General features: G+C 44.7%; 2 protein-coding genes and 1 long non-coding RNA gene across 6 annotated transcripts; 1 reads left to right on the top strand and 2 right to left on the bottom strand.

Annotated features, from left to right (window-relative positions):
* Positions 1 to 103665: 103665 nt before the first annotated feature.
* Positions 103666 to 163356, bottom strand: UBE2U (ubiquitin conjugating enzyme E2 U). Of its 2 annotated transcripts, none has more exons than XM_058537035.1 (10): positions 163045 to 163356; positions 161451 to 161532; positions 160352 to 160444; positions 156009 to 156106; positions 150735 to 150855; positions 143483 to 143531; positions 126457 to 126545; positions 120084 to 120165; positions 109936 to 110030; positions 103666 to 103847 (listed from the first exon to the last, which is right to left on the bottom strand). In XM_058537035.1, exons 1-10 carry the CDS (start codon positions 163108 to 163110, stop codon positions 103666 to 103668), a joined length of 957 nt encoding a protein of 318 aa, XP_058393018.1. In that variant the 5' UTR covers positions 163111 to 163356. The 2 variants fall into 2 exon arrangements, with proteins under 2 accessions (XP_058393018.1, XP_058393019.1); XM_058537036.1 differs by having other exon boundaries at positions 156009 to 156103.
* A 380-nt stretch (positions 163357 to 163736) lies between these two features.
* LOC131404030 (uncharacterized) lies at positions 163737 to 171795 on the top strand. Its single transcript, XR_009219704.1, has 3 exons — positions 163737 to 163778; positions 168934 to 169081; positions 170746 to 171795. It is a non-coding gene; the product is annotated as an uncharacterized LOC131404030 (long non-coding RNA).
* A 5557-nt stretch (positions 171796 to 177352) lies between these two features.
* Positions 177353 to 551710, bottom strand: ROR1 (receptor tyrosine kinase like orphan receptor 1). Of its 3 annotated transcripts, XM_058538217.1 has the most exons (10): positions 549849 to 550736; positions 335963 to 336034; positions 332666 to 332842; positions 297142 to 297429; positions 296478 to 296508; positions 211530 to 211657; positions 209124 to 209441; positions 207276 to 207521; positions 193629 to 193840; positions 177353 to 179694 (listed from the first exon to the last, which is right to left on the bottom strand). In XM_058538217.1, the coding sequence occupies exons 4-10, from the start codon at positions 297401 to 297403 to the stop codon at positions 178267 to 178269; spliced, it is 2625 nt and encodes an 874-aa protein (XP_058394200.1). In that variant the 5' UTR covers positions 297404 to 297429; positions 332666 to 332842; positions 335963 to 336034; positions 549849 to 550736; the 3' UTR covers positions 177353 to 178266. The 3 variants fall into 3 exon arrangements, with proteins under 3 accessions (XP_058394200.1, XP_058394198.1, XP_058394199.1); XM_058538215.1 differs by lacking the exons at positions 332666 to 332842; positions 549849 to 550736 and adding an exon at positions 551296 to 551710; XM_058538216.1 differs by lacking the exon at positions 332666 to 332842.
* Between the last annotated feature and the right edge of the window lie 25006 nt (positions 551711 to 576716).

The raw sequence follows: 576716 nt of genomic DNA, 5'->3' as shown, positions 1-576716 counted from the left end.
ACAGATTTTAAAATGTTCATAACTTTTTGATTCAGTAGTTCCACTTCTAGTTTTATGTGTATGTATACATACATGTATATATATATATACACACATATATACGTATGCATATGTATATACATGTATGCATGTATGTATATATACACACATGTATGTGTATATGCATACATACACACACATCCCTAAGAATGTGAAATTTTAGTTAAAATTTATTTATAAAAGGGATAAGATTATGGGTATGCCTCTCCCCTTTAGTGTATTTCCTTTCCAGATTTTCTACAATCAGTACATTGTAGAAGAGCTTCTTGACATTCACAGGGGACATGTCCTAAAACAGTTGCTAATCCTTTCAGTTTCTTAGACTTCTTCAGTTTGTCTTTAATGCCTCACCAGCACTATCAATAGTTGGCTTCTGCTCACAAAGAACGCTTTTGTTCCACCACTAGAGTTACTATACACTTGATAATGAGAAGAGAACAACAAAGCCGCACTGACCTCTGGAATCTGGGTGGTCTGCTAGCAGTAATAGCAGCAAGGAGTAAAATCCCCATCCCCGTCCTTTCTACAAGCCCCCTTCCAAGACACCCAATTAATAACAGCAATAATAATGGGACTCTTTGGTATGGACAATTGACGTTCTCTGATTCTCATATAAAGAGTGAATAAATGCGTCTTTAGAAAATGTTGCTATGTTTCTTGATCAAGTTAATATAATGTTGGCCAGGCAAGCCCTCCAAATAGATTGCAGTCCCTAAGCTCCTCCTCTAGAGGAATTTGGGAGCCACCACTTCGCTGGGCTTCCTCAGCAATAAGCCGTTTTGGTCTCACACCATCTTCAAAGCACTTGTGATTAAAATTCACACCAGAGCAAAATTACCAATTGCCAGGTCACAGAACGTGGGTATTTTTCTTGAGTAAATAAACCCAGGAACAATGAACTATCAAATGCCAGAGACTATGTTAAAATTGGAGGATGGGGTAGAGCAGTAGAAACGAAGAGAAGGAAGAGATTAATCTGATGTGGGGTGGAGCAAGTATGACTTTTATTAAGTATTCACAGGTACAAAATGTAATTCTCTTTATTTCTCTATGACTGAAAGTAACTACGCCCTCAGTCTCCCCCACCTCCTCCCTCAGAAATTCCTTCATCTGATGATAAAACTCTCAATATCACCAACTCGAGGTATATGTTTTCTCTTCCTATGTGAAAAATCACTACACCTTTACTGTCTCATAGTCTCCATGGGGCAGGAGTCTGGACACGGCTTAGCTGGGTCCTCAGCTGGACTGCAGCCAAGGTCTTGGCCAGGGCTTGGTTCTCATCTGGAGGCTCAACTGGTGATTCATCCACTTACTAGCTTACCCCAGTTGTTGGCAGAATTCATTTCCTTGCAGTTGTAAGACTAAGAACCCAGCTTCTTGCTGGCTGTCACTCTCAGCTTGTAGAGGTCACCCATAGTTTTTTGCCAAGTGGTCTTTTCCCTAAGCTTTCTAACATGGCAGCTTACTTCTTTAAAGCCAGCAAGGGAGACAGAGTGAGTCTACGAGAGAGATGGAGCCTTATAAAAATAACATAATCACAGGAATGACATCCCAGTGCCTTTGCCATGTTCTATTGGTTAGAAGCAAGTCACAGGTCCTGCCCACACTCAAGGGGCAGACATTATACAAAGGCATAAATACCAGGAGGTGGGGACCATGGGGGCAGTGTTAAAACCTATTCAACACACAAGGTAGTGAAGTCGTGCCAGTTTTAACTCAGTCTCTTGGTTAACTCTTCAGTCAAATTCAAATTTCCTCTCCTTCCATTCTCCTGAGGGTTTTATATGCGTGATGTTATGGCTTGAATGGTGGCACCCCCCATCCCCCACATTCATATGTTGAAGTCCTACCATCCAATACCTCAGAATGTGACCTTATTTGGAGTTAAGTTCTTTACAGAGGTAATCAAGTTAAAATGAGGTCATTAGGGTGGGCCCTTATCCAATGTCACTGGTGTCCTTATAAAAAGGGGAAATTTGGAGACAGACACACACACAGAGAGAACACCATGTGAAGATGAAGGCAGAGATCGGGGTGATGCTTCTATAAGCCAAGGAATGCCAAAGACTGCCAGCAAATCATCAGAAGCTAGGGAAGAGGTATGAACAGATCCTCCTTCACAGCTCTCAGAAGGAAAAACCCTGCCAGTATCTTGGCCTCAGACTTCTAGCTTCCCGCTGTGAGACAATAAATTTCCCTTGTTTAAGCCACTTAGTGTGTGGTACTTTGTTTTGGCAGCCCTAGCAAACTGAGGCCCACGGTATTGGAGGAGGGGCATCTGGGGACACATGACATCTCTGGACTACCCTGAGGTCTAGGTTTCTTGTCTGCTCTTTGAATGTTGTCCTGTTTGTTGCATCTGTTGCTGATGTACGAGGCCCCACAATGTTCCTTCAACTTGCCTGATCCACATATTTTTGATCAACTGGGTCTCCGTGTGGTGTCCATGAGGTTTCCTCCTCTAGTGCTCTCTGCCTCTTGGAGCATAGAAGCATTTGGCTGTACAACTATACCTTTGGAGGTACCCAGGAATCTCTGAGAATGCCCAGATCCATTCCTTAGCCATTGCTGCTCTGCTGCCTGCTGGTTGAGGAGCTTCTCCAAAAAGCTTGAAGCCTCCTTAGGGAGGTGAGGTATAAGCTCCCTGTTCTGAGACCTCCCCAAAATTATCTGTGGTTGGTGACACAGACCTGCAAGACTGATCCCAAAGAGGATAAGAGAGCAGGGCCCTCTCCACCTCTAAGCTCACTTCCTCTCCTTTTCACCTGGTCTCAGCCCACTCCCACACCCCTAGCCCAGAAAGTATTCTTCTATCTTGTCTGTGATCTTATGTCACCACGCAATCTTCCCATCTCTCCATTTATGGTATAAACTACCTCATATGAATCCTCCAGGTTTTACTTTTGATATTTTTGAACTCAAAGCCAAGATTTTGACTCTTTGTTCTTGCTGGGACAATAAGCTTAGTTTAAAGGTAGAGTTTTATTTATTTATTTTTTTAATTTTATTTATTTATTTTCCCCCAAAGCCCTAGTAGATAGTTGTGTGTCATAGTTGCACATCCTTCTAGTTGCTGTATGTGGGACGCAGCCTCAGCATGGCCGGAGAAATGGTGCATCGGTGCACGCCTGGGATCCGAACCCAGGCTGCCAGCAGGGGAGCACGTGCACTTAACCGCTAAGCCACGGGGCCGGCCAAAGGTAGGGTGTTAATAGTGGAAGTTCTGGAGGATAAAAAGGAATTACTAAGAGGAAAAAAACACAAATCACCACTTCAAAATATCAATCTCAATATATGTAGTGGTTGACAATGACTTATTGAAGAAGTACCAACTTAGTTGATATTAAAAGGATGGGTAGGATTTCAACACTGTCTAAAATAACACCCCCCTCCTCCATGACCCTCCCCTGACACAGTCACATTCTCTCTGCTTCCTCTAGCTTATTTTTCTTCATAGGATTTTTTATTGCCTGAAATTATATTATTTCCTTATTGCCTCTCTCTCCTAATAAGGTGTAAGCTCCATGAAGGCAAGGACCTTGTCTCTCTTTTTCAAAGCTGCGTCCCCCAGTGCCTAGAATAGTGCCTGCGACATAGTAAGTGTTCAATAAATGGACATTTAATGAATGAATAAACATGCAATGAAAGATAAAATATATCCTAAGGGCAAGAAACATTGTAAATAAAGACAGAGATGGAAAAATACTTTAGTAAGAACAGAAATCAATGTAATTTCTCTCTTGGTGTTCAACAAAACATGACCCACGTATACTTCTCTGCCCCTATCTTCAACAAGACTAAGACCAAGCAAAATAACTTAGCCACCTGCTCTGGAAAATACTTGCTTCTGGAAGATACCGCTGTGAACCAACTAACGCAGTCACTTTAAGGCCCTCATCTCACTGTGGATTGGTATCCAGAGCTTTTATGTTAGACACCGCCCAATCCCAACAAGTTCCCTGTCTTATAAGACCTTTCTTAAAATCACTCAGTCCAAGCCTTAAAAGCCTGCATTACTTGTTCCCTGACTTCCCCTCTGAGATGGTACCGAGACTCTAGCAAGGTGGTGCTCTCTCTTCTTGTAGGAAGTCTAATGAAGTTAGTTTTGCTTGATCAATGTTGTTTTTGATGGTCTTTTTTTTTGAATTTGGTAGAAATATTTTTTAAAAAAATTTTTTATTGAGGTAACATTGGTTTATAACATTATATAAATTTCAGGTACACATCATTATATATCGATTTCTGTGTAGACTACATCATGTTCACCACCCAAAGACTAATTACCATCCATCGCCACACACATGTGCCCTATTAACCCTTTTGCCCTCCCCCTCTCCCCTTCCCCTCTGGTAACCACCAATCTAATCTCTATATCTATGTGTTTGTTTGTTGTTGTTTTAATCTTCCACTTATGAGTGAAATCATACAGTATTTGGCTGTCTTCGTCTGACTTATTTCACTTAGTATAATACCCTTAAGGTCCATCCATGTTGTTGCGAATGGCAAGATTTCATCGTTTTTTATGGCTGAGTAGTATTCTATTGTGTGTGTATATATATATACATATACCATATCTTCTTTATCTATTCTTCCGTTGATGGGCAGATAGGTTGTTTCCAAGTCTTGGCGACTGTAAATAACACTGCAATGAATGTAGAGGTGCATATATCTTTACACATTCATGTTTTCATGTTTTTTGGATAAATACCCAGCAGTGGAATAGCTGGATCATATGGTAATTCTATTTTTAATTTTTTGAGGAATCTCCATACTGTTTTCCATAGTGTCTGCACCAATTTACACTCCCATCAGCAGTGTACAAGGGTTCTCTTTTCTCCACATCCTCTCCAACACTTGTTATTTCTTGTCTTGTTAATTATAGCCATTCTGATGAGGTGTAAGGTGATATCTCATTATAGTTTTGATTTGCATTTGCCTAATAATTAGTGATGTTGAACATCTTTTCATGTGCCTGTTGGCCATCTGTATATCTTCTTTGGCAAAATGTCTGTTCAGATCCTTTGCCCATTTTTTAATCACATCGTTTGTTTTTTTGTTGTTGAGTTGTGTGAGTTCTTTATGTATTTTGGATATTAACCCCTTATCAGATGCATGCTTTGCAAATATCTTCTCCCAATTGTTAGGTTGTTTTTTCATTTTGTTGATGGTTTCCTTTGCTGTGCAGAAGCTTTTTAGTTTGATGTAGTCCAATTTGTTTATTTTTTCTTGTATTTCCCTTGCCTGGGGAGTCATGGTATTCAAAAAGATATTGCTAAGACCAATGTTGAAGAGTGTACTGCCTATGTTTTCCTCTGGAGTTCTATGGTTTCAGGTCTTACAACCAAGTCTTTAATCCATTTTGAGTTAATTTTTGTGTATGGTGTTAAATAATGGTCTACTTTCATTCTTTTGCATGTGGCTGTCCAGTTTTCCCAACATTATTTATTGAAGAGACTTTCCTTTCTCTGTTGTACGTTCTTGGCTCCCTTGTCGAAGACTAACTGTCCGTAGATGTGTGGCTTTATTTCTGGGCTCTCAATTCTGTTCCATTGATCTGTGTGTCTGTTTTTCTGCCAGTACCATGCTGTTTTGATTACTATAGCTTTGTAGTATATTTTGAAGTCAGGGATTGTGATGCCTCCAGCTTTGTTCTTTTTCTCAGGATTGCTTTGGCTATTTGGGATCTTTTATCGTGCTATATAAATTTTAGGATTCTTTGTTCTATTTCCATGAAAAATGTCATTGGGACTTTGAGAGGTAGCATATCACTTAGGTGAAAAGGGAGCAAATGGAGGGTGAGTGTATTATATGATATGTGAGTTGGGGCAGGAGGTAGCTTCTAATTTTAATGGTAAGCAGGAGATGAGACTGGAAAGGTATGTTGGGATCTAGATTAATCAGAGTCCAAGTTTAGAAAACAGAAACCCATCTAGATATTTCAAACAGAAGGAATTTAACATAGGGAATTGCTTACACAGGTAATGGCATGGCAGAGGGAGAGAGAGAGAACAGAGGGATGGTTAGTAACCCACTGGTTAAGTAACTACGGAAAGCAGCAGCTGTAATTGCGAGAGCTGGGGACAGAAGGATGAAGATGGTGTTACCAGAGCCCGGATGTGCAGAGAAGAAGGACTATGTGGCTTTGCTGGAACCACGGAGGAGAGGCCTCCTGGCTGATGCTGCTACTATGGAGAAGGTGAGGATTGCCAGAGAGATGCAGCCACTTCCAGAGAAGGTGCTAGAAGCAGAGAGGAAGGAGAAGGGCTTCTCTATCTTCTTACTTTCTATGTCCTGCCAGTGACCCCTACTGGCAGGAATAACAGGAAGCCAGCTGTCAAGGAATCCTGGGAAAAGCAGTACACAGACCCTCAGGTTCAGAATTACAGAGAGGAATAGACAGAAGCAAGTGTGGACTGAGAGACGGTGGGTAAACAACCAGCACAGGGCCAGACAGAAATGCAGGTATGGAATTTGGACTTTTAGAGAGGTTATAAGGACCCATAATAGGTGGAATTATATGAGCGAAGTCCTGGGAAAGAAGGGGACTAGGTTTCTACCTGACCCTGTCCCAGCCAACCCACCAACCTGCTCGGAGATTTCCTTTCTCTCCAGACATGTGCACTGGAGAGCACTTCGCTTTCTTCTCCCCACCCCTTTAACTGCCCCCATGGGCAGAGAAGAAATCTAGGGACTCAGAATGAGAAATTGTATTGTGGCACTATTCACTGTCAGTGAATGTGAGGAAGATCTGTAATGGAACCTGGGACGGGGAGGGGGTGGGGGCGGTTGGGGTCAGTGGGGGCGGGGGTGATGCATTGTTTTTAGCATAATAATGGCCAGGGTTATTATTTCACAAGAAATAGGGTCAACATTCTTAATATTAGTAATATGAATTTCTCATGTGAGTTAGATGGTGTCATCTTCAGAAAATAAAGGATATTTGTTGTTGCACGTTGTATCAGTTTTAGCTATTTTTGGAGAAAATCAGTTCCAACCTAGCAAAAGTCCCATTGTTTTGCCATTCTTCCTATCGGTCACATTTGGGATGAACCTCTTAATTCTGCCTTGAATGTTATTTCCAAAGTTCTGCCATTGGGTGAATCTCTTTCCCTTTGAACCTGGAAGGGCAGGAAGTTATTATGATGCATCAGCTTGTCGGCCCTTCTCCAGGTCTCCACTTAACGCTCTTATATGTCGGGTTGTGACAAAACTGTGCTGTTATCCATAAGTTGGTTATCTTAGACTTCTCTGGAAGGTCCAAATTCTGTGACAGAACCTATCTCTGGGCCTACGTACGGAGTGGACACATTCATATCCACCCTACCCTGGGCCTCATTACAAAGTTTCTTCAAATCACTTTACTGTGAATATCACTACGCTCAGAATGCCTCTCTCTTAGCACCAGCTTTGTCTCCAACCACCAAGGGGAGGTGGAAGGTTTCAGGTCATCTTACTGCATATATCCTTATGTAGTAGAGAGAGAGACATGGGGGCCAGAGACACACATCTCCCCCTTCCGCAACTGCACAAAACAACAGCAGGGCTATTACATACAAATGTTTGGTGAGATGTGCGGTGTTGGGGGGATGGGGTCAGCTCAGACCAAGAAAAAGACTCTTGCTCCCCTTAGAATATTAGCCTTGATACTCAGAATGTTCCACTAAGCTGGATGGATGGAGATAGCTGATCAGATGAAAAGATCAAGGGCCTTTCTTGGGTTCCAATCTAGCACTTTCCCTGGGGGAATTTCCAGAGTTAGAGGAATTTCAGGCCAGCAGTCCCTCCAACCCCAGAAGCCACAGGGGCATAAAGGAGCAGCATTGGGAAAATTGGTGAACGTTCCCCTGAATTTCTTGGCCCTTAGTTTGGAAGAGAGCTTGGAGCTGCCTGAAGGGAAAGGAGGAAAACGCTGTTCTGGAGGAGAGGGAGCAGAATCAGCAAGAAAGGAAGTGTAATTGATGCTGCTCCTGGTCTTCCCTGATCTCCCATCCTGGGCTTCCCTGATCCCCCATCCTGGGCTTGTGCACAGCTCCCCCAGCTGCTCCTGGGCTGCTAACAGCTGAGAGCTGCCTCCCTCTTCCTTCCCATCTGGGACTACCTGGGAGGTTATGCACTTCTCCCTGTGGTTGCCACAGCCAATGACTGCCGCAGGGTACCAAAGTCTGGTCCCCTGGCCCCAAGGTAGGACAACGCTTGGTGCCATTCATGTTCCAGAGCTTCCTGTGGAATCAGGCTGAGGCCAGACTTCAGCTGAACCCACATCTTTGCTCAGCCTCTCCCCAGACCTTTCCCACTTCCCTCACTCCACTGCAGGTTTCATCCGAGGGTAGTTCCTCACTAAATCACCTGCACAAGAATCTCTGTCTTAGACTCTGCTCCTAGGGAACTCAGTCTAAGACAGGCATGGTCTAGTATTCCATTATTCTGGGAAGCAGATAGAGAGCTAGAAGGAGTATCAATTTAAAAGGAGTCCAGAGGGGCCGGCCCGGTGGCATAGTGGTTAAGTTCGTGTGCTCCACTTCAGTGGCCTGGGGTTCACAGGTTCGGATCCCAGGTGTGGGCCTATGCACTGCTCATCAAGCCATGCAGTGGTGGCGACCCACATACAAAATAGAGGAAGATGGGCACAGATGTTAGCTCAGGGCCAATCTTCCTCAGCAAGAAGAAAAAACAATAGTCCAGCAGGATTGGCAGAATATGAGCTCCTGGAGATGGAGGCAGGTGTCCATCTCAGGGGGTCCTTGGCTGGAAATGGGCTGTGTCCTTGAAGATTTTCTGCTCCTCCTTTTGCATGTCTCCCAGCTCCTCACCATAGTGGGAGGGGCTACGGGTCCAACGGCTCTCCAGTAGTGTACAAGTACGGCCAGTGGTGGTGTAAGCCAGGACCTCCTTCTCCATGCTTTGTTATTTGAGCTAAAGGTCAACATCCACGCCAGCAGCTTCTGGGTTTTGAAGTCTCTCATTCATTCACTCTTACTTGCGTTTATTCTTGTGGAATTATATATTACATGCCCACTATGAACCAGGCGCTGTGCTAAAATCCCAGGAGAAGAAAGTAACTTACAGTCAAGCAAACAGGCAAGTCGAAGATAGGGTGCCATGTGCTGTGATGGGGTATGGAAGAAAGAGCACGCCGCTTGAGGAGGGACAGTGGTTGCGCGAGTGCAACTCTCAGTGCTTGTGAGAGAGCGCACTGTAGAGTTTCTCCTGATTTTAAAAACAGTGACCTTCATATGGGATCTCAAGGGACCCTGATTAGCCAAAACAATTTTGAAAAAGAACAAAGTTGGAGGACTCACACTTCCTGATTTGAAAACATACTATAAAGCTACAGTAATCAAACGGCGTGGTACTAGCACGAGGAGAGACATATAGACCAATGGAATAGAATAAATCTTTACCTATACGGTCAAATGATCTTGACAAGGGTATCAAGACCACTCAGTGGGGAAAGGACAGTCTCTTCAACAAACGGTGCTGGGAACACTGGACACCCACGTGCGAAAGAACGAGGTTCGACCCTTCTCTTACACCATATGAGAAAATTAACTCAAAACTAAAGACTAAACGTAAGACCCAAAACTATAAAACTGCTAAAAGAATATGTAGGGGAAAAGCTTAATGATATTGGACTTGGCAATGATTTCTTGAATATGACACCAAAAGCAAAGGTAACAAAAACAAAAATAGACAAATGAGACTACAGCAAACTTAAAAACTTTTGTGCATCAAAGGACACAACCAATAGAGTAAAAAGGCAATCTATAGAATGGGAGAAAATATTTACTAATTGGATATTGATAAGGGGTTAATATCCAGAATATACAAAAAGCTCCCACAACTCAACAACAAAAAAATCAAATGACCCTGTTTAAAAAATGGGCAGAAGACTTGAATAGACGTTTCTCCAAAGATGATATACAAATGGCCAATAAGCATATGAAAAGATGCTCGACATCATTAATCATCAGAGAAATGCAAATCAAAACAGCAATGTGATATCACCTCATACTCATTAGGATGGCTACTATAAAAAAAAAAACCAGAAAATAACAAGTGTTGATGAGGATATAGAAATTGGAACCCATGTGGAACTGTTTGTGGGACTGTAAAATGGTGCAGCTGCTATGGAAAATAGTATGGCAGTTCCTCAAAAAATAAAAAATAGAACTACTAAATGATCCAGCAATTCCATTTCTGAGTATATACCCAAAATAATTGGAAGCAGAGTCTTGAAGAGATATTTGCACACTCATGTTCGTAAGCAGCACTATTCACAATAGCCAAGAGGTGGAAGCAACTTTAATGTCCATTGATGGATGAATGAATAAAGAAAATATGGTAGATACACACAATGGAATATTATTCATCCCTAAAAAAAGAAGGAAATCCTGTCACATGCTACAATATGGAGGAACTTATAGGACATCATGCTAAGTGAAATACCAGTCACAAAAACACAAATACTGTATGATTCTACTTATATGAGGTATCTAAAGTAGTCACAATCATAGAAACAGAAAGTAGAATGGTGCTTACCAGGTAAGGGGAAGGGGAGAGGGGTAATTGTTGTTTAATGGGTATAGAGCTTCAGATTTGAAAGATAAAAAAATTCTGGAGATCTGTTTCACAATAATGTGAATATACTTAACACTACTGAACTGTACAACTAAAAGTGGTTAAGATGGTAAATTTTGTGTTATGTATTTTTTACCATAATAATAATTTAAAAAGACAGTTCTCTTTCCTTATCCCACACACTGAGAATAGCCTGTTTTTCAAGTCAGATTATAACAACAGATATTCTCAACTACAAGACTTCATGCTAAAACCCTCTTTTCTCTACCTCAGGGGCCATGCAATCCAGCCTACAGAAAAATCCCTTTTTATTACTGTGAGTTAAGTTGGGACTACACATGTGCAAAGGCTACTCCTCCAGGGCTGGCATCTGTGGCTGCTGTTTAAAAGTTCAAACTTCCAAACATATTTATAGTAACTTTACTTTAGGAGACAGATAGGGTTATATAGAGACTGAACCTGGGAAGGGTGTTAGACATCATCTGGTCCATTCCCGTCATCTTACAGACAGTGAGATTCCAGAGGATGAATGACTGAATGCAGATCACATGACTAGAGACAATGGTCTGGTGTTTAGGGATCCTGAGATAACACACTCGCCCAGGAAGCAAGAGACTGAGTTCTAGTCCTGGGTGTGATACGTTGTGTAGGTCACTTCTCTCTCAGCCTTAGTCTTCTCACCTGTTAACTGGGCAGTGGTGGGGTGGGGTGGGTGGACTAGGGGATTGCTGTCCTTTATAGGACTAAAACCGGCTGGCACATAGTAGGCACTTGAGTATTAGCTGAGGCAGACATGGACTGCATGGTTCTGTGGCACCTGTCAATTGCTTATTCATTCAGCATAAGCACTCTCTCCATCAGGTGCTCATTCTACCCATTGTGAGATTTCTCCTGTCTAAATACTCATCTATCAGTTAATGGTTAGACTTGGACATGTTAATTATGAAATTACTTATTTGATTAACTAACCAAGTAACACCAAATGTGCCTTTTAGCAACATGAAGCTTTAGGAAAGAGAATGCAAATGAAGTCCACTTGGTGTCGATGAGCATTGAGGGCCATGTGACCTGACACACATAGACCTACAACAACGCATCTTCCTTCTTCTCCCCATTAAGGAGTACTTCTTGATTACCCAGGGATTTAAAGGAGATTTCCTTCTAAGTCCAATCTGTCAGTAAGTACTTATCGAACATCTACCCCATGTCTCTCTAGGTTGTCTAGGAGTGACAGGAAAGTTTAAGACAAGGGCCCTACTCTTTTTTTGGTCACTCAGCTAGGACTGCTGGGTGCCATGCTGCATGTGGTCTTTTATCTTTAAGGAGGCTAGGTGAGGCTTCTTCACATGGTGATGGCAGAACTCCAGGAGGGCAAGTCCAATGTTTTCTCCATCCTCTGCTTGCTAATGTCCCATCCGTCAAAGCAGTACCCACGTTCAAGCCCAGAGTCTACACAAGGGCATGGAGGCTTGATTCATTGGGGGCCATTAATGTAATAATCTAAGCTATTTGGAGAGAGAGAAGAGGCTGACATTAATTAGCTCTTGAATTTAGTCATGCCTAAGGCCAAAAATCTACCCCTGGGCTTCCTAGTTCCGTAAATCAATAAATTCTCCCTCCCTCACATTATTCTTATTATTTTTTTTAAAGTAAGGTAGTTCCAGACCTAATTCATACAAGAGTCTTAAAGTCACAGAAAAACTAAATCTCTGGGAGTCCTGATCTCGGTGTATGTGAAGTGTTAGGTTGACTCCAACCTTTCGTGCCTCTCTTTACTTTAAAACCAATTTAATGCCTGACAACAGGAATCATTGGACATCAGTGCGTATCCTCTGCCAGCAGCCACCTTAGGATGGATTGACCTGTGTGAGTCAGCTACAATATAAAGAGAATGGTTTCATAAGCTGAGTCATATTTCCCAAAATATCCTTGCGCATGAAACTGTTCATTGCAGCTGAGGCAGACGTCTAGATGTCCACGAGTAACATGACAAAGCGAAGACGCAGCCATGGTGGCGAGTGGAAGGTGGCTGCTTTGCTTGGGTTCCTCCCGAGCAGACCTAGGAACACCCATTCATTTGTCACTGCAGACAACCTAGTCTATTCTGACTAATACAGAAGCAAAGAACAATATTTGCTGCTTTTAAAGTGCAAGTCAACAGAGCTTCACACAGGCTATGAAATACTTCTGCGGTTCTAATTTTAAATGGCAACAGGCCTCCATAGGCAGCCCTAGCTCAGCTGCTCCCAAATCCATTCTGCTTTCAGAGTTACGTTGGGAACTATGGGGGGCCAGCTATCTTCTCCAAGCTCAAGGTCATCCCCGACCAGGTGGTTTCAAGGGGTTTTGCACTGGTGAATTAATCTGAAGGAAAACCTTTCCCTGTAGGCAGTATTTTGGGCCCATCTAAACCTATATGCCTGGATAATAGGCTCTTGGCCCCAAATCACAAAACATTCCTAAAAGACTTTTTTCCCCCTGAGGCTATCCATTCCTCTAACTTTTATTCTCTGATTAGTAATCTCAAAATTTCAAACCAGGGAGCAACACCAGACCAGAGATAAAAATTGTTGGCCTATCGCTCCCATCAGGATTGGTTACCAACACTTAGTGTTATCAATATTTGATTAGTTGCCCGGGCTCCCCCGTGAATTAGTTGTCAACATTTGAAAAGCACGAGATTTTAACCACCAAAATAAAGGAAGAAAGAGAGATATCCAAAATCTGGATTTCCTGCTTTTCTTGACACCTTGGGTCTTGTAGGGGGAAGACAGATGAGAAGCCTCGCAGCATCCACCTCTTTTTGATAGTCCACGCTCCCCCAAGTAGGCAACACCCCCCATCCCAACCATGCTACTGATTTCTGTGACCAGAAAAGACTCTGAAAGGCTCTGAGCACATTTGTGGGCGGCCGTTTGGAGCACCAGCCTTGTGGAGTGCACTTAGAGTGGTTTGCTCATAATTTCAGCCATGGGGGATACAACACCAGAGATCTGGCCAGACATGGGACGGCTACGTGCTTAGTTTTCTATGCTGGGATTTGAACTGGCAAGGAATATACCATGAATTCAGTGGGAATTGGACCATGAAGATCAAGACCAGCTATAACTTTGGGAAAGAGAACTATATCAGTTGGTCTCTGAGATTTGTTGTTAAAAAACAAATAAATGCACAAAAACTTACAACCTGAAAAGTCAGCAGGGACAAGGAAACAGCTTCAGTCACCTCAAAGAAGATTTTTTCTAGGTAAACAATAATGATATATAAGATTTATTGAGATTTTCAGTGTACTAGGCATTGTTCTAGTGATTCATGTGCATTTTCTAATTTAACATACACAAAACTGAATGAGGTAGATACAGTTATTGTTGCCGCTTTACACATGGAGAAACTGAGGCTCAGAGAGGTTATATAACTTGCCCAAGTTCACCCAGATATCGCGTCATGGACTCTGGTTTGAATGCAGACAAGCTGGACCGCAGAGGCCCCACCACCTGTAACCACTGTCCGCGGCCTCGTAGCCCATTCTGCAGCCCTGCAGCCTGGCATCATTTCTGAAATTGTTTGGTGCTCTAAAACCGCCTGGTACACTGATGAGATTAGTTCTCAGAATGAAAACAACTAGAACGCGGATTATATGTGACCGAAGTTCAACTCAGGGCTCAGTGAGCATTCAGATGTAGCGATAAGAACAAACCCCTGAGACAGAACAGGTTAACGTGGCAGCATCGTGGTGGAACACAGCTCTGCTCTTACCAGCAGTACTCTTAGGCAAGCCAGGCTCAGTTCCCTGCTCTGAAAAACCAGGATAATACTGTCTGTCTCCCAAGGTCATTGTGAGGAATAACTGAGTTAACACATGTGTGCACCTGGTGTGCAAGGGGCAGTCCAAAAATGCTAACGTGCCACCCCTTGCACTGCCCTGCAACAGCTAAGAATCATAATTTTTTTTACCAAGAAAGGTGTTTGGTGGTATGGATGTGTCTTTCTCTTGGATAAACTGCCTGAGGGGACTCTGGAAGCAGTTGTCACCAAGTCTCACTGTTTCCCGTGAACGTTCAAGGATGCTTCATTTGGCTCCTACCAGCCTCCTCAGATGCATTTCCAGAGGGTGGCGTCCATGGCAAATAATAATCCTTAATCCCTTTATTTGAGGGGCAATGCTCTGTCATGCATCAGACTTGACATGTGGGTACACGGACAGAGATTAGCGCGATTGGACTGTCTGTAAAACCATAACACCACTTCACTCCCTAAGGAACCAGATCTTGTCCAATTTGGGATTGAATGCCTTGTTCATCTGCATTGGGAAAATCCAGTGATGCACATCCCTCAGTCTTCTTAGGCCCAGGCTGCCTAAAGGTTCAACATGGGGTTTTTCTCAATGATATCAATTTGCCTGTAATTGTTTTTTCATTTTTCTGAAGGCCCAGCTCTGCAATTTCCCATTTTTTTTTTCTCTTACAAGCAATGTTCAAGCTTAAAACGAACAGTAATCTAACTGTTCGTTTGTCCTAAATCCACCTTCCACCAAGGTCTCATGAAACTGTAATTTTAGACGTAGCAGTGACTAAGTCTGAGACCCAGAGGTGAACTGCTTTCCCCTGACCTCTCCACTAACCTGGTGGCGTCCACACTAGCACCCGGCTTCTGGCTTCTGCTCTTGTGCTCTTTGCACTTCACCTGCTACAAACAAAACATCTTGTGATTAAGCTCCGCTGGTGAAGAGATCACGCACCAGCATTGCCTTCTGAAAGCGAAAGTAAGAGGCTGACTCCTCATGCGCTCCACCAGAACCACCACCCTCAGCCACGTCGTCTCTTAACTGGTCTTCCTGCGTCCAGTCTTGCCTCTCCTACTAAACTCTTCTCCCCATGGACACCAGAGAATGCATGGGAACGTCAGTTAGATCATGCACCACTCAGTTCAAAACCCCACAATGACTCCTGTTTTATTCAGAGGAAAAGCAGATCTGGCAATGACTGATGGATCCTACATGTTCCCCTCCCCACCCTCACACGTATTAGTCCCAAATACGGTGCTGTCCTTGCTGTTCCTTGAAGAGTGTGCTCCCAGTGCAGTGGCTGTCTCCTCCGCCTGAAGCTCTTCCCATGTCTGCCTGGCTCACTCTCGCACCTCCTATAGGTTTATTCAGATCTCACCTCCGTGAGGCCTACACTGACCATCCAATTTAAGGTTGCAAATCCTTTCCAGCACTATCCTGCTTTATTTCTCTCCGTGGCACCATCTGCATTTGTCTTCTCAGGCTGCCATAATAAAATACAGTAGACCAGGCAGCTTAAACAACAGAATGTATTTTCTCTCAGTTCTGGAGGCCAGAAGTCATGATCAAGGTGCCAACAAATTCTGTTTCTGGTGAGGTCTTTCTTCCTGGCTTGTAGATAGCTGCCTTCTCGTTCTGTCCTCGCAGGGCATTTCCTTGTTGCTTGCACACAGAGGTGGGGTGGACAGAGAAGGCAAGCTCTCTGGTGTCTCTTCTTATAAGGACACTAGTCCTATGGGATCAGGGCCCCACCCTTATAACCCCATTTAACATTATTTCTTCCTTGGAGGCCTCATCTCCAAATTTAGCCACACTGGTGATCAGGGCTTCACCATATGAATTTGGGGGGGACACAAGCATTTTGTCCATAATACCACCTGACATCCTGTATTAATTTCATTTTTTGTTTATGGTCAGTCTTCTCCCATCAGAATGAGGGCAGGGAGTTTTGTCTGTTCTGTTAACTGCCTACAACAGTGCCTGCCACATTGCAGGTGCTCAATAAATGTTTCTGAAGTGAGTGAATGAAACACCCAGTCTGTATTTGGTAGGCAGCCTCTAAGATGGCTCCAATGACTCCTGGATCCCGGAATTCACATCTGTGTGTAACCCCCTCCCTTTGAGTGTGGGTCATACCCAGCAACGTCCTTCTAGTGCATTCAATATGAAAAAATGGAATGGAACAGATTGTAGGAGTGACGTCAGCATCTTGGCAGAGTGAGCTTCCCCCCTTAGACTGTCCCCCACTAAGATACAACAAAAAGGACATTCATGTACCAACAGAGGACATTGACACAACACAAAAGACATCTGAGAGACGCATACAGCCATATGTCTGAGGTGGAGGTGTTGGATCCCCCTGGAGGAAGTGGAAGGAGGTAAGGAGAACTCCTCTCCTTCCTCAGTGACAGCGACCCTGGGACCAGGGCCACACGGCTCTCAGAGAGAGGTGGGGAGGGGCGGCCCTCTGCAGGAAAACCATTGCTCTCCAAGTTCTCTCACAGCCTGTGAGAAAGTCCCATATGGAGGGGGCTGAACTGTTGCAGGGATGTCTTCATCAAACTAGCATCCCAGGAGAGCAGATAGCAAGGGAGGAGCAAGAAGCCCCCAGGATCAGGCAGGCGAAAGAAAGCGCCCCTCCTCCCACCCAGAGCACCAGCACAGCCAGTCGGCCAGAGCACTCACAGATCAGAATACACAGCTCTTGACTCCCACCTAGTGGCAGCAGGTGGAAGCTGCGACCAGATATTTTCAGCATGAGGTAAATAAGCCCACGCCCTCAAGCAGTTTGCAAAAATGTATTAAATCTCCAGACCAGAAGGAAAATGACAAGCACCCAGAAATCAATCCTGAAGGCACAGAAATTTATAACTTAAATGACAGAGAATTCAAAATAGCTATCAAGAAAAAGCTCAACAAGTTACAAGAAAATACAGATAGACAGTTCAATGAAATCAGGAACTTCTTCACAAAAGAGATTGAAACTATAAAGAAAAACCAATTAGAAATGTTGGAGATGAAAAACACAATAGAGAGATAAAGAAAAATCAGGAATTTTTAAAGAACAGAGCTGACAATAAGGAGGAAATAATTAGTATTATTGCAGATAGGAATGCAGAAATGCTCCAGATGGAGGAGGAGAGAGAACTAAGACTAAAAAGAAAGGAAGAAATTCTCCGAGAAATATTTGACTCAATTAGGAAATGCAGTATAAGGATTATAGGTATTCCAGTGGGAGAAGAGAGGGAAAAAGGAGCAGAGAGCTTGTTCAGAGAAATAATAGCTGAGAAATTCCCAAACCTGGGGAAGGAGCTGGAAATACAAGTGTATGAAGTCGATAGATGTCCTAAATATATCAGCATAAAAAGACCCTCTCCAAGGCATAGAGTAGTACAGGTGGCAAAAGTCAATGACAAGGAAAAATTATTAAGGGCAGCAAGACAAAAAAAAAATAATGTACAAAGGAATTCCAATCAGGCTGTCAGCTGATTTCTCGGCAGAAACTTTATAGGCTAGGAGAGAGTGGAATGATATATTCAATATTCTGAAAGACAAAAACTTTCAGCCAAGAATACTCTATCCAGTGAAAATATCCTTCAGATATGATGGAGAAATAATAACTATCCCAGATAATCAAAGCTAAGGGAGTTCATTAGACCTCCACTACAAGAAATGCTCAAGAAGGCCCTCATGCCTGAAAAAAAAAAGAGAAAGCAGATACAAAGCTTTGAGCAAGGAGAAAAATAGGTAGACAAAATCAGAAAAATTACAACACTCTATCAGAACAGGTTAGCAAACACTTAATTATAACATCAAAGATTAAAGGAAGGAAAACACCAAAAATAAATATAACCTCATCGCTTTAAACACAAACTCACAACACAAGATAGAATAAGTTGTGACAATAATAACTTAGAAGGGGAATAGGAGAGGGATGGAATTGACTTAGTCTAAGGAAATAAGAGGTCATCAGAAAATGGACTATCTCATCTATGAGTTTTTTTATAGAAACCTCATGGTAACCACTAAATAAATAATCAGAACAGAGACACATACAATAAATAGAAAGAAAACTAAGAAAACCATCATACAGAACTACCACACTGAATTGGTAGTTCAAAACACATGGGACGAGAAATAAAGGAAATGCAAAAGAACCGGAAAATGAGTGATAAAATAGCAACATTAAGCCCTCATATAACAATAATCACTCTAAATGTAAATGGATTGACTTTTCCAATCAAAAGACACAGAGTGGCGTGATGGATTAAAAAACAAGATCCAACAATATGCTGCCTCCAGGAAACACATCTCAGCTCTAAAGACAAACACAGGCTCAGAGTGAAAGGATGGAAGACAATGCTCCAAGCTAATGGCAAACAAAAGAAAGCAGGTGTTGCCATACTTATATCAGACAAAGCAGACTTCAAGATAAAAAAGGCAATGAGAGAGAAAGAGGGGCAGTATATAACGATAAAAAGGACACTCCATCAAGAAGACATATCACTTATAAATATATATGCGCCCAACACAGGAGCACCAAAGTACATAAAGCAACTATTAACAAACCTAAAAAGAGACATTAACAACAACACAATAATAGTAGGGGACCTTTACACCCCAGTTCCGTCAATGGATAGATCATCTAGACAGAAAGTCAATAAGGAAATAGTGGATTTAAATGAAAAACTAGACGAGATGAACTTAATAGATATATATAGAGCATTCCATCCAAACACAGCTGATTGTACATTCTTCTCAAGCACATATGGAACATTCTCAAGGCTAAACCATATGTTGGGAAACAAAGCAAGCATCTATAAATTTTAGAAGATTGAAATAATAACAAGCATCTTTTCCAACCATAATGCTATGAAACTAGAAATGAACTACAAGAAAAAACTGGGAAAGTGACAAAGATCTGGAGACTAAACAACATGCTACTGAACAACAAATGGATCACTGAAGAAATTAAAGGAGAAATAAAAAAATATCTGGAGAGAAATGAAAATGAAAAATACACCATACCAACTCATATGGGATGTAGCTAAAGTGGTCCTGAGAGGTAAACTCATAACAATACAGGCTCACCTTAACAAATTCGAAAAAATCCCAGATGAGCAACCTTAAACTACACCTAACAGAATTAGAAAAAGAAGAACAAAGAAAGCCCAAAGTCAGCAGAAGGAGAGAAATAATAAAAATTAGAGCAGAAATAAATGAAATTGAAACAAACAAAACAAAAACAGTAGAAAGGATCAATGAAACAAAGAGCTGGTTCTTTGAGAAGATAAACAAAATTGACACACCCTTAGCCAGACTCACTAAGAAAAGAAGAGAGAAGTCTCAAATAAATAAAATTAGAAATGAAAGAGGAGAAATTACAATGGATATCACAGAAATACAAAGGATTATAAGAGAATACTATTAAAAACTACATGCCAACAAATTGGACAAGCCAGAAGAAATGGACAAATTCTTAGACTCATACAACCTCCCAAAACTGAATCAAGAAGAAATGGAGAATCTGAATAGACCAATCACAAGTAAAGAGATTGAAACAGTAATCAAAAACCTCCCAAAAAATAAAAGTCCAGGACCAGATGGCTTCTCTGGAGAATTTTACCAAACAATCAAAGATTTAATAACCTATCCTTCTTGAACTATTCCAAAAAATAGAGGAAGAGGGAACACTTCCTAACACATTCTACGATGCCAACATCACCCCGATACCAAAGCCAGACAAGGACAACACAAAGAAGGAAAAATTACAGGCCAATGGCACTGATGAACATAGATGCAAAAATTCTCAACAAAATATTGGCAAACCGAACACAGCAATACATTAAAAAGATCATACACCACAATCAAGTGGGATTTATACCAGGGACACAGGGATTCTTCAACATCCGCAAATCAATCAATGTGATACACCACACTAACAAAACAAGGAATAAAAACCACATAATCATCTCAATAGACACAGAGAAGGCATTTGACAAGATCCAACATCCATTTATGATCAAAACTTTCAACAAAATGGGTATAGAAGGAAAGTACCTCAACATAATAAAGGCCATATATGACAAACCCACAGCCAACATCATACTCAATGGGGAAAAACTGAAAGCCCTTCCTCTGAGAACAGGAACGAGACAAGGGTTCCCACTCTTGCCACTCTTATTCAACATAGTACTGGAGGTTTTGGCCAGAGCAATTAGGCAAGAAAAAGGAAAAAAAGGAATCCAAATAGGCAACAAAGAAGTGAAACTCTCACTATTTGCAGAAGACATGATTTTATATATAGAAAACCCTAAAGACTTCATTGGAAAACTATTAGAAATAATCAACAACTACAGCAAAGTTGCAGGGTACAAAATCAACTTATAAAAATCATTTCTGTATGCTAATAACGAACTAACAGAAGAGAACTCAAAAAGATAATCCCATTTACAATCTCAACAAAGAGAATAAAATATCTAGGAATAAATTTAACCAAGGAGGTGAAAGACCTATACAAAACTATAAGACATTATTGAAAGAAATCTATGATGACATAAAGAAATGGAAAAATATCCCATGCACATAGATTAGAAGAATAAACATAGTTAAAATGTCCATACTACCTAAAGCAATCTACCAATTCAATGCAATCCCAATCAGAATCCCAATGACATTCTTCACGGAAATAGAAAAAAGAATACTAAAATTTATATGGGGCAACAAAAGACCCCAAATAGCTAAAGCAATCCTAAGAAAAAAGAACAAAGCAGGAGGCATCACAATCCCTGACTTCAAAACATACTACAAAGCAATAGTAATCAAAACAGACACAGATCAATGGAACAGAAATGAAAGCCCAGAAATAAAACCACACGTATACGGACAGCTAATTTTTGACAAAGGAGCTAAGAACATACAATGGAGAAAGGAAAGTCTCTTCAATAAATGGTGTTGGGAAAACTGGACAGCCACATGCAAAAGAATGAAAGTAGACCATTATCTTACACCATACACAAAAATTAACTCAAAATGGATCAAAGACCTGAAGGTGAGACCTGAAACTATAAAACTCATAGAAGAAAATATAGGCAACACACTATTTGACATTGGTCATAAAGGAATCTTTTCGAATGACATGCCTACCCATACTAGGGAAACTAAAGAAAAAATAAACAAGTGGGACTTTATCAGATTAAAGAACTTCTACAAGACAAACGAAACCAGAATCAAGATGATCAAACAACTCACCAGCTGGGAGAGAATATTTGCAAAACATACATCTGACAAGGGGTTGATCTCCGTAATATATAAAGAACTCACACAACTGAACAACAAAAAAACAAACAACCCGATCAAAAAATGGGCAGAGGAAATGAACAGACACTTCTCCAAAGAAGATATACAGATGGCCAATAGGCACATGAAAAGATGTTCAACATCATTAATCATCAGGGAAATGCAAATCAAAACAACACTAAGATATCACCTCATGCACGTTAGAATGGCTATAATCACCAAGACAAAAAACAACAGATGTTGGAGAGGATGTGGAGAAACAGGAACCCTCATACACAGCTGGTGGGAATGCAAATTGGTGCAGCCTCGATGGAAAACGGTATGGAGATTCCTCAAAGAATTAAAAATAGAGATGCCCTATGACCCAGCCATCCCACTACTGGGAATCTATCCAACGAACCTGAAATCAACAATCCAAAGAGGCTTATGCACCCCTATGTTCATTGCAGCATTATTCACCATAGCCAAGAAGTGGAATCAACCTAAGTGTCCCTCGACCAACAATTGGATCAAGAAAATGTGGTGTATATATATACAATGGAATACTGCGCAGCCATAAAAAAAGACAAAATCGTCCCATTTGCAACATGGATGGGCATGTTAAGTGAAATAAGCCAGAAGGAGAAAGACAAACACTGTATGATCTCACTCATATGTGGAATATAAACCAACACATGGACAGAGAAAACTGTATTGTGGTTACCAGGGGCAATGGGGGTGGGGGGTGGGCACAAGAGGTAAAGGGAGTCATATATATGGTGATGGACAAACAAAAATGTACAACCCAAAATTTCACAATGTTAAAAACTATTAAAACATCAATAAAAATGTTTTTTGAAAAAAAAAATTAAAATTAGAAATATCTTACGATGCAGCTATCCCACTACTGGGTATCTATCCAAAGAACCTGAAATCAACAATCCAAAGAGGCTTATGCACCCCTATGTTCATTGCAGCATTATTCACTATAGCCAAGAAGTGGAAACAAGTGTCCCTCAACTGATGATTGGATAAAGATGTGGTATGTACACACAATGGAATACTACTCAGCCATAAAAAAAGACAAAATCATCCCATTTGCAACAACATGGATGGACCTGGAGGGTATTTTGTTAAGCGAAATAAGCCAGACAGAGAAAGACAAACACTGCATGATTTCTCTCTTATGTGGAAGATAAACTAACACACAGACAGAGAGAATAGTTTGGTGGTTACCAGAGGGAAGTGGCATGGGGGGTGGGCACAAGGGGTGAAGGGATGCATTTATATGGTGACTGACAAACAATAATGTACAATTAAAAGTTCACAATGTTATAAACTATTATGACATCAATTTAAAAAAATGGAGTGGAATGGATGGAATGTCACTTCCAAGATCAGATTACAGTAGGACCCTGGCTTCTGTCTTGCTGGCCCTCTCTTGCGCTCTCACTTGCTGACTCTGATGGAAGCCAACTGCCATGCTGTGAGCTGCCCCATGGAGAGGCCCACATGTCAAGGAACTGAAGGAGGCCTCTAAAAAACTCAATCTGGCCAACAACCATGTGGTGAGCTTTGAAGACAATACTCTCTTGGTCAAACTTTCAGACGAGACCAAAGCCCCAGGTGATATCTTGATTGCAGCCTTGTGTGAGACCTTGAAGTGGAGGCACCCAGCTAAGCCAGGCCCAGATTCCTGAGCCACAGAAACTATGAAATAATATTTGCTATTTTAAGCTACAAAGTTATGGGGTAAATATTTTATGCAGCGATGCATAACTAATATTCCTAATAACATAGGAATGATGACCATGTTTTCAGAAACAGAAAATGATCATTTGAAATTGGGGCTGCCCTCATGATTTGGAGCCATTCAATTGCTACAGGCCTAGACTATGACAATTCAGGTGCTTTCTTTACCCAAGCTTCCAGAGCAGGAGTCAGCAAACTATGGCCGAAAGCTAGTTCTCTGTTTTTGCCAATAAAGTTTTATTGGAACATAGACACATCCATTCATTTAATATATTGTCTAGAGCTATTTTTGCAGAACTGAGTAGTGGTGACAGAGACCACCTGGCCAGCAAGCCTCAAGTTTTTACTCTCTAGCCCTTTAAGAAGAAGTTTGTGGACTCGAGAGGCAAAAACAAATAGAGTTCTCAGCATCTCTGTCTTTAGTGCTGTCTGAGGAGTCCACCCTTCACTGTCTCTCCACAAATCTGTAAAAGCCCAGTAAGAGGGTTGAATATTTCCCACCCACACATGGAAGCAGGATTGCTGAGTGGTTTAGAGCAGTGGCCTGTATGCTTTTTGACCATGATCCACAATAAGAAATCAATCTTATATCACTACTAAGGACACCATATACGTATATATAATTAAAACAAACGTATCACAAACAATACTTACCCTTTATGTAAGATGTCCTCTGTTGTTTTCTGTTTTATTTTGTGTTATTACAAAGTGCTGGTTTCTCCCACTAAGTTGATCTTCCTAATGGGACTTCTGGATGGTATGACCTGCTGGGTGAACGGTCCATGTCAGGGGCTGGGTATGGTGTCAGGTAGACCTACCTCGGCTCTGACTCTGGCCAGCTGTGGGACCTTGGGCTGGGGACCTGACTCCTCTGAGCCTCCCTCTCCTCCCTGGCGAATGGGAGGGTTCTCGTCCAGGGGGCTGCTGTGAGGATGAATATGAGCCGGTCCATGTAAAGGGCTATGGGCTCAGCACACGGTAATACTTCCATAAAAATAGCAAAAGCAACAGATGCCCTCCTCCTAGTCGCATATTAAATTAGTTTCTTCTAGTTGCATATGAAATTAGGTCCTTCCAACGTGGGTGAACAGAGACATCCCCCAAAGGACCTCCTAACAGAGAACTGACCAGCTGTGTGGAAATGTTGCTCCTTTTCTGAGATTCAGACATGAGTACGTGGGCAGAGCAAAGGCAGTGTACCAACCACGTGGGGCGCCCGCAGGCCTGCAAACAGCCGCCCTTTGCCAAATGGCCTGGGGGAACCGCCCTTCCTTTGATTCAGTCGCACAGCCATTACATTTGCCAATCATTGAATTCTGAGGGAAGGTGAGTGTTCAACTCAAAAAGCCAACCATGCTTAGACTCCCATCAAGACAGTCTTTCCCCTCCCCCGCCCTCTCTTAGGATGAAGCTTGGTCTCACCGTCCGAGTCCTTCATGTTCTTCTCCCCCGTTGCTTCTAATGCTCTCTCAGAGCCTCAGACTGCTGCTTATACTCACATCTTAGAGTCCATTTCTGTCAAGAAAGGTGTGGGGCACTTTTTAGGGAGCAGGTAAGCCAGGATAAGAAGGAATTATGTACCAAACCTGCGTTTGGCTCATGGCTGCTCTCCCCTCGTCCTTCAGAAGCACACAAGGCCTTGGCTTCACGCCCCCAGGGGCTCCCTGAGGGAGCTTTGTTGCACACCAATCTTCACTCCGAGCTACAGGGACCACAAACCCCACCCGGAGCTCAAAGGGAAAGGCAGAGGAAACGCGGTCAGCTGTAGCTCCTGTGCTCCCAAATTCACTTCACACCCTCCCTTCACAATCAAACTCCTACTTCGGGATCTCTGGGGCTGGTGCAACAGCAGCCGGAGATCTCTGCTTTCTCAGAGACAACAGCCAGCCAAACCCCTCATCTTGGTGACTTCTTATCCAAGTCCCCAAGTCCAATCAAAGTCCCACTGAACAAATCATTTCATCACCACCAACTCTAGTCTAGGGAGTGAAAAGGTTTTTTAGAAAGTGACTAGTTTCTGAAGAACTTCCAAGCCTTGGCTGTGGAGCCTGAATACACAGGCAGGGAATTGGGCCCCTCTCATGGACTGCTGCTTGTATCAGGGACATCTTCCTTCTTTCCCTGGTACCTGGTGGGACAGTTTCAAGAATCCCACAGTTATAAGGCTTGTGGAAGGATCTTAGTTTCCCTCTCCATTATCTCCTGCCCTCTCTCTGGGTTAGGAGGATGAACAGTAATGTTCTGCTGTCTGTCCGTAGCTGCTTCCTTGGGTTTCTTAATGCCACGGGAGATTGTCTTCCAGGTAGAAATGACCCATCCTGTATAGGTTCTTATGTGCCCTTGCTGGGTTCTGGGGCATTGTCAATCGATTCAAGGCTCATAGAAAACAGGTTTTTACATTATATGGAATAGGAGTTCTCTGTCAGCTGCTGAGTGACCTTGGACCTGTCACTTCACCTTATAGGCCTCAATGTTCTCATAAAATAAGATGACTAGATTGGCTTAGGTAGGGCCTCACTGGCAACTCCAGGTACTTAGTAATGACGGCTGGGGGCATTGTGTAGAAAACATCTGTTGGGCCACATTTAGGTTAAATAATTGATTAGTAATATCTGCCATTGATGGGGGGTGGGGAGGCTCCATCACCCATCACGTATTTGCTATCCCTAAGCTAAATGCTCTACTTATTATTCCCAATTCTAGATTTCTTTGAGTCTAAAATCTTATATGACTGCTATTGAGATCTATCTCAATTTAACCTTACTGTTTTAAATATTTGCCTTTGTGCCAATGGGAATGGAGGGAAGGAACACAAAAATATTGATTCTCCAAATTGCCCGATGAGTAATGAAAACCCAGAAATCTGGTCTATTGCTTCTCTTTGAACCAAAGCATTTTAATTAACTGCAGAAACTGGAAAAGATGGATTCTTTTGTTAAAGCATAGGCCTTGTTTTCCTTGTCCTAAAATGGAAAAAATAATACTTATCTCCTTTTTATCACTCCAGGCCATTACGGACAAAATTCTGACTTAACGAATGACCTTTAAATATTATTTAATAAAAATTAAATTAAAAAACGATACAAATATTCTCATTCTAAAATGAGTACAATGGAAAAATTAAAACTAAAACAAGTAATAAAATATATTTCTGTACCTTTTTGAAAGAAAAAATGTAATAGTAAGATAGACCACGGAAACCACACCATCAATGACATGTGTGTCTGGTTGAGAGGGCTGAATGCCTAAATACAAACAAAATAAACACCCACCTACCAAAAATGGTAGGAAGAAGGGTGAATATTCAGTTTAACTGATAGTTAACATACATGTCATGCATGGATTACTAATTTTCAAAAATTTGGAATAGGAGAGTGTGAGTCATATAAAAACTATTCAGAACAGAATTTAATCTTGCTTGGGTGGTTTGAAGACACTCCACAGTTTTGCAGTGCTGCTGGACCACCAAGCCAAATACCGGCGATCCTCACCCTCTGACAGAAGGTGAAGGTGGCAGGGCTAAATCTTTCCTGACTCCATTTCTTGATATACTTTGGAGCAATAAGGTGCATTTTGTTTGTTGTTTCTCAAAAAAACTAGCATGCAAGAAATAGAGGAAAACTTGTTACTGATTTGAAGTTCTTTAGATCCCTTTTGATGAGTCTACTGTACCTTTATTAATAGAGTGCTCACATTTCAAGTCAATTTTTTCAGGGACCATCCTTCCTAAAAATCTCCTATCACAGAGAGCTAGAGGTGTATCACATCCAGACAATGCATGCACATGACTTTGCCTTCATGTGGACAAGATGTTTCCCCCACTTCCCCTCACTAAATACAGACCCACTGAGGCATGCATGTTCTCCAGGTGTGTAAGATAGGACCAGACTCAGCTGTACCGGGCCTGGAAGCTGGCAACTTTCCCTGATGGAATCTCATCCATCACATGATTCATTGGCTGCCTCTGCTGACATCTTCAGCCTAGAACTTTCTCTGAGCTCTAGAACCTCACATCCACTGCATGATGATTTAAGGTAATGTACTTATTTACTAGCCTGGCACGAGCCAGAGATTGGGGTGCTGAGATAAATAAGATAATGGCTGAGATGGACATATGATTAGACAATTAAACTGGCTGGGATGAGAGAAGTAAACACACACGGGATGGTAGGGAGCACATAGGAGCGGTACCCAATCTGTGCAGACTCCAGTTACCGCCAATGTGTCTCAGCTTGAACCCATTAACTCTGTCCCCACCCAAACCCATACCTCAAGAACCTAAAAGCAGATGACATGCGAACTATGGAGACCTGACACAACTCATGAGAACCTAAGTTCCTTCAAGACAACCCTATGACATAAGGTCCCTGCAGACCCCTCAGAAGGCCAAGTGAAGGGGGAAAGCCACAGTGTGTAGTTTAGAAAAACTCTCATTTTAGTTCTGATTCTGCCTGTAATTGTATAACCTTAGGGGAGTCATGTCACTTCTTTATTCTTCTGTAAAACGAGCACATGCAAGGACAAAATGGGGGGTAGTCACTCATGATGTAAAAGAATAGTTTTGGGCAGACATTGGCGGTAATCAGACAGTTTTCAGAGAGGGGACTTTCACCAAGGGGCCTGTGGCAGACAGTCCCCAGCCCTTGTGATACATCAGCACACACTACTCCAGCGGTTCGCAGGCCAGGTTGTACCTTAAAATCACCGGGCAGTTTTTGACGCTCTGCCCACGCCCAGGGTGAAATCACAACAGTCAAACTCTTTGGGGCTTGAAAAACACTGCTTGAGTGGGCATCAGTGCACCCTGAGAGCCTGACTTCTGATTCCACGTTCACCAAACAAGCTTGTCTGGTTGGTATTTGGCTTCCCACACAGATTTAATGGGGGGAAAAGTGTGCTGGTCAAAATGACTGTGAATATTTTTGGTCCTGTGACATTTACAAATCTCACTGTGAACGTGTGAATTGGCCTTCTCTTTTCCCTCCATCCATCCTGTGAATGGAGTTAATGTGGGTGAGCTCCTGAGAGCCGGGCCTCCTGTCGGAATGGGGACACATCACGTGTCGAAGCTGGCAGGGCTAGGGCCAGAGGGTGGCCCTTGGGGACCACACAAAGCTAATGCATGCCAGACACTCAGGCCCCTCGGGATGAGGGCTGCTACCAGTTCCCACGAGAACAGTGTGTGTGCCCATGAATTGCTTCGAGTGTGGGAAAGCTAGTGAGTGTGCATTGCCCATCCCATACATTCAGGCAGGATTTCCCTTTTTATTCTTCTTGTTCCTTATATAAATAATCTTTTATTTAAAAAAAGGAGGACTTGGACTATTTAGTCTTTAAGACTCTTCTCTAGCCATCATCCTTTATGATTGGTTTTCATATTTCTAAAAAGGATTCTCACCCACTCCTACAAAGAGTCTGATTTTCTCCAGAATTTCCCTATGTCATTTGATAGTATTCTCTAGTAAACACTGTCTACCTTGTTCTCAACCTGGCCACCCACTATCCTACCTGGTCAAAATGGAACTCATTAAATGCCGTTGTATTTTGCAAAGGCATAATTCACATAATTCTCAGGGACAGATAGATCTGGGAAACTGTTTTCCAAGATAAAACTCAAGTTTCTCATTTTTCTCAGAATTTGTCCTTGTCCAAGCGTGGCCATCGCCTGAGCAGATTTTTTCCTTCTAGATAATAAAGTTATCTTTTCAAAAAAATTACAAAATTTACCATTTAAATCATTCTTTAGTGATTCAGTAGCATTAAGTACATTCACATTGTTGTGCAACCATCACCACCATCCATCTCCAAATCTTTTCATCTTCCTAAACTGAAACTCTGTACCCATTAAACAGTGTCTTCCCATTCCCATCTTCCCCCAGTCCCACCATTCTACTTTCTGTCTCTATGAATTTGACTACTCTAGGGGCCTCATATAAGTGGAATCATACACTGTCTTTTTGTGACTGGCTTATTTCACTTAGCATAACGTCCTCAAGGTTCATCCATTTTGTAGCATGTATTTCTTTAGCAGAAATTTAGCATGTAATTCTGTAGCAGAATTTCTTTCCTTTTTAGGACTGAATAATATTCTATTGTGTATACAGGGCTGTCCAGAGTTCCCAACACCATTGGTATACATATATCAAATTTTGTTTATCCATTCATCCATCTACGGACATTTGGGTTGTTTCCACCCAATTTGGTTATTGTAAATACTGCTGCTATTGCTGTTATGAACATGGGTGTACAAATATCTGTTCAAGTTCCTGCTTTCAATTCTTTTGGATATATACCCAGAAGTGGAATTGCTGGATCGTATGGTAATTTTACATTTAATTTTTTCAGGAACTGGTATACTGTTTTCCCCAGTGGCTGTACTATTTTATATTCTCACAAGCAATGCACAAGGATTCCAATTTCTCCACATGCTTGCCAACAATTGTTATTTTCTGTTTTTTGATAATAGTCATTCTAATGGGTGTGAAGTACTGTCTCGTGGTTTTAATTTTCATTTTCCCTACTGATTAATGATGCTGAGCATCTTTTCATGTGCTTATTGGCCATTTGTATATCATTTTTGGAGAAAAGTCTATTCAAGTCCTTTGCCCATTCTTTAATCAGATTATTTGTTTCTTTGTTATTGAGTTGTAGGAGTTATTTTTTTATGTATTCTGGATATTAATCATTTATCAGATATATGATTTGCAAATGTGTTCTCCCATTCTTGTGGGTTGTCTTTTGCTCTGTTGATAGTGTCATTTGATGAATAATAGTTTTTAATTTTGATGAGGTCCAATCTATCTATTTTTCCTTTTGTTGTCTGTGCTTCTGGCGTCATACCCAAGAAATCACTGCCAAATCGAATGTTATGAACTTTTCCCCCTATGTTTTCTTCTTAGAATTTTATAGTTTTAGCTTTGATGTTTAGGTCTTTAATCCATTTTGAGCTAATTTTTGTATATGGCATAGGTCCAGCTTCATTCTTTTCAATATGCCTGTATATGCCTGTAAATATCCAGTTTTCCCAACACCACTTGTTGAAAAGACTGTCCTTTCCCCATTGAATCTTGGCATCTTTGTTGAAAATCATTTGATTACACATGCAAGAGTGTATTTCTGGGCTCTCCATTCTATTCCATTGGTCTGTATATCTGTCTTTATGCCAGTACACACTGTTTTGATTACTGTAGCTTTGTGGTAAGTTTTGAAATTAGGAAGTATGAGACCACCAACGTCCTTCTTTTTCAAGATTATTTTGTCTATTTGGAGTCCCTTGAGATTCCATAACAATTTTGGGATTGATTTTTCTATTTCTGCAAAAAACATCATTGGGATTTTGATAGAGATTGTGTTGAATCTTTACATCACTTTGGGTAGTATGGACATCTTAAGAATATTAAGTTTTCCAATCCATGAACACAAATGTCTTCATTTGTCCATGTCTTTAATTTCTTTTGGCAACATTTTGTAGCTTTTCAGTGTACAAGTTTTCTCCTCCTCCGTTAAGTTTATTCCTAAGTATTTTATTCTTAAAACATCTGCCTAGGTTAGGCTAAGGGAGCAGTCCCAGAGTTGGAATGGAGAGGGCGGCTACCACGATGCAAACCAGGGAAATGGGGTGGGGGGGTGGAGGAAAACTGTAAGCAGTTAAGAGGGTCTTACATCAAATGTGGACTGTTTGTCCCCAGGAAAGTCACTGGCTCCAGACTAGAATGCTTTTGATACAAATGTGTTAATGTTTGTTGCCCCTGGTGATGGAGAATGAGATAGGTAATTGATGTTGGCCAGGTTTCTAGATGGTTCTTTAACTGCAAGCTTTTATCTGATATTCATTACACTTGGTGTCGTGACTGTCAGGTGGGGCCTATCCTGGAAGCCGCCTTTGCTCCTCCTGGAGAGGAGTGAGTTTCCTGTCTGGATACTTTAGTGGCTTTTTTTTCTTTTGCTATGTAGATGCCCAGCCTTTCAGAGAATTCAGCGATGCCTGATTAGTTTTGCAGAAGGAAGAATCCACTGTCATTATCTTCTCATGCCATGTATTTAACATGCTCCCCTGTAGCACAAGCTCTCCTGCCACGTATCAAGGATCGCAGCGTGAGTTATGAGTCCCCAGCTGAAAATCAGAGTGTGTAACTGCTTCACGGTCCATTTCTAACCTGTGGGCCCGATCTCCAAGGAGGCAGCGGAAAAACGTCCTTACGGATTTCGATATAATATAGTGTTGCATTTTTTCCCTCTTATTGCTGACAGCAGCTAAAGATTGTATTGAAGCCTCAAAGGAAAAGAGCAGTAAGAAACAGGCAGACAGCTCCCCAGCGGGCTTCTGACAGGACGGGGACCTTCTGACTTATTTTCATAGTGACGGCGATGGTGGGGGAGGAGGGGAGAGAGGAATCATTAAGCACAGATTCGAAAGAGACTTCTGGAACGATACTGCACGTAGGCAGCTTTAAACTGTGTCTCTCACTCCATTCCCAGGCAACACTGTTACCCATATTATAAATAATGCTGATAAAATGTTAATAGATACAGCAGCCCCAGCTCACCTGCAAGAAGGTGTCAGTTTAGTTTGGTCTTATCGGCATAATGAAAACTGCACAATGACTAACTCACATGACATCTTTTCAGTTTTACAGTGTTGACTGTATTTTAAGGAGTAAGTAATGATGGATGGACTGATCAGCACTGAATACGGGATTCTGCAGCAGCATCTACTGTTACAAAATGACCACTACTTGTATATGTGTGTCTTCCCTGGAAAGTTCCGAGTTTCTTGAGTTTGGATCTTTTTCCCATTCATCTTTATATGGCAGGGCCTTGCATATAGTAAGCACTAAATAAACTTACTCATTTGTTCAACAGATTTTTCTTTTTTGAGGCCCACTATATGCCAGATGCTAATACAGAGATGAATATGACAAGTCTTTATCCTGGAGAAGCTCTGAGTTAGTGGGGGAGACAAGCATCTATCATAAACCAACAATAAATATACAGTTTCAGTCAGAAATGCTAGAACAGAGCGCTGGCGGGGTGACTCTGAGTACAACACAGGTGGCTAGTGCAGCTTAGTTGACATTTACGTCCTCGCGTTTGGAGGCGGGGGTGCTGGGGAAGCTCAGCTGTCTGCCCACAGGCAACCGAGTCAGAAAACTCGCTGTGTCCTCACTCTCCCTCAACTAACTCCAGGAGGAAAGCCGGAGGACGGTTCAGCCTAACAGCCTGCGGGAAGGCTTACAGGCTGCGGGAAACACCCGGGAAGTCTCGTCCTGCGCCCTCAGATCCTCCATACCGGCTGAACAGCTGGACGAGTGCTGAGAGATCCCTGGCTCTTGGGGCTTGCCTGGAAAAGTTTTGCTCTCAGCTCTTCTGCCAGCTTGCAAGGTAGAGATGTCTCCTGAGGAAAAGAGAAGCAGGAAAATGAGGTTCCAAAGCAGGAGGCGGAAAGGGGCTGAAGAAGGTGTCACTCTTAATGGAGCCACGGGAGAGAGGGAAGGAAGGGAGGAAGGGAGGGAGGTGGCTGGAGGGAGAGAGGAAGGGGTCAGCGGGGAGGGGGGAGGGGCAGGGAGGGGGAAGGAGGGAGGAAAGAAAGCGACTCCCCTTTGTTTACTGCTCCTTTCTCTGCTGGGAATGTCCGTGTGCTGTTACTTCACTTAATCACCTTCACAACGTTGTGAGGTATCTGCTATCATTTCCTATCTTACATAGCCAATAATTCATTCATTCGGTAAATATTTACCTGGTGCTTTCTCTGTGAGGCACTGTGGGAGGCCATAAGACCCTGTTGAGGCCCTGGTGGGGAAACCGAGGCCCAGTAGGCAGGCCTTGTGCTCAAGGCTACTGCTTCCCAGCTGGTTTACCACGTCCCCCTGGGCTGGAACTGTCCCCCAGCGCACTGGCAGAGATGTTGGACCCCGTCCTCCTCCAATCTGTACAGGCTAGGGGCCCCAGGAGAGGTAAAATGTCGCAGGTGTGATGACCAGAATGCATTCACTCCCATCTCCAGGGTGGCTGGCAGGGGAGGCTCAGGTTCCCCGGAGTGAAAAATTTCTCTCCCACTTGTGAAATGGCTCTGATTACAGCCACCAAGCTGATTTACGACCTTTTGAGGCCTGGCCCTTGAATATTCGTGGAGAGGCATATGAAAAGGAACGGAAGTCGAACAGAGTCTAAGAGATTTTATGATTTCATTTTCATTTCAAAGCTTTGTTGGGGTCGGGTGGGGGAGGGGGAGTGCCCCCAGAACCTTCCTCCCCTCCTGCCGCTGCAGGAAGAGAGTGCCTCAATCAGGCCTGGGGAGGGGCTGGACCCAGAGAGGGGAGGAGGGGAGGGTTACTTCCAGGCTATCTTTTTTGTGTGTGTGTGAGGAAGATCAGCTCTGAGCTAACATCCATGCTAATCCTCCTCTTTTTGCTGAGGAAGACCGGCTCTGAGCTAACATCTATTGCCAATCCTCCTCCCTTTTTTTCCCCAAAGCCCCAGTAGATAGTTGCATGTCGTAGTTGCACATCCTTCCAGCTGCTGTATGTGGGACGCGGCCTCAGCATGGCTGGAGGAGCAGTACGTCGGTGCGCGCCTGGGATCCGAACCCAGGCAGCCAGTAGCGGAGCGCGTGCACTTAATCGCTAAGCCACAGGGCCGGCCCCTAGGCTATCTTTTTGAAACTGAATTAAAAAGACAAAACAAAAATAAAATCTTTCCAGAACAGTGTACTGTATTAGGCATTGCAAATGAGTAGGCGTGGGGATAAGGGCAGTTACAAAGGAATTTGTAACAGTTAGGAGCTGCTGGTGAATATGCTGCTGGTTGAATCCAGGCTCAGGAACCAGGCAGATGCAGCTCTGAGCCCCGGTTCAGACCTTTACAACAGAAGTTTGGGCGAATCACTCACCTCTCTGAACCCGCAGGGCAATGGCTATGACAACCCCTACCACAGAGGATGCGGGACATATTCAACATAAATGCCTCTAACGTGGTCTCTCTCTTGCTCACGGCTCTCTGAAACTTAGATCATTATACCCATCCTTCAAGCTCTCTAACATTCCCCCATCATACTATGGACAAAAAAGCATTAGAAGCCCTACAAGCCTCTGACCCTTCCAGCACTACAGACCACACCCATTCTCGGCAGTGTTCCCACCACACCCCGCTCCTCGTCTCCATGGGATTATCAGGACTTGTCATTAGACTCACGTTCCTTTGTTCTCTCAGTTACTCTTTGCCGCCCCTACGAAGTGCAATCTCTAGGCAAACAGGGACGGGCTCTGATTTTGTTCTTTAATCCACTGTTTACGCACACCATGCCTGGAATTTAGGTGCTCAATCAATATCTTTTGAGAGTTAACGAATGATGGGTGAATGGAATGAGTCTGGTCTAAAGTAAGCAGTCCGTGAATGGCAGCTCCTCTTACTCCTACTGTTGGTGGTAAGGAGAAGCTTTTATAACTTTTGGGGAGATAGACCCCTACACAGGAAACAGTTAGGAGTGCTGAGTAGCTTACAGTTTAAAAAGTGCTTTTGTCTTTCCCCATCCGACTTATTTCTCTTAGCATAATACCCTCAAGGTCCATCCGTATTGTCGCAAATGGCAAGATTTTGTCTTTTTATACGGCTTCTTTATCCATTCATCCATTTATAGCACTTGGGTTGCTTCCAAGTCTTGGCTGCTGTGAATAATGCTGCGATTAACACAGGGGTGCGTATATCTTTACACATTCGTGTTTTCACCTTCTTTGGACAAATACCCAGCAGTGGAATAGCTGGATCGTATGGTATTTCTATTTTTAATTTTTTGAGGAATCTTCCTACTGTTTTCCATAGTGGCTGCACCAGTTTACATCCCCAGCAGCGTATGAGGGTTCCTTTTTCTCCACATGCTCTCCAATGCTTGTTATTTCTTGTCTTTTTAATTATAGCCATTCTGATGGGTGGGAGGAGATATCTCATGGTAGTTTTGATTTGCATTTGCCTAATAATTAGTGATGTTGAACATCTTTTCATGTGCCTGTTGGCCATCTGTATATCTTCTTTGGAAAAATGTCTGTTCAGATCCTTTGCCTATTTTTTGATCAGGTTGTTCATTTTTTTGTTGTTGAGTTGTATGAGTTCTTTATATATTCTGGAGATTAACCCCTTGTCAGATGTATGATTTGCAAATATTTTCTCCCAGTTGTTGGGTTGCCTTTTCTTTTTGTTGATGGTTTCCCTTACTGTGCAGAAGCTTTTTAGTTTGACGTAGTCCCATTTGTTTATTTTTTCTTTTGTTTCCCTTGCCTGAGGAGACACAGTATTCAAAAAGATACTGCTAAGACCAATGTCGAGGAATGTACTACCTTTGTTTTCTTCTAGAAGTGTTATGGTTTCAGATCTTACATTCAAGTCTTTAATCCATTTTGAGTTAATTTTTGTGTATGGTGTAAGATAATGGTCTACTTTCATTCTTTTGCACGTGGCTGTCCAGTTTTCCCAACACCATTAATTGAAGAGACTTTCCTTTCTCCGTTGTATATTCTTGGCTCCTTTGTCGAAAATTAGCTGACCATAGATGTGTGGTTTTATTTCTGGGCTTTCGATTCTGTTCCATTGATGTGTGTGTCAGTTTTTCTGCCAGTACCATACTGTTTTGACTACTATAGCTTTGTAGCATGTGGAAGATAAATAAACAAACACATAGATGAGGAGAACATGTTAGTGGTTACCAGAGGGGAAGGGGGTGGGGGGAGAGCAAAAAGGGTAAAGGGACACATAGGTACAGTTATGGATAAACACTAGACTATTGGTGGTGAATGTAGACACTGCAGTCTATACAGAAGCTGAAGTATAACAATGTACACCTGAAATTTACACAATGTTATAAACCAACATGACCTCAAAAAAATAATTTTTTTTAAAAGATCCTTTTGAAAGTGGTATCTCATTGTCATTCTCACACCAATCTTAAGGGATAGGCAGGGTGGGTGTCATCATCCACATTTCATCAACAAGAAAATTGAAGTGGGATAAAGGAAGACGCCAGCTTCAAGGTTCCGCAGCCAGCTAAGCCAGATCAGAGCGCGGGTGTGCCAATGTTCCTCTTGGGGTGGCGAGAAGGGAGAGAGCGCCAAGCGAGGGCTGAAGAGCAGAGGAGCCCCCAGCACAAAGCCACCCAAAGCAATGACCTGCCTTTCTTGGGAAGGTAGGGAAAGGAGAGGTGTGGGGTCCAAGGTGACGAGGGATATTTATGACGTAAGGAAGTATCCCTCGAAACACCTTCTTTCCCAGCTCTGTAAAAATGTATACAAAAAAGAAATTCAGAAAAACTAAAGCAGGAACTGCCTCACGTTGTTCAAACCTCAGAGGCTCTGCCTAGAATGGGCCCTGAGGGAGGCACAGACACTAACACTGTTAACAGTCAGCAGGTCAGCAGAAGGGGTGAGAGACTTCCTGAGATGAACTTGGAGTCGTGACACAAAGCCTCCTGCCCTGCGCTCCCCAGTCCTCTCTGTCCACCAGCTCTGACCCTCTAGAGTCCCGCCCTCCCTTCCGAAAGCAGCATCACTGGGTGGTTGGATTATTTTCCTACGGCTGCTGTAACAAGTTACAACAGCACACGTTTGTTCTCTCAGTTCTAGAGGGAGAAGTCCACCATCAGTTGCACTGGGCCGAAATCTGGGTGTCAGTAGGGCCACGCTCCCTGTGCAGGCTCTAGGGGAGAATCTGTCCTTTGCTACTTCAGCTTGTGGTGCTGCTGGCTTTCCTTGGCTTGTGGCTATGTCACTCCAATCTCTGCCTCCATGATCACATCACCTTCTCTTCTGTAGTCAGGTCTCCCTCTGCCTCTCTCTTATAAAGACACTGGGCTACATTTAGAGCCCAGGATAATCTTCACGTCTCAAGGTCTTTAACCACATCTGCAAAGTCCCTTTTGCCATATAAGGTAACATTCACAGATGCCAGGAATTGGGGCTTTTTGATCTTTGGGGGTCATATATTCAGCCTACTACAGTAGTTAAGAATCTGGAGTCAGATGATCTGAGTCAAATCCTGGCTTTGTATGGCTCTTATCAGCTTTGTATGGTTCTTATCAGCTCTTATAACACACGCACACACTCATACACCTACACACACTCACCCACACACACCTACACATACACTCACATACACACACTCCTACACCTACACACACTCACCCACACACACTAACATACACACACACTCTCTCTCTCTCTCTCTCACACACACACACACACACACACACACACACACACACACATGTGACCGGCTAGGCCGGGGGGTCCCCTCTGTTCCCTGTAGGGTCCCTCCCCGGCGGGAACTTTCTCCCTCCCCAGCCGCAGCTGAGGGTGGCTCCTGGAAGTAGGTCCTCCGCCTCTCCCTGCGCAGGAAGGTGGGGGCCTCACACCCTGATGGCCCCCGGCAGCTGCAGAGCAGAGAGGAGGCCGCCACCCGCTATTTCCACTGTCTTTCATCTCAGCACCCAAAATGCTTTGGTTTAGGGCCGGGCACAGAAGCCTCCCATTTCTCATTTCTCTGCCTGTCGCTGTCACCCCACACCTCCCTCTTTCGCTTTCTGTTTATTAAAGTTTTTTCTGACAAGTTGATGGCGCACCATGGCCTTCAAGGTTCCTATCCATTCCCAGGGCCTCACTTTCTCCCTCCAGGGAAACGCCTGAGTCACATAGAAAGTCGCTGCCCCTGAGCAGACAGAGTCCACCAGCCAGGAGGCAGCCTGGAGGGGACGTGAGGTAGCCACTTGCACACGCACCTCCTACCCCCTAAATACAGCCCCACCCACACATGTATGCACACCCACAAACCAACCATACACTCATTCCATGCACGCAGGACCGGTGGGGGCCTCAGTTCCGGAATTCAGGGGAGGACAGTGCATTGAAGGTCGTCCCGTCTCTGGCGTTGTCCGTGTCACTGACCCTCCCTGTCCTGGACCTCGCCCAGGGCTGTAGGGCCGGTCGGATGAGCAGCCCCTGTTTTAGGCATTTGGACCCGCTTCTCCCTTATCTACTCAGCCTGTCATCCTTATTCTCCTGCTTTTATGTTTGTACTTTTGATGCCTGACTTTGGTCCTTCGTTGGCTTATGGCTTAGTCTGAGTTTCCCCAGAAGCAGAGCCTGAGCCAGCAGTTTATTTGGGAGATGCAGGCAACACTGGCAGGAGAATTCCCCACAGGAGGGAAGGCGGACAACAAAGTGTGCCTGTGAAGCCAGCCACCCCACGGGGGGCTGGAGTACTGCCCTGCGGGAAGCAGTGCAAACTCCGGGCCTCGGAATCATCCTCCCCAGGGAGTGAGGGAGCTGGAGCACTCATACACCAGTTCCAGACGGTCTCTGGCTGAGGGCTGTTCCCAGGGCTGAGAATTCCCAGCACGGCTGGTCCGCCCCTTGCTGGAACACAGCAGCCTCGCGTGGTCCCGGAAACCGAGCCCTCGGCACAGGGGTGCAGATGCCGGCAGTCAGAAGTGAGGGTTCGACAAATTGGGACGGGGCACCAACAGGTCTGCCCTAGGTTGCCATGCAGGCTTCTTCCTCAGCTTTCCACACCTGACTCGAGGTGGGCCAATCACACACCTTCCTGGGGAATTTGGAGGTTGGAAATGAAGAGGCAGAGCGAGCATCAGTTCCTCTCTGCTCATGAGGGGCACCGCCCCCACCGTTTGAACAAATCCAGCTGCTATGGGGCAAAACAAGGCCAACACACCACGAGACGTGGACACGAGTAGGGGAGAGACTTCTGCTGGGTTCTCGTCCACGGTTCCAGTTGCCTTGGGGTCCAGCTCAGCCCCCTCGGAGCCTGTAAGGAGCTCTCCCTTTCTGCTGAAGCTATTGAGTTGGGTCTTGTTCACTTGAACTAGGATAAGTCTTGACTGATGCACCTCTGGACGGTCTTGTGCTGCCTCTCCCTGCCACTACCCAGAAATAATAGTAAAGATCATGATAATAATAGTCGTTGCACTGCTACTATGTGTCAGATGTTTGCTGAACACTTGGCTGTAAAGGGGGAAGTGATTGTCCTGTGAACAGAATCTGCCCATGATCCCAGATATTCCCTCTGGGCTTTCTCTAGCGTCTCTAAAGGCCCTGATATGGGCTCCAGTGCTCCCCACTGGGCCATGTGTTTCATATGCCTGGTTCCTACCCAGCCCTTGGGTCTCGCTCAAGTGCTATCTCCTCAAGGTGGATTTCTCCTCTCAGCCAGTGTGAAATCACACAGGGTGTCCTCCCAGTATATATCGCCATTTGAAAACTAACTGCCATAGTCCTCCTACAATTCAAATTTCTTTTGGCAAAGAGAATAAACCTACATTCAAAAGTTGAAAAAATCTTCATGTATGGTAGCCAGGAGCCTTTCAGGTGCAAAAGGGAAATTTATTGGCTCACATAATAAAAATTTCAAGAGTAACAGCTCCAGGTATAGCTGGATCCAGGAGCTCAAGCAATGCCATTATAGTTTAGTGTTGTTATATCTCTCAGGTCTGTTTTCCTTGGTGCTGGCTTCATTCTCAAGCGAGTGCTAGCCAGGTGGTAACTTCTTTCTTTATCCTTAGCAGGTTTAGGATGAAATCCTATCAGCAAAAGTCCTAAAGCTGATGTTCATCGCTTTCATCGGCTAGCCAGGGTCTGTGCCAGCCCCTTGACTTACCATTGTGGCCATAGGTATGTGGTACTCTTACTGGTCATGCCTGGGTAATGCACCCACCTCTGAATTCGGGGGAAGAATTAGGTCTACCTGACCCACATGGCCCAGGGATGAGGAGGGGCAGGTCTGTTAAGGAAACTCTCCCCAGAGAAGTGGAAATCAATGCAGGACCCACAGAAACACTCAGCCCCTGCACCGTGCAGACCCTTTGCTGAGAGAACATATTAGAGTGCGTGAGCTCCAGGCAAAGCATCCTCGGCCAATCAGTAATATACTGTGAAGTCTGTTGCAAATCTTGCCGTATCTTCTGGAGGAAGGGATGTAGAGAGCAAGAAGATGGAAGGACCTTGAAGTGTGGGAGAGTTTCCTGGCATCAGGGAGAAAGATGGACAGAAAGAGGAGGCAAAGGAGCGCAGCCGTGCCTCAAGGATGAGCATCTGTCTAAGGGGGCCACGTTTTCCTTCAGCTGGTAGGTGACATGAGAGGTTCTCAGAGGGGGTTCTTGGAGGTGTCTTGGTCACAACTCCCAATGCTGTGACCCATTTAGCATGATTTTCTCCAGATGTCGTGTGTGTGTGTGTATGTTTCTGTGTGTGTGTGCATGTGTGTGTAACTGCTGAATTTGTGTAAAGGAGCTTTTCCCCTAGGGCCTGTTAATTGGGAGATTGCTCTGTAAACACGCTTGGCAACATCCCGTGGGATGACCAAGCTAAGCGAGGGGCGGGGAGGGGGGCCCTGAAAGGCACTGTGTTAACCCATTGTGGCCATCAGGAGACTTGAATGGCGTTGGATGGCCACCATCATCCTGCATTTCCAGAGTTCAAATCTTTCCATACAGATTCTCGTTACTTGCCCAGAAGCACTGATACCGTCGCAATAACTTTCTCTTTAATAATTCAGTTTCATCAAGCTGTAGATTGTTAGTGGGAGGGACACTAGCTGAGAGCTCTAGCAAGTCACAATCCGTTGAATCCTGGAGCGGGTCACTGCGCAGCTGCCGGGAGGTGCCGTCTGCCTGAGACCAGAAGATGAGAAGAGTCACTGCCCACAAAATCATGACTAGCATTTATTGAGGACTTACTAAGGCTTATCTAATGAGTATTAACTCATTTAATCCTCATGACAGTTCTGCACACTAGGTCCTACTCGTATCACTACTTTACTAACAAGAAAACTAAGGCACAAAGAAGTAACCACCTTTCCTAGGATTACAGAGCTAGTCAAGTGGCAGAGCTGGGATTTGAACCCAACCTCTCTGCCTCCAAAGCCCATGCTCTCAATTGTTAATCTATCCTCCAGAATCAGCCTCAGCCCACTTTACGTTTGGAGGGCATAGGGAGCATATCTAGTCCCACCTCTCACCCAGCGCAGGAATTTCTGATGGGGAAACTGTCATCCAACCTTAGTACTTGAATCCTTCCAGTGATGGGGGGCTCACCACCTATCACAGGAACCATTTAGATTGCTGGTGAGCTTTGTTTTTCCTTTACTGAGCTCAAACCACCTTCACTATAGTTTCCGTCCTTGGTAATAGTGACAGTGGTCCTGTACCGAGCAAGTATTACATGTCTGGCTCTGTGCTAAGATTATCTTATTACCTTGTTTAGTCTTTATTTATTTATTTATTTGTTTTGTGAGGAAGATCAGCCCTGAGCTAACATCCGTGCTAATCCTCCTCTTTTTGCTGAGGAAGACCGGCTCTGAGCTAACATCTATTGCCAATCCTCCTCCTTTTCTTTTTTTTCTTCCCTAAAGCCCCAGTAGATAGTTGTATGTCATAGTTGCACATCCTTCTAGTTGCTGTATGTGGGACGCGGCCTCAGCATGGCCGGAGTAGTGCGTCAGTGTGCTCCCGGGATCCAGACCCGGGCAGCCAGCAGTGGAGGGCGAGCACTTAACCGCTAAGCCACGGGGCCGGCCCACCTTGTTTAGTCTTTAAAACTCTTGTCTACAAGTACAGGGGAGGAGTCTCAGAGACATTGGGTAATTTGTCCAGTGTCACATAGAAGAGATCAGGATTAGAATCTTAGTCTGTCTGACTCCAAAATCACCCCAATAAGCAACAGTGTCTCCCAGCGGCAGAGTCTTTGTCTTTGGAGCACTTCGTTTCATTGCAATTCAGCTTCACGTACTGAGCCACTGACCGGTGGTGGTGGTGGGGGGGGCCATACCAGCCCTTGGGGGCTCCTGCAAAGACGTATGAGAGACAGAGTGAGTGCTTGCCAGGAGTTCCCACCTAAAAAGAGTTATAGATGAGTATGGTCATGGTCCAAGGCCAGCCAGGGTCCAACTTCACGGAGAGTGAGCCTTCGGCTAGGGGTCAGATGGAGCACATGAGAGGCCGCAGTCCACTGGCCATCTCCTCTGTGAGTCTCCAGGACAGACCGTGGCTATCTCGAGCATGTTTCCTCCAGCTTCCTCCAGGGTCTTTTTATTAGAACCCTAGCTCTCCGGGGGGAGGAGCCCTCCGCCTGGCCCTGCTCTGGCCTGAGTGCTGAGTGGAAGAAGAAATTAAGGCAGAGCTGAAGGAGCCTGGGGAGGGGCTGCGGTGACAGCCCCAGGCTCTTGGGAAGTGGCCAGGGGTTAACCTTTGAAGATACTTATCGCTGCTTTTCTATAATACAACACTGTGTTCTCCTAACAGAAAGCCAGCAAAATCCTCCCCGCCGCCCTGCCCTCGAGCAGGTTAGTCACCGAGTGTTCTGTCCACACCCTGCTCCCTGACTCACTTAGGCAGCATTGTATTATAATTGTGTTTACACACTGGTTAGAATGCCAGCGCCTCCCATACACATCTCTCCCCACTGGAACGACACCTGGGCAGTGCTTTCCTAGAGCACTTATTCATACTAACCTGCCCTCTATTTCACTTACTTGCTCTGTTCATTGTCTTTCTCTCCTCCAGCTAAAACAGAAGCCCCGAGTGCAGAGACTGTTTCTGTTTCATACCAGATGTGTCCTCAGCACCTAGGACGGTGCCCCGCACAGCGTAGCTGCTCAGTCAATACCTGTGAGAGCGGGAGCATCCCTGAGACTGGAGGCGGAGTGGGAGGAGAACCGGGAAGGGGGCTGCTTCACCAGGGGCTGGTAGTAGACGAGGGTCACCGGATGCTGGCTAGGGAAGAGCAAGTGTCATCCTCATTCTTGCTGTCATTTTTAAAGTATCTGTTCAACAGTGACCTCTCTTTTAAATAATGATCCACTATTTTGATGAACCAAGGAATTAGAAAATATACCATAAATGCAATGTTGAAAAATTTTAAATATCACCTATTTAAAAAAAACACTTCATTATACATGTTAACAGGATGTTAAATGAGACTGTTCCTGCTTTCTCAGGAGTTCTGGTAGAGGATCAAAAGGCTAGGGACACCCACACATCCTGAAGAGGCTCAGACACCTCCGCCTGACGTGCTGACAGGCCGTCCTGGCACTAGCACACAGCCCAGGTCAGTGGGAAGGAGGGTTTTAGAGAGAGTTGTAGGGATGCTAATTTTCTTCTTTCCCATCTACTCTCATGGTGCTTCCTCTTTCCCCTGAGCCATGTGAAGAGAGGGTTTTGAGAGAATCATTCAGAGAGATTGGATGTGTTCTTGGCATTTGGAGGACCCAGCGGCTCAGGGAGAAATCTAAAGGCTGCTGCATGGGGCAGAGGAAAATGCAGAGAGGGCTGCCCGGATTGCCGCACTCCCACCTGCGGCAAGCCCAGGGGTGTGTTTCTTGTGAGCTAGAGAAAGGCCTCATCGGAGGGCCAACCTGGGGTCGTCTTAAAAGGGACCCATCCCAAGAGGACTGCCTGGAGGGGTGATGTGACTGCACAGAGGGGTGGAGCACCGTATGGCCAGTTGCAGGAGGCGATGCCTGTCCCACGGGACCTTCAGAAAGGAGGTCTCTAGCAGGGAATCCCCAAGGGACCCATCAAAGCCCCCATGGGAGAAAGAGCTAGCAATTGTGCATCTGGCGCATAAGGAGAGCCCAAAGCCAGAGCACACGGTACCAGTAAATGAGACCCTTCTCCCTTACCTTACTTCTCCTTCCTTCCTTTCTGATCCCTGAGGGGCCCAAAGCAGCAACCAACTGGAGGGGGAGGAAGTGGCGTGAGGAAGGAGGGAAGCAGCAGCCGTGCCCGGCTCCTCTTGCAGGCCTCCAGGTCAGGGGCAGGGAGAAGTTCACAGTGGATGAGGGTGGAGTTTTGATTATCTACTGGGCTCTGAGCTGGACTTCATGCTATCTCAGACAGACCTGAAAAGCCATGAGCTGTGACTGCGATTCCATCCATCCCCTTGACTCACAGCCCCACGGGACTAGCTGTCCTCCTTGGCACGTGCTGTTCCTGCAGCCTAGAGCACTCCGCCACCTCATCTGAATGACCCAGCCCTACTCATCCTTCAAGACACAGCTCCAGAGACGTCTCCTCTGCAGCGGCTTCCCTGGTTCCCTCACGCTGAGGAAGGCATCCTTCATCTGTGTTGCAATTGTGTCCTCTCTTATCTGGTGGAGAGGGTTTGTTGCCCCCCACATTTCTTTTCTCCTTCTTCTGTGACAATGGAGTGGTGCCTGGACACGTGGTACCTGACATGCACGCAGCCAGAAACTGCACTGCCCAGCCCACACTGCAGTCAGGTGCGTTCATGTGCCCAAGTTCATGTTAACATCATGTCAGTGATATGCCCACTTCTGTTCCTGGGCCTTCAAATGTTTCGCTCCTGCTCCTTCCTGCTAGGGGGAGCACAGACATGTCGCCACCCGGTGTCAGCCATTCAGAAGGGGACAGTACCATGGGGGCCGGTAGAATAATAGAATGGAAGGAACCTGGGTCCCTGAATGACAGTGTGGGGCAGAAAAATGCCCTCCCTCCTGGGATTATTACATAAGAAAGAAATGTGCTTCTTTGTTCCTTAAGCCCCTGTTTTGTTGACTCTTTGTTTGAGATGTTCAGACTTCTGACATAACTAATTCAGCTTGTGGTTCTAACCTGTACTGTAGTTGTCTGCTTACCTATCCGTCTTCCCTGTAGACTTAGAGCTCCCTTGGGGCTGGAACCAGACCGATTGAATGTTGTTTCCCCAGAAGCCAGCATGGTGTCTGTGCCTAGTAGGTGTTCAATACGTGCATACAAAATGCAAGAGGGCAGGTGAATTAAAACAATAATCACAGTGTCCTATGAAACACCCAGAGGCTTGAAATATTGACACATCCCTTAACTGTCTCTGCTGCCACTTCTCCTTGATGGATCCCTGATGGATGGTTGTGTTTCAGCCCTGAGTGGTTTTTAACAGTCATATGTAGGTAAGAAAGTGGAGGCTTTCACTTCTCTCTTCTCAAGAGTGCCGGCATTGAGTGTTGAGTGGTCTGTGGATTGGAGAGAGATGTTTTTCACATGCCAAATTATTCCCATTCTTCTTCCCTAAGAGCAAGTGCTGTGGATCTCCAGGTGGCAAGGATGAGGAGGAGGCAGATTTTTCAACAATAAAGTTCACAGTTGATTCTGCCTGCCTGATAGAAACTCCCATTTGGGAACATAAAAACTGCTATTTCCTACTGAAATTACCCATTCCTTTTCACCCTAAATTGAAAAGCATAAAGAGTATTTGCTGCTCGTATAACTCTAAGCTGTTAGAATCAAATAACTAACAATATGTCAATTTTCTGCATAGGCCTAAAACTACTTGTGATAGAAAGTTCTTATAGACTATAATCTCTCTCTTCCATTCATTCATTCATTTATTCATTCATTCATTCAGTTATTCATTCAACAAGTATTTGTGGAGCAGCTATTATGTTTCTGGTCCTCTATGAGCATTAAGGATTCAATAGGGAAATATTTTTGAAATGCCCAAATTATTCCCCACTCTTCTCAATTGCTCCCTCAATTGCAGGAAGCCTGGGGGGCTGTTTATGGCTATTGCAACATTTTTCTAAGGGGGATGGGAAGCCATTGAAGGATTTTGAGCAGGGGAGGACCTGATCAGATTTCCATTTTGAAGAGGTCACTCTGGCTGCAGCATGGAGAGTGGATTGGATGGCACAGGAGTCAGGGCAGAGGACCATGTAGGAGTTTATAGCAGCCCTCCAGACAAGAAACAGCATTGATATGGGCCAGGACTGTGGGAATGGGATGGAGAAAATTGGAAGGGTGGGAAACACATTTTGGAGGTAGAGCAAAGCTCCTTAGCTGTAGCTTTTGAAAAGTAGCTTCTTCTTGCCAATTGGTTGAACCAATGAAATTGCCATTTTATAGGTCAAAAATGACCAAATGTTGACAATTTCATATGATTGAAACTAATAATTTCTCCAAAGCTTTATGTCAATTATGTTGCTGCAGAGGAGGAGCTATAGGAGAGCTGCTGTGGCTTTCCTTACTGCCCAGAACTGGGAGCCAGAAGGAGCTCTCTGCCTACGTAAATGCTTGTGAAGAAATCTCAACCTAGGAGGCCTTCAGTTGCAAGTAAGAGGAAATCCAATTGAAACCAACTTAAAATCAAACGGTGCTTACAGGCACATGAGACTAAAGCACCCGCGGTACGAGGATTGAGGTATGGTTTGTTCAAGGATGTGGTTTCATTTCTTGGCCATTCTCTCATCTCTTGTCTCCTCTGTGAGGCAGCTTCATCCTCAAGCTAGCTTCCCAGTTCTGCCTTGGTTGTGTGAGTGGACACTCAGCTGAGTCCCCAGAGGCCATTCCACCACAGCCCATGTGTTGTAAGAGCAATCCCCCTTGACAATGACTGGATCACAGGTGGGCAGGCCTAAGCCATTTTGAGCCAATGAGACGGGAGGAGAAATTTACTAGGAGTTTTTGAGGAAGGTACTTTTTTGGTCTTAAGAAAAAAATCACAGGAAGCCAGCCTCTCTCTTTCCTACCGGGTGAGAACAAGGAAGCATGTGTCCTTGATTGCTAGTGACAACCAGCCTACAAGGATGGAGGAAACCGGCCTTGGGGTGAGCCAACAGTGTGAACCTCAGAGCACCCACTAGGCCCTCTGTAAGGCCACTGAACCTCTTGACCACCAACCCTAAACCCTCCTCCTTTGTCAGCTAACACCACTTAGAGTTGGATTTCCTGCTGCCCAAAGATAAAAGCTTCTTCAGTGATACGTATCCTCATACCAGCACTGTTGTGCATCGTCATTTGGCCCCCAGACCACGTCTAGCAGAAGGGCACCTATGCTTTCTGATTGGTAATCTCAGCATCAATATAATATAGTAATTAAAATCTCTGTTTCTGGAGTCTGAGTTTGAATCCCATCTCTTTCACGTAATAGCTGGGCAAATTTGCTTAATTTTGCTTTCTCATCTGTAAAATAAATATAGTAGTACCGTTGCCTGGAAGGACTGTTGTGAGAATTAAATGAGATAAAGCACATGAAGCCCTTAATGCAGGGCCTGCCACATCATAAATACTAGAAATGGCTGTGCTATATTAAGGTTGGCCCATCCATTTCCATTTTTCCTCCATCTCCCAGTATGCTTTGCAGCATAAGCCAAGTGGAAAACAGCTAGGATGACCAAACAATTCGTCATCCAAATCAGGATGTTTGTGTCTGGGATGAGCCAGCCCCGGTGGTCTAGTGGTTAAGACTTGGCGCTCTCACTGCCACGGCCTGGGTTCGTTTCCTGGTCAGGGAACCACACTACCCGTCTGGCGGTTGTCATACTGTGGCGGCTGTGTGTTACTGTGACGCTGAAAGCTATGGCACCAGTATTTCAAATACTAGCAGGGTCACTTGTGGTGGACAGGTTTCAGTGGAGCTTCCAGACTAGACGGACTAGGAAGAAGGACCTGCCTACCCACTTCCAAAAAGATTGGCCATGAAAACCCTAAGATAGCCGCGGAACATTGTCTGATACAGCGCCAGAGGTGAGAGAATGGTGCAAAAAGACCAGGCAGGGTTCCACTCTGCTGTCCACCGGGGCACAGGGAGTCAGAATTGACTTGATGGCACTAATGACAATCTCTCCTGGGATGTATGGTCACTTTAGTAGTACCAAGAATGGATCTTGGACAGCAACATTTTCCAGGGAGGGTCATCAACCTAAGATACAGTTCTTGAGTTCAGTAGTAACTTCTCTGAGGACCCAGAAGTATAAAATTGTGATTCATGACGAATGCGAGTTCTGTACAAGGAGGCCACTCTTAGAAGAGCTGGACTGCCACATAAAGCTAATGCCTAGCATATTTCCTTTCTGGATTTATCACAATGGAAACTTTTTACAAGCTCTTTGCAGGCGGCGCTCAGCTTTCCTCTAACCCCATATCTGTGATGCATTTCAAAGAGATGGTGGGAAGATGGCATTTGAGGAACCATCTTAATGTAATTATATGACACAGATTATTACCCCAAGTTGAAAAGATGACTCTCTTTCTCTTTATTCTGTGCCAAAGGAAACTTCAGGAAATGAGTTCAAGCTGGAATCTTTCCTGCTGCCACCTCAGCATTGGGGAGACAGAGTCCCAGGACCCAAGAGCACACGCCCTGTGGTCAGCAGGGCCAGGCTAAAGTTGGCCATGAGAAATCCTTTAGACTTCAGATGAGGCCCTTCATTTTTCACCCTGCGAGCTTTAGGGGAAGAGATGCCTGGCCCCTAGTGTAGTTTGAGGGAAACCTGTGAAGCCGTGTGTCCTCAGGGGCACACCACAGGGAAGTGTACTTGGTCTTTCTCAACAGGCACCTCTGACTTGACAAGTGATTTCAGAACTTGAGCCTGGAGATTTTCCCTTGATATTACTAGATCGGAAAGGACCTATCTCTGGGAAGGATTTGATTCAGGCCCCTCCTGTACTGGACAGATGGCTGCCTCCACAGCATCCATTCCACACACACACACACACACACAAGGTGTAACAGTCATGCTGTTTGGATGGACTTGACCTCATCCAGCTCCAGGGGTCCAAGCCATCAGGATCATCTCATGGCCCTCACCACTGTGGTTCAAGAGTGGACATGTGACCTAACTTGGCCCAAATAGAGAGAAGCTTGGGGCTTTTCTTTGAATATTTGTAAGAGTCTCTCTCTCCCCCGGTTGTGGACAAAGAAACGTGTTGCTCCAGGAGATGCTCGCAGCCATCTTCAGGAAGCTTCTGGGCAGTGTTAGCTTTGGAGCCCTGATCCTGGAGTTAGAGCGACATGGGCTGAACATTCCATTTTGTTACTTGCTAGCATGGGACTTTGGGCAAATTTCTTAACCTTTCTAAGCTTTCCTTTTCTCCCCTGTGAAAGGGGATTAATAGTAGTATCTGTTACATTGGATTGCTCTGAGGATTGTTTTAAACTGTTTAAAGTATGTGAGAGCAGAGAGCTCAAGGCCTGACCCACAGTAGCTCCTGAGAAACATTAATTCCATCCTCCATGTCATACTAGTATAAAAGGCCCGTATCAACCTCCACTCCCATCCAGACCCCACAATGTGTGTGTAGTACAGCTCTTGTACAGTGCTGATGTTTCTGCCTTTTGTTTGGACACGGCTTCTCTGCTGAGGGCCTAAGATAAAACCACCCCTGTGGGTGAATGAGGAGGCATGTCCTGTATAATTTTTGGGTAGAGACAGAGCATGAGACAAGAAGTCAGAACTTAGAAGGTGAGGTTTAGACGGTCAGGAAGATAAGAGAGGGAATAGTCGATTCTCTTTGCTTCTTCTTCTCCAGGATCCAGATGTCAAAGAGTTTAGGAATGATGAGGGTGAGATGGTTTCTGCTCCAGGGAGCACGCTGAGCGCCAGGCAGAGGTGTGCTGCAGGAGTCCTCAGCTGTGAGAGTGGGCCATGTGTTGTAAGCCAGGTTATGAGGCTATATGCCACTCTCTGTTTTGATTTATCTTTTGTTCTCATGGGTATTGAGGAAAACTGTGTTTGAATGTGCCAATCTTTGCTAGTGAGGCTTGTGAGACAACTCCTGCCTGGTCCCATGTTTGAGGTGCAGCATCAGAGAGGTAGCAACACCCCGTGTGGTCAGTGTGGTGATGGCAGGTGTGTAGTAGAAAAATCTCAAAGGGCAAGATGTCAGCCTATAGTGGCTAGCCTCCTCTTCCTCTATGGAGAGTCTTCTTCCATTAACAGTTTTAGAGGCCCCATTTTCTTAAGGAATCAGAATGGTCTCCTTATTCAGGATTAACAGTGTCTTGGTTGGAGCAGGCCCACAGCCCGGGGCTGGAGAGTTCGGTATCCAGCAGGAGATGGGCCAGAGATCAGAGCTGGAGCAAATGGATCAGCCCAGGACTGCACTTTTAGGAGGCAGCCAGCACACAAACCATAAATTGGAGGGAAGAGGCACAGATCTCTGGAAGTGGCAGACAAGGTGGGAGCAAGGAGTCAACTCAACAGCTTCATTCAGAACATTCTAGAAAATCATTTACCGATTCCAGACTCCACCTTCTGGTGGGAACAAGGCTGACAGTTCCTTCCATAGTCAGTGGAAGCTGCGTGAGTTTCCTCCTTCCAACTCTTAGTGTTCTGAGAAGCCACCTCCCAAGCATGACACGGGACAGTAGTCTTCAAACTTGGAGCCGTGGAGCCCCTGGGAGCTATGGGGACCTCTCAGGAATCAAGAGCAGACGGGGATGACGATGGAAGGGCAATAAATAGGCAGGCTTCAGGCATTCGTCACCTTGACTCCGGGAAGCTCCACTTTCTTCTGTTTTCATCAGTGCTGAGGAGAGAGTCTGGCACAAATCAGCCTTCAGTAAATAAACGAATTAATGTTTTAGATACTGCAGCTCTTCCTAAGTTTCATTTGATTAAAGGATTCCACCGCTAAAAATATAAATATGAAAGTTACTTCTTTAGAACATTCTTAAAAGGAGACATCTATCTCACATAAGAAGAGCCAGAGTTAACACTGGTTTGGGGGTCTCTCCTCTTGGGCCCAAAAGCCAACTTAGTTTTTAAGAAAAAAAGTCATCAGAGGAAGTGATGTATTTAAGCTCTCCTTTGTTGCCCTCCCCAGACTATGTGGACAGCCAGAGAAGAGCACGTCGTCAGAGACTGGCATTCTTGGTGTAAGATTCTGATTCCTCCGTGGTAGTGATCTTTATTTCCACGAAGGACAGGAATAAAAATAACAACCTCCCTGACTCCATTTGAAGTGGCTGCTGTGAGCCAAGTGCTTCCACACGTTGTGTCGTGCAGTCTGTGCTAGAACCTTCACAGGTGGTGTTATTAATCTCCTCACTTAAACGAGGCAATTGAGGCACAGGAAGACAGAGTAACTTGTCCAGGATCACCCAGCCAGGGAGGTACACACAGGACCTGACTGACGCTGGCCTGTGCTCTTTTCCTATCGGCCTTTATTGCAGCAAGAGTGACGTCAGATACTAGGAGAGTAAACTCTGCAGGGCTGCGGAGGACAGAGATCTATCACTCCCTCGTCTTTCCTTAAATAGGCTGGACGCGTCACGCTTACGCTTCAAGTGATTCAAAGGAAAGCGGGCCTGGAGGTACAGGCGGGGATTGCTCATCTCTTCCCCACCATCCATGGGTAACTTCATGACGGTGTGCCTGGGTCTGCACCCGTGAGATATCATTGCGAGTGGGAGCCAGGGAAGCACAGGGAACAGAAGGGCGAGAGGGGCCGGCCCCGTGGCTTAGCGGTTAAGTGCGCGCGCTCCGCTACTGGGGGCCCCGGGTTCGGATCCCAGGCGCGCACCGAGGCACTGCTTCTCCGGCCATGCTGAGGCCGCGTCACTCATACAGCAACCAGAAGGATGTGCAACTATGACACACAACTATCTACTGGGGCTTTGGGGGAAAAAAAAAAAAAGGAGGAGGATTGGCAATAGATGTTAGCTCAGAGCTGGTCTTCCTCAGCAAAAAGAGGAGGATTAGCATGGATGTTAGCTCAGGGCTCATCTTCCTCAAAAAAAAAAAAAAAAATGAAGAGCGAGAGACAGAGGGGCTGGGCACGGCCTCTTCCTTCGCCAGGCAGAACAGCGAGCAGGGGGCTGGCCTTGATGGCTCAGGGAGAGATGTTCTGGCTTCAGAGACTCTTGGTCCCTGTGTTGGGCTAACTCCTGGGGCGGGTGGAGCAGAGCAGAGCGGAGTTGAAATCCTAGCTCTACCTCAACCATGGGCTGACCTTAACTAAATTACTTAATCTGTCCAAACGTCAGTTTTATCTTCTATAAAATGGGGATAATTCCTCTTATGGTTATTATGGTTATTGTGAGGATTACCTAACATAATAAGTTAACGTGGATGGCATAAAATAGGTATTCTGTGAGCAGTTTCCTTTCACTGTCCTCCAGAGGACCCCTTCCTGCCCCCAAACCCCACCTCAAATAGTGGCTGTCAGGCTGTGTTTAACTTCGTAATTTCAGGGTTTCAAGTTCTAGAAAGCTAACTGGGAGGGCTCTTTCTGGTTGCCCTCAGGAGTGTTCAACTGTATCCTTGGGAAGGGACAGTGACGGGAATTTGAGTCAGCAAAAACCCAGCAACAGTGGCAGAAAATCATCCTTAGGACTCTTTTAGACCAAAAAAGGAATTGCGATGGGGCTGGGGCTGGGGGAGGTCTATCATAGATGATTGGTGAAGAACTGAACAATGACAGTGAGAACAGAGACTCATCTGGATCTCAACCAAATGCTGTCAGCACTCCTGCCCTCCATTTTCTCTCCGTTTTTCTGCATATTGGGTCATTACCTTTCCCTCAGACCCGCTAAAGGGACCAGGGATGGCGAGCTGACCTGAGGCTGGGCAACCTGTTACGTCGTCAGTGGTCTGTGAATTCATTCATTCATCAGTCCATCAATCCGACAAATACTTATCAAGTGACAGGCACTATTCTAGGCACCAGGCATACAGTGTCCCTGCCTTCATGGACCTTACATTCAAGTGGGAAGACAAATAATAAATAAATGGATGTTAGGTGTCAGGAAGAACGTAAAGCAAGATGAGAGACCGGAGAGTGACTCACGTAGCCTGACTCTGGAAGAAAAGATAGGGGATCGGATTTCTGAAATTGGGCTCTGAGAAGCTGAGTCTGTAAGCTGTGAACCTTAGGTAGCCTGAAGATCTGAAGCCCCCAGACCGGGCCAAGTCTGGCACAAGTAAGGAGAAGAGCTCTCTCTGGAGAAAGGATGTAGAGGAAAGAGGCAGTGACAGGGATAAGCAGCTCCCAGAGGTGGGAGGAGAAGCCTCAGTTCCTGGTTTCTCACCTTCCAGGTCCAGTCCCCAGGGGGCCCAGCCTGGCGGTCCACCAGAAGCGTCCACCAGTGTGCTGGCACCAGCTGGCACTGGCTCACGAGCGCTGTTGTGCGCACATCTTCCCAGCTCTGCCTCCCGTGACGTGACATTTGTAGCTAGCAATGTGCTGTGGTGGGAGCAGTCCCACCAGTTCCACCAGCGAATGCTACAGGAGTGATGTTCATAGCTGCACGCCCACCACCCTGCACAGTCCGGCACCCGGCAGCCTGGGCAAGTGGCCGCACACAGACTGTTTACGTTCAGTTATTGCCTGGTTGAATGGTTACCTCTAGATGACTCATAGCCAGCGCCAGATGCTGAGTGCCGTGTGCTAGGCATTATGTGAAGCACAATGACTATCCACTCTCTCATTTAATCCTACAGCAACCCTGTGAGGTACAACTAGCATCCTCCTTTTAAAAATAAAGAAACAGAGGCACAGAGAGGTCAAGTAAGTTCTGAAGGCCATGCAGCTAGCCTGTGGCGGGACAGGGATGAAGAAGCAGAGGGAAGCGTCCCCTGCAGGCAGTCGAGCAGTGGTGACACGGGAAGCTGACTCCTTCACATTGTGGCTTCCTTCTCCGGATGGGTGCACTCAGCAGACGACAGGGCTGGCGACAAGGCTGGATTCCACACCTGGCCCGGGTGGTGAACCGTGCAGAAGGGGGTCACGGGCAGTATGTGGCTCCAGTTCTGTGTGTGTGTGACGCCAGCTGGCCTGAGTTTTCCTCAATTGGCAAGCCAGGTGTGAGCCCGCTGCTGGCATCCCCCACTGATGAGCTGGAGCCGGGGCTGCGGGGCTTCCGAGGAGTCTGCATCTGTTTCCACCCCTGGAGCCCAGCCACCAGGAGCAGGTCCTCCTGCTCACCAAGGAGGTGTGTTTATGTGGATGCAGCTGCAACTCCCAGAGGCGTTTCCTGGGGCTGGCTTGGGGCCTAGCAAGGGTTTGGATGTGGCCAGACTTGAAAGCTGAGCAAACCTCAAAAACCCGGTGGTTGGTAACCCCCTGGAACCGGCAGCTAACTGGCAGCTGCCAAGGACCTGGCAGCCGAGACACCATCCGGCGGGGTCTGGCCTGGAGCTCTAGCCCAGCAGAAGTCAGGAATGAAGCTCTAACCTCCGTAACATAATGAGTTCTCCTTCAGTAACCTGGGGTGCCACGGTCCTGACAAGTGACCCCACACCCGTCTTGTTTTCCTAGGTAAGCGAGAAGGCAGGCCGAGCCCAACAAGACTGACAATGCCCCCATGGGGTCAGTTTGCTATGTGTGGACTCCAGTCCATATGGGGCCATATGGGGCCATGTGGAGTGGGTGGACACAATGGGATTGTTCCCAGCCGAGGCACAGGATGCTATGGCATCAGTCAGACCTGAGTTGAGATCTTGCTAGCTGTGGGATGACAGGGCCAGAACTTAGCCCCCAAGTCTCAGTTCCCTCCCCTGCAAAATGGGGAGAATCCTACTTATCTTACCAAGTGATGGTGACAGTGCATAGTACCCACGTCAGCACCACACAAGGGCTAGTATCAAAATATATCAATTTCCATCACAGAGTAAGGCATGGACACTAACTTAGTAAATCACATACTCCTAGAGAGTTAGTATATGGTGGCATCTTAGAAATGACTCAGCCCAATATCCTCATTTTACAGAGGAGAAATTGAGGCCCAGAAAGACTATACAGCTTGTTAGGTCAGGGCTGGAGCTGACCTCCTGCCTCCCCGGGCTCTCCCACTCACCCACTCATCACTCTCTATGAGTGGTACAGCCTTAGCCGGGACTCAGCATTTGCAGGCTTTTGAGAGGGTGCTGGTCCTGTGGCAGGGGGTCTAGTGACCAGGACATCCTTAAAGATGGAGCTCCCCATCCCTCTGTATTCCCAGCATAGAGCAGGGGCTCAACAGATATTGGTTTGATTGCATCAGAAACCTGGGATGCCCCTAAGAAGATGCAAACGCAAAGTTTCAGCACTAAATACAGCGGTGCCTGGAACCTAGCACTTCTGCTGAAGGAAGCGTGGAGGAGGGGAAATGGTGCTGGATGGGGCCCAGAGGATCTAGGTCCAAAGAGCTGCTCTGCTACAGTCTAGTCGGTTGAAGTTAGCCAAGTCACCCACTTTCTCTGAGCATCAGTTTTCTTTTTTTTTTTTTTTTGTGAGGAAGATCAGCCCTGAGCTAACATCCATGCTAATCCTCCTCTTTTTGCTGAGGAAGACCGGCTCTGAGCTAACATCCATTGCCAATCCTCCTCCTTTTTTCCTCCCAAAGCCCCAGTAGATAGTTGTGTGTCATAGTTTCACATCCTTCTAGTTGCTGTATGTGAGACGCGGCCTCAGCATGGCCGGAGAAATGGTGCGTCAGTGCGTGCCTGGGATCCAAACCTGGGCCAGCAGTAGCAGAGCGCGCACACTTAACCGCTAAGCCACGGGGCCGGCCCCTGAGCATCAATTTTCTAATCGGAAAATGGGCAATATGCCTGGCTGGCCTTCTTTATAGGGAAGCTGTCAGGATTAAATGAGATCCTCTTGTTGCCTCCAACATAACCAGCATGATCGGCAGCTGGTGTGTGGTGGAGACGAGCCTGGACTCTGAAGCCAGACTGCCTGGGTTCAAGTCTAGCTCTATTGCTTACCTACTAGCTGCGTGACCTTGGCGTTACTTAGTCTCTGTTGCCTCACTTTCCTCATCTATAGAATGTGGACGATACCTCCTAAGATTATTACTTAAGACTACAAGAATTAATTCGTGTGATATGCTTAGAATAGCGCCTAGGAAATAGTCAGTGCTCAGATAAATGCCAACTCTTAGGACTCCTGGCTCAGCGGGTAAGTTTTTCCAGCTTGCATTCTCATGTGCCCCTGTTTGCAGGAGTCTGTTATCTCCCTCTTGGGTCCTTCCTAATCATGCTCTCGGCCACCTGGCCAGTGATCTCCGAGTTCCCTCAGACTTGTCTGCTTCCCAACGCCGGGTGGAGAGAGTGAACGAGAGGACCCACTTGGCCTCGGCCGCTCTCGCGTCTCATGCTCACCTGGCGGTGCCTGGTCCTACAGTGTCCACCGCAGTGACACCCTGGCCCTGGGACCCTCACCAACACTCTACACGCCCCTTCGCTCGGCTCCAAAGCTACACTCTCTATGGTCACACTCACAGAGCTTCTCAAGTCAGAACCCCGTGCTGGGAGGCTGGGTCCAAAGTCTTCCAGCCTCAGGTCCGGGCTGTGCGGAGGTCAACCCAGCCCCAAGAAGCCCAGAGCCCTGCTGTTGAACCCGGACACCCTCCACCCCGGGGAGAGCCCTGCTGTGTCTCCCACCTGCTGCCCGTGGTCGGGGCTCTGACCCCACCACCTAAGCCCTAACCTTGACTCTCAAGGATGCAGATTTGGGTTTGTAGCAGCTTCCATGCCCTCAACCCAGCATCAGAGTCTGTCAGGGAGGGGTGGCCTTGCTGCACATTCCCTGTGGCAAGGAGTGCCCGCCCCCCTTACCAGGGTGCATCCAGGAGGACCCAGCGGCTCTTGCCAGAGCAAGGCGTCTACTCTGAGGTCACGCCTGGTGGATTGGGTGGAATGGTGGCCCCTCAACATATATGTCCGCCTGGGACCTGTGAATGTGACCTTATTTGGAAAAAGGGTCTTTGTGGCTGTAATTAATTTAAGGGTCTTGAGACGAAATCATCCTGGATTCCCCGAGTGGACCCTAAATCAAATGACAAGTGTTTGACAGGAAACAGAAGAGAAGCTGACACAGACACTCAGAGGAGGCGGCCATGTGAAGACAGAGGCAAAGATCGGAGTGATGCTGCCGCAAAGCCAAGGAACGCCTGGGGCCACGAGCAGGTGGAACAGGCCAGAAGGATTCTCCTCCAGAGCCTCCGGGAGATGGCGGCCCTGTCGATACCTTGGTTTTGGACTTCCCGCCTCCAGAGCCATGAGAGGATAATTTCTGTTGTTGTAAACCGGTATCCCGTTTGCAGTCATTTGTTCCAGCAGCCCCAGGAGACCAATACCCGGCGTCCACCCACGCCGAGAAGAGGCCGGCAGCTTGCGCATCCCCTTGCGCGGACATGTATTCAAGTCTCTTCCCCTCTTGCCGGGGCTGAGTCAGGGCTGCTGAGAAGGGTACAGCCCGCCTCATTAGCCACAAAGCACTCGACAGACAAATGGGGATCATCAGCTGTTAGGATGCTTGGTTTATAGAATCCGACTGTGAAAGTTGGGCTGGGATTTTAAAAGTTGTCGGAGCTTAACCTTGTATTTCCCAGGTTCAGGAAGGTAATACCAAGCTTTAAATTAAGCCCTTTCTGCCAGGTACAGGTCTCTCTGCTCTATGCGTGTTATTTCACACAACCCTTGTAACAACCAGAGGTCCCTGCAACTCAGATCACTATGCAGGGACGAGGAATTCGAGGGCAGAGAAGTCAGAGAACTTGCCACAAATTCCACGGTGAGTAAGTGCAGGAACCAGGTGCCAAACCGCGGCCCCTTACTTACCCACCCGGCCATTTGACTACAGTGGCTCGCAAGTCACTTAGCAAGAGCGTAGACACCAAGGACAGGCTAGGTGTTGGGGCCACAGGGATGAAACACATACAGTCCTTGCCCAGGAGACAGCGGGAGAGAGCAAATGTAAGCAAAGTATAATAATATGACTGTAACCAAGTTCTGCATGGATTAACGGTAAGAAATGAGTCTAGAAATCAGTTGGAGACTGAGTGGGTGAGCATTAACGCCAGGTTGAGGAGTGTATTCTGCAGGCAGAGGACAGCCGCAGAAGGCTTTTCCATAGGGCTCCCAGAATGAGCGCTGGGGGAGGGAGCTTCCAAGAGACCTGGGAGGAGGGAGCCCACACAGAATCTTCTCTGACTCCACTGGACTTGGTTCATCAGGATGCTCAGGTGTTCATAGTTCCCAGCTCTCCCTCCTGGCCTGGTCTGCTCACACTAACTTCAGCCTGGGCCAAGGGAGGCCCCTGTGCTTTCTCTCTCGGCTCCTCCCAGCCTCCCAGCAAGTCCGCAATGGGTCAGCTTTTCTTTCCGCTGGTCCCAGGACTCAAGTCTTTTCGAGACCCCCAGACTAGGTCTCTCTAGCAGCATTCTCCTTTATAAATCCTTCACAGTTCCTTCAGCCTGGACCAGATTAGCATTCTTTCCAGTCTCCAGTTTCCGATTCTCTTATTCCTGGGAACCAGCTCTCAGCTGCTGAGCAGCTGCACTCACAGTCATGAATTTATTCATCGATTTTTATTGCCCACCCTCGATGTGCGGAGCTCTGTGCTGTCTACCAGAGAGGAGAAACAGATGTGTCTGTCTCCTCCACTTGACAGAGACCTTATCTTCTTGTGTCAGCCCAGTGCCTGACTTGTGGAAGGTGTTCAATATTTGTCAAATGAATGAAGAAATGAATGAAGAAATAGTTTCTGCCTTTAATGAACTTATTATCTAGTTGGGCAGATAGGTACAGCAATGTCTTTCTCATCTGACATCACTGGGGGATAAAAAATTTTAGATAAATGAATTTTTCAAATAAATGACACTTATTCCTTTAAATACCAAATTATGTTTATCTTAGACAATTTAGATGAGAAAATTTAACTTCTTCCTTTCTTTCATTCTCTTATCAGTCAGGACTCTTTATGTTGCCAGTAGCAGAAAATCCAATTGAAACTGGCTTTAATAATAAAGAGAATTTTCTTAACTGAAAGCCAGAGGTTCACCCTTTCAGGTGTGGTTTGATCTAGGGCTCAGACAATGTGATCAGGATGTAGTGTTTTGGGGTTCTTTTTCTTTCCATTTTTGGCATCTCTCTCCTAAGTGTTTGCTTCATTCTCAGAGAGATTTTCCCTTTGAAATACAAGATGGTGCCAGCAGTTCCCAGGTCTACACTCTTCCTTATTCACATCAATCAGGAAGAGAACAGTATCTCTGGTGCCTCTTGTAGAAGAAGGAGGCTTGTCTTTCCCTGAAGACTCGGAAAATGTCTCTGATTGGGTCATACACTTATCTCTGAACCAGTCACTAGTAAGGGTCTTGGGATGCTGTGATTTCTTTGGGCTAATCAGGCCCAGTCCTGGGGTGGTGTCAATCACACCCAAATCAGAGGACTGAGCCTGGGGAGGGTGATTCCCTTTCAGGAATTCAGAGAGGTGGGAAGGGATGCTGAGAAGCAACCAACCAGTGTCTACTACCTCCTTCCCTTCTTTCTCTCCTTCTCTTTCTTTCTCACCTTCTTTCCTTCGCTCCTCCGTGGCAAATTCTGTGCCAGGGGTGGAGGCTACAAACATGAGAACCTGTTCTCTGCCCTTGAGGCCCTTCAGGACTGGTCAGGGAGTGACAAATGAGAGCAATAATTACAGCAACGGATGAATGCTAATGGTAGAGAGACGGGAACACGGAGGAAGAAAATGGACACCGTTTTTGGCCTGGGGAGGACACAGAAGGCTTTCCAGAACTGTTAAAACTTGAGCTGAATTTGTAGATTGAGTAAGAGTGCCTCAAATAGTCAAGAAGAGACCTGGCACTCCTATCAAAGGGAACAGAAAATGCTACTGCAAATGGATGTGAAGGACTGAGGTGAACTGTGTGTGGCTGGAAGAGAGGCGAGGTGGGGTGTGGAAGAGAAAGGAGGGAACTACCGTGGACTGGGCGTTTGTTTGTCATCCACTGAACTGGGCTTTGTACACACATCACCTTATCTAATTCTTAGTGTAACCCAATGTGTTATGTGATGGGATAAGCTTACAGCCATCCCTTCTCTTTTGTCTACTTAGCATCTTTCTCCACTCCTCCTTCTCCTCGTCTCTGAGGGCAGAAAAGATAAAAATGGCAAAGACAGATTTTCAGGAGAAAACAGTGAGAACAGAAGGAGAAGTATGACCCCCGAGGGGCTGTTGAGTGACATGTCAGGAACAGGGGTGTGGCTGTGGTGAGGAGAAGGGGACGTGGGTCTCACCTGGTGGAACACGGAGAGCTGTTGAGACGGTTCTGTTAGAGTAGAAGGCTGAGAGGTGCCTAGGAGTTCAGAGGGCTGGAGCAGGGGAGGGGACGGGAGATTAAACACATTTCTGTGAATGGAAGATTTGGACCCTGCATTAGTTATCTATTGCTGTGTATCTCAATAAACTAACTCAAAACTTGTGGCCTAAAACAACAATAAACATTTATCTCACACAATTTCGGTAGGCCAGGATTTTGGGTGTGGCTGAGCGGAGTGGTTCTGGCTCAGTCAGGGCCCATCAGGAGGCGACAGTCGTCTGAAGGCACAACGAGGCCTAGAGAAGCCGCTTCCATGGTGGCCCCCTCACACGACCGTGGGCTGGAGGCCTCTGTTCCTCACCACAGGGGCCTCTGCACTGGGTGTCCTCGTGACACGGTCACTGGCTTCCCCCAAGTGGGTGACCCAAGAGGGAGCAAGATGGACACTGCAATGTCAGAAGTCACACAGTCATTTCAGCAGTGTCCAGTCAGTCACACGGTCAGCCCTATGTGGTGTGGGAACGGCCTAGCCAAGGGCATGGATATCAGGAAGTGCGAACCACTGGGGCCATCTTGGAGGCCAGCTCCACACACATCCTTAACTGTTTGAGGAAGACATGAAGAAAGATAAAAAATTCCACTCTGGGCCACGTTCATTAAGTGCTTTACAGCTCAGGCAGGACCTGAACAATTTTGAGTCCTGGCTTTACATGCTAGTCTTGGTACTTTAAAAACCCATTTCACAAATGGAAAATATTACCCTAGGTCAATAGCCTCGAGGGTCCAAACAAATCCAAAACCCACCCTGCTTCCACAGGCTGAAACTAAAGTTAGGAAACATGTTAAGAGGCTCTGTGATGAGGGTCCGTGGTTAAACAGTAAGTGGACCACGGAATCCAGGTACATCTGGCCCTCAAGTCCAAACTGATTCTACTGTTCTGTCTATACTATTGTTCCTAAATTTCTCTCTTTTTCTTATTGTTTGTATTTATTTATTCAACGAATATTTACAAAACACAATAGCATAAATTCTTCAGGAGAAAGGATTACTTCTATTTATATTGCTATTCCAACATCAAAAACAGTGTCTTGAACCTAGTTGGTAATCAATATATATTAGTTTATTGAAGCCTTTAATTTTATTAATAATGGCTCATGGAGAGTGTATCAGTCAGGGTTCTGTTAGGAAAACAGAAGCCACTCCAGGTATTTCAGGTGGATGTGCATTTAATATAGGGAGATGGAGGCCTACGCAAGCATCAGAAGGGCTGGGACAGGGCTGGGGAAGACTGCTGCTCACTGTCAAGGCATCTCTAAGTGTAGGGACCCTGGCGAAGCTGCCACCGTGATCTCAGCTGCCAGCAGTGCGTGGTGGATGACTCTCAGGAGAGGACCTGGGAACCCCACCAGAAAACAATGTCCTCTCCTTATCCATCTCCCAAATCTCATGCAATCATCTCTCACTGGCAAAGGCTAGCCAAGCCCTGCTGGCAAGGGGCTGTGGGAAACGTAATTTCTAGGTTTTCAACTTCTGTGGCACAAAGGAGAGCTCAGAAGGGTGGGGAGTGTACTGGTACAGGCAGTCAGCGCTCTCGGAGGGCCAGGGTCCATCTTCAGCAGAACGTACATTCGCTTATTATCATGCAATATTCTCTAGGGGGCTAACAACTTAAGAGGTAGAAAGCTAAAGTCTGGAAAAGATTTATTAGTCTTATCTTCAATAACATTAACTAGTAGCAGTAATTACTATTCATAATGACCCTAACAGCATAGTCATTGTGGTTATGAGTTTCAGAATTCTATATTTTTTTTAAAGATGTCTTTTTTTTTATAATTTTATTTATTTATTTATTCCCCCAAAGCCCCAGTAGATAGTTGTATGTCATAGCTGCACATCCTTCTAGTTGCTGTATGTGGGACGCGGCCTCAGCATGGCCGGAGAAGCAGTGCCTCGGTGCGCGCCCGGTGCGCGCCCGGGATCCGAACCCGGGCCGCCAGTAGCAGAGCACGCGCACTTAACTGCTAAGCCACAGGGCCGGCCCTGAGTTTCAGAATTCTAAACACTGAGGTGTGAGTATCTCGTCTGTGACCCTGAGGAAGCGATTTAATCTCCCGACTTCTCAGTTTCTCATCTGTTGAATGGGATAATAGAATCTCCTTCATGGGCTTGTTGTGAAGATTAAATGAAGTTAAACGTATAAAATACTCAGCACAAGCCTGGGAACCCCAGAGATGATTAAGAAGTGGGGACTATCTGTATCCAGTATAGTACATTACCACTTACAGAATTCCTCAACACATATGACCTCATACCGCAAACCTGGTTAGGAAGGGACACAGGATGAGGAAGGGGAGGGAGGGAGAGTGGGAGACATGAATTCAGGAGAGGGTCCAGAAGGCCGCAGGAAAGCCAGATGCAGGAGACCAGGGTCAAGGTCTGGTGGGGCGGTGGCAGGCTTGGAGCTGGCCTACCCGCCATCTTGTTGAGTCTCCCTCCTATGGCTGTTTAAACCGGAGGATAAGAAATACAAACAAGTGCCAAGAGCCTATGAAAGCTCTGAATGCTAACCTTTGAATGATGACCAAATATTAAAACAGTAAGCACTGAGGCTCCTTCCGCCCAGCTCCAGCCATGGAGGGTTCTGCAGCTCCATTTATGACGAACAGATGAGGAGCAGAGACTGCGGGCTTTGCTGGGCCATTAACTTCATCTAATTATTTTGGGAATTTGTGTGTGTGGTTTTTTTCTCCCAGAGATTAATCACAGATGACCTATTTCAATCGATTTTGTGATTTTTCCATTTGCTGATTCTGCGGGAAGCAGACTCAGACCTTCACAGACTTTTGCTCCTGTCCGCGTCTTGGGGGACAGTGGCTCCATCACGCACAGCTCGGGCAGCCTTGGAGAAGCACCATGCTGCCCCAAGGAGAGCAGGAATTCACGGCCACACTGCTGAGGGGACTATACCCTGGTCATTAGCACCCCCATGCCTGCCACTTTGGATGGCCTTAGTGTTTGATCTGGGCACTTGATCTTTCCTCAATCTTCTATAAAAATGAATCAAATCATTTGTAGAATTTTTTTTCTATTTCTATTAATAAGTAACATGTTCTAACTTAAAGTAATGTGTTTGTTATGCAAACTTGGAGTTAAATCAAGATCCCAGCAGCCCTTGCGACCAGGCTGCAGCCCCTGATCCTGAGCAGACACTGGGGAGCTGGACCGTGGATCACAGCCCTGCCTCTGGTGAACCGGGTACTTGAGTGTCTTAGTCACTCCTACCAACCTCAGTTTCTTCTTCTGTAGAGAGAATAACCACCCCTGTTTCCTGGAGTTGTTGTGAATATTAAATAGACAACGTAGAAAGCACACAGCACAGTACTGCGCACAGAGTGAATGCTCAGTAAATAATCATCGTTAACCAGACTTAACTAGTCCCAAGGTCATATAATTAGTCAAAGGCAGAGTCAAGACTTAGCCCCAGATAAGACTAAAAAGCCCTCTGCCCTTTCGACTACAGAATGCAGCCTCCCAGCCGAGTAAAAGATTCGAGATGTGGTCATTCCCCAACAGGCATAGCGAGGTAAATGAGACATAAAGGAGCAATGGAGGAAGTCCGTGGCCACCTAAGAGGAAAGGGAAGGAACTGCTGGAGGGGCAAAGAGACGGGGGAGGCTTAATCCAGCTCACGTTGAGATGTGATGAGCAGACGGGACGGAGAAGGGGCTTTTGTTCGCGTTTATACTTGTGGTTGACCGACAGCCTGGAGTTGGGTCTTTTCCTCCGACAAGGAGTTGAGACTAAGGTTGAAGTCCTGGCTCTTCGCTTTCCAGCTGTGTGGATGCAGGGAGGTCACTTCCTTCAGTCTGGGTCTTGCTGTCCAGTCCTGTGAAACAGGGAGGGGGACTCTGCACAGCTCCTCTCCGCGCACCAGTCCCAGGAGAACGCAGCGCTCTGTTCTCCAGTGCCAGGACATTTCGTACCTTTATCTTGTTTGACTTTGGATTGTTGATTTTAAGTAAGAGAAACCCAATCAAAACCACTTTAGAGGGAAGACAGGAAGGTAGGGGAGGGATGTAACGTAAGACTCTAGGAATACCTGGCTTTGCCCAAGAGTAGGGATGCACTAAGACCTCGTAACAGGAAAGACCAGGGGGAGTTTTCCCAATCTCTCTCTCTGACCTGCGCTTTTGTCTCTTTTTCTTGCTACGCATCTGCTCCCTTCTCTTATTTCCCTTTACAAACAAGTTCACTGCTTGCTCTTCAGCACACAAAGCCCCAAAATGCGCAGGTAACCCCCAATACCTGCTATGGCTCTCAAGTTTACAGGACTTCACAGGTGAAGCTCTGGTAACCCGGTTTGTGCCCAAGTCCAAAATCTCGGCGAGGAAATCTGATTGGCCCAGTTATGGTCAAGGGAGGCTCCTTGGTCTTACTAGCGGTGAGTGATGATCCTACAGTGGAGGCCAGTCCCTCTCTTAGGCAGGGCCGTGGTATGGCAGACAGGAAAGCCACTCTGGTACCCATCCTTTCCTGGCATTGTGTCAAATTAGTTACATCTCTCCCAGACCAGACTGTGAGTTCCTCGTCCACCATTGCATCTCCTCTGCCCGACAGAGGGTCTTAAGGATCCACAGTATTTGTGGAACTGAGATGACACTAATAACAACATCTAATGTCCATATGGATCTTCACAGTTTACCTCATAGTTTTCCCACACGTGATCTCATTTGACCCTCACAATGAAGGCGAGCGGTAAGCATTATTATTACCTCCATGTTATATTTGAGGAAAATTAGGCTAGCCCAAGGTCACATTGCTATTAGGTGATGGAATCAGGATTCAAATTTAAATATTGATGCTGGCTTGAAATTCCAGCATCCAACTGGATGATTGCTCGGGATCCTCTGGTTCTAATATTAACCAGTCCAAAGATATTAATATCATTGTATTTTCAAAAAAACTCTCACATCCTTGTGCTTCTTGGTAATTATTTCCATCTCTTTCCCAATTTCAGCTTTGTATCACGATATGGGCAATAAGATGTTGCACTTTTAAAAAACCACAACACACAGGGTCTCATTTTTTGTGTCAATAATACATTTCATTCGAAAGCAGGAAGAGCGGAGAGGAACTAGGAATTTCACAATAAAAAGAGAAAGGCTCATAAAGCACCGTCTGGCTGTGTCTTTAATGAGAAGTATTCGACTCTGCTCTTGAGGCCATCTGGGTTGGAGTCAGAGCATCTGGCTGAGGTTTCCAGTCTAACTAGTCAAGGCTGCCTCGGGCACCTGCGTGAGCGGCCTCTGTTGTAGAAATGTCAGGAATGCCTTTTATTTCTTGTACTGGCACAGGCCCTGCTTTTGCCTGACTTGCTAGTGTGTGCATAAATCCTGACCTAGGCTCTCTGCCTTCATCCCTGGGGAGGCATCCTCCGGAGAGCTGACCTCTCTAGACATGCCTCCTTCTAAGAACAATAATAAACATGCTATTGTTTACTGATTATCCTTCAATGTGTCAGGCAGGTAGTTAACAATTTACACAATAATATTCATTTAATTCTCCCAACAACCCTATGAGATAGGTAATATAGTCTCCATTTTATAGATAGGGCCACTGAAGCTCAGAAAAATAAAGCAAGATCTCACAGCTAATAAATGGCAGAACTAGCATCTAACCCCAATCTGGCTGGCCGCAAAGCGCATGCTCTTAACCACAGGGTTCAGGGTCTAAGCCAGGGTTGAACACTGAGTGGCAGAAGCTCCTCATGAACCCAATTTTGCCTGTTTCCCAAGCCTGTGCTTCAAAGAGAGCACTCTGCTTTTATGTGCTTTGCACTTTGGGTTCTAAGTAATATATTATTTTTTTTAAATCTCCAATATTAAAAATATAATAATATCATAATAACTTCAAGGACGCTCAACTCGACTGTCATTCAGAGCTTCCTCCAGTTGTCTGTCTCCACCACACCCACCCATCCCCCTCCCTCCTGGGCAGCCGGTTGACCAGCTTTCGCGGCCCCCCCTGCAGTCTGCGTGGCCGTGTGACGGAGTTCTGGCCAACAGCGGGGGGGGGGGGGGTGCAGAAGTGAAGCGTACCACTCCCAGCCCGGTCCTCCTCTCTCTCTTCCCTTTCTGCTGGCTGGATGTCCTCCTCCAGGAGGAAGCCACCTGTTGAAGATGGCAGAGTCTCCAACAGCCTAGGTCCCTGAAAGATTTTGTGGAGCACAGCACCCATCCCCACGCCCTCCCCTAATTAGGCTTTGCTTGAGCTAGAAAGAAACTTCTATTCTGTGAAGTCACTGGAATCTCTTGGTTAATACATACTATACCCTCTCCTGCTGGAACTGATGGGCATAAGTTAAAGGCTCCTGCCGGAACCAGGTCTTGCTTCACGAGGAGGCTTACATTGTGTTCCGGGACATTGTGACTGCAGTGAACCCAGCTCTGTTATCAGATGGGTTATTTTTTTTCCACCTATAGCCGATGTTGATAATTACAAGGTCCACTCTCCACCCTGGCTTCCAAGAGAACTTATGGCAGCTAGCCATTTCTTCCTGGCTTCCAAGAGAACTTACGGCAGCTAGACATTTCTTCCTGGCTTCCAAGAGAACTTACGGCAGCTAGACATTTCTTCCTGGCTGCTTGGCCACATGCTTCATTCTCCTTTGTCTATTTCTAATTTTCTACCGTTAGAGCTCTTAAGTCAGACTGGCAGAGAGGACCTCATTATTGAATAAATTTCTCAGAAAACTTGAAGATTTGCTAGTCCAAGCCCCTCATTTCACTGATGACAAAACACGGGCCCCGGAACTCTTTCATCTGCCCAGGGACACACTAGAGTTAATGGCAGAGATGGTCCTAGAACCCAGGGCCACGACTCGGGTGAGGGGAGCGAGGCACAATTTAAGGTGGACAACTTAAGGAGGCCCCCACTCTCGGGCGCTGACCCTGGGCTTTTGAGGGACCCCTCTGAGATGCTCTTTCTTCTCTATAAGAAATAGCCATGTTTTCAGCAGGGTAGCTTTCTCCACCTGCTCCCCACTCCTAGAAGCTCAAGAGCAAAGTGACTTCTTTTCATTTTGAATCGTCTTGGTCTGTTTTAGTTCATGCTGACAACACTCCCTTACAGTCTTTGCACTGGATTCTAGTCCACTCCCTTAGGCAAAAGCTACGCCCAACATTCTTTTCCAGACAGGCTTCTTTCCTGACTTTCTGTGGGACTGCAGCCTGAAGATTCCTAAAAGCCCTGTCTAGCTGAGAGGGTTTACTAGGTTTAAGGAAAGCCCAGTCCTCCTCCCGAGTGTCTCCTTTACTCTTACACCACTACCACACTCACACTTCTGACACCAGATGTGTGGGGTTTGTTCCCACACCAAGCAATTCAGTGACACATGCTGGGCTCCTACAATTTAATTCAATTCTGACACTATCTACCTGGAGATAGAATTAGATCCCATAGCTTTAGGGCTCAGTCCCAAGAGACTGCCCCCTGCTTCAGATGCCAATCACAGGTAGTAGGTCCCCAGGTTACCCACAACTTCTGTCTGACTTGGCTACAAATTGGAGGTTCCTATGACCTCCTCGCCTTTGGATTTGATTATTTACTTGAACAGCTCACAGAACTCAGGGAAACACCAACGTACATTTACCAGTTCATTAAAGGATACAATCAAGGATACAGATGAACAGCCAGATGAAAAGATACATAGGATGGGGCCTGGGAGGGCCCCTAATGCAGGAACTTCTGTCCCTCTGGAGTTGGGGTTGATCACCCTCCTGGTACTTGGATGTGTTCACCAACCTGGAAACTCCTTGAACCCCATACTTCAGGGGTTTTTATGGAGACTTCATCACGTAGGCGTGATCGATCATTAACTCCATTTCCAGCTCCTCTCCCCTCTCTGGAGAATGCGGGGTAAGACTGAAAATTCCAAGCTTCTAATCACGGTTTAGACTCTCTGGTGAGCAGCCCCCACCCAGGAGCCATCCAGGAGTCCACCCAGAGTCACCTCATTAGAACAAAAGACATTTCTGTCAGCCAGGAACTCCAAGGGATTCAGGAGCCCTGTGTTAGGAACTGGAGTCAAGATCAAATGTTAGGACAAAAGATGCTCCTGGTACTCTTATCACTTAGGAAATCTTAACAAAGAGTCTTACAGCCATATCCTTGATTTGCTCTTTGCCCAGAGCCATTTCTTACTTTGAGACTCTTTGACCCTCTGTAGAGGCTGAAAAGGTGGAACCATTTTATTTTCCAATCTAGGAAGTCCTGGTTCCTCTAAATTTCCTTTACGTTCTGCTTGCAAACAGAGCAGTTCCTTCTTTAGCTCATCTCTCTGTTATTACAGCTGAAAGCAGCCAAATTACACTTTCAGTATCTGTTTGGAGATCTCCTTAGCCAGATCCACAAGCTTATTTGTTATTTTGTATCTTTCAGGTTACTGTAGGCAACACTTTGTCAATTGTGTTGCTACTACATAACATGGGTCATCATTTTTCCAGCCTGCTATTCTAGTTTCCTCAATGGTTTTCCAGTCTGCACTAACGATGTACTCACCATTTTTCCAGGCTTTGCCAGCAGTTTCCTCACCACTTGCCCAGCTTCTTGCCAGCCAGTCCCAAAGCCACTGCCTACCTTTGTTCTAAGTTTCTATTATAGGTCACCCCACTTCTGGTACCAATTTATGCATTAGTTATCTATTGTTGTGTAACAAAGGACCCAGAAAACTTACTGGCTTAAAAAATAATGCTTTTTTCTTTCTTAAGATCCTGTGGCTTGGCTGAGTGCTTTTTGTGATCTGGGCTGGCTGGACTGGAGCTGGAGGACCACTGATGGCCCATCACATACCTGGTGATGAGCTGGAACAACAGGGCACCGGGGCCACCTGTCTCCGGCAACTAGTGTGCTAGCCCAGGCTCCCTCACATGGAGGCTGGGTTCCAAAAGCAGCAACAGAGGGCAAATCCTTTTCCATTATCTGTTTGCAATTCAATTGTTAATTCCCAAGTAACCAAAGCAAGTCATATGGCCAAACCCAGATTCAATCAGAGGAGAATTGGACTTGAGGATAGGATCTGCAAAATATGTGGCTGTTCTAAAAAAAAGTATACTACAGGGTAAGCATTGTTTTGTGGAATTATTTCATGCACGTTTAGGGGACTGCTGGTTGTCCAGTGTGATGGATAATTTGATGTGTCAATGTGACTGGGCCACAGAATATCCGGATATTTAGTCAAATATTATTCTGGGTGTGTCTGTGATGGTATGTCTGGATGAGATGAACATTTGAATTGGTAGACTGAATAAAGCTAGTCGCCTTCTCTAATGTAGGTGGGCCTCATCCAATCAGTTGAAGACCTGAATAGAAAAAAAGCTGAGAAGCAGAGATTCTGCCTGATTGCTTGAGCTGAGACATCAGTCTTCTCTTGCCCTCAGACTAGAACTTACACCATCGGCTCTCCTGGGTCTCTGGCCTTCAGATTGGGACTGGAGCTACACTGCTGGCTCTCCTGGGTCTGCAGCATGCAGACTGCAGATTTGGGAACTTCCCTGGTTTCATAATTGCATGAGGCAATTCCTTGTAAAAAATCTCTTTACACACATATTTATTGTTCTGTTTCTCTGGAGCCCCTGACTGATGCATCCAGTGTTCCTAGTGGAGTGGGATGGGGGTGAGATCACCATACCCAACACTGATTGAGTGATCGTCACACCCAGGCGCTGTTCCAAGGGCTTTCCTTCTATGAACTCATTTAATGATCATAACTATCCTACGAGGCAGGCATTTTTATTGCACTTGTTTATAAAACGTGAATTGGAGATACGGGGAGGTAAGTAACTTACCCAAGGACACAGAGCCACCAATGAGAGAACTGGGTGTGCACCCAGGCAGTCTGGCTGTAGAACTTGTGATCTAATCACTACGCTTTACTGACTTTCTCAGAAGCATGGGGGTGGTGGGGAAGGAGAAAGAGACAGAAGAGAAGCAGCAAGAGGGAAGGAGCTGAGGGATGACGTAAGGGAGGTGTGCAGGGCCCTCGTGTGCTGAAGTGGGCACTTGTAGGGGTGTCTATCCAGCTCACAGAAGTGCTTCTTCCAACCAGATGCTCTCAGGACCTATGCATGTACACATTTCACCCCTCCCCCCCGGACCCCAGAGGGTTGAACTGGATCCAACCTGGGCCAAGAAGCACCTTTCAGGAGTGTGGAATTGGGACTGAGAGATTCCAGATTGTCCTGGCCTGGACTGTTAAAACCAGAAGTAGACCCAGGAGCTGTGGAGGCCGCGTCCTGCCCACCATGTGGCCTGGAAAGACTGAGAGAAAGGACGTACAGATGCACAGCAAGTGGATGAAATGGATGGAGGGTCTCTGAGACGCCCCCTGTGCTCAGTCCCAGCAGCTCCCTGCATCCCTGCTCTTTGGATCTATGAGGAGCCCAGTTTCTGCCATTTCCTGCTTGTGTTAGAGCCCATTGACCTGTGGTCCTTGTAACCCAAAGTCTGAGGGATTTTCTACACCCAGAAAAACAGTCCAAACTTGATTTGAAGGTGATGGAAGCCATCAGAACAGTTTAAAGACAGACGAGAGGAAGGGGGAGTTGAATTGTTTTGTCTGGACCAAAGTGTGGAGGTAAGAGGGAGGCAGATCTGAGCTCAGAAGAATGAAGAACTTCTAAGATTAGCGCTGTCTAAAAACAGAACAATCTGAACCCTAAACTGGGGCTTTCCAGGCACTTAGATGGCATAGGCCCTGAATAATCAACCACGTGACAGAGGGAATTCAGGCTTCAGAAGGGACAGGAGTCAGACTGGGCGAAGACTTCTGGGGTCGCTTCCACCCTGCGATTTTGTGATTCTGTGCCTCTGGGTTGGGGCCTGGACAATTTTCTGTCAGGACTTCGTTTCTGGCGAGGAGACATTCCTGGGTTAGAAGGCACAGTTGTACCAGCCGCCTAAGTGAACATTCACTTCGCGGGGGAGCCGGGTGAGGAGCCAGCTGCCCTGCGAGGGCTGAGGGGGGTCCCGCCTTCCTTGTCCGGGTGAACAATGTCTCCTCCTGCCACCTGCCAGGACAGGCCGGCCAGGTCCCAGGCCATGTTAATGAGCTTCCCTCTGGTGAAGGCCCCGGGCACAGAGCCCCTGAACCGCAACTAGGACTTAGGCCTGTCTGGAAGCCCAATGACTGGCTTCTGTTGCCCCACATACCCTGTCTACACCTTCTTCCTCTCCCACCCCCGCCATGAGGATGACTGGTGTTTCGGGTTCTAGAAACAATAATTCCTTATTAGTACAGAAGTCCAGAAAGCCTATAGAAAATAGAGATTATTCAAAATCCTATTACTCAGAAATCATCCCCACTAGCTTTTTTGGTGAACATTTATGAAATCTCTCTCACACATGTGATAATTTAATGATCTCATCCTTTGAGCTGTTCTGTAGACTGCTTTGCCACGCACTCACCTCCCCTGGACGTGTTTTCGTGTCAATAAGCACAGATGGACGTGACTAGGCCCTCTTCTCCTTCCTGAAGTTCTCCCTGTGTCATTTGGATTGCAGCCGCCATCCCAGCCCAGCGCCAGTGGCATCCTCCCGGACATCAATAATTGAACAGGAGCCTCGGCAGACCTGGGGCTGGGTACCATGGTGGTGCCCCCGCGCCTGGAGGCTGCTCTGCTCCCTTGGCCGCCCCTTCCTGCTGAACCTTTGGAAGGAGCAGCCACAGGGAATCACACTGAAGGGAAGCAACAACAGCAATTTCTTTTGGCTCCTTGGCTGGCTTGTCTTGCTCCTTCTCTACGGAATTCTCAGTCTGTCTCATTATCTAGCACCAGAGCTTCAGAGCGGGTCTGAGGAGAAGAGGACGCCAGGCTTCAAACAGCTTGTCAAGGGAGTTTAGCATCTTTGGCACAAAAGATACTGTAGAAAACGACTTGAATGTGGTTTAGGACCCACAGACTCCTGCCGAATGGGAGTCGTGGCTTCTTAGGCCACAGGGACGGTGGCTGATTCACAAAGATGGTGCTGATGGGTGGGCCTGCGGTCGGCATCCCTGCTGGAGTGTGCGTCCTGATGGGGGCCTGTCCCCCTCCTCCGTGGCTCATCCTAAAATAACAATCAATGCTTCTGCACCTGGGCTTCACCTTTGGCTTTTCCTTTTCCATGGTTTCTCAACCTTGGCACTATTGACATTTGGCTGGATAATCCTCTGCCGTGAATGGCTGCCAGGTGCGTTGTAGGATATATGGAAGCATCCTCGGTCTCTACCCACTAGATCCTGGACGTCTCAGATTACAAAAATATCTCCAGACGTTGCCAGATGCTCCTGGGGGGCAAAATTGCCCTCCACAGAGAACCACTGGTACAGAGGTTAAAGTGTGAGCATTGCAGCCAGACCAACCCAGACTCAGGCCCTGGCACTGACTCTTACTTAACTGTGTCACCTTAGCAAAGATATTTTAACATTTTTGGTCCTCAGTTTTCTCATCTTTACAATGGGGAAAATAACAGTACCTCGTTAGTGAGAGGATTAAATAAGATGAGGGAAATAAATTGGTTAGCAAAGGGCTCAGTGAATTAACCCATTTTATTTTTCACAGTAATTCTTTGAGGTAGTTAATATCAATATCCCCATCCTTCAGAAGACAAGATTGAGGTTGAGGGATATTGGGCTTGATCAGTGAGTGGTCTGTGCTGTTAATTCCCAGAGCAGAGGAATTTCCCAGCCACACTGGGAATTGGTTACTGGTGTTCTGAGATACCGCTCAAACCAGGGGTGGTAAGCAGAGTCTGGGGTGCCGAAACCTGCAGACTGGTAGTCTTGGTTTATCCCAATGTGCTTCATAGACATCATCATTTTCTCTGTGAGCCAGGTTGTATGTGGCTCCAAGCCATCATACAAATGAAAGCTGTTATTGTGATACAGAACTCATTATTACTATTACTATTATTATTATATTACTATTCTGCAGAATTATTATACAGGAGGTCTGTGAGGATATAGTAAATACCAGCGGGGGAGCTGTGTTTACTCCGTAGGAGCTGGACCTTACTGACCTTTAAAATCCCTTTCCCCGCAGAAGATTGTGAGGAGCTGACGTCTCATGAACGCAGGTGCCGAGAACTAGTGTGGATGGGGAGAGGAGGAGGAAGGCGGCGGAGGGCAGCCAGGGCTGAGGAGCTGGGGAGGGGATAAGACCCCAAACACACAAGTAACTGAGCAGATTGCATCCCATGGTGGTCAGCTGGAGGCTGCTTCATCTGAGGACAGCCTCCTCTTCTCTCCGTCCTAAACTTCCAGACTCAAGACTCGATCCTGGTGAAGAGAAGGATGAACTGAAGAGTGATAAGCAAGTACAGCAAGATGTTAATGGCAGAACACAGGTGGAGGGTGTGGGAGTGGTCACTGGGAAGTTATTTCACTTTGCTGTATGTTTGAAATTTTTCATAACAAAGATGCTTAATCTCTGGAAGAATGAAGAGAGAAGTAAACAGGAGAAACTATCTAAAGGCGGGAGATCCCGTGGCTGCAGGTAGGGACCAGCCTCAAGGCCCCCTCTTCTCTGACCCATTGGAAGCCTCAGCCAGGCAGAGGCTACTGGGCTGTGGCCGCCCCCACTTCAGCGCCGTGTCTGTGGTGCTGGGGTCTGGGGTGGCCTGGAGAGAGGTGGAGGGGGACAGAGGCACGACTCACGGGGTCACACTCCCAAAGGCTGCAATTCGATTTCAGCGCTTTCTCATTTCTCCTTCCCCTTCTGTCTGGCTGTCTGTCACATGTGCAGACGTGCCCTGGAGACAGCGGCCCCGGGACACGGTCCCTGCTCCAGGCCTCTTTCTTCACTTGCTTTCTCAGCTGAGGCCTCGCTGGGCTCAAGACCCTCACAGCCCCACCCGGCCTCTGGTGCTGACAGCGAGTTGCCGGAACAGTCCAGTTGTGGGAGTCTATTTCAGTTCCCCCTGGGCTTACCTACGACTCACTCATCAAATGTGCTTACACTTTTACCAGGAACCAGGAGAATGTGTTTCTTCCCTTTTGAATTTTAAACTTGAAAATACGTTAAAATTAAAAACAATTTTTTTTTGTAAAAAGCAAAACATTTCCCACAACTCCTTCATTCTAACCCGTTATTTTCCTGTCTGAAGTAGCTATCGGCTGAGTAGTTATCCAGGCGTCTTTGGATGGGCACGGGCTGGAATCCCAGCTCCACCACTTGCGGGCTACAGGAGCACGGGCCACTTCCACAGCCTCTCTAAGCTCATTTTCCTCACTGAAAGGTAACAATTCCTGCTTAATGTTGTTTTGAAAATGAGAAAATAATATAAGTAAAGGTCTTTGTGTGATGCCCGGCACAGAGTAAGTTCTCAATTAATGGTAGCTGTTAATATCATTATCATTATTATATTTCCCTCTTATCTTTTAGCCCGTGTTTACAGACATCCAAATTTTTAATGGTTGAAGAAATAGCTTACTTATATATAGAATTTTTTTTTTTTTTTTTGCTGAGGAAGATTGGCCCTGAGCTAACACCCATTGCCAATCTTCCTCTTTTTGCTGAGGAATATTGTCCCTGAGCCAACATCTGTTCCCATCTTCCTCTACTTTGTATATGGGACGCCACCACAGCATGGCTTGATGAGCGGTGCGTAGGCCCACAAGCAGGATCTGAACCCACAAACCCCAGGTCGCCAAAGCAGAGTATGCAAACCTAACCACTATGCCACTGGGCTGGCCCCCCCAAATAGAACTTTTGATTAAAGTTTTGACAGCAGGAGGCACTGGCTGTGTGGCTGCCAAGTACCAGGGTGGCATTTTCAATCTCTCAGGAATTGACTTACACTAATCAAACCCACAAAAGGCTGAAATATAAATCCAAATGTCAATTTGTTGACTTACTGACAGAAATATAACTGCCCCAATTGTAAAAAAAAAAAAAAAAAAAAGAGAGAGAGAGAAAGAAAATGTAGACCAAGGGCATAAGGTTTTTTTCTAATGAATCAAGGCTTACCTGATCTATACAGTGATGGGCTGGTTCAACATGAGACTGGTATGTTGATCTGTAATTTAAGAAAACAAATTCTCTTTCCTACAGCAAACATGCTAGGGGTTAAATGAACAATAAGATATTTATAAGCTTTTGAGGTCATGCCCTGTTTTACAGTTGGAGGTAACATTCTAAACAGGAAGTCTGAATTGAATAGTCCCAGAAGAATTTTTAAAAACCTTGAATATCACAGGAAGCTTCTAGATACTTCTAAATAACATAAGATTTTTAAAAATCTGTATTTATTTAAATTTATTGGTTTTTATCTCTCTATCATTTGTTACGTACATAGCACAGGCACAAGATTAAAAACTCACCAAGTGTAACGAAGAATGAGGAGTCTTTCCATCCACGTCCCATAGTCACTGCTTCCCCTCCTTGGGGAAAACCACCATTGTTCTTTTCTTATCCGTTCTTTCAGAGATATTTCGTGCACCCACGAGCAAACAGGACATACTACAGTTAGACTGCTCTTTTCCCCACCTGTCCAGAGTCCTTAGTCCTTGTACTTCTGAGGGCAATGTAGATGTTTCCCAGCTTTCTTTCCTTGCCTCACAAAGAGGGTAAGGACCAGCCAGCGCTCTCAAGTGTCAGAGCACTTATGTCAACAAGACTATTTCCTCTCAAGCCTTCCAATTAAACACCATTGTGTCTGCCTTATGGTCTATGTTTAATTTTAATGAAAGCTGAAATAAAGATTCTAAGTTTATAATTCCTGCTTCCACACACTGAACAATAACAGCAACAGCATATCAGTACAGCGCTAAAGCCTGGAATTAAAACAATGGACAGTATGGATCAGAACGCTCCCACAGGCACGATGGGGTACCTTTTCTCTTTAGATAGATCACTTAGGAATTCAAGCATGATCAAGTAAGAAACCACAAAGAAATAATAAACAAATGTGACTACAGAAAGATATGGTAAAAAAATAAGATATATATATATATTTCTCTATATAAAAAACCAAACCAAAACCAAAAAATGAATAAGATTGAAAGGAAAAGACAAACTTGGCAAAGTATTTGCAGAAGATGTGGCAGAAAAATGGACACTATTCAGTGGACATTTGCACTCACACTCATGGGGGCCCATCATGTTCTGAATAACTTTTTTACAGTTCTGGAGAGTCCTAGGAAATGAGTCCAGGCTCCCCAGTGTTGAAGTCAAAACTCAAATTCCCAGGCTCCCTTGCAGCTAGACATCAGATACAACAGCATGAGACTCTGATTTTGAAGAGAGCAAAGAAGGAGCAGGCCTTCACAGAGCTTCCGTTTCCCTGGTGCCGGGTCAAATCCCTAACACAGAGGGACAGGGAGGAAGATGCGATGGTTTTAGAGTCTAATCCTTAGGGGGAAATCTTTTCTACTATCTTTTAAAGGTATGGCCTAGTTAATTCCAAGTACTTCCTATAGTATTTTTTTTATTCTGAACACATATTATGAATATTTTATTTAAATATATTTTTAATGATGGAATGTCTTAAAGCCTAGTGAGTTGTTGGGGAAACCACTTGAGACAACATGGGGGTAGCAGATTTCTGAAGATGGCCACAACAATATCTGTGTATAATTCACATTATACAAAGTGAAATAAGTCAGAGGGAGAAGGTCAAATACCGTATGATTTCCTTCACTAAGTAGTAGAAAATAACAATAAACAAACACATAGAGACAGAGATTGGATTGGTGGTTACCAGAGGGGAAGCGGGGAGGGAGGAGGGTGAAAGGGTTAATTAGGCACATGTGTGTGGTGATGGGTTGTAACTAGTATTTGGGTGGTGAACATGATGTAACCTATGCAGAAATAGACGTATAATGACGTACACCTGAAATTTATACAATGTTATAAACCAATGTTACTGCAATAAACAAAAAATTAAAAATAAATAAATAAATAAAGGCAATAAATAATTGAAAAAAAAATATCTAAGAAAAACTGTGAAGCTCTGGATGATGTTATCTTTCTCTAGAGAAGATTTACCCTGGCCTTGGGCAGGCCGCTAGGATTGAGGCAGACTGTCTCAATCTAATCCAGGATTGAGCTGACTTGAAGTTGGGGTACATCTTTTGTAAGGCTCAGATGCAGAGTTTGTGTGGCTTGGTCTGATTTGCCCCAAGCTCTAAAGCGGAGTCTCAACTAGGAGACTGAAGTACTTACTAGGGCACTTCCCCTGGGCAGATCCTAAAATCCAATTTTATCTCCTCAGCATCACAAAACTGTCAAAATTTGTCCTTGGATTTCCAACCATAGTCTCCTCATTTTCTTGGTCTCTCACATGATCTAGTTTAAGAAACAACAAATTCCTTGAGACAAAACTGGAGCAGAGCGTTGCCTTAGTTCTTCGCACCTCTGTTCTCTTTGCGGTTTGACCCTTCAAGTCACGGCAGCCACAGGACGTGCACACCCCACTTCTGTCTCCTCAGTCTCATGAGATTGCTGACATTTCTCTCTACTGTCAGCTGTCTTCCACCTGTCTTCTCAGCCTCTCATCTCACTCTTTAATATTCGGGAAATGCTCCAGAGGAGAAGGTCATGATCTGGTTGTCAGGCTCAAATCAGTAATATTTCCTTCTCTCCAGGACCTTGACCCCTCATGTCTTGCCTGCCTCTGTGTATGTATGGCTTCCTGCAGATGTTTTGTAGGGTTTTTTTTGCTTATTTGTTGTGGTTGTTTTTATCTAGCTTTTCTGCTTATCTGGTTGTCCTGCTGCAAGTTACTCCATCACAGCCGCAGTTAATTTAATTTTTATTGTAGAAAGATCCCACACACAAGACTCACACATTTTCTCATAAGGTCATATATTAGTTCTGTTTTACAATAAAACCTCAGTTATACGTAGAAAAATCTTATATTCTCAGGTTCCTACAATGAATTTGGATATAACCAAAGAAGCCCAAAGAACTAGGCCCTATACATGAAGGCCAAGATGGGAAGTCTATTGATGCTCTAGTTCCAAACCTGGCTCTAATGGTTTTAGTACACATCTTTTAAAAATGCGTAAGAGGTAAATTTTTACCCACGTAAGTTAAACTTCTCACTTTACAGAGCAATAAGTGAAAGAGAGAGAGTTAACTCTGCCTGACACGTGTGCCTGAAAATATTTATAAAATAAATAAAGGAAAATGGGTTGAAGCTGACAAGGTTGTAAACAGGATTCCGATACTAAAAAAAACCCATAATGCTTGAGTTCTGCCAAAATAAAAAAGAAAGTGATAAGGACCGTGAAGATGATGATTCTTTTGACTGAAGGGTCGTTATTTTGACGTTTCACACAATGAATACTTTTATGGAAAGATGGTCATATTACTCTACTCAGGAGGTCTTGCAACTAGAATTTTTTCTCTCTACTTTCATGAAAAAAGAGAAAAAATGGCAAGATAGCAAGCAGATGGTAAGGAAAGCAGGTTTAACAAGGTTTAGGTTAGCACTTAAATAACTTAGAATATAGGTTCAGCTCTTTCCACAGACCTTAAATAACATGCTTTCAGTTATACAGCTCAGGAGTCAGCAAACTACAGCCTTGGGGCCAAATCTGGCCCACCACCTGTTTTTGTAAATAAAGTTTTATTGGAACACAACCACACGCATACATGTATGAATTTGTCTAGGGCCCCTTTTGTGATACAACAGCAGAGTTAGTAGTTACAACACCAATTATATAGTCTGCAAAGCCTAAAATATTTACCATTTGATCCTTTACAAAAAAATGTGCCGACCCCTGGTGTAGCCATTCCTCTTTTGTGTAAACATATGAGCAGTTATAGGGGCTCTGCTTCAAGGGCTCGAGATCTTTCCATCTTGTCACTTGACCTTCCCTAAGACGTTGATGCTGTCTGCAGAGTAAAACGCGGGTCACCCTGAGGTCTGCATTACAGCCACTGGGAAGGGGTCATGTAAGTTCCAGCCAATCTACGTCTACAGCTTAACAAACAAACTATTATACAGTGGCCCTCTATTTCCCAGAGGGCTTAAGCTACCTTCAGAATATCCTGTTTTTGAAAGTACCAAAGCAATCTATGTTAGAAATATTTCCATTTTAAATTCTCTGTGCCTAAAGGGGTAACTGTAGTTGATGGATAAATTAGGTATTGCAGTATAACAGCTGTATGGTGAAATGGAAAAAGGACATTCTTTGGAGTCAGGCAGAGACGGGATTGAATCTCAACTCTGTCCTAACTTACTTGAGCACATTCTTTAACCCCTCTGAGCCTCAGTTTCTTCACCTCTAAAAATAGGTTGCTGAGCAAGTAGTTGTGAAGAGTAAATTGATGTGTATGCTGTGCTGACAGCTAGTTGGTGTGCCATAGCTGTTGGCTTCTCTTTCTTTCCATAGGTTTTCCAGTTGTGTCAATGGGAACTTGATACTTGAAAGTGTTAAGCAGACTGGAATCTCGTTGGTTCCCTTCCATAGAAATCTACCAGGCCCTACACACATTGTTTATGTCTTATAACAACTTTGTGTAGTTAAGTCCCTTTTATATATAAATAATTTGTGAATAGCCTAACTAAAAAGCACATCTTTCTGCAGACACTGATATTCAGGAAATCTATGACCCTTCTTGGGTAATGGGGCATTTGGATTGAAGAGCATCTTTGTATACTCTGCTTCAGAAGACTATAATTGATGTCTTAAACTACAGTCTATAATTAAGCATGACAGACTTCTTTTGTGTTAATAATAAGTTACTCAATAATTCATTTCCTAGTCGTCTCACTGTAAATCATGATAAACTAATGCGGTTTTAATGAGGCTGTAATGTGCTTTTCCAAGGGAATTCTGCAGTGCTTTAACAATTAATGTCCCATGATTTTAAGGCACAATTGCCTCTAGAATGAGTGCAGCTCAATACTAAAGGAGATGACACTTTCAGGGCCAGTGACGGGAAGGTCCCCCAAACACTTTCTACACAGTTGTTGTGGAATATGGAGATTAAATTAATGAACACTTAGAACAAAACAAATCTGAGATGCTGGCATGTGAGATGAAACGATGGTTTCCCCTCCATGAAAACTACTGTCCACTAAGGAAGAAATAAAACAAAGAAAAGAGAAACATTGATGCTTTCAGCACTAATTGTCTTAAATGCAGCAAGTAATCCGTTCCAGGTGCTTGATAGCATTCCTCTGCTTTTTAAACTCCTTTGTTCATTTTAATGGAATTTTGTTTTGATGTTCATTGTCCTTTAACATTTTGTTTAATTGTGAAAATGCCTCATGTGTGTTTTGAAAGGAGAGAGAGAATTAATTCTGAACAGAAAGCCAAACAAATGCATGACTTGTTTTCCCTGAAAACATCTGAGAACTGTTATATACACTGCCACTTGGACTGATCCTTCTATGAGAGGAGGTGTTACAGGATAAAATTGAGCAACAAGGAAGATAAGTGAGCACAACATTGGTTCAATTCAACAATCATTATTTAAGCACCTACACTGTCAATACAAAACAAGATGCAACACATTATGAAGACATAAAGATGAATAAATGCTTCTAGGATCTCCCATGTCTTCTCACTAGAGAAGACAAATGCATGCACAAATAACATTGATATACGGGATTGGATGAAAACCGCTCCTACAGAGTACTACGTATGAAGGAAACACAGTAACTTTCATTTGAATTGTACTTTTACTATTTACGAAAGGCTTGTATGTGTATTATTGTTCATTTGGATCCCACAAAAATTCCATGAACTATATAAGGAATTGTTACAGACTTTTACAGAAGAGGAAATTGTGGTTCAGAGTTGCTGACCAGCCCAAGTTCATATGGCAACGGGAGGAGGGATCAGGCTCCAAGTCCTTCGCTTGATTCGCAGTTTTATTCTGCTTTTCATGTATAATATGAAAGGGCAGGGCATGAGAGAGTTCTCTTTAGATAATGTTAAGTCCAGTAACACGTGCATTTGTCCTGTCAGGGAAGGCTGACCTGCCCACGTCACATCCAAATCCTTGGGGATCCTTCCCAAGCCCTGGATGAAGTCCAAGCTCCTGGACCTGGTAGAGGAGGCCCTTCATCACTGGTGGTCCTTGCTGGCGTCTTCAGCCTCCTTCCTTGCCATTCTTGGCCTTGAACTCCAGCGACACAGTGGCACTGGTGGTTCCCAGGTACTCCTGTGTTTTCTCACCTTCGCCAAGCTGTCCCTCTACCTGGAGTGGACTTTCTCCCCACCTGACCTGACAACTTCTGATCGTCTTCAAGACTCGGCTACTCCACTTCCCCGTGGAAGCTTTCCAAATTCTGTCAGGATCGGTTAGGTTCTCATCCTCTGTGTTCCTGTAATATGCCTAATTGCATTGTCCTCATTTTATCATCATTATGTTTATGAGCCTGCCTCCTTTATTGAAGTGTGAGTCCAATGAGGACAGGAATGAGGTCTTATTCTTCTCTAGTGCCTGACACACAGAAAGTGCTTAATAAATGAACAACTAAATTCATTTAAAACATAACTACCCCTGACCTGAGGCTCAGGACAAGACATGGCAAACCACTGTTGGCACCTTCTCTAATGTTCTATAGAAGGCAATTGATGTATGAGTGGAGAAGCCAGTCCCTGGTCAGCATCGAACTGTCCACTGTGCTTCTTAGCCTGGACTAGAGGCTGTAGTAAAAGCAGAACACAGTCAGTTTTTCCTAGTAAAGAGGAGACAACTAAGTAAGACAGCCTGAAATGTTGAAATAAGTGAATTATACTTTTATTAAAAGAGAATAGTAGTAATGTCATCAAAAGCTTAACTCAAAGATGCTTTATTCCTGGAAGCAGACAATTACAGATGGATGAAACCCAAAAGATTGTGTAGGCCAGTCCTAATGTGTGATCATCACACACACACACACACACACACACACACACAGCTGAACTTCACCACTAATGCAAATAAGACTCGAGAGCAGTCCTGCATTTCTCTACTTCAGCCACGCCTCCACTCTCCTAGATGGCCACCTCGCACTTTCTTTTCCTTTTATTGTTTCCTGCTCCATTGAGAAAAGGGGTCTACTGACAGCCCCTGGAGCCCTGACCCTCCGGATGGGGACAGGGGTGCCACCCGTCCAGCTAGCTCATCGCCAGGCAGCCCAAAGGGAGCCTTTGGGGTCCTCGGGCTGATCGCCTTGTTTGTCTCTTCACAAACTTACCTTGACCAACCCCAAACCTGCTCTTCACACAGTTGCCCCAGCTCAGTAAATGGCAATTATAGTTTTTCAGTCATTCAGGCCAAAAACTTTGGGAGCATTCTTGACTTACCTATTTTTCTCACCCTCTACATCCAAACCACCTGCAAGTCCTGTACACTCCACGTTCAAAATTCTCTGACCATTCTCCTCGCCACCCCTGTTACAACCCTGGTCCAAGCCACCACCACGCTTCCCTTAGATTTTTGCACGCGTCTCCTAACTCATCTCACACCTTCCCCCTCTGGTGGTCTATTCACCCCCCAGCAGCTGGGGCCATCCTTTAACACATGCCCTGCTGTGGTTCAAAAATTTTCCAAAGGTTTTCGTTTCATTCAGAGTTAAAACCAAAGACTTTACCTGGCTCTTACGTGGCCTGGCCCCGGAGGACTTCCTGCGACATCCTGGCCTCCCTCACCCTGCTCCGGCCACACAGCCTTCTCCCTGTTCTCAGGCACACCAGGTAGACTCCCCCACCCCCACCCTGGCTTTTGGTAGCACTTTTCTGCTCTGAGCCAGGAAGGCTCTTCCCTTAGACAGATGCTGGCCCATGCCCTTATTTCACTCTGGCTTCTGCTCAAGCGTCTGATCAGAGAGGCCTTCCCTGTGCACGGTCTACTAAGTTCTGACCCTCTCTCCCTCACCCCCTGTCACTCTTACCCACTTGTATTTCTCTCCATTACACTCATTGCCACCTGACCTATCCTATACGCAGTATATACTTGTTATCACATTTATTACCTCTTTCACCTCTAGAACAGAGTTCATCTTTGTGTGGACAGAGACTTTGTGTCTCTCCAGGAACCAGGATGGTGCCTGGCACGTGGCAGGCCCTCAGTACCTGTGTGTGGACTGGATGAATGGATGGATGAGTGAATGAACGGACAATAGCATCGTGACTGTTGGTGGGAGGATAAGTCAAGACAAACATTCTAAAGGGCTGTTTGGCACTTGCAACTATCCATCAAAATAAAAGATAAATATTCCTTTTGCTCTGGCAATTCAATTTCTAGGAATTTTCCCCATAACAGTACTAGTTCACAAAGATATATGGCCAACAATAGTTAAAGAAGCATTTTTTTTAAAGAATAAAATAAATCAAAACCACCTTAATGCCCATCAAAAGGGAATTAGTTAAATAGGTTTTGGTGCCTTGGAAAAGGGCTTTGAAAGTAAGCAACGCGGATCCACATGTTAAAGCTGCCTGGGATGAGAGGGAAAAAAGCAGGTTACAGAACTGTAGGACCGGAATGAGCCTTCTTACTTCTTGAGAGAGGACACGGTGTAGAGCTACACGTGCACAGGCTGACGCGCATACACGGTACCTAGTAGGTACCTCCAGGAGCGGTGATTATCTCTGAGGGGCGGGGGGGAAGGTGACTATGCTTCCTGATTTGAGCACTTCTGTGCTATTTGAGTATTTCTATCATAAACTACTCTATTTAAAAATGATTTTTAAATGCCACATTTCTCGGAAAGCCTAAATAGATGTGAAGACTTGTTTGAATACTGACTCTGCAACTTTCTAGCTCTGTGACCTTCAGCAATCAATTTAACCTCTCCAGAAATCAAGTCCATTACTTGACAAGGAAGCAGGCAGCATACGACTCCCACCTGGCTGTACAATGGGGGACCTTCTTGGACACCCCACACTAAGGAGAGTAGATAACGGAATAGATGGGGGTTGGGGAGGAGGTTAGTGTAATGCTGTTTCATGTTGTTTAATATTGATGTTAATAGGCTCCATAAAGCTTCTTCCCTTTTTACCCAGGATGTGAACCAGACGCCTTTAAGATTGCTGCAGTTAATTTTATCCATCCAGGCTTCCCAATCAATGCTTTTACTTGGAAGATATTTATGTTTAGGATGCTGTAAAGCTTTCCTCACAGTCGGGTCCCTAGGGCATTCTAATACCACTTTCTAGAGTTAAGTGCTGAGACCTTGGACCCTGAATGTGAGAAACAATAAATAATGGTGACTGCAGCACTTGGCAAATAGAAAGCTCTGTGCAAAGTTGTAGAAAGAAGGCTCACGCATGCAGAACGAACAAGAGAACCACAATGGAATGCTCCCAGCTTTTGATCCTAGCAATTAGAAGGGAAAACAGCAGCTATAATTTTGAATGTTGGTCTGTCCCCTTCTGAGCATTTTGCATTTCAATGGTCACTGCTTCTTAGTGTGCATCCCCTTTTCTTTTCAGTCTCTGTCCTCTATTCCTCCTTCACTCACCAACCTCATTGTGTTAAGGCTCTGTTTACTCCCAAAATGCTGTAGTTAACTCAGCTTTCTCTCTCAGGCCCTCAATGTTGTCCATTTTCCATCTAATCCAGAATATTCAACTTTCCATAACACCAATTTCAGCATGTCCATCCTCTGCTTAAATGCTTCCTAATATGTGCAGACTTAAGTCTAACTTTCTTAAATTGGTACTCCTCAGTTATCTGAATATATTATTTTGCCTTCAGAGAGAGAGCAGATCACGTGGTGTTAGGAATGTGTTCAAGTTTAAGCTGATCAGCTTGTTTGGATTTCTTGACCTCTTTTAGCTTCAATTTTCTCATTTGTAAAATGAGATTAATAATAATACCTACCTCTCGAGATTGTTGTGAGCATCAAATGAATAGTGCTTGTGAAAGCACTCTGTAAGCAGTCAACCCTGTAAAATATAACAATAGTGCTAGCATTTACTGAGTACTTGTATGAAATGCCAGGTAGTATACTTACTCACTAAACCTCACAGCAATCTAGGAGGCCTATTCCCATTTCCATGTTACCAATAGGATAACCAAGTACATGTGGGTTACACAGCAGACAGTGGCAGAGTGGAGAGGCCAGCATGGGCACTGTGGCCCTAGAGCCCATGCTCTGACCACTCTGCAGCTCTACCATCAGACATGATGGCAGCCTGATCCTAATAAAGAGGCACCCATTCGGGCTTCCATGCCAGTTCTCCCTTCTCAGTGTTTCAGAACATGCCATGCTTATCCCTACCTCCTGTCCATATAACCTCTCGTTCCTTCCTTTCCGCAGAGCCAAATCCTTCACAGCCCAGTTCAGCTCCCACCCTTTCAGCAAATCTCCCTTGACCGAAGTCCCTATGGAAACCTCCGTTCATCTCTCGTCAGCAGCTCTCACCCGGCCCTTGATGGCACCTACCGTGTATTTGCATTCTCCATGGGCTCCTGTAGGCCAGAGGGGTCGGATTCCTTTGTTTCCCCAGCATTGAGCACAATACAAGGTGCTCCATGAATATTTTTTGAATAAATATTATCTAATTTGGTACTCTCCAAACTTACCCATTTATATGAATTACTTGGAGCAATTGTTATACATACACATTTCTGTGCCCTAGCCTGGACCTGCTGAATCAGCTACTCCAGAGGTGGGTGGAGCCAGGGAATCGACAGTGTAATAAGCAACCCAGGTGACTCATATAACTAGGCAAGGTTGGGAAGTGCGGGTCTAATTCAATGGCTAGTCACCAGGGGAAGACACCTGCATGTCCTGGAAGCTTTTCACACCAGGCAAGCCCATTTCCATCTCCACCCATCTCAGAGATTCTGATTCATGAGATCTAGGAAGGGTTTTGAAAAAGTTTCTTAGATGATTCTCATGTTTCCCTTTCCCACCCCAGCCTCAGTTAAGAACCCGTTTCTAATCGCTTCATGTATATGCACTGTGATTTGCAACACCCACGGCCACCGCAAAAGAGACTAAAATATTGATGGTAAGCAATCTGTGTATAACCTTAACCCAGCACAGTGCCAAGGACATGATGGTGTTCAACAGGAAATTCTTTAGTTGAATTACAAGTTCTATTCCTTCTCCTTACCCATACCCCATTTCCCACCTAACTCGCTTTGACCCTACCGTGTATCCAAACCTGCTCTTGGTTTAACCTACTTGTGTCTTTTCATTTGCCCACTTAGCTATCTCCCTACACTGGGGTCCATGGAAAGCGACTTCAAAACCTACCCTCGTTGGATCCTACGTCGTTTCAATGAGCGCATTCTGATTTATTCAGACCATTGACGTAAGCCCTGAATCACATTTGAAGCACGTCCTGGCTGCCAATAAACCTCTGCCCTTGCCCTTGGTAGTGATATACACCCAACAAGATCAATCCTACTGTAAGTGAATCACGGGTAGCCCTGTGACATGACTGAGTGGACCCACGAGGTCTGCTCACCCAGAAAACATCTCCCCAGCAGACCTGCCCAGGTGCCTAGGATTTCTACCATGACAACTACACATTTTCTTACCCTCAGAATAATGCAAATGTAACACAGGGCATATGAACACCCATAAACACTCGCTCGCTTATCCAGTTAGCTCAGAAGAAGGACACGAGAGTAGAACATGGGTCTGGTCAGCTTTGATAGATGGGCAGGGACTCCAGCAAGACACTTTGAGATATGTGTATTTGTGACCCAAGGTGTGTGTAGAAAAGGGCAGAGCTATCTGATGAAGCTGGGAAAGGGAGGCCCAAGACATGACTCATCACGTAACACTTTTTCTGAGAGCATAGGTATGAAATAGGACACTTGCTGATCATTCGGTTCATAAAATTTCTAACTTCATATCCTCCCTCCACCTGGTCATTTTGAGATGCTGATACTTGTTACTCATTTGGTTTCTTCATTTGCCCTCTCAGACCCATTCTTACTTCTCTTCCTTGTCTCTAAGATCCTTTAAACATGCAATTTTCCCTTAGGCCCTGACTTTTACTCCTCCAACTCTCCTTGAATGTGAGATGTGTCGTTGGTAAAGAAGGAAAAGACAGAGGAAAAGGACTTCAACTTAGAATTCATCATTTGTTCCGTAGTTGATGTGTGTGTGTGTGTGTGTGTGTGTGTGTGTGTGTATGTGTGTGAGAGAGAGAGAGAGAGAGAGAGAGAGACTAATTGATTCTTGATTCTGTCTTTTCCTTAAAGAAAACTGGGAGTTCTCTGTGTTATGTAATTGTATATGAGGTTTGGATTTATTTCTTTTCTTTCCCTTCTTTCTTCCTTTCCTTTCCATCTCTCCCTATTCCTTAAGTGGCCTTGGATCACAATAGAGGCTGAACAACCTGTCATTGTACAACATGCACACTAGCTGCCAAGCTGGCTGCCAGCTTTGGTCCTGTTGTGATCAAGAATGGTTGAGTTACAAAGCCACTGGAAAAACCAGTTTTCTACAGGAAATAGAAATTTATTAAAATCAGAACTCTCACATGGCATGGCTGTTGGCCTGAGAGCCAGCTCAGCCAGGCTGGAAGAGAAGGGACGGCAGGTGTGATCTCCCTGCCCCAACTCGGGGGCCTGCAGAGGCCGCTGTCACACACATGAAAGAACCTCCGACCCACTCCTCCTGGGACACCAGAATGTGGCTTCCTACTCCCTTTAATTCCCAAGTTTCCTGGGGCGTGCCAGTTGTGGATTCTGGCCATTCGTGGGCTCCCAATCTATACGTCAACTTACCTCTGATCCACTTGTAGCTTTTCCCAGCAGAATAAAATGTTCAGAACTTTCTGGGGTCCTGGGTTCTAATCTCAGCAGAGTTCCTTAACTCCTGAGCCTCAGTTACGTCATATCTCTAAAGGGAAACACCCCTACCTCATGAATTGTGGGCTTAAATGAAACAATGCCCCATAACCGTCTCTCCTCCCACCCAGCACTGGGAACGCCGACAAGTGGCCCTCTCCCGTCACCCACCGGTTTGGACACGGCTTCAGCTCAGGGCCTAGGGCCTGGCTCCCTAGCCTTCATTCTGAGTGTAACGATGGCTCACAGTTACTCAAGTTCTACTTGGACCAGTAATTGTTCTACCTACTTTAAAAACATGAACTCGTTTAGTACTCCCAAATATCTGAGGTGGCTGCCACTCTTGTCTCCCCCTCACAGACAGGAAACCAGGGCACAGCGAGGGGAGTCACTTGCCCATAGCCATTGTTTGCTGGTGGTCAGATGCGCGTCCAGGAGGTTTGGCTTCACAGCCGAGCACTCTGCTGCGCTGCAGACCCAGAGCTCGCTCTTGCTGAGGGAGGGAAGTTCTGAATACATACTTTCGGAACGTTATGCGGTGCTGGGAATCTGGGAAACAGGAAAGACAGATACTGAGGAGCAACAAGGACCAGGGAGAAGCAGCTGAGAATGTTCTTCTGGGGCAGGGGAGTGAGGGCATCTACGGTCAGCCTCTTGCCGGCATGAAGCGTCTCAAAGAGATTAAGACAAAAGTCTAGGGGCTGAGTCCACCGCGTCTCCTCACAACCCCCTCTCCTCTCTCTCCAGGCTCTCTGCCTAGTTCTGACTCCTAAATTGTCTGAACAGCTTTTGGGCCTGATTCTCTTCCTTCCTCTTTCCACCATTTTCAGACACAGTAATCGAACTTGACACTGTGAAGCACCTTATATATACTTCACTATTTAACTCCAACAGCAAGTCTATGAAATGGGCACTATTATTTTCTCTGCTTCATTGAGGGAGGCTCAGAGAGGTTAAGTAATTTGTCCCAGGTCACATCTCACAGCCTGCAGAGGGAGTAGCACAAGTTTGAACTGAGTCTGGCTCACTCCAGGACCCAGCTGTATCCATCTGAGATCAGATTAAAATGACCCTGGAAGGAAAAAATAAAAGTCAGCCAGCCTGTGGGGATTATCAGCAACATCCCATCGCATCCCAAATTGGTAAAGCCCCCATCTCAGTGAATGGCCCCACTACCTCTCAGGCCAACCAGAAACCCTGACCCCCTCCCCAAATCTAATTCATCACCAAGTCTGGTGGGTTCAGCCTCCTGTGACTCCATCAACTTGCTGTCTTCTCTGTGCTCCGCCCTCCATCACTTCTCACCCGGCTGCTGGCTCGAGCAGGATCCGGCCCCTGCCTCGTTCTCTCACCTCCCTTTTTCGCCTCTTGCCCATCAACTCTACAAAACAGTTACACTGAACTACTTGGAGGTCTTCTCGGGTGGCATGTCCTGTCACCTGTCCCACGCAGGTCGCTGGACATACTGTTCCCTCTGCCCGTGCACTTTTCCACAATTCTCCTCACTGCCCGGCTAACTCCACTTACTCTCCAGGGCTCAGCTTAGATGTTATTTCCTCTGGGAAGCTTTTCCTGAGCCCCCAAGTCTCAGTTAAGGGTCCCGGTAACGTCCAATCCAGCTCGAACTTCACCCATCCTACCACGTCCGTCCACTCATTTATACTCTCCTTTAAGTTATAAGCTCAGTGAGGGCAGGGTTGGCCACTATCCCCAGAACTTAACTCGATAAATGTGTTGAATGAAAGAATACATGCATGTATCAATGTTCTCTGGAAAAACAGAACCAACAGGAGGTACATATATACAAAGAGATTTGTTATAAGGAATTGGCTCACAGAATTACGGAGGCTGGCAGGTCCCAAGATCTCCCAAGGGTGAGTCAGCAAGCTGTCAACCAGGAGAGCTGATGGTGTAGCTCCAGTTTGAAGACCAGCAGGTTCAAGACCCAGGAAGAGCTGATGTTTCCATTCAAGTCCAAAGGCAGGTAAAATTCTCTTACTCAGGGGATGCTCAGGCTTTTTGGTCTATTCAGGCCTTCAACTGGTTGGATAAGCCCTACCCACATTAGGAAAGGCAATTTCCTTTACTCAGATGACTGATTTAAACATTAATTTCATCCAAAAACAGCCTCACAGAAACACCCAGAATGACTGACCAAATATCTGGGCAACCAGTGACCTAGTCAAGTTGACATGTAAAATTAACCATCACAATACATGAATGAGTGAATGAATAAATAAACAAAAGTATGAGTGAATGGTTTCACCGTTCTCCACGGGTCCCCAGCTAACTGTATGCAACTCCCTCTTCCTACCGCGCAAAGTCACCGCCATTGGTCAGCAGTGGGGAAAGTAAGATCTAGACTTTTAGCTCCTGAAGAATAAAAATGGAGTGTCTGCTCTTCTGGTTGTTCTCTGCTATGGCTGCCACGTTCTCTTTCACTTGCGAACATATTGACTTAAACTTCAAAAAAGTATGAGGCCAACCCCCGACTCCCACCTCAGTCCCACCCCACTCCAACCACAGCTGGGAATGGCGATCACTGCCACAGACGGGCCACATCCACTCTGCTACACTCCCCCTCATTAAACAAGAGGAAAGGTTAAGTAAGCAACAAACAGAAGGGAGGTACCTGTGCACACCAGTGAGAACACCAGGATGATCTGTCCCCACCACGAAAGCACTGTTGATGCCTGCCTGCTTCTGGCCCTCTGTCCACGTGGTTGCATTACCAAGGGATTTTTAATAAATATTCAAATATTTATTGTGTGTCTGCCACGTGCCAGACACTGCTCAAGGCACGAGAGACAGAGCAATGAAGAAAAGAGACAAAATCTGAGTCTCTATGGAACACAAAGGGAAGATAAATCTCTGGATCTGGTTATTCTGATTACTAAAAAATCAGTCTATTTATATTATCACATGAAATTGCTTACTTTTTACCAAATAAACAAAGAACCTGCTCTTGGCAGAAGAACGTGGGACAAGTTGCTCCCACTCACCTAGCACAGACCTGCCCTTTCATACTTCGAAGGGCGTAGTATAATTACTACGGTATTTCCTGCACCATCCCTAGTACCTAGGACAATGCCTGGCATCTGAATGAACAAATGAAGACTTTCTTTGTTGTAGTGGAGAGAGGTTTATATTGATTCGTCTACCCTATCTGCAGTAGATTGCAAAAACGACCACAATTCTTCCCTCCTCCCTGTAATCCAGCCCTCTGTAATATGGCTTTGCAGCCCTTCCCATTGAGAGATGGAGTCGATTTGCCCTCCCCTCAAATCAGGCTGAACTCGTGACTTGTTTTGACCAATAGAATTTAGCAGAAGTAACGGTGCACCAGGCCTCGAGAGAGCCTGAACACATCCACTCTCTCTCTGGAAATCTGTCCAGCTGCCATGTAAGTGAGCCTGAGCTAGTCTGCTAAAAGAGGCAAGGCAAGATGAAAAGCAAGGACAAGCTAACCCAGGTGGGGTCCCCCGGACCACAGACCTCACGTGAGCCAGATGCTGACTGCAGATGCGTGGGTGAGCCCCACCGCCACCAGAAGAACTGAGATGCTGAGCCTGGCCCAAACTGCTGATACGAAGAATCATGAGTTAGGGGCCGACCAGGTGGAGTGGCGGTTGGGTTTGCGCGTTCTGCTTCAGCGGCCCGGGGTTCGCTAGTTCGGATCCTGGGCACAGACTCACTCACCGCTCATCAAGCCATGCTGAGGCGGCGTCCCATATAGAAGAGCCACAACTCTACTACTACGATACACAACTGTGTACTGAGAGAAAAAAAAAAGAGGAAGATGAGCAACCGATGTTAGTGCAGGGCCAATCTTCCTAAAAAAAAAAAAAAAAGGAACTATGAGTTAAACAAGTGGCTGTTGGTCTGGGCCACAGAGTTTGAAGGTAGTTTGCTGCACAGCAAAAGCTGCCTGGTACACTGCTTGATCGCTTCCTTCTGTGAGCGACAGTCGACTCCCACACCCTTGTGGACGTCAGCATAGACACAACGGGGATACATCTGTCTGCAGAAACAGATCACCCTGGTCCATAGGAGACTGCACCTGTGACCTGACTCTAGCACAACCTTAACTGACCAATTTTCGCAAAATTACGAGCTGGTGTTTTAAAGTGCAGACATTCAGATTTTTCTTTAAATTCACATATCTCTTGTTAAATTGGAAGACAAATTAAATTTAAAAGACTATATGTATTTGGATCTAAATTTCCCAAACTTCTCGACAAAATTCAGACATTTTTTTTCCCATTTCCAAATCTTTTACTTTAATAGTAATGAATTGTGCGTTTATTCACGTATTTACTTTTGCCAGAGTGAGATAGGATACCATTTAGATGCTCTGACTGACACCAGACAGCATGTTCCTTGGGCTCACTTCCACGCAGCTGTCTGAACATTCTTTAGATTTTCTTTGATAAAGTTCTCTTTTAATTTTTGGCCAAATTAATATAGTCAATCCAAAATTTATGATAAAAAAGAATTCTTGCACTTTTCTAGTTCTCCTCTTTTTACAAATCAGACTTTCTAATACGGGGCAATGGCACTGGACTTATTTTATCACTAAGGTGACCACCTGAGGGCCCAAGGCTGGAGGGACTGGACGCCTAAGCCTCAGGATGCTCTAATTTGTGGAGTGAGATCAGTTCCGTAGCTCAGAGCCTTTCTGACATGTCGGAGTCTTGAATGCTGGACCCACTCCCCCAGCTCCCCAGCTGCATGACACTGTACTTTTCTGCTCGCAGATAATTACCTAAACTGCTCTTGACGCGAGCACCTCGTTCTCCCAGGCTCTGTCTAGGTCTCCTGGATTCTAGTGCTGCAGTTTGTACTGGATGCTGACATTAACCCACCTCTTTCCGGGGCCAGCCTGGGTCCGACCGTCCCTGACTGCCACTACCTGTGATCTAGTGTGCTATGGTCTAGGCACACCCCAGCTTGTGACATGCCAACAGACTGTCTACATCACGGACACCTACAAATTCTGAAGTACAGACTGGGCCTCATCATCCCACAATCCCCTCATTCTAAGCTATTTTAATGACTGAGAAGATATTACTTCAAGAAGGACCCCGTATTAGAACGCTTTCTATATCTGCTGGTTTCACAGAAAATGGTAAAAGCCCGTGTCCAGGGCACCCAGGGTATTGGTGACTTACCCAAATAAATGCCGAGAATTTCTGTAGTCCTAATTGCCTGACTCTCTTCTGCTTCAGAGTGAGTCAGACATTTCCGCAAGTGCAGAAATATAAAAATATGAAACGCAGATTGATACATATAATCACCCCTTCTCTCCCTTATCAATGAACATATGTTAAAATGTGATGAAGGATATTGTAAACTTTCTATTGAATCAATAATAAATGAAAAAATGAATGCATGGGTAAATCACATTATTAACAGTACTGACAAATGTGCTAGCAGTTTTGTTTTCTAGCGTTGAAGACACTGCATCATCTTGGGGTAACACTTTGCTCTGGAACAGAGGTAGCCGGCAGCATCGCTCCCCTTTCCTTTTCTCCCCTTCCTCCTATCCTAAACACAGAGGTGAAGTCTGGAGCTTTAGCAGCCATCTTGTAATCATGAAACAAAAGACAGGAAGACCAAGGCCTACACGCTAAAAATGGCTGAGTTGAAATACAGAAAAAGCTCGGTCTTTGCTAGTATCATCGCACAACTAGCTGGACCATTGCCAGCAACTTCTCACCTCAGGACTCCTTGTCTTGTAAGAAAAATGAATCTCTATTTCTTTAATCGTCTACTAGGTCTTCTGTTATTTGCAGCTGAATATGGGGAAAACTTTACTTCTAGTGGTCTCACAACATGAGGAATCAGAATTATAATTTGAACATTTTTGAACATTAAAGTAATATTATCTTATTAATAGCCTTCATTGGTGACATAGACTGAGGTTTATATTAGACATATTATAAATTAATCATTATATGTACACTTCACCAGAACAATATCTTAATGATGTAGTTTGACTTCAAAATGGATAGCAACTTGTGAACACATCTATTATATATGATCTTCTCCACTACTGGTTAAGAGAAAACATTTTTCTCTATCAGGAAAGCATTGTTAACACGAGCTAGTTGTTGAGACATGCAAAAACGCCTCAGGAGATCAGACTGGATGTTGCATTTATTGAAAGAGAATTCAGCTTGTAAATATAATCATCCTTTGTCATCAGGTGACCGCTTTTCCTCTGGATTCTAGTCTGAAAAGTGAGATGAAGAGTCAGGAAGAGGATTTGGACATTGAGGCCATGACAAAAAGTGAAAAGGGCTGGGGTTTGTTAGTGGATAGTGGAAGAGTATGGAACACTGAAAATTAGCCTTCAGATCAATCATGGGATATTGTTCAGAACACGAGAGCCAGCTGCTCTTTCTCTTTTATGATGAAAACTCCAAACTAAGTGTGCTTAGGCTTCTGCATCTCAACTCAGAGCAGTCAAAAAGAACTCCCTCCTGGAAGGTGAATATTGAATATCCCTCTGGGAATGGAATATTTAGAGAAGATTTGGAGCTCACTCTCTGGAGACAGTGGCTTAAATTTAATTCCGGGTCTCCAAAGACAAAACAAAACAAAAAACCAATTAAATTCTGGGTCTCCCTACACCCTTTGTTAATAAACAAACAGAGATGCACAGGAGAGGGTCCCCATGTCCCCCACCCCACACAGCGACGCTGGGCCTTTACTCCTCAGGGACATCCACGGCCTGTGAGGGAAAAGGAAAGGGACAAAGGCCGTCCAGGTGGCAGGCAGGCCCTGGAGCCTCCGGGCCCTCCGCCAGCCCCTGGAGAACTTCCTCCCTCCCTCCCTCAGGTGGCTGCCCTGATGTCTGGAAGTCATTAACCAACCCTGAGCTTTTCTGGGTCTGTCTCTGCCTCCTCGTCTCCGGGAGGGTGGCGTCTGTGTGGTCCTGCCTGAAGGCAGTGTGGGGACCGACTGCTTTCTCCAGGCTGCTCTATGATTTTATCAACGTGGGTAATTTGTAAGCTCTGGGTTATTTTCCTCTGAGTAAACCTTTCTTAGTACTGAGGAAACATCTTTCTGGGGAGGGAAAGCAAAATATTCCCACTCTTGTAAAATGTTCCTGTGCCATGCAAGCCTGTAACAGCCTAACAAGACCTGTGCCTGCCTTCCAGGGAAAATGTGGAGCACCCTGGCTGGAGTACAGACGAGCAACCGACTGGCGCCCTCTGGAGGGGACGAGGAGTCTAAACAACAACGCAAAATGTAAAAACCTAACTCTGAGATCACAATGACAAATCCAAACATTATGGGAAATTTTTTAAACTGGAATTTCCTGCTTCTTTTCTCCTCTCTGCTTCTCTGAATGCACCTGGCCTTGCACAAAGTGGCTGGGACTCACGTTCACACAGGACCTCAACTTTAGACCTGACCTGTCTCCAAATGAGGCCAGGCACTCCGTCCTGGGGCCTCCTTACACCACGTGACGCCCCGTGAACAGACGGCACCACTTGTGCCGTGTTCATCATATTTGAAATAAATCTTGGAATTACACTGTGTCTCAAAGTGTCATCCACTGATAATTTCCATCAAAATCACCTGGAGTATTTAATAAAACTGCAGATGTGTGGGCTTCAGTTTAGGCCTTCCGAATATGAATTTCTTTCATACCTCATTAAAATAGTTACTGGAAGAAAGTACAATTTGTTTTTTATTTTATCAAACATGTATATAGCATTTATTGTGGGCCAGGCACCGTTCTGAGCACTTTACAAATATTAACATATCAATGCATTAGGTCTTCTCGACAACCATAGGAACCTAGGTGACATCATTATCCATCCCTAACTGGTCAGGAAACCAAGGCGCAGGAAGGTTAAGTAACTTGCCCAAGGCCACACAGCCAGTAAGCACATGGTGGATCCAGGCCTTCTGGCTCCAGAGTCTGAGCTCCTAACTGCATCCCCCGCTGCCTCTCTTAGGTTAAATAGTATGAAATATTCTCAGCTGGAATTTTTTTTTCTTAAAGAAAACACTTCTATTTTGGCCTTCATGTATTTTTAGTATATTTTTTCTGCTTGCAACCAAAAATAGAAAATATGAATATAACTATAGCCAGATAATGAAAACATTCTGATATGTTAGGGAATGTTCTCATTTCCTTGAATATAGCAAGGAGAAATAGCAAATAGTCATAGTAATGAATACACACTGAATATTCACTATGTTCTATGCTCTAAGTAATTTATTTAATTTTTTGGACAATTCTAGAGATAGGTACTACTGTAACATATCTGTTAAAAGTAAACAAATAGAAAAAGATATACCATGTTAACACTAATCAAAAGAAAACTGGAGTGGTTCTATGATTATCAGACAAGTAGATTTCAAAGCAAAGAAGGTTATTTCATAATGATAAATGGGACCATTCCTTAAGAGAACAAAATAATCTTAAATGTTTACAAACCTAATAACAAAGCTTCGAAATAAATGAAGCAAAAACTGATGGAACTAATGGGAGATACAGATTAATCCACAATTATAGTCAGAGAGGTCAGCATATCTCTCCCAATAATTGATAGAATGAGCATACAGAAAATCAGTGAAGATATAGAAAACCTGAGCAACACAGTGAACCAACTCAACCAAATTGACATTTATAGAACTATCCACTCAACAGTAGCAGAATATACATGTTTTTCAAATGTACACAGAACGTTTGTCAAGATAGCTCATACTATGAACCATTAAACAAGTATTAATAAGTTTAAAAGGATTCAAACCATAGACAGCACGTTGTTTTCCCACATGAAATTACAATAGAAATCAACAGTAGTAAGACATCTGGAAAATTTCCAAATATTTGCAAAGTAAATAAAACACTTTTAAATATTATATGGATCAAAGAAGAATCAAAAATAAAATTAGAAGTATTTTGAATTGAATTAAAATGAAATTATAACATATAAAAATCAGTGGGAAGTGGCCAAAGCAGTATTTAGAGGGAAATGTATAGCACTAAATTCCTATATTAGGAAAGAAGAAAGGTCTCAAATCAATAACCTCAGCTTCCGCCTTAACAAATTAAGGGGAAAAAAAGAGTCAAACCCAGAGTGAGTAGAAGTCAGGAAATAACAAATATTATAGTGGAAATCAGTAATATAGAGAACATGAATTAAACCATAGGCTAGTTCTTTGAAATCAATCAAATTGATAAACCTCCAGCCAGAATGAACAGGAAAAAAGAGAGAAGATATAAGTGGCATAACCTCTTACAGATATTAAAAGAAAAATAAGGGGATATTATGAATTACTTTATGCCAAAAAATTGTACCACTTAGATGAAATGGAAAAATTACTTGAAAGATGTAAACTACCAAAGGTCACTCAAGAAGAAATGCATAACCTAAATAGCCATAAAGCCATTTAAAAAACTGAAATTGTAACTAAAGGTAATCCCACAAAGAAAACTCCAGGCCCAAAAGGCTACACTGGTGAATTCTACCAAACATATAAGGAAGCAATAATACCAGTTCTACAAAAACTCTTCCATAAAATTGAAAAGAAGGAAATTCTTCCTAATTCATTCTATGAGGCTAGCATTACTCTAATACCAAACCTAGATAAAGACGTCTGAAGAAAACTATAGCCAATTTCCCTCATGAATATAGATGTAAAAATTCTAAACAAAATATTAACACATCAAAATAACAGCATATAAACCATGACCAAGTTGGGTTTCTCCTAAGAATGTGAAGTTGGTTTAATAGTAAAAATAAATAAATCAATGTAATTTACTATATTAGTAAACTGAAAAAAGAAAAATCCTATGCTCATCTCAATAGACACAAAAAAAATCTAGCTTCCATTTCTGATAAAAACTCACAGTAAATTAGGAATAGCAGGAAACTTCCTTAACTGGATAAAGAGCATCTCTGAAAAAATCTACAGGTAACATTGTGTTTAATGACAAAAGTCTGTCTTGCAACAAGACAATAGGGTGTCCACTTATACCACTTCTCAATATTATACTGAGAGTTTTAGCCAGTGCACTAAGGCAAGAAAGAGAAGTAAACGCATCCAGATCAAAAAGGAGGAAGCAAAATTGTCTTTATTTGAAGATAGCATGATTGTTCATGTAGAAAATTTGATGGAATCTACAAAATAGCTGCTAGAAGTAATACAGGAGACTATGTTGCAAGATATAAGATCAATATGCAGAAATCAACTGCATTTCTATACACTAGCAAAGAACAATTGGAAATTTAAAAATAACTCTATTTACAACACCTCCAAAAGTATGAAATACTTAAAGAAAAAACTGACAAAAGATATTCAACACATGGACAACTGAAAATTACAAAGCATTGCTAAGAGATGTTAAAGACGACCCAACTAAATGGAGAATTCATGAGTGAGAAGACTCAATATAGTTAAGATATCAGTTCTCTCCAATGATCCATTGGGATCCATGCAATCCCAATCAAAATCCCCACGTGATTTTTTTGTAGGACGTGATGGGCTGATTCTAAAATTGACATAGAAATGTAAGGGTTTTAGAACTGTAAAAACCACTTTGAAAAAGAATAACAAAACTAGAGGGCCAGGATTATCCTAAGATATAATAAAACAACAGTAACCAAGACAATATGGTATTGGAGTAAAGATAGACAAACAGATCAGTGGAACAGATAGAGAGTCCAGAAATAGACCTACACATATATGGATAACTGATGTTCAATGAAGGTACTAAGATAATTCAGTGGAGAAAGGATAGTCTTTTCAACAAATGGTGCTGGAACAACTGAATATCCACATGGAAAGAGAAAGAAAGAAAGAACAAGAGAGAGAGAGAGAAGAGGGAGGGAGGGAGGAAGGGGGAAAGGAGAAAAAAGGAAGGAGGAAGGGAGAGAGGGAGAGAAAGAAAAAAATACACGCAAACTGGGATCCATTCTTTGCACCATATACAAAAATTAACTCAAAAGAGATCACAGACCTAAATGTAAAACATAAATTGTAAAGTTTCTACAAGAAATAATAAAGGAAAATCTTTGTGACCTTGGATTAGACAACAATTTCTTATAACACCAAAAGCACAATCTATGAAAGAAACAAATTGATAATTTGGACTTTATCAAAATAAAAAACTTCATCTTTTTGAAAGACACTGTTAAGATAATGAAAAGAAAAGTGGTAGACTAGTCACTAGTTTGCAAATTATATATCTGTAAATCATTATCTGATAAAGGACTTGTATCCAAAACACACAAAGAACTCTCAAAACTTAATAACAGGAAAAAAACCCAAACCAATAAAAAAAAATGGGCAAAAAATTTGAACAGATCCTTTATCAGAGAAGATATAAGGATGGCAAATAAGCACATGAAAAGATGATCATCATCATAGTCTTTAGGGAAGTGCAAATTAAAACAACGAGATACCACTACACACCTTTTAGAATGACTAACATTTAAAAGATTGATCATACCAAATGTTGGCCCAGCTTAAAACAAGAAACACTTAGGGGCCAGCCTGGTGGCATAGCGGTTAAGTTCACATGCTCCGCTTCAGTGGCACAGGGTTCACAGGTTTGGATCCCGGGAGCGGACCTACGCACTGTTTGTCAAGCCACGCTGTGGCGGTGTCCCATATAAAGTAGAGGAACATGGGCACAGTTGTTAGCCCAGGGCCAGTCTTCCCCAGCAAAACGAGGAGGATTGGCATTGGATGTTAGCTCAGTGCTAATTTTCCTAACACAAAAACAAAACAAAACAAAACAAGAAACATTATCTCGTAGTTTCCATGGGTCGGAGTCCACGCATGGCCTAGCTGGGTGCTCAGGATCCCACAAAGCTGCAGTCAAGATGTCAGCCACGTTGTGTTCTTTTCTGGAACTCAGGCCTTTTCCGAACTCACATGATGGTTGACAGATTCAGTTTCTTGTGGTTGTAGGGCCAAGGTCCCTATTTCCTTGCTGGCTGTCACTCAGAGGCTGCTCTCAGCTCCTAGAGGCCGCAGGCAGTTCCTGGCCATGTGGGCTTTCTCACCACATGCAGCTTACTGCCTCAACAGCAGCAGGACCATCTCTCTCCAGGCCGCTGAGATGGAGTCTTACATAACGTAACATAATGGTGGGAGGGACGATCCCACCATCTGGGTCATAGTCTATTGGCTAAAAGTAAGTCACGGGTTCCGTTCACACCCAAGGGGAGGGGACTATACAGAGCACGATTCACCGTGGGTCATCTCAGGGCGTATCTGCCGCAGCAGCTGTTTTATTTCTACTCGTCTCAAGGTGGAAACAATTCAAATGCCCTCAACAGGTGAATGGATAAACAAACTGGTATATCCATACTGTGCAACGCGACTCAGCAACAAAGATAAATGAATGATACACACAAAACATGAGTAATCTCAAAATAATTATGCTGAGTGAAAGAAGCTAGACAAAAACAAGTATTTACAGTGTTATTCTAATTATATAAAGCTGTAGGAAATGCACACTAATCTACAGTGACGGAAAGCAGATCAGTGGTTGCCTGGGAAGGAGAATCGGGGGCAGGACATGCCCGGGCGTGAGAGAGGTATTACAAAGAGGCAGGAGGAAACTCTTGGGGGTGACAGATACGTTCACAATCTTGATAGTAGTGATGATCACAGGGGTGCATCACATATCAAAACTTATCAAATTGTACACTTTAAATAGTTCAATTTACTATATGTCAATCATACTTCACCAAGCTGTTTAAAAAACTTAGCATCTTCTTCCAGAATCATCTCTCTCAAGGTATTCTTGGCTTGTTAATAGAAGCTTTCCTTTTTGTTATTTTTGAATTCACCAATTTGCTAAATTTTCCAAGTTTATTTTTTAACATTGGATTCTAAGTCAGTGAGACAGGAGCTTTTGTTTGCGGTGGTGAAATTGTGGCAACTGTTGATATGTGGGTCTTGTATTATGAAATATCTCTAAGAGGGAGTCTATTCAGTTGGCTTACATTTTGAAGGTTAAGTGGGAGAGTCAGATGGGCAAACAGACAATTTCAATATAATATAACTGCACACATGTGCACACACTCTATGGAAGCGCGGGGTGAGGGAGAGAAAGACGTAGCCCAGCCTGGGGTGGGTGAGTGGCATGCAGAGACTGTGGAGAGGGTGCCTGAAGTGAGTTTAGGGGGTGAGTAGGAGTTTGGCAAGTGAAGAAGGGAAAAGGCATTCCAGGTAGAGAAAGTGGCATGCGTGAGGGCTGGGAGGCAGCCAAGAGCATGTTACATGTGGGGACACATAAGGAATTTGGTAGCATTAGGCATACGTTGTGGTGGATGAGGTTGGAGAGGGTGGCTGAGGGTTGACATGAAGGGCATTAGCATTTGGACATTATCTATTAGGCAGAGATTCTCTGAAGAATTTTAGGAGATGAATATGTCATCAAAGGAAAGTATAATCCCATCTATTGATGTAAAGGCTTCATAATATAAAGTGATGGCAAGGAGAGGAATGAGAAGATGGATTAAGACAGCTTAAAGACAACGTTGCAAGTCCTGGCGATCAACTGGCCATAAGTGAAAGAGAGAAGTCTATAGTGATCCCCAAGTTTTTATCCTGGGATTGTTCCATTAACTGAAAACAGAACACAAGAGGCAGAAGGAGGTCTGGTGGAAGTGGGAAGAAGAGAAAGAAATGAGTTCAAGTTGGGCAAGTCAAGTTTCAGATGCATGGGGAACGTTGAAGTGAAGCTGCCTTTTAAGGTAGGCAGAAAAAGCTCAGAGAATAAGAATATGTGTGAGCGGTGAAACTCTGATAGTGGCAAGATTGTCCTAGGAAAACGTGTAGAGAAGAGTATTGGGCGGGAACCCAGAAGAACCTTTCACCAAAGGCTGGGGCTAAAAGGGAAATCCCTCCTTAAGATCCGGAATGAATGGTCAGAGGCATAGTGAAGGTAATGAAATAAACCATCCTGTCCTACTGACCAAAGTCTCTATTCCAAAGACTTGTTCTCTACCCCTCCCCTTTTTACCCTCAGGTCTTCTGTTGCAGGAAAAGAAAGCAACATATGCAACTTCTTTGTCCTGAAAGAGATCAGATTAAATAGAAAGGATAACAGACAACACGTGGCAGCTGATATCAAGGAAATGTTTTTGGTTGACTGTCATGGTCCTCTTGGGTTTAATTTATTGGTGACTGCTGTTAACCTGCTGACAATCCACAGGTTTGTCCTAAAAAACCACGAGAGAGGAGTCAGAGGCCTGGCCGCTGTTGGTGTGATCATCAGCAAAATGCATCTTTCCACTACATTCTACAGTTTCACTGAGGAATGGGATGGACCATTCACAATGGCTCTTTTCATTGGGTATAGAAAGAACTCTGTTATCAAGTTGGGTGAGGGTCGTGAAGTTGGCTCTTGGCTGTATTTTGGCATTGATAAGAGGGGGAAATCTAGGATAGTTGCCAGAATTTTATGGTTCTGGTTGTTGGGGCCTTATTGTCTGAACCACCACAGGCAGACTTGGAAACATCTAGGTAGCCAGGAAGTGCCCAGACACCAGAGTACTTATAACAGAGATTTTTGCTTTTTTATAGAAACTAAAATCAGTTATAGAAATGAGAGAGAGACGTATTTAATAACTAGATCCAAGGTCAGGAATGTCTAGACAGACAGACAGGTAGATAGATAGATGGTTAGATAAATAGATATAGATATATTTATGATGTTTGTGGGGAGAGCTACACACATAGCTACCTATGTGTAGGTAGGTAAGCTTCAAAACAAGTCTCCCTGAAGGCAGGGCAATGAAATTTAAAAAAAGGGAGAGAGAGAAGTGATTAATACTAATGTCAATTATAGCCTAGAGGCCCAGTAAGATAAGGCATCTGTGAATTTTGGCAATATGGAAGTCTCTGGCTATCCTAGTGAATTTTAATCAATTAGCATAAGCAGAAGATAGATTTTACTGCGCAGTGAGTACAAATGTGAAGTGAATTAAAGAAACAGAGCAAAGGATAGAGTATTATTAATAAATCTGACAGAGAAAATATGAATGATACAGCATTGAGGGAAGTAGAAATGCAGGGTCAATGGTGGAGACATATTTTAGAATAGGAGAGAGCCAAGCATATTTGCAGGTGGGGGAACACTGCAAAAAGAGAGGAAGAAAATAAAGATGCAAAAATATGAGGGGATGGTTAGTCAAGGTCGAAGAGAAAGCAGAGCACGTATGCATTCTGGGAGAAGAGAGAAGAAAAACATTGGTGGACAGGTGGCATCTCATCCCTTGAAGATGGAGGAAACAAGACACTACACCAGGCAGATGTAGACAAATGTATAGATCCCTCCACTGGGGTTAAGGTCCAGCCTCTGAAGCGCCTGAGTGCTCCCCTCCCATCTCAGCCTCCTCCTGACCCACATCCTGCCTGCAAAAACTTGCATCCAGCAGCCTAACAACTTTGTGGATATAATACCATTGATTGAAATACCACAATGAACACCCCGGACCTGGCTAACTTAGGTTCAAACAAGGAAGTAGAGCTCAAAGAATTCAAGGCAACATATTCATTGATTTGTACTTATCTTTCTAATTTGTATTTGCAGAGAGAGGATGAGACCAACGTGAAAAAAATGGAATTCACGTTCTGAAAGCCTTCCAAAGTTGCGCCATGAAGCTGAGCTGTGGTTGGGCTGTTTATTTTTTAAGTCCCGGAGCATTAGACTCAATCTTCTAGAGTATTTGTATTGAGAGTGTTGGTCCAGGCGACCAGATCTTCCACTTCTTTTTCCCATGACTCATTCGTGTTATCATCATCTGGTGAAGATTCGCACTTCCACCCCTCCTCTGTTTCATCAGTCCCTATGAGAATATCTGCTTCAGTCTGTGAATCAGGAAAAATTTGAACTGTAGTGGGAAACATGAAAAACAGAAATTTAATAGACATGGCAGGAAATACAATAAGAAGAGAAGTGTGCCTGCATTTGTAGCATCGTGCCTATGATCACGTGAGTGAGTGCAAGCAACATTTTCAAACTTTCTAAATTTCACATTTTGTAATTGACTTTGTCATAAATCATTCTTTCCATTTGGGTCAATCTTTTTATGCTTTGTTGGTTCATTCATTTAACATATATTTACTGGGTCCCCACTACATGCCAGGAGGTGTGTTAGGGAAAAGGTGTCCACGAGTGCTCCAGCAGTACGAGGATGAAGCCCTGTGTCCAAGGGAAAACAGACCCAGACTTTGAAGGAGGAAGAGCGATTTCCTAGACAGAGAAGGGCCAAGGAGGGAGGTCAGGGCCCTTTAGATGGAGGACACGGCACACAGGAGGCACAAAGGTACAAGAGGACTTGATGGGCTTGGAGGTGATCAGAGTTGACCCTTCAGTACTCACACCATGCCAGGTGCCAGGCTAAGCCGTCTACTTGTATAATATTATTTAACTTAGACACAATCCTTGTGATGGGCAGGTATTATCATCCTTATTTTACAGATGAGGAAACTGAGACTGAGTGACCTGAGTAACTTGACCAAGGACATGCAGCTACTAAGAGTTGATCCTAGGTCCTTGGATCCAGAATCATGGTGTCAGAGTGCATGGAGAGTGCAGTGGAGCTGGCTAGTCAGGCTGAGGCCAGATTAGGAAAGCCTCGTATGGCATGCAGAGGAGTCTCATCTTTCTTGTATAGGTCTTGTAAATAGGGAAATAGAGGGGTTACATTTTTAAAGAAGAAAATAGATACAGTATATTTCTCAATACTTCCACTCAGTGTGGGGACTTGCTTTCCAGGGATGCATCCTAATTAGTGCTATGTTCTGCTCCCTCTCCAGCCCCACTGCATTCTCCTCCTTCTGTGTAGTTGCCACCTGATTCATTGCCTACTTGGGTTCCAGGACAAATTCTGTTGGTCTCATATTTCCCTAATTCCATATCAAATGAACCTTGTAATATTCATTGTCTTCTGGCTGTGCTATAGACAAGGTGGTGAGGGAATTTTTCTCTTGGTCTCTTTGGTTTATAGAAAGATGTATAGAGAAATTGGAGTTTAGACAGTTGCCATTATCCTACGAGAACCCTGAGGTCTCTGATGATCGAGTTTTTATTTTTGTATTTTAATATTAATCTCTAGCTTTCATTAATTTAAAGCTGAATTCCATCTTTCCCTTGAGAAAACCTTCTACTTTACTTTCTATGAACACATCACTGATAGACTAACTCCAGTTCTTTCTAACCATGTTTGGGCCTTTCTGAATTCACGTGCTTTTGGTTATGAGAAATACAGAGCCCAACCCAAACCAGTTTAAACGATAGGGAAGTGTCTTATCTCGCAGGAGAGGAAAGTCAGAGGCAGGCCAGGAGTGAATGGTACAGTGACCCAACAGTGTCACTAAGGACAAGTTCTTTTCACTGCTCTGCTTTGCCATCTTTGGGTGTCTTCACCTTCAGAGTCACAGCAAGAGAGCTGTGGCCATTCTAGTACATCAGACACGGCAACATCCAGAGGGAAAAAAGGGTCTTCTCTCCAGGGTCTCATTTTTAAGAGTAGAACCACCCCCTGAAGCCCTCAGTAGATTTCCTCTCAGGCAGGATCATGCCACTCCCTGCTCTTAAACTAGTCGCTGACAAGGGAAGCGGGATTACTGCAGTTGGCTGACACCCATTGTTGGGGTGGAATGAATGTTGGGAGTCAATCACCTTGACTGTTTGCCCCCGTAGTTTCTGCTCTGTTAAAAAAACTCCCAAGAAGCATCAAAAAACAAATCCTGGCTAGATTAGCAGAGTATAATGCAAAACAAATACAGCAAAGTTTCCCTATGACAGAGAAAAAATAAATATTATTTTGAACTTCTTTCCTTCATAAAATCTTAAATACTATAAATCCCTCTGAGAAATCTTGGATTTACTGATTGGAATCAATAATAATAACTTCGTTACTATGTTAAAATAAGTTATGAAAACAAATTCTAATTGCCTTATAGTTAGTATGCCTTTCTTGGGATGGATCCTGGAAACTCTGCTTCTTATTTTTATTTTAGTCGAAAATAATTTGGTTAGTGAAGATATTAAAATTTGTTCTAACTGGTGGGCTCTGATTATTGCCAAGTGGTTTATTTCCATTCACTTCTGTATCAGTCTGAGTTCAGTGAGGAAAACAGAGCCGCTACAAGTGATACAGGAATGAGGGGTTTCATGCAGGAAACAGGGACTACACAGGTGTGGGAAGATCTAGAGGAGTGCAGCTGGAGAACTGGGAAAACTTCCCATGCACAGACATGAGTGGGAAAACCAGGAGTCCATGGGGAAGGATGAGGGGCTGCACTCAAAGCAGGACAAACATTATGAGTTCATGAGATTTCTGTGGCACCATCATGTCTGTAAAGCGAGAGTTTGTGAAGAGTTGTGTGAAATTGGTGTGTCTGAGGAAGCTGCCGTGCCCAACACACACAACTTCTCAAGAATAAGGGCATCTTCTTCCCTCCTGCCTCGTAAGTCTCAGGAGAATTTTTCTCATTGGCAAACTATGAAATGCTAACCCTCCCTACAAAAGAGGAGCACAAAGTTCGTTCCTTTTCCAACTGAGGCATACTTCCCTTGGATGTCCTAAGACCACTATTGCTACATGCTAGACAACCACAAAGTCTCAGTGACATTCAACAACAAGCATTTGTTTGAGTCACACATCTGTGGGTCAGCTGGGGATTGACTGGCTGACTTGGCTGGGGACGGCTGGGGAGCTTGGCTGGGGAGGCTCAGCTCTATGCCTTTCGTCTTTCTCTGTGCCCAGAGGGTAGTCCAGGCATGTTCTTGTGATGATGGCAGAAGGGAAAAAGAGCAAGCCAAATTGCACAAACCCTTCCCAAACCCTGGACATACCACATCCACTCATACTCCATTGATCAAAACAAGTCACGTGGCAAAATTCAAAGCCCAGAGTCAGGAGGTACATTTTGCCCATGAAGGTGGAACACAGTCGGGGGTGATTATTTCTGAACAATAATCTGATTTACCACAACCTCTTAGATACAGCCTCTTCTCTTAGCAGTGAGATTAGATGTAAAGGATAGTCCACCCCATTTCCAAAGAGGATAAGGCTCAGCACTGGAGAACTAATCAGTTCTGGACATTCCTTAAAACATTCTCTTTTCCGGCTCACCTCTCTATTTCTCACTCATCATGAGCTTGCTCCCCCTTTTCCAAAATCAGAGCTGCTAAAAGCATGACAACTCTAGTTCGTTCTATCCTTCAGTCACTCATTCATTGACGGGCATTGAATGGCTACTGTTTGTCAAGCACTTGCTGCAGCAGATTGGGACATAAGCAGCCCCTGCCCTCAGGAGGTAGCATTCCATTGCAGGAGACTGGCAGTAAAGAGACTGCATAACACAGCCCATGTCGAGGACAAACTCTAAGGGGGCTTGCCATGATCCCCACATTCTAGTGTTCACATCTTTGTGTAATCCCATTCCTTTTCAGTGTGAGTGGGACCTGTGACTTACTTCTAATCAATAAACTATGACAAAGGTGATGGAATCTCACTCCCAAGACCATGTTATAGGACATAAAATTCCATCCTTCTATCAGACTCGTTCTAAAGACTCTCCTTGCTGGCTGGAGGAAGTAGGATGCTATGTTGGGAAAGCCCACATGGCAATGAACTGTCGGCAGCCTCTAGGAGCTGAGGGAGGTCTCCAGCACACAGCCAGCAAGAAGCCAGGGCCTCAGTTCCAAGGAGAGGAGAAAATGAATTCTGTCAACAACCTTAGTGGGCTTGGAGGCAGATCCTTCCCCAGTCAAGCCTCCAGATGAGAAAGAAGCCCAACTGACACCTTGATCGCAGCCTTATGAGATCCCAACCAGAGGATCCAGCTATGCTGTGCTGGACTCCGGGCACAAAGAAACTAGGAAATAATAAATATGTGTTGTTTTAAGCCATTAAGGGGTGGTAATTTGTGACACAGCAATAGAAAATTAACAGATAATAGGCATGATAAAAGTGCTATGATAGCCCACAGGGAAAGCTTCCTAGAGAAGGTAATACCTGAGCTGAATCACAAAGGATGAGTGGGTACTAGAAGGGAAAAGTAGGGAGGGAACGGTGTTTGAGTGGAGTATGAGAAAGCATAGCATACTTCTCAAATTTTTTTTAAAATGAGGAAGGAAATAAACACTCATGACCCACCAGGTCAGCGTGGTGTTTGAGGTGGAGTGGGAGAGGGGTAAGAGATGTCACTGAAAAGGCAGACAGAGATTAGAGCATTAAAGACTTTGTCGTCTCAAAGAGTCTAAATTTTATCCTGAACGAAATAGGAAACAAAGGATTTTAGACTCGGTAAAAACATAAGCAGATTTGAGCTGTAGAAAGCATTCTGACAAAGCATGGACAGAAACTGTTGCAATCATTGGCTTAAACAAATGATCTTTTCCTCTGGTGAAGATGGTGGGGATGCTGGAGGATAGAGACGCAGAGAGGAGTAGAGAATTCATGGAGGAAGAAGGAAAGGCAACATTTCCTACCAGTCCGTGCAGGCACCCTGAAATCTGGAAGAAGGAAGGGGCGAATAGAGAAGACCGAGGCTGGTAATTCAGAGGAGGAGATCTGAGTGGTACCCAAAACAAGGAGGAGGAAGAGAAGTAGAATCTGAGGCAGGGAAAAGAAAGTCAGCAAGACAGGAGCAGGACCTGACGGATCACTGAGTGAAGGTCCTTGCTCACGCCTGGCATTGATGTGCTGTTGTGCTTAAGGCACAGGGGACGGGAAAAGCAGTAACTAACAGTGAGAGCACTTTCCAGTTCATACATGGAGTCATTTAGTCACAAGCCTACTGTGAGGTAGGGCAGGATTTCGAAGCAAATATTTACTGAACATCTTCTGTGTACCCAGTACTAGTGAGGATGAAGAAACGGAAGCTCAGAGGTTGAGTTTCCCATAGTCACACAGACCTGGTCTCTACACCCAAGGCCTCTGACCCTGAATGTCTTGCTCTCCCCTCTATACTCACTGATTTCTAAAAGTTATCAGCTCTCTCTGCCTGCTCAGGACCCACCCTTGATCCATCCCAAATCTTTCTTTGAAAAACATTAATTTTGAAAGGAGCACCAAAAACAACTCAACTAATGTTATTCCTTTCTTTTCAGCCATATTTGACATATCTCTGAATCGACAATGAGTTTTAGGGATCAGTTTATTTAGCGTTTTGCTTGTTTTACATGCTTTCACACATTTTGAAACTTAGCCTTAGATTTTCAAATTGCATATTAGCCTATTAGAGGGTAGTAAGCCTCAAAGTATAAGTAATCAATTTTTTTCAAATCTCCAATTCCTAGATAAGTAGTTTAGTGAATTTATTTTGTTAATCAGAAAGAGTTAAAGCAACTTTATATTTTTTTAAATTTTATTTATTTATTTTTCCCCCAAAGCCCCAGTAGATAGTTGTATGTCATAGCTGCACATCCTTCCAGTTGCTGTACGTGGGACGCCACCCCAGCATGGCCGGACAAGCGGCGCATCGGCATGCGCCTTGGATCCAAACCCAGGCCGCCAGCAGCAGAGCGCGCGCGCCCAATCGCCAAGCCACTGGGCCGGCCCTAAAGCAACTTTAAAAGCAGAACACAAGAGGGGCTGGCCTGGTGGCGCAAGCAGTTAAGTGCGCATGCTCTGCTGTGGCGGCCCAGGGTTCGCCAGTTCCGATCCTGGGCATGCACCGATGCACCACTTGGCAAGCCATGCTGTGGCGGCGTCCCATATAAAGTGGAGGAAGATGGGCATGGATGTTAGCCCAGGGCCAGTCTTCCTCAGCAAAAAAAGAGGAGGATCGGCAGATGTTAGCTCAGGGCTGATCTTCCTCACACACACACAAAAAAAGCAGAACACAAGATTAGGTCTCACATGTTTAAACTTATTTGAACTGAACAAAAATTTAAATTTATTATTATGACTAATATTTTAGGCTTAAAAACAAAGCAAAACAAATAGGCTGAACTCAATTTACTTGGAGCTGGGCAGAGATGAGTTCTTCCGGTTGGATAACTGGCTTTGTAAGGCCTTTTATTTTCCCTAGCAAGCCGAGCCACAACAGCAGCACACCTAGAGTAAGAAAAAAGAAATTATCTCATTTCCCAGATGAACTTTGGGAAGCATACATTACTTTTAAAAAATCAAGCAAACAAATCAAATGAAACAGACTAGCAACGGGCTTTGAACATGGTGACATTCTGAGTACTGACTAACGCGATGGCAAACAGAAATTATCCGCATACATGTTTTCCAACAGAACAGTAGTTAGCAAAGCAAACAAACATGGTGTAAGATTAATATTGTGAAAGTAATAAAAACATCATTTGGTAGAGCAAGTCGGATTCGTTTCCTAGGGCCTCCACAGCAAATTCCCGTGTACTTGGGGACTTAAAATAACAGTTTATTCTCTCGCAGTTCTGGAGGCTGAAGTCTGAAATCAGGTGTTGGCAGCGCCGTGCTCCCCCTGGAGGTTCCTGGGAAGAATGCTTCTTTGCCTGTTCCTGCTTCTGTGGCTCTCGGCCATCCGAGGGGTTCCCTGGCTTATAGCTGCGTCACACCAGTCTCTGCCTCTCTCATCACACGGCCTTCTTCCCTGTGTCTCTGTGTCTCTCCTCTCCTTATAAGGACACCAGTCACTGGATTTAGGGCCCACCTTAATCCAATACAGCCTCATCTTAACTAATTATATCTACAAAGATCCTATTTCAAAATAAGGTCATATTCTGAGGTTCTGGGTGTACCAAGTTTTAGGGGAACACTATTCAACCCACTACACAAGGGAACAGTTCTATCAGAAAAATTCACGATCTATCCTGGAAAAACAACCACCTAGTAGGAGACATCAACGAACCCAAGTCAAGCAATCATGCGTTTCCTTAGAGAAGGAGTTCATATATGGAGATAAAAATTTTTACAAAAACTTCTTTTGGGGGTGACTAAATTTTGCAATGTATTATGACAAAAAAATTTTCGGTGAAAATATTGTTTATTGAGGAAAATTAAGTGGCATAGAAACGCTTTTGTCCCACAAGTGCACCTTGCTTACACAATACTACTGAAAAGTTCAATCTTTTGAAAAATAAGCATTGAGCACCTACCTGCCCCAGGCACTGTTCCAGGAGCTAACGATACAGGAAGGACAAGACAGACAAGGTCCCCAACCTCCCAGAGAGGCGACGAAAATGAGCAAATATGAAAATCAAGACACATCAGCAGTGATTTGTGCTGTGGTGAAAATAAAGCCTCCAATAACATGCTGCATGGAAGTGGTGAGAGCCGCCATCCTTGCCTTGTTTCTGACATCACGGAGAACATTCAGTCTTTTACAATAATATTACTTATGTTGGCTGTAGTTTTTTCACAGATGAGCTTTATCAGGTTGAGGAAGTTCCTTCCTGTTCTTAATTTACTGAGAGGCTTCTTTTTAAAATCAGGAATTGGGGTTAAAATTTTCTTTTTTTTATTGAAGTATAATTGACATACAATATTAGTTTCAGGTTTACAATATAGTGATTTGACATTTTTGTACATTACGAAATGATCATCACACTAAGTCTAGTTACCATCTGTCACCATACAATGTCATCACGATACTATTGACTATATTCTCTGTGCTGTACGTTACATCCTTGTGACTTATTTTATAACTGGAAGTTTTCACCTCTTGATCCCCTTCACCTGTTTCGCCCTCCCCCTCCCCCCTGTCCTCTGCAACCACTAATTTGTTCTCTGTCTCTCTGAGTCTGTTCCAGTTTTGTTGTATTTGAAATTTCCTTCACCTATAGAGATGATCGTATGGTTCTTCTTTCTTATTCTATTTTACACTGTTTGAATTTTTCAAATGTTAAACCAAAGTTATATTCCTGGTATAAATCTCACTTGGTCATGTACAATTATCATAATTATTTATTATAATTAATTGTGACCAAGTGGGGTTTACACTAGGAATGTAACCTTGATTTAACACTCAAAAAAATCAATGTTTGGAAAAAAAAAAAAAAATATATATATATATATTTGGATTCAATTTGCTAAAATGTTTGCATCTATGTATATGAAGTGTACTGATGTGTAATTTTTTTTTCTTGTACTGTGCCTGGTTTTGTTACTGAGGTAATGCTGACTATAACATATATTGGGAAGTATTCCCTTCTCTTCTATTTTCTGAAAGAGTGTGAGTACACTAGTATTATGTTTTCCTCAAATATCTGGAAAAAATTCTCCAGGGAAGCCATCTGGGCTTGGAGTTGTCTTTGTGTGACGGCTTTTAGCTATCAATTCAATTTTTTTATTAGACATAGGATTATTCAGGTTATCTATTTCTTTTTAAGTGAGCCTTGGTGGATGATGTCTTTCAAGAAACTGTTCATTTCATCTATGTGGTTGAATTTATCAGTCTGAAAAAGGCTTTATTTTACTCTCATTTTAGAGATATTTTCATGGGTATAAATTTCTAGGTTAACGATTTCTTTATTTCAAGCACTTTAAAATTGTCTCTAATATCTGTTGGCTTACAAGGTTTCTGACATACAGTTGTTGGTCGTCTTTATCTTTGTTGCTCTACGTGAGTGAGTGAGTGTGTCATCCTTTGCTGCTTTGAGGGTTTTCTCTTTATCACTGAGTTTCAGCAATTTGATCATGATGTATCTTGGTATGGTTTCTTTTGTTTTTAGAGTGGATTTTTCCTCCTCTGTACCCACTTTCCGTTTCTCCCCGCCCTCAAAGCCCCAGTGCATGGTTGTATATCCTAGTTGTAAAGTCCTTCTAGTTCTTCTATGTGAGCTGCCGCCACAGCATGGCTGCTGACAGACGGATGGTGTGGCTCTGCAACCAGGAACAGAATGCCGGCTGCCGAAGCCGCGATAGCACCGAACTTTAACCACTAGGCCATTGGTATGGTTTCTTTATATTTTTGTTTCTTGCGATTCATTGAGCTTCTCTTCTCTCTTCTTTATATTGCTACATTTTCAAGTTCATGGGTCATTTCTTCTACAGTATCTAATTTGCTGTTCTTTCCATACCGTGTATATTTAAAACATTTTTTATTTATTTTCATCTCTGGACGTTCCATTAGTCTTTTGTGACATCTTCCATTTCTCTTCATCATATTCATGGTTTTCTTTAGATCCTTGAGTATATTTTATAAGATGTGTAATAGCTGCTTTAAGGTCCGTATTTACTAATTCCATCATCTCTATCATTTATGGATCTATTTATATGGATAGATTTTTCTTTTGGGTATGGATTACACTTTCCTGCTTATTTGCATGACTGGCCATTTTGAATGGGATGCTAGACATTGTAAATTTTATTTTGTTGGGTGCTGAATTTTGTTATATTCCTTTAAATATGGATGTCCGTTGTTCCAGCATGCAGTTCAGTATCTTGCAGATCACTTTGATATCTTCAAGGATTGTGTTTAAGTCTTCTTATGGATCCAGAACAGCTTTTATTCAGGAGCTATTATAGCCCCACTACCAAGGTGTGACCCTCTGAAGTCTCTATCCATCGTCTGTCCCCTGAATTAAGAGGTCTTGCTGCTCTACTAGCAGGAACACAAACTGTTTCTAGCCCTCTGTGAGCCTTGTGTGAGTACCAAAACAAACATCAGAATCTTATTTTCCTCAGGACAAACACGACACTAGAAAATAACATAACTTGATTTATACCTTTTCTCCCCCACTGATAAATCTTTGTCTTCAAAAAACTATATAAGTATTGATATTTCCTTTTTTATTCAACCATTTGCCTTTATATAACTGAAAACATAAGTTATAAAACCAAAAATGTATAGTGTCACTAAAGAAATGCAAATTAAATGACTATAAAAGATGTCATAATTATTTTGTTTATTTATTTTTTGTGAGGAAGATCAGCCCTGAGCTAACATCCGTGCTAATCCTCTTTTTGCTGGAAGACCAGCTCTGAGCTAACATCTATTGCCAATCCTCCTTTTTTTTTTTTTTCTCCCCAAAGCCCCAGTAGATAGTTGTATGTCATAGCTGCACATCCTTCTAGTTGCTGTATGTGGGCTGCGGCCTCAGCATGGCCGGAGAAGCGGTGCGTCGGTGTGCACCCGGGATCCGAACCCGGGCTGCCAGTAGCGGAGCGCGCGCACTCAACCGCTAAGCCACGGGGCTGGCCCAGATGTCATAATTATTAAGCTAAAAAGTAAAACAAAAACCCCAATCTTGTTCATTTTAAATTCTCAGTCATTTTGGTGGCACTGTAAACAGCTGTGTGCTCTTGAAAAGTAGCGTTATGTACATAACAAGACTCATAAAACTTATTTTATCCTTCCATCTAGTCATCTGACGTTTTGTAACGTGTCCTAAGGAAACTTCTTGGCTTCCTTCTTGTTCCTTCTTTCAGGTAGGACACTATCTATGATGCCTCTGGGGAACTGCAGCCCTCCTCGCTCTCACCCCTGCTCAGACCGAGGCCTAAGCCACTCCATTATCATGCTTCTGTGGCCACAGAGGGGGTGGGGTGGGGAGTGGGGGAGGTTGTTGAGGGGAAGGACAAGGGGGAGAGGGAGGGAGACAGAGACAGAGAGATCCCTCAAAGGGTGTTCTATGTGGGATGAGAACCAAGGAGCAATTCTCTTAGAAAAAAAAATCCAGTATGTGTTTTTCACTTGTGTCAAAAGCCCTCTTTCTGAAGGGATATGAAGGGGGAAGCAGCCTTAAGCCATGACGTCTATCGTACAGGAGGCTCCACCAGATTCTGCGCTCCAACCAGAAACCCATGGCCAAGTTTTGGGGCTGCATTCTGAGACAGCGATTGATGAAATGGATTATATCCACAAGAGAGGAACAGCAAAGAGTATGGAATTCATAAAAAACAGTTGAAAGACACTGGGTGTGTTTATCCTGAAAAAGAGAAAACTTGAGGGGAGGTGGGAGAAAGACGTGACCCCTCCTTTCTGAGACAGCCTCCCTTGAATCACGCCTTCTGCCCACACCCACAGCCCTCCTGGGTCCTCGGTGTCCGAGCCGGTGCTGGGTTGGACCAGCATGAGAGCAGTGCCCGGCAGGCCCAGATTTGAATTCCACTTGTCACTTACTGAGTGTGTAACCTTAGGGAATTTTTAAAAAACTTTTCCTGTACATCTTCTTTATAAGATGTAGACCATTTCTTATTTTCTGGATGGTTTTGCGACAAAGGTGAAAGCACATAGTAGGTGTCCAATAAAAATCTGTTAAATGAATGAAGGGAATCTGGACTGGTTGAGTAGCATAAGGTGTTAGATTTAAGCTAGAAACAAGGAAGATTAGAGCTATCTGAATACTCCTTGAAGTACTGAGCTCCCTGTCTCTAAAAACATCCAGGCACAGACTAAGCAGTTGCTTGGCAGGAATTATTTTTTAAAAAGGGATTTGTCTCCTTGTATTTTTTTCCATATGTATATTTTAAAGGAGCTGTTTCCAACGTCCATTCTAATGCTAATTCTCTCTTTAACCACAAGATGGCAGTCAAGGTTTAATCTTTGGGGAATAAAAAAGCTAGCATTCCTCCTTTAAAATGCATCAAATATGTAATTATATAAACCTATAAAAACAATGTTTAACTTCCATAACCCTGAAAGGATAGCACAAACATACATTAAATTGATGTGTTCAGCATCAACGTTTTCTAGATAACTGGATAAAAGGTAATCAGACGTAGTTATGCTAAAGGAAGTTCACATATTTTTGTGAGTTAAAACATATACTCACAAAATCAGACACTACAGGAATTTAGAAATGATATATATTAACTCCTTAATTTAAAAGACAGTACAACTAAGTCTGGAGTATATTTTATAAATATAAGAAAGCTTTATGCTGGTATTTGATACTGCACGTTAATTTTTTTAATGCAGAAAGAGAAAGGAACGAACATTGTTTAATAATAGAATTTGAGATTGACCCAAAAACCCACAAAACTTTTCCACAAAAAGTAGACTTGATTTGCGCTTGCAATTGGGTAGGCAATATTTTTACATTTACCTGAAAAATTTAAGCCTTTAATGAGCACATATTAATAGGCAGATAGGACGTAATTTAGTTTTAGTTTTCAGGTATAATGTGTTTATCAATAACTTCGGACAAACTGGTTAACCTCTTTGTGCTTCATGTTTCTCTCATTGGTAAACTGCAAATAACAGCTACCTTCCCTTTTCCAGAATTTCTGTAGAGAAACTTAGGGGTGAGGATCCAGTTGAGAAAGGGAGGCTCGGAACCCCGTCCTGAAGCTGCGTCTGTATAACAAGGAAAGTGGTTTGACCTGGAGTGTATGCTGACTATGCTTTGAAGGCGGCTGACGGCTGCCGTCCTGGGCTCCACCGAGAAGTGTGGCTTCCACTCCCCAGCGTGGCCACGACTAAGTCAGGAAAGGAAGGGAGAATGCCCAGCACACAGGAGGTGCTTCGCCATGCTAGCCCCTGTTCCCTCTGTCCCTCCCAGGTACAGACAAGAGCAGGACGCTTTTCTAAAGCTACATAGAATGTACAACTTCTCCAGAATTGATAACTTTTATTAGACAACGTGCTGGCTGACAAAGCTTAGACTACTGGCATAGATCTTTCCACCACCACAGAGCAATCATTATCTATGGAGTATGATGTAAAAATAGTTCTATATGTGCATAACTAAGAATATTCTAAAGAACAGCTTGCGCTGCTCTCTGGTTTTGTATCTTTCACTATTTCTCCAGAGAAAATAAATACGACCCACTGATTAGAGTCTAGCTTCATATTCTTTCCCACGTCTTGGTGGAAATAAAGCATTTGCATGAATAGCCAAAAGACAGGCAAGGCAATAGGAAAGAAAGAAACGCCTTAGAAATGAACACCAAACCAAATGACCGATTCATGAATATTTATAAGCTGCTTATAATAACAACGGGTTCCTATTAATACTAACCAAAAACATGTGTAACACTTAAGAATTTGCATAAAATATTCACGACAGTTATTTATATTTCCAATTTTCAATCACTGTTCTGTGACTATACCCTTAGATTTCCCAAAATAGAACCATAATCTCTACATTAGAATGGGCCTTAATAGAAATCAGTACCTATGTTTTATTTTTCCTAAAATTAACTCCCTTCACATTTAATCCTACTATTAAGTGCATCATTCAACAAACACTAATTGAGTGCCTACTCGATGCCAGGTGGCCGGGCCAAGTGCAGAGAATACAAAGCTACAACAATGCCCTGCCCTGGTCACTCTGCATGGACAGAAGCTCCACCACAGGGGCTGAGTGAGCTGGGAACAGAGTGCTCTGGAAGGGCACGATGGGGGACGCAGAGGCCCAAGCTGTCAGGGACCTTCCAGCAAGAGACGCTGAGCTGGATCTTCATGCCGTCCTGTCCTCGAGAAGCACCTTGCAGCAGAGGAGATGACAGAGGTGGCGTGGAGACGGGAGAAGGACAGTGCGCTTAAGGGGACTTAAATAAATGTAGTCCTGATGGGTGTTGTTTTCTGTTTTCCAACCTGAGAAAATTTTACAATTTTTACATGTTTCTGATAGAGAATGTTTTTATTCTCTGAAAAGTTGGAGGACATGGGCTTTCACCTCCCCCTCTCCTCAGGAACAAATATTTATTGAATGTCCCTACGTCAACACTGTATTATTTTATATATCTGATCTCATTCAAGAGACCACGTGCAAGACAACATCGCAAGGTAAATATCATCTCCATTTAGCAGAAAGGAACAAGCCCAGAGTGGGTAAGAACTCCTCCAGGATCCGTGTGACTCTAAAGCCCATGCTCGCTCCCCATGCTGTCTTTCTTCCAAAGAAAGATCTTCCATCTGAAAAGTGAACTAGGGCCTCAGTAGGAAAGCTTGAAGAATAGCACACCTTAGGAGTACTTGCTGTGTACCAGACACTGTTTGAAGTGCTCTACATGTATTAATTATTTAATCCTCACAATCTCCCTGAGAGGTAGGTACAGTTGTTACCGAGGCACAGAGAAGACAGACAGCTCGCCCAAGGTCACAGAGCTGGTGACTGGCAGAGTCAGGATTCCCTCCAGGCAGTCTGGCTCCAGTGCCCCTGTGCTTGAACACTCCACATTCCACCTTTTACCCCAGACCGAATCCTAACTCTGGACCACCAGCAAAGACCCTGTGGGAATCTCCCAGGCAGAAGGCGCAAAGTGGTGACTAGATCTTATGTCCCCAAATAACAGCGAGAAAAAAGAACTTGGTGTGGCTTAAGAATCGGGTCTTGATTGATGAGGGTACGGGAGGACAGTGAGAGGAGGGGTATGAAGCCGGGGAGATAGGTCTCTCTTTCTCCTCAACACTATGCAGATACAAGGTTCTCAATCTGCATTTTCTGTTTATTTTTAAATAGGAAATTTCAGCGCAAGGAAACCATTTTCAAATATTAAACACAGAGAGCTGCATAACGGTATTATATCGCATGCACATCCAGACCAATGACTCATTTGCCTAGATCCTCAAACATTTTCTACTTGAGTCTCTATGAATTGACCATTTCATTATACCTCACGTATTTGGATGAACTTGATAATTATCTGAAACGAAGCTGACGCCACCATACTTGAGATTTTTGCATACCCAAATATTTATGCTACCATAAAGTTATGCAGATAAATGTAATATCTTTTAAAAATTTTATTTAAATAGTGTTTTTTGACTAATCAACTCCAAGACTTAAAAGAAGCCAATATCATCTGATCTAAATTTGTTCTCATCAACCACCAGATGGCATAAGGTGTGAGAGTTTTATTCTGACAGGGTCAACCATGCACATGATAATTTGCCCTATAACTTCAAAATAAGGTATTTGGAAAAATGTTCCAGCACTCAAACAGCTCACAATTATTTCAGCCATGTGTGGAAGTGGATGGATAAGTTGAAAGTGACATGGTCCTACTTTTTCTAAATTTGGGGGTTCTGTGGGATGCTGGCATTACATAATGAATCAATGATCAGACAAATAAAACGAAGCAGTTCTGTTAAAGGAAATAAAAAAGGAAGTCACGTCAAAGCAAAATCAACCTTCTATTCTGAGTAGGTTTCTTTAACTCTGAATGAAACTTGAAATGAGCCGTCGAGAAAAAACCATGCTTGTACACCTTCAAATTCTGCTTGATAAAAACTTTTCTGCTGCCTATAATGCATTTTGAAAGCAGAAGAGTATCGAACGCAAAAGGTTTTCCCCACTTTGGCTTGAAGGAAAGTTGCTGCAGAAGTCAACTAAGAAAAGAATATCCCACCGAAAAACCCAATCTGAACTATGATGTCAGAGGGCAGGAGAGTATATTTAAGAACCTTGACTTCTACACAAATTCAAAATATAGCACATTATTTTTATTAATCCCGTATTTCCATCCAGAAAAGAGGTCACATTGCTAACAAGTCAAAGAGCTAAAAAATAAGTTAAATGAGGTAAATGTAAAAAATAGGATCTTGAATTCCCCTAGCTTTGTGGGAGCACATTCACTGAGGACTCTGAAATAAGCACATCAGAATAAACAACTGGGACAACCTGGCCTATACCGAGGAACTGAGAAGGAATCGTTGCTCTAGCGTGAGGAAGCAGAAAAACCGCTGTTAGGGGTCGAGAGACCAAAGATGAGATTAAGGTCTCTGCCTTAACGTGGTCTGAGGGTCAATGACTTCTGGAGATAGTGTAATAATTTATTTTTGTATTTTACTACATACTTCCTCATTAGATGTAATATATTTGGTTCCTGAAGGAGAAATCTGTGGAAGAGGAAAAGATATCTGAAACTATGAGAAGGATGAAAAGCTAATTGGTGCTATATAAACAGCTTTTCCCCTATTTCTAGGCATATGTTGATAAGGATAATGGGAATGGGAGTAAGAGAATTCCTGGGGAGAGAACTGGGAGATTCCTTCACTGGGGCTCATGTCCTCTCTCCATTCTTGGCAGCCGACAGGTAGCAAAGATGTTTCCCATCTAGGTTCACATTAAAGGAAAAAATAATACTTCTTATTCTTGTTCTTATGTTTCGAAAAGGGCATAAGTTGTTATTTCCAAAGGGTTTCTTCTGATCAGCTAGACAGTAGAAAGTGGAATGATAGCGATTTCAAGTTAGTAGGGTAATATATTCCAGACACTTAAAATTACTCACTTTAAATTCCATTCTTTAGGATGTTTTAGCTCCATTTTCTTCCATTTATTATACTCTCCAACGAAATCTGGATCTTTAAGCACTGAAATTAGAGTATTGAAAAAAAGGAACTATGCATACATTCTTTAATAACAGTTCAAAGTCTAAAGTAATTGACTTCTCATTAAGTTGATATATGGCGATGGCATATGCTATTCAGTTCAAGTCATATTACAATGCTCGGACACTTTCCAAATTTCTTCCTTTTATTTGAACTTTGTAATGTTGGATATCGTTTAAAATAAGTAGACTGTGACTTTGAAACTTTTCATTATAATGACTTTTGTTTGTATATCATTTGTAGTAATGAAGAAGGTGTTAAAAATCTCACATAGAAACTACAGACACCATAGTTTAACAAAATTCTGATTCAGCCCTTCAAGTGGCAAAATAAAATCTTGGAGCTGGATGTGACATTACAGATCTTGATCTTTCACAAAGGAAGAATCTGCAACAGATGACTATCCAGCCTCTAAACGAATCTCTTGCCAATGACAGAAAATTCTCCTCTTTGTTGTTGGGAGACTGCCTGCTCCATTGACAGACAGTAAGGTCACAATGTCCTTCGTTAATCTGAGTGCTGAGTTCTCACCATCCTAGTTCTGACCTCTGGAGCAATATTGAGTAAATCCATCCCTCCCTGTGGGAGACAGCCCTTCTAATATTTGAAGATAGCTCTCAGGGTAGCCTCAGTTCCTTCAACTGTTTCTTAAGACATGATTTTCTAGAGACCTAACCATCCTCACCATCCTGGCAGTGAACTTTGTCGATGTTCCTATTAAAGTTTGCATTCAGAACTGGCTAAGGATCTCGATTTCATTTGAATAGCAAAGATGCAAGTCGGTTACTACCTCCCTTGATCTGTGTTCTACTCTTCTGTTAATTCAGCTCAGATCTGCATAGCATTTTCTGGAAATCACATTGCACTTCTGGCTCATATGTTTGTGGTTAATTATAAGCCTTACACTTTCACACAAATTCACATAAAATTTACTGAAAATCTACTATGATTAAGGCACTGGTCATTTTTACATGAGATACTATTAAGCCAGATCATGCACACATATATACCTTATCTATCTATCTATGTATCTATCATCTATCTATCTATCTATCCACCTACCATCTCCCTGTTCCTTATAATTGTCCTGGGTTGACAGTCTCGAACTATTTAACCAACTAGATGTTCTCCACTGTCTTGCCCTTATCTGGAGCTTCCTTCTTAACAATGATTAATTAAGTCCTTTTCTCATTGGTATAAAAAAACATTTAAACTGAATAGTTCTCATTTTCTTCTATTTATATTACATGATTTTCACCAGCAATATTGCTAACTATTCTTTAATTTCTTTTCTTGCTTCAAACACACACAAGCACACATACATACATATTCTTATAGAGTTTATTAATACTCTTTTTATTGGTATTTAGATATACACTCCTCCCTTCCATTAGGAAGCAAAGCTGAGCTTCCCAGAGATCTTAGTGAGGGCTCATTATTTCCTTTGGATGATTATAATAACTAATATTAGGAGAGTTATTACATATGCTGGAGGTATGCAATGCTTACCATTAATACCCACTTTACAGATGAACAAACAGACAGAAAGGTGGAGTAATGTCTTCTCATTGGAACTATTCATCACAACTTAGACAAAATTTAAAATTTATTTGAAGTTTCTATTCAAGGATTATTCATATCTTTTCTTAACTTTTTAAAAATTGCCTTTCGTACATTTTCTATCTGAATATGTACAGCAGTCTCTTCCTTATAATATATTATAAAACCCCAAATGGCATGATTATCTTTCCTGAATAGTCCATTAATTTTATATCATTGACTCATTTTCTTCATTGCTTTCTCTACTCTCTGAGAGACGAAAAACGCCACAGTATTTGTACAAGATTTTATTTTAATGCTTCCTATTTTATCCCTATAATTTTTTCACTCCTCTGTCTACTACCACCTGACTATAAACTCCTCAAAAATCTTATCATAATACTTATCTTCTTGTCTCCAACACACAGCCCATTGTCTAGACATGGCAGTTGCTCAATGAGTGATGTTGAGTGGAGGGAAATAATGAAGGAATGAGGACAGGAGAGAGAGAGAGAGAGGAGGAGCAGGAAAGGACCAGTGAAATTTTGTCAGAAGCTCTTGAAGTTGCAGTGCCCCCACCACAACCGTATCTTGCCATAGGGCAGTTTTGTAATCTGTGGTAGAAAAGCACCGTCTACTGCTTCCGTAATACAGTTCTTCCTTCCTTTTCTTCTGAGGATTACTGGCATCACTTCTACTCTGTTTTTCCATGACACACCTCTTGTCCAATATCTTATAGGTTGATCTGAAATTTTTTTTTCCACTGCTGGGACTGTCACCTCCAAAGACATATAATACCACCAACTTGCCTTGGCATGTTTCATTTTCACACATACGATCTCATGCTAACCATAGAGCAAGTTAAAATAGAGTGGAATATTTTTGTCAATAAACAGAAATGAAAAATGAGGTAGAGCTAAAAGACTAACCTAAACTCACTTAACTGTAGGTGGCAAAACTCGGCCGGGGCTCAGGAGTCTCTGACTGCTGACACCGAGCTCCGCCCACTAGAGCCCTTCCAACCTTGCTTGCACACTGTAACCACCTGGGGAGCTTTAAAAACTACTGCTGCCTGGTCCTGTCCCCAGAGATCCTGATGGGGTTGGTCTGGGGGTGCACCCTTTACATGGAGTTTTTACAAGCTCCGCTGGTGGTTCTGATGAGCGGTCAAGCCTGAGAACCACTGCCTCAGAACCAGACAATACTGCCTCTTGCATCTAGATGCATTTTGGAGACACTTGCCCGTGTTGCTGGCTCAAAGACTCAAAGAATGAAAGTCTCCTGGGGTGAAAGCAAGCATCCCCATGATGCTTCAGGCTGTTGACTGTCTTGATGACAGCAGGCAGACATCAGGAAGCCTCCACTCAGTCTTCTGGGGCACACAGGTCTGAAGGAATTCTTTTCCTCAAACATAAGCATTTCCTTATGGAGACCATATTCTGCCATTAAGGTGCTGTTGCCTACAACCATCCACGTTAGTTTGTTTTCTACCAAACTTTTTATTTGCCATTCTACAGTGATGAGCAGAAAACAGCGGGTCATCAGTACATTGGCCCGTATGATTGCCTATGATTAAGAACTAAAAATTATAATTATTGAAAAATGTACTACATAGACTTCAGAGTTTGAATTTTCAGGTTATACAGAGATAACAACTTTATATCATATTATGGAGGCAGTATAGTATGGGAGAAAGAGCAACAGAGGTGGAATCAGAAGATCTGGTTCAAGTCCTGGGGCCACAGCCTACATGCACTAAGTAATAATAGCCACACTTCTTGAGCACTCAGTATGTGCCAGGCACTGTTGCAGTGCTTCAACCCTATGAGGTTTGTGCTGTAATTATTCTCATTGTATGGATGAGGGAACTGGGACACAGAGTGGTTAAGAAACTTACCCAAGGTCACACAGCTAGTAAATGGCAGAGCTAGGATTAAACCTCAGCAATCTGGCTCCAGAACTTACACTCTTTTCCAATACATAATATTCCCTCTGACATGTGTGACCTTTGGTAAATCACTTTCCTTCTCTTGGTCTTGGATTTTCATCTGTAAAGCAGAGTAATAATAATAATGCCTTGCTCATAGGGTTGATATACCACTATGCATCACAGATATCAGGTATTCAATAAATATTGGTTGACAAATGAATAAAAGAATGATAAGATTGGGATGATTAAAAAACATAATACAGAGTATACTCTGTAAACTGTATTATACAAGAATAAACTTACTATTATTATGGCATACATGACTATATAAAGATTTGTGACACAAAGATATGGAAAAAAGTTAATACCCAAAATCAAAATATAACCACTCATCACTATTCAGAAAATAAAAAGCTTTAAAACTATGCACAAGGGTTTAATAATCTTTCCAGTGATGGGAATGTAACTGTAGAAAATGAAGTTATTAGAAGTTTCCCTTTTATTTCTGAGTAGCTGAAGAAGCATTCTATGATCTAAAAGCTTCATCTTTGTTATTGCCAGGAAATTAGGCTGTTAAAAAAGATAGTATTGGATCTCATCCAGCTGAACTGTCCAAAGACAAAACGGTCAGCAGCACAAATAAGGTTTGCATTTAATTTTTTAAAATTAAGTGCTGGTTATTATTGGAGGAAAGCTCTTGAAACATTCTTATAACAAATCCCTGGGGGAAGAAAAGGCAGAGTGATCGTGATATCTTGCACCACGGGCTAGAATCAGTCTCAGAAACTCCTCTGGGCTGGAGGTAACCATCACCAGCTATCTCCTTTACAAAGAGACATGAATTACACACCAGGTCAGTGGCTGACGGAGAAACAAGAACCACATTAAACATTTTGGTGTCAAACTCCTTTGAAACAGGAACTTCAGTCAATGGAGCTTCATTATTTCCTTCTGTTTTTTCATTGATTTTATTGCAAGACAATCATTTCCAAATTTCCTTAAGTTTCAGCATGTGCTTCTATTGTTTTTTTCTAGCAGTTTGGAGTTTCCAAGTGCCTCTAGATATTCACATGTCATTCCATGAAGCGCCATCCTACACCAATCGGCTTGTTTTTGGTTGAAGGAGTTGGACGCTGAGTTGGTCCCCAGAGGATGCCAGTTGCCTCTCAGTGTTAAGGGTTACAGCCTCCTGGATCCCATCTGACCTCTCAGTGCCTCCCATATAGTAGGTACTCAAGATGTGTTTGCTAAATTGACTAAGCAGCACCCAACCACAAATCCTTGAAATGAATTAAACATTCATATACTCTGGTATCAAAAACAATAAAATTCTTTATACCAACAGAATTGCTAAAGACTGTTTAAAGCAGTCTTTAAAGGTTTCTTAAAGCACCTCAAATTATTTTTCTTAACCAGTAATCTATGAGTGATTGAGGAAGTAATGTGTAATTGCAAAATAATTAATAACCAACATCCTGAAAGAACATGTAATTTCTTAGTTCTTCATCTAACTTACGTTTTTGTATTTGTTAAACTTAGTACTACTTTTTGCTCTGATTTGTGCCTTAAAACTAGAAAACTTTTTTTGTGATATTTTGTTCTATTGAAACAATGATGAGACTATCATGATGATGAGATGAAATTTGATGAGAGCACAAATGAAGGCCGTGGTCACAGGAGTGGAGTGGAGGGGAGACATTCTTAATGTAAGAGATGAAATCACCAAGATTTAATGAGGGAAACAAAGAGGTTTAGGAAACTTGTATGATTCTGGTTTAGGCAAGTAAATCCAAAAATGGCGACTTACAAAGGAGGGAGGGTAGGTGTGGGGGCAAGATAATGAATTCGCTTTGGCGAGAATTCATCTTAAGTACGAGATGCCTGTATCACACGTGGGTGAGAAGTCCGACACCCAGTGCTAAATACGCCTGCAGGATCCAGAAGAGGACCTGCTGGAGTTGAGGCTGTCTGAATGACGGGCCGGTAGGCTAATGAAAACCACGGTGGTGTCAGAGATAGTGGGTAGAGAGGACGGAAAGAACAAGAAAGAGGCAGAGGAACCCTTAGGAGGAAAACTGTGGATGCAGGTGCCATTTAGCTCAGGAGAGCATGGCCAATGAGACAGCAAGGAAGATAGAGACCGAGAAATAACCAGTGCATCTGGGAATCAGGAAGTCACTGGTAACTTCAGAGTCACTGGTAACCACTGCAGCAGGAGAGCTGACGAAGTCATATTTCAGTAAATGTGTGTAGACTGGATAACCTGCTTTGATCCAAATAACAAGACAGTACTCTAAAGATTTGATTAAATGGGACCAGAAAGTTTTCCAGCTCTCCTTCCGTCTTTCTAGCTCCTAGTGTACGATGGCAATGGATGAGTCTGCCTCAGACTGATCGAATTGAAAGCCCTAGGTTCATACGTTTTCTTGCTCTTTGTCTACTTAATATTTTCTCTGGTTTGAGGATAACGGTGTTTAGCATCAAAAAGATTCCTCCTGCTACGAAGGCTTCTTTCCGGGGTGAAGGGAGTAAAGTCAACCTCCTAAGACTGAAGACTTCATTTTTCATTCCTCCAATTGCCTATATTTCCTTCTGGCTTTTAGTCAGACTTCAGTCCAGGGCTCCACACAAAAGAGGAACTGAATTCATAGCTGTGGAATGATCACTACATACAACAAACAGAGAAGTTTATCACCCTCAAATTGCAAATATATGTCAATTGGTCTTTGAAAGCAAGCCAAGCTGACAATAATTAAGAGATTAATATATACCAAAAGGACACAGAATCAGGCAGGTCACCTTACATGGAGTTCTGTAATGGTCTGTGGCTTTTGATGTGGCTATTCCAGACCATGTTTTGTAGTAATCGTTAAATGAGACTGCTTTCATTGATCTGAAAATATAAATTAAAATCAGACAATGAGTAGTTTGCAAGTTTGTTTTTTCAAATTACTTTATCAGAGTGGACTATTTCAGATAACAATATCTTACCACAAGACATTAAACTAATTTGCAATTTCTAACAAATGAATGTAGCATATTAATTTCTCCACTAATATATACAAATCACAAAAAAGAAAATCTGTCTAAATCACTTTTCAATAATAAATGTAAATGTGCACCCATGTGTATATTATAAACAGAAAAATACAGGTTTAAGATATCTGCCTTTCATGACTAAAATTAAAAAAGAACTTTAAGGAAAGTTGTCATACTTGTATTTTTCTCTTTCTACAATAAACAATTTTCTTAAATTTCTATGCCAAATTTTAGTACAATCATCTTTATTTCCTTTTTATTATGAGGAGATATAGAACACGAGAATCGAGATTAGTTTAATTTTTACACAGGATCTGCCCATTGTCAAAGAGGGAAAAACACAACTCTTCTAATATTCCTGCCCACACTTTTCCTTCCCTGTGCTAATGTCACTACGTCCTCATGGGAGAGTAAAGATGGTTACAAAGTATTAAACGAGAACCCTGAAACAGTCTCTTCAATAACTGCATTTCTATTTTCCTTCCCACAAACTTTTCGAAAGCAGAGATTCTCAATATCCTACAAACAAAATGTTACTTTGGGATATTTTCAGACGTGAAATCACCAATTAACTGGCTTAAATAGATGCTTGTACATCAAATGTAAAAGGTCTTACGTCTGTTTTCCATTTTAAGTTCCCAGCTCTTTGGAGGAAGAAGCAACTTTTACGTTAGAACAAGTATACTAGCATTAACGTTTATCCGTAAATTGTAGGTCCCTTAAAGTAAATATTTGACTCAATTTTGAAATTAATGGGGCGATATCTAAATGTGTTAATGCATTCATTTATTTAAACGATAATTACAGACACCTAATTTTAAGACTAACATTTTTCAAACGTGTTATTGCTTTTGCAATCATACTTAAGTGGAAATGTTAAACTTGGTGCAGATAAATTAATCACTGCTATTACTGCCTCCAGAGTTACATGCAGTGCTTTAGACTACTAAATGACATACTAAACTAACATTAATTTGCCAACGAAATGTTTCGGCATTTGGCAACGGAGGTAACAAAGTGAAAGGCTGCATTATATGTCCTGCATGAAAAAGCTTGTGATCAATTTGCTGTCACAGATCATTTAGCAGACAACAATGACCCAGGAGGAAGGAAACTGTCAACACACTGTCTCATGAAAAAAACATACACCATCTTCAGGCACAATCGTCTCCATTGTTTTTTTTCTGTTTAACGACGACCCATGACCCTCTCCCCTCCCGATGGTGTCCTGTTCAATTTCAAACTGTTAGCCTTCAGGGGCTGTCTTTGCTTCCCCCAGAATAATTAAAAATATTACCCTAAAAGGTATAACTTTAGTATAGTTTGAATATACACAGCACAATGTCTTTTTTTGTGTGAGGAAGATCAGCCCTGAGCTAACATCTATTGCCAATCCTCCTCCTTTTTTTCCCCTTTTTCTCCCCAAAGCTCCAGTAGATAGTTGTATGTCATAGTGCACATTCTTCTAGTTGCTGTACGTGGGACGCGGCCTCAGCGTGGCCGGACAGGCGGTGGGTCAGTGTGAGCCCGGGATCCGAACCGGGGCCGCTAGTAGCCGAGCGTGCCCACTCAACCGTCAAGCCACGGGGCCGGCCCCAGAATGTCTTAAACATTTGGGAATATTTGCATTTTCAATTCTATAAAGAAAACAGCCCCTTAAAATAAGAGAACAGTAACTATTGTATTATTATTCAGAAAAACTACTAAGTTTACAGGGATACATACAGTATAAAAATACATGTGTTTATAGTTTCAACCAATGACAGGAATTTATTGAGTATTATCATTGGCATTATGAATATAAAAAAGTAGAAGAAGTAATTTTAAACTGAACATCGGAGCTTTTTATCCTATTGGGAAAATGATATATACCTGAACTAGTAAATAGAATAGCGTTACATATTAACATAATAAAGTGCTACATCATTTAACACAGACCTTTGGAGACTACGGTGACAGACACTTCTTTGGCAGTGGCAGTAAGCAAAAGAGGTTGGAGGAGGGAGCTGTAACTTTGTTTCAGAGCCATTAGGGAAAGAGTCACTTGGGATATGGCCTTGGAAGAAAGGAAAGAGGCATTGTAGGCCAGGGGAACAGCACTAGCAATCGCTCAGATGGGAAGGAGCGTGTGTATGCATGTGTACACACAGACGATGTTGGGGGAAGAGCTGATAATAACAAGATAATTGACTAGAGTGCAGAGTTCCAATTTCAGAGGAATTGAAACTCGATAAAAATAAGTGAAACGAGGCAATGCAGGGTCTTCAGATTTAGGCAGAGAATGGGTTAGAGTCGATTTGGTAATCTTGATTTATTAGGTGATAGAGAGTAATGAGAAGGTCTGGAATGAGGCAAGTAAATTATGAAATCAGCGTTTGAGTAGGAGTTTGCTCTGGCATTAGGAAGCAAAGTGGGTCATATGAGAGACTAAATGCAGGGGGACCAGTTGGGAAGTAAATGCAGTAATTCAGGCAAGAGAGGCTGAGAGCTAATACTCAGGCGAGAGCAAAGATTATGAAGGGGAGGAGAGGAACCTATGACAACGCTAGAGAATTGACCAGCCCAGTTGCCTGAGAGAGTGTGAGAAGTGAAGGAATTTGAGGGTCAAATATTCTCCTAAAGCCCAGAAGACCAGTTAGTTTTGCTGTTAGTAGAAAGCATCTAGAGAAACTGAAGTGAAATATGAGTTTAATTTTAAACATGGGTTGTAGGTGATGACCTCTAGGAGTGTGATTGAGAAACTGGGGCTGGAAATAAGAGATTTGGGTCAAATCAACATAACGGGTGATAGATGACACCATTAGGGAAAACAGAGTCCAAAAGAGTAAGTGTTTAGAAAAGAAAGAGCAGAAACTAATTCATAGTCAAGAGGATCCCGTGAAGGAAACAGAAAGGACTGCGAAGGGAAGGCGAGAACGGTGGTAGTGCTATTTCTTGGAAGCACCATCCCAGCCAGAAGCAAAGCTTAACGACTAAATCTCGACACATCTCTGGACATTTAGTCATGTCGTATCCTGACTAAGAGCACAGGCTCTGGCATCAGCCGGCCTGGGTCAAAACATTCTGGCACCACTGCTTATTAGCCGTGTGACCCTGGGCACGTTACCTAACCTCTCCACTCTTGTTTCCAGAGACAGAACTTTGTCCAGCCATGGTTGTGAGCCTTCGATGAAATCATGCACGAAAAGAGCCAGGTAGGAGGTTTATCGCCCCCCAGCACTCGGCATCAGCCTGCCTCCTCAATTGCCTCAAATAATATCATCATTTCTCTCCTGCGAACTCTGAACAGCTTCCTAATTGTTTTTCTCTCTCCGTCCTTCCCTATTCCAGGTTATCATGGCTCTGCTTGAAAGCCACATTCGGTTACCCAATTCTACAGGCTGACGTCTAAGCACTATCAAATAGAACTCGAGGTTCTTCACCATCTGGCCACGCCAACCTCTTCTTCCATTGTCCGTCGGCACATCCAGGGGCTCCATGGCACGGATCTTCCTGACGACCCTGAGTGTACCAGAGTTACACTCCTGCGCCTGTGCAAAGCAGTTCTATCTAGAGACTCGCACGCCCTCTCTGCCTGCCACACTCTTACTTATCACAGTTCCGGCCCAACAAAAATATTATGTACATGCAGGTTGTGACAGGGGACACTGGATGCCTCCATTCTTCTCCTGCACAAGGCACTGGGTCTGATGGAACTGACCCCATCCCTGGCTCTAAGTCAGGGCCTGATGGACTTAGGGCTGTCTAGTCAAGGTAACTAGTTTAGGGACTAGAACCTGACCCAAAAAGATCCCATCAGAGTGAAATTTAGTCTAGCTTTCTAGTACATCTTGATATCTGGGAGTGTCAATCCTCTTTGTTCTTCTTCAAGACTGCCTTGTTATTCTAAATTCTTTGTATTTCTGGATACATTTTAGAACTACTGTGTTAATTTCCAGAAAAAAACCCTGCTGAGATTTTGAATGAGATTGAATTGAATCTATAGATTAATTTGGGAAGAACTGACATTGTAATAACATTGAGTCTTTTCCAAGTTACAAACATTGTACATCTCTTTTTCTTTAGGTCTTTTAAAATTTCTCCCAGATATACTTTGTGGCTTTCAGTAGAGATGTCTTATTCACCTTTTGTTACATTTTGATGCTGTTGTAATGATATTTCTAAAATTTCACTTCCTATGTGTTGATTGCTAGTATATAAAAATATAGTTGATTTTTTAATGTTCATCTTGTATCCAGGGTCCTTGCTTAATTCACTTATTAATTTCCAAGCTTTGTATATTCATTTGGATTTTACTATGTATATAACCCTGTTATCTGTGAATAAAGATGGTTTACTTCATCCTTTTCAAACTTCATAACTTTTATTTCTTTTCCTTGCTGCTTGTGCTGGCTGGGTCCTCCAGTACGATGTTGAATAGAAGTGGTGATAAAGGACATACTTGTCTTGTTCCCAAACTCAGAAGAAAAGCACCAGCATTTCACATTTAAGTATAAGGTTGGCTGTTGAAGTTTTGTAAATTCCCTTTTTAGAATAAGGAAATTCTCTTCATTCCTAGTTTGCTGAGAATTTTTATCATGAATGGGTGTTAAATTTTAGCAAATATTTTTTCTAGATTCATTGAGATAATTTTATGTTTTTTTTCCTTTATTTGGTTAACTTGGTAAGTTACACTGATTGCTCTTCAGATTTGAAACCAACCTGGCTTTCCTGAACTAAAGCCCACCTAGTCATGATGTATTATCCCTTTTATGGATCAGTGGATTCAGTTTGCTAATATTTTGATTAGGACTTGTGTGCCTATGTTTATGACAGGTATGTATTGGCCTATAATTTTTCTTTCTTGTAATAATCTTCTCAGATTTTAGAATCAGAGTTTGGAAGACTGGAAGTATACTGATTTTCTCTATTCACTGAAAAGTTTGAATATCTCTTTTCAAAAAGTTTTCTCATTTTGAAATAACGTTAGATTTATAAAAGAGTTGTAAAGATAGTTGAATACTTTTTAAAAATCAACGTTATTGAAGTATAATTTACAGTAAGTAAAATGCACAGTTTTAAGTGTACAGATTGATAAGTTTTCACAAAAGAGTACACCTGCATAACCACGAGCCCAAACAAGATATAGAATATTTTTATTACTCTACAAAGTTCCCTCCTGCCCCTTCCCAGTCAGTCTCCCTTCACACTTCAGGCAGTCACTGATCACTACAGATTAGTTCTGCCTGTCCTAGGACTTCACATAAACTGAACCACACAGTATGTACTCCTGTATTACTCTGGGTTTTTTCACTCAGCATAACGTCTGCATTACTATACCATGCTGTTGCATGTATCAACATTTCGTTCATTTTTATTGCTGAGGGTATTCGATTTATGAATATAACATGATTTATTTATTTATTCAACTGTTGATGGACATTTTAGTTGTTTCCAGTTTGGGATATTATGAATAAAGCTCCTATGAACATTTGTGTACACGTCTTTTTGTGAATATGTATTTTCATCTCTCTTAGGTAAATTCTTAGGAGTGGAATGACTGGATTACAGGGCAGATGAACATTTGATGTTATAAGAAACGGCTAAACTGTGTTCCAAGCTGGCTGTGGGCGTGTCAAACGGCACAACAACATACAGCCATGTAGCAGAGTCCCGGCGACTCTGCCTCCTTGCCACCGACTGGATTGTTAGTTTCAACCAGTGGTGCGCTCTTCCCATCTTCCCCATCTCAGAAACCACAGCAGCACCCAACCAGTTCAACCCAAAACCTAGTAATAATCCTTGATTCCACTTTCTCTCATGCCCTACATCTAATCAAACCAAGCCCTGAATCCATCCACTTCATCCTCTTTCCTCCCTCTCCAGATCTGCGCCCTCAATCCTAGACTGAACACCATCATCTCTCCCCTGGTCCACCAAAATAACCCAATAACTCTCTCTTCGCTTCCTTCTTAGATCCATCACAATCCATTCCCCACACTGCAGTTAAAGGAGGCCTTTTAAGATGTAAACCTGATTATGTCTTTCCCCTTCTGAAAAGCTGTCCAGCTGTGTCCCAATTCCCGCTGCAAGGCTAATAAAATCCAAATTCCTTACGGAAGTGATGTGGCCCTGCCTACATCTCCTGCCTCACCTCCTGCCCGGCTCCTCTTCCCCCTGCTGGGTTCCAGCCACGTGGCTTTCTTTCTGCTGCTCTAAGACATCCAGTTGAGGGTCTGTGTACTAGTTATTCTCTCTGCCTAGAAGCTCAGGGTACCTGGGAGATATCACTCTCTCCCAACTTTTCACTCCTTTTTTTCTTTCTAATTCACAAATCTCGATTTTTCAAGATAACAACATCTACAGGGTAATCTCACCATGGTTCCTGAGTCATCTCTGACTAAAGTTATAACTAAATCTTTCTCCCAGACATTTCACAGCCCTGTCAGCAGTGCTGGGGCCTTCATGTTGCCACCCGGCTACCTCGCTGCCTGTCTGATGAGACTCCGTGTCCCACACAAAGCACCAAAGGGCCAGCATTTTCTCCCCAGAACAGGGCTCTCCTTCTTCCCTCTGTGCCAACTCAGCACCAAGCATCACGCCCAGTTCTGACCACCTGACTGAGAATAACCACTGCCAACATTTTGGTGTCAGTATTTTGTGTGTTCCTTCCAGGCCCCCCTCACACGCTCACTGCTTCTGCCTGAGACAGATCCCACCATTGCTGCTGGCTGGGCCTCATCTGAGGGTTGGGGGATGCACAGGGTCAATGCTCTTGCTGCCACATCCCAGTTAATCCCTCTGTCAGCTGTCCCAGGTCTTCTAACACTCTCAGGCACAGAGCCCCCTGATGTGACGCTGTCTCACGTTCTGGGACAGAGCCCTCCCCGAGGGCTCCTTCTTCAACGTGCTGTTCTGATTTCAGTCTCTTGGGAAAATTTTACTGTTATTAACCCACTAAGATGATCCTTGTTCGGGAGCATGGTTAAGTATTCATTATTATTCTCTTTTAATATTAAAAAGATAACGTCTAGGATTTGGGCAGGAGGGCAAACAACAGTAGATGCTGAGATTACCATCTGAAACCAGAAGCCCAATCACAGCAGACACTAGCTCACACTGAAATGACCAGGTGTCATTTAGTCTTCACAGCAGTCCTATAAGGTTGGTACTATTATTGTTACCATTTCACACATGAAGAAATTGAGACGAAGAGAAGTTAACTGACTTGCCGTAGTCTCACGTTTGGTAAATGGAAAAACTGGGATTCTTGCACTTGCTATGCTAGACGGCCTCTCAGTGTGTGTGTGTATGTGTGTGCATGCGTGTGTGTAAGACCATATGTAATATTTCATAACCTACTCTTTTTACCTACTTTTAATAAGTCTGCAGAATCATGTCTGAAAGATACTTTTTGGACATTATATGGCTAAACCAAAATGTAGCTAATTAATTCATTTTGTTGGACTTTCTGTTTTCAATTTTTCATTTTAAGCAATTCTATGATTAACATTCTTGTAATCTATCTTTATGCACTTGTTTGACTACATCCTTAAAAATAAATTTCCAGAAGTGGAAGTGCTGTGTCAAAGGCATGCATTTATTTTAGAACTTTTAATATGTAATGGAAACGTCATAATATGTGTCTCTATCCCTCAGGTTTTGTCTTGTGACTGCCCCTTTAAACGATTTAGCCACCCGCCCCCATCCCCCCATACGCATATTTAGCCTTCTGACCTTCTCTGTCTCATTCTCCTCTCTTCTCTTGATTATCTAGCAACCAACCCCCTTTCCCCTTCCCTGCTTTGGTTTTTTTTTTTTGATTTTTATTGATATTTTAATGGTTTCTAACATTGTGAAATTTTGGGTTGTACATTTTTGTTTGTCCATCACCCCATATATGACTCCCTTCACCCCTTGTGCCCACCCCCCACCCCCCACCCCCACTTCCCGGGTAACCACAGTCCAGTTTTCTCTGTCCATGTGTTGGTTTATATTCCACATATGAGTGAGATCATACAGTGTTTGTCTTTCTCTTTCTGGCTTATTTCACTTAACATAATACGCTCCAGGCCCATCCATGTTGTTGCAAATGGGACGATTTTGTCTTTTTTTATGGCTGAGTAGTATTCCATTGTATATATATACCACATTTTCTTAATCCAATCGTCAGTCGAGGGACACTTAGGTTGCTTCCACGTCTTGGCTATGGTGAATAATGCTGCAATGAACATAGGGGTGCATAAGCCTCTTTGGATTGTTGATTTCAGGTGCGTTGGATAGATTCCCAGTAGTGGGATGGCTGGATCATAGGGCATCTCTATTTTTAATTCTTTGAGGAATCTCCATACCGTTTTCCATAGAGGCTGCACCAATTTGCATTCCCACCAGCTGTGTATGAGGGTTCCTGTTTCTCCACATCCTCTCCAACATTTGTTGTTTTTTGTCTTGGTGATTATAGCCATTCTAACGGGCGTGAGGTGGTATCTTAGTGTTGTTTTGATTTGCATTTCCCTGATGATTAGTGATGTTGAGCATCTTTTCATGTGCCTATTGGCCATCTGTATATCTTCCTTGGAGAAGTGTCTGTTCATTTCCTCTGCCCATTTTTTGATCGGGTTGTTTGTTTTTTTGTTGTTCAATTGTGTGAGTTCTTTATATATTATGGAGATCAACCCCTTGTCAGATGTATGTTTTGCAAATATTCTCTCCCAGCTGGTTGGTTGTTTGTTCATCTTGATTCTGATTTCATTTGTCTTATAAAAGCTCTTTAGTCTGATAAAGTCCCACTTGTTTATTTTTTCTTTAGTTTCCCTAGTCTGGGTAGGCATGTCATCCGAAAAGATTCCTTTAAACCCAATGTCAAATAGTGTGTTGCCTATATTTTCTTCTATGAGTTTTATAGTTTCAGGTCTCACCTTCAGGTCTTTGATCCATTTTGAGTTAATTTTTGTGAATGGCGATAGCACATGGTCCACTTTCATTCTTTTGCATGTGGATGTCCAGTTTTCCCAACACCATTTATTGAAGAGACTTTCCTTTCTCCATTGCATGTCCTTAGCACCTTTGTCGAAAATTAGCTGTCCGTATATGTGTGGTTTTATTTCTGGGCTTTCAATTCTGTTCCATTGATCTGTGTGTCTGTTTTTGTACCAGTACCATGCTGTTTTGATTACTATTGCTTTGTAGTATGTTTTGAAGTCAGGAATTGTGATGCCTCCTGCTTTGTTCTTTTTCTTTAGGATTTCTTTAGCTATTCGGGGTCTTTTGTTGCCCCATATGAATTTTAGTATTCTTTTTTCTATTTCTGTGAAGAATGTCATTGGGATTCTGATTGGGATTGCATTGAATCTGTAGATTGCTTTAGGTAATATAGACATTTTAACTATGTTTATTCTTCCAATCCACGTGCATGGGATATCTTTCCATTTCTTTATGTCATCGTAGATTTCCCTCAATAATGTCTTGTAGTTCTCATTGTATAGGTCCTTCACCTCCTTGGTAAGATTTATTCCTAGGTATTTAATTCTTTTTGATGCAATTGTAAATGGTATTATCTTTTTGAGCTCTCTTTCTGTTAGTTCATTATTAGCATATAGAAATGCAACTGATTTTTGTAGATTGATTTTGTACCCTGCAACTTTGCTGTAGTTGTTGATTGTTTCTAACAGTTTTCCAACAGATTCTTTAGGGTTTTCTATATATACAATCATGTCATCTGCAAATAGTGAGAGTTTCACTTCTTCGTTACCTATTTGGATTCCTTTTATTCCTTTTTCTTGCCTAATTGCTCTGGCCAAAACCTCCAGTACTATGTTGAACAGGAGTGGTGAGAGTGGGCAGCCCTGCCTCGTTCCTGTTCTCAGAGGAATGGCTTTCAGTCTTTCCCCGTTGAGTATGATGTTAGCTGTGAGTTTGTCATATATGGCCTTTATTATGTTGAGGTACTTTCCTTCTATTCCCATTTTATTGAGAGTTTTTATCATAAATGGATGTTGTATCTTGTCAAATGCCTTCTCTGCGTCTATTGAGATGATCATGTGGTTTTTATTCTTTGTTTTGTTGATGTGATGTATCACGTTGATTGATTTGCGGATGTTGAACCATCCCTGCGTCTCTGGTATAAATCCCACTTGATCATGGTGTATGATCTTTTTAATATATTGTTGTATTCGGTTTGCCAATATTTTGTTGAGGATTTTTGCATCAATGTTCATCAGCGATATTGGCCTGTAATTTTCTTTCTTTGTATTGTCTTTGTCTGGTTTCGGTATCAGGGTGATGTTGGCCTCATAGAATGATTCAGGAAGTGTTCCATCTTCCTCTATTTTTTGGAATAGTTTGAGGAGGATGGGTATTAAATCTTCTTTGAATGTTTGGTAAAATTCACTGGAGAAGCCATCTGGTCCTGGACTTTTATTTTTTGGGAGGTTTTTGATTACTATTTCAATCTCTTTACTTGTGATTGGTCTATTCAGATTCTCCATTTCTTCTTGGTTCAATTTTGGGAGGTTGTATAAGTCTAAGAATTTATCCATTTCTTCTAGATTGTCCAATTTGTTGGCATATAATTTCTCATAGTATTCTCTTATAATCCTCTGTATTTCCATGGTATCCGTTGTAATTTCTCCTCTTTCATTTCTAATTTTATTTACTTGAGCCTTTTCTCTTTTTTTCTTAGTTAGCCTGGCTAAGGGTTTGTCTATTTTGTTTATCTTCTCGAAGAACCAACTCTTTGTTTCATTAATCCTTTCTACTGTTTTTTTGGTCTCAATATCATTTATTTCTGCTCTGATTTTTATTATTTCTCTCCTTCTGCTGGCTTTGGGCTTTGTTTGTTCTTCTTTTTCTAGTTCTGTTAGGTGTAATTTAAGGTTGCCTATTAGGGCTTTTTCTTGTTTGTTAAGGTGGGCTTGTATCGCTATGAGTTTCCCTCTCAGGACCGCTTTTGCTGCGTCCCATATGGTTTGATATGGCATGTTATCATTTTCATTTGTTTCCAGATAGTTTTTGATTTCTCCTTTAATTTCATCAATGATCCATTGGTTGTTCAGTAGCATGTTGTTTAATCTCCACATTTTTGTCACTTTCCCAGTTTTTTTTTCCTGGTTCATTTCCAGTTTCATAGCCTTATGGTCTGAAAAGATGCTTGTTATGATTTCAATCTTCTTAAATTTATTGAGGCTTGCTTTGTTTCCCAACATATGGTCTATCCTAGAGAATGTTCCATGCGCGCTTGAGAAGAATGTGTAGTCAGCTGTTTTTGGGTGGAGTGCTCTGTATATGTCTACTAGGTCCATCTCGTCCAGTTTTTCATTTAAGTCTAATATTTCTTTATTAACTTTTTGTCTGGATGATCTATCCATTGCTGTAAGTGGGGTGTTAAGATCCCCTACTATTATTGTGTTGTTGTTGATTTCTCCTTTTAGGTTTGTTAATAGTTGTTTTATGTACATTGGTGCTCCTATGTTGGGTGCATATATATTTATAAGTGATATGTCTTCTTGATGGAGTGTCCCTTTTATCATTATATATTTCCCTTCTTTGTCTTTCTTAACCTGTTTTATCTTGAAGTCTGCTTTGTCTGATATGAGTATGGCAACACCTGCTTTCTTTTGTTTGCCATTAGCTTGGAGTATTGTCTTCCATCCTTTCACTCTGAGCCTGTGCTTGTCTTTAGTGCTAAGATGTGTTTCCTGAAGGCAGCATATTGTTGGGTCTTGCTTTTTAATCCATCCTGCCACTCTGTATCTTTTGATTGGAGAGTTCAATCCATTTACATTTAGGGTAATTATTGATATATGAGGGTTGAATGTTGCTGTTTTGTCACTTATTTTCTGGTTCTTTTGCATTTCCTTTGTTTCTTGTCCCATTTGTTTTGGACTGCCAATTCAGTTTGGTTGTTCTGTCTTATGATTCTTCTAGTTTTCTCTTTGTTTATCATATGTGGTTTTAATTTGATTATTTGTTTAGTGGTTACCTTGAGGTTTGGGCGAAAAATCTTCTGTATGAGATAGTCCATTATCTGATAGCCTCCTATTTCCTTATACTAAGTCAATTCAGTCACTTTCCTCTTCCCCTTCTAAGTTGCTCTTGTTATACCTTATTCTATCTTGTGTTGTGGCTGTGTGTTTACAGTGATGAGGTTAAATTTATTTTTGGTGAATTTCTTCCTTTGATCTTTGAGTTTAGTATTTAAGTGGTTGCTAACCTATTCCGGTAAAGATCTACTATTTCTCTGATTTTGTCTACCTACTTTTCTCCTTCCTCCAAGCTTTGTGTTCCCTTTCTCTTCTTGTTTTCAGGCCTGAGGGCCTTCTTGAGTATTTCTTGTAGTGGCGGTCTCGTGGCCATGAACTCCCTTAGCTTTTGTTTATCTGGGAGAGTTACTATTTCTCCATCATATTTGAAGGATATTTTTGCTGGATAGAGTATTCTTGGCTGAAAGTTTTTGTCTTTTAGTATTTTGAATATATCATTCCAGTCTCTTCTAGCCTGAAAAGTTTCTGTTGAGAAATCCGCTGAGAGCCTGATGGGAGTTCCTTTGTACGTTATTTTTTGTTTTTGTCTAGCTGCCCTTAATATTGTTTCTTTGTCGTTGACCCTGGCTAGCCTTACCACTAGGTGTCGTGGTGAAGGCCTTTGTCTGTTAATATATATAGGAGTCCTGTTGGCTTCGCTTACTGGTATTTCCTGCTCCTTCCCCAGATTTGGGAAATTTTCAGCTATTATTTCCTTGAATAGGCTCTCTGTTCCTCTTTCCCTCTCCTCTCCCTCAGGAATACCTATAATTCTTATGTTACATTTTCTAATAGAGTCCGATATTTCTCGGAGTCTTTCTTCATTTCTTTTTAGTCTTAGTTCTCTCTCTTCTTCCATCTGGAGTATATCTGTATTCCTATCCTCTAAAGTACTAATTCTTTCCTCCATATTGTCAGCTCTGTTCTTTAAAGATTCCAGATTCTCCTTTATCTCCTCCATTGTGTTCTTCATCTCCATCAGCCCTGATAGGTTTTTCTTTATGATTTCAATCTCTTTTGTGAAGAAACTCCTAATCTCATTTAATTGTTTGTCTGTGTTGTCTCGTATTTCGTTGAGTGTTTTTATGATAGCTATTTTGAATTCTCTGTCATTTAGTTTATGGATTTCTGTGTCTTCGGGGTTGATTTCTGGGTGCTTGTCATTTTGTTTCTGGTCTGGTGATTTCATATATTTTTGCATTGTGGTTCCTGTGTTGGTTTTGATTTTCCTCATCCTGGAAGTCTCTGGTTGCAATTTCCACCTGCCACCACTGTGTGGTGGTAAAGGGCTGTGTAGTCTAAGCCCCCTGCGCTCTGCCCCAGTTTTTCTGCTGCGATCCGCAGTTTTGTTTTGTTTTGTTTTGTTTCTTTTCCCCACTGCGATCCACGGGTCCAGTCCAGTTTATTCAGGTCTGCCTCGGACCGCTAGATCTGGTCGAGCTGCAAACTCCGGGTTGCAGGGAGGGGGGAGCTCTCTCTTTTGCCCTCTGGGTCCCTGACGTGGGAGGCTTCTCGTTTGCCCCTCTTTATCCGCTCTCTGGGTTGCTCAGATGTTGATGGTAGCCCTGTGGCTCCTCTGAGCCCTCTGTGCTGGAGTTTCCCACTGGCTGAGAGAGCCCGAAGAGCTACAGTTTCCCGCCGAGGGCCGCCCCTCCCCCCTCTCTGGGAGCCGCGCGGACCGGATCGCTGGTCTGATGGGGAGGGAGCGGAGTTCTCCTTACCTCTCCCCACTTCCTCCGGGGGCCCAGCACGTTCCGCTTTCAGATGTGCGGCAGTGTGGATCCCTCCGCTCCAGCTTTTGACTGTCTGGGATTCCGTTGTTGGTCTGTGGCTGTTACTTTTGTTGTATTTTGTGGGGGAAGAATTCACAGGAAAGCTCACTCCGCCATGATGCTGACGTCACCTTTCCCCTGCTTTGGTTTTATATCTCAGCTCCTGATACACTTTGGTTGCCCCCAGCACTTCTGATTCATTTTTCCTTTTTATTCTGGATGTCAAAACACCTTCATTTGGGTCAGGTTGTGGGAAATATGCCCTCTTCTGTCTCCATGCTAGTCCCTCTGCCTGGAACACCCTTCTCCTCTTGTCTGCAGGTGGATTCCTATTCTACCTGTAGAAATCACCTCAGGCACCACTTCCTGCATGAAGGAAGCTGGCCTTTACGTGCCCACCAAGCTTTAGTAAGGTATTTCTCCCTCTATGCTCCCAGCTTCTTGATCTTATCTCTATAACAGCACTTACTATATTGTAGGTGTTAATGTAATACAACAATTAACAGGCATGGCCCAATAAAAAGTTGGATTGCATTTAACAGAGGCGGAACTAGTGACAGATGACTTGGTTAAAAAGTGAAGGACTCTAAAGGAGGCCTGGAAAAAATTAAAAGCTACAGGGGAAGAGGTGTCTGCTCAGTAGGACTCATTTTAAATGTGATTCCATCTGACCTTACCATTCCCCAGTTAGCCATGATCCTAATATTTGCCCTTGGCCTCCCAAGAACATCCTCTGGTAGTTGATGCTCCTATACGGTCCTGTGGGACCGACAGTCAGACATTCTCTTTGCACTGTCTCTTCTTCAGAGGGGAGCTCCTAATACTAGTGTATGAGTCCCGTGAGATCAGAGATCACACGTTATCCAGGTGTGTGTCCCCGACCCTGGAGCACTGGGCCTGGCACTGAGCATATGCTCGGTGAATGCGTTTTAGTAAGGGAAAAAGTAGCCGTCCTGCAGAGGCTGCCCCATACCTTGCCGTGTGGTATCTACAGCCCATGTGCAAACATCCCAGATGACAAGCCCGAGCTTAAACCACCTTCAGTTACTGCACATCGACTGGAGCCCCCAGTCTCTATTCTACCCAGCTGACCGGACTTCGCCTAAGTTTTGTTACATCTTTTGGAAACAAGGTTTCAATCGCCTGTCCATGCCTCTGGAATCCGTTTCCATAGCCAGGTCAGTTCCCCCAGCTCCTGAGCCGTGTAAAGTTCTAGCATGTGGGGCTAGACTGACCATGCTAAGAGCAGCATCTCTCCTTGAATAATTCCTGCAAGACCCCATTGTGGATGCTCTATGTGAAAACTAATAGCTAGACATAATTGTTACTGCCCAACGTGGGGCCTTCTGCTCACTACAAGACATGCCAGTAGTCAAGAGGCAAGGTGGAGGAGAAAAAGGACATTTTTATTACAGCTTGCTAGCAAGAGGGAAGATGGCCGACTCATGTCCAAAAGAACCATCTTAAGGGGGCACGAAATCTTACAGCAGTTATATAGGCCAGTGGGTTACTGGGGAGGGGGTTAGGAATGTTGACCTTCTGGTGTTACAGACTGGGGAATGTCACACCAGATCTTTCAGTTTTCACTGATGATGGCTATCAGCATAGATTCTCTGTTCGGGGGTCATCACATTCCTAAGGAACTCAAAAAAGCAGTTATCATCTTATCGCAGCTGGGAGATACATGAACAAGCAGGGGTCATAAAATCTACAGAGCAGTGAGATCTCCTGGAGGGTGCATATCCAGCTGGGTTGGTTTCTCAGAGGTCATTCAAAGTTACAATAGAGTTTTTCTTTTCTACAATATGGCTTCCCTTATGTCAACCTTGTCTTCAGCCAGTATCATAATGAGCTTTATCCCGTAACGAAGGTACCAGGGTGAACACTCAAATTCATAGACACATAGCAAACTGCAGCCTGGTGTGTACCAGGAGTGTAGAGAATCACTGAAATCTAGACTCTTGCTTCAACTGAGTCTAGAGATCTCTCCAGAGATTTCAGGCTAGCACTAGGTGAGCACCACAGAGCAGACCTGACTCTGGCTTCCTTTATCTGTGGTTTGGTTCAGAGGACCTGCCGAAGCTGGGACCGCAGAAGTTCTGGTCTGCTCTTACGGCCTTATCAGTAAATGCTGGCAGTGCATTTTTATGCAAATAATTATCCCACATATAGAAAGAAGTTTGTGATATTCTAGGCACAATCATGTTTACAGGTGATAAAATAGTGTTTATGCATCCAATAACTATTCCTCACAGGTCTATTTTGTACCAGGATGGTCAGCTGCTTCTCTCCACAGTGATGAGTTTAAGGGGCAGCAACGTCCTCTACTGAATCCCATCCTAGGGCACTGTTCACTGGATTCTGCTCGCCTTCCTGCGATTCTCCAATTCTCTCACCAACAGAAGCCTCTTAAGTTATCTAATTTACTCAACTTCTACTCGAGGAAACCTGAGCTGAAGCAAGTATTAGTTCAACTTGAGTTAATCGGCTGTTTTCTACATCTGACTGACTATCAAATTAAGGCTGATGGAGATGCTGCAGAACCATGTGTGAGGATATTGACCTAGACCTTGCTGCGGTGTTCAAGGCTGAACTGATGCCACATCATCAGGGTGTCTCTCAGACTGTGCAAGGGCTTAAGCCCTAACTCTCACCACTTTCTGCTAGAATCTTATCTTCTCCTAAATTGCTTGGATTTTTGCAATCTAGAATGGTTTGTGCTCATTATGTTGACAACACAGTTTTTCCTTTTCAACAATAAAAAATAAAAATTAAAAGAATAGGCAAGTTCATAGAGTTACTTTCAATTTTAATTCAATAGCCTAGAAAGAATTCAATAATTTTCCACATTCTTCCTGAAAACAACATTTTAGAAAGGTATTCTAAGAGGAAAAGACATCTACTTCCTTTTCTAAGTTAAAAAAAACAAAAATTCAATTATGACAGAAAATATAAACAATTTAAATCAATAGTCCTTCTAGTACATAAATCGACATAGAATTATTTAAAGAAAAACTTACCTGATAACTTTGTCTGGGTCTTTAGGTAACTCAGAGCTGCCATCTTTCACTGTAAAGAAAAATATGAAAGACCTCTAGTTTACGTGCAAGATTGAAAATATGGCTTTATGTGCACTCTTTCCAAAGCCTCAATAAAATGGTAACAAAGGGGAAAAAATAAGGTATAAAACCTCAAGGAGAGCAAAAGAAAGATGGCAAGAACATTTTTCAAGACAGAAAGCAGATGTTAAGTGGAAGTGTCTTCGTGGCCATGGAAATTTGAAACCTAACCACATGATGAGGGGAGGGTGATAGAAAGCAAGCAGATTTGCACTTCAGAACAGGAGAAACACTTTAGGAATTGGAGGTACCAGATACTCTGAAGGGTGAGAGGTACAGCACACACACCAAGGACTCACACCCTCATGCTGTTCAACCAGTCAGCCACCACTGCCCAGGCAGGAGGGAGGATGTCTAATCTCTGGAGAAACTGAGTCACTCAGACTCGGGCCTGGAGGACACCAGGCTCAAAGCAGAACCAGAGTACAGTAAGGGACTGAAAGCAGGGGACAAATCAAATAAACCAGATTGAATAGGTAAGATTCCTTCCTCTCTGCCCTTTCCAGCTCCAAGAGCAGAAGCAGCCAGCAGCTCTCTCCAGGCACAAGACTGGACGCTTGACCTCAGGAGAAAGAGCCAAGCCTGACTAACAGCACGGCCAGGTCCTCACCGAATAATCCTATAACGAAACAAAACCATCAACGAGTCCAGTCTTTGCAAAGATCGATTTCCATTCACCATATGTCCATCAATGGACACTGAAAGATCACTATGCATTTGAGTAAAGCCAATATCATGAACAGTAACAACCAAAACAAAGGAACAGGGAGAAAAATAGAAGCATACTCTTCTGGATATCTTCCAGAATAGAGAACAAAAAACAAAGAGACAGATAGTAGGAGAAAATAGATTTTTAAAAATTAGAAGATCAGAGGGCTAGCCCTGTGGCCTAGGGGTTAAGTTCAGTGAGCTCTGCTTTGGTGCCCCAGGTTTGGTTCCTGGGCACGGACCTACACCACTCGTTGGTGGCCATGCTGTGGTGGCGACCCACACACAAAATAGAGGAAGACTGGAACAAATATTAGCTTAGCGCAAATCTTCCTCAAGCCAAAAAAAGAGGAAGACTGGCAACAGATGTTAGCTCAGGGTGAATCTTCCTCAGGAAAAGAAAAAAAATTAGAAGATCAGATCAGTAGCTCCCATATCCAAATCTTTGGATATTTAGAAGAGGAAAATGGAGGGGAAATAAATTATAAGAGAAATCACCTAAAAAAATGTCCAGAACTAAAGGATTAGAGTTTGAGATTTAAACAGCCTATGGAATGCCCTACATGATGAATGGGGAGGGGAAAAGAAACCCAAAAAACTACACCAAGAAACATCACCAAGAAATTTCAGATCATTGGGAATAAAGAAAAGATTTTAAAAGCTTCCAGAAAGAAAATATAGCCCATGTGAAGAATTGGACATCTGAATGAAATCAGACTTCTCAAGAGCAACGCTAGAAACTAGAAGGTATTAGGGTCTTTACAATTCTGAGAGAGAATTATTTCCAAACTGAAAATTAACCAAATTGTGAACATGTGAGAGGGGAATACATACATTTCTCCGCCTTCAAAGTCATAAAAGGTGTAGCTCTCATGTACTAGGAAACTTCTAGAAGATGTGCTCCAAGCACATGAAGGAACAAACCCACCAAGAGGAACATGAGGGACGGAGCAGGAGCTCCAGTCCAAGAGGTGGGCAGGAGGGTCGTCCTCGATACCTGCAGAGAACTGCCAGCTCCGAATGGAGGAGGAGGGTGGACGGAGCGCCACGAGGAGCAAGTCTACACGGGGAACGGCAGCGGATTGAGTACGGGGAGTCGTTTTACAGCTTTGTCAGCAAGTTCAGGGGACAAGTAGATGGTAGATATCAAAAACAAAAAAACAAAAAAGCAAAAACAACAACAACAAAAGGGAATGAAAAATCAGGCCATTGGTACAAGAAAAGAAAAATAATCATTCATGGCTTATCTGTGACGAATATTTACTAACCAATAGTAATGTAACTAAACTATATTAGAGGATGGGGGAGAGAAAAATGTGGGTGGAAATGGCAGTATAAAAGCCAAATCTTTATATTCCAGAAGAAGCCTGTAAGTAATATCTAAAACTGAAAACCCCAGAAATATTAGTATAGAATAAATTTAGAAATATGATGGTAAATTCCAGAAGAAACAGCTAAATGTGTTGAAAGCTGTTGGTACCTTGGGGGGTAGGCAGCACTCAGCAATGGAAGGTGTGGCTTCCAAGGTCTGCTATATTTCATTAAAAAACAATTTGTATTATTTGTCTTTTAAAGCTATGAACATACATTTTTTTGATAGAAAATAAGTACTTAACATTTTTAGTTAAAACAGGAACTTAGAGACTTTGCTAAAAAGTTACTGGACAAGGGGGCCGGCCCAGTGGCACAAGCGGTTAGGTGCGCGCGCTCCACTGCGGTGGCCTAGGGTTCGCTGGTTCGGATCCCGGGTGCGCACCAACGCACTGCTCCACAAGCCGTGCTGTGGCGGCATCCCATATAAAGTGGAGGAAGATGGTCACAGATGTTAGCCCAGGGCCAGTCTTCCTCAGCAAAAAAAAAAAAAAAAGGAGGATTGGCAGATGTTAGCACAGGGCTGATCTCCTCACCAAAAAAAAAAAAAAAAAAAAAAAAAAAAAGTTACTGGACTACCTGGTGCAATGAAATACAAACAGGAAAAAAGAAGTTTGTAACCCCAGCACATAGATCCACACACACCACCCTGGTAAACTCAGGTTTTCTGCGTGTCATGACATCCGTAGGTAATAGGCTCTCTGCGACGATACTGGAATCATCAACAACAGAATTGGGTCTGAACCACGGTGCTGAAGCCTCTGGGCTTTAACCAGCAAGCTGCGCTGCTGGACTAAATTTCTTTCTCCCCCGACATCCAGAAAGTATATTTTCTAGGGGAAAGGGTATTCCTACACTTAACAACAACAAATGCTCCCTCTAAAAAGAAAAGTAACCAAAACCTGAAATCCTCTGAGACATCACCTGCTTCAACTGTAGAAACAATTTTCTTTAAAATTGTTCTATTGTCATGAGGATTTGAGAAAAAAACAACAGTGAAAGAATTGGGAGCTTGCACTGAAGAAGAATCAAATGCTTATCACAACATCTTCCTAACCACAGGCAGAATGGGATGCATTTGCACAATTATCAGGTTTTTAGAAAGTATATAATGCAAATTAGTATTATAATCTCCCTAATATTTCTGTAATTCTTCTCTATTCTTGTATTATGACTCTGTCATAATATCTGTCAGTTATTATATTATATGTAGTTTAGATACGTATCTGAAACTTAGAACAATTCTCCTTCAACAGAAGCTACAGGAATACACCTGGCTAAGAGGAAAATTATTACTTCAGGCTTGGCTACTATTACTCGGTTTTACTATTTTTATCTTCTTGTATTTTCTTTCAACCAAAAATTTTTTAAATTATATGAACCCTATGTTTTGAAATGTCAAAACAAACATGATAAACAGAAGATAAGTATTATTTGATCATATAACCACATAGAAATAAAAATTCACTAGGACAAACTGAAAAAAAAACAAGGACATATGAGCTTATATGAAATCCCTTCATAACGAATTAGAATCTAGGAGGCAAAACCATTGTTATGCCTTGTCTCCTTCCAGACCTTTCCTCCTCCCTCCTCCAAGTTTTCATAAATGAACGGAAGTATAATTTGGAAGGTCCTTGAAAGATCCGCTTGTCCAACTCCCGACACTGGGCAAGAAGCTCTATGACATTCCTGAAGAACAGCCATTAAACTCGGCTAAATGAACCCTGGTTACAGAAGCATCCCTCTAGTGATGGCGGCTCACCACTTGCCAACATGGCCTTGTCCATTCTTAAGCAACTTGAATTGTTAGAAAACCCTTCCTCCTGTTTGGCCACCTGAGACTTTGCCATTAGGGATGGACTTTGCCATTAGGGATGCTGCAACTACGTCTCGTGGCATTTGCTTCTAGGAAAGATCACTTAGGCATCCCACTGACTATACAATTTACTGTCCAAACTGGAACACAGAGAGAGAGTACCAGAAATAGTTATAGCAGGACTGCACCAGGCAGTCTGGTGTATGTGAGCACCCTAACATAAGTAAGGGAGACAGGCTCCAGGCCACAGGGAGAAGAGGCTGCCAGGATACGGGAAGATCACCAAGGCATCCACCTACTGGGTTTGAGCTCAGAGCTTGGTGCGTTCTTGTTAACAGACCAAGGCAAAGGCCTAGCTGTTCAGGCAAAGAATAGATGTCATGGAAAGTTTGGGGAAGGAGAGACATTTGCATGTCTGCATACCAAATACCAGATTCAGGCTTAGGATAACAAAATTAATTCCAGACCATTGATTATGAGGAAAAAGTCCCAGTATATTCAAGGTATGTTTGGCACAAGGCGGGGCCAAGCCTGCCTATTCTGGACTTTGATGGCTACAAGCCAGCAGGCCTGGGAAGCTACAACCGACTTGTAGCTTCAACATTAGTCCTGCTTTAGTTTTTTGGAGCAACCGAGAAGTAATTTCCCTTTTCTATAGGAAATCCCTTCAAATATTTGAAAACAGCTTTTACAACTGCCTTTTATCTTTTCTTCAATTAGCTAAACATATATAGTTTCTTCAGCCACAGGAGATGTGATGCTCCACAGTGAGCATGGTATTGTTCCAGAGGCGGGCCCACCAGACCAGGGCAGGTAAAATCATCGTATACACACGCTTAGTAGAAGGACACTTTCTACTATTGGTTCACATGAAGCTTGTGATCAAATAGCTCCCCAAGAATTTTTTCATAGAATAAAGTTCTGCTACCAAGTCAGGTCTCTTCCATTCTGTACTTGGAAATTCTAATTCTTTGATCCCAAGTGAATGACTTTATGTCCATCTCATTACACTCGGGGGCACAGGGAAGTGGGAATGCCCAGGCTGGAGCGCTGGCTCTGCACTCGCTGCATGTGGCCTTGGGCTAACCCATCATCGCTGACCCTCGGCTTCCTCACTGAGGAAGAGGCTGAGGGTCAGACGAACAAACGTGTGTGGAAGCATGTTGTAAGCTATGAAGTAAAATTAGGATCTAAGCGTATGTGTATTTTTTCATTGATTCCATCTCCAAATTTTTATTCAACCCCTACAGCCAGAGACGACTAGGCTGAGCACTGGGGATACAGTTCCAGCCTATAATTAATGCTGCCAGAGATGATTTAATTAGCCGCCTCTTGAGTTTCTCATTTATACAATTAACTCTCTGTTCCAGTTTTGTGTTATGTAAAAATATGATAATAATTCCTTCTGTGCACTTTCTAGATATCCTTATTAATATAGTAATATACAGGAGAGATGATTCTTGGAGCATTCTAGCAGGCACCTGTTTTCCGGTGTTACCGGTAATTAATTCTCATTGGATGCAGTTTTTCACAGAAATTCACATGGTACCAAACAACCGTCTAACTCAGAGTGAACGGGTTTTCCGCACTTCTTCATGTCCCCCCATAGCAGCTGTCTCTGCTGGATCAAGACGCTTTCCCTACGAAGCTGCATAAAATCTTTCTCTTCATGGCACCCTAGGCTACCACTCCCAGTCTGGCTGAGACGGCAAACAAGCTGATAACTGTTTACTGTCTTGGATTTCCACATATTTCACCAACATAAATAGAGAATATAGTGAAAACCTGCCAAAGTACTATTTGCCTTGTTGCTCATTTGCTGAGTGATTTGGCAATTTGGGCGGCTTTGCTGTCTTGGGTGATGGCAAAGTTGGAGAACTGGAAGGAGTGAAGGGTGACGTCTGCCCAACAGGGGGAAGAAAGAAAGGGCCAACTTCTCTTCAGGTTTCTTTTCACCCTTTCTCTCTGTGGGGCAAACACAAAATCTATTGCACAGAATAATTTACTATAGAAAATTCTTTAAAACCAGTTTCTGAATTTCCATTCACCAGAATATGGACATAGCTTTGTTACAGAATATTTCCGTATGATGACAGTATTGTAGGGCTCAATGAAAGGTTAAGTGGTATGTATCATTCATTCATTCATTCATTCCACAAATATTGACTGAGTGCAGAGGATACAGCAGTGGATGCTACCGTATTCTGGTAGGTCAGAAATGTGATCCAAGTGAACCAGGACAACTTCTGTGTGTACAAACCAGCCTCCAAACTGTCAGGGAAGGTTTGAGGAACTCCGCAAAAATCATGACATGTTTGAAGATATGGAGGAAGATGCCTGATCAACAGCTCTTGATTTGCATCAGAGCCAGAAGCCCGGTGGAGGAGCACTTGAACTCGGTCACAATCGTACAGAACGAGCTAATGGCCTGGCAGGTCCCAGAAGGAGGCTGGAGAAAGAGACAACAGACGTCTGAGAGTAAAAGCCCCTGAGAGAGCAGGTGGGCAGAGAGAGTCTGGAGAGCAAGTCCCAATGACCGGGGAGGTAGGATACCAGCTACTGTCCAAGGTGGCTGCGCACGCTGGGAGGAGGAGGGGCAGGCCGTAAAGGAAAAGCCAAGCCACCAGGGGCCCAACCTCACTGTGGCAAACCCTTCTGGGTATAAGGAGCCAACAGCATCGCTCTGCTAACCGCAGAGAGAGGACAGGAGCAAAGGAGGGATGGAGTTGAGTCATGAAGTCATGACGACAGTGAGCAAACCAAGGGTGTCAGAAGAACACTGGTCAGCAGAGCAGAAAGACCGAAGAGCCACTTCCACCTGGACTCTTAGAAGGAATACCTGGGGGGACTCTCCAGAAAAAAATGCTGAATGTTTTGCTAATCAAGAGGAAAGGAGTCCCAGATCGGTAAGATCTGGGGTATTGCAGGTGAAATCGGAGAAACAACCATCATAGATCAAAGAGTTAACATTAAATGTTGTACCTTTATGGCGGGTACACTAGTTTCAGTTGGCACCATTCACCCATATGACCATAACATTCAAAGATACTAATCTTATGATCTCTGATAATCTTTAAAAAAGGGTCACACTGACTGGTTTGACAAAGAGGTACAGCAGGAGAGATCTTAGTAAAATTTCATTACTGAAATGGATACAGAAAATATTCCCTTATATAACAGTATTTGCTAGATCACTCATTTGCTATAAAGGTATAATCAATAATTGGCAAATAATATTAAGCAGGTACTTCTTACATTGTATTGGCTGGTGGAAAAGTCTTACAACTATTAGGCTGTACATAGATTCATCTTTAATCAGCATTTGTGCTGCTTCCAAATTCACTGGATTTTCTAGCACTGGATTCGAAAGCATAACCTGAAGGAAAATATACAAACAGAGTATTTAAGGTAAACTTTTCATGGAGCAAAAAGACAAATCAACATACACTATTCAAAAGGCATTTATTAAATGCCTACAATGTATCTACCTGGAAACAGATACACAGACAAATGAGACATGGTCCCTACTCTCAAGAAACTCTTCATCTGTCTTGGTTTTATACTGCACATTCACGAGCCAAACATTGGGATCAAAACAAGTTACAAGTTTCTTCTTGTAACTTATTCCTTCCTATTATATAAATTTAAATTGAATTTATGTGTAAAGGAACTGAACATTCGGAAATATTGAAACATTTCCATGAAAAAATTAAACCTTACATTTTAACATGAGATCATATTTAGATCATGGATAAACATACATATGTATTAACACACGTATGGGGGCCCGCCCCACGGCTTAGCAGTTAAGTGCGTGCGCTCCGCTGCCGGGGCCTGGGTTTGGATCCCGGGCGCGCACCAACGCACCGCTTGCCCGGCCATGCTGAGGCCGCGTCCCACATACAGCAACTAGAAGGATGTGCAACTATGACATACAACTATCTATTGGAGCTTTGGGGGGAAAAAAAAAAGGAGGAGGATTGGCAATAGATGTTAGTTCAGAGCCGGTTTTCCTCAGCAAAAAGAGGAGGATTAGCATGGATGTTAGCTCAGGGCTGATCTTCCTCATACACACACACACACACACACACACACACACACACACACACAAAAACACATGTTATGTACAACTCAAAATCCCTCCAGATCATTGAATGATTAATTTGGTGTCGGTAGTAGCATTCTATTGCTGCTGTAACAAATTACCACAAATTCAGCAGCTTAAAACAACACAAATTTATTATCTCACATTTCTGCAGGTGGGAAGTCTGGGGTGGTTGGGCTGGTTTCTCTTTTCCAGGTTTAACAAGACTGAAGTCAAGGTATTGGCCGGCTGGGCTCGGTCTGGAAGAATCTGCTTTCCAGACCATTCAGGTTGTTTTTTAGCTGAATTTAGTCCCTAGCATTTGTAGGTCTGAGGTTCCTGCTTCTTTGCTGGCTGTTAGCTGGGGCCTACCCTCAGCTCCAAGAGGTCTCTTGTGGGTCCTTATATTTGGACTCCCACATCTCAGAGGCAGTAAACGTTGAAAAATCCTTCTCAGGCTGAGAATTTCTCTGATGTCCCCTCCTGCCACATTCCCTCTTCTTCTTTCACTGTATTTCTCTGAGTGACTCTTCTGCCTTCCTCTTTTATTGGAAAGGGCTCATGTGATTTCTTTGGGCCTCGCTGCATAATTCAGTATAACCCACCTATTTTAAGGTCAGTTGATTAGTAACCGTAATTCCATCACAAAGTCTCTTCAACGCAGTACCTAGATTAGTGTTTGTATAACCAGAGGAATTATTGGGGGGGCATCTTTAAAATTCTGTGTACCATAGCACCTGTCCATAGTATATGCAGAACTTCATAGTTCTGCTGGACCACGATCTTGTTTATTTGCACCTCAAAATTAACATTAGCCCAAATTGCAAATATTTATTCAGTAATTCAGTATTTTGAACATTATAACATGCAAACTATATAATAAAATACAGCTAAAATAGTAACTACCAGAATACCTAAGTGTAGATGCAGGTCAAAGAGGATAATTATGGCGTAAGAGTCATGGAAATGATGGCAATCTTTCACTAATGAAAGCAGCAATCTGACATCTGATATTTCAAAAGCAACAAGAATTTTCTGCTGTTATTTGCGTTTTCCTGTTTGGAAAACCCATCTGAGCCAAATTTCCAAGAATATTACAATTGCTTAAATAAGGATTCAGCATGGATTGCACTCTACCTTTCAAAGTGGGTGGGAAGCAGATGAAACTCATCTTCAAGAGCAAGTTCTGGTCTTTGGCTGAGGAGATAATCTTACTCAGAGAGGCACAGCTGGTGCAGTTTATGCAACAGTCTTCACATTGACACTGTGCCTGAGACCTTTTCATAGAATGTGTACACAAGCTACTGAGTATACTTAATGACTTTTAAGAATAGGAATATATTAAAATGTATAAATCAAAAAAAAAATGTATAAATCAGACTCCTTGCTAAAATAGTAAAAAGTGAAAGTCCAACTTTTAAATTAGCCATGTGATAGTATGAAGTAACATAAGAAGCTCTCCAGAGATAAGTACAAAAATCTGAAGCGTCAGTAACTGCAACAGTAGGTATATTTTATAATATCCAATTAGTTAAAGCCCAAGAGTTTGGAATTCATTCCATGGATGGGTGTTGATATTTACCTTTGTGTTATATGTGGAAGTACAAATGTTCAAAGAAGTTAAGATTATAAAAATTTTAGGAAGAAGTGATTAGTATATATAGACTTTAAAATAGTTTAACACTATTTCAAGTACCACTCCCTTGAATAACAACGTGATAATTATAAACGTGTCTCATCTGTTATTCAAAGAGAAGTAGTCAGAAATATGGTCTATGCTTGTACTGCCCATTACAGAAGGCTCTAGCCACACATGGCAATTTAAATTTTAATTATGTATAACTAAATAAAATGAAAAACTCAATTTCTCAGTTACACTAGCCACATTTCAAGTGCTCAGTAGCCACATGTGACTAGTGGCTACTATATTGGACAGCACAGATACTGGAAATTTCTATCAGTGCAGAAAGTTCTATTGGGCAGCAGTGACCTTGAAAGGACTATTAAATAGCCATGAAAATATTAACTGTAGTAAAATGGAAATTACTTGAGATAAACGTTAAGTGAAAAAGAAACAGGCTATATAATTTATACATATATACCATAACTACAATCATGTAAAAATTCAGATTCTTTCCTTCATTCATGTTACTCAGTAACAAGGTCAACATTGTCCTGGGTAGGCACTGAGGAATCAAAGGTGAACCAGACTGTTTCCTGACCTGGAGAAGCTTGTAGTCCAATAGCGGAAGACAGATACGGAAACAGCATGTGCATTACAGTATTACAGGGCTCTCATAGAAATTTGCTTAGAGTGCCACTTGCTGGGTTGGGGGCAAAGGAAGCCCCTCAAAAACCAAAGCCCTCAATTTCACCCAGGAGAGGAAATCAAGAGAGGCAACCCAGAGGAGGACTCATTCGACTGAACTCGCACAATGGGAGCAGTTGCCTGCTGGACAGATGGAGGAAGGAGAAATGGGTCACCAGTCAGATGGGGAACTGGACTGAGCATGTCTTAAGGTCCAAGACGTGCTGGCTTTGCAGCTGGAGAGTTCAGAACTCTATAAATGCTTTCTAACCTGAATTGAAGCAAGCACTGTGAGTGAACAGAAGCCTGAAGACAGAACAGGAGCGGGATTATGTGGTGTGTTAACACCCAGGTGTGAGAAGTGAATTCTTTGTCAGGCAACAAAATGGGGCTTACTCCTGTAGTGAACGTGGAACTGAGAGACTTTAAACAGAAAAACAGGAGAAAAGATCAGAAGGAAATGCTAATAACAGTAGGATTAAGGTTTATCTTGATGATTATCAGTGATTTTCTTTTCCTGTCCACTGTCTTAAAAATCTTCTGTAGTGTGGGCATATTTGTTTTATAAATCAGTTTGAAAAACATAAAGACAAACAATTGTGTCATCTTCTGGCTTTCCATGATATATCTAACAACACTTTGTTGTCACTTTGCATTACCGCTTAAAAGTAAGAACAATCATAATATGAACTAGCTTCAAGGAGTTTTTTTCTTGGACTGCCCATGGTTCTAAGTACTTTGCATCTATTAACTTATTTAATCCTCACAAGTCCTGTGAGGTAGATACTAACAGCCCCATTTTACCATGAAGAAATTGAGGCACTGAGAAGTGAAGAAACTCGTCCAACAGCACAAAGGCATTAAGCCGCAGAACCAGGCTGTGAAGCCAAGCAAACTAATGTCAGAGCCTCCAATTTAGCTAGTATTAAATTATTCTGCAATTCAAAATTTTCACCATTTCATTCTGGCTTGCCCTCACTCCTTACATCTTGGGAACACTCAGTTTTACTATTCTCAAGGCAGATCCTCGCTTAGGTGGAGGAGGTAGGAATATGACTCAGTTGGAAGGAATCCCAAAGACGAACTCCAGGTATCTGTGTGTCAGCTCACTCACTCCCTTCCGGTTTTTGCTCAAAGGTCTCTCCCAGAACATGGGCCGGCACAGGCAGATGCTCAATACATATTTGAGAATGAATGAATGAATAAATTCAACATTGAATCCTTTAAAAAGATTAAATTTTATTCAGTATACTAAGGTAACTAGATAGAAAATTAACTACTATTTTATTTTTAAAAATAAGAAATGGGAGAAAGGGAATTTGTATTATAATTCTATTACCGAGAAAATGCAATTAAGCCAGAATACTTTATTCTCCAAGTAGTCCAGATAATAATCAAAATTACATTTTGATTAAAATGTAATAGTTTATCTCTGGATATTAATGACGAGTGGGTTCATGTAGAAAATCGCTGAGCTGCAGGTAAGTGGTCCGAGCAGGTGCCACTGGAATCGTTCACTTTGGCCTCGGATGGGAAAGAAGGCTCTTTAAGGGTCAGGAATAACACGCCTTCCAAGGACCACGGATCCGGGAGGTCAAGGGGGCCTTCTAGAAACAGGCGTCTGTCTGAGGGGAGAAGACAATCCCTGGTTTAACTGTTCACCGGGCCTGAGATGAAACCTCATAAAGGAGCAAGAACCTAGCATCGTCAGAAACAAGGGGTAAAGCTGAACATTTTAAGTTGTAGTCACTTGCTTCACTTCCTGGAGGAAGGTGAGGTTCACGAAGGAGGAAAGATCGAAAAGGCCTGTTCAGAATTATGATGTAAAGTCAGGAGCCAAAAGAAAACCTATGACTCTATTTCTAATATTGAAACCATCCAAACAGGTCTTTTCTTCTTTTATCAAATATTTATTCTTTGGTTGTGAAGGGCCTTAACTATCAATTTCACATTAAAAATAATAGTCTTCACAATTCAAATTCCATTTCATAGTCTTGATGTAGAAATGTTATTGATTTAAATAAACTTTCTCAAATTTTTTAAACATTTAAATATGCAGTGTACATTTGTTCCCATATTTTGAATAATTGGTGCAATTAAAATCACTACAGAGAGCATTATATTCATCTGTTCTCACCTGGAGGGTAAGCAAGATGCTGCTCAGAGTATAGCTTGTACTCCACTTATCAGGGTTGTCCAAAAAATCCATACAAGGCCGGCCAGTATGCAGGTCTACTGTATTAAAATAATACATTAATATTAATACCTATAATAAAATTATTATTTAAAACTTATAAACATCAAAAATGTCATAGGCAAAATTAGAAAACAAACAACAAAGCAGGAAAATTATTTGCAATGAACGTGACAGACAGTTAATACGGTGTAGCTGCAAAGAACACGGACTTCGGTGCTAGACACACACAGATTCGAACGTTGGCTCCCCGACGTATCAGCTATGTGACGCTGAGCAATTAACCATACCTCTCCAGGCCTCACTTCCCTAATATGTGAACTGAAATACGATTCAAGTGCCCATCTTCACTGTAAAGAATTAGTAAAACAAAGTACTTAATAGAGTACCTGGCATATAGTGAACCCTCAAAAAAATGATAGCTATCATTATTCATAATACTTTTATTAACATGTAAATAATTTTTATAAATGAATAAGAACAACATTTATACTCTGGTAGAAAAATATTGCAATAAAAAGGTAAGACATGAGAAGAAAATCTTGAAAAGGTGAAAAGAGGATCTTTGATGTAGTATACTACATTGTATTATAAAACCACAATAATTATAACAGTACAGTGGGACACAAGATTAGACAGAGTAAACAATGTAATAAGAGAATTTAGAAACAAATCACAGTATGTATTAACATTGTTGTATGTTAAAAGTGATATCATGACTCAGTGGTGAAAGAAAAGATTATCAACAAATGGTATAAAAACTGTTGCAAACTACTCATCGCCCTTCGGTATTTACTCTGCCTTTCTTCCATTTCTTCTCTCTGTAATAAGAAACACTCTGCCTACCTGCATCCCCCATCCTCCTCGAGGTTTTAGATGAATTGGTTGCCCAGATCACTTTCCCAGCCTCCCCTCTAGCAAGATGTGGCCATGTGACTAAGTTTTAATCATGGGCTATAAGCAGAAGCAAAGTGTGCAACTTGTTGACCATATTTTCTTAAGGAATCTTTTTTGCCCTCTTCTCCTTCTCTTTCCCTCTTCCCACTGGCTAGAAATGGTGACAAGAGTAAATGCCTTAGATCTAGAAATGGCAGCTACACATTGAGGATGGCAAAACCTCCCTGCCAGCTTTGTTCTGTTCTACACAGATTGGAAAGATATGCAGAAGCTTGCCAACACAATTAATCAAACCAGTATTTTGGAAAAAAAGAGAATGCAGTTAAATATGAAAAATAAAACTATAGAATAACAAGAAGAATATTAAAATGATGATTTGATTGTGTTTGGGGGAAGGATCATCCAAGCTTAAAGATAATTGCAAAAATCTCAAAGGACAAAACTAATAGATATGACTATACAAAAACTTTAAAATCCCAGATGTAAAAAAAAAGCATAAAATTTAAAAATTAATGACAAATGAAGGGAAACGTCTGCAATATCTTGGACCATGTGATAACATTGTTAATAAGTCTGACAATTCGCAAAAAAAGAAATGCAATCAACAGATGTGAAAAATGTTTAACTCACAAGTATTCAAAGAAGTATATATTAAAATAACAAGATTCTTATCAAGTTGGCAAAAAAATTTCTCCAAAGTTTCAATGTCCAGGATGGGAGAATGGTGAAATGAGAACTTTATATCTGCTTACCGGGGGGGTATAAACATCCCTGAAAGGCAGTTTGGCCTTATGTGTCTAAAGACAAATAGACGCATAGACGTGCACAGCCATCCTTTGGAGTCTGGCGGCTAATAAATAACACTCCTCTCCTCCCAAGTTCACATATGATGATGAAATAGACCAAGGTGATGAAAGATGAAAGGAAAAAACATCAACTTTGCATAAGACTGAGATGGTGGATGCACTTGATCAACGGCTTTAATCGGACTCCACGGAAGTCCCCCTGGTTTGAACTCTAGCCTCCAAGCGAAGGCCTGCGGGAGTTTCCTGCCTGGGGAGACAGAGGCTGTACGTTCCAAGGTCTGGCTGGTTGGAAACAGAGTGCTGAGGACGTGCTGGGAGAGGGGGGAAGGGAAAGGAGAGCGTCCGAGTCTCCCCATCCTTCCCCTCCTAATGCCGGACGTTCTCTCTGCTCTGTGGAAATGGGAGGGGTGAGGACTGAGGGAGAAGCATGTCCCCTGCCTGTTATACCTAACCCATAATTCCACTCCTAAGTATTTATTTTAAGCAAATAATGGCAAATGTACACAATTTTGTATTGTAAATTTAATTTTATCATTTAAAAATAGGTTTTAATTATAAAAGTAATAATGTATTCGAAAAAAATTACATAAAAGTATAGAAATTAAAATATGAATGCTCCCCTGTCTACTAATGACACTTTCAGAGTTATTTCCAGCTGGTCTGCGCAAATATACATACACACACACGTGTGTGTGTGTGTGTGTGTGTGTGTGCGCACGCATGGTTTTTGTTTTTTTATTAAATGGAATTATATTTTATATTTTATTCCTCAAAGTGCTTTTTTACTTAACAGTAAATCATCAACATATTTCTGGACATCTTTATTTTAAAAAACTTGAGCACCAACTTATGTGCCAAGTAGTCAAGATTCTAGGGATATGGCAATGACCATAAAGTCTGGCCTTCATAGATATTTCTATTGTATTGCTCTGTTTAAAAGCAATACACAAGGCCAGCCCCGTGGCTTAGCGGTTAAGTGTGCGCGCTCTGCTCCTGGCGGCCCGGTTCGGATCCCGGGCACGCACTGATACACCGCTTCTCCGGCCATGCTGAGGCTGTGTCCCACATACAGCAACTAGAAGGATGTGCACCTGTGACATACAACTATCTACTGGGGCTTTGGGGGGAAATACATAAATAAATAAAATCTTTAGAAAACGTAAATAAATAAAAGCAATACACATAGCTGTAGGATATTTTACTTAAAAATTTCTATATTAAGGAACATTGGGATTATTTCCATTTTCTCCATTTCCAGCATTGTTAAGGGGAGCAAATATCTTTAAATATGAAACACACTCTTGCACGCCTGTGCTAGTATTTCTATGAAATAATTTATAAGCACGACATTACATGGATTTAGGGCTATTTGCATTTTATATCTGATTAGAAATTGTCAAATTGCTTCCTCAAAAGGTCACACTAAGGTCATCATTATGTCAGAGAACCCACATCTGCCCACTCCTACTAAAATTGTATATCGTTATTTTTAACGTTTTGTAAACATAAGTGATGAATCACAATTTTTCATCTTAATATGCATTTATTTTCTTATTAGTAAGGCAGAAATTTTTTTATGCTTATTTCTGTTACGTTTCTTCTATCAAATGTTTGTTTATAGCCCTTGTTCATTTTTCCATTGCTTTATGTTCTTTTTCTTATTGATTCACCAGTGATCTTTATATATTATAGATATTCTCTTTCACGCATTGCAAATATTTTTCCCTCAGTTTGCACAAGTCAATGTATTTTGTCTGTTTATAATGTTGTTGGCTATAGAGAAGTTTTTAAAAGTTTATGTAGTTTAATGTGTCATGCTTTCCCCATGATTTCTAGGTTTTATTTTATTTAGAAAGGACTTCCTACCAAGCCTATAAAAAACTGGATTAGATTTTGTGCTTTTTAGCATTTAAAATTTTCAGATTTTTGATCCCTCAGGAATTCACTTTGTGTAGAACTTGAAGTAGCAATCTAACCTATTTTTTTCTAAAATGTTAATTTGTCAGTGCATCAGTTTTTATAATAATAAAAAATTAGATCCAACTGAAATATCGAACAACACAGGAATGGTTAAGTGTATCATTCAGTAATTAAAAAACATGTGTGTGGTGATGGGTTGTAATTAGTATTTTGGTGGTGAACATGATGTAGTCCATGCAGAAATAGAAGTACAATGATGTACACCTGAAATTTTTACAATGTTATAAACCAATAAAAAAAATAAAATAAAATAAAAAATAAAAATGATCTTTTGAAGAATGTTTAATAATGCAGAAATATACTGATTATGTAATTTTAATTAAAAATCTAGATGTAAAACTTTATATGTAATACCTCGACTAGGTAGAACGCATACACACACAGAGAAAAGGAAATAAATTTAGTTAAATGTTGAGAATAGCATCTCTTTGAATTAGGACTCAAAGTGACAATTTTCTTCTGCCTTTTTATATTTTCCCCTATAGGCAGGCTTACTTTTAGAATCACAACAAAGTTATTAAAAACAAACATTATTAAACACTAATGAGGAACAAGGATAATAAGGACAGAGTGCCTGATGATAAAAATCTCATTGGTCCTTACCATTTGGATGAAAAGGAATTGTTCTAAATTTCACAACTGGAGGGACAAAATTGTACTCCGACGTAAAATTTATTGTTAGTTGGAAGGGTAATCCTATGAAGTAGAAATGAACATTTTTATTAAAGTGTCATGTTTACTGATTAACTGAAGTCTTTTCCTACAGATTGGCATCCCCATTGTCCCTCGAGTTTTATTTATAAGGAATTGGATCACAGGGTGCACAGACCCCTCTAGATAGTATAACAGACTCTCACAATCTAATCCCACTATGGTTCAGCCTGTTTCCTACCAGTTCTTGCCATCCACTAACTCCATCCCCCTAACACCCGCCCCCTTCACTGTACATCTCATATTGACTGAACTCACTGTTCCAGAACCTCTCTTGTCTATAAACCTCTGCCATGCTGCTTACTCTGCCTGAATTTCTTTCCCCTCCTTCTAAACCTGGCAAACTCTTCCGCATTCTTTAGGACTCGACTCAAACGTCACTTACTTGGGAAGGCAGTCCTGACTCTCAGAGGCAAAATTAACTAACCACTGCCTCCTCCGCATTCCGTTCAAAATCCATAATTGCTCATTATTACATTTTACTGTAATTATCCACTTAGATGTTTATCTCCCCCACCTCACTCAATAAATCTATCTTGTTAATCCACGATTGAAAGAGTGCATGGTCATTAAAGCTTATAGTGGCCCGGTATTCTTGAGAATTTGATTTATGGAAATTTGGGGGAGAAGCACAGAGAAAAAAATGAGGGATAATTGTGAGATTTTTGATGCCTGTAGGGATTTTCATAGCTATTCTCTGATTTCATGGAAGACTGTTAGATGATATTCTCAATTCATATGTTTTACTGTGTCTGCTTCTTTAAAACATAACAGCATTGAGATTTAGCACAAAAGAAAATTCAAAACTAAAATTTCCATCTATGTCGATGAATAGCAAAAAATTAAGCCATATAATGAAAAAATGACACGTGAAAACTTTTAGAATTCCAGAAAATTTATATAATGCAACCTTATTATACATATAAAGAAGATAGGCTAATAATGGTACAAATATTTTCTTTTTAAGTAGATTGGTTTTGAAAACACAAACCATGCCAAACTGTGTCCTGCAGACCTTCAATTTCAGCTTCCCACTTCATCATATCTTCACTTACAGGAAAGGCAGAAATACCCTTCAATTTAAAAAAATCAAAGCAGAAAAAAGGATTAAATATTTACCGCAGATTTGAAAATCAGATATCAGGTTACAACGAATTCCAAAAACTCTACGTTTTCTTTTCCTGATAAATTTTTTTATTTGTTGATTTGGGGAGGTGTTATATATTGTCTTATTACACAGATGTTAAGGTAGAGTCCAGGAAACACGCGCAACAGTAAACTGAAAATTAGTCGTAAGCAGAGGAGTCACAAGCAGAACACAAAGCCCAGGACCGGGTGTGCAGCTTACGCTGTCAGTGGCCAATTTAAGGTTCAAATTAGAAAAGAAGGAAGTACTTGGAAAGCATGTGTTTCTTCAAAGCTTTTAAAAACTATATGGATGCCCTACGGAAGGCACGAAGTAAAAATATTCGTGAAGAAAAACACGACTCCAACATTATGTTTGTATATAAAAATAAACGTTTCCTATACTTGAGGTATTGTCCCAATACCAAGAGACAAGAACGTTATTTCATAGAAAACCTTGTCAGTTATGCTGAGGAATACATTTAAACGTACTCAGTAAATATCTCTGAGCAACCACATAGTTATTAGGTATGTTAGGTGCTAGTCTGGATAAACATTATAATGTATTCTAATATCCCCATTATCTGTATTTACATATCCTTTCTCCCTTCATCGAATTCTCTTTCAACAGAGAACCTCAAAGTTCAGGCAGAGCAGAAACAAGATCAAATGTTAGCTTCACGCCTCTGGGATGTTTGTTGTTGGACTCAGTAATTGTTCCTAACAAGTCCAGTGAGGGCTGAACTACACTGAACCACACCTGAAGCAACTGTTGGCAACACTCTACCTTCCTTCTGTGGACAGTTTCCTTCTATTCTTTTTTCTTCTCCCTTCCCCTGCCCCCCTTCTATTTTTATTCTCCATACTATATGTAATAAGCCGGCCAGTGGCACCCGTGGACATTGATAACCTCATTAATGACACTCTGGGCTACATCTTCCTCTGTGTTAAAATTATAAGGGAAAGGCATTTCTGTGTTATATGTGACGGCAGATGGCAAAGAGTGGACTAGATAGTAAGCAGTAGGACCAAGACTGAAGAGCACCGGGTTTGGAGTCAGAAAACCCTGTGACGGAATCCTGGGGCCAAATGTTGACTGAACCTCGGGTTTCCGGCAGGTAAAGCAAAACAGGACTTACTTTACAGTATTGTGCCTAATGAGTGCAACCCTGCACTATTGGTCACCTACTGCCTGATGGACCCTGACATTCGGGACTTAAATCTACATAAATTACTCAGCACAATGTGCTCAACATTGTTACCTGTTATTATTATGAAGTAGTAATAATATTATTATTATGAAGTAGATTGTTATAGTGAAGTAGATTCGTTAAATAACAGTACTGTAGCGGCACATTAGGTTTAACTAAATTATGCTTTACAGAACAAACAGGGATTAAACTGCTTTTCAGAAATTCGTACCCCAATGAAACACGTCCCTCCAGGTTCCCTGTACTAACCTTGTAATTGTTTTCCTTCAACTCTTGGAAGTCTTTTTCCAGCAAGAAGTGGGCTCTGCAGAGCATGACAAAGCAGCAGAGGGTCTGTCCCCACGCTCCGCGGGCTGAGTCTGAGGCAGGAGGCTGAGGGTTACGGGTCACCCTCCACACCTAGTCAACTGACATAAGTTAGTTACTCGCTTTCTAGAGCTCCAGAAAGCAGGGTGCTCCCGAGATAAGTGGCTTCTACGTTGGGCATACAACAGCGACTTTCTTGTCTGCTCTGACCCCACTGAATGAGCACCTCCAGAAGGAAAACCTGGGCACTGTCCCGACTGCGGCGTGGCACTGCAGAGCCAGCCCACGGCCCAGCCTCGAGGCGCACCTGGACGCGCACCTGGGAGCCCGCGCGGTCGGCGGTGGAGAGGGCGTGCAGTGGGTGCCGCAGCCGGGGGCGGTCTCCGCCTCGCAGGGGAGCTGGGGGCCCGCTGAGCCGGAGGACGCAAATCGGTTGCCAAGCAACAGGACCCTGCGGGACGGCGGAGGGAAGGAGGTGGGCGCTTGGCTGCCGCTCATCCACTCAGCGACAGGGGGCGGGCCTCTGGAAACCTCCGCAGCCAATGTCCATCCGTTCCACTTTGAAAGACCAATGAGAGATGCGTTGTCAAGGCAACACCCCCCCGCCCGCTCGGCCACCAAGGTGGACGCTACCCAACCAGCGCAGAAGGTCGGGGTAAAGCGCCAGCATCCAGCGTGTAAGTCACAGAAGCCTTCACTCGAAGTCCCTCTCCGAAACGATCCTTCCTTTTCCTTTGACTATCAGACTCTATCGGGTAACAAGTGACCAGCAGATCCACGTCTGCGCTTGTTAATAATAACTTACATGTTAAGTTACCTGCATACATTGTGATGTCATCGACTCCTCCGGTTACCCTGGGAGAATGCGCCAGGAACAGGGAACTACTTGACATTGCTGATGCCCATCTCTTGCAGCAGAGTTTCGCACCTGCTGTGCCTTCTGTCTAGACGTTTACCACATTCCTCCACCCTTCCTCCCCCACCCCTTCACTCTTCCTTCAGACTTAACTTTGCCTACGACTCCCTATGGGACCCCCTAAGACACGATAACGCTCCTCTTCTGTGATCCCAGAAGACCCTGTATTGACCTCCTGGTTAGCATTTACACGCTGTGTCGCAAGGGCCTGTTGTCTTCTCCAGCCGTCGGTAAGCTACTTAAAGGCGTTCTTTGGCCAGCGGCAGCTACAGAAACTGGCATCCTTGTTCAAAGCGCTTTTTATTTATTTTTTACTTATTTATTTACTAATTTTATGGAAACAGGATAGCAGTTCAATTAGTTCATTCATTTCACAAATATTTATTAAGCACTTATGAAGTGCTGTGGAACGATTCAAATGAAGTGGCTGCCTTCATGGCTCCAGTATACAATAAACAAGGATGCAAAAACAAAACAAGTGTACCAAACAAAAATCATAATTTCAGATCATGATAAGTGCTATGTAGACAATAAAACGGTAATGTGATAGAGTGGAGTAGGTGGTTAGGGGTTAGAAGTGGAGTCAGGGAGGGCCTTTGTCGGGAGCGGACTTTTCAGGTGACACAGGAAAGATAAGATGAGAAGGAGCCAACTCTGTGAAATATTGAGGGCTGCGAGTTTTGGGAAGAAGAAAACACCATAGTTCTCAATCAGGAAAAAGCTAGGCTTGAAGAGGGAACCAGGGAGGGCCTGAGAGAGCACAGGGGACAAGTGATTAGGGTGGGGCCCGACACGGTGGGAATTGGGGGTTTATTTGAATAGCACTGAGAATCCATTGGACAGTTTTAAGCATGAGAGTGTAATGCTCTGATTAATATTTACAAAATTACGCTGGCTGCTTGTGGAGAATGGATTGTGGGGGAGACCATTTAGAAGGCTCCCACAGTCAATTTCATGTCCAGGTATGGAAGCTTAGAATATCCCAACAATGTATTATTACCTTTACTAACATTTTGGCACAATAAAATAATTTGATTCCATGTTTCATAAAACTGAATATAGAAGAAGTTTTGCTATTGCAATATTGACTAGGATCTGAGACTGATTTTTTTTGGCTCTCCTTTTCATCCCATCAGATTTTAACTTGGATTTATGTAGGATGGGAATGTAAGGTGAAAGGGAAGAAAGGGGTGCTTCAGTGAGAGAGGAGGGGACCCAATCTGGGATCTTAACTCGGTTTCTTTGTGGCATCATGGTGTCCATGGTCCTTTCTTCTCCTCTGATAGGGGAATACTGTGATAGTAAGTGCAGAATCCTTTGTTTTTTGTTTAAAATTTTGCTCTGGGGGAAATTAAAGTAAAAGAAAAAGATAAAACATTCTTCTGAACTTTTAGAAATTGGTATTTATATGATATTTTAGTGCAATGAAAATCAAGTTGGTAGATTCTCATATGACCCCCCAAATCTGTATTCCCAGCCTTGACCTCTCCTCGGGACTTGAGACTAGTTTACCCAGTTACCTGGCTATCACCCAGCTGTCCCAAGGACATTCAAACTCAAAATGTCCCAAAACAAACTCGTTACCTTTCCTCCTGTCAACTAGCCTTCTATCCAATTTGGTTCACCTGGTTTCTGCAGCTGGAAACTTGAAGTCTGCTCTGACTCCTCCTCTTCCTCATGGCTCACATTCACTCACTCACCTAGACCTGCTGTTTTCTAGCTTCTTCTCAAACCTTTCCATCAGTTCTGGGGTCCCAGCCATGTCATCTCTTGCTGGAGCACAGAACATCTTTATACTCTACTCCCTGCCTCCAGACTTGCCTGTTGTGAAACTTCACAGTAATGTATTTAAACTAAAACATGTGATCATGGAATTCTCTGACTAAAATACTTCAAGGGATCCCCCTCACCACCCAGTTACCCTAACTCCATCTTCAGAGTTTTAAATGTGGGCTGACTTCTGGGGATGTGGGTAGGGTGGCTGAAATCGTGGGCAAATTTGTATGTGTCTTTTTATCTATATGAGTATATGTGTGCACATAGACTTTTTTTTGGTAAAACAGGGGCCATGGAATTCAATAATTTTAATCACCCTCTGTGATGTAAAGAACTTAAGACACCATGCAACACAGAGTTAAATCCAAGCTTCCTAAGATGGCACTGCAAAACCTCCCACGATATTGTTCCTATGTGCCCCTTCCTTTATTGATGCCCACTTTGCTTCACATTTGAGATACCAGCACCTTTGAACTGCTTGTCTTTTTTCTGTATCTACCATCTTGCCTAGGTGCATGCCATCTTCTCTACCTGGACCATCTTCTTCTTCTCCTTCTCATCATCTTCGTCATCATCATCATCATCTGGCTAACCAGCTCTTACACGTCTTTCAGGATTGAAAGACATAATTTCCTTCTCAGTGCCTTCCTGAACCAGCAGGATGGGCTGTGTTCTCATTTAAACTGGGCACATCTTTGTATATTATTACCACATTATTTTGAAATTATCTGTTTATGGGGTTTTCTTCCCACTAGAATGTAAGTTCCTAAGGGCATGGAGACTTGTTTATCCATCACTGCATTCCCAACCACCTGCTCAGAGTAGGCATCCATATATGCTGACTGAATTGAATTTACCAGAATAAAAAGTTCTGGGGCCGGGAGAGTGACCCTGTAATGAAAGAACGAGACATAAGCAGAGGAAGGGTTTGCAGAGATGTGGAGCGGGGGGCCATTTAGAGGAGGTTGGCCGGTCCACAGGAACACAGGAGGTTCCAGTCTGGAGGATAGTGACAATCCGAGTAGACAACAGAGCAGAAGGACCAGGAGAGCAAGAGCCACTAGAGCAGGGCCTCAGGGCTGCCGTCAGGGCGTAGGTTGTAAGCACGGTCCCCAGGACACCAAAGAAGAAGGTGCAAGCACTTAGAAAGTTCCCGCATGGGGTGGCCCCGTGGCTTAGCCGTTAAGTGCGCATGCTCCGCTACTGGTGGCCTGGGTTGGGATCCCGGTGCGCACCGATGCACCGCTTCTCTGGCCATGCTGAGGCCGCGTCCCACATACAGCAACTAGAAGGATGGGCAACTGTGACATACAACTAGCTAGCGGGGCTTTGGGGAAAAAAAAGGAGGAGGATTGGCAATAGATGTTAGCTCAGAGCCGGTCTTCCTCAGCAAAAAGAGGAGGATTAGCACGGATGTTAGCTCAGGGCTGATCTTCCTCACAAAAAAAAAAAAAAAGAAACAAAGAAAGGTCCCGCCCCTCATGGGCCTCAGGGGACAAACAGGTGAGGACTCCCAGAAATATTTTGGGAATGGGATTGTTGGGAAAAACAGAGCTTCCGGTGGGTGCGTGGCTCTGTTGTGTTTGGAGATACCAAGTAAACGAGGTCACAGTCGATCTTCGGGCTGGCCGGCGTCCTCTGTTTTCACATTAGCTCAGCTCCTGTGTGGATGGGAGACTGGCTTCGGTTATGGAGGCTCCCGAGCTGACTAGTGGAACTAGGACCTTGGTGAGGAGTGGGAGCAAGATCAAGCGTGTGTGTGTCTAGCATCTAGCATGTGTGTAGCAATGGGCTAGGTTTGCTTCCTACAGTTGAGAGCAGCAGGAGCTGGAGACTAACAGCATCAGCTGATCAGCTATCTGGGTCACTTGAAATCGGAAACTTATAATTAGAAGCCTATCTAAAAATAACTTGCCCAGTGTCGACTCACCTGCCATTTACTACAGTGAATGTTACTTTTAATAAAATAACCACATTCACAATAGCATTGATGTCATTTCCTTGTCACTTCTCAGTTCTAAGCCGTGTCCTCCTCTGCCTTCTCCATCAGATTTGTTGTTGTGGTTGTTTGTTTTTAGATAAACCGACACAATTGGGAAAATAAATCCCTGTCTGTAGTCCTTCCGCTATCTTAATTTATTAGTAAGTGTGGTGGTAAACAACGTGTGCCCTCCAGACAGACCTGGTTGTACCCAGCACACCTAGGTTGTGATACCTATACAGCCTTGAAGAAGTCACTTAGCCCCGCTGTGTCTACATTTTCTCATCTACAATATACAGCCTGTAATAATACCTACCTCTCAGGATCCTTGTGAGGATTAAGGGAAATAATGTCTGCGAAGCACTCAGTCACCACCTGGCACAGAGTGAGTGAGAGTTGACATCTATGCTTCCCATGTGCTGGGCCCACTGTTTTAAATGTTTTACAGGAATAAATTTCATCCTCAAAAACAACTCTATGAGGTATGTACTCTTATGAGTCTAATTTTTACAGTAAGGGAAACTGAGGCACAGAGATGCTAGATAATTTGCCCTGGGTCACACAGCTGGAACACAGCCGAGCCAGGATATCTAGCTCCAGAGCCCATGCTTTTCACCAGTAGGCTCCCCTGCCTCAGAAGGTCTCCTGTTCTACAAAGTGAGCTATCTGGCCTTCTTCAGTAGATTATTGCTGCTCTCAGTAGTTTTCTTTGTGCATCTGTTGTTTTTCTTTTTGTCATTTTTGGTGCATTTATTTTTGGCTGACTTTTTCCCTGTTAACTTTCTGAGTCCCCCTCAACTAAAGTGTAACCCAAGAAAGCTGGACCACCACAGTATAAAATGGTGCCTGGCTCATAAAGAAGGCCCAATATGCATCTGTTAACTAAATGTGTACTCTGTCTTCTCTTTTAGATCATAAATCCATTAAGAACTCGGTCTGACTTCTGTAACTTATGGTACTCTGTATGTAGCTCAAAAAAATACCAACTGCTACATAATTATTTTGATATTAACTTTTGTTACTTTTGTACCCTCAAGTGGAGAGTATATTTAATTAAGTCCTACTATATGCTTTTCTGGGCTTTCTCTCATAGTCTTCCCCCTAAAAATAAGCCTAGAGGGTTGAAAAAAGAAATGTTGCATTGTATTTCTTTTGCTAGGCAGAATTCTAAGCTGACCTTCAAGATCTTCACCCCTGCATAATCTCCAGGACTGTGAATATGATGGATTTTACTCCTGTGATTAAGTTCTATGGCACAGTTGACTTTAAGAAAGGGAGATGATCTTGGGTGAGCCTGACCTAATCAGGTGAGTCTTACATGGGACTGGTCTCTTCCTGAAGTCAGGGATTCACAGTGTGAAAGCGATTCCATGTGAGGGAGAGTCTCTGTTGCTACCTTTGACAATGGAAGGGTGCGTGTAGCAAGGCATGTGGGCAGCCTCTACGAGGTGAGAGTGCTGCTGGCTGACAGCCATCAGGAGAACCTGGGCCTCAGTCCTATAACCACCAGCATCTGAATTCTACCACAACCACGGAGCTTGGAAGAGGACCTGAACTGCAGATCAGAACACACCTCCGCTAACACCTGTGAGACCCTGAGCAGAGAATTCCATCACACTGGGCCCAGCTCTGACCAACAGGACTGTGAGCTAAGACATAGGTATTGTTCTAAGATATTAAGGCGCAGATATTTTGTTACGCAGCACTAGCTAATGAATACAACATCTTATCCAGAGTGCACAGCTACCGACCAAGACAAAGGATGTGGCGAGAGGCCAGCCACTTACTGGGCTGGGTTCACCCTGATTTTGTGAGAAAAGCACTTGAAACCAGTTAACAGACATTAACATACGGCTTTGGGCAGGGTTAGGGGATAAGACGGGAGTGGCATCCTACAAACGCAGACTGAACCAAGGCCCCTCACAGATTGTCCTCATCCTAGGCGAGCAGGGTGGCTGGCGGAGTAACTGTTCACCGTTTGCGAGGTTCCCGAGGCCGTCTCCAGCCTTAACAACCAAGCTTCACTTCCCACTGTTTTCAAAAAACAATTCTTTCCCTCAGGACTTGAACAGATGTTTTCACTTTACTTAAACAAAAAAACTGTTTCCTCATCCACGAGGGATAGTGCGTGTACAACGTGCTAACCTCCTTTGGACTTGAACCCCCATACTCATGAGCAAAAGTAGATGCAGATCGCCAAATGTCGGCTCGGCTGCGAGAGGTGCTTTCAATCATGTTTGGGTGGACGTTCCGCTGTGAACTAGAAAATGAGGTGCAGCGCACGTGCCTCTGGGAACCCTGGTTTCAGATCACATGACCCCTGCTTTGTCTTGAAGACCTTTGATGTGCGTTCCCGACATTGAGTTTCTCTGCTTTTAATAATCTTGTATCCCTCTTCAATATAAATGTCATGAGAGACACTGAACGCTAATCTTCGGAGATCAAACAGAAAGGAGGTGGGCAGTGCAGTTCAGTGACTTTTGAATTCCTGAAATTTCTCATTTAAAAATTTTATTTTAGCTTATAAAGGCCTAGGCTCCAAGAAATGCTTGGCTCCCTTTTTAAAGTTGAAGATGCAGGCTCCCCCATGTTTCAGAATGGGGCTAATGACAGAGTAATGCGGTCTTTCCCCATAAAGGCACCTGAGATGCAGGGGCCACTTGATCACCGTTTACATCTATATTTGTGTCTGCCCAACAGAGAGGGACTCAGAAGCTGGCCTTCACTTCACCATCTTTGCTTCAGCTAGGGTGACCAAGGGTGCAGGTGTGCCTGGGACGGGGGGCCTCCCTGGGACAAAGGACTTTTGGTGCTAAGATTGGACAGTCCCTGTGGACTGGCACAGTTCGTCACCCTGGCGTGGACATCAAGGACTGCTCCAGGGTGGGAATGGTGTCGACAACTTGGTGAAACTGTTTATTTGTTTCTGGAGCTTGGTGTTTAAAGGAACCCAATTTGTTTTCTATTGCAGGCTGGTGCCCAAACTCTGTAATCAGAGTCCAAGAACGGCTCAGAATTCCGTTAGGAGAGGATTGCGGATGTCTGCGATGAAGGAATACAATGCCTGCCTGGTACTTGACATGCCCTGAAGTGCTATAGAGGAGCAGGTTTCCTTTCACTCCATTTTCCACGTGGGAACACCGATTGTCATCGTTGAGAGAGACTGCATTTCATAATATCTAAGAACAACTGCGACTGTGCTGGGGAGGGGGAACTGCTTAAAGGATGTAATTATTCCAGGCTTCTTTCACATATATCTGTTTAATGTACCTTTCCATAGTGCTCTCAGTTGCCCCTGGGGTAGTTCCAGAATTTCCACACGGGAGAGGCTTTGAGCTGGCAGTTGTCATGGAGGGTGTAAGGGATGACACACGGTCTAGAGATGGCTTAGGGACGTGTCTGGAAGCTGTTCTTACTCACTGGATGTTTATTAGGGGAGGTTTGAAGGGAGATGATGGCAATTATTGAGGGGCCAAGCCCGCCCCCACCTCATTGGCACCAGCCTGGGTAGTCTACATGATGGCGTACGCGTGAATAATTAGGTAGATTTTGTGCTCTAATATTTTACCACATTAGAAATTATGTATCCCTTTATGAAAATCGTTTAAAACACATTAAATAATAGCAATGTTACCACTTTTTGAGCACCAAGTGCTACATACTTCTCATGTATTTATACATATTCTCATTAAATGCTCATATCAACTCTGAAAGACAGGTATCATAGAAAAATCATAACATTGTATAGACTGTGTTTTTTGAGAACCTGGTCAGGGGCTCTTCTCTGCAGGTTACGTGAATTAGCTCATTTACGTTAATTGGCTTCAATTCTATGAAGCAGATACTTCAGTAGCTTGTCTAAATTCACACGGTTCCTAAGGGTGAAGGGGAGATTTAGGCCTAGGCAATCTGACATCAGAACCTCTACTCGTAACCTCTGTACTGCATTTACACCGTTTACAGATAAGGGAATAGAGACTGCCTTACTTCCTCCAGGTTGTCCGGGTCCTGTGTTGGAGCAGTTGAGAGCACATGCTGTGTGCTCCCGTTCCCTTCATCCGGGTCCCGTGAAGGAGGGGGTTCTAGATGTACAGGGTGGTATGCTGTGTCCGAGGGATTTATAGATTTTAATGTAACCTTTCTGGTACATTCTGGGGTGGTCCTGAGAAATTATAATTTTCAGAATCTCCCTAGACAATTGTGATAATAACCTGGTTTGACAACTACTGCTCTAGTGCAGGGATGGCTAATAAATTTCACCTTGCTGCTATTTCTGACTGATTACTAGGTTATCCAGGGCAATATGTTGAAAATTTTAAGGCTAAATCTGAGCTCAGCCAGGAAAGGCACTGGTGCCGTGGGTTCACTATACTAACTCTATCCATTTGGGGCTTCAGCTGGGTTGGGGATTGTTATTGTTCCCACCTCTTTGCCCCTTCCCTGCAGGAAGGTTCTACATCCCTGCCCATGACAGTGATGGTGTGACCTGCGGTGCCTCTCAGTGGGTTGAGATACCTCCGTGTCCTGTGGTCAGGTTTGGCCTCAGCATTTGTGTGGACCAGGAGAATGTGCGAGGAGGACGTGCTCCACAGCACGTCTGAGCAGAAGCTTCATGAGTGACTGCGCTCCAGTTCTGCCTCTCACCCATCCCCTGTGCCAGGAGAACAGCTGGTCTTCAGAGACCTGGGGGCAGCGGGGCCGCAGACCCACCTCTGCTGCCCGACATGATCGACAAGTAGACGTTTGCTCTTCCAAAGCAAGGCACTGAGAATACGGAGTTACTACTGCAGCCAAGCTACCAACACAGCTAATAAGCTCTAGTTCCAGAGGCAACTCTGAAAGGACAGTTTAGTCCTACACTGTCATTCTGCCTGGATATTAGTTTCAGTTTTGTTCGGTTGACTCTTCGTAAACTACCCAGATCATGCCTTTGAGAAGTTTCTGCTCCTTTCAGGTGATTTTCCTGTGTGTAGACTCAGAAGAACCCTCCCTGGGGACTGTGTCAGAGTGGGCCCAGACGATGGCTGGCGTTATCCTCCCGATGCCTGCGGACTGTGCTGGCGACGGAGCCCCTGCTCTAGGAGGGGCCTGACCTCCACCTGTTTCTGATGCGAGCGCCATGTGCCTCCACGGCCGGGAGGGCTTTGGAATTACTCGATGTCTCTGGGCAGCCAGCTCTGTTGTTCTGTGTGTGTATTTGAATTTACAGTCAAGAACACGGGTCCATGAAGACTGACATTTAGAACCACTTTCCTTCAAATCACATATTCCCTGAATTATCTTTATTTCAGCATGTCAAGATATTGACTCTTTTAAAAGCGTAAGTAATGCCCTATCTAATTTTAAAGGGGGGCCTTCTCCTAATGTGACCGTTCCTGGAGAAGACTATTTACTAACCGGGTCGCTACGGTAAGGATGAGCATCACGTCAGGCTGGGCAGCAAACATTGCAGGACTCGTTTGTGAATAAGCAACTCAGAGGCTAGTCATAAATACATCAGCAGACTGTCTCCCTGTATGTCTCGATGTTCTTAAGCCTCTTCCCAGCTGAATTTCCCAGAGGGTTACATTGACCTTGAGTGCTTTGATGGCTTGTAAGGCTCTCCTTCCTCTGAGTTAACAGTGTCCTAACACTCTTGGCATTTATGGTAACAAACTTCAGGTGCGGTCATATTTTGCCTGCAAAATTTTCCTCTTATGTGTGTGCTCCCTTGCTCCTCCTGCTCCTCAAATATAGCGTTTCCTCCTTAGCGTTTGAACTGTTGGTTAAAAAAATGAAAGCTCCATAAATTAAGCAGAGGATGAGCTTCACCTCCAGCACCTCCCCTGGATCCCTCTTGCTGTGCTCCTCAGAGCTTTCTGCCCTCCACAGGCAGTGGGGAGCTTCGCCGGAGCAGGGGAGCGCTCGTGGCGGCCAGCGAGGACGGAGGGACGGCAGCTGGCAAAGGAACACAGTGGAACAAGGCACAGGTGACTGCATCCAGCCAACTGGGTCAGGTTGTCACAAGAAGCTCAGGGAGGCAGGAAGCCTCTGCAGTTGCTTCTGCTTGATGCTTGCTGGGAGCTGGGCCTTCCTTCCTCCCAAGAAAGACTGGCCTATTCGTGACCTTAACTTTGTCCAGTTGCAACACAGAAGAGAGTTCTTGTAGTCGTGTTAATCACCAGGGCAAGGAGTCAGAAAAAGGTACACTAAGAGATCATCTCTTTTGAGCTTGTCCATATGAAGGGAAAAGCTCTTTTTTTTTTTTTTTTAATTTTTTGTTTATTGCAGTAACATTGGTTTATAACATTGTAAAAATTTCAGGTGTACATCATTGTACTTCTATTTCTGCATAGATTACATCATGTTCACCACCAAAATACTAATTACAACCCATCACCACACACATGTACCAAATTATCCCTTTCACCCTCCTCCCTCCCCCCTTCCCTGAAGGGAAAAGCTCTTGGTTACCATCCAGGACGTGGGTCTTGAGTGAACTAGACAAGGAGTATATTCTTGACAAAGGCTAGGAGCTGTTAGCTTTCTATCCAAGTGAACAACTACAAAAAATATAACCAATTGTCAAATGATTAATGCAAAAAGTTTTTAGTGCTGAATTTTTTATTAAGTAAAACTTGATTCCTTTAAGGGGACTAAAGTGGCTAAAATGTTATTAAATGCTTTTCTACATTACTAAGGACGTAATAACCATCATGTCTTTAGGCTGCTTCTGTGATTCTCAATCTCTAGAATATAGGAGGGCTCGTTACAGCACAAATTGCTGGGTCCCACCCCGGGAATTTCTGATCCAGTACTTAGAAGTAGGGCCTGAGAACTTGCATTTCTAACAAGTTCCAAGGTCTGCTGGTCTGAGGACCACTCTGGCAGAACAATGGGAGAGGCAATCATCTTGAAGGTGTGTAGGTAATAGGGCTCCTCTTGAATCAGTATTTAGCGGTTTATAGTAGGCGTTACCAGAGGTGGTGTTGCAGCCTGCAGACATTGGTGATTAGGGAACTAAGGGTAAGACCCAAATCATGGAGTGGAGGGATTGGGGACAGTGGGAGGAGAAGAGCCTGGAGAGACAGAAGAAGGAAGCGGGAGGGAAGGGAAGATGGAGGAGTTCCAGCGAGAGGGAGAAACCCACCCTGAGAGGGGTCTCACTGCCACATGAAGCGATTGCTCTATTGAGTTTGATTGCTGAGGTGGTGACAAGGGCTGTACCTAAAACAGATGGATAAGGCCCTGAAGGTTTCATTGTATTCCCGTCTGCATTAAACAGCAGAAATGGACAAGTTCTTTGAACTTTCATCATGATACTCATTCTCCTTGACAATGTGTATTAATCGCCAGATGGGGACCTCTTTCTTTTGGGCAGATAAGGTCATAAAGATAAGCTGTGACAATTAAATGGCCACATTCTTTTATTTTATCAATATGGTTGGACTCTAAGTTGAACATGATAAGCTGTACACAGCTTTTTCTTCTTCAGAGTTCTAAGACATGATTTTGGATGTCTAAGTTTACATGGAAACACCAAAGCAGAAAAGGATGCAACTTTTAAAACCAATTTTTACATTCCATTTGGTTGTAAAGTAATTACTCAATATTTTATTTTGGTTTTAAAAATTAAAATCTTGCCCATGTATAAGTGGAGAGAATATGGTCATGAAATCATTGGTATTCTCCCTTCCACCTATGATCTCTAGCAAAACAATGCCCAAGTCTATTTTAAAAGCCGCCTTAAAAAAAATTATTTCAATGAAATACCAGTAAATAATAATTTTGATTCTTCTTTCTATGAAATGTCAATCATTAGAAATAATATTAAAATTCCCAAATACCTCCATGATAGCAATATTCAGGAAATAATATTTTATGGTAAACATTTTTAATAAACAGCAGCATAAAATAATCAGTGTTTAATATCATCGCTGGTGTGTGAAATACAAATGCATATATCCTCAATATAAAATAGTCTTTCTGTCATTACAGTTCCATGCTTGTCTATTTGAAATGCCCAAAATAACAAATCAAACATTAAGTAATACAGTGATTAAATGCATGCAGTGAAAATAAGGAAAGATATGGTAGGGCAAAATATCTGAATATTGCCGTTATATATTTGAAGAAAGTCTATATTGAGTTAAAAATAAACACAGGAAACAAGGAAACAGACCAGATATAAAAATGCAGAGATATATTTTCACTTCTGTGATACAAACCATAAACATAGCTTTGTGCAAAAAAGGGGAAAGATCTGAAAATAGTCATCTTACAAAATATTGTCAACAAAGCAGAAGATATTTTTCAGTCTGTGAAAAAATACTATTTTAATACAAAAGGGACTGTTATGTAGTATCACAGTGCTATTATAAAATACAGTATTACAAGTGGTTTTGAAATTTAGTTTGCTCACCTATATGACTTCAGTAATTATAAAATGTTTTCAATAACTGTTATAGTTCTTTATAAAAAACTAACTTGGATTTATTTTTTAACCATAGTAATGTTTTTCCAGAGTAGGTATTTTACTGGCTCATGGAATGCTAATTTCCCTTTAAGGGACTCCTAGAAAAACTCAGATTCACTGAAATTGTGTTTAATTAAAATAATAAATATTCTTGGAAAACAATTGATTGTCGTATGAGATACAAAACTGTGGTTTGAATCTTCATCATTAAACAGTTGCATAGCAACAAAAGGATACAAATATTCTCCTCTACCTAAAGCTAAGAAATGTAACTTCTGAATCAGCTTATTTATGCCACAAAAATATGTCTTAATTTATCTCCCAAATATATCTGGATATAGCCAATTCTTTGAGTTCACAGTACCATAAGTCCATGTTTGCTGTCTGAAGATTCAGTGTTTGGGAAAATTGCAACACATTTTGGTAAATGTATTTCCTGATTTCTCATCCCAATTGTATTCTTTTACAAAACTGAAACATCAATGTGCTTCTAATTCTCTTACATTCTCCTCATCAAATATCATTTCCAGGAATTACTTTATATCCTGTAAGTCTCTTTATAAGTCTCTTGAGCTGTAAAATTAAAAAAATGAGACTTGGAGACATTGTTCTTAGAAATAAAGGAGTTGTTTTTTTTTTTTTTTTTAACAAAAATCAAAATAACATTCCTTCCTGTATAGAACTTGAAACCCATAAGAATTTAAACTTGGCAAAAATGGCCAGCAGGTCAATGACCTGAGAGGCACGTTGGATACCTCCTTCTGAGTAAGGCAAAAAGGATCATGTTGCTTCTGTTTACCAGCTTAAAAAATTCAGTTCGTGGTAATCTTTGAAGTGAGAACTCAGTACAGTACTTTTTTCTTAAAAACACTGTAATATTTTGCAAAACAGAATTCATAGTCTTTGGATTCCACCTAACTCTATGAATAAATTGTCAGAACTCTTGGTGCTGGAAAAAAAAAACTGTGAACGTTTCCAGACCAGAAAAAAAAAAGTGAGAGAAACTTTAAATTGACTAGATATTGCTGTCATGGAGTTTCCTACTTGCCCAGAGTCCGCTGATGGTGAGTGCCCCTACACCTTGGACAACTCATAGGCAGGAGGTTGCGAGCGCCCATGTGCTGGTCTGCAGTCACACCTCTGTTTCTCAATGTTATTGGTCCAGGGATGCTCTGAGACGCTGTCGCCGTGGAAACCCTTGTTCCTCTCCCATGGATGCTGATCTAGGCCCAGGGGCCATTCTCCTGACTGTGCATCCTTTGGTGCCTCATTTCTAATGCAATGAAGTGTGCTATCAACCAACAATCAATTCCAGCATCCACATCTAGCCTTCTTATGGTCTGATGCCCTATGTTATTTCAAGGGCTTGTGTAAACACATTGTGGAAAAAGAAAATGTGGAAAAGGCCTTCATGATCAGCAGAGGAGATTCACAAAGAGGCACACTCTGCACCTTTCCAGAGAAGCCCCACTGTGTACAAGGCTTCAGGGGATCTTATACTTGTCTTATGGCTCGTTTCCATCTAGGATTTCAAATTTGGCCTAAGGTTTCCTCATTGATTCTGAACATCACTTCCATACAAAAATGCATAGAGTCTAAAATGAATCAACATCATTCCTGAACATCTGTCCTGAAGAAGAGACAGCAGGTAGACAAACGCTACGCTATATACATTTCACGGAGGGACCAGTCGTGACGACCGAAGGTGAAGATACGAAGCACCATCTGACTTTCCTTTTTGGTTTGATACTTAATCATGAGATTCTCCTCCTCACTGGTTTGCAGTTTTCAGTACTTGAAACCAGAGGTACCAATCCCAACGCCAGGGCATGCACCCTGATGGAGTGTTAATCCCCAGCGTTTTTTTTTTTGGCTGGTGTCTGCTCTGCTTGCTAAGACACAGTTACACTTCACAGAAGATACTTGTTGCAATGTCTGCCAGATGAGAACCTTACTTTAGTAAAAACATTTGAATATAAATCTTTTCTACGGCCTTCTAGTTTTTCCTGTATACCACATTTACAAAAGTCGTGCATTTTACATTTCTGCAGAAATCATAGACTCGGTGTGTCCATGAATATTGGAGTCTCCTAGCAAAGATGGTTGCTTTGAGTCTATTTTGTAGGGTTTTTGAGATTTGTTGCCAAAAACGGTGATACCCATTCCCCCGGGATGATTTGGAATCGACATGTGTGGTAGCAAAGGAATATTTGCTTCCTGATTGGATCCTGATGAGGGCAAGCTGGTCACATGACCAGTGCTAGTTGACCCGCTGGCGCTGCTCGGAGACCGACTCTTGGGAGGCGGGCAGTGCTGAATCACTCTGGGAGGACCTGTTGGCTGATAGTGGGCAGCTGGAAATGCTGCATATCCAGGAGGTATTGGGTATCCATTGATGGGGATGAATCGCTGGTTCTGAGGTATTGGTGGGCCAATGAAACCAGCGATCTGGCCCTGTGGGGTAATACCCTGGCTCGGGAACATGTAATTGGGATATCTGGTGTTGCTGAGATTACTCACTGGGCTGGCACTAAGGGAGGTTGTCTGCGTGGTGGCATTTCCTCCAGAAGGAGTAGTAGAGCTGGTGTGACTGGAAAGTCCCTCCCAGGACCGGAGCCGGACGTGAATGTCCTTAAATCTCGGTCTCCTGGAGGGAATCTCGTTCCAGCATTCTGCCATGAGGCTGTACATGCGGGGCGGGCAGTCTTCGGAGCATGGCAACAGCTGTCGCTTTCTCACCATCTCAATCACTTCCTGGTTACTAAATCCATAATATGGCTGGAGTCCAAAACTGAAAATCTCCCACAAGACAACCCCAAAGGACCAGATATCTGAATCAGAAGAGAATTTGCCATACATGATGGCTTCAGGGGGCATCCAGCGAATGGGCAGCAAAGACTTACTCTGCACCCTGTAGTAATCAGCGGAGTATATTTCTCTGGAAAGCCCAAGGTCTGAGATCTTTACGTGAAGTTGCTCTCCAATTAAAATATTGCGAGCTGCCAGGTCCTTGTGGACAAAGAAATGACTGGACAGGTATTCCATGCCAGCTGCGATCTGAATTGCAATGTGCAAGAAATCCCCATGGTCCAGGCTGGACTTTACAGTCCCGTCTTCATCACTGCTACAGCCAACATCGGAGTGTGGGGATCGCATGATGAGGAACTCATGGAGATCCCCCTGATTCATATACTCAAAAAGCATACACACAGGTTGTTCCTGAGTGACAGCACCCAGAAGGCAGACGATATTGGGGTGGTGTAGTTCAGCCATCAGAGAGGCTTCCTGTTGAAACTCTGTCCATTGCTGGGGGTTGTTATAGTCTTTCAAGGTCTTTATGGCCACCAGCTGAGCGTGGTCCATGCCTGGGAGGTAGAGATGGCCCTTATAGATCTTTCCAAAGGCACATTCACCCAGTTCTTCCATAAACCGCACGGCAGAAAGTGGCAGCTCTTTGGCCTTGCTCTGTATGAGAGAAAGGAAAAGTGTAGTTTAAAACATTTCCTAAGGCAAGGCATCTTGGCATCTGGAAAAAGAGGTGGGGCGTAGAGAGAAAGGTTCTACACATCAGATTAAATAAAATATCGTAGGTCTGTAAGTCTTTAAAATTGTTGGCTGCAACTCAGAGGAGGCGCCATAGGCAAATTTGTTTCGCCCTTACCACCCCCCCCCCCCCAGCCTCCTGCTCCAGCAATGGTTTCCTGCTGTTGCCTAGAGTCTTGCTCCTCAAAGTGTGGTCTTGAGGCCAGCAACACCAGCATCACTCGAAGCTTACTACAATGAGGACTTGTGAACCCACCCTGGACCTACTGAATCAGACTGTGCATTTAGCAAGACCCCCGGTGATCTCAGTGGACCCTGGAGTGTGAGATGCCCTGCTGCAGAGGGTGCAGCCTTAGTTCTTAGCCAGGTACTTAGAGTGACTGTGATTCGGTCCTAACCCGCCTTCCCTGGCTACTCCTCGATATGAGAGCCTTGCTTTAGTTAAATAGGTCTCCTCATTGTCCACCCCCACCACCATGCGCATTCCTGCTTAACACCCTTGTTCCTGCAATGCTCTCCTATTCTTAGGATATCTCTCGTGTGAAAAGCCAGAGAAACCAAACCAAAGGCCGTCCTCCTGAGGTGGGACGTTTGGAATGTGCTCTTCTCTTCTTATCACATTCTTGCTTCCTGGGAAACTCTCCCTGACCGCTGTGGTCTCTGCCTCCTCTGTGGTCCTTGTGCCTCCTGTCTGAATGAACCATATGCTAGAGGCAGCATTTGGCTGGTCTCACGCATGACCTGCACAGTCAGGCGATTTGAGTGTGAATCCTGCCTTTTCCACTTTCCAGCTGTGTGACCCACGTACAACGTTTCACCCTGGGCCTCAATTCCCCCATCTATAAAAGGGGATGATGAGAATTGATAATAATCCTCCTTATCTCGTGGGGTTCTTGTGAATGTTGAATAAGGAACATTTGTACAGTACTCAGCAGGGGGTCTGGCACAGGGCAGCACTACAGACTTTTCGCCAGTGTTACCTTGCTGTTGCTGCTCTTTTCATGAATATATTTTGTCTTTTCAATTGATTTCAATTTCTTGAAGAGAGGCATTGCCATTCACAACAGTTGATGTCCCTACAGCTTCGCAGGTGGGTTGTTTACCGATTGACATTAAAACAGGTGGAGCAGGGGGCAGGGAGTGGGGGCGGCCTGGTGGCGCAGCGGTTAAGTTCACGGGCTCTGCTTCAGTGGCCCGGGGTTTGAGGTTCGGACTCTGGGCATGGACTGATGCACCGCTTGTCAGGCCATGCTGTAGCGGTGTCCCATATAAAGTGGAGGAAGATGGGCACAGATGTTAGCCCACGGCCGATCTTCCTCAGCAAAAAGAGGAGGATTGGCAACAGATGTTAGCTCAGGGCTAATCTTCCTCACACAAAACAAAACAAAACAAAACAAAACAAAACAAAACAAAACAAAACAACAAAAAACAGACCAGGGAATGCATCCAGCTCCCAGTGAAAATAAGTATTAAGTTGTGACATCTGATCTTGGCAGTAAATGTCTATAGACATAGATTTGAAATTCACTTCAAATCTAATCTGAGGTTTAGTCTAATTTGTTAGGAAAGAAGTCTTAAAGCAATGCATTTGTACATAAACTTATTTTTAAAATAATCCTTGCACTTTAAATCCTTATTTTTTTAGAAAAGAATACTGCTCTGAGTATCCCAATTGAAGCTGACAATATTGCAAATACATATGGAATTCAGAGCTCTCTGTACCGAGTTTAAAACAATAGTTTAGAAAATTAAGTAAAAAACTTCTCTAATCCAAACTCTACTAATTTAGAATTCATGATGATTGGCTCTGTTCTAGGCTGATATTCTCCAGGGCAAAATGCCCACTAACCTAATTATAAGTGTAAATAAACTGGCTGCAAAATACCCACTTAAAAGGACAAAATGGAATTGAGGATTTTGAAACATTAATTCTTCCATGCAAATAATACTTCATATTAAAAACAGGGCTCACTTATTCATTAAAGCAGATTTTATGGGGTTTGTATTTGGAAACATCTTATAGAAAAGTTACTTCTGCTGAAAGCAATGGTAATGCAAACATTCAGTAATTCAAAGCTGCTTGATCCAGTCCTATTCATCCTAGTATCGTCTGTAACAGCCAAAGAGCAGAAAGATCCTAAATGTCTACTTGGAGGAGACGTTAAATTAATTATGGCGGAGCTAGTAAATAGAATATTATACAGTTGTAAGAATGAGGACATCCTCTGTGTACTGATATGGAAAGATCTCCAAAATCCTATTCCTAAGTGGAAAATAAACAGCAAAAGGGCAGTTAATGCCGTATGCTGCTTCTGTGTGAAAGAGGAGAACAGGATGACTATATTCATATTTCTTTGCGTATGCATAAAGAAACTCCAAAAAGATGCTCAAGAAACAGCAGTGGTCATCGAGGGTGTGTGGAGGTGGGAACTAGGCGGGGGCAGAGGTGGGAGATGTGTCACTTTATGCCCTTTCATACTTTAAAATTTTTGAACCAGGCGAATATATTACCAATTCAAAAAAGTAAATAATTTAAAAAAACGTATGACCAATCCTTTCATCTGATTAAATCGTGAAATGTCTTCTGCAATCGCAGGCTCATCCACGATTTTTCGTTTTGCTTTGAGGGTCTAGATTTTTGTGGAAGCTCTGGAATTCCTTTGGGAGAGCAGCATGTGGGTGAAGAGAAAGTCTCCAGCTGAACCATCCTACTTTTTCCTTTTGCAGTACTCACACTCAGATGATTTTGCTTTTGTGGCAAGAGTAACCCAAGGTGAATTTTTCCCACATGATGTTAACATTGGGATTTCCATCAGAACTTTTCCTAATGATGTAAATTAATCCAATTTATGTGAAGGTCCCTCGAATGGCATAGTAGGTATTACTTACTTTTTGATCTAAACAGGATCCCTGGGCTTTTGGTGATAGAGAAGGGTAAGGGACTGAGTCATAAACTTCTTTTGAGGGAAAATGGGAATTAAGAACTAAACCCAAGGAATGTTAGACTGATACAATGAGTGAGGCCTCCTCCTCCCTCTCATGCCCCTGCTGAAACCAACCCACAGGCAGTGTGCTGTAATTCAAACCACGTGAGCTTTGGATTCAGAAAAATCTGAATTTGCATCTTGGACCTGTTGCTTTCTATTAATGGTTAATACTTATATAGCACTTTCTACATGCCAGACACTGTTCTAAGCAATTAACAAATATTAACTCATTTACTACAATGGTCCTCCAGGGTAGGCCCTATATAATAGCCAGCTGACCTGGGGTCAGTTTCTTACTTCTCTGAATCTCTATTTCCATATCTATAAAATAATATAATACCTAGCTTCCATAGACAATAGAAATTAAATGCAATAGTGTATGAAAGTAATTTCCAACTAATAAGTGCTCTTTAGATAAATCTTATTATCCTTATTACGGAAGTCATCCAGGAAGTGGAGTAAATGCAAATGCTTTAGACCCATTTACAGCCTTAAGCAGTTCTAGACAATCTTCCAAAATTCCCTCTACGTTTAAAAAAATTTAAGTTTCCTCCTGTTAAGCTTTCTCTGTTCTCCTGTAGTTGTTAGTTTTTTAAAAAATTCTTGAAAAATGACAGAGAATTTGTTTTGGAGCCTATGGGTGGGTGCGAATTTGAATGACCTGTGGCCTGCTCCTCTGAGGATTCTGGGCAATGCGGGTGGAGCTGGGGGAGCAAGACTCCTGTGGCAGAGTGGATGGTGGCAGACGGGAAAGGAAGCAAGCAGGCCAAACTTCTGGGGACTGGAAGAGGAGAAGGGTGGACAGGACCTTGGCGCCGGCCTGACGTGCCGTCCCGGGGGCTTCACGGCCGAGAAGGCCGCTGCATTCCCCTGCAGTGAGGTAAGCAAGTTAGCTGTCTCGTATTCGCCTTTGGAAGAAGCACTCTTACTGTTGCCATTTTGCAGATGGAGAAAGAGGCTTAGAGAAGAATCCAGAGTCTTTAGGAGAGCCAAAGGAGCTGCGTGTGCAGGGCCTCTGCTCCGGGCCACACCGTCCTGCCTGAAACCAGAGACGCCTGCTGACCGGCACCCCGTTGGACACAGAGCGTCTCTGGAGGCCCAGCCTGGGGCAGACACCCTGCGGGGCCGTGAGGTCAGCCCTCCGTGTGCGGTCACTCTGTGGAATCCCGATTGTTCTTTCTCCCCGTTCAGACAGATGAAAGAGCACGTTCTGACCCCAAGTGTGTCGTGTCAGATCTTACCCATACCCGGTGGGCCACACAGCATAGAGTCCCAGCTCCTCTCCAGCCTAAAGAAGGAAGAGGGCATAGTTTACCAGAGCTGGTCATAACCAAATTTGGGGCTTTGCTTTGGAAAGAAGCAAGGAAAGCAATGAAAATGGCAGATTTCAGAAAACCTTTCTGGGGAACACCTGCACAGCAGCCAGCAGAGAAGAACCCAGAAAAATCTGCTCAGAGCTTGGTTTCTGGGGAACAATTTACACAGTGATTTGCATTTTAAAAATGCTCAAGTTACTTGGTACAAATGAGTTTTAACTATAGACTCATTTTCAAATTTTACATAAATCCTGATCTAGTTAAAAAATCGTAAAAACCCTTAAAGAAGCAGTCAGTAGACTGTACGGTGACGGCAGGAAATTAGCTGTATTGTTGAGGAACAGATGGTTTACATTAGACAAACCCTTTAGGCTAAACTTGTTTAGGTCTGGCATATTGTAAATTATATTTTAGTAATGAAAGTGAAATGACCTCTGCTTGACCTCAAGTGGGGTTTGTCTGTTTGAACCAATGTAGTGGAAAACTATGAAAGAAAATGAAGTCATAAAGTTTTGGCAGTTCAATTTTGGCTCATTTCAAGTTTAGGGGTTATAAATCTGTTTAGTTTTTGTTTGACAAGTATTTGTCATACAGGGATGTACAAAATGTAAAGAAGTGTAAAATACACAGGAGGCACGGTGCCAAAGTAAACCAAGTACAAAGGGAAACGGGAATGAGTCGGGTCCTGGGCTCCTATCTCTCTATCACTCCCTCCATTAGCTGAAGGACAAGATGGGCTCGGTTTATTATATGCTGGAAGGCAATTAAGTACCTTAAAACTGAAACAGGCTTTCAGTTTAAATGTTAACATTTTTACTTCTCAAAGTAAACACACATCTGCCTCAGTGCGGTTTTAAAAATTATATAATTTGGGGGGGGAGAAAAATCAAAGTTGATACGTTATTCTAAAATCCAATTGTGCTTCTTCCCGTCGACATTTTTTAAGAGCAACTGTGTTTGAGCTTTGCTCTTCACAGAAGGGAAACGAAGGGAGAGCATTTTGGATGTGAGTCATTTAGATGTGAGTCAGACGTGAGCACTGCAGTACTGTCTAAACAGCTGACAGAGAGGCCCTGCTGATGTTGGTGGCTTCTCTCACCTGACTGATGAATGCTAAGTGGGGACGTGTGACCCTTTTAGATCTATTAACTTTAGATATGAAAGCAATGAACCATGGGTTGTTTTTAAAAATTGAAATCATGCAGGTGGCAGAGGGATGAGGAGGACAGACTTTATCTCTTTCCACCTCTGGGAAGTTACCCCTTAGGCGATAATACATTGAAATGACTCTTCAGGGGGAGCAGCTTCCTACTACCCTGCCTTGCCTTCTCACTTTATGTAAGTGATCACCATGGGAAGTAAGCAGCATGGATCCGGCTCTGTGACTTTTGGCCCCTAACCTGAACAGAGTATAAATGCTCTACTTTTGAGTCCAACTTGAAGTAGACACACAGATAAAAAGCAGAGCTACAGGAGGTGGAGGGAACCAGAGCCCAGGGCGGTTGTCTGTGACAGGAAGGTGGCTCCAACAGCAGGTGCCGAAAAAGAACTGAAGTTTATCCTCATACAGTCGACCCAAACCTCCCCGTAGTCCCCGAAGCCCCTGCACTGGTTCCTTTCCCATGCCCAAATGCCGCCAGACCGCTGCCCTGTACAAATATCTTTTGCTGTACATTTGCCAATTCTAGCTGGACACGAGTGTCTGCAGGAGAAGAGCAGGTTCCACATGCTGGCATTTGTCCTCAGCCCATTAGAGGAATAATGAAGCAGATCCTGGCCCTAGCGAAATTAGAGAGGTATTTTGGGTAATAGGAGGACATCACCAGGTCCTTTTTCTCTTTGGAAATAGAGTTTTCCCTGAGATCTCTATTCCCTGGGGACTGACTTGCTCTCTGAATCTCAAGGACTGACCAGCATGGTTTACATCGGAGCAGGCATTGGAATGGAGGGCTTGCTAAAACACAGATTGCTGGGCTCCACTCCCAGAGTTTCTGTAGCTCTGAGATTCTGCATTTCTGACAAGTTCCCAGATGACGAGGATGCTCATGGACTAGAGGCTTCACTTTGAGAACCACTGGAAATAAATGAATATGGCTTTCTGGATCGGTGATCTGGATCCCTGCTCCTTGCACGATAAATGACCACAGTGTGTCTGAAGACCCTGGTTGAGTGATTCTGACTTAAGACAGAAAATAACACTCCACTTCAGAAGATGCTTTGGAAATGCCAGCTAAAGAAAATATAAGAACCACTGACTGGTATTTACTGGCCTCATATTCTGCATGGCTACTGTCTTAGTGAGATTCAAGGTTTCAAAACATAAATCACTCTGTAGCTTGGGCCACCAGTTTATCCTATTTTCATGTGCAGACAGTCGTGTGGGATACATTTTACTAGCTGGTTGCATCCGTCAGCTGATAAGGTATACACTACACACTGCAGAGTCCACATACAGAACAGTATAGGAGGAGCCGTGCGAGACCGGTGAAGAGAGAAGACAGCTCCTATCCTAGATGTTTGTCATGTGAACTTCATAATGGCTGCCATGTAGAGAACACTTGCCATGTGCCAGACACTGAGATCATAATAACGGCTACAATTGTTTTTGGAGAGGTTATGTGTTAGGCTATAAGTACTTTACACATATTAACTCCTCTCATCCTCACAATAACCCCACAAAATTGGTCACTATGACTATTATCCCCACTTGGTAGACGGAGAATGTGAGGATCAGGGTGGTTAAGTGATCCCACAGCTGGTAGGTTGTAAATTCAGGCTCCAGAGCCTGTCTCCGTAACGACTACTCTGCACCCCCTGTCTCCTCTCTGAGTGCTTACTGCACCAACGCATTTAAGCCTCATCACAACCCTGGGAGATGCCTACTATGATTTCCCCATTTTATGGATCAGGAAATTAAGACATTCAATGGTTAAGTAGCTTGCCTGAAGAAGCACAGCTAAGTGGTGATGCCAAGATTCAAATCCAGCTATGGCTGACTCCAAAGGTGGAGCATTTTTCTGGAAGAAGTGGCAGTTTTCATTCAATCCTCAAAGGGCTCCATAATTTTAAAAGCACGAGGCCCATTGGTGTAAAAGTGGAAGGTCAAGGTGAAATTGCTCTCTGGTCTCTGATCTAGACCTCACTCTGGTGGATCCTCTGTGTCCCCATTCGTTGACTGGGATAAGTGAACAGGATCTGTCAACAGCACCCTTTGCCTGAATTGGGCACAAGAGCCCTGGAGAGTACATAAAATTGAGATTTCTTAGTATCTGGACTTGGCTGTTGACAGGAGTCTGCTGGACTACAAAGCCATTTCGTTTCTGGTGCATTTTACTGGTTCTTAGGTAAACAGTGTTAGAATGTGAAACAATTGACTCCACTCATAAACGGAAATGATTACATTTTAAAAGCTTAAAGGCCACAACCTTTTTATTTTGGGAGGTTATGGACATTTTCAAAGACCACAGCCGAACTAAGTGCCTTCTGGCTTATGCAATCCAGTCCTCGAGGGAGTTTCAACCAATAGCTGGACACATTTGCTTCGCGTTCAGCTGCACTTCTCTGGAAGGGATTTTACTTCAGAAGCAGATCTTTCCTATAACGTAACTTTCTGATGGTTAGTTTGAGTGTTTGGTGGTGACCAGGGTTGATTCTGTGGTGGAGTTACTTCATAATGTCACTGGGAGAGGTTCTGTTCTGCCTGCAAATACGCAGCACAGACGCCAGTAATTTTAATGTCACTTGGAACCACCGAGTGCTCATAACTTGGTCTTGTATGTTTCAGTCAGCCCACTTGGTCTTGTATGTTTCAGTCAGCCCAAAAATGAAGGCAGCAGAGTGAAATGGGAGCCCCTGGGCTCTGGACCTGGGCAGACCCACGTTTGAGTTTTGGCTCTGCTACTTCCTAGCTGCATGACTTTGGGCAAACTCTTAGTCTCAAGCTTCAGTTTCTCACGCCCCGAATCAGGCTCAGATTAGTACCTACCTCCTAGGGCTATAATAGAGATTCCACTGAGATAATGCACGTGATGTACTTTAGCTTATTTGCAATGCCCATTTATAATATACCCATTTATAATACTCATTCTCCCCAGAAGTAGAGTTTCCACAGACATAGGCTGGGGCTGAGGCTCCATGCTGGACAGCCGTCCCGCCCTCACTCTCAGACCTTCTCCACCCTGACCAGGGGGATTTATGCTAAGGAGAAGGGAACAGGGAATACCAGAGCTGTCCAAAGAGCTGCTCTATCATCCTGGCTATGATTCCCTTGCCTCTGTCCTCGCACCCATTAATGCTGGGGCTGCTGCGTCCTGTAGCTTCCTCCTCAGCCCACATTACCTGTGCACAGTGTGTGGAAGTTGATTCAAAGGTTTGTGGTTGCTCATATCATCACTGTAACAAAAATAATAGTAACTTCTAGCAACCGAGTACCTGTGAAGTGCCAGACACACTACCTCGAAGTGTCAAAAATATCTCTAAGTACTATTATTATCCTTGTTTTATTGGTGAGAAAACAAAGGTTCAGAGAACTTGCTTAAGCTCTCACGGCCAGCCAACAATGGAGCTAAGATCCATAATCCTAGCTCTCTGCCTCTAAATCCTTGCTCTTTGAAGTACGTCAAACCACCTCCCAGAAACAGACCAAGAAACAATGTGGCTGGAAAGGTAAGTTAGGCCCAGAGTCGGGAATCTTGGCTGCTGGGAGGAAGAATTCTATAACTTGAGATGCGTCCTTCCAGATGGGGGAGTCACTATATCACGTGGGAGCTAACGCAACGCCAGAGGATGAAATCAGCAGGAGGGAGAGAAAGGAAAAGGGGACGGGCAGGCCCAGAGCACGCTCCATTTAGGGAAGTAGAAGAGGAGCTGGTGAAGGCAGCAGGAGGAGACAGCAAGAAAGCCAAGAGAAAGAGCATTCCAAGATGGTTGTGAAGAACAGCTAATGCTCCAGAGAAAGAAAAGAGGATGAAGACTTGGAAGAGGCCGTTGGATGAAATTACATCACTGGTGAGTCCCTAGAGGGCCACGTCCACAGAATGAGCTCAGAAGCTGGGGAGACAATGGCTCTAAGGAACGAGTGGAAAAGTTACTGACGAGGTTTTAACCCCACGTGTGGTGACACCGGGTAAGGACAGAGCTTAAGAGGGGTAGCCAGACCAGAGCAGGGCCTTTTAGATGGAAGCGTGTTGCTGGCCAAAGGGACAGGCCCAGAGAACACCGTCTCGTGTCAGCACATCCAGAAACTACTGTGTCTGGAAAGGAAGACGAGAGATGAGTTGCCTGGAAGTGAAGGAGCAGAGAAGCTGGTGAGGGATGAGAGTAAACGGAGAAATAAAACGTGGCCCCCAGCTTCAGAGAGCTCAGCAAATCCTGCCATCCCCCAAATGTCCTTCTCTCGGCTGGGAGCTGCGGGAGCCTGACACAGGCCCGTCAGCCTCTGGCTGGCCTCCCCCCCGACTCGTCCTTGTCCCTTATTCCCAAACTCCTCCGCCCTCAGCCTCCCTGCACGCAGAAATCCCACATTGGTGAGTCACAGAAGGAGGACAGAACGGGGCCCAGCCCGTGCTTGAGTGGGGTCTGCCCCCTTTGCACCTCCTCAAGGAGCATGCCCCACAGACACATGACAGTGGGAGCATGGGGGCAGCTAAGGGGAGAGGCAAAGGGAAAGAATCAGGGACAAGCGAAGTTAGGGTTTCCAGGCATCTCGGAGAAGGTCCATTTTCCACAGTACGCTTACAAAACACCCACTCTGATTGTAAAATTCATAATGCAACAAAGAAAAATCCTACTTAGTTCACGCATCACTAGAGTACTCATAGGAGGGTTTCATTTTAAAGATGGAAAAGATAGGAGATTATCAAATCCAAGTGAATGGCTTGAAATCTTTTGCTGAACAAAATAAACGGATAATCATCTAACAGTCCTTTCCATGAACACAGTCTACTTCTTCCTCTGAACAGCTGAGAAAATTCAGACTCAGAGAGTCTGAGTGGCTTCTCAGGGCCACAGGGCAGCTGGCGCCGGAGCCAGGGGAGCATCCCCATTTCCTGACTGCTGGAGGCTCAGAGTTAAGATGCCTCTCCAGTCCACTGGCTTTCTGTCCCCAAAGATCAGAAGTTGTAACTTCCAACTGCACCATCCACCTCTCTGGGGACTCACGCCGGGTCCCATCAGCCAGTCTGTCTGTGGCTGCCCGTGGTCCCCTCTGCAGGATGTGGATTTCCAATCTCCCAGAGGACACTCTTCTCCTTAATCCAAACACTGGAGGGGTTTCCGCAGCTCAGCAAGTAGAGATGGAAACAGATAGTTGAAACCTTGAAGGTTTGGATAAATAAGAATCCTGGAGTCTCTGACTTTTGAACTGGCCAAGGAGAAATAAGAAGGCAGAACAGCCTCCGTCCTTCATTCCTTTCTCTTCCAGCCTCCAGATATCCTTTCAATTTTGCCCCGGCAGGGTGTTTGTTTTCAGGACTTTTTCTCCTCCTTTCTTATGAGTGTCCCTTCCTTTTAGATTTTATAGGTACACGTAATATTTATGTGTCAGCGACCTTTCAAAGATTGACTGGTTGCATTTAGGAATTTTCTTTAAGGTCTACGAAGTCCTTTGTGCTTTTTCCAAGAAAGGCGCTCGGTAAGAACCAAAACAAACAACGGAATAACTCACATTTGACTGGAGCCAAATCTCTTAGGAGAGGAAGGGAAAAAGTCAGCTTGTGTTTCTGTTGTGTCCTTTCCTGCCTCAACCCAGTCCGATATCCGAGAGCCTCCCAGCTTCCAGGCTGGTTCAGAACCGCTTGCGAGCTGGTGAAGGCTAAATCCAAGGCCTGTGTGGGAGGAATCTGGACCCTGGGAGACTTTGCAAGGGACACTTCAGAAACGATCCAGAAAGGATGCAAACAATGTTTACTTTACAAAGTCTTTGGGAAACTTTATGCCAGTATATTTTCCATTTGCCTCTATATGACCATGGAGGATAGTTATTGATGTTATATGGTATTATTGCTCTGCCAAATTTCACGTGTCCCTGGCAGGCCTGCGGCTTTGTCGCTCAGGCTTGGGACTGTTCTGCAGGCCTCTTAAGGATTTGTCACAAGCCAGGGGGATGCCTGTGGTCAGTCCCAACCCAACACATGGAGTCCAATATGGTTGTTTGCCTGACCCCCTCTTCCCCTTCCCAACACGATTTGTTCTGTGACAAAGTTATCATGGGGTTGGGCTAGTGCAAGGGCTTTAATTAGAGCTGAAAAATCCTGTATTCACACTGTTCTCTTCCAATTACTAGCTCTTTGGCCTCGGGCAAGTTACTTAATCAGCGCATCTCAGCTGCCCTGGTTGTTCAACAGTGATAACAATACCCACCTGGCATCAGAGGTGGCAAATCCACGAGATAATGAACAGAAGACTCCCCGTACAGCTCTTGACAATTTGTATCAATCAGTATAGATTAGCTTTCTCTATTTATGCCACAAAGCTCTCTGAGATATTTACTTGAAAGACTGCAGAAATCCAGAACATCGTGCCTGGTGGACATCATGTGTTGCAAACGGATCTCCCCTAAAAATGGAACTGAGTTGCAGATAGAGGCTGACCAACAAAATGGATAATTTTCCCAAATGGAAATGACTCTTTCATTGGTTCCTGCCATAGGAATGAGAAGCCCACCTCTCCAGGATGGTGGCTGCTACACAGTGAGAGCTGTAACTCAACTGATCTGGGTCTCTCTTCTCCCCAGAGTTCTGACATTTCTAAGTCTTCTCAACATTTAATAACAGCAATGACAGGGAAAGATTCTCATAGAACGTAGATGATTGCACTAAGCTTGAAGTCATGGGACACATGCAACGTCACCTAGAAGTTCCTTCATGAAGGCACAATAATATTAACCCCTCTGTTTTCTTCCACTGCCTTTGTAAGGATCAAGTGTGATATTACCTAAAATGCCATAATATATGTAAGTCGGCTAGCTCACAGCCAGGATGTCAAAAGAATGGAACCTCTACCCCATGCATCCCCCAGCCACTTCATGAACTCGATGGTCTTCAGGGTATGTGGGTTTTTCACGGTAAAAATTCACACTTAAAAGAACAGTGGTTTTGTTAGAAACAGAATATTTAAAAATGAATTTTTAGCATTTAAGAAACCCAAAAAACCTTACTAACAAATATGACTTTACAATAGAAAAACATTTTAAGGTTTTTTAAATAAAAAAGAAAAATCCCACAGCAAAGCAGAATAAAATAAAATGAGGGCTATGTGTCAGTCCCCATTGTGCTCCTCTACTTATTGGGGAAAAAAAGGATTAGTTCATTTGAGTGTGAAGACTTCTTTTTTCCTAAAATTTTATTAAAAGTGATGCATTTCCTCTTCATATGGGGCAAAAGAATAATATGGTCACTAACCCAAAGAGAAGATAAATATTTGTTGAATGAATGTTCCTATGGAGTTGGAACAAGAAGAAAAGACAGTCTTTTGGATGCAAGAATCCTAAATTATTTAAATGCAATCTCTTTGCCGAGAGGCCTAGGATTGAGGCGCTGGCCTTCCGGAGAGAAAGCCTCTGCTGTATTTCAGCTCCAAGATGTGGTGCATGTGATCCATTTAAGGAAAGGGCCAGTGACCCTGGGTTCTTGCCAGGACCTTGAGCAACCCAAATGTTGAAAGATGTGCAGGAAAAACTAAAAGGAGGTGGATTGATTTAGCACAGAGAGGAGAGGGCCAAGGTGGACTATCATAAAACAGCACTCAAAGATTATGGGAAGGACAACACTTCTCTTAAAACACACTTAAGCCAAAGAGAAAAGGATTTAAGTTAGGCATAAAAAGGAATTTTTTTTTGTTTTAGTGAAAAACACATACATAAAATTTGCTTTTTTTTTTGTTTATGAGGAAGATTAGCCCTGAGCTAACATCTGCTGCCAATCCTCCTCTTTTTGCTGAGGAAGACTGGCCCTGGGCTAACATCCGTGCCCATCTTCCTCTACTTTATACGGGATGCCGCCACAGCATAGCTTGACGAGCGGTGCATTGGCGCGGGCCCGGGATCCGAACACACGAACCCCAGGCCACTGAAGCGGAGCGCGTGCACTTAGCCGCTACGCCACCAGGCCAGCCCAAAAATTTGCCCGTTTTTAAGTGTAGGGTACAGTAGTGTTAAATATGTGCACATTATTGTGCAATAAAAAGGATTTTTTTCGACAGTGAAGTTAGTAAACAATGTTGGATTTCTGTGTTCACCTCTCTCATTTTGATTGGAAGAGTATGGAATTTCCTTCTTTGAAATTTTGAAAAATAGCTCGCATTCTGAGATGATCTCCTAAGGACTCCTTCTAGCCCAAACTCCACAGTAAGGCAGCGCAATGGCTGGCCCAACACTGAAATGATGCACTTATGAAAGTGTGTTCAAGTTAGAGATAGATGGTTATGCCGAAAACGAACTCCAGTGCTTATGAAACTCTGACTCGGCATCCCCTGATTTCCAAGCTTGGGAAGGTTGTAAGTTTTGCTTTGGCCCGAAGCCTGTAGCATAAACGCAGCTCTGTCCTGCTACTTTTACCTTGGGTTTATATGCATTCAGCATTGACATCTCCACATTTTGACCTCTGACGTGTTTCGGCTGCCTCTGCACAGGCGGCGATGCAGACTTCTGGTTGTTGCGGCAGACACAGATGAAGAAGAACAGCAGAGCGATGGCCAGAGGAATGGCAACACTTGGCACCAGTATGTACAGGATTTCCATCTTATTCTTCTCCTTGGAATCCTTCGAATCTGGGTGCACAAACGAAAAAGAGCAAAAGTTACACTAGTTCAAATAACATGTATAATATTACATCGCATAGTTTAAAACGACCTGCTCCTATCCTCCCATACACACAAATCCACTGCAAGAAAAAAGAACAATAGCTTATTACAATGTGTTTCTATCAAACGTTCAACATAATTTATTGAGGTTTACAAGTTTAAAGTTCAAACGTTTAAAAGTCGCAGAGGGACATCAGGAAGACTGCACGTGTGTGGGTCCCCTCAGATGTTGCCTCTTTTGTGGCAGACCTGCATTTCTCTAACACCTTAAAACTTAAACGCCATGTGAATGGACTGTGTGCGAGCAAGAGCATTAATGTGGACCACAGGGCTCCTCTTCCATCCACCGCCAGCCCAGCTCAACCACCACAACGTGGTGTTCCAGAATTCATGCCCTCGTCTTGGTTGGTTTGGACATACGAGGCCAGTCCTGCATCTTCCAGAATCAACATCCCTGAAGAATCCTGGTGTCCCACAAAGCCACTGGCCTGAGAACATGGGGGCCTGACGTCAGGGCCAGCTCAGTCTCTGATGAGCTCTGTGACCCTGAACAAATCATTTCCCTCTCTGGGCCTCACTTTTTCTCATCCATAAAAGTGAAGTATCTGTTTTGGATGGTGTCTACATTCCCTCCAGCACAGCATCACTGTATAACTTGACACTTTTTTGAAACCCAGGAATTCTTCTTAAATGGTTTCACATGAACTCAACAATTATGAGTGCCAACACTTTGAAGTATATTTTTGAAATCTTATACATCCACTGTACCAATGCTTGGAAAAGAATATAATATGTACAGAAGGACATGAGGCACACTTTTCTTTTTATTGGTTTGAGTCTGACCTTTAAAACCGAACACTTTGGGCATATACTATCATTAATGAATTATCTGATGGTAAAACAAACACAAGAATTATGGGACAGTAATTAGAGGGGTGACACACTGACATGCCCTCATCATCAATAACCTCATCAGCTATTTTGCTTTAAGAAAACCCAAAGTGGGAAAATTTAGATTGACACAAAACTCAGAGATGATTATTTGCTTAACAAAGAATTAACCACGCATCCCCTCACTCATCCTCCCACTTGTTCAGTAAGTCAATCCACAAAAGCTACTACTGCCAAGCACTATACTAGGTCCTGGGAATATAAAATTAAATATGACATGTCCTTTGCCCTTAAGGGGCTCATGGTCTGGTAAGGAAAACAGAGAAAAGATAATTACAATATGTTGTTGGAAATGCCACAAGGGAAGTACGAATAGGGTGGTGCAGAGACCCAAAAAGCCCCTTAAACAGTGAGCTTCCCTAGTGTGTGTAAGTGAGGATAGAGCACACACAGTTTCCACTTGCACACACCTTCCTGGGGAACCTACTGTGTGGTGAGATACAATAGTGATTAATCTGCCTTCTCCCCAGACAACAGGCTCAACTCAAGAAGTTAGGAAGGGGCACTAAAACCCAGTGCTGGGACTGTGCTCTGTGGGTTAATCCTCAGGGTGGCTTAGAAAAGGGTAAATTCGGCTTATTGAGTATAATAAAAATAACAGTTTTAATATTTATTGAGTGTTTTCTACTGGGACAAAATTGTGTTAGCCATCATTATTAATATGGGCCAGGCAGTGTCATAAGCCCTTTTCATTAACTCATTCACTTTATCCTCACGACCTGCCCCAGGAGGCAGGGGACATCCTTATCCCCATGTTCACAGGGGAGGGAGCTGAGGGACAGGGAGGTGCAGTAACTTGCCCAGGGACCTGCAGCCAGTAATTCAAAAGCTGGGCCTCCTCCCAGCTCACTGGGAGGAGGTCTCACTCGGTCTCACTTCACACCCCCTGCTCTAGCTACTACACCACACTGCTAGCAATTCCAGAAGGGCTGTGGTTTTGCACCTGTTTTCTCCTGGTAGGATTCTCTTGTTTCCCAGAGGTAGGAAGGATGAGGGAGGTCTGAGAGGTGGGAATAACACGGAAGCTCTGCCGGATATGCTGTATACTGTGCGGCAGGTAAACACGTAACCCGGGCGTCTCTGGAGGCCATTCCTATCACTAATCATTAGGAACTGCGTCTCTGGTGCGTTAGTAATAATTGGTCTGCATGTCGTGGGTGGGTGGATGGACAGAAAGAAATCACATGGAAGAGTGTCTACCACAGGGCCTAGCAGATAGGTAGACAGACAGACAGACAGACAGATAATCTCTATCTCTGTCTCTCTCTCTATCTCCTTCTCTATCCATGTACACACTTTGGGACAATGAAACAGAAAAAAGGAGTGTACGTTTTAGAGTCAGAAACCTCTGACGACTGCCTTTGTCACTCTCTATGTAACCTTCATAGGCAGGTAGCCTCTCTGAGCAAATTCATCTGTGAAATGGGATTGTAATACCTGTTTCATAGAGTCGCTGTAAACAATACAAGAAGTAACGTGGAAAGTATCTGTTCTAGCACCTGCTACAGCTCCATCCCTCAATGTCACCCCTCCCCCTTAGAGTAGGCAAAGACTCAGGGAGCAAAGCTTTGGGCTGGGAATTCTAAATAACCTGAAGTAAGAAACAACCTCTGACCTCCATCTCCTCATTTATTCAAAGGGACTAATAATGCCTGCTCTCCCAATCTTGTTTGGTTCACGTGAGAGATAACGTTCATGAAAGAACCTTGGAAAATTACAAACTGCCCCACAGTTGTTAGATGCTATGATTATTATTAACATTATAAAACACTTTCAAATTTCCCAGTACCCTAAGGGGGTAAATCCCTCTTGTTATTCTTGGATTTTCAGTGAAATCATTATGAGGGTAACGATTACAGAAGGACTGAGGCTAATTTAGTACTAACGTAACGCTAGTCATTTTTCTGGCCCAGATTTTCAGCAACAAGAGAAAGTAGGGCTCCCACCTGTCTGGCAGACAAAGGAGTCTATTTTGTACTCATTCCGTATCAGATTATCCATGGAAGGCCCTTGATTGTAAACGGGAGGCCTGGGACCAATCCCCCTGCAGGTCTGCGGGAGAACAAACTTCAAGAAGCTAAATCCTTTAAGTACAGTCAAACTCGGCTCCTGCTGATTATACTGATATGCAAACCATCACAGTGTCTTCTTGCCAAGTGAAATAATCAAGCAGAACAATACATGGTCATGCAGAAAACAAATTCGGGCTATTCTAAGTCTACGACAGAATGCGATGACTTCCCCACACAGCATTCTGCACTCAGCCAGAAGGCAAGTCAGTGTCCGGCTCAAAAAACTTTCTATAAAAACATTCCACAGAACAACTAACCTTACGCATGGAAAATTAAAAAACTAACATTTGCCCAACCTCTTTTTAATGTCCTAGCATTTTTATTCATCATTTTAACCCCATACTTGATGTTATCTTGTTTTACACATACAGAAATTGATGCTGAGAAAGAATGAGTAATTGACAAAGCTAGAAAGTGGTGGAGTCTGGGATGCAATGCAAGCCTGCTGCCTTCAATGCTTTTATGCTTATTAAGACATATTACTAATGAAAATTAAAATATTCCATGGAATTGTTTTTTTATCATTATCCTTAAGATTCCAAGGTTCCCTCTCAATGAGGGCTAATACCTGGTGGGGATCATACTATTAAAACGAATCAAATTAGAACAACAGACACATTCTTACTATTCCTTTAAAGGGTAAGGAACACTCCAATGCATTGCAAAGAAAATTGGCTGAAAATTAGAATGGTGAAGATTTTTAATACTTTGGGATAACTGTTTAAAAGTTAAATGCACATATTAGTTACATCAAGTTAAATACTTGGGATTTTTTGAAACCAACAATTTAGTGCTGAGCACATGATTAATTTCCTTTTAAAAATCAACAATTTGGTATCACAGTTCACATCTGACATTCTTATTTTATTTTTACAACGATATTCAATACTTTGATTAGTAATTAAACGTAATAAATACTTCTTTCTTATCCTGGGGCTTAAAGCAAGGTAAACATAAGTACCTCTGTACTTTTATAAAGTAAAACATCATCTGGGATATTATTTTGAGTTAAAGCAAAAAAACACTCAGATCTTAAATATGGCAAAGAGGGGAAGAAATCTTACAGAACCTTAGAATTCAAAGGAAATTAAACCAGTTAAAGTATGATCTTGTATGAAACAATTTTAAAAACCATAGAGAACAAACAGGAATCGCTACCATTTATTATTTGAAAACTACGTACTAAGCAGGCCTGTAGCAGATAGGAGTCTGCCCCTGTGATATGTAAGCACAGGCCTGGGAGCCGAGGGTGAGATGGTGGTAAGCAGGCCTGCGTTGGTGAGCTGGGCCAGCCCTTTGCTCTCTGGACATCATGATAGGAATACTGAGGAGATGATCCATTGCCTTGTGTCTCCTCAAGTGAATTCTTACAGAGTCTGACAGGCCATCTACAGTGATTAAAAATGTTCTCTTCAGAAAATGTTTTTACCACAATAAGCTAGGGGCAGTAACTCATCTGTGAGAACCCGAAAAAAACCTTAGTAACCAGAATTTACCAGAGTTCACTAAAAGTTTCTGTAAATTCTCAGGGCCTCAGTTTTATCCTCTATAAAAAGAGAAGAGTTTGGCTAATCTTTTCTTTTTAATTAAAAATTTTTAATTATGGTAAAAAACATAAAATTTACCATCTTAACAATTTTTAAGCATACAGTTCAGTAGTGTTAAGTATATTCACATTGTTGTACAAGAGATCTCTAGAACTTTTTCATCTTACAAAACTGCAAGTCTATACCCACTGAACAACTCTCCATTGCCTCCTCCCCGCAGGCCCTGGCAACTGCCATTCTACTTTCTGTTTCTATGAATGTGACTACTTTCGATACCTCATATAAGTAGAATCACACAGTATTTGTCTTTTTATGACTAGCTTATTTCACTTAGTATGATATCAAAGTTCATCCATGTTGTTGCATGTGACAGGATTTCCTTCTTTCATAAGGCTGAATAATATTCCATTGTGTGTATGGACCACATTTTCTTCATCCATCCATCCACTGGTGGGCTTGCTTCTACCTCGTAGCTACTGTGAAGAACGCTACAGTGAACAAGGGTGTGCAAACATCTCTTTGAGACTTGCATTCAGTTCTTTCGGATATATACCCAGAAGTGGGATTGCTGGATCATATTATAGTTCTACTTTTAATTTTTTGAGAAACACCCATACTGTTTTCTATAGCAGCTGCACCATTTTGCCTTCCCACCAACAGTGCACAATGGTTCTAATTTCTCCACATCTTTGCTAACATGTGCTATTTTCTATTTTTTTCATAGTGGCCATCCTAATGGGTATGAGGTGATGTCTCCTTATGGTTTTGATTTGCATTTCTTTAATGACTAGTGATATTGAGCATCTTCTCATATGCTTGTTGGCCATCTGTGTATCTTCTTTGGAGAAATGTCCTTTGCCCACTTTTTAATTGGGTTAATTTTTAAGTACCAAAATTCAACAGGTTTTATAAAGTTAAATTTCTTTCATTTTTGACAGGATTGTTTTAGAGCAGTAGACAAAGCACATTTAAACTTTAGTAAGACATTTGATCAAGTGACTCATGATATCCTTATGGTCAAAAGATGGAGGGCCTGATAACAATATCATATGTGGACTTGTAATTCACCATTACAAGTGAATGGTGCCTGTACCCTAATGGTGTTAATCAGCAACTCAACATCAAATTGTAGATGGCTATGCTTTAGGGAACCTTCCTGTTCAACATTATCATCAACTGCTTGAGATCACATGTTTATCAAACTTGAAAAGGGCCTGAATTTAGGAAAGATATCTAACTGATTACAGAAATAAAATTTTAGAAGATCATACACAACAGGCTAAAATAGTGACCCAAAACCAACAGTTGAAGTTTTACAAATAAATATTGTAGCTTGCAGTTAGGGTAAAGTCTTTGCTTAGAGAAGTCCATGATTAAGCAAATCTACTAAATCCAAACCAAAAAAATCAAACAAAAGAAGACTAATAAGTTTTAATGAAGACTTGAAGGCTCAGCTGGACCTAGCAACAGCAGATGAAATTGCTCCAAAAAATTTCATATATGGCTCTTACAGCAACAAAATACCCTTCACTAGCAATACTGAGTAATGAGCAAGAACGTCATGGTCCTCGTCTACTTGCTCTGGTTAAAAAACACCAGAAGGTGTCTTCCATTCTAAGAGCCATGTTTTTAAGGGCTCTGAAAGAGTGAGAAACATCCAGAGGATGAGGAGGATGGGTAAGGAAAGGACGGAGGAGCTACCTGCTCTTTAGACCAAAGAGAAAATCAAATGAAGGATGTGATAAGTGTCTTCAAATTTGAATGAGAAATCACACTAGAGGTTACAAACTGGATCTAGTACCTAGACTTGTTCCTTATTAGGTGGGTTTTTTTTTTTTAATTTGAACTAGTGGCCAACATTTTTTTAAAAGTCAGGAGATTTCACATACAAGTTTTGGTTTCTGGCTTACAAAGCAGGTTTTGAGCAGTGGGCGCCATCCCAGAGCCACTTCATGGTGGAGCAGTGTCCCTGTCTCTGAAGGTCTCTGGCAATGTTCAAGCAGAGGCTGGATGATTTCTATGTTCCTCCCAAGGTTCTCTGATTTTATAAACTGAGTCAACATATCTTATTTAGACCCCTACTGAACTTCTGACTCTCTTATAAAGCAATTGATTTAAAGCCAGGGATGAATATTTTCCCTGAGTGTCCTCAGCCCACTGGATCCAGGATCAGCCCATTTCTACCCGGCTCTGTGCTGAGGCTGACCTCTGTGGACAGTACCAATGGGCACCCTTGCCCTCTGGCTTCCAGTTAGGTTCAGCCAGGGGAGGCAGTGGCAGGACAAGAACTGTCCAGGTCAAGAAGAGAGTATGGTGGCCGTGTTTGTCCCCTGGCTCCCTCCTTGCAGAGGGCTGGCTGCTTTCCTCTACCAATGGCCACAGCCTCCGGACAGCCCTCTCTTCAGCCTCAGCTTTACTCCACGAGGTAAGATAACCGATCATTCCCGTGACTCTCCGGGCCTAGGATGGCAATGCTTCCGCTCCTGCCAGTCCTGGGTCCTACACCTTACTCGTTTCCCCTAATTCTGCCAACACCTTTATAAACAGTCTCTTTATAAAATGCTCCTTAGTCTGTCTGATTGTGCTTTTTCTTTCCTGCCAGAACCTTGACTGATACACAGCCAATAGCAACAATCCTTGCGGTGTTATATCAGAATTCTGCACCAAAGGGTTAAAATGACAAGGATCATTTCCTATGGGCATGGCAGTGGCCCAAGGAAGGCACAGCTTCCAAAAGCTTGTTGCTGGAGCAACTGACACGTTGGGTAAACGACAACATATACTGGGGACAATAAAAAAATCCTTTGAGAGAAAATGATTTTATGGTTAAAAATTTTTATGGAACATGACTTAGTTATAAGTTTTGGCTAACTATTGTTCTTTACTTTGTTGAAAATGTATAAAGACTGGAGAATAAAGTCCACCTTGAAAATCTCTGTAGCATAAAAATAACTCTTCTGGAGAGCTTCAAGCCATACAAAGCAGCGCTCTATTCCTTCCTCCTGCCCGCTCCCTGCCGTCCAGTTCCCTGTAATGTTCAATTTTGGTTTGAAGAAATGGCTGAAAGACAAATTGCCTTACAACAGGTCTTCTATGGACCCTGGGAGAAGGCTGCTGACAGAGTGAGTTAAAAACTGCAGTGTTCGCAATCTGGAAAACATCTGCCTTGCCCCGAACTGTAAACCACCAGGCTGGAGAAAATGGCTTGTGACAAAGCAGAAGGCAGGGCGGGAGTCTGTAAGGTTACGGGACAAGTCAGAGCTATGCAGGCCGAGAGGACTGGGCAACGCGCCCTTTGGCAGCCGCGGCGGCAAGACAAGGACCTAAGAGGAAATACAAAAGCAACAGGCCAGGTGTGAAAACTCCAAATGGAGCCAAATGATCTGCTACTTTCCTTATCAATGGGCACTCTTTGGTGGAGCTGGTTTCTCAGACATGCTAGCCTTCTCCAGACTTGATCTAGAGCAAATAAAGTGCCAGGTTTGACTATGAAAATACCAACAGGATCAAGGTTCTGCCTCCCCATACAATTCAAGAGAGAAACAAGTAGGGGATCTCAATGATTGGGGAGAGAAACATCCTAAGTCGTGCGGTTGAATACAGCCAAAGTAAAATGACCAGATCACTGCAAAAGGAGCTCCCAGAGAAAGGGACGTTTCCACGCTTCTGCCTCGAGCTAGAGGAAAGCAACGATAAGGGCCATGGTGAAATGTGGACCTGGGAGGCGTGCCGGGGTGCCAGTTGGAAAGGACATAGGCAAAGGCTTCTTTTTCGACTTAGTTTCCACCCAACCTACAGTATTTGGCTTGGAAGGGGGCCACAGCGACTGGAGGTGAAAGCGTGGTGAACGGAGGTCTGCAGGCAGGATCTCAGGGAAGTTGGCCAACTCTGAGGACCGCGGACCTGGGGCTGCGGGGAGCGGAGGAGAGCCGACTTAACGGGAACAGGGCGAGGCCTGGATGGAAGAGCGGAGGGAGCGAGTGCACATCAGCGCTGAGGCTAGGTGCAGCTTCCTGGCCCTCGGGGTAGATGTCTCTGTGGCTGGGGGCTCCGTTCCTGCGTCCATGGAGCTGAAAATGAGAAAATCAGTGGACAGCGTCCCAAAGACCTAGAGAGTTCATAATCATCAATGGGAAGAGGAAGATGGTGAAGGAATGTCTGTTCCTTTGAATAATCTAGAATTTGTTCTTCAAGTAGTTGTGGCATGATAGACAGAAGACTGGACCTACAGTCTGGGGGACCTGCTTTGAATCTTGGCTTTAGTAAAAATGGAGATAATACCTTTATCCTGTGGTTATTACGAGGATTAATCAATTCAACACATTTTATTGAGCATCAACTAGGTTGTAGGCCAGACGCCAGTGTAAAGAACTTAGCATAGTATTCAACGAACAGCAGTCATTGTTAAAATGCAAAGCACATAACAGAGCGTAACTGTTGGGAACTATATGACTGTGCTTAATGTGATATTTATTTTTTCATCTGATTCTTTTACTAGATTGTAAGGTACAGGAGGGCACGTCTGATCTGGCTTGTTCATAAAGTCTGAAACAGAGAAGAAGCCCGACAACATACTGGTTTCAGTGAGTGACTTAATAGTTAACCATTCTCCTTGTTAGATGCCTGGGATAGGAAAGACAAGGCAGGGAGGATGGGAGGTCAGGTCTTGTCCAAACTATCCTCTGTCCTTCTCTTTCTTCAAGCACCGCCGGGGCACGTGCACACAGTCCCAGCCGAGCCAATTCCCAGGATTCACAACAGACATATTTGGTTGTGTTTAATTTTATTTCTATCTTAAAGTTCACAGATAAAATGATCTGCAGCAGACCATTCTCAAGTGCCTTTACTCCAGAAAGTACAACAAAGGCTCACATTCTGCATTTAATTAGGCCTATACTTCTTTTAGCCTTACTTAGTTGAAATGAAAACAAAAGTTATCAGTAGGAAAATGAGAAACCCCACAGAGATTTTGAAATCTCCTTAACTTTGACTTAACTAAAGAATGCAGGAACATTCCCATGAGACTCCAAGCCATTTGGGAGGGAGGAGAAAAAGGATTGATTTCAAATCTGCCCCACGAGCTTACAACTCGTTGTCAGATGTAAAGTTATTCTCAGTATCTATCATCTACCTACCTGCCTCTCTACCTACCTATCTATCTACACACACAAACATACTCACCTACGTACATAAATCATGGAGTGTAAAAGACTGGCTCTAGGTTTGAGTCCTGGGTCCACTTCTTATTAACCATGCGGCCTTGGACAAGTTACGTACCCTCTCTAAGTCTCAGTTTTCTTTTCTTAGGCAGAATAAAGCCCAACTCACGGGGTTATAGAACCATCATACAAGAGAGAATGCATAGAAAACTCAGCACAGTCTTTGGCTCTCTGTGAGCACTCATAAATGGTAACTGCTACTTAATATTATTGTTATTCTATAGTCTAAACTGTATAATTTATATAATATATACAATATACTCTATTCTATAGTCTAAATCGTATACCTCCCATCCAGTCTCAGGGTTCCTCACCTCTGGCACTATTGACATTTTGGGCTGGATAATTCTTTGTGGGGGCTGTTCTGTGCATTCTGGGTGTTTGGCAGCATCCCTGGCCTCTACCCAGTACCTGACAGTAGCATCCCCCAACCCCACCAGTTGGGATGACCACAATATCTCCAGATATTGTCAAATGTTCCCTGGAAGGCCAGACTTGCCCTGTTTGAGAGCCACTGGTACAGAACAAAGAGCGGTGAGTGGCCCTAGGGACAGGAGACCTGGTTTCCATTAACCAATATGTGATCTTGGGTCAGTCCCACCACCTTCCTAGGCCTTGGTTTTCCCATATGGTCAAACAAGGCAGGAAATTCCTACTTTATCTTTCAGGATTTTTGTAAATCCTGAAATGAGAAATTTGAAATGAGAAAAAAAATCAAATGCTGTAAAGAAGTGTTATAAAGGTAGGACTCTATTGTGATTATTTTGTCAGAGGCGGGCTGTCAAGGGGCAGTTACGAGAAGCCTTGCCTTGTAACAACAGCTGATGCTGACCTATTCTTCTTTAACTCTCACTCTGGGAGCCACTGGCCTCTCAGAAGCTTCTTATTGATCACATGTCAAGGATCCCTGTTCCTCTAACGGATGTATTTGTGGCTTGGCCTGAAGATTGGCCTGAAGAATTCAAGAGGAACTGTTTCCTTTCAAAATGAAATGTTCTTTTTTTAAAAAAATTATTATTGTAAGTGGTGAAAACTGCCTTGTCATCTCTAAATTTAACTTTCATCTAAATTTCTCTCTCACATGACTAGATTAACTAGTCCTCAGAATTTTAACTTTGTCCTCTGCAGATTGACATTTGGAAAGAAATATTCTGAAGGTTTCCACACCACTGTCCTGATTAATGCTATAATAATATACTGAGCAATACTATGATGGATTTCTTCACCAGCAAAGGAACATTTTTTTGATGTCATATGATATTATGGGAATCAGTATACTGGAATGCAGAGGTTGAGGCTATTGGCATTCTTTTATTTATTTCTGAAGAATCTTTAAATGGGAGAAGGCAGAGTGTTTGGGAAGGAGCACGAGCTTTGATTGTGGTCAGAGCCATACGTAGATAGATGAGGGCTCACGGTCCAGTCCCATCAGCAGTGTGATTCAGACGAGTCCTTCAGCCCTTCTGAACCTCAGTGGAAGACGTTAATAACGCCCACCCCCCAGTGTGGTTATGAGTTTGAAATGGAGATGAACACGTAAAGCGTACAGCACCGGCGGGCTCATGGCAGGTGTACTGAGACGCAGGTGATCTTTCTCTCGCTGTCAGGGTCTTTCATCCCTCAGAGTGTGTGTTGGGTCTGACTGCTTCAGGAAGGCCATTGAAATGAAAACCAATACTTTCTAGGTATAAGTTACAGTCTTGACTTAAACTAATCATAATAAGATTATCAACAAATCTTCCAGTTTATGACCAAATTACCTCCCTATTTCTGCTAGGCATTAGTTGGAAATTAGGGCCAGAAGTCAGCTAAAGGACAACGGCATTCTCCCGGAGTGGAGTAAACAATGTGTTTTTTCCTTAAAATAACGTTTGGTCTCCTCGAGGACACACATCAGTATCCTGAGACAGCAGTGCAGAGCAGCAAGAGGAGGCTGGAGTCAGACAGACCTGCCATTTACTTGCTGGGCAACTTTGAGGTTCTCTGAGCCTCAGTTTCTCCATCAGCAGACAGGCTTACTAATACCTGTCACAGTGAGGTGAGGATGCACAAGCCTGTGAGAACCCCAGGTGCCCTGCGTGGCACATGGAAGGTGCTCACAAGTATTGCTTTTATCCTTGGCTCTCCTGCAGATCTTTGTACCTGACTTGGTTTAGGAGAAGGGGTGGGGCAACTAAGTAAATGATCATAAATCTACATTTTATTTTTATTCCTTTCCTATTAACGTTGAATATAGCATGTGGGAAAAGTCATAAATTATTAAGTGCAAACCACTTAAAAAACACAAGATAATTTGCTTCGAAGTTTCCAGTGGCGGCTCTGAAAGAGTTTACTTCATAATTTGTTCTTCACGCTGCAGGGGAAGGCATTTCAAAGCCCAGCAACACAAAAGGGTCTGGGCACGTTCTTCTCAAGCTTGGCTTGTTCAACCATCCAGAAAACCATTTTGCAGGAGAAGACAATTTAGAAACAGGTAACATGCAAGAATGAATTTGTAAAATAATAGTTCCCCAAATTTTCAACACTAAGGGTTCTTTTTAGTATTTTTATTACCTTTTCCTATGGACCTCTTTACATGTTTTAGCTTCCTCTTCTTTGCTCCACAACCGTTGTGCTGACTTCCGTCGTATCATACACACCGAGTTGTGATTGTGATAACGCGAATCACGGTTCATTCCTCTTTCAACCCCCTGCTCCCGAGCAGGCTCTCGAACAATATGTGCTAAACTGAGAGTGAGCATCCTCTATGTATGTAGACTATATATTAATGATAATAGATTCCTCTTTACTATTGACTATTAACAATTAATAACAGATAACATTCATTAAACATTGACTATCTTCCAGATATCACAGAGTTTTTCAGATAACAACCCATTTATGCACACAGTCAGCCCAGGTGTATTTCATTATTGTCCCCATTTTGTTGCTGTGGCCTTCCCAGCAGTGAATCCCGACCCTCCCACTATGGAAACCCAGCTGATATTATCTATGAGAACTAGGATCAGAAAGATGAATCAATTCTAAAATAGTCCCAAACTCCAGGTTTCACCAACAATTTCCTTCTCTCTCTCCTACCCTCCAAACATTTTCTAGAAAAAGGAACAAAGTGACCAGGAATTTAATTTTCTTTCTATACTTCTGCAGTATGAAAGGATGAGACAAAGGACACAGTCTATCCCGATTGCCCTGGGTGACTGAGTGATGGCTGCAGATTCATCCCACCTCCTGGGTATTCTCAAGGATACAGGGAAAACAGTTCCCTTTCTGCTTCCCATCCACCTGTTGTGCTAAAAAGGTGCACTGGGACATGACGGTTGTGGGTAACGTCTTTTCTGCACGGATGACTGTGATAAGCTGTGTCACCCGTGCCTGTTACTCCCTCTGACACATCGGCTGCAGGAATAAAAGCAGTTTACTCCTTGAGAGTGTACTTTGGTTCCACAAGGTGTTTTATGTGGAAACAGCAAGGTTTATCTATCCTAGAACACAGTTTGAGATCAGACACTACTGATTCCCTTTGCCCCCTTATCTGATTCTCCTAAGGGAACGGGATGGAGTGGGGATCTTTAAACCTGATTGAAGGTGTTCAAGGCAACGAGGCGCTATTTACCGCACGCTGGGATGTCACACAGGTCAGACTTGAAGTTTTCATCCAGGGTGAAGCACCAGGGCGCTTCCTTCTGGTTCCCCGGGTTGCGGCAGTAGGAGTGTCCCCCGTTCAGCTCCGGGAAGCGCAGGGCGGTGAAGGTGTGCGTGTGCGGGTACTGGGAATTCCACGGCTGGCACTGGCGCCCTGACTTGGTCACACTCACGGTCCCCCGGTAGTCCACGCCTGTGCTGTTGTAGCATTTGTGATCTGAGAAACACAAAAGAAAAGCTCGAACTGAGGAAGAAAGAGAGGAGCTGCTGGGGCGCCCAGCCAGCGGTTTCTGGAGGGAGGCCGTGCGACTGACCTCCGGCCAAGGCTTCCCCACAGGTCAGGGGCCACGGGCAGTCTCCCTGCTTGCTGGGCCGGGACACAGGGCCTGCTGTGCAGTTACATTCCAGGGAGGATTTAAAGCTTATGCTTCAGGAATAAAACCAGTCATCCACAAGTATTTTTAACATTGAACACAGAAATAATCAGAACTGGGCGGGACCTGGGGGCACAGGAGTAATTTCCTGGGGAAGGGGTCAGGGAAGGTTCAAGTGAAACCATTCTTTCCATTTCTGCTTGATGGCCTTAGACACGCACTATGTGATAAAGAATCTAGTTCACAGAAAACGTTCATGAGGGGCAGGGAATTATGGGTTTCTAACAGGAGTCAGGGCCATCTCTGTGCTGAGGGACTGGACACCCTCGAGAAGCGGGTCCTAGCAAGGACTCCTCCCTGGTGGCCACAGGGCTGTTCCGTGAAAGCACTGCAAAAATCTATGGAGTTGAAATAAATGGAGATTTGGAGGGCTACTGATAAGACGACAGTAATAATAGTAATGATGATGATGTTGCTATTATTACGTGCTAAGCATAGTTCTAAGCATTTTAGATGCATTAACTTATTTAACTAATAAAATAGTATTAACCACCAAAAGGAAACTAAAAATTACCAGTGAGTTTAAGTCTAGATGAAAGGGAAACGTACAGAGGAACAGTCATTTGTTGATGGTGAGAGGATGGAGGATGGAGGCAAGGCCTCATATATATATATTTTAAATTGTGCTACAATACACATATCATAAAATTTACCATTCGTGCATTTAGAACATTCAAAATACTGTGCAACCTGTGCCATTATCTCGTTCCAGGACACCTATATCACCCCAAAGGAAACCCTATACTCATTAAGCAGTCACTTCCCACTCCCTCCTGCCCCCTGCCCCTGGCAATCACTAATCTGCTTCTGTCTCTATGGATTTGTCTGTTCTGGATATTTCACTTAAATGGAATCATACAATGCTGTCTGGCTTCTTTTGCTATCATAATGTTTTCAAGGTTCAGTCAGGTTGTGGCATGTAACATGACTTTCTTCTTCTTTATGGGTGAATAATATTTCATTATGTAGATGTACCACAGTTTGTTTATCCAGTCATCCACTGATGGACATTTGGGGTGTTTCCACCTTTTAACTACTTTAAATAGAGCTGTTATGAACACTGTGTAAAACTTTTGTTTGAACACCTGTTTTCAATTCTTTTGAGTATACACCCAGGAGTGGCATTAGTGGGCCATATGGTAATTCTATTTTTATGTCACTGAGGAACCAGCAACCATATTTTTAAATTATTATCTTCATGAAGCTTCTTAAAGGTGGGCACTGCATCTAACCCTCCACTGAAGGCTCAGCCCCCACGTGGTATTACCCACTGGAAGGTAACCTGACACCAATCTGAATCACTATGTGCATCAAGGTCCAGTTTTTGCTGTGCCAGGGGCTGCCGGCCCCCAAGGCAGCACAGAGGGTCAGGGGCCACCACCTACTTTTGTTTATAGGATCTGCCATGGGAATTCCAATCCGGATGCAGTTGGCAGCCTCGGGGCTCTCGGGCTGGGGGAGATCCTCGCAGTTGGGCAGTTTCAGCCTCATCAGAATCATAGGATTGGATCTCGCAAAAATGTACTCTGTCTGACACAGGACATTTTCCAGGATTTCACACTCATCGCGACACAGGTCACGGGGCTTTGGGACGGGCGAGGTTTCGTCACAGTAGGGGAAGGCGTAGTGGCACAGGGAGGGGATGGCGAACTGAGAACACTTGTCAGATAAGTGGCTGGAGGTGCCGATCATGGTGAAGGCAGCTGGAAGACAAACACAGGGATTAACTCGTGGGACCAGGGTTTATCTCCTCCGGTTATCTAGTCAACAGATAGCAGCCACAAACGCACATGGGACGGAATCTGCAGGGCTCACACAGACAAGGCCGGGAGAAGGAGATTCATTTCAGATGTCTAAGCGGCTTACTTTCACTGGCTTGAAAAAAGCCGTTTCAACTACAAAGTTAAAAAAACAGGATTAAGTTACATATGTACCGTTTCCTAATAAAAAGAATTAATTAGGTTAAAGTACAATGTATTTTTCATTTTTACTACAAAGCAACAGAACTATGTGCTTCATCTGGTACTTTTTATGGGCTTGGGAGGTTTCTAAAACATTTGACAGCTGCGGGCAGAACTGGCTTGACGTGGTGGCTGAGCCTGGTCACGGGACTGAGTTCTGGGTCTGCCTCAGAGTTGCTGGTAACTTGTTTAATTTCTTTGTGGCTTGAATACTTTCTATTCCATCTTCTGAAAATGAGGCCACTCACTCGGCAGTTCTCAAAGAGCACAACCCAGCTGTTCCAGTGTGATTCATAGACTGCTAGCGGTCGCTCAGCCTGAGCTCTTCTCCAGTGCGGGATCCGTGCACAAAAGGAGCACCAGCCTCCCTCTGCCTACCTCCATCAAGGAGCTTATACCTCACGAGGCAGCCTGCGAGGCTGTTGGTACACTGTTTCCCAAAGTGTGTTCCTCAGAACACTAATTCTGTAGTATATTAATAGTGTTTGAGAAACCAGGGTTCCATAGCCAAACAAGTTTGGGAAATGCTGGGTTAAACAAAATTAAATGGATTTTTTTGACTATAATACTTTCCAGTAAGCTGATGTAGCTTGAAAATGTCTGAGAAGATTATTATAAATGGGTAACTCAATATTTATATCAGAACTCCCATTTACTTTTGTGAATAGTTAGTAAAAAAGTTCTTATATTAGGTTGAAATGTGCCTTCAACAGCTCCTCCCCATCAGTCCCACGTCTGCTCTCTGGAATTCACGGAGTCCTTCCTCTTGAAAGGCTGAGGGCTTCAGCAAGTGGCAACTACATCTTCCTATAGTTGCTTCTCCAGGTTCAACAGCTCCCCAGCCCCTCTTAGTCCTTTCAAATTCCTCACAGGACATGGTTTCTGCTGCTCTCTGTGCCTGCCCAGGTTTGTTCTTGCCTCTCTTAAATCCTAGGGTTGCCAGATAAACTACAAAGCACCCAGTACATTTGAATTTCAGATAAACATTTGGGACATACTTACACTAAAATATTATTCATTGTTTATCTGAAATTCAAATATCACTGGGTGTCCTGTATTTTTATTTGCTAAAGCTGGCAACCTTATTAGAATCTCATAAAGACAATTTTAATGTCTTACAAGGGTGCAAGACACAGAGGCATCACAACTACACTAATGGGAGAGGTCCAAGAACTAGGTGTGCAAAATCGTACAAGGGGGCCTCCACCACTAACTCACGTGTGCCAGAATGATTCACTATTAGATGTCCATTAAAAAGATACTTTCAATTCAGAAAAATGAAGGGTAAAGTCTAGAAAGCCAGAACTGGAAGAGACCTATGATCATCTCTCCTCCTCACTCACTTCGCAGATGAAGAAAGATTTTCATGGAGAGTAAGGTATGTCCCCAAAGTCACAGTAATGGCAATACTGGGATCAGCGTCCAGAATTCTACACTCCAAATTCATTCTCTAAATTTAACATCTATACCATGTTGCTTTCAAACAGTAAGCTCTGTGAGGGCAGAGACGTCCCTGGCTTGTTCGCCACCCCATCACATCCCCAGCGCCCAGCCCAGCTCCCGGTATGCCAAAAGCACTCAATACTATTTATTGAGCGTTTGAATGAATGTGAGACTTCTCAAAGCTTCCTTTTCCTCTAAGAGCAACCTGCAATAAATTATTCTAATGTAAATTCCAGAGCACAGAGATCCTATCTCATGATTCTTTATGGGCCTGCTCCTACCCCCTATGGCGAGCCTAATCCTTTGTCAAGAGAAGAGCTCAAGAAAACTTTTGGTAAGCAAAATAGTTATTCAAGGTATCAAGACAATTTCATTGGTGTTACCTACCTGTGATCTGATTTTCTATTTCCCCTTGCATGTGCAAAGACTCCATGTACACCGTGCGGTTGCCAATAAATCTTGCACATGCAATCCCTCGGTACGGCTGACAGAATCCATCTTCTTCGTACTCATCTCTAAAAACAGAGCAAAGGCATCAGCGGACGCAGCACATAGACAGGCAGTGCGTTCTGACTGCGCGATGCCCGAAACAGTCGCTAGGGGGCGAAGTCGGGCACAGTAGCCTCAAGAATTTTCCTTGGTTCCATCCATCATTTCAAACATCTGTTGGTCACGTTGGTCAAGTGCCCTTCACCCCCAGAAAATTATCCTGGAGCACAAAATCGTCCTTAAATGTGGGAGAAAACACTTTTATTTTCGCAGCTGGTGGTGGGCTGGGAGATGATGTAGTTGTGAGAGTGAAGAGGAAATGAGTTGGGGATTTGGGCACACGCTCTACCAGGGTTTTTTTTGTTTTTAAGCAAGATTTTTTCTGCTTCATTTGCTACAGAGGCGTGGGCGCATTATCCGCAAGATCCACTCCCACTGATATGTCAGTTAGGGGGCTCCTGGGGTGGAGCTGCGTGGAGCTGTAAAGAACCAGAGGGCATCCAGCTATGCGGCTCATTCCTGCTTAAGACCCCTTCTTTCTGCCCTGCAGAGAGGGGTCTAGGGCCAACTGTGGACTGGACAATTTCAAACGAGTCACTAAATCCCAGGAAACCTAGAGAAAACGTCAATGGAATTCTTGCTTTCATGATCCCCTAAAACTTTTAAAAATAATCTTTTAAAAATTTTGCTGCCTCAAAATTATAATAATAAAAAAAGACAGGGAGGGGGAGTGTTGGTTTTATTCTGAAGACAGGGGACACCAGGAAGCTATGTGATTAGTGACAGTGTGGCAAATGGCTGGAGACCTAAGACTGGAGATTAGGGCCCAAGACGGCAGGGTCAGCTTGAAAGGACGGAGGCCATAACCTCCCACAAGGGCCTACGATGAGCACAAGACCTGGAACACAGAACATCCAGCTGCTTCTCAAAAGCAGACCACAGCCAAGCCACAGGCTACCCGCCACGCTGATTCCACCCTGGACGCTGCTCCCCTGTTGACCCGGCTTCAGAGGTGACCTGAATCAATACATCGTCAGAACAAAATACCATTTTTCCTCTCTGGTTCCTCCTGTTAAAGTACTTTAGAGGAAAATTCAGAAGAACAAAATTCTCCCCCTGGCTTTAACATTTGCATATCCTTAGGCAAGCTCTCTGAGGCCTCTGAGCGATGGCTTTCTTATCTATGAGATGAAGATAATAAGTGACCCCTCTGTCCTATAAGGGAAAGTCATGAGGATCCGATCAAATAATGGAAAACCTTGTTAAAAGTACTACATAGAGGCAGTATACGATGATTATTAAAGTACTTGCAATTACCAAAGAAGACATGTAATTTAAAGGACCATTACTTGCTAAGCTCTTACTTTGTAAAATCGACTGTGATCAGTGCTATATGGCCCTGGACTTCTGCACTTGGGGCTTCCGTGCAGGAGTCTGGAGAGCCCACTGTAACAGGAAGCCAGGTGAAAAAAATCTGATAGAGCTGATCATTAAAAGACACTAGTTTCAGCTGCCTTCTACTCCCTAGTCACTAAGACAGTCGTTTTGAAGGTCGAGGTGGGGGGAGTATCTTCAGTTTAGTCCCGAAAATAGTTTGTCCTGCAAAGCTCTTAACAACTTAACCTTTAAGTGTGCACACAAATGAATATATCATATACCTGACATAAAGACACTGAAATTTTAATGTTGCAAAACCCTCCAAGCACTCCACATGTTTACTTTCATAAATCCTGGAGCAATGTTGAAGCCTTTTTGGCTTAAATTTTACTTGGGTTGTAAAATTAACCCCACTTTTATTGGGTAACTAATACCATAAACCTGTGGGGAAAAAGAAGTTTCTCAATGACCGAGCCTTGGACCTTGGAAACCGAAGCCCTGAGACCAGAATGCACCCCACACCAACCCCTGCATTACAGACGACGCTCTTCTATCCCTAGGCATTAGCAGAGCCCTGGATTTTGAAGGTGTCACTATGAGAACACTTCTTCCTCCCCAACATTAAACTCTCAAGGCCTCAATTTTTATCTCTTGGGAGGACAAAACCCTGGAATTACCCCCAGATATAAATCCCGATCTACTGGGAGTGCCCATATTTTATGTGAGGCTTAGGCTAAACTTCTTACCACCTTTCCAGTTCGAGACTCTAGAAAGACTCTTTGAATGCTTTTTTCAAGAATAAAGTGGAATGCAATTCCTCAGCCTCATATTTCTTATCGACAGCTTAGAGCCGCAGGTGTACTGAATTTTTGCCTGTGCACAGAATTCCTGATATTCTGGCCAGTCTCTTGGGGACAGATATAAAAAACAAAACAAAACAAAATAAAAAAACAGTATACAGTGTCATCCGCTAGGGAGTCGTTCTCCACCCAGGCTGCTTATAAGAATCTCCTCGGGAAGCTACGAAACCAGCGCCCAGGCCCCACCTCGGACCTATTAAATCATGCTCTCTGGGGACACGGCGGAGGTATGTGTGTGCTTTAAAAAGCTCTCAGGTGCTCTGAATGCGGTTGAGAACATAGCGCTAGAAAAACAAACGCATATGAAGTGTCCGCTGCTCTCTGTGCTGGGTACTGTGTTAAATGCTTTCTTCAAAGTAGCCCCTTGTGAGGTATTATCATCCTTATTTTACGGAGGGAGAAACTCAAGTTCAGAGAAGTTAAGTAACTGGCTCAAATTCACAAAGCCAGTAAGTGGTGGAGCTAGGATTTAAACTTAAAATTCAAGCTCAAGCCATGACCCCGTGTTGTTAGATCTGTAATGAGCTTCTGCTTTTCAATCCTACTTTTAATTAAATTAGGCTTAATTAAAGCCTAAGTATAAATAAGAGACTTGATAAAGAGCCTTTATTCTGACCAGGCACTGTTAAGTTTCACTTACATATAAAATTGATATTAAGTCATTTAGTCCTGACAACAATCTAATGAAGAAGATGAAGGTGTAATTAATTACTCCCATTTTACAGATTAGAAAACTGAGGGTCAGAGTAAAGAGATTGTCCAAAGTTACCCAAGTAGAAGAGCTAGATTTGCCCCCAACTAGAGCCTGTAACCACAGTGCACAGCTTCCTTCCCAATGGTTTGGTTCTGGAAATTTGGGCACTGCTTACAGGGGCTTTCTGCTGTGAGGATGCTCTGGGGTCTGCTGGGTGGCAAAAAGTCTTTCTTTTAAACATAAAGTCGCAGTCGCCTTTCATTCTTTCCATTTTTCCTGCCGGCTTCGGCTGGAGAGGAACAAACGCTCCTCCAACATCCATCAGCTTTATGCTTGACTCCAGCTCACACTTCTTTCATCACCGCAGTCCTCCGTGCTCAGCAAATTAAAAACACGAAGCGCCCTGGCAGCCAAAGTGCAAGGGCACTTTCGATGAGCGTGCCTGAGGCTGCGTTCCCTGGGGAAGGAAGTGCCCTGTGAAGGGGCGCGTGGCCTTCTGGCCATTCATCACAGCGCTGGCACCAACACGTGCTGGCTCCCTCCCTGAGATGTCAAGATGCAGGGGTGCTCTGTGACGGGAACTGATGGTTCTCATCAAGGTAATTTAGTTACCACGTTGCCAGCCCTACCACCTTCCAAACTCGCTGTCATGTGATGGGAAAAAGCAAACACAGCTCGCCCTCCACCTCCAGGCTCTCCCCCTTCCCCAGGGCAGGAGCTTATGAGGGATGGTCATTTGGGGCTAAGAGTGATGGCGACCAACGTGGCAGCAGTAGGAGCATCCATCCGGAACCACCAAGGAAAGGGGACGCTGCCACTGCAAGTCGCGGCCCTAGTGAGTTTCCCAGTGACCGTGGAATTCAATAGCTACAATTCCTGGGCCAACTTCTTGGGTCTGTGAGCAAAGAAGAGAACTCGCTGAAAATGTGAAAAGCGCACTGTATAGTATGGGGCACGTGAAGCCCACGATGTAGTTTTTGAGGAGCAGGGAGAAGGAAAGGAGGAGAAAGGATCGGTGGGTGGGTGGGGCGGGGGAGTGAAAAGATGCAGAATACTCAAAACTGATGCCCAAATGGAGTTGTGCCAAGTCTGGACCCTGGGAGGCCCCCAGCGCTCTTTAGTGCTTCCGAGGAGGGCAGGGTCCCTGAAGGCGGCCTCCTAGTCAAGGGGGAACAAGAGAGCAAACTTGACTGCTGTCTTAGACACATGACTTAAAGGAAACCCATAATATTAGTGGAAAAACTGGAGAAATCCGAAGGAAGTCTGTAGGTTAGTTAGTAGTCTTGTACCAACTTTAATTTCTTACTTTTGATAATAGTGCTATGTTTACGCACGACGTTAACAGGAGGGGAAAGGGGATGAAGGACGTATGGAAACTCTGTACTATTTTTGCAACTTTTCTTAAATATAAAAATATTTCAAAATAAAAAAAGAAAGTAAGTCTCACATGTCGGTTGTGGGGGAACCTCACGGTGTGCAGACGGAACAGGAGACGTCTGCGGGTGTCAGGAAGGCCCTCAGATGACCTAATTTAATCTTTCTAACAACCTTATAAAACTCCCTCTGGGCCTGTTCCTGAGTGGCTGAGTTCCCATCATTAACAATTCCCTTATTTGTTCGAGGCTTGGCCTGCTTCTAAATCCAGATGCTTCCAGGAGAGATGACCTGTTTGGTCAGGAAGACCTCAGTGCGGACCGACTTTCATGAGCTGCTGTGGGCACTTCCATCTTTAAGGAAGTAGGATTGTGAGGAAGGCGGGGAGGTGTGTGTGTGTGGAGGAGAGCTATCTCCCCTGACTGCGCTTGGGTCCAGGACCAGCCTGGCGCTAGGTGGGATGAAGAGATGGCAGACTGGGCAGCGGGTGGGAGTCATTCGTAGAGGGCATCTCTGTCGCTGGTTCATATTCATTTTGTCACAAAGTGATCTTTTTAAAACACAGACCTGATCAGGTCACCTCCTGCCTCACATTCATCGTACTTTCCACTCACGCCAGGTTCCTGCAGCACATGAGGCCCTTCCCTAGTTCCTGCCTGCATTTCCAGCCTTGCTCCCTGCTGGTCAAGCCTGTGAACCTCACACTGGCCACACCAATGACCTTGCTAGGCTCAAAACAGGAGTGTACTTCACTGCTTCCACAGCTTGGCCCCTGCTCTTCCCGAGGCCTGGACCACCCCCACCCTCCTCAACTCGTGAACGCCTTCTCATCTTTAGGATCCAGACGCCCCTAACTCCCCCAGGAAAGGGAGTCACTGACCCTCAGCGCCTCTGTCACGCCATGCCCACACATGTTCATCTGTCTCGTGCTCACCTGGTCACTGCTCTAACGCAAGGACTCTGTCTGATTCAGCCTTATAACTCTAGCACCTGGCACAGAGCACAACTCACGAAACATGCTGAGTGAGGGAGTGCTGTCCCCCCCAGCTGTACAGAGGTGGGAAGAAGGCCCACTGCCTGGCTGACCCACAGAACTACAACAGATGTAATAGAGGTGGAGATGCCTCAGCTAGCCCAATGACGTGGAGCCTATTCCGGACCAGAAGCACCGTCCCAACTCGAAACTGCTTTCTTCCTCATCAGATTTACTGGGGCCTGGGCAGACCTAACAGACTTGACCAGCTGAACTGATTCTTGCTGATGAGTGAGGTCCTAAAAAGTTCCCCTCTGGGGTAATGAGACAGTTAAAATGCACGCCTATCTTCAGTGGGAAGAGAACGGACGCAAAGGTACTTTGGTGACTATAAAATCTCACTCAAACGAAAGAACTGAAAACAAGGACTCAAACAAAGACTCGTCCACAAATGTTCATGCAGCGCTATTCACAATAGCCAAAGAGTGGAAACAACCCCACATGCTCATCAACAGATGAATGGATAGACAAAATGTGGTAAATGCACACAGCAGAATATTACTCGGCCATAAAAAAGGAATGAAGTACTAAAACATGCTACAACGTGGAAGAATCTCCAAAACATTATGCTAAGTGAAACCAGACATGAAAAGCCACATATTACCTGATTCCATTTATAGGAACTATCCAGAATGAGTAAATCCATGGAGACAGAAAGCAGACTGGTGGAGCTGGGAGGAAGGAGGAGTTGGGAGTAACTACTCCATGGGTATGGAGTTTTATTTTGTGGTGATGAAAGTGTTTTGGAATCAGATGGAGATGGTGGTTGTGCAACATTGTGAATGTACTAACTGCTACTGAATTGCTCACTTTAAAATGGTTAATTTTAAGTTACGTGAGTTGCACCTCCATTTAAAAAAAAAAATCTCATTTATACACAAGGGACAAGATGGAGGGACCTTGAGAGAGCGCCAATAGTTGGAATTTTAAGCCTCAGAGCTGGGGAGAGATTTTGAGGGAGCTTTGTGGGTCGCTCCCAAGAAGACTGATCTAGAAGCACTGGCATTCACTTGGTTCTGATGCTCATGACTCTTCAACTACAATGCCAGAGAGAGGGCTCTGCAAGCCCGCAGCTCGGCAGCCTCACGGGGACAGACCTGAATGCATCCCACTCAGCCCCTCTTAAGAGCCCATGTGGAGCCACGGGGATGAAATCACATCGAGACACCTGCTCCCAGAGCCCCGAGTCTTGGTTTGAAGGAAACTGTCACAAGTCAGAGAGATGTAGTATTCCTAGGTGTGCTCCAGGAAGCAACCGAGCAAAGTGTGGGTTATACTCTCTCATGTGGGAAGTAATTTCACTTTACCCAAGCAAACAGAACTTACCAGTGCTTTCCCAAAGACCACCATGGCCATAAGTGGATGGAAAGTATTCCTTTTTAAATTTGTAACTCAGGCTACATATTAGCTGATCTGGTTAAAGCACAGCCAGGTAGAGGCTGCCCTAGTAACTTCGGGGCTGGTGCAAACCTGCCCCTGTCAGAGGCGGCGTTCTCCCCTGGGAGGTGTGGTCAGACCTCTTAAAGGTGAAAATCAACTCTGTCTTTTTATTAAATAGGGGTATGTGATAAAATTAAGAATCCAAGGGCCCTGTCCCCTGGCCAAGTGGTTTAAGTTCCGTGCATTCCGCTTCAGTGGCCTGGGTTCGTGGGTTCAGATCCAGGGCATGGACCTACTCCACTCACCAGCCATGCTGTGGCAGTGTCCCACATACAAAAAATAGAGGAAGACTGGCACAGCTGTTAGCTCAAGCCTAATCTTCCTCAAGGAAAAAAAGAGGAGGATTGGCAATGGATGTTAGCTCAGGGCGAATCTTCCTCAGGGGGGAAAAGAAAATTAAGAATCCAAGTAAAGGATGCAGAATTATCCAATGCGGATAAAAGCTTAGAGACACAGAACCTTTAAGAACAGAATATAATCTGATGTGGTCTAAAAAGTTACCACCTCTCCAAAAATACCTTCTTCCTTTTCCTGAGAACACTTTGAGCCTTGAAGCATCCTTGGTTAACCACCAACCAGGAGGGGGATAATAATTTAAGTCTTAGCTTTTACTGCACACATTTTGGAACAGAAGGCCCTTGGAGAAGGGGCCTCAGGACAAGTATAAGTGGAGACCTGGAACAAGCTGGCAGGAGTGAAGGAGAGAAGGTGAGAGACCTGGAGGAGAGCTGGCGGGGGTATGGGAAGTACGCTTTGTCTCAGGCTGGCTGTGGTCAAGAGATTACAGGTTAAACACGTGACCCCAAAGTTATCCTGCAAACTCTGTCTTCTAAAGACCAATCTGAAAGTGGGCATCAAAGAGGGTGTAACGCGTTAACATGCCTGACCTTTAGGGTCAGCTCTCAAAGTGAGCCCATCAAGGTGCGTCAGCCCAGGGGGTGAGGTCTAGGGGAGACTCCAGTCCTAACTCTGCTGCGAGGTCTAAGTCTTCTGCGGGTTCGGCTCACCCTGCCAATCCTTCCTCTCCTCCTGGAATGCCTTTGTGAGCACAAGCAATTTCGAGGTGCCTATGTCAAGCATCTTGTACCGTCCCCCACACCTGGACACTGACAATCGTTAACATTTATCTCCTTAGCAAAAGGGTCCCTCGCTCTTTCTCATACCACTTGTTTGCTTTCAAAATTAAATTAAATTTTAGAAGTTTTTTTTTTTTTGGCCATGAACCGTTAAAACAAACAGATGAATAATGCTCTGTCATAGTTTCCAGAGCAGCATATAATCGTTACTTGTGCCCAACTTAGAAATGGGAAGTAGTGGCTTTGCTTCATAGTGATGTTTGCAACAAGGGTTGCATTTCACTTTGGAAAAGGAGCAGGATTACCCAGGCTTGTATCTCACAAATGTAATTCGAGGGAAAATTACACGTGTAATACATTTTACTCCTACTCAAGCACACATTTGAAATGACAGGGCTGCACTAGTGTGGTCTTTGCAAGAACATGGAAAATCACTAATAAAAAGAACGAGTGAATTTTACCCTCTCCTCTTTGCTGAGGTTTTCATGGTGGGGTGGCCTTGACCTTCTGAGAAGCCCCTGGGTGTTTTCACTTCTCCTCTCGTGAAGCACCTACTTGCCCCTGAGCTTCAGCTGGAGCTGGGAAAGCAGAGGTGGGACCTGGAGCCCCCAAGGTCAGGGCCCCTGGGTTCTCATTAGAAATCCTTTGGATGTTCTGGCAGTTCTCCAAATATCAGGCATTCAAACCATCCCCTAAATTTGCCCACTGAGAATAATGGGTGTTTAGGATAACATGAAATTCACACATAACAATCTGGTCAGATTTTCTACCACAAGTGTTACTAGAATTGCTTTGATTTTTTTTCACTTTCCTTTTTTGCCTTTGGCCATGGATTGAAAAAAGAGATTTGTGGAAAGAGTGGTAAAGGAATTTAGAGACTTCTTAGGAGGGTTTTAATTTCATCTTACTACTCAGAAGTGGAGTGAAACCCAATCCCCAATTCTCGCTTTTCTGTTTCATCTCAGCTTTGTTCCCCACTCCTTCTGCTGATGGCACTTAGGAAAGACCTCGAGCCTCCAAATAGGCAACGGTGAGTTAATGCCTCCCCCAACCCCACACAAGGCAATACAGAGGTGACCATGTCAAACAGAGACTCTTACACATCTTAAAAATTGCAGCAGAGGCAGAAATCACATTAAAATAAGGATCGATTTGTGGTGCACCAAATGGGAATATTGTAATTGGACAAGCGACATCTGTAAGACAAGGGGTCTCTGGGACAGAGTTGTGAAACCCAATGGGTTCTTTAAGGAGAAATGAGGAATGGGGTGGATTTGGGGGGTACTTTAATTAGAATGGGAAATTGCAGAGCAGAGCAAGGGGAGGCCTTACAGTCTCGACGTTCAGATACCAATGATATAATCCCTGATGGCCAGGACTTTCCAGTCTAGTGGGGGAGAAGTTAAGTCTGATAAATATGATCTCCATTCCCCCTCCCACCTTCCCTCCTTCTCTCTTCCCTTTCCTCCTTCATCTCAACCAACAAGTTTGTGGAAGCCTTGTGCTGAGAATAAAAGAAGGGGCATCCAACTGAGGCTAGGAAGGCTTCTAGGGGAGGTGATAGCTTAAAAGAGGACTAATTCAACAGATCATGGATTAAATAGTGTGCTAGCCAAGGTAGGTGGAGTCAGGCGCAGAGTGAAGCTCAGTGGGAGTAACGGGGGGGTGGAGGTCTGGTGGGGAGGGAGACTCAGCAGACCATTACCTTCTCTGTGGACTCAAATCTGCTTTCTTACTCCCCTAAAGTCTTTTTATTTATTTTACTATTATTATTTTTTTTGGTGAGGAAGATTAGCCCTGAGCTAACATCTGTGCCCATCTTCCTCTATTTTGTATGTGAGTCACCGCCACAGCATGGCTTGATGAGCGGTGTGTAGGTCCACACTCGGGATCCAACCCGTGAACCCCAGGCTGCCGAAGTGGAGCACATGAACTTAACCACGACACCACCGGGCTGGCCCCGTTCCCTCAAGTCTTTTTAACATAGTCTTATTTTAAATTTGCTACCTTAAAATTATAACAATAAGAAAAAGGAAAAGGGAGTGGATTTTATACTGAAGACAAGGGGACGCCAGCAAGCAATGTGACTAGCGACAGTGTGGCAAATGGCAGGACTGGAGATCTAATGCTGGAGATTAGGGCCCACGGTTCAGCTTGAAAGGACAGAGGCCATCAACTCCCACAAGGGCCTATGATAAACCCAAGACACGGAGTACAGAACGTTCAGCTGTTTCAATGGAGAGAGCTGAGCCCACCTCAGAGGTGGCAGAAAATGGAAAGGGGCCAGCTGGCGGCGTTGGTGTGGAAGGGGACTGTGAACTCAAGGCAGGTACCACGCTTTGTACCTGTTCCCTGGGCCTGTCTTCCATCTCATGGAGTGATTCAGTTGGAAAGGAACTCTGCAGACCTCTGGTCTGACCCTTTCTAGAGTTGAAGGTACCAAGAGTGAGTGTCTGGGTGACTTGACCAAGTTCACCAAGTAGTTAGATAGGCAGAGTGCAGTGTCGTGCAAAGATGCGGGCTTTGGAGACCACAGACCTGGGTTGAATCCTGACTGCTACCTTCTAGCTGTGTGTGGCCTTGGGCCTGGTGTGTAATATCTGAGTCTCGATCTCCTCATCTGTAAAACTGCTGTTAAATAAGATAATATATACAAAGTATTCACTCATGGTAGCTGCTTATGAAGTATAAGTTTCCTTTCTGCTTTATATGTTCTAGAAACATGTACTGATGTGCCTACTGTGTACCAGGTACTATTCTAGCTCTGGAGAGAAGAAAGCAGACAAACATCCCCACCCTTGTAGTGCTCACATTGGCTTAGATTTCTAGTTGGAAGCTCTTTCCCCCATTTCATTTTTTATAATTTGCATCTTGTTGTTCCTTCTCATACCAAAGATTAGTCTGTGTAAGATTATGCATGTGTGTGAGCCCTGTGCACATGTTGGGGACAGAAGTGGGTATGGCTTATGAAGTCAGAAAGGCCAAGACCTAGGGGTTAGCCTTTAAGATGAGAGGTTTGATTAAACTCCCACTTCTCCCCAACTTGATCTGCTCCACAAATTGCCTCCTGTCCCGTTACAGTGACGGGCCCCCTGTGCTCCGTTCTACGGCCCAACAACCAGCGGTTTACTCTGTGCTCAACAATATTCTTAGCTTTGAGGTAGATAAAAAAGAAATGACCTTTGACTTTTAGCTATGGGTATCATTTGTAATCATACCTAGATGTTTATGAAAATACTATATTGCCCCAAACCAGAACCAACAACAACAAAAAAAGGAGTTGGGGGAGAGGATGGATGCTTTCTATCACCTACCATGTGCCTGGAACCCTCAAGGTAGTAGTACTACCCACATTTTATAGTTGAGGAAACTGAGGTGCAGAGATTAAGTCTCTTGCCCAAAGCCTTAGGCCTCACTCCAAATTTCCTAATGTTTCCACTATAAGGAATACTACAGAGCTAAGAAAAATATCTATGAAAATATGTACACAAACGATTTAGAGAAAAAGAGACAATACAAACATTATTTGCACAGATAACGCTGCTGTGTAAATGGTTACACGTACACAGACAAGGAAAGAGTTTAGATGGAAATAGCTGATCTTGATTTTATTGGACCACGTGTCCTCCAAATCGTCCCATTGCTCAACAAGGATACGGTGGTTAGGTTAACATCGTGAGAAAACAAGCCCAAGAAAAGGAGCTTGACTGGGCTGTGCACTGCTTAGCCTCAGGCAGAGGGAGAGAATTCTGTAAGCAATTGTTGGAGAAGGTTTTCGAGAAGAGGATGAGAGGGTGGCAAAGGTGAGGGAGAGAGAGAAGATGAACAGAAAGATCCCTCCCAGGCTGTCTCACTTGAAACAGAGCCTCTCTATCCAGCAGGGACAAGTCCCACCTCCTAGATATTGACAGGAAAACTGCCGGCCAAGTAAGTTTCAAGTTTCTCTAGGACATGACCTAACAAGCCGGATGCTGGGGCTGATCTCGGCATTGCTGAGTGGAAAAGTCACTGGGCTGGAAATCAGAAGACCAGGGTCCTTGGTCCTGATTTGGCTGTCAACAAGCTTTATCTCCATGGAGCGTTGGATAGGTCACTCACCCTCTGTTGTCATCAGCCAATCCATTGGTATAATATAGAAGTTCAACTATCTGACATGTTCTTTCCAGTTCTAACCTTTCAGGGTCGCTCTAGTCTAAGCTCTCATCACGTCCCACCCAGGCGGTCGCAGCATCCTCCTACCTGGTCTCTCTACAGCCATCCTTGGCTATCAATTGATCTTTCACACTGCTGCAGAATGAGCTACCTAATGACAGGTAGATCAGGTCATCTCCTGCTTCCAACCACAGTGACTCTTGGCGTAAAGTCCACTGGCAACAGTCCTACCACATGAACAGAGATCGCAAGGCCCCCAAACGACCAGCCCCATGCTCCTCTTCTCATCTCCTGCCGTTGACCTTCTTGGACTCCAGGCCCTAGTAATAAAGAGCAGCCCGTGGTTCTGAACACACCACAGCTACAGACATTTGTGCCTTGGCCATTTCCCTTCCAAAAAACCCATTCTCACCTTTTTTCCCCTGGCTCACTGTCCTTCATCTTCCCAGTTTTGGTTCAGTCTCATCTCCTTTAAGATGCTTTCTTGAAACCCCCGGATTAGTCCAGGAGAAGATGTGCTCTCTCTAGCATCCTGCACTTACTTTGTCATACTATGATTATTTGTTGAGGTGTCTGTTCCTCTACCAGGCAGAACATTCCTGAAGGGCAGCAGCTGTTCCTATTTTTTCTTGTAGTCTTAACCCATCCCCAATCTCACTCCCAGCAGAGCCCAGTACATTTAACCTGGTTGGTAGAAGGCACCCAATACATGTTGATGGAATTGCACCATGCTTCTCAGCTCTGGCTGCGCAGACTTCCTCCAGACTCCAACACCACCAGCCTTTTGCAAGCCCTTGTTGGAATACAATCTCAAAGGCGGACCAAGGCAGGTTCCATCCCTATTTCTTATGTGCACTTAGCTAGGACCCCAGGAGCCTGCAGCCCCAAATCTGTCGTTTCAGAGTTGGCAGGTCAAAGGCAGGCGCCTCCCTCCTCACTCCCTCCCACCAATTTCTCTAACCAGAAACAAAAGGGCTTTGCAGTCCCCAGGGTCCAGGTTGCTGTTACACAGAGCTTGCACTACAGAGTTGTATCTGACTCCATGAGGGTATTATTTTAAGCATTACTAAACACCCCTAACCTGTCAACTCCTGGCTTTGTAGTCATTTCCAGTTGGAATGTCTTTAGGCTGAAAAAAGACAGGTTTGTGAAAAGACATAAACATCTTTGGTGAGAGGTGACATATGTTTTCTCCTAGTGAATGCAAGGCACTCCTGTAGATTCTGCAGTTTTTGGACACTGCATAAAATACATCTCTTAGGCAATTAATCTCCTGGCAGGCTTTGAGGGAAGCAATTACTCCATGTTTTTCTCTGTCATTGTTCGAAAGTTTAACAGTGCATCTATCTACTTCATTTGGGTGTGCAAAGCCAAGGACTGCCTCGAAACTGCTGCAGCAAACATATGTAAAAACACTTAGTGTTCACACGTTTGATTTAAATATTGACAAACTTTTTCATTAGAACATTAAACCGTTAGCTTTATTCATCTTAAATGCTTTCCAGGAGAGTGACTTCCCCTATTAGAATGACTCCCAGTAACTCAGTACAAACTTCACAAGCAGGGAACCACGGAACCTGGTAGTCTATTGTGCTCACACTGTGGTGAGGCAGCTGTAACTGGTTAGGAACCAGCGCTGGAAATAGTATTTGGAGCTTTCTTGGCAGATTTTTTACATCGTTATTCAATATGAACTGCAAATCATATGCTCGTAGTTATGAAAACGTCAGGAAACTCCTAGTGTTCATGCTTTGTTTGACAAAGCTATTTTTGAGTTGTGCTGGAAGGCAGAGGCATCCAACATTTGGGATGTGGAAGAAAAGAACAGCCCCACTCCCAGCAGTTTTGAGAAGCTGGTAATTCAGTCCTGAATGACAAGAGCTCAGCTCTGAACTGACGGATGGACACTTCACATGGTCTTGATTCGTCCAGGATGTGTCAGCTACTAGAGCCTGGAAGGAAATGCAAGAAACTTGTTCACTTCTTGCTCAGTTTGGATCAACTGAGCTTCAGATCAGGGTCAGCAAGCTGTTTGACTCTGACTCCTAGCAGTGGCTGAGCAACGCCCCCCGGGGACAGGAGTGGGGAGAAGGCAGAGCCTAGAGAGAAGGAGAGAGCAGATAGTGAAGAAAGGAAAGGCATGGTGGGGAGGGGCGGGGAGAGGAAAGGGAAGGAGAGAACAAGAAGGCAGTGCTAAAGAAAAGCAAACTGGAGATGAGTGTAACACCTGACAATAATGAGATAAATTTGTATGACGTTTCCACGTAGATATTGTAATTTAACTGTAGAGTCTTAGCACATTCTTGTAAGATACACAAGGGCATTCTTAACCCACCCTTTAAAAGACAATGATTGTTGTGGAAATTTTGAAAAATAGAGAGAAGCACAAAGAAGAGAATTACAATCCTCATACATCCAGAACCACAGATAATCTGTTAACATGTAGCATACATCTGTCACGCATACATATAAACACACAAATCAATTCTTTTTACAAATTGGAATTATACTGGATATAATTTCTTCTTTTTAATGTAATAGGTATTTTCTACATCATTAAATATTCTTCTAAAACATGGTTTTTAGTGGCTGCAATTAAACATTTAGGTTGTATCCAACTTTTCGTTATTTATAAAACTGTGGAGATGCATATCCTTGTGTATGAATCTTTATATACATCTATGATAATTTCTCTAGGCTAAAAACAATGAGTGGAATTATTTTCTAGGTCAAAGGGATGCACATCTTTAAGGCTTTTTACATGTATTTCCAAACAGTCTTCTAAGAAAACTGCTGATTTATATTTCTACCATCAGTATAAGACAGTGTCTGTGGCCCGCCACTTGCTGCTAACAAGTACCTGCGAAGGTGCCTATGAGGTGTTCTCACTTTTTAAGATCATATTTCATTTTTGTCCTTTGTGAAGTTAAGCATCTTTTTCATATGTTCACACATTTGTAAAACACTTGTATTAGTTATTATGCAAAGTGCACATTTTGTGCATTTTCTCTGTCCGTTCTTCTGTTGGTATTATTACTCTTATTAGATGCAGAGACTGAGATTTTGAGACACTGACCACTTGCTCAAGATCACACAGTTAGTTAAATGGCAAATTTGGGTTTTCTAAGTTGGCTTCCTGTCATGCCAGGCACAATGTTCTTTTATAAATTCCAAGGACAAGAATGTACTAAGTCCAACACAGCAAAACCAAATCCATTAAATACCAAAATAAATAAAATCAAGAAAATACGCAATAGTAACACAAGGTGAGGTGCCCCTTAATGAAGAGTCTTAAATATCTCACTGGTCCTTGATTATCGTCCCCGAGCTCTGTGCTTAGAATATTTGCAGAGACACAGCAGTGGCCTGATAACCACTTGCATGATGTGTTTTATTTGGATGATCTCTAGTTTCCCTTCCAGACTGACAGACTTCAAGTAAATCTGGAGAGAGATGATATGAGGAGAGATATTGAGGAAGGTGAGGCTTCCTGTGGTGTATGGGGATGGGATATTGGTTGATGGTATATTCCACTGGTCAGGGAAGGAAGTAGCTACCAAAACAGTGATTGATGTTAGGGGCACTCATGACCAGCAGTGTACTCTCTGAAATGAGGGAGGAGCATCCTGCCTTCCTCTATACTGGTCAGATGCCACCTGGAGCATCAGGCTCTACTCTGGGCACCAAAGTTCAACAGGGCTATCCACACACCATCATTCATGGAGAGCAAAGACACTAGGTTGGTGAGGAGAAGGCAAATGATGTCACAAGAGGAGTGGCTGGGGAGCTAGAGAGATGAGCCTGGAGAGGAGACTTGAGGGAATATGAGCACAGTCTGCAAATACTTGAAGGACACTCTGTGACCTCCAGTGGACAGCTGTGCTCTTGGAGGTCCCTCGTCACTCCTTATCTCTGGCATCCTGGCACATGGCAGTCAATCAGAAAACATATTTATTGACAGCCTACCAGGTGCCAGGCCCTGTTCCTGCCCTTGGAGAGGAAGCAGCGGAAGGCAGAGCCCTTGCCTTAAAGGAGTCTTCCTTCTCCAGGTATCCAGTCCCTGGCTGTTGAGGAAGGATGGACACATAAGCAAATGAGCCCAAGACTGTACTTATCAAAATGGAGAACACAGGAGGGACATGTGGATTGAAAAGGTAAATGCACGGTGCCCTCGGAAATGGCTGAGGATAACGAGGAAATGCCTGAGGATAACGAGGAAATGCCAGTGCCTAGAAAGCTGAGGCCAGAAGTCTGAGGAGTAAAGGCCAGTGAGTTCCTCCTCCTCCTTCCTCACTCTATCACATCTCCAGTTAACGCTCCGCCTGGTTAAACCGCGTTGCTGGGGCCCTACTGAGTTTAGAATAAAGCGCAAATTCCTTAACCTGATGCATAAGGCAGCTCACAAACTGGAGCCTGTCTGTCTTTCAGTCTTCTCCTCTGCTGTTCTGACTAAAAGAAGAGAATTGGATAGAACACTCCTGCCTGGAGTGATGAGGTGCAGGCCAGGGGCGGCCAGGGGCGGCCAAGGGAGGCCGCCTTCCCTGAACTTCACTAGTTCCTTCATTCTGCACTAATTGAGTGCCTGGGCTGTGCTAGGTCGTGGCAGCTGCTGCAGGCTCCAGTGTGCAAGAAGCCCACAGTTTACAGAGGGAGTGGGGCTAACCAGGGTGAAATGTCATAAGGGTGCTATCCGGTGAGAAGGAAATGGCAAGGAAGGATGCAGCGGTAGTTCTACCCATTCACCCTACAGATACTGAGAGCTCATATGTGCCAGCCACTTCTCTAGGTGCTGGGGCTCAGGGCAAACCAGGGCGGGCAGGGGGGCGGTCTGCTCTGGTGCAGCCAATACAGGTCTGGGGTCTGTGGAGAATTTAAAAACACTAAGGAAACCCAACTATAAATTAGTCTGCTTTTATTAGCATTTTGTGCCTGCAATTCAAAGTGTCATATAAAATGCACCCCTATGTTCATTGCAGCATTATTCACAATAGCCAAGATGTGGAAGCAACCTAAGTGCGCATCAACTGATGAATGGATAAGGAAGATGTGGTATATATACACAATGGAATGCTACTCATCCATAAAAAAGACAAAATCGTGCCATTTGCAACAACATGGATGGACCTTGAGGGCATTATGCTAAGTGAAATAAGTCAGACAAAGAAAGACAAACACTGCATGGCAAATTCACTCATGTGGAATACAAACAAACACACGGACAAAGACAACAGATTGGTGGTTACCAGGGGGAAGGGGGTAGGGGGAGGGCAAAAGGGATAAAGGGGCACATATGTAGGGTGATGGATAAAAACTGGACTGTTGGTGGTGAACACGATGCAGTCTATACAGAAACTGAAATATAATAATGTACGCTTGAAATTACAGTGTTGTAAGCCAATAAGACCTCAATAAAAATTTTTTTTAAAAATTAATTTATTAAATAATTAATTAAATTAAATACTCCTCCCGCCAGGGATATGCCCTGCCACCCTGCCCTTGGTACACCGCTGCTGGGTCTCCAGCAATGAACACACCATTCCCAAATCCCACTCTCATGGAGCTGACATTCCAGTGGAGGGGGTGAGGTGGCTCTTTCCCTCCAACCTTTAATAGTAGAACTGCCCATATTACCTGGCCACCAGCTTATCCAGCTGGAGACCACAGCTAGTTGTGGCCATGTGACTATGTCCTGGCCAAAGAGATGTGAGCACAAGTAAAGTGTACACCTCTGGAGCAGGCCCTTGCAGAAAGAATGAGGGGAGGAGGGAGAGAGGGGAAAAAAGGAAGACGAGAGGGCTATGCCCTTAAAAAAGGAATGAAAGGGTGTGCTCCTGACTGGAGTGTGGCCATGCAGATGCTCAAGAAGCCATCGAGGACAAGGTGAATGCCACAGGTGGAGGCTGGCAGAGGGACCAGGTAGACTGAACGTGTGTGTCACGTGACATGAGGAACAGCCACCCTTCCGGCTCTAAGCAGCCTCCTCTGGACTGCAGAGGAATCAATTTCTAGCTTGCTTAGGCCACTGTATCTTTATCTATTTCTCGTCCTATCTACCCACTTATTACACCAGCTTAGACTGTATCCTAATTAATACTGAGAGATAGACTATAAAGCAAATAAAGGAAATAAGAGTCTGTCCAGTGATGCGTGTATGTAGAAAAACAAAGCAGGGGTCGGGGAGAGAGTGCTGGTTGGGGTGAGGCTGCAGCATCTTGTGTGGTTAGACCGCACGGTCTAGCACAACAGCCACTAGCCACACGGGCTCGTCTGTGAGCCCTTGAATGCGGCTAGTGCAACTGACGTGCGGGGGGGGGGGGTACGTGTAAAATACACTCTGGATTTCAAAGACTTAGTACCCCAAAAAAAAGTGAGTGTAAAATATTTCATTAATATTTTTATACTGATTACATGCTGAAATGATAATATTTGGGATCGATTGGGTTAAATAAAATATATTGTTAAAATCAATTTCACTGTTCTTACTTCTTAAAATGTGGCTCATAGAAAATTTAAAATTACACATGTGGTTTGCCGGGGCTCACGTGACATTTCTGCTGGATGCTGCTGCTTTAGCCTCCCACCAACCCAGCACTCCCCTGAGCCTGCTGTCCCCACGGCGTCACCGACTCCCCAGGTCCCCCGGATCCCAGTCTTTCCACGGTCCTGTTCATGGGGGAGAGGCCCGCTCTCTGAGTGTTCTGGTTTATCAAGAATATCATGATCGGGCCGGCCCCGTGCTGTAGTGGTTAAGTGTGCACGCTCTGCTGTGGCGAACCGGGGTTCGGATCCCAGGCACGCACCAATGCACCGCTTGTTAAGCCATCCTGTGGCGGCGTCCCATATAAAGTGGAGGAAGATGGGCACAGATGTTAGCCCAGGGTCAGTCTTCCTCAGCAAAAAGAGGAGGCTTGGCGAAAGATGTTAGCTCAGGGCTAATCTTCCTCACAAAAAAAAAAAAAAGAATATCATGATTGTCCAGTAGACCCCTTTAAAGACTCGGGAAAGGGAGGCCCCCACATGTGGGCAGCGTCCACCGCTGCCTCCTTGGAGAGTAGGCGAGAAGCACCACAAGGCTTTGCTTCTCAAAAGAACACACCTTTCCCAACTGGACCGCCACAAATTGTGAACTTCCCCCAAGAAAGGTTTGCCTTTAAGTTTAAAGTTTTTGTTTCTCGAAGGCCCTTGTTAAAGAAAGTGGCATGTGAAAAACTCTAAGCCGTAACGTCCGAGAGCGAGGGCTTGGGAGTCAGACACAGGGGGCCTCCTGTCCCAGCTCGGCCCTTCCCTCGCCGTTCGGCCCTGAGTCATCGCTTAGCCACTTCTGGCGCCCATCTCCTCACCTCCAGAGCCAGGACACTGTGACCACACCTCACACCATGGTTCCACCTTAACACACGTGCCACGGATGCAGGCCAGCTCTTGGACTGGAGACCCCAGGCCCCCAGCCATCCCTCTCAGAAACTGTTCAGAATCAGGAAGAAGGATAAAGAAAATACGACTACAGGGGTATGAATCACCTCCGCTTCCACTGCCTCACAGAACTCTGCCAGCGGGGGAGTGGGCTGGGAAAGGCAGTAGAAGGGGAACCCCACGCCCATCGAGTGCCCGCAGTGAGTGTCAAAACTCCTGTCATGCGCACAAGCCTTCTACCTGGAGGCTAAGGGGTCAGGACTATACACGAAAGAAACCCTAACGGAAACAGCTTTTCAAGACGGAAGAAAAACAAAGCAACCTGGTTGTGCCCTCAGTGAAGCGTCCCTTCCACACTGGCCCCCAGGTTCCGCCAGCCAGAGATGGCCTGTCAGGGTGATGCTGTTGATGCACGAGGAAGTTTTCATTAACACTGTCAAACCATGACAACAGCGACGGGCCGGAATGCTGCCCCTTCCCTGTCACTCGGACGTAAATCTCACCTCACTTCACACAGCCGGGACAGCTGAAACACCACCAGCTCCATCCACGAGTGACGTGGCGGGTAAGTGCTTGGCGTGCATCATTCCAGGTCGCTGTCACTGCAACGCTGGGGGCCAGGTATTGTTGACCCTAACTGACCAAGGCTCAGAAAGGCTCCTCAGTTTCCCCTGATCCGGTGAGCATCCAAATGAGGCTGGAATCAGCTCCATCTAATTCTTAACCAGTCTGCTATGCTGCCAAAGATATAGAAAGGCCAGGCGCATCAAGTTTACATTTATTATGAAATATCAAAGACATAAAAACTGGATGGAATTTGAGCTTGAATGTTTTAATGATTTTATGGTAGTGAACTGAATTTATGCTGGTGAACTGCTCTCCTGACTAGGAAGAGACTGTGTTTGTAGTTGAGAAGGACATCTGTCCAGCAGAGCCAGAGTGGTACTGTGGAAAGAGGACGAGACTGGGAGGCAGGCAGGCCCTTTAAGCCTGCTGGGGTGACACTGGGGCACTTTTAAAAATGAGTCCGACTTTGCTTATGATTGAAATGAGAAGACTTACCTCCCCACTGCCTGTCTCACTGGATCTTTGTATGCCAGTGCTCATGAAAATGCTTTTGTGAGCTACAAAACCCGACATGAATGTACCAGACCACTCAGTGGGCACAGTGGGTGGCTTGGTTCGAGAAGAGGGAAAACACTGCGGAGATCTGACTTCTTCTATGAGCCCAAGTAATTTGGAAAATATGATTTTTATCATTTCTTCTCTCCCTCAATGGTTTGAGGAAAGAAAATTATCCTTTTTTTTAAACCCAAACCAAATTCTAAGTTGAATTAAAAAATAGCATTGCAAAGTCGGTTTCTGCTTACAAAGCATTTTCCATACATTATCTCATTTGGTCCTCAGAATCACCCTATGAGGCAGATAGTTTAAGGCGAGGAAAATGAGGCTGAAGAGATTGAGCAGCTTCTCTTTGATCATCCAGCTATTAATTGGCAAGGTGAGGACTGAGTACCTGGCCTGTTGATGTCAGATCTAATGTCCTTTCTGCTTCATTCAGTTCCTCTGAGCAGAGCCTCCATTCTCCCATTCCCCTCCATTCCCTGCCACAAAAATGTTTAGCAGAATATAATGTAACATCATTGATCAATCACGGGTCTTAGTTAATCAGGTGTTCATGGAGGAGCATATTTACTTTCCAGCAGTGTCCTATATCTCAGAGGTTTCAAAAGATGTGACCTCTGCCCTCATGGAGCATGTAATCTTTCCAGACAGACAAGATATAAAATGTTGAAACAGCTAGAGAAGAAGTGTGTTAAATCATAGCATGGAATCTGAGTGCAATAGAATCAGAGAAAGAAACCACCACTGGAGGCTGGGGTGGTCAGGCAAAGCTTCCCGGAGGAGGTGGAACTTAAGCTTACTCTCAAAATCATGGCGGAATGGAGACCAGAGGCCAGATCCTGAGTCCCAGTCAAGTATTCTTTTTACTACACAGATTGGTGCCAAAGAGAAGAGTAGATGATACACTCAAAACGCCCTTTACTTTCAACACACATACACACACAAACACACTCGTGTGTTACTCACTTGCTGGCCCAAAGCCGTGGCAAGCAGACAGATATCTCTGGATGTTTGTTATCTAGGAGGTCGGGTCATGTGTTAGTCAAAATGACCATCAAATACCAGGAAAATCACTGAGGACACTGCTCGGAATGACATACTGCTTTTGTAAAAGACCTATACTTTCTGAGGTAATACTCAAAGAAAAAAAAAGTTATTCTTTCATGTGGCTTTCCCAAAAATGTAGCCTGGCAATCTAAAAGCCCAAGTTGTAAAGCTGCCCCTTTTGAAACCTCCTTTATATCTCCCGTGTGCAGATTCACAGGCATAATGTTCAAAAAACTGTGACACGGAATCACTGCACCATCCTTTCAAGTTTGATGGAGCACTTTCACGTTCAACGTCACTGTTCGTAGAAACACTTTTTGATCTGAGGAGATATGAAACACAGCCATCCCACAGCGGGAATGTCTGGATCCTACAGAAGAGCGTGGATTAACTTGAAAGTGCAGGGAAACGGGATGGCCTTGTTTCCTTGGTGACAGAGAGCGCACGAGAAACTCCCTCTTTGTTTCAACACGCTGTAAATCTGTGTCCCCAGTGCCAAACTTGGGGTCTGGCATAGAGTGAGTACGTAAGAAATAAATGTCGAATGGATGAAGAGCCACTGTCTTTGATCATTTTGTCCTTTATAGTGCTTTGAGAGTCCTTATTATAAACGTAATAATGTCGACCATTTGTTGGCTCGTGGATGCTAAGTACTTTAAAGTATGATCTTATTTGCCTCATACAACAAGCACGAGAAGCAGATATTACTACTCCCATCTAATAGGCAGGAAACTGAGGCTTAGAGATATGAAGCAATTTGCCCCAGTTCACACCCAGGTCCACATGATGCCTAAGCCCATGATGCCAACCTCTGTTTACAAAAGCCACTCACCTTCAATGTGCATCAGGCAGGAACAGAGAGAGACCAAAGCAGATTATAAAAGCGATATTAATAAAGACAGCTAATATTGATCAAGGATGTACACTTTTTAAGTGATATACATACTCTATCTCATTTAATTATCGTTACAACCCTAAGAGGTAAGTTCCAGTTATCCCCTTATACAGATGAGTAAAATGAGACACAAGAGTTCAAGAGACTTGTCCAAGGGCACCTAGTTAGTAAGTTGTGCAACAAGGAACCAGATATGAAACTGTATATACTACTTAAAGTTACTTTTCTTAAAATAACCCAACCACCTTATTTTTGCCTAATTTACCCTTACTTAACAAAAATTGGACTATAACAATATAAAAGGCAACCAATTCTGGTTAATTGAATATTCCAGTTAATGGAGAATTTATCAGCAATCTGATGATGTCTTGAGCCTGGGCTTTCTTACCTGTGAAAAGAGGAGGTGGGGCAAGATAAAGATCGTTCACAGTCCCCACCAGCAATTCCCTCGGATGCTCTGTCACCCCTCAGCGGTCACCACTCCTCAGTGTACTGAGAGGCAGTTCTAGCCCTTCGAATTGTGTCAGTCACAAAAGGCAACATGCCAGTTTGCTAATGCCACCTCAGAGTACTTCTCAGTTGATCTGTCCGCACTGTCGGTACCCTGGGCCTTGCTGAATAGCAGAAAAGATGACCTAAGCACGTCTCTCCCACCCTTTCTCTAAAGATGCCGCAGGGCCGTGGGGCTGGGCGTTCTTCAGTGCAGTGGTCCCCTCTTATCATCTAAGGGGGATACATTCCAAGACCCCCAGGGGATGCCTGAAACCCAGGGACAATACCACACCCTACTTATACTACGTTTTTTTCCTACACGTGCATCTCTACAATAAAGTTTAATTTATAAATGAGGCACAGTAAGAGATTAACAACAACTCATAATAAAATAGAACAGTTGTAACAATATACTGTAATAAAAGTCACTGCAGCTCTTAGCAACCTCAGCATACGGTTTTTTTTCTTTCCTTATCAAGTCGAGAACTTTCACCTTTTCAGTTACAGAAAGCACTTCATGGCTTCTCTTTGGCGTATCTGAATAGCCAGCATCACTGCTCTTGTGCTTTGGGCCCATTACCTAATTGAAATAAGGGTTCCTTGAACACAAGCACTGCCATACCTGACAGTTGCTCTGATAACCCAGACAGATGCTAAGTGGCAAGGGACGGTGGCATCTACAGCATGGATCCACTGGACAAAGGCAGGAGTCCCCAGTGGGACAGCATCAGATGTCATCACGCTACACAGAATGGCGAGCAATGCAAAGCTTATGAATTGTTTATTTCTGGAATTTTCCATTTAATATTTTCGGACTGTGGTTGATTTCGGGTAACTGAAACTGCAGAAATCGAAACCTCAGATAAGGGAGGACGACTGTACTAACCTTCTAAGGAAGCCAGCTTTGTCATTCACGCCTGCCATGGGCACCTTCGCACTCGCAACGACTGAGCCCTCCCCCACCAGTCACTCCCTTGGAAGCTGCCCTCTGCCCTTTGCTTCTCAACATTGTGTAGATAGTGTCAAACGGGTGCTAGCTGTCTGAGTGGCACATTAGGCTGAGGAATTCTGCTGGTCTGACCTGAATGCCCCAGCTGTGTGTCAGTCATGTTGAGGGCTGGAGACGGCCTCAGCCTTAAGTTGCTAAAACGGGGTGGCAAAGGTGCAAGAAGCGGCTGACACTTCCAGCACCAGCTCGTCTCTGTCATTAGCTTGGTCTTTTCTTCTCTCTCTTCCCAGCAGGTGAGTCTCACCTTGGGCCCAAGTTCACCGGCCACGGTGGCATATGTAGAAAGAGTTAAAGGCACAGAGGGGAATTCCGGGGAAGAGGAAGAGAAAGGATTGGGTTCCCGTGCCCAGAGCCACGCCCAGCACTTTTGAAGTTCCCCTGTAATCTGCACATGCCCCATGAGTTGGAGTGTTATTATCTTCATTTTATAGATGGGGGAGGGGAAGGAAGTGATTAAATGTTCAAGCTGGGCCTCCGACCCAGGTCTGTCAGATTTCAAAAGAAAAGTCCTTGGGTATTTTTAATTTCATGCTTTTCTTATCAGAGACAAAAACATGGAATGCCCGAGAATAACTTGTACCTGAGTGTCCTCGAAGTAAGCTACTCTTGGGAGCTTCAAAGGGGTGTTCTTGAAAGACACATGGAACTTGGGTGAGTGGTTGTGACATCCAAGGTACCAAATTAGACACAGTTGTAATTATTCCCAATGCAAGTTTCCCCCCCAAACTTCTCTATCTCTTTGTCCCTCATTTTTCCTGATTACATGGTGGAGAAAGTCATGGTTAGAGGTTAATTGGTCTTCCAATTTAGAATTATAAGACTGGCTTGGTGACTTCCGAGCAGTGACATCCTGGACCAGTAACTGCCACACTCACTTTTAGCTTCTTCATCTGTAAAATGGGGCTAATGACTCAACCACCTACCTCCTTAGCATACTGTGAAATTAAAAAAAAGTATATGTGAGAGCCCTTTGTAAGTTGTTAGGTCCACTTTCGTGAACTGATTTGTCCTTGCAATAGATATTAAGTGCCTCTGTGGAAAGTACAGTGTTAGGCTATTTGGTGGGTAGAAATGAATAAAACACAACCTCTGCCCTTAAGGTATGTACGTTCTTTTTTTTTTTTTTGGTGAGGAAGATTAGCCCTGAGCTAACATCTGTTATCAAGCCTCCTCTTTTTGCTGAGGAAGATTGGCCCTGGGGTAACATCTGTGCCCATCTTCCTCCACTTTACATGGGACACCGCCACAGCATGGCTTGACAAGCATTGCATCAGTGCATGCCCGGGATCTGAACCCCGGGCTGCCGCAGCAGAGCACGTGCACTTAACTGCTACGCCACCGGGCCAGCCCCTAAAGTATGTACATTCTTGAAGAGAAAAGATATTTACGTGAATAACTATAACAGAATGTAGGAAGCAAATACGCACCAGAACAAAGAGAAACATAAGATGCTATGGGACTTTACAGCAGAGTAAGTAAAGGGGATTCAGGAAAATGGAAGAAGGCAGCAGAGTTAAGAGCAGTCTGGAAGATGAATCTATGAAACTTGGCCACTGTTTCATTCAATTACGCATCCATCCATCCATTAAACACTTGTCACATGCTTCTCATGGGCCAGCCCCTGGGCCAGAGTGGACAGGGTGGGTGGGAAGCACTGATGGGCTGGCTATGGGGCAGTGTCCAACGGGAAGCTGAAATGCAGGTCTCCAGTTTGGGGAGAGGCAGGGACAGCTGGCAAGTTTCGGTCATCCTTCTAGGGCTGGCATGTGAAGCTCACCCAGACATACAGAGATTAAACGGTGGAGGATGGAGGAAGGGCAGGGACAGAAACTTGCAGGGGAGTCCACAATACGGGGGAGGAATTAGCAAAATGACTAAAAAGATAGGCTCAGAGAGGTGGAAAAAATAGCAATGAAGAAAGTGTAACCAGCAGCATCCCATTCGCAAAGATAAAGTACATGGCAACTGAGAGGAAACCACTAGACTTATCAGCTAGGAGGTTTTTGGAGCCCCTGCATCAGCACAGCTCTCTCAAGTCCAGGACAAGTGACTGCAATCAGCTGGTTCCTGGCCACTGGTGACCATGCCAGAATGCCTGGATTTGAATCCCAGCTCTGCCCCTGCCTGGCTTTGTAACTTGGACAACTTAGCCTTTCTTTCTGTGTCTCAGTTGGGGATGATATCTTTATTGCTTCCTGTGATTATCATGAGGACTTATGAAACACAATAGCACTTAGAACAATTCTTGATACGTGATAAGCACTCAAAAAGCGTTAGCTATTACATACGGGCCAATCCACTTAAAAAGGCCTGTTTTTCCAAAGTTCGTGGAGCCTGAATTGAGGGGCCACAGCTCAGATCCACCTCTCCACCCCCTGCCAGGCTCCTGCTCATGCAGGACATCCATTGCTCTGTAATGGAACCCAAGGCTCTGGGCTGGCATTCTTGGGAAGGCACGTCATGTGAACCACACCATTTTCTGGGGCTGTTGCTGCAAAGCTGACCAGGTTTTGGAAACATAAGGACTTTTTATTGATGAGCTTTGGGTAAACCACTGTAAACAAGTCTTAAAAACCATTGCACTGGACTGATTTGTAAGTTGTGGAAAGTGAACCCAGATCTAACATATGGTAACAAGAGGAAAAAAACATAGAAAGATTTTCTTACTTTTAATCATAGGTTTTTACTCCACAGGTTTTGTTAATGGGTTCAAAGAATTTAATCTGCTTTTTCCCCTCTATGTGGTACCTCACTTGTCACCAGCGTTTTACAGATGGAGGCACAGAAATGTGAAATGACTAGCCCAAAGCTGTTTTCTCACAACCCACCACCAGACCCACCCTGCAGCATGTCACTATGGGGCCATGGATGTGTTCCAGGGCAGTGAGCATCACCAGCTGGAAGAACCACTCCCTAAGGCTCCGGATTGGACTAGGAGACAGTGGCCAGCTCGCTAGGGTCCCATGCTCCTGAGCGGTCTTGTGGGATACTAAAGCTGCCTTTGACATCAGTTTAGATTGCGGGAATAGGAACCTGGGGAAGCTAAGTTTACTTCCAAGTCAGCGGGATTAGCAATGAAGTGATTTTCCTTGTGTAAACCCAATTTTAGAGTAACGCATGAGCTCAATGTGGTGCAGGGGCTGAGACGCAGACTTCCTGTGCTGTCAAGTCTTGCAGATCTCAGCAGATAACACAGCTATTATCCCCACAGAGGTGGAAGCATCCTCAAATCCTGTCTGATGGCAGCACCGACAAAAATTACAACCAAATGTATTTTTACACTGATTTGCTTTCTTAAGTCTGGCTCCTAAAAGCAAAACATTCTCTCACAGGAGCAGTTCAGTGAAAACACAAGAACGCTACTGCTGAGGGAATTTCCGGGGACTGACAGCAGAGGATTTCTGATAGAAGAAAGAGACAAGGATTGGAAACAAGTGTCTGAATGGCATCATTGTCCTTTCTTTTTTTTTTCTTCTGAGTTTCTTAGCTGGCATTTTGGAGGAAAGGATTTGGTCAGAAATTCAGAAATTACCTGGGCTCACAACAATATGGTGGGAAAGTATTTTTTTTTTTAATGGTTTCAAGATAAAGGTCTTTCCCCCACTCCTCCTAACATATTCCCTTAATCCTGTCCACTCTTGGCCCCTCCAGCACTACCCTGTATTCTGCTTCTAAGATACATGGGCCTTCTGAGGAGCCGGTGAGAGTTACAACTTCCTTGCCTTCATTTCTCATCTGGTAAAATAAGGGAGAACAAAGCTTAATCCTCTGAAGGGGAGTGGAGGAATATGTAGTCAATGAACACCATATGCTTTTCCATTAAGATACTCTTGAACTATATTGAGTACTAACCTTGAAATTAAAAACAAAAACAGCCCTCATCAGTTATCCTGTTTTTCATGCAAGAATCAAGCAGAATAATGAGAATGGGAATTAGGAGACCTGGGTTCTAATACCAGCTGTGATAGTCACTAGTTGCCCGTGCTTGGGGCTCGAAGTGAGACAGATCTGAACTCAAATCCCAGCTCTACACCTGATAGGCTATGTGACCTTGGGAAAGTCACTTGCTGTCTCTCACCTTCAGCTTCCTCAGTGTCAAATGGAGGAAGTAGTACTTGCCTCTAGTGGCCTCTCTTCCCACATTACCATATACTTAGCACGTACAATCTGGTTAAAATAGACAATATGGATGAGGGAAGAATGGTTGGATTTTAGAATAGGCATAGGAGGAAGTGAGCTGCCTTTATAGCTTTGGCTATTAGAAGGATTTACCCACTGATTCTAACGCACTTGCTCAGTCATTCGTTCACTCCACAGATACTTAATTAAGCGTCTGTATGTTCCTGTTGAACATATGGAGACTCCTCAGCCTCAGGGAACAGTCAGACAGTCCCATGTGGAGGGACAAGGACAGGGAGCCTGGAGAGTACAGAGAAGGGCATGTGACCTGGTCCTTGGGGTGCAGCGAGGGCTTCCCAGAGACAGTGACATGTACACTGAGGGCTGAAGGGGAAGAACAGGACTGAAAATGTTCCAGACGGAAAGAACAGCATGTGCAGACTATTGAGCGAGAAAGAACTGAGAGCAGTTCAGGATCCTGGAGCGTAGAGAGGGCCTGGGGGTGGGGATGGGCAGAAGGCTAGAGTGGCAAAGAAGGACAGGACAGATCAGGAGTGTCCTCCCAAATCAAAGAAAGGAGCCTGTACTTTATCCTGAGGGCAAAAGGAAAACACGGGAAGATTTTAAACAACACAATCATTTTGTAGCTCATTTTAAGGCCCGGAGCTCATGGCAACTGGCATGACTTCCTCCTAACCCAAAGGCAACATACAGAAGGGTTAGATCCTGATCCAGCCATGATCCAGCCACATGAGGGGGATAGGTTTCTTAGTACAGGATGCCTCAGACTCACGAGTGGTAAGTAAGTGCCTACAATGATTACTTTCAGTGCTTAAAATTTAACAAATCCCTGAATCTTTGGTCCTGCCCAGATCAAAGGCGCTTATGATTTGCTTGTTGCAGCCCATGTTCTAAATACCACTCTGAGATATTATTTGGTGGCAGCAGACGGAAACAGGTTCCAATTATGTACATGAGTGATCTGCTGGGTTATATGTGGTCTGAGTTACATCTGCTGGCAGGGCCAGCATAAGACCCTGGGAGGTCAAAAGTCCAAAAAAGATGACATATTCCTTACCTACCCCACCCCACCATATAATGAATAAATGAATGGAAGGAAGGAAGAAATGCAAGTAAGTTCAACAAAGCTCTACTTTATCCCACGATGACCACTGCAATATTTTTCAAACATCACATTCCTTCCCAGTGATTGTCTTTAATGTTCCTGTATTGCTATTTCCCTAAGGAAGTACTAACTTTGCCTACTGGGAAATCTGGGACCCGCTGCAGAGGCTGTGGTCAGGAAGAAGTATCCCTCCTTAGCAATGACTTTCATTTGATACCACGAATCCCCAAAGCTTCAACAGTTTGTCTGTTCCCTGAGTGTAGCGATTGTCCTAGTAATCTCTGTCCACCTGGTGTCTACTGCAGTGCTTGGCACACAGGGGGAGCTGCAAAATATTGATTGTCAACTGAATGGAATATTCTAGTTTATTACATTTTCTAGCAGGAAGTAAAAGTTATGTAGAACTCTTTAGGTTGAAATTTTTTTTTTTTTTGTGAGGAAGATTAGCCCTGAGCTAACATCCGTTGCCAATCCTCCTCTTTTTGCCAAGGAAGATTGGCCCTGGGCTAACATCAGTGCCTGTCTTCCTCTACTTTATATGGGACACCGCCATGGCATGGCTTGACAAGCGGTGCGTCGGTGCGCACCGGGGATCGAAACCTGCGAACCCTGGGCCCCTGAAGCGGAGCGCATGAACTTAACTGCTGCGCCACTGGGCCAGCCCCTGAAATTTTTCTAAAATGTTTAAGTCTGTCTTCTACTTGATTGTGACCTCCTTGAGGGCAGGAAATAACGTCTTTCTATCAATTTCGGGGCCCTTCCTGAACCCCTTTCTCCCATTGTGCTTAGCACAGTGCATGGCATAAAGTGAAGAATAAAATTTGTCGCTCTATCAATGGACTTTCCTTCTTGCCTTGGTAATAGGGTCAATGGATATGACAGAATCCTCCTTTACGAGCCGTGGATCTTATAGACCCAATGGCCGTGTTTCTGCTTTGGCAAATAAGAACCAGAAGATGTGAGTGTTAACATCAAACTTATCCACGGTGCACCATGCCACCCTGAATAAAGAACGTAATCTCTTAGTGACACTGTTTTATCACGTGCAGTGGGGATACCCTCTCTCACAGGGTTCTTCTACAGCTCAAAGGAGGTCCCGTGTGTGCAGGGGCTGTGTAAGCTCTGTGTACAAAATCATTAGTGTAGGGAACGGAGCTCCGGACTTGGGTCAAAAATTGTGACTCGGTGAATTGAGTCTAAACTCTGCCACTGCTCAGAATATGTGATGAGCCTAGAGAAGTTACTCAACCTCTCTGAACCTCATTTCTTCATATATAACTCCAGATCCAGCAGCCTCTTAGGACTGTGAGGACCAAAGAAATAGGAAATGTGCAAGAGCTGTGTAAACTGTAAGATAAGCTGTTTTTGCATCAATGTTGTATGTTGAAGCTGATCTACAAGGTGTAGGAGATTGGGCTGCCTCTGTTCTGATAAAACTCAGAAGAATCCTTGGTGCAGTGCTTCTCGGACTGGGATATCCTTAAGACACTCCCAAGAGGGTAGGCTGAAGATGCAGATTGCCAGGAACCACCCAGGAGATATGATTCAAAAGGCCAGGGCGGGATCCAGGAATGTACATTTTTAACAAGCTGCTTGTGGGCTGCCCAACCGACTTTGAGAAACACTGGGTTCGGGCTGCAGGAAGGTGCCACCCTCCCAAACAGAGTAGGGGAAGAGAGTAAGCCTGAGGTACCTCCACAGCAGGGGGTGAGATCAGAATGCTCCTCAGACTATTCTGATATCATGTCCTGGCCTCAGCCCTAGAGACGCTGATTCAGCAGGTCTGGACTGGGCCCCAGATTCCTGAGTCCTTTTAAAGATGCATTTTCCCCAGTTCTTCTGGAGATTTGGATTCAGTAGGCCCAGGATGGGGTCCTAAACACTATCTTTAATAATTACCCCAAGGATGGCCAAAATCCCGTAAAGGTGACCCATATCACAGAAGCTTGTTGAAACTAGTTGCCAATCAACTTCCTCCTGCCCCTCTGTGCATAAACCCCAGGATACAGGATGTCCCATGGAGACCTCTTCTCCCTGATCCTTTCCTTCAAGACGTCATTAGTGATCAATATCCCATTCACTTTCTTGTTTCAAAATGTTGTATTGGTGTGGGGGTGTGTGTGTGTGGTGGGTAGAGTGCAGGCTCACCCAACATGACTTGCCCAGTGTTTGGGACCCCACAGTAATTCCCATTGCCAGCTCTGCCCACGTCTTGTACCTCAATATCCTAGAAGTGGAGTGCTGAAAACATCTGGTTATTTGAAAGTTCTGGTTATTTGAGATTTTGCTAGACCACAGTGACCTCACATTTTGTGACCCAGCACTTACGCCTACAAAGTGACTAAAAAAAAAACAGATGGCAAAAATGTGATGCCCAAATCAAAACCAAAATTTATACAACTGTATAATATAATTAAACGTGTCATTTATTTGCCATTAAAATGATTATGATTTAGCACAGGGCCAAACTTTGGCCTCTGATGCTGAGCATTTATGGCTGGTTGCCTCAGAACATATACATAGGTGGCTGCAGACACATGCTCATTCTCTGCCCCACCTCCACTTGATGAATGATTATTTTACTTAGTAATACAGTGAGTGAGACCAAATTTGAAAATACCTCAGAGGTGAGGCCCAGCACAATTATATTTATAAATATGGGTTATTGTAATCAGCTCTAAGTGGAGGGCTTAAAATAGAAATTTAAAAAGTGAACTGATGAAAAAAATATCTGCATAAATTTTGTGCACTTAATTTGCTGGCACTTGACAATGTGTTCTGAAATTTATTAACAAAGCCAGACTTAAAAAAAAAAAAAGGGCCCCCAGTCTTCCTATTTAAAGCTGGGAAAAGACAAAAGTGAAATATAATAGGCGTCTTACAAAGAGTCTCTCAGGGACAACTCTGGAGGAGTGTTACCACCGCCCTGGGAAGACCCTCTGCACAAAGGCTCTCGGTCACCCACACCAGTCATCAGTGCTCCTGAGAATGCTCACATTCGGGGGGCTCTTGACAGAGGGCTCTGCGGTCAAGAGAGCCGGGGCGTGACACTCAGACACCCTGAGTGCAGATGCTAGCTCTGCTGCTTACTGATGGTGCACTCGAGGAATGACGTGACCTCTCTGAGCCTCACTTGCCTCATCTGTAAAACAGGGAGTCATCCACCTGTAAAGGCTGTTCTAAAAACGAGATGACACGACACATGCAGAGCACTCCCTGCAATGCCTGGTGCGTCACAAGCATGTAATGAATGGCCTCTCTGACTGTTACTACTATTCTCGTGTGATCACTTCAACAACCCTGGGAGAAGTGTCACTGCCCCCATTTCAGACGAGGAAACTGCAGTCCTTTAGGCAACATGATTTGTCAACTGCGTGCTCCTCCACCATGGCCGGGCAGGGACCCTGGGAGGATGGACTGCAGAGGGCAAAGGCTTCCAGACTTTGGGCATACGCACAAAGGAGGCAGGAAAAGAAATGGCACATTAGAACGTAGGAGAAAACAAAGTGGAACAAATGGCTGCACCTGGGCGCCCAGACTTGTCATCTCTGATGGATGGACATGAAGAACTTCATGCTCTGTTGCTTAGCAGAGGACTGGGCACAAAGTCTGTGATTTTCCTTTCTTGACTCATCAGCACCCTCCTTGCAAAGTCCTACCACAGCTGGCTTTAAGTAAAACTAACAACAATAATAAATTAAAAACTACCTACAGGAGGGCAGCTGGCTGTGGTAGAGAAGACCGGCCCCAGGGTCCAGGTGGACATGAACCCTGGCTCCTGTATTTACTAGTTTTAGGATCTTCAGCAAGTTATGTCACCCTCCTGAGCCTCGGTTTCTTCATCTACAATAACGGATTAATAATTCTAAGGATTTTGTAAAGCAAGCTGTGAGGATTATATGAGATAGATAAACAGCCTTGTCCTGGGTCTTCCAACCTCAGTGCTATTGACTTTTTGGGCTGGATAATTCTGTGTTCTGGGGGGCTGTCTTCTGGGGGGCTGTCCCATGCAGTGTGAGATGTTAAGCAGATCCCGGGCCTCCACCCACGGGAGGCTCATAGTACCCCTCCAGGTGTCATGGTACCAAAAATGTCCCTAGACATTGTCAATGTCTCCTGGAGGGCAAAATCACCCCTGGCTGAGAACCACGGGCCTAGTCCAAGCCGCGCCGTAACAGGGGCTCCATAAATGTTCCTTCTTTCCCACCTTTTAGATAAAACCTCATTTTACTGTTGAGGTGAGACCCAACTAATTTGGAATCGGTGTTAATTCAAATAATGGCAGAACTGAAGTCCATATTTTCAGTAACATGAAAAAAATGAGCAGTGTTCATAATAACCCAGAGGACACTGGATTCACTAATGAAAACATACTATTTCTCAGCACTCGTGGGAAAGTCATCTACATTTAATTACTCTACGAAATACAAATAATTCTTATACATTCATCATCTACTGCCAACCATTTTCAAGCAAGTTTAAACTAATAACTGCACTTAAAAGTATTGAAATAGTAATTGTCTATTTTTTTTAAGAAAACAACTATTTTAGACTTTGTCCTCTAAAGCAAATTAATAAGCAGGTTAACGAGGTTTTGTTTCACTTAGTAGATTATCTAACGTGGAGGCTATTTTATAACTGTTGCATTGAGGCATTCTAAGTTCTCACTAACCTTTTAAGCAGGAAATTCTCTTACATAGCTAACCTAACATCTTCCTGCTGCCTTTTCAGCCTGTTTTCCATTGCTCAAGCTTCAGTGGAAAACAAGACAGCTGTTCCCCAGAAAAGCTTCATTCTTATACACCTGGAGATTGTAAGTAACATCAGGCCTGGCTGGGACTTTCTCTTCTGGACCAGTGGTTCTCAACAGGAGGTGAGTTTGCACCCCAGGACAGATCTGGCAAGGTCTAGAGACATTTTTGGTTTTCTTTGCAACTGGAGGCAGAGGAGTTACTGACATCTAGCGAGTAGAGGCCAGAGATGCTGCTAAACATCCTACAACGCACAGGGCAAACACCCTACAACAAACAATTATCCACGCTAAATGTCAGCGTTGAGGTTAAGAAATCCTGTTCTAGACCATGGCTCTGAGATGATTTTAGCAGATCAACAATGAATAAGCTGTTTAAAAAAAACAAAGTGGATCAAATCCCACTTGTCTGGCTTAGAGACACATGTTGCCCTCTTTAGGAAGCCTCTCCTAACCCGACACTTGGAGGCCCTCTCTGGACACCACAGGCCTTTGTGTGTGCCCCCATCATAGCACTGACGACACCAGCACAGGGCTGGCTCCCGGGGGCCGTGTAATGAAAGACAGCTGATAACTGCAGCTGTGGGACCCAGCAACGGGTCCTTGAGCTCCCCGGGCTCTCCTGGCCTCCCTCTATGGACACGCGCAGGGTGAGCTCTGAGGGCCTCCGACAGACTGCCCTTGGTGACAGGAAGGAGGCATAGGTGTGATGGAGCTGGGTTCACCTGCTCACTCTGCCCCTGTCCACACCAGGAGCTCAAGTTTATTTTCCTTCTCTGCCTCACACTGACAGGAATATAGATTTGGTTTCATTGAACAATTCACTTAATCGTCTGAAATGTAACAACAGAACAAACAGATCTGATTCCACACTTTCCACACTCCTTCTCGTGGCGCTACGAAGCAGAGCTGTTCAAACAAACAGGAGTAACGTGCAGTCAGGGTCTGCTCTGCGCAATCCAGCTAGCTGTCTATGCCTCAGTCTCCCGTCCTCTCCAACCCTCTTCCAGCCCTCCCCTGCGCATCCTGAGAGCAGGGCCTTCTTCTCCTCACTGCCCAAACACAGGAGGTGCTGTGATAACTGGTGGGGAGCAGCTCTTAATGTCTGACCAACAACCATAAAGCACACAGAGGTTTCCAGCAACTGATAAGGAGACGACTGCTGATCTTAAAGCCATACTCGATCAATTTCTAAGATTGTTGCTGTTCCTTGCTATGCCAAGCATGCTTCTGTCAAGAAGCCTTCACACTGGCTGTCCCCTTTGTCTGGAACACACTTCTCTCCGACAGACTCAGGGCCCACGCCCTCACTTTTTCAAGCCTTTGTCCAAATGTCACCTTATCAGAGAGGCCTTCCCTAACCAACCTAAGTAAGGTAGCAGCCCTCTCTCACATCACTCCACGTCCTCTTATTCTGCTTTCTATTTCTTCTTAAGCAATCATCCCTTCCTAGCATCGTTGGGGTCCCCCTCAAGAATGTAGCCTCCGTAAGAGAGAGAGCAGAATCTTCGCCTATTTCCTTCACTGCTATCTCCTTAGTTCCTGGAAGAGTAGCTGGCTCCTAGCAGGCGCTTGGTAGTATGTGAGGACCGCAAGAAAGTCTCATGGCCAGTCTTGGTCAGGAACTTGTACCGTGACCACCTCTACCTTCTCCTCACCCCAGCAGCGTGGGATGGGTTAGGGCATTAGTTAACCCCTCCTCTCCTAATCAACTCCTCATGTTCACATCTGGCTATGACTCAGTGTTTATCAAACAGCCTCACTAAGGGCTCCTGAAGACTCCCGGAACGCAACAGGACCACGGTGAGCAGAGACCCCCTGCTCCCCAGCCCATGGCACTGTCACCTCTCCATGCCCTCAGGCACAGAGCCCCTTCAAGTCCTTATTTTAAGGTCTTTATCGTACTCCGGGCATGACTTAAAACTCTCTCCCAGTTTACTTGTTGTATTCAGAGCAGTCGAACTGTTTCTTCAGAACCACGACGGAAGGTAAAAATAAAGGAGAATTTCTACCCATGAAACTGTAAAACACTCTCATGGTTTCATCTCTGACCCCAAACCTTTCTTTTTTCCCCAACCCTTTTTATTTTTGTAAAAGAATACACTATGTATGCACAGGCATCTGGCTTGTAAAAATAAACACAGTGACTGGTTTTCCCAAATAACTTGGCCTGATCATCGAGTGCTCCTGAAGAGACTGGTCTCCTGAGATGTGGCAACCTCACAGGGCCATCCGCCCCTGGGCAGGTGCAGAGAGGGCCCTCGCAAGGCTGAATCATCGGCCCTAGAGGGTCTGGATTTCGACTCAGGACTAACTCCAGCCTCCACAGAATTAGATGTGTTCTCGCAGAGAGTAGGTCACTAGTCTTCACTGTGCCCTTAAAACGGATTTGCTATGACTCAGATATGTGTGGGCTTGGTCATTCGAGAGCGTGCGTGAGCTAGCAAGGATTCGGATGTTTTTCCAGCTTAGTTTTATTACTTTGCTTAAAAACAGAATGAATGTCTGGAGCATTTGTTTATTAAAACTAAATGATGCTGATACAAAATCACTAGAGATCAACTATCTCTAAATCAAGGTATCAATCTTAATATTTGGGGATATTATTGCTAGACTTTTTTTTAAATCACCAAATCAAAAGATTCAATTGAATTTAATTTAGTTCAACATGAAATTATTAAGTATCTACCGTGGTAACACTTTAAAACTTTCTTCAAAATTTTTTTCTGATTTTTAAAATATTTAGTTAACTAAACACCTAACTTACTTGCAACAATAAACCCACAAACTTATTTCAGCAAAATGAGCATGTGTTGCTTGAAATTTTAATAATTTCAGAAATAAGTATTAACTAAATTTATTTCAGGGAAAAGATATTAGTCAATACGTGAACTTGAAAACATTTGGTCAGGCAACTAATTTGTTTTTTATCATTATTTCTCTATTTACAACTAACTAGAAAATATAAACACTTTATTTTTGCTTTTACACTTTTCAGTAGGAATGCAAATGCTCGGGAGCAGAATGTGCCTTCAGGGTCTCTGATATCAGAGTTCAGATGCTCAAATGAGTTTCGCCATCCTTCTCAGGCTGCAGTGACGCTCCAGGACGCTACAATAACAATTAACTGTAGCAACAGGCGCTGACTGAGCACTTAGTGCCTACTAAAGCTTCCCATGGGGAAGCCCTGTGCTCACAACACAGCATATCGATCTGTGGGGCTTTGGCACGACTCAACCCCTCTGAGCTTTGGTTTCCTCATCCTTGAGATGGGGGCTGAAGACTGCCTGCCTCCCGGAGCTGTGATCACACGCACTGTGAACGGAAAACGGCTTAGTGGTGGCGGCACACTCTGATATGCAAGATTACAGACTCATGCCTCCGCAGCCTCGCCGTGTAATCCCACAAGTGTGTACGCCTGTGAGAGCCTAAACTATGCCTCACTTCCTGACGTCTCCACGGCGCTGGGTCCGCCAGTCAACATTTCTTGATTAAGTGGATAATATATGTGCAAGTGCTTTGGAAACGGTAAAGCACGCAAGATTCCATTATTGTTATTTATAACAGTAATTTACTTCCGCACCTTATTTCACCCATGGCCCTAATATTTATTTCTCATAGCTGTTGGGGAAATGATTTATTTATTACTAAGAGAAAATTATTTCAGGCTGACCAAGTCCTGAAATACAAAAGGGTCTGCGTTAGCTCTGTAACAACATTACAAAGCTGCTTCTGTCCCACAGGCAGCTGGGTGCAACCACCAAGCTCACGGCACATTCGGGACAGCGAGCCCCTCCGGCCCCACCCTGCGGCACCCGCGCCGAACCATCCCGAAGCCTGAGATCCGCTGTCCTCAGACACCCGGAGGGGTGAGCACCACGAAGAACCGTGAGCAAGTCACACACGACAGACGAAGCCCGACGTGCCCCAGCACAGTGTTTCCACTTCCGGGCTGTGCTGCTTCCTGGAGTCCATACGTTTCCCGGAGTCCCGGTCCGTTTCCTGGAGCCCCGGTCTATTTCCTGGAGTTCGGGTCTGTTTCCTGGAGTCCCGGTCCATTTCCATGGAGTCCTGGTCCGTTTCCATGGAGTCCTGGTCCGTTTCCATGGAGCCCTGGTCCGTTTCCATGGAGCCCTGGTCTATTTCCTGGAGTTCGGGTCTGCTTCCTGGAATCCCGGCCTGTTTCCCGGAGCCCCGGCCTGTTTCCCGGAGTCCCCGTTCGGGCTGAGGCTCCGACCACCTGCGAGTTCTGGCACTGGAGGCCCAGCAGAGGAGGTCACACCGTCTCTGCGAGGGGGACCGAGGAGCCTGCGCGACGCGACCTCAGGCTAAGGAAGGTCAGGAACGCGCCTACTCATCCCTGGGAGAGGGAAGACCTGCGCTGCTCGGGTGGCACAACCTGCCCCTCTCTCCACCTTTTCACGGGGGTTTGGGAGAGCGCCAGGACTGAGGGCACTGAGCTGGCGGGGCCCTGCCTCTGGGCAGGGGCACAGCACATTGAGAAGCCCAAATGCTTGTGACAAAGGTCTTTCTCCCTGGCCACAGCTGCGTAGACTTCTCACCCACAGCCACGCACGCCTCCAGGTCCAGTCCATTGGCGGCTTTCACGTAATTTCATCACTGCCCTGGGGCCTCCCCAAAATACCTGGAACAAATTTGAAAAGGCTGAAGTTCTTCTAGAGCCAGAGAAATACTGCTCTGTGACAAGCACAGGACGCAGGCTGAGGGTTAAACACAGGAGAGAGCGAGGCAGATGTTAAGCCTTGCAGATGAGGAGCGGTTGTGTGTAGACTGATGAGAATGCCATACTTTGTGAAAATTTGCCCATCAAGTAGCAATTACTACGCAGCAACTGCCAGTCCTTCACATCTCGAAGGCTTCAAACTGTCCACCACAGCTCAGCCTCAAGAGGTTCTGGAGCTTGAAGGAGCCAAGAGTCGGGTTTGGAGTTCCACTTCTCGCTGCATGAGTGAGGACACAGGCAGTGGGTTTGGAAATCTGGCTTCTAGTCCTGACTCTGCCTTAACCAGCTGCAGAAATGTAGGCAATTTACTTCACTTTGGTTTCATTTTTCTTTGTAAAATGAGAACGATCATACCCAGAACAGAATAACTTTGTTCTAGGTAAAGCATTGTTTTGAGTCTTAAGAAAGAAAATATATACAAAAGTATTTTGAAAAATGCATAAATACAATCCTACCTGTGATAGACAAAATAATGGCTCCCAAAGATGTTCGTGTCCTAATCCCTAGACCTTTGAATACATTAGGTTACATGGCAAGGGGGAATTAAGGTTGCAGATGGAAGATCAGTAATCAGCTGACATTAAAATAAGGAGATTATCCTGGACTATCTGGGTGGGTCCAATGTAATCATAAGCATCCTTTAAATATGGAAGAGGGAGGCAGAAATGTCAGTGTTAGCATGATGCAGCTTAAGACAGTCTACTGGCCATTGCTGACTTTGAACCAAGGAAGGCAGGCAGCCTCTAAAAGCTGGAAAATCAAAGAAATGGATTCCCCCCAAGAGCCTCTAGAAGGAACCATGATTTTAGCCCAGTGAGACCCATTTTCGACTTCCGACCTCCAGAAGTGTAAGATAATAAATTTGTGTTGTTTTAAGCCATCAAATTTGTGGTTATTTGTTACAGCAGCAGTTGGGAAACTAATTTAGCAAATTAGGAAACTACTACACTACCCAAGCATAAGATCCTATCATCACCACTGTTGACCTGTCATCAATGACACTGTCGTCACCTTGACATCATCATCATTACCATCACAAGGCTTTATTTCAAATATTAGCCTCGGAATGAGATTTCTAGCAGTGTATAATTTTGCCAAAATTCTCAGAAACCAAACCAGATGGCTATCTGGAGTGGGTAACAGAGGGATTTTATCTTTAAGAATGCTATCATATCGTGTCTACGCAAACACTGACAGTATTGTTCATGTTATTTCTTTATTTTACAAAGCCTTTGTTCCTGATGCAAAAGTACACTTCAGAGTGAACTGATTTTAGCATATTATTCTTTAAGAGCTTTATTTAGAATATCTTTGTTAACACAGCTAAAAGATCTAAGTACTAATCTTGGCTCTACCAATTATAAGCTATAAAATTTATAGCATATCACTTCACTTCTTTGGCCTTGGTCTCTTTCTGTAAAACACTTGGCAACTGAACTAGATACTCTTTCTTAGGTCCCTTCCAGTTTTAAGAATGTCGATTTTAAGTTCTTATTTTATATAATGTGAGACCAAGACTTCAAGGAAGTAAGTTTTGTGCCTCATTTGTAGTAATTCAGACTTTTTTGGGATAAGCTTTTAAAATTGAAGTATAATACACATACAGAAATGTGCACAAATCATAAACATATAGCTCAGTAAATTTTTATTAAGTGAACACACCCATGTGACTACCACTTAATAAAGATATAGACCATGACAGCACGCAGAAGTCTTTCCTACGGCCCTCCTGGTCATTCCTCCTAAAAGGTAACCATTACTCTGACTTCCATCGCCTTATATTAGTTTTTCATGTTTTGAACTTCATAGCAACTTAACTACATAATTTGTACTTCTTTGCACTTGGCTTCTTTCTTTCAACATGTTTGTGGGATTCATCCATGTTGTTGCCCGTAGCTGTAACTCATTATTTTGTTGCTATACAGTATTTCACTTTTTGTTGCTATTCAATATGCTTGACTGTATAATACCATAATTTATCTGTTCTGTTATTGATGGAAATTTGGGCTATTTCCATTTGGAAACTACAATAACTTAGATTTTGCTTCTCAAATTAATCTGTTGGTAAAATATAAAGCATTTTTTTTCTACTTAATTGAACTCTGTATTCTTAGCTTATTTATTCTAAACATAGGTATTTTACATTTCTGTCCAGTGAGCATAAGCCTAAGAGACAAGTCAGGAGGGCCAGGGCAGATTGACCTTCTCTGGATATTGTACCTTATCTGTGTGAAAAGGGATTTTACAGTCCCTTGTTTCTGTGTAAAGGCGACTGAAACAGCTGACTGTTGAGACTCTAATAATACCAGCATTGTGTGGTTTGTATGTACAATAAACATGGCTGCAACAGGAAGGTTGTCTGAACCCACCTGAAGAACCCTCAGATCCTGGATTTGATGATATATTCAGTAGTGCTGTTTCGTTTTCAAGTAACAGAAACCAAAGCTTAAGAAAGGAAAGGTGGACTATAGTTTATGGTAAGAAGGGTGTCTCACTGAACTGAAGGATGGGAACAGAACCAAGATGTGAGCCATCCCAGGATGTCTCTCCTGTTTCTGTCTCTGGTTCTCTTTCCAGTGCTCAATCCACATGGCGAGTGAGCCTCTTGATTTTACTTCTTGACTCTCTCTTGGTCCTCAGCTAGCTTGGCTCACTCAAGAACTGACTCGAATCAAACATTAAAGTCTTGCTTCTAGAAGCCCCAATTTCTGGGTGGGGTGGAGGGGTGGTGGGAATGGTTCTTAGAGAAAGGGGTGTTGTTAGTTAAGGTTGGGAAAACAACCTCAAAGGTGCTCATAATAGACATAGAAAACCCCACTTTGGAGAGGGGTAGCCTATGGTAGTTATTTAAGAAGAGCAACAAAGTATCTCATGACATGGGAGTCAGGCTTTATGACCCAAGCTCGTCACCTTAAGAGAGGGCTTTATTCATGACAGGCATTAGTCTTCGTTCTTTATCCTGTGCAATAATAGAAAGAACAGCCTTTGAAATCAGATAGGCCTCGATTTCAATCTTAGTTCTTCCACTTCCAGCTGAGTTTCATTGGACAAGTTACTTAACTTCTCTCTGTCCATTTCCCCCCATCTGCAAAATGGGAATAATAATAATGCTCACCTCATAAAGTTGCTCTGAGAATCAAAGACAGCTGTAAAAGTATTAAGCATGCTGCCTGGTCCATACATTTTTCCCTGCTCTTTCCCAATATTAAAAGGTGAGGTGGCATAGTAAATGAGAGGCAGGGGTAGATGGGGGGTGGGAGGAAAGACTGAACTAGAATCAGAAGTCTTGTAGTCTGGTACTGACATCTCTAGCTGTGGGGTCTTAGGCAAATCACTAAAACACACTGTGTCTCAATTTCCTAACAAAAAAAGATGGGTTCAGGACAGGACTGCATCAGTGGGGTTGTAACGGCTTCTACGAGTCGACAAGTCCCCCTAAGTGCTTAGGAGTTGCTGAGTGTGGGGGAGGGGGAGCAGCAAGGGAAGTGTGATTTGGTCGAATTCTCCTACCTTCCCCCCTTCTTTTGTCTGTTTTATAAATTGAGGTTTTGCATCAGATTTGTTTTGGGGGAAAAAATTATGCTGCTTAAAAAATTAAAAAGCACCTTGAAAAACCACAGATGACACGCCCTCTCCAGTCTCTCCTGCTCTGAAATGTGGGGCTCTGCTCAATGCCTCCCATTGTGGGGGCTGCACTGCCGCCGGAGCCAGAGTAGCCTGGACATTGTCAGCAGCCCCCTGAGTCATCTGTCCTGGGACAGCAGGGAAAACAAACCCTGCAAAGGGCCGTGGCTGAAACGGAGAGAGAGTCATCCAACTCGTCCAGAAAACAAACCCAACTACCCTTTCCCAGGGCCTTATCACCGAAGCAGAGGCAGCATCCGCAGGGCCACAGGGGTGTCTCTCTGGACAGGGAGCAGCAACCTGTGCTCTGCTCTGATTTGGGCTTCTGACCGCCCAGCTCACAGAGGATGCTCCAGAGCACCGAGCTGGCCGCAGGGGGGCCCGTGCCAGAACAGTTGGCTCTGTGTGGCAACTGTGAAAACATACATGCTTTCATAAGCCCACCACTGACAGACATGTCCAAATAGGGATATTCACAGGGGATAACGGAGCTGGCCTGTGCATTTTGTGCGTATGGAGCCAGGGAGGAAGCAGGATGAAAAGGAGATTATTCTTGTGAGAAGAAATTCATCCTTAGAGCAACAACCACAATGAGGAAAAGAAAGCCTCCATTCTTTCTGTAAATGAAGATCACAAACAGATAATTTACATATTGCAATCAGATATGCCAGAAGGCACCTTGATAATCTACAGTAGTGTTCAGATTCTGGGAATAGATTTTCTAGCTGCAGCTCAATAACATGAAAAGGTTAAAAACAGTTTAAGAAGAACATTCACTCCAGTTGAAGTGGGGCTGGGGGATGAGCTCTGCCTGCTTTATACCACCTCTCCCTTCTCTATCACAACATCCCTCTGGGCATGGACCTCGAGGCCCCTCCAGGAAGCTTTGAGGCCTCCCAGGAACAGTCCAACAAAACTAGGCACTGTGGGGCCAAGTGATTTGCCCAGAGTTCAGAGCATAAAGAAAGGGAAGACCACAGCTAACGCCAGGCCTCCTGACGTCCAGCCCAGCGTCCTTGCCCTCATACAATGGGGAGTCATTCAGGGAAGACACTGGAAACCGCCTGTGGTTCACCTCTCAGAGTCACACACTCAGATACGAGCTGTTTAAAGTCTCAGTGAAGTTTCTTTCTTTGCTTCCCTAGAGGACATCCAGAAGGAAGGGGCGGGGGGGAAGAAAGAGAGAATTAAGTCTCAATATTAAACACTTGGGCAACTAACCCATCCTCCACAGAGTCCACCCAAACCTGTAAGAATAAGTAATTTGAAAGGGGAGAAACCATGATATCAAAATGGTTATTTGTTTACTAAACTCAATGACTTCAATGAGCCTTGAAGGAATTAAATGGCTGGAGGCCCCATCCACCCCTTGATTCATCCACCCAATGAGCAGACACTGTTCAGGGACATTGCTCACTGCTGGGATCTGGGGGTGCACAAGCCCAGACTTCAGGAAACTCAGTTTTGAGGCGAAAAGGCATGGCTTGATGCAAATCTTATGTTGTGAACAGAATGGGGAAAAGAGAGCTGGGGAGGAAAAGAAGGGAGGGCAGGGGCGGAGAGGCGAGAATAGAACGGTGGTCCGTGGTTGGGGATGAGAATGAAGAATACCAGGTGGGCATTTTGAGGGGGAGGGAGTTACATGAGAGAGAGTATGTCCATGGCCTGCCTCACTGGCCCAGGATGGGACGTGTGACCTGGAATATCAAAGACCAGATCGACAACCAGCAGGCTGCAAGGATGACCTTTGGGATCCCAGGACACCAAAGTATCAAAGTTTGTCATGTCCTTTTCCTCCACATCAGCGACCTCACCTATAACAGGTGATTACAAATATGCTGAATTTTAATAAATTAAAAAAGTCTATTGAGCTCCTCATGGTCCATAATCCTAATATTACAGTCCCTGGTCAGTTGTTTAGGTGTGCTAATGCAAAGTGTGAAAGAAACCCCTTCTGGTTTTGTTTTGTGGCTGGGCCCCATCTGTACACTCCAGGCAGACCTTGCACAAGGTTACTCCACCGCCATGCTGAAGCGTGAGTGGCTGGGGTCTGGAGGAACCACCAGCTCATCCTCAATAACTTTTTTTTAAAGCATTCCTGGGTCAGAAGCAGCAACTTGGCATGTGTGGGAGTGGACTGCACATTGCAATGGGTTTAGTGGTTAAGACATGGGCTTCAGACTCAGGCACTGGTCTTCGAATCCTACCTCCTTCTAACCATCTACAGGATCTTTGGAAAAGTACCGAACTTTTCTGAGTCTCAAACAGGGATGATAACAAATACATCTAACTATCAAGGCTACTTTGAAGATTACACAATACAACGGCCATTATTGTAATAGGCCTGCAGAAGTGTGGGAAGCTGATGTGAGAACCCCAGGACGGAGCTCTCCATGATGTGAATGCAGAAGGAGGATGTCTGCCAGGGAAGAAAGGGGAATCTGAATGATAGTGGTGGGCTCATGAGCGTCCCTTCCCCACTCCCTCACTTTTCTCTAGGCCTGGGGGCAAGACTTCACACTGATTGTCACTGAGGAAAACCATCCCAGCCGTTTGCTTCTCACTACCACATATTTTTTCTTTCTTCCTCTGTGTAATCAAGGGCAAACAAAATCCAGATTCTAGCCTGTAACAACGGCCACATGGGGTAGGAACTGATTTCCTCTTGGAAAATACTTAATTCTAGAACATCAAGCTTTTGGGTCATTTCCTTGCACTCTGATGACATCATATCCCAACTTGTTTATTTGTTCATCTTTAATCGTTGCTCTATGTACATTCAACTATAATCGGAGGTGCTTATGCACTGACTAAACAGAGCATCAAAGAGTTTTTACTAAGGCAGCTTAGGGTTCATGAGATATTTGACATCATTAATGTTTCAATGAATCAACTAAAGTTCATCCAAATGTGACTGCTGCGATCTTCCGCTCTTTTTAATAGATACTTATGAACATGATTCTGTTTCTCCCCAAAGGCCTGCCACATGACCCACTGTGGGTGTTCCCTGAGTGAGCCACGACACACCCCTAAACCTGCATAAATGCAATTGATCTGGATGTTGGGAACACAACAGGCGCTTTCTCTTCAATGTGCAGAAGAGTTGTTGCATTTCCCTTGTTCTGCCGCGAATATCAAATATTTTGCTGCCTCCAAAAACTATAAGTTTTGGCCAGATTTTCACACATTATTTTCTCATTAATGAAAAGTGTAGATATAGACATAGAAATGTACCCCAGTTATTGTTAACATTTTCAAAGAAGATGAAAAATGAGTTCAAAGTGTGCATTCCAGCCTGTTTATTCTCTGGTTAACATCCCTCAGCAGAGCCTGTCCAAACCGACGCTTCTTCACCTACTGGTTTGATTATTTAGCTGTTATTATCAAGGCCAGCTAAAACTGTAACCATGAACTTGGGAAATAAAATAGTATGCCAAAGGCGAAAGGCACCATAATTTTGAGTACAATAATTTATCACTTTCAGAGCAATCCTCCTGAAAAACACCAATAATAGTATTTAGTCACAATGAAAATATATTTTAAAACATAGTAAAAAACGTTCTTGAAGGGGCTGGCCCCGTGGTATAGTGGTTAAGTGCGTGCGCTCTGCTGCTGGCGGCCCAGGTTTGGATCCCAGGCGCGCACCGATGCACCGCTTGTCAGGCCATGCTGTGGCGGAGTCCCACATAAAGTGGAGGAAGATGGGCACGTCAGGGCCAGTCTTCCTCAGCAAAAAGAGGAGGATTGGCGTGGATGTTAGCTCAGGGCTGATCTTCCTCACACACAGAAAAAAAAGGTTCTTAAAAACCTTTCTCCAGAAAGAACCAAATTTGTCACTTTTAAGCCCTGCTCTTTCAGTTCTGCAGAAAACATTGTAGAGATTGGTTCTCCCACAAGATTTATATTCTACAGTCTGTATTTCTTTTCAAAGGTCTCACTCTAGCCCTCAATGTCTTGAAGTGCACTGTCTTTTGTATGCATTCTCCTTACTTCATACCATGTGAGGCCTGCCTGCATGCTTTTCCTAATTATCAGGATACCAAGGATCACATTTCTCTGGGCCTGATATTTTAATCATTTGTATAACTCAGGACTCTTGGTTACAAATGACAGAATCCCCACCTGATCTAGCTTCAGCAGTCAAGAAATATTTATTGGCTCACCAGCCAATGCCTGCAAAAAGTGGGATAGAGCTGGCTCGGGCAAGACTGGATACAAGGAATCAGATCATCTCATCTCAGCTTTTTGGTTTTATGGCCACAGGCAGTTCCAGATTTATACTGCAATTACATGTCTAGAAACACAAGAGAGCTCTTTTGTCAGTCCCATATTAGAAAATCTTGTGGAAGGATGAGGATTGGCCTGGCCTCTGTCATTTCCCCACGGACCAGTCTCTGTGGCTGAGGATGGTGCACTCTGGTTGGCACTCCCATATGACTCACAGAGCTGGAGAAGAGAAGTCTGCTCCAGAGTAAGAGGAGCTGTTCTAGACACACAAAACAATACGGGCCCACGGTCCCTTCACGAGGCAGTGTAATGCTGATCACTCCTTTCTGGATCATTCCTTATACTGACTCACGCTCAATAATACTGGGAAGCAATAATTGCTGTCATATTCTTTTGATTAAGGAGACTGAATTAAATTGTGCCTATATGAAAAAGACTGTGAATTTTAAGTTTGGTATACAAATTTTAGATCATATTATCTCAAAACCACAACTGGCAAAAATGGAGCTTGGCAAGGTGTCCGTCTTCCAGCAAGCCCCAGTGAGAGCAGTGGCCTTCCACTGAATAAATACGAACACGCACAGGACACCCAGTCTCCTAGCCTGCCGCTCTCTGACGGGACTTGCCAGTGAGTTGTTATCCCCACGCAGAAACCAAACCAAACCTAGTGACACATGTAACTCATTTGTTATCCAAATCTGCACATTCAGAAATTATCAGTTACTTGTTGACAGACTGATTGATAAAAGTTCCAAAAGGATTAGGACTCATTTCTTTCATTTTTTTGTTTGCATTTTAATAAACCCTGTCCTGCTGGGGGGCTCTCTCACTACATTTTTATGTCTTTACGTCCAGACCACGGAACCTGCAGGCCGTTTTAGGGAGCGCTGCTTTACATCAACATTACTGCTTATCACGAGACAATAATAAATGCGTTTGTGTGTAGATCGAAGAATGTAAAGGAAGATTAAGCCACTTACTTAAAGTGGAAACCATGCCATCAAAACTGAAAAGTGTGAGCCGCCCCACCTGGTTCCAGGACGCCGGGGCTCCAGACAGGCTGTTTTCCGGCAGGTGGCCCACCGTCTTTCTCAGAATGGATGCCAACTGCTCACAAACCGTGGTGGCTCAGACCCCAGGCCACTGTGCTGATACTAATGTTTTCGATAAGCTAGTTATCACCAGCCACTGTGAACCTGCTGTCTCCCTCCTGACTTTAGCCAGTCTCTGATTTGTCACCTTTCTAGGAACACGTGTACGCTTTTGCTAATTGCTCTACTGGAAAAAGACGCTGTTACGGACTGCACGCTTGTGTCCACCCAAAATTCATATGTAGAATCCCTAATGCCCAATGGGGTGGTAGGAGGAGGTGGTGCTTTTGGGAGGAAATTAGGGTTAGATGAGGCCATGAGGGTGGGGCCCTCATGATGGGATTAGTGCCCTTATAAAAAGAGGAGGAGACAAGGGATATCCCTCTTTGTGTGCAGGCACCAAAAAGGCCACAGGAAGAGGCCCTCACCCCTTGACCAACTTCTTGACTTCTAGCCTCCAGACAGTGACAAATAAATTTCTGTTGTTTAAGTCACCCACTCTACAGCAGTCTGTTATAGCATCTGAACTAAGAGAGAGGCCATTTTAAGAGGATCACAAAATGGAGGGAGGGGCAGGGAGCCAAGGTACAAAGTGACCTTTGCAGCGAAGCTCTGAGTGACTGGATGGACCAATGGTCGATAGACTAAAAGTGACCCAGGTTGCTGAATTCACCCTATTGATCCTGCATGTCATATGATAGGGTCTTTTGATGTTCTCTGTGTGTTTCAGGTGGGCAAAGATTCCCTCACTGTTGACACCCAAGTACATGGTGAAGAGAAATTGGACTTTCAAGTCAGATCAGTGTCAGAATCCCAGCTCTGCCTCTTGCTGACTGTGAGAACTTGAGCAAGTTTCCCAGCCTTCGTAAGCCACAACTTCCTCAACAGTGGGGTCGTTTCAGCCTTAATGAGACAAGGCAAGCGTAACGTTTAGCAAAGTGCTCAGTAACTGAGCCTTCAATAGTTAAGCCCTAAATGATCTTAAGATCAGGGTAACACGCATTTTCTGCAGCAGAGAAAAAGCCAGATGCCCTTTATCTAACGGGTTGTGCAGGATGGACTGTGAAAAAGAGAAGCATTCGACAATAGCCCTGCCCTCACAGGGCTTACTGTCTCACTGGGGGAGCCAAATGGAACACTTATGCATGAAATAACGACAGAACAATCCTCATGGGCAAAATAAAACACCAAGTTATAGAGGCCGACTGTGCACCTAAAAGTAGTGTAGAAGAGAGGGTGGGTGCTGAAGGTGAGGGTGTTGCCCTCCACAATACAGACCTTGCGACGGCAGGGACACCGTCACTCTGTCCACTGCTCTATCCCCAGAACCTAGACCAACGCTTGACTCTTAGTGGGTGGTCAGTGAAGACCTACTGAGTGAACAGGTGAATAACTATGGAAAAGCACCAGACATGGAATATGAAGACCTGGGTTTGGAACTCTGCTCTGTAAGACTGGATAACTTTCTTAACCTCTCTGAATCTCAGTTGACTTATCTGTAAAACGGCTATATAATCCCTGCCCCTTGTATTGGGTTAGCATACAAATACATAACACATATTCTATGAAAGGCAATGATCCACAGCAGGCACTTGAAAAGTGGCAGTAAAAATGTAGTTGTAAGGAAGAACTGGAACCTTAAAGGACGGGTACAAGTTCCCACCAGTGGAAAGAAGCAATTTTAATGCTGCATTTACCCACACGTCCCTTAGCTTGGGCTTCAAAACCAGGAAGGGTGTCCACGGAATAACAGGATGGAAGGCTGCTTTTCTTTCCCGCCTTGGTAACCAATGGCACATGCTCCGTTGCTGTTAACAAGATCAATAAACTTGCCACATTCAGAAATCGACAATTAACCCCTTTTACAACACTTAAAGTCACAGGCCTCTCTATTTTATATGGCCAAGCAGGCTGCTGAGCACATGGTTTTTATTATTGCCCTCCCCACTTTAAAAAAAAAAAAAAAACCCTATTACTAATAATTTAACACCTTATAGAACCTGTCCCTCTCTTGATGATTTTGAGCAAAGCTCTGTGCACTGCAGCTGTCTTTGCAAGGGCCACCTCAGGTCCATACTGCTTGGGGCACTGTATTATCTTTACCTCTGCTTACTTTTCTAAATGTTTTATGGTTTACAGCTGTGGTGAAAAGCATTTTGGGGTCGGCAGAGATTTATTCCCCCTTTTTAATGTTTTTACTAGGCTGAATAAACACATTCTCAAGGAATGAAACCTCTGGCCATGTTGGGAATATGGAAACCTGGGCTCTACTCCGAAATGGCAGCTCTTTGGTGACTGACACTGGCTTCCAACAATGAGTGACATTGTTGGCTCCGAATGGGACCGTGGTCAGGAGCCCATGGTGGGTTCCACAGCACCCACTCCGAGAACTCGCCTCTCTGTCACAGCCTACCTGAAATTGTCTTCTTCTTTGTGGGATCTCATTAACACCTGTAGCAAAATGCTGAGTTTTAAGGGCTCTGGAGAGTCTGGATGGTGGAGAACACATAATTGATAGTATTTCTTTGGGGCTTTTACATCCAGCATGTGCTCATTTAAATATTTTTGGCAAATGAGTTTAGATAAAGCGAGTCTTTCTCCCAAATTCAAACAAACCCTTAATTTTTATGAGGTTTGTAAAACTTCAGCAAAACGATTTCTTAAAAAGGAAAAAGAAATTATTTCCTTAAGCTTACTCATTCCGTTGACTTTGGCTCTGACTGCTCATAGAATTACTAGTATGCTTTGAGAAAGATTATTCACATAGTGATTGGGAGCTGGGAGGAATCAGAAAGTATTATAAATCTCTTCACATGACACTCCTGCACATTTGGCCAGCCTTGGAATGCAACAGGCTTATACAGGCTTGGAGGCCAACACGCAGCACCTGCACACCCACGACAGGGCCAAAGCTCGCCTAGCATTTCACCTTCTCCAGGTGTCTCCAAGTTAGGCCTCAGAGGAATCAAGAGCTCTGTCTCGCTGAAGGACTTCGGGGGTGATCAGCAAGCCTGTCATCCTTGCAGACAAATCAACTAGCAGCTTTGGAGAAACTGACATGCCTGGCCCACTTGCTTTTCAGTGCTTTTCTCTTCCTAAGAACGGGGTAAGGGCCTCTCCATGAACCGGCTCTTAGAGCCGCATCTGGCTAATTAACAAGAGCTGCGGTGGATTCTGCCATTCAGGTGACTTCGGGCTAAGGCACTGGGCTCTGCTCTGCTCTAAGTGTCCAGTCATGTTCCTAAGATGTCACGAGTTTGCAGATATTATGTTATTGAAACAATTATTTCAATAAGAAATATACTTGGGAGCTAGGCACTCTCATATTAGTGATTTTTTTTTCCTGTAGTAATGTCAATAATTAAGGTTTCCTGTATAGCTATAAGAGCTGAGGGACCAGGACAGAGCTATGAAGCCTAAACACTGTGCAAATCCAGACTTGGATTTCAGTCGGCCCCCCTTATCTGTGGGGGAAGCATCCCAAGACGCCCAGTGGATCCCTGAAACCGTGGCTAGTACTGACCCTGTATATACTGTTTTCTCCTATATGTACATACCTATGAAGGAGTTTAATTTATAAATTAGGCACAGTAAGAGATTAACAATAACTAATATATAATAGAATGATTATAACAATATGCTGTAATAAAAGTTACTGTAGATCTTAGCATATGATTATTTTTCTTTCCTAATTAAGTCAAGAACTTCCACCTTTTCACTTAAAGGAAACACTTCACGGCTTCTCTCGGGCATATACGAATTGCCACCATCATTACTCTTGCACTTTGGGGCCATTATTAAGTAAAATAGGGGTTATTTGAACACAAGCACTGTGACACCCGACAGTCGATCTGATAACCCAGACGGCTACTAAGTGGCTAATGACTGGGTAGTGTCTACAGCGTGGATCTGCTGGACCAAGGGATGATTCACGTCCCAGCTAGGATGGAGCAGGATGGCAGGAGATTTCATCATGCTACTCAGAACGGTGTACAATTTAAAACTTATTGTTTATTTCTGGAGTTTTCCATTTAATATTTTTGGACCATGGTCGACAGAAGGCAACTGAAATTGTGAAAAGTGAAGCCGTGGATAAGGGGGGGCTGCTGTATATAAAGCTTTTGCTCAAGAGTAACAACATTTCTTCTCTGACTATACCAGCTCTGACATAGGGGATGGTGATTCTCAGTCATTCTTATCATCTTTATCATCCATTGTCGTGATAAATAAAGTACGATGCCACCCACACAGAGCAATGGGTGTCTGTGCACCAGCTCTTCCTCTGTGAGTGTTGATGATTATGATAGTAGACCTCCTAGTGCCCCACTCCGTTTCTCTGAACACTCAGCTTACATTTCAGCTGGGAAAACTCAAACTGTAAGAGAAGTGTCAGTACTTAGTTGTCCTTTCTTGCCAATTAGAGTCACAGTCCTTTGGACTAGTACTTTTACAGAGACCCAACTTCATGCATTTAAGGCAAGAACGTCCTTCACCCATCACATTTCTTAAGGGATAACAGTGTGCACACCAGCTAGTCCTGACTTCTCCCCACTCTTTAAACATTTTTCCGAATTCATTCCCTTAATTTCAGAGGCTGTCCTCGTCATTTTCATAATTGGACGACATACTGAGTATGAAGTTCCTCATTCTTGCCCATTATTCTCATCCCTCTCTCTGCCATTCCAGCCATGTTCTCTTTCTTCCCTCCAAGTTCCAGAGAAGAGGCTTCTCTCTTCCTATTGAAATCTAACCCCTCGGCCCGGCCTCAGTAGCTGTTCTCTTCCCTCTGCCTCCAGGATTTTAACCTTGCAATGGTTGTTTTTTCTCTTTAGCATCTTCAAAGACCTGTTCCAGAGATGGTCAGAGCTTGCAAAGACACACACACACACACACACACACACACACACACACACACAGAGTCTTACTTCTCAACAGCCTAATTTCCCTCCTCCCATTCACAGTTAAACATTTTATTTTTTTATTTTTATTTTTTTTGTGAGGAAGATCAGCCCTGTGCTAACATCTGCCAATCCTCTTTTTCTTTTTTGCTGAGGAAGACTGGCCCTGTGCTAACATCTGTGCCCATTTTCCTCCACTTTATATGGGACGCCGCCACAGCATGGCTTGCCAAGCGGTGCATCGGTGCGCACCCGGGATCCGAACCGGTGAACCCCGGGCCACCGTGGTGGAGCACGCGCATTTAACCGCGTGCACCACTGGGCCGGCCCCCACAGTTGAACGTTGTAAATGTGAGGTCTGCTGTCATTACCTCCAGTAATTTTCTGCTGTGTTTCTTCTTGATTACTGTAAATTTGGTGCCTAGTCCCATTCTTTCTCTGAAATGATTTCCTCAATGGCCAACCACAATTTTGGTCTCTAAATGCAAGATCTTAGGTCCCACTCAGATTTTCCTGAGACATTTGATCCATTAATCATCTGCTCCTAAAAAGCTCTCCCTCTCCTCCCTGGTTTCTATGATCTTGTGCTTTCCTGGTCTTTCCTCTATTTTTCCAATAACTTTTCCTCTCCTCTACGGAATTCTCTTTCTCCTGTACCTCCTCCCATTTATGAGCGTCACTTAAGGCTCAAATGTCTCTTGGTCCTGCATTCCTCCCTCCGATTATGCTGTTGGGGAGGTTGGGATTCAGTTATCCCTCAATTCTGATCATCTTCAAGACCCTTACTATTTTCCTTCCAAAATAATTCCATTTGGATGTGCAACCGTCACCTGTGTTGGTTCCAGTCCTCAGCAAGCAGATGCTAAGATGGAGTTAAAAGCACAAGAGATTTATTGGGGGTAATGTTGGTGGATGAAAAAGGGGAAAGAATGCAGGCAGGGAGAGGCTTCAGACTGTGATGCCGGCCTGACATCTGAGAAAAGAGAGGGGGAAGGAAGGAGGATTGGGAAGGAAGAGCATCAGACCATGGTGCAGCTCGGGGAGTCCGGGCGAGCCCAACGGAGAGCCCCAGAGCATGACTGCCTATCAGAGTGACCAACATGGGGCAGAAGGCTCAGCTCTATCACCCCTTCTGAGCTTAGTCACTGGCTGATTGCAAGCAGCCTGGGGAGACTGTGACCTCGGTTTGCATGCTATGGCCGACCCCCAGGGCGCTGCGCTGGAGGCAGTTGGCCAACTGCATTTCTTACAGCAGGCTCTCTCCTGAAAGGAAGTCTCAAACACAGCCTATACAAAACTAAGCTTAACTTTTTCTTCCTCCTCTCCCACCGTTATGCTGCTCTTTCAAATTATCCCATCGCTGCCTTTGGTGTCAGCATTCTTCCATCTTCCAAGTTAGATAACTTAAGTAATCTTTGGCTTTTCCAATACTCTTGTCTCTTAACATCTAATTTGTAACTCTTAAATTCTTTTAAAATGCTTCTCAGATTTATGACTTTCTCTTTCCTCTCAGTGCTACTTCTAGTCCACACAGATTATTATCTCATGTTGATTACTGCCATGAGCTTATTCCCTTCCCTGGCTACCTTCCTCACTCATTCCCTAGATCCTGTGGTTTCCCAGGATTCAGTCCTTGACTCTTGTCTCATCTCACTCTACAGGCTCATCCTAGATGATCTTATCCTTTAATCAACCTCTGATGAATGATTAATGAAAAATACTTATGACTCCAAAATTTTCATCTCCAGCCCCAGTTCTGTCCAGAGCTCCAAACCAATGTTTCTCAAACTTGAGTGTTATATGCTCTGCTTTTAAAGGAAAGAAAATTATTGTATTCCCTAATGTTAAGTTATTTTATTAAAAATGTTATGTATGTACTCACATAAAACTAAGTATAAACTTTTGGTAATAGTTTGGTTTCCTTCCAGACTTTTTCTACATATATTTTATATAGTTGAGATCATGTTATATGCTTATGTGTGTGTGTGTATGGGTGTATCTTGCTTCTTATTCTTGACCTTAGAGCATAAGCATTTTCTTAGTCAATAAAACTCTGAACACTATTTTTTTCATGGGTACATAACATTCCATTCTGTAGATGTGTCATAATTAATCTATTTTATAAAGACGTCTAATGTCAAATAATGAAGCAACAAATAACTTTGTACATAAAGTTTTGTCCAAATTTAAGAGTATTTTCTCAGAATGGATTTCCAGAAATGGGAAAGTAGAGGCCTTCATTGCAGAGATGAGAAAAATTTAGGTTCTAGGAGTTTGAATGATTTCCCTGAGGCCACCCACCCTGTAAAAGCTAAGGGATGAAAAGGGAAATCTCAGCCCTGGGTTATTTCTATTGAGTCCAGCTACCCACGCTGGGTCATGAAGGGATGCTGTCCTAGGATTCTTTAGAGGGAAAAAAAATCTGGAAGCTGTAAAGGACTAAATTATGATCTAATTCCCTTCAGTTTGATTTGGGACTCAGAGGTGTAGGTACATGTAGCATGAGTTGTATGGGGCCTCTCAGAAGGTGAGAAATTAGGAGTAACCTAGTCAGGTACTATTTCTCAGCGTGTATTTGTGCTGAAGTCACATTTGCATTAGGACCACTGTCTTGTTCTTGTCCTGGCTTGGAAAGGCTGCAGGGGTCCTTCATGGTTGAGCTTTAACACCCAGTCTTTTAAAGACGGTATGAGTCTTACTCAAACTCACACCAATGGCGCCGTGCAGCTGCATTTGTAGCTTGTCCTCCACCCATACCTTTGGCCTAGAGCTGTTGCAGCTAGGAGTTAGCTGATGCAGTTACTCTGAAAGTCATGGCGTCCCTGCCTTTATCCAGGGAGAGATCTGTTTCTTGTTTGGACTCTGACCAAGACATGACTTTTCTGGCCAAAGGGAGTTAAATATGTCCCTCTTCTTGCTTTGGCATGAAGAAAGAGATGGGTAGGGTGTGCAGTTCACAGAGGTAGAGCATTCAGCCATGCAACAACTCAAATTAGAAAATAAAAGTAGGCATCAAGGGTTTTATGGAATATGTTGATAGCTGCTGATTTAGAAGAAAGACTTAAAAATAGGCCAGGGTTTCCCAACCTCAGCACTATTGACATTTTGAGCTGGATAAGTCTTTGTTGGGGCAGCTGTCCTGCACATTGTAGTGGTTTAGCAGCATCCCTGCTCTCTACCCACCAGATGCCAGCAGCACCACCCTCCAGTCATGACAATCAAAACTGTCTCCATACATTGTCAAATGTCCTCTGAGAGTCAAAATCACTCCCAGTTGAGAACCACTGAATAGACTAATAGTTTCCAAAAAAAAAAAAGCAGCCAATCCCAATGCAGGGGGCAAATGAAAAGAAAGTCATTTGACACGGAAGATGTACAAAATGTCTTGTGAGAAGAGGACTCCAAATCAGATAAGAACAGAAGGTGTTCCTTTAGTCACTCCGCTAAGGGTCTTCTCCAGATCTGTAATGAAATGGAATGGGCATGAAAACAGAAAGAAGCCCTCTCCATAGTGAGCCTGGGTATTATACACACATCACGCTTGCCAACTAGATAGTATCATGTATGCAGTCCTCAAACTGGAGCATGGCTTCTGTCAATCCTAACTGAAATCCTCCTGGAATTAACAAAAATTCCAAGATTGTTTCTACAGTTACTGAACTGCATAAACCCTATTGAACACTATAGTCAAGATTCTTATGCTCAGAAAGCATGACAACTTGCAAGAATGCTGAGACTGGCTTCTCCCTATTTTGATAATCTATGTGCCCTGTAACCATAAAAATCTTAGTATTAAAAGGATCTAAGAAGCCATCTAATTAAGCTTACCAAATTTCCTGTACAACATCTCTGACAGATAGTTGAAACCCTTCACAAGGCAGATCATTCCATTGTTCATCAGCACTACTTACTTATAAGTTTTCATGTTGGGGGTAGAACCTGCCTCCTGGTAGTGACCACTTGTTGGACTTGGTTCTACACCCTGAAGCAATGTGGACTAAGTCCACTCCCTGGTTGAGAGGTCTGAAGGTAGACCGTGAAGTCACCTATTGAGTCTTCTCTTCGTCTCCTCTTCTCCACTCCAATCAACCATTCCCAGGACAGTCAACTGTTTTTCACACGCCATCACCTTTCTCCCCACCAGTCACTCTCTTCTTCCTCCTGTGAACACTTTCTCCTTCCTTAGGATCCAAATCTTATCAGCACCTCACAATTGCACTCAGCAATGATTCTAAACCTTCATCAAGGCCCTAAAATACTCCATTACCTCCCACTCTCCTCATAGGACTTGCCTCTGATCTCACAGACAGAACAGGCATCAGGCAGGTACAACTCTCAAGATCACATCCTTTCCTTCTGCCTCCTCCTCCCTGAGTCCTCTCTCCCAACACCTATTCTTACAAACTTATGTACGAATTTAGGTCTCTTCTTATCTTTCCTCCGATCTGAGCAGGGTAGAGACTTGTCTCCACCAATCTTTCTGTTCTGTGTTTTAGTTTCTCCCTCTCATTGTCCCCTTATCACAGCCAACATGTACATGTAGGCCCTCCATCTCAAAAACCACCAAAAAACATGGCCATCCCTTCTCAGAACCAGAGCACTACGGTGCTGAGTCTCCTTCCTCCACAGCTTAGCTCTGCTAAGGGTCGTCCACGTTTGAAGGCCCATTGCATTTATTTCTTACTTCACTGCAGTCAGCATCCTCACACCAGGATGCTCTCTCTGCTCCACACACTCCCAGGGATCTGCAGGCCTCCAGACAGACCATTTTGTTTTCTCTGCCTGGAATGATCTCCCCGCCTTGTCCAGCTGACCATTCTTTTCTTTAAGACCCTCGGAGGTGGGAAGATAATCAACCATCAGATAATCACCTTTATAGAATTAAATGAGATAATATACACCAAGTGTTTAGCACAGTGAGTGGCACAGAATAAATGCTTGATCAATTGCAGCTGTCATTATGATTAGCCCCTTGAGGAGGCTCTGTCCCCTTTTCTCTAGGTGTCCATTATTGTCTCCAGGACATTATGTTGTATTGTCTAAGCAAGTGACAATTTCTCCACCAGTCTAAGTCAGGGATGCCATTTTCTCATCCAGATGTCCCTAACTTGGAGCATACTACCTGGCACCTAGTAAGAACTCAATTAATATCTGATGAATGAGAGCATGACAATTCACTTGCATGAAAACAAGGCAATTATTGTGTCTTATAATTAACAAGCGTATACTGGTTCTATGCTGATGGTTCTGGCTTTTTCAGCAGTGATATCACATTTCAAACCTTCAGTTTACCTCCATAAAATGTGGAATGTATCAGAATGCCAAAGGGGGAGTCAACGTTCCCTGAGACCGTTTTCCCAGTGGGGAGAACCGCTGTGCAGGATCCTGGGTGTTCAGGGTGGCCCTGAACAGCCAGCCTCTCTGGGTTCAGCTGTGGGCCAGCCGCTGAAGGTAGGACAAAAGCGGCATTGATGCCACCACTCACAGAGCAGGCCTGGGGCAAGGATCAGAGGACGTGCCTGTCAGCAACTCTCTTCCCAGACTCAGGCTCAGCTCCGCCTCTCCCTTCAGGACCCGGGGTAACGTCAGCCACGAGGTGCAGGGAGAAAAGCTATGTTATGCCAAGTGTGGGAGCGCTCAGAAGAATGCTGCTGGGTAGCTACGAAACAGAGTGAATTTCAGTGGACGTTTCCTTCTGATGACAGCGTTGATAACTGTTTTACTCAAGTGACCAACACTCGTCAGAGCCAAAGAGCTTCCCTCTCACCTTGCATCACAAGAATCCTTTACAAATTTTACATCTCCCTGTCCCCAAGGACCCATGCTTTAGATATTTTTGTCTAATATATAAATTTGCAGTTTTTATGGGAAAAATAGTTGTATATTGAACCCTTACTGTATGCCAGGTGTGTTGCCTCTGTACTCCATGCTTTGCCTATTGTGTCTCTTATTCCTTATAACAACCCTATGAGGAGAGTATATTATTCCTATTTTATAAATGAAGAAACTGAGGCTCAGATAGTTTAAGTAACTTGTTTGGGACCACATAACTTCTAAATGACTTTATTAGTAGTTAATCAGCTTGTCCAAGGTCACACAACTTTTCAAATGATCTCAATGAACTAATAGCTAATTAAGTAAAAAACTGTTCCCATTATTGTTATTAAAATAACAAATATTTTTGTAAAATATAAAAATAGTTAATCAAAATTTATTAAAATGTAACATATAAATATGCCAAAAGACTACTGTCAATTAAAGCTTCTAATTAGCATGAGAATGCAAATTTTTTTTACTTTATAGATCTAATTTGAGACAAAGAAATTTGTTGCTCTAGTTGTCCTGTGCTGTTGTAAAAAGATAATAATAATATACAGTTACCAGTAGGACTTTGAAGTTTCACCAATAGTTCATAGACTTCCCTTACTCACTCCAGTGTGCATGGGTCTGAGACTTCCAGGACAGTGCCACAGCTCTCAGGCATGATTCTCTGCTGTTTATCCTTCAAAAACTACTTCTCAATGTTCTGCATAAATGCTGAATGCCACTTTTGTTCTTGGTGGCCTTTTCTAAACTTAGGCAAGATTCTGCCCATTGGGAAGGCACGCAAAGGTCTTTCCTTTGACCTGAATGCTCATCTGGAGAAAACACAATTTTAGGATTTCCTCGAGCTGTGTGAATGATCCCTGAAGGCACAGATCATAGAGATTTCAGAGGAATTTTAGGACCTGGGAAAGGAATGAAATGCTCACCTTCGCCCTCAGCTCTGTGTGCCCGTGGGCCAGGGGATCTGTGGGCCAGGCTTACTGGGGACTCCAGGTGTAGGCAGGAGGGTCTGATTTCAAAGCACTCGGGGAACTCTTTTTCTAGGACCCAAATAAGGGGTTGCGGCTTTGATTGGCAGTAGGAAGACAGCCCCAGATTGTCTGTCAGAGTCCGTCCTACTCCAAGAAACAAGATTCAGCGACACCAGGGGAATAACTTCCAGCTAAAAGGTACTGGGATTCCTCTTGCTCTGTCAGCAAGAAGCGCGGGGAGATGGAGCTGACCCTCAGACCCACAATAAAACCACCTGGAAGACAAGGCACAGAATATCACACAGGAGGGCATTCACAGATGGAAAAACAATAACAATCCTATCTTCGGGGGCAGTCCATCAAAGCAGGATCACCCACAATTTGTCAAAGGTCTGTGCCAACTTGAGCGTCACTCATTCCCGTCAGTTTCTGAAAAGGTGCGGGCAGATCATAATCTGAGCTCAAAGAAACAGTGTATTGAGACTCAAACCCTCACAAAGAGCCAGACGTACAAAGGTGTGAGGTGCAGCCTTATTTATAAATGTTTAAAAAAGGAGGGGACATGTTGATAAATTATAGTGATTTCAGTCAGGAGAAGAACACACACATTAGTAATGAGAGAGAGGGAGACTATGTTATTATATGGAAAATATCTACAGAACCACGCTGAGTGAAAATAAAGATGGCAGCAACTGTAGGTACTACACGGTTATTGCAATCATGTGGAAGACGTAGGGGGCAAATGACTGAAAGGCATTGATGACACTTATTGAGTGTGTATCATAAACCAGATGCTCCATAAAGCATGAATTATCTCATTTAATCCTTACCAAAAAACTCGGTGAGGAAGCTTCTGTTGACCTCCCATAAGGATGGATGAAGAAACTGGGGCTGAGAGAAGTTAAGTAACTGGCCTAAGGCCACACTGCGATTAACTGGGGAACTGGAAGCAGACACTCTCGACCTCTCTCTTAGGACATCATGATTGTCCTGTAGATAATGGAGTTATATGTACATGTTTTTCTTTTAATCAATTCTCCAAATGTTCTGTAGTGTGATTATATTAAATTTAAACATTTTAATATGTGTATTAAGAAATTAGAACTCGTAACCTCCAAGAATGTTCAGATAACATACTTGGATCTCATCGGACAGTGAATTTGAGCTCTGAGACAGCCTAGTGTTTGACTAAGCACAGGAATGAAAATGTCACTCCAAATCAGATTCAGCAAATATTCTTTGAGCCCTGGCTTTGTTGGGAGGATTAAAAGAGATGAGGCATGTCAGGTGCTCAGCACAGTGCCCGGGGGGCACCAGTAATGCCCCCACAGACATTATCCACTATTGTCACCGTGTGCCGGGCCCTGTGCTGCCCCCTCACCAACACCCTGATGTTTGGCTATTATTATTACCTCCATTTTGCAGATGAGAAAATTGAGATTCAGAGAGGTGAAGTAACTCACCCACTGTCGCTCAGTTATCAGTGGTAGAACCAAGTTCAGAGGCCTTCCCCTCCCCTGTGCCGGCATCTCTCCACCCTGGTGAAATATCTACAGTGCCATGCACCTGCCTAAACAGGCAGCACAGTCCGGGTGATTTCCCCACCTGCACAGAAGCCCACACTGGAGAACCATCCAGGTCAGTTCAAACTTCTCATCCTGGGATTCCAAGTCTTCTGCTATCCGCTCTGTTTCTACATCAAAATCCACTTTCCACTTCTTATCCACACAGCATCTGCTTTTTAACCCCAGGGCCTCCTGCAGAGCACTGCCTTCTCCTGGTCTCCCCTAATCCTCTCCATCCTTAGGACCCAGCACCTCTGCCAGGAAGCCCACACACCAGCATCAATTCCTCCCTCCCTTGACTTCCCACTGAACAAATTTTCTATGTCATTTAATTAAACTCCTTGTGGTTTAGTCCTTTAAATATTAATGTACTTAAGACTTGACTCTCTAAGGTTGCTGGTTCCTAAGAGTAAGATGTTATATATATGTTTCTTTTCTACGCTTCAGAGTGCCTAGAACAGCACAGGTTCCTTTAATATTGATATTAATCAGGACTCAGTTGCAAAGGACAGAAACCTAACTCCCCCTGGCAGAGGCTGAAAACAAAACAAAGCGGGAGCGGGGGCGGGGCAAGAGGCATGTCCAGGCTCATGCAGCCGACAAGACAAGCCGGGGCTCTGCGAGGTGGGATTCTCAAACACACCGGTGGAGCTGGGCTGGCTGGTCATTTGGTCACCCCAATTTGGGTATTGGGCCAGCTCCACCCAGACTGAGAGTGGACAGGAGGCAGTTTTCCCCAAAGTAAAAGCAAGCTGCTTCTGTCAAAGGAAGGAAGAGTGGACACTGGGTTAGCAGGAACAGAGGTCCCTTACCTTACCGAATTGAATCCTCAGCACTTCGTACTACCACTACTAACTGCTCTTCGCTGGTTAGGCACCAGACTGTAACCCCATTAGGAACTGCCAGGCAGCAACAGAGCTCTTATTAACCTGATCTCAACTGAAGTAAGCCAGGCCTGGGGGCAGAGCTACAAAGGAGAGCTTACAAATCTCTGACACAGCATTTTAATACCACAGGGGATTTTTTGTCTTTCCCACAAATTGTGTTAACCCTTTGGGAACGGGGGAAACCCCGCGCACGGCGCATTAGTGGCTTTCCTTCAGACCTCTTCAAAGAGGCCCTGTCATTTGCCAACGTGATTTTTGTTAATATTGTGCAGACGGCAGGCTAATCCATCTTCAAATGATCTAATTGCATCTAACTTTCTCTGAAGAAACACCACGTGAAGTTGCAAAGTCTTAATTGTGGGGTGCACGCTGAAAGCCTCCAAGATTACAGAGCCAGGCACTCAAACCAAAGCTGGGGAATTTCCAGTGGAAACTTTTGGGGGAAGAAAATGGAAGGTGGAGAGTGGTGGACCGGACGCTTCATCAAGCCCAGTTCTTGGTTCCCAGAGTTCTTAAAATTGAGGAAATGCTTCAATTTACTTCCTAAGAATTTCCACCCAGTGCTCACTCACGGAGGTTGCCCTGTGCCATCAAAGCCCCCCGCTTTCACTTAACGAAGGAAGAAACGGGCAGAAGAAAGGGGCAGATGAGGGGAGTGGGCGGCAGAGGAGTGGCTGGGATCTTGGGCTGGCTAGGCAAGAAAAAGGAGCCCAAGTGGCCAATATTTTCTTTGAGGTTTCCCTGGCCATCCACTTTCTTAGCCCAGCAACCTTTACAACTACGCAAAGGGCCTAATGAAATAAAACAGATTTACACGGAGGAGGAGGCAGCTAAGTGGAGTGGGGGTGGGGAGAGGGGGGCTGGAGAGGGAGCCGGCTGGTGCTGTGGGGGAGGGGTACAAGCAGGAGAGGCCAGCGCAAACGCCAAGGCTCTCCTTAATTCAGCTTTCTTCAAATCTCATTTAACTTATTTATGTTGTTTATTTACCACAATTACTCTATAGGGGCTCAACTGTTTTCTGAATTTACATGAGGGAGGACCCAGGCTCCCAGCAGAGGCCTCTGCTGCAGCTGGTGCCCGGCAGAGCTGGGCCAGACTTCTGACTCCAAGGTGGGCACCATCTGCTACGCCCCTCCCTCAGACAGGCCGTGGCTGTATTGGAGGGCTGGGTCAGGGCCACTTAAGGCTGCGGCCCCCCTGAGGTTCTTGGGTAGGTACAGATAACGCAGCTCTCCCATTCCCTGGCAGGCCTGGGGGAACTATCACTTTTATAGGATGAAGTCATATATTAAACAATAACATGGTTTCTGTCAACATCAGGCCTTCAGGCCTTTGTTCTACAGTCCCCCACAAATGTATTTATACTGGCCCCGGCTAACAATATCCCATTTTCCATCTGCATGCGCAATCCCTTATGTCTCATCTGGTACACAATTAGCAGGAAATAGGGCTGTAAAGGAACTGGTGGTAAACCTAAGGGGCCAGTTAATTATTAATTCCTCTTCAAGTCCCTGGAGGCAGTGAGAACTGAGAGGGTCTATTCAGGTTCCCGCCCCAGGGTCCTTCTTTCCTGGAGATGGCCCACATTCCCTCTTAATCCTGGGCCCCGATAGAGTCTCCATGGGCCGTTTATATACAACCTCTAGGAGAAAGAGCCACAGAAAGCAGACCCCTAATAACAGGAATGACAGCAGACTTCCCTGGACGGTACGTGAATCACACACATTCTCACACTTAATCTCACAAGCCTTGGAGGAGCTGCTGTGATGATCCCCATTTTTACATAAGAGGAAAACTCACAGGTTATTCTGCAACCCCAGGAGGTTCTCTGCCCTGAGCCGGGCAGCATGGCTGGTGCGTTCAGTTGCTCACTCACTGACTGTTTAATGTTAATCAGGTGCCTTTCTTGGGTTGGGGTAGAGGACACAAGGACAGTGGCCCTGTTCAGAGGATTCAACCATGGGTCACACACACAACGTGAAACAGGGAAGCACAAACCATCAGGAGAGTGGAGGAAGGAAACTCCCTCAGGCTGGGCTCTGGCAGCTGGAAAAGGTGGGATCCCGTCCCTCTGGCTCCCCTCCTCTCCGAGAACATGGTCAGCGCTTCATCCCAAGGACTCGGTGCTGCTGTAAGAGGCCAAGTGTTCCAGTTGAATAGGAAATGGTAGATTTATTCTCTCTTTATCTCAGGAAAACCAGATGACGGAAACATCCAGATGAAGACGAAGCCCATACTCAGCTCCTCAGAGGTGCCAAGGTTCAGGGTGTGCATGGGGTGTGTGGAGGGTGGGGAACGGGACAGGAGTTCAGTGCCAGCTCTGTCCCAAGCACTGTTAGGCATTTTGCCTGCATTTGCTCATTTCATTTCATTAATCTGTTTACCGTTTTTAATTTAATTTAGTCTTTCCGCTTGCCTCCTCTCCAGGCCATCTCAGACCGTCTTCCTTCTGTACAGTTACCTCCCCCATCCTAGCCAAGTCACCAAACCACCTGCTTCCCACCAGCGGACTAGCACCACAGCTCCGACTGGTCTTCAGCTGCTGCTCCCACCCGCCCCCACCTCCACCAGCTGATGGTGAATCAGACACGTCCCTCCTTTAGCCAAAGCCCTCCCATGGCTTCCACCGCTCGTGGAATGAAGCCCACAGGCACCGCGAGCGTGGCTCCCGTGTACCTTCCTGGCCCCTGTCATCCCTTCCATTCTCGCTCCCCCAGCAGCAGCCACAGTGGCCTCCTTTCCATCTCCTGACTACGCCAAACCCTTGCCCACTTCAGGGCCTCTGCTCCTGCTGTTCTTTTGCCTGGAACAGTCTTTTCTCCCACAGCTGTTCACAGGCTGGCTCATTCCATTCCTCAGATGTCAGCTCCTTGGGGGAAAACCTTTGCTCACCGGGCTGTTAAAGCAGCCCCTTTCCTACCCCCAGACAATTACACATCACTCAATCTTCTTTCTGTTTATGTATTTGTTTCTGTCTCTGTTGTTAGTGTCTCTCTCTCCCACCAGAACCAAGTTCCACGAGGACAAAGAACCTGACTGGTGCTGTTCACCAGTGTATTCCCAAACCTTGGCCTGGCACGCTGTGCCCGATTAAGATTTGTTGGATTAGCACATGAATAGCTCAATATTAGCAGACAAACACTCCCGAGGACTCCTGAGGTGAACTCAGAAGAGCTCAGGAAACTGAGGCTCAGAGGCAGGGCTGGGATTCAAACCCGGGTCTGCAGGGCCCCTCTGCCATGAAGTCTCTCAAGTCATGGAAACACCAGAAGACACATGCTACCCCATGGATAGATCCTGAAAACAGTGCATTAATGAAAGAAACCAGACACGAGAGGCCACATACTGCATGATTCATTTATATAAAATGTCCCGAAGAGGCAGATCCATAGAGACAGAAAGCAGATGAGTGGTTACCAGAGGCTGGGGGCAGGGAGACATGGGGAATGACTGCTTAATGGTATGGGGTTTCCTTTTGGGAGGATGAAAATGTTCTGCAACTAGGTAGTGGTGATGGTTATACAACACTGTGAATGTACGAAGTGCCATTGACCTGTACACTTTAAAGCAGTTGAAATGGTAAATGTTATGTTATGTATATTTTACCACAATTAAAAAAAAAAAAAGTGGGGCTGGTCCCGTGGCTTAGCGGTTAAGTGCGCGCGCTCCGCTACAGGCGGCCCGGGGTTCGGATCCCAGGTGCGCACCGACGCAAGGCTTCTCTGGCCACGTTGAGGCCGCATCCCACATACAGCAACTAGAAGGATGTGCAACTATGACATACAACTATCTACTGGGGCTTTGGGGGCAGGGGGGCGGGAAGGAAGAGGATTGGCAATAGATGTTAGCTCAGAGCTGGTCTTCCTCAGCAAAAAGAGGAGGATTAGCACGGATGTTAGCTCAGGGCTGATCTTCCTCACAAAAAATAAATAAATAAATAAGCAAGAAAGATTTTCCAGGAGAGCCAGGCACTGGAGCCATTTGGAGGCTGAGCCAGGCCCCCTCTGGAAGCCTGGTCTCCCGGGTCCTCTGCTCTGCTGGCGGCAGATACGGGACCAGTGCTGCCTCTTCCCATTGCCGTGACCAGCGCTCTGCAGGATCTGCCTGCCGGCGGGTAGACTGTCTCAAAATTAACCCTCACCTAAAAGAATCACATTCTACTTTGCAACTTTGTGGTATTTCTCTTTGCAATTGACCCTTCCTCTTTAATCAGGATGATCACGTGAACCATCACATTATATATATATATTAATCCAAGAGGGAATGTAGCCTGCCGTATGCTGCTTTGAAATCCTGTACGACTGTCACCTGTTTTTTTAATTTCTGTTTTCAGCCCTAAACAGAAAACTGATTCAAACAAACCCTATTAAGGAGACATTGCGAGCTCCGGAGTGTTTCTCCTAAGGAAGGTGTCTCTGAAACAGAACCAAGGGGGACGCGGTGGGGGTCAGGCTGGAGCTCTGGGCTAGAAAATGCCTCACACTTTCCCAACCCCAAAGCCAGGACCTTGTCCCGTTCCCAAGTTTAACAGAATGCTCCGCATTTTGCCCCAAACATCAAACCTCCCGGTGCTCTAACCATCAGAGTGCTTTTTCAGGGTTAGAAATCCTGACTTCTTGATTTTTTCCTGAATTCAATGAAATAAGCTAACCACTGGACACCGCCAGGAGGAGGACTTCTCGGATTGCGTGGAGTGAAGCCACACGGGGACGTTCACTGCCGTTCTGGGTCATGAGGGGCCACGGCTGCCCAAGCCTAGGTATCTGGTAAGCGAATGAGCAAATTACACAGCATTCATTCAGTCATTACCTGGACAAACCCCCCTACAGGTGCCAGTCACTGCGCTGAACCCACCATTTTATTTTAATGCAACAAACTGTGGCTCAAGTCTTCCTGGGTGCCAGGCTCTGCTGTGCACCAGGAATAAAGAGTTAGCAAGACGGATGAGATGGCTGTTACCCCTGAGCCATGCTCCACGGGGACTCCAGAGCTGTGCTGCCCAGCACGCAGCCACAAACACACGGATACTGACCAGTGAGGATGTGGCTAGTGCAACTGAGAAAATGAAACTTTAGGGGCCGGCCCCGTGGCTTAGCGGTTAAGTGCACGTGCTCCGCTGCTGGCGGCCCAGGTTAGGATCCCGGGTGCGCACATACGCGCTGCTTGTCAGGCCACGCTGTGGAGGCGTCCCTTATAAAGTGGAGGAAGATGGGCACAGATGTTAGCCCAGGGCCAGTCTTCCTCAGCAAAAAGAGGAGGATTGGTGTGGATGTTAGCTCAGGGCTTATCTTCCTCACACACACACAAAAAAGAACCTTTAATTTTATTTAATTTTAATTAATTTACATTTAAGTTAAAAACTGAAGCAGTGTAAAATATTTTTCGTTAAACCCAACTTTATTATTGTGGTAGGACTACATTTTATTTTCCCTGCTGCATCACTAAGATTTTTTTTCTTTTATTTTACTGCATGTGTCAAGTGAGTGCATCGTTTCTAGTATTATGTATTAACACATCACCACTCCAGGTGCAAACAGACTGATTTAGTTCAAATGATTTTTTTCCTATATACCATGAAACATTGTAATGTGCTTATTTGAATATTTTATGCAGACAGCATGAGTTATGGTGAAACCATAGTTCGTAATTAAATTGAAATACTATTGGGGCCAGCCCAGTAGTGTAGTGGTTAAGTTTGTGCGCTCTGCTTCTGGCAGCCCGGGGTTCACAGGTTCGGATCCCAGGTGTGGACCTAGGCACCGCTTATCAAGCCATGCTGTGGCAGGCGTGCCACATAAAGTAGAAGAAGATGGGCACAGATGTTAGCCCAGGGCCAATCTTTCTCAGCAAAAAAAAGAAGAGGATTGGCAACAGGTGTTAGCTCAGGGCTAATCTTCCTCACACACACACAAAAAATTGAAATACTATTATTTTCACTGTAATATAATTAATTCATTTTTCTAGTTAAAAAAATAAGTATAGACAAATTTTTAAATTTCAAATGAAGGCATACTACTGATGCAGCATTGAGTGGAGATTTAGAAGACAGTGCTATGTTCAGATCAGTACAGGAAAAAAGAGACTAGAATAAGGTATGTCACAAATTCCATGATGAATGTCAATTGCGCAGAGCCAAACAAAAAAGTTGTTTGTTTGTTGTGTAAAAAAAAAAATTAAAGATAATAAAGTAGACAAAATGAAAGAGACATTTTCAGCAAATACATAGTGATTTTGACTTTTAAAAAGTTCCCTCTCAACAGTCAAAAAAGAACCAATGAAATTAGTCACCTGAAATCAGAATTAAATGTCCTACAAAAATTTTTTCACAATTTTAACAGAATCTGAGCTTGTAATTTTGGCCAGGTATAAAACCATTTTTAGATGGAGAGATAGTAAAAGAAATTATTTCAGTTGGATAACCTGTAGAATAAAAAACCTTTCTAATGAAATCAAAGATCAATTGATGGATAATTTGAAAAACTGCAGGTACTGTCCTTTTGCTTTAGATGAGAGATATATGAGAAACTGGCCGGCCTATTAATACTTTGGGTACCTTTACCTTAAAGGACTTCCAAATTCACAAAGAAATGCCAATTTTCAGCCTATAAAGTTGCACTTCTGGAGTAGGTATTTTTTAACCTTTTACATCTGTCAAAGAATTTCAGCTAGGAATGAAAAAATTAGTTTCTATCATGACAGATGATAGTCCAGCTGTTAGGTCAAAAATCTAAACTTAGAGGAATTTCAAAATCAGACTGATGGTTTCCTGATGCTTTGTTCTACTGGATGACACATATTGAAAATATCTGTGCTCAGTTTTCTGAAGCAGACCCTATGAAAACTGCCATGGATGCAGTTGTTAAAATTGTTTCATATATATGTACAAATGGAATCACTGCTAGTTTATAGAAATGTTGAAAGAAATCAAAGGCAATGAATTTAATGATCCTGTGTTCTCTGCCAGGGCTTGCTGACTGAATGGTGGAAGACTTACAAAAATTTACTGTGTTCTTCACTCCAATTCAAGACTTTCTTGAAACAGAAGAGATGCTTGCCGAATACTCAATAATCAAAGACAAAAGATGGCAATACGATTTACATTTTCTCTCTGATACCACATTGGATATGAACAAACTAAACTTGCAGCTCAGAGGAAAGGAAAAGCTTATTGTAACCTAACTGGACTGTATGACAATGTATGTCGTAACTGAGACTTTTCAAAATACAAATCAGCATCATGACTTTTATACATTTAGCATGAATCAATATGTAGAAGATCTTAACTGTAATTGACAGAGTGTTGTACATTGACAGCAAAAACTACAAGAAAAATTTGAAGACTGCTGATACCGATAAATTTAGGGCTGCTTTTCAATTTATGCAATACATCTTTGAATTCAATGTTAATAATACTGAGTTGATATAAGACTTAGTGAATTTACTTAATGTGGATAGACATTGTTTAGAAACAGATATGCTTGTGGTTCAAAGTCAAATCAATTCTTCTAAAAGGGATGAACCCGTTTTATGATACAGATGTGAGTATTGAAGAAAAGTGATTTTTTGGTATTTGATTCAGTTACTAGAAAACTTTGAGTATATTTGAAACAGCATGAGAATGTGAATCTAAGTTTTTTCTTTTTCTTTTTCTTTTTTTTTTTTTTGGTGAGGAAGATTAGCCGTAAGCTAACATCTGTTGCCAATCCTCCTCTTTTTGCTGAGGAGGATTGGCCCTGGGCTAATATCCATGCCCATCTTCCTCTACTTTACATGTGGGACACCTGCCAAAGCATGGCTTGATAAGTGGTGTGTAGGTCTGCAACCGGGATCTGAACCCATGAACCCCGGGCCACTGAAGTGGAACACACAAACTTAACCTCTATGCCACCAGGCTGGCCTCGTGAATCTGTGTTTTTAATTGTTAATTTTATAAAGTATAAGTACAGATCAAGTATTTCTGATGAAAATTTAGTCTCCAAATTAAGATGTGTTGTAAATATAACATTCACCCTGGATTTTGAAGACTTAGAAAAAATGAATATAAGATATCTCATTAATAATTTTTATACTGATTTCATGTTGAAATTATAATTTTGGAAATGTTGAGTCAAATTAAATATATATTCAAATTAATTTCACTTATTTTTTTAGCTTTTTAAAATGTGGCTACTAGTGAGTTTAAAGTTACCTCTGTCACGTCATTATGTTTCTAATGGATGGCATTGCACTGGAGACACAGACAAACATCACAGCACTCATCATAGTATATTCTAACGGCCTTGAGAGAAAGTTAGGGTTTCACGTGAGCACAAGAATGGCTATCCAGTCCAGTCTTGGCATATTTAACAGAGGGTAAGGACATTAGAAGTCAGCCACAAAAGTACTAGGCCACCTGCTGAAGTAACCTATGTTTGTAATGACTGACCCATGATGGCTTTTCCATTATCTATAGAATACTTCCCCTCCCAAAGGCAAGGATTCACATGGGTTCCTTCACCGTTGTCCAGGTTCTAGGAGCAGGTCCTGACCTACACACTGAGCAAGGCCAGAGGGTTGAATAGCATGGGTTAATCTCAGCTGGCCTGAATTGACCCCAGACTCATCTTCAGAGCCACCAACCTTCGGCAATTACTAATGAATGTATTTACTCAAGATAAATGATGTTCTGTAACCAGGAGCTCACAGGTTATTTAGGGCAGGATGTATCAGCCTCTGAGCATTATTTAGTAATAATAATTGGATTTATGCTTTGTACCCGGTTCAGTGGCATCTTGGGGTTTTGCCAGTTGAGGCGTGTCACATAGCTGGAATGGGCCCATGTGACCAGCTCACTGAGGAGACGTCCACCACGAGCCGACTGTGGACTTCTTGGTACCCAAGTGCTTCACACGCGTACCAGTGGAGGTTCGAGCCCTGCAGACAGTGTCCTGTGCAACCCAGATGTAGAGGACAAAGCTTGCACCCGAGATCTCTGGACCCCTGTATGGCACATCCCTCTCCCGCTGTTGCTGTGCTGTGTCCTTTGCCTGTAATAAAGCTGCTCCACGAGGATAAACCGGGTGCTGTGAGGCCTTTCAGCAATCTAACACTCAGGTAGCTGACTACTGTGTAATTCGTGTAAGTTCATCAGCTGTTCGCCTCTCCCCAGGAGGAGGCAATACGGCAGACGAGCTACAGCCGGAACCTGGAGTCCACCTGCCTGGGCTCAGACTGTGACTTCATCCTTTGCTAGCTGGTTCTCTATGCGTGAGTGCATTGACTGAATGTTTGTGTCCCCCAAATTCCATGAGTTGGAACCTCACCCCCAATGTGATGGTATTAGGAGGTGAGGCCTTTGGGAGGTAATTAAGCCATGAGGGTGAAACCCCCACAAAGGGGATTAGTGCCCTTATGAAAGGGACCCTAGAGTGCTCTCTCGCCCTCTTTCCACCATGTGAGATACAACAAGAAGACAGCGGCCTACAGAGGGCAGAGGGCCCTCACAAGAACCTGACCATGCTGGCACCCAAATTTCAGACCTTCAGCCTCCAGAACTGTGAGAAATAAATTTCTGTTGTTTATAAGCCACCCAGTCTGTGGCACTTCATTATAGCTGCCTGAACGAAGACAGTGAGTCACTTAATTTGAAAAATGGGGAACTAACAGTGCCCACCCCAGAGGATCCAGGGAGCTCATCCCGGTGTAGTTTCATCAAGACACACGGCACGGACCGCACCTAGTGTTGACCATGTGAGCAAATCCTGCCCTTACAGGCCCAAGAAGCAAATGTCTACAAGTTTTCTGTCTGCGGTTTTAACCTCTAAGAATTCACAAATATTGAGGTCTACACTCAGAGCACCCTCTACACAACTAAAAAGAACTTGTTATGATAAGAAAGAGCTCCGGCATGATCATTTGTCAATTTTTCCATTTTTCTAGACAGGGAAGTAAAACACCAGGCTATCTTGTCTAAGCTATTGGGTGGCTGTAAGATCAAAAGATGTAAGAAAAAATGCTCTGAAAATTATAAACAGTCGTACAAATACCAGAGGTCTTCTTCTTATCTCTTTTTACAATCTCTCTCGGGACTTACCCCCTTCAAAGCTTTGCCTATCGACTTAGGCAAAATGACCATCACGTTTACCCCTTCAGTCCTGACCTCTGTCCCAGGTTCCAGTGCCACAACCCAAACTGTCTGGTTCCACCTGAAGGCTGGGCAGGGCCGGTGACTTTTTTTTTTTGAGGAAGATTGGCCCTACACTAACATCTGTTGTCAATCTTCCTCTCTCTTTTTACTCCCCAAAAGCCCCAGTACACAGTTGTATATCATAGTTGTAGTTCTTCTATGTGGGACGCCGCCCCAGCATGGCTTGATAAGTGGTGAGTAGGTCCACGTCTGGGATCTGAACTCGCGAACTCCAGGCCGCTGAAGCGGAATGCATGAACTTAACCGCTATGTTGCCGGGCCGGCCCCACCAGTGTCTCTGAATACACTACCTCTGCCTCACACAGTTTCCTCCCAGCCCTCCTCACCCCAGCTTTCTAGGGGCATGGAAGTCAGTCTGGGGTACTGGTGCTGGGGCCGGGCCTGTTTGCTCTCACATTCATCTGGGGCCCTCCCCCTCCTCTGCTCAGCGTGCATGACGGAGGCTCTCAGGTTTCCCGTGCCAGGGAGCTTCGGGTCAAGTTCCTCTACTGGGAGGCCCTGGCTGGTGTCTGGAAGCGGGAGGAAGGGAAAAGCCGAGTTGTCTCTCCCCCTTCTTCCTGCCCTGGGTGATCAGTGGGGCACCTTCTTGTGGCTCCTGTGCCCACAGAGCAGGCTTGCCGTCATTCCAGCCTCCACAGACGGCCCTGCTCCTGGGCTCTGGTACGACCACCTCTTCTCTCTGTCCCTCCAGTCTAGGCAGGGGTGGGCTGCTATCTGTTGCTGATCCTTGAGGACCCTCACTCTCCGCTGCCTGGCTTCTCAGCAATTCTACCACCTGTGTAGCCAATTTCCTACATTAACTCCCCTGGGTTAAACTCTCCGAGTTGGTGCTGGACTCTGATGGCGGTAGGCAGGTGACTTCCCAGGCTCAGAGTTTCTGCTGCTCCCAGTATTCTGCTGCTCTCTTGTACCTACAATACGGTGTCAGGGCAGAGAGGTAGAACTGGGCAGTCTAGTGCAAGGTCCCCTCGGGGGAGAAGGGGGTGCCTCTCAAGTCTGGCTGCATGCATATGAAATCACTGCGGGGATCTGATCAAATAGCACGTCTGGGCAGCTAACACATTTCGATTTAATTTGTCTGGAGTGGAGCTTGAGTATGGGTCATTTTTAAATCTTCCTGGGTGATTCTAATGTATAGCCTGAGTTGAGAAGCACTGCCTGAGATAATGGGACCCTGGCTGTTGCTCTGGGAGCACGTGTGAATGTGTGTGTGACTGTGTGTGTGTGTGCGCGTGTGTGTCTGAGAGAGAAGTGACGAGATGAAATTGTCAACATTGGCACTGATTGTAAAGAGCAGAGACCAAAGCCCATGGAGAGAAGAAACCTGAACGTTAGGCTGAAAAGGTCAAACGCTAATTATGTCATTTATGCAAATATCTGACCATTACACTCAGCTACCCTTTAGCATAGACAAGATTGCTCATAACATTTCATTAACTGTGTTTGTTGTAAGATCCAGTTGTTTCTCTTAGAAAGCTCTACAGGGTACGAATCAATAATGAACCTGTACTCGCAAGTCACACATGCAAACCAGCGTCCTTATTTTCCCATTGGCCTTCAGCGCCTGCCAGTCAGTCAGCAAGGTCATCTGATTAGCTTTAAAAAACAATCACGTGGAGACATCAGGGGGCTGTCTCCACCACCACATCACACTGCCTCCTGCTGCGACCCCCTTGCTCCACTTCAGACAGAGGCACTCAGCCCACAAGGCTGGAATCCAGCAAACACGGGAGGAAAATGCTTTCCTATTTAACACGAGGTAAGCAGAGCCTGCTGCCGACCAGCAAAACGGATAGAGAGCTATTTCCCCTTCACCCAGGAGGGCACAATATCATGCCACTTCAGGACTGGGGGGGTGATGGGGGGGTTCCCACGTGGGAGTTCTGTGTAAAATCATTCTCTCTGATTGACCTACCTATACAACATCATGCTTGGAATGGGCGAGATGGAAGCACATGACAGATAAAAGAGGACTATTAACACCTCAAAGCAGAGAGAGAGAACCCAGGAGCAAATTGCATGAAACTCAGAACTTGAAGAGGTCTTATGATAATAAAGGAAACAGCAAACTGAGTTTCAATGAGTCATAAGATTTAGAGTTAGAAGAACTCTGAGATGACACTGAACTGAAGTTCTTGAGTTTGCAAATAAAGAAACTGGGGCCCAAAGAAGGCAAGCAATATGTTCAGGGTCACTGGCTAGTGAATGACACAGAAAGGACCAGAACCCAGACAGCAGTCTTTTCTCTACCCCTTGCTTCTCAAAGTATGCAGACCAGCAGCACTAGCACCTGCTGGGAGCATGTTAGAAATGCAGAGTCTCAGGTCCCACCCTAGATCTACCCTTTCCAAATCTGTGTTTTAACAACATCCCCTGGCGCCTTACATGCACATTGCAAGCGTTGTCACATTACGGTGCTACATTGAGAAGCATGGCTCTAAACCATTAATTCCTCTGGGGCTCTCTGCTCATTCACAGCCAGAGTTGAGGTGGAGATTTTTTCTGAAAAAGTACTTGCGCTGTAACTTACAGCAGAAGCTCATATTAAAACTCATAAATGCAGGAAAGTGGAAATGAGGTAGAATGAGGACTTTTAGATTGGTTTCGTTGCCTGGCACCCACTTGTATGACGTAAAAACAGCTTCTAAGAATCAGAGGCCTGGAACATAGAAGGAGCTTGATAAAAATGTGTTGAGAAAATGAATCAAAACTTGTCACACGTGGAGAAAAGATTTCAGGACAGGGACTCCTGAGGTGCAATGTGACACCCACTCGTGGAGCCTCTCCTCTGTGCAGGTGCCGTGCTAGACGCATTCGTGACCAACAACACGGAGACTGAGAACTCACGGCTGGGGGACAAGGGTTCAGAATGTGTGCTCCTGGAAAGCAAGGACTTATCTTCCCTCTTCTCTCTAAATGTGTCCTGCACATAAAGATATGCTCTGCCAATATTCACAAGTATCATTTTAACTGGAAGCTTTCCACACCCTATTCATACAGCAGGAATTGTTGAGTGATGGGGGTGGATTGGGCCATAGGAGCTTGGCTTCTCAACCTTCTGTCCTTTCGGATCTCTCTCCCACTGGGATTGAGAAATCCTTCTTATCTAATCTCTCCACATTCCCTGCATCCGCCCTTCTCTGCTAAGTGCTGGGGCTCAGGCAGTTTGATGAAGACACGGAGGTTAGCTACTTCACTGGACAGATGGCACCCTGTGTCCTGGCCCAGCTGCTGAGTGACTTCTTGGTCCCACATCTGCAAGGCAGCTCCACTCCTGCACTGCCTGAGTAGTTGCGTTGAAAGTTATCCTTGAGTTTATCTTGAGTTGAAAATTACATTACTGCTTCCTGGGCTGGGCCAGCACCCAGCTACACTTCCTCACTGTGGCTGAGACTTGGAAGCAGATAAGAGAAGGAAAGAATTCATCAAAAGCTGGTCACTTTGTCTCTCTGCAGAAAGGGACGTTAGCCAAAGGCCAATGAGAGAAAAGGAAATAAAGGCTTCAAGGCCTCTTGTCAGGGTTCAGGGCAGGGAATGTTGTCCAGAAGGACTCTGGCTGGAGAGAAGGCAAAGCCTCTTTGCTGCAATGGCACTGATGACGATGATGGTGATGGTGATGGTGAGGTCAGGCAACACCATGAGGCTCCTAACACGTGCCAGGCACAGGCTGGCCACTTGACCCACAGCGTCGTATATTTCACTAATCTTCACAGCAGCCCTATGAGATAGACAGTTTTTTTTAACCATGCCCTTTTTACAGATTGATTCTAGAGGGGACCTCAAAGGATGAAAGAGAAGAAATACAACTTAAATTCACTGAACTTGAATTACATACTGGGCCCCGTGCTGGGATTCTGCATATGTCATGAGATAAGTGAGATAGTGGAGTTGAACAAATACTATCTCATTCATTTGAGGAATACTTATTGAGTCCTAGTAGGTGTTAAGTATGTTATATTCATTATCTCATTACTACTAATGAGAATCCTGTGAGATCTCACAGAAGAGGACACTTAGGCGTTATTTTACTTTCCTTTTATTTTTTTAGTGAATATTTACTGAATGCCGGCTATGTTCTAGGACTGGGGATAGAGTGGCATATGAAGCAGACAATGTCCTGACTTCATGAAGATTATTTTACAGACAAATAAACAAATGAAATTTAAAAAGTTAGTGATAAATACTCTGATACAAATGAAGAGGGGTGACAGGATAGAAAGTGACTGGGGGATACTTTAGATTCAGGGGTCATTTCTGAGGAGGTGACATTTTGGATGAGAACGGAATGACAAGAAGGAGTGAGCCGCGCAAACATCTTGGAACAAAGCCCTCCAGGCAGAGAGAACCCTAGCACAGAATGCCAAGACCTAGGGAACAAGCCTAGATCCCGAGGAACAGAACCATGGCCCATGTGGCTGGACTTGAATGATCAGGTGGGAGGAGGAGAAGCGTGGCCACAGAGGTGGGCAGGGAGCCTCAGAGGGAGGCTAGGCAAGGAGCTGGGAATCTATTCCAAACGAGAAGGGAGGTCCCGGGGTAGGGAGGCCTAACAGGGCAGAAGATGTTTTTATAGGCTCACTCTGGCTGCTCTGATGAGAAACAGCCTGTGGGAGGCAAGGGTGGAAGAAGGTAAATCAGAACTAAAGCTGCTACAGAATTTTAAACAAGACCTGAGAGTGGCTTAGAGGAGGGTGGTGGGTGGAGATGGACAAGTGTGGGGGGCTGGTGGAAAGCACTTGCTGACGCTGTGGAACGCCAGTGTTTTCGGCCCCCAGCATGGTGGGTGAGCAGTCTGAGGGCACAGCTTAGTCTCTGTAGTTTCCACAGAGCCTGGCCGGGAGCCTGGCATTCTGTAGGTTGATAAATTGATTGATAAATATTTGTTGAACTGAAACGATGCTTAGCTTGTTGGACTGGATCTGTTTGCCTATCGGAAAGCAAGATATATACCAGGAGAAGACCTCAAGAAAACATGATGGATATAATATTGGTGCTCCCCAGCCCTCACTAGGGTCAAATTAATCAATTTAATGATCCTGAAAGATTAAAACTGAGGAAGTCGGATGTAAACTAGGTCCAGTTAAAGCCATTTAATCTTTGTGAGCCTCTTCAATCTATGGGGATCAAAACCTCTTCCCTGGAGAGCTGTTTTGGAGCAGAGAGGTGATGTATGTAAAGAACCCCAATGCATTGCCTTGTTGTGGGGAAGAGGTTCAGCAAAGGGAAGCTGTCATAAGGAACTATACCCTTGGGCCCCACAAGCCTTCTAAGACAGCAACCACCCAGTATCGTCCTTAGAGATGGACAAGAAGGCTCTTGTGGAGGTGGGAAATATGGAGTGACAGAGTAAGGACCTCCAGAAATCTGCTCCTCCAGAAAAACAATGAGAACACTGGCAAAAAAATGTGAAAATCAACATTTTCAGAACTCTGGAAATTAGCCAAAGGCTTGCAACACTCTGAGGAACATTTATTCAAGAAAAAAAGACTGAAATTTGATAAAAACAGAATTCTGTGGAATTTTAACTTGCCCTGTTCCCATCATTCCCTCCTACATTCTGCAGTAACCTTAAAAATCAGCAGCTTCCCCACCACAGCAGCTGTGAAAACGAGCAGCCCTTGGAGGAGGCAGAGTGGGTGGGAGCCCCACAAAAGCCCCGTCTCCAAGAACTGGCATGATCTGACCTAACAGCTCTCCGGAAAAGCCCCATTCACAGGGCTTGTCTTCATTTGACTGGACACAGAGCTTCTCAGTGGGAAAAGCCCTAGCTCCAGGACATTTGTTGAAAACACTCATAGTTGCCTAGGGGTGCAACACCAGTTGGGGAAAGCAAGAGCCTGGTCAAAAAGCTCAAAAAACCAAAGGAAAGATCTGTTGATGCAAATAATCCATAGCCAATCTATAAATCAAAATTGGGGTGAGTTTATTATGAGCCAAATTTGTGGACTATATTGCCCGGGAGAGTCCTTTCACAAAGGAATGGAGCACTCCAAAGAAGTGGAGGTGTACAGAGTGGTTATATACCATCAAAGAGCATGTATCACATAGGAATGCAATGTCCCTTTTACAATAGTCACAAGATTGCCCTGTCTGCACAGTGATTGATGGACACAGCAGGTATCAGGTCTACTGTCTTGATGGGTGCAGCAGGTAGCAGGTCTGTTGTTTCGAGTTGGGTGGTCACAGGATGAGCGTAACAATCAAATCCTAGCCTACAGAAAAATGCTTATCCTTAAGGAAATGCCACTGTGGGGGAAGTTGCATCCTTATCTTAAGGGCATTTGTTCTTGCCTTTAAAGCAGATATACAATGCATGTTCAAAGGCCACAGGCCCTTTTGGAAAAACAAGGTCAGGCCGAATTAGTTTTACACCAAATGGCTTCCTCATACGCTCCAATATATCTTATTGCTCGCCATTTATTTATCAGATCTAAGGAATGAGAGGTTCTCAGGAGGCTTTGAAAACCTCCAACATATTCCTGGGGCTATAGAAGGACACATTCACGTGAGGGGCTATGTGCATGCCCAGGAAAGACCTGAGAAAGCCCTCGTCAACCACCTCTGGCCAACTTTGAGGCCCTGATCAAGCAGGAAATGAAAGCAAAGGCAGAGTTTAAAACTGCAGGAGCACTGAAGGCAGGCCCTAAAACACACATGGAGCCCCTCAGCAAAGGGTGGGAGACTCAATGGTTTAAGGAAATCTCTGTCCAATCCTTAGCAGATCACTAAGCTAACCGAGCAGAGACTTCAGTGTCCATACATGACAGGGAGTATAGATCGACAGAATTATCCCAGGAAAGTCTCTAAACAAACAGCAACAGCCACATACAGCAACATCAGAGGCGATCTGATTTCCAGAGTTGCTACATTACCTTATTTAAATGTCCAGCTTTTAATAAAAGGTAGTTTTTGGAAAGATCAACAAATTTAAAAAAACCTTTATCTAGACTAGCTAGTTGGACCAAGGAAAAACAAAGACATAAGTTACTAAAGTCAGGCATGAAAGAAGGGACATCGCTGCTGATATTATAGAAATTAGAAGAACTATGAGGGAAACTATGAATGACTATATGCCAAGAATTTAGATAATCTAAATGAAATGGACAAATTCCTAGAAAGACATAAACTACCAAAACTGACTCAGGAAGAAATAGAAAATCTGAATACACCTATAACAAGTAAAGAAGTCGAATTAGTAATTTTGAAACTTCCCACAAAGAAAAGTTTGGGCCCAAATGGCTTTACTGGTAAATTCTACAAACATTCAAAGTAGAATTAACATAAATCTTTCACAAACTCTTAAGAAACAGAAGACAAGGGAATACTTCCCAGCTCATTCTAAGAGGCCAGTATTATCCTGATATCTGAACTAGACAAAGACTCACAAGAAAAGAAAACTGCAGACCAACATCTTTTATAAACACAGACAGAAAAATCCTCAACAAAATACTACCAAACTGAATTCAGCAACACTTAAAAAGGAATTAAAAACCATGACCAAGTGGGAATTATTCCAGGAATGTGAGCTTGGTTTAACATAAAAAAATCAATCAATGTAACACATCATATTAATATAATAAAAGACAAAAAAACTCATGATCATCTCAATAGACATAGAACAAGCATTTGACAAAATCCAACTCCCTTTCATAATAAAACACATTCAACAAATAAGAATAGAAGGGAACTTTCTCAATCTGATAAAGGGCATCTAAGAAAAATCCACAGCTAGCATCATAAAGGTTTCCCCTTAAGATGAGGAAAAAGACCAGAATGTCTGTTCTTGCCACTTCTACCTAACATTGTACTGGAGGTGCTGGCCACAGTAATTAGGCAAGAAAAAGAAATAAAAAGCATTCAGATTGAAAAGGAAAAAGTAAAACAATCTCTATTTGCAGACGACATGATCTTGTAGATAGAAAATCTTAAAGAATCCACAAAAAACCATTAGAGCTAATAAATGAGTTCAGCAAGCGTGCAGGATATAAGACCAACATACAAAAATCAGTTTTATCTCTATAGAGGAGAAATGAATAATGTGAAAATGAAATTAAGAAAACAATTTCATTTCTAATAGCATGAAAAATAATAAAATACTTAGAAATAAATTTAACAAAAGAAGAGTAAGACTTGAACACTGAAATCTACAAAACATCATTGAAAGAAATAAAGAGATTAAATAAATGGAGATATACCCCGAATTCATGGATTGGAAGATTTAATATTGTTTAGATGGCAATTCTCCTCAAATTGACCTACAGCTTCAATGCAATCCCTATCAAAACCCTAGCCGGCTTTTAGGCAGAAATTAACAAGCTGACCCTAAAATTCATATGAAAATGCAAGGGACCCAGAATAGCCAAAAAAATCTTGAAAAAGAAGACAGTGTTGGAGGATGTGATGGTCAGTCTGATGCGTCAACTTGGCATGAAAAAGATGGCGTACTGATGCATGCTCTAATACGGATGAACCGCCAAACCATTATGGTAGTGAAAGATGCCAGACACAAAAGGACAAATATTGTATGACTCTGCTTACGTGAAATGTCTACAAAAGGCAAATTCACAGAGAAAGTAGATGAGAGGTTATTAGGGGATGCAAAGAGTTTCTCCATGAGATGATGAAAATATTCTAAATAAGATAGCAGTGAGAATTACACGACTCTGTGAATATACTAAAAACACTGAGTTTTACACTTTAAAATGGTGAATTTTACGGTATGTCAACTACGTCTTAGTAAAACTGTTATTAAAAAAAGAAGAAGAAAAAGAGCCCCTGCCCTGGGCCCACATACAAAAAGTACACTGAAAATAAATTTAATGAGAGTAAAGAGCATGCATGGGATCCTCTGCCTCTTGGGATCTGGCATTTGATGCTGGACAATGGAACCAAAACCTTACACATTCTCTCCCATGACTAACACTGTTCTGGCCCCAAGGATCATTTCTCTTCTTCTCTTGCCCTATGTCCTGGGAGCAGAAGGCAACCGTGACTGTGTACTGTGAAGGTGTGTGTGCTGGGCCGCTGCCAGTGGAGAAGATGGACGCTGCTCAGAGCGCAGAAAGGACTGTAAAAGCACTTCAGTAAGAGAAAAAGTAAATTAATCAACTTGTCAAATTCTTCCTCCCAGTCTGAATACACTGTATTCTTGCACAACAAACTATCACTCCCAGTGTTACCAAGCACCCATTTTTTTGTTTTTCTTTACATTCCAATCAGTGCTTCTGAAAGTTCTCACAAATTAGAATAATATTTGCAAGAGTTTCACATGGCTGAGAAAAATTTTGCAATATTAAATGTTATGGGTTGAATTGTGTCCCCTAAAATTCACGTTGAAGTCCTAATCCCCAGTACCTCAGAATGTGATCTCATTTGGAAATAGGGTCTTTACAGAGGTAAGCAAATGAGGTCATTGGGGTGGGTCCTAACACAGCATGACTGGTGTCCGTATAAAAAGGGGAAGTTTGGAGACACACAGGGAGACGCCATGTGACTGTCACGGCAGAAATCGGGATGATGCAACTACAAGTCACAGAACACCAAGGAACGCCGGGAGATCACCAGAAGAGGAGAGCAAGCCTTCCTCAGAGCCCTCAGAAGGAGTCAGCCTTGCCAACATCTTGATCTCGGACTTCTAGCCTCCAGAATTGAGATGATACGTTTCTGTTGTTTAAGCCACTCAGTTTGTGGTACTTCCTTACAGCAGCCTTAGAAAGCTAATACCTTAAGCAATTCATATTACTCTTAAATTTGTACATATAGAGAATAACATGTGAAGTGTGACACTGATTTTTATGATGAAATTATATTTTGTAATATATTCTACAATAATGATTATTTATTATGTGACCCCATTACTGTATTTGAACATGATATATAAAATTCTTAGTTCATCTGCCAAAATTCCTAGCAGATTTAAGTATTGCTTTAGGAATTTTGTTGATAATTAAATATAGCTGCTACTGGCTCAGGAGAGTGCAGTTTCTCCAAATTAAAGTTAGTTTTAAGAAGAATTACAATGACTCAAGAAAGTTTGTCTAATTTGACATTGTTGTCAATAGAATACACACTATGCAAAAATCTTGTACAAAACAACATAGTCATTTTGCTGAAATGAAGGCAATAAAAAAATTTAATGGAACTAACGTATAACAGTCTATGAGTTATACATAATATCTCTGGCTCCTGAACAGAACAACCAGACAAGCACAATAATGATTAAAGTAGTCATTTTTGATAGTTCCTGGCCTTCAGTGACATAGAAACCATAACTTCACAAGTATTTTCTGATTCTGTCATTATGAAGGCGTATTTGTCATCGTGGGAGGATAGAACATGTTCCATTTAATAGTTTGCTAGCTTGATTTACAACTTCAAATACTTTGACGTGTGGTAAGCGGGCCTCCACCTGTACTCATGCCCCAGGCTCCAACGTTGTTAGAGGTGGGCCGGGCCCCACAGTGACAGACGACATAAGGCCTGAAGCCACGCACAGAAGCCCAACTAAAACCTCAGACTTGCTCTTGCCACAAACGGAACCGTCCTCCTGTAAGCTGCCTGTGAAAACCCGACGCAGTCCCCAGGGGGAGTGACAAGTGACTCACAGGCTTTGCCTTCCTGGGCCACAGTCCCAAGGGCCCCATGAGCCCTTCCCAGTCGGGAGCTGTGGAGCCCCGAGCCTCAGACGGCACCCAGCTCTCGCCAGTGTCACACACCTGACATGTTGAGCTGCCCCAATGTCAGGGCTGAGTCGTGGACCCCCATCTGATGTCACAGTAACTCTGCTGTGCCACCGTCCAGCATTGTCACTGCACTTCTCTCACCTCAGAAAAGGCTTTCAGAGCCACCCCCAATGCTGGGAACCCCCGGCAGGTGTCACTTTGTTACGTCCACATGTCCCCTTGGAGGGAGGCTTGGCTGCTTGTTGGGGGCTACGAGGCCAGGGAGGGGAACTAGCATTCTATCTGGGAGTTAGTCTGAGGAGGAGAGGAACTCTTAGAGACGGGGTGGGTGGAGGCAGATGAGAAAGGAGAAAAAAGTAGGATATGTCACCGGTTTCCAAGGGAAAAAGAAAAATGAGGATGAAAATGCCAGCTGACAATGCCAAAAGGAGGATGAAGACTGAACTGCAAAGGCCTGGAGCTATTTCCAACACTGACTGAATTTAATTGCAGCTCCCTCCACGCAAACACGGCAACCCTAAATTTCATGCTATTGCCGTGATGGATAACCAGACGGCTAACCTGAAACAGAGGTGCCTGACATCGAAGGATACTTTCAGCTGTGGCTGAACATCTTTAAGGAACTTCAATACCCTCTCCATACACATCAGCTCACGAAAGGGGTATACTATCTTTGCATAAAATCAAAAACCATGAGAGACTCAGCCCGGGCTCATCAGAAAGATGGCAGCAAAGAAAGAATGAAAACTTCAAGGAGAAAGGACGCATAAGTGTTTAAAAATAATTTTGATAACAAAAAAAGGAACTCTCTGTTGGAAACACAACACGCAGAAAGTCAACAGCCCAGCGCTTAACAGGAAAGGCAGATTAGGGAGCCACATTAATCACCCAGGGTGCAGATTATCAGCCACATTTGAAACACAGATTAACAGGAACAAATAAGGGCCAGGTGGGAAGCATTTTTACAGGAAGTAACAAAAGTTTTCATCTTTGTTTAAATAAGACTTCAAAAGGATTCCACATATTAACCAATAGCGAGATCATTAGAAAAAAAAAAAAGATTAACTTCAAGAAATGCAAGGCAGAGGGACCAAACTCCTGATCTGTTTTCAGACCAATCAGCATTTTCTATCTGGGCAAGTGGAATGCAATTAGCACTTGGGGGATTTTAAAGACTCTGCTACAGCCTTTAACTGGCTGATGAGAAGACAGAACAGTGGGGCTGAAGGCCAGTGTTTAGATTTACCCATCACCTGTTTTATTAATGGGACTGTGGGCCCTGGGGCCTCCAGGCACACACAAAGATATTAAAATATCCCACACTGTAATTAAGCTGCATAGAGGGGATTAGAGCACACTACATGGCTGTTCTGTGTGCCGCGGGTATAGTCTAGGTGAGACATTGTGATGCTCTCCTGGTAGAGCCTGGGGAATTTTTCTTTGTAAGTCTACAAAATATGGGATGTATTTTCTTGCAAAGCAAGGATTTTAACAAATGGGTCTTTCCTCCAAATAAAAATATGCAGAAAGAAAAATGCCCCAAGTGGATGCTCCTAGAGCAAAAGAAGAGACTCCCTTGGCCAGAATAAAGCACAAACACGTCAACAATAGCGTCCGTTAAAGAAAATGGATCTTGAGACTCTGTAGCAAGGGACTCGAAATGAATCTAACTTCCAAGTAACTCTCAATCCAGGCACTGGGCTTTCTCCTCCTTTGTAAGTCAGAACTTCTGCCTCTGAGTTCTTTAACGGGAATAAAAATAAAGTGATCACCCCATTGTTGAGCTGTTCAATAACTAAAGCATCAGAAATGCTGCAGAAACGCAGAACAGACCCTTTTAAGCTGGAGGCTAGAGGACTGTTTCCTGAGACAGCACTGTTCCATTTTTTGTTTGATTTGACAAAATCCAGTGTTTGGTCAAATGTTAGATTAATTTTAAAATAGTAAACGTAAGTAGGTATTTGCTTTGATTGTTCACAATCAATGTCACCGCGCTGAGAATACCGCCAATGCTGGTCTCTTCTGAATCTTCCTATCAGAGAAAAAGCAAGATGGAATGAGATCTGGAAACAGCCTTCTGGCCCAAGCAGAGGACAATACTGCCTTGCCCTAAAAACTTCTGGAGAAACACTTAGAAATGACAAGCAAGGAGATAAAAGTACTTACGAGGATCCTGGACTCGCGGTGGGAGGGGGGCCTGAAGAAATGAAAGGAAAACAAAGGAACAGTCAGCCTGGGTTATCAGAGGGTGAGCGTGGGTACAGTCACACCATTACAGATTAACGTTCTCAACCACCAGGAGGTGGACATTTATTTTTCTGGGATTTATTATTTTGCTTCAGTTCCTCCAAACCACCTCCACAAAAAAAACATACCCGTGAGAATCTGCTTACACCCACAGTTCAGGGCCTGAAAATGCTAAGATATGTGCTGAAAAATGAGTCAAGAGGGCAGGCACACTCACACCGGGCAGGGAGTTTCCGATGGGAGGCTGGGTGACCGCACGGACAGTGACTGCAGACCCACAGCAGGGTCTCTGATGCAGCTGGGCAGAAGGGCATGCTGGGAATCTCCCCATCTTCCCTCTCGCTGGTCTGGTGGTTTAGACCAGGGCTACAGGGTCGAATGGGTCTGGAATCCACTCCTGCTCTGCTGGTCTGAGCAAGGGACCTAACTACTGGGCCTTGGTTTACTCATATGCAAAATGGGTACAAGTGCACCAGCTTTATGTTGCTGGACCCATGGTCAGGTCTCAGTATGTGCTGATTCCCTCCCTCCTCACCCCCATGGAGTCTGAGGGCCACAGGCCATCCCAGAGGAGCCTGCTTACCAAACTTGACAAACAAGACTCCAGTGGTGGAAACCACCTTCTTGCCGTTCGTAGCCACGCACTGGAAGTAGCCTGTGTCTGTGGTGTCGAGGTTTCTAATCCGCAGCCGAGAACCGTAGTTGGTTGCCCGAAAGGAGATCCTCCGGGGCTCCTGGACCACAGGTGCGTCATTTTTGAACCAGCGGATGGTGGGAGGCGGATTCCCAGAGACTCTGCAGTGCAGCTCAGCCGTCTGCCCCAGGGACGTGGTGATGTTATTCATGGGCTCATCCAGGGTCAGGAAAGAATCTGCGAGTACAGGGCCAAGGAGGCAGGTGAGAGGGGCAGACAGCTGGAGAGGACCTCCAAGCCACCTGATCTACTCCAGTGTGCCCCAGGACCACAGAGAGACTGAACAGGAGCACATGGTGGAGACAGACGAGGCATAAAATCATACATTTACCGAGACCCCACGACTACCAAACAATTGCCCGCAGAGCTGCTGCCTGGAAGGGAATTTGTTACTAACCATAGTGTAAAACCCTAAGTTTTCAAATGACTATTAGTACCCATGGAGAAATGTACTTTCTAAGCCAAGACAAACGAGCTTTTGTGTTTCAGAGTATTAAAAAAATACATGCTCCTTGTCACAGACTCAAACACTATAGTGAAGAAGAAAAAGTAAAATTCACCTCAAATCTCTCCACCCCAAAATAAGACCATTCCTAACATTTTGATAAAGATAATTCCAGCTTGTCCACTTTTGAAAAGAAAGAAAGCATGGAAAACTAGAAAAGTAGGAGCAACATATTTATATCCGCATGGCACAAGATGAGGAAGGACGCCGGCAATCTTCCTGCCAGTGATGGTACGAGGGTTATGAAGGCAGGGGTGCTAGCAGACAGAGGGGTGAGGAAATGAGGATTCCACAGTGTTACTCAAAGAAACCATAACCCGTTACAATACAGAACTCTCTGCATTCCATTTTTAGTTGAGATGTAATTTACATTCTAGGAAATGTACTGATCTTAGTTACACAGTTCCACCGGTATGGACAAATGAGTATACACATGTAACCAATGCCCTGATCAAGATACAGAACATCACCAACATTCCAGAAAGTATCCCAAGATACTCTGTCATCAATCCCTGCTCCCCATTCCAGACAACCACAGCTCTGACATCTATCATCATAGACTAATTCTGCCTGTTCTAGAATTTCATATAAATGGAATCATACTGTATGTGCGTTTTGCATTTGGCTTCTTTTGAGATTTATTACCTTAAATATTTTAACAATGAAATAAATTTTATTTAAGCTTATTCTTCAATAATATAATATTTTAAACATATTGATATTAGTTGTGGAATCTTGTTGCAGAGAAAATAATTTATTTTTTAAAAATTAAGTTTAATATATTTTTAAAAACTGGTCTGTTACTCACGTATATGGAGTTTTCTTCAATTTCATGTTCCCTGACCCTTATTCTTGGATAGATTCCCCCACCATACCCTCCCATCGCCCTCTGTCCTTCCTTGGCCCCCAACCAGGAATGGTTTGTTAAGCTGCTGTCTTCTCTGCAGGACTATGAGACCATAAGGGCAGGCATCTAGAATGTTCTGGTCATCACTGCATCCTCAGTGTATCCTACCTTCTCTCATCTAGTAATGATGGAAATGTTTTGTAATCTGCATTGTCTAATTGGTAGCCACTAGCCACAGGCTGAGCTACTGAGCACATGAAATGTGGCTATAGTGACTGAGGAAGGAATTTTTAAATTTAAATTTAAATAGCCACATGCGGCTAGTAGCTACTGCATTGACAGCACAGGCAGAGTGCAGTCAATTTGTTGAGTTTAACGGAACTTTGTTGAAAAATAACCTTTTTTTGAGACATTTAGCCGGCTAATCTAACCACCCAAAAGCCTGTAAAATGCTTTTATAAATGCTAAAAATAAATGATTGCTTGTTTCTTTTTCCACAAAAAATTGAGGAGACATACTGTCAAAATCTGGGTAGCCCCACAGGAGTGTGTCACAGGTGCAAATGGCAGGTGTGGCAGAAAACAGATCACCACCATCACTCCCTGTTACCACAACAACACATCATCTCACTTAAGCCAATGGATAGCTACCCTTCACAACAGAACCTGAGCCCATCGACGATTCTGCGAGTGCCCTGCTTCTCTGCTTTCGTATTCCGGTCTTTGCACGCGTTTCTATGATCTATCTACATACACACTCAGTCCCTGGACACGTTTGCTCACAGATCTAAGCATGTGTGTCCTAAGGTATTTGAGGGACGCGCAGAGAGTAGAGAGACAAACTCACAGGTGGCTTCACGGAGCTGTTATCATGGCTTTATAGCCCCATCTCAGACCTAGAGAGTGGCTAACTAGACACCCTCTGTGGAAAAGAATCATGGAATGAGTGATGCCAATATGAACACAGTGATTAATACTCCACTGGGCAGGTTCTGGAATTTGATTGACTAGGTTTGAATCCCAGGTCTGCTCCCACCCACTTGTGTGACCTTGGGCATACTTAACCTCTCTGTACCTCAGTTTACCTAACTGAAAAGTAGGAATAATAAACAGGATTCTACCTGGCAAAGCTGCTGGATGATTAAAATTAAATTGGGTGAGACACGGAAAGCACTTAAAACTAGTGTTTGGCAAAAAGTAATATTAAATATTAATCAATGTTATTGCTATTATTTTTATAACAACAACTTCCATACAATGGTTTTCAGGTGACTCCGTCTCCTGTCACCCTCTCAGGACCTGGAGAAGCAGGAAGGCACATTCATCGTCATGACCCCCAGCTGCAGACGAGGAGGTTGTGTCTCAGAGCTTCGCTGACTCGCCCCATGATCACACAGGAAGCTGTCCACTGTGCCCAAAGCTTCCAGCACTCACGGCCTCCAATCCTCAAGCTCAGCCAAACGCCAGAACAAGGTCCAGCGGAGCTAGCTGGCCAAGACGGTGGTCAGAGCAGGGGGACTGGTCCTCCCACATGCCAGGGGCTTTGCTTCAGTGCTCACCTGTGTAAGAACCCGCCAGGGAGGAGCTGCTATCGCTGCTTTACAAGGAGGAGACCTCAGATCAGGGAGGCCAAGTGACCTGTCCGAGGCCACGTGGCTGAGCTGAGGTCCAATTCGGAACTCTCTGGCCCCAAAACCTAGCTCTTTCCACTCCACCAGACTGTTTTGGTCGCTGAGCCCCAGTGAGGGGTGGGGACAGAGTTAGAATTTCTTCCCTAAACCATGGTGAGCCCTGGACACCCCCCCCCCACAGGGCTGTGGTCACCCCCTGACTCCAGCCAGGATTGTCTGGCTAAGGGGTCTGAGCCTGAGCCATGCATTCTAGCTGGTGTCGGGTTTCCCTCCAGAGACCAGGGAACATCTGCCCTGAAAAGCTGGGATCCAGGTCCCCTGCCTATTCCCTGGCAGACCCTTCTCCTTGAGGCTACATCTGTTTCCCGCCCTTCCAGCAGCATGGGCCCGGCTTTGAGTTGGAGGGGTTTCCATGGAACCATGACAGAGTCAACAGGTGGCAACGGGTGTGATCCCCCAGGTACCCCCACAGCCCTGCTCTCCTCTCCCAGATTCTACCTTCTTTAAATATCCAAGCCAGCTAACGTGGAGCCCACTCCCAGAGGCCAGGATGATGGCTGCCAGGCCCTGCTCAGGGGCTAACACCATCCGCTGAGTTTCAGTCAAAAACGAAAGTCGCTTCCACTGTCTCTCTGCTTTTCTCCCACAGGTGGTTGCTGCTCCAGTCCCAGCAAGCTCTGTGGCTGGGCCCACACAACATATAACATAAAAGCGTGAGCTGGAACTTTCAAACTACATTTTTTGCCTCCAAACCCCAGTTACTCTGCTTGATACCACAATCACAGACACACTGTGCTTCCAGTGTTTTCTTCTAGGAACATAAATTAGCTGAGAGACTGGGGGAGTATTTCAACTATGCTCTGAATGTGTACAAATCTATTAAAAACAAATTAGTCTGGGCTGATCCACTGTATGAAATCAACCCTCACAGACACTGGAGCCAGAACGCCTGAATTCACATCCTGCTTCTGCTACTTAGCAGCTGTGTGGCCTTGGGCAAGTTATTTAACCTCTCTGTGTCTGTTTTGTCATCGGTGAGATTAGTATAGTAATTGTATCTTCCTCCTAGGGCCATTGTGAGGATGAAATGAATTGATCCATGGAAAGTGCTCTGAATAGGGTCTGGCACAGAGCAAGCAGCATGTGAGAGTTTCTGTTATTGTATTAGCTATTTTTTCCTTTTGTTTTTCTCACAAATATCTTATTCCTAAATGTAGGGAATGATTATCCATTCAGCTGAGGGGTTTCCCGGCAGAGGGCAGTCCTAACTTTGCAGAACGGAGACCTGAGGGGTGAGGCCCCTTGCCCACGATCACATCACTAATCCATTGCAAGCGAGAGTGGTTAATCTGTCCGTGAAGCTCTGTATCCCATCTACCTAAAAACCAAATGAGGGTTACAGGCAGTCTTGAAGTCAGTGCAGGAGCTGGCCCAAGCAGTGTGCTTCCAGAGGGAACAAAGGAAATGTAAACAATCTTTGTGTTTACTGGAAAAGGAGCCTTGCCACAAGCACAGGGAATTTGGTTTTTAACTTTTTACTGATAAAGAATAATGTAGTGAACATGATGTAATCTATGCAGAAATAGAAGTATAATGATGTACACCTGAAATTTATACAATGTTATAAACCAATGTTACTGCAATAAACGAAAAATTAAAAAAAAAAGAATACTGTTCAAATTTGTTTGCCACTATAGCTGCTCACTTAGGAAGGAGAACAAGCACGTGGTCTGGTCCTCAGTTTGGCAAAGACAGGAAGCAGCAGAACAACATTTGGCCTAAACAACACGAAAGCATTTTGTGACTGGAAGGAAATAAGATGAAACGCACGTCTGTATGATTGCTATCAGTGTTGTTGCTAACAAGCCCCTGGGCACGAAGGAAATAAGATGAAACGCACGTCTGTATGACTGCTATCAGTCTTGCTGCTAACAGCCCCTGGGCACGATCCACTCTCTTCCCAGAACCAGCCGCATCCTTCTGCAGCAGCCTTGTGGGCCACGCTCGGGGGCCCACTCTCTCCTGCACACCCAAAGCTGCTGCAGCCACTGCAGCTTCTGGCCTAGTCGTTCTCTCAGGGATAGCCGGGCATCCCAGTGAAGAGGCCGGCGGGGAGCAAGTCTGCAAAGCAGACCCGACGCCGGTCCTGCCACCAGCTGGCTGCGTGCGCCAGGCGGTCACTCTGCCTCCTGGGGCTTTGGATTCATGATCTCTTACAAGGGCCTTTGGGGTCTGCTCCTCCTGGAGTTCACGTTTCCACACAGGCGGCCACTGAAGCACTGGACGGCAGACAGCGGGTACCGACTGAGATTGAACGCCAGACAGAGGAATCTGGCCTCCTCACGTCAACCTGGCTATTTGTACTCTTCTCAGTGCCTTGATTCAACACCTCTTGCACACAACGTGTGCTCGAGCTGTGGAAGCTTTCTCACCCTTCTTTCCCTTCTTCCCTAAACCGCAAATGTTGAGAAACGGCAGACTGGCGCGTGGGAGGTGGCGTATAATCTGGTTTGAGAAAGAAAAAAATTCCAATTCTGCTGACTCCTCCTCCAGCTCTGTGTCCCTGAATGAACTATGTCTCCCAGGGGTACTACTACTAACGATGACGATGACGACGACAGCCACGATGACGATACAATATCAACAATGATAACAGCTAACACCTAAATGGTACTTATTCCCATGGCAGGTGTTGTTACAAACTATTATTATTATCCCCATTTTACACGTGAGAACCTAAGGCACAGAGAGGGTAAGAAAGCTCTCCAGGATCACACACACTATAAGCAGAAGTGAGACTCAAAGCAAATTATTGATTCAATGCAATCCCATTCAAAATCCCAGCAAGATATTTTGTGGATATTGACAAACTGATTCTAAAGTCTCTACAGAGAGGCAAAACACCCAGAACAGCCAACACAATAGTGAAAGAGAAGAACAAAGTCGGAGGATTGACAAAGTTGGATGTATTGAAAGCTACAGAAATCAAGACAGTGTGGTACTGGAGAAAGAACAGACAGATCAATGGAACAGAATAGAGAGCCCAGAAATAGACCCACATAGACCGTATTTATGGTCAAATGGTCTTTGACAAAGGAGCAAAAGCAACACAAAGAAACAAAGATAGTCTCGTCAACAAATGGTGCTGGAACAACTGGACATCCACATGCAAAAGACCTTACACTCTTCACAAAGATTAACTCAAAATGGATCACAGACTTAAATGTAAAATGCAAAACTATAAAACTCCTGGAAGATGACATCGGAGAAAACCTAGATGACCTTGAGTATGGCGATAACTTTTTAGCTACACCACCAAAGACACGATCCATGAAAGAAATAATTGATAAGCTGGACTTCATTAAAATTAAAAACTTCTGCTCTGCAAAAGGCAACATCAAGAGAATGAGAAAAGTCACAGATTGGGAGAAAATATTTGCAAAAGACATATCTGATAAAGGACTGTTATCCAAAATATACAAAGACTCCTTAACACTCAACAACAAGAAAACAAACAATCCAATTAAAAAATAGGTGAAGACTTGAACAGACACCTCACCAAAGAAGATACAAAAATGGCAAATAAACATGTGAAAAGATGCTCCACATCATATATCATCAAGAAATGGAAATTAAAACAACAATGAGATACCACTACAGGCCTATTAGAATGGCCCAAATTCAAAACACTGACAACACCAAATGCTAATCAGGATGTGGAACATTGAGAAGGCTCATTCATTACTGGTGGGAAGGCAAAATGGTACAGCCACTTTGGAAGACAGTTTGGCAGTTTCTTACAAAACTAAACATACTCTTACCACGTAATCCAGCCATTGCACTCCTTGATATTTATCCAAAGAAGCTGAAAACTTATGTCCCCACAAAACCCTGCACAAAGATGTTTGTACCTTTATCCATAATGGTCAAAACCTAGAAGCAACCAAGATGTCCTTCAGTAGGTAAATGGATAAACTGTGGTCCATCCAGACAATGAAATATTATTCAGCACTAAAGGGAAATGAGCTATCAAGCCATGAAAAGACACAAAGGAACCTTAAATGCACATGACTAAGTGAAAGAAGCTAATGTGAAAAGGCTCCATACTGTATGATTCCAACTATATGACATTCTGGAAAAGGCAAAACTATGGAGACAGTAAAAAGATCAGTGGTCACCAGGGATGCAGGGGGTTGGGAGGTGGGGTGAGGGATGACTAGGTGGAGCACAGAGGATTTTTAGGGCAGTGAAAAGACTCTGTATGATATTATAATGGTGGATACATGTCATTATACATTTGTCTAAACCCACAGAATGTACAACACCAAGAATGACCATAATGTAAACTATGGACTCTGGGTGATAATAACGTGTCAATGTAGGTTCGCCAATTTTAACAGATGTACTACCCTAGTGGGGATGTTGCTAATGGGAGAGGCTATGCATGTGTGGGAGCAGGGAGTATACAGCAAATCTGTGTATCTTCCTCTCAATTTTGCTGTGAACCTAAAACTGCTCTAAAAAAATGAAGTCTTTAAAAAAAATTATTTTGACTCCACAGTCCATGTTCTAGGACAGAAGTTCTCAAACCTTTTGGTTTCAGGACCCTTATACTCTCTTTAAAATATTGAGGACTGCAAAGAAAAAATTTTAAAATATTTGTTTACTAATTTATTTAAAAATAAATAATAATAGCATTACTTGTTAGCATAAATCATACATTTTAATGAAAAATAACTATATTTTCTACACAGACACACAAATAGAAGACTGTTTTATATTGTTGTAAACCTATTATTTGGCTTAAGAGCAGACAGCTGGAGTCTCCTCTTTCTGCATTCAATCTGTTAAGATGTGTTGTTTGGGTTAATGTATATGACGAAAATCTGGCCTCACACAGTTGGAAAAGGGAGGGGTATTTTAATAGTCTTTTCAGATAATTTAGGATATTCTGCTTTGATACGACATCAAAATTTGACAAGTGGTAGTTTCTGAAAGGTTAGTTGTGATATGAAATCTGAAACCAAATCAACTAACTTTTCGTAATCTGTTACATTAAAATGGTTTGGTTATCTTGCACTTTGAATGGATCTTTTCCCCACTTATGATTCGGCAGCACCATGCATTGCCCATTTAGGAAACATTCGTTCACGGGGTTACAGAGACCTTCCACACGCAGACACATTTCAGTACACAATGTAGAAAAATCACATTCCTTAACAGCACCGCCAATCTCACCCGTGAAGACGGGACAGCTGCCAAGCTCACGGTGGCAGCTAAAAGTTTCCCAAAATTCTAATTTTTGCTTGAAAGCTCAAAATTTACCATTGGCAACTAATCCCATATCCTGATCCCTCGAAGTGGCAGGCTCATTTTGTTCACTGTCAATCACACTCAAGAATCACTAACCATAGTTTGACTGTTGGTCATTCTTGCAAGTGAAAAAGTGGCGAGTCCAGCTCACCACTCCAGTGCTGCCCGTTGTGATGACCACAGCACGCCAGCACTCAGCTGGAGAGCTGACGCAGATCTCCCATTCTGCCATATAGAATATTAAAAAGATATGCACCCAATGGTCAAGATTTAATGAAGTTAATTTTTACTGCTTCATCAAAGACATTCTGAAGTGCAATTGGCCTTTCTTTGAACTCCAAGTGCAGGCGGTGGAGAATGTGAGGACTTCTAGCGCACTTTGGCACCACCGTCTTAATTCACGCTGAGGCCCTGGCCCCTTTACCTACCGTGGCTTTTAACAATCCAGAGGGATAAACTGCAGTTCCGAGGACTTAAAGACCCATCCCAGAATTATCCCAAGTAATACAAGGCAAAGCCCGGAGTTGGGCTCCACGCTCAGGGTTCTTTCCATCACGTTCCACAGCGGCTTCTGCCACCCCCCTGGGTTCTGGACTGCTGTGAGGCTCTCAGAACCAAATAGTTGCACTCAGGCCCTGAGCACCAGAAGCCAGAGAGAGGCTCGTCTGACCTGTTTTCTATTTCTGAATCAGCAGCTTAGGATTTGGGGGCAATCCTAAGTGACTGTGGTAGATCTGGGCAAAAGTTTGGGGCTTTAAATAAAAAAGGATTTGATGTTTTTTATAATGTAGGAAAAGGAAAGGCCAGTCCTCTGTTAGTGCTACCACTCTTCCCATCCTCGCAGGAGTGGGAATCATATAACTTCTGAGCATTTACAAGGTGCCGGGCACCACTGTAACCACCTTACACACATTAACTTACTCAGTCTTGAAAACAATCCTATAAGGCAGACACGTTATTACCCTCATTCTTGAGATGATGAAACGAGACACAGTGAGGTGACGTCATTGCCCAAAGTCACACAGCCAGAGAGTGGCAAAGCCAGGGCTCAATCCCAGACCTCTGGACACAAGAGGCCACATTATTCGCCAGTGCACCATTCCCAGGAAACGCAGACTGCAGTCTTTCACTGTCCCCCCGAGCCCTCACCAGGACTACAGAATATTCTCGCCCTTTCTATGAGTCCATCCGTCATGAGACAATACCCGCTGGAACTGAGAACAACTAAACCACTACTGGTTATTTAGGACATAACTGAAAGTCATCACGGAGAACGAGCTTTTCAAACACAGCACAGGCATCGTTCATACTGACCCTTCACCAACTCAAAAAGTGACCTGCGAGAAAAAAGAAGTCAGTTTATGACCTCTCTGGGAATTGAGACTCTATTTCCTCCTTTTTTCATTTCTGTATCCCCCAGCACTCTGTGTGTTGCTGTGAACTTCGTAGGCATTTAATAAATGCTGGCTGATTAAGTAAATGGAAGGCTCAAGTGTATTTCAGGCAAATGAGCGTTGGAGACACCCCATTTATTACTTACCCGTCTGACAAGACGTCACATCCACAAATCCCTCCCAACATTTATTACTTAATTTTCAAAGTACCCCCCCACTCTCCTCAGGGAGGGAGGCGGGGCCCAGAGTTATGTTCCAATTTTGATAGGTGAGAGAAACTAAGATATAAAAAGTGCAACAGTCCTTTGCCATGGCAACCCAGCGAGTCTGCCGGGGAGCCAGCCACAATTAGGTTCAGGGCCTGGGTCTCGGTATCAAAGAGGCACATGCCAAATCCTGGTCTCCTCCAGGACTGATCCTTTTCAGAGAAGGGAGGAGGTCCCTGACATGAAATAAAATGCTTAGCTAAACATAAAGTAAGACTGCCAAACACGGTTAGGTCATTGCATTTGACTCTGAGAGAACATTCTGTTCACGCTATCAACCTGCGTTCACTTTCGGCACACTTCACCATAAATACTTCTGACTTACTATCTCTGGAAATATTTTTTATCTTAATAAACTCAATGCAAACATAATCTAAATCGGCTTGTGCATTCCTGAGTCGGAGCCATAGGCTGCATTTAATAAAAATCAATGGAAAGAGCAGGGGACTTTTGAATAACCATAGTTGGTTATCTGACGTGGGAAGGCCCGGGCACACGGGGAGTAGGAGGTTGGTAAGCAGACTGTGTTGGAGGAGCCCACAACCACTGCGTGACCCCACTTGCTGGACCTGAGTTCCCACTGGAGAGCCTCACGGGGGCACTACTCGTGATAACAGACCACGCCCAGGTAACCAAGAACATGGCTCTGGAGCTGGCATGGCTTCCTATCTAAACACCACCTCTCACTTGCTGTTACTCAACATCTCTAAGCCTCAGTTTCCTCATCTGTAAAGTGGGGCTAATAACTGTACTCACCCCATCATGTTGTTGTGGGGGTCATGAGATAGGCCGGCTCTGGAGAATCAAAAGCATTCACCACAGGGGCTGTAATTAGCTAGGGCCAGAGATTCTCAGCCCTCACTGAACATCACTATCACCTGGAGAATAATTAAAAATCCACGAAACCTGGGTCTCCCCCTAGGGATTCTGATTTAATTGATCCTGGCTGACGCCCAGGTGTGAATGCTTTTAGACGCTCCCCAAATAGTTCTCCTGTGAGGTCAGATGGGAGAATACTCGGCTAGACAAATTATAGCAACCACTGCCCGACCACTGATGCTTGCCCGGCCTCCTGCTACACTCGGTTTTTACTGCTTGAAAATCTCCAGGATTCTCCACTGCAGTCACCACTGTTGAGAGGAGAGAGCAAGGTTGAGACATTAAGCCAGTCGCCTAAGGTCACGTTACTGATAAGAGTGAAAGCCCATCTCCAACCCAGACTTCGGCCTGGAACTCTCCAGGATTCAAACCTAAGTCCAGGTCCAGGTCCAGAGAGATCAGGTCCAGAGAGGGCTCCATTTTCCGGCTGGACAGAGCTGCTGTAGACCATGGGGCATGATTGTTAAAAGTCAAAAGACAAGAAGTGCTGCGCTAGGCTGGGTCCTAGACTAATGCTCACAGTTTCTTGAGAGCTCAGGTATGAATGCATCAAGCTGCGCTCGGGCTAATGAGCTCTGAGTAACAAGAGTGGGTGCAAAGAGTGTCCACAGCACCACAGACAACCCATGGTCAATGGCGAGGCTCCTTTTTGGGGAGGAAACGCACATACACAGAAATGATTCTGCAAATGTGCACTTAGAGCAAAACCCCCTATAAATCTGGACTAACGGGGAAAGACAGCACCTTTATAGGTTTCTCCTTATTTAGGAAGCACAGTAAGTGCACACAGCAACTCAAAGGAGTTTAAGAAAACTTCGCTAGAGGCTTGTTTAAAGCATAGGTCATTTTTATGAGGAGGCCAACTGTATGTAAACGGACACTTAAACGTTCAGGGAAAGGATATATTCCTCTTAAGATCTACACAGAATGAGCATGGCTGGCCTCCAGCATCTAGATTGCCTTGAGTCCCAGCTATAATTAATAAAGGTGAGAGAGGAGAAGGGAACTAACGTGCTGAGCACTGATTCCATCAGGCACTTTATATATATATATAAATATATATATATATCTCACTACTGCATTTTATCCTTTCTAGAACACGGTGATGGACATAGCCTTTTCTAACCCCATTTTAAGGATGATACCAATGCTGATCGAGGTTTTAGCATTGCTGGGCTCCTCAGGACTGGGATTGGAATCCAGTTCTCTCCAACACACTTCTGCCCCCACTCCCAACTTGTCCCCTCTCAATTTACTATTTACACCCTACTGTCATTAAGAACCTTCTTCCACGACCAATTCACCTGAATCCACGGGATGACAGCTCCTTCTCATACCAAGATGCTGAGACCTCCACCTGCCCCTCTCTTCACTCCGGGAGCAGGTTATCTGATGGGAGCATTGGGAACCATCAGCAAGGCTACTCTAGCGACTTTTTTTCTAGTTAAGAACTTTTGTGGACTTTCATGGTTTATTTAAGTATCCAATTTATTTTACCACAATTTTTCCACCATTTTTATTATTGGGGGTATCATTTTGTTACTTCATGTTTATCATTTGTGTATGTTTCATTTAAATTTAGAAATAACAAAAATACTTAGAAATGATGAGCAGAAACACAACCATCAGAACAATGACTTGATTTTGATATAAATCAACCTCTTCTAACTGAACAAGGACACAAGGTCTCTAGCTTGAGAACTGGTCTCTGCATCTTACAGAAATAGTCCCAATCTTGTTTCTGACTTCCTAGGTCTTCATCCATGCTAACTTTAAAATGGTAATTTTTTTAAAACTAAACCCCCAACTTCAGCTGAACGCTAGGATGATAAGTAAATCCAGGGGCCTAAGAATTCTTAGGATCTAGGGTACATCTACATTCCAAGGCATCACTAGCAGCTTTTCCCAGCCCTGCAAAACCAAACCAAATAACACCAGCAAAACCACCAGCTATTACCTTGCTTCGCTGTAACTCAGTGAGGTCCTAACTTCACAAAAAAGCAGAGCTTTTGACTCAGCCTTAGGCCCCGCATGCCACACTGCGACCTGAAAAATGTGTTCTCCTTTATGGTTGAGTTATAAACCTTTGTAAAACGCTGAAAGACTGTAACTCTAGCAGGACAGGATGAGCGGGTCTGTATAAAGACTTTTTAAATGACTGGAGATAATATCAAGAAGGCCAGGCCTGAGATATAGTTCTGGTTTGGGCTGTGGGCCAACGCAAACAGAACACATCATAAGTCATCCTTGAGATTTCGATACCATGGAGGGGAGATGCCTGAGCGTCAGCATGACGCGTGATCTTGCTATGGAAGCCTGGGGATGCTTCTGCCGTGTGCAAAGGCAACAACTGTGCTTTCAACCCTGTTAGGGAGCCCTGTGTGAGGAAGAACCAAGCCACCTCCAGGGCCTTCAATGACGACATCATTGTGTGTTCACTACCCTGGCCTGACTCTGAGGCAGTGGCTGGTCCAGTCACAATAAATTCTCAAGCATCTGATGGCTCTAAGTGAAACCTGCGGGCTTTCAAAATAGAAGTTTGCCATTCTGGCCAAGGAATTTCTGTTCCTATAGGGACTACACAGTTATAGCATCTCAGTTTTCTAAAGTCACATCTTGAGCGAACTGGACCCGTATCCCTTTGTGTGCCAGTCAGCTTTCCAACGCAATCCCACCGAGGCCAACATGCCAGTTTCAGGTTTTCCCAGAATATAAATTTCAGGGAACACGAAAGGGCACATAAACCATTCCTTCCTCTCTTCTCCATTCATTGTGCAGGATTTGCATTTCAAAATTGGAGAGAATCTGCTGACTTGGTCCCATCTCAGATCTTCCGTTAGCAGGGCAGTGCAACAGGAAAGTCCCTGTCACCTGAATGTTCTCTGTTATGAATGGAGTGGTTTTACCCTCAAATTTTGAACCAAATTCCCCCCAAATTAGAGATTATCTGCTCTACTGCTTTTTCAAGGAAACAGAAAAGTACTAAGCAATCTGGAGATGAAAACTCAACTGGGTACTATTTTCTTAGAAGCAAGAGGCAACAATCAATTAAACACACAGACTGAATATTGGGGATCGACCACCCTTTTCTCATTGTTACGGCTCCTTAAACCTAACACAGGCTTGCTGCGGACAGAGGTGTGAAATGTTTGATGAATCACTGAACAAATGGATTTAAGTGCCTGTGCTCAGAGATCTCTCGTCCTGGCTATGGAATCAAACAGATAAAGAAACCATCACGATAGAGTGTGATCTGAGTATGTTCAGGGTGACAGAGAACACGAGAAGTGGGAAACTTAACCTGCTTTCTGGGCCAGAGGTGACACTTAGCAATTAGTAGGATTTTTAGAAAGGAGAAGATATGGCCTTCTAAAGAAGATATGGCCTTCAGGAGCCCCTTAAGATCTTGAAGGGCAGAAGAGATACCCCAGGGGTCTAATCTGAAAGTACAAGTCAGAGTGAGAGTAAAAGCTAAGTGTGTGGTCAAGACGTTGAGTGTTGAAGGAGTTCAGGAGAAAGTGGAGGCGAGATCAACAAGGGCAGGCCGGGGTGACTGGGAGGCGGGGGCAGCGGGGCCAGCCGGTCCCCTGGCTTTTATCAGGCAGAGTGGGCAAGACCCAGGGCAGAGCTGAGGGGGAGAGGATCCCAACTTCCTGTCCTCTTGCTGGAACGCAGGCATTTGGAGAGGGGAGGAGTGGGGAGGAGGGGGAAACAGAAGAAAAAGAAGCAAATACTTGTTAAACACCCATGCAGGCACTGGGGAGGTACCTGTCCCGTCCCTCCTCACAAAATATTGATGGAAAAGAAACCAATAAAAATAAGCAGAACAAGGGAAGATGCAAGAAAAAATGCTATTTTCTGCTCAGGCGGGGGTGAGCATGTCCAGCTGTAGCAATCAGAGAAGGCTTGAGAGAAGAGGGGGCCGCGCCTGAGCCGGGCCCCAGTGGAGAGCAGAGGCTGAGGGCCAGGTTCTTTTTTTTTTGCGAGGAAGATTAGCCCTGAGCTTACATCTGATGCCAATCCTCCTCTTTTTGCTGAGGAAGACTGGCCCTGGGCTAAGATCCATGCCCATCTTCCTCTACTTGACAAGCAGTGCATGGGTACGCAGCCGGGATCCGAACCTGTGAACCCCGGGCCACCGCAGCACAGTGCAGGCACTTAACCACTATGTCACCGGGCTGGCCCCTGAGGGCCAGGTTCTAATATAAGAGAAAGCAAGCCTGGGAGAGAGGGAGGGCAGAGGGCAGCAGCTATGCCGCTGTGGGGAGAGTGGGGCACACAAGATGCCACCCTTGACGACCATCTGCTGACCACTGCGAGCTCCCTCACTTCACTGTGCTCCTCAGTGGGGGCATTACCGACACATGGGCAGGACAGTTCTTCATCCCGCAGGAGCGCTCCACACGTGGCAAGGTGTTTAATATCCTAGGCCTCTGCCAGGTCTCAGATAAACGCCGACGGCATCCCCTAATCGCTGTGACAACAAAAACCAGCACCACACATAGGCAACCACGTGGAGGAGCCACGAGGCATCTTTTCATCATGGTCTTAACAACCATCGTGCTAAGATAGTACCTCTAACATTTGTTTAAAGAGAACACTTTTGAAGAACGGGCTCATGGGAAGCTCCCAGCCCCTCCCCTTGTACCTCTCCAGCTCGGCTTAAGGGGGTCTGCTTTCAGGAGGGGGAAGTGGAGGAGGTGGTATTTTGTAGGGCAAGGAATGGTTTGAGCAAAGTCTCAAAGGCACAAGTGTCTAGAGTAGTGGGAGCAACATGGAAAAAATCACCCCCATTTGATTTTGGGGAAGATTATGGATGAACCAGTAGCAGGCGAGAAGGGTGGAAAGACAGGCTAGGCCAAGAACGAGGAAAGACATATGAGACCTCGACATATGTCAATGAGACCTCGACAGCAATGAGGGACTCTGCCCCTCATCAGGCCAGCAACGGGAGTTTTCACACAGTGCTGAGCCGGGAAACCTGTGCCCAGAGCTGGGCTTCAGGAAGTGCGAGCTGACCCACCAGGGCAGTGAGGACAGAGCTGGTGAGGAGCTGTGACGGGGAGGAGAGTTCGCTGGGGTTCCCATTTTGTATCCCTATTTCTTCTTCCCTAGGTAGGTATGACCTCAGAAATCCAGGGGAGAGCAGGCAGAGATCTCTGATGCTGGATTTCCATTAGCGATCACAAAGAAAGGATTCCCCAATAGGTGACTATTTTGTCCCCCTTCTATTTCTCTACTCAAAAAATAATGCTTAACTCCTTTTTCCCTTTTATATTATTTCCTTAAGACATACTTCTAGAAACGTCTCTCATGCTTTCTTGGCAGGGCCCAAATATGAGTCTTCTGTCCACTCCTACAGAGCGCCTAACACAAGAATCCCATGATGAAATGAACCCTGGCCCTGTCTGCTTGCCCGCACTAACTCTGAGTCCACAAGTGCACGATCACCAAGCATGTGAGTGACTGTGGTGAGGGGTAGCCCCGTAGTTGGGAAGGATGCAGCTGTCAGAGGCCAGAAACTAGCAGTTGCTGAAAACCAGGGCTCGCAACCCAAACACAAGCTCCTTGAGGCCAGAGACAACGTATTCATATCTCCCATATGTGAAGAAGAACAGAGCAGAGATGCAAAAACATGTCTGCAAATTCTTCGGCACTCCTCTCACCAAAGGTGGAGTCTGTGCCCCCTTCCCTGACCTGACACCTGGCAGAGCCTCTGTGACTAACTGAGGAACAGAATGTTGCAGAAGTGACACGATGTGAGGTGACTTCTAAGGCTGGGTTAGGCTCAGTCTCTCCAGGAGCCTTCAGCTGCCATGTAAGAAGTCCAGTCACACTGAGGCCACCATGTGGGGAGTCCATGGAGAGAAAGAAAGAGACTCCCTCAGAGCGCCAGCTGTTTGAGTGCTCTCAGCCCAGACACCAGACATGTGAATGACAAGGCCTTCAAGACAACCCCAGCCCCAGCCACCATCTGACTGCAATCACGTGAGAGACTCTGAGCAAGAGCCATGGAGCGGAGCCCAGCCAACTCCCAGAACCATGAGACAACAATAAGTGATCGTTGTTTGAAGCCACTAAGTCTGGAGGGTTTGTTACCTGGCAACAGATACCTGATACGCAGTCCCCATTCGGGATTCTAAGGAGCGAAATAAATTCTCCAGAATAGCAGACATACCTTGTGACAGATTCTGTGCTAGTTGTGAAGGCAATGATTCACAAGCAGTGTCTGCTTTCAAGGGGCTTCCACGGGAGATAGGCTATGAACAGGGATTATTACAGATATCAGAAAAGAGCACCACTAGAGAGGCACAGAGAGTATGTGAGGGGGGTATACTCTGAGAGGTTCCTGGATGAATCTGCTCTGATGATGGGCGAGCAAAGATAGGAAAGTGCCCTTTCAGATGGGAAACCCCATGGAATGAAGTGAAAATAAGCATGAAGAACTTTGATCCTACCTACCACACAGGCAGTTCACTGAACACAGAGAGCATGTATCCTGGGTCCTGTCATATAGCAGGAGACGGCTCACTATGTATTTGTTGGGTGGATGGATGGATGGTTGGGTAGATGGCACCAGGAAGCCAGCCTAGGAAGAGCACAGGTTGACCTGAGAACCAGAAGGCCAGGGATCAAGTCCCAGCTACACGACCTAGAGGAAACCACTTCGCATCTATAGTTTGCAGTTTCCTTATCTGTCTAATGAGAGGATAGGACTAAGAGATCTCTGAGGTTCACTCCCAACTCAAACCTTCTAGGGCACCAAAAAGTAAGTATGAACATTCACCTGTTGGTTTACTTGGCCATCTCCGTAATCAAACAAATACACACTGGAGAGAGAGTCAACCTGTCTTTGTAAAGACTCTGACTGCAGGTGACAGAAGCTAACTCAAGCTGGTTTAAGAGGGTGAGGAGGGAACAAGGAGGCGGATGAGGAACTTATCAGAGGACGCCAGGGTTTCTCGTGGAACTCTGGCAAGGAGTCCGGCCAGGCCTCAGGAGGAAAGGGAACCAAGACTGGAAACCCGCTGGGAAGCAGGTCGGGACTCTCCCTCCACCCCGATCTCTGGTTCTCTCCGCGAGTCTGCTTCAACCTCCTCGCTTTGCACACCAGCTTTCCTGGCTCCTCTACACACACAGCAGAGATGATCATTCCATGGCCCCCAGCAACGCACAAACACTGAGTGGCTGGCTGAGTCCCAATTCCAAATTCCCAGGAAAGAGACTCTGGCTGGCCAGGTGTCCTCCCCCTGGTCCAGTCAACTCTCCCCAGAGGGGCAGGGTCACACAAGATAAACGCGGCTGCTGAGGGCCCATCACCACGGGTCATGGGAGCAGTTGTGGGACAACGGGGTTATTGTAAAGTAGGCAGCCTTCCTCAAAGGTGTCTGTTACAGAGTCCAAGGAAATGCAATAAATAACCATTGTACGGATTTTTGATAAGGATGAAAATTCTCCAACTTAAGCTCTGTCTTCATGGGCACTAAAATCCCTTCCGAAGCCACTCTAGAAACTCTGACAAATTTCAGGAAAGACAGTTAACTTTCACGCTCCTCTAGGTCCTGCACAATTATCACTGTTTTCTAGCACCTTTGGGATGGTCCTGTGAACATTATGACAACGCCTTCTCATGAAGAGGCCTCAAACTCCGGGTTGCCAGGCCACGACAGAGAGCCTCCTTTCTCGCCTCTTTATCAAAAGGGGTGATTTGAAAAACAAACAAAGGTCTCCACTGAACTCCCACACCAATTCCTGAAAGCTTTGGAGGATTTGGGTATCGCTTCAGAAGCCACTCTGTTTATGGATGGCCCAGCAAGAGAGTCAAGTCAAGCCATTAGGGAGATCCTACGGAGAGGCAGGTGCCTCAAGATTAATGATGCTGAATAAAAGAAAAGCAGTTATTTTTGACATTTTGACAATCACTTTAGGGTCTGGTTCTTATTAGCCCCATTTGTGACTTTTAAGAGGTTTTCTTTTTCTTTTCTTTTTTTTTTTTTAACTGAAAATGTCAGGAAATTTGGAACAGAAACTTACAATAAAACACGTCCCCTGACCCTTTTATCTATCAATCTTTCAAATACACAAAAATGCTTAGAGAATCCTGAAAAAAGGCATTTCTCAGTAGTTACCTGATATTAGTCGCTGTATTGGTCATTACCTTGCAATTGCTTTTGGGGAAATGGAGTAGAACGGAGCGAAGAGGAAAGTGCAGGAATGAGTGTGTGTGTGCATGTGCATGCATGTGAGAGACAGAGAGGGAACTTGATAACTCATTTTAGCTATAAATGCTTTGAAGTCTTACAGATGCCAACAGGACACCCTCTTGCCTACTTTATCTCCAATCATTCCATCTTGCAAGCTACATTATTCACAAATGACACATTCAAGAAACACCAATCCTGAAACAAAAATGCGCACCCCACCAGTGGCAAAGCAAACAAAAGCAGCTAATGTACTGTGGCTAAAAAAATTTTCAAACAAAGTGGCAGGAATTTACTGCCCTTGCTCTTAGCTGGACCCCAGGAACATAATCAGAACCCCCAGGACTGATGGGAAAGTGATTTACAGTAAGTCTCAGGACAATAAAAGAAAATGAAAAAGCAAATTGTGCATGAACATGAAAGCTGTATTTCTTCCGCTTTCAGCAACTGAATCAAATTTCCAGCCAGAATTTCAGGGTGAAACTTAGAAGTCTCTCAAGAAGCAATCTACGAGCCAACCAGCATCCACATAGTCAATGCCCCAGCCACCTGAATGACACGATTAATATTTAGAGATGACAGTGATTAGAATGATGCACACTGCAGCATCCGTCTGAGGAGCAGTAAAGAGGTAGGCAGACCTGGGTTTGCGTCCTGGCCGTGTCTCGTCAAATTATCTCCAGGATCTAGCCATAGCTGACTCAGGTCGTCACGTGGATTAAATGAGATGAAGTGTATAAAGCACGCCGGAGAGTGTTTAGCACATGCTAGTCTCAATAAATTTTGTTATAAATTATAAATAATACACTTTGTTAAATGAGTAAGTACAGTTAGGCACTTAGAACAGTACCTGGTACCTAATAAGGTCCTAGATCAGTGTCTGTCAGTATTATTACTACACTGTGAAACCTCCGTTAATCAGAATGTTTAGACAATGGGGTAACTAAGTTACTTTACTTTCATGTTAAAGACCGCCTCCAAACCAATTCAGTATTCAAAGTTGTTGAAAATCTTTCAAAAATATATTAGTCTAACTTTCCAGGGTGAGTGAGTATAATACGTTAAGCATCAATTTAAAACTTTTTATACTGGATCTTGTGTGGCTCCAAACACACAAATCAGAGGCCCTGGTTCTAACACCAACTCTGTCAGCTATGTAACTCTGGGCCTCAGTTTACTCATCTGTAAAATAAAGATAAGGATACCTGTCAGGCCTTTTTTGCAATCACGCCTGTGAAATTACATGCTTTGAAAACAAAAAATGCGAGGCAAATAAAAACTCGTCTAAATTTGTCACTACTGTTCTTTAGGACACCCTCGCCTGGTTCCGGGGAGGCACACACGAGGGTATGGAGATTCCAGACTGTACCAAGGGTGGCGCTTATTTTTATTGTAGCAAAATATACATAACATTTACCTTTTTAACCATTTTTAAGTGTACAGTTCAGTGGCATTAAACGAATTTACATTATGTGCAAACATCACCACCACCCACCCACAGAACTTGTTTCATCTTCTCAAACTAAGACTCGGTCCCCATGTAACAACAGCTCCCCATTCTCCCCTCCTCCCAGCCCCGGGCAACCACTACTCTACCTTCCGTCTCTATCAATTTGAAGACTCAAGGCACCTCGTGTAAGTGGAATCATACAGGATATTGCTTTTTCAATAAATCCCTTATTTATTTTCTTACCTTTTCCATCTTTATCTTTAAAGGTTGAGTGCAGAAAACAATGGCAGTTAACTGAGGATTTCATCATGTGGGTTCCAGATCCATGAGGTCTGGGACAGGACTGTGATTATGGAACAGACACAGTGCCCCGACAGCATCCTTCAGGCCCCGCTGGGGCTGAATTCTCAGTCTGGTCTCGATCGCAATTTTGGAAGACTTCTCGGAAGCTATGACATTTTAAGGCTATGCAATGGTAGGGAATGGGGTCTGGCCTATCTCTACCACAAAAGTACTGTTTGACACTGAGTAAATCATTCTTCTCTTTGAGTCATGTCTCTTAAACTTGAGGCTGACTGGGTTAAATGATCCCAAAGTAGCGTCAACTTCACAGTCAAATGTTTTGATGGCATTTCCATCTTGTAAGATACTCGAAAATATCACTTTTTTCCTCTCCCCTCCCCAATCAAGGAACAATGTATTTTGTATAATGAAAATGAAAGAAGAGAAGGATACCTGTGATATTTTTCCTGGGAAAACAATGCAGGGACAAAGAAAAACAAAACAACAAAATTTGAACTGGTTTGAGATGTTCCCCGCATTCACGCAGTGTTGGCCCCTCTCCTCTGACCGAGGGTGGCATAGGGGTGAGGGGTAGAGTAGAGAGGAGTTTCATAGCACATGCCAAAATGTTATTTAAAATACGCATTTAAAACACAGGAACAAGTATTTGTGCAAATTCAAGGCTACGACTTCACAACGGGAAAGAGAAATACAGAGTTACACAAACCATCTAAACTGAGAAGATAGAGATATACGATCAGTTTTAGATTATCTCCAAAGTTATACCAAAATGTACGCTAGCTCCAGGATTCAAAGGCCCAATTACGTTGAGTACAAACAGCAGTGTAGCCAAATAGAAGATGCCACAGACCAAAAGAGTTATGTACTCAGAGTGAACCACTACCCGTATCATTCACAAACTTCCCAACTTGGGTACATTTGTGAGGAGACCCTTCTGGTCTGATAAGAGCCTGGCTCTGGGAAGAAGAACAAGATGATCCACGTTCTTATGGAGGAGACACTTGCACACATGAATCACCCAAGAAAAACGGCAGCTGCTTCAGACTGTGGGCTGCCTGCCCCAGAAGCTGACCCTGGGGGGCTCAGTGTACAGGGACCCACCTTCAGCATGGAACACAGTCAGGATAGCAAGGCTAAGTACCTCATCCATCTGACTTCTAGAGTCAGGTGACAACTTATGCCTACTATCATTTTTTTTCCGCAGAGTAGCCCTTGTTTGAAAAATGTAGCCCCTATTGGCTAGGATCAAGTCCATTTTATTGGAATGCGTATTTCCAAAGCTGTGTCCTCTGAACAGCTTCATAACATATGAACTACAGGGACCGATAACACATGAAATACTGTAAGGATCATTTGTAATCATCTTAATAAGGGATTTAGAATGTATCTTTTCCAAAAAAAGGATGACAGAAGATAGGTTTTATAGGTCTATTCCCATTAAACCAATGTCAGGGACTGAAAATTCCTGAGTCATAGGATTTTAGAGATGAAAGAAAACTGAAATATTAACTATACCAACACCCCAAGAGCATTCCTGATGTAGCATTCCTGGAAAATGGTCATGCAGTCTGCTTCACTTCAATCAGGGAGAGGAGAATGCTTCTTCATGAAGGAACAGGCGAAGGAGACAGACTAACTACATGAAATTACACTGAGTCTTTAGCCTTTCGGGACTTTGGTTTTCTCACCTATAAAAGAGGGGAACTATGTCATAAGACTCTGTGGGAGTAGAAACAATGTGTGTAGAGCAAGAGTTTAGCTCTGGGTTACCAGGGAGTGTTAGTTTTCTTCCTCCTTTTGCTTAATTTTTTCTATTGATCTTCCATATGTTGGGCTGAAATCTGCTTCTTTGTAACTGGTACCTGGTAGTCTCAATTCAAACCTCTCAGGGAGCATGGAACTATTTTTTCTCTCTTCTGTACCGCATCACTTTCAACCCTTGGAGACAGTCACGAGGCCTCCTGTCGTCCTCACTTCTTCAGCCTAAACCCACCTAATTGCCTCCTTCATTCCTTAGAACTAATGAATAACTCAGGCCACATCCTTAGGGAGTTCCAACAGATCTGGGGGCAGAATGACTGGGAATCAAGGCAGGGGCCCTGCTTTCGAGAAGCCTAAATCTATACTGCTGTCTGCCCTAATCCTTAAGATAACCTCATGAGGTCTAGGTGTCCATATGCCAGGGTCTTTACCTATGAAAAGAAAAGGCCCCCAGAGGCTACTCGTCATTTTATTCCAAAGTTCAAAGCAACACTGGAACTAATTAAGACATCTATGTATCAATGTTTCCTAACAGATTATTGGTATTAATATATTATGACATTGATTTTGACTCTTGTTTCTTTTCAATGTACTTACAAATTTATCTAGAGATGTATTTTGGCTTTCTTTATAAATAAGGCTCTGAGGCTCTGCATACATACACCTTAGAAACTTAGAACTTAAGAAAAACTCGAGTCATAATCAAGTCTGAAATGACAACAGACAACTGCTAAGCAAGGCAGAATTAATGCCCTTTTGCTCCAGCATTTAACCTTGCCTCAAAGTTAGAATGTATAATAACAGAAATTTTTGAATCTTCATTTTATATATGATAGAACTTGGGCTCAAAGAATTTAAGTAATTTACCCAAGGCCACACAGCTACGAGCACTAGAGCAGAAGGCCAGGCCAATATAACTGCAAAGTCCAAAGAACAACCTTCATTCACCATCTGAGAAGAAGGAGTAGACATGGTAGAAAGCGAAAATGAAGACCGATGGGCTCAGCACAAGGAATATCATAGCCCAAGGAATATCATCGTAGCCTTAGGACTTCTCAAAGAGAAGAGGTTAGCCTGTGTACTGTCACTAAGGAAAGCGTTAACGTAGAAACTTTCTAATTGGAAAGAAAGCGTTAATGCAGAAGGTTAACGTAGAAACACCTATGAGGCTTTTGGAAGAAAGGAGTCACATCTCAGCTAGAAGGTTGGACTCTATGACCTCTAATGTGTCCAGGGTCATTCAACTTGGAGACATGGAGACTAGGCTGTGGAGATACAGTTGACTCTGGCACCACGTTAATTTGCTGCCCTCTCTAGGGCTGAAAATGTTGCTCAACTTGATCTAGACTTTGAAAAGAGTTTACTTATAATATCCTCAAGAAAATATAAGTTCTACCATCTTGGGGAAGGGCAGGCTTTCCTAAGCATGACACCAAAGTAAACAATCAGGAAAGGAAAACACTGATAGATTTGATTTCATAAAAATAAAAGTTGTCTATGTGAAAAAAAACACATACATCATAAGCAAAATTAAAAGTTAAACTAGTTTTTAAAAATGCAGATTTCAAATCAGTAAAAAAAGATAAATACACACTAATAGTAGAAGGAGAAAAAAAGTGAATATTTATTACAGAATAAAACAGCCACTGTAGGGCCGGCCCGGTGGCGCAGCGCTTAAGTGCACGCGCTCCGCTGCGGCGGCACAGGGTTTGGATCCTGGGCGCAGACCGACGCACCGCTTGTCAAGCCATGCTGTGGCGGCGTCCCATATAAAGTAGAGGAAGATGGGCACAGATGTTAGCTCAGGGCTGATATTCCTCACAAGAAAAAAAAAATGGCCACTGAACGTAAAAAATTCAACCTTAGTTATCAAAGAAATGGAAGCTAACAATGACATGCCACTTTTGCTTTTAAAATTGACAAAAGCAATGACAACACCTAGTGATGGTGAGGTGAGTGGAATGGTGTATTCTCCTGCACTGCTGCTAGGGACTGTAACTATGCAGACAGATTTATAACATCATGAGGCCAGGCACTGTCCTAGGCCCTTTAAGGCATTTTTCATCACAGTATTAGTTATAACAACAAAAAACTGGAATAAGCCTAACTTTTCAACAATAGAGGATAAGTTAAACTACAAAACATTCCTACAATGGAACATGTTTAACACGACCAATAAAAATGATGTCATTAAAAATATTTAATGACACAGAAAGAGGTTTGTGATGTTATTAAAAGACAAATGCCATTTACAAAAGAGAATGGCCCAAGATGGTTCCATTTTGGTAAATATATGTGTAAAAATACGTGCATAAAAACAACTACAAGAATACATGTTAGCAGTGACTATACAATTTTGGCTTAGTTTCATTTCCTAGATTTTCTACAACAAATATGTTTAGCTTCTGTAAGTGTTTTTAAATCTAGTTTTTTTTTAAAGGAAGCAAAAGATTCAAGGAAAAGAGCAATAAAATGTAAGAAGACCCACCAAGTACACGCCACCTCCAGAGCTGAGCAGAGACCCGTCTCCCTGCCAGAAGTCTCCTGGAGACCTCGGTTTTCCCACAACAAGAGTGAATGAGGCTGCTTCAGCTGACCCCTCGAAGAGGACCCACACCATTTAGCTGGACTGTGAAGTGGTCTTTCAAGACTTCCCCAGGCCTTTCCCAAATCTCTCTCTAGGGGGATGCAGGCCACTGAGAAGACACTGCCTAGCAGGTTTGTGTAGCACTGGAGGATGGGCTGCTGTGGGCGACTCTGACTCAACTGATGCAAGACCCTCCTGTGACTTAACACCAAAATGGCACTCATTTCAAGGCCAGCATCTCAAGGTCTTCCAATGATTTACCTGTTATCTGGGCCCAAAGTTTGATCACACTGTCCCGCTCAGCCTGATTCCCAGTGGGAATCGTGAGCAGAGAGATGCCCACCACCAGCAAAAAGGCTTTCTCTGGCTCTGGTCTCCCATGTGCTCGCACTATTAAACGTTTTCCGTTACCTCACCTTTCCCCCTCCCTGGCCCCAGCCCACACATTCCGATTTACTGAATAAACTTTATTATAAAGTAAAGAAACAAAAAAAAAAACACCCACAAATAAAAAACAATGTCAACAATAACAAAGTCTCTAAATACACACGTTACCAAGATTTCACCGCCTACTTTCATAGCTCTTTTAACACTCACGCCTGGTGAGCAGTTAGAGATGATTTCTGATCGCCTAATGGTTCTTGATGCAAAAATAAATCTAGAAAAACATATGCAAGTCACTTGACAGTTTACAGGGCACGTTATCATGTTAGGATCTGACAATGACCTCAGTGGACGTCATTACTCCTACATGATAGCTGAGGGCCCTGAAGCTCAGAGGGTTCAGTGACCGGCCCGTAGTTACCATCTTAGCCCAGCCCGTGGCCACGTCAGGGCTTTTCCTCGGGTCCGGGGCTGGAGCACTAGGTAGAAACAGTTCCAGCGTGGAGACAGCAAATCCACCTCTGCAGCCTCACAGCACTAGCAGTTCAGGGAATGGCATGATCAAAACTGATCAATGTGCCTATTTTATTTATTTTGAGTTTTCTTATTTTTGTTTATTTTTAGGCAAAATTCACATAACACGAAATGAACCATTTTAAAGTGAATAAATAAGTCAGTGGCATTTAGGACATTCACAATGTTGTGCAACCACCACTTCTGTCTAGTTCCAAAACACTTCCATCACCCCAAAGGAAACCCCACACCCACCAACCAGTTGCTCCCTATTCCCCCTCCCCCTAGCCCCTGGAACCACCAATCCACGTTTTGTCTCCATGCATTTAACTATTATGGATATTTTTTACATGAATGGAACAAGGGGCTTTTTGTATCTGGCTTCTTTCCCACAGTATAAACATTTTCCAGGTTCATCCATGTTGTAGCATGTATCAGTACTGCATGCCTTTTTATGGCTGAATACTATTCCACTGTGTGTCTATACCACAATTTGTCTGTCTGTTCATCCACTAATGGACATTTGGGCTGTTTCCACCTTCTGGCTATTGTGAATAGTGCTACTATAAACACATACACACACGTATGTGATTGAGTACCTGTTTCCAATTCTTTGGGGCACATCCAAGTTTCCTTATGTTCCTATGTTCTTATGTATTTTATCTGACTATCAGAGTATAGGCTATTTATTGAAGAAAATGTGGAAATTAGAGGAAAAACACAAATAAGAAAAATCACCTAAGGGTAATTAAGAATATCTTCTTCCAGAAATGATATTCTATAAACTAAAAAGCTTATAACCCCGTTCTTTCTTTCCTCCCTATAAACATGGATTATTATTTTAGAAGTAAGTAGTCATTGAGAAGATGGACTTTGCAGTCAAAAGAACCTGGATTTGAATCCTGGTTTTACCTAAGCTTGTTTTCCTGGCTCTAAAATGGACACAAGAGCACCGACCTCCCACTGATTTTATGGCACATTAAACAGGATGGTTTTGCGAGTGAAGGGTCCAGTACGGCGCCTGGGACAGAACAGGCATCCGAGAAGTTCAGCCAGAATAGTATTTCCCACCAGAGATTTGCTGACTCCACCAGAGAGTGAGGCTCAGGAGAGAGGAATTCTGTGTCTTCACTGCTGTATCTTTAGTACTGAGCCTGGTACACAGTTGGCACTCAATAAATAACTGTTGAATGAATGAGTGGATGTAGTGTTGGGGAAAGGATTGGAATTAGAGACCCAGAAGGATCTCCGGGGAAGACACAGCTTTCTGAGCTCAGAAGACAAAGGCCGTGCATAGGAGATTCTCGTCAGTCAGTCTGAATCCCGCACAACCACCTTCCAATGGCTACACTTAGTCAGCTCTGTCTCAGGGCCCACAAAAATTGGAATCTTTTGCAGAAAATGGTCAGAAAATAAGTTTGTTGTTGTTGCAGCAATGGAGGGCAGAGCGAGGAGCCTCTGAAGACGTGCTGAGTCGAGCCGCCTAGGCTGCTGGACCAGCGAAGGCTCGGGGCGTTTTTTCAAAGCAAATGAAGCATGTGATGGAATAAACCCAGGCACAGAGATATTTAAGCATGGGGCCTTGACAGGAACTGCCCTGAAGTAAGATCGCTTGGAACTAACGAGATGATTAGTGAGCTTCTCATGGCCCCACAGGAAATCTTGCCTGGCACAGGAATGCAAAAATTTCCAACCTTGTCTAAGGAGCAGGCTCCCCACACTCCATTGCCTCATAATGATGCCTGTAATGGGTTGCAGAGCTCACTGCCGCTGAAGGCCTTATGCCTCCCTCCGATTGTGGGTCCTTACCCCAAACAACAGTCCTGCCCTGTCTGTGGACTAACTTCTCCTGCAAGGTCGGGAGGGCTGAAATGGAGTTGTAGGCAGGTAAGCTCCCAGGAAACAGGACAGAGAAAATGAAGGGCTGACCCCACCTCAGACGGCTATTAGCTGGGCCTCGCCAGGGAGGATGTGAGCATCCTTGGTTCCAGGGTAACAGTCTGTTTTCATACAGGTATGCTTTCATACTTCTCCTTTAAGGCACCTATCATTGCTGCAATTGAATTATTTTTAGCATATGTGTCTCTGTGGGATTAATTAACATCTCTCTCTCTCTCCCACTAATTTGTAGAGTATCTGAGGGCAGGACCGTTCTGTCATGTTCCTTGTTGCATCTTCAGACCCCAGCATAAAGCCTTGTCCATGGTAGGCACTCAATAAACACTTGTTGAGTAAATGAATCTAAGGCATTTTATTACAAATTTCTATCCAGTTGGAAGGCAACATAATATATTGGCCAAGGACACGGGTTTGAATGCATCTCTTTGTGACTTTGGGCAAATTGCTGAAATTGCTTTCATTAGTTTCCTGATGCTGCTGTAACAAATAACTACAAACTTGATGGCTTAAAACAATAGAAATTTATTCTCTCATGGTTCTGGAGGCTGGAAGTCCAAAATCTGGCAGGACCATGCTCCGTCTGGGGCCTCAAAGGGAGAATCCATTCCTGGCCTCTGCCAGTTTCTGGGGGCTGCCCCGGCATTCCTGGGCTGGCGGCTGCACACTCTAATCTCTGCCTCCATCTTCACATCACCTTCTCTTCTGTGGATCTGTAGGAAATCTCCTTCTGCCACTATCTTATAAGGATACCTGTAGGCACTTAGGGCCCACCCAGATAATGCAGAATGATCTCATCTTAAGAGTCTTATTTAATGACATCTGCAAACACTCTTTCCAAATAAGGTAAAGTTCATAGGTTCTGGGGATTAGGACAAGGCCTTATCTTTTTTGGGTCCACCATTCAGCCTATTACATTTCTCTCAGGCTTGGTTTTTTCATCTATAAAATGGACATACTATCCCTTAGAATTATTATGAGGTTCATGGCACATAAAAATTTGTCAATATATGGTAGCTATTAATAGCTGTATTATTTCACGAGACAGGGAAGTATAATTCCCGATGGCCAAAGAGAAAAAGTGATGGAGCTATGCCAACTCATTCAGACATTTTAAAAAGCATGTCAATATCAACATCAATATCAATCTATCTGTATATTTATTTATTCAGGGCTGGGACCTGAGCTCGTCCCTCTTAGCCATGTCATTACATTTGCTACTCACAACAACCCTGGGAGACTGTATTTGCCCCCATTTTACAAATGGAAAAAAAAAAAACAAAACTAAATTTCAATTCTCAAGAACCTCAGTTGGCCACAGAGCTTAAATACAAACCAGGAATTCTCGCTCCAAGCCCAGTTCTTTTCTCTATTACCCAAGAAAATTAAGGACAGAAATGGAGAAAGTTCCAAGCATCTGTACTTGGACAAATCACTTGTTAGAATGTTCCGGAAAGAGTTGACCGCAGGGCAGATTAGCCTAGAAGAACTCTAAAATAGGGGTTCTCAAACTTGGTTGTATACTAAAATCACCTGGAGAGCTTTAAAACCCCTCAAATCACAGACTGACTAGAGCAATGAAATCAGAACAGGAGTGGGGGGTGGAGGGGTGGAGAACAGCCCCAGGCATTGTGGGGGGGGGCGTCTTTCAAACTTTCCAGGTGATTGCAGCAGGGCTGTGGTTAGGACCTGCTGCCCTATCAGTGGTTCTCAAACTCTGGTGGGAAGGAGCATCATCTGGGAAGCTGGTAAAACTACAGAGGCTCAGGGTCCAGTCTCTTCAGGTGAGTCTGACCCCCTCCAAGTCTGAGAACAACCACTCCAGAGCATTGTTCCACCCTCTGTTCTGACTTTCCCCACTCACTCATTTATTTATTTACTCAAACACCTACACTAGAGTTGGAGCTGCAGGGATGCATCAGTAAGACATAATTCCTTCTTCTTTTTTTTTTTTTTTTGAGGAAGACTGGCCTTGAGCTAACATCTGCTGACAATCGTCCTCTTTTTTCTCCCCAAAGCCCCAGTACACAGTTGTGTATCATAATTGTAGAGTTGTAGCTCTTCTAAATGGGACGCCTCCTCAGCATGGCTTGATGAGCAGTGAGTAGGTCCGTGCCCAGGATCTGAACTGGCGAACCCCAGGCCACTAAAGCAGGATGCATGAACTTAACTGCTATGCCACCGGGCTGGCCCCAAGACATAATTCCTGATCTCAGGAAGTTGACAGCCTGGCAAGCCGTTCTCAAGGCACCCTCCAGGTGCTCTTCCTGGCTGACCCTCCTGCTGGAACGGGATGCGTGAGGGCTTTGCTTGAAATGAAGAAGATACTGAATGAATATTTCTTGGATGAAGGAACAAGAGGGGAGGAGAGGGAGAACATACATGAAAGAAAGCCTCACCCAGCAGTGTGGTGGGGCACAGCCACGTCCCAACATCCCCACGTCCCCCACAGCGTGAGGCACGATTACGTATGGGGGAAGGTGCAATCAGGAGATGCTTCTTGGAAGTGGTGAGGTCTGAACCATGTCTTTAAGGACAACAAGAGCTTGGGGAGGGTACTCTCATCAGACCAGACAGCAGCGTTGGCACAGGGTCCTGAAATAGGATGGGGACGATGGGCAGTTTGGTTCTGGAGCATAGCAAGCAGGAGGGGAGCGAGAGCAGCGGAGCTGAGGCCCAGCCAGACGGCAGAGCACAGTGTAGGATCTCGTCTCCCTCCCTCGGCCAGAGGCCTCTAAGTCCACAAGTCCCTGGAGTCTTTGAGCAAGAGTTGACCAAAGCCATAGGCCCAGGACTACCAAGGCTTTCCATCGCTGTGAGCAGGGGCCCAGTCCGCAGTTTGTAGAAGCATCTTGGGGCCAAACTCAAAGCCATTTCTGCAGTGGGTGCACAGGGAGGTTCTCTCAGCGGGCAGGTTTAAGTCCAAACTGAGATGGCAGGGACGAAGCCGGCCTGGGAGAGCCATGAAACGCTTTCTCTGCTGCTTCCTGACTGTTTACGAGTCCAAGATTGTGCCTTGCCTTTGCCAGGAATTACCAAAAATGGTACCAAGGGAGGAAGGAACCTGAGACCCACGACAGGAGGTAAATAAATTTCTATCCAGATTCTAAACGGTAAAAACAGGAGCATAAACGTGTCTAAGCCGGCTCGACTCCTCCTCTGTCTCGACCGGGCGGTGGTTGTTGGGGATCGGGAGCCCTGTGCTCCTCACGCAGCCAAGGTGGCCTTTTGTGGACACCCTGGGGCCTCGCCTCTAAGCTGAAGGCCCCATGGACAGCAGCACATGGAGGAGAGGGAGGGCTGAGGAGGGACTGGTGCTGAGCAGGAGCTGGGACGCCTGGCTGGAAAGACCACCGAGCAGTGAGGCCGACCCCCTCCATGCCAGCGCTGGTGCCCAGTGGCAAACCCCTCCCATTGAGCAGGCTTTGAAGGCTCAAGATTGACCATAAAGGGTTGGTTTCCCTCTATTTTATGACAGGATTCCACAGCCCTCGTCTTGGAGGTTCCTTTCCCTAAAGTGAATAGACCTGTCAAGTAAAGAGGATTCACAAGAGTCCTGGAGAGAGCAGCTGGGCTGAAGGGGACCTGGTTCCCACGTCACATGCTTCCGCGCTGGGTTCCAGGCAAAGGGACCAAGAGCACATTGTTAGCGAGGGACAAAGAAGACACGGCAGAGCCAGCAGGAAGCTCCCTGCTTTCCTACAAGGTGTATTTCTCACCGTTTCCAGGCCTAGACTGGATTTACTTTTTTTAATCACTATAAAGGAAAAGGAAACTAATTTCAGATGGTCAGGAAAACCTTATCTGAGAAAATGACCATTGCTAAGAGCTGAGGGAGGGGAAAAGCAAGAGAAAGAGGATTCTGGGTAGAAGGAACAGCATATCAAGATGCCCTTGGTCTGGAAAGAGCCCGACTTGGGGGAGCCTAAAGGAAGCCAGCGTGGCTGGTGCGTGGCCTGCAGGGGAAGACAGGGCAAGGTGGGGTTTAAGGGATGGAGGCAACGCTGGCTTGTGAGGGCCTGTGTGCTCGTACCCAGCTACTGCCCAGAGCCAGATGCCCCACCTTGCTCTGTGGTTCCACTGCTGTCCTCTGTAATCATCATCAAAGTATAATCCCTCTGCGCTTTGCACTTCTCACCTACAAAATTTTCCTCCACAGGAGAGAGATTGTGCTCAATATTGCCTTTCTCTGAGAGGTAACGATCAGATTATAATCAGTAATGATAATCTGTTACACATAAAGTACTTCATATATTTTTAAGCATTATACACAAACACATGATCAGTTTTAGAAAAATTTATTTTCATCAAAAGTAGTTCCTAGAACTTTAAAGCCGGGATAAATCTGAGAACACCTCCTCATGCTGTGAGGAGGTCACACAGATCAGGAGATGTATCTGTGGTTCCAGCTGTTGTTTCATTAGAGCAGCATCTTTGAATAGGAATATAATGCAAGTGACCCATGTCATTTTAAATTGTTCAGTAGCCACATCGCAGAGGGTCAGGGAAAATTCATTTTAATTATATATTTCACTTAATTCAATGTATGAAAAATTATCATTTCTACATGTAATCCACATAAACATTATTAATAAGATATGGTACGTGCTGTTTTCATACTACTCCTTTGAAAGCCAGCTTGCGTCTCACACTTATGCTGATCTCATTTTGGACCAGCCATATTTCACGGGTGGCCAGTGGCTCTGGAACTGGACCACGCAGCACTCCAGTCTCACTGGGTAAGGCAGCCAGAACCAGGGTGGATACCTCCCTCTCACAGGGGCCCAGAGCCTAACCGACAGGTCACTGACCTGGTGGTGGACTTGAGCTGGGACTAGCACCAAGCTTCCTTGTCAAGAGCCCTTTCCCCGAATCATCCCTCCCTCCCCTTGGGAATAAGGAGGGGAGGCAAGAGAACTACCAGAAATGAACACTTGTTGGTGTTGGGGACTGTGATGGGGCTTCGACCTGATGTAACCCTTACAACAACCCTCTGCAGTCACATCACTTCTCCCATTTTCCAGAGGCGAAAAGGAAACTTGAGGTTACAGAGGCTCCAAGTGCTTCTGTCGTTGATGGTGTGGGATGCTATCAGTCCTTTAAAGAAAAGGATGCTATCAGGATTAGGACAATGTCACTTAGGGCTAACCTGCTAAACATGGGCTGTCACACCACATGGCTACCCAGGAATTCCACCAGAAGTTCCTCCGCCAGCTACCAGTTTTGAAGATGGAACAGAAGGATGGGTAAGCTCTCAGAGACCCCAGTCCCAGGAGGATGGTTCTCTAGCTTGCCAAGTACCAAGGCTCCTGATGCAGTCCATCCCTACCTTGCCCCTTCACCCACTGCCACTGCTCCAAGTACATACACTTAGGAGCACAAGGAAAGGGCTCAGCTATCCCATTCAGACTAGCTGTGAATCAAGCTCCAAGCTACAGGCCAGTCAGTACCATTTAAATAGACTCTTTATGGGCCAAGGACAGATCAGGTAACAGAGAGAGAGGACAAGAGGAAGCAACCACTCCTGAACCAGAGAACCTGGTCACAGCCCTTGACGGTGACCTTCTCAGGGAAGAGGTGGGCCAAGGAGCCGAGGCCAGCACGTATCTGTCTACCGTGACCATGCGAGCAGCCATCCTATGGCACAAGTGCGACCCACAGGTGTGTTTGTTGGCCGGGAACACAACGTTAGGTGATGGGTCCCAGCACCTCCACAGGGGAAAATAGGAGCTCAGAGTCAGAGGAACTGCAGGGCCCCTGCTCCTAAGAGCCACGCTGTACACTCCCTACTATGTGTAAAGGTTCCAAGCTGGTAGCGGAAGCCAGCTCTCCATTTAAAAAAAGCAAACCAGGACAAAAATACCCCCAAATCTAGTCTGTCAGCACAGAGAACTGTTTGCAGTTGGAAGCAGGCCTCACTATTTTTTTAAGTAGGCGCCCTCCCTTTCTGCTACCTACGGGTGCAATTTCCAGTCCTTTCTCCAAAAGAAACATTTGGCTTTCTATAGAGAACCTCTGAGACCTCATGTGACTGAAGATGGAAGAAGGGGAAAGAGGCCCTCATCACAACCCACCCCAAACCCCCCAAGGAAGCTGAGGTTGAGCCCCTGTAGATGCATTTATTTTAGGAGGTACTTGGTTCTGAGCATTTGTTTCAGAAATTACCGCCATGCCCCATCAATAGTAGCTTTCAACAGCTCTTCCCGGGTGGCCTTGTCCCTTTTAAACTTCATTTCCTGTTGGAAAGGATAAACAGGTAACTGTTTAATGCCACTGACTGGACATGTTTCACAGAAAACCAGGACCTGAGTGAGGCTGGGAGCCAGGGTGGGATTGAGGGTGGGACAGAGCCGCTGGGTGAAGAGGAAGGCCTCAAAGCATACCAAGTGGTGGGTGTTATCTTACTGCTTCTCCACGTGAGGGAACTTGCCCCACAGGAGGAGGGATATGAATGCCAGGGAGACAGTGTCATCAGCCGCCATGTTGGATACGCTGGATCCCTGGACTTGGACTGGAGGACCCATGGGAATCCTGGCACTGCCACTCACCAGTGATGCCTATCTGTCCTACCACCCAGGGTGGTGTGAATTCAAATGATGCATGGAGCACGCTTAGCAAGGGCCTCACACCTAGTAGATATTCACATGCAGCAGACATGAATTGGCTCAGGTGGCATTTGAACTCATACAACTTAACATCATGGTTTCTGCTACACCCAGGCATTGTGTTGGGCAGTAAGAGCATGCCAACAGATAAGTGAGCCGGGCAAATTTCAATACAGCGTGGTAAGGATTCTGATCAAGATAGACAAGGGGTGATATGGTACTTCACATATGAAATATTTTGGGATATGGTCAATGGGATTGATGAAAGGATTCATTTACTGTCTATCCTCCCTCTAGAATGCAAGGTCCACCAGAGCAGGAATATCACTTGTCTTACTCAGCACTATGCCCATTGGGAGCACTGTGGGAACAAGGGAGTGAGGGAGGCTTTAAGGTGATGCTGAAGTAAAGAAGTCAGCTAAGTGAGGAATGGGGTTAAGGACAATCCAATCATAAGACAGGGCATGAACAAAGTCATAGAGACTGGAAGTAGAAGGACAAATCCAGGGAATTGGAGGCAGGTTGTTGAAATAAATGGAGTACAAAGTATGGGTGCAAGGGTAAGACCATGGAGAACCTTGTTCACCAAGCTAAGTGTGGCGCTTGTGTGGGGACACTTAGGGGTGGAAGGCCAGAGTGGGTAGCTGCTGACAAGGCCTGATTTACAGGCTCTGAATTCTCCACTCCAATACTAAAATACACTTTTCTTCCAAGCCTGCCCAAGTACCTATGATGATTTTACTATCAAACCCAAGTCATAACCATATTAACCAAAAACCACTGTTACTTCTTATTCTCCAATTAGTTTATCAGATTTGCTAGCCAGACCCATTTTCACAACAACCATATAAGGTAGGTACTTTTATTATCTCATCTTACCAATGAGAAGACCAAAGCACAGACGGGTTGAATGGCTTGCCCAAAGTCAGACAGTCTGAGTCAGTAGAGTCAGGATTCAAACTCAGTCCCCTTGGCTCCAGGTCCATTCTCTTAACCACCATATCATCTCAGATCTATCTTCCAGTCACCATTTCTCTCTTCAGCTCAGTGCAGCCACTGTTTAAACCATTGGATGAATTTTTAATTTCTATAATTCTATTTTTCAATTCTAGAATTCTATTTAGTTCTTTTAAAATGTCCACTTTTTTGTCATATTACCCTGTACTTCCTCTATGGTTTCTATTCCCTCTGTCACCGTGAAACATTTGAAACATATCTACTCTCTCCAATTGCTCTATTGTCTTTAGTTTCTAAGATATAAACTTCTCCAGGTGTTTGTCTGCTGACTCTCACTAACAGTGGCTTCTTTCCCCCCTCTCTCGCATGCACTATAATATTTAAAAGTAAACTTAACATCAGCAGGAGTTTGCTGCTGTTGTGGTTTTGATTTTTTTTCATTTTGTTTTTGGTGGGAGAACCACATGCACTGGGATGTTGAGACATCTCTACGACCTGGTTTTAGGTTGTCCCCTGTGAGGGTCTCATAGTTTAATCAATTCCAGACCAAATTTTTACGTTATCTTCGAGGTTTGTGGCTCGGGCACCACACAAGAATAACCCCACCCCATACCCTCGTATAGTGCAGGTTGAGGTTTGATTTCTCACGGGTGACCCCAATGGCCCACAGTGGTTGATAGACTTCCATACCAGATCCCAGCAGAATTTTCCTCCTTTCATGCTCAGGCCAGTCACTCCTCACGGACAGCCTGTGCAGGGGGTTTGTTTCCTACGGCCTCAGCTCTCATCCCCCCGGGATACTGAAACTCCAGCTCCTAACAGCCATACACACTTCCCATATTTTCATAGGACTTTTTGTTTAATTCCTTCTCATGATCATTGCTCTGTCATTGAGCTTGCTCTTCATTTCTGGCAGCTGGCAATGGATTTTTTTTTCATTGTATATTTCCACCAGCATCTCTCTGTGATTGGGGGGAATGTCCTTGGATAGCTCAATCTATCAAACTGACCAGAAGCTTTTGATTATGCCATTAGATATCAGTCTTCCCCTCTAGGCTCTGAGTTCATGGAGGACAGGGACCTTCGTCTGATTCATCTTTCAATTCTGATTCTTCAGACAATGCCCAGACCAGAGCAGGAAGCAATAAAGATTTGATCAATAAACAACGAATAAGTGAATTAATCAGCTTTCTCTTTCATTCTAAATGGGAATTAAAGACCATACACTAATCATCTTCTAGAGAAAGAATACACCAAGGATCCCTGGAAAGCTACCCATGCTCTCTGGAAGGCCGTGCGGAACAAACAAAGGAATCTGGGGCCTGCCTTAGCCCAGCGTTTTGGCCAGCAGGCTCACTACTCTTGATACTACTTCTGTCTTGAAGGGCAACCGCTGCTAATTACAGTGCTGGTCTGGAGGAAACTCGAAGTGTGGCCAGCCACGTTCCTCACTGGTGGCTCTGCTGCCGATTTAGCACACACTGATCTCCTTCTTTAGCCATAACTGGAACCTGATCGATAACATGCAGTGTGCAATGAGATAATTTTTCTGTTGGCGCCGTAAGGAGCTTCTCCATCAAGTTCACACACTTGAAAGCCCCTGGTACAGAGCTCAGCACAGAGTAGGCACGAAGTTAACATTTAGTGTGCTTTATTTCTTCTTTCCCATTAAAAAAGATCCATAAATATTTGTTGAAAATCTACTGCCTCCTAGGCGTTGTGCTTGGTGCTGTAGATGGAGAGGAATAACACGCAGTCCCTTTTTTAATCCTTAATTAGTCAAAGAATGTCTAGATCAAATTTGACAATAAAAAAAATTATCCTGAATATCCTTTGATTTCAGTTGAAATCTCACCTCATCCTGCCACCCGAAAATGCCTAACGAAGCATAACTAGCCAAAGGACTTCGCCCATGACTGTAAAAAGTTCTTCCTCCTCAGAGAAGATATACAGCTCCCAGTGAACAGACGGGAAGACGGAGAGCTGAGCATAAAAGGCAGTTTTGACAAAGACTTTGGGTTTCTTGTATCACTATAATCCCAGAGCCCAGACTCACGCCTGAACTAAAGCATAAACTCAACACGATCGTTGAATGGGAGTGTTTGCACACATATATATGGATGTGGCCCATTCGTACATGGCCCTAGATGTGGCGTGCCTCATCATTCCACACGTATTTATTGAGGATTTCCTATGAACAAGAGTCTGTGCTAGATTTTGTGATGGAGACAGAAGAAAAAAAAAGAACAAGATAGATAAACTACCCACAAAGAATGCCCAGGTTTAAGGCAAGATAGACAGGTATGTAAATCACCGTGATTTAACATAGAACATGCCCAGAGAAGAACAGAGAAAGGCACTTCCTGCTGAGGGTTAGACAAGACTGTGGCTAATGCAGACCTGACGCTCGGACTTGAAGGAGAAGTCATTTGTTGCCCTGGAGAAAGGAGAGGAATGGGTATTGGCAAGGAAGGTAGGACAGTCCAGTCCAGGTGAGAAGAAGAGCTCAGACAACAGCAGAGAGGCTGGAAAGCACAGGATCTGTGAGAAGAAATAGAAACTTGGCTGGAGATGCAGAGAGGGGTGTAAAGGGGACCAAAGAGAAATCAGGCTGGAAAGGTAGGATGAGCCAATCACAGGGGCCGAGTGTATCCTGCTTTACCATACCAGAACAGAGGATCCCCAAGGAGCAGCCAGCTTAGCGTATGGTGGGGCTTAATCAACACGACACAACCTCATGGCAGGAACCTGTTCCCCACGTGCACACAGGAAGCTGCCATCTGTATGCACAGGCAATTACAAACATTCCAGGTGCCCTGCCCTGAACCCTGACAGCACATCAAATACTCACTGTAAGAGGTCACCAGCCAACAGCTCTGATCAATCCTGGCTCAGGCAGAATCAAATCCCCTAAATAAGATCCACTAGATGCAGTGTCAGGAAGGTCAGAAACGACCCCATTTCACATCTTGAAGCATTTTTACCATGTGGAACATTTTAGAGAAGAAGGGAAAGGAAAGAGGAAAAAAAACTCTCCAGAAATAATAGAATTCCAGGTAATTAAATGTTAAATGATCACAAAGTAAGCAGGGAATTTATTTTGGCCCCATCTCCTTCTAGTGATATAAAAAGCAGTTGATTTCAAAGGAGGCTGTGCCAGGACTAAAAACGAAGTTTCGCGCCTCCCCTCGAGCCCCCCAGCGTGTCCCCACTGTGTACCTTTGTCGAGCTCACTTGAAACGTTCCACGATGAGGTAGGCACTAACTCAGCAGTGACGGACAACTCCGTTTCTGAAAAGAAAGAGAGGGAGGGGAGAGAGACAAGGGCAATATTAAATATAGTAACTTATGGGCTGTTAGAAGCATTACAGGAGATTTCCGAAGGCCCTCCCTTCTGAGAGAGACCACGCAGCCCACAGCTTGTTAGGTCGGAATGCCTGCTCTGCTTGCCAGGCAGAGGCGCCTGCATTACAGGGCTACCCAGAGGTACAACTCGCAGGCCAGACCTGGAGACTTCTTTCTTTAAAACACGGACTTGAAAATTAAAATACAAATATTTCATGAAGGGAATACCAAACGTGCAGAAATGACCAAACATAAACTCTTCCTTTTCTTGTTAGAAAACCCATCTCAGACTAATACAGCCCAGTAGTCTTCCCATGAAAAATAAGAACATGGCTCCTGCCGTTGATTTCATTCATGTTTGTGAATTGACAGCATTTCTACTAAGAGAGCATTTCTCTATGTTGAAACTTTACGTCAAGACAGATGACAGTCATTTGTGATAATTAAACCTAAAAGATAATTTCCAAAACCACCATAAATTAAAGCAAATACGCAAATCAACAATCTATAGGGCATGATACACTATGAAACTGTTCATATAATACACACAAAAACTGTTTTGGACCAGGCCTGTGGTGTAGTGGTTAAGTTTGGCACCCTCCACTTTGGTGGGCGGGGTTTGCGGGTTCGGATCCCAGGCACAGACCTACACCACTCATCAGCTATGCTGTGGTGGCATCCCACATACAAAATAGAAGAAGATTGGCACAGATGTTAGCTCAGGGCGAATCTTCCTCAGCAAAACAAGAACAAAAACAAAACTGTTTAATAACATACTGCAATATACAAATGATGTTTCTGTTGTCGTTTTTGAAAATTTAAGCCATGACACCATCCTACTGGCACATTTTAAAAGGACTGCACTAATCTCCCCTTAGGCCATGTCCACACACACACACACACACAGACACACACACACACAGACACACACACACACACACTTCCACTGTATTACAGAACTTTAGTGCTGGGCAGGGTCTGAGAGGCCAGAGGCCAGGTCGTTAGATATATGGCACCATGCAGTCAATTCTCCTGCCTTCCATCTGGTGCAGACATCATTAATCAATTGTGGCCCTTTTTGTCTATTAAATCTGTGCTCTAGGTAGCCACCAGAAATGCATCTGAGTTGGAACACAAGGTGAACTTTAGTAAGTGGAAGAATTGGGATTCAAATCCAGGTCTGCCTACGGCCCACACACCACCTAGCAGCCCTCGCTGCCTAGAACTCAAGCCTCTGAAACATGACTTGCTTGTCACCTCACCTCTCTCTGGCTTCACCTTTTCACCTGGATAAGCACACTTTCTACATTTCCTTATTTACTGATGACACTGTCTGGCACACGGCCATAGGAGCCACACACCATCGTCAGGGAGCCTTGCCGAGGACAGGACGTTTACCCACTGAGACCTTGCAGAGGCCTACTTCTAGTTTGTCTGCTGGGTCTCCGATCGACCTGCCGCACACGGCAGAGACAAAAGTTGCTTGGTTTGTGCCAAGCTCTGTGGCGGGCCTCTTTCCCTGTCCTAGAAGCGGGTGGGAAAGAAAGCAGACCAACCACACATACCCTCCCCACCCCAAATGGCCCCAGTCACCTTCTACACCCTGAACCCAAAACAGCATCGATTCTTTCAAGGGGAACTGAAGTCAGACGAGCAGTATGGCTGGGATCCTACAACACACAAAATTCCAAAATATGAAACCAAAAAAAATTTACCCAAGTAGGAAAAATGGTGAACCCAAAACCGCAGCAGAAGGCAGTGCCTCTGTTATCAACTTCTTGTTCTGGAATGGGTATTTCATGCAGGTGACTTCTCCAGAAGAGCTTATTGTCTACAGTTCGGGCCCCTCCAGATAAGACTCCAACTGCAACTCGGCTCTGAGCCCCACGCTGCTGCCACCCACTGTGGCTCCTTGAATAATGGTCCCTTGTTTGCAGTATTATGGACTACTGTGGCTCGCCTTATAAAAAGGCCCACGGAGCACTCCAACACCCAGACCTCAGGGAGCTTGGGAATGGCAGCATGGTGGCCACGGCGGCATTTCAGGCACAGCGGCCAGGCTGGGGAGGCGGGGGATTAAGGTGGATCCTGACAGCATTTACATTCAATATTTTCATAGCTTCATCTTACTGCTGCTCACAGTTAGACTGCCAGAAATACAGGTTTCATTTTACAGTATTAATTTTATAGAAAGTTAGCTCTATGTCACTTGGTTTTTCTAACCTGAGTTTGAATTGCTGATTGAGTATAATTTGGGACCAGCGACAAATGAATAGGTCCTTGGCACTGCTAACAGTGGAACTGCTCCCCACGTGTCCCCAGACACTAATTACCACTCGGCTCTCAGGCTACAGCAAAGACAATTTCAACTCACGAGCCATGAAGTGACTGATGATTCTGAGGAATTTTGTTCTCAGACTCAAGATCTATTCCTGTAGATGACCACATGTTCAGCTTCTCAGATAAAACGATAATAAAAACAGATAAAATATTTTAAAATATGAATAACCTCCCTGAAAAGTATTATCTTCCAAGGCCACATTTTTTAAGAGAAAGGGTGATAATTTTATGTGAAAAGTTTAATATTAGTAACACTCCCTCAAAAAATGATGTTTTATAAGCTTTTTTTTTCCCCTGAAAGGAAGGCTGAACTTAAGTGAGAAACCTGAGCTCATTTCAGCTTGAGCTCCATTGACTGGGGGTCAGCAGCGGCTTTAGAGAGACACGACCTCCAGCTCTGACCCTGTGGGATCTCCACTGACAGATTCCACTCCTCTCCCATCCCCCTCATCACGCCAAAGGTGAGATATTTCCAAGTATATTTAATACCAGACTAGCAACCTCTCTTTGCGTAAAACTATTGTGGTAATAGCACACTAATATATATGTGCCAATTAGAAGATAGTAGAATATTTAATGGAAATACACACCTAGATTAAAATACTAATTTCTGCCACCTACCTAATTTTGGGGTCATGAGTAAGTTACTTAACATCTTTTGACCTTTATTTTCTCATCTGTAAAATGGGGACAATAAAAGCCATCTCACAGGACTGTGGTAAGGATTAAACTAGATACTGGACCAAAAGGGTCTTGCACGGTGCCCGGCATAGAGTGGACCCTCGAGACCTTTCGTGCCTTCCCCTCTGCCCCGTAGGGCAGACAGCAGCCATCGTCGACGTGGACACACTCCGGTGAGCTGCAAGGTCACTGCCTGGGTTTGAAACAACGCCTTCGCCAGGCCTTCGAAAGACTCTAGATTCTGCATGCCTTACTAATCCAGGCCGATCTTTTCATTTTGTGAGGTTTTCCTGAATTGGTCACCAGTTCTCTAAGAACATAAGTGTTTTTATGTGTTCTTAGCCAATTGAGGCAAATCAAGCATGTTTTAGAAAACCCCAGCCTTTATCTTTCCCGACCTCTGCAGGAGGGCAAACCATTCTTCTCCCGATTTGATCAATAGGAGCTATTATCTTAGCAGCTTCACTGATGATTGACTTTTTGGCACTGATTCTGCAAACCATAAGGTTTTGGTATTTAAGCCCGAACAGTGGGAGTGTTATTTGGAGAGAAGGAAAAAAAAATAAGCCTTGAATCCTCCTCGTTGATAAAAGCCTGTGCTCTCTGAAAGGATTCCTGGTTCATCTCAGCAGTTGGCAGGTAGAGACCCAATGTTCACAGGATGTGGACGCTCTTCCAAGAAGCAACCAGCCATGCCACATCCTGTATCCCGATCCAGTGACACTTGAGGCTACACAGGCACAGACCAGAATACTCACGAGACTAGTGGCCAGCCTAGTGGTCACAGGCCACGTGTGAGGGAACAAGGGGCTGCCCCAGCGCCTTTTGTGACCAGAGTCACTGAGTCCGAGAATGTTGTATCTAGGTGGGCCGTAGAGCCCAGGACTTATTTATCAAACTGTGTTCTTTGGATCCATAGGATTTCGTGGGGGTATCCTTGTAGGGGGGCATTGGAGGATTTGGGACTATCTCTGTAGGGGGCCACTGGAGCATGTGGGGGTCTGGAGGACAAGAGCACAAGGCTCTAGACCCTCGTTCAACAGGAACAACTCCACATTTCCCTGTTTTACATATTCAGGTGATGTGGAAAAGTCTTTAAATAAACATTCTTGAAGCCTCTTATGTGGTCCAATCTCCTCATCTTACAGATGAAGAAAGTGAGGCCCACAGCAGTCAGGACACTTGGCCAAAGTCACAGAAATTCTAAGAGGGAGCCAAGCCTTAGGAACAGCTTAGAAGGAAACGCATGCTGCCTCCTCCCCGAGCTCCTTTTACGTCCGTTTGCGCCCCTAAGATGTGATATGTACCCTCAGAGGCTGAGTCAGAGAGACACATAAGGAACTTCCAAACAGCCAGGGTCAGGCACACACAAGTAGCACACTTTCTTCTGTGGTGAAAGAAGGCTCCTGTTCGTGATCATTTTGGGGCGGGGGGCGGGGGGGGGGCGTGCTGATGGCTCGAGTTCTCTGTGTGCAGTGGCATTTAGACATATCTGGGGACGCTCTCAGCCTTGGTCCGCTCCTATCTCCAGTGCCTCAGTGGAGGAGAAGCCCACAGCCAGGTGAGCCAGCTTCGCCGACGGCGCCTGTTGGGGAAAGTACCAGTCTGCTCTCCTTGGAGGGGCAGGTGGACCACCTTCCCCAACAGCACAAGCAGCAGGCAGCCCGGGCGCTGCTCCGGGCCTGGGTTCACAATCACCCCACACCCAGGCTCCTGCAGGAGGGCCCTCCACTCTGGGGCCTCAGCTTACTTCCTGAGGAGAGAGGGAAGTTAGAGCCTCCCTCACCCTGTGAGGGACAGTCAGGAGTGGGGAATTTCTGTGCTCAGCGCCCACCAGGACCTCATCATCCTCAGTGACCTCCACTCTGGACACCTGATGCACTCTTTGAATGAAGTGACCAGTACAGTCACAGAGACGGAAGAGGGCACAATCCTGCAACCTTAACCGCTGCTCAGCCACCCACTACACGACCTATACGGCTCCACGAAACCATGTTTTTAAATAAAACCTGTAGTGACTTTGTTACTGTGCACAGTTACAGTGCACGTGGTGAAGCCATTAATTTGTTGAAGAAAAGTTTTAAATACACCAAAATTTGTGGTGTTATTCACATTTTTATACAGAGGGAATTGCAAAACAAAACAAAAAAGCTGTCCTGGTGTTCTCCGTGTCTGAGAGGCTCTGCTCGTGCTCAGAGCTCTCCTCAACAATCCTGTGAGGCAGGCACCATGACTAGCTCCATTTTAAGGCTGAAGAACCTGAGGCAGAGGTATTCAGGCACTGTGTACTCAGCTTGTTGGGGTGGGGGTGGGAATTACGACCAAACCCAGACAGTCTGACGGCAGAGCCCGAGTGTCTCCAAGGGGAGCCAAACGGAGGATGGGGCTGGGAGACGTGCTCACTTGCTCCCCTGCTTGAGCCCCCTTCAGCCCCGGAGGACCCCCGGGACCTCTAAACTCTGCAGAACGTAGTTTGAGAACCAGCACCAGAGGCCACCTCCTCCCCCACCAATGCTTGGTTTCCTAATTCTAAAACGCAAAAGGGATAGTGGGGGACACAAAGGGAAGAGAGGAAGTACTTCTTGAATCACACTTAAATGCTTTTTTTTTTCCTTTGGAAACATTTCCTTCTTTAAATCTGTTGAATTGCCTATCACAAATCACACGTGGTTCCTTTATTTAAAGGAATTATGCTACACAATGTACCACAATGACACAGAGTGTCGCAAAGTGAATAAAAAGGCTTGGAAACTGTCTTAGCTAAAAACTATCATACTTGGGCTCTCTTCCATGGAACTCAAGAGAGTCACTCACTCACTCACTCATTCATTCAATACACATGTGTACTAGCACTTTCTATGTCTAAGAACTGGGATGAAAAAGCTTGCCCTGGTCCCTGACATTTCTCAAGAACTTGCAGTCTAGTGGGAGAGGAGCACAGGAACATAACTGTGCAAGTATGACTGGGCAACAACAGAAACTGACAGAAATGGCCTCCTTACCCCACAAGTCATTCTTCCCACCATACCCCAACCAGGCTGCAAACACCAAGAGAGCTGAATAAAATATCCCAACAAAAAATAGAATGCATAGCTGAGACTGAAAGAAAAGGACATTCTCAGGTGCCTAAAAGAAAGAGAACAGAAGAGGAGCTGATGCAGAAGGTGCTTATAAACACAGTCCCTCTGGGCTGGGGCTGCAGTTTCAAAGCTCATTTGAAAACCAACGACATGGCCAGAGGGAGATCTGAGTTCTTGCCTAAAGCCTTTACTAGAGCCTGGGAGAGCTGCCCCATCCGCGGGAAGAGACTGGAAACACCTTCCCCAATGGCCCAGAGAAGCTGCTAGGACCCTTGCAGTCCACCCAGGACTCGGGGGTTGGGGAGGGAACGTCTCCACGAGGAATGAAAGGCGTGTGTAAAGACCAGGGAGGTCCAATGTACCCTTCATGCAGTTTCTCCATGGTTACAGCTTATAGAATCATGGTACAACATCAGAAAACCAGGAATTTGACATTGTTACAATGTGTGCGTACAGTTCCATGTCATTTCATCACATGTGTAGTCATAGAACCACCACCGTAACGGAGATGAAGAACTATGTCATCACCACAAAGATCTCCCTCATGCTGCCCCTTTAGTCACACCCTTCCCCCTCCTGCCAACCATTCCTAACCCCGGGCAACCACTAATCTGTTCCCCATCTCTATAATTTTGTTGTTTCAAGAATGTTATACAGGGGCTGGCCCAGTGGTGCAAGTGGTTAAGTGCGCACGCTCCGCTGCGGCGGCCCGGGGTTCGCCGGTTCGGATCCCGGGCTGGCACTGATGCAGCACTTGTCAAGCCATGCTGTGGCAGCGTCCCATATAAAGTGGAGGAAGATGGGCATGGATGTTGGCCCAGGGCCAGTCTTCCTCAGCAAAAAGAGCAAGATTGGCAGATGTTAGCTCAGTGCTGATCTCCCCACAAGAAAAAAAAAGGAATGTTATACAAACAGACTCACACAGTGCCCTTGAGATCCACCCGATGTGTTGTGTGCACCAACGGCTTGTTCTTTTTTACTGCTGAGTAGTATTCTATAGTATGGATGTACCATACCTGGTTTACCATTCACCTCAGACATTTGGTTGTTTCCATTTTCTGTCTATTAAAAATAAAACTGTTATAAACCCACTCACAGCCTTTTGTGCTAACTTCTTTACTTCAGTAAGAAGTAAGCTGAGTATAGAAGGAAGGAGTTGTATGCAAGAAGTAATAATAAGCAAATAAATTGGAAAATATGTTGAAAATGTTAAATAAGCCTTGACTCTAAAAATAAACATGTAATAAGAGGTATAACAGAGGTAACCAGAGGGTCCCAAGGCAGCACTGAGGGATAGTACATCCTCCAGTTTGGGGAGGGGGAACCCCAAAGGATTAGGGAGTAGGAAAGATTGTACTCATCTGAGAGGAGGCCCCTTGGCACGTGAAGGGAAGTGCAAATCACTCATCAATGCTCATACTCAATTGCACAGTAACAACTTTTTCCAAGAGGTAAACAGACAATAATTTCAAAATCCAGGGGCTTCTATTTTTTTTCATTTTTTCCTTAAAGACCAAAAGGACACATCTCAGCTAGTTAGCGAGGAGGCAGGATCTTCTTAGGGCCAGTGCCAAGTCCTGAGAGAACTTTCAAAATGTCTCAAATCTTGGTCTTCCCAAGGAGACATTCAAAGGAATGGACCCAAAGGCAGCACTCTCTCATTCACCCATGGTGCCCCCAGACCCAATGGATGCTTAGTGCAGCAAAAGATGTGGTTTATTTCTGGCTTCAGAACAAGTTGGCAAAGACAGAGCAAAGAGAAGAGGGAAGCGTGCTGACCAATGCTTCACTCAGAAACCGGTCTCATCTCCCTTCAGAGGCTTCCTGTCACTTCCTTTGGGACACTGCAGACACCTCCGATTTCCAATGACATCAACAAACCTCACTCTTGTCTTCTGGTTTCCACTTGACTGCTCTTCTTTATACGCTTTTCCCCTCAAAAGCACCTCCTGGCAGTTTTTCCTTCTTACTCATCCTGCTGTGTAATGTCTTTGTCTTCTGGGGTTTGCCATTTAATTTCCCCCTCTGTATGGCCCACCACACTTTCATTTCATATTCTAGAATACATTTTATAATGAAAGTCTATTACGTTGTAATTGTCTCCAGTCAATTCAAAGTCCCCTGTCACTCAAATGAAACAAGAGACCCAAGAAAGATGCTCTCCTAGCTGCAATTCCATGACAGCCTGGGAGTTTATTCTTGACTCTCGCCAAACAAATAGAGTCTTGGTTAAGTCCTATACACAATGCGAATGAAGTTAGGCTGTGCTGGGTGTTCCCTAAAGCCATAGAGTGTTAGCATACAGTTTGGAAAACTAGACGGTCACAAAGGATTTCTTTAAAAACGCCTCACTTTCAGCTGGAGTTAAATGTTGTTATGCTCATTCATTTGTTCACTGATTCATCCCTCCATCCTTCCATTCAACAAATATTTATTGGGCACCTGCTCTGTTCTAGCTAAGTGCTAGGTAGGTGCTGGGATGTAACGGTGAACAAAATGAAGACCGTCCCTTACCTCATGGAGCTCATGCGTGGTAGGGATGCAGAGAAGTAAACAGACAACTAAAACAGAGTATGATGAATGCTGGGTACGGGGTGCAGGTGGGGTGGGGGTAAAGGCACCTAGCACAGTCTTGGAGGATCCTCTCCTGACCACAGGTTTGGGTGTCGAAACTTCTGTGGTTTATGGAGAGCCAGGTGTTTAGAGCCAGCCAAGAAGCCTGGATAATCTAAGCTCCTCCTTTGAATAAAACAAGATTATTTCTGCAAAAAGTGAACACAGAGCTGAGAACTCTACAGTGGGTATGTCTTCACCTGCCATGATCACACACCTGCCCCGGCCGGCAGAACCCGGCTCTAACAGGAGTCTTCTGCTGGAAACAGAGAACCCCTCTCCAGGGTTAGCGGTCTGGATCTAGCCCTGGACACTTGCTAAAGCGAGCCTTCTGCCAGGCCTGGGTCTCCCGTGCTTTCCTCTCCTTAGCAACATAAACATCTGCTGGGATGGAGGGCCAGTCTAACCTAAGAGGTTCTAGATTTCCAGTTCCTTTTACCTCTCAAATTCACACTTGGCTCTGCAAAGACAGAAAATAACTGTCCATTCAACATGGTCCTAGGCACAGGTTAAATGGCTCCTGCTCCTGCTCCTGCCAGACCAAGGAGGAAATAGAATATACAAAACAGAACATTCAATGCACGAATTTCATCTGCTTGAAACAGTGTAACGCTGACACCAATAAAATCTTTCTCATGTTTGAACCTCAGAAAGGATACTTCTGTTTTAAGCTATGTTTAAATCACAGCAAAACAACCACGCAGTTCAATAGGAAAATAGAATAAATCTTCTAATTCAGTGATATTCAGTTTTTTACAGAAAAGACAAAAAAACTGGAATTACTTTAATTTTCTACTTTACAATTTGCACTAATTCTACGGTCCACGTGTCCTTTGGTCATCAGTGAGTAAGTGCTCTTCCTTTCGTTCTGATTAGACAGTAAACTCCTCGAGGGCAGGGCTCACGTCTCCGCTTCCTTTGTGTCCTGCCTGGTTTCTACATGAGCCTGGAACGGGCTAGTGTAGCAGAGGGATGAACGGTGTCGTGCTGACTTTAGGGTCAGACATGTTCAGTTCCCAGCTCTGTCACAGACCAGCTTATGACCTTGCGCAACTTACTCCACAATCTAAACCTCAGTTTCTCATTCATAAAATGGGCATAATAGTAACGATCTTGCAGGACTGTGATGAGGATTAACTAGGAAAATGTTCAGAGACGAGCTCAGCGCCCAGCAAATGGTAAGCCATCAGCAAAGCAGCAGCTAGCACTATTCCATAAAGATTTTTTTACTTACTATAGATACAGCTTGAAGGGATTTTAATGCAGTGATTCCCGAACCCAGCTGGGGAGCACATTAAACAAACACAGATTCTTGGACCCTTATCCCTAAACTACTCACTCTCCCCAAGCGAGTCTTACATAACCAGCTGAGCACCGGTCCTCTACAAACCACCCGTTTAGGAAAACTCAAATGATGATATGCCTGCAGAAAAATGAAAAACACGAAAAGGTTTAAACGCACTGGGAAGTTTAATGTAATTTAAGAATCTAGGGGAAAGGGAGTTGGCAGACTAAAACTTAACTCTTGTTTTTGTCATAAAATTCCAAAGTGGTCAGCAACCTCAATAGTGAGACAGCTCAATGAATATGAACCAAGAACAAAATTGGTAGTTCTTGAGTGTCTTTCAGAGGCAAGTATTTATGTTTAACTTGAAGGTTCTCTTAATTGGTTGACCAACGATTTAGCCAATTAGACTTTTAGGAGGAAAATTGTCATCCTGTAAAGAGCAGGGCAGTGTTGTCTCAACCAGTATCTATGTTTTATGGGCTCTCAATGGCTGGGAATGTCATGTTTATGGAGCTCTCCACCAAACCGGCAAATTGGGCACACTCTAAAACCGTGCCATCATCCTGCTCTAGGCACGGAAGGAGAGAGAAACAAAACTCTTTTCAGCTTTGATTCTCGGCCACTTAGAGCATTTACAAAGGGAAGCCCACTCTGGACGTAGTTGAAAAAGCTATTAAGATTCCAAGCACCTTACAGTAACACAAGTACCTTGTACTTAGGTAGCACTTTTCCTTTCAAGAAAGTCTGTACACAGAACAGACATTAGCTCATGACTCCACATGTGAAGGATCAGGCCCGAGATAATCATAGCCTGGTTGGAGCTGAAGAAACCCAGACTTGGCCAGAGAACTTGCCTGAGGTCCCCGGCATGTCATCACGGACGGGAGAACGGAACAGCCGTCTCCCCAACCTCAACCCAGCCCCGAGCAGCCTCTCTCTTACAGGCTGGTGAAGCCTTTTCCCCAGTTTTAAGGTGTGTTTTTTCCTAATCCCCTCTAGGATGCAGTTAATTCAATCATTTCAAAGTTCCAGAGAGTGAGGAGTAAAAATTTTAAAAACAATGATTTTCAGAAAAAAAGTCACTTGAAAGCATAATTTATACCTTCTGGCTGTCCCTGGAAACCAAGTCTTTAAGTTAATGGGATTGAGGGACTCCTGGATTAGTGGAAATTATTTTAATCAGAGAGGTAAATTTGGGAGGATTACTATTATCCTGCATGATAGTGAGATGATTTTGCTCCAGCCCTATTAGCCCAGGCGCGTAGGATCTGGATGACTGCAATTGTCAAATAGTTAATTTGCCTCAAATTGCTCCAGTTTAAAATGCTTTGCCCGTCTGGACAGGGTTTCCTGTACCATGTCATTATTGATAGCCTGGGGAGATCAATAATTAAAATTAAATAGAGGGAAACATTAAGCAGAGCGTAATTTGGGACCAGAATCCCTTCCCAGAGCCTCTTAGTTTCATCTCTCCCTCTTCTGAGATCCATAAAGTTTGATCTGTTCCTCTCTTAAAACACTTTACACTTTGTAAGGTGACCTACAATTGCTTGAGTGTACTTCTTTACTAAGATTTTGTGCTTCTCAAGGCTAGGGATGAGGTCTCCCTTACCTCTGCATTACTCACAGCATCAATTGTTGCATTATGCATAGAGTAGGCCTTCAACAAATGTTTCCCGAATGTGTGGGTGATACAATAGCTGCACTCTCCATATATTAACCCATTTATTCGTATAAAGTAGTGGGGTAGCTTGCAAAATGGCCACAATTCATTCCCCCCCCATACCCACACCTTTTTGCAGCTCTTCCCAAGAAGAGCTGGAGTCTACTTCCCCACTTTGAATCTGGGCTGGCCTCTGTGACTTGCTTTGCCTAACAGAATGCACCGAGATCAACTCGGCCAGTCCAGACCAAAGAACCACCAGCCAACACACTGACTCAATAAAGGCTTGCTGGTTTTGGTCACTAAGTTTTGGGGTTGTTTGTTATATAGTATTATTTGTAGGTAATAGATACCCATTTACAGATGAGAACACTAAGGCTTACAGAGGTTAGGAACTACCCTAAAGCCGTAAAGTGAAAAAGCCAGGATTCGAATCCAATCTTTCTGATTCCAAAGCTCACAGTTTTTCCACTAAATAAACTGACGAAATTTCAAATATTCTTGTGCATTCAGAAATAAGTTTGAGAAACTAAAGGCAAGAGACAAATGGGGGAGGAGCTTCCTTTTGTTACTGTGAAGCAGGATGGAGACCCACCTACCAGAGTGAGCCACACTGGTCCACAGGATCGTGTGTTGGTAGCTCATTTGACCAGATTTAAGAGATGCAAAAGCACAGGATCTTTTTCACACAATGATCTGGAAGGAATGATATTCCTGCATCCATAAACACAGAGCTCAACTACCAGCAACCGCTGTTCGAAGTTGGCAATTTGGTCACTCCCTCGTGCAATGTACTTTTCATTCATTCTCTTACCAGAAGGAAAACTAATTTTGCATATAGTTTATTTTGTGACTATTCTCTTCCACCATCAATCTGCCAAGACTGTTTTCAAGCCTGATGGGAACATCTCGAGTTGGCTCGCGGGTGTCGGTATCTGCACCTGAAATGTAGTTCTACCTGCAGCAGTTAAGCAGCCTCGGGATTTGTGGCTGCAGGCATAGGAACTTTTCACAACAATGCAAGACCGTGCTTTGGATTCACCAAAGAGCCCCTCTTTGAAAAGGGAGGGCTATTCCTCCTCCCGGGCTGTCAGACGGCAGCATTTCAGGAGGCTCTGCTTGTCGACTGCAGCAAACAGGAACCACCAACGCTATCGTGCACAGGATGGATGGGGCAGCCTGCTCGCTCATGTGTCACCTGCCACGATGGGCTACTTGATCTCCACTGATAAGAGAATGTCCTTCATAGCTGCTCTGCTCAGAGAAGGTGTACACCTTCCCCATTTGGAATGTGGGCATCCATTTCCAGTCAGGGACGACCAAGGTATATGGGGGAATATATACGCTGGTGGAACAATCATTGGTTGTTATGTTATATATGTTATATCGCTATGAGAGTAATAAGTAACCCGATGGGTTCTGTTTCACACCTCTCTCCGAGTGTGCAGTCGAGGGCCCATGCTGTGACGTCATCCACTAGAAGGCCTCCCTCTTCTGCAGGCCTTCCCCACAAGCTTTCAAGGTCCCCATCAAGCAAGTGTATCCTCAGCACGTGGGAGAAATTTATTTAGCAATCTTGGAGTGGAAAGAGCTTTTCAAAGTTTGACACAAAATCTAAAAGCCATAAAAAGAAAGATGATAAATCTGATTGTATTAAAAATATTCTACAAGGGAAAAAGCAAAAATAATATCAAAAGACAAACGAGAAACTGGGAAGAAAAACTTAGCACAACTCAAAAGGCAAAGGGCTAGCTGCCATACTGTAGTCAGCGAAAGCTCCTACAGAGAAGAAAGAAAAATCCAAGAATGCAATAGATGAGTAGGCAAAGGAAATGAATAAGATAATTTGCAGATAAAGAAATATATGTCATTCTTAAACATATGAAAACATAAGCTGACTGATAATATAAGAAATGTAAATTGTCAAAGACATGTCATTTTCCCTCAATCAAATTAGAAATTAAAAAAGAGCTTGATAATTCACTATATTGAAAGGGATATGAGGAAAGAGGGATCCACATATTGGTAGGAATATAAATTGGTACAACTTGGCAACATCTATGAAAATTTTAAATACAAATACCCTGTAAACCACAATTCCATTTCTAGGAATTTATCTTACAGATGTCCTCAAATATGTATGAAATGATATTTATACAAGATTTTCAATGCAGTATTGTTGACAACAGAAAAAGACTGGAAATAACGTACTTGTTTAGCAACAGAGGGACTGGTTAAATTAATAACAAGCTACTCAAAATTTACAATGGAACACAATGCAACTGTCATAAAGAATAAAGAAGCTCTGTATGTATTGATTTGGGAAAAAATCACCAAAATGTATCCTTAGGTTATAAAAAAAAAAAAAAAGCAAAGTATTGATCATGTATATAGAAGATATCATTTATATAAAAAGAAAAAAATGCTGTGTGTGTTCTTATATTTACGGGTATGTATAATACATTATATATATGTATATGCATGCATATACTGTATATACATATAAATATATATTCTTATTTATATATATGTATATGTATAAATAGCTGTAAAGGGATACACAAAAACTGGGAAGTGTCTACATCTGAGGAGGGGAACTAGGGGGCTGCAAGTTAGGGGTGAGAAGGAGACTTACTTTTTACTATATATCCTTTTGTACTTTAAAATTTTTATATTATGTGCAAAATGGGAGAGTTAAAAAAAAAGAGTTCTCAATGATTCCTCCTTCATGTGAGTGTTTCTCTCGAGGTGCCCAGCGTGTTATGGGACCCCAGAGGAAGAGCCTGGCATCAGAGTGGGGGAAGAGTAACAGAAAGGATCATCAATTGCTAAGGAATGCTGACCTTGAGCTGAGTCTTCAAGGACAAGCAGACATTAGCTAGGCAGACAAAAGGCTCTTCTGTCCCAGGGAGCTGCGCAAATTTGGGGGACTACAAACAGTTCATTACACACATTGCTGCTCATCCATTTCTGCTTTCTTTGAGTCTTTACCTTTATATCCTCCACCGCCAGGCACATATGAGTACCACCTATTTGCTGAATCTCATTGACTGGCAGGCGGGCAAGGACACTGGTCAGGAGATGCAGGACCTGCCCTAATAAGGCTGTGATGGCGTCGGGCAGGAGGAGGAGGCAGTGTGGGAGGAGGACCTTGGCTAAGTCCACAGGAACTAGCAGAACAGCCGTCCTGGTAACATTTCATGGAGCAAGGATAGTTTGCAAAGCACTTTTATACATGTTTTCACAAACATTTATTGAAGTGTTACTATCCCCATTTTAGCTGTGACAAAACCAAGCATTAGAGAGTGATGTGGCAAAAGTCACTGCTAAAAAGGGACCAATGAAGACTTGAACCCATGGTTCTGTCCCTTTCTCCACAGTGGTCTCTGTTGAAACCAGCACTAAGCAAATCTTTCTACTAGGATGTATGTATACATGTCAGCTCTTTGAACACAAATACCCTGAGCAGAAGTCTGCATGACATGATCAACCTACTACATGGATGTTGGTTCCATTCTCTGGCATTTAATGTATCACCTGGTACTTACATTATAAACTCTGTTTGACATCTACAAGGGTTGTGTTTTTTTAAATGTTCACAAAACAGAAAAATGTATCAAAAAGGGGCTGGCCTGGTGGCAAAGTGGTTAAGTTCATGTGCTCTGCTTCGGCAGCTCCAGGTTCGTGGATTTGGATCCTGGGCGTGGACCAACACACCACTCAGCAAGCCATGCTGTGGCGGCAACCCACATACAAAATAGAGGAGGATTGGTATGGATGTTAGCTCAGCACAATCTTCCTCAAGCAAAAAGAGGAAGATTGGCAACAGATGTTAACTCAGGGCCAATCTTCCTCACCAAACAAAAAAAAAAAGAGGTATCAAAAGAAATTCTCCCCAAAAGTTAGAATGTTAAAATATAAGGCCAGGGAATTTTGGTCACACTGGACAGACATCACTACTTACATCCTCCTTTCCTGTTGTCACATCGTGTTCTCCACACTGAACTATGAAATGTGAGAGGTAGTTAGTCAAGCAAGAAAGATGATACAGAGGAGAGAAGAGTCATCACATTCACGACAGCCATGTGGTGATGACAGTAGGCTGGCTTCCCCAACACGCTCAGAGGTTCACAGCTACGGACAAGCCCCCTGAGGGTGTTCCTTCTCTGTGCAAAGACACTCCTAGGCCTGCCTTCCTTTACTTTAAAGACATTCAAAAGCATTAGCCCCTGATGTCTGCAAACTTCCCCAGGTAGCAGATCTCAATGGGTAAAGCAACTAAATCACAATTAATGTAACAAAAGTGAAATCTGCTGTACAGATAAACCAACCACAGCCCAAATTAGACATGAGAGACAATGGTGGCCACCGCGGGGGGTCAGGGGAGCTGCCTCTAACTGTGGTTCACTTGTGATGGCTGCGCTGGGGTGCTCATCACCAGGCCTGGATGGCATCACTCCAAACGCATATATGGCAATCCGACAAACTAAGAAGGGACGAGATTGCCTTGACTTTGCAAAATAAGACCTAATTTAGCTGCACGTCAGCAATCTGGTGACCCCAAATATTTGAAAAATGGCTATGAACTATAGATAAATATTTTTCAATGTTCTGAGTGGTTAAAGTAAAAGTCACAAAGCCCAAGCCATAAAGCTCACGCATGTCAACTGTAAGTGCATCTACCAGTCCTTTACTGCGGACAGGGTTCTTAGTTTACACATAGTTTTAACACGCCTTTCAACTCTAATAGTGCCTTATGTTAGGAGGATTCTGGGTACTCTATTAAAATGCCAAATAAGTGAGTTATTCCCCCTTCCCCTTGACTTTTTTTGTTTTTAAAGAAAGGAAGAGAATCTGGCTTTTACTTTTTTCTATGTAAACATATGACATGTGCTTGGGAGGATGAAACATGAGGAACTGGGTTTTCAAACACACAGCGGAGCTGCAGGGAGAGAATACCATTCAAACACTTTATCCCCGAAAAAATACAACTGCCCTTCTCAGGAAAAGAGGTTTGGGGTTTTTGTTTTTAAGGGTTAAAAGGTTCATAATAAAACCAGAAAGTCTTCTTGGATGTCAAAGAGCTCATAAAGAAAAGACATTTAGATGAGCTAGGCGTGTAAATCAGAAATATGCAGGATACTTTCAATGAGTTGGGAACTTTCAGAAACAGCACCAGCATTTCCAAGGCACTCCGTTCACCCTCCTGAGGGCAAATTTGGAAACTGGCAATTTAGCTTGGCATTGGAGAGTCAATGAACTACAGGCCAGGGTGGGGTGGGGTGAAGCAAGCCTTCCCCAGGCTTTCAAGTCTGAAGACCCAAGTTCAAAGGGCTCCTCGGAGTTTCAGCCAAAATACCCTTCCCCTCCAGCCTTGTCTTCCTGGGCAAGTCTTTAGGCGTTCACTTCCACAATGGAAAAGGCTTAGACTCCAGCCAGTGCCCTCAGTGGATCCTGGGACTATGTCAGAAGACACAGCTCCATATCTAAGAGCGCAACTAAATTTTATTTCAAAAGTACAGCCCTGGTGCCCTCTGGCTGCTGGTGGGACCATGAGGAAGGGATATGGCAGCAGGGACTACCTGCTCCCTCTTAAGGAGCTGACAGCTAAGAGAGAAAAAACAACCGGAGAAAATGTGAAATGATGCAAGACTGACCGTAAACCGAATAAAAGCAAGTGCTGTAGACAACAGGCCTTCTGAGCCATGAGGAAGAAAACTCGGGAAGGAATGAGGGGCAGCTTAGTCTGTTGAACTGATTCACCAACATCCACACATCCATTCTTCCAGATGGACATCATTGTTAGGGAGTAAGGCCAAAAGAATGGGAGAGATGATGAAACTTCCAGTCACTCTGTTCTACTAGACAAACTGTGGTCCAGAACTGGCTGAGACACATGATGAGAGATCTAGAAAACACATCACTTAAGAAACTATTGAAGGAACCTGTAATGTTTGGCCAGAGCATTGAAGGACTGATGGGTGTCTTCAAATATCAGAGAGGTGATACACGGAAGGAAGATATGATTCATTCTGTGAGGTTGTAAAGAGCAGAATCAGGCAACCGTTACACAAGTTACAGAAGTTGCACCAAGGCACGTTTTAATTGAAAATAAAGAAGATAATCTAACAACCAGATTGGCCCCAAAATAGAAAGGACTAATCAATGACCACCAAAAAACCATCAGCAAATATTCACTGACAGCCTACTATTTTCAGACACTAAACTAAGTATTTCTATATGAATTGTCTTATTTCATTCTCATAATTTTACAAGGTTATTATTATCACCATCATCTCTTTTATTATTCACATTTTACAAAAAAACTAAACTCAGGCTCAGAGAGATTAAATAATTTGTCCAAACTCCCAAATCAGTATGTGGCTGAGCCAGGTTTCAAAGCCAAAGTCCATGCTCTTACAATTATATTATACTGTTTAAAAATGAGCTTAAAAAGGGGCCGGCCCGGTGGCGCAAGTGGTTAAGTGCGCGCGCTCCGCTGCGGCGGCCCCGGGGTTCGCTGGTTCGGATCCCGGGCGCGCACCGACGCACTGCTTGGTAGGCCATGCTGTGGCGGCGTCCCATATAAAGTGGAGGAAGATAGGCACAGATGTTAGCCCAGGGCCGTCTTCCTCAGCAAAAAAAGAGGAGGATTGGCTGATGTTAGCTCAGGGCTGATCTCCTCACAAAAAAAAAAAAAATGAGCTTAAAAAAAAAACAGAAAATAATAGGTGTTGGGGAGGATGGAGAGAAATGGGAACCCTTGTGCATTGCTGGTGGGAATCTAAAATGGTGCGGCTGCTATGAAAAATGGGATGGCAGTTTCTCAAAAAATTAAACATAACATTACCACGTGACCCAACAATTCTACTTCTGGGTATATACCCCAAAAAACTGAAAGCAGGGACTTAAATATACATTTGTATACCCGTGTTCATAGCAGCATCGTTCACAATAGACAAAAGGTGAAAACAACCTGTGTCCATTTTCAGACGAACAGATAAACAAAATGTGGTCTATCCCTACAACGGAATATTATTAAACCTTAAAATGGAAGGAAATTCTGACACATGCTACAACAAGGATGAACCTTGAAGACATTATGCTAGGTAAAATAAGTCACAAAAAGACAAATATGATATGATTCCAATTATATGAAGTCCCTAGAGTAGTCAAATTCATGGAGACAGAAAGCAGAATGGTGGGAGCCAGAGGCTGAGGGGGACGAGGGAATGGGGAGTTAGTGTCTAACGGGTAAGGAGTTTCAGTTTGGAAAGACGAAAAAGTTCTGGAGATGGATGGTGGTGATGGTTACAAAACAGTGTGACTGAACTTAATGCAGTGAACTGTACATATAAAGATGATTAAAACGGTTAATTGTATGTTCTGTGTATTTAACCACAGTATTTTTTTAAAGGAGTGAGCTCTCCACGGCTGGAAGTGTTCAAGTGAAGACTAGATGTCCGTGTCTCAGAGATGCTAAGGAAGGGATTATTGTTCCATGAAGGGGCTGGACTGAATAAACTCTGAGGTAGCTTCCAACTCTAAAATTCGGTGACAAGATAAGCACTTCATCAATTACAGAAGTAAAAAATTGTTTTATTTTTCCATAAAAATACAGACTACCTTTTATCCCAGAGCTAAGGCTGGGTCCTGGAGTTGATTTACAATCAGATTCTCTCATTGTTTGTAAAGCATATTACCAGAAAACCATTTCCAGCTCCATTTTAATGAGGACCAATTTGTTATTTTTTTTGGAAACTTCTGACTTCTATTGTTATAGAAAAGGTACAAGAAAAGAAAGCCTAGGTCCTGCAGTTCAAGGATTCATGAAAGCTCTGAAGCAATTACGCCCTGAATATACAGCGGTCCCCTTAATGTAAACAGACTGTAGTTCACAGCAAATCTTCCTAGAACAAGGGATCCATTGCAGCATGGCAGAGTACGCGATGTGGCAGGGCTATAGTCTGTACTCAATTTGCAATTCTACTTCCGTTGACGTTGACTAATGTACAAACAGCCTGGCTTAAAGGATCTGGGAAACACTAGGTCACAGTGTGAAATATATGCTAATATAGCACAATTTATATAAAAATAGAGGAATGTAAATAGCTAACTGAAGCCAGAGGTAGTTGCTCCAGCCAAGTGGGGACTGAGGAATATTGATAATGCAAAGAGAATGTTGTTCTCGTGAAAACCTCCAAAAACACTACCCTCGGGTTTTCTTCCGTTTAAACGCAATGATAAATTAAAACTGAATTTCTGCTGCTCTCGGAAAGCATGAGTGTGTCTCTGCGTTACTGACCAGGATATGACACGATAAGTAATCTAAATTAAAAGTCAGTATGATACGAAGACGAACATTCCCAGCCCCCCAGTTGAAGAGATAACAGAAGAGTGGGGATAAGCTGAGAGGCCACATACCTTCAAAGAAGGCAAAGGGTGTTAAATTGGCAGTCAGCATGACGAAGTGGAATGAGCAGGGTTAAAAACAACTGCTGTCTATCTAGTGTTTATGGGTCAGGCATAAGAATTTCACGCTCATTATCTCATTTAATCCTCATGATGTGTGTTAAGAACCAGTATGACATGGGACGTATTTGGTCATTAATAAATTCTGCTGAAATCATCCCATAGCAAAACCATGGCTGACTCATCTACTAGCCCATCCCCAGAGCCGGGCAGGCCCTGTGCCTCCTACAGGCCCTGACTGCTGGGAGCTGTGTGACAGCACTCAAGAGAAAAAAGAGCAAAGACAGAAACAACAGAAAGCCATGGATGGGTTCTGGGTAATTGAGGCAGAAAACCCAGAATTTAAGGCCTAAAGGTGAAGTTGAAAATTACATATAATTTATTAGATGGTGTGGGTTTGGTTTTGCTCTGCTGCTGTCCATCTTCCGTGCCCTAATCCACTCACCATATGGCCACGCTTTTCTAAGAACCCCCTAGTCAGAAGCTTCGCTGAGTGTCTCTTGCACATGAGATCAAGTTTAAAGCCTCAGCAGAGCATGCGAGATCCTTGATAATCTCGTCTCCCGTTGTCCCAGCCATGCTAGATTACAGCTCGCCACTCCCAACACGCGCCACCCTTCACTCCCTGGTTTCTTTACTGGGATGCCCATCTTCATCTCTCTGCCTCTCTGTCCCTCCACCCCATGCATTCTTCGATTTTCAAATCAGGACAGAGATCACAGCTGTCTCATTCACTGCTGTAATCTCAGTGCCAGGGATAGAGCTGGTTCTGATAAATGTTTACTGAATGTAGGAATGAGAGAACTACAGAAACATAAATGAAATAAAGGAGGGAGGAGGGGAGGGAGCAAATCGTCTCCTCTTTCATCCTTCCAAGCAGACATCATTCCCTCCTCTGAGCTATACAGAACCTAGTCATACACCCCTCTATACGGTTTTTCAAGTTTATCTATTTCTATATTTTTCCCCGCCTAGACTCTCAGCATCTCAAAGGCAGGGACTGTGTCTGTCTAAACAGCCAACACTTAGCTCAGTGCCTGGCAGTAAACAAGAAATGATTGAACGAAACTTTTTGAAGGTCTGAAAAATCTCTCTTAAATGAACCACTTTAGACAGTAGTAACTTGGAGGTCTCAGTCAACACTTGGATTGGGCTCCCGTGACTCAAGTTTGGCAGACTAGGTAAACAAATACCTGACAAAACACGGTCCAAGTAAGGACTCTTTCTGTTTCGGTGAGCCAACCTAGACTTATGCACTGAAGTTCCTACTCTTTAGAAAAGCTCTAAAGGTCTTCACTCAGAAGCTGTTTATACACACTTTTCACAAGCTTGGTTATCAGATTTCCCAGTCTAGAGTTGACTAGACACAACAAACTGAGAGCAGGAAAGGAGATGGAGGCAGATAAACTAGAAAGTACTCTGAGGAGGAGAGGAGACCCAAGGACTCAAAACGCTTAACAGCTTGGGGCAGTTAGTCCTGAGTTCAACAGACCCTGGCATGTGCTCTATGGCAGCCCCATCCAATGACTCACGATGGTGACCACACATTATTGTGAAAAGGTAGCCCTCTTTAGGAAGACAGAGGTGTGTGGGCAATCTATTAGGGAAGATTTCCATTAAATAGCAAAACCATTTCACATTCAATGGGGAAATCATTGATTAGTTGGAAAATTAACTTAGGTGGAACAGCTAAAGAGCTAACAATGGCAGAAATAAAATGTGTTCCTATAGGAACCAAGAGACTTCATACTGTGTATCTGTCCATTTCCAGCTATCCAACACATGGAAAAGGACCAAAAGACACATCAGCATGAAAATACACACTAAGTCAGGATCCTAAATGCAATTCCAGCAGAGGCTGTATTTCCAGGCAATCCCAAACCAATTTTTGAAGGCTGCATGAGCCCTTAAATGGCCCTCTGCACAGGAACTCTTTCGGGAGCTTATGTTTGATACAAAGAAGGTCAACATGGGCAGCTAGCTCGAACAGCCTAAGGACATGTACAGGACTAGTATCCAGTGTGGAATTAGCCAGGAACGATTCTCTCTCTGAGCCACAAAGCAATCACTATGCACTGAATCTAATCCTATTCCATAGGGCACCCTTTTAAGGATGGACAAACAGCAAGCATTCAAAGTGACTGGCTGTAGTCTGGCTTTGGAGCGAGGGAGGGGGCAAATACTTGGGGGCAGCTACATACAGGCCCCAGAGCTCTGTCTCTTATTGACCAGATCCCCTCCTCCTATTCCCCACCCCCTTATAGGTTTCCCTGAGTTTGAAGTTCTCAGGAGAATCTGGGCACCCCTTGGGAGAAAACAGTCCCAATCTCTTCCCATCCGGCCACCCTCATTCAGTCAACCTTATGCGGAGCCCATTCTGTCCCAGATATTAAGCAAGGCAATTCCACATAAATGATCTCATTTCTGCAGCAAATTTGGGAATGGCATGTTTCAACTTGGTCTTCATGAACTATAGAGCATATATAGAGAGAAAGGAGAGCAGATTAATAAGTAGACTGAGGCCTGTTTAGACAGGCTTGTGTGTGCCTTGCTAAGAGAAAAGGAAGGAACTAATGTTTGGTAACCACCTACTGTAAGCCACAGGGGTGGGGTATTTCGCATCCCTTCATCTCTTATTTGATCTTTACAATGACCTGGCAAGGAAGCAACATATAGCCAATGAGGAAACTGTGGTTCTGAGAAGTTAACCTCAGCTCAACATCATGCAGCTAGTTGGTGACAGAGCTGGGATTCAGACCTGGGTCTGTTGGACTTGAAGGCCTAACGTACTCCCCTCTACCAGGACATTAAAAGATCAAGACTTTTCCTTTTGGATGATGAGGAGCTAAAGGAAGTTTTAAAGCTATGTTCTGATGTGATATCATCCTAAATCAACCCAGCTGGAAATCCTGAGGGATTGCAAGGTACCAGCCCTGTACTCCTGCCTTCCTGAATATTTCTAACATCTTAACATCTGGTTCAAAGCAACTTCAAGAATAGCCCTAAGTGGGAAACATAACCACAGATTAGCTCCAGAACCCAGAAAAGGTGTGAAAAGGCCAACCTCCGCTTTCTGAGCCATTGCTTCTAGAGAGGTCTTTCTTCCCCTTGTTGCCCATCCCCCAGCAGTGTGGGCAGAAGTCAGCACACTGGGCAGTCCTTCTTCCCATTCTCGACAGAGATCAACACCATCAATACCAAGCAGAGGACTTGCTACCAGCTGCCAGGTTTTGGTGGTTTGGAGAAGTAGCAAAGAATAAAGGAATTTTAGAGAGCAATCCAGATTATCACACAGTGTCCTCTGGACCTCAGTTTCCAAACCTGTAAAATGGGGGGTGATAAGATCTGTTTCTGATGGTTGCTGCGATGACTAAAGAGATGATGTTTATAAAGTACGGAGCATAATACCTGGCACCTCGGAGGCTCCCAATCATTACAGTTGAATTTACTGTCTTTAACATTCTCCTCTTCTGTTGTCCATGAAGAATGTGTTAATAAATCACAATAATAGCATGAGGGGACTTTCACTGAGTGCTTACTATGGGCCAGGCATTGTTTCAATTACTTATTTAATCATCACCACAGCCTTAAAAGGTAGGTACTATTATTATTATTCCCATTTTACAGTAGGAACACTAAGGCACAGATTACATAATTTGCCCGGGTTATATATCTAGTTTACCAGGGTGCCTGGCTGGATAGCCAATGCACTTCCCACTACTCCACTGCTTGTAACTACTGTTATTGTTATTTTGTATTATTATTATAACTCCCTTTAGTCCCAAAGGGATTCCCACTCAACTCCTCAAAAGCAGCTCCTGGGAAAGCAGCTCCTGGGAATATTCTAATTTATCAAAAGCATATATTTTAAACTCTCTAAGTCTGTGAAAAGACATTCAACTGTCTGACACTTAATGCAGTCTCTTCAGTTGAACCTCCTGGCTGTTCAAAGACTCTTGAGCTCGTTCCAAGTTTAGTGGGCTTGCCCAGAAAACAAAACCTTCCTAATGGCTTTGGTTTGGTGGACTTCGTAAACATTCTTAGGATGATAAAAGGATCACATTGGTGTTATCTTATTGAATCATGGTCTGGTGTGTCTTCTCCTAAATGAAATGGTTGAGCAGTGTTTTCATAGGCCAGTGACACATTAGAATAATACCATATATTTATATAGTGCTGTGCAATTTTCAAAGTGCTTTCCCAATTACTGTCCCATTGGATCCTCACCGCAGGCCTGCAAAGCAAACAGGGCAGCTGTTATTACCACCCCATTTCACAAGCAATGTGGTCAAGCAGAAAGTACCCGGGCTCTGCAGGAAGACAGAACAGGGTTCTGTTCCCTGCTCCTCGATATTCTAGCTGTGTGAGCTTGAACTAGTTTCCTAACCTTTCCGAGGTCTGGTTCTTCATCTGCCAATTGGGGACGATAATCTACAAGGATACACAGAGGATCAAAGGAGATCCTCGACGTAGAGCAGCTAGTCCAGGGCCTGCCACTGATTATTATTATTTTACTTTACTTTTAGTATCATTTGCCACCAGGACAAAATTGTTAGAAGCAGTGAGAGCGAAGTACTGAGAAGGAGTCGGGCAAAGAGGGCTTTATTCCCTTTCAGGCACTGGTTGCCCAGGGAGGGAGTGTGTGCCTCCAGTCGCATGGAACATGAAGAGCACCAGAGTGTGGGAAACAAACATAGACTCGCTTTGACAGCCCAGGGGCCGCCACTTCTGTGCCAGGGACCTCTGCTCTCTGGGGGTAAACTTGAAGCCCTAGGCCAGGCCCACCGTCCCCTGACTCCACCCACCTTTCCACCACAGGGACCAGGTGAGCCTCTAGCCCAGCCAAAGGATCCCAGGACACCAGGCTCCCAAGACATCCTGAGGGAGCCGGGCATCTGTCCAGTCTGACAGGACATACATCCTGACTGTATAATTGGATCAACTCCCTTCTTACCTGAGTGGTCCTTTCAGAAGACAACACAGGATCACCCTCCAGGCGAGGAGAGGAGAGAATAACCCCAACAAGAAAATCCTGCGTTCACGACAGGCACCAAGCCCAATCTCGAGGAGTTTCACTTAGCCGCACCTGGGAAGCTCCAGCCTGCTCTGGGCTCCCAGCCCCACCCCACTCCGTCCCAGGACAGACTAGACCACAGGAGGCGGGCAGAACCTCTGTGAGGAAGGAGCAGAGGCTGAGGAGGCTGGCGGACCTGAATCGTCTGGTCCTGCTCCGGGCTCTGCAAGCTGCTTAACCCGTTTGACTTCAGTCTCCCCATCAGTAAAAACAGACTGTCATGAGGATGACCTAGACCGTGGATGTGAGCGTTAGCACCGCGCGTCTTACAGAGCAGATGAACAAATGATGGTGGTGCATTTTGGAATTACTGTCACTTCTATTTTTGTTATTAATTATACCGAACTGATTCAGGTTCCTCTGATCTGGCAGCATGAGTGATCCACACAAGTGCGTATTTTTTCTTCTAATAATTCCCAGAATCAAAAGCCTTGGCTGTGCCTCTCTCACGATCTGCTACTGTGATCATTACAGCTTTTGGGGGCCGTTCCTGTGTCGCCCTTTCCTGAAAACCCGGCCTGGGGAGTCTCCAGTGGAGAGGATTATGTCAGTGGGCAGACAGCACTCTGGCCCCAGACACAAGCACCCTTTGAGGGGCAAGTGCTCCTTGGCCCCCTTACACAGAGCCCCCGAGTGGCTAAGGCCACCCCCACCACCTTCCCTTCCAGGGCCAGGTGGCTGAGGCCATCATCCCTCCCTTCTGGCCAAACCCAAACCCCACTTTCTAAGCTTAACATAAACCAAGTGAGACGCCTGCTGACAGATGGAAAAGGGACAGAGACTGAAAGCGACCGTGGAGGTAACAGCTGAGGCCTGTGTCTGCCCAGACCCCATCTGACAATTACCTTGTCCCCGAATGACGCCATTTACAGTGCTTTGGCTAATGACAGCTATCGGGCCAGTGGGGGCACTCTTCCAAAGCAAGTCCTTCAACTCTGAAAGCCAGACATTAGTATTCAGAGAAGTTCCTTGCTGGTCGCCAGGCAGGAGCAAAAATGAACAGCCGTGATGTGGGCTCACACAGGTCTTACATCCCCGCATTGCGTGGATCACAGGTCTCACGGAGGCAGGGTCGTGGCAGCTGCGACTGAAGAGAAGGGTCTGCATCAAGGATGTCCCCAGCCTCTCATCTCCTCGAGGGATCTCCCACGACCTTCATGACCCCCATGAGCCTTAGCTGCCTCATCCATATAACCGAGAAATTAATACCAACCATATTTTTTCTTTTTGTAAAAAAGTTGGGCCTTTGATGCAGAGGGCTGAGTTGATCACTCTCCTCAGTTCATGGCGCGTTATCAACACTGCTCCATGGAAGACCCCTCTCTTACTTAGTCTTCTGTTTACTCCCTTTACTTCGCATTCCTCTCCCTGACCCTACGCAGCCAACTCACAAACTTTGATGTGTACGCTTTTGTTCCCAAATACTCTTGCAAATGTGCGTTGTTGTTCTATGCATATGTATTTTTAATTTTAGTAACTGGAATTGTGTTTTAGATCTCTGTTTCTCACCTCTTGTTACCCAGCACCATATCTTCAGATTCATCCATGTTGTTATGAGCGTATCTACTTCCTTACTTCTACCTGCTGCATACTCTTCATGCTGGGCTTTTGTCTTTTGCCCTTTCCGGGCCATCTGGCCATTCTTTGGCTAGCTCTGTGCCCCCAAGGCTGACCTCCACAGACACATCCCCCAGAGCCCCATGCCCACTGGCTTCTGGTTGGGTTTTACCAATGTGGGCACCAACAGAAGACTGAGGGCAGGAAGAAAGAGAGGCCAGGTTTACAGGCTGCCACCCTGCCGGCTCCCCACGGCCACTCTCTCCCTGTCTTACTGGGAACTGGCCGTAGGTCCATTCCCCTAAGGCCACAGCCAGCTTCTGCTGGATGCCTCCCTCTCTGGCTCCCGTCTCACGAGGCTCCAGTTACATCATTCTCTCCCCTTCCTCTTCAGGCCTAAGGGTGATAAAGGTTTCCTCTACTTGCTAGTCTGACTTAATGTCACCGTTGATCCCTTAACTTAGTCCACTATTGTAAGTAGCACCTTTTGAGCACACCATCTCTTTCCTGTTGGGACACTTATTGATATGGTACCCCAGAGTCTGCATCCATTAAATTTTACCTATATAATCTTGCAGGAATGGTGTGATGGTTAATTTTATGTGTCAACTTGGGTGGCCCACGGTGCCCAGATGTTTCTCTGAAGGTGTTTTTGAATAAGATTAACATTTAAATTGGTGGACTTTGAGTAAAGAAGATTGCTTTCCGTAATGTGGGTGGGCCTCACCCAATCAGCTGAAGTTCTGAATAGAACAAAAGACTGACTTCCCCTGAGCAGGCAACCTTCCAACTTGAACTGCAGCATCGGCTCTTCCCTGCTCTCCAGCCTACCGGCCCGCTCTGCACATTGTAGACTTAGCATCTGTAATCGCATGAGTCAATTCCTTAAAACAAATCTCTTCCTCTATATATACATTTCCAATTGGTTCTGTTTCTCTGGAGAACCCTGACACCCAGATATAATAATACAGATGGGCACCCAGAGTGTCCCCAGTTCCCAGCTACCACCAACAATGCTGTGATGAACATTCTTGTATATGTTCCCTTATGGAATTGGATAAGAATTTTTTGGTTTGTATACCCAGAAGTGAAATTTCTGGGTCATAGAATGATACCAACTTTATAGTGCTATAAAGCATAACGCTGTAACAAAATTAAACATTTTACAATTATTTACAGAGTATTTATCATGTGCCAGCCACTGTGTGTGAGAACTAGAGACAGAATAATCTACAAAATAAATCTGATTCCTGCTCATAATGAATTTTCAGCAAAAATGTATGTAGATGATCTGGCACACAGTAGGTGGCCAACAAATGTGTAATTATTGTTGAGACCAAAATTATCTACACCACACAGCTTACTGTCCACATTAATATGACCTCACTGTTGTACTATCTTCATCAACGTGACTTCACTATTCCAGGGAATTCTTGGCCAGGACGATAAAGGTTGCAAACACTTCCCAAAAAACCCATTTAATAAACATCGAATTGATCAACTTTTCTATAAATAGCATGAAATGACTGTTTACTCTCCATCATTCTTTGAAACTCTGGCCTCACTCAAAATTCTCACACAGTTGTGTTCACCAATTTTAAATTATTATATCTTGACCCTTACAACCCTAATCAAGTCTCTCCATTGAAAGGACCATCTTTTTTTTATTAGATTTTATTTATTTATTTATTTTCCCCCCAAAGCCCCAGTAGATAGTTGTATGTCATAGCTGCACATCCTTCTAGTTGCTGTATATGGGACGCGGCCTCAGCACGGCCGGAGAAGCAGTGCGTCGGTGTGCACCCGGGCCGCCAGCAGCGGAGCGCACGCACTTAACCACTAAGCCACGGGGCCAGCCCTGAAAGAACCATCTTAACCCAAATCTCCAAACTTCATAAATATCATGACTTTGCCCTTTCTCCTCTTTGACGGCAGTGCTCTCCCTTATTGCAATGCTACACACAGCCCTGCCCTTTCAACAGGTCATTGTGGCCGTACTTTCGGGAAGCCAGCATCGACTGTCTCCATGAAGCATGTCATGTATTTCCTCTCCCCCTCCCTGAATGCACAAATAAAAGAGGTGGTTTGGGACTAAAGTCAAGATTCCTGCGTTCTAATCTTAGCTGGGCTAACCGCAAGCTCTGGTATACATCCACCATAGATGGACAAATCGCTTCCCCAGCCTCAGTGTTCTCCTCTGTAAAGAAGCGGCTACAGTTGACGACCCCGAGGCACTCCCAACACCACGTGGTATGAGCATCCGCGTAGGGTAATCAGCAGCAGCAAAACTGGCAGTTGCTCAGGAGGTTGAACTTAAGCGCTCTTACTAAGATCTAAGACATGGAAAAGCAGATACAAATACTCTTCTTCTATAAGAGGTGAAAATTTGGGTGCAGTGTGCATACTACAACTGTGCAGCCTGAGGCGAGTGTGCGTCAGAGCAGGGACAAGCATCAGCATAGAGAGACGATGATGATGGAGAGAATGAAGAAGACAGTGAAGAATGCCATAGCATCTGCCATGGGCTTGGCACTGCTCTAAGCTGTGTGAACTCATTTGATTCTAGAACAATTCTACAAGGTCAGTACTATTACCAACTCCATTTTACTGATGAGGAAAGTCAGTGAAGACAGGCAATTTTCTGGAGCTGCATGCAGAATGGCAGCCAACTTACTAGCTCATTTTCTCACATCCCTTTGCAGGTGCTAATGAACAATAAAACAAATGGCTGACAAAAGCAAGAGGAAAAAATAAGACATTGAGAAACTAGGACCTAGATTCTCCTCTTGCTAGATATTTCTCCCAAATGGTGAAAAGTGGATGATGGTTGTACAGCGCCATGGTTTGACAATGGTGTATATCTATTTAATGGCATGATGCTGCTATTGGACTAGAGATGTGTATATCGTTAATTATTAAGTCAAATTGTGTCTCTGCTTCTACGCATGTCCTGAAGTAACGCTGGAATTTTGATTTTTAAAGTGGGCGGCTTTTTCTTCTGAGCATCTACAGCTTTCCGAAGTCACTAATTTCACGGTTGAACAGTCTCAGAGCCGCGGAGAGAGCTGCATTCAAGCCCCACCAGGCCAGTCCTCTCCTGGCTGTTTCCTCACGCCCTCCTTCTCCACTTCTCTGTGCTTCCGTTTCCTCCTCCGGAACATGAGGGATTAAACAAGGTCTCCCAGCCTGCACTCACACTCCACGACAGCACCTTTCGTCAGCTCTCCCACGAGTGCGCTGCAGGAGTACCTAGTTCTCCTACGTGTGGTTCTTTAACTTATGAACGCATGTCTTGGCTCTCCAAAGGACTGTAAATTCATTGAGGGCGAAAGCTCTGCCATATACTTTGTTTTTGAAACCAAATAAAATATATCTTTTCAAATTCCACAGTACTATTAACCCAGCAGATGATCAAAAATAGTCTCCAAATGAATGAATGTACCCTTGCAAGTCATGGTTTATGCTTCAGCCAGTGAAATGCTACCTGTTTTAGCGATCCTCCGCATGAATTTTGGAAGATGGCAACACGCTGGATGTGGGCTGAAAGGATGGAAGCCTCTTTCTGGATCCCAGGCACAGGTCCCTAATACTGACAAGATATCACCCACGGAGGAAAGGGCTGACGGAATACTGCCCCAGCAGATTATACGCCATCAACCTCAGACAGGATCACAGGCTCTCAAATCCAGGGAGAAATTACAGAACGCTCAGAAATTTGCATTGGCAGAGGGAGGGGACACATTGTGGCACCGCTTCGTGTGTGTTCAGCGATTTCAGCATCCCATGATTTTGCTGTTTTATACTTCCGGGCGTGAAATAGAAAGAGTTCTGCTTAACTGGTAGACAGCTGACCTAAAAAAGTTCACTTCGGAGAACTCACCCTGGCAGCTAATTATGCCATCTTAGTTATTAACTCCACTTTTTAAAAACTGCAGATCTTCCACTTTAAAAATCCAGATTTCATTGCCATTTCTAAGGCAGGAAGAAGCAGAGAGACACAATTGAATTTACAGCTCTCTCTCTAGTCCAGCGCCAGCATGATTCCAGTAACAGATACACAGTACTGTCAAACTGCAGCACTGTAAACACAGAGTCAACTTTTATTCACTCAGGAGGTGTTTCTAGCTTGAGGGGAATCCAGATTCCTTGCTCCAGTGTCTTCTTTCTTCCTCTTCCTTCTGCCAGCCATTTGGTCTTACTGTTCGTTAGCACCTCCAAAGGAACGTGAGAAATGAAACCAGTAAGTGGGGCCACTGTAGAGCAGGTCTGGTAAACTCGCCCACTGGGCTAAACTGATATTTAATCTGTGCTCTGACTGTCCTCCATTTGTGACAGATAATAAAGAAACAGATCTGATGCAAACAGAAGGTTGGGGTTGGGAGAAACCTTGGAAGTCTTCTAGTGCAAACCCACTTTATAGACTGTGAAACTGAGGCAGGATGAGGCAGTGTCCTGTTGGAAGTCACGTATAGCCAGAGGCAGAGCTGCAACTAGAACTCAAATCTTCAGACCCCCAGTTCAGTGCTCTCCCCGTAAACCATTTAGTAAATGTGGTGAAGATACAGCTCAGAGAAAGACATAGAAAATGAGAGTTTATATTTCTAAAACATTCTTGGGAAGAGTCAAGTAATGTCCACAATAAAGACTCATACTTAATTAATATTTTAGGAAGATTCAAGTAATATTCATATTCAATAATATTTCTTGCCCACCTATTATGTGTCTTTTATTTATGTTTTCTCATTTACTCTTCACCACAGCCCAGTAAAGTTGGTGTGAATATTTCCATTTTGCTGAGAATGAAACTAAGGCTCAGAGAGGCAAAGAGATTTGCTCAAGGGCACATAGCTAGTATGGATTTAATTCTCGATTTAAATCCAAGACCTCTGGCTCAGTACAGAGCTTTATCACTCACCTCTATGCTTTGTGAACTTCAATTATTCACATTCTACCTTCACAGTTTTGTCACCGGAACTATTATTTACGGAATATTTCTCTTTAAATTGACTCACTATTTTTACTCAAATAAACTTAGCGTTCACTTAAGCAACGATATCCATGAAATTATAAGTTTGGTGAGTTAATCAAACACATAAGTTTTATATATAAATTAAACATAAAACTTTGAAAACAAAAAAAAAGTGTTCATCTATATAACACCTAAAATTTCAATTGCGAATGGTGGTATCAATTTCACATGTCGATCAACAGGAAGCTCACAGGCACGTTGTAAGGAATAAATATACAGCAGATAGAACACGGGGCTCTGTGCTCATCATCATCATTATCATCATTAGTCAAAGCTTCCTGAGCTTTTCACGCATGAGAATCTCCTGAGATACTTGTTAAAATGCATAGTCGCAGACCCCATTCCTAAATCTGGGAGGAAGCCCAGGAATTGATGTTTTTCACAAACATCAGCCTGTCTCTTGCCGATGGTTCTCAAATTACATTTTAAGAAACCCTGTGCCACAATCCTGGGGACGATCGATTTCCCGAAGCAACAGTCCCTTAGCGTAACTACCTCCATTAACACCTGAAACAAGCACTGATATTTCCCTAGAGTCACCAAATCACAAAGCTGGGTGACTCCACAGTCCCTTAGTTTGGACCCTATTGCTGCGGAGTGCTCCAGCCACAGAAAACTCCCGACAGGCTGGCATCGATTCTGCTCTCACGGGTCCTCCTTTGGCAGCCGCTGTGGAATCTCTCCCCCACTGGGCCTGGGTGGAGGGATCGGGGTAGACGTTCCCCCTTCACAGGCACCACATTATCATGGGTGGAACTTTCCAAAGCAGCGAAGTCATAAATACGTTCCAGGCAGCCCGGGGGAGTGTTTGATCTTCTGCTCAGTGATCTCTGCTTGTCATCTGCTCAACCTCGTTCATCACCATAAAGACAGAAGCTAAATTAGAGAGCAAGACCCAGTGTCGGGGTCTCTGCGGAGAAGACGGGACAGCCGTCACCCCTCGACAAGCCAGGAGGGCAGGAGGGCAAGGAGGCGGGGTGATCCCTGTGGGTGAGTGAGACCAGCCCGGGCTGATGGGGACCTGGACGGAGACAGGAGGGACCGGCCCTTCCTCAGCACCAGCTCCCTCCCTCGGGAGCATGGGCACCTGGGCCACAGGGTCTGTTCTATACCCAGCATTTCACGGCGCTAAGTGGTAACCACCAGCCATGTGCTGGCTGGCTGTTCGGTCTTTTTAAAAAGTTAAATTAGCTGCCAACGTTGAAAATGAGGACACTGTACTTACACTAGGCTCACGTTCCAACATGGTAACAATTGGTTGGAGTTACATAGTGGTCACTTCCACTAGACACAGTACTGATGTCCAGTTAGCAAGAGTCCACATCACTCTTCAATGGATTACATCCAGCCTTCCCAACTCAACCACCGGCCTGCCCTGCCGGCATGTGAGTCTGTGAACCTATGCCACCCACTTTACTAAGTAAAATAAAAATGTCATTACCACATTATCTTCTTTCCTTCCACAAACATCTATATTTGTTTAATGCCAGGGCCCAAGACCTAACGAACACTTTGTCAGTTCAATAAGCATAAGCTGAGTGAATAAAAGAATTTATTGAGCCTAAAGCTGCACTAGGCAGAAGGACACAGAATTGAGCAAGACACACAGGACTCCAAGGAGGGGGCCTGGGGCAGAAAAAAGAGCACCAGAGTTGGAGTCTGACTTGGCTTTGTGTCTTTAGGCCAATCACTTAACCTCTCTGAGCCTTGGGTTCCTCATCAGGAAAGGGAGGATGATAATATCTCAGAAAGGTGTTTTAAGGGTTAAATGAAAGAAGGTATTTGGGAGCCCAGGCTAGAGGGAAATTCTCCACCAGCACACCAAAGTTGGAGGGCAAACCCGTGCATTAGCAAGGTCGGCACAGTGCAGAGAAAGAAGAGAAGACAGACAGCTGAGGGGCTCAGGAGAGGCTGAGGAGGGAAATGGGCTTTAATCTGGGCCTGGAGACTCACACAGGGTCGGGTCTTACTGAGATATGGGTGAGAAAGTTCTAGGTGGGAGAGTCAGGACGGAAGGAGATGCAGGAGAAAGGTGGGTTTGATTAGGACATAGAGTGTGGCCCACGAACAACAGGCCAGGGACCAAGAACCTGATGTCACACTCTATACTGCCCGCCACCTGCTGGTGGGAGCAGGACTGGGGACAGCGCTTTACCACGAGCAGGCTCCTCAAGCCTGAGCAACTGCTCGCACTCACCTCCGTCAGGTAGATAAAAGGCTGTGATTCCAGCAACCACACACACACACACGTGTGCACGCACACACATATGCACACGCACGCGCGCACACACACACACGCACACCCCCAGCCGAACCTCTCCAGATCCCTCCTGTCTCAGCACCCCCTCAGAATGTTCACAACGAAGGGCTTTAAACCAATCTAAGCAGAGATCTTTCAAGTTGGCCCGACTTTTACAGGATTTATGGAAACCTTTCATGTGGGGTTTTGCAGGTGATTTATTTTTATCTGCCTGGGTAATATATATATTTTTAAGCCTGTAATGAGATGAAAGAACTGGTAGACCTCTACACCTCCAATGGTAGTAGAGCCACCCTGGTACTTAATAATCAAAGCATCCTAACACCGGTTTGAATAAATATTAACAAGATTATTTTAAATTATGAAAATACTAATGCAAACTCAGAGTTTATTATGTGCCAACGCCTGTTCTGAGTGCTTCACATACACCAGCTCCCTTGATCCTCACGGCAGCCTGTGGGCTACGGAATATTACCATTATCCTCATTTCACAGATGAGGAGAGCGAGGTGTGGGGGTTAAGTAATGTGCCCCAAGTCACATACCACATCAGGGACACAGCTGTGGTCTGAGCCCAGGCGTCTGAATTGAGTCCACTTTGTAACCACAACGCACAGCGCCTCTCACAAAGAACGTGAACATCCATACAGGAAGTGAGGATGGGGCCGCAGAGGCTTCTAGAGAAGGACTGATCCCATCCAGACTGGCTGCATCCTAGGGCAACCAGGGATGGTGCTGGAGGGAGAGGAAGACCCTTACTGCCCACAGACCCAGCTTCTGCTTCTGAGAACCAGAGAAACACGGAAGGTCAGAGCTAAGGGTCCTTCCAGCTCACCTAGAGATGTGGCAAGTGTGGTGGCTGACAGGGCGGGCCCTGGGATCAGATGGCCTGGCTGGTTCCACCGCTCTCTGCTCTGTGCTCTCAGGCAGGTAACTTAACTTCTCTGGACCTCAGTTTTCTCATCTGTACAATGGGAATAATCACACCTCACAGAGATGTTGGGAGGATGGAAGTAATTCACATTAAACAGTTAGCATGGTGTCTGGCATACACGAAGCTCTCAACGAACGTGAGCTCTTATTCTCACGTCGGCCCTCCCTCTCTCTGATCAGAATCACATAGCAGCTCCATGTCTGGTTAGTTTTACTCCAGTTTTAAGTGAGGTTGATTTTAGGGTTCAGTCAGACCCAGGCCAGGCCCACGCGGTCAGGGGGGTGGACCGCCTGAGGTTGGTTTGCCAGAGATTGGAGAGCCTCCCAAGGGAAGAAAGACTTACATGCAGGGCTTGGGCCGAGGAAGGACCAAGAGAACAAAACAATTGTTTTGCTATGATTATTGTGACCTCATCTTTATGCCCAGATTAATGTGAGCTGGGGAAATAAAAATTATTATTTTTTAATCAATATATATTAAGTACCATGACCTATTATTGGATCAGATTCTAGAAACACAAACTGTGAGAGCCCTTGCCTTCCCAGAGCCCATGGTTCTCTGGTGAGAGGGCTGGACCAAGCAGGTCCTAACAGCGAGGAAGGGGAGGGATGGACGGGGAACCACGGAAACAGGGAGTGGGGGCGCCCAACTCAGACTTGGGAACTCGAGAAAGATTTCCTGGAGGAAGTAACATCTGACCCAAGATGGAAAGAATGAAGTGACGTGGTCTGGATAAATGAGAGAAGGGGTGGCAAAGGGGGAGGCAAGGGAGAACGCTGTAGACAAAAGAACAGCATGTGTGCAGATATACAAGTTATAAGAAAAAGTGAGTATGATATGGAAGAAAGAAAGTAATTTAGTATGGCTGAAGCCTCAAGGAAAAGGGGGCAGGTATGAGACTGGAGAAGTCAGCGGGGCCACGCTAAAAAGACTGGATTTTATTCTGAGGACATTTGGAGCCAGGAAGAGGGTGCTATGCAGAGGAATGATGTGATAGAGATATGGAGCAAGATGAGTCTGCTGACATGTGAAGAAATGACTGGGGGCAGGGACACCTGAAGAGAAGAGGAGGAGCTAGGTAAAGAGATGGGGATGGAAATGAGCCATGTCTACATGGGGGGTGGACAGAACCGGACGGTTCATTAAATGTGGACGGCAGGAGAGGAAATGAAGGAGTAGAGACTTGTGGCTCGGACACTGGATGGACAACAAGGCCATTCATGGAGACGGGAAGCACAGGGGGAGAAGCCACTCTGGCAGAGTCGGGAGGACACCAAAGTCAGTTTTGGATTAGGAGAGTTTTAGATGGTTGCTAGACTTGGGGGGGGTGCCGTCCCGCTAACAACTGGCTCTGCGAGTCTGTAGCTCAGATGGGCAACCCCGGCTGGACAGACGGCTGGGGAGTCAGCTCTCAACTGGCAGTACCTGGAGATGGAGGGGATGAACTCTCAATGAGACTGTGGAACGTGAGAGCAGAGCGCCCAGGGCCGAACCCCCAGGAACAGCAAATGTAATGGAGAGGGAAGAAAACAGGAGTTGCCAAAGAAGTGAAAAAAACCTGAGCTCCCTCTGCCCCGAGGCCATTAAACTTTGGAAGGCAGGTCTTCCATCTTGTTCACGCTTTTCCTCCAGCACCAGCCCCAGAGCCTGGTGGGAGGCAGCCACGCAGTAGATATGTCTCGCGTGAATGAGTAAACTGTCTGGGGTCACACAATGAGAAGTGGCACTGCCACAGCAGTCCAGGTGACTCCAAACAGGATTTCTCTCCCTGTGGAATGTGGAGGAAAGGGATCCAGAAGGTTCTCTGATAGCTCTACCATTCTAGGATTCCAAGGGAGCCCTGGCTTCATACCACAGTACACTTCATGGGAAATTAAATTCACTCATTGTATTACTTCCAGGGTCTGCACCACCGTCTGTAAACACTGAACTCTATATTAAGCGAATTCCTGCAAGTTTGGACACACACTGGCTGTGCTGCCATGGTCCCCAGGCAAAACAGTTTATAGAGCGACCTTCTTGCTCCGCCTGTAACCACAGGGCAGTGGACGAGGATCCCAGCCGGCCGTTCACCGATGCTAAGTTAGGACCTTTCAGAGAAGGTCCTGCTGCCAAGTATGGAAGGAGCAGGCGAGGACAATAAGCTCGGGGGCAGGAGCGTCCAGGTCCCCTCCCTCTTTCCTGGCCTGGGATTTCCCAAGCAGCAGAGAAATCTGCACTGATGTGTTTAGTTGTTCATTACAGGAATATCTATATTTTAAATAAGGTTTAAAATTTTAAATATTTTTCTTATGAAAATTGCCTTTAAAAACTTAGAAAGAGAAGTGTTAATAAGACAATAAAAATATTTCATAATCCCACTATCCAGAAATAATCATTATCATTTGGGGTTATTTACTCTCCTTTTCTATACACAGTTTTATTTTTTTTTAATTTTCTGTTTATTGCAGTAACATGGGTTTATAACATTGTATGAATTTCAGGTGTACATCATTATACTTCTATTTCTGCATGGATTACATCATGTTCACCACCCAAATACTAATTACAATCCATCACCACACACGTGCCCAATTATCCCTTTCGCTCTCCTCCCTCCCCCCTTCCCTTCTGGTAACCACCAGTCCAATCTCTGTCTCTATGTGTTTGTTTGTTGTTGTTATTACCTACTACTTATGAGTGAGATCATATGGTATTTGGCCTTCTCCCTCTGACTTATTTCACTTAGCATAATATCCTCAGTGTCCAACCCTGTTGTCACAAATGGCTGGATTTCATCGATTCTTATGGCTGAGCAGTATTCCATTGTGTATATATACCACATCTTCTTTATCCATTCATCCCTTGATGGGCACTTAGGTTGCTTCCAAGTCTTGGCTATTGTGAATAATGCTGCAATGAACACAGGGGTGCCTGTATCTTTACCCATTGGTGTTTTCACGTTCTTTGGATAAATACCCAGCAGTGGAATAGCTGGATCATATGGTAGTTCTATCCTTGATTTTTTGAGAAATCTCCATACTGTTTTCCATAGTGACTGCACCAGTTTGCACTCGAACTAGCAGTGTATGAGATTTTCCTTCTCTCCACATCCTCTCCAAAACTTGTTTCCTGTCTTGTTAATTATAGCCATTCTAACGGGCGTGAGGTGATATCTCATTGTAGTTTTGAGTTGCATTTCCTTGATAGTTAATGATGTTGAACATCTTTTCACGTGCCTGTTGGCCATCTGTATATCTTCTTTGGAGAAATGTCTGTTCAGGTCTTTTGCCCATTTTTTAATTGGGTTGGTAGTTTTTTTGTTGTTGAGATGCATGAGTTCTTTATATATTTTGGAGATTAAGCCCTTATCAGATGTATGGTTTGCAAATATCTTCTCCCAATTGTTAGGTTGTCTTTTCGTTTTGTTGATGGTTTCCTTTGCTGTGCATTAGTTTTTTAGTTTGATGTAGTCCCATTTCTTTATTTTTTCTATTGTTTCTCTTGCCCGGTCAGACACGGTGCTTGAAAATATGTTGCTAAGACCAATGTCGAAGAACGTACTGCCTATGTTTTCTTCTAGAAGTTTCATAGTTTCAGGTCTTACATTCGAGTCTTTAATCCATTTGGAGTTAATTTTTGTGTATGGTGTAAGGTAATGGTCTACTTTCATTTTTTTACATGTGGCTGTCCAGTTTTCCCAACACCATTTGTTGAAGAGACTTTCCTTTCTCCATTGTATGTTCTTGGCTCCTTTGTGGAAGATTAGCTGTCCATAGATGTGTGGTTTTATTTCTGGGCTTTCAATTCTATTCCATTGATCTGTATATCTGTTTTCGTGCAAGTACCATGCTGTTTTGGTTACTACAGCTTTGTAGTATATTTTGAAATCAGGGAGTGTGATACCTCCAGCTTTGTTCTTTTTTCTCAGGATTCCTTTAGCTATTTGGGGTCTTTTGTTGTTCCATATAAATTTTAGGATTCTTTATTCTATTTCTATGAAAAATGTAGTCGGAACTTTGATAGTGATTGCATTGAATCTGTAGATTGCTTTAGGAAGTATGGACATCTTAACTATGTTAATTCTTCCAATCCAAGAGCACAAAATATCTTTCCATTTCTTTGTGTCTTCTTCAATTTCTTTCAGCAATGTTTTATAATTTTCAGTGTACAGATCTTTCATCTCTTTGGTTAAGTTTATTCCTAGGTATTTTATTCTTTTTGTTGCAATTGTAAATGGGACTGTATTCTTAATTTCTCTTTCTGCTACTTCGTTATTAGTGTATAGAAATACAACTGATTTTTGTATGTTGATTTTGTATCCTGCAACTTTACCGTATTCGTTTATTACTTCTAAAAGTTTTTTGGTGGATTCTTTAGGGTTTTCTATATATAAAATCATGTCATCTGCAAATAGTGGCAGTTTCACTTCTTCCTTTCCAATTTGGATCCCTTTTATTTCTTTTTCTTGCCTGATTGCTCTGGCTAGGACTTCCAATACTATGCTAAACAGGAGTGGTGAGAGTGTGCATCCTTGTCTGGTTCCTGTTCTTAAAGGGATAGCTTTCAGTTTTTCACCATTGAGGATGATATTAGCTGTGGGTTTGTCATATATGGCCTTTATTATGTTGAGGTACTTTCCTTCTATACCCATTTTATTCAGAGTTTTTATCATAAATGGCTACTGTATCTTGTCAAATGCTTTCTCTGCATCTATTGAGATGATCATGTGATTTTTATTCTTCATTTTATTAATGTGGTGTATCACATTGATTGATTTGAAATGTTGAACCATCCCTGCATCCCTGGAATAAATCCCACCTGATCATGGTGTATCATCTTTTTAATGTATTGTTGCATGTGATTTGCTAGTATTTTGTTGAGGATTTTTGCATCGATGGTCATCAGTGATATTGGCCTGTAATTTTCATTTTTTGTGTTGTCCTTGTCTGGTTTTGGTATCAGGGTAATGTCGGCTTCATAGAATGAAGGAAGGGAGCTTCCCCCCCTCCTCAATTATTTGGAAGAGTTATTTGGAAGAGAAGGATAGGTATTAAGTCTTCTTTGAATGTTTGCTAGAATTCACCAGGGAAACCGTCTGGTCCTGGACTTTTATTTTTGGGGAGGTTTTTGATTATTGTTTCAATCTCCTTACTGGTGATTGGTCTATTCAAATTCTCTATTTCTTCTTGATCCAGTTTTGGAAGGTTGTATGATTCTAAGAATTTACCCATTTCTTCCAGATTGTCGAATTGGTTGGTATATAGCTTTTCATAGTATTCTCTTATAATCTTTTGTATTTCTGAGGTGATTGTTGTAATTTCTCCTTTTTCATTTCTTTTTTTACTTATTTGAGCCTTCTCTCTTTTTTTCTTGGTGATTCTAGCTAAAAGTTTGTCAATTTTGTTTATCTTTTCAAAGAACCAGCTCTTGGTTTTATTAATTTTTTCTATTGTTTTTTTAGTCTCTATTTCATTTATTTCTGCTTTAATTTTTACTATTTCCCTTCTTCTACTGATTTGGGGCTTTGTTTGTTCTTCTTTTTCCAGTTCCTTTAGGTTCATTGTTAGATTGTTTATTGAGATTTTTCTTGTGTGTTGAGACAGACCTGTATTGCTATAAACTTCCCTCTTAGAACCACTTTTGACGTATCCCATAAATTCTGGCATGTCGTATTTTCATTTTCATTTGTCTCCAGGTATTTTTTGATGTCTCTTTTGATTTCTTCGTTGACCCAATCGTTGTTCAGTAGCATTTTGTTTAATCTCCACGTATTTGTGGCTTTTCTGAATTTCTTCCTATAGTTGATTTCTAGTTCCATACCGTTGTGGTCAGAAAAGATGCTTGGTATTATTTCAATCTTTTAAAATTTATGGAGACTCATTTTGTGGCCTAATATGTGATCAATCCTGGAGAATGTTCCATGTGCATTTGAAAAGAATGTGTATTCTTTGGTTTTTGGATGGAATGTTCTGTATATATCTACTAGGTCCATCTGTTCTAGTGTGTCATTTAAGGCCAATGTTTCCTCATTGATCTTCTGTTTGGATGATCTATCCTTTGGTGTTAAGTGGAGTGTTCAAGTCCCCTACTATTATTGTGTTACTGTCTATTTCTCTTTTTATGTCTGTTAATAATTGCTTTATATATTTAGGTGCTCCTATGTCAGATGGATAGATATTTACAAGTGTTATAACCTCTTGTTGGATTGTTCCCTTGATCATTATGTAATGCCCTTCTTTGTCTCTTTTTACAGTTTTTGTTTTAAAGTCTATTTTGTCTGATATGAGTACTGCTACCCCAGCTTTCTTTTCACTGCCATTTGCGTGGAGTATCTTTTTCCATCCCTTCACTTTCAGTTTGTGAGTGTTTTTAGGTCTGAAGTGTGTCTCTTGTATGCAGCATATATATGGGTCTTGTTGTTTTATCCAATCAGCCACCCTATGCCTTTTAATTGGAGCATTTAGTCCATTGACATTTAAAGTAGCTATTGATAAGTATGTACTTACTGCCATTTTTAAACTTTTTTTTCTCAGTGTTTTAGTAGTTCTTCTCTGTTCCTTTCTTCTTTTCTTGCTCTCTTACCTTGTGGTTTGATGGCTTTCTTTAGTATTATGTTTGGGTTCCTTTCTCTTAGTTTTTTGTGTATTTATTGTAGGTTTCTGGTTTGTGATTACCATGGGGTCCATATACAGAGTTGATGGTCTCTTTAGTTCGACCTCTGTCTGAAGTCTCTACTCTTTAACTCCCCTCCTCCCACATTTTATGTTTTTGATATCATATCTAACTTCTTTTTTGTGCATTTGTATCCATTATGGTTTTATCATGGAAATAGGTAATTTTCCCTATTTGTGGTCTTCTCTTTTCCCCTTAAATAAATCCCTTTAGCATTTCTTGTAGTACTGGTTTCTTGGTGACAAATTCCTTTAATTTTTGCTTGTCTGGGAAACATTTTCTCTCTCCTTCCACTTTGAATGATAACCTTGCCAGGTAGAGTACTCTTGGCTGTAAGTTTTTTCCTTTCAGCACTTTAAATATACTGTGCCACTCTCTTCTAGCCTGTAAGGTTTCTGCTGAGAAGTCAGCTGATAGCCTTATGGGGTTTCCTTTGTATATAACTTGTCTTTCTCTTGTGGCTTTTAGGATTCTCTCTTTATCTTTAATTCTGGACATTTTAATTATGATGTGTCTTGCTGTGGGCCTCTTTGGGTTTATCTTGTTTGGTGCTCTCTGTGCTTCCTATACCTGGATGTCTGTTTCCTTCTTTAGGAAATTTTCTTTAGGGAATTTTTATCCTTTCTTTAGGGAAATTTTCATCTATTATTTCTTGAAATAGATTCTCTGCCCCTTTGTCTTGCTCTTCTCCTTCTGAGACACCTATAACACAGATGTTAGTGCACTTGATGTTGTCCCAGAGGTCCCTTAGACTATCCTCACTCTTTTTAATTCTTTTCTCTTTTACCTGTTCAGCTTGGGTCATTTCTTCTAGTCTTTCGTCAAGCTCACAGATCAGTTCTTCTGTATCCTCTACTCTGCTTTTGAGTCCCTCTAGTGAATTTTTCATTTCCAGTATGGTATTCTTCATTTCTGATTGGTTCTTTTTTATATCTTCCATTTCTTTGTTGACATTCTCACTGAGTTCATCCATTCTTCTCCCGAGATCAGTGAGCATCCTTAACACACTTTGTTTGAACTCTCTGTCGGGTAGGTTGCTCATTTCTGTTTCACTTAGTTCTTTTTCTGGGGTTTTGTCCTGTTCCCTTACTTGGAATGTATTTCTTTGCCTCCTCGTTTTGCCTTTTTCTCTGTGCTTGTGTTTATGTATTAGGTAGGTCAGCTATGTCTCCTGCTTTTGGAGAGGTGTCCTTATATAAGTGATGCCTTATGAGGCCCACAGTGTGCTTCCCTCAGTTCTGAATGTTCCAGGAGTGACCCCTATGTGGGCTACGTGTGTCCTTCTGTTGTGGCGTGGTTGCTCTCCCTGTAGGTGCCCAGGGAGGCTGAGCTATGCTCCTGGCCAGCTGTTGTAATGCTAAGCTGCTTGTAGTTGTTGTGGGCCCTTCAGTCTCTTTATCGGGTGTGGGGAGCCCCAGCACAGTTGGCTGCAAGTTCTAATAGCACATTTGTGTTGTAGTATTTCTTTTAAGTGAGTAAGCCCCCAGTGTGGCAGGTTATTAGGCTCAGGAGCTTACAATTGCTATAAGCCTCCAGCCTTTAGGTCCTTTGTCAGCTCTCTGAGGATTGCAGCTGGGTGGGGCTGGCCTCAGGCACTGGAGCAACCAATTGTTTCAGGCTTTGGAAGGTGGGGCAAACCCCCTATGTGGGTCTTTGAGAAGCACAAGTCTTCTGCAGCTGACAAGCCCGACTGCCCACAGGTCCACACATACAGTCAACACAGTCCTGCCCCATGTGCACGCCCCGACCTCCTGAAGTGGACCCAGTCTCTCCACAGCAGGATCCCCACACACTCCACCACCACCCCACACTCTCCACCCACTCCTTGCACATGCCCTGCCCCACTGAAGTAGGCCCAGTCACCAGGCTGCAGAGAATCCAGTCACCAATCTATGCAAGCCCACAAGTTGCCCGAGGGCTTGTTGTTGGGTGGGGGCAGTCTCTAGGGTGGGCTGCCTGCCCTGGCTGAGCTGGATTAAATCGGTGCTCTAGTGGGTGGGGCAGACCTGGGCTAGCAGGCCCCAGGGAGAACTCCAATGGTGTCTGTGTCAGCACACCCACACCAGGCCACAATGGCCGCCGCCAATGTCCCAGTCCCTGGAGAGGTCTCACCTCTCATTGAGATGCACTCAGAGCCTATCGGGTGAGTCTCTTTTCACCAAAGAACTGTGCATCTTTCTTTCTGGTGATTTTAGGTTGCTTTCTGAAACGGGTAAATTTGTGCATGGGCTCTTTAAGAGCTGGTTTTAATTTCTTTGTGAACCAGCTTTTCTGGGGGTACTCCCCAATGTTTTAGTAGCACGCAAAGTCAGATATTATGCCACTCGTCTCGATTATGCTGGGTCCACAAAATGCCTACAGCGGGAGCGCTACCCGGCTCAGGGCCCCGCTCCTCCAGGGAGGGCTGAGTACCTTTGGGCTGCTCCCGGGCGGCCGTGAAGCTGGCGGCTTGTGAAGGCGGCGTTTTTTCTCTCCAGAAGGGAGTTTCTACCTCTTCCACCTCAATTAGGATTGTCGTTTGTTGCAGGAGTTCCCCTCATCCAGTTTTCAGTTCTCTCTCAGGGGTAATTTTTCAATAATTTTAATAATTTTTTTGTGTGTGTGTGAGGAAGATCAGCCCTGAGCTAACATCCATGCTAATGCTCCTCTTTTTGCTGAGGAAGACCAGCTCTGAGCTAACATCTATTGCCAATCCTCCTCCTTTTTTTTTTTCCCCCTTTTTCTCCCCAAGGCCCCAGTAGATTGTTGTGTGTCATAGTTGCACATCCTTCTAGTTGCTGTATGTGGGACGCCGCCTCAGCATGGCCAGACAAGCGGCGCATCAGTGTGCGCCCGGGATCCGAACACCGGGCCGCCAGTAGCGGAGCACGCGCACTTAACCAATAAGCCACAGGGCTGGCCCCAGGGGTAATTTTTCCATGAGTAGCTGTAAATTGGCTGTGACCATGGGCGGAGGTGAGTTCAGAGTCTGCTTACACCACCATCTTGACTTCTCTCCAGAAATCCTATACACTGTTTTAAATATCTGAGATTGAACAAAATATCTTTGTACATTGCTTCTTAATATAATTTTATATTTTATGTATATACCAAATTTATCTAATCATTCCCCTACTGCTGAGCATTTACTTTGTATCCGACTTTTCAGTACTATAAGTAAGATTGTTATTAATAACTTTGCCCATAGATTGTTATCTTCATTCTAGGCCATTTCTTTAAAACAGATTCCTAAAAATGAATTACTAGGACAGACACAACGTAATTATTATTTAACCCTCTTTGATCTGACAGAAAAAAATTTTTGCTATCTATCTATATATTATAAACAGATGCAGAAGTATCCATAGACATACACACCCAGACATACACTCGCATACTCCTACTGATTTCTAAAGGCCTAGAGGTACAAAATGTAAGGAGGAATTTACGCATCAGTTCTAAGAGGAACTTCCTAAATAGATTTCTACCTTGGAAAAGTTTTTTTCCCAGATAAAAAAACTTGCGTCAAACTATACTTCCTGTGAATGTTCACTCATAACACATTATAACACACCACCAGCCACAGGACTCCAAACGCCACAGGAGACGGGAAGGGTCAGAGCCAGGAGGGAGTCAGGACGTCCTCTGGTCCAACCCCGCCTCCCATCGTGTGAACGAGGGAGCAGAGGCCCAGGGAGAAAGACTGATTTTAGCCCCGACTTTGGGAATAAAGCCACACAAACAGTGAACGCCGACTTGGAACAAGCGCAGGTCACTTCAGATCAGTGCAGCGCTTACTGGGCATCCTGCAGAGGCTGGCACTGTGTCAAGTGCTGAAATACCTAGGCGAATGTGACAGGGTTGGGGACCGTGGTCAGACGGGAGAGGAGAGCTCACAGTGGGGTTGTTAAAGGGACTATATTTATTTCCCTCTGTAGGAGAGTGTCTTCACTCTGTCCTCTGACACAGGAATTGTTCTTTCTCAACTTGAGTTCTAATGACGTTCTTTCTTAAGAAGGAATGGAAACTTCTTATGCTTATTCCCCAAATCAGATATAGGACATAAATAATTATATCCACCAGGTTTCATAAAATAATGGACTAATAACAACCACCACAATTGCTAACTTTTATTGAGTGGTTACTATGTGCCAAGCACTATTCTAAGCCCTTTACTTACAAAAAATCATTTAGGTTGAACTGCTACTAAATCATAGCAAGTCCCCTTAGGAACTAATTTTAGAAAATCCCAAACCAAATGCGGCCAAATCACTAAATCTCACAGAGTCTAGAGAATCCAGTCTGATGAGGCCGCACCTAATCAAAGTAGAACGTAACCATGTAAGCGGGGAAATGAAGGTCATTGAGAAACAAGGTGTGAAGGCCTCCTGGAAAGCTGACAACATCCGGCCCAGGAAATCGACCTGACGGAAGAGCCTTGCAGACCGACGGTTCAGTGCCTGGGCATTCTCCAGTCAAGGAGATTAGCTTCAGGATATGCAACGCCAACTCCCTCAGTTGATGGAAACTAAAATTTGACTACCCTGAAACACTACTCTTTTATTTCTCAATTGGGAGGTTTTCAGAAGCAGCCTAACACACAGAAAAAGTAACTAATTACAAAAAAGAAAAAAAAGAGGCTCTACACTAGGCCCACTTGGTTGAGAGGGGACAGAAGTGTCACTCAGAGGCGAGAGGGCGAGTTGAGGGAAGGGGAGTTGGGCTGACCCCATCAGGCTCATTCAACCTTTCCTCAGCTTCTTGCAATCCAAAAACCCACCTCAGACCAGGTAACTCTCTGAAGTCCTCAGACAGACCACACTCCACACCAGATCACCCAGCAAGAAGCTTTACACCTCGTCTGCTGATCCCTGTGCATAACTCAAGGACTCCAGGGTGGAATGGACTGTCCTCAGGACCAGCCACGGTGGTGACTCTGTCGACATTCCCAGCCCAGGTATGCCCGCCGCCCAGGAGGGAGCCCCCTGCACGAGACCCAGAGGCACACCTTGCCGTGTCCAGCTGACGCTCAATGCAGGGGATCTGGCTGGCGCTCTGACGGTTCTGGATTCTGAACCAACAGCATGTCAGCAGCGATTGCTCAGCAGTTGATAACTGTCTGCTGGTTCAACAGCTTCCAGAGGAACTCCCTGGTTTTTACCACATCAAGACTGTGCATGATGGTGCACGAAGATCTAATGCTGCGTGATCGTGGTGACGGGTACGCAGAGCTCACCATGTCATGCACTGCACTCTTGCTTCACCTACAACTTGGGCTTTAGTCCCCGGAACAATCCCATAGGGACTCACTCTCAGTAACAGGCACATCCCCACATTAAAGAGGACAAACTGAGATGGAGAGGTTAGTGACTTGCCAAAGATCACACGGTTGGTGGGTAGGGGAGGTAGCACTGGAATCCAGGGCTGTCTGACCCCAACGCCCCTGCGATGTCCACTGCTGCAGCCACTGCTTCCATATCTAGTTCAAGAGCTCAAGCTTCATTTGTTATTTTGTCAACTAATTTGAAAGCCTAAAGTCTCCAAAAAGGGACTATCCTCCTTAATATGCAATTGACCTCATCAAAATGGAGTCCCTAGACACAGGAAGCAGAACTCAGGCGCTGTGGACTGAATATCTATAATCCCCCAAACTCCTATGTTAAAACCTAATGCCCAGCGTGATGGCATTAGGAGGTGGGGCCTTGGGGGGGATTAGGTCACGAGGTGGAGCCGTCATGATTGGGACTAGTGCCCATAGAAAAGAGGCCGCAGAGAGCTGGCTAGTCCCTTCCACCATGTGGGTTACAGCGGAAAGACGGTCATCTATGAACCAGGAAGCAGGCTGTCCCCTGGCCCTGAAGCTGCCAGCGCCCTGATCTCGGACTTTCGGCCTCCAGGACTGTGAGAATAAAACTCGGTTGTTCATAGCCACTCAGCTGATATTTGGTACGGCAGCCCAAACAGACTAAGACGCTGGATTACACTGAACGAGGCAGCAACAGCACGACAGTACAAGATAATCTCTAAGCTCTTCCGACTCACAGAGGCTGAGACGTTCAGCCGGGCAAGTCCCCGGTGGAAAGAGTCCTCACGTGGCCCTCACGGGCTTTCAGAAACTGTGGCTTAGGTTTTTCTTCTTTTAAAGAAAATATTACAAATTGTGGTCAGTTTGCTCAGATAGTTTTACATGTTGAGTGTTTTCCTAAACAAATGTAACATCTGGGAAAATGTGAAATGTAGGAACACTGTTACTGAAGTTTCCAGTGACGACACCATTTATGATAACAACCAGCCAGCACTGGCCCCTCCTGCCCTGAGCAACCGCTGAGAAGCCAGGTGGTCTAACCCTTCCCGTCCAGCCCCACCGGGATGGATTCTGAGTGTACACATCCAAAGTCACCCAAGGGCAGGAGACCTCAGTGGGGAGCGGTCGAATCACACAGACCTGGGATTTCTGAGCTTCTCCAAACCTCAGTTTCCTCCTCTGTAAAATATGATACTTCCTCTGTAAAATACAGATAACGATACTTCTTCATGGTGTTGTTAGAATGGAATAATTGATGGTATGTAAAGTGTATGACGTATTAAAAAGTGCTCAATAAACAGTAGCCATTAATACTAGATAACTTTCCATTTCCTTGTATCTGTCGGGGCATAAGGCCACAGGCAGATCTGAACACAGAGTTAACACCCAAGTGAACCCCTAATGAACCCCTCCCCGGGTTTTCAACTGCTGAGCCTCTCCATGCTCAGCCGAGAAATGCATCCTCAGTTTCTAAAAAGTTGCCAAAGCTTCAGGTCACGCCTCCAGCCCACACAGCCAGGTGCGCAGACACAGCAGGTGAGATGTGGCAGCACACACCCAGAAATCAAGCATCACAGCCCAATCAGACCACCACCAGTCCACCACACCACTCGGGTGAACCGTAACCAGCACCCCTGTGGAGGGGTGGGCTTTCTGAAGAGCCCAGCCAACTTCATACAGACTGATGAAACGCACAAGCTGATCTGTGTCACCTCAAAGTGTGGAAGGGAGGGGAGATCTTCCCTCAGAACCCTTGAAGAGCCACTGTAGGGTCCTTATGGAACAGGAATGTGATTTATTTATTTATTTGTGTGTGTGTGTGTGTGTGTGTGTGTGTGTGAGAGGAAGATCAGCCCTGAGCTAACATCCATGCTAATCCTCCTCTTTTTGCTGAGGAAGACCGGCTCTGAGCTAACATCCATTGCCAATCCTCCTCCTTTTTTTCTCCCCAAAGCCCCAGTAGATAGTTGTATGTCATAGTTGCACATCCTTCTAGTTGCTGTATGTGGGACGTGGCCTCAGCATGGCCAGAGAAGCGGTGCGTCGGTGCGCGCCCAGGATCCGAACCCGGGCCACCAGTAGCGGAGCGCACGCACTTAACCGCCAAGCCATGGGGCCGGCCCCAATTTATTTATTTTTGATGCCCCTGCTCCTGGCACAGCACCAGACACATGATAAGACTTTCATAAATATTTGATGCAAACGAGCGGAAGGAATACACTGAATTCAGACCGCCCTGTCAGTTTTTACGTATATATGAATGTGTATGTGTGTAGACAGACAACAGGTAGATTTTATTTATCTCAGGGAAGCCAACAAACTCTGAACTCTGACCGTGGAACCCGAGCCCCTGATGTGGGGACATGACGACAGCCCAGTTCAGGTCAATTCAATCTAACAGGCATGTGCTGGGCACCCACTGAACTCTGTCAGAAGACCTCGGTGGCTACTTGACATTAAAGAAATCAAACAATGTCTCTGAGCCTCAGTCTCCCCACTTATCAGGTAAAGATGATCGCAATATCAGGGTCTGCTGGGGTCAAGGAGATGACGTACAAGAAGACACTTCGTGAGTGTCCCAGTCAGGACCAGGCCCAGCTACACACTGCCAAACACAAAATAAAATAAGCGGCTTACACAGAAGTGTGTTTCTTGCTCATTCAAAGGCATCTAAGACTGATATGGTGGCTTCCCCGTCAGAAGGGACCCAGGTTCCATCCTCTGAAAGATGGATGCTGGCGCTGCAGGCACTGAACTTGCTTTCCAGACAACAGCGAGGCGGAAGGGGAGACTGGAAGGGCAGGGGCTGAGAGTGCTTCCTCCTCTTCTAGAAGATGTTTTTGCAGTTCCAAATAGCACTTGTACTTGGATCTCATTGGCTAGGACTTAGTCACACCACCACATCTAGCTGTAAAGGAGACTGGGAAATGGAGTTTTGTAGCTGGGAAGCAATGTACGCAGGTACAAATCAGTGTTCTTTTTGTAAAAGGGAAGTGAATATTGGGAGGCAACTCACACTCTTTGACACAAATGGTATGTAAGTTACTATGATTAGATAATTAATTACAGCACTCATTAAACAAACATTATTAAAATTGAAACTTTCCTAGATACTGGTACAAGGGTATAAAGATAACACACTGCATCTATTACTGAGAAACTCGCCGTCTGGCAGACAAGGCACCATCATCTACCCGGTCAGCCAAGGCGATCAAGCATCAAGACCTAATATTCCACAAATCCCTCCCCCTCTCCATCCTCGACCATATCGGAGTTTTGGCCTTCACCTGCTTTCCTCAAACCATCTTATCTGGTCTAATAAACAGCTTTTGAGTTTTCTTTTTCTCCTCAAAGGCACCCTGAAAGCTTCCTGCTGAAAACCCATCTCATGTCCCATCATGTCCAGACAGACGCTACATCCTTTCACTCACCATATATCCTGTGGCCCCAGTGACCTCTCCCAGCACCACCTCCCACCATCTCTTCTGGACTTTCCCTCCGGTAGCACAGAGACTGCCTGGGGTCACCACCCACATCAGGAAGCTCTCACCTCCAGGCCTTGCTCAAGCTCGGTCCCAGCTGAGGTGCTCTCTCCTCTCCCTCGTCTGATTGACACTCGATCATCATTTGAGATGCAGTGAAATCACCCCAGCTCCAGGACAGCTTTTCTGTGGCTAGGAGTGGAGGCCGCCCTCTCCTCCTGCTCCCTCAGCAGCCCCATGCACACATCTCCAGGGACCTGTGCCTACATTGCAGTGAACGCTCAGTACCTTTCCCTTCTGGAGTGTGTCTTCATCTCGGTGTTCCCAGTGCCTGGCACACTGTAAGCATCCATTCCTTCCTTCCTTCATTCAAGAGGACCTCTGTTAACAAGTCAGATCCATCTCCCACTCTCGCAGACCTTGTAACCTTAAAGGCACCCAATAGAAGTTAAAAGGAAAGAAGGAATGAAGAAAAGGAGGGAAGGATAGAGGGAGGAGGGAAGGAAGGGAAAGGGAGGAAGAACAAGGAAAGAGAGGAACAAGAGGAAAGGGAAGAAAGAAAAGAGGGAAGCAACTAAACTGCTAATTAAGCCCCTGGGACATCAACTTGCTTAGCCTCCTGACAGTCCCTAAAATATTTGAAAGCTGCTGTCATATTCAGGCTAATTCTTCTCTTTTCCTAACTTCAAAAGTATTTTTAGACTTTTTCCCCCAACACACTCTCTAATACCACTTCTGCCCTTACTCTCTTCATTTTGAAATTGCCTACTTTTCAAGCTTGACTCTCCTAATAATAAACATTTCTCCTAGAAAATCTAATCCTTTTTGTATTTTTTAGGAAAATGTAACTTAAGCATATCAGTAATTGGCAATAAGCGGAAAGGCTGGGAGTTCAAAGGTTTAAACTGGTCTTTTGAGGGCCTCCGTAACACAGGACCCTTTCAAGGAGCCTTGACAGGAATGTTAATTACTTAAGCAAAGTCATGCATGACACACACCGAGTGTCTGGTCAAACTTTAACAACAAATGTAACTTGAGGTCTCTGGCTCATCTTTCTGCTACACAGAACTCCAGGATTCAACAGGATTAGTACCATAGACCTGCTCCCATTCAAAAATAAACCATTATTGAAAGCCCCACATTTTATTCAAGTGGCTGATGCAGCCTCATGAATCCTCAGCTGCACAGACTAAGACCTTCGCCATTGACGATCTGGACCACAGAGCCGCTATCAGGAAGTTTAATATCACAGCAATTCCAGGCATGCTTTGTGCTTTGCTGAAGTAGGAAGACACCTCCTTCAGATATGGCTGTGCGAAGGTCTCTCTGTCAGGGAAATTCTGACTTACGCCCTCCCTGGAGCAAAGTACTGAGCCTTGTCATTCATTCATTCGACAAACAGTAACAAGGACTCTTCCAGACACAAGAGGCTGAATGGTCAAGCCCCTGTCCTGCCCTCAAGGAGCTCAGTGTCTGTGGAGAAGACAGGCTCACAGGTTCACACCGACGGCGCAGCCTGATGAACTGTGGCCGCAGCACACTCGAGGGGTTCTGCGGGCTGGGAGGGGAGGACGGTGATGCCGAGGAATTAGAAAACCATCTTGCAGGAGTGACGCTTGAACTGGGTTGTTTAAAATGAGCAGAGTGCACTGGGGATGGGGCTGGAGAAGGTGAGGGGCAAGGAGGACACTTCAGGCAGAAGGGGCTGCTCGTGCAGGTGTCAGGACTTACTAAAGGTCACAGTGAATCCAAGGAAGGGACTCAGCACGGTCGAAGGTAGGGACCTGGAAGACTAAGAAGGGCAGTGCGAGCTGGAGATGGGATGGTAAACGACTGATGCCTAACTCCTCAGCTCATATTGATCCAGTTAGCAGACTGCTGCCTGACTGTGCCCAGGGAAGAGGGCACACAGAACACGTAGATTCTGAAGGGGAGGTTGGGGAAAAGAAACTCTGAACACGTGGTATGCGTCTACATTAGGCCAAGTGCTAACCGGAGTTCCCTGATCGTTCAGGAAGCAACAGTGTACGACGAGAGCCTTAGCAGGAAGGAGGCAGAAACCCAGAGGATGGAAGAGGCAAAGAGACACACTTCAGCTACTTCACGTCTCTGCTCTGGGCAGCAACTGCTATTTCATGTGTGTCAGCACTTGGTGAAACGAGAAATCGAAACCACGGAGCAAACCACGGGGGACAGAGACTGCCAGCTGCCTACCCAGTATCAGCTCTTCCCTTATTCCTTACCAACAGAACCCCAGTGCAGCTCGGTGTGGCCATGTGGCCAAGTTCTTGCCAATTAGATATAAAGATAAGTGTTATACGGGATGTCACATAAACAGGTGACACATGCCTCATCTGTCCTTTACCCTTCTACTTTCCCCTGCCTGGAACGTGATGTGATGGATGAAGCTCCAGCAGCCATCTTGTGATCCTAAGGATGGAAACTACATTCTATGTCATGTTGCATACATATCAATGGAGCAGAAAGATTGGAGGAGCCTGATGACTTCATGGAGTCACCGTATGAGCCTTGGACTGCCACCTACTTCCAGACCTCTTTTCTGTAAGAGAATAAAGCTTCAAACTGTGAAAGCTACTGTATTCAGGTTTATCCTAACTGATCAGTAATATAATTCTACTCTCTTTCCTATCCTCTGATCAAAGAAGAAGAAATGCCGATACTTTCTGAAAATGTGCTTTTCTAACTTGGGACTCAGAATACGCACTTAAAGAAACAACAGGCACCCAGGGATTTGAACACCCCTGTGCCATTGCTGCTGCTCCTTCCCCTGAAACCAAAATCCCTGGTTCTGTTGTCAAAGTTGTCAAGCAAAGGCTTACATGTGTAGAGGAGGAACGGGCAGCAGCTGGGGGACTCACAAGGGATGAGGCGCTCCTAACTGGCATACTGCGCTTATGCACAGGTGGCAAGTAAAGGAACTTGCCAAGGAAGAGGAAAGAAAATACAAGCAGAGAGCGTCCAGCGTTTTCCAGGCATACTCGCATAACCAGAAATCATCGATGTTAGTCGATGAGAAAGTGAGTAAATGCATTTTCATACAGCCGTCCAACCAAACTCTAAACCACCGTAGAAGGGGTGAGGTCTCTTGTGAGTGCTGCAACGGAAAGGTCTTCAAGGGATACTGACCACTGACAAACGGGAAGCTGCAAAACACTTGCAGAGAAAAGTCAGATGACTGCATGAACGGCCAGACAGACCGACAGACAGACACACTGACTCATGCAGAGAATACCACATTTTGAAGACATGCCACCAATGTGCTTTCCCTTTCCTTCCCAGCAGCCATTCCACCGGCGACTCCAACTCAGGAGGAGGGAGGACGGGCAGGATGGGAACAGGACCTCAGGGGAGCCCCCATCCTCCTGTCCTGGGTAAGTATGAGAGGGAGAAGGAAGAGGCTTGTTGGCCTCACGAGGCCTTATCCCCACGCTGAGCTGAGATTCCAGAAAGGCGAAGGGGATGGAGTTACGAGTAAGAGAAAGAAGCTGCTCAGAGCAGGAACCACACTTCCCACCAGGAACTCGGGGAGACCGAGGGGGATCTCCACACCCAGAGCCCTGGAGGCACAGGAAATTGCAACAGCACAGCGACACTGGTGTATTCCCGCTGCAGGGGCGCACGCGAGGCTGTCCTCAACCCTCAGGAAGATGGAGCAGGAGCCGGTGGTGACAGTGGACAGCTGGCCACGTGTGTCATGATATATAATGGGGTGAGGTTTCCACTGAGAGAACTGCCTGCAAGCTCACCAACCACAGACTTCTGCAGCAGACACCAGCCCAGACACCGAGGCCAAGGACCCCAGAGGCCAGAGGCCGGCTCCACTCCCAACCTATTTCCCCCTCCACGGCCCACCCCAACCAGGAGAGAGGCAGCACGGGGAAGACGAGCTGATTAATAAAAGAGAGAGGCCATCGTCTTAGCACCTCTCAGAGAAGTGTTTTCAACTCCATTTCCATTTTTTAAAGTTCTGGAAGGGTATCCAAGAAATTGGTAACCATTTTGACCTTTAAGAAATGGGACTGGGAATTGCGGGAAGAGTGGAGGAAGACTGACTTCTGACTTTACACTCTTACTTTTTAAATGTTTGAAAATGAGTTTTAAAAATGTATTTATCAATGGAGTTGGTTCCACAAGGTTTTTCCACAAGGTACTGGTATGTTTATGAGCAATTCACGAAGTAAACGCATGACAGAGCTAGGGGGCCCCTCAGATACACTGACTTAGCAGGAGTTAGGGGAACTGGGTGGGATGTGGGCCACTGCCTCGAGCCCATCCCAAGGTTTACTGCATGACTGTGAATGTGTCAGGTACCACGTTAGCACTTCACCTGCATTAACTCACCTGCTCCTCAACCGCCCCGGGAATTAGACTCTGAGGCTCTGGGTAAAAGTCTGGGTCTATTTGTTCTTGGGGCCCCTGGTTACGTCCACTTTCTTTGCCCACTTCCTGAGGGCCGAGCTCTGTTATCAGCGACTCCCCAGCCACCTTGGGAATGAGCTTTGCCTTTCTGATGGGGACCGTGCTCAAGCTGAGAAGGACCCACCACCCGGCCAGAGTGACGCGGAAGGAATCTACCCAGAGACCGGGATTTTAGATGTCCCCCGCCCCATGCCTTCCAACATGAGTGACAGTCCCTTCTCCTAAGGCCCAGCGTGCACTAAAGCTTGAAGGGGCTTCAGACATCACCTCATCCAAGCTCCAGACCCCACGTGCCCTGGCATGGCCAGTACCACCACCACCAGGAGGAGCCATGCGCCTGGGGCCAGACCAGCAGAGCAGGTCAAGAGGGCGCTGGGAGCATTGGGGCTGCCCTTCCTCCTTTCTCCCCAAGCAAGTGCTGATGAACAAATCTCTACAGAGAGAATTACAGTGCAGCTCACACACAGCACCCAGACGGCTTTCAAAACCAGGCTGAGAGGCCCCGAGCCGTGGTGTCCTTCTTGTTGAACCGGGATAACCATGACAGTGGGGCTGTGTGAGAAGCATGTCAGCCCACAACACGGCGTCTGGCACACAGCAGGCTCGCAGGCTGCAGTAACCACGGCTACTAGAGCGTTAAAGGTACGAGTGTCCAGCTGGCCTCAGAGCCTGAACGCCAAGCTGTCCATCTAAATGAGATCTGGCCGAGGGAAGGGGAGGACGCAGGCGGAGGGAGAAGGAGCGTGAGAAGATCGCCCGGCCCCCGTCCGCTCCAGGTCTGTGACGGATGTAAGCTGCACGAAGTTCCCCTCCAGTCCTGAGGGAAAGACGGAATTTTGGCATTTTTAGTTTCTCTCCAAAAGAAGAAAAAGAAAGAAACACAAAAACAGGAAGCTAGCTGAATTTATTTCTCCTACTTTGATTTACACCCCCTTTCAGCTCAAAATCATTGTTTTTAAATTAATATTTTAACTGTCTCTCCCGAGGAAAAGGAGGGATAACTTATCTGTTTTTAAAAAGAAAATAAGTCGAAAGGGCAAAGAATCTGGCCCCATTGAAATAATTCTCTTTAGAAAAGCTATAAATAAGATTTCTGATTCAAAATTGAGATAAGATTATCTGAGGGAAATGGGAGAAAAAAAAAACTGCCAGAGAAAAAAATTTATGCCTACATTAGCAAACTCCCTAAAAGGATTAGTTCCTTTCAGTTAAGAGGAATTTTTTTCTTTAAAAGCTCTTCCCAATTAAAAAAAAAAAAAAGGTAAAGTTAATATCTGTAAACCCCTTCAGACATGTGAACTTAATTTCACTTAACCTGGCTGGCCCCTGTGGGGCCACCCTCTTCCGAGGTCCTTCTGACTACCAACCCTCTCCAGTGCAACCCACGCCCACCGCCTCCACGTGTCTGAGCCTCTTCCTGTCCCCTTCACTGAGACCATTCCCCAGTGAGTTCCTAATCACCAGTCCAAGTCCCTTGGACACTGCAGGATCTGACACAGCTGCCCACCATTTCCATCCCACAAATGACACCAGCCTGCTCTGCCTGCTGGTCTAGCCTCCATGTTTTTCATTAACTTCTTAGTTCCCTCCATTGCCATAACAGAATCTTATTCAAGTCCAATTCATTACTCCACTCTCACCATGGTCTTACCCATTCTCAGGTCTTTATTTAATACGCTCAGTGGCAGAGACTGCTAGCTGCCCCAAACACATTTTCCAAAATAACAGAATTGTAGCTAAGAATCAGGCTTCCCAGAAGAAAGACTACATTTCCCAGCCTCCCTTGCAGCTAGAGGTGACCATATGACCAAGTTTGGCCAATGGAACACGAGAAGCGGCATGCCGTCTGTTGCCCCCATTTCCCCTTCCGTCTGGATGGGATGCAGGCATGCTGGCAGGCCATCTTGGCCCACTCGAATGAGGACTACAGATTAGCGAAGGTGGAGCAACAAGACAGGAGACTGGAGAGCCCGAGATGGCTCAGGCTCTGACTTCTCTCTTGTATAAGCCCCTGTTATTCGGGGTGTTTGTTACAGCAAACAAATTCACACCCCGACTAGCACTCTGTCACAGAGATGATTACACTAACCCCATTCGCTCAGCTCAGGTTTCACTCCTGAGATCCACCATATCTCCCCAAATCCAGAGAGTGTCTCCACCCAGCTCTACCTCAGACTCACCTTCAACTATGACTTCTTCTTCAGTCCACTTTCTTCCCAGTTACTTTTTCTTTTTTTCCTTCAAATAGTTCCATATTCTCTGTGCTAAAAACCTTCAGGTTATCTTTGAATCCACCCTCTCCTTCAGGTCCCAAGTTCTATTTAAGGGGGTCTTCAAAGCCCCTCAAAACTACCACCTGTCCTACAGTCCCCACCTCACCCTAACGAAGGCCCTCGTTGTGACAGATGTGCTGCCACAGAACCACTTCCTGTGCCAGTGTCCCCATCTACCGTGACCCAGCAGGAGCCACCGTCAACTGAGTGCCCTAGGTGCCGAGCCCTGGGTCGGGCAGTTTATACACATTATCTCTAATCACAACCACCACGAAGGTAGATATTGTCATTGTTATTTTACAGATAAGGAAACTGAGGCTCTGTGAGATTAAATAAAACCCGTCCAAGGTCACACAGCTAGTAAGTGGTAGAAATAGGGTTTGAAGTCAGGACTATCCAGGTTCCATTCAGCCACTTGGCACACAGGTGCATTTCATAAACAATCCCTGAATGTATGAATGCCTCCCCGCACTGGTTCTGGTCAGCCTTCCTAAGTCACAGCCTTCATTATGTAATTTTCATTCTCCCGAGACAGAGCCAAGTGTTAAGCCCCCATAATTTTCATTGCCCCCACCCTTTATTAACTCCAAACAGGACGTCATCCAAGTAAAAACAGTGTGGTTGCTCTGCAAGGTAGCTTTAGGGCAAGACCTCAAATCTCTACCATCACCCTCCCCAAAAGCCACCCTCAAGTAAACACACAATCGGGGTAAAAACTTCTGCTTCCTAGCTCTAAGACAAGTCCTCTGCCCCTCTCCATCACCCCTGCCTCCAACCAGAAAGCTACCCCAAACATTCCTAGACAGAAGTTCTGGAGTCACTACCGTTCTACTGTGGCCTCCCAGAATCCACACTATAAGTATCAAACCCCCTGGCCTGGCTTCAAGGCTCTCCGTGGTTCAGGCAGATCTTGCCTGTGCAGCCTCCTCCACCGACTCTCCCTCGGGGAGCGGCAGCTCCACGCCTGGGCCCCCGTCACCCGGCCCAGAGACGGGTCTCCTTCCGCCACTCCATGCCCGGGCCCCTGCTGTGGCTCCTGCTCAGCCTTCTCCTTAGGCTGAGCTCTGCCTACCCTTCTGGATCCTCCCAGGCCCAACTTGAAGTTGGCTCTGAGGCCTCTGATACCCAGTGTTCCCTCCTTCCCTGGCTTCTAGAGCCCAGGGCATCCAAAGGCTGCCCCCTGCTCTTAGAATGAAATCCAGATTCCCTACCTAGGGCCTCCAGAATGCAGCCCTGTTTTCTGCTATATCTAGGACTTCCTCAAAAGACCCGGCATGTTCCTGCTTCAGGGCCTTTGTATTTGCTGTTTTCTGTCTAGAATATTCTTCCTCATATGGCCCATTCCTACCTCCTCTAGATCCCAGTTCAAATGGGAACTATGAGAGAGGCCTTCCTTGCCCATCCCATAGCAGCAAACCCTCCTGCCTCCCTCCCCCACACAGTCTGTACCCGCCGTGACCTGCTACTTCTTACCATTGCCACCTGGCACTTTATATATGTATTCCTTTATTTTCTGTTCCTCTCCATGAGAATGGAAGCTCCATTAGGACAAGGACTTAATTTGTTTTTTTAATTGTCGGTGACTGTTATTCAATGAATTAACGTTGAATGAATGAATGAATAAACCAATGAAGGAATGAATCTAGCACCACACTCCACCTTGAGCATAGCTCTCTGCACACTAATTTTCTTTTTTCCTATAGGTTCTTCCAAGTTCATCCATATTTCACACCTTCATACTTCACATTCCCAGGCGCAGTTGTAGGTTTTGTGGGGCCTGAAGCTTATATAACAGGGATGGGTAGGTGGGAGGGTGTGTCTTTAAGAATAATTACAAATGCAAAATAGCTAAGGCACCTCCCGGGGCCTTGGAGAGGCTATGGAAGGCAGAGCCAGAAGTGCCACCTTCAGAAGCTTCCTGGGAAATCCCCCTCCACACAGTCCCTTTCCCTGGACCACGCACTCAGCTCAGACGGCACTCGCCTTGCCAACCAGGCCTCCGTTCAAAGTTGTCCTCCCTCAGAGAAGAATTCTCCCCAGTCCCCCACCATTACCCTGTTATCTTTTCTTCATGTCCCTTATCATTCACTGACATGATCTTTATTAATATTTCATCACTCGTCTATCGTCTGTCTTTCCCACAAGAATGTCAGCCCGTGAGAGACTTTGTCTATTCGAGAGCGCACGGTGCCTGGAACAGCGTTTGCCATAAAGCGCGATCTAAAAGCTTTGCTGTGTAAAAACGAGCCCAACAGCCATCTTCCACGTTCTCTGAAAAGCCAAATGATAAATAGGATCAGGGCAAAGAAACTGGGTAGTTAACTGTCCTCCCTTCCATGGCTCCCTGTGACCTCTGAGAAGGTGGGCCAGGACCCTTTTAGCAATAGGAATCACTTACTGCTGTCACTGCGGTCCTGCTGTTTCTTCAACAAGTTCAGCAGAATACCCAGAGAGAACTTTGTACTCAGGAAGGATGCAAAGTCTGGGGCTTTATTTCACATATTATCTTTGGAGATGCTGTGACTTGCTAGTATATTTAATGAGGCTTATTATTTGTCTGTCTGATGAAAGCTTTTGGTTGTGTTTTCTTCATCCTTCCCCACGATGAGTGGTGATCTCCCCCCACTGAGTTCAGGCTTTGATGAAATTTCAGTGCATTTTCTGCTTCCTTCAGTCTGGTTTAAGAACAGCTTAACCTCTATGGGGCATCCCTTCTTATTTCCTTTGAAAGTGTAGCATAGTCCAAACCTGGCTGGCTGCCCTCAATTTCACCTGTGATGCTTGCTACTCCCATACATTTGGGGGCCTCGCCCTAAATCTACTTAGTCAGAATCTCCAGAGGCTGGGGGGACATTCTGGGTGTTTAACAAGCACCTCAGATGATCCTGATGGGCAGCCAACCTTGGAAACCACTACGAGCATTCTTGGAGATTCAGATAAGAAAGAAGCCATCTTCAAGACACTCACAAGACAAAGGTCCAGACAACCAGACTGACTCAGGGAAAATAAGTACGTTTACAAATGCTGTCTAATGAGAAATGAAAATTCCACCGACCAACACACACACACACCAGACACACACAAACAGACACACACACGGCCAATTTTGCTCAAACTGTACAAGTTAGGGCACTGGCTGGACTCGGGGACTCGGGTATTTGAGAAGGAGAAAATTACTAAGGTCCTCAAATTCCCAGATTATCCCCTTTGAGAAACTTAAACACTTGTGGAAATGATGTGAAATCCTTCCAGTTTCGAGAAAACCAGACAGGTCACTGAAAGAGCGAATTGCTAAGCCCTCAGCACCTAGAAGAGCTCTAGCTGAGACTCCAGCCACATGCTGAGAATGCCGTCCAGCCCGTGGCGGAGCGCGGCACAGAGAACAGCACCGCATTCAGAGAACCTGCTGTGCGTGCTCGGGCAAGCTGCTTCACCACGCCACGCCTCGGTTTCTTCCTTTATAAAATGGGCATAAACCAGGCTACCTCACAGAGTAAGACAAGTTCAGGTCTGCACACTAGACACTATTCAAACGTGGCTCTTCCCCTCCCACTCATCCACAGCCAGGCTCAAATCCTACCTCCTCGCTGGAACCTTCCCCCATTTCCTCAGCTCAGGGAAACCCTTGTCTTCTCTGTGGGATGCAGAGGGCAAGAGGAGGGCAGTTCACCAGTGAGCAGGTAAAGAGCAACAAGTAATCCGTGAACATCACGTCATGAAACTGGATCTGGATCTGGTCTCATTTATTTGGGCTTCCCCTCTCCCCTCTCCTGCTCCTGACTTGTCATGACCCCTTTCTCCACTACAGCCCTCCCCCGCCTCCATTACACGGGGAGGGTCACGCGTGTCCACGGGATGATGAAACCACGCCACGGGCACTGAAGGCCTGCACCGCAGGTGGGCTCTGTGCTGCTGGTGAAGGATACCTCATCACACACACTGCGACGTCACTGGACACACCACGTCTCACAACGTGACAGCAATACCCCGTTCAATATGCACGTCCCCCTCTGCTTCCAAACCCACGGCCACCTTCCACACTGAGTGCCTCCGAGGCATTAGGTCTGGTACTGGGAACACAGTGATGAGCAAGTCAGACAGAGATATCTGCCTTCAAGCGGCTGACACCCTCTGGCAGTATCAGACTTCCACAATATTATTAACATCAGCTACTCATAAAGAAAAGAAACTCTCTTCTTTCAATTGGACTTAGCGGTTAATGCAGAAATCTCCAAATCTGGTTGACCCGTGAGTAGAAAATATGGACCTCGACCCTCCATTATGTGCATATTCATTTATTCAGAACTTACACACATGTAGTTCTGTAGATTATGCTGTATTTTATAGAACATGTACGTAAAATAGAAACGTGTAAAGGATTAGATAAAAACTGAGTATAAAGACAAGTTCTACTACTTCCTTCCTTTTTCGTTTTTTCTTCCTGTTATCCCAGTGGATCACCCTGCACAGGGCTGGAGCATGGTTTTAAAAATTCCAGGTCAGCCGTTTACCTCCCGTGTGATGCTGGGCAAGCTGTCTAGCCATTCTGTGCCTCAGTTTCTCTGTGAAATGAAGATAACACAGCAATACCTTCTGAGTGCTACTGAGGGGGTTAAAAAGAGGTAATTTAGGTAGAGTACTTATTCCCGGCCTGTTATAAACACTCAGAATGACAGCAAGTATTATCCATATATTATTATTATTTCTAAGTTGTATTTAGAAATAATTCTGGAAGACAGACAGAATTTTGTCTCCCATACAAAATGCTAAAGGGTGGAGGACAAGCTCCTTAGCCGTGGGTGTCAGGTGTCAGGAGGGCCAAGGGTTCAAGACCCAGGTGGGGATCATGTTCTCCATTGTAACAGATGCAGGTAGGACATTACGGTGCACAGTGTTGGTTCCCATTGTAAATCTTCTTGTTTTGACCCCCAGCAAGGTTTTCCGGCTGGTACCACTTCACAGAGGTCTCAGCTGTTGCCTGTCGCCCGCTGCCCCATCTCCTTCAGAGGCAGCCCCCTGGGTCCCAGAGGCCTGCAGTGGAGCTGGCTGGTACACGCATTACGGTTTATTAGAGGACGTGGAAAAGTGCTCAGGCCCCAGCGCAGACCCAAGAGTGGTTTCCAAACTTCCCCGTTTGAAGGGGAATGCTTTAAAACTGAAGTATGTTTTCCTTGGCAGAGGCACCCCCATTAGATGCAATTTCTCCCTGACATTTCGGGAATTGTTTTACGTCTGTTTTCTCTATAAGGACTGTCCACGGAGGTCAGAGCGGAAATTACAGTCCTAAGAAGGCTCACATTAGCATAGAGGGTAACGCACAAGCCCCAAGCTAACCGTCTCCCTTCTGGCCAGCCTGCCAGTGTGATGATTAACAAGTCGGGCTGCCACAAAGGCGACCGGACTGGAGCACTCCAGGGACTGTTGCGCCCGGGCCAGCTCGGCCAATGTGTGTTTAGTCTATCGGAGTATTTACTCAGGACGCCTATCACCGTGGAACCGAGACAGCCGTCTGCGAGAGGACGGCCTGCGTCCCCTGCGGGACACGGGTGGGGCAGTGGATCGACTTCTCACCAGTCTCCTTTCCCAGCCTAACTCGGCCCCCACTGTCAGGAAAGATTTGGTATGTTGGTCAATCATGGTAGCCACGGGCAAGCCTGACCCCCAAAAGTCAGGCTTCAGAAGGGCGACAGGTCTGTGAAGCCTAATTATCTCCTTCGGGAACCAGGCCTATCGTGGTTCCCACCAAGTTAGGGCATCCTTCCCACCAGCCTTTCTGTCTTGGGTCAAATATGCCTTGAGGTAGCAAGGACTGCCTGTCACAGATACACAGAGCCCTGCTGTCTCTGAAGAAAGGGGCCATGGCTCAGACTCTAAAGAGCTGGGTTCAAATCCCACCTCTGACACTTAACAGCCACATATGTGACCTCACCTCTCCGAGCCTGCTGTCCTCTCCATACAGTGGAAAGTATAATCTCTCTCTTCAAAGACTGCTTTAGAAATTAAGTGAGAATAACAAAAGTCAGTATGCTCAATTAATGTTAAACTTTGAATATATTTGACTTTGTGCCATTGTCAAACAAAGTTAGAGGCAACATAGCACAAATTAAACACACACACAAAATAGTTAAACATACGTTGGGAAAAAGAACTGGGAGAAAGTTTTAGAAATAGTTATGCCCGGAAGATGTTCTCTTCCTGCCCAAATCCCCTCAAACCTTCTAGACCCCATGGCAGTAAAGCAGAGAGAAGGAACCAGGAGGTATCTGAGGAGGCTGCATATTAGAGAGCACGTCCTGGGACAGAAGTACAAGCCTCGGGCGCCTGCCCACAGCCACACACCAGCAAACAGAAGCAATAGCAAGCCAGAGCTAAAGACACGTGGCAGCAGATGACTCTGGGCTGTGACAGCCAAACTGCTAATGAGGCAGAGAGGGAAGCTGAGAACGCTCTGTAGCTGGAACAAACCTACTTGAAATGATACACAGAGGGGGAGCAGATGCACAGGCAGAAGAGGGTCTGGGCAGAACAAGATGGAGACGGTTTTGTTCCCCACATGTGACCCAGGGGCTCGAAGTTCTCTAGCACAGAGAGACCAGAATTGTCATCAGCACCATGTTGCAGCCAGAGCTATCTATTAACTGTAATTTCTTGTATTTATGCTAAGGAACTTCTTTAGTTAACTATATATCATTCGATTGTCAATGCGGGTGGAGTTTGTTTCACAAGTTCTCTCCGAGGTATAAAGTATAGTATATAGTGGATAAGGTCTACCATTTCAGGGAGTGGGATGTGGAAGAGAAAGCAAGGCTCCATGTCACCCAATGAAGGGCCAAACACATTTAGAACCAGGACAGCCCTGGTGGGTGTGTTTGATGCAACAAGAAAAGTTGTGGGTGGGAGGGAGAGTGGGGAAGTGGATCTGAGCACCAGCAGATTCAACCTGAACTAGATGGAATAAACGTCAGAGAGGGGGGAGCCCCTTTCCAGAAATATGCCATCTCTTCATCGCTGTTTTTCAAATTACAAGTCAGCACTCATTAAACCAATTCTGCGGCTCTCCACCAGCATAAAAAGAAAAAGTGAAATAGAGTAGTCTAAATTGCAATGGAACAGAAAAGAAGAAAAAGTACTAGAGTGAATCGCATATAGAAAGGGAAAGCTTTGTTCCGTGCAAGCTAGGTTTACATGCGACTGAGTACATTTATGTGTTATTGAGCATGTGTAACGGGATGTGATTTTTTTTTCTTAGGTTACAGTCAAAAAAGTTTGAAATCCACTGTCCTATACACCCTTAATAGGTCTCCATGTGACACAATTTGAAAACTGCACGCACCATCCTAACGTGGATGGTTTCAATCTTTTCTCATGACTTGCACTCTAGGCCCTTCCAATATATCATCCCCTTGACTTGCAATGGTTTTCAACCCTGATTCCACAATAGAATCTCCTGGGATGTAAAAAATTACCAAGGCTCAGGCTCCACACCCGTGGATTCTGATCTCATCAGTCTGGGTGGGGCCTAGCAAGTGGTATTTTTTACAACCTCCCCAGGTAATGCCAACGTGCAACCGAGGTTGAGAGCCACTAGATTAGGTCATTTTATCCTTACAACATCCCCCAGGGAAAAGCAGAGAAGACACGATTATGCCAGCTTTATGGATGAGGAAATTAACGCTTGAGGCAATCAGGAGATTTAGCCAGGGCTGTATCCATTGTCAGTGTCAGGGCTGGATGAGAAGCCAGGTCTCCTGACTCTGGGTCCAGGGTGCCCTGGTCCCAGTGTCCCACACTTGCCACTTCATCCAACATCTTCTTTGAGTTTAAAACAAGTCTACCAATGAGAAGACAGACAAAAACAGAATCTCAGAATTTCTTTGCACAATCATTCTCGGACATGCATCAATAAACACAAGTCCCTTCTTACTGGAATAACGAAATAGACCACTTAAGTAAATCAAGCCATTTGATGGAGACCAAGAGAGCTATTGATACTAGTTTGCCTGTCTCCAAGGAACAAAATACTGAAGGCAAGGGCTTAAAATGAATGAAAATGTATCCAACGCACAATCAAATGAAAATGTCGTGGGCCCACCGCCAGGGATTATCTGCCAGTTGGATCTCTTTCAGCGCCCTAAATTTAACCAGCTGGGATTCTTTCTTTCTCCCTCCCTTTTTTGTAAGTATCATCTTTTTCAATCTTCTGAAAGGAAGAGATTTCCTCTTAATGGGAAATCTGTATTTCATCATGAAGATGGAACACAACGTGCCGGGTTTAGCCAGTCTCCTGAGAACTAGGTCCTCTGTGTGGCGTACACTTGGCGTAAAAGAAAGACTCACATTCCAGCAAGTTCATTGCAGGCATGACCGACTGGAAGCATGTACCCGCGGAACTGAAGATGTAATCTCACCTCCATTCCCAACACAGTAGTAATACTTCACATTCGTAGATTACTCGATCACATTACAAATCGGTGTAATCTCTAAAAATTTCCAACCTGTTCCAAAATGCGCTGAATAAATGGAGGCGAGGCAACGTTGTGTGTGTGTGTAGGGGTGGAGACAGAGAGCGGGTAAACTCAGGTATTTACAGCGGTTATGGCTGAGTGGGATTGTGAGTACTCTTTGTCTATCATAGCTTTTCTGTAACAAATGCTTTAGCACTTTGCAATCTTAAAAGAAAATTATTTTACCTGAAAAAGAATAACCATAAATCACAAGTGAAGGGTAGACAGGACTCTACCTGTAACGGAACGACAAGGTCAAGGTTCTCCCAGGTGTGACGGCCGGCTCCAGCTCACCTGCAGGGCAGAGCTCTCACCCGGCGTGGGTGCCACCAGTGCCTCAGTGGGCCGGATGAAGCGCTCTCTTCCCCGCGCCTGACCTGCTGGGAGAGCGGCTTCCCAGGACCACACTGGGGCGCGGGGTGGGGGGACAGGACGCGGTTCCGCTGCGGGCTCTTCAGGACCAAGGACGCGGAGCCCAGGGCCGGCCCTGAGCCACATCCATGCAGAGACCCTCCGCTCCGACCCGGGACGGGCAGCGTGGGACTGGGTGCTGGGCCCTGACCGGCTTTGGGCCTCCACTGGGCTTCTGCTCAAAGGCTGTTACAGGGGAGCAGCCACCCTGACACTCAGAATTTCAGGCAGGGAAAATGCTGCGGCAGCATCATTAAAGGCGAAAAACCTGACCAAGAAGATAACGGTTGGGCTCTGGGGTTGCGTTAAAAGCGGCCGCGGCATCACGTCTCCGGCTAAGTCGTGGCTGAAGGGGAAGGGAATCCAGGACGGGCTGTGTCACCTGGCCACCCATCATTCATTCAACCCACCTGTTCACTCACTCATTCAACAAGCACTTCGCGGGTAGCCCGGAGGCGTGGCTGTTGCACACAGTCCTTCCTTTGGGGACGACACAGCGCCAGCTGCGGGGCAAGCGTGGGAGGCGAGATGCAGCGCCACTGCATCCCAAGCCAAGCCGGGCCTCCAGCCGCAGACTGGGGCGCTCCCGGGACAGCGCCTTGTCTTCACGCGGACGTGCTGTCGGCTGACCCGGCCTTGCACCTGCAGAGCTGCCCCCGGCCAGAGGGGGCGCCTTTTCTACCTTTCACAAAAGTGTGACGTGGGCCAGCAGTGGCCCTGCTCCCAGGACCGTGCATCGTGCTGGGCAATAACGAAAGCTTACCGAGATGAAAACAGCATGACCCTTGGTCCTCAAGAAAACCGATCGAAGTGGAGACAAAAAGTAAATCACGGCAATAAGGCATCACCTTACTATAAAAACGGTGTGCAAAAATCGTAACAGAAGCAAGAGAAAGAAGGCCTGTTTCAAAGCAATATTAACGCTATCCACAGTGAGCCGTTCAGAAAGGATAAGAAGAAAGGCAAAGGAGGAGGTGGGAGAGAATGGTGACCATCCACCGCATCCTCCCTGTGCTGAGCCTGTCCTGGCCCAACACGGGGACCCAGGCTGGGAGAAGAGAGAGCAGCTGGTAAAGGCAGGGGGCTGGCTCCAAGGCGGGTCTGTCTATTTCCGGGGCCTTGGCACTTTCCCAAACACTCTGTTCCCCACTCTTCATTCCACAGACATTTATCAGGTGCCGGGAAGGATGCTGAGCACAGAAGATGAAGATTTCAGAGGCGGCAGAGGGTTCTTGCTGAGAGCATAAGCTGAGAGCAGGGTGCCCGGGCTTGAACCCTAGGACGTTGCTAGCCCGTGTCACTCTTTCCTGAAACTTAGAAAAAGGCTCCTTTGGCCAGGGGCAGCACTGGGTTTGAATCCTAGCTCTGCCTCCTCCTCTCGCCTCAGTTTCCTCCTCTGTAAAATGGAGATTACAGTGCCTACCTAATAGGGTTTTGGTAATGATTAAATGAGATAATACAGGTAAAGTAACTGGGGTGGTACCAGGCTCACAGAAAGCACTGTATGAGCTATAGAGTACTGTGCCAGTGGTAGACAGTATCTTATTATTTTATTTTTTTATTTTTTTCCCCCCAAAGCCCCAGTAAATAGTTGTATGTCATAGTTGCACATCCTTCTAGTTGCTGTATGTGGGACGCGGCCTCAGCATGGCCGGAGAAGCGGTGCGTCAGTGCGCGCCCGGGATCCAAACCCGGGCCACCAGCAGCGGAGCGCGCGCACTTAACTGCTAAGCCACGGGGCCGGCCCCAGTATATTATTATTATTAATGGCAGTGGGGGAGTAGCATCATCATCTCACAGTTTAGTGAGGGGGCGGATGTCCTAAACACAAGGAACTGGTGTATAAACCGGCAGGACCAATCCCAAGCTGTGGCAGTGAGTCGGTGTTCAGATCAAAGTGCCACTGGATACGTCGACAGCGCTCCGCAGTCAGGAAGCCTTCCACACACACAGCCCTAGAGCTGAAGGGACTGGCTATGTTATCCCTATAAGAAAGGCACGGCAGGGGCTGGTGCCATAGTGGTTAAGTTCACGTCCTCTGCTTCAGTGGCCTGGGGATCACAGGTTCAGATCCCAGGCGCCCACCTACGCACCGCTTATCAAGCCATGCTGTGGCGGCGTCCCATGTAAAGTAGAGGAAAACGGGCACGGATGTTAGCTCTGGGCCAATCTTCCTCAGCAAAAAAATATATATGTGTATATATATGTGTGTGTGTGTGTATATATATATATATATATAAACAGAAAGGCAAGGCAACTGAGGATTAGACCCTAAATGACTTGTCCAAACTAAGACAGCTAAGCGGTGGCAGATTGCTGGGCTTTATTTATTTACTATATCAAAATACTTCCTAATAACTGTCCTTCTGAAGTTATTTCAAATTTACAGAATAGTTTCAAGACCAACCTAGAGAACTCCCACATACCCTTCTTTTACCTGATTTGTCAATTTTCAACATTTCACCACAGCTGCTATATCATTCTGTGTGTGAAACTTATTTTTTTCTGCACTATTGAAGAGTATTTGCATACATCGTGCCCCTCCACCCCTTAATAACTTCAGTATGTATTTTTTAAGAATATTCTTGCAACTAGAAGATGAATAAGCTCTGGAGATCTGATGCACAGCATAGTGATTATAGTTAACAACACTGTATTATGTACTTCAAAGTTGCTAAAAGACTAGATCTTAAATGTTCTCACCACATAATAGAAATGAAAATTACATGATGTGATGATGGAGGTGTTAGCTAACCCTACAGTGGTAATCCTACTGCAATATATAAATGTATCAAATCAACATCTTGTACACTTTAAACTTACGCAATGTTATATGCCAATTATATCTCAATACAAAAAGAATAAGAATATTCCAAAATAAATGATCAAATTCAGGAAACTTAATACCGATCTATACTTTCATCTAATCCAGAGCCCATACTCCAATTTGTCAATCGTCACAATAATGTCCTTCCTGGCATTTTCCCCCTCGGCACAACACCCAGTCTAGGATCACTTATCACATCAGTGGGCATGTTTCTTCCGTCCCCTTCAGCCTTTGTCTTCCATAACACAGGCCAGTTATTCTACAGAATGTTCCTTGCTTGTGTCTGTCTGTATTTCCTCATGACTCAATTCAGGTTTTGCACTCCTGGCCAGAAGAGCACATAGGGATGCTGTGCCCTTCTCAGTGCAGCACACACCTGGATCTGGATGTCTGGGTGCCTCATGATGTCTGCCAGGAGTGACACCAGCCTGACCATCTGGCCAAGATGTCCATTTTCTCACAGTATAGTTACCATCTGCCCACTCATAACCAATAAGCAATAAATGGGGAGACACTCTACCTCACAAACATCCTGTTTCTTATCAAACCTCCCCCTCAGATTTAGTATCCACTAAAGATTCTTGCCCAACAATTCTTGGGTTACAAAATGGTGACTTCCCAAATCCACCACTTCCTCTGCATTTACCAGCTGGCTTACACTGTAAGGAAGAGGCCTTGCCTTTTCCCCACCTCTCTATCTCAATCTCTGTCTATCATCTATCTGTCTATCCATCTATCTATCACAGAATGGACTCAGGGATTCCTATTTTATTCAATGGGTTATAATCCATTACTGTCCTTATTTATTTTATCACCAAAGTGTCCCTGATTTGGCCAGCTAAAGCACCTTCATGCTGGTTCTTTATCTTCTTGACATCATCGATCACGTTACCTTCTGGCACAACAAAATGTTCCAGGCTTATTTGGACCTTCCCGGCCCCAGCAATGGAACCAGCCTTTTTTCTCAAGGATGTCTGGTTCTTTACGGTGGGGAACGGTATAACCTGACACTTCTATTCTTAGTCTGGCATGTAGTCACTGAAAGAACGACTGAAAGAATGCAAGTCTGCCTTCCCCGTGGGGCTCATGAATCACTGCAGAGCCAGAAACTGGTCATCTGACTCTTCCTGGAAGATGGATACCTCAGAACAGAGCCTTTGACCCGCTCCTGTCTGCAGGACACTCAAATCCACCTCCCAGCTCTTCCCTTCCCATGCATGCTTTCACCCATCACAATGAAATGAGTGCAGAAACCCACGGAGTCGTCCTTGGTAAGTCAGAAAGCACTTGGGGAAGCGAGTTTCTCTAAACCTCAGGGATCCCTGCACACCCGTTACAGGTGAAAGGTGTAGGACAGAAGTGGAATCCACCAACTCAAAACATACAGGAAAAGGGATGGGAAATGGAGCCAACGTTTAGTACCAGGTCCTCCAAGGACGTTATTTCTCATCTTCACACCTCTCCTCCGTACTATGTATTTACATCCCTATTTTAGGTATAGCAGCTCAGAGAGGTATCATGTGCCCAGTTCCAGACCACGCAGCCGGTGAGCTGTGAATCAGAACCCAGGTCCAGGACCACCGGGCTCCAAGCATGTGCTCTGGGATGCTCCAGAGGCCCAGACGGTAGATTTTCCCTCCATTTGTATCTTTCACTTTTCACCTATACTGGTTTTATGAATAATAATTTTTCTGATCTTCTGAAAAGCAACTTTATGTCTGGACACTTTCTCTTTCATTAAAATAGAATGCATAATGTGTTCCCCAAACTGTTTCCTTGAATTTCGTTTCTCTACATTTTAGGAAAAAAAGAAAGCTTCTACTCCTTAGCTATATCTGATATACCACCTTCACAAAAATAACAACAAAAACCCCACACATCAGGGTTCCCTCACTTTGCTGCACATCCAGGGATCACCTCGGATCTTTAAAAATGCCAATGCTCCTGCCCCCAGATATCTGACTGAATTGGTTTGAAGCTGAGCTGGGCATCGGGGTTTTTGAAAGATCCCCAGATGATTCTAACACACGTCAAAGTTAGAGAACCACTGCCAGACACAATGAAAATAAAGTGGGAAAGGCGACCACTTCTCTCTTAAGGGATGATCAGGCATTCTGGAAATCGACCTGACCCTTTTTCCTTCAGAAAATGACCCAGGGGGCCGGCCCCATGGTGTAGCAGTTAAGTGTGTGAGCTCCACCGCTGGTGGCCCAGGTTCAGATCCCGGGTGCGCACCGATGCACCACTTGTCAGGCCACGCTGTGGCAGCGTCCCACATAAAGTGGAGGAAGATCGGCAGGGATGTTAGCTCAGGGCCAGTCTTTCTCAGCAAAAAGAGGAGGATTGGCACAGATGTTAGCTCAGGGCTGAACTTCCTCACAAAAAAAAAAAAGAGAGAAAAAAAAAAAAAAAAGAAAGAAAATGACCCAGGGGATTCTAGGAAATGAAATTAAAGCCGAAATTTGTTCCTTAATAAAATTCCAAATTTTAAGAATAAAACAAAACAAAAATTAACAATAAACCAAAACGTAAAACCTAGCTTAGTGAAAGTTGCGATTAAAATTATGGGCTAAATTGAGATTTCATGGAACAACAATCCAATCAGAATTTATGGAGCAACTCCAGGCCGGCACCGTGCACGGCCCTGGAATGACAGTGGAGAGAATTCTGGTCGACACCCTGGGGCCGAGGTACCATAAATGGTGCTCAGTGCTGGGAAAGTCACTAAGAGGGGTGCAGGGAGCACCACGCCAGCTATGTGCTCTGGGGGCTATCATGGAAGGCTTCCCTGAGGAGGTAAAATCCCAGCTGAGCCTGGGAGGAGAAGAGGGAGTTAAGATTTGGAAGGAGAGATGAGTAGAAGCTGCTGGTGGTTAGCGTTGAAGCAGAAGAGCATTGCGGTAGAGCGGCTGTGAGCCTTCTGGTGTTTGAGCAACACCATGCCTGTCTAAATGGGCTCTAGGGTAACGGGACTACCTAGTCACCAGAAGAAGCAACTCGTCCAACTTCACAGACGGAACAGCTTCCTCCTTTGTAATCTGTGTCCTGTGAAGAACGAAAACACGCCCAAAGAATACTAACTCCCTCCCCTGTCATACTTCTCGCCTCCAGGCTCAGGTAAGCCCCATCTTCCAGGAGCACCTTAGGGCTCTGATTGACAACTGTACCACCAGTGGGGCCCCTCCCTTTCCCTACTCAGCACTGGGATTCCTCACTGCCCTGAGCCAGGCATGCCAAGGTGGCCACCTGAGGCAGCTCGCACTAGAAGGCGAGAAGCGGTCACTACGTATGTGTAAGTGATTTCTTTAAATCCTTGATAACATCTGCAGAAGTTAGAAGAGTGTCTGGACTCTCAAATGAGCAATGAGAGATTATATAACAAACATGTGGCAGAATGAGGAAGGGTCCCCCTGGGACAGTGCTGGCACCAGGAGGATATTCCCAGGTGGAAAAAGGGCAGGCCTCCAGCCTGTGAAGCTTCAATCCCAGTCCAGAACGGGAAGTAGGGACAGGTCCGGGACGGCAGCCAAGGGATGGCCCTGTGCTTGGAAATGGGGATGTGAAGGGGCAGAAGTCAGGTACAGTCCCTGCCCGCAGAGGGCTGACTTTCATCACTGTACATCTGCTTGGGACTTGACAAAGGTTCAGAGAGCTCACACACAGAACGTCATTTGATCCTGACAACAACCTTCGTGAGGCGCTAAAGAAGGTGCGCATCAGTCTCCGAGCTCAGCAGGGTTACAGCGCTTGCCCAGATCTCCAGCTGGAGGGGACACTGGCGGGATGGGTTTTTCCCAGGCCAGTTCTCAGGTCACTATGTCCCATTGTATACGGCTTGAATGCACACTAGCAGACGAGGAAGGAAAGAAGAAAAGAATCTAAACAGTGCCAAGCACACTTTCTTTCTTCCTAATTAATTTCTACTTTTCCAGCAGCCATACTTCTCTAGAAAAACAATTCTTGACTTAGTCATGTATCCTAGAGAATGCTAACCTTCCAGCATTTGAGGTGACGGTATTTAAAAAATAATCATTATTCCTCCAAAGCATGTACTCCATTGTTAAATACAACAATGATTGCTCTGTAGGGAAAAAAGAGAGAGAATTCAGAAAGCAGCTGAGTCTGAGGTGTCTACTTTCTCACTTTAGAGCACCGTCTTTCTTTCTTAGCTTTGATGAGCCGAGGCAGGAAACTAATAGATTATAAATGCTTTGTGATATGTCTTTGGAACCAATCGATTTTTTTCACTTATTTCTAGACAATACAAGATCAGCTGGAAAACACCAGTAGAGTTTTCCATAGCAACTCATGACACAAAGGACATCCAATGGGAAGGCTGCCGGCCCTAATCCTTTCTCCACGACGCTCACCAGCGTTCCTTTGGACTGTCACTTTCAATCAGCAGGTGATGCCCCCGGAATTCCAGCTACCACTTAGATGGACTTGCCTGTTTTATTCCTGGCTAATCTCCCCACGACCCTCTCAGAAATGCCAGCAACATCCAACTGGGGTTCGTTACAGAGTCTTCATAATTTACAGGACTTTTTTCCTTTTACATTGGAAACCTCAGCTACCTCGTAAATAACTCCTTTTATCACAAGTGCGGATGTCCTGCACGGCTACCTGCAGCTCATCAGACGCTTCCAAAGTTATCTAACGTGCTCGACAGAAACCACTCCTGACCTCTGGGTTAACCATGGTTCACCAACAAATGTGCCTGCGTTCAAGGCTCCCTCCTGCCCCAGCTGCTGTCTCAAGCTGTAAATTACCGCCACTCAGGGCTGTGACAAGACAGGGTACCAGGACCCTCTCTGACACTGTACAGTTTGTGATTAAATACGGTCTTGGCTTCCTTTCTCAGGAATCAAGTATGCGGGCTTTATCTATAATCCTGAGAAGAGGCCTTCCCGGCAACCCAACCATAGAATGAAAAACACACGTGCTGAATGGTGAAGAGTGGGGGTTTCAGTCAGAGAAACTTGATTTTCTCTAGGTCAGGACACCGTGGCCTGACCTGCGCCGTCCTCTACAGCTGACCTGACCCCTCCCCTGTGTCCCGCAGTGTGCCACAACTCCCCATTAGCTGTGCCTTCTGCTGGCAAAGCCTTCCCTCCCCTTCCTGCTCACTCACATCCCAGACCCAGCTCACGTGGAACCTCCTCCACGCCCAACACACCATCAAAAGTGAGTCCCTCATGTGTCTTCCCCAAGCCCCTGGACACCTGTGCTTTAACACGCACCACCACGGTCTAGCGATGTCCCTACTCATGCTTCAGATACTGCAGAGCAGCTTCCTGGTTTCAGGCACGGTCTTTGGAAAGGCAGACCGGGTCCAAATCCCAGCTGATCTATCTGTTCTCTTTTGAGACTTGAGAAAGTTGTTTAATATCAGGGAAATGGGGATGTGAAGGGTTTCCTTACCCTATCTAGTAAATGAGGCTAAAAGAACCTACTTCAAGCAGGGATTGCTGTTGCGAGATGCCAGAATGAGAAGAGACGCAGGCAGGGACCGGCACAGATGCTGCAGGGAGGGCAGCTGTTGCTGCAGCTGCTTCTCCTCCTCCATCACCATCATCATCATCAATGTTATTAATTCCAAGTCCCCATCAGGAACCATCTATTCATCATTGTACTTCTTCTCCTAGAACTGGGAGAGTAAACGTGCTCAACTACTGGTGCTGAACTTGGAAGATGAACAACTTCACTGTTTTGTGGTCAACAGGGCCTGGACTTCAGAAGTTGCAGAATTGCATCCTAGCCTGTCTGAAGCTAGCAAACCATGTCCTGGCCTGGCAAAGCTAGTTATAAGCATGAAGTTCCCTCCATTCCATTTCTCTAACCACACGCTGAAAATTCATTCTTGCTGTCAAGGAACACGGACAATCGTTTTTGTTCCTCTGGTGTGATGGTGGGGCTGGGGGTGGACTACTGAATCATATTTTACATTTCAACAAAAAACTAACAGGTTACCCTTAAATGTGTGGTTTATGAAAATTCCCCCAAATCACACAGAGCTGCAGATGGAGGGCAGATTGCTGAGTTCTTGCCGAGTCAAAATGTAAAAGAATCATGACAAATTGTTTCTTGGCTCCCTTGTTTTCCCTTTGAAAAAATAATTTACAATGTGGGATGGGTTAACTCCCCTTTACATCATCTAAATCCTCCGAAAATCTATGGCAGGCTCTGTCTGAAAGGCCCATTTGACTCCGTGGGCCGGACTCTTCCTAGATTTTCTCAGCCCCAGACATTAGACACAGGCTGTCCGTCACTCAAGAGCCTGACATCACAAAAGCAAAAGTTTCTAAATAAACTTTTTAAAAAAGGAAACCCTGCCAAAGCCAACCCAAATGTTTTCTTTCTGGGAAATTTAAATATGTCTTCAATTGGATTCTGCCCAGCAGTTCTCCAAAATCTAAGTCTGGGGGTAAGAATTCGGTAAACATTATCTGTCAAAATCATCCCACAAGATCCATTGAGGAAATAAGTAAAGTTCAGGGTAGAATGCGGCCTTTTGGTCAATGACAAGACATAACATTTGTTTATATGCTTTCTGGAGCCAGATGCTGTGTTGGAAATTGCTCAGGCCTGATATCATTTTGACTCCACACAACAAAGCAATGAGGCTGGTATCAGCAGCGTCATGCCCATGACACAGATGCACAAACTGGGCCTTGTCCAAGGTCATACAGCGAGTGGCAGGGCAGGGTTCAAACCAGAAGGGTGTAGCTCAGAGCCAGGGCCCTCCCCGCAAAGCTCCGGGGCCCCCTGCTCCACAGCAGTCACATGGTTCCACACCACTGTAGGTCACCCACGGGCTCCTGAACTTGTCATCATCATCGAATCCCTTACGTTTGCCATCATGGCCTCTTGCCCTCCATGACACTGCTCCTCACCAACACCCTGAGCCAAACTCACCCTGCCCCTACAAGGCAGCAGCTGAATGGAGGCCAAGCTGAGACAAAGCCCGGCTCCCAAGCCCTGCGGCTCCAATCAGCCTCACCCAGCTTCCCTCCATTTCCTCACAGCAGCTCATCGTACATAAGCCACACAGACCCTATGTCCAGGTATTCAGATGTGGAACTTGGTGTGGGTCTGATATGTTCAATTCAGGCAGGTGGCATGTCTCGCCTGAGACATGTAGGCCCAACACCCTCATCCCCATTGCGGGGGGGAGCATGGGACTGGGCATCAGCTCTGGACAGATTCCAATCCCACCACTTGGGTCAGGGACCTTGGCTTTCTCACTGAACCTCTCAGAGCCCTAATTTCTTCATTTAAAAATAGGTGTAATACAGTTTTTCAAGATTGCTGTAATTAAATAACATGTAAAGCTCTTGGTGGGAGCTGGTGTTCAATCAATATTAGTGTCTTTGCCCACTAAAGGCAGATCTTTCAATGGCCTTAACCCTTCTGGAACCCAGCTGAAAAACCTCTGAAAGAGAGCAAAGCAACCACGCTCATTCATTCAACAAATACTTAGTGGGCATCTAGCATGTGCCAGACATTTGAATGAGGGTTTGAAACCCACGCGAGGCTATCCAGGTGCGTTTCCGGGAATGTAAAGGAACATTGATTAAGCTCCTGCCCAGCGCCAGGCACTTAAATGGAGAATCTCATTGACCCACACAACCAGTTGAGACCAATGTTATTAACGCTGTTTTACACATAAGGAAAAGAGACTCACTGTGGAAGGCCCAGGAGCTTGGCCAAGGTCCCACAGCTACTAGAGGAGGCACGAGTCACCACTACGCTGACCCTTTGTCAGGACTCTTGGTCACTTCCCATCATCTCTTCCTTCCACAGTGTTTAATTTGGGGAAAATTAAGGGGAGGATCAGTTCTTGTAACTCTCAACACAAGTCAATTAAGTCTGGCACTATCCCTGGCATCAACAGCAGGTCTTGCCACTGGGCAGGGAAAGGCATCTTTCGGAACTGCTGGCAACTACAGCAGAGATGCAGAGATAAAGGGCTTCAGGGCCAGTGGGCAAAGAAGGCTCAGCATTGTCACCGCCCACTCCACCAGCTCTTTCTGGCCCTGCACCTGCCCTTCTACCACCCAGGTCCAGTCTTCAATCTTCAGGTGAAAATTGGTGGAATGAAGACCCAGCAGATGCCAGGCTCCCCCAAGGCAGCTGGGAAACCCCTCTGCACAGCGCTCCTACACAGCAAGAGCCACAGAGTCAGTGGACACAGGTCCACACCCTGCCTGAGATCAAAGCCCACCTCCTTCCGCTATTCCACACACCCTCAGAGGAGCCAGGCTGTCACGTGGGCTGTGACTTACTTTAAAGCCCTGCATCACTGATGGCGAGATGTACACGTATGTTTCTAAATTAAACGTAACCTACCTCTGAGGGATGGATGGCTAACATCTACACAGCTGAAACAGAGATCTCTATTCTAGGGCGAGTGGCTATTAACATCTCAAGGACCCTACCTAGGAATTCACATTGAGGGATGGTTAGTTAGAATGTAAAGGATGCAACTGTGAGCACTTCAAATATTGTTGTCTAAGTCTGCACAGAGGAGTCATCAATCAGCATTAATTAATCAATAAGGGGCATTAGAAAGAATTTTTCGTTGGTAAAATGAGCAACATTCAAGAAATATTATCTTGCAGTGCTGCATGAGCATCTCTACTCTAGCACAAAGAGGACCCGGGGGCAGCTCCGAGGTCCAGAATTCTGTAGGGCCCTGCATCCTCGGCACAGGGAGCCTGTCACCCGAGGCAGCCGGAAGACTGGCCGACCCTGACATGACACAAGTCAATTAAGTCTGGCAAGATCCCTGGCCTCAACAGGAGCATGCTCAATATTAGTGTGCTCGTCTCAGCCTGAACTTCCGAGGCAAGGATGGTTGGCAGGCCTCCAGGACAGTGGGAAGGGATTTCATGGGGCCTATAGGACAGGGATTTATGATAATTTTTATACTTGCTGGCTAATAACTGCTTATACTTGTGAAAAATTTAGCCGATGACTGGCTTTCATTGTAACATAGGTTGCTGGGAAGGAGATACAGTTCCCAAACCCACCAAGATGAACCTGTCCCCTGTTGAACGGAAACTGACTTAGGTCAGTTTGCAGCAGCGTCCAATAAGCCAGAATCCCTGCCTTCAAAGTGGGAGAGGAGGACCGTTAAAAATCCTAAACCTCCCTCTGAAGTCCACAGTGAGAGGCAGTGGAGCGTAGCTGTCAGAGGCCAGGTTCCGGGTCAGATTGCTGGGTTGGAATTCCAGCCAAATTCCCCAACTTCTCTGAGCATCTCATCTCTTCACCTGTAAAGGCAACACTAGTTATGCCTCCTCACGAAGCAGTTAGGATGAGCAAGTGAGCTGCTGACGCAGACGTCCCCAGCATACAGGACGCCCTCAGTAACCATCGGCTGCAGTTACAATGGACGGAGGGAGGAGGGAGGCACTCGGTGAAGGCTTGCTATCACTTTATTATTTACCATTTACGTTTATTTACCATTTCACTCAACAAACATACCGAGTGCCCAAATACAGGGATCTGGAGACAAACAAGAACTACACAATATCCCTCTAGACGGCTTCCCATGGTCTCTCTCCTCAAGGGACTCCCAGTCTAACGTGTGAGTCAGACAAGCAGATAATCGCAATCTCGATGAGGTTACAGTCAAAGTTTTATGGAAGCAACCAAAGAAAATTGCTAACTGTGCAAGGAGAATTCTGGGAAGGCTTCCTAGAGGAGGCAATATTTGAAATGGGTTTTAAAGCATGAACGGGATCTGGCCAGGGCAAACATCCTCACACATAAGCATGTATTTCTCAGCTTGCTTTTGACATTGCAAAGCTTCCCCAGGTTAGGAACCATCACTCTCTCTCATCACACCAGCCATTCCAGTGCCCCAAAGGATAGACGCCCAATATTTAGTGCTTACTAACAGACCTAGGAAACAGTATATTCAACAAGAAAGAGGAAGAAAAAGAAAACACACTTGGGGGTCTTGGGGGGGCGGTGGCAGGGAGGGACTGGAGAGGGTGGAAATCCCACATCCCTGAGGCAGGAAGCATCTATCTGCCCATTTGCGTGTTTGCTGGCTTAAACTGTAATGGGTCTTTAAAAATGTATCCTTTGCATCTGGGACACCCCAGCTGTGTTAAATTTCCGGACCCTTCCCTCCGACTTTTATGAGCTTGGGTCTGTAACTGGGGCAGATCTGAGGGCACACTGGGTGCTTTCATTGTTAGGACAGGGAAAAGAGCAGTGGGCCGCACAGCTCAGACTACAGGCTCATCCGAAGGCGTCCCTTAAAGGCCTCCAAGGAGGAACAAAAGGTGCAGCGTGGAGATCCACCTGCAGTCTCACCACAATGAGAGCCAGTCTCGCTGAGCACTTACTAAGACCAGGCACTGTTCTACGTGCTTCACCTGTACTAACCTGCTTATTCCTTAAAACAACTCAGAGGAGGATGCCATTAACATCCCTATTTTACAGATGAGAACAGAGAGGTTAGTCATGCAATCACTAAGTCACACAGCTAGTCAGTGGCAGAACTAGGCTTCAGACATCACCCACATGACCTAGGAGAGACTGGCAGCAAGTCTTTCTAGAGCCAGCATATGAATCACATCTATCACCACACGAGCAGAAGGTGTGCTACGTCTACGATCAGGACTGCTGTGGGATGCTGTGAGATCTGCTCCTCTAACCGTTAAGAGCCACATTAGCATCTTGAGTCTGCATATGAGGCACCTCGGCCTCGCCTGCCGTAAAATGACTAAGTTGCTAATAAAAGCAATGCCTCTCACCGTGACGGGTGCCAACCCCAGGCTCTAAGTGCCGACAGCCTGTTGGCTTTTCCCGCCGACTTTTCTGGATGGCTCTAAGTAGACAAACCACCCAGGCTGCTACAAATGTAACTCGGAGAAGAACACGTGCCAGGAGCAACAGGGACGAGGGGCCCACCCTCACTGCAGACGGAGCGTTCCTAAGAAAAGCCGTCCTCCAAAATAAGTTAATTATTCTTACCAGGGATTCTTATGAACCTTGCAATTGCCAAGTACTTCGAGATCAACTTCATGAGCATTTCCCCGACCGGCTCTCTGAGATCGTGTTGGCCATGTCACAGAGAGTTCTGGTGCCTCACACAAGCGTGGGGATGCAGGTACTCAGAGGCGGCCCTGAGGTTCAAAACCACTCAGCCCCAGTGTGCCAAATCATTAGGTCAGCTGGCAAAATGGGAGCTACTTGCATTTGGTTTCTCACTTGCTGGGAGATCTCAAAGGAGTATGGACATTGAGACATTTTGTTAGGACTGAAAGGAGCATCAGTCAACTGTTTAACTCCTAAAGATCCAGAACAGGCCAAGTGGTTGAGGAAACAAAATCAATAAGAAGGGATGTCTTGACCCTTAAATTCCTCATGACCACAAAGGCATAGGTACACCTAAAATTAGATAAAGGAGTGGGGGGCTTGGAAGTCCTGAAGACGTGGGCCTAATTCACCACTTACTAATGGCGTGAAATGGACAAATTACCCTCCTTCACGAAGCCTCAGCTCCCTCATCTACAGTGAAGATATCCACATCCCTCCAGCCGCTGCTGGTGCATACGGGCTACATCATAAATAGACGAGAGAAAAAGTGTCCCCTGGGTGGCGTATTTCCAACCCCCTTCCCTGGCCCGACCTGCACAATTCTGCACCCTCCTCAAGGGCTGATTATAAGAAATTCATGAGAAAACGTGGGCAAAGTTAGGCATCCTTCAGTTTTGGTTTAAACATCCTCCTTGGGGAGGCCTCCCGGATCCGCCAGAACAGGGCCTCCTACACAATGCTCCTTGGGCCTCCTGCTCAGTTCTCCCTGTTAAATACTTGTCTCATCTGGAAACACGCTCAATGCCAGTCTTCTCTGTCAGATCATAAGCTCGGTCAAGGCTGAGCCTAGATCTCTCATGGTACAAGCCCAGGATTCGCACACAGTCCAGCATGCAGCAGACTCTTGTTGAATAACTGAAGGAACAAATGAAAGCGTTTAGAGGCAGCGGGCTGAAGGAGATGGCGTCTTCCCACACCCCTATTGCTCTGAAGATGGCCTGATTCCTCCCTTCTCTTTCCCATTAGGCCTATCCACGACCACTACATGCCAAACCTTAGGCTGAAGATAAATATTGAAAGGCTTCCTCTTATTTTTTCGATTTGTTTATTTTAATAAACATTTATTCATTCAATCAATAAATGTTTGCTGTGTGCCTCATATATGCCAGGCACTTTTCTAGGAACTAGACACATGATCGTGAGCAGAGTCATGGAATTCACCTTCTAGTGGGGGCAGATAAACCATAAACGATTAAGCAAATGAATAAGAAAATTTTAGGCAGTGAGGAGTGCATGGAGAAAATTAAAACAGTAACATGTTAGGAAGTAATTGTAGGAGGGACATGGTGACCTTCTACTGAGAAGATGGGAGACCTCTCTAAATGCCAAGCCATTTTCATCCATGCAAAGATCTTGGGGAACAGCATCTCAGGCAGAGGGGACAAACAGCAGGTGCAAGGGCCCTCGGGCTATTGGGCTTGGCACATCCCTGGAAAAGAAGAAGGTCATGATTGGAGCACATTTGAGCCCAGGGATGAGGGGCATGTGGTGGGGGTGAGGCAGTGGGCAGGGACCAGATCAGGTAATGACCCCTGGAGAAGGGGTACAGGCTGCTCCTAAGAACAGTGGAGAATACTGGAGGGTTCTAAGGAAGGGAGTGAATAATCCTCTTTATATTTTAATAAAATCACCCTGGATGCTCCATCAAACAGGAGTAGGAATGGGAGACCAGGAAGGAGGTTACTGTAGTAACCTACATGTAATCTAGATCTAGGCTAGAGATGAGGCTGGTTTGGACTAAGGTGGTAGCTGGGCACGAAAAACAGATTTAAGGCATAATTTAGAGATAAAGTGACAGACTGTGTTGATGGACAGTAAGTGAGAGGAGAGGGAAAGAGAAAAATCAGGTTGATGGAATCCAGAAGAAGGTAGGCTACAATGATTCTCTTTGATTGTGTACCTACCATGGATCTGGCACCACTGGCTCAATTAACCCTCATAGCTCTGAGAGGGAGGTGCTACCATTATCCCCCACTTAACAGATGAAAAAACTGAGGCTCAGAGAGATTAAGTCACTAGCCCAAACTAGGCTAGGATTTGTGCCTTCAATGATTTGTGCCTTTCAAGATTCCACTGGGTCTGTGAGTTATACTGTCTGCAGGAAGGCCTTTCAGGGACCCAGCACTCTGCGGGTAAATCAAGCATTCTGTGAGCTAAGGGGGCGGAAGCACCATGCTAGGAAATCCAAGGGCGGGTGTCACGTGCAACCCGTTTTACATCAGTTGCCCAGGGTTATTTCAGCCCTGTGATCTCACATGCCCTGTGATATGATGGCATGTGACAGGGCCAACCGAGGAGACCCTACCAGCAGCAGAGCAAGCTGGCAGTCGTTTCCATTATTATTATTAATTATTATTATTATTAGTTTCAAGTAGCGCTTTCCCATTGAGAGCCACTGCCAATTTCTAAACCCGGATGGTCAACGACAGCGGTTAATCCATTGGATATGGCGGTCTATGGAAAAGAGCGTGAGTGCCAGAGCCTGGAAGACCAGGACTGAGTCCAGGTGACCCGCTGGGGAAGAGCTAGGCCTTGTAAAAGTTCTTAACTCTCCAAGTCTCCAGTTTCTTCTTCTCTAAAACGTAGGTAATAAAACCACCAACCTGATAGGGCCACGTGAGGATGACATGAACCATCTGTGTAAAGGGCTTAGGCCTGCAAAGCATATGAACATTACTCAATAAAAGCCTATCATTATCATCCTCCTCCTCAAATACTAAAAAGAACAGGCCATTGTCTTCAGTTGCAGCCTCCTCTATTCCTAGGAGAGGTGAGCTGTAGAATTCTTTATGAAAGTTTGTGAATTTAAAAATCAGAGAATTCTGCAACAGTTCTCCCATTCTGTTACAAAGAGATGGGTGTTTAGTACAAAATTCTTGGCTTCATCCTAAATTCATGATATCTACCTCTGGAATAATAGGCACAAGGTGACCTATGAACCAGATACCAGAGCTTGCTAACGTTAGAGTCTTGCGAAAGTAATCACATCTTTAGAGCTACACAGTTGCAAAGGCTTCTCTTTTACTACAAGGAACAAAATGGAACCCCAAGCAAATGAGCCCCTCTGTGCGTTAGGTGCCTCATCTGTGACACTACAATAATACCTTCCTCCTAGGAGTGGTGTGAAGATGAAGTAAAATAACTCACATAAAATGCTTAATAAATGTTACACTCCCTCTGCTCCCCCCACCTCCCAGCTCGGTGTCGAGAAGGACAAGCAGTGATAGTCTGGAGGTTTCTATTTGTCAACAGAGGCTGAGATAGCCTGTTCTCAAATAGCACAAAACTGGCTTCTCCAGCAGGTCTACACGTCTTGTGAATACAGAGTCATAACAGCCGCCAGAGGGAGCGAAACCAAAGTGGGAGCCCATGGACACCCTCCGTTTCCTGTCTACGCTGAAGGCCCTCTCACTTTTCACTGTAAAAATGCACATTTGTGGCTCTCCTTTGGTTTTTCCACGAGCTTCTGCACATCCTACCTCCTCTGCTAATGTCCACACCCTGAGGTGGGCAGGGCCAATGTTATGAGTCTGCTTTACAGATGAGGAAACCGAGACACAGAAAGGCTAAGTGATCTAACCAGGGTCACATAGGAGTCGGTAATGAGCTCTGAAGAGAACGCAGGTTTCACCTTCTAGTCCACCACTTCCTCTGCCACATCTCATAAATCACGTCCCTGAGAAGGACAGCTGGAGTTGCTCCTTTACCTTTAATGTGTGTTAGGTGTTACAAACCGAGCCATTGGGCCTGGAAGGTCCAATCTCTTAGACTCCTGCAGGCGCACATGGTAATAGCAAGGATAATGACAATCACACTAAGTGCTCTGCTGGGGTCCATGGCAAACCCAGCCTGCCACCCTTCTGGTGTGAAAGTGACTATACGCTCCTGCCTTTACTTTTCTCGTGATTCCTCTGCCATTTACTCAGTTCTCTGACGTCTTGCTACTGAAAGAGGTCACTGGGATAGCAGCATCCCTACCCCCTGGGAGCTTGTCAGAAATGCAGGCTCTCGGGTCTCACTGCAGAGCTCCCCAATCAGAATCTGCATTTTAAGATGATTCCCAGGTGATTCGTACGCATGTGGAATTTTAAACAAGCATTGCTGTCAAAAACTCAACACGTGTTCAATAAACAGTCAACGTAGAATGTGGGATGCTGATAAAATACCCATCCTGGCAGTTAGGATGCCATGACCGAGTGGCTGCAACCTTCAATTGTCTACTGATTAATTTCACAGCATTTCATCACCATGCCTGGCACATAATAGCACAACACAAATACTTGTAGAATGAATTGATGATTAATTATTTAATCAGTTAGTCCATCTGTAAAGTCTGCCCATCTCCCCTTTCTCCTCATCCTCCATTCTGGACAGTTCCATGAATTAGTGCAGGTGAAGGACTCAGAACAGTGGCTGGCACATAAGTAAGTGCTCAACAAGCATCAAACATTGTTATTACCAGGCCATGAAGGGAGCTGCATTCATAACTGGCCACTTGAGCTAAGAAGGAATGTGAAACACGGGCCACACTGGAGCTTTGTGGGAATGCCACTTGGCTGAAGAAACAGACACTCTGAAGCATACTTTGTAACGCATAGAAAAATGATTCCAGCGGATTCCAGGGAAATGATGAGGTGTCCAGGAGAGGCAGGCTGACGGATTATCAGCGTGGGTATGTAAACTATGTTTGGCCGAGTAGTGAAGGGCAAAGCACTTCCTCATTTCTGCATCTGCCTCTCTCCTTACTTTTGATATGAAGATAAGAGGCCCCGAGATAATGAATCACTAGGTGGAGAACAGCTTGACGGACAGGCCTCCTCAATCCAGACAGACAGACACCTCTGGTTCACCTTGTAGCCTTAACCATTCATGAGCCTTCACTTGCTACCCACGTCTCCTCCTTCATGCCGTATTCTTCCCACTACCCTGACCTGCTCTTGCCATGAACCCAGCCCTATGGGAGACTTTCCCACTTCTTTCTACCCCCCATCCTTTAAAAATCAGCTCAAATCCAACCCTCCCCCATCACCAGTGCTTCAGCCCGGGTCTTTCCTTCCTCATCCATCGGCAGCTAGGTGTGGTTTTGTTATTTCATTTTTCTGTTTAACTTTCCACGTTTTACTAAAAATCCCACCAGGGCAGGGACTGCACCTTACATTTCTTTGAGCTCTCCCAGATGCCTAACTGTCCCCTGCACGGAACAGGCACTCATTGTTCATGGCTCCACCGAGCTGTTTTTACAAACACACAAGAGAGATAAGAGATTTCGGATGGATTTGCTGTCACTTTTAATAAAATAAGTGCATTTCTATAACATTTAAGAAACAAAATCAGGGGCCAGCTGGGTGGCGCAAGTGGTTATGTGCACGCGCTCCGCTTTGGTGGCCCGGGGTTCGCAGGTTTGGATCCCGGGCATGCACCCACGCACCGCTCATCAAGCCATGCTGTAGAGGCGTCCCATGTAAAGTAGAGGAAGATGGGCACAGATGTTAGCTCAGGGCCAATCTTCCTCAAGAAAAAAGGGGAGGATTGGCATCGGATGTTAGCTCAGGGCTAGTCCTCCTCGCAAAAAAAAAAAAAAAGAAACAAAATCAGCTTTCAGTATTTTAAGCTACATTTATTTTGCCTGTGCTAAACTTATATTGGGTAGCTTTCTAAACAGTCGAACTATCTTGTTTTCTGCTCATTCTTGTTATCATCAAATCATAAGAAGGCCTTCTCTGAGGCAAAGTTTTAAGTTACATATAGCTGTGCATCACTAATATTCAGGGAACACTCGACAAGTGCTAAGGGCTGTGCTCGATGCTTTAGGTGCGTTAACTATCACGACAATGTGATGATGTTGGCACTACTATGATCCCCAACTGAATGAAGAAACAGGCTCTGAGACGGTAATTCACTCAGGTCACAGAGCTACGAGGTAGTCGGGCCAGTGGAACCCATATCTTGTCTCCCATAAGAACCTAGGCACTTATCCATAATGCTCTGCTGTCTCTGCTTAAGTTTCCTTTATCTTTCACTGAAAAGCTTATCTAAGAAATGAATATTAGTTTGTTATCTAATGCAAAAAAAGTGAACTCAGTGAACACTGGTCACAGGAAAACTCTACCGGTAGGGCAATTCAGCTCCTGCTATAAAACACACTCTCTAGGCTGATTTTTGGCATAAAATGTCAAGGACAAAATAAATTTTTTGCTGATTAAAAGAAAAAACTCTCCGTGGCAGCTATTAAATTTTGCGGCTGAAGAAAGGGGGCATTCATCAGAGTTGGCTCTTTTCGGTCCTTAATCATAATGCCTAAGCTCCTATTAGTTTTAGAAAAACAGAAAGTAATTTTTTTCTCAATGTGTCAATAGAATGCAGTCCTTCCCAAAACAATGTTAAATAAAAATGAGGCATTTAAAAAAATGCTTGAAGAGAACCAGTTCTAGCCTTTGACCCTGTGCACTGAACCATCATTTCAAAGATGTTTCAAAGCATTTTTGTCCTGTTAGTTACTCTCTAGATATTTCTGTCTTTTGTAAGAAGTGTCAGTTTAAAAAAAAATCATCAACATATGCATTAACATTAGTTAATATTGATCGTTCAAGAGTAACTGGTTTTATTTCCTCGGCAAACCTATCTGTTTTAACATGAATGGTCAAAGATACTTCCTCGTGCTGGTCTTCGTCTCCCAGCCAGCTGGAGTCTGAGGCACCCACAGAACAAAGCCAGCTCGGCCTCTGATGGCACTGTCTGTCCAGAGATCTGCAGAGCAGAACGGGGCCTCCGGACGCTCCACGGAGCCCTGGGCTAACTGAGCTGTTCCACACACTCAGCCTCCAGCCTCACGACTTGTGTGGGCAGCATTTGGCCCACTCTCTATTTACACAAACTCCCTAACGGTCTCTGGCACCACTGACGTCTCCGAGGGAGGCACAGTACATAGAGTGTTTCACAGGAAAATCTTTAAACAAAAGGAATTAAAGAAAATCCCTGTTTAATAGTAAGTTTTTACCAAGCTCCTAAATTCTCGAGAGCATGTGAAATATTAACTTTCCCCAAATGGGAGCACAGAGCTTGCCTTGTTTCAATTCATACTGTTGGGTCACAAATGCTCTAGAGAGTAGCGTGCCTCATTCTTAAGAACCTACTGAGATTCTTCAAAAACAGTGGTTAAAAAGGCACTGGGTCTGGAAGCAGACAGATCTGCATTCCAATCCTGGTGTTGACACTCTCCAAGTCTCAGGTGCTGGGTCTATAAACTGGGGAAAAGGGTGGGAACTGCCTCACTAGACTGTTGTGAGATTTACATAGTCTGATGTGTCCACTCATAACAAGCATCCAGCGTGTGGTGGTCGTCATGAAATACGGTCAGCCTTCCACTATCCTAACTCACGGAGGGACCCTTCAGCAGAAAGTACAAAATGGCGAATCTCTAACACAAATTCCTAAAACCTCTTCCTGTTCCAGTCACTCAGATCTAACCTGAGCCTGGCTTGGTTGACCAGAGGTGCCAAGGCGCCCAAGTCCGAGTTAACAACCAGGGCTGCCACAAGGGAGAGCTAAAGGAGAGTCAGATGGGGTGGCAGTGGTGGCTCCTGGCTTTGAACAACAACATTCTCCCTGGGGCCAGCTTTCTCATCTTCTCTGCCCAGCACGAGGCTAGGAGAACAGCACTAAGGGATTCTCTCCCCACCCTTAGTCACCACCCTATCAGCCCTAGAAGATCTCTGATAATCCCAAGGCAACCCTTTTGCTTGCCCACATCGCTGAGCCAGTAAAGATCTGCCATCTGCACCGAGGCTTCCCCACACAACTCGGCGTCCACCAGGAGCAGGTGGCCACTCTTTAACAGCCCCACCACTCTCCCCGCCACCAACCACAGCCATTTCCCGTGGCCAGGGCTCTCCCTATGTGGTCTAGAGTCCCATCTGCCACATGTCTCCAACTTCCTGAACAGCCAGTCCCAAGTCCACATTATGGAGTTCTTTTGTATTAGGTAAAATGTTGGCTGGGTGAGTAAACATGATACAATTTTTTATTATTTCCATCAGTTTCTAGGAAGCATAGATCATATCAATTTTGGGTCTAACAATCAAGAATTAAATAAAACAATGATAAACTAAATAAATTTAATGGATATTTAACCCTGTTTACAATGTTATTAAGTGAAAAATCCTAACATTATTTTATAGAATAGAAAAAAATCAGAGAAAATATACACGAAAAAGTTGAAAGTGTTTTTTCTTTGCTTGTAGGATTACAACGGCTTTTTTACACTTTTTCTCCTTTTTTGCTTACTGGTATTTTCTAATTTATCTGTAATACATCCAATAATTCATTCATTAAACAAATACTTACTGAATACTACATGTCAGGCTGCGCTGGGTGCCAGGATTACTATGGAGAACGAAGCAGACTTACCCTCATGGAACCCACAGTCCAGTGAAAGAGGGAAACATTAATCGAGTCATCACTCAAATATATAAATAATTATAAACTGGGACGAGAGCTGCAAAGGAAAAGCATAGGGTGGCTCAGAGGAAGCACCCCTAAGGACGTGCCATACAACACTGATTCGTGGAAAGAAGGATGGAGGAGGAAGGGGCGGGGGGCGAGGACGGCCAGCAAAGGCCTGAGGCTGCACGGTGCACAGTGACATCCAGGACTGAAAGCAGGTCTGCTAGCTGGGGCTGAGCGACTAAGGAGAGCATGCTGAGACGTGAGGCAAAAGCAGGCCGGGCTTTGTAGGAGAGTGAGGGTTTCGGTCTTGCCCCTCAATGTGGTGGCAAATGTTGAAGCAGGCGGGTAAAATGATCTACTTTGGCAATGATCACGTATTGCTCTGGGCCAGCTCTGCCTTCTCTGCTCTGCCGGCAGGCCGGGAGCCGCAGGGGCAGGCCAGGTAGAAGCAGGGCTGAGGGAAACAGCAGAGGCGAGACCGCGGAGCTGGCCAGGGCAGTATTTTGTCCCGAGGGACCAACTGTTTGGGAACAAAGTGTACAGTCAGTGCGTGGGCAAAGGCAAATCACACTGGCACAATGTTCAAAACTCTATTTTATCTTAAAACCTGTAACCAGCGCTTCAGAGAACAAATGGCAGGTGTATTTACATTAAACATGAAACTCCCTCAATCCTGTATTTGTGAGGTACTGGGGCTCCTTTATTCGGCCTCGCTGGGGTGGTGTAGCCTGTTATCTCTTATTACCATATCATTAGGCTTTCCCTCACTCCCCCCACGCCCTGCTCCTCTCATGCTCTCCCCACAAGCATGGGCCACTTGGCGTCCCGCCTCGACGAGACCCGCTGAGAAGTCCCGGCCACCCAACGCTCTTTTTATCCTCTTTCTACCACAAAGGTAGCCAGATCAGAAGGATCATTTTGCAGTTATTATTCATGGTAAGAAGAAGGTTACAAAAACCTACCAGGACAGCATTTTCCTTAAAGGGCCTCAGTGGCAGAGGATATGGCAGGGGAAGAAAAATAGGGTGGGAATTGTTGTTTTCAGCTGTAAGCTTCAGAAGCAGCGTAAACAGCAGGTTCTGGAAGTGAGCCATGGATGGACACTCCAGGCCACTCCAGAGTGTCTGCTAGGGTAGGCATGCCAGCAGGTACGGAACCAGGCCTCCCGAAGGGAGGTACACGTGCACTACTCGAGGGGACCCCACACTGCTTCTTAGCGGGAGACGCCGGCCTCTGGTGGGAGAATTCTTCCAGGGGCAGGACTGATCCTACAGTGTAAGATACTTAGCATGTTTGGTCCAGGGAAACCAAGTGCCAATAGTAGCTCATCTCTTCACACGCAACCAACACACCCACCCCCCACCAATCACTGTGACAGTCAAAACTGTCTCCAAGCCCAGGGCAGCAGTACCACCCCATGAGAACCACTCCAAGAGCAGCTATTCCTTCGTGTTAGCCACCGTCTTCTGTCCTGACTAGGGGGAAGGGGTGCACGGGGAATGTGAGGAGCTCTAAGTCCTCAATGATAACAAGAAGTGACCGTAAGAGCCTCATTCTCATGCCCCCTCCACACACCTTACACTCCCCCAAGCCTGTATTCATGTAGTTGCTTTTATTCCCTACTCTCCAACCCACTATAAAAACCCTCCCTATTCCTCAAGGTGCAGGTGAGGCGAGCTGTCTCCACAGAGCCACTGTCTCTCCCCAAAGAGTAGCTCAGATCTCCAAACATTGTTTGCATCCCCTTCCCAGACCCCTTATCCCACCCTGCACCACAGGCCAGCCGCCAGGGACTGTCTTACTTGTCCACCCCGTGCCGGAAGCTCTGACAGCAAAGGCCATGTCTCCCTCCTGTCTGAGTTCCCCTCAGGCCCAGCGATGTGGAGTCGGGGAGCAAGACCCTGGAGTCAGAACTGGGTTTAAATTCCAATGTCACCACTGTGACTTATGTGGCCATGGGCAGGCTACTTCTTAACCACTCTGAGACTCAGTTTATCCATCTTTAAAAGGAAGATCACCATAATACCTGCTTTAAAATGGAGGTTGTAGGGATTTAATGAGAAAACGCCAAGCCCGACATATCCAGTAAAGGGTAGGGTGCTGTACAATCACCAGATAACCCTTGCATGTATCATCTCATGTGATCCCGTGCCAGCTTCCTCGAGAGGCTCCCCAAGACCCCATCTATCCCCATGCCCTGACTGTCAACTCTAACAGCGGTCACGAGCCAAGTCGCACGGAAGCAACACGCAAGAGCGATTGGTTCTGCCTTGGAAGAGGATGGAGCAGGGATGAAGAGAAAGGAGGGGGCAGATTTAAGCAGTTTTTAAAAATGGCTCAGGCTTTCCCGATCACTTCTGACCTCATGCTTGAAGGAGGATCTGGACTTTGCCAAGCAGAGAAGAGGAGTCTGAGGGTCAGGGATGCACAAAACATTTGGTGCTTGGACAGGTTAACAGAACAATCTGGAAAGGATCAGACTATAAAAAGCATTGAGAGTCATCGAAGGGATTTGCACTGTCTTCCCACCTCAACTTCCAGATTCTCAGCTTTGCCTAACAGCTCTCTCTCTCTCCTGAAAGGTCTTCTGACCTCTGGCAGGAGCTGGCATGCTGGGGATGGCCTCAGCAGTAAACTGGAGCATCCTCCTTTCTGTCTCCTCCTGCCTACCCTCTCCCCCAGGAAGCAAAAACACACAATAACCCAGGAGGGTGGGTTTCTCCTTCCGGCCACACGTGAACACACTTGAAGCCACTGCAGCCTTGCAGGTCTGCACCTGAAATTTCACATAGACCTGTCACAATTAAAAATGCTTCTAGGGCCGGCCCCATGGCTTAGTGGTTAAGTGCACACGCTCCGCTGCTGGCGACCCAGGTTCAGATCCCGGGCGCACACCGACGCACGGCTTCTCCGGCCATGCTGAGGCCGCGTCCCACATACAGCAACTAGAAGGATGTGCAGCTATGACATACAACAATCTACTGGGGCTTTGGGGGGAAAAAAAAGGAGGAGGATTGGCAACGGATGTTAGCTCAGGGCTGATCTTCCTCACAAAAAAAAAAAAAAATGTTTCTAGGGGACGGCCCGGTGGTGCAAGCGGTTAAGTGCGTGCGCTCTGCTGCAGTGGCCCAGGGTTCACCGGTTCGGATCCCGGGCGTGCACCGACACACCGCTTGTCAAGCCATGCTGTGGCAGCGTCCCCTATAAAGTAGAGGAAGATGGGCACGGATGTTTAGCCCAGGGCCAATCTTCCTCAGCAAAAAGACAAGGATTGGCAGGTGTTAGCTCAGGGCCGATCTTCCTTACCAAAAAAAAAAAAAAAATCTGTTTCTAATAAAACGTTTCCCTCTGTGCTTCACCTTCCTGAGGACTCTGGTTCATTTCAGGGTTCTGGTTATTCAGCTGGTGCTGAAAAAGAGAAAGTGAGAGCTAGTGATGCCTAATCATTGTTTTTATCTGAAAGCTTTTTTCAAAATACCTACTTTGAAAACACTTAGCTTCTAAAACTTACTCATCACTTCTGCACACCTAACCCACAGCCCCGGACACAGGCAGAGGGGCCTCTGATATTCACACCTGTTCTTGGAAGAACCAATCAGAGCCTCCACTTGAACTTGAGGGTTACAGAAGGCTCCCAGGAGAGGCTGGCATTTACAGAGTGGCCGGGTGAGGACAGCAGACAGTAAAGTGCTCGTTGTGTGAAAGGCCGTTAAAACCCCGTCAGTATGAACCACCTTGGCCACGCCATCCTCCTAGGTTTATGATTGTCTTTTCCTCGCTCTTATACAAACAGCCTGGACAGACAGCGCATTTATTAAGAGCTCTGAGAGGCCCTTCGCAGCAAGAGGCGATGACAGGATCACGGGGTATTGGGGCCACACTGAGCCCAGCTGTGAAAATCTCAGGGGAGGCAGTGGGACCAGCCAGGGATTGGCTTTCAGTCTGAAACACGCCTGCCCAGAAAGATGCGGCTGGCTGCTGAGTAGTTGCTCAATAAATACATTGCCTGAATAATGAAACAACCATCGAAATCTCCACCCACAGCCCAGGAACAGGCATCAACAAGAGGAGGTGCCTCTTTCCAAAACACGCAGCCCATCCCCCACTCTGTCCCTCCTCCTCTCCAGAAATGTGTTTTTGTTTCTGAGGTTGAGTGCAGGGATTACACTGAGAACTTCTGTTAAAAATATTTAAGATTTATTTGCTCCCTGAAAAAAAGTGGAAAATATAGAAGAAAACCCTGTATCCAAAGGGCAATTAATATTATATATGCATATATACTTTTTCTTTTATAAATTTGAGACCATGTTGGAGATACAGTTTCATAACCTACATTTACACACTATGTCCTTTATCAAGCATAGAAAAATCCAGAAGCTACATTGTCTGGCTTCTTACAGAGGTAAAAACCACACTGCGTTCCTGAAGGTCAAGGCTTTTTTTTTTTTTTTTTTTTTTACTAGAAATACAACGGTTTTTAAAGAGAGGGGAAAAGAATAAAAATAAATGGCCCAACCAAGTAAAAACAGGGAAGATTTGGTGTCACTATGGGCAACCTCAGCAGAGACTGCCCATTTCTTATCTGAAGGGCTTCTCCTCACACCGAGGTTAATTTGTTTTGTTAATCCCAACCAGGATAAAGGATATCTGTGTCTCCCCAGGACTGCCAGAAGACTTCTCCTCCTCTGCCCTAAGTGGCAGCATTCCACTCAAAAGAAGGGGGGCACCAGCATCAGACGAGAACTGCCCACACCATTCCCTTCCTTAGAAAGGTCCATGGTCTCCCCAGACTAAAAAGAGGCAAGCCAAGGCCACAGGCAGCAGCGTCAAGGATACATCTTCAGCCCAGTGTCTCCCTCACCAGCCCCTCCCACCCTGAGACGGAATATGCAGCCACCCCCAACATCAGGTCATTGCTCTTTGGCGTCTCTCACCTTTGGGCTCTAGCCTTCCTAAACTGTTCGCTCCTCTGATGAACTCCTGCTCATCCTTCAAGACCCACCCTGAGTGGGAACAGGTCTGGCTTTCTCCAATTCCCACAGACAGAGCCCTGTGCTCCCATAGCACTTTGTGAACACTACATCTAGAGCAGTTTTCTGCTTGCATTCCAATAATCTTTACCTTCCCCACTAGACGGTGAACTCCTGAGGGTAGGATCAGATCACGTCTTAACTTATCTCTGTATACTCCCACACACACAGCACACGGTGAGAGTTCAAGAAATCTGCTGAACGAAAGGAAAAATCCAGTGTCATCCTCATGGCCAAAACCTGATACCTACAGCTTGAGTAGGAATTCCTTCCCCAGCCCCCTCAGTATGACCCTTGTGCAAGTCAAAGTGTTCCTTTTATGGCTTAAACTTTTTATTCATTTAGTCTTTTGTTTCTTCTTTTCCCTGGAACAGCAGCCTTGGTGATTTTACGAGTCCAAACAAAATAAAGATATAATACTAAACTAACAGAATCTACTATAGACATGCTATCCTTCTAATGACCAGAACAACAACCCTCAGAGGTAGGTCCTGTTATCACCATTTCACAGATGAGAAAACTGAGGCTCAGGGAGCTGAGGCCACACCACAGGAGCGAGCAACCAAGTCAAGGTCCAAACCCAGGTCTCTTTAACTCCAGGGTTTACGCCACAAGCTTCCTCAGTTAAAAAATACAGGCCACAGGTTTTGAAACATCATAGTGAAGAAGAGGCTCAAAGTATCTCTCATCTGACTTCTGTCCCCTCCAACATCTGAAGGCACCAGTCCAGATAATGAGCAGATAACCCCCTATAGTCCCAAAGTTGTAGGCAACGATAAATCACACACACACACACACACACACTCACTCACTCACACAACCAATAACAGTGGCTTACACAAGAGCTTGTCTCCCTCCTACACAAAAATCCAGAAGCGCGCAGCCCAGGGCTGGTGTGAGAGCTCTGCTCCACGCAGGGATGTAGGCCCTGCCCAACTCTCTGCTCAGCACCCTCAGGTGGGGCTCTTGTTCTCATGGTCCAAAATGGCAGCATCTGCACTCCAGGCAGACAGAAGGAGGGAAGACGGAGAAGGAGAGGTGAGGGGCATCTACCAGCTGTCTTTGAAGGAAGGGTCCTAGAAGCTACCTCACAACATGTCCACTTACCACCCGCTGGCCAGAACAGAGACGTACGGCCATACCCCCTGCAAAGGGAGGCCAGTCAAAGATGAGGCGCTCCATCATCACTAAAGAAGAGAACACATATTGGGAAATAAGCAACAACCTCTGCCACAAAGAGGAAATTAAGGAAGATTACAAGTGTCTTCTGGAGCCACTCCTGCTCTTACCAGCAGAGAGGTAACCTTGGGCAACAGGGGAAGAAGGAAGGGAAAGGGAATTAACATTTAAGGATGGCCTATTATGTGTCTGTCACTCTACTAAGCACTGGGGGCGCCAGTGGGAACAAGACAGACATAGTCCTTGCCCTCAAGGAGTTTATAGCTGCTTAGGGACAGAACAGAAATCCCAACCCAACCCACATGCATTCATTTCCTGTGGCTGTATAACAGTAATCACAAACGTGGTGGCTTAAAACAACAGAAATTTATTCTTTCCCAGCTCTGGATGCCAGAAGTCTGAAATCGAGGTGTCAGTGGGCCACGCTTCCTTTCAAGGCTCCAGAGGAGAATCCTCTCCTGCCTATCCCAGCACTGGTGGCTCCAGGCATCCCTTGGCTTGTGGCCATGACACTCCAATCTTCGCCTCTGTCCTCCCACGGTCTTCTCTTCTGTCTCTTATAAGAACACTTGTCATTGGTTAATACCACTAGGGCGCACTAGGGTAATTCAGGATGATCTCGTCTTGAGACCCTTAATTATATCCGCAAAGACCCTTTTTCCAAATATGGTCACATTCACAGGTTCTGGGCATTAGGACATGTGGAAGCCACCATGCCATCCACTGTAACTAGTAAACTAATAGACCAAAATCAGTGCCTCCTGTGGTATCAAGGGGTCATTCAGCATTGTCATTCAGAATCCTACTGATACTAACTACAGTTAATTATTTCATCGTGAGCTATTCAAAACACGCACGTTTAAACCTAGGATTACCCATTACGTGGGATAGATGCCATAGGGACAAGTCCAAAGGCATGACCCCTCAACTCCTATTTGCAAGGTCCTTTTTCTAAACAAGGTCACATTCACAGACTCCATGGTGTGGACACATTTTTTTACGGGCCAATATTCAATGCAGTACACGACAGAAGGCCTGCATGGGACGAATGTCCTTATGATTCCGGAACTCTGGGTCGGGAAGTCTGCTTCCACAGCATGCGTGCAGTGGCCTGAGTGGAAGGCCTGGCGCTAGGCACGCTGGGGTCACAGGGCCGAGTCAGAGGAGTCCAGATCTTCTTCGGTAATCTAGTGGAAGGCGTCAGACAAGAACACACACGGCCATCCAGAGCAGAGCCAGGAGAAAGGGCCCAACACAGAGCTACGAGGTCCCAGGAGGATAGTTATCCAGTTCAGGGATCAGGAAAAGCTTCACAGAGGTGACTGGCCCCAAAGGCTAGACCAGATTTCAAGAGGCACGAGTGGAACTCAGAATTCTGAGCCCATAGTCCATTCCTCATCCCTTCCACCCCCAGGAGACCCTGGGACAGAGCCTTCCTTCACTTTTCCTGACTTCACTGATCTCTCACTTCATTTCTGCCTAAACCAGCCACTAAGCCCTTTCTGTGAATACAGCCAACGAAAATAATACATTGTGCAAACAAACGCTCTGTCTTGTTTGCTAATTGTTCATATACAAATTGCGTTTCTAGCATCTGCTCTTTGAAATACGGACATCTTGTACACTCCAACTCATCCTACTGAAAAATTCCCCGTCCACCTCATCATTCACGGAGTTTAGGCAGTCCCAACGAGATGTCAGCACGTCGGGGGACAAGACAGAATCCCTGCCCTCGAGAAACAAGAAGGAGCCCCATGAACACTGCTCCTGGATTAAGAGCACTGAATGATGTAAGCGAGTGAGCGCCTACGAAGAGAGCTTGAATCAGCACACGAGAGGCCCTGTCCGTCGAACCTGGTTTCCCCTCGCTCCCCCACACGCTTTCAAACCAGGAAGCACAGCGTAAAACTCCTTTTCTATTAGAGAACAGATCATATTTTTTTTTTTGCGGCATGCCAACCGCTCTTAAAGATTGTTGAAACTCTTTGAACGCTTAAAAATAAGCCCAGGAAGTGAGACTGAGGAGAATAAACAACTACAGATCACTTTCTAGCATTTCCAACATATTTATTCCATTTTCTTCACGGTTTCGTGTAGCAGTTACTCACGCTGATGGACTCGAAAAAAAGAAAAGAAAACTGGAATAAAGTTGACCCAGATGTGTACAGCGCCCTGCTCTGGGAAAATGTGCACAGACGTCGAGACTTCACACACTTGAAAGGCAGCAGGAGGAAGAGGCTGCACGACCTGAGGGTTCTGTCTGAGGGTCTTTGCGGCAAGAAGGTCAAGTGAAGGGCAGAACAGCTGTGATGACTGTATCTCACCCAAGCGACCCAGCGACAGCTTCCAGACCTTCCTGGGGACAAGGGGGAAGGGAGAGGCATGGCGTGGCTCCCAGGGGTCCTTGAACCCACCCAGCACCAAATGGCATCTGAAGACAACTTCGATACACCACTTTTCGTCAAGTGCATACAGATGCTGTTGTCATTAATAAAATCCACATTCACTAAAAGTGACTGTGTTTTTGGTATTGTTTTTCATAGGTACTTACTGAACAGAGAGATGTTATAAATATAATGACCATCATCTCAGCTCAGTTTCCCAGGTTGAAAAAAAAGAACCTGAGGAAAAGTATATAAAAGCTTTACGGGAGGAGGAGGGTGCGGGCCCAGGGTAGAAAGGAGGAGGGAAGAAGAGAGGTGAGGTAGGAATGGAGACAAAGCAGAAACGAGGTGACACGTTAGCACCAAGCTGTCACAACCCCACAAGAAACTGCGGGCTGCTCGGTCGTCAGGACAAGTCCGTACAGAACCCAGCAGGGCTTCAGAGCAGCCTCCTCCTCTCCTGCCTCCCCTCAGCCCAGGTTCTCCCACGGGCCTGACACCCCCCGCACATCTGGTTCTATCAGCCAGCCCCACGGAAAGCCGCTGGAGAAGCCAGTGCTCACCCCCGGCACAGCGCTGCAGCTGAGCCCTGGCACGGTGGGGGAACCCGCCTCCTGGGGACGGAACGCGTCTCCATGGTGGGTGGTGAATCTGGCCTGGGTGCCCACACTGCTGGGCTCCACTGACGCGGGAGCCGTGGAGGCAGAGAGGCCGGCTCGCCCCGGGAATGAGGTGGCGGTGATGACAACCAGCTCTCCGCGGAGCAAGTGACCTCAGGCCTGGGAAGCAGGCAGGTGAGCTATTCCGGGGAGGTGCCTAATCTGGGTCCCACACAACTGTCTGTGGGCAACCTCCATCATTTTCTGTTACTAAAGATGGGTTCTCGACAGAATGTGCAAATTAAGGACACTTTGTTCAGTACACACTCATACACCCGCAAATAAATAAATATGAAAAAAACTCCGGAAAGTTTTACACCCAAATGGTAACAGTATGAATACAGCATTCACTGGAGTTGGCATACTTTTTATTATCCTCTTTTTTGCTCTTCTGTGTTTTACCTACATCATAAAATAATAAACTTCTCTCACAGAAGAAAACTAGCGCCTCATGTAAAAAGATGCCGAGAGTCACAGGCCTGAGCTCGTGACTCATGGAGGAATCAGCATTTCTGTCCTATTTCCAACTGTGACTTCATCCTCATCTTTGCCTCTCCTCCTCATTTATAAACAAAAGTTTCCAGCACTTTATCAGGGAGCCTGGTTCAGTGAGAGAAACATGTGTTTTTGTGGTGCAAGACCTGAGTAAGAGCCACACTATCTGCCAATTCTTGGCAATGTGATCTTGGCAAATCCTCAGTTTCCTCATCTGAAAATTGGGGGTGATAATGAACCTGCCCCACAGAGTTCTTCTGAGGAGCCAGTGTCATAATATAAGTCAAAATAGACTGGAAGCAACAAGACACTACCGATGGCATTAGATATCACCTTACAGTCAGGAGAAGATCAGAAGGGTTTGAGACACAGGAGAACATAGATTTTGGATAGGGGAGAATTTTTAGATTCATAATGAGACTGAGGAGCAATGAGGACAGATTTCTTCCTCTTGCCTGGGTACCAGGATGAGGAGAACTGCCTGAGACGACAGATAAGCTCTAGGAACCTCCTGGCAAGAACTTAACCTGAACTTGGGCAAATCTGCCCGCCGCCAGGCACAGAAAACACTTGCCAAGTTTCCGAGGTTTTAAGAAGGGCTTCAAAGACTCACCGAATTTTAGAACCAGAAGGGACTGCAGTTGAAGTTTACATTTCACAGACAAGAAAACCAAGGCTCAGCCACCTACACAGCTCGACTTACCCAAGGTCACATATCTGTTTGTGGCAGAGCTGTCCTTTGTAGCCACAAAATGACAACTTGAGTGTTCGTGATGTGCCTGGCATGCAGCAAACACTTGATACAGTTGGCTCCATTTCATTTTTAGAACAACTCTATGGAGTGAGCACAGGACCCCTCTTCAGAGAGGGAAACTGAGACTGAGAAAGCTGAAGACGCTTGCCTGAGGTTGCACAACAGAGCCAAGCGTAGGCCACCAAAGTCCACCTCCTTCACCTGTTAGACTCACTCCAGACACATCCCCAAGTCCCTGCCCGGGCCGCTGCCACACACCACGGTCCTGGGTGAGGTCACCACCACCCTCCACCCAGACCATCCTATGCCGAGGAGACGTTACCTCGTTTCCAGCATAAATAAGACCTACAGTGTCTGGGGTGAGTGTTATGGAGAAAGCTGTTCATAATCTGAGCAGTTCCATGTTTTTTTAAAAAAATAATTCTTATTTTCTCTTCTTCTCCCAAAATCCAGCCAAGGAACAAAGGCTGAATCCTCATTTCTGGGGGAGTCATTTTGGTTTCCTCACAGTCTTCCCTGAATTCAATTTTCACAGCTTTTCTTTCCTGCCTTTGGCTCTGGATAAAGTGACATTGCAGTATTCACTTTTATTTTGACTTGAGAAAATTTGTGGCTTTTCTTTTGATAAAAAAATAATTCTTTTGACAAAAAAATAATAATAATAGAGTTTCACGTATAACCGAAAGAGGGTCTTCTTCTTTGTGCATATGCCTCAGTGGTGAGCAAAATCAAGAACGTTATTTCAGAACCTTAAAATAAAACTAAAGCACGTATGTTCTGTAGAAAGCATTGTTTGACAAGATCAAGTTACCGCAGGAGAGGGAAGCGATTTCGCTAACTGAGCCTCTTGAACATCTGAATCTCCCCCGAGACTCAGGCAGAGAGGATCGGGGTACGGGGGGTTAAGCCCCACCCAGGTGCATCTGGGTAATGACCCTCTGGACACTTACTAAAGAGCTGACCTCGAGCAGGCACAGGAGGGGTTAAGGGAACTGGCACAGCTGGATTTGCATTTAAGAGAAATCCGTGGAACAGGCCTGAAAATCCAAACGCTGCGTGAGATTCTTGGAAAGGTCACTCAAGGCACACAGAAAATGCCTCCTACACACACACACACACACACACACACACGCACACACACCTGACAGCACATGTTCTCCTGAGGTGAAACCCAATGTTTCCAAAATGATCCTAGCTTTCCATCAAAGAGGACACAAGAGTGACCACTCCCGTCATCAATACCAGAGAGTAGGTCTCAGGTTATCAGGACTTGTATCCCTGCGGCTGGGGGCGGGCACCAACAGGAGGTTGACTCTGAAATGTGCACAGAGGGGGATAGAGTTTCATCCCCAGTTTGTTTTAGCCGGTGACCTAGAAAAAGGCCCCAAAGCAATCCCATTCACCAGGATCTGCTCTTCCCCAGGTTACAAGGGTATTGTATTTTACCTGTGCTGGATAAGGTCCACCGGAAACACAGTAACAATCCCGATTATTGAAGGGCGCTCTAAACGGGAAGGTTTGGTTACATTTGGCTAGTAATCGGTAATCAGCAATAATCATAACATTCTCTCATCTCCATAGTCCCAGTAATCTCAAGTGCATTATTTTATTTGATTATTAGTGACTTAAAGAACAACAGCTTTACTACTTGAGGAACAGGCTGTCAGTTATGGTGAAATTTTCTCATTTTTCTTATGAGACTCTTTGACTATGTCTATAGTTTCTGAATCCAGCTCCTCTTGTCTAATTTTAAATTACTCTCCTGTTCACCCTCTTCTTCCCAAGAACAATCGAGACCAAGCCAGAATGTCAGCAGAACAAGCTTCTCCACGATGGTGGAAGTCCACTATCACAAACACGTTGCCAAGACCCAAATAACAAATCACAAACAGACATCTTTGACAGGGTTTCCCTCTTCAACTTGACTAGTATTTTCACATTTTATTATCTTTAGATCCACATCCAATTTATACACTATATATCAATTAATATAAAATTGTACACACTGTTTCATTACCATTGGTGTTAGGAAAATTATTAGTTTTTCCATACACAGAGGAACTTTTAAAAATATTAAATATTCATGACTTCAAGAATTTTATACCCCCTGCCCTTCAACCATTCTCATTACTCATTCATTTGAAAATGTACTGTCTTCCTTTGGAACCCCTGAAGTGAAGAAGGTGTTTGTAATCACCCATCATTTACCGTTGTTTGGCTCTAACACAGGATTGGAATTTTTTTCACCTTTATGATCCCTACTTCCCCAACCGTGGCCATAAAAGTCACGTACACTTATCAAAGAACACTTTGAAGATATAGAAAGGCATAGAGAAGAATATTGAAACAACTCATAATCCCACCACCTAATTTCAAAATCTTAATATCCTAGTGCGTGCAAGTCTGGCGTGAGGCAGAGCATTTGAAAAAGAATCTTTAATTAAAACACATACAATTTTTAAAATACCTTTAAATCCCTGAGTATGCATTTAAAACCAACAAATACTTTCCATATTACTTACAGAATCTAGCAGCTGGAAACAGCTCTAAAGATATCCGGTCCAGGGGCACCGCTGGAGCCCAGGACAGGGAGGACCTGCGGGCCGGGAACGGCTCCGTCAGGCTCTGACCGCCCCCTGCTCCTCTGCGTACTACGACAGGCTCCCCTCCACCGTCCATCTGCGTCTGAGGCAAGGTGGCTGAGTGGCTGCTGTAAGACGGGGCCCGACAAGGGCTCTGAGCCACGGGAAGGCTGAGGAGCCACAACCACCAGGAGCTAAGACGCGAGGCTGGGTATGAGACCCCGCCAGCATCCCCGAAGCAGGTTGGGGCCATGTCTTAGCCGGCTAGGGCTGCCATGACAAAGCACCGCAGACCGTGGGGCGTGAACAACAGAAACCTATTTCCTCACACTTCTGGAGGCTGGAAGGCCTGGATCAAGGTGTTGGCAGGTCGGTTTCTTCTGAGGCCTCTCTCCTCGGCATGTAGATGGCCACCTTCACCCTGCGCTTAACATGGTCCTCTCTCTGTGCCTGTCTGTGTCGTAACCTCCTCTTCTAAGGACACCAGTCATATTGAATTACGGCTCTCCCTAATGACCTTATTTTAACTTAATTTCCTCTTTAAAGGCTCAATCTCCAAATATACGTATATTCTGAGGGACTGGGGCTTAGGACTTCAATATACGAATTTTGAAAGGGGTACAGTTCAGCCCACACCAGGCTGGTTTAAGGCTGCCGTTAGTCTGGTTGAATTCTGGGATTTGGGATTCAACGAACTGAAAGGTCCACACAGGAGCTGGCAAAGGAAACCACTGCCAGGTCTGAGAAGCACGTGCCTCGTGTTCTCTGGAAATCTCAGATCCTGAGGAAAAGAGCACGGGACTGTGAGTCAGGAGCGTGGCTATTTCCAACTCTGCCCCACCTGGCTGTGAGACTTCAGGTAAGCCCCCTTATTCCTCCAGGCCTCGGTGTCCTCCTCTAGAACATGTGGGCCCACTGTCAGTTTAAAACGAACTGATGATGTTTAAAACGTTTAAAACGAACGAAATGATGTCTAAATTTTCTATGAACCCCATAAACCAAGAAAGGCACACAACACTCAGATTGTGCTTCCTCTGTAACCACAAACCCATCGCACTCCTCCCCAGAGACGCCCGCTCTTCAGCTGGACGTTCGTGCCCTCCAGCGCCGGGCTCCCCAGAACGGATGCCCCTGACCTGGTCCTCTCCTCTGCTACTCAACTGGTCTGCTGGCTAGTCCCCTCCTCTCCTCTGCCAATGTCTAGAAAATCCTTCCCTTCTGTGCCAAATTGCCCATTCCTAAGACCTCGTTCAGGTGCACCTCTTTCATGAGCCCTTTCCCAAGCAGATGGGGTCTCTCCTGCACTGTCTGGTTGCCACCTCTCTTACTGCACATTTGTCCTTCTCCCCTCCATTTATATCTAATAGCCTCACCGCTATTTCTTTATCTACACAGACCCTCAAGTGCAAAAGAGAACTACAGTGCACTACCATCTGTAAGGAGAGGAAACGAGAAAATACACGTGTCTGCACAGTGGTGCAAAGAGCAGCACAGGCAAGTTAAACCGGGAACTCCGGAGCCTGATGGCCTATGGGGTGGGGTGAGTAGGGATGAAGTGGGGATGACAGGCGGGTGGGGCGGGGCGGAGGATGATGAGTAGGGACACGCCTTTGAGAATTCCTTTCTGTATAGGTCTAACTTTTAAAACCATATTGTTTCATGCATAAACAAACACATAAGTAAGTAAATAAATAAAATCAATAAGGATGGGTAAAAATCAACCTAAAATGGAATACAAACTAAACAAATGAACCTGATTACAATTCAAGGGGATGACATCACCAAGAGGGAGACAGGCAGGGAAAAATCACCCTGGCACCCCAACTCCGACTTCAGCCAAAGAAAGTACATTTTTTCCTAGATCTGGTAACTGGACCTGTGAAGATTTAATAAAGAAAAGGGGAGGCGGGTACATTAAAAAAAAGGTTAGCTAACCACGGATTTAGTCCATTTAGAGTGGGTATGACAGAGATTGCTAGTTGTCTACCCAATACCCAGTCTCCCTCTTTCCTTTTGTCCAGAACCCTATTGGAGACAGCACTGTGCTCAGCTGAAAACCTTTTAAAATCGAGCCTCCCTTGCAGCTGGGGCGGTCATGGGACAGTCTGGCCCGTGAGATGAACTTGGAAGTAACTTGGGGAGGGGTTCTGAGCAAGCTTTTGAACAGGGGCTGACTCAGCGGGGCCTGCACTTTGCCTGTCCCCCCTTCTTCCTGCCAAGATCATGGATGTGAGGCAGAAGGCGGACCAGCCACCTGTGACCACAGATGACAAGCACACCTAAGGATGACTGAGGGGAAGAGAAAAGGCGTCTGGGCCCCAGAAGACATTGTGGATCTCACCTCTTCACGACAGGAGAAAATTAAATAATGTGTTTCTCCGTCCCTGTTTAAGCCAGTGTCATCCAGGTCTCTGTCACACTCGGCTGCGTCAGATTCTGACACAGCTGAGGCCAGTGACAGATTTAGAACCACACCTCAACTCCCAGGTCAGGGTTTTTTCAACCACATGTGCCACTTACAGGTCATCCCTAAGCTCCTGTGACATGTCCAGTGCTGCACAGACACAGCCCTCCTATTATCTCCATTACTGCACACTCAAGTCTCATTAAGCTGGGATTGGGAAGTTTCCCTGGTGACTGTTGATTCCACTAGTTCATAGGAAACTCTTTGAATCACATTTAAAACCTGGCATATCACGATTCTTCCTTCTTTTCCTTTTAACTAGGTAATAGACAAAGAATCTTTTTAAGCTGAGGATAAGCTCTTTTCCTACCCCTATAGACTCAGACTGAATATATTCAGAAAAGCCTTGGAGACTAACCCTTGAAAGTATGACTTGACTACGTCATGGTTGGCTGTTCAGTAACCTCACACCATGAAGCCGTCTTTCCTGACTCCCACCTCCACACACACCTTCCTCCTCCACTTTACCTCAGCGCTTAGAGCATCGTAACGTGATTCTCTGTTGTTTCTCTGTCTTCCTCACTAGCTGGTCAGCTTCCTGAGGGCAGCGCACTGGGTCTAGTACATCCACTGTGTACCGCAATCTCCATCTCATGGGCGTGGTCTTCACTAATAAATGGATGGAGAGATGTGTGTGTGATCCTTCGAGAATGGGTTATGCTGGACCTCAGAGAAGCAAAATACAAACCTAAAAAGCTAAATTTTGTGCCCTTCAGAAAAAAAAATCAATAAAAAGAGCTTTTACTCGAAAAGCAGGAAAGTGTATTTTGGGGCTTTTTTGGAATTAAAAAATTCATTTGGAATCAGACTCTGTTTATTGATTTAAGATGAAATCTTCTCGCTGAAATATTTAAAGACATTATTAGAATCTGAAAAGTGGAATTAATTTTTACTGAGTCCATTTGGCTAGGAAGCCCAAAATACATCAAGGAGCACTCCAGACCTTTGAGCACACTGGTACCGCATCCTCTACCACAGCCACCGACACAGAGTACTGACTTAGTAAAGGAGTGTAAATGGGGGTCGGGGGATCCAGCCAGCAACACCCCAGGCCAGATGCAAAGCCACTCTGGTACAGCCTCGGCAGTCTCGCAGGCCATCAGCTGCTGGTTCAGGACCCTCACTGGCACAGAACCATGAGTAATCCACATGTCCAACATGAATCACAGACATTCCCCAAACCAGCAAGGCCCTTCCTCAAGTCAGTCTTCTAAACACCAACACCCACTCAGCACTCAGGGCGGCTGCTTCCTGCAGGCCAGGAGCCCTGCGAGGTCCCAGGGGACAGAGCAGCCACACCCCACGGGGCTGGTTGTGGCCCCACCACTTCCTAACCGTGTGACCCTGCAGGTGTGTAACTCCTCTGTGCGTCGGTGCCCTCCTTTGTAAAGTGGGCACTAGTAATACTGCTTCACAGGGTTGTTGTAAGCAGGAATTGTGTGACGTGTGTCGACGAGTGCCTAGCCCACAGAAAGAGCCATGTGAAGTGTTAGCTATCACCATCATTTGTTGAATAAATGAGGAAGAAACGATAATATGAGGAAATATTCATGATATATTTAAATTTTCAAAAATTACATTTCAAAACAGATATATGCAGTAAGATGTAAAATTAACACACAATATTTGTTGTTAGTGCCATGGAGTGAATTCCGACTCCTAGCGCCCCTGTGGACAGCAGAGCAGAGCCCTGCCCGGGCTTTCTGCACCAGCCTCTCTCCCCCGTCTCACCTTCAGACAGTGCTCCGATGCTATTCACAGGGTTTTCATGGCCAGTTTTTCAGAAGTAAGTGACCAGGTCTTTCTCCTAGTCTGTCTAGTCTGGAAGCTCCGCTGAAACCTGTCCGCCATGGGTGACCCTGCTGGTATTTGAAATCCCAGTGGCAGAGCTTTCAGCATCACAGCAACACGCAGCCACCACAGCGTGACAACAGACAGACAGGATATGTGATACATCCGAAAAGAAAATGGACTGGTGCAAGCTAAAAATATTCACAGTGGCTTACTCTTAGATGTGGGATTACAGATTGTTTTTATCTTTTTCTCTATAGTTTTCTATATAACTTTTACCATAAGAGAAACAACAGTCTCATTAGTACTAATAACGCAGGCCTTGGTTTCCTAATCCACGGGACGGGGCAGCCCTGCCCACTCTCTAAAATGCCCCGAGGCTCTCCCCCCCCCCACAGCTCTCCCTCTGACACACAGTTACCAGAGGCTCAGCCAGGGAAAGTGAAGGCCATGCAGCGACTTCTCCTCTCCATAACGGCAGGAAGGGCCTCTTGGAATATCTCTCTTCAAAGCAAATCAGAGTCGGTGGTGAGCACGGAAGTTGGAATGAAGGGTAAACAGATCTGTCTTACAGAGCTAATTTCAGCCACGCCAGTCTCACTAAATCCTAAATCCCTCGATACTTCCTCCAGCCCTGGATTTTGTGGTGACAGACGGTTACTGGAATCTAGAGGGAAGAAATACACACTCTTTAAAGGAAAAAAAAACTGCCATATGCTGTCGTGTCTGCTGTTTAAGTGATTTTCCCTTCTCCAACACTGAGATGTTCCTCCACCCCTTCACCTGGTTTGGTATTTAAAACCAAGAGTAACAGTTTATGGTTTCAGCAATTTTACAGCAACGGCAAAACTGCTTTGTCCAATCCTACATAGAAATTAGAAGAACTTTGTAAAACCCAAGCAAGCACAAGAAGGTATCTGTACAGAGAAAAAACCATTTCCTTTCCTCCTCTTGGTGTTGGCTCCACTGCCAGTCTCCAGTCACCCACATGCAGCTAGGTCTCCCGGGGCCCACGCACCCGTGTCCACGGGAGCTTTAGAACTCAAGGCCGCATCTCTGACAGCAGCTGTAGCACTGCTGAAGAGAGGTGTGGGTTCGAGGCTCCCAACAGTGCAGCCTGACGCCAGCACCAAGAACGAGGCCTGCACCTCCCTGGGCCTCGGTTCCCTCCTGTATAAAACAGGCATGTTAACATCCCCTCTGCAGAACTGCTGCGTGAGAGCACTTGCTGAAACACATTGCACTCCATAAATGTGCAAATTTAGGAGGCATAAAGGGGGAAGATGTTCAAGACACAAAAGGAAACAGAAGGCAAAGGCTGCAGCGTGTGTGTGCACACGCGTGTGTGTGCATGTGTGCGTGCACGGCCAGGCTGCAGCCGACAGTGCAGGCTGGTGGTGGGCCTCCGACAGCATCTGAGCGGCACAGCCGTGCCTGTGTGTGCAGTGCCATCCATCACTTCACCAAAAAGCTCCTCACTGTGGATCTTGTGGAAAAACTCAATGAACCAGAAGCAAAGAGACTGATTAGGGAGGGAAAATAAACACAGCATTCAGGCCACGGGGTCCACACCCCAGACCTGCCCGTGACCACCTGACCGGAGCAGAAGCGCGCTGCAAGGAGCAGGTCGCGTGTGACCCAGTGCTTCGCCCCTCCCGGCGCTTCTCCGTGGGTGGTGGGGGTACTTTATGAACCGTTTCCATAGAGAAGCACACACTTTCCGGGAGATTTATTAACTTCATTTCCCCATCAGAGGACAGGCAGAGATTTCTGTCCTGTGTTAGGGTGGGCAGATCGTAGAGTCACAGAAGTGAGGCAGAGGGACCAGGAAGGGCTGAGGGTTCTGAGAAGCCTTCCCGACCTCCTAGCAGGGGAACCCTTCTCTGGAGTGAGGAGGAGGCCACAAAACACGCCTCTCAGGAACCTCCTGTAGTTCTCTCTCTCTCTCTCCCTCCTCCCCCATCTTCTCTCTCCCTCTTCTTTCTCTCTCCTCTTCCCTCCTCCTTCCCCCTTCCTTGCTTCTCTCTCCTTCCTACTCTCTCCTTTCTCTTCCTTCGTTCTTTCCTTCTCCTCCCTCCCTTTCTTTGTCTTCTCTTTATCTTTTCTTCTCTTTTTTCTCACTTTCTCTTTCTTTTTTCAATCACAGTTTACTGATTACATATCATATTAGCTCCAGGTCCCACACTTGGCACTCCTTTATTCTACCAAATGGTTTCTTCTTCCTTAATTCTTTCAACAAAAAAATTTAAGCATCTATTATGGTGCCAGATACCCAATAGAAAAACTAGTTCTTTATTTCAATTCAGAAAACATTTATTGAACTGTTATAGTACGCTGTGAACTAGGGATAGCAAATTGAATAAGATATAGCCTTTGCCCCCAGGGAGTTCACAGGTTAGGGAAGACCCACCTGTGAACAGAAAACAAATGGTACTTGGTTTATAAGGCAGAGATGGCCAGCTGTCCAAAGATTTGTGCATCCCTTTCAAGATGCAGAGTTATTGCTGGGAAGTGGCCAACAAGGATCCATATGTCTCACCCCAACCCCACCCCAGCTGTCTAAATGTGGTGAAGTTACAAAGTGAGCTCTGGCCAAAAATGCCCTCCTTGTAACCCTCCACATTCTCCCTCTCTCTGTCTGCTGGCTGGAGATTGACGGTAAATTAGAAACCACAGGAGCCAACAGTTGAAGATGGCAGAACCTCCATCAGCCTGGGTCCCCGAATGACCGCATGGAGCAGTCTCTCGATCCACTGCAAACTGGTCTTCACATGAGCAAGAAATACACTTTCACTGTGTTAAGGCACCGAGTTTTCGAGGATTATCAGTGATGACATCTAGCACTATCTTAACTAATATAAGGTGACAGCTCATTTGACAGATATTTATTAAGTGCCTTTATACGCCAGATTCTGTTCCAGGGATGCATCAGTGACCAGGAGAGACAAGATCTCCACCCTCCTGAGCCTGCTATTCTATTGGGTACCTAGCACCATAGCAGGTGCTCAAAAATTTTTATTGAAGGTATAGTTTCAAGACTCATTGAGCTTACATTTTAGAAAAAAGAGTGGGGGAACTGAGAAACAAGTAAACAAGCAAAAGAAAGATTAAAAACTGTGACTGACTGAACAACTAGAATAAGAACATTTTCAGAAAAATGTAGCTGAATTTCACCATAAGTAGAAAAGCCTTCCTCCCCCTTTGCCTGTCCATCAATAGGAACCCTGCCCTCTGCCCCCAAGCCCAGATGGGGAGTTATCCCCTGGCAGGGACGTCTTATTTGTCTGGATATCCCAGGACCTGGCACAGTGTCAAGCATTTTATAAGCGTTCAATAAATGGTGAATAAAACAGTCTTATGCTTTAAAATTTATATGTTACGTATATCTTTTATTTTATCAAAGGATATTTTATATTTTTTAAATAGTAAAAAATTAATTAAAAATATTGAAACTACAGCTCGAGCCAGGGGAGGGTTAACCAGCACCACAGATGGGCATATGAAAGGGCCAAGGGCAGTACCAGCAGTGAGCGCAGAGAAGGCAAAATCATGAGAGCTGAAGGAGCCGGGGGAAATCTTACAGAAAAGACCGTTAATAATAACAGCTCGCCTTCCTATGACCTTGTAGCGCCTACAAAGCATTCCCACACCTATTACTTCATTTGACACATTTAATAGCTCTCTGGGGTAGTTATTATTAACCTCCAAGAGATTAAGGGATTTAGCCAAGCTCAACAGCTAATAATTAACAGAGTCAGAACTCGAACTCTGGATCCCTTATTTAGCATCTGGAGTAAAGCTCCAAGGTGAGGTGGGAATGTGCAAGGCTCACTTTAGGGGCTTTCAGAGAGCAGCCTTCCTGGAGCAGAGGGGTGAACGTGTTCACACACCACTCAACATTTCATGACTGGCTCACCTCTGCTTATAAGCAATTTCAGGCTGTCTCATAAAGGAACCACGGATCAGTCAGTTTTTCCCCAGCATCCTGCCAGTCAGCTTTGGTGCTTCGCCAACATCACCATCTTACCCTGCATACGTTATTAGGAAACAGAATCCAGCTCCTTGATTGGATGAGGAAGGAACACTTAAGTTCAACAAGTCAATTTAAAATGAAGGGGAAGAGGGAGGAAGCATTCTTTAGTGCCTACCAAGTGTTAAGGAAATCTTTCAGAGTAAAGGAGGGGCCCAGTATATATTGGAGAAGGTTTCAGACAGCGTGGAGTTCAAGTTATGGAACATAAAATTATACAACACTGGAGGGGTCATGCTCATGTTTCCAGAAACGCCATCACAATCCAAGCAAAGCCCTGGTGATCCAGGCACCAAAGAAGCCATTTAAAAATTCCACCTGCTACCAAAACAGCTTCAGAAAGTGCACGTGTGTTATTTATTTGTATGTTTCTTTTAACAGTGTGGTAGAAGTTACTGAGAGAATATGACATGATATGAAATCTGTTTAGTAATGAGATTGACTGCTTTGGTCCAAGAGGAAGCACACTGTGAATGAAGCATTCAAGGACTCAGCCTATCCAGGACACCATGGATAAAAGCACCCATCATGTAGGAGGTCGGATATCAAGACCTCTAAGTCCATCAAGCGACTCTGTGATCACCTGTACTGAACAGAGGCGACCGAGGACCCAGAGGAGTCATAGCTCTAATCTCATGGATGCCATCTCCAAGACGTCTCTGGGCATTACCTCCTAAGCAGAAGACACACCCAAGATCAAAGCAAATAAAAAAGGTAAGATACAATAGAAAGAAAAGCATAGTGTATCTAGAATTAAGATGAAAAGAAAAACATTCTAGAATTTGCCAACAATTTTCAAAAGAGCACACCTATTTAATAGCTGACTAAGTGTTCAGAGCCAGTGATTTCTCCGAGCCTTGGATTCCTTGTGGTAAATGAGAGGGAGAAGAGATTGACAGAGTACCTCAAAATTCTCTATCAACTCAAATAATCTGTGATTCAATGACTTCAAGAAGAGGCTAATGGTGCACTGGGTGCTTAATCGAGATGAGTGGATATCAATTCTTGGTCTTCACCTTTTCCATCTGGGAGACTCCACACTCCAGAATCTCAGCCTAACTCCATCCTGCCTCAACTTCAAACTCTAACTTGGTAAACAGAAGTGGTCCTCTTTCTAAGGTCTAACCATCTTTTTAATGAGACCAAGACCCAGGGATTATTTTCCTGAGTGGGTGGTGGGTGTTAGCCTTTACCCAAAGTTTCAAGTCCAGAAATGTAGCCAACTTAAAGACAAGATTATATCCCGCTACCTAACCAGAGACAATGAAGAAAAATGTGGATAACTATCATCTGTATTTCTAAATCTGAGTAATAGGCATGTGTTCAAGAAGAACATGAACATATGGCAAGAATGCAACACTCTGATAATTCTATCCAAGGATCTTCATCAGCCAGCTACCATGTTGGTTGCCATCTCTACCTTGAGAGATTATGAGATTTTATCCAAAACGCTTTGTAACTTTCCCAAACTCTGGTCAAATCACATACTTATATAAAACACAATCATGCCATAAGACTTGGTCAGTGTTATGTGTCCTCCAAATATGTTTTATAAAGGTATTCGAAACTCGCTTAAATAATGTGACCTAAAAGTTCCTGTAATTCACGTCCAAGAATTTTCTAGACCAAGTGGAAACAAGTGCTGTAGGATTTCCCACACTCCCGTCAAAGATTTGAAGGACTTTAGTCTACTTGGCAAAATAAAGAAACTACATTTAAGACGTATCACTCTTGCCAGAGAAGGGGTTTTGACCTTCTGGCCAAGCAGATTCCAACCTAATGGCAAACTCAAATAAAAGCCAGCTTTGATTCTACAATTTGTAGACTATTTGTAACAACCATTTCCATCTTTCCCACTTTGCCAGCTCATAATCCATTGCCCTGAAGGAAGGATTATGCACAGGGCAGTGGTTTTTGTCTATAAACAATGAAGAATCAGATCCTCTTTGCTCCTCCTTCCTTTTTTTTCTCTTTTACCCACCTGGCCCAGAAATCTCCCCTGTGCTGTAGGAGCCCAATCCTGAACCTGATAGGAATAGACATCAGGTTCACAAAATCAATTGTACAAACGTAAGATGTATGTGATGTGTGAAGGGGATGGGAAGTTATATGTACATGAAGGAATGAATGACAGGGGTTACTGTGGAGAGCAACACAATGGCATTCACCATCCCCATCAATTGCCCTCTCCTATATTATCGACTTTTAGAACACTTCTTTTGACTTGCTTGGGCAGTACCACCCAGAGAGCAGCAAAACTTGCGATGTCAGTAATTGAATGAAAAGACTGCTGTTCCCCTTATTTCCTAGAAACACTGAGGCCTATAAATGTAGCCAAGAAGACCAGAAAACAAAAAGGAGTCCATAAAACAAACAAAGAATGAAAAACAAAACAAGGAAACCCATTAAAAAAACAAAACCTCTTCAGTCTAGACATCGTGGGGATCCACTGGAAATAAAACTGTCATAAAGCAGCCCATTTCTAGTCACCTGACGTGTAAGCAGTCCCAGGCAAGCAAGTGAATGATCGTCTTCAAGGCCAAATTTAACATGTCCTTTTCCCCTCTCGGCCCACCTCCGTGCGAGCCGTCCAGAGCTGGCTTTCCCGGGCCTCCCGCCCTCTCCCCGCGGGGAAGCAGAGCCGGGACCTCGGGACACCCCGCAGCAGGAGGCACCACAGAGGCCTGAGGTTTCACGCCTCACCGCCCCCTCAATACAAAATCCTCCTCGCCACCAATGCTGTGCCCAGAGATGTTTACTGCCTAGACGCACAGCCCATCGCCCCTCAAAGAAACACTCTCCCCGCTGTACACTGGGTCCACCGCTGCTGGGATGGCGAAACCGTGCCCGTTGTGGCTGACGCCATAAACGTGGATCCAGCTTGAAATATGCCCTGTGCTTTCTGCCTTTTCTGCCAGGTGGTAGAGGTACCTGAAGAGCCAAATACACCCAGTTTCACAGCCCCTGGGGCGGAGGGCCAGGGTCGGGGAGAGACTGCGCCTTACCACACAGCTAGTCCCTGTGCCTGCAGCAGCCGCTCCCTCCTGTCATCCCCCCACCCACCCCCACTGCCCCTTCTGCGTCTGTTTCTAGGAATCACGGGCTGCACAGCTGGGAGGGCCCCAGTCCTACTCTCTCCATTCTGCAGACGAGAAAATACAAGTTCAGAAAAGTTTGGCAACTTGTCCAAGTTCCCAGGCTCATTAGCGGTGGCAGAGCAGGGCCAAACCCAGGACTGCTGGTGACAGTCCAACCCAGACTTGCACAAGTTTGAGTTTCACAGCAAGAGAAGGAATGCAGGGTTCCAGGCCTGGAATTCCTGCTCCCTGGCTGGCGACCTTGGGGAAATAACATCCAACCACCTCTACCTTCTCTGGCTTTCTCGTCTGTAAAATAGATGATAAACACAGCCACAGCTCACTAAGTAAATGTTCAACTCTGGGAACGTATTTAAAAGTGCTTACAGAAATATAAAACGCTATGGCTCTTGGTACAAACCATTCTTCATAAACCCCACCAAGGTTCTCCCATTTGTTTGAAGACCCATTAGGCCTCTGGGTCACCAGATTCTCATCACCTTGCTCTCCTCTGCTGCAGAGCAATACAGCTTTCTGGTTGCTGAAACTGTGGAAGGTACAGAGACAGGCATCCATTAGGGCCCAGACAACTTGTGCCCAAATTGGCCACGCTGTCTCCCATGTTTGTATCTTTGTGAATAGATACAAACACTCCCATCCTAATCCTCCATCTTCCCTCCCTTGCTGCTTCTTTTAGCAAACTCCCCCTCCTATCTCTGGGAAACCTTCCAGCACCTCCTATCCAGAACAACGTACTCTTACCCTATGATTTCTAATAAATCACAAGTTACCTTGGGTTGTCACCATCTTTCTCTTTAGACTCTCCCATGGGACTGTGAGCTCCCCGAGGGCAGGAAGTTTCTCTTTTCTTCTTCTTATCCTCAATATCTATTACAGAATTTTATACCTGTTACTTCTAGCACAGAGCAGGTATAAAGTAAATGTTAAAGGAATGAATGAGTGGAATGAATAAAGAGTTCCCTTAACCTAAATATAACAAATTGGCAAATTAATAATAAAAAGAAGGAATTGGTGAACAGGACTAGGAAGGTGACATTTTCCTATTTCGGTAAAATATTCCAAGACTGCCAAAGAAAAGGAGCTTGACAAGTATGTGTAACTTTTATTATTTGCTTGGTATGGACATTAAAAAGTAAGTAAATTTTTACATTTTTAATGCATCAGCTAGAGACCATACAATCTCCTGAATTCTTTCCCTGAAATGAAATTCCCTTAAGCAGGTCATGACAGGGAGATTTATCTCAGTGGTCGGCTCCTCTTGCAGTAGAGGCAACTATAAAAATGTCCTTTTCTGGATGTGGTAAGCCAGGGTGTCTTGGGATGGTCTGAGAAAACCCCATCCACACACCAACCCCCTAGAATCTTAAACATGACTAGACTTCCACGTGGTTTGTTAGTGTCCTCCGTGGATCTCAGAATATTTTTAAATGGGATTTAATATCCCACCTACCCTACAAGACAAAAGCAAAATCATCCCCTCAGGGTAGCTTCATTCACACACAATAGAATACTACTGGTGTGCCCCAGTATCTGAACATTTGTTTAGATTTTATTTATTTATTTATTTTCCCCCCCAAAGCCCCAGTAGATTGTTGTATGTCATAGCTGCACATCCTTCTAGTTGCTGTATGTGGGACGCGGCCTCAGCATGGCCGGAGAAGCGGTGCATCGGTGTGCGCCCGGGATCCGAGCCCGGGCCGCGAGCAGCAGAGCGCGCGCACTTAACTGCTAAGCCACGGGGCCGGCCCCTGAACATTTGTTTAAAAACCGATTACAAACTACCAACAGAGTGATACAGGAACACGTAAACAGAAGTCTTCTAAATATCGAACTCCCATAATACATTTTAAAAAAGTTGAATTTGCAAAGCTTATGCCCAGCTTCCTGGGGACACACAGGGATACAACGGTAGGGAGGGATGTGCGAGCGGACAGCCATCTGGCACCCTCAGGACACACTGGGACACCAAGGCTGGGTCTACATGCTTCACGCTTCTCTCAGGCTGCCCTGCTGTGGGCACCCTGGAAAGCATGCGGGCAATGCAGTCAACCAGATCCGTGTTCAAGTCCCAGCTCACTCACCGTCTGGAGACACAACTTCACTGAACTGTCTGAGCATCCATTTCTCATCAGTAAAATGGGGCTAATAATGCCTTTGGTAAACAGCCTCCAAGATGGCCCCAATGATCACCCCCTCCTGGCGTTCACACCCTTGTGTATCCCCTCCCACATTTCACCATCTCCCCAGGGTCGATCTCTGTGACCAATAGCACCCAGCAGAAGGGACGGCATGTCACTTCTGAGAGCAGGTTATTGAGGACTGTGGCTCCCCCCTTGGGCGTTCTCTCATCACTCATTCTGGGGACGCCATGTTGTGAGCAGCCCTACGGAGACGCTCATGTGTCACTGAGTGAGCCTGGAAGCAGAACCTGCAAAAAGCCCCAGTCAAGCCTCCAGTGGCTACAGACCCGGCCAACAGCTTGAACGCAATCTCATGAACCACTAAGCTGAGCCATTCACAGATTCCTGATTAGAAACTGGGTGACATAATAAATGTGTGTTGTTTTAAACTGCTAAATTTGGAGGTTATTTGTTATGTAGCAATGAATAACTAATACAATGCCTATTGTGCAGAGTTATAGTGAGGATCAGAAATAATATACGTCAAATGCTGAGCATACACTTGGCACGTATTAGGCACTCAAATGGTGGTTGTGAAAATTAAAATTACACTATTAATAATTATATTCTCAATTAATTATTGTTTTATTGTTACTAATTATATATTATAAAATAATAATAAATATTATATTATTATAGATTCACCACAATGCTTTTCTATGGGAAAGAAACTAGTAGAAGGGTCATCAATCATAATGACAGATTTTTTCATATTTCCTGTTGTTAGCACAATCTTCATCTTAGCACCTATAGTTCTAATTTGCAGATACCCACTGATGTCAAGCATTCTGAGGAGCTACAGAATTTTTCTATGTAAATATTTAAAAGGTAATGAAAGGGGCCAGCCTGGTGGCGCAACTGGTTAAGTGCACGTGCTCTGCTGCGGCAGCCTGGGGTTCACCAGTTCAGCTCTCGGGAGTGCACCGATGCACTGCTTGGCAAGCCATGCTGTGGCAGCATCCCATATAAAGTGGAGGAAGATGGGCATGGATTCTAACCCAGGGCCATTCTTCCTCAGCAAAAAAAGAGGAGGATTGGTAGATGTTAGCACAGGGCTGATCTTCTTCACACAAAAAAAAAAGGTAATGAAAAAGAAAAAAGGAAGACTACACTCTCTGACTAAAAGATACTACCTTTAAAATAACAATGACCTCTGCCAGCTGTTGTATCATATATGATAATCTGTGATATATGATGTTATATCATATATATATATATCATGTACAACGTATACATGTTAATGAGAGCCCTTCACTCAGATCTGCTCTGGGTTAAAGTCCTGGACACACAGGCTCTGACTTTGAATCATGACTGACCACTCTGTGCTCTTAAGCAAGTTACTTCACCTCTCTAAGCTTCAGTTTTGTCATGCGTAAAACAGGAAAAACAGTACTTTTCTCAGGGTGCTGTTGCGAGGATTAAATAAGATAATGAAGTAAAGTGTGCAGAAGAGGGCCCACCAACAGGGGTCAATGAACATGTGCTAATTACTTCCATTTTCTGCTATGTGGGAGGAATTATTACTATTATACTCAGTCTAGAGATGAGGTGGTCAAGGCCCAGCATGTCAGAGGATTTGCTCAAGGTAAGAAGAAAAGCTGCTCCTAACTCTGGCCTTTTGATTTTCAAAAGCACAGTCCTGAATAAAACATAACCCTTCCTGGATCTACACAGGTTGCAATGAATACATGCTTTTAAACATGGCCCTGTGTGGGATCTATGGCGACAGAAGTCAGAACGTGGTCGCCTCTGGGTGGGAAGATGGGAGCGGGGATGGGGGGCAGGACTGACTGGAAAGGGGCACAAGGGAACCTTCTGGGTTGATGAGAATGTTCCATCATTTACTTGAGGTAGTAGTTTCACAAGGCGACACAACTGTTAACACAGATGGAACTGAACACTTAAAATTCATCTATATTAATTATACCTCAATAAAAATGATGAAAATAAACAAAAAATTTTTAAATTACCTTATGGACTCAAACTCTGGTCCCCTGTCATGACCCCTGCCATGTCCCACACTCTCCTCATCCTCCCTCAGTATAATCTTCATGGAAGAAGGGACAACAACTTGGGGTAGACAGACATAAGCTGCTGTCCCCTCCCCTCAAAAAACCCCAAACCAAACAGGAAACAACAGGACAAAGGAAGGCGCACTCCTCAACGGGCCCTCAGACAGCCTCCTCCTCTCTCAGGGGTGGCCCTGCCCACTCTCCAGAGACAGGCGCCAAGCCACCCACCTGGGCTGCACCGACCTGCTCAGGTGCAGACAGAAGGCCTCAGTCTCCTGGGCTCTCAATCTAGCCCCTGGAACAAGCAGGAAATTCATCTGGGAGGAGGAGGGCGTGTGGAAGGGTCAGGATCCCTCCATCCTTCTTTAGAGAGAGTAGGAAAACATCAGGTATCCAGGTAGCAGTCATAACTCAAAGCTGCTCCAACTTTCACCCCGGCTCCCATCCCTTCCGCCCGGTGCGGCTGCAGCCAGCCCAGGGGTAGTGCAGGACTCCCCATCTCGGCTGGACCTGGGCCAGCGTGGAGGGAGTGGTGGAGTCTGTTGGGTTTTTCCTCATTATAAAACTAAAAGTCTCTTTTGGAGAAGAAAGAAATACGAGCCCTGGGAAGAAAACATTTTCTTCTCCAAATCTAAGTGGAAATGGTGTGGCGGCTGGGCTTCAGCATCCTGCAGGAGAAGATCCAGAGAGCCGGCACCTCCCGGTTGAGGGGCGCCTGCTCTGAGGTGTGGGGACCGGGGGCCACTGGGTTTACTCAGCAGCTCCGGGACTCTCTCGCCAAACCCTTGCCTCAGCAGAATCACAAATTACTACATGCCGTGGACGTTCCCGGATTCCTGGCCTGAGAATCCTAAGCTGCTGCCCCCTCCCCTCTCCCCACTGCTCTGGGAGCACCTCCCCAGGGCGTGGCGTCTGTGGGCACATCTGTCTCCACCTCAGGAAGGAAGCTCCTTCAGACCAAGGGCCACGCCCAGAATCGTCACTCCCCAGAGCCCCAGACACTGCCCGTACCCCGTTTGTTCAGTTGAATGATGCCTGCCTCTCAACTCAGACAAAGCCATGGAGGGGGAAAATCCAGCCTCAGAATTCCTCCTCCCCCAATCCCTTCTTGCCCGCTGCCTCCACGTGGGACCTGGCGCTTCCTCCGCACCTGCCTGCTTCCCCTCCGAGGAGCCCCAATTAAAACCCCCACCTCTCTTCAACAACTATGCTGACATTTCTGGATCTTCAGTCACCACTGAAACTTGGGGTCTGTCCCACTCCTCAGCATACTATTTGAAGACAGCTTTTTGTCAAGAATAATAACAGCTGACACACGAGCTTACTCTACTGTAGTACACTTTATTTTTTTTTTGCTTGAGGAAGATTGTTGCTGAGTTAACATCTGTGCCAATCTTCCTGTATTTTATATATGGGACACCTGCCACAGCATGGCCTGATGAGCGGTGTGTAGGTCCGCACCCAGGATCTGAAACCGCGGACGGCGGGCCACTGAAGCGGAGCGTGCAAACTTAACTGCTACGCCACCGGGCCAGCCCCTCTAGTACACTTTTAAAGTGCTCTAAAAGTATGAACCCACTGAACTCCTGCGATAACCCTAGGAGATCAGTACTATTAACTTCCCAGGGTTAATAGGCAGGGTGGGAAACTAAGGCACGAGGAGAGTTAGCACCTTGCCCAAGGTCACTCAGGGGTCAGTGCAGAGCTCGGGTTTGCGTGCGGGCAGCCTGGCCCAGAGCCCACCTCTGGGTCACTATCAGGCTACGTTTTATGTCTCCAGACTACCTGGGGGCCTTCTCCTTCCCTCCCCTTAACCAGGCCCCTCCCCTCTTCCTTCTCACAATCTTCTCTCCTGAGCTCCACCCACAGCACTTTCCGGCACAGAGTCAAAGCCTTCTGTGCGGGTGCCTGCTCCTCCCCCGGACTGTAGGTCTGCAGGTCGCCGTGGAGGCAGACTTGATCGAATCATCTCTGTCACGGTTCCATACATACTTGCTGAATCTCTGAATGAATAAGTGAACCGATGAATATGTCCATTTCAAAAGGGGCAATGTCTTCCCCTGAGAGAGGATAAAGATCCCTGGATTGTGAGTCAAGAGGCCGGGGTTTCAGATCCCCTCACCAACTAGCTTCGTGACCTTGAGCAACTTCCTTCACCTCTCTGGTCCTCAGTCTCTTCATTGCCAAAGTGAGGGGTTGGTCCTGATGACCCCTCAGTCCCCTTTCAGCTGTGGCATCCTAGGATTGTGGCATTGGGGTCCAGCAGCAAGAGAAGAGACTGGAGAAAAGCTGGTCCTTGTGGGACCCTCACATCACATCAGAGTCTGACTCGACAGGCACCAGGAGCAGCAGGCAGGGATGCTAACAGGGAGGGGGAGTCAGAAAACGGCACCAACCCCGGTGGCACCACCCTCTGTGTGGGAACCACCACACAGGGGACAGCCAAGGGGCAGAAAGAGTCCAGCTGTCTTCTGCGGGCCGCTGGCCATTAGCGCAAAAGAAGGAGACCAGCCACTCTGTCTGCACCAAAGCCACCAACACGCCTGTGACTCAGGAAGGGGCCACGCCACTTCGGCAAACCTGTGATGTTCCTGTCACCGCCTCCCCACTGTCATTACCCAGGCAGTCATTCTTGGCAACACAAACAGGTGATTAACAGGCAGGTTTGGGGAGAAGCGGGAGCAGGAGCTGGATCGAGCACAGCGTGTGCATTTTCTCCTCCCCTTGGCGTCACAGGGATGGCACGTCAGCATCGCCCCCTCATCCGCAACGGATGAAGATTTCTCCCAGAGGACAGGGAAGGAGCATCGTGGTGGGGGGAACCTCCTTTATTCCGCAACAAGATGAACCTGGCGTGAGAAATCAGACTCAGGACTGAAGCTGGCAGAGCCTCTGACGGGGCTGGAGGCCAGAGACAACATGGGTCACGCAGAGTCGCAAAGGGCGGAGAACGCCGGTCAGCAAAAGGACCCCTCGTGTCGTCTGGCCTTTCCTGAGGCCAGCTCATTTCACCCAGACATAACACAGGGTTAGCAAAAGCCCAGAGCTGGGAGATGGGGCTTTTACTCTCTCATCTTCCAGGTTATAGGTATTTTTTTAGGATGATGCCTTTTTCTGGTCAAATATTTAATGGGGTGTTTTTCACGTGAGAGGCCCAGAAGGCAAGGGAAGGAGATTTTTTTTAAAAAGAGGATGGAGATTCTAAGAATGGAACAGGGAAGCGCCAGAGGAGAGGTGGAAGGCTCCACTGTCATAAAGCATAGGAGACCTGCCCTAACAAGCAGTCAACTCAACCAAGAGATTCAGCCTAAAGGTTGGGCTCAGATTTATAGATGTTCATTTTCTGGCTTCAGCAAAGGCGGTACAGTGTTGGGACATTTTTTCTCTAGAATAAAAAATCTCAGAGCTGGAAGGGCCTATGGGCCCAAACCCCTGTCCACTATACAAACCCCTCTACATCGCCTCCAGCAGTGCTAACCCACTCACCGCATCATCGCCTCTGGGAAAGAAACTTTCCTTTTGCCCTTTCCACGCTGGAGAAGCTCTTACCATTGGAGGCTTCATCCAGAAACTGAGCTGAAATCTGCTTTCCAGAAATGTCTACCCATTTTTCATCATTCCATACACCATAAACCTAATTCTTATGTCACCAATAATCTTCAAAATTTTTCAAGACAGTTCTTGTGTTTTCTCTTTCCAGGTTTAGCAACCCCCAAATCATCAACCAAAACACCTCCCCATCCTGACTATTTTCCTCTAGACACATGCCAGCTTATTTTTATCCTTAAATTCTTTACAAAAATGAACATTCCTTCTGTGGTCTGAACATGATAGAAGAAGACAGGACGATTATGCCTCTTTCTGAACACTGTGTACCCATCATTACTATTTTCTCAGTGTGGCCATGTCACACTGTGGACTAGCGAAGTTTGCAACCCAAATCGTACCCTTTGCACTTACATTATTGCCAGGCCAAGCATTCCTCCATCCTGTTCTTGTGCAATTGGTTGCTTGAACCAAAGTAGAGAATTTTACATTTTTCCCTGTTAAGTATTCTCTGGTTAGAGTCATCCGGGCCGTTTGAGACATCTGGCTTCATACTGAGTCATGCATGCACTCACAAGCCTTCCAAATGCATGTCTTCTACTACTTTACCAGCGTGTATGCCATCTTTGTCTAATCAGGTCATTGACATAAAGGTTGGACAGAACAGGCTAGAGACCTGAGCTCTAGAGGGTGCCCCCAGAGCCTTCCTTCCAGATCGATAGTCATCAGGAGCAGTATTCTCTGGTCCTGTCTCACTGTCCTCCTGGGCTTTAACATCCACGCTACTCAGCACGACCTAGCCTTGGCAAAGCTGTTCCTTCTCCCTGACACGCAGAACAACTTCCTTTCCCCAGCCCATCCTCCTCTCCCTTGTTTTCACTTGGCCTCCTTTGCCTTGACTGCCCTTTTCCTGCTTGTCCACCTGGCGAGCTCCTATTAATTTTTCAAGTCTCACCTGCCTATGAAGCCATTCTCTGCTCCACAGGCAGAATCAGCGGTTCCAGAGCACCCCGTATGATCCTCTACCGTAGTGCCCAAGAGACTGAGCTGTGACTGCCTGTCTGTCTCCTAGGAGACCAGGGACAGCAAATGAGTTGGGTACATCTGCCATGGTCCCCTCCCCCTCCCTCATGGAAGATTATGGCAATCAATCAGTGAGTCCAGATGAAGCCTCAGAATTCTTCCCAACACAACCCTCCAGGCAGCCACTAGCAATGAATTAATTGACTCTGACACTCAAGTTGAAACCCTATACTACTTTACAGTTTCCTCAAGGGCAGAAACTATACTTCATTCACCTTCGTATTGCCAGGGCTAGCAAAGTATCTGGCATAAAATTAACTCACTAAATGTCTGTTGAATGAATGACTTTGTTTACCAATGTGCTAGCATTTAGAACACGAATTTCCCCATGTACATATATGAGCCCCATAAACAAAATAATTCTGGTAGTGGCAAGAGCTGGTCACTTGCATTAATTGTGATTAACATTAGAGAATAATAACTGATCGCTACTTAGGAGCTCTCTCCACATGGTGTGAACAGAGCTCCCTGAGAAGGCTGGCCTGATTGCCGTTGGTATTCATAGCCCTCATCTGATGCACAGACTTGTAGGGCCTTAGAGGCCTGGAACCAATTTGACTGCCTTCCCAGCACTATGTATCCTAAACATCCATTAGCTGATAGTAATTTTAGGAGGTCTGAATGCCAGGGTTGAAAACGGGTCTGCCAAAGTTTTATCTATAAGAACTCTGGATTATAAAGATTGCTTCCCCATGGAGCACTCTTCAGAGATAGGCACTTGAACCAAAAAGAAAAATTCCTACAGAGACTCATTTATTATCACACTCCAGCATTGTTGAAGAGAGCCCCTGAGACGAGTCTAGGGGCAGCTATACTTACGCGAAGGGCAAATTAGGGCCAGCATCATCATGACTATTATTAATTATTCAGTAATTAGCACTTCTCTACCTATGGAATGGATATTTCAGATCTTAAACTTAATCTAATCTCCAATATTACTCTTGCAGAGTCACAATGTGCACAGAACAGAACTTGTAAATGAGGAGGGTAAGAAAGATAGAGCAAAGTCCCCTTCATTTTCAGAAGTAACTTTCAGAGGCCTCTTTAGAATTCCTAGTACTGTATTCAAACCACATTCTGGGGCTTTGTGAAGGCTCTCTGTAAATTAGAAGTGGTTAGTAGTACTTGTCTAGAGGTAAGTGATCGATAAACGTTTATGGATGGATGGATGGATGGATGGATGGATGGATGGATGGATGGATAGATGGATGGATGGAAGGATAGATGGTACGCAATTTCATGGAGTAGCTAAAACCAGATATCCTATCTCTTGATTCAACTTCCTAGAAACCAAAAAGAACCTAGCATAATCAACAAGAGAGCCAACACCTCAAACAAAGCTCAAATTAAGTCATAAGTAAACTCACTAGACTGAAATTCTTTTACAGGGAAAGTATCTTTTAAAGAGATAATTTAAAAGATTACAAAGGAAGACTTGGATTCAGCCTTCGGGGCTAATTCTGATGACTGATTTGGACGTACTTGCCTATAATGTGACTTCCACAGCAGTCCTACAGGACCACACAGCACGGTCCTCCCTGCTTGTCATGGAGCCCAGGGTTTTCTCTAGCTGGGGAACTATTACCCCATCAGCTTCTAAAAATATGATCACTCGCCTCCATCTGGAAAAAGGCCTCGTGAGAAGAATAATTTGGCTATTAGAAGTTTCTAGATTTTGTTCTGAGTAAAGGGCCTTTTCATCTTTTCATGCTTTTTAACTTCTTGGCATTGTTTACTCTGCAATACCACTAACAGCCAATACTTATTAAGCTCTTACTTTTGAACTGTTCTCAGCATTACACAAGCACCATGGCCTTAATTCTTAGAAGAACCTTTGCAGTCATGACTATTATCATCCACATGTCACAGATGAGGAAGAGGCATTGAGATGTCAGGTAACTTCCTGTGCCACCCAGCTGAGACGTGGCAGGCCCTGAATTCACCCCCAGCAACTGTCTTCCTAATGACCAGAGCCCTGTATGAAATGAGGGTGGTCCACACCCTCTTCATAAAGGGAAGACTCTCCCTCCTCTAACCCATATTGGTTGGGCATCACCACCCACCCCACTACTGCAAAAAAAAACCTCTCTATTCAACTTGCTTCTCAACAAAGTAGACAATTCTACTTGCTCTCACACGTGGGTTCTTCCTCCCCCAACTTCTAAGGTAGCGTTTCCCCAGGTCTGTTCTGAGGGAAGTTCTAGAACAATGTTTTCTGTGGTCAGGTAAGTTTGGAAACGGTGAGATTACACAGCTGAACAACAATGCTCTGTTGTAAGACTTCTCAAGGCCCTTATTTGTTGGTGCGCACTGCACGTCTTTCAGAGCAGGCCGGGACATCGCACAGAGCGTTGCGTAAACGTATCTGACTGGAGAACCCTTTTTCCCATAGAATATCCTGGGGTCCCACAGAACGCACACAAGGAACGCTGCCAGAAAGGGGGGTGGTCCCCACGGCTCAGAGGCCTCAGCTCTCATCTCAGACCACAGACTGTCTCTCGAATCGTCTAAAGTTCTCTCTAAATCATGCGCAGGCTTAGATTTCCAGCTCACGCAGCCTCGCTCCCTCTCACAAACCCTGCCCCTTTGGCAAAACCACAGAAGAAGACTCATCCATGATGGAGCAGGAGTCGGGGTTGGTTTGTTTGTGTGTTTCCCTTTATGGAATCATTTTATAATTTTCAAGGCAAATTTGATGCCAGGAAATAGTTATCACTCCAGATGAGCTTCTCTCACCAGATCATAAGAACTAAGCAATCTGTTTGAGTTTCCTTGTTTGCCTTCCTTATGACCAAGAGAAAATTAAATAACTAAATACTTTAATATACTAAATATTTAATAATATATATTAAATATATAATAAATAAATGACACAAGCCAGCAAGCTTTGCTCAAAGCTTACGTCCCTGCTCAACTGTAAGACCTGACTCCTTCCAAATTCCTGTGGCTTCTGTTTCTCCCTCTGATGGTTTATTTCCTTTTAAATTAATTGTCCTTTCAATATAAGTTTTAGTATTTTATGTTGTGAACCTCTTTAAAGAATTAATGAACAGATGAATGAATGAATGAAGTTATTCAACAAGTGAATGCTGGGGACCTGAGATGCGCCAGGTTTCATACAGTGGTGACTAAACAGACTCTGGTGCCCACCCGCATGGAGTTGATAGTCCACTGACAAGAAAGAAACACGTGACTGTGCAATAGTACAAAATGTGAGGAGTGCTTCACAGCGCTTACAAAGAGAGTGAGGGGCCTGGCCCAGTGGCGTAGTGGTTAAGTTCGTGTGCTCTGCTTCTGGCGGCCCAGGGTTCACAGGTTCAGAGCCTGGGTGCAGACCTACACCTATCAAGCCATGCTGTGGTGGCATCACACCTATAAAGTAGAGGAAGATGGGCACAGTTGTTAGCCCAGGGCCAATCTTCCTCAGCAAAAAGAGGAGGATTGGCATCGGATGTTAGCTCAGGGCTGATCTTCCTCACCAAAAAAAAAGAAAGAGAGAGAGAGAGAAGGGCTGGTGAGAGTAACCAGGGTGGGGACTCGGGTGGGGGAGGTCATCCTCAGATGAGGGGTTCTGGAAAGGCGAGGGAAGAAGGATGACAGAGGCCAGTGCTGACAAGCAGCGCAGGCAGAGGCCAGACCCACAGGGCCCTGTGAGCCAAGCCACAGGAAGGATTTCAGGCCTTAGTCTATAAGCAAATGGCAGCCATTAAAGAGCTTTCAACAAGGTAGGCTCACGATCAGATTTCTGTTTTTGAAAAAGAATCCTCCCAGTACAATGTGGTGACTAGATTAGAATGGGACAGAGAATATGTCCAGAGCTGTCGTGAGGCTGTGACAAGCAGCACGGCTTCAAACTGATGAGCAAATAGTCATTCATTTCCCCTCGGTTCCTCACGGCCGAGGAACGGTGATGGCGTTTTCAAAGCCAAAGGGAAACGCAGGAACACGAGAAGCTGGAGAATGCTACGGCCTGTTTGGAGATCAAGCATTCGCAAGCACTCCACATGGGTCCTGAAAGACCCTCACCTCCCCGATTCCCACAGGTGGACCCTACTCCACATTCCATGTTGGCAGAGAAGGGCAGCCAGGGCATTCTGGAGCCCCCGAGGCATCAGCCACCCTCTCTCTGGCTGTGTGCCAAAGCGGGATAAGGAAGCAGACGCAAAGGAGAAAAGGATGGCATGAGATTTAGCGAGATGCCAGAGAGGTCCTTGGAGGCCAGCCCTCGGGGAGCCCTCTGCACCTCAGGAGGGAAGGTTCTGCAGTGAGAATCCAGGCTGCAGGCTAAGAAAGGCTTCGTGCTCACCCAAAAGCAGCCCGGAGAGCCGCACCTGCGCACAGCCCTCCTGTGTCTCAACAAGGAGAGTCTTTGTCTTCTGTGATGTGCTCTTACTAAATTCACCAGATAGTTTATAAACTTCGACAGCACAGAGCAAAGGGTCCCGGTCTCATTCTTTTAAGGTTTCCCCACCCCTGTAAAATTTCTAATAAGTTATTTCTCGCGAATATAGGAGCTGATAAATTTTCCTCTTTAAATTGGAAGTCTAAATCTTCCCTAAAAATCAACATTCCCTAATTTTCTCTAGAAACAGTGAAGAAAAGCATAAAGGTCTCCTCTGTCCTGCATGAGAAGAAATGTTATTTACTGGGTCTCCAGCCATGCTGTATCAGGAATTTCTGTTGTCTTCTGCACACTCCCATCCCACCTTTCCATAAACTGCTCCTCACCCCCTTCCCTCGAGGGCCAGGCCTCTCAGCATAACTCCACAAATGAAGGAAGAATAAAAGTACAAGTTACCATGTCTTTCACTCTTTCCAGGTGCCAGATTCTACACTCCTGCCTTATAACACTGTCACTAAATCATGACAATAATGGCAGGTGGTGTGCATTATTAACCCCACCCTAAAGATGAGGAAATTGAGGGTTAGAGTAAGTAATCTGCCCTCCTCACACACTGAGTGGTAGAGCCAGAACTTGAATCCATGTTGATCTGGCTCCAAAAGCCAAATTTTTAACCACTATGGCTTTCCACCCAAAGGAATTTAACTCTCCTCCCAGAGGAATTTTTCTTTCAACTTTGGGCAAACCTATTAACTCTTGGGTCTTGGTGGCTGAATAAGAACAGAACTGGAGGCCATTGTTCTTTCCACGACGTCAAGTCTCCGAAGGGAAACGACCCTGGCCTCACTAGACAACCGAAAGCTGGACGTGTAAACTAGAGCAGTCAGCACTAATCCTGGCCTGCTCTCCTTTCTAAGAAAAACTGTTCAGAAGGAGAAAAAATGCTATTTTCATTGCAGAAAAGAGTCACTGCTTTCTTAGCCAAAGCTAGCTATTTGCTTTTTTCTGGCAACCTCACTGACAAGCCAGGGTGTGATACACGAGATTCTCACGGGATGAGCTATGCGGGCTTCTACTGGGGTATTCTGGTTTACAGGGTGAGGCTGTGCAGCACGACCTCATTTCTGTAAGCCAACCTAAAATATAGCCTTGAGACTGCAAAAGGGAGGAAGAAAGAAAGAGACAGAAAGAAAAAAAGAAAGAGCTGACATAAACACATGTTCTGTCTCTTTCTCATGGAAACAGTTTCCAATTTCTTTCATAATTGCGTTGAGTCAGCTGGGCTAACACTCACACCATTTCTCTTACATGCCTCTTTCATGCAGGAAAATGAGGCATTGAGGAACATTTCCCTCCTCTCTGCATAACTTTTCCCTTTGGTTAGTTGGATGGAGGTGGCCTGAAAGAGGAGGGGGCAGAAATTTTGGAAATCACAGTTGATGAACTGCAAACGTGTACAAGCGATGCACAGGGTGGGAGGGAGTGAAAAACGAAATTCCTCTGTGACAATAATGCACATGTCCCAGGGAAATGAGCCACACATTTTTTATGAATCGAGAGACCAGTGCTTTCTTTATATGTGCGCCAAACAGCATTCCTGGGTAACAGCTTCATATCTCATGAGGTGTAAGCCACTTCACTCCATCTTATTAGAAACATTCAAAACAAGGCAAGTATTCTGAAACCCATAAAATTTATGGAATTCTAAGCACACCAAAGACAGAACGGACGAGAGACTCCTCTGTTTAACTGGCTTTAATTTATATTCACTTTAGCAGTTTAACCCACCTTTAAAATCCAACCAAGATTTGAAAACATTAATAACCATAAACCATTTTTCTAAAACAGTCTCCCACTTCCTCAACGACCTTAAAACTCACTTGCTTAAAGCTTCAAGGACACAAGAAAAATGAATCCCAGAGACCCTAGAAAATTGGCTCCCATCTTTGTCACTCAGATGATTGCTTACCCAGCTCACAGCCCATGTGAAGGGCAAGTGAGGCCTCCAGCTGGCGGGCAGTGCAGCTACCAGCCTCAGTACTCCCTGGAATTCTAGTGAGCAACGAATGAGGAGAGACATGATCAAGCAAGGCTACTTATCCTGCAGCCCAAGAAAATGAGACAGCGCACGGAGGCAAAAGAGACATTCTTCAGAACAACCAGGCCAAACACCTCCGTAAACTTGGGAGCACACAGTTTTAAGTACTTACAAGAATTTCATTTTCCACTTACCCAAGGTAAGACCCAGAGGGAAAACTCCACTTAAATATTTACTCTGTTAATTTAGCGGTGCTTATACACATGGCATACTAGGTAGAGTTTAAAAAAAAAAAAAGCAAACAAGTGTAAACCATGACCACTGCCCTCAAGGATCTTAACTAGGGCTCAAAAGTTCAAATGATAATATTAGCAAACTTTTCCAGGGCATTCACAATGTGCCGAGCACTATGCATATTATATCATTTAATCTTCCCAACAATCCCATAGAGAAGACAGTATTTTTATTCTTTCTGCCCTGTTTGCAGACAAGGAAACAGAAGCTCAGAAAGGTGAAGTGACTTGCCCAAGAACACACAGAGCGTGGCAGAACTAGGCCTAATTCTAAAGCCTCATTGAGAAAATTCACTGCCCTTCAGATAGTAAGACCTGGAGGCTTTCCATGTGAGTTCAATAAAAGCCACACAGAGCTCATTTTGTTCCAGGCACCATGGTAAGCACTCCACATAAATTAACTCATTTGCTCTTTCTAATAACCTTATAAAGTAAGGACTGTGATTATCCCCAACTTTATAGATGAGGAGACTAAAGCACAGAGAGGGTAAACAACTTGCTTAGGGTCACACCTTTCATAAAGGGTAGAGTCTGAATTCAAACTCAGGCAGCTGGCTCCACGCTGTTCTCTTTGCCACTCCACTATCCATCTGTCTAAGCATGGTGACCCCAAGAGGTCCAGTAAATTCCGGTTCTGTTGATAGGATAATACCAGAGTGCAGAACCATGAGAGTGATAGTCCACTATACTCTGTGCTCATCGACTATACTTGTGCCATTTCATTCAGGTGTTTTTATAACATTTTAAGAAAAACATTGACAAATTGGAATGTGTCCAGCAGAGAGAAAGAAGGGGAGAAAATGGGGAAACAATGTTCTAAGAATATGGAGTTACTGGGGATGTTTGGCCTGGAAAGGAAATTTTGAGAGCACACATGTGCCATCTTCCTAACATGTCAAGAGGGCCATAACCACCCTAAGAAGATGTGGGCAGCAGCCCTAAGACCTAACTGGTCCATCCTTCATTTGCTCATCAGTCTTCCCGAGCAGCCAGTATGTGTCAAATGGAGGAGATGCTCCCTAGCTTAATAACTTGCATTTCAGAAGTGGAAGATCTGCTCCCTCAGCAGTGAGACTCACCAAAGGTGGGAAGGACAGAGAGCAGAGATGCTCCCTGCACTGGGTGGACCATCAGACAGGTGACCTGAGACTCTGCTATGATCTCTTTATCCTGTCCTGCACTACCACTATCAAAAAATGCCATAAAAATCCTCACAAATTACAACCCTTAATCATCTTTAAGAGGCCGAAAGAAGCAGCCCCCCAAAAAAGAAGACAAATATTTTCAGTGGGCTTTACATCGAGAATTCGACAAGTTTGAACAAAGGTAAAACACACCACACTTTGAAATAAGCCAGAGGATGGCTTAGGTTCTAAAACAAGAGAGTAATTGTGAAGGAAAAATGCAATTTCTCTCCTCCACTTCCTTCTCAAATTCCTCTTCTGTTAATGAATTTGTTAGCATATCTCATTAATAATTATCTTGTTCCTAGGGTGCGCCTTCTCTATTTTTCACATTTTTACACCAAGCAAGACACGGTGTCATCAGCATCCTGGGTCCCCTGGACCACAGAACCAGCTCCTCACACATCAGCCCTGGGCCCCGGGCAAGCACTTGCTGTCGGCCCCTCTCACAATGTTTTCCAATTTCTGAGTCAGGAGAAGCATCTGAGGTCAAGATCTATAAACATATTCCAGAATATGAGCACTTCCAAGTGAAAAACCTATCAAAACCACTGCAATGGTTTTAAATTTAAGTCAGACAATACTTCCCATGACTACCGCATTCTGTGTTATAATGAAGATGCATACATATTTTCAGTATTACTAGTAGGACGATATTTAAAGGTTTTTTTATTTTTTTTTCTTTGAACAATGTATTATATGGTAAAAGACATAATAAAAATCTTACGCTATTTCAGGGCATTCTTCTAGATAGGATAATGAATTTTTCATAGATAAAGAATATTTTTCCTGAACCAATTCTGAGAGTTTTTAGTGATATTTTTCTTTCTGTCTCCACCAATGGGACTGAGAGATTTGCCTGAATCAGTCTAAAGCAACTTAAATCAGCCAGTTAAAAGGATAGTAACAGGCTCCTACCATATATCAGGAAAGGCTCTGACCCAGGCTGCTCACTTCTTCTGGATGTTTTCTCAATACAGATGTTTGTCTGCTTTGTTTTGTTTTTCAAAGAATGGTTTGGAGCAGTGAGAGTAGAGGATGCACTAAGCAGAGAAAAATATCTTGCTCTATAGTTTACAATCCCATGTGACACAGAAACACCATTTACAGTAGCTGGCGTCGCTCAGACAGCGGGATCCAAACCCCATCCGGGATCTAGGAGCAAATAACCCGCGGACGCAGATGTTTCCCTGTGGCGTCGACGACCTCGGAACCAACGCAAAGAAAAGTCACAGCAGGACTAGGGCAGAAAGCTCGAGTGTGTCTCTCCCACCACTCACCACATCTCCAGGTCCAACTCAGAGAGACTGAGAGAGAACACTTCTCTGTAGGAATACTGTCTCCATAAAAATAAAGTCATAAACACACCTGATAATCCTGGGCATGTAAACGACCTCTCAGATGGTCTCCTCCTACCCTCTCATAAGCTTTCTTTGGTTTGGGGAAGCCAAAAGAGATCATAAAAACACAACCTATTTTTACTGTTGTGGGATTTGAAGAGACCAAGAGCTTATGCCTAACAAAGTAAGAAGATAATTACATCTCCATTAGCACCACTAATGAAGGGAAGAAGGGAAAGATAAATAACGGACAACCCAAAACCGCTGGATTTGGTCCTGCAGCAAGGCTTCTGGGTGCTCTTGCAGCAGGCCTGCCTTCCTAATTATTGTTCTCCCTCCAAACCAGTGATAAAACTGGACTGCCTTCAAGAACACACACTAACTGATAATGGGAGAGAAGGCCAAGAAAGGCTGGGTGGCCTTGGATGAATCTGGGAGGAATGCGATTGGGTGACATGTCTTTACATCTACCTGTAAGTGAGCACCGACTATATGTGAGGCTCTCCATTATCTACTTGTATTTTCTTTACTAAACCCTTCAACAGCATGTCGAACCCTTCAACACCCCCATGTCGAAGAGGAGAAAAATCGAGGCAAAAGGAGGTTCAGGAATTTACCTGGCCACACACTGGGAAAAAAGGGACCTGGGACTCGGGCCCAGATGTGCATGGCTCCAACTCCTATATTCTTTCCACTCTGCCTTGCTGCTTCCTGCCTTTAAGATACAATTTGCACAGCGGATAATCCACAGATAAGATCATCAAAAGCTGATGGTACAGCATTTCACACAAGACACGTAAAGTATGCAAATTTAGGAAGGGTGATATCTAGCTGTTTCCTGATGGGACCTACTGTAGACCACCCTGGTATCACATAAACACACTGACCATGAACTTCTTCCCACACATGTATGTTGACAGTTTCTGTTGAAATCAGGCGGTTTGTTTGTTTCTATTTCTCCACCAAGTTTAATACAGAGGATTTTGCAAAGCCACATTTCAGGTTAGATCTTACACTCTGGCAAAGACCGTATAAGATGGGTGTTCAATTTTGACAGCGTCTCTTTAGTGTAAATTAGTGACTCACTACTAAAACTAGAAAACAAGTGGTTAAGAGATCCCAGCTAAGACAAGTTTCATTAAAACAATAATGACTTAATACACGCTGTGCCCAGTTTCAGAAAGCTTCAAGCTCCCTAATCATTTTCTGGATGGTTTCCATTCCAACCAGTTTCCACGTTGGTGCAAATCCATCAATCTCCAGTGAGGATGTGCCATGGGAAAGTGAACATAATGTTAAGTCTACAGAGACCTTATTGCAATGTCAAAATCAAGTGATGTCAGTTTAAATTACAGCTAATAAAAAAAGGCACTTAAAGACACACGTCTCCTGGAGCCTGTCTGGTTGCCTAGAGCAAATGCTCTACCAACTTGGGTAGAGAAACCGGTTTCCACGTGCCTAGTAGTTTTCTCACTGCCTCCAGTTTCCGAGGAGGTGCTTGGCAGTGATGGCTCCAGAAGCCAGTTCACACACCTGAGCGCTGGGGCCTCCGGACCAGAGTCCATCAACTCCTGACGGTCCGCAGGGACTGATCCCTCATACTGGGCCATCAAGTCCTTTGCTCATATCATCCTGTTTACTCCCATTGGTACTGGAAACCCACGAGTGTTCATTAAAGAACCTGCTAACTTCCTGAGTCAGAAGCCCTAACTTTTTCATCAACAGGGACCCTCCTGGTATTCTTCCCCCACGGGTACCATGTTGCAAACACCCCACCACATGCTATTACAATGACCAGACCTCTTGTAGTCTACCTCTTGTAGACTTGGAAATACTGAAAATGGTTTACAGACCCCATACTACCTTAGTCCAGGGAGATCGGTTTGCAAAGCAGTAAGATTATCATGTGAAGCGGGAAACAACAACCATAGAAATAACGCCTCACATTTATTGAGTGCTTACTATTCATGCCAGGCATTGTGCTGAGTGTGTTATTTACATTATCCAATTTAATCCTCACCACAACCTTGTGAGGTGGGCACCATAATTATCTTACTCATAGAAAGATTCAGAAATGTTAAGTAATGTGCCCAAGGCCACCAAACTAGCACCAAAGCAAAGATGTCAACGCCCACTGCCTGACTTCAAAGCCACTGGCGTCTCCACGGCATGGGTTCCCCTGCCTCTCACTCAAAGCTGCGTTTCTAGCTCCTTCCCGCTGCCTTTGGAAAACAACACAGGCATTGTGCCTCCTTTGGGAACTTTTGGAAAGCCTCGAGTTACCACCTTGCTTCCCCAACACCCCCATCCTCAATCTGCAGAGTGATACTGCTCATTCTTATAGAACTGGGTGGGCGGGTGGGGAGCGGGGAGAGAATGCCTAGAGCACCAGAACTATTCAAACCCAAGTGCAAGAGCATTTCCGAAGAAACCAGGTGATGGTTCTCTAGTCACTATGTGCCTGCACCTAACCTCCTCCATTCAAAGCAATAATGCAGGGACCTATCTCCTGGATGTCCCAGAACCCCTCAAATATTCCCTTCTAAATTCTCTTCTTTGAAGCTGAAAGGCAAAAGAGGTTTCACTCTGATAGACAATGCCTCTAGGTCTCTAATGAAAGCACCACAGTCAGCCTTGGACAAAGTCAGCCTGGGCAGTTCCCTCTTGCTCCCATCTCTAATTCCTCCTCTCCCCACAAAGAGAAAAGAAAATACCTGGGTGAGGTGAGTCAGAACTTCCTCCAGATGCTCAGAGTTTAAACCAAGCCCCTGTGAGAATAGCTAAATGCCTGCATGCAGATATGATTAGTTTTGGAAGCATATGTGAATAATATAAAGATGTGTGTGGAGGGGAGCTGGGAAGAGCAGAACACCAAGTGAAATCTACAGTCCGGTTTCAACCACACTGTTATGGATACACGAACAGGGACTACGAATGAACCCAAAAATACATAAAAAGTTTGATTTGTACAAAGGGTGAGCCCACACACATTTTTCCTTGTGTTTTGAGTTCAGTTTCTGTTATAATATTTGTGCAATAAATAATAATTTCAAAAACATATTATATGCAGAGTGTATAATTATGTGATACAAGTATAAACAAATTAGCTTTATAGCATGTCAGCCAAGCATTAACCATTGAGAACATTCTGAGTGAGGATGCCTGTCTGGGGTTACTTACTTCCCTCTCCCTCCCTAGAAGGAACTACGTCCAGCTGCAAGATTCCCTTTGATCAGCTCTGTGCCTCCAGGCCCAGATCTTATGGAGAGCAACATACCACCTCTTCTGGGAGCCTGACAATGTTCTAGAATAACAGAATGAGGTCTTCCACAGTATTGTTTTCCTACCCAGCCAAATTATAACTACAGTGAATACAGCTGGGTTCCTAACAGGCCAACATCACAAAGCTAAGAACAGGATTCAGCTCAGAGAGCACACAGAGGAGGGAGCACCGTGAGTCAGATGTGTGGCAAGGGCCTCCTCTTTCTACTTGTCCTGTAGCACACACGCCCCTCTTAGCAGGCCTGACAAGAGATGCTGAGGCCACCTTATCTCCAGGGCTTGGCAGGCTGACACAGAGGCCGGGCACGCGGGCACACGGCCAAAGCCAGCCCAGCAAAGGGAGCCACAGGCCAGCATAGAAGAACACTTTTCAGACTCACCAAGAGGTGAGGTGTCTTTGACAAATTAAAATTCTAGATTACCAGAAGTTCCAAATAATCAATAATAATCACAACCATCATTATCATAGTCGAGGGCTTGCTGTGCACGAGCCCACAGGTTACAATCCTTTCTGGCGTCTCTAGGTTTTCACTGTTCTGAGAAGCAACTAGAACTTAGGATCCGGGCACCTTTTCCAAAACACCTCTGATCGTACCGTGAATTCAGAGGGACATTCCCACAAATGTGAGACTTCAACACAGCCAGGTCATAAGCCTGTGCGATCATTCAATAGATGCTATTTATAGAGTTGTGGGGACGACAAAAGAAAACAGAAGAAACGCGATTCTTGGCATTGGGATTCGTGCTGAGGTTTAAGTAACATGATGATGTGATTCACATACTGCAAATAAAAATGATGCAAAATGAGTGCCTATTTGCTAAAAACAAAAAAAAGTCGTAAAAATATATAACAAGTCTTGAATACCGTTTCTTCTCTGTTCCCCACACCACATTCCCAAATCCTATTCATCTTCCCAAGCTCAGCTCAGATGTGTTGCCCCCAGGAAACTCTGGTCCCCTCTCTGATACTCTCACTCTGTCTCCCCATCCAGTGGGTGGTGACCGCCTCCTCTGAACTCACACAGGAGTTCACCTGTGTGAACTGGCCAATTACACTGAGCTAAGAAGAGCTGCCATTTTTCAAGCGCCCATCTGCACCAGGCCCTTTTCACAGCTTCTTCAAATCCTAAAGCACTCCTTCCAGGAATGCAATGTATTACTCACAATTTAAAGATTTAGAGAGGCCGGCCCCGTGGCTTAGCGGTGAAGTACGTGCGCTCCGCTGCTGGTGGCCCGGGTTCGGATCCCGGGTGTGCACCAATGCACCGCTTCTCCGGCCATGCTGAGGCCACATCCCACATACAGCAACTAGAAGGATGTACAACTATCTACTGGGACTTTGCGGGGGGGGGGGGGGAAGGAGGAGGATTGGCAATAGATGTTAGCTCAGAGCCGGTCTTCCTCAGCAAAAAGCGGAGGACTAGCACGGATGTTAGCTCAGGGCTGATCTTCCTCACAAAAAAATAAATAAATAAAAATAAAGATTTAGAAACCAAACTTGAACAAGATTGAGTAACTTGCCTGAAGCCAAAAGAACTAAAAAGTGGCAGACCCTGAATTGGAACCCAAGTCTAGCAGATTCCAAAGCCCTTTGCTCTGCATCCTGCCATATCCCAGGGACTGGCCACTCAGCCTCGTACTCATCTCTCCCACTAGGTGACAAGAGCCTTGAGGGCCTGACCCACATCTGTGCTATCACACAGTGATTTCTGAGCTGTCTCAAGTAATTCCTGAAGTATACGGTGAACACAACACAGAGGAGATAGTCAATAAACACTTGTTGAATGAATGATAAAATGGCAGAAAATCCATGAGAACAGGCAGAACAGGCAATTGTCATAGCGTTGGCAACAAAAGACAGCACTAATATTTTCCCGGGCCTTTAATCACAGAATGTCCTCCTCCTCCCTCAGCTCAGGTCCCTTCGTCCTGACGCCACAGCCACCCTGTCAGCACCAGCCTCACCCCAGCCCGGGCCTCCCGTGGGGAGCCATAGCCCGGGCCCTGCAGGCACTGAGATTTCTAGAGAACTAGCTACACAACCTTTCTCCGCATCGACCTTTACTCCACAAGCTGCAATATCCCCCAAACAGCCGGAATCGGGAAAAGACGGGCAGACAGAGAAACAAGGGACATCTGGCCCCTGCCCCCGACTTACATGGCCTGACAGTAACCTGCGAATCATAACCTAGATTTATTTTTTCTGTTTAAGCATACAGGACAAGTGGTCAGGAGCAGGTCCATCAATTTTCTCTGACTTTTATTAGATGGGTAATATTTTCGTCTGAGAGGTCAGCATAACTTGGAGGAAAAGACAGAAAAGTCTCTGAGAGCTAACCACGCGCCACCCCGACGTGACACAGGACCGCGTCTCCTGACCAGCCAGCCGCTCGCTATCGCGTGTGATGAGAGCTCTTTAAAGCCATCAAAACAGGTTAATTTCTCCCATTCGACGTTATCATCTCACATATTTCACATCTCATACAGATTCTATGGGGAAGGGACCGTGACTGTTAAGGAACGTAGCTGAATTCCTTAATGGTGGAAGAAAAACGTTGACCATCTCCTAGAAGGAACCAAAGCAGAAACGGAAGCTGAAAGTGAGATTGAGTACAGAAGACAAAGCTCAATAAACTGACTCTAGTGCTTTATTTTGCGAAACCCCCTGGTCTAACATTCATGTTTTGTGAAAATGTCCTATCCATTCACTCATTTTAAAAAAGCATTAATTACGTGTCTGATGTGGTGCTAGGAACTGGGAATACTATGGTGAATAAGGCTTTGTCCCTGTTCTCCAGAAGTTTACAGTCCAGCGGGAGTGAGATTACCTAAGAAAAGAGTTCCCACACAGTGCGATAAGGGCAGTGGCAGAACAGCGTGCCAGCCACAGCATCGCACCACTCACCTGCATCACTGGCTGCACAATACGGTGTAACTGAAGTTAATTAAAATAATGGTTTTCACCATGCATACCCAGTGATCTCACCTATGTTATCTGATTTCATCCTCAATTAATCCATCACAAGAAAATATTCTTCCTGGGGAAAAAAAACCTGAACTGACTCTCAAATCTATTCCTTTCAAGTCTATGCAAAAGAACACCTGGAATTTCACAGAAAATAAATTTTGGTTCAGAAAGGAAACAGTTTATGACAAACTCAGATATTTCATGAGATAAACCATAGCTTCTCCATGCAGGCTTCTTAATAAAATAGTTTCCAGCCACTGAACAGGCCTCCTCTAGGAGAGTAGACCCCACAGCTAAGGAAAGACACTTTCTGATTCTGGAAGGAAACTTTTAAGGAAAGGATTAGAAACAAAAAACTAAAACAAAAACAAAAACTGAGGTCTCTAGAACTTCAAGAGAAGGAGAAAGTGTCCCTGTCCTAAATTTGACTGACGAGGAAATTCAACCAGTTCTCATCGCACTCGATGTAGGAAAGTAGAGCTCTTACTTTCAAAGGAAACCACTTATCCAAGACGCTCAAGCAGAAGTAACATTCTCAGTCGTCTGGGGAGACGTCGGAGACACCTTGGTGGGGCCTGCACTGAGCAGCCGCGTTCTCCGGGCCCACATTTCTCAATGTTTGATACTTGGATTACCCCAGCAGGAAATGAGCAGTCTTTGAATGGAGGGTTTTGTTCAGAATTCTAATAGCTTCCAGAATTTGCCCCAGACCACAAGGAGTACACCAAATTTACTTAGACATCCAGGCCAGACATGAAGAATTTCTCTGTCAGATCTAGTAAGCTCCACCAACTGAACATTTTGGCTTCTCGTGGGTAAAGAGAAGACGGCCAAACAGCACTGTGCAGGGGGGGCCCGCTGGTGACATGTGGCAGTTCTTGAAAGAAAATTAATGAACATGACCAGAATCTTTCTGCCCCCTCTGCTCTCCTCATTCAGGGGACAGAAGCAAAATATTAGCAATTGGGGGGACTAGGCAGCTGCTGCTCCTGAAAAGAGATTCAAGGTAATTTTTTTTCCCACCAGACTAGCCACATTTCATTGTTTGCTCTCAAGATCACCTCGCTATGAAGTTTGCGGACTTAAAGGTAGACCCATCATTTGTTCCATTCAACAATTTCATCCTTGTTAATCTAATAAATAAAAAGGTACCACTGCAACCTCTGAGTCAGTCACTATGTACACCGACTATGTACAGCCAAATCCAGTAAGATATCTGTCTGCTGCCTACTATGTGCCAGGCACCGCACCAGGCATATCATACCTATTCATTTAAGGATGATGATAACAATCATAACAATAGTATTATTATATTACAAATATTATATATTATATCATAATACATTATTATAATGACAACAACAATAATATTAACAATCAATCAACAACAATCATTAGCAAGTGCTCACAGTGTGAAAAGCCTGTGGGAAATGTATCAACATGCCTGATATCACCCCTCACAACCCTCTGAGCAACATATAATTATTACTTTCCCCTTTTACAGTGAAGAAAAGAGGATTCCAAGAGATTAAATAAACTTGCCCAAAGTCACACAGCTTGTAAATGCCAGAGCTGGGATCTGAAGCCAAGCCTGTCTCCGAAGGCACTAAAGGAGGTCACGCTGAAATGACATGAAACGCTTGTTGCTGTGTATGAGGACGAGACAGATGGGGAGGCTTCCTGATTACAGCAGAAGAGACACGCTGGCTACATTACTCATCTGGACCAGAAGCAGAACAGAACTACTTTGTGGTAGGATTTCGTCATCTCTCTAATACCAGGACCAGCACAGTATGTGTGACCCATTTTCACCCCTGAAAAGAACAACCTAGAGTAATGAACTATAAACAGAGGGTAGGACAGAACAGGTGATACAAAATAACACAACTATCAGAATGAAAACATCTTTAAAATGTTTCCCCAGCAGATATACTCAATTTTGGGGAACTGAAGCTAAATTGCCTGTGGGGATGTGTGTGTGTGTGTTTCCTGTTGGATTTTCTACTTTTCCCACTCTGCTCTCATGTTAGTATATGGTAAAACATTCTTTACAAGGTTTTGAAAGGATTCATCTTAACAAAGAAAACATTCATAAAAGTTAAATGAGAAACTGAACTCATAGATTGGATAAGTAATAAAAAGCTTATGAACACCCGATTTCTGAACAGAACCAGTAAGGAAGAGGTAAAACGAAACAAAACAAAAATCCTCAAAACCTTGAGGTGTCAAATTTTGAGAAGAAAAAATGATTGGAAATTTTGGAAGGCTTCAAGGAGAGAAAAGGGCATTGATTGTACCTCAGCAGCAAAGCTCCGAGGGGCGGGGGACATTTGTAAAGTCAGGTTCTTCTAGCTTCCGACACCGCTCAATTGTACAATGGGTAGTTATGGCCAAAATTCCAGCCCCAGGGATTAATCAGGATTTAGGGCTGACGAAGACCTGCACAGCTAGAATCCTGCCAGTGACGGGTAGGAGCCCCTCTGATAATGTGCAGGAAACCATCCAGAGGTCTGCCCCACTCACCCCAAAACAACACACATGGACACACAAATACAACTTGGACATAATTTCCAAAGGTTCATGAGTCACCTGAGACGTGGGATCCAGATTGAGATCCCGTGCACACGGTAAGAACGCTTACGCTTGAGCATCTGGCCAAGTTTAGAGCCACAGGTCAGATGATTCAACTGCTTTCTAATTCTGCGGCCTCATAACAGGCCAGTCTCTCCAGTTTCTCAGACACGAGCTGAGAGTGGCTCTCATTTAGGCGATGGTCCAGCCATTAAAATGTGGCTGCCAGAGTTCCAGCTCTGCCTCTGTCCCTTAATAGCTGTGCAATCCTGAGTAAGTTTTACTTATCCCTCTATACCTCAGCTCCTTATCTCTAAGAGAGGCATTAATAATAACTCCTACTTCAAAATGTTGTCAAGATTAAAGGAGTCTTTATATGGAAAGCACTTAGAACAACACCCACCTGGCACATAGGCAAACACTAAATAAACATTACTATTATTACTCTGTGGTTCTGTCTAGGGTAAAAGGAAGATGACCTAATCTAATAACAGTTCATCTCAGAAAGGCTCTACAAGAACAGCAAAGAAGAGGAGTTAATGCTGGTATTAATTGTTATGTCTCGTACTAAATCATTGTCCATTTCTGCTGTCTTTGCACAGTTGACCATTTGGTTAACTGAACAAGTATTACCATCTATGTTTCCATAAAGTGGTAGTGTTGGCTGTTAGAAAATGTGGTTAGCCTGTGAGATTTATCACAAAGAATGATTAAGAAAAATAAGCCATCAGATTAATCGCTTTCCTTCATTTCAGTTTGTGAAGGCCTGGCTGGCACAGCTTTGGAGTCTCCTAGACCCTGAGATGGTGACAAATTGGAAGAGACCTCAGTGATCATAACCATCCTGGACACCTAGTCAAGTCCTCTTGTCAAGTCAAGCTGCCTCCGGGCAGCTAGGAACCTTAACCCAGAGGTGTGAGTGACTCGCCCAGACAGACCCTGTGAGTAAGTAGCAGAGCCAAGAACTCAGATCCTTGGATGTGTGTGTGCTCATCAGCCTCCTTCCACTAGACCCCCAACCCCAGGAGGCCAGAATCTAGTCATCCATGCCTTCCTGCCTCGGGCCAGCCCAGCCCAGGAGACCAGAAGCCCACAGTAAATGAGGGCTAAAAAGAGCCAGAGCGATGCAGTGTTCCTGGCTGCCTCTAAGGTACTGTTTCAACCCAAAAAGGAGATGTTATCTCATTCACTGAAAAGATGATGACAAAGCAAAGCAGGCATCAAACCTGAGCATCCTGCTGGTCTGTGAGTCAGAAGACCTGAGCTCTAGTCCTGCGTCCTCCCTAACCTGCTCTGTGACATTGGACAGCATTTAACTTTTCTAAAAGAAGATGATGAGGCAGCCTTGACAGAGCTGAAAAAAGTCAGATTTTATGAGGACACAAAACAGAATTAAATAATAAAGGCTATAGTTAACTGTATGTCACTTTATGTGTATAGTATATTTAACAATTCTTAAAAGGATTCTTGGTACTTTATCATTTAAGCTTCATGGTAACCTTGAAGTAGGTCAGGACATACAGCCCCATTTTACAGATGATGACACTGAGGCACAGAGGGGCCAGACATTTATCCTAGAGTAAAATGACAAATACCACCTACACCAAGGGGCAGAATTCACACTAAGAAAGAAAAAGATACGCTCACCGGCAGATGAAGGCCCAAGAAGAGGCAGCACAGAGCTTCGAGCTGGAGTTACCAAGGAGCCATGGGGCCTGGGCAGCACTCCCTCACTGCTCGCTTTCTTTGCTCAAAATTCTACTTTCAAAGACATGCTCTCCCACAGCCACAGGCAGATCAGATGGGTTATGGGAGACATAAAGTCAGGACATCTGGTGGATGGGTCAGACACAGAGGGGAAGAGAGTCTCTTGAAATGCATGCTGCCGACAATAAAGCAAAATGTATGTCCAAGCATTTTATGGAAACCTCACAGGAAGAAAGATCCTGAAATGTGAAAAATAATAATAAATGGAAATTATGTGATATCCATTATGTATTGCTTAAACTGAGTTAAAATGTCATTAAAATTCACTTTCTTTATAGAATACGCCATTTAAAAATTTCCCTTAGTAAACCTCGGCAAATACACAAAATCAGCCCTAGAGGAAGGGCCACTCCACCCCCAAGCCCCGTGTTATCACAGAAAGCCCCAGGTGACCTCCTGGCTAACTGGAGTGGACATTTGTTATCTAAGATTTCCCCGAAATTTTTCTGAACACTTTCTCGACATCCTGATAGTTTCCCACTTTATTGATGAGGGCCATCATCTCAAAGTAGAATCCCAAAAAACTGCATTTCCCAGATTTCCTATAAACCCCTCTGCGAAGCATGATGCTGAAAAAGGAGTCAAGCAAAGCAGAAACGATCTTCCGGGAGATAGATCTTCTACCAAGCCCAACAGTGAGGGGAGATTCTGGTGTCTTCCTCCTGGACACAGTCAGTTCAGGGTGCTGGACAGCAGTGGCAGTGGTATTTTCTCTAGACCTGCCTCGGAGTGTAGCTGGGCATTGTTGCAGAATGTTCTTGTTTAGTAGCATCCAAACCTGGCTTTCTGGCCCTCCTGAAGATTCAGCACTCATGCAGGTTGGGCCAGAGCAACATGCAAAAGGAGGGAGAAAGATATGAAATCCAAAAGAAAACCAAAGAACTGACTTTGGTCTATTAGCAAAATAGAAAATGTTACACTCAATTTGCATATGCAGCATTTAATTATTTCTCCCTCAAACTCAAGAGAACCATAAAGATAAGAGTTCCGGCAGCCACGTCTGTGTGCAGCTCTGTTTCATCACAAAGCTTTAATAACGTTCTTGTTCTGCTCTGAAAGGCTGGAAGGATGGAAGTTCCCAGTCTCAACAGTTTCAGAGTTCTCCCGGAGAGCTGTGCTCTTCCCCGGAAGAAACCTCCTTTCCAGAGAAAGAAAATCTTTTCTTTTCCAGTTCAGCCATTTTCAAGATAACCTAACCTAATTCACTCAACACTTCATCAGGCAAAACAGAACCTTTTGGCCATGACCAACTCTGTGTCAAGGTAAGGCAAGAGATGGCAGAAGGACAAATTCTTTTTTCAACTTTAAAGATAGCATGCCCTCCGATCCGTCCATCATTATTGTAAGGGATGGCCACATAACTGAGGAATTTGTCACCCCTATTTCTTTTGCTCAAAACACTATCTGTTGGCCAGAATATTTTCAAATGTTGTTCAACACCAGACTGCACCCTTCAATTCTTCTTAAGTCCTTCCCAATTTTCCAACACAGAATCCCGTTACCTGGTTTGCCCCTCTGGCTGCTATTTTATATTGTCATAACTTCCCCCATTTTAAGGTATTTTTCTATTAAGTATTTCTCTTTAGAGGCGGCAGAGTTACCTACCTCCCTACACACAAAATCCATAACCAATCAAATCCAGTAAAGTTGTAGTGACCAGCCACGCCATACCTTACTCAGTGCTCGGCACAGTGGTGACAAAAGGCCTGAATTTTAGAATAGTAATAGTAATAATTCTAACAATAGCTTTTTACTCTGACTTTGTGTACCAGGGATTTTAATGTGTTTGGACACATGACATAGCGTGACTCTCCCTGATGAGGAGGGACGTGGCTTCTGCTCTCTGACGGGCCTGGGTTCAGCTCAAAGCTCTGCCACTCAGGCCATTTTCTTACCCCTCCTGTGCCCCGGGCTCCTCACCTGTAAAATAAGCCTGCTCACAGGATACACCGCACAGGGCTATTCTGAGGGTCCCATAAATCACGAGTGTACAGCGCTCAGCCCAGGGCCTGGTTCATACTGACGTGTGGCAGCTACCCCACTATCCCCATTTTAAGAGGTGGGACTGACAGTCAGAGCACAGGACGCCGCTGGGACTGAAATCTCCATCAACTCAGCCGTGAAGCCCTGGCGTCTCCTACTCCTCACGCTAACCAGAGCATCGACCCCAACCTCCTCCCATGGCATCCCTCTGCAGTGGACTGGCAGGCATCAGCCTGCTGCTCTGACCCAAGCTCCAAGTCGTACACATTTCTGAATCCCCAGACCTGGAGCAGCGCCGGCAGAGGGACGTTTGTGTGTTGAATGAATGAATGACTAAGGCAATTCAAGTAAAGTAATAATAATAGCTAGGTAGTGAGCATGAGCTATGTGCTGGGCACCATGCTAAGGAATTAATACGTACTAACATTGATGACATATTTAATATATAATTTAACAAATCAAATAGGTTCTGTAGAATGACTCAAGGGGCAGAGAAGAGGCAATGGCATATCTTCATTGAAGAGGAGCCACGTACGGTGGGCTTTAAAGGACAGAAAGGATTCTACGGAATTTGTAGAGGCAGTGGAGGGCATCAGACAAAGGGGCCACATGGGCGATGGCCAGGAGGTGTGAGTAATGAGCCCACTGTCATCAATGGCCTGAGGAGAAGAGCAGGACCAGAGCAGGTCAGAGGGTGTCTGTGGAGGAAGAGAAAGACACGCGATTAGACACTACAGTAAGGCCAGTACAAGTGGGACCTCACACACCAGGATGAGACTGGCCTTGACTCTGCTGAGACGGGAGACACTGAAGAAGCTGCTCATAGCAACAGGGCACGCTGACACAGCATTCTGTTCCAAGTCTTCAACAAAACAGACAAACGTTGCAAAGAAACTGAATTTGACTTTGGGGAGGCAAACAGAAGCATCACAAGAGTCCCCAAGACAGACGGGGGGATCCTCATCTTCATGGGGCTGCTCTTCAGGGAAACACTGACCAGGATAAGGGCAACTGCCCTCCTTAAGACCACTCGACACCAGAACCCCTAACAGTCAGAAAACAGAGTCAGAGGGTCCTCAGACAACTGTGCTATACCCTGCAGAAGGGCACCCAACCCGGGGAGCGAGTGAGGACAAAATCCACCCAGCACTCCTCGGCCACGCTGAGCATCGCAGCATGAGACACAGACACGCAGTGGAAGGGGCACCTTTCCTAATTTGTCTAAAGGCACCATAAGGCCCGTGGCTATCCTAACATACAGTCTAATTTCTTATTCAACTAGCCCATCTCACATCCCTAGACTGCACACGAGTAGACCAGTCAACTGGAGACTTTTAAACCAGCAACTATAGAAATACACTGATTTATTCACTCAAACGCTCCCCAGTCACGCATTTCTTTATGTACAGAACACTGCACTCAGAGCGAGAGACAACAGAGCCGACCGTCTAATGGATATAATCACAAGTATCATAAATAGTACGGTAAAAGAGAATAAGGATCTTAATTAGTATTCTTGACAACATCCAGACCCTTGCTGCCTAGGTCACGGTCAGGGCAGCTGTAACAGACCAGCAAAGAAAATGTCCAATACCCTCATCTAAACAAGACAAAAGGAAAAACAACACTATCATCAGATTTAAATACAAAGTACACTTGAAAGTTAAACTCACCTAGTAGTTTTGGAGGCAACATGGTTTACTCTTTAAAGCAAAAAGTCAAGTTTTTAGAACTAGCAAGGTCTAATCTTGGTTTAGCCACAGAATCACTGTGCCAGTCTAGGAAAATATGCAAAATATACCCAGCCTTCATTTGTGCATCAAGAAGAGGTTTAACCAATCACTGAGAGTAGGATGAGAAATCACTTAGCTAACGCAGTGCCCCTGTTAATTAAAGCCACCCTCTGCCTTGGCCACGGATTAGAAGGAGGAAGGACAGAGATGGCTTTAAACAACTCACAGGCAAAAGGCAGTAAAAAACAAAGGAAAGCAGAAGACTGTACTTTAAGTCAAGAAAACACCATTTCAGAAAAATAAGCATTTAGCCTAGAAGCAAAGGAACACACATTAAAGCTTAGAGGAAAAGCTGATAAGTGAGAGATACAGATAGAATAACTCCATGTGCCTGTATATTGGTAGCCAGGCAACAGATGACTTCAGAGGCAGATAGCTACCTTTTAAATTAGGGGAGGGAGGGGGGTGTTCCTGTGTGCCTGGAACCATAATACACAACTTACATTTATTACTTCATTTAATCCTCACAGCAACCTGCCTGTTAGACCTCACTATCCCTAATGCACAGAAAAAACACTGAGTCTAGAAGAACACAAGCCTCAAGCTACTTCCATCATGCCAACTGTGCGTTGGGGATGGAGGGTGGGGAGACTCCAGAGGCACCTTTGGTAACCAAGAGCTGCTGAGGAAATGAACAAGATAGTCTTAAGAGGCTTACCAAATATAGTTCACTCTACCAACTCTAAAAGACCCAAATATAGTATGGACTTGCACTTGACCATGGTCCCAATGGCACAAATCCACTGTCAATTGTCTCCAGTTGATAAGAACGGACAGACTCACAGCTATTTGCAGACTAGCTGCAGTCTACTTGGATAACAGATACTCCAGCACATCCAACATGGAAAAGGCACTTGAGATAAGACCACCACCACAGTACACTTCAGACTTGGCATACGCCACACCCAAGGCTCCTCCACAGAGTGGGCTACCTAAAAGTGAGTCTTCATTTTGTTTGTCTATATGACTTTCTAGTCTTAGCTCCTTGACTTTCACATTTTACTTCAAGCATTAATTAGGTGGCTTTAATTAGGTGGCTTTTATTAACCACCTTCTAAAGAGAGGCTACAAAACATAAACAATAAAAACCAGGTCTGAGCCATCAAAAACCACTGATTATCTAGAAATTTAAAAGAGACTTCAACTGCATATACAAAAACACACAGTTAATCTCTTTTCTGTAAAAAAAAAGCTTCTGAAAGTTGTTTGAAAATTGAATCTTATTTGTTCATTCATTCATTCAACAAATGCTTATTGAGCAATCATTAAACGCCTGGGACTAGATTACGGGCTAGAAACCCAGAGATAAGACAGTCCCTGCCCTCAAGGAAATACAGTCTAATGGGGAAAGAGTTCCGGTAAAAACTTGTAACAACAAAGTAGGGAGACGAGCGCTGTGCTAGGCTGCTGTAAGCACTGTAGGATGGGAGCACAGCGGAGGGGCTCCTTACCTGTCTCCTAGAGTCAGAGATGGTAAGATTTGGAAGTTGGGGGATGGAGGATAATTCTAGATAGAAAGGATAAAACAGATCACTGTCACTTCTGGCCAAGATGGAGTAACAGGAACTGTTGTGAAGACCTGGATAAAAAGCAATGAATGGGAGTGACCTCTGAGAGAAGGGAAAAAAACTAAGTGAGTCCCAGGAGTCCACCAGCTTACCGGAGAGCTTCCAGGTGGAGGTGTGTGGGGGTGGGCGACTCAGTGACTTCCTGAGTCGAGTAAATGGAGCTAGCAGTCCAGGGAGAACAAGACAACGAACATCCACAAGACAGAGTACAGGGCCAAATACTTGGAGAGATTGTATAGATGTCAGAGACTTAGATTTTTATATTTTACCAATAAATAAAAGTGTTAATTAGCAAAAAAAAAAAAAGAAGAAGAAGAAGAAGAAAGAAAAGAAAAGAAAAGAAAAGAAAAGAAAAGAAAAGAAAAGAAAAGAAAAGAAAAGAAAAGAAAAGAAAAGAAAAAGAAACAGGGGCAGAGTACTAAAGAAGGGAGAACTACACAGAGATCCACAGAGAGTCATCTTCAGTATTCAGTGGGATACTGAGCAATGCCTATTCTCGAGCCTACCCAAGGCTGCAGAAAGAAACACCCAATGGGAAAACTTCATGATTCCTCAGGCACTGGGTTGAGTACACAGAAGGGTCTTGTCTCTGTCATGGGAACAGTGAGCCCTGGACTGAGTACTGCTCCAGATCTGCCTAACAGATCTTAGAAGCAAGACCCAAAAGAATCAAACTGCTTCCAAGCACCTTAACTTTATCTCAGAACAAAGAATATTTACAAGGATACAAAAACATCCAGCACCCAAAAAGGTAACATACATAATGTCTGGCATTCAATCAAAAATTACTAGGCATGCAAAAAGCAGGAAAGTATGATCCTGGTGAGGAGAAAAATCAATCAAAACTGACCCCGAACTAACACAGATGTTAGAATTAGCAGACGAGGACACTGAAACAGTTCTTAGAACTATATTCCGCATCTTCAAAAATTAAGTGGAGACACTGAAGACACAAAAAAGATCCAAATCAAATTTCTAGAGACAAAATCTACAATGTATAAGATGAAAAACACACTGGATTAGATTAACATCAGATTAGACATTGCAGAAGATAAGGATTAGTGAACTTGAAAATATAAAAATTGAAACTATCCAAAATGAAACACAGAGAGAAAACGGAATTTAAAAAATAAACAGAAACATATTAATATTTAATTATATTGTTATAGCAATAAAGATTAATATTTATCCCTGTCCTCGAATAATTTACAACTTTTATGTGGACACAAATCGTAATAAAAAAGAAAATAAGATCATAAAATATTTGAAAACCAGAAAGTATTATAAAACAGAAAAAATATCATGGGACACTACATAATTAAGTACCAAATAGCACACCTAACTGTTTAGAGGAAAGGAAAAGGTTATTTCAGGCTGAGAGGTCAGGTTAAGAATTGTCAAAGAGGAAACATTTGAATTGTCTGTTTCATAAACGGATATTTTCATGTCACTTAAAGCACTGTTCACTAGTATATATTTAGAAAGGCAACTTTTTTCTTTCTTGTTCCTTCATCGTTTATTGGGCAGCATCTATGAGCCAGATACTGGCTAAGCGTGGACATGTTCTGTCTCCACCCATGATGGGTTATAATCCAGAGAAGGTGAAAGCAAGAGATGACTACTGGCCACCATGCAAGATGGGTCTCTCAAGGAAGTGTGTCCAGATGTTGTGAGAAGGGGCATTAACTCTGCTCGGGAGAGGAAACAAATAGAGAAGCAATTCACGAGACAGACAACTGTCCCCTATTTCTAAAATCTCCCTCCGGTCCTGCTTCCAGATTTGGCTGCCAAGAGCTGCTGGAAAATAAGTAGAAAAGTCTACCCTGGAAAGAAGCAGGAAGCCAAACCGTTTCTCACTTGATTTCAATTTGCTAATCCCTGTGAGGAAGAAGTCAGGAACCTCCTCCCTCCAGGCAATCAGCCGCGCCTGAACGGTGCTGAGACTTGGATAAGCCCTGGCAGGTTCGCTGGGGGATGGCTTTCATGGATGGGCAGCAGGACAGTCATGTGTCATACAGTCTTAGAACAAAGCCTCAATGCGGGAAAATTCAAAGCAAGAGATTGGCATGAGGTAGGTTATCTGACATTTTCATTAAAGAACAAAGACATTTTATTTTTCCTGAAGCTAGCAGTCATTCAACACTGCATTACACAAAGCCAGAAGGAAGTTTCATAATCACAGAGTCCAACAAGCACATTTTACAGACGGGGACACTGAGACCCAGACTGAGTACGAGGCTGGACAGAGGCCACAGAGAGGGTTAGCAGCAGCGAGAGTTAAAATTCGTGTCATTCCCCCTCCAGGAAGCTGGCGAGGTTTACATTAAATCATGTTGCCTTTCTCTCTCTCTCAGAGTGAATTAATTTGTGCTGCGATTTTAACAGAGAATTACGCTAATGTGAGAAAGGTACATACAGATGTGGAAATGGATGCTTTATAACGAGCCTTGGTTTAATCGTTTTACTAAGGATGAGTGTCTCACTAAGAAAACCTCAGGCTGGGAAAATTTTCGTTCGTGTTCCATCTACGATGAAAGAATCCTTAACGTGCCTGCCATGCATGGATTAGTGTTCAATTTATAGTCAGTTTTGCTGAGAAGAAAAACAAGGTGTAGGAGCAAAGTGAGAGCTAAGACTGTACACACAAGATAGGTGACCTTGAGCCGGATACTGGACCTCTCAGTTTTCTCATCTGTAAAATGAGGCTAACAACAGCATCTACTCCTAAAATCCAATGAGGAAATCTCCCTGAGACAACTAGATGCAAAGCACAGTCAGGCACATCACAGGAGTTTAAGAAACATTAGAAGCAACTGTTGCTGCAGTTGGTGGCTGTGATGGTGGGGGCAGATGGGTCGTGACGAATATTAGTACCTTGAGGCTCATCCACATTAGACATCTTTTTTCATTCTGGGTCTCAAAGAGAACTCAGGTGCATATATGCCGGGAACTGACAACGTGACATTTTATTCTCAGAATTCCTCTCCTTAAAAGTTTGTGCTTTTCCATAAATTTAAACCTTACTCAACACTGCCACAATTATCTATCTTATAATAATAATAGTTACTCTTCTAAGTCTCAGAGGCGCTAATTTCTTTGCCACCTTATGCTGTAAACACTGGGCCATAGAGCTTGGTAATAAAATACGAGAGTGTCTCTCTCCCTCTCTGCAGTGTCTTCACAGAAAAGCTGGGCTCTATTACAGGTGTCAGCCCGAGTTTCCCATGGTGAAAGTACATGGTAACGCTGGATTGTCAGGCTACAGATTTGTCCTTAAGTTGGATGTGAACTCAACAACCACACTCTTCCAGTGAAAATGATCTGGTTCGTTTTTGAATTTTTTTCCTTCCATCAATACCCAAAGGAACTGGTTTGCATTAGTGAAAGTGCCTACAAAGGTTTCTTCCTTTTCTGGACAATTAATTTATATCATATAAGACAAATATTGGCACATCTGGACAAACTCAGCATGAGTCTAAAAACCATGAAATTTCCCAAGGCGTCTGTGAATAAAAACACCTCTCCAAGCTCTTCAGAAATGACAGACTGAGGTAGGGGTAGGGGGAGAGGGGTGCTTGAAAATGGACACGATAGCCCCCTTCGATGATCTGAAGGGCTGTCAACATGAAAGATGGAAGAGACTTCTGATGCTGAGGGCTCTGGAGGCAGAATGAGAACAAAAGTGTAAGGTGTGGAAAAGCTGCAGGGGGCGGCTTCCCTACGGAAGGAGAGCTTCCCGGGGAGCAAGTTTCTTAACCTCTCTGAGTATAGTCATTCCTACGTTCTGTGGTTGCTCCAGAAATGAAAGAAAACATACGTATTTGACGCTCGGTATGCGGTAGGCATTATGATGATTTCCACTCTTATTGTTACCTCGGACAAACAGGATGGGCTTGTCAGATGCCTTTAGGACAGGATAATGTGCAAGATCTAACTATCAAAATCTCTCTAGTCCAGCTCTCCACTTTCTCTGTCGGTCCCAAAACCTACTGAGAGCTCGAGCCATTCTCCGCCCAGCCGCGCCACTGCTTCTAGGCAAGATGCTGGGCTGGTTGTTTTCCATCGTCCCTGGATCTTTCCACAGCAACAAATAGAGAAAAACACTTCTCAGCCACCAACTTTGACCCAGGAAAGGATTATAGGAATTACCTGAGAAATTATCACAAATCATTCTTCACATACAGGTGTTCCCCGTTTTGCCTAACACATGTTTTGGGTAAATCACATTCTTTTTCCTACCAAATGAGCTTATAATTGATTGCATATGTTTATTATTTTATTCCAAGAATATTACTCCATGACCATTAAAGCAAATGTGGAAAACAGGAAAATGGGGCAGCGAGGGGAATGATCAGGCACAGGCTATACGTTGTTATTGTTTCCTCCCCATCCTCTTTTTGCATGAGTGACAGCAATCTTTTTCTACATAATTTTAATTTAGATTGCAATTTCAATAGTGCAACTGCAATTTCAGCATTTCTAACTGCTCTTAACTTAGTGATGGCTCCTGCATGAAGTTCCTCTCTTCTCAGGACAAATTGAGTATCCGTGATTCGAAAACATTTTAAAGTACCACGGGACATTACTACTTAGAAACACGGAATTTTGAAACCAAAACAAATCAGCACTTGAAGAAAGCACCATTAACACCACCCCTCTCTCTAGACGAGAAGGCTAAAGCCCAGAGACAAGCCGGCAGCGCTCTCCACTTGAGCAGAGACCCAGGCCTCGGCCCTCCCTAGCGAGTGCAAAGAAGCCAGTGTAAATCAGGCCCAGTGACCCCTGCTTCCACCTCCGACAGAGGTCCTATGAGTCTGGATTTTGTGTCTTCATCTTCGTTGGAAAGGCCCACAAGAACATGTTCTGTGTACAATGGATGCAGAGCAAACCAGTTAAGGCCAAAGGAGGCTTGATGGGGACGACTCCACCCAACCAGCAACTCAACCAGCCCTACAATAAGCTAGAACAGGAGGAGGAAAGGGAGAAATCTCCAGTCTTGACTCTACCATCTCTGCTCAACTTTTGACACATCTGTATACATCCATATTAGAAGAGTTTATTTCATACCCATTGAATAAGCAAAAAATACTTCCAATACCAAGAGTTGGAAAAGGTGAGGAGCAACAGGAACTCACATCCTATAGGCAGGAGCTCACACCGGCCCAAGGCACGTGGAGCACGATTCAGCAACATCTAGGTCAGGGGAGGACACGCATACCCCATCGTACTCCTAGGTACAGAGCCTGGAGAAATTTCCCCTCATGTTCACAAAAAGACAGGTTAAAATTTTTCACAACAGCATTGTTTATAAAACAGAAAAAATAAAAACAGGAGAATTGAGTGCATTAATTGTGAGATGGTCATATAATAGTTACTGCACAGCAGCTAAAATAACTTCCTAGATTAACATGAAGTTCCTAAATTAACAAGGTTAAATATCAAAGCATAACGTTGAGCAAAAGCAGCAAGCCATGGGGAGTCAGGTACAGCAAGCCACCGCCTATATAAAGTGTAGAAATGGGCAAACCAATAACATGGATCATTAGTGGATTTATACACACATAGCAAAAGTATAAAAACACGCATGGGAATGAGAAGACATTAAATTTAGTTGAGAGGTTACCTCTAGAGAAGAAAAGAAACAGGATTTAGGAAGGTGCAGGGGGAGTTCCAGTTGTATCTTTACTGCTTTATTTCTTTAAAAAAATGTGAAGCAAATATGCCAAAATGTATCTGAAAAGCAATCTGTCATTTTTGTTTGTTTTTCTGTATACTTAAGATATTTAAAAATTTTAAAAAGAAAACAAAGCACGATGGCTTAGCCATGGGTTGGTCTGGATATCCAGGAGTCTGAGAAGGAAGGAATAACAAAGACCCGTGCACTGGTATTTCGGCATTTTAAAAAGCATATTGGCCATCACAAGCTCCCCCGTATGCCCTCGGACCGCACAGTGCCTGGTCAAACGTAAATACAGACTAAATGCTGAATGAATGAATGACCAAATGAACTTTGATTAATAAAAATGGAAAAAATAGTTATTGTTAATAATTTGAAATTCAAACTATTTCTAAATATGGGTCTATGGAGAGCTCATCCTAAAGGCATCATTGGTAGAAAAAAATTGAAAACAAGTGGACAAAGTAACCTTTGAAGATTTTTCTATCTCTAAAATTCAGTGTTTTTTCCTTATTTCAGAGGCAGGCACAGTACTCTCACCACATTCACCTGAAGGGGCAGGAGTTCACCGCCATCACAGACCCCAGGATGGGCCAATGGCGTGAGATGTAAATAAGTCTGAGGGTCAGTCGGTCAGTTACCACGCTTGCTTTTTCCAGCCTCAGGTGCAGAATTCCCAGCATTTCTGGGCCTTGTTCACAGGTGCGTGAGGAGGCTAATCATTCTGTCTTCTGCACATAAGTTGTTCCAAAACTGTCCTTAAAATGCTAGTATGTAACGAAAATTGCCAGTGTGATCATCGTGATCTCAAGTTCCTGACCGTTAGGAATACAGACTCAGCGAAATCGAGCAGAAATCAGCTACCATACATTTTTGCTGTTTTTTTCTTTTTCCACAAAAACTAAAGTGAATTTAAAAAGAACAAAATAAGATACAGGATACATTCACCCAGGCCTAGTAAATCCAAAAAAAAGCAGTTTAGAACAGTGTAAGCAAAGAGAATAACTTAAGAAAGGACCATGGACCTCCACAATCTGAAATGACATGGGTGTTTCCTACTTTCTTCTTTATGCTATTAAAATATTAATTTACTTTTAAATATAATCCTGGAGCTTCCTTCAAAATACCTTCTCCACGGAGGGGGGCATATAGTTACAGTGTCCCTTTAAAGTTTAACACAAGAAGGATTCACACGGAGTTACCTCCACTCTGCCAGAGCCTCTTTTCAAACGTGTAACAGGATCTTCCCGCAGCCGCCAGGTCTGCGCTCGCTCCACACAAAGAGAGGCTGGAAAACATTTGTGTTCTGCTTCTGGAGTTAAAAATGAAGAAGCCTCTTCCTTTCCATCAGTTTTTTTTATTAATAAGGTGGCCACACTAAGCCAAAAATTATAACCATCTGCTTTAGCCATTAAATGCAGATTCAAAGGCCTCGTGATAAAGTGACCTCTTTATTAATAACAGAAAGCGACAAGCGGCCATTCTCCCAGAGCACGCGAGGAAATCAATCAAGTGAGCCCAGGTTGATGGTCCACCTCTGCAACAGCGCCTCTTAGGTTTTCTCTTCTGTTTGGCCTCCGTGTTTTTCATCATAGGTAAACAAACAGGAGCTCTGCAAGGACCTTTTCCACAAGTTTTGTTTCCCTCTGCACGGACGAGATGCCACTGACCATTCCACATGATGTGCAGACCCCATCTTCTACTCCCCCATCACAGAAGAATGACCGCGTGCATCGTCACACCACTGAGGAGACACCTGGGACTTATTTCCTCCAGTGATTAGGTCTGAACCCAGGCCTGGAACAAAGAAGGTGGGTGGGGAACCCACAGATCTCCAGGAGCAAACAACGCAGAATCGCTGCAGCTGTCGTTTAATATTTCAGTAACACGGCCTGTGTTTTCTTTAATTCGTATATTAGAATTTTAATTATCAAGTTGCTAAATTATGGTGGCTTTCAACTGAAGTGGGTTTTAATGACCCAACCTTATAGGGCAGACAGAAGTCCTTTGTTAACCTGCCAGACGCAGAAGACGCCGGCATGGCAGCATCCCCATCCTCTCCTCAGATCCTTCTGGCAGGAAGCCTCCCCCGCCACTGCCACCGCGAGCACAGGAGTCCCGGGAGATGAATCTCCTGGCCCCTGTCCAAGGGGCTTTAGTACTGGAAGGACCAGAAAGACCTGGTCACAAACCTCATCTTTCTCCTAACTCAATCGTAGGCTTGACCCCTGAAAAACAACAGAACAGGGAACCTGGATAACTGAGCTAGGTCATGAGGATAAGCAGCAGTTCTTGGGTGGAATACTTTGTAGAGGACCTGGAAAACACTGCTCTCCCACCACACAGGGCATTCTGCAAGGACTGTCCTCACTGCAGAGTGGCCATCCTCTAAAAACCCTTATCCCCAAAGCAAGCAACCAGCCCCTCTTCCCACCAGCCCCTTTGCCCCACTCCTCACTTCTTCTCTGCTGGTTTCCCCTCACTGGCCCCCCACTTCTCCCACACTGGAGGAGGCAGTGCCTTCTATCAAGGTAGAAAAGGCCTCTGCAGAGCTGACAGGCAGAGGCCAGAACACGGCACTGAGGGTTCCACCAGGACCCAGGGCATCCACGTGAAGGGACATCAGGGAGTTCGGCCCGTCCATACTCTCACCCAAGGGAACTTCCTGCTCTCCGACCAGGACCACACGTGTACCACGGCACAAGGAGTAGAGAGGGGACGCCCCGGAGCACCGAATCCCACAGATCACCCCAGAGACTGACAGACGGACGCAGGCTTCACCTCTAGGTCACCCTCCTGGGCCTGAGGCAGGAATCCAGGAGAGTCTTGCTCTGCAGTAACAAGCTGTGTGACATTAGGAGAGTCCCTTAACTTCTCGAAGCCTCGCACTCAGGGCTAGGTGGGGTCAGAAGCCCCTAGCAGTCTTGGCATTCTACAGTTTTAATCACTTCCTTTATCTGCTGCCTCAGTTTCCTAAAGTATGAAACCAGTTGGAGTAGGTAGTTTTAAGGTCCTTTCCAACACTGAGGCTCCGTGACTCAGCTGATGAATCCAGATCACAAGCAAGGACTACTCTATTAATCTCAGCAGCCGTCTCTCTGCCAAATCATGACAGGAATGTGCTTCATTGGAATGCCCCATCCCAGCTACCAGTACATCTGGTTGGGAAACACATAGCTACTTCTATCCGCCCGCCTGCCAACACGGGAAGCTTCAAACAAAGACGGGATGATTAATAGCATCTTTTAATAGGGCCCCCACCTTGACATTAAATCTTGAGCTGAGGTTATCAAAAACAGCAAATACACAAAGAACTTACTCACGGCCTTGAGAGCAAGCCAGAGAGACTGTGCAGGTGGCTGGAAGGAAACTGACATGAATTACAAAGAAAAGGTGCACTGAGTTAACAGAATATTACACTGGTATTGGGGGTGGGGGCTGAAAACAGATGTGAGGGCCAGTCCACCTCAGCACCATGAGGAATGAAAGCATGAGCCACAACTCTGCTGTCACACACACACGCACACACACACTCAAATAAAGCATTTGAAATTCACCATGTGGACCCAGGGGTGTGGGTTGTGGTGTACTTGGAGGGGCACTGTATGGCCAAAAGCTGATTAGACAGCCCCTAAAAGCCAATATTCCAGAAGGAGTCTGAAGCTAAGTAAGTAGTGTGAAGGTGGGGCGGCTACTTCACACCCTGGAGAGGGTGTTGGGCATAAAGACCATAAGATCAGCTTCACACTTGAGATCTTTTACAGTTATTAAACCCCTAGACCAAATTCCTCATCTATAAAGTGGACATCACAAATATTATCTATCAGAAAACAGAGGGTTAAAGTGTGTGAAACACATACAGGTATGTAAGACACAGCAGACACCCCAAAAAACGGAAACTTATTATCAAGATGCACGCAGGTATCAAAACTCAGAACACTACAGTGTGTCATTCCAGAGAGACAAGCAGAAATCAAGAAGGGATAGGCAGCGAGACAAGGCAGAACAGTGGGTCGAGGGCTGAAACAGCAGGCTACAAGAACAACTTCTGCACCATCACTTTCAATAAATATCTATTGATATATGGGGGGAAAAGCAGATTGCCAGATGAGTGAGAAACTATGACCCCATTCATTTAGGTTGAGAGAGAGAAAAACAGCAAGAGAAGCAGTAAGACAGAGCAAAGGAAGAGACTAGAGACACACTCTAAATACTAAAAGTAGTTATCGCTAGGTTTGGATATTGGGTTATTTTAGGTTTTTGTTTATTTGTTTATCAATACCTTCCAAATAGTTTTTTATATATATATGTATATGCATATATATAAACTTCAGTTTTTCTTATTTCAAAAGTAATAAATATCATAGATTAAACACTTAATAACACACATTGAGAAGCTACTATAGTGGGAACCTGAATGAAGTCCCGGAGAACTTCACTGGCATTCTGAGACCACGCCCGTGTTCTGATTATTGAAAAGTTGTTAGCACACATACAGAGGATTCCAGTCAATAAACGTGTATGGAGGGCCTTCTTAATTCAAAAGCACAACATTAAACGTTTCAGGAAAACAATACAAATTCCCAAAGAGCCTCGATCTCATCAGGGAACTAGACATGCTCACATGAAATTATAACTCACAATGCAGGGGGCACCACTGGGCCAGTACATTCAAGGAGGGTGATTTGAGCCAGGCCTTGGAGACCTGGGGGACTTCAGAAGGAGGGAGAAAGTCACTTTCTGTTGCAGAGACGATTTAATTAAAAAGAAGCTCCATTCTACCCACTCCACCAGGTAACAGAGAATCCATTGTATCCCGGAGAATCGAAAATCTTACAAGAAGGCAGATTGCATGACCTTCCATTTGCAATAGCTTCTCTTAGGAAAGGGAATAATTAGAATCACACAGAAGGGGCTGCTTTCTTTCATTCAATAGATAACTTGAAACAGGCTTCCAAACCACAGGAACCATACTCAGCAAGCAAACTCACTGCACTGGGCTGCTGCAGGGCCTAAAGTTCCCCTCAGCCCAGCGCTCACTCAGACCCCCTTCACTGTTCCCAAGCTGCTGACCCCCTCCCACCCCTCATCCCCAGCCTCCAAACACCCCAGTAGACTGGGAGCTCCTTTTAGTCTTTCACTTACTCATTCAACATTTTTTCAACACGTGCTGTGTGCCAGCAACGCAAAGATAACTGAGACAGCCCCATCCTCACAGAGGTCATAGTCTGGGGGCAATAAGTGACTCAATGACAGAAACCTCCAGCTCCACGGCTGAGACATGCACCGTGTATCCAAGAGCAAGGAGACAGGACGTGTCTAAGCAGCCTTAACCCAGACGGGAGGGGCAAAGGCTCTCCCTGTGGGGAAGAGGATGCAGTGACAGAAGGCCGTGTGGCCAGATCTGAGTGTGAGGCAGAGTGGAGAGACACAGCCATCATAGGCAACCTTGACTGAGGCTCGCTGTGTGCCAGGCTGACTGCTTTCTCACAACAACCCCATGAGGTAGGTTCCCACATCCTGATGTCACAGATGAGGAAGCAGAGGTCACATGGGTTAAGGAACTCAGGCAGTAGGGAGGTAACCATTCTGACACGCTGCGTCTCCCTGAGGCCAGGAAGGTTGGCAGGGGCTGCTCGGAGAACCCACTAATGTCATGCTGAGGAGCATGGGCTGTTCCCCGAGACAATGAGGAGGCAGCGCACGGCTTCAAGCAAGAGAGCGACACAGTCAGAATGTCTCAGGAGGCCACTCCAGCAAGGTGTAGCAGACTGACTGGAAGAGTTAGGGAGACCAGTTAAGAAGCTCTTCAATATTCCAGTGAGTGATGGGCTGGCCTGATCTAATGGTGTAAAGAAGGAGCAGAGGGAACAGATGCAAGACATACTAGTTGAGAGACAATCCTCCGTGGGTCTCTTGAGTCTCTGCATGTATCATAAGCAAAGCACTGGCTGCCTAGGGCTCCAGATCATCTTTTCAAAGATGTTTATATGGAAAACAGCCTTGGAAGATACTGTCTCCCTCTGGAGCAAAGGGAAAGCATGCTTACTATCCAATATAAAAGGTCTGGGTTCCCTCAGCTCTGGGTTCCTCTCCTGTAACACAATGGATGGATGGGTGTTATCTGGCCCTCTTCATGACTCCATGGGAATTGGTGCAAGAAAATGCTGACACTTGGGCTACTGCTATTGCTGTGAGTAATAAATTCCTTTGTCTCTAACCCAGAAGTCTCATGTCTTCTGCCAGCATCCATGAAACTGCGGCAGGCTAACTAATTTATTTGCAAGTAGGGTAAAATCTCAAATCTCTCACAGTTCTTGGGATTTATTTAGGAGGAAAATCAGCAGGACTGGTGACTGGCTAAATGTAGAAAATGAAGGAGAAAAAAGAATCGAAGATTGTTTTAGTTTGGATAAAGGAGAGGACAGTAGAGCCACCAACTGAGATAAAATATATAACAGGTACAAGTTTGGGGCACAGAGGGTGCTGAGGGTTAGATGATAAATTCAGTTTGGAGGCCTGTGAGACATCCATGTGGATATAATCAGCAAAGAGCCGAATAATCGGGTCAAAGGGGAGGGGCTGGGTTAAAGGTATGGATGTAGCGGGTAGCTGAAACCACGAGAGTGCATAAAACCTCCATTTTACATAAAAAAAGATGGTTGGAACCTCAGTGTGTCAAGGGCAGAGCACTCAAAGGAACTATTCCTATTCATCCTTAAACCCTAGTGCCCAGCAGAGGGCTTGACCCAATCTATATGCTACATAAATGTATGCTAAACCAATGGCCAAAACCAGACCTAGTTATAGCCTTTGTTTAAAGTTGCTTCAACAATCACCTATATAACGCTAATCTAGATTTTCTCAAATCAGCATCTCAAATACAGTGTCTAAACTTGTTTCACATGAAATACAACCAATTTCATATGCAAATAATTACTAATCTATCATTCTCTCATGTGCAATGTTCTGTTCAGAAGCAGAACACAATTCTAAGACTCATAATTTCATGGTCATTAAAAAACAGTACTGTTGGTTTTCTTATTGAAGACAAGTTCCAAGTTCTCTTAACCAGAGGATCCCTTCTTCATTCATTCATTTTTTAAAAATACTTACTAAGGACCTACTATGTTTAAAAACTGCACTTAATGCTGGAAGGGATCTAAAAAGTATAAAAGTCCCTACCCTAAAGCAATTTACAATAGCAGAGAGGTAGCAACTAAGCCAGACCAGACTCGAGTTTCCCACAGTGAGCAACGTGATGACCTTGAGCAAGTTACTGGACCTTTAGAACCTTTAGCGTCCTCACCTGTGCAAAGGGGGTAGTGAAAACTGTATACGTCATAAATGATGATGACAATTACACGTTAGAATACATGTGGAGCGCCTGGCATCTAGCATTCCCTCAAAAAGTGGAAGCTAGAGTTATTACATTATCACAAGCCGCTTGGGGAAGAAGTAGAGACAGCCGCTCACTGAGGGAAGAAGGTGACGGATGCCACTAAGTGGTCTAAAGCTCTAGAAATGCAGAACTTCCAGAGCCTGGTGAAAACAGGAACAGTTAACACTACTGAGTCCCTACTGTGTTTTAACTTCTTAAACTATCCCCACAAACCTATGAATGAGTAGCAGTATTCCCATTTTCCAGAGGAGAAAACTGACACCTGGACAAGTCAAATACCTCGCCAAGGTCACCCAGCAGAAAGTGGTGGCACAGAAAGTAAACCCAGCGTGTCTGGCTCCAGAGTCTGACATCAGATTGCCTCCTCAGGGAGAAAAGGAATGCGTTTGTTATGACTCATATTTGTAAAGGAAAAGAACAGAGGTCTTTGGAAGCATTACCTTCAACCCACAACTACAAATACTCTTCTACCCAGTAGTGAAAGATTATTCATAAATATCTAAACAGACAAGTAGACTTTTCTAGGTTGGCTGGGGTCCTATTTCATAGATTCTGCAAACTGAGTAAGGAAGATTTCATGTCTCATACTGAACACCGTGTAAGGCAGAATCATGGTGATCGCGGACTGACCCATGACATCCAAACAGACTCGAAATCGGGGGTGTGGGGCTTAAAGCTCTGGGGTACCTTTATGAAAGAAAATGACTCCATTTACCAGCCCTCCTTTCTTACTGATCTGCTGGCTGTTCATAAACACTTCCTTAATTAGAGTTTAATAAACACTATTCTCAGACGCAGAGGGTCCCCCCATTTCCACTCGAATAGTGTAACAGACTGCTAACACATGCAGCCACGGTGTTGGGCCATCTTGGACTTCAACCAAGTTTTCTGTTGTTGTTTTATTGTCGTTTCATTTTCAAAGACAGTGGAGCTGAAATACCCTAAATACCCAATCACGGAACGATGGCCAAATAAACCACGTAGGCTGTGCCCACACCGTGTAGTATCACACAGACATGAAAGACCATATTTATAAAGACTTGGAAAAATATACTTTCATACTAAGTGAAAAAAAGCTGTATACAAGAGGATCACCTCTATGGAATTTTAAAAATGTATGCATAGGGCAAAAGAAGCTGGAAGGAAATATACCAAAACATTAAAAGTGATTATTTATGTTTGTAATATGACCCTAAGGGAGATTGAATCATTTTTCATTTTCTCAATATTTCTCTATTTTTTCTGATGGACTTATATTATTTGTACATTTTGATTACAGCAAACATTTAAAACAACAACAAAAAGAGAAGTAATGGAGAGATGGAGGAGACTAGAAGAACCGCTCATTTCATCAAGACCATCTATTACTCCATCTCTACTTGATACTTTCAGAACTCTTTGCTGAAAGCATTAATCTCTTTCAAAATCTATACTTCTTATATTTCTGAAATGTTTGGAATATTTGTTTTACAGACAGATTAATGGATGGATAGATAGAGAGAGAGCTAGAGAGATAGAGAGATAGAGGGAGGGAGGAAGGGAGGGAGGGATGGATGGATGGATAGATAGATAGATAGATAGATAGATAGATAGATAGATAGATGATAGATAGATAGATGATATAGAGACATTCTTCTACCAAAAACATTCCAGAATAGCTCCTTTTAGAAATAGAGTCAAGGCCTGGCTTCCCTGCCCACGTCAGCCATCTCTCTCTTCTCTAAACTAATCAACTGTTTTTAAGGTAAGGGAAACTCACAAGCATCCTAGACATAGGGATGCGACCTTTGAAACTGAATGGATGGTACAGGTAACCAATTAATGTGTGAACTAGTCACCATACAAACACGACAGGTAAGTGACTTAGCTCATGCACAATTAGATACACGCTTTCTTCCGGTAGCCACAAACAATTAATTATTAATAGAAATATCAATATGATAAAACTAATGCTGCCTTTCAGAAAAGATTATCCAAACTTAACTTTGTTGAAGAAAAAAACCTACTCTGCTGGCCGGAAAATACCGAGTTGAGTCTGGTGCAATGAGCAGAATCACCACACAAACCATGTCACGAACTCCAGCAGCGGTTAACATCTGGGAATGTGCCTCACAGACACGTCACCCCACAGGCAACCAGGAACCCTCTAGCCACTTCCAAAACACCAGTCATAACACAACACAAAAAGAAAACAGTATGCACATTTTTTTTAAAAGAACACAATTATTGGAAGAGCTTTGGGAAATTAACGCAGCCCTACCGTGGAGGCAAAATCCATATGCAATTTAAACGGAAAACAAACCCGACATACTGAACATTTGTCATCTGGCTCTCCCTGACGGAGCAAGCAGGATCTCAAAGCAGAGTGGAAATTAGAGTTCAGCAGGAAGTACAGATGCTTGACTACCCTCCTTTAAGGGGAGCAGAAACATTCTATTAGTTCCCTGCTGCTCTGCCAAGTGAAGCCCAGTCTCCCTGCCACTCACCCAGCACAGAGCTCCAGTGTGCTGACACCGGGTAACAAAATTCAACCAGGCTCTCACACTTCCTCGCTGTAAGAGGTACCTCCATGTGGCTGTCATCCTTGAGCATTATCAACTCAACAGGCCCATAAGCTTTTTATAAAATAAACATGAATTAATTGGGAGACAAGGAGGAGAAATAGGAGAGAGGCATTCTTAAAAGGTGGAAAGTCAGTTGCGTTAGTGGTCAGAAAGGAACCAGGGGGCACTTTTGTTTGGCTGTGGAGCAGCCACCTTCAGAATTTAAAGCTCTTTAAACAAGGCATCAGTGATTTTCAGAAATTAACTTCAGGTCTGATCTGTGCCAAGTGCAGAAATTCTGCAATAAGACGTGGAGCAGAGGAAAATCTACAGTGCCTCTGCCTCTTTCCTTTTACCGTTTCTGGACTTGGGTATCACCTCTTGGACCATGTGCAGAGGTCTTTTCATACTCACTCGCTCAAAATTACCCCTCTGATTACGAAATCTTAAGAAACTGGATGTAGAACTTTGTGTGTGTGTGTGTGTGTGTGAGGAAGATCAGCCCTGAGCTAACATCTGATGACAATCCTCCTCTTTTTGCTAAGGAAGATTGGCCCTGGGCTAACATCCATGCCCATCTTCCTCTACTTTATATGGGAAACCGCCACAGCATGGCTCGACAAGCGGTGCGTCGGTGTGCGCCCGGGATCAGAACCTTCGAACCCTGGGCCACCGAAGCAGAGCGTGCGCACTTAACCGCTGCGCCACCGGGCCAGCCCCTAGAACTTTTTTACTGTAACTTTTTTCCCTGCTTCTATCCTGACTCACTTGGCATCCCCACCCTCCAGCCTGGACCTCTTGTTCATGAATTTAGCTTTCCCTCTGGTTCAGAGAAGCAGGTCCTAAAAACGACCCATGACTTGTGTCTTTTCTTTTTTCCCCTCCATTAATTTCTTTGTTTTTTTTAACTGAGGTATAATTGACATACAATATTATATTAGTTTCAGGTGTACAACATAGTGATTCGACACTTGTATACATTGGGAAATGGTCACCACAGTACGTGTAGTTACCATCTGTCACCTTACAAAGTTAATGTGATATTACTGACTATTCTCCATGTGGACATGGGTCTTTCCTACAAACTGTTTAAAAAGCCTATAACAGCTTTCCAATACTACCGTGAGGGTGAATCACGGGTGGAGCGTGGTATAGAGGCTAAGGGTTTGGACTCTGGAATCAGACGGACCTGAGTTCAAATCCTGACTTTGTTATGTCAAGTTGTGTGACCTGAGCAAGCTCCTTAAGCCCATACGGTCCTGACCCCAGCGGAGCTGTTGGGAGGATGCAATGTGACAGTTTACAAAAAGCAAGTAGCAGATCTGGTGCTGACGACAATAGGGTCAAGAAGCAGTATTTTCAACTTTAGTCACGATACAAATAAAAGCTGCTGTGCGGCTGGTCTCAGCTCTACTTTTTCCTAAAACATGTGATGTGTTAAACGCTCCTGGGCTCTATTTCCTCAGCTGTAAGATGAGGGCGCTGCCTCCATGAAGTGCTGAGTTTCGAGGTCTGAAGACCTGGACAAATGCAATCCACACGGCCTCACACAGCCACAGTACAAAGCAGGGCAACTGCCTCTTAACAACCAGACCGTACGTGCTCTCATCCATTTCTCCACCTTCGGTGTATTCTGCTGCACGGTGAGCTTCTCAGAGGGGGCTCTCTTACACGCTGTTCTATCCACGGTGCCTATAACGACACCGGCACACAACACGAGACCTCTACATGTGCAATGAGTCACTGACTGAGTCATCTTCATATGCTCCCCAAGGGCACAGGGCTTTGGCACACAGCAGGTATCAAATTATGTTTGTCAAATGAATGGATTTGAGTCAAACTGAGTGCCTTCATAGGCAGGGACTTCCTCTTACTCATCTCTGAAGCCCCTGGGCCCAGGACAGAGCCTGGCACAAAGAAGCAAGCAGGATCAACTAAACTTTTTGCTCTGGAGACATGTCAACTGGGATTAAAGCAACTGGTCTACTCAAAAAACACTAAGTGGTAAAGTTTGTGTGGATTCCAGCTCCAGAAGGCCTTCTGTCTGCCTGGCACTGTAGTAGACACTTTACATGATGTTTTCTCAACAGCCCTGATAGTTAACAACGATTGACATCATTTTTTAAGTAAGTAAGCAAAGGCTCAGAGAGATTAAGTCACTTGCCCAAAATTACAAAGCCAATAGATAACAGAGCCGGGATTTAAACCCAGGCTTCTGGAGCCCATCCTCTTTCCATTACGCAAGGCTAAGGAAGAGCAAAAGGCACCAAAATAGATAGGACCGCCTTATCTGCAGTTACCCGGCTTCAGGGGAGGAAGGAGGTGGAAACAACTGGCGGGCAAGGCTTACTGAGGGAGACTAACCAGTTGGGGCACATGCCTCAGCCAATGATTGACCCATGTGCTTGCCCTCTGCAACCATGTCCAGCAGGACAAAAGGCAAGAATGTTGACTGGAATCATTTTCCAAACAGGATCATCCAGCTAGGCTAGCGGCTGGGGAAAACAGCAGTGCCAGCCCCATTCCTTCTGGTCATTTTCTACATGTCCAGGCCTGCCCATCAGATGCCTCAGCCTCGGACCTCAGAGTCAATGGTCCATCTCCCATGTTTTGTTAGAGCCAATACACATAGCTCAAGAACTCCCGCATGGAAAGACCATCCACGTTTTCCAGAGATCTAGAAGGGGAGAGAACAAATCTCAGAGGAAGAAATATAATGACCCTTGATTTTGGAAAAATCAATTTAAGAACAAGCCTAAATCCCATGTGTTCTTCATAGAAACAAAAAAACATAACGTTCATTTTTAAAGCAACAGAACCAGACAGTTGCCATAAAAAAATACACTGTTTTAAGGTGTTTTTAATAGTTTTGTTAAGATTTAGCACGTGAACAGTAGTACTCCTTCTATGATTAGAGGGAAAACCAATTTAATGAAATCAAATATGTTTGAAACATCTTCTAATCTTAGCAATACCATCAAAGAGAAACCTTGAATCTTATACATCAGTACAGAGACAGACCGCTCAGTATAACTGATTTTTAATTCATCTAGGGGTCCAAAAATAATTCTTCTAGAGAACTACACTAAGCGCTCCAGTTTGCAGGCTCAGAGTATCCCATTTTAAATACTGAGGCCAACTCTGCCTGCCCTCAACTCAAATGCCCCGTGCATCCTGGGGGTTCCCCACCTCAGTTCGATTGAGAAGGTCCAAGACGGGGGTGACATCTTCCGGTTACAAGAGCTTAACAGCCTGGCCGGAGTGGAGAGGACACAAGCTATACAGGATGTTGGGGGGAAACTAAAGCCAGATCAGCAACTAGTTGAGCTTTCTCCCTGAGTTGATAATAACAAAAAAAGAGGGAAAAAAGAACTCTGGATGGAAAGCACTGGTGTGATTTAACTATTCCCAAGCATGCCAGAAGTCATAAATATTCGTAAAGCATAGTCTTTCCATTTCCAGGGCTCAAGAGCATAGCTGAAGAAATCGGTTTGTAATTATGGACCTGCTCTTTCAGACCACTGAAAAGGCAAGCAAAAGTCCAAGGGCTGCTGGGAAACCTGGCGTTGTTTCTGGGTGAAATTTACTCTGGGAGCCCTACAGTTCTACGTCTGTGAACACTGCCTTAAAAAAATGGGGAGAACTCTAAAGGCAGAACCTCCAAACCTAGTCCTGACTCCTCCCCGTCCTCGCCCCTCCCAGGGCAGCCGGCCAGAGCCTGGAGAACACATCACCCCCGGGGACCACGCTGAGGTCCTTCTGTGCAGAGCAGAACCCTGGGCCCTGGAACCCCACAAAACAAACAATCCTCCATCCCCAAGGCAGGCCTCTACAGTGTCTGAAGATCATTCTCATGCCTTCTCTCCTCTGGGCTTGCCCTTTTCTGGACGTATCTGGCTTGCCACTGACAACACCCCAAAGTAGTCTGACAACCACACACTCTGAAAAGACAGCAGCACCAAAACCCTTCCACCCAGGCGTTCCACTTCACTTATGCTCACGATCAAAGCAATTAAATGCTTTAACTAGTCATCCCTGCCCTAATCCAACACTGCACTTAAGAGGATTAATATTAATAATGAAACAGCTACCTTTCACTCAGGGCCGCTTGTCTGTCAGGAGTCGTGTTAGGTGCTTTAAATACAGTCAGTTTTGCTATAACAGAAAATACAAGTTCCCAAAAATCACCATGCTCTGCAAAATCATGCGATAAAAACCACAGGGCTTACAAGGAAACAAGACTGAGGCTCGCCACTCAAAACTCACTAGTGACACAAAATAGAAGATAGGAATCTAATAAAAACAGTAGGACGGGGCCGGCCTGGTGGCACAAGCGGTTGGGTGCTCGTGCTCCACTGCGGCGGCCTGGGGTTCGCCGGTTCGGATCCCGGGCACGCACTGACACACTGCTTGTCAAGCCATGCTGTGGCGGCATCCCATATAAAGTGGAGGAAGATGAGCATGGATGTTAGCCCAGGGCCAGTCTTCCTCAGCAAAAAAGAGGAGGATCGGCAGATATTAGCTCAGGGCCAATCTTCCTCACAAAAAAAAAAAAACCGGTAGCACAGTTTTTCACGTTAAATGGTTAAGACATAAATAATACACATGGCACTTTACCTTGAAAAAGACCTGAGGCCTGCTTGTATAAGTGGGTGTTGGAAGGGCTGCAGCTTGTGAGTTATTGAGAAAGGATGGAAGGAGGGTTATCAGCAATCAGACAGAAAGTCGTCACACCAGATGTGGATGGGCGTGACTCCTAACACGCAGTGGACGGAGGTGGCAGGCAGATGTTTGGAGTGCATATTCTGTGGGCTCCCATGCAGCTCACTTCAGCTGGGTGCAGTTTTCTGAGTTCACCTAGCATGTCTCATGCATAAAATCGATCATAAGCAAATGGAAAATTTGTGTTATCCTCAAATTTTTCCCTAATATGTCAATCAGGTTGGAACAAATTTGTGTTTTTATTTTTTTATTTTTTTCCCAGTCGCCTTTTTTTTTTTTTGTGAGGAAGATCAGCCCTGAGCTAACATCTGTGCTAATCCTCCTCTTTTTGCTGAGGAAGACCAGCTCTGAGCTAACATCTATTGCCAATCCTCCTCCTTTCTTTTTCCCCAAAGCCCCAGTAGATAGTTGTATGTCGCAGTTGCACATCCTTCTAGTTGCTGTCTGTGGGACGCAGCCTCAGCATGGCCGGAGAAGCGGTACTGGTGTCCGGGATCCGAACCCGGGCCGCCAGTAGCGGAGCTCGCACACTTAACCGCTAAGCCATGGGGCCAGCCCAAATTTGTGTTTTTAAAAGAAGAGTTAAAGCAGAACAGACTGTACTTTATCTCAGTGAATTCTAATAACCCTGAAAGACAGGCAGCATTAACTCCATTTTCCAGAAGAGGAGACTGAGGCTCAGAGAGGTTAAGTGGTTCCTGCAGCCACATCCTTCGAGATAAGTAGCAGAGCGAGGACAGGACCCAGGTCTGCTGGGCGTCCCCTCCACCACCTTACGCCCTATTGTTGCCACTTTTTTCTCATTTGGCAGCTAGTGCTGGGGAGGAGGTACCCTCAGTCCCTCTGGGTCTAAAAGCAGATTCGAACCTTCTCTGCCTCCTCACTCCTGCAGCATTTGTCTCTCCCCAGTGATGTGGAGTTCATTGGGAAGATCTATGTCTGTACAAAACCACGTCCCTTAATTCAACCCATGAGCTACGCACCCAGAGATAGTTGAGCTTCTCACGCATTTTGGGGGAGGGACCTCTAAACTTACTGCTGTGAAAATCACCGGTCAGATTCAATAAGATTTCAGCAGATTTCATGGAGCCTGAAGATTCCCTTTCTGGAAGCCCCTTTGACTGTGTTGACAATCCCCCTTCTGCAGAGCTCGTGCTAGAGGTCCGCGTCGAGGGAGAACAGACTGTCTCACTCCATAAAACAAGTGTTGTAAATGAGACTCTGAACAAGTCACTCCTGTCCCTGGAACCCTTCCATGGCTCCACACTGCCTTAGGATCAAATCCAAGCTCCCTGGCATGGCCTGCCAGGCTCTCCTTGATCTGTCCCTTGACTATATCTCAAGCCATACCTCTGCCCCCTGGCACCCCCACACTGGATGTTCCAGACAGACTGAATTACTTCAATTCCCCCATACTCCGTGGTTCCTCACTTCCAGACTCTGTACACACTGTTCTTCCCACCTGGAATACCCTTCACACCACTCATCACAGCACTCTGACTCGGCCTGTTCAACGGCTAGTCCATCTCCAGATCTCAGCTTCAATGCCCCTTCCTCCTGGAAGCCTTCCATGGTCCTGTCCCCACATCCGGATTAGGAATTCCTCACAGGTGCTCCCATAGCTCTCTGCACCTTCCCCATCACTGCTGCCAGCCCACTTTACTAGAATTACTCATATATTTATCCAATTCCCCACAAGATTAAGCTCTGTGAAGGCAGGAACGGCATCTGACTTGTTAAATGAAAAAATGAATCAATGCATCTGCATAACATAGCATGAAAGAGCTTTCACATGCAACATCTCATGTGACCCACACATGGCATTTTACAAAACAAATGGGGGATCAAGCAAAGGGTCCAAGAGCAAGCACACTAACCATTGCCACATAACTCGTCAAGGGTGGAACACATTCATTCATTCATTCAACCAAGTTGTAGCAACTGTCGTGTTCTAGGCACTGGGTACACAGCAATGACCAAATCAGACAGAAACCCAGCCTCATGGAGCTCTCCTTCTAGTGGTGGAAGGACAAACAATAAATCACTTAAATAAATAGGATACACAGTATCATGAGAACATCAGTTTATCAGAAGGTGATGCTACTATGAAAAAAATGAAGCAAGGAAAGGAGGTGGGGCCTCCCTCAGAGGGTATCCTTGGACAAAGTCCTGAAAGAGGCGAGGGCGTGGTCCAGGCTGCTCTCTGGCCTCCAGGCAGGAGGAATGGTAACACCAAGATATTGAAGCAGGAGCAGGCTTGGCGAGCTCAAGGAGAAGCATGGAGGATGGTGCAGCTGGGAGCGGTGAACTGCTCCTCAAGTCTGCAGGGTGAGAATACTAATAGCTCTTACTTCCTGAGCACCTACTATGAACCAGAAAGACACATGCCCTGTCCTTACAGACCTTACAATCCGGTCACATGAGTTTAAATACGCTAGTCAAACCACATTCTCAGAAATAGAACCACATCAGCATACAGGCCAATCCCCAGCCTCGCAAGAGGATGTCGATCCCTTGAAACTGCTGTCAGACCTTCTACTGAAACGAAGAAACAGGTGGTGAAAGTTGCCCCCATCAGTAATTTTAGTGTTGGCTTCCTAGGGATGAACAAGAAATCTTCTGTACATAAACAGCGCCAGCAGCCACATCACAGGGGTTTGTGAACTGTGGCTTTCTGATCAAACATATGAAATTAACACGAAAATGTTTTAAAACGTATTACTGCTGGGGAAATTATGTAATAAAGACAAGAGCCCCCCTATTACTTAAGGTAATAAAAACAAAAATAAGGGTTTATAAGCTTCCCAGCTCTGACCTAAATTTGCTGGGCATTATTTTTCTACATCTCTTTCTACTTTAGGAAAACCACTACTAATTGCATTCACATTACACAGTATCAACCAAACCTGGATTTGGGTTTCCTCCAAGACCACCAACAGGCTCAAGTTACAGCGAGTTTATTAAATGGGTTTTTCTTTCTCTTTTAAGCAAAAACTTAGAATGCTGTTACCTTTTGGAGGGGCTACACAGATAAATCCTTGAAAAGTAACATTTTAAGAAAATTCCAGGCATATGAATAAGGGGAAAAAGTACTTTTTTTTTTTAACACAAAATAATAAAGGATTTTTAAAAGCATACGGTTTATCGATGGCTGGGAGCCTGGAGCTAATGAAAAAAACATTTACAAGATAGGTTTCCACAGCTTTTCTTTTGTGTTCTCTGGGTACAGAGCCTGCTTGGCTGTGCTCTAGGAAAACCTGGAACTCGGCTGGAAGCAGAGTACACAGGAATCGGAGACCAGTGCCACCTCCCCCAGTTTACACGTTCCCTTGGAGGGCAAACGTGATGACCTGTTATTTTCATGGCAACATTTCTAAACTCTTGACTCTAAAAGTACGTCCAACCTCAGCCTTCGATAATGAGTGCTCACTCTTAGTGGGAGCACAAAACCTAGACAGCTTCCTGGTGATGGCCTCTCCCCAACAGTGCTCCATATCCGTGGCCAGGGCAGAGGCCACGCAGAAGGCTTCCAGCTACAGAGCAGATCCCACCCAACTCCTTGTCATCACTGCAGTCTCTCCTGAGTCTCCAGCAACTTCTTATCTTCTCCTGGGTGAAGATCACCTCAGAGCCCTGCACACAGTCCCTACTGACGTGCCAGCAGCACAAGAAAGCAGAGGAGCAGGGACGGGGGAGACGGCGGGTGAGGAGTCATCACCGGCCTCGTACTTCTGGGGAAATCAGTCTTTTTCATTCCCACCCCTACTGTGTTTTCCAGTCCGTTCCTCTACCCCCTAGGGTCCAGCGCTTCCTTGTGTCCACTTCTCTTCTAGATTTTACAGATGAAGAAACTGAGGTCCACCCCCTGGAGGCAGAGGTGAGACCATCTCAGGTTCCTTGCCCACTGGATTAGGATTCATTCCACTAAAACACTCTGGTTTAAGTTCAACGGCTCAAATGTAACCTACTGAACATGGATTTGAGCTAAAAAAGGAATAAATGCTAAACATTTCTACCATGTCACACAGCATAAAGAAATGTAACACTCATACAATGGAATATGATACTATTAAAAATTCAGTTTTCAAAGAATATTTTTAACAGTTTTATTGAGGTATAATTTACATACCATAAAATTCACCCATTGTAAGCATCCAGTCCAACGGTTTTTAGTGAGTGCATCTAATTCTGCAATCACCAGCACATTCCACTTTTAGAACATCCCTATCACCCCAAAAAAGTCCTGCTATTCCTGTTAGCAGTCACTGCCCACTCCCACGCCAACCCAGGCAAACACTACCTGTCTAGTTTTTTGCCTTTTCTAGAAATGTCATATAAATATAATCGTACAATATACGTTCTTTTGTGTTTGGCTTCTTTCACCCAGAATGATGTTTTTGAGGTTTATCCATGTCATAACCTGTATCAGTATTTTGCTCCTTTTTATTGCTGAATGGTATTCTATTACATGCATATAACATATTTTGTTTATCCACTCACCAGTTGATGAACATTTGGGTCATTTGAACTTTTTGGCTATTATCAACAACGCTGCTTTGAACATTTGCAATGTCTTTGTGTAGACACATGTTTTCACTTCTCTTAAATAAGTTAATTTGGGGTTTTTAAAAAAACTATAGCCATTCTGTGTGCAGCGGAGTGTAGTAGTATCTTATTGTAATTTTGGTTTCCATTAGAATATTTAACAGCACTGAAAAATTTACTATATAAAATTAAGAGAAACAAGCAAGATTCAAAATTGTTTACGTAGAATAATCTCACACATATGTGAGCCCTTCACATATATGAAGACTAAAAAGAAATACATCAAAAATACATGTCCTATAAGCGACAAAGGACATGACAGCATTTTTCCTTTATATTTAACTGTGAAATTTTTGTATGAGTACATATATAATAAAAATACATTTTAGAAATTAAAAATATTGCTAAAACACTAAGAATTATGCATTGCAAATCATTAAGAGTCAGGATATACCGAAGCCTCAGCTGAACTCAACTCTCTTCTCTCTTTATGAATTACCCATTCCAGGGTTGTTCGTAGCAAATCTGCAAATCAGGCTGGGCTCTCTCTGCCTTAAAGCACGCTTCTCAGACTATTCCAAGGTTTGGCAGACTACCACCCCCAGGCCGAGGCCAGTGCACCGCATGTTTCCATATCACCCACAAGCTAAGAAAAGCTTTTACATTTTTAAATGATTGAAAAACAAGAAAACAAAAGAAGAAAAATATTCTGTGACATGTGAAAGTTATATGAAATTCAAATTTCAGTGTCTATAAATAAACTTTCATTGGAACATAGCCAGGCTCATTTGTCTCTGGCTGCTGTTGCACTATTAGAGCAGAGTGGGGTAGCTGCTACAGAGGTTGCATGGCCTGCAAAGACTAAAATATTTACTGTCCGGTCCTTTACAGAAAAAGTTTGTTAACCTTTGCCTGATGGGTGCTCAGAAAAGATAAGCTCAGTTTCTATTATCTTAAAGAAAATTCATTAGGGAAAAAAACTTTCGGATTAGCCACTCTTTGTATTAATTCATATTAATATGTCTTTTCTAAAAATGTAAGATTTGTAGCTGACAGCAGCAATATCAAAAACTTTCACAGTACTATTTAAAATTATAAGCCTGTATTTCTCTGCCTGGCACCTAGCAGGTCCTCAATACTTGTTGAACAAATTAACAAATAAATGGGCGGATAGGTGGATGATGGATAAATGGATGGATGGATGGATGAATAGGTGGGTGGAAGGGTGGATGGATGGATGGATGGATGAATAGATGGGTAGATAGGTAGATAGGTGGATGGATGAATAGATGGGAGGATGGATGGATGGATGGATGGATGGATGGATGGATGGATGGATGGAATCAATAGCTTTTGAGGTCTAACTGTGGGATAAGTACCATAGCAAGTCCCATTGTGGGTTGGGAGGGATGAAGAAAAGAAGATTTGTCCTCATCAATCTCTAAGTAAGACAACGGATATGAACTGGTAACTCGCAAAAGAAGAAATACAAATGACCAAAAACACATGAAAAGATGTTTAACATCACCAGTAAATCAAAAGTATGTAAACATCAACAATAATAATATTCAATTTTTTTAACCTAGAAGACAGTCAAGTATTTAAAAAATGACAATATATAGTGTCAGTATAGGTAAAGGAAAAAACCACTTTCAATAGAATACAGAGAGGGGTATGCATTTTCCCAGTCTTTATGGTAGGCAATATGATTGTATGCATCAAAAGATTTTGACCTTTGACTCAGTAATTCCACTTCTAAGAATTATTGCCAAGAAAATAATCATGGATATGTGGAAAAGTTTACAGACAATCACAGCATTGTGTATACTAGAAAGAGAGAGAGAGAGAAGGGGAAAAGCCTAATGACCAACAACAGGGATTATGAAAATTTTGATATGACCACACATAATAGTAAACTGTGTAATGATTAAAAATCATTGATTATTTGAGAGTTACATATTCTGAAAGAAAGTTGTTCACAATAACACTGATAAGTGGGGGGAGGGGGCGGGAAGCAAATCATCAAGTCAACTTGCAAAGGGAGGAGCCCATTTTTTTTAAAAAATGTATATTTACATAGAAAAGTTTTGAAGGATATTAGCTTAAATGAAAATAATTATTATCTCTTAATTATTTTCCTTTTTACTTATCTGCTTTTTTCTCATTTTCTATGACAAACACATCACTTTTTAAATAAAATTAAAATAAAATAATAAAAAGGATTAAAGATCTAACAAAACTGAGGACTCCAGGATACTCACACGAGTAGAATAAAGGAATCAAATCACAAATTAATATTAATTAATTATAAAGTAAACAAACTAGGTGGTAAGCTCCTGTGGGCAGAGACCTATACTTACTCATTAAACAAATTATCCAGCATCCACCAAGTGCCAGGCACTGTTCCAAATACGATGTTTCCATTACCAAACAAAATGGACAAATCCCTGCTCTCACGGAGCTTCCATTCAGGTCCTCCACATCTCACGTCTCTGTATCCGCCACCAACAAGCACAGGGCTGGATACCTGTGGAAGTCCTCATGTAGAAATCAGCGTTGGTTAATTTCTTAACAAAAGGATTCATCACAGCAAGCTTCCCAGTACATTTATTAAATACTTTTATATTCACAAAAAATGTTTGATCTAAACACAGCTTTTCATGAAACTGTCTAGTGTGCAAAGTGGAGTAAAGCTCTAAGGCTAAAATGAGAACACAGGTTCCTGGAGCAGTTCTGACTCGGTCCCCAGCCACTCGGGGAGGGAAGCTGTCAGATAATATTTCATGAATGGCTAGGCTTAAGTTACTTGAACCAGCTGGGGCTTTTCTTAAGCTACATTTTCCTCTGGCCAGAATCTCTCACGGCTGAGGCTGCCTGTTCAGTATCACTCCACAGAGAAATGGGTCTTTCTGTTTTCCTCATAACTGCAGACGCTGCTTCTTTGTGAGGCCAGGGAAACCCACGGACCTGGTACTCAGCTTATGTAATAACTGGCTCCCTGCTGGGCTAAGCCACTAAGAGACCTGCACTTAGTTTCAGAAGACAGGTATTTCTCCTTTTGGCCCAGAGTCGTTCATAACTTATTGACTCAAAATAAAGTACACACGGGCGCTTTCAGTTTCCCAGAAGTCCTGAATCACTAACACGTTAACTCATTATGATTTTTTTCCAAATGCAGCAGTGAAACGTTTCGGCAGTTTCCAATGGATACCAAATGGATCAACCATGCAATAATTTAAAGGTCTTTGAAATTAAAGCCACAAACACCATCACATGTCAGGTAGAGGTCATTAAAAACCGAACAGGGAGGCAAGACAGTGTACTCAACACCTGCGTTCAAGTCTTAGCACCGGGACATTCCCTGGGTGAGCCTGGGGACAAGGTACTTGCTTTTTTGAAGCCCATCAATAAAATAAGGATAATGATATCCTGGTTCAGTGTGAGAATTATGCAAAGCACCCTACCCTGACCCAGGCACAATATGACACTTAATACACGGTAGTTCCAGTGCTTCTCTCCTCATCATAATCTTGAGCATAAAAAACGTTATTTGGATGAAAAGTGAACACAAAGAAGTCCTCTTTCCCCTCCTCTGCTCCCGGGGCTCCTTACAGAGCACCAGCCAGCACAGCTCGCCGTAGGGGAGGAGCCTGGAAGGGAGACAGCACATTCCACTGCGATCTGGAGGAAGGGCCGGTGTTGAGATCCGGGTTCAGGTCCCGGCTCCTTCCTAGGTGCATCTCCTCACACAAGTTACTGAATTTCCCATTCCCTCGTCTGTGTCCCCATCTGCACAACAGAGTAAAAACAAGACCTACTGAGAAATAAAGAAATGATTTAATACACATTGAAAAAGAAATACCTAGCTTACAACAAAGGGTTGTTACAATTATATCATATGAGAATTACACGAGCAAATGCTTATACAGGCCCAACACTGCCGCCACAGAACCACCCCAAGCAAGGGGCCCCCCAGAACCTCACTTGACCCTTGAACTACACTGTCAACTCCTGGGACACTTTAAGTTCTTCACCCACACTCCTCAAGGCCATAAAAGAACTAATCCCAGGTAAACTCAAAATTCACATCCAACCTTAATCTGGGCCACACCCGGTGACCCAGTGGTTAAGTTCAGTGTGCTCCGCTTCAGTGGCCTGGGTTTGGTTCCCGGGCATGGACCTACACCACTCGTCTGTCAGTGGCCATGCTGTGGCAGTGGCTCACATTCAAAAAGAGGAGGAAGACTGGGGCCGGCCCGGTGGTGTAGCAGTTAAGTTCACACACTCCACTTTGGCAGCCCAGGGTTCGCAGGTTTGGATCCCAGGCGTGGACTGACGCACCACTTGTCACGCCATGCTGTGGCGGCGTCCCATATAAAGTAGAGGAGGATGGGCGCGGATGTTAGCCCAGGGCCAATCTTCCTCAGCAAAAAAGAGGAAGATTGGCAACAGATGTTAGCACAGGGCTAATCTTCCTCACCAAAAAAAAAAAGGGAGGAAGATTGGCAGCAGACGTTAGCTCAGGGCGACTCTTCCTCAGCAAAAAAATAAAGAAAGTTTAAAAATAAAAAAATCTTAAACTGCACACAGCAGAAATGACAACAGGGTGGGACAGAAGCAAGAGAAGGCAAAAATCACTCTTTCAAGTGCTAGACGAGATGCTAGACTAGGATTTCAGTTCTTCCAGGGCAATTTTCCATCCCCCAACATCCCAACTAAAAACTCAAAACAAAAACCAAAAACAAAATCAAACAAAATCTTCAACAGTGCAATTACAGCCTTAATTTCCAAAGCCCACCATACTGAACCCTGGTTCTTTGTGCCTGTGGCAGGACAGAGGGATAGATTTCATGAACTAACCAAACAGGTATGTGGAAAAACACAACAGATGGCAAGCGCTGTGGGGGGCAGGGTAGCCGCCAGCCTCAGAAGGTGCCTTGTGGAGATCACTGAGACGCGACCACGCCAGCTCCACACTTCCACCTCGTCTGTTAGAGCTTCAGCCAAAATGACACCTGACACGCTGACATCTCACCAATGACGTTTTACCAAAAAAGTTGGAACTTTGGGTTTAAGAAATTAACCACCTTTGCCTTATTAAGAGAAAGAAGAGTTTTGGGTTTCAACCATGCTTCTTGATGCCTGCGTAATAGTCTACAGTGACATTTGTAAGATACTTTCAGAACTGGGTCATTTCACACATCCAATCCTCCTCAGACTTCAAGACATACCTCAGGCTCCCCATTTCCTACTTAGAAGAGGTATCTCTTATTGCCAACTACTATGAACTACCATGTGAGGAGCTTGACATATGTTATATAAACTTAATCCTCACAAGGATGCTACAATGCCGGCATTATTAACCCCATTTTATGATGAAAACTTGAGGATCAAAGAGTCTAAATCATGCAGCTATGAGTGACAGTCCTGGAATTCAACCTAATTTTGAGCCCCAGGAACTTTCTATCCCTCCCCTCAAGTATTCCAACCAGCAGGTATTTCTTCTCATTGCTGCCTTTCTATAGCAATTCCTGTGTCTGCCACGTCCTCAGTCTTCATGGGTATATGCCTCGGTTCCTTAAGAAGATTAAGCTTTTTGATAGAAAGAACTCTATTTGTACCTTTTCTCTATCACTCTGACAATAATTACTGTTGCAGGGGGGCCCAGAGTTTAAGAAGCTTATGTGACTTGCTCAAGGTCACACCCAATCAGCAATGAAGCAGGTTCAAGCATAAATATGCCAAAAGCACCAGTTCTCTTTCAAGCTTGGTCCCTTACAAAAGGCACATACACACTTGCACCTGCTCCCATGAGTCAGTGTCTACAAATGCCATCTTCCTCCTCAGGAAGGAAAGAGGTCCTCTCTGTAGGTCTGAGGAGGCCATAGATGATCCCACCACAAAAAAAATTAACTGACTGATGACCCAATGGTAAGGGTTTGGATTTTTTTTAATGTGTGAAAGGAAGAGGTGAGTCAGTCATAAGAAACTCCAGAGGCTACAGAAACTTTCTGTGACGCACTGGGGAGAGCAGAGCTTCTGCCCCTTCCCTAGAGAAAGTCTGATGAGAATTCTCAGGGGAACTAGGTCTTGTCCCAGAGAATCATTGGAAACTTCTGGGACCTTCAATTTCTGGAGCTTTAGCAATTTTGGCTTATTAGTAACGTTCCAGGAGCTGCCATCTCAACCCTGACTTTCTAAATAATATGACATTGAGGAAGAACAGACATACAGGGAAGAATACTTGAAATGAAGAGAAATCACACCACAGACCCCATGCACCAGTGTCAAATCCCAGCCACGCAACTCACTAGCTGGAGAAGCTCCAGAGGGTAACCTCTCCAAGGCTTAGTTTGCTCATCTGTAAATCGGGAATGTTGAAAGGATAAATGAGGTAGGTTAATAAAGCAGTCAGCATCGTGCGTGGCACAGAGAAGAGAATGATAATTGATTAGAACTTATATATTCATCATTATTAACTTTTCAATATGTTTGACATTTTTCATGATACACTGGAGGAAAAAAAAATGCATCTCTGTGCTCATTCTACCAAGGAGCCAACGCTCAAGGATCCCTGGTAATGACAGACAGGCCTGGTGTGGTAAGAAGCATCTAGAAATAATCCTCCAAGCTTCATTTTAGGCAAATTTTCTAACTTCTCACCCTTTCCTCCAAAAACTCAAACCCTTTCTTTCCCCAGAACCCTACTAGGGTATAGACACATCATATGGAAAGAGTAAGAACCTTTCAGAAAGGCAGAACAGGGTTCCAACCCCAGCTCAGATACTCACTGGCTGCAGATAACTTAATCTCTTTGCACCTCAGTAATCGCATTCTCGATGTAGCGATAATCATTCCTGTCTCACAAGGTTACCGTGAAGATTGGAAAGGGCATGTGTAAGGTACCTCACCCAGATCAGCGCCTAAACAAATGCTGCTTTGTGACATTTCCATGATCACAGCGGGCTCTGTGGGGACACGCTGTGTTTCTCCAGCCTGCTCTCTGGAGGGAGGTGGCTCCACCAGCAGTACTGGCAGCAGTGAGGGAGGGAGCCGGGGAGAAGCACAAGGCCTCCAGGAGGACATTCCATACACCAGGCCAGCCTCCACCTCCAAAACTCTCCCAGGGTCTAGAGAAAAATAACCCAAACAAATGAAATCGAGACAAGAAAACAGCGTCCTGCCCTCCCTCTAACCCTCCTCTGAGTGGTCCCAGTCGCTGCACTTTGGTTTTGATTAGAAAGCTCGGTTGTACTTCCCCGCACCCTTGCAGCCCCCCAGCCCCATCCTAAACAGGGATGGCCTCTTATTAAAGACAACCGCGCTTTAATCCATACACCAGAGCATGCTAATGATACTGTACTGGGTTTTGGTCCTTTGCCAAAGAGCGAACAGTGCCAACATTTGTAGACTTCCAACAGGAAATTAAATAACTGCCCTGCTGGAAATATGAACCAATTTACGGTGGTCGAACCTGAATCTTCCAAAACATTGGCATGGTTTCTGCGTATCAAGCACTAGGAACATTTGAGGAAGGAGATGGGGAAGGAGATGGAGAGAAATTCAAGTTAAAACTCAACAAGGTCTTCAAGGGAGACTTTGAATATGGTCCTTTTTCCCCTCCACCCTGAGTATTTGCTTCTAGTACGTAGAGACCACAGGGCGTTTACATCATCCTGCCCTGGGAAATAGTAACTGCTGAAACCTCAGGCAGGGCTGCATTACAGCCACAAACTCAAAAGCACAAGCAGGCAGGAAATGCACAACTCCAGCTTCCTCCCAGAAGACACGTTCCACGCTCTGCCCACTGCATTATGAAATACACATTTAGCAGCCCTCCAGTTCCATTAAAGCTTTCCTCTTACACACGCAGAGAGAGCGATGCTTTGAAAACTTTCTCTTTGGGGTCTTCTTGTTAGGCTCGGTGAGGTCAGGAACATGACCATACTTTTCTCCCCACCGTACCCCAGGGCCTCGCACAGTGCCTGGCACTCAATAAAACGAGCTCCCTCTGGATGACAATGATGGTTGTCATCACAACCATCATTTGCTTCACAACCACCAGGAGCGCAGGGCTTCAGGCAGACCCTTCCAGGATGACAGCCGTGCAAAACACACAGACCTATAATACAAAGCAGCAAGGAAGACACCTGCCATGGTCTGAGCATCTGCAACCTACCAGGCAGAATGCAAGCTCTTTCTTACCGTAGCCCACGCAGTCCTCACAACAAGCCCGCAGGTAGGTAGGTATTCTTATCCTCATCTTGCAGATGAAGACATGGATCCTCAGGGAGGCTGAGTAAGTTTCAAGAGAACAGAGGCAGCACCTGAGCCTATTTCTCTCTCCCTTCTCCCCCAGTCCCATGAGGTGCACATCACTAGCACCATACCATGCACAAAGAAACTGAGGTTAAAGAAACCCATGTTGGTGAAAATCCATTAAATCACTTTTCTCAGATTTTCCTGAATCCAGCTGAAGGCCCGCTTTCTCTCAAGGGGCTGGTGACACATTTCTCTGCTCACAGAACCGGTTTAAATGGTTACACGAGATAATATGAGCAAGGACCCTCGATGAGGAGTCACTGGACACAGTGCAAACGTTTAGTTAAAACAGTTAATAAAGTTCTGCCTGTGGCCACCTTCCACGAGCGACTGCCACCGTGAGTTCCACACCTCCCCAGGTCAGTAACCGCCCTCCGTGGGTTCCGGTCACAGACGGCGTGGCCTCGCCCACCCAGCTAGATGACCGCAACCCCTGGAGGGGTCCAGTCGAGGCAGTGGACTGACTCAGTGGCTCTCCATCAGTAGGACACGACAGAATCACCCCTTCCGAATGGGCAGGTCCCCCTCTAGACGGCCTGTGTCTGTGTCTGCAAGCCCTGGCGGGCCCTGTGCAGGCAGTCCCGCACTCACCTCGATCAAGAACCACGGTGCAGGGAGTCTCTCAGACCCACCACAGGTGAGACAGGCACCACAGACCCCCTGTCACTGCAGGGAAACAAACTGAGATCGTCCTTCTGACTGATAAGTTCATAAAAGGAACTACGCTTTGAAAGTTAAAAGCATTTCACAATTGAAGACAGAATTATTATTATTATTATTAGTTTCATCTTTATACACAAAGTAGTATATTATTAGACCACAAAACCTCCTGGTTTCCGTTCACGCACACTCAAAAAAGCCAAACAACAACAACAAAGCCAGCACTGTTTCCACAGCAAGTTAACATACAAGGGTTGGGCGTGTTTCCTTAAGACAAAATTATAGGCCACCACCCAGGAAACAAAAAGACAACCAAACTTCAAAAACAACAGAATTGCTTATCCAAAAATGCATAATATTTGAAGATTTAATGCTCTCAGATTAGCATAATTACTGGTATTCCCCTGGCTCTGCTTTTCTCCACATCCAAAAAGTCTTCATCACTCAGAGACTCTCATCAACGTCAATGAAAGAAATGCGCAGAGAGAGGCCTGGAGGAACCAGGGCTGCTGAGGGTGAGGGGGCCTCAGGCTGCCCAAAAGACCAGCCACAAATTGTAGCACATTCGCAAAAATAAGCAGAGGCCAGGAATAATATTCCAGAGCCCGGGGCTTTTTGTCCCAAAGAGATCAAAGCCGTAGGCGGAAACAAATTGAGAGGAAAAAGGCTGGTGGAGAGGGGCGCCGGGCAGAGGAGATCACAGAGACATCCCAATACCCGTCCCAGAGGTACCGAGAGCAGGCGGACGGGCACGGCCACCGCCCTCTCCCCGGAGCAGCCTGCAGAGCTGCATTCGAGTTTTAAAGGAGTTGCCTAAAATCATGCACAAGTGCAACAAACCAAGAAAAAGAGCAGGTGAAACAGCTGCAAGACCTGCTCTTAGGGGTCACCGCAGGTGAGATCGCCATGCACGACTTTGCCTGCTTGTCCAGTTTGCCAAAGGGCACGGAAGGTGCCTGTTCCGTCCAGAGCTTCAGGCCAACTTCTTCCATGGAAACAAGAGCAGACGGGCATCTCTGACCCCAGCCTGACTCGGCCCCGAGCAGCCTGCCTCCCCAGGCTAACGTGCTCCGGGAGCTATGCGGTGCTGCTACTCCAGCAATGCAAAACAGCAGGCAGAATAACAGGTCGCAGGTAGAGCACAAAAGAGATCAACACCTAACTGGCAGCAGAAGGGGCTGATGGGGAAAAATCCTGATTCAGGGCCACACAGATTATGCAAGTTTCACTACAAAGTTAAGTAGATGCGTTAAGCCCATGAACTGGCAACTAAGTCAGGAAAAAAAGCACGCTCAACGACCTTCTGTGAATATATTTTCCAGAATAAAAGAAACAAATAAGCTAACTAAAGCAACAAATATCTTTTCTGTTTTTATTGGGCTTTTCGCCCTCAATATCATTGTGGGTTTGAATCATTCCCCTGATACAGAGAGAAGTCCACCTTCACACTAGTTTCTGACATGCCATTCACTCAGCCCACAAAGATTTGGGGGCCACAGACTGGCCATCACTTGAACGCCACAAACGCTTATTAAGCATCTACTCGGAGCCAGGCCCTGTGGCAGGTAGGCTCCATAGGGGGTAAAAAGATGGACCGAGGACACTGGTGCTTACTCTGTAACAGCCAAGGGCACACTCACGCACACATACACAATTACACTGGAAGGCAGTATGCATGAAGTGCTAGATGGCATTCATTTACTCATTCAACCAGCATGTATTGAGTGTCTGCTACGTGCTGGGCATACGGTTCTAAGTGAGATCCTTTCAGCCAGGGCAGAAGGTTTCCAGAACAAGGCAATTTAAATGCATATTACCATTACATAGAACATTGCTAAACAAATGAAAATTTCCCAACTCCCTAAAACTTACCAAAATTTGTCTTTCCGAGGAAAATCATGGTTTCTGATTTAGCTTTTTCCATAAAACATCACTGAGCTGAATTTTAAGGAGGAGAGTTTCTAAAATGTGCTTTTCATGATGAGTAACCTCATGGTTTCCTAAATAATTTAAATGTCAAAAAATTTGAAAACTTACCTTTTTCTTTTTCATGTTACTATTCCATATCTTAAGACCCTCAAGACCAATATCTGCTTCTCTTATTTAAAAAGGGGGTGAGGAGCACTTAACAGCGCTCAGAGGCAGCAGGGCATGGTGGAAAGGCTTTGGAACCAGACACACTGGAGTTGGACTCCCAGCTCAATCCCTTAACAGCTGTGTGAACTTGGCAAGTGACTGAGCCTCTCTGGGCTGAGTTACTTCATTTATAAATTGGGGTTAATAATTCCTCCCTCGCAGTGAGTGGTCATGAGGATTAAATGAGGTAATAAAAATAAAGTCCTTAATAGAGTGCTCGACATATATAAAGCTTGATAGATGGTAGTTATATTTTTAATAGCATTTAAACACTCGGAGTTATATAACGGGAAATAATCCTCAGAAGTACTGCCTATTTCATAAGTACTCTTGTTCTTATTTTATTTAAAAGGAAACTGGGACCTGAAGTATGTCATAAAAAGTTGATTGTCAAGTTATGTACCGATCCAATAAGTTCAGATTTTTCTGTCCATCCATTCATTCATTCAACCAAAACTCACTGGGCACTTGCTGTGTCCTCAGGCCTCCTAGCGCTTATGATCTGGAATAGGAATCAGCAAAACGCTTCTATAAAGGGCCAGATGGTAAATATTTGGGCCTCTGAGGCCATAGGGTCTCTGTTGCAACTACTCAGCCCTGGCCTTGGGGCACGGAAGCCCCCGTGGACAAGGCGTAAATGAACGTGTGCGCGCGCGTGTTCCAATAAAACTTTATTCATAAAAACAAGCCAGGGGTCAGAGTTGGCCTGGAGTTCTCCGTTTGCCAGCTCCTAATTGAAAAGAGTCTGGTTTCATTTCCCAGAGGTCAGGCAGCTCTTCCCACGCCAACGGCCAGGGCGGCCCAGACCCTTCTAGATCACAGGTCACTCAGCGAGTGCAGAGCAGAGGGAGAACCCAAAACAGGCCACGAAGGCAGGTGGAACCCTGGCTTGTCAGAGTCTCCAACCCCCACACCTCCCAGATGAAGAGACTGAGGTCCAGAGAAGTGCCCTTTTGTGTCCCTGATCCCCAGGGAACAGCAGAGCTAGAGAACCAAGTCTCCAGTCCCAAGACCCGTCCTTCCCACCACACCTCAGAGTCCCTTCCCAGAAAGAAAAAAGAAAGATGGGGGGAGGGCTTCCCCTGTAAAGTTGGTCAAAACCAGCTGCCCACAGATGTCTGTGGGATTTGGACACAAAAGACTGGCCACGAGGCTCTCCTTGGCCAAGTGGGGCTTTGTGTCTTTTGATTTAAAAAGTAACCCAAATACCTCGGCCAATTTCTCCCAATTGATTGCCTAACTGACAGTTTTAGGAGCACTGATCATTAACTTCCGTCCATTCACAGGTCTCCGGCCACAGGCAGCTCAGCCCCCGACCGCTCCTAATCTAGGTTTTCAGGCACTGCCCTGACGGTGTGAAGGGAAGTTCACTTCTCTCCACGCCCAGCCCGCCTGAAAGGAAAAGGCTCGAAGCACACAATTAGAATCAGATGAGCACGGACTCCTCCTCTTGCCCCTCGCCCGAACCTACTGTATCGAACCAGATACAGCAAATCACACAGGAACCTCAATCTCACAGATGGTACAGCAGGCGGTTCTGTGGCCCCTCAGCATTTCCAGCCCCCGTAGGGTCAGTTTTCAGACACAATCCAGGTTTCCAACACTCTGTTGGAACCAAGAAGAGACCAAACGGTACCTGTGAGTCCCTGAGGCCCACACTCAGCAGTTCTGGCTTTTTTGGCAAACAGAATATATTTCTCTAACTGTCATTTACAGTTATTTTCCTACAGAGAAGTTACTTACTTCCTAAAAGATTAAGCCTACATTCCCTAGACTAGGACATCAAGCCATTTGTAGTCCGGCATTATTTCCCAATATACCCTCCATGAGCCTCCCCAAACCCTCGCTCCAGCTAATGAACTACCAGACATTCTCCCAGGGCGCCATCTGTTTCACACCTCTATCCCTTTGCACATGCTGATCCCTCTACCCAGTCTTTCCTTTTCTCCTCTTTTTCCTGGCAATCACCTTCAAGACCTTTCAACATCCAGCTCAAATTCCATCTTTTCTGTGAAGCCTTCTCTGCTGTCCTCAGGACAATTAATCAGTCTTTCTTCTCCAAAACCGCAACACTTCATATATTTATCGCACTCCATGACATTATTTATATTATATGTACGTGTCCCCATCCCATCTCTGAGTTCTTAAAGGCTGGAACTGTGTCTCTGCATCTCCAGAACTCGCACTGGATCTGGACACACGGTTAAATAAAGCAATGACGTGTGCCTTCTCCTTCTATGTGACTTCCTTGTGACATAAGAGATCCAGGCTAGCCAACCAGTAAGACAGCAACACAAAGGAGAAAAGAGAACGCGTTAGAATGTTCCCCAAATCTCTCTGACTCCTCTGGCCACTTCCCAAGAAGAAACATTCTTCCCCCAAATCGATCCAAAGGCTCTGTGAGCAAATCCATTCACCTGCTGCTAATTTCCCAGCACACCAATAAAATGAACACATGCACTAAATTCTCAAAATGGAGTTCTCTTTTCTTAACTGAATACATTTTGAATGTTTTTCCGCCCCCGACACACACACCTGGCCTTTAAACTCCATGAACCTGGGCGAGTTGCCTGCATCCCGCCTGTTTGCAGCACTGGAATCCACGGGTTGGTGAGTTCAACCACAGAGGAGTTTTCTCTGTTTTATGAAATTTCCCTAGTAAGATGAGTTAACCAGAAGTGAACTCTGTGTGCCTTCTTTGTCAGCATCTCAGAGTACCTTCTTTGATCTTCTTGTGTGCCTTGCTTTAAGAAAATCCAAAATCTAAAAAGTTAAATGTCTAACACATTCTTGGCTTGGGAAAGGTATAACAGATGATTTTGGTTTACCAAGATTTCCTGATGCAGATGCTTTCAGTGAAGTGAGGTATACTCATGAGCAACTTTCTTTCTTTAGTCAAAAGGAGAAAAACTTATTTGATGAACTTGGCCCTCCCGTGGTCCCCTGCTCAGGCATCACACTGGACGTGGACTCAGGTTTTCTAACGTGCCTGCCCTAGACACAGAGGAGGACACTGCCTCAATTCTAGACCTCTGAAACTCTCCATTTCCCACAGAGCAACAAGTGCCATGCATATGTGACATGCAAGAAGCTAATACAAACACAATACAGCAGCAGTCCAGGTATTTGACCCACTATTTTGGAGTCTCTTTTGCACCAAAGTAGATTTCAGCTCCAGGCACCTCCTGCTGTTCTTCCTGGAAGACTTTTGGTCATGTTTTCCCTTTGCTCCCAATCCTCATCATAGACACTACACCCATCACACTGTAGAGTACTCATTGGCTTGCCTGTCCGGCTCCCTCTTAATGGCAGGAAGCCAGTACCCAGCTTTGCTGGTACACAGAAGTGCTTAATAAGTATCTGCTGAATGTTTCTGACCTCCTGACATGACCTTTTCCAGCTCACCTGCAGACTCTGAGATGGCCATACCTTACCTGGGACTGGCTATGGCCCCAAAGAAAGCATTTAAGGCAGTGAATGCAGCAGGTGGCCTCAGCATCAATACCCCTTTGTAGTCAGCTCCAGGTGGCCATGGATCAAGCTGTATGACAAGATGACTACATCTAGCCCCAGGGTCCATCCTGAGAATTATCTATATTCTACTGAAGACATCTTATCTTTCCAGAAGCTAGTTCATCTGGGATAAGAACTCTCTCTCTTCTTGGCAATACTCAAATTGGGTGGCTTCTAATCTTCTTTTAATTAAAAAAACTTGTAAGGCCCTGTAATTGTAAATAATATAGGTCAAAGCTAATTTTCCCGTATGTGACGGACAGGCACTACAGATCGGCTCACTCATCCTCCCCTTTCCTACCCCTCTTCTGCCTCCTTCAACTATAGAGACCAGACAAGGAAACTCACATTCCCCTGCAGCTAGAGAGACACATCGGACACAGGTCTGGCCAAGGAGATGGAGGGGAAAGTCACTTGAGAGACTTTCTTCCCCAATATGAATGTGTGCGCTGACTGCTGCCACAACTGAGGATGAAAGGTGAGGCAGACACTCATTCACTCATTCAACAGACAACTACTAAACTCTGAATTACTGAATTAATTAGAATACAAACCAGGCTGCTGTAACAAGAAACCCAGAGTTACAAAAGCTTAAACAAGACAGAAGTTTATTTGTCTCTCATGCACACATTCTGTCCAGGGCTAGGATGACAGCTCAGTGGTGACGAGGACCCAGGATCCTTCCATCTCACTGCTCTGCTATTCTCAAAGTGCTACCTGTATTCATACAGGTGAAGACGGCCCACATGCTTTCCAGCCCAAGAAGGAGAGAAAAGGGAAAGAGATGGCCCACTCCTTCCTTTCTAAGAGCACAACTCAGCAGTTAAACATATTACCTCTGTTCACAGCCCTTTGGCCAGAATCTGGTCACGTGACCATATTCAGCTACAAGGAAGGCTGGGAAATGTGCCCAGTGAAAGCTCCTATTACTATAGAAGGAGGAGGAGGAGGAGGAAGAGGAGGAGGAAGGGGAGGAAGAGGAGATGAGGAGGGGGAGAGGAGGAGGTGGAGAACAACAACAATAACAACAGCAGCAAACACCGGGAAGAATAAGCAGCAGCCTCTGCCACACTTCTATGTGCCAGACACGGTGCTGGGTACCAGGGATAGGGATGAATAAATCCTAGTGCCCCTCAAGGAGCTCAGAGTTTTTACTACAAACTGACAAGTGTCCAGGCACCTTTGTTTCGCCAGAGACTAGCTTAGAGCCCTGCACTCTATTGAAGTTTAGCCAATATTTATTGATGCCAATCAGTAGCAAGAGCAAATATTGTCCCCAGGAGCAATATGCGCCCAGTACTGAACTAGGACTTGGGAAACAACTGTGGATATGGCATCTTCGCTGCCCTCAGGAGTGCCCAGTCCAGTCGAGGAGACAAGAGGGGTCACATGCATAGAAGATGATACAGTAAGGACGCACAAAGCCCAGCGCCAAAGGAGGGGAAGCTCTCTGAAGACTGGGACAGCCAGAAATGGCTCTGGATAAGGAAGAGTGACATCAGTTGACTCATGCCAGCAGGACAGATCTTAGATGAGATGCTGGCAAAGGTGAAGGCAGGGTAACTAGAAGACCGATGCTGGCACCAGCTCAGCATGTGAGAGAGCCCTGCCCAGCCCGGTTGGGTAGAGGAAGATGTTGCCCTCTTCTTCCATCAGGCAGAAATTGTCCTGGATAATCCTAGCACACAGCTGCTGCTCCCCCAGAAGAGACAGCACTGAATCTCTATATTCCAAACACAAGACACCCAACCCCCACCTTGCCCACCATTAACGATTTCATGGTCCCAGTTAAAACAGCATTTCCCTAAAGCAATTTTCCCAGAAGTGGCAGAAGGGCAGAGATTAGCTGCAGGTTGCCATGGAGAGCCTCAGAAGACCATCTGTCCTGGATGGTATAGACTTTCGCCTCCCTCAAGGTTATTTCTTAAGGTCAGATGCTCTCAAAAGTCCCTCCCAGTTGTAAGATTCTGAGAATCGAAATTAGAATCCTGAGACCTGAAACCTCCTAGGACAAAAGTGAGGGACGCCTTGATCAAAGGAAGAAGAAATCACTTATGCAAAGGACCCACCCAATACAGTGCCTGACGAATAACAGTCCCTTAGGAAAGTCTGGTTATTGTCATTTTTTATTTATTCATTTGTTTGTTTTTTGCTGAGAAAGATTCGCCCTGAGCTAACAACTGTTGCCAATCTTCCTCTTTTTTTTTCTTCCTCCCCAAAGCCCCAGTATGTAGTTGTATATTCTGTATTCTAGTCGTAGGTCCTTCTAGTTCTTCTATGTGAGCCATCGCCACAGCATGGCTACTGACAGACAAGTGGTGTGGTTCCACGATGGGGAAGTGTACCAGGCCGCTGAAGCAGAGAGTGCCAAACTGTAACCACTAGGCCATCAGAGCTGACTCATGTCATTTTTAGATTATATATATTAATATTAGTTTGCTGTTTATCTATATTCATAGCCCATCAACCCAGAGAGAATTTGAAGTGGCTTATGATACAATGAACCATATAACAAATATTTTTTAGTCAGAGCCACTAAATCTATTAATACCACAAGGAAAGGAAACTGGGGAGACACGTACGAAGATGGGAAGGCCACAATATTCTGAAATGGAAGCTAACTCTGAGTTACAAATTTTCTCTGAGCTTCCTTGAAGCCAAAGCAAAAAAAGAAAAACTAAATTATTTACAAAAGGTATACCGTATGAAAGGCTCATACAAGCTAACAACAAAACCCCCAAAAACTCAGTTCAAAGTTGTGCTGAGCCGTATACTAGTGCCAGGAAACTTAACCCAGTACGTGAAGAGTTAAGAGAAAGGCCGGGGTCCAGAGGAGGTCCATGGATAATAAACTGAGGAATTACTGGACTAAACAAAGTCAAACAATTCTTTGCCACAGGGCTTTGCAGAACCTTCCATACGCTCATTATCAGTCTCCAGAGGGCAGTGCAATGAGCCTCACTTATGCAGCCCTGGAGCACTGGTTTTAATGGAGCATCTTACACTTTGGGAAATGCCCCTATAGACGAATGGACAATTGCTACCATAAATTTATTATTATCATTATAAGACTAGTCAGAGCACTACTCTCTACCAAGAGATCATCTCTTTTGCTTTTGTTTAAAGACACCGAGAACCAGGTCCTGCATCTTCCCATCTTTCCTCCCTAATGTGGCTTGGTGGTTTCCTTCTAAGTAATGCATTATTAGCGATCATAAAAGACTGCATTGTGGGGCATTTTAGACTCTGCAGTGGACTCCCCCTTCCTCTTTCTGTTATACACATTTCTGGAGGTAGGAAGGATCTAAATTCTCATCTCCATTTTAAAAGGATGAAAAAACGAATCCCGCAGAAACAGCTTCAAGGTCACACTTAGTCAATGACCAGGCTGGTCCTGGAGCACAGGCTTCCCAACTCTGGGCTATGGCCATGGCAAAGCTGGGCCCCTCCCTCCTGATCAGGTGCACCTTTTATCTCATTGTGTGTCTGCAGGTGGGTGGCAATGCTGCTGGCTCCCTTCTGGCTCCGCTTGGGCCCTTCTCTTTCATCCACTAATTAAATCATGCACTTTTCTTATAGGGGAGCAGAATCTTCAAAAGAGGAAGAGGAACCCTCCCTTTCAGAGCATTCAGGGATTAAAGTTCATCTGGCTGTGGAATGCTCACCAGGGACTAAACGCATTGCTGAGAGGCAACTGCTGAAAGCCCGTGACACTCGCAGATGAAAACGTGAAGAGAGCTCAGAGAGCTCGGAGCCAGGCAAGGTCTCCGGCATTCCCAAGGTGGGGTCAAACGGCAGAATGGCACCTCAGGGGACATTCGTTCAGGTGAGCACTCAGTGGTGGCACTGTCCAGTGCAGGACCTCAAGAGACAGCGGTGACAAGAGGGTCCTTGAGGGTGAGCAGTGTAGGGCGCCTCCTTCCTTACACAGGGTGAGTGTGCGGCAGGGCACCACCACTCCCCCCGCACTGAGGGGGGTCCACCCCCAGAGCACAGAAACAGCAGTCCTGCACAAAGGTCTCTGTACTTCCTCTTCATTTATCCAGCTTCACTAGGGTTCCTCACTAGGAATTCTGGCAGGAAGCTTTCCAATAACAGAATATCCACTCAAGCAGCAAACTTTTTTTTTTAACTTGAAATAAGCATAGATGCAGAAAAAGTTGCAACAATAGTACAGAGAGGTCTCACGTACCCTCCCCCAGTTTCTCCAGTGGTGACATCTATAATACAACAGAAAAATCAGGACATCGACTTTGGTACATCCACAGGCCTTACTCAGATTCTACCCGTCTTACAGACGTTCATTTGTGTGTGTGCATGTATAGTCCATGCCAGTTTATCACGTGTGGATTCGTGTAACCACCATCACAATCAAGGTACAGAACTGTCCCATCCCCACAAGGTCTCTCCTACTACCATTTCATAGTCACAGTTCTGCCCCTCCCAGTACCCCCCACCCAGTTCCTAACACCCAGCAACCATTAATCTGTTCTCTATCCCTGTAATTTTGTCATTTTAAGAATGTATTTTTTGAGATAGTTTTTGTGCATGCAGCATAATTCCCTTGAGATCCCTCCAAGTGGTTGCCAGTAACAATCTTTCATTTCTTCTCACTGCTGAGTAGTATTCCATGAATGGATGTACCACAGTTCAACCATTCACCCATTAAAGCACATTCGGATTGTTTCCAACTTAGGACTATTACAAATAAAGCTGTTATGAACAATCATGTACAGAATGTAAATTGATGAAACGAGTATGAAAAGAGAGTTGTTACTTTTAAGAAAACTAAGTCAAATTCATGTATATGTCGAATTCTTTGGAAAGGTGAAATAAAAATAACTACCCCTCTCCCAAAAGAAATTGCCACTGTATTAACAGTGAGATAAAGATAAAAAGTTGGGAAGGAGGTAAATATCTAAAAGAATTCGCCATGTGGATTGCTTTATATGTGGCTTTAAATTTCCAATCCACTTTAGAGAAACGCAAACCGGGTATTGTAGAAGATGTATTATAAGTAAGGTGTGGATGTGAAATAACACAAGCAGCCCCAAACGTCAGACCAGGCCCCAAGGAGAAGCCTTGGCCCCAACCTGTGAGACTGAAGGAATGGACATCTAGGCGTTTAAAGTTAAAGAAAATGTTTGATTTTATTTCTTCACTCCCAGCTTTAACTGACTGTTTTCATTAACTGTCTAATTAGTGCTGGATAAGAAGGCTTCTGCTTAACCATTATCATCAGAATGAAGGGGGGACCTCACAAAGAAAATATAAGTGATTCAGTCATATTTAAAAAATAGATGATGGCCATAGATAGAGCCACATAACACTGTGTCCACGTGAAGAGTAGAAAATACAAAAACAGGTAAAAAAGGGGAAGGTTCAGAAGCTATTGATTCTTTAAGGCCACTCATTAATTTACACGAAAGACATAAAGTTAATGCAAAATTACAACATTTTAGTAATGATAGCACAGCAATTCTCCCATCATAATAAATAGTTGAACTGTCTGCACTAGAGCTCAGAAAATATAATAATATCAGCAACAAGTAATATTTACTTAAGTTCCTACCATAGGCTAAGAACATTACATAATTTCATTTAACACACACACACACACACACACAACCAGCAAAACACACAAGATATACACTTATAGATGAAAAAAATCTAAGACTAAAAAGGGTCAGGAGATACCCCCATGGTGGCAGTTCTGGGAAGAAGGATCATGCTACATCCTAGAATGGCAAAAATCCAGACTATCTAGACTCAAGGAGGAGAAAGACGTTCTCCTCGGAGCAGTGCTTCTCCAATGCTGACGTGCATGCGAATCACCTGGAAATCCTGGTAAGATGCGCAGTCTGATTCGATAAGTCTGGAGGGCATCTGAGACTCTGCATCTCTGAGAGACCCCCAGACCATACTTTTTGAGTAGCCACGTCCTGCCCTAGAGCACATCCACTGCCGTCCTTCTCAGAGGAACCGATTCCCTCCAGGGGGCAGAGGCCGTGCAGGACAGCATTGCCCTCTCTGCCTCCCTAGCTCCTGGTCCTCACCAGCTTCTCACACCCAGGACAGGGCGACCCTGCCGATGCTGTGGGGTAAGAGCTGCAGCATCCCATTGGTTAAGGGCCAGGCCCAGGAGCACCAACAAGAACAAGAACAAGACCCACACCCCATGAGGTTTTTAACCTCATGTTCAGAACCTGCTCCTGAAAATACGCCATTGTAATAAGTTCAAAAACAAGTGGTAATTTCCTAGGTAACAGAGTAAAACACCTTAAAGGAGCTGACAATGTCGTTGGCACATCTTAAAGGAGTTCACGCTCTTGGCATTTTCAACATCCATGAGGAGAAACACTGAAGATGGACCCAGGGTAACCCCAGGACCCAGTCCTCAAATGTCAAACCTTCTTATCTGTCTGCACAACATCCTTGTCTTTGAGCCTGGCTGCCTGCCCATCTCCTGGGCTGGGGAAAGGAAAATATTCATGATCCTGCCTTCATTACAAGGGGAAATGTTAGCTTCTGCTTTTAATTAAGCATTTTATACTGATTTTCTTCCTTGACCATAAAAGATATCCAAGTGCATATTTTCTAAATGACCCATACAGACCTAATAAACAATGTTTTTCCAGTAAAAAGGCAGCTCCCACTGTCTCCCTTGTCTGCCATAAAAATTTGAGCTTTCCAATATTCATTGATGTGACAAATATTTCATGAACACCTCTTTTATTTGTGCCAGGCTCGGTGTGCTGGGCACTGAAGACGTGAAGGAGAATTAAACCCCATTCCTGCCTACCCAGAGCTCACAGTCCAGAAGGGAGGCAGGCATGTAAACAAACAATCCCAACAGAGAGTGACAGCGGCTGTTTAAAAAAAAAAAGAGGAAGGATGAATGTTTTTTTCCTCCTCCTGATTCAAATGCAAAATCATAATCCATTTCCAATTTGAAGGAGCTAAGAGGTATAGACAGATGGAAAACAAGCAAAGTTGCACTATGTTCCTCAAATACACTGTGGTCAGCCACCAACAACCACATAGACACTGTGTGCCACCCTCCCGGTCACTCCAGGGAAGACACAGAATTGCACTGCAAGGAGTTCCCACTGCCCTCGGGAAACAAGATACAGAAAGAGGAAAAACAACCACCACAGTAGCATTCTAGGAGTCTTTTAAACACTAGTGGGAGAAGTTAGGCAATGTAGACTGTGGCTAGATCATGGAGAGCCTTGACTCTCCACGGCCGTGGGCAATGCGGAGCCAACGCAGATCTTTTTGAGGAGGGGAGATGACACGCTGACAGCTGTTTGTATATCATTCATATATATATAATCTTATAACTGTATAATTTAATAACAAGAAAAACTACTCTTTATTGACCACCTATTTCGTGACAGGCACTATTACTCCCAGGGCTTCACCTGTACTATCTCTAATCTTCCTGACAGCCCTTCAAGGCAGACAGGATCACCCCTTTCTAGAGAGGGGACACCTGGGACTCAGAACGTTACGTGTGCCTACGGTCAGGTGGCTGACACGTGACGGGTCTGGGCAGTTAATCCAGCTGGTGGGATTACTGTAAGGAAGAGAGACTGGTGTAAGGCCGCTGGAGAGTCCAGATACGAGGTTTGGGGATGGCTCTGAAAGTGGAGGAGTGTATGATGCACCTCACACAAGGAGCCTCACTACTTCTTCAGAGCTACCTGGTGATGGTGCCCTGCAGGGCGGCAACGACGTGCACCAACACTACTGGTCAAGGACCTACCGTGTGCAGGCTACTATGTGCGACTGGGGCCAGGGATGCAGAGAGGTTAGTGGCTTGTCCACAATCACAAGGGAAAATGACGGACAACGAGAGATCCGCCCTGCTCTCTTTCCTCCCTACGGCAGCTGACTGCACGCTGCCTGTGAGCCCACACACAATACTGGAAACCACCACAAGGGGTCAGGCCTGTGGCCTCCTCCTCCGCCGCCTCCTTCTCCTCCTCCTCCCCGAAAAGGCTGTAGCCCCCACTGACTTGCTCCTCAGTGGCTCATGGTCCTGATTCTGGATTATTCTAACCAAGACCAGCTACATAATTTGCAGGGCCCAGTGTAAAATAAAAATGCAGGTCCCTTGTTCAAAATAATACTGTATTAAAATTTGCAGGGCAGCAACAGCAGAGCAGCAACAGCAGAGCATTAAACCCACCACAGAGCCCAAGGGTGGGAGCACTGTTCAGTTGCACAGGTTGCACACCCATGAAGCTGGCCCTGATTCTAACCCAGCTCCTACTTCCCTAGACTGGTGAAAACTGTGTGTGACACAGTAAGCCTGATTGCTTCCTGGAGAATGACTCTTCTATTATTTTCTGGGAATCAGGAGACCTGCTGCGTAAGAGACAGCTTCTCAGTTCAATGAGAGTCAGTAAGTTGTGGGCTCCTGAGATGGATGAAGCCGCCCCAACGGCCAACACTCACTTTCTCCTTTTTCGTCACGTGGTTTCCAATGACTCTTTGGTACTGTACTCACTGAAAAGGAATTTGGCGGTCTGCCCTCTCAAGGGTTATCTTTAGGACAGAGAACACAGGGGAAAGGTCAAGGCTGCAATCAGGCCCACTTTAAAAAAGAAACCAAAACTGTTTCTAAATTTAATATGCAAAGCTTGGTAAAACAATAATAATAACAAACAAAAAATTATTATTGTCATAATAACGTGAGAGCTTATAATTACCAGCAAGCATGCTAAGTCCTTTTTAAAGATATAAAATCTTCACGAAGACCTGAGATGCAGCATTAGGAATCACGCTCATCAGCTTTCACAGAAGGGCTGCCTTCACTCCCCCACTTCTCTTGTGAAAAAAGTGTCTCTATAAAGAGCTGGATTTCAGGTAGAGGAAGACCAAGCAAGCAAACAAACCTAGCTAACTGTTTGACCTTGGACGAGTCCCTCTCCCCGGCTGGGCCAGGTGTGCTCACCTGTACACACAGTGAGCGGCCCCGGGGCTCACGAGGTCCTCCTAAATGTCGCCTGCGACTCCCCCAGCAAGAACCCAGGGAAACCTCCTCCTCTCCATTCGACGTCCCCACATATGCTGCCCCAGGTGGACAGACCAGAGTCTGGCACAGCAGACACGAGACGGGCCGGCAGCCAGGACACCAATCGCTCCCCCAAGGCGTGACTCCAAGCAAGTCACTTCGCCACTCTGAGCCCTGGCTTCCTTACCCAGAATTGATTAGCAGATACCTAAGGTCCTTCCTTGTAAGGCACAGTGCCTGGTTTCCAGAAAGTTCTCAATATTTATTAGCTATTACCATCAATATTGTTATTAATTATTACCCCCTATTCCAATGGCTCCCAACAGTTTCAAGTAAGAAGACTCCCTTTAATGCAAAAAATGATACAGACTCCCCATCCCATCTAATAGGTTTAACATTTAGTATCGATCAATTAAGAAAATATAGAGGGGCCGGCCTGGTGGCGTAGGGGTTAAGTGCTCGCGTTCCGCTTCAGCGGTCCGGGTTCGCAGGTTCAGATCCCGGGCGTGCACCGACACACCGCTTGTCGAGCCATGCTGTGGCGGCGTTCCACATACAATGGAGGAAGATGGGCACAGATGTTAGCCCACGGCCAGTCTTCCTCTGTTTTCAACAGAACTTTCTCTAAGAGCAAAAAGAGGAAGATTGGCGACAGATGTTAGCTCAGGGCTAATCTTCCTCACAAAAAAAAAAAAAGAAAAAGAAAAGAAAAGAAATTAAAAAATTTAGAATATCAAAAAGTCACTATGAATTTTTATTCAGTTCATTAAAGCAACATTCACATGTACTTGAAAAACACGAAACATTCTGCAATCACTGATGAGGCCCGATCCTCAGAATCGTTGTGATGATGCTGAGGACCTGGGCTGGCAGCCACTGCTCTGTGCCACCCGTGAGCTCGGAAGGTCCCAGGTCACTGCCATCTCCACCCTCAACCACCTCGCCTTCCCACCTCCTCCCTCTCACTGCTGCCCCTGCCACACTGTCCAGACCTAAAGCCCAAGGCAAAAAGGAAAACTATGTATATACAACATCTGGAGCTGAATGTATAACTGTGCGTGTTTCTGCCTTTAAATCTCTTTTCTCACAGAGTACAAACTTTTGAAAGGTAATGCTTGGCCCAGTCTTGGATAAATTCTTCATAACCAGATTTTATTATATATTGGGAAAAAACACAAAATACTAGAATACTAGAACAGGAATCGTTCTTTAAAGCAAGGCTTATTCAACTTTAATTTGCATACAGTCACCTGAGGCTCTTGTTAAAATGCAGATTCTGATCCAGCAGGTCTGGAGAGGAGCCGCAGACTCTGCCCTTCTAACAAACCCCCAGTGACGGTGGTGCTGCTGGTCCACAGAGCTGCGTTCTGCCCCATTGTTTTGCAGAAGAGAACTCAAGGATCAGAGAAGGCCAATGTCTTGTCTGGGGTCACACAGTTAGATAGAGGCAGGGCTAGGAGATGAATTCAAGTTTGCTCTTTCTGCTATGCCCTGATGTCGTCCTTTCTCCAGAAAAAAATCAAAGACAATACACACACACACATACAAATAAATACACACACACATCCCCTAGAGGAGGGGTAAATCAATCTCTCCCTCAGTCTCCTGCACAGTCTTGCAAACAAAAGATACTCAAAATCCCATGTGTCGGTGGATTAATCTGATGGGGAAAACGGGGAGTACTCTGATTAGAGTAATGCATTTTCCTCTTCTCCCCCATTCTATTTCTTTAAAGACACCCTTCTGATCAGCACCCTACATCTCCAAAACTTTCTGTACCTGTATACTAAGTTTTCCCTAGAGGTATTTTTCTAAATTAAAAATTAATTTATTGGAAGAAAGTTCAAAACAAGCTATCACTATAAATCAATATTTAGGGAGGAGATAAGGGGTTTTTACCCCAGTACCAGCAGGAGACTTTATGTTCCTGAGTATCCTTTGCAGTAGACCCCTTAAGGCATGAAGTGTTTGAAGAGTCGCACTTAGCAGCCTCAGCGCCCCACAGGACGGCTTCAAAGCCTGCCTCGCCCTCCCACCGCCCAGACCCCACTCCCAAGGCTCCTGCGGCTTTGAACTGCGTTCATCAATCTTAAGAGTTCGAGAACACTTGTTCCATGAAATTACTTAGCTCAGGCCCGAGCACATAGTCGGTCCCAGGATGTCCCTGACCAAGCGTCACAGCCACCAACTCGAGTCACAAGTTTGCCAGGTTTTCAACAGAACTTTCTCTAAGAGGTTAGAACACAAAAACTTGAAGGGAAGAAAAATTGGCAGCATTTCGGCTATTTCGCTTTCTTATTCTATTCTACCACTTTGTCCAAAGTAACAGGTTTAGTGCAAATACTTTGGGTCTGGATCTCGCCACACTCAGGACACCAGGAGGACAGAAGGGTGACACTCAATTTCTCCTCTTGCAAGAGGGAACACCAGCAAAGCTCCAGAGCCAGGAGAGCCCTCTCAGTGGGGCTTTGACGGCTTCTAAGTGGAGGAACGCCACCCGTCTGCCCCTGCAGCTCGGGCCTGGCAGCCAGCCCTCCCACTTGAACCTTCCTGAACCTGCTCCTTCAACCACAGGCTCCCAGCACGCATGGCCCTGGCCCCCCTTCCGTGCACACCGCTCGGGGTCATTCCATGTGTGCTGATGGTTCTGCACACACGGGCGGCCATACGACACCAAAGGGCAGCCTCTCTGGGGCCACGACTCCCCGCTCACGTTTCTCTTAAGGCACATATCAAAACGAATTCTAATTCCTCTGGTCATTTGTCTCTCCCCTTCCCCACTGTCCCCCCCAACCAGTTCCAGGAGCCCCTAGGAAACAGGGATAATGCTCTGGTCCCGGCGCACCCCTGGCACCCGGTACAGTCCCTGGGATTTACAAAATGCTGATTTTTCAATTTTTATATGAAACACTGATATGTTCCCCCCACTTCTCCCTGCTGGCTCTCTGCTTCCTGCAGGAGGCTTCTTTAAAAAATTAGGTCTGGGGCTGGCCCCCTAGCCTAGTGGTTAAGTTTGACGCCCTCCACTTCGGTGACCTGGGTTCAGTTCCCCGGGCACGGACCTGTACCACTCGTCGGTGACCACGCTGTGGTGGCAAAAAAATAAAGGAAGATCGGCACAGATGTTAGCTCAGGGCCAATCTTCCTCAGCAAAAAAAAAAAAAAGTCTGGAAGGGGCAGTCCAGCCACCTCCTTTTACAGACGAGGGAATTAAGTACAACCTTCAAGTGATGTGGTGGTCCAGTCAGTGTTCTAGCTGATGAGAGACCCTCCAGCCTCTGACACCTGTTGCTGAACAATCCCAGTCCCTCCTCATTCTCTGTTCCCAGGTCAGGCAGCAGGGCACAGGGGCCACCACTCATTCATTCGGGGCCTAGTGCCAGAGGCTGGGGAGCCTAGTTCTCCTCCAGATCCAGCACCGGGGACTCCAGGTGGGTGATTCGGCTCAGCGCCAGTGTGGGCCTCAGGTTCTCGCCTGCGAAACGGAAATCTTCGTGCACCATGCATGCTCAGTACGTGTGCGTGCTCCGGGGGCACTGTCTTAGTCATCCTCACAAAAGGTGATGAGGTCCGCATGATTAGCACCCCACGTTTTACAGCCGGGAACTGGGGCCTTTGAGGTTTGCCGAAGGTGGCAGGTAGTTGAATTGGTTTCGCTGACTCCCAGCGCCGGTATGTGGACTTCAGTCTAATTTCACCTTCTCAGGGCCCGTTCGGCCGGGAGAAGCAGTGACAGAGGAAGGTCTTATCTGGGGACAACAGGAGGCTCACCCAGTGCCCCTGTTCCCAGCCATCGGCCCGCCCTCACCCAACTGCACGGCAGCCCTGCCTGATCCTCGCGCACACAGCAGAGACAGGATTCTTCCCCTGGGGCTCTGCGCCTCCCAAGATTGGCCACAGTCCCCAGGAGGCTGTATCCCAACCCCAGGAGGACGGCATCCCAGCCAAGACGGAGCTTAGCGCAGGAAGCCACCACGCTGGGGAAACAGAATACAGACTGCGTGACTCGGGTCTGATCACAGGCACCGGGGCCGTGCCAGCGAGATGGGCGCAGCCAGCGACAAGGAAGCAACCAGCACCCCTGCGTTCCCCAGAGGCGTCAGGAAGGGCAGCAGGTTCTCCAGAGGCGCTGGGAAGGGCAGCAGGAGCATTCCAGCTAAAGAATCCGTCCTGAGCAGCTCCTGAGGGCACTTCCAGCCCCCGCACTGCGCCTGGCACACAGTAGGTGTCCCATGGGTTGACAGACGAATGAACTTCCTGACCCACCACCAGGTGGGGAAGCAGAGTCTTCCTCACCAGAACCGAGAACGGCTGCCAGGCTCAGCATCAGTCATGCAGTTTGGAATAAGTCCCTTCACCCCGGTTTTTCCATTCTATAGCCCCAAATAATAATACCCGTCTCCCCGGCTCCCCTGGGATTTAGCCATTCAGCCCACAAGACTCTGGGACAAATGCACAGAATAATGTAAAAGAGCACAATTATTTAGGGCCACTTACTTATGTTAGTGAGCGCCTACTGTCTACACCATGCAAAATCCGAGGAAACAGCCATACAATTCTGGGTCTGGGCATTACAGGCAGCCTGGTATGTGGAAGAGGGGCTAGGGGTTCTACGACCTCAAGCGATTGCTTTAGGAAGGTGAGCACCTCACCACCGACTTCACCTCATGGTTCTTTAATCTTTCAGAAAATGCCTGCCAATTCAACTTGGACACTGTAGTTAGTTCACCCTCAGAGACATTAGCATAAAATAAAGTTTCAGGGAAAGAATAGAGGAAATACCATAAATTGGAAACTTCCATTTCTCTCTTTCACTCTCTCTCTTTCCAAGAGGCTAGGAAGGAGAACTGCTGTAGTAGTAACAGTAGTAACAGGTAATAACAGTAATAACTAGCACTAGTAACAGTAGTAACAGTGATGATGATAACAAAGTAACATTTTCACAGCCATCCTTTCACCTGGATTTCTCACTTAATATACATAACAATCCTCTGAGATTTGATTAGGCCATTTTACAAATCAGGAAACTGAGGCCCAGAGAGGTTAAGCATCTTGCCCAAGATTACACAGCAGATGAGTGGCCGGCCAGGCCCAAGCCCAGGTTTGTTTCTCTCCAAACCGTGCATTCTCTCCTCTGCGCAGGGCTGCCTCACACACCCCATGTGAATGAGGACACTCGCTCTTCCTCAGTTACCTGCACAACTTGGCTCGCTTGGCTGGGTGCTGAGGATGCCTTAGTCTCCCCTTCTACGAAATGGGTGTGATAACAGGGCCCACCTAGGGGGTTGTTGAGAGGAGCCAGCGAAGCTTGACTATGGCCAGGCACATAGCAAGCACTCCATAAATGCTACTAGTGGTAACAGACACACTTGCTGTGCACTGTTAACTGAGAACACCCTCCCACCTCAAGGCTTTTGTGCCCACCGGCCCCCCTCCTGGGGGTCTCCCGCCACAGCCACTGTGCCCTCTCCTTCCCTTCAAAGACGCAGTCCCTGCTCAAGTCACTTCCTCATGCAGCCTTCCCCACCACCCCACCCACACTGCTTCTGTTACTCTGCTCCATCTTCCTGAGCACTTCCAGTCACCTGATGGGGACATATTTCTTTATTTCGGGCTCCTCATGAGTAGCGTCTTTGTGTTGCTCACTGCTTCACTCCCAGTGTCTAGAACAATACCAGCCACATAGTTGTTGAGTGAATCTAGGAAGCCTCTCAGACCCTCTCCAAGAAATGGAGACAAACTCTTGCTCTCTGATCCTTCAGTCTCAGAGAGGACTTGAGAGTTCTCGAGGGGCTTCTACCTCGCTCGTCTCCTTCATTTCCATGATCTGCAAGGAAGGTATCATAATCCCCACTGCAGAGATGGAGAAACTGAGACCCAGACCATGAACAGAGCAGCTTTCTGGCGAGGCGGAGGCCTGGGCTGGGTCCTGAACCCAGCCCACCCGGCACTGAGACGTGGGGCCAGCCTCCCTCTGAGTGGCTCTAGCCCAGGTGGAGCCGCTGAGGTTCCAAGGAGGGCTCACCTACACAGACGGCCTGGGAAATGGTTTTATCACTTAGTTGAGTGAGCATCAAACATCACAAAACATCAAATGAGTTTTGTGAACTCATTTGTCAAAATAAACCCATCCATTATTATCAATAGGATAAAAAAGAATAGGATTATCAACAGGACAAAAAATGCATTATGGGTTATGGTTTTAGAGCCTCCCAGACATGTGCTTTCCAGCGGAGCATCCCTGAGACATCTTTCCTGAGTCCCCTCTGCCAACCCAACCCGAACCTTGCGGAGCTGCTCCCTCCTCCGCACGTCCAGGACCTGAGCCCGCGCCCTACTGCACAGCCAGCCCCTCTCATGCTCCCACCAGGCCAGCCTCCCAGCACCGAGCAGGCCTCACTGTGCATGCTAACCCACCGCCCTCCTGAATGACCCGAGCCGGGCAAGAAATGTAACCACCGAGGCCTTTCTCCTCCCCACCTCAGTCCCCAAGAAGCCCAACCAAACCTGTCAAGGTCCCTTTCTCTCTCCGGCACGAAGGAAAGGTGGCCCAGCCTGAAGCAGAAGCTCCAGGGAGTTAAGAAGAGGTGTTGTAGGAAATACAAAGACACATGGGCCTTTCCGGCCATGTTTGCACCCAGATTGCCTACAAGTTCAAAACAGAGAATTCTCCCCTCTACTTATTGAGAGAAAGAATACAGGGTGACAGGTCCCCAGGGGACACTGCCCTAGTAACGCAACCTTTCAAAACCCCGGAAGGAAGAAAGGGGAGTGGGGAGCAGAAGGACAGGGGAGGGAGGAGAAGGATGCTCAGGGCAGGGAAGAATCCCTCACCACCCCGTTCTCAGCGGCCCCACAGCCCAAACCTGCCTGCAGGCTCAGGCACAGGGCCCTCTCCCCCGGGTCAGGGTGCCAGGATTTTCCACGGCTTTTTTTAAACACAGGATACATGAAAGAAGAGAAAGAGGACTGTAAGGGAGAATTTTAATTTGTTTCCAATTAAAGGCAGAGTGACCCGAATTTATAGCAGCAGAACCCAGAGTTATCAAGGATTTTCCATCTTGGGAACACAGCCCAGCTCTCGAGCTGCCCACTGCTCCCCTGCAAACAGAGCTACAGCAGGTTTAACTGAGTCCAGATTGACTTTTTACGGGCTGGAGTCCTCATCTTTTGGAAGAGATAGACTTGAGATTTTCAGTTTCAAAGATGCATTTTTAAATTGCTGGGCAGTAATAGCAAAGCAGACGGAATCATCCCAGCCTCTAGGAAGTGAGAACGAAGCTCAGAGCCAGTAGGCAGGGTGGACTCCATCAGCCAGCAGGCCCCGCACTGGCTGTGATCCAGCTCAGACCCTGCTCCAAGAGCATCCAGTCCAGTGACGGAGAAGACATCACAAAAATAATAACTGCACAAATCAATATTTAATTACAAATTATAACGAAGAATATCCAGAAATACAGGGTGCTAGGAAAGCAGGTAGGTGGGAACCCGATCTAGTCTGGCCGGGCAGAGAGGGGACGTTTGAGCCAGAGCAGAAGGACCGGGGGCTGATGGGTTGAGAGGAGACATGGAAAAGCCACCAAGTGCAAAGGTGCCAGATGACACCGGGGCCGGGGGGGGGGGAGTGCAGACAGACTGGCAGGCCTGTCTGAAGGTCCTGTCAGTGGGGCCTTGACAATATTTTTGGCTGTGCCCCTACCTCCCCATCCCCACTGTATTTCTTTAGGTCTTAATTTCCTGTTGCCCCAACACCTGTGAATTTCCTTCTGGCTACCCTGTATCTCTTCCTCTGCCCCTCTGCCATGGCCACACAGACACATTTTCACTTTGATCTTTTGCATTTTCAGAAAAGCTGAAATGGAATGATTAAGTCTTGGGCAGAGCCCAGCCCTGATAGCGGGAAGTGCTCAGGTGTCCCCACTCGCTGGCTCTGACCACACAGGAGACTGCATAATGGAAGAGATCAAATCAATATGAGCTCATCACTCAACCTCCACCTCCTTTAAAAAACTGCCCTGGTAATTACGACCAATGTTCACCTCTCTCCTTCCTGATCCACTAAGCTTACTGATGGCACCTTCCTCGTGGCACTTAACTACACTGAATTTAGCATTCACCCCACACGTATCTGTTGATTTTCTACTGAGTAAAAGGTGCTGGATCAGACAGTAAGATCCAGTCCCTGCCGATAAAGTGGGCAGAGTGGAAGGCGGCTGGTTATAGGACGCTGGGGGAGCTACGGAACGTCTCTGAGCCTCGGTTTTCTTGGGGCATAAAAGTGGCACCTCCTTTTACAAACACACACGTACAGAAAACACTATCAGAGGTTATCTCTCAGTGTTAGGACTATGGGTGAGTTTTACCTTCATATTACATTTTTTATTTTGTTTTTAATGGACATATATTTTCCCATGAGAAAAAGTATTAAAACTGCTTTCTTTTTTAGATTAAAAAAATAATAGCACTTCATTGTGTTGTGCGGATCAGTGTGTAAGACGTGTGCACGGTCAGAACACGATCTCCTCACCCACAGCAGAGTCTACGGCCCGGAGGAGAAAGCCTGGAGAGACGCTGGCGAGATGGGACAGTGCTTGGCAACGGATGTGGAAGCCATTCTCTCCTACAGCCAGCCTCTCTCCAGGGCAGAGACATGGCCGAGGGCATCTCCCAGTTTCCCCACGCCAGAGGGTCCCCTAAAGCCCAGGGAGGGACTGTGATTAGCCAGTCAGAGTGAGGCTGGGGGGCAGGGAGTATGATTGGCGGTCTCCCCGTAACAAGGTTGGAGAGCAGTTTCTTCTCCCGAGTGATAGAGGGGCAGACAGAGGAAGGGAGGGGAGGGGCTGAATTTGGGGCAATAACTCTGGAGAGACCAAATAATAGGATTCCACTACAAAATGCCTTGCCAGATGTGTGGCCTGTAGTAGACGCTCAGTAAATGATGGTGATAATTATCACAGAGACTAAAACCCAGGGGTTGGGCTACATCAGAACAAGGGAGGTGACGCAGGGGCCCGTGTGAGATTACTGGCTGAACGTGGGGGCGCAGGGCAGGGAAGGACAGGGGGTGGGTTCCGGAACAGGACACGGGAGCCTGGCGGCTGAGGAGCGAGATTCCAGGAGCAGAGATGGTGCGAGGGAGCAGCAGGCGCCGGCTGTGCTGGGGAGAGGGGCGGCTGCTGGAGAACGCAGGCTCCAGAGCAGCAAGATGGAGAAAGGGCCCTAACACAGGCCAGGACGGTGAGGCTGGATCCAGTGAGTTATTCTCACACCGTGTGCGGTATCAATCTTGCCTCCCCAGCAAAAACAGGAAGCCTCCCCCAGGACGGGAGACCACCATATATCTCTCCAGCATCCACTTCAGTCGCTAAATAAATCAATAACCAAATGGAATCGCCAGTGACTCTTTGTAGTTTGCAGAGGACATGTCACTCAGCAGGTGAAGGAGCCGTGCCCCTCGGGTCCCTTCTTTCCTCCATCCTCACGCCAGCACAGAGTGACTGCTCTGTCGACTGGATTCTGTGAGTCTGGGGCCGCTTCATCCACATCTGGACTGGTAAGAAACTCTCAACCCGAGTCCTGGGGCCAAGATATGGGAGGGTTATCTATAAAACGTTTGACCATCTCATCTATATACATAGTTTTAACCCCAACACAACCATGAAATCTGGCAATTACTCCTTTAAAGAAGATCAAGCCGCAGCCAGCGTGAGGGAGGAAGGCTTTACTCCCTACACCCCGTCTTGCGGAGGGAAACCAACCGGTGTTAAGTGCTGGACTCTCTCTGCCCCTTTCCTGACTACTCCCTGCAGGTGCTTGGGGCACAGCACTCCACAGTGACTTACGATGAACTGGGTAGAACAAACTGGGCATGCTCCACTCAGCTCCTCCCTTGCTCAGTGGGGAAGAGGAAGGCCCTTTATCAGGGGTCCCCCGAGGCCCACAGCAGGTCCCAACTCTCTGAAGAGTATGTGACCCAGGCGAAGCATGTGATTCCTCAGCTTAGGGACATGGGATGTGAGAGGACAGAGCGAGCAGCCTGGAGAAAAAGACGGTAACTCTCCAGTAGACTAAGAACACCATCACAAACTGTCGCTGATGCTGTCCGCGGTCTACACAGCCCATCTCCAACAGGCCACACCCGGGACTGGAGCTTCTTACAGGACACACACAATTCTCTGAAGGGAGAAGGGGGTAAACAGCCACCGCAGAGCGAAGCACCCCTTTCTTCCAGGGTCCAGATGAAGGGCTATCCTTCAGCACTGAAAGTTCAGGTGGGGAAAAGAAAAAAAACAGTGCTCTGCAGGGAGTGCGAAAATTATGTAAAAACCGTGAAATACCAGAGGCAGAGGGAACTCCAAGAGGTGAGGATGTAACCTCTCTCATGGAGAAAGAGGGGAATACGCTGCTTTGGTGTGATGCCTGAACCCTGGGGAAAGGGCGTCAACTCGCTGGGAAGAGCCAGAAGGGAGGCTTTGCAGAGCCAGGCTGATTCAGGCAGCAGATCTGTTTTCACCTGGGATGTTTACGTTGACAAAGCATCAGAAAGCCCCTGTCCTTGAGAAATATTAATAAAATCATAACCTGCAAGTTCCAGGTGTCTGCCACACGATTATGTTACAAAATCAAGGCGCTGAGGTTTAGAGATGCTGCCCCATCACGTCCTGGGACAAGCTCACAGGGGGAAGTGCTCTCTGCTGTTCTCCGTTCTGCACGCAGGAACAGGACCAGGCCCATGGCCCTCACACCCGGGCAGGGGAGGACCATCATGCTTCCCGATTCACAGGCGCGGAGAGGGAGTCTCAGAGAAGCCGAGCAAGCTTCACGCCGAGACCTTCCGAAGACAAAGCCCTTCTCCACCCCCCCACCCCACCCCCCCCACCCCCCCCCACCCCCCGTCCCCGTCTCCTCCTCCCGCTGCCTCGCCAACCACGCAGGACGCTCCTTGTCTTCTAGCAACTTCTCTCAGTCTATCTGCAAGGGAACTTTCTCGGGTTACAGGAATCCTAGCTCCAGGCTCCCCTACAAATGCCTCACAGCTATTTCCGAAAACAGGAGCTAATTCGAGGAGAATCAGACAAGTTCATTTGCTGGTGAAAACAGACATATTTCAGGATCTCAGAGTAATGAAGTGTTTTAGAGCAGAAAGCACGGTGAGCCTGAGGTCAAAGAGGCTGGGTCTCAGGCAGGCCTCCCGGCATCAGGGACCTCAGGAGAGCCGCCTCATTTTCAAAGGGAGAGAAAGAGATACAAAGAAATCCTGTTTCATTGGATTATCTGGAAAATTAATGGTAATATTATACATGAAATAATTTTGTAAGCTGCAAAGCCCTATACAAACGGAGGATTTAATTATAATTATTTTGACTCAGCTATTTGGCTGGGATCTTACAGAGAATCTGAATCATCAGATAGTGTTTGGAAAAACCCTGACATGCAGTATAGCATACAGACCAAGGACAAAGCCCTGGACTCAAGAGAACCAGGTCCAAATCCTGGCTCTCCCACTCAACTTGCTGTGTGATCCTGAGCAGGTTACTTACCTTCTCTGTACTGCAGTGTCCTTATCTGGAAAATGGGGATAATAATTAATGCCTACCTCATGGGGTTGCCCTGAAGACGACGCGAGTTAAAATACTTACAGTTCTTGATTGTTGGCTTACGGGAACCGTGACCACACTGTTCTGATTTTATCAAGTAGGCAAAAGGCGGACTGGGATTTAGGAGCCTGCCCTGCAGCGTCAGATCCCACTTCCTCCCGAAAGAGCGCTCCCTCCTCAGCACTCTGCGTCTATAATTGCCAGCTCTGTATAATGATTTCACAACTGCGTCATTTATTGCCCCTCAAAGGTAAACTCTCCAAGAGCTACTCACATTTCTTCTGGATTCCCCACAGCGCTTAGCACGGTGCAAGAAACACCATATGTGTGCCATAAATAATTTGGGAAGGGGTTTAACTCACTGGAAGGAGCCCAGACTCCAAGTGAAGGGGTCGGATTAAACTAGGTCTACTCCTCCTCCCCAAGCCCAGGCAGATGCTGCCATCAGATCACAGCATTCCTTCTCAGAGCCTCTGGAGGCAACCTCAGAGGCCTGCTCAACACTGCACCCCAGGCAGCCAACACCAATTGACGGGAAAATAAACGCTTTTTGCCATCTCTGCCTCCTAGGTGCTTCCTTACCTGCGTCTCCATAGCACTGGGACTTGACCACTGTTGTCGTAACAACCACATCCATTGCACAGAGCTGTGGACTCATCTGCCTCCACTAGACCAGCAGCTTTCAAACTCTTGATCATGAGAGCCCAATAATAACCCAAATCAGCATATACAGCACTGAAGCTAAAGTTTCCTAAAACAATACTCACCTTATTAATGTAATGCACTCTGATATTTCCTATTATATTCTATCTAAAAATGAAGGTCCTGACCCACAAAATTGATCTCGTGGTGCACTATGGCTGACAACGATATACATATGTATACACAGACATATCAGTGTCCTCAACACAGGACTTCCAGGGTTACCACGTTCAGGATCACAACAATCCTGCCCGGGAAGTTTTATGAGACAAGCCTACCAACGACACTCATTGCCTCCAGTGTCATTCCATTGGCTAATATTTGGTCACATGGCCTCACTTAACTGCAAGGGAACTGGGAAATGTAGTCCAGCCATGTGCCCAGGAAGACAGGGAAGCAGACTTGGTGCTCAGATAGCACTCTCTGCCAGAGATCCACCATTCGAAAACCGCTCCAAGGCCAAGACCCGGCTTTCTTCACTTTATATCTCCAACGACTAGCAAAATACTCGGCTCACAGTAAGCGCACAGAAAACACAGGATCAGTGAAGGAACGGGGAACGAGGTGGACCCGGCCAGAGCTCAGGGAGTGCTGCAGTTTACAATCAGGCATCGTGATTCTCCCCAAATTCTCACGGGTGCCAAGTCCCCTCCCCACCCAAAGCAGAGCCACCTCCAAAAGTCAGGATTAGGGCAGGTGAGGAAGATACCAGGAAACCATCTCGGTGTCTCCCCTTCCATCTGCACAGCCACTTACTCTCCCAACACCCACGTGCCCGTTGAGAAGGAGCTCAGGGGACCAAGAGCACACAGGCCTTTGAGGCAGATAAATCCTGACCCGGCCTCTCTGGCTAAATGACTACGCAGAACCCTCACCCAGCGCTCACCCAGCACCCACCGGCACGGCACCCACGCATTCTCTCACATAGGTGTCTCTCTGAGCGTCCTCACAACAGGCCCAGGAAGGACACTCATGTTCTCCCCCACCCTCCAGTTCCCGCGTGAGAATTCACGTCTCCCACCCTGTGTCCCACAGCACGTTTTCACATCCCTTTCCTGTAATTCACCTGGTGGAGAGCTCGTGGGCAGGCGGAGGTACGCGCCTGCTCATCCCGTCTCCCCAGCTACACTTCAAGGATGGTGGAATAGCACACACTTGAGAGTCCAGTCAAAATACCCAGACTCAAATGTCTAGGTTCAAATGCTGAATCCCACCCTAACAGTTGTGTGAGGTTCACCAAGACACTCACCTCCCTGAGCCTCAGTCTCTTCATCTGTAAAACAGGCTCGAAGTCCGACCTCAAATGGCTGCTGGGACATATACACCTAATCTCTGTAAACACTATGCCTGGCACATAGTAGGTTCTTTACAAAAGTAAGAATTTCCCTCCTCCATCTCTCCTTGAGGGCAGGGATAACGTTTTATTCCTGCACACTAACACCATATCTTGCACATAATAAATATGTAATACTTGAAATGCATTGACCGATAAGCTTTACTGTTGAAAAATAAAAATAAAAAACACAAACTCTGCCTTGGTCTTTAGAAGTTCTTTTCATCTCCTTCCCCTTCCCACACACTTCATTACTCTTCTCTCTTTGGGTAACATGAACATTTTTTTTCTTTGTACTCAGAAATTTTAAATGGCTAACAGAGCACCTCAGGATTCTTTCCTCCGGCCGTTATCCTTCTCTTTCAAGTTGTGCTCAGCAAGATTATTTGGATATTGAAGTTAAAAACGGTCAGATTACAAGTGGAGGTCCCTGAAATGTAACATTCCCCATCGCAGGATTCTGGAATTACACCAAACTCCAGGGAGGGGTTGTTCTTCCCCAAAGAGCTCACTGTTCTGAAAAAAGTCTTTGTTTTACGGCTTTGCAAAACTGCCCTGTGTCATCTCCTCCCCTCCAGGTCCCCAGCCCCGGCCTGGGTGCCACTCAGGTCTAAGATTCTGTCAGGAGTCTTAAAATATTGCAACAATGACTGCTCTCTGAGTCTTGGTTCGTGTCTCACAGCATAATGATCATTGTTTTGGAGCCAGTTTTTCCGATTTCTCCAACAAGTCCCTGGTGACGACAGCAGCTAACACGCGGCATGTCTACGGGGTCCAGGGCGCTGGGTCAGGTGCTTTATGCCCATCATCTCCTGTAACTCTCAAGAAAGCCTGTACAGCAGACACTACTGTTATCCCCATTTCACAGAGAAGGAAACCGAGGCTCAGGAGGTCAAAGAACTTTGCCCAAGGTCACACAGCCAATAAGCAGCAAAGCCTAGTTCTCCCTGGTCTATCAGGTTCCAGTCCCATCCCACGTCTGCCACCCCACCCTGCCTCCTGGCAGGGCTATAAGAGAAGGTCCTTTCTGTGCAGAAACACTTGAGAAAATAAACAGTTTGGACTGGTCGATCTTTCAGATCCCTTCTCCCTCTTAAAAAAAAAAATCTACGGTTCTATGGAGAGAGGGGAAAAAAAAAAAAGGAAATGTAAGGAGGCCAAACATTATGAGGCCTGGCTTATCAGGATCTAATCACAGCTTTCGGATCAAAACTCTACAGAACCTTATTTATGGACAGACAGTCACTGTGAAGCAGAGCCTTTTTACACAAGCTTTTCATCTGAGGATGTTGTAGCCTTCCACTGCCTTTCTATTAGTGAGAGATGGGGTGTGAAATCTGCGGGTCCTGCCAAGATTATCCCATTAAATTATCTGCCCTCTTCCCACGTAATTCACTCGGGGGCAAGAGTTTGAGACTCCGCCCCATGGACGTCCGTGCCGGCGCTCGGAGGCGGAGGTGAGAAGGAAAACGTTCAGGTGGTGGTAGCATCCCAGGGACATGACAGCAGTCCACATCTCACTGCCTTACCAAAATAAAGTGGATGCCGCAATTATCCCATTTCCAAACAAACCGAAAACCCCAACCGAGCTTACTGCAACAAAGAGAGAGCCTTTTTACTGCTGTTTATTTTTATTTTGTATTCGTTAGCTTTTTAGATATTCCTGGCATGCAAGTCAGGCTCCGTGTAACAAGCAGCTGCATTTAGTTAAGGATTTCGAAGAGGTCTCCTCGCCCCCCACTCTCTGCCCTCCCCTCCCTTCAACTCCAGAGAACCTTCTCAGACTCCTAGAAGACTATTGCTTTCTCTCCGGGTGTCTACAGAACAGGCTCTCCTGTCACACCTCGGAGAACAGGCAAGGTCAGGCTGAGGCCCTTCTGTTTGAGCAACAGGCCTCAGAGACTTGAGTATTTCCCAGCTGGGGCTGGATCTGCCAGGGTCTGGTCCACACCAGGACCTTGGAGCTGGCAAGCCAGCTCTCCCCCTAGAGAGCACTCCAATAAATCAGCCCACTCAGCCTACAACCCGAGTTGTACACAGAGATGCAAATACAAAGGCACTTCACCAAAATACAGCTCATCGCTGGCTGGAAGGAACTGCTAGACACACTCCTCAAACTGCATCAAAGTCGCAGTTCATTACAACAATGTAATTCCTCCTGATCAGAGGTGTAGACCTTTCCAGTCTCTCTCCAAGTTATAGCAAGACCAGCTCAGGGAACTCCAGCGCAGGAAGGAAAACTGAAATTGGCTGTCTCTGATCATTTCTTATAACCCCTAGATATGGCTCAGAAAACGCCCCTCTGCTGCTCTTGGAAAACCTGGGACAGTGGCACCTTTCGCCCATCCATAAAGACGCTGTAAATCATAAGACTCAAACCAGGAGAGGCTGTCTAGGGCAGCAGTTCAGATAAGAACATGATCTCTTATGGTTTGTAAGCCCAGTAACGTCATTTCCTAGCTGTGTGACCTTGAGAAAGTAACTTAACCTCTCTGTGCCTAAATGAAAATGAGCTAATTAAGCCATGTCCCTCATAGGTTGTTGTGAGGATTCAGTGAGTTAATACTTGCAAAATGCTTAGAATGGCAACTGGCCCATTGTAAGGATTAAGCAAGTGTTTGTTAACTAAATTGTATAAACAGAGGCATCTCAGAATGCTCGGGTTCAGGGAAATACATTCTTAGTTGAGGTCAAAGGACTTGGCACCATTCTTCAGCCTCTCCCAGGCCCAAGAACAGACAGCCTGGTGGGAGGGGAACTGGAAAGCAAGGCGAGATAGAGGCTCCAAGGACTGTGCAGATCTGGGCTGAGGCCCAGAACCTGCCACCAACCCGCAACCCCCCAACCTACCCAGGAAGGGGACTCCCTGCCCCAGGCATCCAACACTCCAAATCAATGGCTCCTATCTTTTTGGGATTGCAGTTTGCTTGGAAAATCAGATTATAGCTAGAAACACACAACCACAAAAACACAAATGAAATTTTGTATGTTATTTCTGGGGGTTAGCATTTCCTCAATTTCACGTACCCCAAGTTCAGACCGTCTGGGCTGGGTGCTCTTCTCCAGGACTTGGTATCCATGGTTTCCCTTAAATCTCACAACACTCCGGTAAGGCTCAGAAAAACTAATCAACGTACCCGGTGTGTGGCAGAGAAAAGGTTCGAACCCACGTCTGTTAAACTCCACCGCCTGTGCTCATAACCATTAAGCTCTACTACACTCCCTTCACACTAGAAGATGGGGCAAGAAAAGGAAAAATCCTTGAAAACATCATGTTGCATTTTTACTAAGAAAAGCAAATAAAATTTTACATACGACAATTTTACATACGACCAAAAAACTTATTCTCCATTCATTCAACAAAAATCTACGGACTGCCTACTACACATGTGTGCACGCACATGCCATTTACATGTAGAGACATTTACATCAGTATACGTAGTCTACAACGCATTCCGTTCTCCATAGGATGCTGTGTAAAATTTTCAAAAATATTTGAAATGGGCTGTGTGGCCACCATCAAACCACAGCCAAATTGGATACTAATGGATGTAAGTGACACACCATTTAGAAACTTTCAAGTCTAATTTGAGGCCTACGCTCACCAGGCAGGAGATGGAGAGAGCAAAACATAGCTGAAGTTGAGTTTTTAAAAGGACTCCTCACCAAACATCACAACGATAATCGCAACACCAGAGGAACAAAACGGCCTCCCTGGTATGCTGAGTCGACACTAGAGGTGAAACAGCTCCCACACCCTGCCAGAGGCCGTGTGACCACACCCTGGGTCTACCAGGCCTCTGTATGCTCCCCTCTCCACCCCCCGGAGGATTTTCAGGCGTCTCCAGGAAAGCTGGGGCTGGCTGACTTGGCCCTCAGTGTTTTCAGCGGGAAAGCTGACAGTCTCATTGCCCTCAAGAGGCTGCTATTCTAAAAGTCAACAGGACAAACACCTATTAAAAGGGCCTTGGAAGGTTTACAAAATAACAGCAAACCCAGTAGCAGGCCACTGGGCCACTACCACAGCATCAACAGGATTCTGAGAAAGGCCTGGTGGGTTCCAAGGCCCTGAGCTCCCGGCGCAGTCATAATGGCTTCAGCCTCTTAAAGAGGTTTAGCGCTGAGTAGGCAGGGGTAGATGGGGAGATCAACAATGAACGGACCAGAAAAAATAAATTTAAAGGTTTGCTCCTCCTGGCTAGCAAAAAAGAAAAATGATGGGAGAAATGCTGAGCATTTTTTTAAAATAAATAAACGAAACATATCTCCCCATAAGCTGATTTCCTGAGCCACTGGCTGAGTGAGTTACCTTAAGAATCTTGGATCAGACAAGAAAGTAAAGCTGAGTTCCACCAGAAGCCTGGTCCCCAGAAAAAAGATCAAACATTCACAGAAACAGAGACGGATTTAAAAGATGACAAACAAGACGATAATAACAGATTTGAGCTCATTATTGAAGAGTTTGGAATAGGCAATACTCTTATTTTTAAAAAATTTTAAAAGCCTGTAGACAGTTAAACAAGACAGAATTTGGATGACTGCTGATAACAAAATTGTCTTTACACTCAGCAAAGTCATCGTGGGGACATATATTTAAAGGCAGATGAGCAAAGAAAGGTGCATTCCTCATCCACCATCCCCCCCACGATCTAAAAGGTTATATGGAAGTAAAGGAGTCGACAGAGGACATAACCGAATTAATGGAGGCCCCAAGCCAGAAGCCCGGCCTTAGCTGGACTCACCCTGGTCATCTCCACGTCAATTTCCCCGGGGACCTGGCGTCAGAAGGCTGTTTACATTGTTTAGGCAGCCTGGCCCATTTCTTACTTTTCACCCAGGTGTCCTGGCATGGGGCCAGAAGTTTGGCATCACGAAGCAAACATCCCTGTGACTGGGCTGTTTACATTTCATTAGGATTTTCCATCGGGAAGGTGCCCTCCCTGCTGATGTACATCTTAATTACAATTAAGGGCTATGTTTACCCCGGGAGCCTCCGGATTAGCACCACCAGCTACAGGATCAGTTTCAGAATCATCCTCAGAAAATGGGGTTCCCACCTCCCCAAAATCATCTCTAAGAAATCAAAATCCACACACAACTTCCTTCCAGAGTGTGCTCTCTACCATTAAAATTATTAGCCAGATTTCAGGAAAACTAATTCTGTAGTCAGTCTGTGTAGTGAATAGAGCTTTACCTCTCGGCTGCTAAATAGCTCCTAGCCTTTTCTTTTCCTAAGTACAGCGCTACCTGAAAAATGAAAGATGCATGATAAAAGGGCAGAGACCTACTTATCCTCAGGGGTTTGGGCTGGGAGTGGGGGAGGGAAGAATCCAGGGGCTCCGGCACCCCCTCAAGGGATGCATGTTAAAAGTGCGGCCCGAGCCCCTGGCGACTTTCATCAGCTTTCCCCCTCCACCCTCGGAAGAATGACCGGCCGTCTCCGCGGGCGCAGCGGGCCCTTCCCTCTCATTGTGCGCCGGCTCGGACACAGCAGGAGCCGGGCTCCCCGCAGCGAGCTGAGACGCTCGGGCATTCGGCGCAGTCTTTCTCTAACTGTTGCCATTGTCTTTGGAGATTACCAAAATCAAGTATGCATTAGGTGGCTTTTCCCCCTTGTTTGTAACACACACACACACACACACACACACACACACACACACGTGCACTCTCAGAGCACTCCGGAGCAGCAGGCCGCCCCTGACAGCACATTTTGCACAAAGTGGCGGCGGCGGCGGCGGCGGCGCACACGCCGTCGCCTCCATCGCGACCCTCCGAAGGCCGCAGAGCCGGGGCGCGGAGGGGCGCAGGGGGGCGCGGGGGCCGAGCCTGGAGCGCAGGACTTTGTTCGGGCCGGCGCGCACAGCCTGGGCTCCCGCAGGCACCGGGGCAAATACGGCTCCTGGGGCAGGGCAGACTCCCCGGACACCGGGGGGCGCGCAGGGGGCCCCGAGAGACGGGGGCACCGACGGCACGGAAGTGCCCGCAGCGCCCCACGACTCCCAGCCTCCGGGCTTCCTGTCAAAGCTGACAACGGCCGCGGGGCGCCGAGCGAGGGGTCCGCGCGCACCCCGCCCGCGGCCGGCTCCGGGGCCTCCCCGCGGCCTCCCCGCGCCCCGGGCCGCGTCCGCGAGCCCCGACGGTGACCGGCCGCCCGCGCCGGGGACAGGAGGGTGGCGGGCCGGCTCTTACCTTGCGCAGCGGCCCCGCGCGCCGCCAGCAGCAGCGGCAGCAGCAGCACCGGGAGCGGCGGGCGCGCCCCGAGGCGGCTCGGCCGGGGCATCCCTCCTCTCGCGGCGGCGGCGGCGGCGGCTCCCGGGCCGCGCGCACAACATCCACGGGCTCGGCCCGGCGTCCCGGCCGCCCGCCCCGGCCGCTGGCCCCGCAGGATGCCGGGGGCGTCCGCAGAGCTCTTTGTCCCTCTGCCCCCGCCGCGCCTCCGCCCTCCGCGGCCCCTCGCCCCGCCGGCCCGGGCTGTGCGAGTCGCGCTGGCGGGCGGCGAGCTCCGGCTCGGCTCCGGAAAGGAAGCGCCCTGGCCCGGGGCCGCGTCCGCGCTCCCTCGGCGGCCGTGCGGCGCTCCTCCCGCTCGGCGCTCGCGCCCCTGCTCTCAGCCTCCCCAACTTGTCACTTTCCCCCAACTCCGCAGCCCCGCGCCCACCCCGACCAATGGCAGCCGGGCCCAGGCCGGAGACCCAGCGCCCCCTGCTGCCGCCTCGGCTGCCGGCACCCGCACCGCCCGCTTCCACCAAGTGGCCGCCCGCGCGCCGCCCGCACACCTCCCCTCCCCCCGGGCCTCAAACCCGCGGACCCGAGCCCTTGGACAGGAGGGAGACCCAGGCTCAGGGGACGCGTCCGGCTCCTGACAGCTAGTGGCCGAGTGGCTTGGCTAGGAGAGGAGATTCCAGAAGTCTGGGCTCTGCCACTGTCAGCCATGTGACCCTGGGGAATAAAACATTCATGGATATCATACAATTTCATTTTTGATTTCCTCCTTGACCCGAGTCACTTATTTTTCCCATTTTGTCTTAAATTCGTTTCACTGCATTGAAATCAATGTCACCTGCACTGCATCCTTGGGGACATTTACTGAGGATTCCTCAGTGGTCAGTGTGTGTCAGTGTCCCGTGGTCTCTTGAAAGAAGGTGTTTCTCTGTCTTCAGAACGTGGCGATAGATGACTACCTCAATTTGATCTTCTTTATAGGTATTCTGTTATTTAGGTCTTCTATATCTTTGCATATTTTTTGTCCAGCTGCTCTGCTGTGGGTCAAGGGGGTCATTAAAGTCTCCTACTAACAGTATGTTTTTTCTGTTTCTCGTGGTTAAGTGCTGTGAATTCTGTGATGCATCAATAGTCATGAGGGTTCCACTTTCCCTGTGGAGATGACCCTTGATCAGATACAGTGGTGACAACCTGCTGTGTTCCAGGCCCTGCTTTAGGCTCTGAGGATGCTCGAGCCACAGGGACACCAGTCAGTCTTGCCCTGGAGGAACACCAAGAAGCCCACAGTCTATCAGTAATCACTTATCAAATACCTCCTGTTTGCATAGTGCTCTGGGCGCATTTGCTCATAAATCTTCCCTTGACACCTTAAAAAAAAGGCATTACAAATTTGTATACCTCTTTGTACTTTTGCATAGATTATCCCCATTTTACAGTTTTAGAAATTGAAATGCAAAAAGAGAGTAAGTGACTTGCCACAGTCACACAGACGATGGGTGGCCAAGCCAGGGCTCTGTCCCTTTACCACGATGGAGCTCAAGGCTCTTGGCCAGAGCCTGGCATACAACAAGCGCTCAGTCAGTGGAAGGGGTTGTTACTGTTGCAGCAATAGCCTCTAAGACCCCAGCTTTAGGATTTTGTAATGAGCAGTCTCTCCATTGAGCGCAAGGACTCCTTAGCCCAAAGTATGTGCCAGCATGTCAGAGACTCACAGCCCTCTGCCTTCAGGCAGGTGAATGACTACCCCATGTGGGACAAACAGTCACTTATTCTTCTCCAAGACTTCAGGGCAGGAGTGTCCCCCACTGCCATGGTAGCTTTCCCCCTTTCTGTCACTCTGACCTGAGGTCAAGAAATGATAGACATAGAGGCCTTGGGTCAACCAGTTCATCGCCCATATAGGTCTGTCCTCCGAGTTTCTCTGCCTGAGACCCACTCAGCCCTGTCTCAACTGTCTCCAGTCACTCGCCGGAGGAACTTACAGCACAAAGTTCTCTTGTTAGGAAACTGTCTTTGATGGTTGGCCTCAGTACACTACAGCCAGAAATCAGAGGAAACCCGGTGACACGCACATTGCTGAAGAATCTTCGTCTTCTACAGGACAACGCACAGTTGCCAGAGAAGGAGCCTTTCCTGCCCACACTCCCTGCCCCCAACCCCCACCCTGTAACAGCTTGGCCCAGGTGTCTTAGGTAACAGACCACTGCCAGGGCTGCCGATACAGACTTAATGGCACTTTTATCAGGACTTAAACCTTCCAGGAACTTAATCACAGAATCATAGACGTGAGGAATGTGACAGCTGGAAAGGACCTTGGGAATTAACTAGTCTACCTCCCTCAACATTTTATAGAGGAGAAACATAGGACTCAGGGAGGTGAAACTTCCGTGCCCAAGGTCACACAGCTGCCAGAGCCAAAACCGGAACCTACATCAACCAGTCTGGTCATGGGTAGGCTTCCTCCATCATCCCACGTCCCTTGACATTTAGCTATAACATACTAGCTCCCAAAGGACAGGTTAGAAAAAGCTCTTCCTGTTGAAAAAAAAAAAAAAAGACAAAGGAAGTATTTATGCAAGTTCAGTAAATGCCAGTGTTTGCACAGGCTGGGGATCAGGCTGCCTGGCTCAGGCTCCAGCTTTCCTGGTCTCTGCCGAGTGACCGTGGACAAATATCCTTGTCCCTCTGTGCTTCAATCTCATCTGTAAAACGGTGAGGAGAATGAGTACCTCTTCCATACTCTCGTGAATGTGAAATGAATTAACTTGTATAAGGCGCTTTTGTGAGTACCCGGCACAGAGCAGACACTTAATAAATGTTAGGTGTTATTATTACTTACAAACGTGAGCTTACCTAGACCATCAAAATTCCTGTGAGGTCAGTCTTGTCTCTGCTTTTTCACAGATGAAGACACTAAAGTGAAATGAGTTTAAGAAACTTGCCCAAAGTCACAAAATTAAGGCAAAAAGACAGGACTCCAGCCGAAGTCACAGCTCTCTCCACACTGTGCTCACACGGTGGGATGTGCCAAAAGCTACCAGCAGTGGGAACGGTCCTCTCGCAGGCCTCCCATGGCCCTGCCCGCTGCCTTCCCCAAGCCAGTAGTTGATACAGATGGATTAGAGAATCCAGGAGGAGCCACTCTCTTCAGAGGGTCCTGGCTCAAGCTCTAAGGTTGAGGCATTCACCTGATTTACGCAACAAATACAGCCATTAATTATTCTTCTTGGAGAATCCGAGTAGCGTGATGGTTGCAAGCGAGGACTCAGGAGCCAGATTATATGGAGTCACATTCAAGCTGTGAGACCCTGAGTCCTGTGCTTCAGTTTCCTTGTCTGTAAAGAGGCGTAATAGTAATACCCACCATCTAGCTTCCTTCTGAAGATTAAATTGTTCCATTCCTGTAAAGGGTTTAGCAAGTGCCCATCACACAGTAAGCAGCCGATATGTATTAGCTATTATTATTAGTGATTAAGAACATGGACTCTAGCTTTACACAGACCTGGCTAGGTGACCTGAAAAAAGAGATAATAACAGACCCAATCATATAAAGTCATCTTGAGTGTAAAATAATATACTTTATTATACCTTGAAAATAAAGGTCTCAACAGTGTTTGGCATGGCACCTATTCAATAAGTTGTTTATTATTATTCTTTTTTCTCCAAACCACTACATTATGGGGTAGGAGAGGGGCATAAACTTGGTGACCATATAGCCTAGATTTCTAGCACAATCCTGATTTCATATATTTTGTTCCATTAGCTTCACAGGTCCATTTGTATAGTGGGTAAGAAAAGATGATAAAAAGACAAATTGGCTTCCCTGATGCACCCCAATGTTGTGCTCTTCTCGTCCGTGCTGCATCTCTAAGCAGTCCTGTGTGTGTGTGTGTGTGTGTGTGTGTGTGTGTGTAATAGCTCTGCCATCTAGCATCATCAACAGAAGTCCATTAACAAGAAATTCAAGAACAGTAAGGGATTGTTAGTAAAACTATAAAACTCCTGAAAGAAAACATAGGAGAAAATCTTAGCAATCTTGGGTTTGGCAAAGATTTATTAAAGAAGATGCGAAAGCCATGAACTGTAAAATAAAAAATTGATAAATTGAACTTCTTCAAAATTAAAAGCTTTTGCTTTTCAAAAGACATTGTTATGAAAATAAAATGGTAAGCCACAGACTGGTGTAAAATATTTGTAAAGCATATGTCTGACTAGGGACTTGCATCTAGAATATACAAAGAACTCTTACAACTCAATGATAAGATGACAAACAACCTAATTCTTAAAATGGGCAAAATAGACAAACACCACCAAATAAGATATACAGATGGCACAGAAACACATGAAAAGATGTCCAACATCATTAATAATCAGAGAAATGCAAACTAAAACCGTAACAAGATACCATTACATCCCTACTAAAGTAGCTAAACTTGAAAAGATGAACCATGTCAAGTGTTGGCAAGGATGTGGAGCAACTAGAACTTTCATACGTTGCTAATGGGAATGCAAAATGGTACAAGCACTTTGGGAAACAGTTTTGCAGTTAAAACATAAATCTACATCTACCATATGGTCCAGCCATTCCACGTTGAGGTATTTGCCCAAGACAAATGAAAACACATGTCCATACAAAGACTTTCATGTGAAAATGTATAGCAGCTTGATTTGTAATGGCCCCAAAACTGAAAGTAACCCAAATGTCCACCAACAGGTGAATGGATAAACTCTGGTGGATTCATACAATGAACTACTACTCATCAATAAAAAGGAATAAATTATTAATACATACAATGACATAGATGAATATACAAATAATTATGCTGAGTGCAAGAAGGTAGATTTTTTTTAAAGAATATATACTACATGATTCCATTTATAAAAAATTCTAGAAAATGCAAACTACTCTATAGTGACAAAAAGCAGATCATTGTTTACCTGGGGAGGGAAATGGAAGGATGGATGACAAACAGGCAAAGGGATTCTCATGGGAGTGATGGATATGTTTAATATCTCAATGGTGGTGATGGTTTCACAGGTGTATACATATGTCAAAACCCATTGGAGCAGTCTGAGTCCAATCAGGATTTAGAAACCACACCGTAGACTAAATAGGAGAAGTTTAATAGAAAGAAATTATTAACTGTGATAAAAGAGTAACTGTAAGATATAAGGAAACTATGTATAGTACCCTAAGGCTGAGGGAGAGTACTCCAAGAAGGACAAACTGAGAAGTGTTCAGACCTCACTGGAGAAGGTATAGCTCAGCCACTGGATAGCAGAGAAGCTCCCTGGCTTGGCCAGACTAAAGCAAGCAGTAGAACCCCCTCTGGAGTGCAAGCAAGGGAGAGCAACTAACAGCATGGGCATGCAGTAGGAGTCTGGGCGCTGGTGTGGGCAGGAGGCCTTCAGAGCATGTGGGCCATGTGGGGCTTGCAGAGGCAGCAGCAGATCTGTGTGTACCGCTCCAACGCCCAGAGGCATGGGTGGGCTGCCGGAACTTACAGAAGGAGCAGCCGCTTGGTGTGTGGCCCGCTGAGCCACAGGTGACTGCGTGCAAGCCACATTGGGGCTTTGGTTTCCATGTTGAGAGGGCCAAGGCTAGCAGAGGGCAGAGAGCTCTGGCTCTGAGCCTGCCCTGGGGAGGCCTCCACTGATGTTCTCACACCCACGCCACTTGACCCATGCTGGAAACCGCAAGAAGCCTCTTCCTCCTGCAGTGTCCCTCCGGACCTGCTCCTGAGAAAGCTCACTTCAAAGAAGTGCTGGAAGAAATTCCACCGTTTATCATAGAGCGTGTATTGAAGGGGGACACTCAGAACTGAGAGCAATGAACTGATAACTGACACGTTCATCGAATTGTAGACTTGAAGTATGTTCAGTTCAGTGTATGTCAGTTATACCTCCACAGACATTCAAGGTAATACGTGCTGACAGCCAAGAAAACCATCTGAGGAAAGGGTTTCAACATAAAGACAGAGATAAAAATAAACAAGAAAAGAGCAGCTTTGAAGGAATACTTTTTAGGTAAAAGGAAACTTACACACACATTCTATCATTCATGCATTCAGAGAGCTAAGTGAAGATATTCTTTTATGAAATAAGAACAGGGTGCAGGGGGTGGGGAGGGAGAGGAAGACGCAGTGAACAACAATAGTCCTGGAAATTAAAAATAATAATTATGGCTGAAACGAAAAGAAAATTCTTGGAGAAATGCTTTCAAAATTCTGAAGGAAAATTGGAAAGAAAATTGGAAAGAAAAATCTACTTAGAATTCTATACTCAGCTCGACTATCATTCAGAGTGTGAAAAGATCATCTGCTGACCTGTGAAGCCTCAAAGCTATCTCCCATGTACCTCACGTTAGTTTCTTATGCCGTCTGTAACAGATCACCACTAACCAGGGGGTTTAAAGCAATATAAATTTATTCTCTTAGTTTGATAGGCTACAAGTCCAAAAGCAGTTTTGCTGGGCTAAAGGCCAGGTGTCAGCAGGGCTGGCTCCTCTGGAGGCTCTGGGGGAGAATATGCCTTTCCAGCATCGATAGCTGCATTTCTTGCATTCCTTGGCTCAGGGCCCCCCTTCCTCCATCTTCAAAGTCAATAGTGTAGCATCTTCAAATCTCTCTCTGCTTCCAGCTTCATGTTGCCTTCTCTCCTATAAAGACCCTTGTGATTACATAGGACCCACTCAGATAACCCAGGATAATGTCGTCATCACAACATCCTTAACTTAATCACATCTGCAAAGTCCCTTTTGCTGCATAAAGGAACATATTCATGGATTCTGGGGATTAGGACATGGAGGTCTTTAAGAAGCCATTACCCAGCCTATCACACACCCTCTCTAAGGATGCTATCAGAGGATATACTCCAGCTATTCAGAAAGTAAACCAAGAATACATGGGCTCTAGGAAAAAGAGAGGTGAAGGGAATTTCCAGAATGAAAATGAAGGCAGATTCCAGGAGGGAAACTGAATAAAGAGAATTAGCCAAGACTGGAAAAGGTCCAAAGACTCTCGGAGAAAACTCACCATCTGATAGACTCCCAGGTGGATTTAGGCCTGAGAGAGACTTTCACTTTTGAGGGAGAGTTTGGGATGAATTGGTGATGAGCATATAGAAAACTAAACAAATGCATATATAAGACAGTTAATAACTCCATGGAATACAAAGAGTTGTACAAAAAACGAAGAATAACAATAGTATGTTCTATGGCTTAGCTGTAGATGGAGATTGCAAACACTGAATCTAACCAAAATTATGATCAATTATGACGGAAGAGCAGGAGGATGGGAAGTGGATAGTGGTGGTGGTGATTGTGAAAGCTCGCTCATGAAATATCAAGATGTAGCTATATATTATTTAAGATCAGGAAGATAAATACTGAAAGAGAGAATTGAAAGAATCGAAATCATGAAGTTGGTGTGGAAAGGTGGGTGGATGATGGGATGACACAGCATCACTGAGCACTCGGTAGTGGCCCTCCTCTACAGGCCAGAGCTGATGGTAAGAGACATGTCATAAAACTAGGATTGTGGATAGTAATAGGGATGATAATCTCCCCAAATCAAGACCAAGTGGAAGTGCTTAACTGAAGACACAGCATGGACACAATTACTGTGATGAGCAGTGAGGTTGGAGGGGCAGCCGGGGAAGCCTGGCTCACAGAGTTATGGAGAACACAGCATCCCTAGGGGCAAGATATACGGACAGCCAACAAGGGCATTGTTCAAACCATTCAGCCAAAAGAAATCAAGGATGTATGATGGGAGGTGGAGGGCAGCTTCCCTACTAAAAGTTCATGGTACCTTACCCAGGTTCCAGGCCAGGTCCAGTTTTCTGACCAGAACTCAATTGCCTAAAGAAGAGGCCTCAGGAAGAAGGTCCGTACCATACGCAATGGTGTGAAAGAAAGAGCTCTTCAGCAGAACCAAGCTGTAGTCCAAGTGGCCCTGCTGCTGGAACCCATATACCCCAGTAGACCCCACATGACTGGAAGGTGTCTGTGGTGGGAAAAGATGTTGTATAGAGTTAACAGCAACCTTCAGTAGGAGAATTACAGTATAGACCTCTAGGCTTCTGTGTGGCCATGCCATGTATAGTAAAGAATTATACACTGTTCAAAAACCAGCACCCTTTTCCTGATGACCAGAGCCAATTACTCCTGCCAGGATGATAATTCCTTTACTTGCCCACTGGTCTCTTGGTATGAGGAATCCAGAGTAACTGGACAGCAGCTTAAAATGTAATGAGACTCTTATTGTGAGCCTACCGGAAAAGTTCTTTCTATGGGGGCAAAGTCCAAGGTTATAGGGTGCAGAAGCACAAATTCCCTATTTGCTGTATTCAAGAGATACATATAAAATATACGAAATATAAAAACACAGGTTGAAAGCAAAGCATGAAAAAAGATATACCACACAAAAAGTAATTATAAGAAGGTTGGTGTGGCTTTACTATCTTCAGACAAAATAGTCTTCAAAACAAAGAGTATTGCTAGAGATAAAGAGGGATATTGCATAGTGCTAAAAGAGTCAATTCATCAAGAACACGTAAATCCTAAAGTTTTGTATGTTTATCTGTATATGTTCCTAAAAGGTGTGTGTTCCTAATGATAGAGCTTAAAAGCATATGGGAAGCAAAAACTGACAAAACTAAAGGGAGAATAGAAAATGAACAATCACAGTTGGAGACTTGAATACTTTTCTCTCAGTAATTGACAGAAAAAGAACATAGATAATCAGTAAGGATATAAAAAATTTAAACACTATCAACCCACTTGATTTGGTTGATGTTTATGGAACAATATATCCAACAACTGAAGAATATACATTCTTTTCAAGCACTTACAGAACATTTATCAAGATAGACTATGTGCTGAGCAATAAAATAAGTCTCAATAAGTTTCAAGAGATTGAAATCCAGCAGAGCATATTCTCTGACCACAAGTCAAGTAAATTAGAAATCAATGATAAAAATAAATGTAGAAAATCTATAGAAATTTTAAAATTAATCAACAGTTTAATAACCCTGGGATCAAAAAACAATTCACAAGGAAAATTGGAAAATATGTCGAACTAAATGATAAGGAAAACACAATATATTAAAATTGTGGAGATACAGCTAACATGGTATAAAGAGGAAATTCATAAGCTTAAATGTTTATATTAGAAAACAAGAAAGATCTAAAATCTTGATATAGCTTTCACATATCTAGAAGCTTTTCTAGGAGCTAGAAAAGGGAGAGCAAAATAAGCCCAAATTAAGCAAAGAAAGTAATAAGAATAAGAAGAAAATTTAATGAAATAGAAGATAAATAATAGAGAAAATCAAGTCAGAACCTAGTTCTTTGAAAATATTAATAATATTGATCAATAAAAATAAAAGGAAAAAAACCCCACAAATTACCAACATCAAGAATAAGAGAGAGACTATAACCACAAATCCTATAGATATTAAAAGATAATACGGGGCTATTATGTGTTCATAATGTGTTCATTCCAACACATTAAGCAGTGTAGGTGAAATGGACAAATTTCTTGAAAAACGCAACACAACTGATAGAAGACTCAAATAGCTGTCTTCTGAAAGAAAATTGAATTCTTAATTTAAAACCTCTCTGCAAAGAAAACTCCTAGCCCAGATGACTTTACAGGTGAATTCTATTAAACATTTAAGGAAAAAACAATACTAATATTACACAAACTCTTTTACAAAATAGAGGAGGAGGAGAGAACACTTTATAACACATTTTATAAGCTACCATGGCCCTAATACCAAACCCTGATAAAAGATATTTCAAGAAAAGAAATAACAACCAATATCTCTCATGAACTAGATACAAAACTTTTAAACAAAATATTAGAAAATTAAATTCAGTAGTATTAAAAGGATAATATATTGTAACCAAGTTGGGTTTATCCCAGTAATGCAGTTGCTTTGACATTCTAAAATAATCAATATAATTCACAAATCTCATCAATGCAATCAACACATTTAAAGATAAAATCACCTAATGAGCTGAATAGTTTAAGAAAAAGTACTTGAAAATCTCCAACACCTCTTATGATTTTAAAAGAAAGATCTCATAAAACTAGAAATAAAAGAGAATCTCCTCAATCTGATAAAAGGCATCTAAGAGCTAACATCATGATTAATGGTAAAATATTAAACGTGTTCCCTTTAATGTGGGAGACAAGGCAAGGATGAAGACTCTCACCATTTCTATTCGGTTTTGCATTAGGGTACTTGCCAATGTCATAAGGCAAGAAAGAGAAATAAAAGGCATAAATATTGGGGGAAAAAAGAAATAAAATTGTTTTTATTTGGAGGTAATGTGATAGTGGACATAGAAAACCCAAAAGAATCACTAACAACAATTTAAAAACCCTACTACTAAATTTTATAAATGAATTTAGCAAGGTCTCAATATACCTGACCAATTACGAAAATCCATTGTGTCTATATATTAGCAACAAACAATTGGAAATGAAATTTTAAAATAAATTCCATTTATAAGAGCACCAAAATGCATAAAGAACCTATGAATAAATTTAATGAAAGAAATAAAAAGACCCTTGCACTGAAAAACTACAAAGTATTATTGAGAGAAATTAAAGACCTAAATGGATAGAGAGCTATATCATGCACATGGACTGAAAAACTCAATACTGTAAATGTATCATAATGGCAGAAAAATGTACCAATGGAGGGCCAGCCTGGTGGCACAGTGGTGAAGTGCGCATACTCTGCCTTGGCGGCCTAGGGTTCGCAGGTTCAGATCCCAGGCGTGCACTGATGCACCGCTTGTCAAGCCATGCTGTGGTGGCGTCCCATATAAAGTAGAGGAAGAAGGGCATGGATGTTAGCCCAGGACCAATCTTCCTCAGCAAAAGGAGGAGGATTGGCATCGGATGTTAGCTCAGGGCTGATCTTCCTCACCAAAAAAAAAAAGAAAAAAAATGTATCAATGGAACAGAATAGAGAGTCCAGAAATAGGCTCACACACATACAGACAATTGATTTTTTTTCTTTTTACAAAAGCACCAATGTAATTCAATGAAAAAAAGAAAGTCTAACAAATGGTGCTGGATCAACCTGGGAAAAAGTGAACCTTGATCTGTACCTTATACCATAAGCAAAAATTAACTTGAGATGAATTAAGGCTTAATGTAAAAGTTAAAATTATAAAGCTCATGGAATAAAATATATATGATTAGGGGCTAGGCAAAGATTTCTTAGGACATGGAAAGCAGTAATCGTAAAAGAAAAAACTGATAAATCAGAAAGCAACAAAATTAAAAGCATCTGCTCATCAAAAAACACCTTTGAGTGAATGGTCATTAAACTCACAAAAAAATGCTCAACACCATTAGTCATCAGGGAAATGCAAATTAAAATCACAATGAGCTACTGTTACATATCCACTAGAATGGCTACAATTAAAGAGACTAAAACACCAAATGTTGAGAGGATGGAAAGCCATTGGGTTTCTTATACATTACTGGTGAGAATGAAAAATGTTACAACCACTGTGGTAAACCTTTTTTAAGGTTTCTTATAAAGCTAAATATACACCTACCTTATGATACAACAATTTCACTCTGATGTATTTACCCAAAGAAAATAAAAATATATGTACACGCAAAGATTTGTACATCAATGCTCGTTGCAGCTTCATTCGTAACAGCAAAACATTGGAAACACACCAAATGTCGATCAACAGGAGAACGAATAAATAAAATGTGACATATTCATCCTATAGAATACTATTCATTAATAAAAAGAAAAAAATACTGGTGGATGCAACAACATGGATGAAAAACATTATGCAAAAATATTATGCTCAGAGGAAGAAGCCAGACATGAAAGAATACTTACTCTATAATTCTATTTTTATGAATTTCAAGGACAGATAAAACTCAGCTCTGGTTAGATACTGTATTAGTGGTTGACTCTAGAGGGGGACCTAGCATCCTCCCCATCCCCCCATGGATAGACTGGGGGAGGGGGGAAATTTCTCTGGTGATGAGAATGCTATATATTATAACTGGGTGGTAGTTATATTTTTGAAAACTCATCGATCTGTACATATTAAGATATGTGCATTTTATAATATATATTTCAAAATTTTTTTCTAAATTTATAGCAGAAAGCAAATGAGAAAGACTTGGGGAGTAGGCAGGTGCCCAGAGCTACGTCAGATCACCACTTTCAGATTTATACTACTTCAAAAGTTTCCCCAGATTGTTCAACCCCTCCCCACCCCCCTTCTGGAAGAAATGAAGATTCTTACTATCGTGATCCTTCCAGGGCCTCCAGGTTGATCCCAGGTCCACTTGCTCTCTTCACCTCCTGAGGGAGGCTCATGTGTAATAACAAAAGGAAAATTTGTAGAATCACCAAAGCTCGGATTTGCAAAGGGTCGTAGAGGACACCTAGCTGTGGGGTGGTGGATCTGTGCACCCACAGTAGCAAGGCTGCGATTATAAATGAGCAAGGCCAGCACAGTGAGGCTTTGTGGACGGGAGCATCATTTAGGTGCAGTGGAGCACTATCCTGTGGAAATGCAGGCCAGTGTACCCAGCTCCTTCATTTCTAAGAGAAACTGGTAATTCAAATTTCTAATATAAAATCTTCCAACTTTCAGTGTTGGCAAATAATTTAAAAAGTATATAGAATTATGCAGAAAATTTAGGAGAAAACCTTTGTGATCTTGGAGTAGGCAAATATCTCTTAATTAACAACCAAAAGCACAATCCATAAATGAATAAATTGATAAATTTGATACTATGAAAATCAACAACTCCTGCTCTTCAAAGGACACTGTTAAGAGAATGAAAAGACAGACCACAGACTGAGAAAGAATATTTGCAAGTCATATATCTGATAAAGGACTTGTATCCAGAATATATAAATAACGTTCAAAACTCAAGAATAAGAAAACAAACAACGTGATATAAATAAGCAGAAGACTCAGACACATCAACAAAGAAGATATACAGATGGCAAATAAGCACATGGAAAGATGCCCAACGTCATTAGTCATTAAGGAATTTCACATTAAAACCACTTTAAGATACTAATACCTACATATTAGAATGGAAATTTTAAAAATTGCTCAAGTGAGTGTTGACAAGGATGACAAGAAACCGAAACTCATACACTGCCGGTGGGAATGTGAAATAGTACAACTTTGAAAAACAATTTGGCAGTTTCTTAAAAAGTTAAACACACGTCTACCATATAACCCAGGCATTCCACTTCTGTACTTTTAACCCAGAGAAATGAAAGCATACGTCCATACAAAGACTTATACACGAATGGTATGTCAGCCATATTTGTAATAGCCCCAACCTGGAACAGCCCAATGTCCATCAACAGGTGAGTGAATATACAAACTATGGTCCATCCATCTAATGGAAGACTACTCAGCTAGCAAGAGGAATGAACTAATGATACACACCACACCGATAGATATCAAAATAGTTAAGCAGAGTGAAAGAAGCCAGACAAAAGAGTACATCCTGTATGATTCCATTTATGTAAAATTCTAGGGAATGCAAACAAATGTAGAGTAAAAGAAAGCAGAACAGCTGTTACCTGGGACAAAGAGAGGAGAGACAGGGATGAGTTACAAAGGAGCATGAAGAAATTTTGAGGGTGATGGATATGTTCATTATCTTGACAGTAGTGATGGTTTTCATGAGTGTGTCCAAAATTTATCAAATGTCAAGATTTATCAAATCTTATACATAAGATATGTGCACCTTATTTTATGTCAGCTACACCTCAATAACTTGGTTTTTTAAAAAACAGGAAAAGATTATTTAGCAAATACATCTAGCTAGAAGCAAAGACATCCCTGAGCTAAATACAGCCTTTGAAATGCCAATTTGCCTCTTCCGTTCAAGACTTACTCCTCCCATTTAAGAGTTAAGAAAACTGAGACCTAGAGAGAGACAGTAACTTGCCCATGGTAAGATTCTATTTGTAAACTCTGTATGTAGGTGAATAAGAAAGGGCCAAAATGATGTTATTGATGAGGATGATGACTTCAGTGGACTATAGCTCCTTATCTATTTTAAGAATTGCTTTCACAATGGAAAGCAGAGCTTATAATCAGAAGATCTGGTCTGAATCTTTACTCCATCACTAATTAGCTCTATGACCTTGGGCAATTTCCTTAAAATTTGCAGAATCTCAGTTTCTTCGTCTCTACACACGTTAAGAATATCTACCTCATAGGGCCTTCTTGAGGCTTAAATAAAATAGGATATGCTCAAGTAAGTTTTCAATAAATATTAGCTGGGTGAATTTAGTCTGGAGAGAGATGAATGGGGCATGTATTTTGCACTGATATACTATAAAGCTGAGAACGATTGAGGTTAAGGGTATGCCCTTGCCCATGCAGTTTGGAAAGGTAGAGTTGACTTATCCACTCTCCCAGCTCCCAACTCAGTGTTCTTTTGTAAAAAAAAAGACACACACCAAGATTACTGGAAAAACGATCTCTAGATGGAGAGCACAGAGGTTCCCTTCTCAAACAGTCCCTTAATTCAGAGGTCTCAAAATGGCAGCCTGGTGCCATTTTGCATTCTGAAGTATTTAGACTCTGAGTTTTAAGAAATTTAAGTCAACATTTAAAGTTTGAGAGATTTCACTAAAAATATGAATTTCCTGCTTGTTTTGAAAAAAATTAGCAGATCTGGCGATGCTGACCCTGCGTTGAGGAAGGGCAGTGGAGAGCTGGAGGTGAGGAGCAGGTGTCCCTTCAGATGGGTGGGTCCCCTCAGGTCCTCACGGTCCCCTCCATTCCTCACACCCTGACACCAGTCCTGCCTCACTTATTGTAATATAAACCTGGCCCCTGTAGGCATTTATATGTGCAACCCATGTTTTCCACCATTCTGCCTCACACAGTTAACCATCATGTACAGAGGGCCAGCCACGTTTGTGATTTGTCATCGAGAAATGACAATGAGCTGCGTTGATGTTTGGACAGCCATTCAAAAGAAGTGATTCCCTCTAGGCTGCATGTGTAAGCAGTTTCCACACACACAACTGAAGCAGAGATCTGGCAAACTTCCAGCATATTTGAGCAACGTAGACATTCAATCTAGATTTTTTTGGATACCGAAGTGGATATCTTTTGGGGGGCCCGACGCTCAAACGCTCCAACTTGACATTCTACCTTCACCAAATTTACCCGGCAACTGCCCTGTTTATGGACCTGCGCTCTAACAGCCACAATGTTAAGTGATTTTGTAACCACGTTAAATTTCCTAAGGAAACATGGGTGTAAATACCAGCGCTGCCCAGACATGGAGGTAGCTCCACATAAAACCTTAAACCAGCCCATGAAGTAAACACACAAAACATACTCAGCATGAGAAAGGAGAAAACCACCAGATGACATGCAAAGAAGTTATTTTTATATGCAAAAACTACCAAACTGCCCACAATTAATGACTACAAATCACTTTTTTGGCTCTGAGATAGTTCCTCGCAGCACACAAATGTAAGTTAAAACGTATGCTTGAGACCTCGGCGTACATCTGCTCTTGATCTTCTGTCAATACAAAATATTTTTCCCCTTTCAACCTAAACACTGAATCAAGAAGCCTGTAATGAACTATACAGTCCCAGCCAATCTAAAAACATTTTTGAAAACCCAAGTCTAGAAACAGAGGCATCTTCTCGTTTGTCTGTCCTCATAACTACGAAGAATAGCTTGAAGTTTTAAGTCTTCTGACTAACCTGGATTTTGCCACTCTGAAACTCAGGTCACTGTGAAGGTAATTGCCTGGGGCAGTTCGATACAGCCGTGGCAGAGCCACCGGGGGAGGAGAACCAGCTGACTCTGTGTGTCTACCGCTGGCTTTGTTTTGCTTTTCCGAACAGTGAAATGTTTGTGGTTAGTATTTTTGTGGATTTCATTCCCTCAGAGAAAATGCACCATACACAACTCATTTTCTATTATTATTTTTTAAGAATAGAGTTAAAGATCTATTGTCTGGAGTGATTTGTAAACACTATCAAGCCAAGAAAAGAGCAGTCCAAAAACCAACAATCATTTTCAGGGAGTACGTTAAAAATTTTTTATTAATAAACCCAGGTACCACCAGACTCAAGACAAAAGTTGTTATCATGGTACAGAAATGTCCCTGTTTTCCTGTCTTACTCAGAGGACACCATTTACTCCAGACTTCCCTATCTCTCTAATAAATGCCAGATTTTATTGACACATTTCATCTGCTTCTTGCCGTAGACACCAAAAGCTCTGGAACGTGGGGTCTCTTTTCCAGCCACCACTATCTCCACACATTTGCAGGGAGAGCACTCATAATTCTCCCAGCCCTTGCCTCTGTTTCTGAACACAGTCCCATCACACACACAGTGCCTCTGTTTTCCTCTCAGAAGAGAAGCATTCTTGATTACTCTGCCTCTTCCCCTCGGAGAAATGGACTACACCCAGATGACACGAATCTTTTGATCTACAAGCTTCCAAAGAGATACAGATTCGTTCTCCACAATCAGCAAGGAAGCTGCACTCAATTTTTTTTCTTTACTATAGTTAAAAAAAGAAGAAGAAGAAGGGGGTGGGGAGTCCTGTAAAACTATGATGGAGAGAGCGTCCTTCAGGGAAAAGAGCAGAAAAAACCTTTGCAAGCTCACCCCAGGAAAGTTGCACAGAAATTGATCCCCAAAAGTTCTGCACAAAATCCCCCGGTCTGAGCAGACAGCACTCAGGGTTTTTCCTGCTGGGTGCTGGATCCCTTTTTTCTTTTTAAATCTTATTGAACTCTGGGCTCTAGACCCCTAACGATGTGAGGTATCATCACAATGGGGTTTTCATCTCTGTGTAATTTTATAGACAACCTCGGAGAATCCCTGGGCGAGAAGGAATTATTTGGATTCCTGTTTTACAGCTGAAGAAACTGAAGAAGAGAAGCAAAGAGTTTCCCACTGAGACACAGAAAGAGCCTGTTTGAGGGACTCAGTCTTGAGGAGTTCAGAGTTCAAACGCCTACTCAGAACACTCCCCCAGGGGAACAAGACAGCCTCCTAAATCTAGCATGAAATATTGGGTTTTGTTCTTCCCTCTAGAACACAATAGAGCCTATTTGCGTGGGCAGGGACAGCAACAACGGGAAAATGTAACCAACTGGTAGCTATATCCAAAACAGTCTTATTTCACCTAATTGGATGTGATTTAAGAAATACAGTCATTCTCTCCTGTCACAAACATTAAACTTTTGGTGCCAGATACATTGAAATCCTTCCACTTTATTGTGTATTTTATCGTAGCTTGTTCTCAGAGTCTAAAAAAGAAATCATTTTGGTCCAGTCGAACCATGTACCAAAATTCCTCTTGGAAGAGGAGACTTTGAGTACAGAAAGCAAAAGCTTTTCGTTCACTAAAAAGAGCTCTGCTTCCTGGGCATCTGAGTTTACAAAAATTTCCAGTTATAACATGGAGACTTTATTTCACGTGCAGAAAAACCCCTCATAGTGATTTGTGAATCCTGCTGGAGGCAACCACGAGTAACAGCGAGAGAGGTGGGGAGGAAGGAAGGTAGGTGGAGGTAGAGAGAAAGCCCAGATGATCTGTTTCCAGTCTTATTCCAGTAAGTAATAGTCATAGTGATAGTACCTATCATTTAGTGAGCACTTTGTGTGCATTTTCTGGTTTAATCCACACAACAGCTCTTAGAGTTTTATATTATTGCTTCCATTTTACAGACGAGAAAATTGAAGCTCAGAGGGGCACAGTAACCGACTCATGATTGCATTCAGCGCCAGTGCAGTCAAACATGAATCTTTTGAATGAGACAGACTTGAGAGTCTCAAAAACGTTTACCAGCTGTGGAGTGGCCAGCTGTCCTAGTTTGCTTGGGACTCAGGGGTCTCCTGGGAGGCAGGAATTTCAGCGCTCACCCCACAAGTTGTGGCACCCTAGAGAAAGTTCCTCTCCTCTCTGGACCAGAATGATCTCTAAGGTTCAGTGGAGTGCTCAAGTCTGAGTTCCCTCTCTGCGTAGTGACATGGGGCCATCTCTCTAACAATAACTCAAGGAATCTATAGTGTCACAGTCTTGACTCTTCCCTCTTTGTGACTGAGTTCTCCCGGTTTATTCCAGAGAGCACTCTCTGACTGAATCTACACAACTACAACAGAACTCACAGCAACGGCCTTCCACTGGACTGGCCTGGGCATGATAACCTCATTTGCAGATGCCTTAACATTCTAAAGGATACTTGACACTCGTCACTTCCACTCAACCTCTCTCAGCCTCTGTTTCCCCATCAAAATGGGAATAACAAAAACCGTATCTCACAGGGTTAGTGGGAATCGAGGGAGATCACAGACATGAATGTGCTCCGGTAAACCGTAGAGAAATGTAAAAACGTGTCCTCTCCTCAGAGTGTGGGTTCACAGTTCACAAACCCACCTGCACTGGGCCAGGGTCTGTGTCTACCCCCACATCCTTGTTCTGCACATCGCCCAACCTGTACGAGCTTTTTATATCCCAAAGGCTCTGGATCCCTTCTTATTTTAGCCACAATTCCTGCATTTTCTGGTCATAACCTACTTATTCAGAGAATCCAAAAACAGGAAACTTGTTCTCTACATCAGGATTGGAGATGGACATTGGGAGATGAAGGATAGGAATCGCTCAAACACTGAAAAAATTGTTTAGAAAGAAAAAAATGACGAGCCAGCCCTCATGGCTTAGTGGTTAAAGTTCGGCACGCTCCGCTTCCGCAGCCCAGGTTCGCTTCCTGGGCATGGAACCACATCACTCGTCTGTCAGTAGCCATACTCTGCCGGCAGCTCACATAGAAGAACTAGAAGAACTTACAACTTGAATATACAACTATGTACTGGGGCTTTCGGGGGGAGAAAGGAAGAAGATTGGCAACAGATGTTAGCTTAGGGTGAATCTTCCCCTGCAGGAAAAAAAAAAAAAGGAAAGAAAAAAAGAAACTACGTCTTTATGGTTGAGCAATTGTCTAATCTCTTAAAATACCTAGTCTAATTCCTAGAGGTATTTTGAGGATCAAATGAGACAGGGATGTGAAAGGTCTTTCAAAAGCAGGTAAAGGAGTCTACAAAGCCAAGTGCTAGGTATGCTTATGGATACGAATGTAGATGGCAGAAGTGTATTTCACCTAGTCCAACGCTCTTATTTTACAAGTGAGAAGACGAGGAGCCAGAGAGCGTCAGTGACTTGTCCAAGAGCACAGAGCCAAAAGCCATGACGGAAACCCAAATCCCTGGACGTTCAGCCGGTGCTCATCAGTCACAGGGATTGCCTTACGTTGAGATCCCCCAGAAGAAGCTCTGAGGCAAGGATTCGAGAACAAGTGGTTGATTTGGGAAGTAATTCCAGGGATCACTGGTTGGGCAGTGGGAAGTGAGATAGGGACAAGAAGGAACCAAGCAAGCAAGTTTCCATTGCGGACAACTGGAATGTCACCTGCTGGGGACTCTGGAAACAGCAGAGACTCTCCCCTCCGAGTTATCCCACCTGAGAGACAAGAAGACCCGGGTATTTTTACTACTGGTCATTGAATGACGACTGCCGAGGCAGGATGGTGGTGGGGGTGTCAATTCCCCCATCACGCAGGTAGAGTGGGCTCCAGGGACCAGAGACTGCCCATGGGCAAAGAGTCACAGGATTTGGCAACTGGAGGTTGAGCCAGCATGCTCAGCAGTGGAACAAGCTGAGGGGACACTGGACACTGGCAGGCACAGACAGCGTCTGTGACCGGTATCTGGGGTCCCCTGGTCTAATGCACCAGAGAACACCACACTTCCTCTAGCACTATATCCCATGGCCATGTAAACCCCATTAAGGCAAGAATATATAGATTTTTTGGTCTGTTTTGTTCATTGCTGAATCTTCAAGGCTTAAAACAGTGATGGCACATCATAGCTACTTATTAAATGTTGGTTGAATAACTGAATAGCATCCCTGACCATCGGCCAATCTGCTTCCCCCGGATGCTCCTCCAGTGAGGAGGCACTCAGGATGAGTGAGGGCAGCTGGCCACTTGTGGCACCATCCTCTAATAGAGAGTTCTTTCTGACACCAACTTCCTACGTGCTTCCCTTCAACACTTATCCTCTGGCTCTAGTTTCCTCTGGGACCAAAGAGGAATAAACCTAATTCCCAGTTCCACTTGAAAGTACTTCAAATATCTTTGGAAAGCCATGTGTGCCTGGTTTCCACAGCTGTCCTCTTGTGATATGGTTTCTAAGATCTTTCACTATGCTCGTAGTGGAAAGGACATGGTGTTAGGAGCCAGCCCTGCCACTTTCAAGGGGAGTGATCTTGGGCAAGCTTCTTCCCCTAAAAATACATAAATGAGATCAATAAAACCTACATCTCAGGGTTGGCGTGAAGATTAACTGAGACCATGTGGGTAAAGCCCTGGTCCCGTGTCTGCTACACGGAAGGCCGCAGAAAGGTGAGTGCCTTTCCAGTGCCCATCAGCAGCCTCTGCTCATGCTCCCGCTTGTCAGTACCGGGTTTAGATATGACATCCGCAGATGGGCCTTCTTGTGCATCTGTACTTAAATACAGAATACAGAGGGACCACAACATTCCTCACTCCGAGACATTTAAAAAACTGGCTCGAGTCTCTCAGCCAGTTGTAACAGGGTCAGGACTAGAAGGCAACTCTATTAACACTCGAAGGGTGCAATCGCTTTTTAGGCAACCCCATAGCAATATGGTTTCCTATTGAACTTACACAACAAAAACCTCAAGGTCATTTCTGTGTGGAATATTTTACCATACCCTGCACCTGGTACAGCTGACTTTTTGCACCTAAGTGTAGGACTTTCCATTGATCCCTACTGGCTCTCTCCTTTAGTTATTCCCTCTTCTCACTCCAGTGCACCTGCTCTCACAACATACAAGGCTACCCTACAGATCTCTACTGTGCCTTTCTGTCCCCCAGTTCACATCATCATTTGGTGGTACATCCTCCAGAGATGAGCAGAAGACAGGGGAGATGGAAACCCCTCTGCCAATTTTGCTACTTTTAAAGCTGCTACATGAGGAAGGAAATGGAAGCCACTAGATGGTTGTAGAAAATGTGCATTTTCTACAAACTCTTTTCAACCTCTAATTCCACAAATACAAGAGGATTAGTAGTTTAGCAAATGGATGCAAGTAATGAGAGGAGAATCCTGAAATGCAAGCTCCAGAGAATGTCAGAAAATCAGCCCAGTCAAGTAGCAAAGGTGCTGGACTGGACATTGGAGAGTTGCTTTCAAGTCCTGACTCTGTCACTAACTAGCTTCAGGACTTGAGCAAGTTTTCTTAACTTCTCTAGGACTCAGTTTTCTCATCTATAAAATGAAGAGAGTTGGGTTAAAAAAAACAAACAACCCTTAATAAATAAACTGTGGTACATCTAGACAATGGAATATTATTCAGCACTGAAAAGAAATGAGTTATCAAGCCGTGAAAAGAGATGGAGGAACCTTAAATGCATATTACTAAGAAGCCAATCTGAAAATTTTGCATACTGTAGGATTCCAACTAGAAGACATTTTGGAAAAAGGTAAAACTACGGAGGCGATAAAAAGATGAGTGGTTGTAAGGGGTTACAGGGGAGGGAGGGATGAGTAGGCAGAGCACAGAGGATTTCTAGCACAGTGAAACTGCCGAGAGTGAATTCTAACATAAAAAAACAAAAAGAAACTCCATGTTACATGTGTTAAATAATAACAGCACCACATATGTCTTATCATTCAATTCCCACAGGCAGACTTTGCTGTTACTTCCATTTTGCAAATGAGAAAACGGAGGCTGCGACGGGCACACCAAAGATGGGCTTCAGCCCAGATCTTCTGACCACAGCTCAGGGTTCTTTGCTTTTCACCACACTGCCTAGCTCCAGGTCTCAAATCCTGTACAATCTTCTTGGAAATGGATTTGTACCTATTTCATGTCCAGAATACAAAGGAGGTTCCCTGCAAAACTGTTTCATTTGTTTTGTGCTGTTTACAGTTTGTGCAGTTTGCACAGAAGGGAGCAAAATAGAATGATCAAGAGTGTGGGCTTTCGAGTCGTTTACTCACTATGGAACCTCCTGGCAAGCTAACATCTCTGAGCCTCGGGTTCCTCATTTAGAAAGTGAAGGAGTGACAACACTTTCTCTCCAGGAATGTTGTAAGGACTGCGGGAGATCTGCATGTCAAGCATTCAGCACAGTGCCTGGCATAAATAGGACTACAGAAGGTTCTGTTACTATTACCCTTGGGTGCACTGTGCAGGTAGTGAGAGGCAATATAGCATGGTGGTTAAAAGCATGGAGTCCCTGGGTTCAAATCCCAGCTCTGCCACATACTGGCTGTTTACCTTGGATAAGTTGCTTACCTCTCTGGGCTTTAGTGTCCTTATCTGTGAAGGAGGATGATCGTGATAGCTTACCTTGTAGGACTGGGGTGAGAAGACAGCGAGCTGAGGCATTTAAGGTGTTTAGATCAGTTCTGGGCACATAAGAAGCTCTCGTACGTGCTAGCTACTGAGATCAGCTTTCTTTCTTTCAGCAAATCTCAAGGCCATGGTTGCAATTAATTGCAAGACCACTTTGGAATATATTCCCAATGTTTGAAACCCACACCAGAGGAATCCGCTCTCACAATGGTCTCCCACCCCCAACTGGGTGTTGCACCCGTCTCTTCTGATGAGCGTGCTGCGATTGCCCCTACCACCTGTGCAGACTGCTGCGCCAGGAGGCCTCTCTGGAGCAAACAGCCCACTAGCAAGGGCTCCAGGATGGACAGCAGGGTTGGAAGGCTAGTGGGAGCCAGCAGGGCCTTTGGAAGCAGAGTTAGAATTCAGAGACCTTGGCCTCCTGCAGCGAGTGAGAGGAGGGCCCTCCTGGTGATGGTGGGACTTCTCTTCAAGGCTCTGCCAGGAGGGAGCTGCCCGGAGGGTGACGTAAGGTACCACGTAGAGCCCCTTCAACTGAGTGCCCACAGCCGGTCCTTTGGCTGGGCTTGCTCCCCGTTTTTGGTTCTGCCTGGAGCCATGTTTTCTGCTCTGCACAGGCACTCAGCGTGTCTGGGAATGCCCGAGAGCTCATCCCCTCAGCCTCTCAGACGCTACAGATACCTCACAAACATGTGTCTTCCCGTTGTCTAAGAACACGGGATGCCATGTTTGGGGCAGATGGTTTAAGGGAAGCCCCAGTCAACAGCGCCAATGAAGAAACAACATCCTCACCAAGGGAGGGGCTAAAATAAAGCATTTCTTCAGGTGGTTGCTGTGGTGATATGCATGTGTGTTGCACACTCATCTTGCACACTAGTTGGAAGCATCTAGAACCTGGTGCTACAAACCCCTGAAGTTGCCAAAGGTTAAGCAAAGCCATCTTCCTGAAACATCTATTTTATCTGAAGGAAACTAAAATAAAATCTTACTTTTATATTAAGAATATAAACTATATTTCATAATAATATCACATAATGAATCAAAATTCATAGTTTGAATGAATTTTTTTAGACAAAACACAAGATCTGGTAGTAATTTTGCTTTCCAGAAGGTACATTCCCCTCTGCTGTGAGGGATGTTTCCATGGGAAAGTTTTACACGTGTTGGGCCTAAGTCGTGGTGCGAAATGCAGGGGAGAAGACAGCATAACGCAGAGGACGGGGCGCCGGCTGTGGGGTCCAGAGACCTGCATGTGGGCCCAGAGTCTGTCACCTTCTCGCTGTGTGACCTCCGGGTCAAACAGGGATGTTCATCCTTGTCCCGTCTGCCTCCAGGGCTGCTGTGAGAATTAAATGAGACAATGCCTGTGAAAAGAGCTTTCGAAACGCCAGTGTCCCACGAATGTGAGTTATTACGATTCCGCCTTGTTGTTTTTCGAGAGCTTGTTTCATTTTATACAACACATGGATCCTCCACCGCCCCCGCCCCCCCACAGTCAGATCAAAAGTGTTTGCCTTTCTCTTCGGGGTGAGGCACCTTGATCTGATGAGAAGAAGTGAAGTCACCAGGCTTGCTGTTGCCCACTTTCAGGCGTGGGCATCTGAGCAGCAGGCTCCCTGCAGGCCAGCAGCCCGCCCTCCTCCCGCTCTCACTCGGAGGGGACGTCAGAGTGGCAGTCACCGCCGTCTGAATCTCATTACAGGTCTCCAGATAGGCAGAGGGGAAAAGTGCAGAGGAGCAGGTCAGCGTCTGAAACGTGAGAGGGCGGCAGTCTCTGTGGTGTATGGGAACAGGAGGAAACCTAACACCGCTCCAGGGGGCGAGGGGGCGTTGCATCATGTGAAGACAGTCGCAGGCGGTCAGCAGAGCTTGGGGTCTGGGGAGACCGACTGCCCAGTGACCCACTTGCAAAAGGGCTTTGACTATTCTGTGCCGTCCCAAAGTGTATCTGCCCTGGGCCATGCTAGGAGAGCAGTCTGGGGCTCACAGAGATGGAGATGGGACTCGGGTCCTAAGAGACGCGGTTCCGTAGGAGTCCTGCCGAGAGTGGAGCAGGTCGTAGGAATCCAAACCAGAATGCTGAAGGGGAGCCCCAGAGTTTGGAACTGGAGAGTATGGGGCTGGGTAATCAACCAATTAGTCAAAATTACTATTTATTGAGCACTTAATATGTCCCAAATACACACATCACTCAATCCTCACAATAACCCTACAGGTAGAGATCATCATCCCCATTTTAGATACAAAGAAACTGAGGCTCAGTGAGTGAAGGGGCTTTTCCAAGGGCACACAGCTAGTAAGGGCAGAGCCAGAGTTGGAATCCAGATCTGTGCCACTCTAGGCTCCTTGATTCCAAACTCTCTGCTCTACCCCTCTCTAAGTGGGAGTAGAGCCACGGTTGGAAGGAATGGAAATGGATATAAGTGCAGGCACAAAAGGAACAAGGAGAAAGGCCTGGATTTCCTGCGTGCTGGGACTCGTTTTCTGGGTGGAGGAGTGTGGTTTCCTCTGCACATTTGTAATGGAAGAGTTGGCCACCTTCCCCACATAGGTGACTCCTGGCCTGACTTCAGACTGTCTACGGGGCTGGGTGAGGGCAGGGCTGCAGCCACTACTGGAAGCAAATTCGAAGGAGCAAGCGTGGACGTGGGAAAGAGTGCGGACTGCAGGGGGACAGACCTCCCGTCACTGACGAGATTCGCCTTTGGCGCTTTTATCAGTTGTCTTCGCCGTAACGATGCTGCATACCAAACCATCCCAATATTTAGTGGCTTAAAACCACAACCATTTATTATTTCTCATGCACTTAGGGCCTGGCTGAGAACTCTGCTGATCTGAAATGGGCTCAGATGGTGTCGGCCGGGCTTGCTCACGTGTCCACCACCAGACGCAAGGTCTGCTGGGGATGCTGGTCTAGGACAGCCCCAGC

The sequence above is a fragment of the Diceros bicornis genome, chromosome 4 (assembly GCF_020826845.1).
Source record: "Diceros bicornis minor isolate mBicDic1 chromosome 4, mDicBic1.mat.cur, whole genome shotgun sequence".
NCBI lineage: Eukaryota > Metazoa > Chordata > Mammalia > Perissodactyla > Rhinocerotidae > Diceros > Diceros bicornis.
Note: the sequence above shows the minus strand (reverse complement) of the source record. Positions and strands in the feature narration are given on the sequence as shown.

Excerpts from the sequence above, each read along its gene's own strand:
- UBE2U (XM_058537035.1), bottom strand. The coding sequence starts at position 163,110 with ATGCTCTGCAGAGCCCACTTCTTGCTGGAAAAAGACTTCCAAGAGTTG. Across the intron at positions 160,445-161,450 it reads GCAGGACACAGTTTGGCATG|GATTACCCTTCCAACTAACA; the intron begins GTTTGTGTTTTC and ends TCTACTTCATAG. Across the intron at positions 110,031-120,083 it reads CCTAAAGAATGGAATTTAAA|GTGTGCTGCTGTTGTGGCTC; the intron begins GTGAGTAATTTT and ends TTCTTACTCTAG.
- ROR1 (XM_058538215.1), bottom strand. The coding sequence starts at position 551,386 with ATGCCCCGGCCGAGCCGCCTCGGGGCGCGCCCGCCGCTCCCGGTGCTG. Across the intron at positions 193,841-207,275 it reads GTGTGACATCCCAGCGTGCG|ATTCGAAGGATTCCAAGGAG; the intron begins GTAAATAGCGCC and ends TTGTGCACCCAG. Across the intron at positions 179,695-193,628 it reads TGAATGCATATAAACCCAAG|AGCAAGGCCAAAGAGCTGCC; the intron begins GTAAAAGTAGCA and ends TCTCTCATACAG.